Genomic DNA, 430256 nt, shown 5'->3' with positions numbered 1-430256 from the left:
CTATGGGCTCAGCCATGCTTTTGTTCTGCAGCTGGCTGGATCACTGTGCCCAGGGTTGAGAGCTAACTCCTACGCCTCTCTCTCCTTCCCTAGGGAAGGTAAAGAGGAGTTTTGGTTTTTTTCCCTGACGTTCACCGTGGCAAACAAAGCTCAGCAGAAGGGGGAGTTTTGATCTAGCTCTTTCCTGCCTGTTCACAGGATCACAGGATGTTAGGATTTGGAAGGGAGCCAAGGAGATTACAGAGTCCAACCCCCCTGCTGGAGAAGGACAATATTATCTAGCACAGATCACACAGGAACACATCCAGACAGGCCTGGAAAGTCTCCAGAGAAGGAGACTCCACAAGCTCTCTGGGCAGCCTGTTCCAGTGCTCTGGGACCCTTACAGCAAAGAAGTTCCCCCTTGTGTTTAGATGGAACCTCCTGTGCTGCAGCTTACACACATTGCTCCTTGTCCTATGACAGGAAGCAGTGAGCAGAGCCTGTCCCCCCCATCCTGGCCAGCCCTCAGGTGTTTATAAACATTTAGCAAATCCCCTCTAACTCTTCTCTTCTCTAGACTAAAAAGTCCCAGGTCCCTCAGCCTCTCCTTATCAGGCAGTGCCCTCCAGTCCCCTCATCATCCTTGTAGCTCTCCACTGGACCTTCTCCAGCAGATCCCTGTCCCTCTTCAACTGGGGAGCCCAAAACTGAACACAGGATTCAAGATGAGGTCTCAGCAGGGCAGAGTAGAGGGGGAGGAGAACCTGCCTTGATCTGCTGGACACACTCTTCCTAATACACCCCAGGATCCCATTGGCCTTCCTGGCCACAAGGGCACATTGCTGTGCCATGGATGTTATCCACCAGGACCCCCAGGTTCCTCTCCACAGGGCTGCTCTCCAGCAGATCACCTCCCAGCCTGTACTGGTGCAGTTCATTATTCCTCCCCAGATGCAAGACTCTGCCCTTGTCCTTGTTGAACATCATCTGGGTCCTTCATGCCCAGCTCTCAGTCTGTCCAGGTCTCTCTGGATGGCTGCAAAGCCTTCAGCCTGTTGCTGAGCCAGCATAGATACATGGTGTTGACTTTTCTTAGGTCTGTGATTTACAAGCTGGGGTTAAAATTAGCCTGTATTGAACCAGTTCATCTCTGGAAAGAGGTGAAGACTAAGTCTCAAAGATCCATAATAGGCAGCAATCAAGGAAGTGGTGATTGGCATGGAAAAGCAGGCTGCAGGGTGGTGACCGGCTGCAGGGTGGTGACCAGCTGCAGGGTGGTGACACTTGGTCACAGTGCTGCCTATGGAATCCATAAAACATCTCTGTCGCCTGTGTCTGCTGTTTGGAGGAGGTGCTCAGATGTTCCCCCAGCTGCTGTAGGGTAGACACAGAAGGGGAGGTTGCTAGCAGGGAAAGGTGCTGCTGAATTCTTCTGTGGAGCTGAAGAGTGGCTGAGAGCAGCCAGGCAGAGAGGGAGCTGGGGGTACTGGTAGAGAGTAGCTGAAGATGAGGCAGCAGTGTGCCCAGGTGGGCAGCAGAGCCAATGGCATCCTGGCCTGGCTCAGGAAGAGTGTGGCCAGCAGGACAAGGGAGGTTCTTCTGCCCCTGTGCTCAGCACTGCTCAGGCCACACCTTGAGTGCTGTGTCCAGTTCTGGGCTCCTCAATTCAAGAGAGATGTTGAGGTGCTGGAAGGTGTCCAGAGAAGGGCAAGGAAGGTGGTGAGGGGCCTGGAGCACAGCCCTGTGAGGAGAGGCTGAGGGAGCTGGGGGTGTTTGGCCTGGAGAAGAGGAGGCTCAGGGGGGACCTCATTGCTGTCTGCAACTCCCTGAAGGGAGGCTGTAGCCAGGTGGGGTTGGTCTCTTCTGCCAGACAAGCAGCAACAGAACAAGGGGACACAGTCTCAAGTTGTGGCAGGGGAGGTATAGGCTGGCTGTTAGGAGGAAGTTGTTGTCAGAGAGAGTGATTGGCATTGGAATGGCCTGCCCAGGGAGGTGGTGGAGTCACTGTGCCTGGAGGTGTTGAAGCAAAGCCTGGCTGAGGCACTTAGTGCCATGGTCTGGTTGACTGGCCAGGGCTGGGTGCTAGGTTGGACTGGATGATCTTGGAGGTCTCTTCCAACCTGGTTGATTCTATGGTTCTATGAATGGTAGCTGTCTGCCCTACTTGTGCTGCAATCCAGCTGTGCTTTTGGGTTTTTTTTGGGGTTGGGTTGGGTTTTTTTCCTAGTATGGAAGATGCTTTTGCTCTATGAAACTGGAAGAAGAAGAAGAAACAGTAAAAGAGATCTCATGTCAAATGTCCTGGGCTTCTCTGTCAGACTTTGAGCAAGCAAAGGATGAACACTGCAGTGGGGAACTTGCTCCAAACCATTTAAATCCCAAACTTAGCAGGAACAATGGAAGGAGAGTACATCTACTGTATTTTTAGCCTTCTGTACAAGAGGGCAGAGGGCAACTTTTCAGATGTTCACAGTGTGGGTCGTGTGACACGAGTGACGATACTGTGTGGTGGAAGCCACACAGTAGCTGCACTTGTCACTTCCTCCACTGTGTCCTTGTGACTTTCATTAGCCCAAACTCATGCCAGTTTAGGCCAGCAGTAAGCTGCTGTGAACTTCACTCAAATCCACTGCCTGGCTTCAATATCCTCCACTGTGAGCATGCAGCTGAGGCAGGATCATGTGTGGGGAGGGCTGCTGCCTGCACCCTTGTGTGATCCCTCTCTGACTTCTGGGGCTGCTTATTAATATCTTGAACTATACAATCTCCCCAGTCCACCTCCTTTTCCTGTGCATCAGTTAACACCTAATTAGAATCATAGAATGGTCTGGGTTGGAAACTACCTCTGAAGATCACCTAGTCCAACCCCCTCTGCAGTCAGCAGGGACATCCTCAGCTAGAGCCTTGCTGAGCCTCACTTTGAATATTTCCAGGGATGGGACTCCAACCAACTCCTTGGGCAACCTGTTCCAGTGTTCCAGCACCCTCATGGTGAAGAACCCATTCCTAACATCCAATATAAATCTGCTCTAGTTTGAAGCCATTTCCCCTTGCCCTATCACTCCAGGCCTTTGTAAACATTCTCTCTCCATCCTTCTTGTTGGGATCCTTCAGGTGCTGGAAGGCTGCTGTCAGGTCTTCTTTGGAGCCTTCTCTTCTCCAGGCTGAACAACCCCAGCTCCCTCAGCCTGTCCTTGTAGCAGCGGTGCTCCAGCCTCCTGATCATTTTCATGGCCCTCCTCTGGACCTGCTCCACCAGGTCCATGTCCTTCCTATATTGAAGGCTTCAGAGCTGGACACAGTACTCCAAGTGAGGTTTCACCAGAGCAGAGCTATGTGGCAGAATCACCTCTCTTGACCTGCTGGTAACACTGCTTTTGATGCAGCCCAGGATGTGATTTGCCTTCTGGGCTGCAAGCTCACACTGTCTGCTCATGTCCAGCTTCTCACCCATCAGCACCCCCAAGTCCTTTTCCACAGGGCTGCTCATTTAAACTTTTGAGGACCTCTTACTTGGGCTTTCACTTACAGTCCAAACACTTCTGTTTTGTACTTGCTTCCCCAAATAATGCTTTCCCATTGGTGCCTTCCCTTTTGCTTTGGACAGTGAGGGAAGAGAAAGCAAACATTTCAACAGCACAGCAAGCTGTACAAAGAAGGTCTGAGGGATGGGTGTCTTCTCAGGCTGATTCCTCAACAGGAGCCTTTGTAGCTTTTTGTCCCAGGTCACCCCTTACTTCTTCTGCAAAGCCTGGAATACTTTGTCCTTTTTCTTAAAGCTCCTGGAGTCCTGTGATTTCCTAATCACTTCCATGTGAGCTGAATCAGAGAATCACAGAATCAGCCAGGGTTGGAAGGGACCACAAGGATCATCTAGTTCCACCCCCCTGCCATGGGCAGGGACATCCTAACCTAGAGCAGCCTGGCCACAGCCTCATCCAGCCTGGCCTTAAACACCTCCAGCCATGGAGCCTCAACCACCTCCCTGGGAAACCCATTCCAGCCTCTCACCACTCTCATGATCAACAACTTCCTCCTCACCTCCAGGCTGAATCTCCCCACCTCCAGCTTTGCTCCATTCCCCCCAGTCCTGGCACTCCCTCACAGCCTAAAAAGTCCCTCCCCAGCTTTTTTGGAGGCCCTTTCAGATACTGGAAGGCCACAAGAAGGTCACCTGGGAACCTCCTCTTCTGCAGACTCAACAGCCCCAACTCTTTCAGTCTGTCCTCACAGCAGAGCTGCTCCAGCCCTCTGAGCATCCTCATGGCCCTTCTCTGGACATGCTCCAGCATCTCCACATCCCTCTTGGAATAGGGGCTCCAGAACTGGATGCAGTACTACAGGTGGGGTCTCACCAGAGGTGGAGTAGCGTGGGAGAATCATCTCCCTGGCCCTGCTGGCCACACTTCTGATGCAGCCCAGGCTCTGCTTGGCTTTCTGGGCTGCAAGTGCACACTGCTGGCTCAGCTGAACTAAGTCAAAGCATATTTTCCAACTGGCCATGAAAGGGCTGGATTGAAATAGTGTGCACTGCTGAAAAAGCCCTTGGAGCTTTCAAGTCTAATCCTTGAAAGCCTGCAAAGCAGAAAGCAAATAAGAGGAACTCAGCCTCCTATGTTCTAAAAAGCTTTTTGGGTTTGGTAGCCAAGTTCTGCCCATTCTGAATCAAAGGCTGGGGGAGCTGAGTCTCTTCAGCTTGGAGGAGAGGAGGATGAGGGGTGTCTACAAATACGTGAAGGGCAGTGTCAGGAGGACAGAGCCAGGCAGTGGGTGCAAGAGCTGGAGCAGAGGAAGTTCTATGTGAACATGAGGAAGAACTTTTTCACTCTGAGTGTGCCAGAGCCCTGGAGCAGGCTGCCCAGAGAGGTTGTGGAGACTCCTTCTCTGGAGATATTCAAAACCCACCTGGATGTGTTCCTGTGTGACCTGCTCTAGGCAATCCTGCCTTGGGAAGGGGGTTGAACTGGATAAACTTTTGAGGTAGCTTCCAACCCCTAATGTTCTGCTCCTCTTACTGGAGAGGATTTTAAGTCCCAGTAAGCAGCTCAAGTCACCTACTTTGAGTCTTTAGAGACAAGATAGGAAAGAAAAGGGGTAGTGATTCCTGTGGTTGCTGGGGGAGCTTTTTCTCTGGTGTAGCATGAAGAGGAACCAAGGGTGTCCTAAACCAGCCCTTCACTTCTGCTTAGTCAGGTTTGATTTTCTTGAGATTTCTGATATTTATCCTTAAATCAAATTGTTCATTTCCTTTTATATCCTTTCCAGGTAACCTAGATGAATATTTCTAATTGTGGGGTGGTGATTTTTTTTTGGGGGGTGGGGCTTGGGGGAAGGAAGTAGGCTTTAGTGCAAAACATATGACTTGAATCTCCTTTCTATTTATAAATATAAAGCTCTTTTTCTCCTTCAAAGCTTGTTGCAGAGGTTTGCCTAGCTGGTCTTTTACTGCTTACAGCCTTGAGAAGCTGACACAATGAGAGCAGGGGTGGGATTATGCATCGCTGTGCTCATCCTTTAAAGTGTGAGGTGATGCTGCACAGTTGGTTCCCTACATTGGCTTGACAAGGCTCTGAGCAACAATCATAGAACTGCCTGGGTTGGAAGGGATCACCAAAGGTCATCTAGTCCCACACTCCTGCAGTCAGCAGGGATGTCCTCAATTAGATCAGGTTGCCCAGAGCCCACTTGAGCCTCACCTTGTATATCTCCAGGGATGGGGCCTCAGCCACCTCTCTGGGCAGCCTGTTCCAGTGCTCAACCACCCTCGCTGTAAAGAACCCAAAGGTGCTGAGAGAACTGGCTGAGGTTATCACTCTGCCACTCTCCATCATTTTTTGCCAATATGTGGCAGACAGGAGAGGTGCCTGAGGACTGGAAGAGAGCCACTGTCACTCCAGTCTTCAAAAAGGGCAAGAAAGAGGTCCCAGGGAACTATAGACCAGGCAGCACCACCTCCATCCCTGGAAGAATGATGAAGTGGCTCCTGCTGGAGGGCATCTCAAGGCACTTGGAAGAGAAGAAGGTTATCAGGAGTAGTCAGCATGGATTTACCAAGGGGAAGTCATGCTTAACTAACCTGATAGCATTCTATGATGCCATAACTGAATGGGTAGATTCAGGGAGAGCAGTGGATGTAGTCTACTACCTTGACCTTAGCAAGGCCTCTGACACTGTCTCCCATGACATCCTAGTGAGCAAGCTCAGGAAGTGTGGGATGGAAGAGCAGGTAGTGAGGTGGATTAGGAACTGGTTACAAGACAGAGTTCAAAGAGTGGTGATCAATGGAGCCAGGTCCAGATGGAGAGCTGTAACCAGTGGAGTCCCCCAGGGATCAGTATGGTGCTGTTCAACATTTTCATCACTGACATTCATGAGGGGACAGAGTCTGCTCAGCAAGTTTGCTGCTGACACCATACTAGGAGGCTTGGCTGACACAGCTGAAGGCTGTGAGGCCATCCAGAGAGACCTGGACAGACTGAGAGCTGGGCACAGAGGAATCAAATGAGGTTCAACAAGGACAAGTGCAGAGTCCTGCACCTGGGGAGGAATAATGAACTGCAGCAGTACAGGCTGGGAGGTGATCTGCTGGAGAGCAGCCCTGTGGAGAGGGACATGGGGGTCCTGGTGGATAACATCCATGGCACAGCAATGTGCCCTTGTGGCCAAGAAGGCCAATGGGATCCTGGGGTGTATTAAGAAGAGTGTGTCCAGCAGGTCAAGAGAGGTTCTCCTCTCCCTCTACTCTGCCCTGCTGAGACCTCATCTTGAATACTGTGTTCAGTTTTGGGCTGCCCAGTTGAAGAGGGACAGGGATCTGCTGGAGAAGGTCCAGTGGAGAGCTACAAGGATGATGAGGGGACTGGAGGGCACTGCCTGATAAGGAGAGGCTGAGGGACCTGGGACTTTTTAGTCTAGAGAAGAGAAGACTTAGAGGGGATTTGATAAATGTTTATAAACACCTGAGGGCTGGCCAGGATGGGGGGGACAGGCTCTGCTCACTTGCTCCCTGGGATAGGACAAGGAGCAAGGGATATAAATTGCAGCAGAAGAGGTTCCATCTAAACACAAGGGGGAACTTCTTTACTGTAAGGGTCCCAGAGCACTGGAACAGGCTGCCCAGAGAGGTTGTGGAAGGTTGAGGAGTCTCCTTCTCCAAAGACTTTCAAGGCCTGTCTGGATGTATTCCTGTGTGATCTGTGTTAGATTGTGTGGTCCTGCCCTGGCAGGGGGGTTGGACTCGATGATCATCTTGGGTGCCTTCCAACCCCTAATATCCTGTGAGCCTGTGGACTTGTTCCTAACATCCAACCTAAATCTCCTCTGATTTCAAACCATTGCCCCTTGTCACTGCAGGCCTTTGTAAACAGCCCTCCTGCAGCCCTCTTGCAACCCCCCTTTCTGGAAGGCTGCTATTAGGTCTCCATGGAGCCTTCTGTTCTCTAGACTGAACAACCCCAGCTCCCTCAGCCTGTGCTCACAGCAGAAGTGCTCCACTGGAGGACATCCCTGCTCACTGTGTGGGAGATGAACTAGATGACCTTTGGGGGTGCCTCCCAACCCAGACCATTCTATGATTCTATTTAGAAGTCATCATCTGCTGCTTTCCTGGTGACACTGTTGCTGTTCCAGGTTTTGCTAGCACTGCTCAGAAATCTTGGTTCATGAGGGCAAAGCATTTATGGTCACTGACTCCCCTTGTGTTGACCTACTTGGTGTGAGCTAGCAGTTGCCTGGTGGTCTGGTCTGCCTCAGAACAGGGATCTAATCAGTGAGTTGCTCATCCCTACCCAGTGAGTAGTGTCTCAAATGCTGAGGAAACCTTGAAACACATTGCAGCTTGTAACTAAAACACAAAACTTGTGTTGGCTGTCACAGGAAACACTGAAATGAGTGTGATGGGAGGCTTTACACTAATGCTTTGCTAGGAAAATCCAGTGCACTCCCCCTGACTCCTTTTGACAGTGAAGTAGTGGCTGGGCTGAAGATGGGAAGGAGCATGGCCCATGAGCACACTAGCGTTAATTGAGAGCTCCACAGCGGCACAGCTGCCAAAAGGGGATGCTCCTCCAGTGCTTCCATCCCACGCTGCCACAAGGTTTACACAGTGATCCGGGCAAAAAGCTGCCTGTGGAGAAGAATGAATCACTCCTGAAGCTGGATCAGCTGCTGGGCTGGGCAGATTGTGCAGTTCTTTGGTGATGCAAGGGGCTAAAAGGCTGGAGAAGCCTACGGTCATTGCTCCCACAGCCCAGCTGGCTCATTGTCCCTGCTTTCTGCACCGGGCTGACTCAGGCCACTGAACCAGCACACAGCCATCTGCTGCTGTGGGTTAGGATGGTTTTGCTGTGCTAGGGAGCTGAATAAGCCTGGTACAGAGGCTGGCAAGCAACAGTGCCAGGAGAAGGGGGCCATGCTGCTGTCCTGCTTGCCCTGTCCACTCCCAGTGTCATCAAGCTGCAGCTTTGCCCTCAGATGCAGTCCCTGGAGCACTGCCTTCCCGTTTGGAAAATGCTCCATGTTTCCTGCTCAGAGAAGTGCAGCAGAGCAGCAGCTGTTCCACTCAGCCTGTTAGTGGTGAGGAGGGTGTGTGTGTGTGGTGGGGAGCTTGTGTCTAGTCCAGCTGGGACCCACAGGACAAACCATTTGGTGAGTCATGAGGAGGTTGCTCCTGCTTGGGCTGGAACAAACTTCAAACGTGTCCAAGGCTCTTCCCAAGTCGTAATTTGTGGCTGGCTTTGCTTCCTCCAACTTGCTGCAGTCTGAATGGGAACACAAAAGCCAGGTGGCTGCAGAAAACGGCTCCATTTATTTAAATTGCTTTTTAATAATTTTTTTTTGGCAGTGAGATTTCAGTTTTTTTTTTCTCCTGCAGAGCTGGCTGCAGCAGGCTGCAAAACCAGAGCCTGCAGGGGCCTCTGGCTTGCCTCCCAGGATTGCCAAACAGAGATGCCTCACCTGTGCTACCTGTGTGAAGTGTGGAGTTGGGTGTGAGAAGGCTGAAGTGACAGTGGAAGGAATTTGTGTGCCGTAGGCATGACAAAACCGAGCACCAGGCTTTCTGGAGCCAGCTGGGCTCTGGGGCCAGCCCGGTCCAACTGGTTGGTAAGGGAAGCAGCTCTCTTGGACACCAGCCTCTGAAAAGTGAGTCATGTGTTTTGCTGCAGGGGAGTCCCTCTCTCTTTCTTTCCCTCTTCTCTCAGTCTTTCCAGCCTGAGGGAGGACAGGTTCTTCCTACTCACTTTCTCTGTGCAGAGCATGTGAGTCCCAGAAAACGGGGCCAAAAATCAAGTTTCAGAATCATAGAATCAACCAGGTTGGAAGAGACCTCCAAGATCATCCAGTCCAACCTAGCACCCAGCCCTATCCAATCAACTAGACAATGGCACTAAGTACCCCATCCAGTCTTTTAGGCTAGGAAGGGCCCCTTCTTTCCCAACCACAGCAAAACGACTCAGCTCTACGTGACTAGTTACACCCTGTGGTCCTTTTGGTTGTGCTAAGGAGTTCCCTTCCAACTCAAACCAATCTCTGATTCCTGAGAAGCCTCATGCAACATCTTATCTAGGAGGTTTATCTTCAGGAACCCCCCCAAATCCTGAGCAGAAGCTCAGTAAAAGCATAAGGTTGGTAGGCAGATGGCAGGCTGCTGCAGTTCACATCCTCACTGGAAGGTTGCTCTTCATGCAGATGGTTCTCACATCTGTAAGCCAGATCTGGTTTCAGCAGGCTGAGCTGCCCTTTGGGTTTCCCCACTCTTGCAAACAGCCCCATCATTGATGGCAAGTGGCCAGTGCTTGAACTCTCAATGCTGTGTTCACTCTTACAACCCCATTTTTTAAGGGAGAAAGCTAGCCAGAAGTATGTGGCTAACCCAGGAAAGTCATGGTGACAAATTGTCAGGAAGCTACTGGCCAGGTATTGTATATTTTGTACCTGAGAGAAAAAACAATGTCTCCAAATCAGCTAGAATTGGCAAACCTTCAGTGAAACCTGGCTTGGTACCCAAAATGAGAGCAGATTGGGGTGGCACCTGCTTAGTCACAGGATCACAGGATGTTAGGGACTGGAAAGGAGCCAAGGAGATCATTGAGTCCAACCCCCCTGCCAGAGCAGGACAATACTATCTAACACAGAGCACAGAGGAACACATCCAGACAGGCCTGGAAAGGCTCCAGAGAAGGAGACCCCAGAGCCTCTCTGGGGAGCTTGTTCCAGTGCTCTATGACCCTTACAGTAAAGAAGTTCCTCCTTGTGTTGAGGTGGAACCTCTTTTGCTGCAACTTACACCCATTGCTCCTTGTCCTGTCCCAGAGAGCAGTGAGCAGAGCCTGTCCCCCCTCTCCTGGCCAGCTTTCAGATACTTATAAGCCTTTATCAAATACCCTCTAAGTCTTTTCTTCTCCAGACTAAACAGCCCCAGGTCACTCAGCCTTTCCTCATAAGCCATGCCCTCCAGTCCCCTCATCATCCTGGTAGCCCTCTGCTGGACCCTCTCCAGCAGATCCCTGTCCTTCCCCACCCCTGCTTTTCAGTGTCCAGAAGAAAAACACTCTGCCTGCTGGAATAGCTCTCCTGTTCCAGACAATCTTATTTAACCCTCCTTTTAATCACCCTTCACAAAGCTGTTGGTTTTTTTTATGTTCCCAAGCTAGTGGCTGCCTGCTGGTCAGAAAGTCACGGTGCCTAGTCAGCACTTTGTGTGCTCTCCCATGATAAGAGAGGTTTGCTGAGCCCTGCCTAGGCTAGGTGGCTTTAGCACCAGAGTAAAGGTTGCTTGTTTAGTCTGGCCAAAATTGCTGTTGGGGGTGGCTTCTGCCTTGTTGTTTAAGTCCAGGTGAGTTTGGCTCCGGTCTGGGAATCACGTAAAAGCCTTGGCTCCTGATGGATAGCAGAGGCTCAGGATGCTTTGAGCATAGCTATGCTGCCTGGCAGGGGGCAAAGGCATCAAGCTCTCCTGGTGTGTTTTGCAAAGAAGAACAAGGTAGCAAGCCTTTCCCAGTGGCTTCTTAGCTTGGCTTTTAATTTTAGGGAAATCTTAGTTAACAAAAGGAGAAATGTGCATTACTCTGTTTCAACATGTACTGGCAAAGTGAAACAGAAGAGATTCACTTCCTTTTAACCTTTGAGCTGCAAGTAAACCTTGAGCATTATAAAGTCTGGTCCTTGAAAAAAATCCAAGTGTAGGTAGGGACCTAGCACAGCAGTATCATTATAGCCTTATGTGAAGGGCAATACCTCGGACATCCTCACAGATCAGACAGGGTAAGCCCCAGATGGTGCACGCTTCAGGTGTGATGAGTGCTTGTGAGTTACAGCAGAGGCTGCAGGCAATATCCAAGTGAAGGTCTAAAGGCCTGTGACAAGCACCTGGCTTACCAGCACCCTTCCCACAGCAACAGAAAGCTCCTAGTGTGGCTTTAAAACGAGCTGGTCTAACAGCTGGGTGCAGTCGTGGTGAGCCTGGCTTCTGAAGGACCAGCTCTGGTGCTCAGCTCAGCTGGTTCGGTTGGTCGATCCAGTAGGAAAAGGCTGCATTATGTTTCGTGGGTTAGCTTGTTTTCCAGCTGGCTGAATCAGTGCAGGGGACACGGATGAACCAAAAGGCTGGGAAGTATCAGGTCAATGCAGGCTATCTTCCTTACGAGCTCCTTTCAATTGCTGGTGCTCTGGGCCACACAGGCACCGAGCTGCCCGGTGACAAGAGGGAGCAGCAGGCACAGCAAGCCAAACCAGGCATCCCATGCCTCCTGGCCCCAGACAACACGACGAGAAGACTACGAATGGCAGCTCCGCCGAGGCACCTCTCGTCTTTGCTGCCTCGCACTTCCATGAGCTGCCATCGGCCTGCAACGGAACGACGGCTGCTCCACTGCCCGCAGAGGGAAGCAGGCCGGAGCCTTTCGCCCGGCCGGGCAGGGCCGTTTCAAGCGGCGGGAGCGGCCAGAAGCACCCCGGGACCCGCAGCGCCTGTGCAGCACAAGCAAGCGCCACAGCCCCTCCGCGCCCCTCCGCGGACAGGCAGCGCCAGGCGCATGCGCGGGGCAAAGGGGGCCGAGGGGCGCGAGGCGCCCCCTCCCCGCGCGTGCGCAGGGGCGGGGCGGGGGCTGGGCATGCGCAGTGGCGCCGGCGCAGCCTTTATATAGGGGCGGGGGGGGCAGCGGCGGCGCCGCATTGCAGGCGGCAGCGGGTACCATGGAGCGGCAGCTGGTTTGCCTTCTCGGGCTCCTGGCGGCTGGTAGGCGGCCCTGCCGATGCGGCTCCCGCTTTCCGCTCTCCTTTCTTCCCCCGCACGCTTAGCTCTGAAGATGTACAGGGTGGTGTTTCCCCTGCAGCGGGAGGGCGCGGGCTGAGGGCACGCTGTGAGGGAGGCAGGGGAGGTGGAGGGGGGAGCCCGGGCCTGAAGCTCTTTATCGTCTCTTCTGCCAGCAGGAGCTGCAGGGCCTGGCTGTGGAAAGCACAGGGAAGGGTGGCAGCGGTGAGGGAGGGTGACGGGCGGAGGCCGATGGCGTATCCCGGTGTGGGGCCTAACGGTCCCGCCAGTACTGCTGGAGCAGGGCCTGAGACGGGAGGGAGCCCTTTCAAGGATAGCTGTGGGGGAAAAGCTGTATTCCGGGCGGGAATCGCTTAGGAGTGTCGTTCATGTAAATGCGGGGAGAAAGGAGAAGTCCCTGTGACAAACCAGCCCTTGCCACTGCTGACAGGAGAATTCTTTCCTGATGGCACTGTGGTAACGTCGGGTCAGCTTGTGTCCTGTCCGGCACCAGTCGGGCAGGTGTGTCACCTTAGAGAGGCAAAGAGCAGCAGCAGGCCCTACAAACTGTTTTTCTCCCGGCAGATGTGTTTATCTTCGGCACTTCGGGGATAGGTGGGTGTTAATCCTCTTTCAGGTGGAAAGCGATAGCCTTTTCTGTTTGTGTGCTTTTAGCAGCCCCCTTTCGTTAGGGCCTCCGGCTCCACATGGAACATTCCAGTATTGTTGCTTCTCGCTGCGTTGTTAGCTCTGGTTGCTGAGGTGAAGGTGGTGGTAGCGGTAATGATATTCTGCCTTTAAGGATGAGTAGCTAGAAAAGGTGATACTCAAATTTTGTGCTTTGCGAGGAGCTAGATGGCTACAGAAATGATTCATAGGCTGACTGGAGAGGTGATACACCTTCAGATTGTGTCATGGAATGGCTAGAAGCTCCCACACTCAAAAGTCTAGTGCAGTGATGCACACGATTTTTTGGGAGAGTTTTCCTTCAGATAAGACTATTTTAAACCTAGACCTTACTTGTGTATGACTTTAACCTGCAACAGTTCACAAGCCAACTTCCAAAAAAAAAAAAAAGGCCTGACAGGTCGTTTAAATGTCAGAGGAGTAACCAGCTGGCAGACTGCAGTAAACTATGCTGCTGAGATCCTGTATGAACCTATTCTTCTATTTAAGTGGAGTCCTAATATATCCATAAGTAGATAATTTAATGGTCAATCTCAGAGTGGAAACAAGGAAGCAGGTGTCAGTTTTCACTCCGTGTGTTTGCTTTAATAATGCCTTTTTTTTTGGTCTGTTCTGCAGTGCATTAGCTGCCATCAGTTTCTAGAATCTGGGACAGTTTCCAATTGCTAAAATCATTGCAGTTTCTTGTGCTTCAAAGGTAAAAAGGATTTCCCTTGAGGTATCTACCAGCCTTCCCATTAGAGCGTTTAGGGAAATTGTGATGAGAAACCAGTTCAGCAATGAGAGATGACTTAGTCTACCTGTTAAAGGCATGGGTATGCAGCTGAGCATAGCAGGAGACTCGTTAGGCCTGTTTTTCTTTAGGAACTCACTGTTTTAATCCAAATAAACACCTGTCTTTTTTTTTTACTGAGGTTCTGTTATGAATACTTAATTGACTCACCTATGACAGCGTTGTGCAGATTGTTTTCTCAAGGTTTTTGCTGTGAGAACCTCAACTAAATCAACTAATGAGCTGTATCGAAATCCAGCCACCCTTGGCATATCCTAATAGAGTTACTTGGCTGGCTTACAGCATGGTTGGTAGGCTGTAAGGGTTTTTGGTTGACCTACTTACAGTGTTTCTGTGCAGCTTCCCTTTAAAGGAGGCACAAAGGAATTAAAGCCAAGTGTACAGGGCTTGGGGTATCTGAACCACTTTGATTATTGCTTGGTTTTGAGACTAGGAAAGGAGGCAGGACCTGCAGTTAAAATTGAAAGCAATTTCTCTTCAGCTGATTACATTTTTCTCTTCCTGGTAAAATAAACTGAGAGTAGAAAGTTAAAAGTTTGAGGATGTGATTACTTCACCCCTCCTTAAAATAGTAGTCTTAGTCTTCATTCCAGGATTTTAAACTATTGCATTATCCTTCTAACAAATGCTGGTCAGAGGAACATCTGGGGGCAGGAAAATTGAAGGTTGAGAGAATCTGATTTGAATTTTCCAAGGGATGTAGAAAAAGCAGAACCCAAATGATATTCTGTCGTTTCCAGGCTTGTACTGGTTGGGAATATGGTTTCTAATGAAAAAAAAGGTTGGTGCAGTCCACAGGTGCAGGTTAAATTAGCCAAACAGTGGAAGGTGCCTCACATCTGAAAAGAGGCATTCCTCTTTTCCTAGAGGAATGACAGGGATTGTTGTGGATATGGAGCAACTTAAAACTGGCACATAGCAAAGCAGTGCTTGATAGTGCCCCAATCATGTGGCTTGTGTAAACCTGCCCTTGCACAATCTCTTCCTTGTTTTGCAAAAGAGATATAAATAGAGTTGTTCTTGGTTGTGTCTGGCGGAGCTGCAGAAGCTGTTCTGCCTGGTCATGGTCACCCTCTGCAGAATGCGCAACTGCATCTGCAGAGCTGCTGGAGGCATACGCAGCCTTTTTACCGTCTCAGCTTGTGCTGTTTAGCTCACCACAAAGCAGCGCTTCTGGGAATCTCTGAAAACAGAGATGATGCAGAGGATAGAACAGGAGAGTGGGAGCTTGTCAGCAAAACTGAACCGTGCCTCAGTCAGGTGACAGTGATGTCAGCTGGGACACTCAGGAAGGCTGGGCTGTGTCCTTCCAGGGGGAGTTTTCTGGTGTAGCATGCCGGAGGATTCTTTATGTTTTTAGGGGGAAGTTGGACTAGTTACTGCTGGCTTCCAGCGGGTTTGCATTCCCATCTCATCTCGATGTGATTATTCAGAGCAGATTAGGGGCAACCCCTTAGAACTACTTGGAAAAAAAGTGTTTGTTTTGAAGGATTTACTCAGTCCTATTTCTGTTTACATGTTTATGTAGCAGTTTTTATATGCAGTTAATTTGCTGCTGTTAAGATTTCAGAGTTGTTGCAAGTTAAAAGGAGTACTTCTGTGTTGTTTGAAGTGTGTATGTACACTGAGGCAGTGGTTTTCTGTGTATTTGGTGAGGCAGCAATGTTTAATTTCAGATACCAGTATTTTTTTTGCTCTTAGTCTCACATTTACACTATTTACCCTGACTATTTTTTGAACTTTGTCCTCTACTTCTGTGAAAGTCTGCATATGCAGAGATTTTCCTAGAGATACAGAGTAAATGAAACTTGTAGTGAGATTTCAAGGCTTATTTTTGCCAAATGGAACAGTTTCAAATCCATTGACTATGTTTACATGAGGATGCAAATAATTACCATGCAGAGGTGATGGCTTAACACTTCCATTTTACTGCTGTCACTTGCTTCATTGGTCTACCAGCTGAGTAGGTTATTTCTTCACCCTGTGCACCACAGTTTGCCTTTTCCAGGCTCTCTTATAGGTAACTGATGTCCTTCCTGAAACTGCTTTTTAAAGCCCCTTTCCATCCCTGTGGCATACTTTCTCTGCTTAGCAACAGGAGTCCGATGTATTCCATTTCTCAGAGTGCTTCTAATGAACTGTCTTCTGTGTCAGGCATTCATTCTGCATTAAAGCACTTCAATGGCAGCAGTGAAGTTAACTTTGGCACTGTCTTGACCAGCCCTTCTGTTTTCTGAAGTTTTTGGTTGTTTCTGGACTTCACCTGAGCTTTACTGGAACTGCAATGTCATCTGTGGCTAAGCATTTGTCTTCTCTTGCAGACATGGCTCTGCTTATACTGAACAGTCTTTTCCATTTTTTTGTGGTGTAAATATCTGGGTCCAGTTCAAGAGAGACAGGGAAATACTAGAGAAAATTCAGCAGAGGCCTGAGGGGCCTGGAGCATCTGTGAGGAGGAAAGGCTGAGAGACCTGGGGCTATTTTATCCTGGGGAAGAGAAGCCTAGGAGGCGATCAGTCGTAGAATAGACAGATCAACCAGTTAGTCAACCAGGTTGGAAGAGAACTCCAAGCTCATCCAATCCAACCTATCACCCAGCCCTCTCCAGTCAACTAGACCGTGGCACTAAGTGCCTCATCCAGTCTTTTGATCTGATCAATGCTGATCAGTATCTAAAGGATGGGGATCAAGAAGATGATGCCAGACTCTTTTCAGTTGGTGCTCAGTGGTAAGTCAAGGGGGCAACAGGCACAAACTGGAATGCAGGAGGTTCTATCTGAACATGAGGAACTTCTTTAATGTGATAGTACTGGAGCTGCCAAAAGGTGGTGGTCTGCTCTGGAGGGATTTCAAACCTGCCTGAATGTGATTGTGGGTGATCCTGCTGTACCAGCAGGATTGGACAGATGATCTCTGGAGGCCCTTTCAAACACCCACCATGCTGGGACTCATGTTTGCCTGGTGAAAGGGTGATGTTAAATATGGAATTTATACAGAGACTTATTCTTTCTGCCATCTGTGTCCCCTCTCCAAAATAAAAACGGTGAAGATGGGCAGCAATTATGTTCAAAACATTGAGTGATCTGCTGCAGGAAGAAAATGCTTTTGTCTTCTTGGGACTATCTTAACATACTACATGGGACTGCTTACTCCTGTTGACTGCCAGGTGCCCTTAAACATCCGAATATTTCTTTTAGGTTCTGTCATAGAAAAATCTCACCCAGCTTGCTTGGCAACCTAGTAGCAGCCTTTGGTCAATGTGGGAACCATCCTCTTGCAGCCTTTATAGCAACCTTCAGCAGTTGCTTAACCTGCGTCTGGAATACTGATAGCAGCTAGCCAGATTTCATCAATTTCTTTCACAGATTGCCTGTAATCTCCTAAATCTTTGTGGTTGTTTTACTGCCTTTCTTAATCCAGAGCACAGTGGACTTTTGGTATGAGTTACTAGTGTGTGATGTGGTTACAGCCTCTGAAGTTTTACTCAAGTGACTGGAGAGGCTATGGATTATTGAAGCCCTTCAGATAACTTGAGGTTAATCCTTGACTTGTTGATGCTCTGTAAGATTCAGTGAAGAAAAGTTGATCCCTTTTGACTTCAGGTTAAACTCTTCACTTTTACAGTTCCCAAAAGAAATGGGGAAAAGACACTCTGAGCAGAGTGGCAGAGATTGATGCCTTCACTTGATCTGTGGGTGGTTTTGGGAGGCAGTGAATAATGGTCTTTTAACATTGCAAAGTGGCACAGCCTGGGAGCAGCAGCCCTGCTGATAAATACTTTCACGTACTTAGCACAAATTAGTCTGTTCTAAAGGCACAAGAGGTAACAGCACCTCAAGTTACTTCCACCCATCAAAATGAAGAGCAGCCCTGTGCTTTTCTTGCCAGCTGCAGGTTAATCTGTCCATAAAAATGCTGCTTACACAAGGTTCTCCTCACAATTTGGTTTGGAGGAGGCTTAAGTCTTCAGTTTCTTTGTGTTAGCTTTGCGGGTTATTATCTAGCTCTCCAGTGAACCTGGCCCATGTAGAATCCCTGTTCATAGAAGCTTATATAAGGTGTTAACTTTAAAGCATGGTCACGAAAGTCTCATTAGTAGGTTCAGTACAGCTTTGGAGGGAATTGCTCAGGGTATTTTTCTGAGTGTGTTGGGAAGAAACTCAAGCTTGCTGTCCCTGGCAGAAGACTAACCCAAACACTTGAGCAAAGGTTATTCTCAGGGAAGGTACTTACCTGACATGTTTCCATTAGCACTCCTTGCAGAATGGTAAGCCAACCATTGCAAGCTTCCTTTTAAGTTCCTAATTTCCTGAAGAGGAGCTGATCTGTGCTTGCACATGTCTGGCTCTCTAAGCTTTCCAAGTAGAAAAGGAGGTATTGTCTGAGAGGGCTGTCACCTTTACTTCACTACCTTAACGTTAGTGTTTGTATTCCAGCTGCCTAGTGCTGAGGAAGGGATAATTAACATTTGCTGCTCTGGAAAGGTATCTGGGAGTTATACTCAGAGCACTGAAGTAGAACAGTACTACTGTGGGGGCAAGTTGCATGCTGCCCATTATCTTTACATCCTTTTAAACTGGGCTTTGTGAATTCCTGGCCGAGTCCCATGCAATATGAAGTAGCTATCACTTGCTAGGGCTTCGTCCCTGGTGTTCTGGCAGTGTTAGGTTGCTGACCTGGGGCTCAGATAATAGATTTCTCCTTCTTATTCTGCTGTTACACTTCAGTTTGTGAAATATTCTGGGTTTGGGCCTCAGGATGCATTTGAGGCAACACTTGTTCTGAGATGCAAGTATCAGAGAGGTCAGAGTGGGTTGGGTATGACTATTTAATCTTTTGTTTGGTTCTCTTGAGAAGCTGGAAGTCTGTGCAAGAATTCAAGTGTCTGTGGGCTGTCAGCTTGGCTAGAAGCCCAAAAGCTGAAGTCTTTCACATTCAAAAGATTTGCCCTTTATACAGGGATTGTGTTTCTACCTCCCGTTCTCCTTCCTTCTCTATTTTCTCTCACTGCTCAATTTAGGAAAAACTTGGTGGAGCAAAGACCTTTCCTTCCTTCTAAAATGGAAGAAATCAAGTCTCTGAGGCAGTTCAAGAAGGGAAGAACCAGGGAAGAGGACAAGAAACACCCTGGTCCTTGCAGATGAACTTGTTCGGTCCTCTAAAAATAGTGGCTTGCAAGAACTTCAGGGAAGGGGGGCAGGTTTGGGTGGGCATGACGTGTGACTGTTGAGAGCTAATCTACAGAGAAAGGAGAGATCTGTTTAAAAATGGATGACCTTAGATAGAGAACAATGTATAAAATAAAGGGATGCTAGAGATAAGAAGGTAATCCCATTGGGAGCATTAGGAGTTGGGTGAGGTAACCGACAGCACTTTGTTTTCTCTTGGGTTGCTACTGTGAAATGCCACATGGAAGTGTCATTTTTCTAGCAGCAGAGGGTATTTTAAGGGAACAGACAAGAGAATACTTAACTGTTAATTCTGTTGTGGTACAGCACTAGATCTTCATGCACTTCACTGGCACATTGACTTTTGTTGTAACAAGTTGATACATGAGGAAAAGTGCTGTTTCATAATGATCCCTTTATATTCTTCTCCTTTTTCAAGTAGTGGGAGCAGAAAAGGATTTTAGGCTCTTCTTTTCTGAACCCCTAAGATCTAAATTAATGAATAATTTGAGTTTTGCCCCTGTTTTTCCTAGGACATTGAGAAAGATGGGGCAGATACTATTGCAAAGAAATTGAATCCTTTTGTGTCAGATGATATGTAATAAAAATATTTCAACACAGTGCAGAATAAACTAATAGCTTAACTATATTCAGAGTCACTGTGGAAGGTGGAAGGAGAAAAGCTGCATTTGCTGCACATCGTGGTTTTTTGTAGCTGCTTTTTAAGTTCTGCCAGCAGTGTGTGGCCCTAACAAAGAAATTTGCCTGGTCACTGATCAGAGAGATCTGCACTGGAAAGATAAAATATAGAGCTGGCTTTGCAGAAGGAAAGAACTTTCCTAGTGTCCCTTAACTGACAGAACACTGCTCTTCCTTCATTTTCTGTTCTGTTTAGATAACTTCATCCTCATGGCACAGCTGATTCAGGTTTCCTGAATCTTGTTTTTGCAATTGGAAAAAAAATGATGCTTCACCTTACTCTGATACTGTGTGGGAGGGAGGTCTCTAGTACCAGTGGGAAGTTGTCTGCGAAACTTACTTGCACCTTAAAATGTGTTGATTTAGTACTCACTCGCTTAACAGTTTGATGCTTCTCATTGTTCACTGTATTTTTTTATAGAATCATAGAATCAACCAGGTTGGAAGAGACCTCCAAGATCATCCAGTCCAACCTAGCACCCAGCCCTATCCAGTCAACTAGACCATGGCACTAAGTGCCTCATCCAGTCTTTTCTTGAAGATCCCCAGGGACGGTGCCTCCACCACCTCCCTGGGCAGCCCATTCCAATGGGAAATCACTCTCTCTGTGAAGAACTTCTTCCTAATATCCAGCCTATACCTACCCTGGCACAACTTGAGACTGTCCCCTTGTTCTATTGCTGGTTGCCTGGGAGAAGAGGCCACCCCCCACCAGGCTACAATGCCCCTTCAGGTAGTTGTAGAAAGTAATAAGATCACCCCTGAGCCTCCTCTTCTCCAGGCTAAACAGGCCCAGCTCCCTCAACCTCTCCTCATAGGATATGTGCTCCAGGCCCCTCACCAGCTTTGTTGCCCTTATTTGCTGATCTCGAGCTCTGCTGTAGAGGATTGCAGCTAACATTTGTGTCCTCACTGTCAAATTCAAAGTGACTGTGTACCCTTTGAGCAGAAGCAGAGCAAAATATGGCTCCTCCTCATTGGAGGAGTTACTCCTTTCTTCTAATCTGGTGAAATCTGATGCATGGAAGCAGCACCAAGGCATCAGATACTTAATACATTATCAAAAATCAGTTTAATTTTACCTTCTGAACAGAATTGTCTGCAACCTCTATCTGCTCTGCTCATCTTTAAAAGGTCTCAGAGTGCTGCCTTGCTTTTCAGTTTTTTTTTTCTGCCTCAGTGTTGTAACCTGGCATAACCCTGCTGTACTGCTAATACCTTTGCTGTGTCCTGGCAGGCCAGGGCATGAGTGACTGACTCTGTGTGAGCATCTGTTCAATATGGAAGCCGTACATCAGGGAATTTAAAGATGTGCTGCCCAAACAGCTGATAAATAAGCATAAATCTGGAGCATAATAATTATTTTGCCCTGCACTTTTAGCAATCGGCTCAGAGATTGTGAGAGACAAGACAGACTATTAGACATTTTGTTGAAGTTGATGGTGGATCTTCAAAGTCTTAAAAAGCCAAACAAAACCTGAAAGTTCATTGGGAGCTTGATCAAACCAGTGCAAGTTATGACATGAATTCCTCTGGGGTTTAATGGCTTCTTAGATCAAGAGTTTGAGAAACTGCTTGGAAGAGGAGGCCTTGGGGAGACCTAATAGCAGCTTTCCTGTACTTGAAGGGGGCCTACAAAAAGGGTGAAGAGACACTATTCACAAAGGCCTGCAGTGACAGGAGCAATGGCTTCAAACGAGAAGAGCAGATTTAGATTGGATGTTAGGAACAGTTTCTTTACCATGAGTGTGGTGGAACACTGGAACAGGTTGCCCAGGGAGGTGGTTGGGACACCATCCCTGGAGTTATTCAAGGTGAGGCTCGACAGGGCGCTGGGCAGCCTGATCTAGTGGAGGATGTCCCTGCTCACTGCAGGGGGAGTTGGACTGGATGACCTTAGTAAGTCCCTTCCAACCTAGACCATTCTCTAAGAACTATTTTGTAGTTTTATAGCTTTACTGCATTTTTTTAAACAGAGAAGGGAGTGATTTTATTTGCAGAACTCAAGCTGTAGGTTAAAAGCTATGCTTGTAAATAGTTGAAAACCCTGAATTCCATTGTTTAAAGTCAAGGTTTTGCTTGACTTGAGCCAGAGCTTGACTCTGCAAAGTCCTCCCACCACCCTTATCTGAAAAGGACAAATGACTCCTTCAGCCAACTGTATAGTTGGTTATTGTCATCCTGCCAGAGCTGACAGCTTCTTGGCTAACCAGCCTGACTTTGAAAATTAACTATTCTTAGTGCTTCCAGATCTATAGTGCTTTGAGTTAAAATAGACCATCTACAAATATTTTGCTAGCCATACTATGTTAGAGGGCTCAGAGTCTTTTAAGCAGTCTGTGTGTGCTGTCTGGCTGAAGAATAATAAAGAATACACAGTCTAGGGTTTTGGCTGGGGGAGAGGGTGGCAAACTTCAGACTCCTGTCTAGAAAATTATGCATGCAAAGCACATTTTTTCTTTAAAAACAAAAAAGGTCATTCCTGTGTGAAATGAGTGTAAACAGGTTTATAAACCCACAGCTGAGAAGGCTGCAGGATGACATCTATGAAGCAGCATTTATCTGGCTCTGTTTGATTTGCAGTCACAGTGCACAGGTAATTCAGCCCTCAAACTGATCCTTTAATTGCTTAAAACCAGGATGTGAGAAATGGCAGTGATCATTCTTGTCATGTAACTTTACTAGAAGCATCCTAGGAATCAAGCAGCTTAATTCCTGCTTTTTGGCCCACACTGTAATTTCCCAGCATTTTGTGGTCTGTGAGCAACATTGAGGTAAAGATAATGGTTCCTGAACAGCAGCTATTCAGCTAATAGCTTTGGATGGGTTGATTCCAGTTTTAGGGTGTTTTTTGTAGCACATTTCCTTGGAGCCTTGTCTGCTGTAGGATTTTAGGAGTGTTTTCCTCATAGTTTAATACAGTACAGGAAATCTGACTGATGAAGAACTTGAGCCTATCAATAGGTAGGATGGATTTAGGAAGGTGGGAGAAGTTGAGGATCCAGTTCAGGCAGCACAAGAAAAACTAAGTAGTTTAGAAAGTCAGCTAGAAGATGCAGTTGATTGACTTTGTCCTCTTATTGATAGTGCAGATCTTTTATGCTTCTGTAAGAAAGCTGTCTAGAAATATTTTATATTGTACTTCAAAGCATTAGAGACTGCAAGGTGGTTCTACATGGGGAACTCCTAGACATGAGGACTTGGACTTTTACCCCACAAATATTTCTCTGTGCAGTCAAATTGACTAAGAGGACATAAAGCCTAAATAGATTTTCATGGGTTTAAAAGCAATGTGATGGAATGCATTACACATTGATTGTGTTGTATTTCTGCTTTGATTTTTATGATTATTGTTTCTGGCTGAAGTCCTCCATGTGATTTGTGCATTGTTGTGACTTATCCAATTAGGTCCATAGCACTCTCAGTTGCTGCATGAAAAAAGGGTGGTTCACCTGTTGAAGGAATGCAGACAGCAGTTACAAGCTAAATGTGACTGCTGGTCTGCGATTGAAGTGTGACTGCAGAGACAGTAGGACAGGAGAACAAGGGGGTTACAACTTTGGAGATCAGCTGCCTGAAGTGTGTATTTCTGCAGTTTCAAGTCATTTGCTAGTGTTTGTGTGCTAACAAAAGTGGGGTTTTGGGCTACTTCTGGTGGTTTGTTTTGGGTTTTGAAGGCAAAAAATGGATAATGGGGGGAATAGACTGCCGAGGTGCTGAGACTTGGACACTTCAATAGGAGAGCTCAACTATTGTGGTCCTTGGGAGTTCTTCGGCTGCATTAGCTGTATTTGGGACTCATTTTTCAGGTCAGAAATTGCTGGACTGCAGTGTGCTTCAAAATATTAGCAAACCTCCGTGGTGACTGGGGAGGTTGTGGTTGTACTGTACAACATGAACCTGCTCACCATGGCGTGGAAATCATTCCAGTGTGCAGCTAAAAGGACATTTCTTGTTTTGGCAGCTGTGGCAAGTCCTCTTCTGTGGCAGAAAGAGTGTGTGAAGGGCCCAGAGGTGTGGTGTCAGAACATCCGGACAGCGTCACAGTGTGGGGCACTGAAACACTGCCAGCAGAATGTCTGGAGCAAGCCTACTGTAGTAAGTATCAACTGCTGAGACATCTTCCCACCTCCAGGTGAGGAAGCTGTTTTCCATGTGTTTCTGAAGATTTTTCAAGTCTCTGGTCAGAGCAAAGTGCTACATCTGACTACACCTTAGTCTGGGTGCTAGATTAAAGTTATTTTCCACTCCTCTGCCTTGCACAACATGTCTGACTTTCTCCTGTGACCTGTTGCACAACTACCAAGCACTGTATGGAATGGAGCTAGTGTATTTCAGACTCCAGCTTTCTCTTCATTAAAGCCACTCCGAAATCATAGAATCATAGAAGTGTTGATGTTGGAAGAGACCTTTGAAGTTAAGTCAAATTCCTCAGAGCTCACAATGTCACCACTACTGCTAAGCTACTACCACTAAACCATGTCCCTTAGCACCACATCCAAATGTCTTTTAAATCCCTCCAGGATTGGTGACTCCACTTCCTTGGGTGGCCTGTTCCAATATTTGATAACCCTATTTATGAAGAAATGCTTCCTAATATCCAACCTGATCCTGCCCTGGCACAACTTGAGGCTGTTTCCTCCTATCCTGTTACTGTCCTGCTCATAAGAAGAGGCCAACCCCCAACTTGATCCAGCTTCCTTTGAGGTAGTTGTAGAGGCCAATGAGGTCTCCACACAGCCTCCTCTCTGAGCCTTTTCCGATTCTTAACCTGAGCAATGCCAAACTGACAGCTTTTTGTATTAAAAGAAAATGCAAACTCTGTGATCTTGCTTTGGCCAGGGGTGTTAGACTCAATGGCCTGTGGAGGTCCCTTCCAGCTCCTAAAATTTTGTGGTTCTGTATTCTTCAGCTCATGCTCATAAGTTAACGTTCCTTAAGATACAGCTTATGCTGAATTAAGTAAGGTATGACAGTAAGGGATGTTACATGTAGCATGGCTTTTCAAGTTGTATTTTCCTGAGTGCTGCTTTGCCCTAGATGTAGCTGTAGTTTGTGATGGTGGTCCAGAATTTTCTACAGGGAAAAGGCATTTTATTATAGATGCATTCAGACCACCTTAGATATCTGTGCTGAGATATGCTTCAGTGTGTGGAGAAGCAGGGGAAGAGAGCAATGTCAGAATAGCAGAGCATGACTAAAATGAGTGAAACAGCTTGGAAACTTCTATTTGTAGTAAGTGTGAACTCTCTGAATGCTAGGGTAAAAGAGGTTCAGGACAAGGCTTCTCCAGGCTGTGTCCTTCAAAGGAGTTAGAATGATTTACATGAGTGAGTGGTAGCATGCCTGCTTCTTCATACCATGTTGATTTACTGAAGAGCTGGACATGCTTGGAGTAGCCTCACTCATTTAAAATTGCCTCTTCCCACCCTCTTCCTGGCTTTAGCCAGGATTCCTTCCTTCAGTTCCAAAAGTGCTGCTTGTTCGGGTGCTTGGCTCTGTCTCAAAGTAACTCTTGACTTCTCTCTCCAGAACAGCATCCCCTGTGACTTGTGTAAGGAGCTGGTGACAGTGGCTGACAAGGTTTTGAAGGATAATGGCACCGAGGTAAGCAGAGCTCCGCTTCTCCTTACCCCGAGGCACTGCTTGATTTCATTGTCTTAGCCAGGTCACAAGGTGAGGGGGTGGAAGAGTAGGCTGCCTGATGCTTTCCCAACCTAAGCAGCAAGCGTTGAAAGCGGCCAGAGTACATAGGAAAAGGCTTTAGGACAGCCTCTTCTAGTTTAGAAGTGAGCAAGTTCTGGAGCCTCTCTAATATCCCTGATTGACTGTAGATGCTTAATAAAATTGTTCTTGCACCAGTGGGGACCATCAGGCTCGAAAGGTGGGAGGCTACAGTCACTAGAGGTGGATGGTGACACCAAATGGTCTTCAGGTTGGTGGTGGGCACTTCCTTTTTTCTTTTGTGAATGTGGGAGTACTTTGTATAAACAAACTGCTGTCCCACTAGTCCGTAATATCTCTTCCTCTTAAATGTTCACTGCTGGTAAGACACTGTTGTGCAGGCCTAGCAAGCAGGATTTCATGTTTTCACTTTGGCATGACTCATCCAAGGCCCAGAACCGGGGCAAATAGACCTAAAACCTCGTTCTAGATTTGCTTGTCAACTGGCTGGACCTACCTGAGTCCAAGAGGCTTTTTTTCTTGTTAGACTTTATTGTATATTTTGGGACTGAGAAGTGCACTTGAGAGGTGTGTTTTGATATGCTACAGCTAACCTCATCCCTTTCAGGATGAGATTCGCTCTTACTTGGAAAAGACATGCGAGTTTCTTCGTGATGAAAGCCTGGTCTCTGAGTGCAAAGAAATAGTGGATTCTTACCTACCAGTTATCATGGATATGATCAAAGAAGAGCTAGTAAGTAGAGGACAGTTTGCAACTGTTGGAATTAAGTCATGCTTCTGTTGATGCCTGTATTTCTCTTCTACTTACAGTGATGCATATGATCCTTTAATCCCATGTGGATCACTGCTGTTGCAATTAATGCTGTGGGTCTGAAGGTTGCTTCCTTGCTGTGAAACCTTCTCCCTTCACATCATGCTTCAGCTAGCTGACTTTATATTTCATATGAAAGTGTCATCAGACCAAGCTTTGTGCATGTATCTCTCTCCCCTAGGATAAACCTGAAGTGGTGTGCAGTGCCCTTGCATTGTGCCAGTCCCTTCAGAAGCACCTTGCATCAATAAAACTTCAGAAACAACTCCAGTCCAACAAGATACCAGAGCTGGACTTCTCTGAACTGGCATCCCCGTTCATGGCTAATGTGCCTCTTCTACTTTACCCTCAGGACAAACCCAAGCAGAAGTCTAAGGTAAGGGTGCAGAGCTCTTCTGGTGTGCAGGACAAGTGCATACTTTATGGCTTCAGTGCTCCTTTCTGTGAGAATTTACTGAAGATTCCTGCTGAGACGTTGTTCTGGCCACAGATTAATCTGAATGTGCTTTACCTGGGTGACTGTCTCCTGTTGAATTTTGTGATGCTGCATGCAGACAGCTACCTTTATCCTTGGATTGTGCATTTAAAGCTAAGCAAGATGAAAGCTGCAGCTCCTGTACACTGCATATATCATTTTGGATCAATTACTGCAGTCTATAGAGTCCTGTGCTGGGTCATTCCCATCCAGAACTGTAGTAGTCAAGCAGGTGTTACTGGAAACAATTTCTTCTGAGAGCAAGTTTGGCACTAGCATTCAGAGGCGAATGAATCCTCACATTCCATGTAGTTTGCTGGTTGTACTCTTCAGGGGAGGTGTTAATCCCAGTTTCAAGGGGTGACAGACTGGATCAGTGAAGAATAAATAGTTGACAAAGGGGAGCAGATGTGACAGTGAACTTGTCAGTAGAGGCTGCATTTTTGGTATGGTGATTGAACAGTTGGGTGGGTGGAGGAGAAGCTGCTGTGGCTTCAGCAGGTAAGATCTACCGCAGATTTAGAAACCTTCCTCCCGTGGACCATAGGAAAACCAAAAAACTTTGTAGATGGAGTATCTTGACAGTTATCTCGGGCTTCAGAGCCACGCAGGTACCTGATCTCCATCTAGTGGCTGATGCACATACCAGCATCAGCTTGTCAACTCGTATTAGCCCAGGCTTTGGAGTATCTATCTATAGATGTTTGTGAAAGTGTACAGCTGTTGTAAAACAGCTTTAACAACTTGGTAGTAACAGAAGCTTCAAAAACATGTTATGTGAAGATATTTCAATGGGAGTTTCCTTTCACTCTTTCCCCAGGGAAGTGGAGATGTGTGCCAAGACTGCATCCAGCTAGTGACTGATGTTCAGGAAGCTGTGAGGTCAAATTCCACTTTTGTCAAGTCTTTGGTTGCTCATGCCAAGGAGGAGTGTGACCGTTTGGGACCTGGAATGTCTGATATGGTATAGCTGTGTTTTTTTTTCCCTAAAAATTATGTTCCTATATGCAGGCATAAAACACTTTGTTCAGAGCCTTGGTAATCTCAGTGTAATCTGTTTAATAACACGAAGGAGAGTGTACAGTGTGTGGAATGTGTTACACAGGATAGCTGTGGCAGAACTGAAGTCAGCTTTCTGGTGAAGAAAGTTGGGTGGAATGTGTGGGACTGAGGGAAGGAAAAAGGCTCAAGATTGCTGTTGGCCCATAAGGATCTTATTCATAGAAATGATCTGGCAGGGTGATGTGGTCATATCAGTGAGAGGAGTTGCTCGTGCCTGGAGAGGAAGAGGGAAGTACTCAGCAGATAAGTAGCTGTGTGTGCAATGATTGTGTAACCTGAAATGCCATCTCATATGGGACAAGTTCTGGAAGGCAGTAGTTAAGTAGAGCAGGTAAATGAGTACCTTGAGATGTATTTAGAAAATCCTTGATTAATTCTCCAGCTTAAGTTGTTTGATATTTACACAACTTTCTTTCCCCCCTTTCTGCAGTGCAAGAGCTATATCTCTGAATATTCTGACTTGGCTATCCAAATGATGATGCATATGGTAAGTTCAGGTGCATATTATTTGTACTCAGTTAATTTTTCTGCTTTGTGTAGCTAATTTACTTGGAAACAGGAAATACTGACTGCATTGAACACCTAACGAGAGCCTCTTGCTCTGTAAGTGGAGCTTGGCATTTGATAGGGTAGCAGCTTTGGTGTTGAGATGCTTTCTTTAGTGCTTTCCTTTTCTCTTATGACCATTTTGTCAGTGCAGAAGTCACTCTAATCCTTTGAGACACAAGATGCATTATGGATATTCCTTTATCTCAGTCCTATTCTGGCATCACTTCCCCCTCCCCACTGCATACTGTGTTAAGAATATTAGAGTTGGGTTCTGTGAGAGGATTGTGAAGTTGGCTCAAGTGTTAGAGATAATGTGGCTGTTTAAAGGAAGACTGAATGCCCTTCTGCAGTTGCTATCTCAAGACTGCTGCTGTCTGGGCTCTTGATAGCAGCCATGGGAAATGAGAGATGCTGCACCATCTCTGGTTTTCTGCAGCAAGAGACAATAGATTTTTACCTCTATTTCCGTAACACCTCTTTTTATCCAGAGATCTCAAAGTTGTCTGAAAAATGGGTAAGCCTTTCTGTGGAAAACAGTACCACAAGTAACTTAAGATATTATAGGCGAATTACTGAATAGAGTATGTGCCTGAGTTGAACCTGCATTTGGCAACACAGTGGCCTTGCTTTGTTTCCAATTGCTAAAGCCTGCTTAGAAGCTCTGGAGCATTTGAGAGGGGGAAGCAAATCTTCTTTCCCACAGCAGTTAGCTTGTCATCGTAGTCATTACAAGGCAGTGTGATGTTAGTACTTGAAACTGGAATATGACCACACCTTGCATCTGGCTGAGTTCAGACTCTCTGGAGCTAATCTTGGCCAGGATGCTCTGGAAGTTCTTCACATGAATGATGCTGATTAGCACTGTGCAATTAAATGTGAGTTGCTGTAGCGCTGCTAATGACTTTTGGGGTGGGAACTGTGTCATATTCTATGATCGTGGAAAAAGTATATGCAGTTCCAAGTGCTTGACTTTTTTTTCTTAACTGGTACCTTTTCTCCTTTCTGCCTCTGTCTCCAATCTCCCTTATCAACAGAAGGATCAGGTAAGTGAGCAACTTGCCTGTGGTGATAGCCTGCTTGTAGTTCAGTTCTTGCTGTATTAGCTGTGTACATGGTGTGATTGTACTCGGTGTTGACAGATACAAGGGATATTTCTGTGATTAAAGCACAGAGACTATAGAGTCAGTGGATCAGTCGTGCTTCCAGCTCCAGAGACCAGTTGGTGCTTCTGAGATTTCAGCTTGATTATGCAGAAGACATGCTCACTTCTATACAAGTAGGATGGATGTGGAAAAACTATGCCAGTGGCTCCTATCAGCTTTTGGTTTGAGCTCAAAAGGATTTGAGTAAAGCTGTCCCTGGGTCTTTTCTTGGTTAACCCTTAAAGCTAGGACAACAGTATGGATATTTTTGAGTATGTGAACTGAAAAGGCTTTTAGACTCCTGCTTCCTAGAACTGGTTGAACTATTAATTTAAGCAATCCTGGAAAACCTTGTGTCTGTCATCTCTCTGCAAGAGAATGTGATGTGTATGTGGGTGTTGCTCTAACATTAATACCTGGAAATGCTTCTTACAGTGCATGAACCAAAGGGCTTGACTTACAGGTACTACCTGGGGAAGTTTGAAGCAGCACTGTCTCTGAGATGCCTTTGCCTGTGCATGAGGTTGTGGCATGATGTATTAACTGTTGCATAAGCCTCTGCTGTAAGAAGCTTGATGCCCTGGTAACAGGGAGTGGTATAGATTTCTAAAGGTATCTTTCTTTTTTAGCTTAAGTAGACTTCAGATGGAAATATTCTAGTTTTGTCTATTATGCTGTATAGCCTTTCCCACTTGTTGTGGGTTTAATGTGGCCTCCTTAGAGCAGTTTGCCTCATGCCCAGCAGCTATTTTTCCATTTGGTTGTGTATGTTTCTAAAACCTCCAAAAAGACTTAGAGTTTTTGTTTTAAAGGCTTTGTTTGTTTGTTCTTTTCCCTCTTAGTGTGAAAAGGACTTGATGTAGAGTTACAGCAGATGCTGGTAGAAAGGGTTAGGCTTAGATTTTAAAACAGTTAACTTTTGTTTCTTATAGGCTGCATTCAGTAATGTGGGGATCTGTTTGCAAAATGCAGTGTTGTTGCATGCTTTGAAGAAGGTAGTTTGTGGATGAGAAAAGGAGGCCTTTCTTCTGGGTGTTTCTTTCATCTTTGGAGTGAACTCTGAGTCAGGATAATTAGCCTCTCTTGTGATTACTTAAAGCTTTTTGGGGAGCAGCTTTGTGGATGCAGGTCTGTTGTGATGCTGGTGGCCTGATTTGGTGCTGGAGGCTCTTAAGTCAACTCCTTTTGAAGGGCTTGCATATCTCATAGTAAATAGGGTTTATAAATGGATGTGGCCTAACCTCTTCTTCTTTCAAAGGAGCTGCTAAGTTTTATCTGGTAGTATTCCTGCCTGTAACCTTATCAAATGCTTTGGCAATAAATGAAGTAGCCATGAAACTTCTGGTTGTGTTGGAGCCTTTTAAAACTTTGTTCTCCGTGCCTGCTCACAGGCTCCACAGAAAGGGGAGAGTTTTCTGGACTTTAACAATTGCTTATACATCTCTTTCCAGCAACCAAAGGACATTTGTGCCATGGTGGGGTTCTGTTCTTCGGTGAAGTCTGTTCCGCTTCAGCCTCTGGTGCCAGCTCAAGTGATTCATGAAGTGAAAATGGAAACTGTGGAAGTAAGATGGACTTTCTGTACTCAATGGCTTTGCCTTCCTTTTTGCTTTAGTGTGAACTAGGTGAAAGATTATTCACTGTTTAAAAGTTCCTATTTTAATCTGGAAGCTTTTAGACAGAATAAGGCTCCCTGCAAATAAAATTCTTGGCAACTTCTTGCATCTGATGCTGATCTGTGAAATAGGGGAGCTGACTGATATGTTAGAGTAGCAGAGCCTACAGTGACCAAAACTTTAAGGCCATACTTCAATCCTGAAGTGGGAACTCTGGATTTTAGCATCAGAGTGCAGCTACCGTTCTCAATGCCACCTCAAATGTTAAAAGAGCAAATACTGAATTTGAGTTTTGCTCTATTTGGAGTTATGCTTCAACCTTTTTAAAAAATGGAATATCCCTCTGCTTGTGCAGGTGGCTGATCAGAGTCAAAATGCTGAAGCTTGTGAGTTTGGAGAAGGACCTTAGCTTTTCATGGCTTTAATGAGACATGGGCTGAACTTTTTAGTGTGAAGTCTTGTTTGCAGACATTTAACTTCTGATTATTGGGTTCCAAACAATTCCCCTCAAGGCATTCAATTTCTAGGTTTCGTATGTGAACAAGAGGGTATTATGAGTTCTGATTTTAGTCCTTTATTAATGTATTTTAAAGGAAATAAATTCATGTTTTCTTTTATTCCAGTCACTGTGAAACGGCTTATTTGTTAAATTCAAGTCTCCTCATGCAACCTGGGGACTGTAGTCTAGATTAGTCATGCACAATGACTTTTCATTCAGTGGCTTTTTACTGACACCTTTGTGGCTGGGTTTGGGTTCTGCATGATCTTTTGAATTCAGTTCAAACTGCCCTACTAGATAAATTAGTGTGCTGCACCTGCATGTAAGTGCTGTCAGACTGATCTGTTATGAAATGGCTGCATCTGAAGGACAAGTGCTGATAATGTTTTGTGTGTTTCTTCTGTGTACTCAGAAAGCCTCAGTTCAAGAGAAAGACCTTTCCTTGTGTGAAATATGTGAGACCATGGTGAAAGAAGTGACTGGTCTCCTTGAGAGCAACAAGACAGAGGTAAATGGTGGAAATGGTACTTTGTAGGCTTTAGCTAAGATGGGACTGTATTGGAAGGGGAAGGAAGCTTAATTTTCTTGCCTGTTATCATGAGAGCAGCTTTTCTATCCTTAGTGGGATGGAGTGAGAAGAAATGTAGTTATGCGTTGAGTCAGATTTCTGTTCCTCACTTGCCATGCATCTTTCCTTGTGCCTCAGGAGGAGATTGTACATGAGATGGAGGTGGTCTGCTACCTGTTACCAAGGAGCATCAAAGACGAGTGCAAGGACTTCATTGACGTCTACGGACAGGCTTTGATTGACATGCTCTTGGAGGCAACGAATCCTGAATCTGTGTGTGTTATGCTGAAATGCTGTGCAGCCAACAAGCCTCCACAGCAGCCAGGTTGGTCGTGATGAGTCAGTGGTGGTGCAGAATGACCTACCTCACCTGTTTGAAGACACCTGCTTTAGAGCTTTGCTGATGCTGCCTCCTTTCTTCTCTTTGGGGAACTACCTAGGCACTGACTTGATTTTTTTTTTTTAAATTTGTTCTTGGTTTTTGTTCTTCACAGTTGCAGTGAAACCTGCAGATGGCTTTTGTGATGTCTGCAAGATGGTGGTGGCTTATGCAGACAAAGAACTAGAGAAGAATGCAACAACAGCTGAAATTGAGGCTTTACTGGAAAAAGTCTGTCACTTCCTACCACAGTCTGTCAGTGAACAGGTAAAGCACTGTGGAGTAAAGAGGCTAAAATGGAATGGGTCTTGTTGGTGGTTGGGCTGTGTCATTGTTGAGTTGGGTTTATAGTGACAATTGTTTGCCTAATTTTTTGAGTGTTCCACCTGACTTGCTGTCTACATGCTGATTTTTAGGTCCGTCTCCCAAGTGTCTCTGCTTCTGCTATAAATGTCCAGGTACTCCATAATAGAGGTCTCCTGTGTTTGGCCACCTTCCTTGGTCTCTGGCTGGAGACAAACTGTCCACAGGTGCAGCTGGGGCTGGCTTGTGTTCAGCAACCTGATCACTCCTGTTTGTTTTCCCTTTACTTGTTAGCACCGAAGTGTAACAGCTCATGTGCAGTAGAGCAAAAGAGGAAGCTGACTTGATCTGAGGCAGTCAAGTGACCACCCAGGCCTTGCTGCAGGGCACCTAGAGGTGAACAGAGCAGGGTGGAACAAAGTGCAGAGTACTATGCAAAATGAGAGCAGCACCTCTTGGTAATGTTCATATGAGCAGTCAGTCTTCCTCTGCTAGAGGCTGGAAGGAGTCTGGGGTTTGGCAGCCCTTTGAATAGATGGGGACTTCTGAGAGCCTGGATTGACTGGCTAAGTGGTTGTACTAATTTGCAGTCAGTAAAGGTTTGCCTGGAAATCCTCTTGAGAACAGTGGATGGGAACAGCTGAAAGTTCTTTTTTTCCTTGACACTGATCCTGTTCAGAGGATTAACAAAGTAATTGGAAATAGGCTGGTGTAATTCCAGTGAGACAGCAAAAAGAGACACCTGTTAGACCACTGCTATCAAAGTTTACCTGGAAATCTTATTAGGTGGCTGCTGAGTGTCAGCAAGTGGCATCTTCTAAGTTTACCAGGCATAGAATATAGAGGCTTAAAGCAGCTGTTGCTGGTAACTGCTGGGAGGCTGTTTAATAGCTGTGGTTGGTTTATTAATTGATGCTGTTAGTCTCTTTGGAAAAAAACCCAGCATGGTTCTGTGCTTTGGAGATGGCCTCCGCTAGAGGGCTGACTGTTACCGATGGGCTGCATTGCTGCTGCTGTTTGTTCTTAGGGGAACAGGAACTGTTTGGGCTAAGAGTGCTGAACAGCCATCACTGTGTTGCTGCTGTCCTGCTCAGGATGTTTGTCTCCAGCTCGTTCAGTGTGCTTTCCTTCCGAGGCAGCGGTGATCTCCACGGCTAGAGACAGAGCTTTGCAAATCAAAGCTTGTCCTTCTTGGTTCTTTCCCCAAAGTCTGTCTCACTTGGTTCTTTTCCTTTTGATCACTGTCTCCTCATAACCTGTCTACAGCCAGCTGCAGGCAGGTATGAACTAGCAAAACATGATGCAGAATCATAGGATTGGTTTGGTTGGAAGAGGCCTTTTAAGATCATCAGGTCTAATTATTAACTCTGTACTGCCAGGTCACCACTAAACCATGTCCCTCAGCACCACATCTATGCTGCTTTTAAATACCTCCAGGACTGGGGACTCCACTATTGTGCTAGGCAGCCTGGTGCAGGACTTCACAACCCTTTTGGGGAAGAAATTTTTCCTTGTGTCCAACCTAAACCTCCCCTGGGGCAACTTGGGGCCATTTTCTCTTGCTTGCTTGTCCTATTGCTTGCCAGGTGGGAGAAGAGGCCAGCTCCCAGCTGACTCCAGCCTTCTTTCAGGTAGCTGTAGAGAGCAATAAGGTCTCCCCTAAGCCTCTTCTCCAAACTCTCTTCCCAGTTCCTGCAACTGCTCTTCAGAAGATGTGCTGTAGACCTCTCACTCCACTATGTAGTTGTGTAATTAGTGCAGTGCTGAGTCCTTTTTGCTTTCTAGGGATCTAACCTCTGGTTTATCAGCTTAGAATGTTTGGAGTGGTGTACAGATCTGCCTGCTGAAGACCATATCTTCCTCTGCTGTCTTAGGCTCTAACAGGAGACTCTCTCCACCTGTGTTACAGTGCGTTCAGTTTGTGGAACAGTATGAACCTGTGGTTGTGCAACTCCTGGCAGAGGTGATGGATCCCACTTTTGTTTGCACTGTGAGTATCCTGTTGGGCTCTATTGATCTGGGGCTGTGGTGCAGCCCTGCCTGTTCCTCCCTGTGCCTTTCAATGCCTTGCATGCAGAAACTCCCCTGGAATAGAAATCAGGTTTCTGAATGCTTGGAGATGTGGTTGTGCAAGGCCTGGGGCTCACTGAATGGATAGCTGTCTGACTGCCAGCCTTGTGCAAGCAAAGAGCTGCCAGTGCTTAGCTCCTGCTGGGCTTCAGCAGCAAGGTGTAGTGTGTCCTGAATGTGAGAGGAAGCTAACTAATCTTTCTTGAAGCTTTGTTTCTCAAAACTCTAAGAAGCAGTTGTTGTAACTTAATTTTCTCTCATGTCACATTCCTATTCCATGTCTGCTTGTTTAGTGTGACTGAGTTGTCAGCTGAACACGATACTGTGGGAGTTACAGCAGCTATCTCAGCGTTGCTCCCATGCTTGCAAGCTTAGATATAAGGCTGAAGTTGAGATTTCTTGGTTGAAATGGAACAATGCTGACTGTTGTTGCTGTTACAGAAACTTGGAGTCTGTGAATCAGCTAAACAGCCTCTTCTGGGGGATGATGCTTGTGTCTGGGGTCCGGGTTACTGGTGTAAGAACATGGAGACTGCTGCTCAGTGCAATGTAAGTAAAGTCAGCAGAATCCTACTTAAAACTCCTTTTCTGCCAGCCTTTTAAGTGGATGAATTCTAGTTTCAGATGCAGAAGGTGGTTGATCAGAGGGCTTCAGTTAGCTTTCTTAAACCATGCTTTCTTCAACCACACTTTCTTCTCTGTTGTTCCTGTCCTCCACCCATCTCATGACCTGTAGGAAGGCACAGTATGAGCCTTGTATCGTAGTTTGTGCTGCAGCCAACAGACCCTGTCACATTTCATCGGTCTCTAAAAACTGACCTCCAGCATTGCTGTGGGCTGATGCTTTCTTTGCCAGGCTTTGATGCCTAAGGATCATCAGCATTCTTTCCTGATCCTTCTGGGTGAGGATGGGGACAGTGTTTATTCTAGTCCTCTCTGGAATTACTTTAAGAAAATCAGAGTTATTTTTCCACCTAAGATCCTGGCTCAGGATAATGACATAGAATCATAGAATTCATAGAATCAACCAGGTTGGAAGAGACCTCCAAGATCATCCAGTCCAACCTATGCCCTAGCCAGTCAACTAGACCACGGCACTAAGTGCCTCATCCAGTCTTTTCTTGAACACCTCCAGGGACGATGCCTCCTCCACCACCTCCCCGGGCAGCCCATTCCAATGCCAATCACTCTCTCTTTGTAGATGTATACTTGTTTGCAGCAAGCTTCTTTTTTTCCACTAACATAGACTCTTTTCTCTGCTGTTCAGGCTGTGGATCACTGCAAACGCCACGTTTGGAACTAGAAGATGACTTTCCAGTTCTGAGTGATTGCCGTGGCTCTTCCACGCGGGCCAAGGTTTGCAGAGAGCTCTATCTCAAATGTCCCTCCTCTCTGCCTCGTTAACAGTTTGACCTTCAAGTTCCTTTTTATCATAACTCTTCTGTAGCAGTGCTGCTGTTTGAAGGATCAGATCTTCATTGTTGACTTAACAAAAGATGTTTCTGATTGTACAGTTTAACTCATTATGCTCCTAAAACTAGTGTGTTGTAGTTTTTAAACTGGTAGGCTGAAGTGGGGTGGCTTTTTTTTTTTTTTAGGTGCTGAGAAATAATGGCAAAGAAAGTGAAATGAAACAAAGCAATTCTTAATTAAAAAGAACAAGGTGGTGACTAAACTTTCTCTCTGTAGTGTTGGGAGGGCGAAATACTTTTGCATTTTAAACTTCTGGCTGGAAGATGAATGTTCTCTGTAACCATAGGGGAATTCTAAAGGCTAATACTTGATCAGGGAGTCCCTCTGGCTGGAATTTCTAAAGCTCTACAGATGCAGAGGAGAGGAGACTTTGTGTGCCCAGACAACTTTCAAAGTAGCTAGTACCTAAAAAGAAGATAGGTGCTTGAGTGGCCACGCTTCTGCATTTGAATGCCCACACATATGGCTTGTGGTGTTACCATAGCTAAGGAAACCTTCAAGCTTTGGTCATGTCCTTCTGGTTTCCTTGGCCTAAGCATGGGTGTTCTGCTGTCAAGCTCGGTGCAGGGGGATTTCAGTCATTTGAAGCATGCTGATGCACTTAAGGAATCCTTTCTGTGGTGGTTTGTTTTTTTTTCCTTATCCTAGTTGCTCAATCCTGCTTAGTCTTGCAGCTTTCTACATGCAGCCAGCTGGGTGCCAAGGAGGTGGAGCAAGCTGGGTCCATAGAAGACACAAAGGAGAAAGTCAGCAGGGGCTGTGCACATGTCAAAGGGAGGGTAGAATGCCTGGGAAAAAAGATGTTGTTACGTTGTTTGTTTTTGTGGAGTTTTTAGGTAAACTATCAGTTTATTCCTGGATCTGTTTTTCTCTCATAGCATATTTAGGTCATTAAAGCTTCAGAGGTACTTAGAGGCTCGTGGGCAGTTTCATTGCTGCCACCTGCTCTCACTGATGGTCACTCTTCTGAGCAGTTTGAGGTGTTATTTCCCCCCTCCCCGAGTTCCAATTCCTGTTGGGAGTTGTCGAAGTAGCCATTGGAGATGGCAGATGGCAAGAGGGGTGCAGCAGGTATTTGGCAGGTCAGCTGACAACTGTCCCATCGTGCTCCTGCAGCATCCCTCTGAAACAACTTGAACTTCCAAACAAAAGCCCTTCAAGGCCAGCTGCTACACTGCAAGCAAGTCAGACACTTGAGGTGTAGGGGCCTCTAGAATGACAATCACCTTGCTTGAGGTGGACCTTGCATCCCCTACCGGCATTTAGCTATCAGCTGTTCTGATCGGGTTACCCCCCTAAAACAGAGGCACCAGAGTAGCTCTGAAGAGACCTTTGGGGAGGAGGAGCTGGGCAGAGGTGGAGCTTTGAAAATTCCAGGCCTGTTCAGGAAGGTGCCAGCAATTGCTACTGTACCTGTGGTGTCCTGGGTGAGACTTCAGCAGCAAGCAAAGTGATTTTCATGCAGTGTGGCGGAAAACCACTCAGCTGCAGCCTTTTACTGCCTGTACACACTGAAATGTCTGGGCAGCGGTGGGCCCAGTCTGGGCAATACTGATGTGTCCTTCCTCTTTGCCATGGCTTTAAACTAAAACAAAGCAAACTAATTTCCCTTAAGGATGTAAACCAGCTGCAGCTTTCTGTGCTGGCAGGCTTGTGCAGTGATTCCAGCAGCATGTCCCAGTTGGGGTAGATAGGTCAGATAGGAAATGGGCTTTCTCCAGTGCTGCTGCCCTAAAGGTACAGGTTGTGTTATGCCACATCGTGTGGGATGCTTTTGGATCTTTTAGGCTGGGTGGCATTCTCTTAATATGAAGACTCTGGAGGAGGTAGGGATGAATTGATGCTTGTGGGTTGGTGAGGTTTTAACGTTCTTGGGTTTGTAGTAGGGAAGGATTTGTCAGGAGAGGTAATCCAGGGGAAATCCTGTGCTGGCTCTGGGAGTCTCTTCATGTTTGTTTTTTTTTTTAGCCCTTCCTGTGGCCCACTTGAGTTGTGCTGGGGACACACACGTGCAGTTGCTTTCTAAAGAACATTGTTTTGATTTTTGCACAAAAGCTTCCTTAATGAACAATAAAAACTCCTGTAAACCGATAAGCTTGCGTTTCATTTCCTTGTGTGCTAATTGCTGAAACATCTGATTAGCTTCCCCTTTGCTGCAGAGCCAGCAGAAGGCATGTCCCAGGACATCGCTTGAATGACTTGATTCAGGTTCCTGCCAAGCTGCCAGCACCTCACAACTTGCATGTCCTATCAAGCCTCTGCTGTACTGAGCCAGATGTGGGTTCAAAAGGCATCTTGCCAGTGATTACCACCGCCACCACACTCTCCCCTGGCCCAACACAACGCTGGTGTGAGGCAACAGCTCCGTGTTGCAATTCTTCTGCTGTGCTCAGGCTGGAGATGAGTTCTTGCTGGAGCTGCTTCATGCCAGACCTCAGTGCTGACTTGCATTTAATGTGGCTTTCCTCTTTGTCTTTATTCCTTGCTTTAGTTTGAATGAAATGCCTTTTAAATGCTGTAAGGTGGCCTGTAAATCCACCATCAATTCTCTTGTCCTAAATTTACTGGTTTAATATCCCCACTGCTGCCCTTTCTTGTAAGGGAAAGTGTTCTGCTGGGTGCAGAGTGCAGAGAATGGTCGTGTCATGTGGCACCAGAACACTTCTCCCACCCTTTGCAGACAAGAGGTAGTGAAGGTAGTGTTGAACAGCAGGTTCTGGGCTGGCTTTGACTCCCTGGGAATGCCTGCCTAGCTCTGGTCCCTCCCTCTACTTGCAGGCTGGTGATGATTTTATAATCAAGGTGTAAGGAGAGGGGTGTGGTAATTGCCCTGCGTAGGTGTGGGTTCTCACTACTTCTCCCAACCCATCCAAGATTCCTCAGACTGGGAGCAGCACAGGAGAGGAACCAGCCACTGAGGACTATCTTAGGAACAGCATGGAGAGCAAATGGAGTGGTTGGGTGCTGATCCTCTTTGTGTGCCTGGGCTCCTACCAAGGTAAGGCCAGGCCTGGGGGTAGAACTCAAGGAGTACCCAGAAAACCCCTCTGAACCCCAAAGCTGTTCACAGCTACAATATTTAAGCTCCATAGTCTGCTTTGTTCCTCTGGTGGTGGAGTTAGGCCAGAGGAGAGCTTGGGAAAGTGGCACCACTGACTGGTTTATGTCTTGCCCACCTGAGATTTGAGTGTTGTGACTTCTACCCTTAAAGGTGATCTTGGGACAAAAGGTAGTTTGCTCCCTCTTTTCACTGGAGAGCAGGAATTTGGATGGAGCTGGTGTTTTGCTGGTGTGTGGAAGGAGGGAGGCCAGCTGGTGAGACATTTTGGGGAGGAGGGCTGTTTTTCTGCTTCTGCCCATGATGCTGGGACCTGGATCTGAATGTATGAGCTTGGGGAAGCCATGAAGTTATCCTTGTGTGATGCAAGGATCATGTTCTCACCTGAAGCTGCCCCTTTCTCTAGGGGCTATGGATGAGGTACAGCAGTCAGGAAGCTTCCTCTGCTGTGGCTTGCTGAGCTCTGGGTAGGGTGGTGAACACAGTGTCATGGCCTGGTGTCCTGTGGAGATTTCTCATCATTAAGGATTTGGGACTCTGAACAAATTCTCCTGCAGCAGAACTTCTGCTGTCCTCTGGGCACCCCCAACCCTGATAAGAGTGAGAAAATCCTAAGTTTTCATGTGAACATCAGGAAAAAGATTTTCATGGTGTGGGAGACAGCTGTGGAGCAGGCTGCCTAGAGAGGCTGTGGAGTCTCCTGCTCTGGAGATGCTCAAAACCCACCTGGATGCGTTCCTCTGTGATCTGCTCTAGGTGATCCCGCTCTGGCAGGGGGGGTTGGACTTGGATGATCTTTTGAGGTCACTTCCACCCCCTATCATTCTGTGATAACTGACTCATGCCTCTCCCATGCCCAGAAAACAAGGTGGGAAGAGCCTGTTTCAATCCCCAGCCCTTGCTTAAGGGGAAATCGTGTATTTCAGGGGAAGTTTCCTCAGGGAAGCTGTGGAGCCCTGCTCCTGAGCCAGAATAAAAGCCCTTTTAGAGGGAGGAATTCCTTTTCCACCCTAATTGCCCAGGCTTGGTGCACCTGCCTCCTCCAGTGTGATCTGCCCAGGTGTGGACTTCATGGTGGAGCATATGTGGCCTGGTGATGGGGGTAGAGATGCTGAGGTGTTCCAGCCAGCAACAAGCAGAGCAGGAAAGTTCAGCCAGGCTCAGCACGTCCATCCTCCAGGCAACGCCTGCCCTAGGAGCTGGCGGCAGCTTGTGTGAGGGTAGCCTGGCTTCGTGGCACAGTGTGGCTAGAAGAGCTGTGGGCCCAGGGCCCACCATGAGCTTTGGAGAAGGATTTTGGTGCTGGAAGAGCATATTTATGGTGTTGCTGTAACAGGGGTGTGCACCAGGCCGGGAACTGGGGCGCCAGAGCCCACGCCACCACCCCTGGGCTTTACGTCACAACCTGCTCGCCAGGCTCTGCCGGCTCAGCCAGCACGCTCCGGGGCTCCACGGAATGCCGACTCAGCCCTGTCCCATCTGGAGCTTCATGATGGATCCTGCACTGAGCAAAGCCCACCTCACCCCACGGGGGGGCTGACAGTCCAGGGACAAGGCAGTCCTGGTTGCCACCATGGTGACATGGGACTTGCCCCATGCTCTGTGCCAGGGCTTTCCAAAAATGGCATCATCTGACATCCTGTTGCCTGGGTGCCCAGCAGCATGAGGTGGCTCTAGCAGGGCTCTTTAAAAGGTAGAGGTGAGCTCAAAGGCCACTGCTTGCCCCAGCTGCCTGCCCTGTGGCAATGCTTTCCACTTTGGGAAGCTCCACCTGCTCTCAGCAGCTGGGCATTGTCATTATTTTTCATTATTTTTCTGGCCCTGCACTTGGTATTTGAGTTTCAGCTTGAGCAGAATGAGGAGGGAGCATCAAATGGGGTGGAGGTGGAGGGGGGTTGAGGGGGAAGGTGCAGCTCCAAACCAGGCCAAGTAAATCCATACCATGCTGAGGGCCAGTACTGGTCGCTGATGTTGCCACACTTTGAGTACTGGGTTCAGTTCTGGGCCCTTTGCTGCAAGCAGGACATTGAGATGATCGATCAGGTCCAGAGAAGGGCAGCAAAGCTGGTGAAGGGTCTGGAGAACAAGGCTGGTGAGGAGCAGCTGAGGGACCTGGAGATGTGTTCAGTCTGGAGAAAAGGAGATTGAGAGGAGACATCATTACCTTCTATCTGAAAGGAGGTAGGGCTGAGGTGGGAGCTGTTATCTTCCCCCTCATATTTAATGATAGAACAAGAAGCAATGGCCTGAAATTGTTCCATATGGAGTTTTAGGCTGGATGTTATGAAAAATTCCTTTACTGAGAGAGTGGTCAGGCATTGGAACAGGCTGCCCAGGGGGGGTGGTGGAGTCACTATCCCTAGAGGTAGAGGTGTTCAATAACTGTGTGGAGGTGAGACTTTGGGACATGGTTTAATGGCCATGGCAGTTTTAAGCTGAAGGTTGGACTTGATAAGCTTAGAGGTCTTTTCCAACAGAAACAGTTCTGTGACTCTATGCTGTTGCTGGCAGCATCCTTACCCTACTGGTACAGCTGCCAGCATGGGGCTGTGAAAGATGCCCACCTCTATAGGCCAGGCAGCTCAGAAACAAGCTATGGAGTTGTTACCTCCCTTCTCCTTCTTTTTTTTGGTGCTGCCCCTTAACACCTCCTCTGACTCACCAATCCTGTTTGTCCTGATACCAGAGTTACAAAAATAAATCTCTCTCTCTCAGCTGATGAGGTGATCGAGGCATGGTGGTGGTGCTGCTGCTGGAGTGGTGTGTGGGAAGCACTGCATGGGAAACCAGGGAGACTCACCCTGCCCCAGGGCTTGCTCCTGCCCTGCTGCTGTCACTCAATGGGGTAATCGGGGCTCAAATGGCACCCACTAAGCTGTGGCAGTGCTTTTGGGAGTGGGCAAGGCTGGTGGTGGTGGAGTATCAAAAGACCCCCTCCCTCAGCCCCTTCATCCCTGAACACTTGCTGGGTGCTCCAAGGTATCTCAAGCTGCTGGAGAGAGTGCAGTGGAGGGCTACAAGGATGATGAGGGGACTGGAGGGCACTGCCTGATGAGGAGAGGCTGAAGGACCTGGGACTTTTTAGTCTGGAGAAGAGAGAGGGCATGTGCTAGATGTTTATAAACACCTGAGGACTGGCCAGGAGAGGGGGGACAGGCTCTGCTCACTGCTCCCTGGGATAGGACAAGGAGCAATGGGTGTAAGCTGCAGCACAGGAGGTTCCACCTCAACACAAGGGGGGACTTCTTTACTGTAAGGGTCACAGAGCACTGGAACAGGCTCCCCAGAGAGGCTCTGGGGTCTCCTTCTCTGGAGGCTTTCCAGGCCTGTCTGGATGTGTTCCTCTGTGCTCTGTGTTAGATAGTATTGTCCTGCCCTGGCAGGGGGGTTGACTCGATGATCAACTTGGGTCCCTTCCAACCCCTAACATCCTGTGAACCTGCTGCTCCAACATGTCTTGTGGATGAGCCAAAGGTGCTGCCAGAATCCAGCATGCAGGAAAAGCAGCATTTGGGGAGAAGCCTGATAAGGGCAGGGCAGGTTGAAGGAGCAGTTTCTGCCTTGGCTTTCATTCCTGCTGTGCAAGGTCATATCCCAAAAGCCCAGCGTGGTGGAGGTTGGAAGACACCTCTGGAGCTCAACTAGTCCAACCCTGCTGCTAAAGCAGGGTCACCCACAGCAGGCTGCTCAGGCTCACAATGTCCAGGTGGGTTTGGATTCTCTCTAGAGGAGGAGACTCCAGAGTCAGTTTGGACAACCTGCTCCAGGGCTTCTGCCCACTCACAGCAAAGAAGTTTTTCCTTGTGTTCAGATGGAACCTCCTGGGTTCCAGGTTGTGGCTGTTGCCCCTGGTCCTGTCACTGGGCACCACTGACAAGAGTCTGGCCCCATCCTCCCACCCTGCTCTTTAGATATTGATTAGCATTGATCAGATCCCTTCTCAGGCTGCCCTTCTCCAGCCTAAACAGCTTCAGGGCAGCCTCAGGCCAATCTCCACAACCCCGCTGCCATTGTGAAAGCTCAGGGCAAGAGGCTGAGAGCCTTTCCTCAGAAGAGAGATGTTTCAAGTCCCTCAACATCTTTATAGCCTCTGCTGGTCTCTCTCTCCAGTATTTCCCTGTCTCTCCTGAACTGGGGTGCCCACAATACTCCAGTATTTCCCTGTCTCTCCTGAACTGGGGTGCCCACAATACTCCAGTATTTCCCTGTCTCTCCTGAACTGGGGTGCCCACAATACTCCAGCTGTGGCTTAAGTAGGGCAGAGGTGGAAGAGGACTTCCCTCAACCTGCTGGTCACACAAATATCATAGAATCTTTGAGGTTGGAAAAGACCTCCAAGATCAAGTCCAATCTTCCAACTACGGCCAAGACTAGGTGTTAGAATCTGGGTGCAAATGCTCGGGGGGGGTGGGTGGGGTGTGGGGTGTGAGGGGTTGGTGCTTTGTTTAGAAACAGCAGCTGCAGGAAGGTATGCAGCAGAAACTGTTCATTTGTGGATGTTCTCCTCCCCACTTCCCCCCGGCTTTGAGAAGCAGCTCCTGCCCTAAGCCAGGCAGCAGAGGGCTTGGGCTGTGCTGGCTCCTCACCTCCTCCCTGTTCGCATCCTGGGTGGGCGCAGCCCCCTCTGGCAGTCACCGCTTGCCCCATCGCCAGTGCCTCCTGGCACACCAAGGTGCCAATTAACTCGCCGGCGCTGCGCCGCGCCCTGCCACCACGCCGGGGCTCTGCAGGCAGGGGAAAACGCTGCTGTTGGGAGGAAATACACCCCGTAAAAGTCAATTCCACCCGAAAATGGGCTTGCTCAACCGTTGCCGGGAGCCGTGGCGTGGCTCCTGGGCTGCTGTGTGGGGCTGAGGTGCAGGTTTGCTGGGTTTATAAGCAAGTCACCTCCCCAGCCTGTCAAAGAGAGCTGTAAAGCTGAGGGTGGTCCCCAAAGTCATTTAGCTTTCGACACTGGTCAATGATTTTTTTGAAGCCAAGCCCAGCTTTGATGGGCAGTCATGTGCTGGATGTCACAGCAGCTGTGGGCCAATCTCCACAACCCCACTGTCACTGTGAAAGAGCAGGGCTAGATGCTGAGGAGCATCACCCTGGTGTCAAGGTGCTGATGGGGAGGTTGGTTCGAAGCAAGAGATGGTCTCAGGGTGCCCTGGGGCTGAGGTGCTGATGCTGTTGCTAAACTACCGGGTGAAAGGACAAAGGGGAATGGATACAAACTGTAACCCAGGAGGTTCCATCTGAAGAGAAGTTCTTTGGAGTGAGGGTGCTGGAGCCCTGGAAAAGGCTGCCGAGAGAGGTTCAAGGCAAGATTGGATGTGGCACTTGGTGCCATGGTCTAGCCTTGAGCTCTGTGGTTAAGGGTTGGACTTATGATCTGTGAGGTCTCTTCCAACCCTGATAATACTGTGATACTGTGCAGTGTCTCCTCCTGTGGAGAGATTCCAAACCCTCCTGGCCGTTGTGATTCGGACTGGAAGTTGTTCAGCAGGCAGGAGAGTGGTGAGAGCCTGGAATGGGTTGCTCAGGGAGGCACTTGAGGCCCCATCTCTGAAGATGTTTAAGGCCAGGCTGGATGAGGCTGTGGACAGGCTGCTTTAGGGTAGGGTGTCCCTGCCCATGGCAGGGGGAGTTGGAACTGGATGATCCTTGTGGTCCCTTCCAACCCTGACCAATTCTATGATCCTGGGCTTGCTGCTGTGGGTGACACTGCTGGAGCATAGGGGTTGGCCTGGATGATCTCCAGAGGTCTCTTCCAACCCCATGGTTTTATGATGCTATGGTCTCCTCTGCCCCCTTGCAGCTGGGGCCAGTCCCCTCCACGAATGCAGCGAGCGGCCGGAGGATTGGTGCCGTGATGCAGTGACGGCAGCCAAATGCGGGGCGCTGGAGCTCTGCCAGATCACCGCCTGGGACAAGGCCCTGGGGGTAACCACACCAGCAGTGAGGGATGGAGGGATGCTCCCATTGCACCCCAGAACCTGGGGCTGGGGGGGGGTGGTGGGGAATCCCAGTCTGCCCACCGTGATGTTGTTTTGTCTGAAGGGGGAGTGACAAAAACGAGTTGGTCCCCCATGATATATCCTAGTGGCCCTCGGTGGAGTGATTCTGGGATGGAGAGTTGGGATTTGGGAAGCAAGTGTGGGGCGTGGGTGCCATGGCAGCACCCCGATGTGGCATATCCCTTTTGTTGCAGCAGAAGGGGCTCCCATGTCACCTCTGTCAGGTGGTGGTCTCTGTAGTGGGCAAGATCCTTCAGGACAATCGCACTGAGGTGGGTCATGGACAGAGAAGGTGTGTGTGGAGCTGGGGGTTATGTGTCCCCCACTACCCTGTGTGGCCAACCCAGCCCTGACCCCTCTTCTTGTTACCTAGGAAAAGCTGCGGCTCTTCTTGGATAAGAGATGCCAGTACCTGCCCTTCCAGGACTGGTCTGTCAAGTGCAAGAAGATGGTGAACACTGGCATCCTCATCCTTGTCCAGCTGGGCAAGCAAGTGCTGGTAACTGGCAGAGGGAGGACCCCTCCCCCCCTCCCCCCTCCCTCCCTGGATTTCCATTTCTTCATGGTTTGGGGTGTCCTGAGGTCTTGCAGAGCAGGGGAGCCTGGGGAAAAAAAAACCTCTGTGAGCTGCAGATGGGGAGGGAAATGACCTGGGGATGGAGACAACCTGGGCCTGGAGTGGGGAGCAGGGTAGTGAGGCAGAGCCAGCCTCAAGCCCCCTGCTTTCTGCTTCCCCAGTCAGACCCAAAGGTGGTGTGTGGGACCATCAAGATGTGCCAGCCACGGGAGAACCCCACAGGGGCCCTGAAGTTCCAGAAGCCACCACCGCTCCCTGAAGGCCACGCTCAGGACTTTGCTGACCTGGTTGCCCCTTTCATTGCCAACGTGCCCCTCCTGCTCTACCCCCAGGACCTGCCTCGTGGTGAGGCCCAGGTACACAGGCACAAGCACAAGGGTACGCGAGGATGAGGGTCACCTGCCATACAGCTGAAATGGCATCAGACTGGGGTGGCACCAGTCTGAGGCTGGGATGTTGGAGGAGGCAAGGGGGGGACTAGAGTGATTTGGGACAAAATGCTACCCCAGATTGCAACTGGCATTTAAATGCCAGCCCTGCAAATCCAGGCATGGATGGCTGGGTTGTATTTTGGAGGGCACCAATGCATTCATGCCGATGTTGTCCCTCAGGAGACACAAGAGTTGTGTGGGGACTGCCTGCAGCTGGTGGCTGCAGTGAAGCTGGAGCTGGTGACCAACTCTGGCTTCACCCAGACTCTCGTTTCTCACTTCGAGCCGGCATGCAAGGGCTTGGCACCTGATCTGGCACAGCAGGTAAGGCTTCCAGCATCGTGCTGGGCTTGCTCCTCAATGCCACCATGGCACAGGCACACCTTTTGCAGCCATCTGCTTTCAAGCAGCACCCATGGGGTTGGGCACTGCTGGCAGAGTGGTGGGGTGTCCACCCTGGTCACTGATGTTGTGTCTCCCACATGCAGTGCAAGCTCTACCTGACCGAATACACAGCCGTGGCCACCCAGATGCTCCAGTACATGGTAAGCCAACAAGTGGCTCCTGGAGGTGCTGACACTGGGTGGGTGGGTGACCATGCAGATCTGAGCGGCACAGTGAAGGGCATTTCGTCAGGAAATGTGGGCCCCCTGCTCTAGTTCTGCTAATTACCCTCCCAGCTTAGTGAAGGGTTTGCCCTGCTCTCTGGTTTGCAGTCACTGTAACCCTCTTTTCATTTCCACCCTTTATTGCTGCTCTCCGGCCCCTCCACTGGCAGCTGGCTGAGGTAAGTGACACCAACACCCATCATGGGTCACCCTCTGTGGGGAAGTGGGGAGCACAGGCTCACCCTCCTGGTGGTGATGCCTGACCAATTTGGGATGGCTCTCTCTCTCTCTCCAGGACCCGACGGACCTGTGTGGCCACCTGGGACTCTGCTCCTCCACCTCACAGCTCTCTCTCCAGACACTGTTCACAGAGAAGGTGATGAAGGTTCTGAGCACACTGAGGGTAAGTGAGGACCCTCCCATAGCTCTGCCATGCTCCTTAAAACCCAAACACTGGGAGGAGAAAGCCTTATTTTGCATTCTTGTCCCAGACCATCTCCGTTTTCCCGAGGTGGGGAGTATCTTTCATGGGGGTTGTTGGCTGGGATGGGGACAGCTCTGGGGGGGCTTGGCCTGTGCCCCACCACCTTGTCCCAACAGGCTGAGAGGACCCAGCCTCTGTGTGAAATGTGCGAGTTCGCTGTGAAGGCAGCTGAGAGCCTCCTGGAGAACAACGTGACGGAGGTGAGCCCTGCTGCTGCTGCGGTCTGGGGATGCTGGAGGAGGGCTGGGAAAGATGGGGGGCAAAAGGGCCAGCAAGGAAGGGGTATTCCCTTTGCCTGCCTTCTCCCGGCAGGAGCAACTAGTGAATGACATCGAGAAGGTGTGCTACATGCTGCCCCACGGCGTCATCGGGCAGTGCAAGGACTTTGTTGACTCCTACGGCAAGGCTGTGGTCATCATGCTGCTGGAGGCCACCGACCCCGCGGCCATCTGCACCATGCTGCACTGCTGCCCCCGCGACGGGGACGCCCACAGAAGTGAGCCCGGGGCACACGGGTGGCACACAAACACCAAGTCCCCAGAAAGCAGAGCGCTGAGGGGGGTGCTAACCACCCCCTCCCTGTGTCCCACAGGGGCTGCCTCGCTGGAGCAGCTGATGGTGGGGGCGGGTGGCTTCTGCAACGTCTGCCAGATCATCATCACCTACTTCGACAACGAGCTGCTGAAGAACGAGACGTTGGCAGAGCTGAGCGACGTACTGGAGAAGGGCTGCGAGCTGCTGCCCACACCTTTCACAGGCAAGGTGAGCTGGAGGGGATAGCACCCAGCTTGGCAGCGACCCCCCAACACGCTGCCGCTGAGCTCACCCCTTCTCTCCTTCCCAGTGCGAGGCGCTCGTGGTGCAGTATGAGCCAGCGGCTGTGCGGCTCCTGGTGCAGGTGCTGGACCCCAACTTCATCTGCACTGTAAGTGCTGGATGGGGCATCCCATGCCATGGCGGCAGCAGGGGCTCAGGGTGCTCGTGGGGTTTCTAATCCTTCCCTCTTCCACCCTTTTTCCTTTGTAATGCAGAAACTAAGAGCCTGTGACTCACCCGAGGAGGATCTCCTGGGCTCAGACCCCTGTGTCTGGGGCCCACAATACTGGTGCAAGAACATGGACACAGCAGTTGAGTGCAATGTAAGTGTCTGTCACATCTGCCTCCCCAGGGCTGGTCAGGGTCTGGGGGGGTCTCCCCCTACTATTCCTTCCCATCTCTCCTTAGGCTGTTGAACACTGCCAACGTCGCCTATGGAACTAGGAGCCACCTCCCCATCTGGCTGGGCTTACCTTGCTGTTTTGGTTCAGGATCCTGGACACCTTCCCTTGGATGGGCCTCTGCCTGTGGACAGCAATGGCAGGAGCCCACCAGCCTCACCCCCCTGACAGGGGGTTTGGGGATCCCCAGCCACCTCTGCCACTTCCTTTTCCACCCTTGGGTCTTGGATTTCCAAATCAGGTTAAGGGACTCTCATATTTTCAGGACTTGGGGTTTCAGCCGTGCTGTGTCTTGGGCTGACTGCAAAATCCAACTGTCCCTCTTCATCCCCATCACAATCCTGCTCTGAACTACTCATAAGGCCCAGATCCTGCAACGTGGATCCATGCCCATAGGCTGGGCTGGTTTCTGCTGCTCGGTCAGTGGCAGGTTTTGTTGGCTTTGGCAAGCCCAGCCCTTTGCTGGCCCCTCTTCAAATAGGGGTGCCTTTTAATGTTATTTTTTTTGTCCCTCTGGTCACCTGTTAAAGAAACAAAATGGATTTAAATCACCTGTGGTGCCTGGCTTTGCAGGACACCTGCAGGACACTGACTTGGAGTCCAACCAGTTGCTGGAGGTGTATAGAGATAAATATATTTTAAAGAGTCACTGGGCAAAAAATAAATGAGCGAGTCTAGGGGCAAAGATTTCCCTTCATGCACACATCCCTGATGCTGACTCAGCTGTGGTGGCAAGAGGGAGCTGGGTGCTGGCTTGTCCCTCCCAGCTGTGGGTGGGGGGCATTCCCACAGCACCCAGTCCTGAGTGGGCACGGGAGCATCTCACCACAAATAAACTCTTCATGTGAGCCCAGCTGGTTGTTGACCTCCTCTTTCTCCTGGGGTGCTGGCAAGCACCTGCAGAATGATCATTATCATGAGTGCTGTGTCCAGTTCTGGGCTCCTCAATTCAAGAGAGATGTTGAGGTGCTGGAAGGTGTCCAGAGAAGGGCATCAGAGCTGGTGAGTGGCCTGGAGCACAGCCCTGTGAGGAGAGGCTGAGGGAGCTGGGGGTGTTTGGGCTGGAGAAGAGGAGGCTCAGGGCTGACCTCATTGCTGTCTACAACTCCCTGAAGGGAGGCTGTAGCCAGGTCGGGTTGGTCTCTTGTGCTAGGCAAGCAGCAACAGAACAAGGGGACACAGTCTCAAGTTGTGCCAGGGGAGGTCTAGGATGGATGTGAGGAGGAAGTTGTTGTCCGAGAGAGTGATTGGCATTGGAATGGGCTGCCCAGGGAGGTGGTGGAGATGCCATCCCTGGAGATGTTCAAGCAAAGGCTGGATGAGGCACGTGGTGCCACGGTCTCGTTGACTGAACAGGGTTGGGTACTAGGTTAGAGTGGATGATCTTGGAGCTCTGTTCCAGCCTGGTTGATTCTATGAAGTGGGGAGGTCCCTGGTTTGCTGGGTTCATTTTTGGGATTGTCAGTACAAGAAGGACAGTGAGGTGCTGGAGCAGGTCCAGCGAAGGACAACGATGCTGGTGAAGGGTCTGGAGAACAGGTCTGGTGAGGAGCAGCTGAGGGAATTGGGGTTGTTTAGACTGGAGTAGAGGAGGCTGAGGGGAGATCTCATTGCTCTCTACAGCTCCCTGGAAGGAGATTGGGGTGCGGTGGGGGTTAGTGATCCTATGAGAGGAAATAGCCTCAAGTTGCACCACAGGAGGTTTAGGTTGGACATTAGAAGAAACTTCTTCACTGGAAGGATTCTCAAACACTAGAACAGGCTGCTGAGGGAGGGGGTTGAATCCCCATCCCTGGAGGTGTTTAAAAGAGGCAGAGATGTGGCGCTGAGGGACATGGTTTAGCACCAGACTTGGCAGAGCTGTACAGTGGTTTGATTCCAATGACTTAAAAGGTCATTCCCAACCCAAAATTGTTCTATGAGTCTATAACGAATACTTCTCCCCCAGTTCCAGGCTGCAGCAAGACCCAGGCGGCATCTCATGACGGTGATGGTTGGAGGGGTGAATTAAGAGACAAAAGGAGTGATTTGCTTTCCAAAAGGCAGTTTGGGTGGGAGGAACGCAGGGAGGAAGGACGACAGACAGGCTACCCAAAGCCATAGACAGTGTATTTCTGAGTCCCGTAACAGACCGTGCCCGAAACTCTCCAAGAGGTTACGCTTGGAAACAACCCTCCCCAGCCCCCCAGGACGAACAAACCCGAAAGCAAAAGGAGGGGGAAAGAAAAGGGCAATAAAAGACACGCACGAGTAACTCCACATCCAGAAGCCCCCTCCCCCCTCATTGTCAGTCTCTCTCTCTTGTCCCACATCGCAACACGTTTTGGTACAGCCAGCAAAATGGAGAAATGTCTTCGGTTTGGGGTTGTCTTTTTTGGGTCTTTGTTTCCTTTGCTGGAAAGGTGACGTTTGTGCCAAACGGGCTCAGCCTCTCACCACATCGCCCCGCCTCTGCCCAGGTCGGTGGTGGAGGTGGAGGCGTGAACAGCTGCTTGTCCCCTAGCCCACGCTTGGGGATGCTCTGGTGGCACTTTCGTTATGCTTCCAGCCCTGTCCAGCCTGGACTCATGGCATTTGATTTAGATTCTTTTTCCTCTTCTTTTCCTTTCTCTTTTTTTATAATTTTTTTCTCGTTTCCCTTTTTTTCTCTTTCTCCTTTTCCCTTTTTTTTTTTTTCTTTTTCCTCCTCTTCCTTTCCCCTTTTTCTTCCTTTTTTTCTTTTTTCCCCTTTTTATTTTTTCCCTTTTTCTTTTTTCCCTTTTTTCCCCTTTTCCACCTTTTTTTTCCCCCTTTTCTTTTCCCTTTCCCCACTCTTTTCTTTTCCCCCTCTCTTCCTTTTTGTTTCTTTCTTCTTTTTCCTTTTTTCCCCTCTCTTTTATTTCCTTTTTTTCCTCTCTTCTTTTTCTTTTTTTCCCCTCTTCTTTTTCCTTTTTTTTCTCTCTTCTTTTTCCTTTTCCATCCCTCTCTTTATTTCCCCCCTCTCTTCTTTTTCCTTTTTTCCCTCTCTTCTTTTTCCTTTTTTCCCTCTCTTCTTTTTCCTTTTTTCTCTCTTCTTTTTCCTTTTTTTTCTCTCTTCTTTTTCCTATTTTTCTCTCTTCTTTTTCCTTTTTTTCCTCTCTTCTTTTTCCTTTTTTTTTCCTCTCTTCTTTTTTCCTTTTGCCCCCTTTTTTCTTTTTCTTTTCTTTTTGTTTCCTTTCTTTTTTTCCCTTTTTTTTTTCTATTTTTATTAAAAAACCCAAAACTTGTTGTGTTTTATTTTTTCCCTTTTTAGTAAGAAAAAATAAAAAAAATAGGTAATGCTTTCATGGATAAATGACAGGTGAATAAAAGCATTCTGGTCCTGAGAGCCCTTTCCCGGGGCCAAGCTCTCCAAGGCTGCCAGAGCCAACTGCACTGATTGGCCTCGACTCCTTCTTTGGGGGGAAGAGGGGGGCCAAGCACTGGTCTTGGGGTGCTCCTGGCCCACACCACGCTCCCCTGGTCTGTGCTTCATCCCCGCCAACCCCGGCTTGCCTAGAGAAGCATCATTATCACCACCCTTGCTTGTCATAACTCGGTGATCTCCAAGGGGCTTTCCATGATCACCTCCCTCATCTTGTGCATGGGGGTGGACTTGGCCGACTCGGTGCGGGCATTGTGGTCGCTGTAGCCCCCGCAGTCGGCGGTCAGAGTCTCCAGCGAGCGACCCAACACCTTCTGGTCATCCTCGGGCAAGCTGTTGAGGTCAGAGGCGAGCAGTGTGCCCGTGCTGCCGTGTACCACGTGGATGCCATCAGGGCCTTTCAGCTCCACTGGCTGCTTGTGACGGAAGCGGAGGCTGCCCTGGCTGGGGCTGCGCTCCTCCTCCTCTTCCTCCAACTCTTTCTGGATCAGCTGCAAAAGGGCCATGGAGGGGGGGGGATCACCACTGCAGTCAGAGCAAATCCTGGCTTCCCCACCTCCAAACCTCCTTCAATGCTGGAGCCTGGCAGGAGGGATGAGACCCTCCTCTTCTGAAGCAGCCTCAGAGAGTGGTGATGAGGATCACCACTGTGATGACGATCTCCAGCAGATCACTTGTTCCTCAGGTGGGCACCTTGGCTCAGACACTTGCTGCCAGTTGAGTGGGGGGTCCAGCAGCAGCCCCCACATCAGCCAAGGTGGGAGGATTTGGGGTTGTGTGAGGGTGGTGGGGCAGGAAGCAGACAAGGAAAAGAGATGAGGGAAGGATGAATAGGGTTGGGGAGGATGGGGGCAGAAGGGCTGAAATGTGTATCTGATTGCATCACTCTGTTTGTCTCAGGTTGTGCTCCCCATGAAGAGGGGAAAGGCTGTGGGAGGAGCTACTTCTCCCCACACCAGCCCTCCTGCACCAAAACCTTCTGTCCCATCCTTTTTGTCTCTAAAACCTGCTGGGCTGATAATCTCAGAGGAGCAGAAGGGAGGGAAGATGTCCCCATGTGTGTGCAGCCACTCACAGCTTCTCGACCCCAGCCTCAGCAGAGGAACAAAGAGGTGATGGACAGTGGACTGTGCAAAGCTTCCCCTGGGGTGGGAGAGACCAAAGAAGAGGCTGCTGCTGGTGCTGAGAGCTGGGGCACTGTGAGGAACCAGCAGCCTCAGTGGAAAACCACCTGGCTCATTTTGGCCAAGCAGAGAATAGTGGCATCACTGAGTGGTGGGGACCGTGGGTGCGGGGAGTGACTGCAGCCTGCGGGGTCAGGAAAGCACACTGCATCCTAGAGGGCACAGCAAACATCCCCCCATGCCCATGCACACCCCCTCTACCTCCGAGACCGAGGAGCGGTCCCCCTGACTGGCGGTGGCCTTATGCACCATCCGCTGGGCAAAGAGCTTTTTCAAGCGCATGTAATCATCCAGAACCACCTTCAAGAGAGTGCCCTGGGTGGAGCGGGAGAGAGAGGAGTTACCCAAGGCAGGTGGGTTGGTGGGAGGGAGGCTGGCCTCATCCCAGCACTTTTTGAAGCAACATCACCCTCTGGAGATGCAGCTGTGAACCTGGAAGTCATAGTAGAAGAAAACCCCTTTGGTGGAGGACATCCACGCTTGTCACTCACCTTGATGGGTCCCTCCCTCATGATCTGCCCCAGCTTGGCAATGTTGTCATACTCCTGGATGGCTGCCCGCAGGTAGCGGTCATCCTCGGGCTTGGCTGCAGAGGGCTCTCTCCCGAAGGTCCCCTGGGGGAGGAAAGAGCAGCTGAGGAGGTGGCACAGGCGCTGGGCAGGGGGAGAAGTCGTGCTGGTGGTTGTGTCTCACGTGGGTGCGGGCAGGGCTGTTCCAGAGGTCGGTGATCTCACTCAGGTTCTCTGGCAGGTCATCTTCATGCTCTGCCTGCGCCGCCAGCTCCATGTTCCTGCAGAAAGGGTCCAGCCACACTGGGTTGGCCCTGCCCAGGAGAGAGGAGCAGCTGTCAGTGTGACAGAAGAGTGGCAGCATAGAATCACAGACTGGATTGGTTTGAGTAGGAAGGGACCTTTAAATGTCACCTGGTCCAAATCCTGCAGTTGGCAGGGATGTCTGCAACTAGAGCAGGTTATACTCCCAAGCAACCTGACTTGCAGTGATTCCAGGAGTGGGACATCTACCACCTCTCTGGGCGACCTAAGCCAGTGTCTCACTATCCTCAACACAAAGAATGTCTTCCTTCTCTCCAGGTTCCATCTCCCTCTTTTAGTTTACACCCATCACCACGTGGCCTGTTACAACAGGCCCTGCTAAAAAGTCTTTGTTATCAGCTCTTTTAAGTACTGAGAGGCCAACAAAAGGTCTCCCCAGAGCCTTCTCTTCTCCAGACTGAACAACCCCAACTCTCTCAGCCTGTACTCAGAGCCCTTTGATTATCTTTGTGACCCTCTCTGGCCTCACTCCAACAGGTCCATGTCTCTCCTGCGCTGAGAACTCCAGAGCTGGCCCCAGCCCTGCAGGTGGGGTCTCAGCGGAGCAGAGGGGCAGAATCCCCACCCTCCAGCTGTTGCCCACGCTGCTGGGGATCAGCTGGGCTGGGAATACACAGCGCTGGCTCATGGACAGCTTCTCACCTACCAGCAGCCCCAGGTCCTTCTCCTCAGGGCTGCTCCCCAGCCTTTCTTCCTCCAGCCTGTGCTGACACTGAGGATTGTCCCACTCTGGACGCAGGGCCTTGCACTTGACTTTGTTGAACCTCATGAGGTTCAGACGGTTAACATCCCTAACCCCACCCAGAGGCCAGCTTCTGAGGTTGCACTGCCTCCTCCTGTCCTGCACAGGCATGAATTTGGCTGCTCTGGATCCAGATGTGTGCTGATGTGCTCATCATCTCTTACTTGCCCAAGCCTGGCCAGTGCTCGCTTTGCAAAGTCTCAAGGCAAGCCCTAGAGCCAGTCATGCCCCACGTGGCATACCTGGCCACAGGCTTCTGCATTGCATCTCCATCTCCCATGCATCCTTGTCTGTAAATGTAGGCATTCCCCTCTCAGAAGCACCTTTGTAGGTGGCAAATTGGGAAGGGGAAGGAAGGGGAGAACTCACCCATCAAAGGAGTATTTGTTAGTGTTTGGCATGTCCATAATGTCCATGAAACCTCTATTCCCTGCAAAAGATGGGAGTGGGAGTTACAGGGTGGCAAGTCAACAGGCTGAGCAGCAAACCATGGGGTGGCACTTATCAGAGGAGGAAACTTGGTGACCAAAAAGGCACCAGTGGCATGACCTGACATGCAACTGATAATGTGGAGCCTGGATCCTAAGAAACCCCTCACTGGGTAGCACACTTCTGATTTACACCTTGCTGACGTCCCCCATGTGTCCCTGTGTACTCTTCTACTCTGGACTCCTCATGAACCCTGAGAATCCCCAACACTGCTCACCTGTGGAGCCAGCCACGATGGCTTTCAGTTTCCTTTTGTGCCTGGGAAAGAAACACAAGGAATCAGGGAAGAAAATAAGGGGGATGATTTGAGGCAGAAGAGGAAACAGATTTGCAATAACCCTGTAAACAACTCTTGAACCTAGGGCAGCAGGGAGCTTGGTGGAGAGTGGTGACATCAGTGTTAAAACCACTGTAAGTTGTGGGTCACCAAAATGCACCAGGCTTAGGACTGAGTAGCTGGAAAGCTGCTGGGTGGAAAAGGGCCTGGAGGTATTGGATGGCAACTGACTGAAGATGAGCCAGCATGCACCCAGGTGGCCAAGAAGGACAAAAGCATCCTGGCCTGGATCAGCAGTAGTGTGATCAGCAAGACCAGAGAAGTGATCGTGCTCCTGCATTCAACACTGGTGAGGCTGTGCCTTTCCAGTTCACTTTTGGGCCCCTCAGTCCAAGAAGTACATTGAGGTGCAGGAGTATGTCCAAAGAAGGGCACTGAAGCTGGTGAACGATCTAGAGCACAAATCTCCTGAGGACTGTCTGAGGGAACTGGGGTTGTTCAGCCTCAAGGAAAGAGGGCTAAAGGGAGACCCCCTGGCTCTCTACAACTCCCTGAAAGGAGGCTGAAGTGAGATGGGAAGTTGGTGTTTTCTCAAGTAACAAATGACATGATGAAAGGAAATGGCCAGGAGAGGCTTATGTTGTGCATGAGGAACAGCTTCTTCACTCAGAAGGGTTGTCAAGCCCTGGACCAGGCTAACCAGGGCAGTGGTGAAGTCCCCATACCTAAAGGGATTTAACAGCTGTACAGATGTGGTGCTAAGGGACATGGTTTAGTGGTGACCTGGCAGTGCTGGGTTAATGGCTGGGCTTGATGATCTTAAAGGTCTCTTCCAACCAAAATGATTCTGTGACTCGATGATATTTTGAGGGAAGAAAGGCAATTTCTGAACCCAGGACGAGTCTCGTCCCAGAAGATCTGGGGGTGCTGATATCCTCCTTTGCTTTGATGGCACTGCCACACAGGGTTCCCTTGGCTTGTAGGGATGTTGCAGCTGGCAGGGCAGAGCCTAGGTGCTACTCACACTGTCCGGTAGTACCAGTTCATGAGGATGAAGAGCATGGCAGCCAGGAAGAGCAGGACAGCCAGCACAATAATCACCATCTGGGAGAGACAGAGGGGCAATGGCAACCTCTGGCACAGAACCAGCACTCAGTGGTGTGTACCCACTTGAAATTATTCAGGTGAAACCCCTCTCCAGGCCATGGAGGGCCTTGGAGGATGGGAAGGGACATTGCCCCACCCGTAAGCAGCAGACATCTCCAAGCCCTAGCAGGGCCATTACCTGCAGAGCTGAGAGGTCATCTGGGGCCCGGGCAGTGATGGCAGGTTGCACATCTAACACGTTGTAGTTCCTGAAAAGATTCCTCAGCTGCTCCTTATTCTCATCTATCATCTGAATCACCCTAGGAAGAGAAGAGTCGCTTGGGCATCGTGATGTTAATGAGGCTTCCTGAGGAGGCAGCAGGCTGGGTGAGGAGCTGGGGGCCGGGCCGGGCGACGTACCGCTCCACGTCCAGGATGCGGTTGGTCTCCTTGTTCACCACGTGGATCAGCAGCTCTGTCTGTGCAAAGTTCACTCGACCTTTCTTGTCGACATGGAACTGTGGGGAGACAGCAAGCTCTGCAGTGTGGGAGAGATGTCTGCTCCTGGTGTTTGCATGCAGCAAGAGACCCTCAAGCACTGGTCTGGACCCTTTTGATGCTGTGCTAGTTTGAAGCTAGCTGGAATGTTTTGGTGAGAAGAATTAGATTACAGGCGGTGAAAGGGAAAAAATGGTGATGTCTACTGCACTCATAGGCTTGCTGAGAGGTATAATGACTAGAGTGTAAATATAGAAAAGGGAGTAGGGACTTGCTTTCTGTCCGGGCTACGTGCTGCATTTTCCTCTCCCTAACCCAACTCTGATTAATCCACCTGCTCCCTAACACCCTGGCTGACCCTTCATTCTTCCTTGGCACAAGGCAATGTCTGGGGTAAGGCAGAGAGAGGAGTGGGAGAAGGTGGAAGGTGGTTGGGAGCCCCTCCTGGGGACTCAGGTTTCTGGGAGAGGTGGTGTGTTTCTGTATTACCTTTTAACTTGTATCTTTCTGTCTATAGCTGTATATAGATTGCAAATATCTGCTTGTATATTGTGCTAAGCTGTAAATGTGAAGCTTTGTTCAACTTGCAGAGCTGGCTGAGTCTAGTCTGGGTGATTTTAAAAGTCGGGGGGGGGCAGGTAACACCCAAACCATCAGAGATGCACACCAGCCTGAGGTGTATCCACCGCTTAAGAGCTCAGAGGTGTCTGTGATTTACACAGCCACAGTATCCTCACAGGAGACCTCCCAAGAGGTTTACCTACCCTGTGAAGCTATCCCAAAGGTGGATGGTTACCTGCACATCATCTGTGTTGACGATGGCACCCGTGATGTTGGACAGTAGGCCGATGAACTCCTCCTCGAACTGCCTGACTTTGTCTGGGATCTCGTTGATGATGATTTTGACCCGCTGGTCATCCCGCAGGATGTAAATCCCCACCACGGCTGTGTCGTTGTGGCCTACCAAGTCAGAGGCCATGATATCCACCACAAAGTAGCCAGGGTTGTAGGCTGTGAAGAGGTCGAAGGTTCGCAGGATCCCATCAAGGGCTCCTAGAGGAACAACGATCACGAGCTCAGGATTAGGGTCTTTGGCCATGGAGACTAGCACAGGGGGCACCTCTGGCCATGGTCCCGTGTTCCTGCAGCATGTATGGTACACACCGATGCTGAAGATGTTGGCCACCTCCTCGGAGTCATTGGAGTGCTGCCTGATGTAGCGGATGCTCAAGATGGTGTACAGGACTAGGCTGTTGTTGCCCACATCGGCGTCCACTGCGACTACTCTGATCAGCTCTGATCCCACCTTGGCGTCAGTGGCAACTCCTTTGAGGGAGAGATGGGACAGGGACCTGGGGCCAGGCTGGCTCTGACTGCCCCTTCATCCAGTTGGACCTTCCCTGAACCATCTCTGCCTCTTGGTGCCCCGCCCCAGCCCCTGGCACCTCTTACCCGCTGTGTACTCCGACTTGGTGAACTGGGGGGACTGGTCATTGATGTCGTCCAGGAAGATCCGCACCTCCTGAAGTGTCAGGTCCTCAGAGGGGTCCCAGGGATGGGCTTCGCTCCCTTGCTGGCCCTGGGGAGTGGACCAATTCCTCTGGCTGGATGCTTTGACAATGATGGAGTAGAATGGCTCCTTCTCCCGGTCCAGGTCTTGCAAGACTTGCAGCTTCCCCTCTCGGCTCAGCTGGAAGTTACTCTCCTGGTTCCCAGCTGGGTGCAGAAAGAGATCCCCAGTTAGTCTCACCGGAGAGGTCCAGGAGACTGGAAAATGGCCAACGTGATCCCCATCCACAAGAAGGGTTGGATGGAGGAACCTGGGAACTACAGACCTGTCAGCCTGACCTCAGTGCCAGGGAAACTGATGGAGCAGGTTATCTTGGGGGCAATAACTGTGCACCTGAGGGATGGCAAAGGGCTCAGGTCCAGCCAACATGGTTTTAGGAAGGGCAGATGCTGCCTTTCCAACCTGATCTCCTTCTATGATCAGGTGACCTGCTTGGTGGATGTGGGGAGGCCTGTGGATGTGGTCTATCTGGACTTCAGCAAGGCCTTTGACACTGTCCCTCACAGCAAACTGCTGGCTAAGCTGTCAGGTCATGGCTTGGATGGCAACACTCTGTGCTGGGTTAGGAACTGGCTGGAGGGCTGAGCCCAGAGAGTGGTGGTGAATGGTGCCACATCCAGCTGGCAGCTGTCACTAGTGGTGTCCCTCAGGGATCAGTGCTGGGCCCCATCCTCTTTAACATCTTCATAGATGATCTGGATGAGGGCATCGAATCAGTCATCAGCAAGTTTGCAGATGACACCAAGCTGGGGGCAGATGTGGCTGGGTTGGAGGGCAGAAGGGCTCTGCAGCAGGACCTTGACCACCTGGACAGATGGGCAGAGTCCAATAGGATGGCGTTCAATAGCTCCAAGTGCAGGGTGCTGCACTTTGGCCACAACAACCCCATGCAGAGACACAGGCTGGGGTTGGAGTGGCTGGAGAGCAGCCAGACAGAGAGGGATCTGGGGGGGCTGATTGATACCCGCCTGAACATGAGCCAGCAGTGTGCCCAGGTGGCCAAGAGAGCCAGTGGCATCCTGGCCTGCATCAGGAATGGTGTGGTCAGCAGGAGCAGGGAGGTCATTCTGCCCCTGTACTCTGCACTGGTTAGACCACACCTTGAGTACTGTGTTCAGTTCTGGGCCCCCCAGTTTAGGAAGGACATTGAGATGCTTGAGCGTGTCCAGAGAAGGGCGACGAGGCTGGGGAGAGGCCTTGAGCACAGCCCTACGAGGAGAGGCTGAGGGAGCTGGGGTTGTTTAGCCTGGAGAAGAGGAGGCTCAGGGGTGACCTTATTGCTGGCTGCAACTACCTGAGGGGTGGTTGTGGCCAGGAGGAGGTTGCTCTCTTCTCTCAGGTGGCCAGCACCAGAACGAGAGGACACAGCCTCAGGCTGTGCCAGGGGAAATTTAGGCTGGAGGTGAGGAGAAAGTTCTTCACTGAGAGAGTCATTGGACACTGGAATGGGCTGCCCGGGGAGGTGGTGGAGTCGCCGTCCCTGGGGCTGTTCAAGGCAGGATTGGACGTGGCACTTGGTGCCATGGCCTAACCTTGAGAATTGTGGTAAAGGGTTGGACTTGATAATCTGTGAGGTCTCTTCCAACCTTGTTGATACTGTGATACTGTGAAAATCATAGAATGGTTTGGGTTGGAATGGACCTCAAGTTGTGCCAGGGGAGGTCTAGGCTGGATGTTAGGAGGAAGTTGTTGCCAGAGAAAGTGATTGGCATTGGAATGGGCTGCCCAGGGAGGTGGTGGAGTTGCTATCCCTGAAGGTGTTAAAGAAAAGCCTGGATGAGGCACTAAGTGCTATGGTTTAGTTGATTGGATAGGGCTGGTTGATAGGTTGGACTGGATGAGCTTGGAGGTCTCTTCCAGCATTTTTGATCATCCATTAGATCAGGTTCTCCAAGGATGAGGCCTCAACTACCTTCCTGGGCAACCTGTTCCAGTTGTCCACTTGTTCCTAACACCCAATCTAAGTCTACTCTTCTCAAATGTCAAGCCATTGCCCTTCATCTTATCACTGCAGGCCTTTGTAAAACAGTTCCTCTACAGCCTTCTTGTAGGCCCCCTTCAGATACTCTAATGCTGCTCTTAGGGCTCCCTTCTCTTTTCCAGGCTGATCAACCCCAAATCTCTCTGCCTGTCCTTGCAGGAAAACTGTTCCAGCTGTTTGATCATTTTAGTGACCGTCCTCTGGACCCACTCCATCAGGTCCATGCCCTTCTCATGCTGAGGGCACCAGAGCCAGATACACTACTCCAGGTGAGGTCTTTGGGCTTGGTATTTCTAAAATGCCACTTTACCCACTGATCAGGGCAGAAAAGCAGTGGCATGAGGATAGGCACGATGGAAACTCTTGGCAAGGGGTGTGCAGGGACACACAGAACTGTCCGTTCTTTCTACTCAGCACCTACCTGCTATGAAGTAGTAGACGATGGCATTGGAGCCTTCATCTGCATCCACTGCCCCTGTGACGTTCCCCACCACAGTGCCTGGCAGTGAGTGCTCAGGGACAGAGAGCATCTGGTACTGGGGACTGTCCCTCTGCCAGAGACCCCAGAAGAAAGGAAGGCTATGAGCATTGAGGTGGCTTTAAAATAAAGTGGACAAGTCCCATTGTCCTCCCCACCACGCTCCATCAAACATCCTCATCAGCATTCCCAACTCTCCATCCCCTGAGTCCTACCCCTTCCACCCCAGCTCCTTACAGGTGGCCTGATGAAGACAGGTTCATTGTCATCTATGTCATCGAGTGCAACCTGGAGGGGCTGCATGGTCTCGTAGGCTGGCTGGCCCTGGTCACAGGCCACGATAATCAGCTGGGAAAAGAGGCAAAAAGATCTTACTGGGCAAAGCCACACGGAGCAGGAGACAGCACTGAGGCAGGGACAGAGGGAACATCTGGTGGTGGAGGACTTTGAGGGGGATTTAAGGTGGAACTGAGAGTTGGCCCACCAGGATGCAATTCGCTGCTAACCACCCATGTCCTGCTTAAGGTATGGCATCTCCATGGCCGCGGCCACTGATCCCGGCCTCGCCACATCCCTTGCACCCCACCAGCCCCTCAGCCTCGAGGGCCTTGCCAGCCACCCCATGGGCAGGCTGCTGCCTGGCTCACGTTGTAGACGGCTTGCTTCTCGCGGTCCAGCCGCATGGCTGTCTGGATCAGCCCGCTGACCGCGTCGATGCTGAAGTACTCCCAGTCTCTGCTCCCTGCCCCGGTCTTCAGCAGGCTGTAGAGCACCGCTCCGTTGAGGCCCTCATCTTTGTCCGTGGCATAGACTTCATAGACGTTGGACCTCAGGGGAATCTCCTGCTTGCACATAGACAACTTCTCAGCCCTGATATTGCAAGTGAGCTCCTTTCCCCTCCAAACCCTCTCTCGTCAAGGTCAGCAGGGTCCTGCTGCCCAAAACCCAGTTGGGGGCAATGTGGAGCCATGATTCCCTACAGCATAGTGGCTACTCCATGTGCACATTGGTGGCTGGCTGAGCCAAGCCTGGTTTCCTGGAAAGGAGAAACATCTCAAATGTCAGCATTTTGGCTCTTGCTTATGAATATGCTTGACACGCAGCAACTGGCTGTTTCCTTATTCTATGTGCTGCTGGGCTTTCTGTTCCCCAAAATCAGCCCAGCATCCCCACTCACATGTTGACTCTTGTTGGCCATCCAGCCTCACAACCCTTCTCATGTTAAATCAAGATATTTTTTCCATCCATAGTGGAGATGGAAATGTTAAATCAAGATGGGAAATGTTAATTCAAGATCTTTTTTCCATCCATAGTGGAGATGGAAACATTAAATCAAGGTGGGAAATGTTAAATCAAGATCTTTTTTCCATCCATAGTGGAGATGGAAACGTTAAATCAAGGTGGGAAATGTTAATTCAAGATCTTTTTTCCATCCATAGTGGAGATGGAAACGTTAAATCAAGGTGGGAAATGTTAAATCAAGATCTTTTTTCCATCCATAGTGGAGATGGAAATGTTAAATTAAGATGGGAAATGTTAAATCAAGATCTTTTTTCCATCTATAGTGGAGATGGAAATGTTAAATTGAGGTGAGAAATGTTAAATCAAGATCTTTTTTCCCATCCATAGTGGAGATGGAAATGTTAAATCGAGGTGGGAAATGTTAAATCAAGATCTTTTTTCCATCCATGGTGGAGATGGAAATGTTAAATCAAGGTGGGAAATGTTAAATCAAGATCTTTTTCCCATCCATGGTGGAGATGGAAATGTTAAATCAAAGTGGAAATGTTAAATCAAGATCTTTTTCCCATCCATGGTGGAGATGGAAATGTTAAATCAAAGTGGAAATGTTAAATAAAGGATCTTTTTTCCACCCATAGTGGAGATGGATTTTGCCACCAGCAGACAGAAGCACCCAAAGGGCATGGTCTTGGTGTGTCTTGACTCCCACTGCCTCTCAAGGGGGTTACCTCTTTGATGTGCAGGATGGTGCCATTGGGTGGGCGGACGAAGACAGGACGGTTGTCATTGATGTCGATGACGTCTATGTGGAGCATGGTGGTCCCCCAGAGAGGAGGATGTCCTTTATCTGTGGCCACCACAGTCAGGTTGAATCTTTCATAGGACTTCAAGCGCCGACGAGACTTGATGAGTCCAGTGTCCTTATTGATCTTGAATGCCTCTGGAGAGGTAGAGAAATCACATCTCTGGCTCAGGACACTTGGCCCCAGATAAATGATGATTGGAAACCAGTATACCAGCTGAAGCACAGCAGTCACTGGCAGCAAATTTCTGTGACCAGGGGTGTGGTTGGTCTCAGGTTTTCAGAGCATCCTTATCCACTGCTGTATCCCTAACAGTGAGCAGTGCCAAGGGCCCTGCTTTCAGGTCATGTCTAGCCACCTTTCACTTCTGCCCAGACTGGGACAAGGCAGGGTCAGAGAAACCCATGGGTCTCAGGACAATAAGCATTCTGCTGTTACACTGGCTTTTGCCTGGCTTGGATCAGTCCTTGGTATGCAGAGATACACTGATTTCAGGCACTATCACTGTCCACCCATAACCCTGTTTGGCTTTCCTCTGAGCTGTGCAGTGAGTTTGCTGTAAAACACACTTGTGCACAGAAAAAGTCCTGCTGGGGTGGGGGAGACCAAAGGAGAAGGTAAGGCTGGGCTGCAGGACAAAGGCAGGCAAAGCCATAACCCCCATCTTTGGAAGCGTTCCAGGTCAGTTTGGACAGGGCTCTGAGCAACCTGCTCTAGTTGCAGATGTCCCTGCTGACTGCAGGGGGATTGAACTAGGTGACCTTTAAAGGTCTCTTTCAACTCGAAAGGTTCTTTGATTCTATGTAACATGCCACTCCACAGGGAACTGGGAACTGTGGAGCAATAATGAAAGCTTCAAGCTTTTGGTTTTGCTCCTCGGAGAGTGTGCACAACCTTGCTCCAAACCACCCACAGGAGATCCTCCACTGCCAGCACCTACCTGCTCCAGGCCCCTCGATGCTGTAGGTCACCACACCGTTATCCCCTTCATCCAGGTCAATGGCAGTCATGGTGATCACTGATGTCCCTGCCACCTCGTTCTCATAGATGCTAGTGCTGAACTGGCTCTTACTGAAATGGGGTCTGAAGTCATTGATGTCCAAGACTGTGATCAGCACCTTCAACAAAACACAGCTGATTGGGTGACTTGGGGGTGGAGAGGGCTGGGCAGCCCCTGGGGACCACAACCCTGCTGTGACCCTTGACTGTGCTGCTGCAGCACAGTGCCCTTCCTGCTATTGGATTAATGCTGCTGCCTGAATTCCTGCCTCCAACAATGGGGACCACCACAGGTGGGGCACTCATACACACCACAGCACTTGCAGACAATCATATCACCCTCCCCTGCCCCTCCTGCTGACTTGCCCTCCCCACAGAGTCCCCTGCACCATCCACAGTGCCTGGGGTCATCCTCTCTTCCTTCTGCTTAACTCCTTCCTGAGCCACCAGCAAGCACGCTGGGGAGGTAAGCCTGAGGTGTGAGACCTTCTTGCTGATGACACTGAAGGGATGGGGGGGAAGAGGAGAGCCCTACCTGCACAGAGTTCTCCCTACGGTTACTGGAGACATCCCCAGGGTTGTCCCTGGCCACGGCTGTCAGTGTGTAGTGATCCTTCTTCTCCCGGTCCAGGGCTGACAGGATGTAGATGTCACCCTGCAGCACACAGAGACCTTCAGGTGGATCTCATCTGGCAGAGCTGGCACTCAAGAAGGGGCAGAAGGTGAAGTGTGGGAGAAAGGCACAAGGTGGGGCCATGTCAGCCTCTCCTCACTTTCCCCACCCTATTCTAGGCTTGGTTGGCTCCTTACCGTGTCAGGATTTATCCCAAACTTGCCCTCTCCATCGCTCAGGCTGTACTGGATGAGAGCAAAGCGCCCAGAATCTGCATCCGTGGCCTTGACTCTCAAGATGACTGTACCCAAAGGCACATCCTCAAAGACAGCTTTCTGCAGGCAAAGGGAGCAGGTAGGACTGGTTGCTTCGTAACTTGCTGTTTTAGCAGGCAGTGGCCAAGGACATAGGGTGGCACAGCTGCACCCAGAACAAGACGTTCACACAGAGTACCTCAGGGTGCATTAGAAGGGCAGTGGTTAGTAGAGGTCAAGAGAGATTTTCCTTCCCCTCAACTCTGCCCTGGTGAGGTTACATCTGGAATATTGTGTCCAGTTCTGGACCCTTCAATTCAAGAAGGACCTCAGGGAACTGCTTGAAAGAGTCCAGCACAGAGCGACAAAGATGCTGAAAGCAGAGGAACACCTCCTTTTTGAGGACAGGCTGAGGGAGCTGGGAGGCACTTAGTGCTATGGTCTACTTGATTGGATAGGGCTGAGTGATAGGTTGGACTGGATGATCTTGGAGGTCTCTTCCAACCTGGTTGATTATATGATTCTATGACTCTTTAGCCTGGAGAAGAGCAGCTTGAGGGGTGACCTCATTCATATTTATAAAGATGTGAAGGGTGACTGTCAGCTGTCAGGAGGATAGAGCCAGGCTCTGCTCAGTGATGCCCAGTGATAGGACAAGGAGCAATGGGTGCAAGCTGAAGCATAGAAGGTTCCACATGAACATAAGGAAATTTTTTTTCACTGTGAGGGTGCTGGAGCTGTGGAACAGGCTGCCCAGAGAGGTTATGGAGTCTCCTTCAGAGACTTTTAAAACTCGCCTGCATGTGTTCCCGTGTGACCTGCTCTAGGTGATCCTGCTCTGGCAGGGGGGGCTGGACTGGATGATCTTTTGAGGTCCTTTCCAACCCCTAATGTTCTGTGATTCAGATGGTTCACAGAATCACAGAATCTCTTAGATTGGAAGAGCTCTTCAAGCTCATCCAGTCCAATCATTGGTTTCACACTGACAAGTCCTTGACTAAACCAAAGCCCTCAGCACAACATCTCATCACTGGGAATCACTATGCTTGGAAAGGACCACCAGGATCAGCCAATCCAACTTTCATCCCAGCAGCCCTCATCACTAGACCATAGCCTCAAGTGCCATATTAAACACCTCCAGGGATGGCAACTCCACCACCTCCCTGGGCAGCCTGTTCCAGTGCCTGACCACCTGCTCAGTAAAGAACTTCCTCTCCACATCCAACCTAAACCTCCCCTGATGCAACTTGAGGCCATTTCCTCTTGTCCTATCATTCAAGAGAAGAGACCAGCTCCAGCCTTACTACAACCTCCTTTTAGGTAGTTGTAGAAGGCAATAATGTCCCCTTTCAGCCTCCTCTTCTTCAGACTAAACAACCCCAGCTGCCTCAGCTGCTCCTCATAGGTCATGTTTGCCAGACCTCTCCCCAGCCTCGTTGCCCTTCTCTGCACAGAGGGAAGAGATGGTGTCCCGGGAGAACTGCCAGCTCTGTGCCCCTCCTCACGAGGCAGGCACTGCCCAGCCCCTCCCTGACTTGAAGGGGAGAGCTCAGCTCACCTGGTAGGACGGCTGGCTGAAAACAGGATTGTTGTCATTGATGTCCACTATCTCAAGGTACACCGGGATCTCTGCTGATCTGCGGGGGGAGCCGTTGTCAGAAGCTCGGATGGTGAAGTTCAGCCACTGCACCTCTTCATAGTCCACTGTCCTGTTGGCCACAACCTTCCCTAGAGGACGGCAGACTCTGAAATGAAAAACCTGTCCTGGGTTGCCCACCTGCCCCAGGGCTTCCACCTCCCCAGGCTACTGACCTGCTGACTGGTCTTCAAGGCAGGCATAACCTTCTGGGGAGAGGTTCAACAGCTCATAGGTGATCAGTCCATTGGCACCTTTGTCTGGGTCTACTGCTGAGATGGAGATAAGTGTGGTGCCCTTTGTGGCTCCCTCCAAGATCTTCTCAGTGAAATAGGTGACCCCGAAGGGGCGGAAGCGGGGTGTGTTGTCATTGACGTCCAAGACATTGACTGTCAACTTGGCTGTGGCCATGGTAGAGACCAGAGGGAAAGAGAAGAGGGGGAGGACAGGTGTGAAAATGAAGGGAAGGAAGAATGGGAGAAAGGAGGGGTGGAAAGTCAACTAAATGGAGCTGGTGCATCAAGAAAAATGGCAGTATTGGTAAAGCCACTGTGCCCTGAGCTGGCTGTGGGACAGTGCCACTTACTTCAGACCTACTCTGCCAGCCTGACCTTGTGCTCTCTGGGAGGAGCTCACCCTTACCATTGGGCACGCTGACTGAGCGGTCGAGGACCTCACTGGCATTGTCATGGACAGAGATGGTGACCTCATAGGTGGCTACCAGTTCCCGGTTGAGAGGAGTTTTGATCTTCACAGCTCCTAGGAATCCCAAAGAGATGGGGGTCACAGGTTGCACCCGTGCCCCACCCAACACTGAGAACCCTCGGTAGCCTGATCTGCACCAGCCAACTGCTGCTTCTTCTGTTGCTTTTGCTGTCCTGCCTCTCCTCAAAGGCTAAATGGGGAAAACAGGAGGAGAAAACTTCTCTCCTTCTGCTCTCCATCTCCTGCCTTCCTGCCTGCTCCACTCTACCAAGCTCACAGGTTCAGGATTTGGGTTGTGTGAAGGAGAGGGGTTCGAGAGCAATGGCTGCTGCCCCCTTGAGCAATCAGTTCCACCTCGCCTCAGCATCTAGGTGTCTTGTCCTGTATCCTTTCCACCAAGTGTGGTTTTAATTGTTGGATAAACTCTGCGCTTCCAAAGCAGAGGTGGGGAGCTTCTGGCCCTCCTTTCCTGAGGGCAGAGCCCACCACCTACCCCAGAGTCCACCCCCAGCTCCCCTCAGTGAGGGTGCCTGTGTCCGGTCTGCCAAGGCTGAGCAGTGCCTGGCCACCTGTGATGAAGATGGGTGAGATGGAGGGAGACGACTAATGGCGTGGAGAGCAAATGGCAGAGACACAGAGACAAACCTGGTGAGCTGAGATCCAGAAAAGAAAGAGAAGGGTTAGATAAGTCAGTTGTCCAGGACAGAGAGGACAAAAAAAGGCAAGACAGTGTTTGAAGGAGAAGAGAAGGGAGGAAGGAGGGGAGCATCACCTCCCTGTTCCTTGGTCACCTACCTCCAGGCAGAGAAGAAGAAGCAGAGAGAGTAGAGGGGTCCTCGCTGCCTGCACAGCCCTTCCTACTCTCCTACCTGTCCTAAAATCCACCATGAATGCTCCCTGCTGGTTGGGCACCAGCGCGTCTGTGTCGTCACGGGCCACGATCTCCAGCAGGTAGTATTCCAGGCGAGGGTGGAGGTCCCGGTCGATGGCGGTCACCTCGGCCACCAGGGTGCCAGGGGGAGCCGATTCGGGGATGCTGACCGTCTGGATGGGGTTGATGAACTCGGGCCGGCAGTCATTGACGTCGTCAATGAAGAGGTTGACAGTGGCGGTGCCCGAAAGTGCTGGTGTGCCCTGGTCCACGGCCACCACCGTCAGGCGGTAGGCATCCCGCTCCTCCCGGTCGATGGTGATGTTGGCCACGCGGATCACCCCCGTGGCAGCGTCGATCAGGAACCTGTCCTGGCCACCGCTCTCGATTCGATAATCCAGCTGCTGGTTGAGGCCACTGTCGGCATCCGTGGCTGTCACCTGAAGGATGGAGAAGCCTGGAAAGGGGGGACACAGCCCTCTCAAGAGAGGGTTGGAGGGCAGAAGCAACAAGGCTCTGGACCCACGGAAAATACTGTCAAGTCCAAATATGTGGGCAGCCCCAACTGCCAAATTTTCCCTTCCTATCCTGCTCAGCCCTGAGAATGGGAGCTGCATCTTCACAATCCCAGAGGGACACCCAGGCCACCTCGCTGCCCACCCTCACACCTATCCCAGGCCTTCTTCTGACCTGGGGGGCTGTTTTCCTTCAGCCGGGCTGTGATGGACACTGGCTGGAAGATGGGGTGGTTGTCATTGTCGTCCAGGATGGTCACTGTCAGACTGGCAGTGCTGTTCAGCCCTCCCACATCATGAGCCAGCAGTGTAAACTCCAGGTGAGGATCCAGCAAAGCCTCTCGGTCTATCACACCACCAGGCTTCACCGAAACGACACCTGGAGAAGAGGGAAAAGCCTAGTGAGAGACCCCATGGCTACCTGGTGGCCTTGGGCTGGGAACAGGGACACGATGAGTTGCCTCACCTGTCCTGTTGTTGATAACAAAGAAGTCTAGGGATGACTCCATGAGTTGGTAGGTCACCACAGCATTGCTGCCTTCATCACTGTCCAGAGCTAGGATGGGTCCATTGAGCATCGTGACCAGAGTTCCTGGGTGGGATGAGAAGGGTTTAGGGAGGATAGCAACTCCCCATGGAGCACCCCCAACCTCCCTCCCATCCCGGTGACACATGAGGGACAGCAATGAATGGATGGAGGAGGTGACAGAACAGGGCCTTGTGGGGCAGGAGGCAGTGGGGAGGCGGCTGCTGCAGCCTTGCAGACCGACTCGGGAAGCCCAGGTGAGGTGGTGGGACGTCCGGCTAGAAACAAACAGACAGACATATCTATCAGATGGGTGGCACCAGGACCCTGTTGCCAAGGGCATCATCTGGAGGCACCCAAACCCTCGGCCTGGCATGTCCCTCCATAGAGGGACAGGAAGGTACCTGAAGTCTTGGAGCAGGGAGTGACTGAAATGGCAGGAAGGCAACAAAAAGAGCATTTCTAGCTCTTGGCTGGGAAATGTCAGCCTGGGCAGGCTGATGCTCAGGTAGACTTTATCTCTAACCACCAAAGCAAAGTGGCTCCAGGTGCAAGTGATGGAGAAATGTCACTCTATCCCCTTGCAGGGACGTTAGGTGCCTTGGTACCCTCAAGGTTGGTGCCCCAGGGGTCAGCTCAGGCCATGGGTACCTCTGCAGCTGAGCAGTTCCCAAACCTCACAGTGTTGTGTGTGACTTGTGCCAGGAAGAGTTTCCACCAACAGCATAGACCAAATTTAATCTCCTTGAAGCTCACCTCCCTGTGTGGTCAACAGAAGCCACTTGTCCTCAACATCCCTGTCCTACTGACCTGTAGCCTTTCCCTACTCAGAATTGTGGCTCCTCCATGATGGCCAGGAGACACCTCCCCTTGCCTGGCCCCTCAAGGAGCCACACAGAGGGCCAAGGAGAGACCTACCTGCAGGTGAGTTCTCCATCACCTCAGCCTGGTAGGAATTCTGTGTGAATAGGGGGCGGTTGTCATTCTCATCTGCTATGGAAATGACCAGAAGGTCAAAATCCTAAAGCAAAACGAGAAGAAGAGGGTGATGACCACAATATCCCTTCCTTTCAGCTTACCTCCCACCCCATCTCAGTGTGATGCTAGTCAAAGCTGAAGCCCTGTGCAACCATAATGCTGTGCTCCCTGGATCACCCTGCTGGTGATCACTCAGGGCTGGGCAACTCTTTCCAGCTTACACACTGAAGGGATATCTTGTGGGGTCCAAAGGATGCTTCAGTGCCATTGTGGTCTCCAGCTCTCCAGACCAACTTTGTCCCATCTTCTGTGACATCCACTGCTGTTAAGTGGACTCAACATGTGTGATGCTGGACTTGCCCTAATGGCTCTGGGAAACCTGATCTAGTTGAGGATGTCCTGGCTTACTGCAGAGGGAGTTGGACTAGCTGACTTCTGGAGGTCCTTTCCAACCCTGACAATTCTATGATTCTAAGCCCTACTGATCATGTTCTCTGCTGAGATGTGGGATTGTAGCCACCTCCTTGTGGCCCCCAGATGCTTTTAGGGCATGAAGCTGCTGTTGGAACTGCTGTGGGTAAATGCGCTGCCTGGCTTCAGCCATAACAGTAACCCCTTCTGCCACACGTGTCACTGGAGACCCTGGCAGTGTCCATAATTACCCTCCTGGCATTGCGAATGTTCTCGGGGTTGTCCTTCACGGTGACAGTCAGCCTGTACTCTGCCACCCGCTCCCTGTCCAGTGGTCGGTTTACGTAGACAATGCCACTCTACCAAGGGAAAAAGGGAGGACGTAGGTACAAGGGACACAAGGAGGGCATCTCCTGCCAGATAAGCACCATGGGTGCCCACCCTCCCCATGCCAGCAGCCCAGCCTCCCAGGGTCGTACAGTGCTGTTGATGTAGAAGGCATTCTCAGCGTTGCCTGCTGTTATGTCGAAGGTGAGGAGGGCGTTGGGCCCCTTGTCTGCGTCCCGGGCAAGGACGCGGGTGACGAAGCTGGAGACGGGGGCGCTCTCGCTGAGCGTGAGGTTCATCGGGAGGTTGATGAGCACAGGGTCGTTGTCATTGATGTCCAGCACACGGATGCCTACCACCATCTGCCAGGGAGAGAAGAGATATGGGCACATGGTACCTAGTTCCATCCCTCTCATTCTTTGCCCTCTTTGGGCAAGATGTGGGCTTCCCCATGCAGCTCACTATGATAGAGAAGGAAAACCCGAGGGAGAAGTGGAAGGAGGAGGAGAAGGGGGAGAAGAATGAAGGCAAAGCAGACCCTAAGGAAGGATCTAGAGCTGGGAGACACCATCCCACAGACTCCATACCATCCTGGGGGACTCACTGTGGAGCTGAGAGGTGGCACGCCTCGGTCTCGGGCAGCGATGGTGAGATTGTAGAAGGGGATGTTCTCACGGTCCAGCTCAGCGTCCTTCCGCACCCTCAGCTCCCCTTCCACTGGGGAGATCACAAACTCCCCTGCCAGAAACAAAGAGGCCCTGCCTCATGCTGTGCAATTGGAATGCCCTGGCTCCACAAGGGTAACAATGTTTTGGGGAGCAGGGGCACAGGCACCGTAGAATCATCAAGGTTGGAAAAGTCCTCTAAGATCACAGACTCCAACTGCCAACCCAACACCACCATGCTCATTAAACCATGTCCCTAGCTGCCATGTCCACATATTTGTTGAACACCTCCAGGGATGGTGACACCAGCACTTCTCTGAGAAGCCTGTTTCAATGTCTGCCTGCTCTTTCAGGGACAAAATCTTTCCTAATATCCAACCTAAACCTCCCCTGGTGCAACCTGAGGCATGGCTTTGCCCCCAGCACCATCATGGTTGGGGGCAAAACCATGACTGAGACAGAGGAAGGCTGTGGCAGCCAGGGATTATCCTTGATGCTCTCCCAGATACCAGCAGCATCAAGAGATGAATTGAATGGCCAGATAAAAGATGACCATACCCCTTTTCTGGGCTTTTCTGGAGATGACACCTGCCCAGGTCCCCTGATGGACAGAGCAGGGTGTGCTACACAGCATGGACCCCCATGAGCTAAGGGGCTGTAACCTGGTTGTTCTGGAAAAGCTTTTCAGTAGGGTTCTGCCTTTCAGATACTCCGGGCTAAAGTCACCACCTGTTCACAGAGATGCCCGTGAGGCTCCACTGGTACCTGCTCCAGGGTGCTGGTGTGGCTGGAGACACAGGTTGCAGAGTCCTCAGACACCCTGCAAGCTCCATGGAAGGTGAGGGGAAGGGTCTGAGGGCTTGCAGCTCTCCATTTCTTTCCTGTGAGCTCTTATTTGTGGACCTTTTTGACTCTGGCACCAATATTGTTCACCACCTTTCCCCCCTCTCTCGCACAAACCCCGGGCACGCCACGAGCTGGCCAAGAAGAGGTTAAGTTTCCTGTTGCTCAAAACAGGATTTCCTGGTGTCGAAAGGCTGAATTGGCAAAAGCATTAGCAGGAGGATGGCTTTGCCGAAACACTTCTGCTCCTTGCTCCCTGCTCCCCGCCCCAAGCCAGGTTCCTCCATGTGGCAGCCAGAAGGAGAGGTGATGCCCCCCCCCAGTCAGGTCCCTGCTCACCAAGGGGGTCCCCGTCGATGATGCTGTACTCCACTTGTCCGCTAGGTCCTGAGTCACCGTCGTGGGCCAGGAAGGTCCAGACGCGTGGGCCCGGCTGCCCTTCAGTGACATCAAAGGGACCCTCGTAAGGACGTGGGAAAGTGGGACAGTTGTCATTGATGTCGTTGAGGTTCACCAGCACCTGAGGTCAGGGTGAGAGGGTGGAGGACAGTGAGAGGAGAGGGAAGGAATGGAAAGGAAGATCAGCTGGCCAGGAGCAGTGGAAGCCCTGGACACATGATGGCATTCCAACCTTGGTGATACTGTGATACTGTGAAGTATCTCCTGTACTTCTGGCTTTGCTGGGTTCATCAACCATCCAGCTCACAGATCAAGGACTCAAGACTCAGCTATTACTGATCATACCTGTCCTATAGTGACACTGAAACTGCACACAGGTGGGGCTCTTTACTGCCTCTGGGCCACACACTATGAAGGAGAAGTCAATACAATGTTCTCCGCATTCACATCCTGCAAGCTAAACCAGATAGCCAAAACCCACAGACATGGATGTGACCACCAAACCCATGAGCTGGAAAGACCTGATCTCTGCAGCCAGCTGCGAGATTGCTCACTCCTTCTCCACCAAGGCCCTCATTCCTCATGCTGAGTAAACCTTAACAAATGTGCAGCTTGAGTCCTTATTCCAGCACGAAGCAATACTCAGCATTGTTGGGTTGTTTCCCATCTTAGCATCCCTTCCACTGACACGCTTGGCTGGCTAGAAATCAATCATAAGGTCTCAAAAGAGGAAAACAAAGACAATTTTAGGACAGGGTAGACCACAGAGCTGCTGGGCAAAGCTGAGGATCCAGTAAACTTGAATCTTGCATTTTAACTGAGTCACACTAACCAGAAGAGCTTTATTCAGCTCTACATTGGAAAGTCTCCTTCCTGGGCTTCAGGAAACTTGCACAGTGGAGAAACTCTATCTGAGTTGGAGTGTCTACAGTAGCTAATAGAAGACTGAGATTTGGTGGTACGGGTGGTTATAAGAGACATGCTGAAAAGGAGGAGCTTTCTGATTTGCTGGGTTACAATCTATCAGATGGGCTGGCTAAATCTAATCTTGACAGGAGAGTTTAGCTGAGTCTCTGTTCCATTTCCTAGCAGTTCCCTAGCAGTAGAAACAACAAACACGGGCATGTCTTACCAGCTCGATGGCTTTCCCATCACTCAAGGTCACCACTAAAGCTCCTCCTAAAAGCAGTTTTCATACAGAGCTGTTATGGGTAGGAAGGGTGTTTCCTGTCATCCTGATAACATCAGTAACTGAAGGGCTTTCCAAGTTCGTGTCCCTGCTTGGGCCAGGAGCAGGGAAAGCTCTGCCTTCGAGGTTTTTACAGCAGTTTTCCTGGGCCAGGAAGGCATCTCCAATAGTATCAGATGCACACATCTGAAGGTTTCCCATCTACCCAAGCACAGAGCACAGCACTGCCCAGGCTTGGGAGCACAGATTTTGTCAGTGAAAATCTCCCACACTGGTATAAAGAAAAGCCTGGATGAGGCACTTAGTGCCATGGTCTGGTTGACTGGATAGGGCTGGGTGCTAAGTTGGACTGGATGAGCTTGGAGGTCTCTTCCAACCTGCTTGATTATATAGTGCACGCAAGAACTTAGCTCCTTTTGAGGGACTACAAAACGCTTGGTTCTTGTTGTGCTAGGCCTGCCAGGCCCAAAATAGGCTGATACGTGTCCTGCCTTGCCTAGGCATGCTTTTCTGCTCCACCAGAGAGGCAAGCAAGGAAATGGACACAAAAGGACCTGGAGCCACTGAGTCTGGCCTGCCCAGGGTCCTGTGGTGTAAGGTACACACACTTGTATTGTGGCTGCCTAGTGCAAGGCCTGTGCTCTTCCCAAAGTAGGGAAAAGTGAGCCTGTGGCTTTGCCTAATATGGTATGGTTTGGCTAACTGCCACCCTGATTGGCTATTCTGTGTCCAAAGGGCAACTGATCTTGGCCTACATGGATAAAAGGAGATAGGCAGGTGAACAACCTGCTTTTGCTTCCCTGCTTTGCTTCCCTGCTCTTTGCCTGCTCTCTCTGCTGTGCCCAGCCCTGCTGCTCTTGCACACTGCCTTGTTGCTTGCCTGGTGAACTCCACTGCTGTGAGTTACCAGGAGCAGACCCTGGATGCCTGCACACGATCAGCCTGTGTGGCCAGCATGACATGGTGCTGAGACTGCACAACATCTGCCTTCTGCACGACATCTGCCTTCTGCACCACATCTGCCTTCTGCATGACATCTGCCTTCTGCACAACATCTGCCTTCTGCACAACATCTGCCTTCTGCACCACATCTGCCTTCTGCACATCTGCCTTCTGCACGACATCTGCCTTCTGCACCTGAAGGTCCTGCCTAGAATCCCTGGACATATGTACAGATCATCCAGAAGAAGCCAGGAGACAAGGTCAGAGATTGTCTGTGTCCTTTCCCCAGAAGCTGGCAAGATTCAAGTCTCAACGTCCAACAAGACAGAGCCCCCGAAAGCATTTGGGCACTGTCTGGACTGTGGCTAGGCCCCATGAGTGGGCAACAATAATCTGTGAGTAAATACTTAAATGCCTCTTTGTAACTCTCTATTGCCTTCTGCCATAGAGCAGGAAGAGCTTGGGCCCACCTACTGGGCAAGCTGCATATTGACCACAAGTGGCATTGACTGCAGGAACCTTCTCTTCCAGTTCAATTAGTGTTTATGTATTTTGCTGGTTATTACTGGATGTAGATATTATCCACAGAATGTTTCCATGACCGTGTAAGAACTGAAATATTATTAAAATGAGTGGTCAGGGGTGGTGAGAGTTCTGAGTAGCAAAGTTAATAAACAATGTTCATTTTGGAAGATATCATCTCACATCGATTGATTTCCCCTCCCCAACATTTCTGTATCTGGGTAAGGCATAATCATAGAACCATAGAATGCATCAGGTTGGAAGAGACTCTTGAAAATCATCTTGTCCAACCCCCCTACAGTGAGCAGGGACACCATTAACTAGATCATAGAACCAACCAGGTTGGAAGAGACCTCCAAAATCATCCACTCCAACCTATCACCCAGCCCTATACAGTCAACCAGACCATGGCACTAAGTGCCTCAGCCAGGCTTTGCTTCAACACCAGGCAGCCCATTCCAATGCCAATCACTCTCTCTGACAACAACTTCCTCCTAACATACAGCCTAGACCTCTCCTGCCACAACTTCAGACTGTGTCCCCTTGTTCTGTTGCTGCTTGCCTGGCAGAAGAGACCAACCCCACCTGGCTACAGCCTCCCTTCAGGGAGTTGCAGACAGCAATGAGGTCAGCCCTGAGCCTCCTCTTCTGCAGAGCTGCACACCCCCAGCTCCCTCAGCCTCTCCTCACAGGGCTGTGCTCCAGGACCCTCACCAGCTTCCTTGCCCTTCTCTGGACACCTTCCAGTACCTCAACATCTCTCTTGAACTGAGGAGCCCAGAACTGGACACAGCACTCAAGGTGTGGCCTGAGCAGTGCTGAGTACAGGGGCAGAAGAATCTCCCTTGTCCTACTGGCCACACTCTTCTTGAGCCAGGCCAGGATGCCATTGGCTCTTTTGGCCACTTGGGCACACTGCTGCCTCATCTTCAGCTACTCTCTACCAACACCCCCAGGTCCCTTTCTTCCTGGCTGCTCTCAGCCACTCTGTCCCCAGCCTGTAGCACTGCTTGGGGTTGTTGTGGCCAAAGTGTAGAACCCTGCACTTGGCCTTGTTCAATCTCATATAGAGAGACTTGGAAGGGTTTGAGTAAAGCCTCTTGCAGGAACCTCAGCTCTTCATGGTGTTTCTGGTTGGTTTGTGTTGCTCTTGGGAATGAGAGGTTTAAGGAATACGAAAGCAAAAGAGGAAGTTGGTATTTTTAATATCATAATGCATCTAAGCCACATCCAACATGATTATCCCTTTCTGCCTGGCTGCTCAGGCTGCCCATGGCCTCATCAAGTTTGACCTGAAATGTCTCCAGTGATGGGAGACAACATCCCTGGGCAACCTGTTCCAGTATTTCACTACCCTTACTATAAATAATTTCTTCCTAATGTCCAATCTAAATCCATCCTGCTCCATTTTCAGAACATTGTCCCGCATCCTGTTGCTCTATGTCCTTCTAAACAGTTCTTCCCCAGTCTTCCTGTAAGTCCTCTTCAAGTATTGAAATGTAGGTATAAGCTCTCCCTGAGGCCTTCTCTTCTCTAGGATGAACAACTTCAACTCTCTCAGACTGTAGGAGAGATGCTCCAAGTGCTCTGGTCATCTTTGTGGCCCTTCTCTGGACCTGCTCTGTCAGGTTGAGGACTCTAGAGTTGGACACAGTGCTCCAAGTGATGTCTCACCAGAGCATTATGCCCTATCAGGGACATAATGGTCCATGATAGGGAGCCAAGGCATTAGCTCTAACTGATTCCTTCCACCCTACCCCAAAAATCAGCCTGTGTGTCTGCCATATAATCCATGAGATTTTGAGTTTGATGACAAAAATAATCAGTGCTGTAGAGCATTTGCTTTGGAGCTGCTAGTCTGCTCTCCTCAAGCTTTGAGCATTACACAAATGTCAGGTCACCAGAGTTCAGGAGAAATGGAAGACTTACATAGAGAAGTGACTAGAGGCTTTAAGCGGCCTCCAGAGAAGGAATAAAGGAAGGAATTTAAGAAGCAGATGGATAATCTGAAATGATAAAGATGAAGCAGAAATTGATGCTCTGGCAATGCTGTGCTGTGCCTTCAGCGAAGAAGAACCAAGGAGATGGTTGAACACAACAAAATGCAACTTCAAAAAGGTTCCTGCTGCTTGTGTCTTTGCAGGACCAAAAATGCTGCTGCCTAACTCACAGGGCCCTGTTTTGCAGCACCCATGAGAGAATGGGGTGACAGCAACAGGACAAACTGGCCAGAGCAGTCACCAAAAGCCAGTGGTGACCACTGGGGAGGAAATGTGAAACTGCTCACACGAGGGGGAACTCTCTGTCCCTGCAGAAGCAGCGGTGTTGCAACCCTGCGGGCAGCTCCCTACCGTGGCGGTCGATGTCAGCCGGCGTGAGATGATTGGGCACTGGTCGGTGGCAGTGATGATCAAGGTGTAGCGCCCATGGCTGATCTCATAGTCCAGCTCCTTCACTGTGCGGATTTGTCCCTGCAAGGAGAGGGAAGAGTGGCTGGGAGTGAAGGAAGCAGAGCAGGGACACGTGCGGGATGGGGCTGGCATCCTTACTGACCGTGCTGCTGTCAATGTGGAAGGTACCCAAGATGTTGCCTTCGGTGATGGCGTATGCAACAGTGCCATTGGGTCCCTCATCCTGGTCCAGGGCCTCCACGGTGACAAGGGTGGCATTGAGGGTGTCGGGACCTTCATCAAGGGTCACCTCATACAGCTGCTGCCGGAAGGCAGGGGCGTTGTCGTTCTCGTCCAGGATGGTGACATACACTGTGGTGGTGGCCTGTGGGGCATGGAGACATCATGTTAAACGCTGTAAAGAGATCATCTCTGCAGCCCCTGGAGTGAGCTGGGAAAGGATGGACTTGTCAAGGTCAATGTCTGATGTGGGCTCAACCCTGCCAAGAGAAACAAATGGGATGAAGAGCTCAAAATGAAATGAGCCGTGGCTGCAGACACCTCCAGGTAACGGCTGGGTGCAAAGATGAATGTGCAGAGATTAAATCACATCCCAGTTCCCAAGCAAAGCACCTCTGTGGGATCCCTCTCCTTTTCACACAGTTTTTACCATGCTAGTGACACTGGGGAGCAGCTCATGGCAGAGAGAAAGCCAGAGGCTGCACCCCATCATGCCTCACTGCCTTTGGAGGAGGTCTGTGTAAATTCTCACCTTACTATAGAACCATAGAATTGTTTTGGTCAGAAAAGACCTCTAAGATCATCAAGTCTAAACATTAACCCAGCATTGACAGGGCACCACTAAATCATGTCCCTCAGCATCACATTTCCAATCCCTTGACTCCGGGGACATCTTAGTTGCTATTACTGAGGGTAGCAAAGTGGTAGCATGGAAAATACGTGGGAGATCATGATGTCATGGCTTGGGGGAGGAACAGAAATGAGCATCTCAGATGACCAGATTGGCCTGAGACACATCTGAGAATGTCTGAGACATTCAAGATCAGACTTGGTGTGGCCCTGGGCAGCCTGATTTAGTTGGAGGTGTCCCTGCTGGTTGTGAGAGGTTTGGACATGACAATCTTTGAGAGTCCCTGATGCAATCAGTGAATTTGTGACTTCCCACAGGTTCTGTTATCTATTTGCTGACCACAGTTTCATCGCTGGTTAGGCTCAGCCTGTCCTGACCCTCTTCCATCAGTATCTGGTCCTGCACAGGTACTTGGATATCCTTACCAAAGGCTGTCTTCTGAGTATGTCACCATGAGTGGCACACCTTAGGATGAGGCATGCCAAGGCCATGCCATTCTGCTTACAGAATCAGCTCAGACATGGGATCTTGGGATGATAAACCATATTCTGGGAGTCTCTGGACTTTGTGCCTACACCCTCCCCCCAGCAACAAACTTCTTCCAGCCAGGCAAGGGTTAACTTGTTTGATGAGAGCATCACAGACATGTTTGTAGAAACCACAAACCACATAATAATTTGCTGCTTTTCTATTTCACTGCATGCTCCAAATTCAGAGTAGGTTAGCAGCAAACTCTCCAGAGGTTTGTAAACCTCCCAGCTCCACTTTCAAACAGTGGTTTGAAGTGAGGTGACCCTCAGCTGCAGCTGAAGATTTTGTCGGTGCCTGTTGAATTAAGCCTGGATGTAAGTCAGCCTGCGGCGTTGCTGTATGAGGGCAAGTCAAAGCCATCCCTCTGTAAATGAGATGTTTTGGTCCCCATTTTTTCGGGGGAAAGTTCCATTCAATTCCCTCAGTTCGCATCAGGCTGAGTTACAGTTCCCTGGGCACGCCTCCCGTTCACCCCAGGAGACTTTCTGATCACTTCATCCTCAAGAACACGAGGAAAAGATGAGCTACACATAACCTGCACTTCAATCAGCCAGCTGGAGATTGGCCCCAAGAGATCGGCTCTTGCTGGGGACCAGCACCTAGTCTCTGCTGGCTGAGCACCCACATGTCCCGTGGCATGCTGAGCATCCTCCTGTGCACCGTGCAGACACACGCACGGGGACCAGCTTGCTCTACGCTACTCCTTGCAATGCTACCGGGGAGGAAAAAACAAAGCAAACCAACAAACCACCAGGAGATGCTCCAGCTGCTTGCTCAGATGGGTGGGGACTGAAGTGTGGCACCCATCGGTTTTGGGGTGCTGCTGCTACACGCTCCCCATCTCCCTCCTCGCCCTGCAGCATCTCACCTCCTGGGGGTGCTCGCAGAGCTCTGCATCGCTGCGCACAACATCCCCACGAAATTTCCTGTGTGCGAGTCCTGCCGCCGCTGCTAGCGGGGCTGCTCAGGGCGTGCGGGCTGCTCCGCAGACACCGGCTCCCCTCGGCCACCCCTGCTACCATGGAGGTGACATACCCCCGGTTCGGGCTGCTGCTGGCTGCGCTCCTCCTGCTTGCTTCCCACGGTAAGCTGCGGCTCGCTTTCCTCTCCTCCCCAGGAGCAGAAACGCGCCTTGTGCTCGCCCAGTCGGGCTTGTGCCTTTGCGCAAGGAATCTGGGGCACCGGAGCGGTGGTGGGGTGTTGTTTACATTCTCCCTCTGTGATTTCAGAGTGGAAGGGCATCAGGCTCCCCCCCCCCCCCCCCCATCTTGGAACCACAAGTTTCACCCGACGCTGGTTGTGTCGGGCCACGGGGGAAGCTGCTGTCTTAAGAGCCGGGGCTTTGGGCTGGGGTTTTGTCCGTCTTCCTTCGCTTTGATCTGAAGTGCGTGGCAGGAAAGCAGCCCTCCTTCTGTCCCACACACACCCCCAGTGAGAATCCCAAGTTGGAGAAGCTGCTCCATTCCTGCATGACACTTTGCCTGGGGGTTGCCTGGCTGTGCTGCGGTGAAAGGAGCCTTCCCCCAGCGCTGGGGGAGCGGGAAGGGGCGGGGGGGTTGTGTGAACAGGGCTGGGATGCCCTCCCTAAGGTCGCTCTGCTTTGCTCCGCTTGCTGAGACGTGCTGGGCAGCTACTCCGGCTGGGCAGCAGGGCCAGGAGAGTTTCCCTTACCTGGAGCAAGCACTTCCCAGCGCTGGAGGCTCGCCAGAGTGGTGAGGGAAGCCCTGGGAGACGGCTGCTTCGTGCCTTACTCCGCACCAGCCCTGGCAGCGTTTCCATCCCGGGGCTCCGAGGCCAGCCAGTGCAAGAGGGGTGGTGGCAAATAAAACTTCAGATCGTCTGTGGATGAAGGGTCAGAGAACGGAGCTGGAGAGGACCCTAGTCCCTACCTGCCCTGTGCAAGTGGAGGATGAGCATGCCATTTGGCTTCACCCTCTGCCTTGGGATGGTGAAGAGAGCAGGATTTCTGCTGGCACATCTTCAGGAAGAACTGATGCCCCTCTGCAATGGGGCATGGAATTCCTTGTCTTCTCTCATCTGGGACCAAGGCTGGTGTGGATGGAAGTGCACAGCTTTGCTTCCCACAAAAGTCTCTCGGCGTCAGGGAGCAATTCCCAGAACCTCCACAGGGCTTTGGATTGTTTCATTCATGGATCTGGGAAGGTGGGATGGAAAACCAGCTCTTCGGTGACATAGCAAGCTTGGACACTGCTGTTCAACATAAGCCTGGTGCCAGAGGAGCTGAACTTTGTGCAGCCTGACAAAACTTTCTGAACCCTGGGCTAATTTTAACAGGGCTTGACGGAGTAGAGCTCCTGGAGATGCCCAGCTTCTCTGTGGCTTGGCAGCACTGACAGCTAGGTAAATTCGAAGCAGCTCCCAAGAGACAGCAGATGAACTGGCTATTCCAAAATCATATCCCAAAGGCAAACCAGACATTGTGACTCTGCTCCCAAGCATTATGCCCTGCTCCTGGAAGAGGAGCAAGGCAGGACTCGCTGATGGGTGCAGGCTCTCCCCATGGCCTGGATGCTGGGGTACCCAGCTAGCAGCCCTGCTGATGAAAAGCCATTTGGCTCCTCAGGGTGCAGGAGATGAGGGCTGTTAACACAGGCACCTCTGGCATCTTGGGTCAGCTTTTTCTCACCTTTGTCTTTCCTGCTGAGCTATAGATGTCACTGCACATCTCACCTGGCCGATAACTCTGAAGCACAGTGACAACACGGTGACACTGGGACTTGTGGCACTTTCTTGTGAGGCTGTTACAAGAAATCCCAGGAGAGGAATTAAAGTCCAGCACTGAGAGCTGCTCTCTCTCCAGCAGCCCCTTCCCCTGCAGTGGGTGAGCCCCTCCAAAGGCTGCAGCCTTCCCACCTCAATTTCCCTGGAGTGGAAACAGGTGGCATGATTAAACAGAATGAAGTTAACGACACTTAATTAAACCACCATGCTTTAATGGCCATGGTCATGTTAGGTTGATGGTTAGATTTGATGATCTGAAAGGTCTTTTCTAACTGCAATGATTCTTTGATGAGGAAATCACTTCTGTAAGTCCCAAGAGTGTAAATCAAACACCTGCTTGCTGGAGTGGAGGACAAAAAATCAGAGAAGCAGCCAGGAGAGACTTTTGGTCCCCAACAGAATTTGGCATGAAATCTTGTTTTAAGCTGTTGGATGGCAAAGCAACACAAGCTAGGCACTTTTTTTTTGCAGCTTGTTTTCTCTGAAGGGAGATCTCCCAGGTTTCACACCAGGCAGTGGTGCTGGCACTGCACCAGCACTGCACTGGGCTCTGGGCTTTACTGATGCAGCACTGCAGCTCGGAGCCAAAGACTTCGAGCTGCCAAAGAGAGGCACTTCTGGCACCCACTTGAGACCTCCTCTGCCTTTACCAGATGGTGTCAAGATGACAGCTCCTGGCTTTAACTTCAGTGAGTGCAGGTTCTCTCAGCTAGGGATGCCCAGAAACTGGCATCTGACTTTATTTTGGTATTTGCCAACAGTGTTGACTTCAAAGGGAATGATCTGACCAAGATGGGATGGAGCCAGACCTGGGGTCTGGGCATGGAAGAAGCCCACAGCACCCTGGGGAGATTAAGACCCACAGGCTTTAGTGTAAAGACACCAACAGAAAACTTCTTCTCCGGGCACCATCTGGTACCTAGCACAGCTTTAAAGCATCGCTGCATCTTGAAAGGGAACAACCACCTCCCTGGCACTATTGTGCTGCCCATCGACCCTTGCCAACTCCCCTTGCCAGCTGTTTTCTCCTCCAGCCAATGACTTTTAGGAGCTTTTCCCTGCTCGTGAGTAAGTAGGGAAGTGGGTGATGCCAAAGGCTTTGCACACGTGGTAACCTCCGCCCCTCCCCGTGGCTGGGTTCTGCTGCCGAAAGTGTGGGCTGTGATGATTTTCCATCCAGACGGTTCCCATCAAGCCCTGGAGGTGGAGGCTGGATGGTTTAGCAAGGCAGAGCTTTGCAAGCTGTGTGGGGATGAGTGGGACTGCCCCGTTTCATTTGAGGAGGTTGGTGGTAGAAAACAAAGCCTCCTGCAGATACTTTTGCAAGGTGTTGGAAGTGTGGCTTCCTCCAATAGAGCCCTGGCTTTCCTTCCCCTGCCTCCCAGGGGACCCCCAATGTGAATGGGGCACTTCCCGTTGTGGCAGGTATCAAGGAACACATCTGAGGTGCCTTTTGTGCTCCTTTGGCAAGGAGGTGGAGGACCCGCTCTGCTGTATGCCACAACCCAGCCAGCGTGGCTAAGCATCCTGGCCCCAGCAGCATCCAAAGACGAGGAGAAGCTGACTTGAAAACAAGCCAAAAAAGAGGAAGGCTGAGCTCAGGCAACACAAATTTCTGCCTCAGAGCTGTCCTGGGGATATGCTATGGAGAGAAAGCTGAAGTGCCTTCAAGAAACTGAAGTGACCACCCAAGGTGGTTTGGCAAAGGTCACAGCATTCTCAGCTCTGTGGGACACCTGAGTACTGCTGACTGGTGGGTTCAGCGGGGCAGATCCCCACCCCAAGTCCCCCTCTCCCTGCCAAGCACCCTCGGGCAGGCCGCTGGGATGCAGGCACTTGGTGACCGTTCCTACATCATTATCTGAGCAGCCACAAATAACCGCGAGGGGTGGAAGGCCCAGGGGCTATTTTCAGTTTCACTCTCCGGAGCGGAGGCCCGTGCCGGGGCGGTGCCACAGTGACCCTGCCCGCAGGAGGATGCTCTCTGGGTTGCCAGGAGATGGGGAGCCTCTGGCCCAGCTGGATGGCTTGCGGGCAGGTGCAGCACATCCCGCCGGTGACTGACACCCGCTTGATATAGCAAGTGAAAAACCTCAAAGCACAAAGGTGGTGGAGCTAATGGCACAACAGGATGTCACCCAGAGACAAGAACACCTTGCCCTTGTACCATCTTCTCTGCTGTGAACCAGCCCCCCAGGAAACTCCTTTTCTCATCAGTTTTCAGCGTGTGAAGCCAGAATCAGCTTTCCAAGGCCATGTTTGCACTTCTGCAAACACAGAGCCCACCAAAGGCTCACCCATCTTTGCTCTAGATGCTCCCCTTACCTACCAGTGCCCTCCACCAGCGCACTGGGGTGGGATCGGCCATGCAGTGAGGTACTCCCCTCGCTCTTGCACCTCTGACAGGCTTCCCACACAGGTTTTGCAACCAGCAGCAGCCAAGAATTTCTTTCTGAGCATTATTTTCATTTTCAAGCAGCTCCCTGCAGTCAGTGTCAGCCAGTTCCCCCTTACCTCTCCCAGAGGGCTGAAAAAAAGCAGGGTGGGACCCGTTCCCCACCGCATCTCAGGGGAGCAAGGACTCCTCCCAGCTATTTTTCTTCCCCTTCCCCCCTCTCCCCTCCTTTTCTTGGCTTGTGAGCAGCCCTCGTATTTCCTCCTTTGCAAACCATACCCTGCTGCTCTGCTTTGCAAGAGGTCTGGTGCCTCACAGCAGAGCCCCTCACCTCCCCGTTCCATGCCTCTGCAAACTCCAGGTAAACTTCTGGCTCCCCTTTGCTATTAGAAGCTGATGCTCAGCTGTATTTAAAGCATCTCTTCCAGGGCTTATTTCTGGGGCAAAATTGTTTTCTCAACCCTGTCCAGGGCTTATTTCTGGGGTGAAATTGTGTTCTCAGTCCTGTGGGGATTACAGAGTCACAGAAGAGTTTTGGTTGGAAGTGACCTTTAGGTCCAGCTGTTAACCCAGCACTGCCAGGTCACCACTCAACCATGTTCCTCAGCACCACATCTACAGGGCTTTGAAACCACCCTCCCAGGGATGTTGTTGCAGTGCAAGCAAAGGGCTCACACAATGCTTCCCATCTCCCTTTTCTTGGGATAGGAGGAGCTCAAAACTTTTTCTTCCCTAAGGGGGAGGCTTTTTCCCCTCTGCCTGCAGGCTGGGTGCTGATGCTCTCTGCTATCTCCTGCCCTTCTGCCAGTGCCTGCAGGCTGGTGCCGATGCTCTCTGCTATCTCCTGCCCTTCTGCCAGTGCCTGCAGGCTGGTGCTGATGCTCTCTGCTATCTCCTGCCCTTCTGCCAGCGCCTGCAGGCTGGTGTGGATGCTCTGTTATCTCCTGCCTGTGCCTGTAGGCTGGTGTGGATGCTCTCTGCTATCTCCTGCCCTCCTGCCAGTGCCTGTAGGCTGGTGCTGATGCTCTCTGCTATCTCCTGCCCTCCTGCCAGTGCGTGCAGGCTGGTGTTGATGCTCTCTGCTGTCTCCTGCCCTTCTGCCAGCATTGGTTTTGCACTGCTTATTTGGGGAGGGCTCCATGTTTTTAATTATGAATTCAAGGTATGCCCAGGGCTGTGGGGTCTAAATCAACTGATTGTGTCTTCTCCTGAGCAGGAGGGCCAGCGGCTTTCCTCATCACCACCCCATATTCACTCTGCATCTGCCCCGAGGGCCAGAACGTTACCCTGACCTGCCGGGTCAGCGGTCCCCTTGCCGACCGCCACGACCTGCTCTACAAGACCTGGTACTTCAGCAGCGATGGAGACCAGAGCTGCTCCGAGAAGAAGCACATCCGCAACGTCACTGAGAAGGAGCTGCACCACGACTTGGGCAGGCACCATGAGCTGCTGGGCAACGGCACCCAAAACCCTCCCTTCCCGGGCCAAGCCAGCCATCACGGGGTGGAGTTTGTTCCTGACCGCCACGGTGCCTTTCACATCATGGTGCGGAACCTGACCCTGCAGGACAGTGGGAATTACTGCTGCTATGCTGTGGAGGCCAGGAGGGAGCATGGCAAGCCCCACACTCTGCAGGTTGCTCATGGCTTTGTGGAGCTGCAGATCCAGCGAGGTGAGAGCGGGGCAAGGGGTATCTTGGCCAGCGCTGAACCCACACCAGGGTGTTGCTGGGCGAAGTGAAGGATGCTGAGGGGCAGTAGTGGGGCTAGGGTTGCTGCAAGCCCAAGCCATGTTGCAAGAGCCAAGGAGCAGCAGATGTTGAAGGTTTGAATGAGGGCCAGAGAGTGCTGGAACATTTAACAAATAAATCAGGAGGCTGGAACGCAGTAAAATCCATGCTACATAGTTTCACTGATCTTCTTCAACCTCTTTCTGGCAGAGAGGAAAACAAATCTCAACTTAAAAGGAGCTGTCTGCTGGTCCAAGCCTTAGTGAAGGCTGCAGGCATTGCTTGGATGCAGGGCTTGTAGATAACCTCAAAGCAGGAGCCCAGCTAGAAGAGCTGCCCAGGGAAGACATGAGATGAAGGAAAGGCATCTCCTGCCCTTGGTTTGCATTGTTAGTATAGATAATTATTCTTTTAGACCACCAAAATAAAGAAGAGCCTGCATGGTCAGGGATGGGGTCTTCCTCCACGAGGGAAGAAGGGTCTTGCCTCAGACATCTCAGTGTAAGCTTCCCAGGATTAAATTCTGTGCTACCTGGATAAATTCCTGGAGATCTAACAGGCTTTTCTCCTCCACAGGCAGAGGGCTTCAAAACTGCACATTTCACACTCCAAGCAGCAAAGGTAAAGGGATAAAACCCTCTCTCTCTCTGATGCACTGCTTGGCATCCTGGCCTCTCTATCTCCCTGGGGATGGCTGCATGCAACAAACACACCAATGTCCAGATGCAACCTCAAGGCTGGGTACTGGGAGGATGTCCCCATGGAGTGCACCTAACAGGCATGTCATCAGGCTGAGAAGAGCTTCCCTTGGTCCATTACCTGGATATGATAGCCCTGAAGGCCACATTTGCCCTGTGGTCAAGCTGAGGAGAGCTTCCCTGGGTCCATTACCTGGATATCATAGCCCTGAAGGCCACATCTGCCCTGTGGCCAGGCTGAGGAGAGCTTCCATGGGTCCATTACCTGGATATGATAGCCCTGAAGGCCACATCTGCCCTGTGGTCAGGCTGAGGAGAGCTTCCCTTGGTCCATTACCTGGGCATGACAGTCCCGGAGGCCTTAGAGAACTTTTGCCCTGTGGTTATAAAGCAGCTAAGCACCCTCACTCCCAGCACCATCGAGGGTTTAGCCAACAGAAGATGGGAAATGACAGGAAGGCAAAGAGTTGCAGGAACCTCTTGCAACACCCTGCCACTATCGTGAGCCCAATGCCACCTTGCCCTGAGCAGAGGAAATCCAAATCTGGCTGGAGCACTCAGACAATATGAAGCTCACCCAGCACTGTGTCTGGACACTGGAGGTGCCCTCACTTCAACATACAGGTGGTTCCTTGGTGGGTCTCTTCATCAAGTCTCATTTTCTGGTTGCTATAAGAGGGCAGATCTTGCCAAAACTGGTTTGCAGCACGACTGGGGCCAGCCTCGCTGTGGGAAACTGGCTCCTGATCCCCATGAGTAGTGCTTTCTGTCTCAACCACTTAGTCTCAAGTCAGAGCTACCTAGAGTATCTCTGGGGTGCCCTGTCCTGCAGCCAAAAACAAACAAGGGAAATAAAAACTCACCCCAAACCACCCCCCCAAACAATAAGCTGCTTCCGCTGATGGATGGCCAGCAGAGGAGAGCCTGAGCTGTACCTGCCCTTGATTTAGGCAGTCCTCAACTCCACCACAAGCCATCTCAGAGAGACCTTGATGGCCACAGCCTGCCATCCTTTCTGGGGAGCCTCCATGGGTAGGGTTCTCCAGGGGCATGTTTGTTAGCAGAGGCCTTGAGTAGTGAGCTCTTTGATGCCTGAGTACTTTGAGACAGCCCAGCTTGGACAAGCCTGCAATGAGTCAGTCAGCATTCTTTGAAATCCCTGGGAGCATTTCTGCTGGCTTCAAAGAGCTGTATCAGGGCCCCTGCTTCTCCCCTCCTATCTAGAGGACCAAAGAAAGACCTCGGCATGTCCTCCAGCCATGAAGGACTTTGGCCAAGGTCCTAAACTGATGCCTCAGAGCTTATCTCTGCAACTGGGAATGCATCCCAGCACAAATCCCATTAGGAGAGGACCACTCCTAATGAGAGCTGCCTTGCATCAGGCATGGGGCAATGCTGGTGTTGCCCCACACTTCTGCTGTGGCTTGAGGAAACCAGAGAAACCCAAGGTGAAGCTCCCTGCAGCCAGCTCCAGCTGTGCCCTTCTTCTCTTGCAGATATCACGGCTGCTGCTCTGGCAACGGGGGCCTGCATCATCGGCATCCTGTGCCTGCCCCTCATCTTGCTGCTGATTTACAAGCAGAGGCAAGCTGTCAGCAACAGACGTACGTACCAGCCACCCGTGGGGACACCCATCATGAGTGTCACCTGCTGTGGCAGCTCAGGTTGCATCAGCACAGCCTCTGTGGGATGGGATGTGTCCTGATGGGAGCCAGGTGCTTTGGCTTCCCTGAGTCCCTTGGGTATGGTGTAGGGTGAGCTAGAGACAAGTGCTTGCAAAGGTGTTCCAGCAAGGGCCAAACTGACAGTGAGGAGCGTGGGGTAGGAGTAGGACACAAAGTGTCTTGCCTGGAACACTGAGATTGCAAAGATCACGGAATGGCAGAAGTGCCCAGATTGGAAAAGACCTTCAAGATCATTGAGTCTAACCATTAGCCTAACACTGACACGTCCCTGACTAAATCACATCCCTCAGCACTGCCTCCACCTGCATAACTCTTCAATACCCCCGGGGATGGGAACTCCACCATCTCCCTGGGCAGCCTGCTCCAATGCCTCACCACCCTTTCAGTAAAGAATTTCTTCCTAATGTCCAACCTAAACCTCCCTTGGTGCAGTTTGTGGCTTTCTCCTCTTGTCCTATCGCTTGTTACTTGGCTAACCCACACCTGGCTCCAGCCTCCTTTCAGGGAGTTTGAGGGCCAGAGGGTAGAGTTTCAGGGAGTTGTATGTCCAACCTAAACCTCCCTTGGTGCAATTTGTGGCTGTTTCCTCTTGTCCTATTGCTTGTTACTTGGCTAACCCACACCTGGCTCCAGCCTCCTTTCAGGGAGTTGTAGAGAGCCAGAAGGTAGAGCTTCACTGAGTTGTAGAGAACTAAAGCCTCCTCTTCTCCAGACTGAACAACTCCAGTTCCTCCAGCCACTCCTCACCAGACCTATTTTCCATACCCTTCACCAGCTTTGTTGTCCTTCACTGGACAAGATGCTGCCAGGTCCTCCCCTCACTGAGCCCTTTCCTCCTTATCCTTGGAGAGAGACAGTTCATGAGCCCACCTCTCTCTCCACCACCTAGCTGAAATAGAAGCTTTGCCCTCTAAATGCCTGAAAAAGCCTTCCTTGGACTTTTCTCTCCCGTCTCTTCATGAAACCCCACTTAAATGTCTATGGCAACACAACTGCAGCAAGCAGGGTGTCCCCCTGACCTCCCCAGCCCTAGGAATGCAGGCAGCAGTGAAGTAGAGCCAGCTGCCAGTTGCTGCCCATGCTGAGCCCCCTGTGATTTCAGTGTTGAAGCAGGAAGAGCCATTTCATCAGGCCTTGGGCAAGCTGAGGCTCTGTGGTTTCTCCCCTCTGAGCTCGGTGGGTGGCTGTGTGTAGCTCTGAGCAAGCCCTTTGGAGAAGTGGGGTTTGCAGCAGCAGCAGGCACCATGCCAGCCACCAGAACGGGAACTAAGCTTTCAACACCCATCCTGGTGCACCTCTATGCACCCATTTTGCAGTGGCTGGGGTGCAGCTCCCATGCTGTGCTGCAGAGCATCTCCTGGATGCTGCTTTACCTGAAAGGGAAGGCACAATCCAGAGGGATTTACTTATGGGGTGTCTCAGACCAGACTAGCTACAGGTTATTCCCACCAAGTGCTTTCCACTGGCACAGCCTGGGCCAAAACCAGTGTGTCTTGGCTTGGGATGCTCCCCATGCAGCCAACTGGGCTGTGGCAAAAGGGGTGAAGAAATAATGGTGCTCCCCAGGCAGCCAAATGCTGGGATGGTGTTGGCAGAACCCCATGAGGGTGTCACAGGCAGGGGGCAGGTGCACCTGGGCAGCTCTGGCACTGCAGAGCTGGCAGAAGGGCTTCTTTCCTCCTTCAGAGCCTGTGTTTTCAAGCTGAGAGGAGGCTGGACTGGGGAGGTAAACGGGGCTGGACTAGGCAGAGATGTGGATAAAAAGGTTTGGAAGCACAGAAAAAGTTGATGTCAAAGAAAGAGAAAGGATGGAGTAATGCAGAAGAAGGACTTGGTCATGTTTAAGGGTGTTTAAGTGCAGGCTGGATGAGGCTGTGTGCAGGCTGATCTAGGGTAGGGTGTCCCTGCCCATGGCAGGGGGGTTGGAACTGGCTGATCCTTGTGGTTCCTTCCAACCCTGACTGATTCTATGATTCTATGGATGGGAAACCAGCAAACAGAGCTGGTGGTGGGCCTGGGTTTGACACTGAGAATTGTTGTGCTGGCACTCATACCAACTGTTTTGCCTTTGGCAGGTGCCCATGAGCTTGTCAGGATGGAGAGGTGAGGAAATCCACATGCTTCCAGGTCCTCCCAACCTCCTCACATCCCCTCTGCCTGCACCCTGGACCCTGCAATGGTCTTGTCCTCCCCTCCCCTCGAGGCTGGTGCATATCCTCAGCCTGTCAGAGCAAAGAGGATGTTGGTGGCATCCACACCCAAGGTCCTATCTGCTTCTGGCCAGCTACTGTTTCTTTTTCCTCCTTCCAAGAGGGAAGTGTCTCCTTTCTCTTTGTCTGCACCTAAGGGCATGCATCCCCTCACGACCCAGCAGACCCTGAAACCATGATGCCTTTCTGCTAAGCTTTCCCCCACCCCACTGCGCTCCTCACTTGCTCTCGGCCAAGATGCCTCCACTTGAAGCTGCTGCCTGCCCTGCTTGGTTGTTGCTAGCGCTCAATGAAAAGAAACAATGCTCATGAACCAAAGCCACAACCCCCCCTTACACCCTCTCCTCTCCCACAGCAGTGCCCAGGGCATCGAAAACCCTGTCTTTGAGGCAGTGCCTTCGGCGAGCGCGGAGCTGCGGCCCCGGCCCCAGCTGTCCTACGTGGCCAGCAGACAGCCCTCCGAGTCTGGCCGCCACCTGCTCTCCGAGCCCAGCACCCCCCTGTCTCCCCCTGGCCCTGGAGACTGCTTCTTCCCAACGCTGGGTGAGTGAGGGACGATGCTGAGTGCCCACAGGGAGGGTCCCTGAGTAATGAGGTGGCCAGGGGTGAGAATGGGAAAGAGGAGGGTTAGAGATCAGCCGTGAACTGATCGAGCCCTAGGGATTTGAAGATGGGAAGTACACAGGAGCACAGAATTTCTTAGATTGGAAAAGACCTTCAAGATCATTGAGTCCAATCATTAGTTTCACACTGACATGTTCTTGACTAAACCGAATCCTTCGGCACAACATCTCATCACTGTGAACCACAGAATGGTTGCAGTTGGAAGAGACCTCTAAGATCATTTACTGCAACTACTGACCCAACATCACCACTGCCATTAAACCACATCCCAAAGTGCCATGTCCACACTTTACATAGACTCAGTCAGGGTTGGAAGGGACCACAAGGATCAGCCAGTTCCAACCCTCCTGCCATGGGCAGGGACACCCTACCCTAGAGCAGGCTGCACACAGCCTCAGCCAGCCTGGCCTGAAACACCTCCAGCCATGGAGCCTCAACCACCTCCCTGGGAAACTCATTCCAGCCTCTCACCACTCTCATCATGAACAACTTCCTCCTCACCTCCAGGCTGAAACTCCCCACCTCCAGCTTTGCTCCATTCCCCCTGGTCCTGGCACTCCCTCACAGCCTCAAAAGTCCCTCCCCACCTTTTTTGTATCCCCCTTCAGATGCTGGAAGGCCACCAGAAGGTCACCTGGGAGCTTCCTCTTCTCCAGGCTCAACAGTTCCAACTCTTTCAGTCTGTCCTCACAGCAGAGCTGCTGCAGCCCTCTGAGCATCCTCCTGGCCCTTCTCTGGACACACTCCAGCATCTCCATATCCCTCTTGTAATAGGGATTCCAGACATGGATTCACTTTTCTTGAACACCTCCAGGGCTGGTGACTCCACCACCTTCCTGGGCACCCTGTTCCAATGTCTGAGCACTCTTGCAGGGAAGAAATTTTTCTGACATCCAACCTAAACCTCCCCTGGCACAATTTCAGGCCTGTTCTGCCACTTGGTGATAAGAAGAAGACACCAACCCCCTCCACCTCAGCACAGCCTCCTTTCAGGGAGTTGTAGAGAGCAACGAGTTCTCCCCTCAGTCTCCTGCTCTCCAGGCTGAACCCTCATCTGGGAAGGACTCAAAGCCTCTGTTTACTGCTTGAAAGCAGAACTTGGCTGCTTCCTGAAGCATGTCCCTCCAAGCTGGTCTAATACCCTTGTTTTGTCCTTTTCCAGATCCTGTTCCTGACTCACCAAATTCCTTCAAAGCCTAAGCACCCTGGAAGAAGCTACATCCCCCATACACAGTGAGGAGAAGCCAGGTAGCCATTGGACCATGCTCACCCAGAAAGACTCTCAGGAGGTCGGCCTGGCTGTGGAGCAATGCCTTAAAAACTGAAGCAGAGTGCTGGAGTACTGCCCTTGCCTCCTGTCCTGGCTCTGCCCTGGGGCTGGGACTGAACCTCTCTCACCTGGATTTGGGGTTTTAATTACCTGTTTTCAACAGAGAAGAGCCTGGCTCAGTACTGTTCACATTTTATGGACTAGCTGAAAACTGGGCACACAGGGAGGAAAGGATGACCCCATGACTGCAAACCTCCCCAAGGACTTAACTTATTGCCAGGGGTTTAAGCTCTGCACCACCAACCTTTTTTTCTCTATCTCTAACTGAATATCCTCTCTGGGAGCGGATAGTGAAGTACTTTGTCTACTGTAAAACAAAACACGGTCACCAGCCAACCTTGTACTCCGTTTTTCTCTGCAAAACAGGAAGGGGAGAGGCTCCCTGATGTTGTCAGAGCCCTCCTTCCCCACCAGCCTTTTAAGACAGCTGTGGACTTGTGAGGCTGCTGCCTTTTTCAGCTGGAACTCACAACGGGAGGAGTTTTATTTCTGCTGCAATTTTATCCTTGGCTTGGGATCAGGAGAGTTTCTCTTTCTGTTTGTTTCATTATCAGTGTTGATTAAATGAAAAGGAAAAGAAGGATGTTTATAGGTTTTGTTTGGTTTGGGTTTTTTTAAAGGCCTGTAAATTAGAAAGTTCATCTGGAGAGTATTGGAGGATGTTCCTGTGACATGGCCCAGAGCCCTTGTGGAGAGGTGGGAAGCATTCCAACTGGGGCTTCCTTCTATCCTCTTGGGGCCAGCATGGGCAGAGCAGCCATAGAATCATAGAATCAGCCAGGGTTGGAAGGGACCACAAGGATCAGCCAGTTCCAACCCTCCTGCCATGCCCAGGGACACCCTACCCTAGAGCAGCCTGGCCACAGCCTCAGCCAGCCTGGCCTTAAACACCTCCAGCCATGGGGCCACAACCACCTCCCTGGGAAACCCATTCCAGCCTCTCACCACTCTCATGCTCAACAACTTCCTCCTCACTTCCAGGCTGAACCTACCCAGCTCCAGCTTTGCTCCATTCCCCCTAGTCCTGGCACTCCCTGACAGCCAAAAAAGTCCCTCCCCAGCTTTTTTGTAGGCCCCTTTCAGATACTGAAAGGCCATCCCCAGGGCCACTGCCTCCAGCCATTTGAGAGGATATTATGATGCCCCTAGGCATGTGGATGCCCTCAGAGCAACTGAACACAACACCCCAGCATTGCTCATCCAAAAGAAATCAGGCTCCAGTGTGACTCAGCCCCAGGAAAGGAGACCAAACTTGTTACTCCAAGTATGTGTGTGGGTGTTGTTTCTTCTGGGTTTGCTGTAAAGTGGGGGAAAAGTTGCTACTAGACCAACACAAACCTCTGTCATCACAAACCAGCCTCAGACCTGAGCGATAGCCATGCCAGGCAGCATGCCAGGGCAGAGCTTCCCCAGCAGCACGCTGGATCTTCACACTGTGTGACTGGGGGAAACAGCACTTCCCTCTGCAATGGGCTGGGGACATGCTGCAGGATTTGATTAATCCAGGGCTGGCTTCAGCAAGAGGAGCTTCAAGATGGTTTGGTGACAGGCAGCAGGATAAAGGAGAAGCCAGCACCAACGCTCCCACGGCAGACGTCACTTCCCGAGCACAGGGTCCTGCTTTATTGCCACCCACGGGCTCAGAGCCTTTCCCAAGCTTTGCTAGGGAAGCTTGCCCAGTGCCTCTGGCACTCCTCTCTCCCTGACCCAGCAGCTACAGCCAGAAAGGCACGTAGGGAATTTGTCTGCCCTCAGGTCCTAACCACTTTGAAACCCTCTCTGAGTCCCTCCATTTGCCAATGAACGATGGAATAAAGTTCTGCTGGAAACAAGTTTCTTTCTGTGGTGCAGGAATCCCTCTTTTGGGGGATGCCCTGAGCCATGGGCAAGTGCAATGGGCAGGCAGAGGTGAGCTGAGCAGTCTTGTTTTCTGCCAGAGGCACTGCTGTGGCACCTTGGAACACTGCACAGGGTCAAGGCTCAACAGGGCTCTGGGCAACCTGAGTTGAGGATTTCTCTGCTTACTGCAGAGGGGGTTGGACTGATGAGCCTCAGAGGTCCCTTCTAACCCAAACTATTCCATGATTTCCCAGCATGAAAGCTTGCCAGAAGGAAAACGAAAACCTTTTAGGGAAAAGGAGTGTTGGTCACCCAGCCTTCCACATGTGGTGGAGAAGCTGCCTTGGGATGCTGGGGTGATGACACCCCACCTTGACCCCACCACTGGTGGAGAAGCTGGCACAGTGTTGCACCTTCAGGTAGGATTTTAAACAGTGAATCACAGAATCCTGGAATGGTTTGGGTTGGAAGGCATCTTTATGGTCATCTAGTTCAAGCCCCAAGGTGAAGGTGACCTGGCAAGATGCTTATGCCCTCGTGGGCCTTGCCAGATCCCAGCAGCTCTGGTTTGGGAATGCACACTGGGCTGTTGCCCCACTGCTGGCTGTTGTCTGCTGCATCAGCACTCAGGGCTTTGCTGGTGAGCAAAGCGAGGAGCTGAGGCGCTTCACCTGAGCTCTCGTTTCGGAGCGGGCAGGCAGGAACAGAAACTGCAGAGGCTGCAGCAGCCCTGCCTGGAGGCGGCTGCCAGATGGGCATCGGGGCGGTGAGGAGCAGCTGCGGGGAGCCTGCCTGGCTCCACTGTCATGGCTGCAGCTTCCCTGGGCACAGATTCTTCTTCCTGCTGCAGGAAGAGTCCCAAAGCCCCCAGGGCAGGGCCAGCCCTGGGGGAGCTGCAGCTTCAGGCTTGCAGAAGCCCAGGTGACTCCGTTTCCCAGGCAAGGTGACCAAGACCTTGCAGTTGCAGCTCACCAGCTTGTGAAGGTTTTCTTTCCTGTGATGCTTTTAGGGACAAACGCTTTCCTTTTAGCTTCAGCATGTTAACCCTTTGGCCTCTGCATTTCCTGCCCCCAGGAAGGCATCCAGTCTTCCACAGAATCACAGAATCAGCCAGGTTTGAAGAGACCTCCAAGCTCAGCCAGTCCAACCTAGCACCCAGCCCTATCCAGTCAACCAGAAGTGCCTCAGCCAGGCTTTGCTTCAACACCTCCAGGGATGGTGCCTCCACCACCTCCCTGGGCAGCCCATTCCAATGCCAATCACTCTCTCTGGCATGAATTTCCTCCTAACATCCAGCCTATACCTCCATGTACCATGTACCTGTGCCCTCTTGAGTATCACAGATCACCACAGGACTTCCAAATCCCCACCCAACTCAGTCTTCTCTGCCTCTCCCACACTCAGAAGGCCAAATCTTGAAAGGCATAGAGCGCTATAGGGATTGCAAACAACAACCCCCTTTGGTGCACCATTGCATCAGCCTAGACTTGTGAAACTAACATTTCTAGGAGGTGACAAATTCCTGATAGACATAATTTCATCACCCAGGCTTGAGATCAGCAGTCACCAAGTGACATGCAGGACAGCCTTTCACAAGACCCAAGCGTCCTCAAGCTCCAAAAAGGGCTGAGGCTCTTCTCTCTGCTCAGGAATTGGGTCACTAGATGCTTTGTTTTGCTTCAGTGTGGTAAGGTTTTTGATCATCACTGCTGGCATGACTTGTGCTGCTGAAGTGGTGCAGAAACCCTGAGGACAAGTGAGGCTGCTGGGACACCTCTTTGGCAGCACAAAGCGATAAACTGTGTCACTTTTCTTCTCCAGCACTGGGAAGAGAACGGGGCATTGCCATGGCAATGGGATTTGCTGACTTGGCACATGGCATTCCTCACCAGAGCAGCTCACTGATGCTCCTGGGATGATGGGGACAAGTAGGAGCTGTCAGTATTGGTTGCTGCAGTTACTATTGGTTGCTGCAGTTATGTGAAGCTGCCTTCTCTCATTCTAAGGGAAGAGATTTACCCAGAGTCGAGTTGCAGCAGCAGCTTAAGAGAAAGGTGGTGATGCACAAGCAGGCGTGTGAACTGCCTGGGAGGGAGGAGCTCAGTGAGCAAAGCCTGAAGCGAGAGCTGCAAGCCAAGGTTTGCACTGTTGGGTGCCACTCATTTCCTCAAAATCTAGAGCAGAGCTTTGCAGCTTGAGCTCTGCTTGGAGATCAGAGAGATGGCAAGAGATAGCACATGGAGGTGGGGGAGAGGAAGGGTGGCAGGGTGGCACGCAGGGTGGCATGCCTCCCTCTCACAGCATTTGGGCTGGCTCTGTGCACGCAGGTGCTTGCTCACAGCCCTGCAGAGTTGTAGGGTCAGGAAGGGCTCAGGGCTGGAAAATGCCTCCAGATGTTTTTCTCTTTTCACAGAATGCCAGCACAGTGAGGGTTGGAAGTGACCTCTGGGCATCATCTAGTCCAACTCCCTGATAGAGCAGGGGCACCCACAGCAGCTTGCCCAGGATCACAATGTCCAGGTGGGTTTGGAATCTCTCTAGAGAGGAGACTCTACGACCTCTCTGGGCAGTCTGCTCCAGCACACTCACACTAAAGAAGTTTCTCCTCCTGTTCAGATGGATCCTCCCGGGTTACAGTTCGTGCCTGTTGTCTCTTGTCCTGTCTGACTTCATTCTCTTGTCCCTCACGCTTTAGCTCTTGCTGAGCATTGCTCAGATCCCCTCTCAGGCTGCTCTTCTCCAGTCTAAACAGCCCCAGATCTCTCAGCCTTTCTTCCTCACGGAGATGCTCCAAGCCCCTCTGCATCTTCATAGCTTTCACTGGACTCTCTCCAGTCATTCCCTGTCTTTCTTGAACTGGGAAGAGTTGTCCAGAACTGGACACAATACTCCAGCTGTGATCTCACCAGGACAAAGTAGGGCAGGAGGAGCCCCCTTGAACCACTGGCTTTAATGCACCCCAGGATTTCATTGGACTCCTCAGCTGCAATAGCACAGTGCTGGCTCAAGGACAACTTCTTGTCCACCATCTCTCCCAGATCCTTCTCCATGGAGCTGCTTTCCAGCAGGCCAGCTCCTAACCTGGCATTTACAGATGGGACACGTCAGCTCCCTGAGGAACTGCAAGGGGTGATCTTACTACTGTCTACAACTACCTGAAGGGGCATTGTAGCCAGGTGGGGGGTGGCCTCTTCTCCCAGGTAACCAGCAATAGAACAAGGGGACACGGTCTCAAGTTGTGCCAGGGTAGGTATAGGCTGGATATTAGGAAGAAGTTCTTCCCAGAGAGAGTGATTGGCATTGGAATGGGCTGCCCAGGGAGGTGGTGGAGGCACCATCCCTGGGGGTCTTCAAGAAAAGACTGGATGAGGCACTTAGTGCCATGGTCTGGTTGATTGGATAGGGCTGGGTGCTAGGTTGGACTGGATGAGCTTGGAGGTCTCTTCCAACCTGGTTGATTCTATGATTCTATGAAGAGAAGGTCCCACAGGACCAGGAGGCTTTGAATCAAAGCTGGGCACAGCAGGTTTGAGCTTGAGCCATACAACCCAGGTGGCGGGCTCACCAAAACACCATGCTCTGTGCTCGCTGCCGCCTTCTACGCTCGACTTCTCAACGCAAAGCTCACTCCCGCGGCGCTGCCCAGCTCCACCCTCCCTCGCTTCCAGCCCGTTGTGGTGACTTACGGACAAGGAGGGGGTGCCCTCGTCCTCCACGGTGACCACCAGGCTGTAGAAGCTCTGCCGCTCGCGGTCTGGCGGGGAGGGCCGGGTGGCGATCTCGCCGGTGACGCGGTCCATGCGGAAGGTCAGGTCCTCGTTCCCACGGGTGATGTAGTAGGAGAGGACGCTGTTGAGGCCGATGTCCCTGTCGGTGGCACGTACCTGGGCCACTGCTGTGCCGCCACCGACGTTCTGCGGGGTGGGACAGTGGGGTTGAGTGGCAGAGATACACAATATGGTGCCATGGTCTAGCCTTGAGCTCTGTGGTGAAGGGTTGGACTTGATGGTCTATGAGGTCTCTTCCAACCTTGGTGATACTGTGATACTGTGATAATATGAATCACAATACAATACAGTGTAGACAAAGGGATTTCCACCCACTTCTGAGCTCCAAAGGCCTGTCCCAACAGCCAGCAGCCAAGGAGAAGGGTGGTCTCCTTCACTTGCCGCTCCTCAGAGGAGTTGTGAAGTGCCTAGAGCACAAGTCTTATGAGGAGCAGCTGAAGCACCTGGGGGTGTTTAGTCTGGAGAAAAGGAGGCTGAGGGACTGACCATCTTGCCCTATACAACTACCTGAAAGGAGGTTGGGCTCAGGTGGGGGTTTGTCTCTTCTCCCAAGTAACAAGGAGCAGGACAAGAGAAAATGGCCTCAAGTTACACCAGGGGAGGCTTAAGTTGGACACAGTGGAAAATTTCTTCCCGTAAAAGGGTTTTGAAGTCCTGAACCAGGCCTCCCGGGGTGGTGTGGAGTCCCTATCCCTGAAGAGATTTCAAAGCCATGTAGAATCATAGAATCTCTGGAGACTTTCCAGGCCTGTCTGGATATGTTCCTGTGTGATCTGTGCTAGATTGTGTGGTCCTGCTCTGGCAGGGGGGCTGGACTCGATGATCTCCTTGGGTCCCTTCCAACCCCTAATATCCTGTGATTAGGAAAAACTTATTGACTGAAGCAGTGTTCAGGCATTGGAACAGGCTGCCCAGGCAGGTGGTAGAGTCACCATCCCTGGAGGTGTTCAAAAAACATGTAGACATGGCACTTGGGAATGTGATTTGGTGGGCATGGTGGTGTTGGGTTGACAGATAGACTTGATGATCTTAATGCTTCTATGATACTATGACTGGAACTAGTTCACTGAACAAATATGAGATGCTGTAGGGCAGGAAAAAGGTGCAGTTCTGAGGTGTAGCAGCTCTGGTGGCTTAACAGCAAGTTGGTGGTTTGATTCCATTGCTTTCTAAAAGCTAATGTTAAAAACACATCTCATGTCAGAGTCTCAACCCAAGAAAGATAGAGGTGCTCAAGTGAAGGGTAGAGCCTTCATGTTAAGCCTGCAGCTGGTCCCCAGGCAGTGGCAGAGGGTGAGTGGCCTCCAATCATTTCTGGCATGAAGGTGCAGTTGTTAATAAAATACCAGTTGCAATAAGCACTGCAGAAAGAGCAGCCAGGAGCTGCTGAGTTCATGGAATCATATTGGGCAGGAGAAACCTTTAGCAGTATCAAATCCAATCATTAGCACAGCACTGCCAACTCTGCCACTGAACTGTGTCCCTCAGCACCACAGCTACATCTGTAAGTTTGCAGATGACACCAAGCTAGGAGCAGGTGTGGATCTGTTGGAGAATAGGAGAACCCTGAGAGGGACCTGGGCAGGCTGGAGGGGAGGGATGCCATCCAGAGGGACCTGGACAGGCTGCAGAGGTGGGCACAAGCCAACCTCAGCAGCTTCAACAAGACCAAGGGCAAGGTCCTGCAGCTGGGTGGAGGCAATGCCAAGCACAAATGCAGGCTGGGCATGGAATGGCTGCAGAGCAGCCCTGAGGAGAGGGACTTGAGGGTGCTGGTGGATGAGAAGCTCAACAGGAGCCAGCAGTGTGCACTTGCAGCCCAGAAAGACAACCAGAGCCTGGGCTGCATCAGAAGTGTGGCCAGCAGGTGTAGGGAGGTGATTCTCCCCCTCTGCTGCGCTCTGCTGAGACCCCACCTGGAGTACTGCATCCAGTTCTGCAGCCCCCATTGCAAGAGGGATGTGGAGATGCTGGAGTGTGTCCAGAGAAGGGCCAGGAGGATGCTCAGAGGGCTGCAGCAGCTCTGCTGTGAGGACAGACTGAAAGAGTTGGGGCTGTTGAGTCTGGAGAAGAGGAGGCTCCCAGGTGACCTTCTTGTGGCACTCCAGGATCTGAAGGGTGTCTCCAGAAATCTTGGGGAGGGACATTTTAGGGTGTCAGGGAGTGCCAGGACTAGGGGGAATGGAGCAAAGCTGGAGGTGGGGAGATTCAGCCTGGCCGTGAGGAGGAAGTTGTTGAGCATGAGAGTGGTGAGAGGCTGCAATGGGTTGCCCAGGGAGGTGATTGAGGCCTCATGGCTGGAGGTGTTTAAGGCCAGGCTGGCTGAGGCTGTGTGCAGGCTGCTCTAGGGTAGGGTGTCCCTGGCCATGGCAGGGGGTTGGAACTGGCTGATCCTTGTGGTCCCTTCCAACCCTGACTGATTCTGTGATTCTAAGTGACAGAGGAGGCAGCATGGTGCAGAATAGGAATTGCTTTCTGGAAGCAGCTCGGCAAGAGCTTGATAATTAAGCAATAAAACACAATCAGGCGTGAGAAAAGACAACTTATTTCCTGACAGTTTAATTCCTGGACCTGGGGTTTCTCAATTTGATGATGAAAAATGAAATACAGGTAATAGCCAGTGACATTTAGCTGTGAGAAAGTGCTGCTCCTGATTAATAGCTTTGCATTAAAGTTATGGCCCTGTTAGGATTTTCTTATCTACTGAGTGCATGTTCAGAGCTGGTTGAAGAGCAGAATTTCTGTTTTGATTTCCCATGTAATGGGACTATCCAGAAATAATTAGCTCTGAGCTGGGAGTCCATTACACAGCCTTCACCTCTGCACACATGCTGAGTTTTAACACCAGCCAGCCTGGATAGGACCTCACACACACACAGCTTTTGCTCGCAGGATCTGGAGAACAGCTCATATGAGGAGTGGCTGAGGGAGATGCGATTGTTTAGTCTGGAGAATCATAGAATCAGTCAGGGTTGGAAGGGACCACAAGGATCAACCAGTTCCAACCCCCCCTGCCATGGGCAGGGACACCCTACCCGAGGGCAGGCTGCCCACAGCCCCAACTCTTTCAGTCTGTGCTCACAGCAGAGCTGCTGCAGCCCTCTCAGCATCCTCATGGCCCTTCTCTGGACACACTCCAGCATCTCCACATCCCTCCTGCAATGGGGGCTCCAGAACAGGATGCAGGACTCCAGGTGGTGTCTCAGCAGAGCACAGTAGAGGGGGAGAATCACCTCCCTCCACCTGCTGGCCACACTTCTCCTGATGCAGCTCAGGCTCTGGTTGGCTTGCTGGTCTGCAAGTGCACACTATTGGCTCATGTTGAGCTTCTCGTCCAGCAGCACCCCCAAGTCCCCCTTCTCAGGGCTGCTCTCCAGCCTGGCACTACCCAGCCTGCATTTGTGCTTGGCATTGCCTTGACACAGATGCAGGACCTTGCCCTTGGTCTTGTTGAAGCTGCTGAGGTTGGCTCTGCAGCCTGTCCAGGTCCCTCTGGATGGCAGACACCACTTATAGTGGTGTTTCTATGGGTGTGTTGCTACTTCTTTCTGTTGGTCCCTGCAGCCTCATAGACTTAAGTTGGCTGCAGAGCTTTCTCCCAGCCCAGACTCAGAAGACTGCCATAGATGAGGGTTTGTAAAGGACAACCAACCCTGAAATAACCCACAGGGGGGGTTGCAATGGGTCAGTAACAATTCCTCAAGGTGAGGCTTGCAAGGGGTCACCAATGCTGAACTCACCCAAGGTCAGGTACACAAGGGACTAGCAACCCTGAAATGAGCTAAGGTGAGGTTTGCAAGGGGCCAGCAACCCTGAAATCACCCAAGGTCAGGTGTACAAGGGACTGGCAACCCTGAAATGATCTAAGGTAAAGTTTGTAAGGGGCCAGCCACCCTGAAATAACCCAAAATCAGGTTTTCATGGGGGCAGTAAAACTTGAATCATCCAAGGTGAGCTTTGCAAGAGTCTGCAAACTTTCACTCATCCAAGGAGGGGTCAGACCTCTCCTTGAGGGGACAGAAGGAGAGGAGCAGGGCTGGGTGCTCACCTCGCTGACGCTCACGTTGTAGCCGAAGGGGCTCTCAATGATGGGAGGGTTGTCGTTGACGTCGAGGATGCTGACTCGCAGAGTGTGCTCCTTCCTCCGGGGAGGCACGCCACCATCCGAGGCTTGGATCTGCAGATGGAGTTGGGCTTTCAAAGGAGATGCTGTTCTTTAAGCTCACAGCCTCAAGAAAAGAGCCTGGATGCTCCAAAGCAGAAGAAGGCCGAGGAGGGTTGGTGCTTACCCGTAAGGTGTAGTGGTCCAGCAGCTCCCGGTCCAGCGGCCGTGCCACGAACACCTCTCCGTAGGTGTTGTTGGTGGTACGGATCTCAAAAGCTCGGCCAATGTTCCCCGAAGCCAGTGAGAAAGTCACCTGGAAACATCATGGAGAGAGCAAACAAGGGCAAGGTAATGTGATGCTGTGAGGAGGAAGAGGAAGGAGACCCCACAATAATACACCCAACGTTGGCTCAGGACGTCTCTGAGCAGTTTTAAATGCTCAGCTGCAATGCTTAGGGTCCAGGGGTGTGCTGGCCTGGTGCAGTCACCCCAAAGCACACACCCATGGGCCAACCCTGGTCTCCTCCACAGCCCTTCCCTGATGCTTGTAGTTTTTGGTATTAAGGAACCTCATTAAGACCTGTCTGCATGGTAAAGAAAATAGCAAATGGCCAAGAGATCCTGTTCAGCCTGCCAAGGGCTTTGCTGCCTCTCCCCATGCTGGGAGAGGCCACAGGTGGTTTTCAGCTCACTTTGACACATGGCCCTCAAAGGTCTTTGCCCTGGATAGCCCAAGGACAATGATTTTCCTCTCCTCCTGCATGCCTTGACTGAGGAGTGCTGGTATTCTCTGCACATACCCCCCCACGCCCCCCAAAAACTGCTGGTGTCAATAACCAGAATTTGCTCTCAGGGATGATGAGAAGGGGAAGAGGTTGGAAAGATGCTGCTGGAGGCATTTCTGCCTTGGTGAAACACTCCCACAGCCTCCTGGGCAACCTCAAACCTGCTGTGCTGGCCTTCCTACCTGCCCGTTGCTGCCTGCATCTGGGTCACGGGCCAGGACCACAGCCACCCTCTTGCCAACCAGGCTGTCCTCTGCCACACTCACAGACGAGTCAGAGGTGATGTCGAACTGGGGGCTGTTGTCATTCTCATCCAGGACTGTGATGGTCACCTGCAAGCACGGCACAGGGCTCAGACAGGAGCTGGCCTCCTGCCCACTCAGCATCAACAGTCAGCTGGACACCCCTAGCAAACTCTTGATCTACTTTGAGGTGCCAACAATGTAAGTAGTATTCAACCCATGTGGAAATGGGTACAGGTGTCTGTGCTCAGGAGATGAAGCTACATTCAGTGAGTAGAGTCCTTCCCATGTGGAAATGGGTACAGGTGTTTGAGCTCAGGAGATGAAGCTACATTCAGTGAGTAGAGTCCTTCCCATGTGGAAATGGGTACAGGTGTTTGAGCTCAGGAGATGAAGCTACATTCAGTGAGTAGAGTCCTTCCCATGTGGAAATGGGTACAGGTGTCTGTGCTCAGGAGATGAAGCTACATTCAGTGAGTAGAGTCCTTCCCATGTGGAAATGGGTATAGGTGTCTGGGCTCAGGAGATGAAGCTACATTCAGTGAGTAGAGTCCTTCCCATGTGGAAATGGGTACAGGTGTTTGAGCTCAGGAGATGAAACTACATTCAGTGAGTAGAGTCCTTCCCATGTGGAAATGGGTATAGGTGTCTGGGCTCAGGAGATGAAACTACATCCAGTGCATAGTGCCCATCCCAGATGAGAATGGGCACAGGTATTTGAGCCTGGGAACAGAAGTTAAATCTCTGTCTGCAGAGGAGAAGGAGGAGGGATGCACAGAGGCTGGAGGAGGAGCTCAAGGGTGCTGCAGCTTTCAGGAGCTGGATTTTTCTACGGAGCATCCTTCTCCAAATATTTGGCCACAAGAGCAGCTTACACTGCTGCAGGGTGACCCTTTCCTGCTAAGCTTCTCCTGAGCAGTGATTTCATCCCTGCTTACAGCACCAGAGGTTGGGCAAGCTTTGCTTTAAAGCCAAAATGGCACAAAGAGCTGTGTGTATGTAACTCAACCAGGGCAAGATGGGCACAGAGAAGAGTGGAGCTCCCTCCTGGGATAACCTCAAGCAGGGGTGAGTGAGAAACCAGGCAGGAGGTGCTTGGAGGGATGCATCACCAGAGGGGACCAGGCTACCTCAGCCACAATTAGCCAGAGGAAATGCTCTCATCGTGTTTGTAATCAAAGTGCTGCAACACGACAGAGAAATGAGAGAGGAAGAGCCTTTCTGTTCCCGGGGCTCTATTTATGGGTGCCCCAAGTCCCCAGGTGTGGCCAGGCTGAATGTGACAACATCCCAGAGGAAGCCAAGCAGTGGGCTGTGTGCCTCGGGGTAATTTGGCTATTGTTGATGCTGAATGACAGAGAGTCAGGAGCTGGGAGAGCCCATTCAGCTGCTCTGATGGATCCAGCAGCTGCTGTCCCAAGTGTGGGATAAGGGTGTTGGGATTTCTGCTGGTCAGCAGCAGGGTGGCTCATGAGCACCTCACCATGTCCCCAGGTCTGTCACAGAATCTGATGCTGGTGGGACAGGGCTGGAGAACTCTGCCTCCTCATAGCTCAGTGTGGATTTCAGGGTGGATCCTGCCCCCTAGGGTGATGCCAGCACGATGGCCATGCTTACCTTCTGTTGGAGGAAAGCAAAGAGGAAAACAAAACAAAGAACCGAGAGTTAGTCGTGGATGAGGAGGTGCAGACATCTGCAAGGGGCACTGGGCAGCCCTGCATCCCACCACAGCAGTGCTGGGGGCTTCAGGTCCTCCACTGAGGCAATTCAGAGGCTTCTCTGCAGGTACATCCCTTTGTACTCAATGGATTTCCCCTTGCCCTGGGAAAGGCCTGGCAATGCATGGAGAATGCAGCCATAAACACCCGTGGGTGCTGACAGGCAGCCTCACTGCCTTTGCCATCCAGCATCTTCTGAGAGGCAACAGATGCACCAAGACCTGTGATGCTGCCCATCACTGCAGGCCAGTCTCCAGTTTCAAATCTTTCCTTGGGGTCTCACTTCTCCAGCTGGGCCAAGCCAGCAGAATTTGTGTAGTGCCAATCTATCCCTGCTTGTGGCACGGGGGACCAGGCTTGCTCTGCACCCAGCGTGCCTCCTGCCCCCACAGAGAAATGCAAATCACTCCCCCTGCCTGGCTGTCTTTGAAACTGCCAAATAGAACCCTGCCAAAGAGAGAATCACAGAATCAGTTTGGTTGGAAGAGACCTTTTAACATCACCAAGTCTGACCATGAACCTAGCACTGCCATTTCATCGCTAAGCCATGGCCCTCAGCACCACCTCTACACAGCTTTGAAACCCCTCCAAGGGTAAGGTCTTAACCACTGCCCTGGGCAGCCAGGATCAGGGCTCAGCAACCCTCACAGGGAATAAATCCTACCAAAACTTTCCCTAATGCAACTTGAGGTCATTGGGGGGGTTGGTCTTAATGATCTCCTTGGGTCTCTTCCAACCCCTAATATCCTGTGATCTTGTGATTTCTTCTTGTCCTATCACTTGTAACATGAGAAAAAAGGCCAAACCCCACCTGGCTCCAACCTTCTTTCAGGGAGCTCTAGAGAGCAAGGAGGTCTTAGAATCATAGAATCATAGAATCAATCAGGTTGGAAGAGATCTCCAAGCTCATCCAGTCCAACCTAGCACCCAGCCCTGGCCAATCAGCCAGACCATGGCACTAAGTGCCTCAGCCAGGCTTTGCTTCAACACCTTCAGGGATGGTGACTCCACCACCACCCTGGGCAGCCCATTCCAATGCCAATCACTCTCTCTGCCAACAACTTCCTCCTAACATCCAGCCTAGACCTCCCCTGCCACAACTTGAGACTCTGTCCCCTTCTTCTCTTGCTGCTTGCCTGGCAGAAGAGACCAACCCCACCTGGCTACAGCCTCCCTTCAGGGAGTTGTAGACAGCAATGAGGTCAGGCCTGAGCCTCCTCTTCTCCAGGCTGCACACCCCCAGCTCCCTCAGCCTCTCCTCACAGGGTTTGTGTTCCAGGCCTTTCATCAGCTTCATCGCCCTTCTCTGGACATGTTCCAGCACCTTCTCCTCCATCTCCTTTTGTCCATGCTAAAGCCTAATTCCTTAAGCTTCTCCTCACAAAACTTGTTCTCTAGACCCCTTACCAGTTTCATTTCCCCTCTCTAGACATGTTTCAGCCCTTGAATATCCTTCTTGTAGTGAGGAACCCAAAACTGCACCCCATATATGAAGTGTGGCTTCATCAGTAATGAGCACTTGGGGATAAACCCTGCCCTAGTCCTGCTGGCCATATTATTGGTGATCCAAGCCAGGATGCTGTTGGCTTTCTTGGCCATGAGGGCACACCCTGACTCCTATTTACCTCTTTCAAGACTGCTTTACCTTGGTAAGCAAACTGCAAACTCCACAGCTTAGGGTTCTGGGTATTTGTGGTTCTGAGAAATCCCATCCTATGCCATGGCAAAACTAAAAGGCACCAACTCACATTTCTGCAAATTCAAGGTAATCCTCAAATCAGGATTTCCAGGCCCTGCTGGCTATAACAGAGAGGACAACCAGCACACGCTGTTCCAGGTCAGAGGAAGGCGACCTGAGATCAGCTCTGCCTGCACAGTGGTTCATGGGGAAGTAGGTAGAAGCTACTCACCACTGTGGAGTCAATCTTTGGTCCTCCGTCATCAGCCACCACTGTCAAGGTATAGAAGTCTCCTTTCTCTCTGTCCACTTGGCCTTTGACAGTGATCACGCCCTGCCAAGGATGAACAACAGCCATGCTGGTCACCAAGAGTTAGGCTCAGCAAGCCAGGAGGGGTCAAACTGTGGCTACTTACAGTGATCCCATTGATTTTGAAAAGGGAGAGTGCCTGGGCATTGGTGTTGGGGTCGAACTTGTAGGTGATCTGGTTGAGGTTGTCAATGGAGCGAGCCTGGACTCGGAGCACCTCGGAGCCCAGGGGAATATTCTCCATGATCACAGCCTCATAGCTGCTGTTGGAGAACTGCACAGCTTCATCCAGTTCATTCAGCAGGCTGACATACACGCTGCAGAAGCCCTGGTTGTTGGGAGGTGCTTGGTCCGTGGCAGAGACGTTCATGAGGTAGCTGGTTTTGGTCTCATAGTCCAGGTAGTCGATGGTGGTGATGAGGCCTGTGCTCTCATCGATCTCAAACTTCCCTTCTGCACCGGACAGGATTTTGTAGTTCACCAGGCCACCGTTCCCTGGGGTGGGAGCAGGAGCCATGGGGCTGGCTGGACCAAGCATCCCAAAGAAGCAGGCACCACCGACGCTAACGTCAACCTCGCAGCAGAGCCCATCAACCCAGCCAGGCCAGGATCCATGCAATGGCTGACTTTGCCACTTCTCCCCCAACCCAAGCTGGGTGTTTCTGACCTCCAGCTTCCTACCTGTATCTCGGTCGGTGGCCCGGACCACCACCACTGAAGTCCCTATCCCTGCTGTCTCCCGCAGCCCCAGGCGGTTATACTGGCGCTGGGTGAACACCGGCACCTCGTCATTGACATCTTCCACGTAGACAATCACCTGCAAAACAACCCCCCCCACCCCGGGAGAAACCACAGGTGAGCTGAGCAAGCTTACAGTCCCTCACCAGCTCCTCATTGCTCGTGAGGGGAAATACAGCCTTCACTGCCCTCATCTGCTGCACAGGAGAAACATCATCTCTGCCACACACACCCCCTGACGGGGAGTGAGCACACAAAGCTCAACAGCACGGACTGAAACAAGCCCTGTGCTTGGAGTGACTCAGTCCTCCCTTGGCTGGAGGGACATATGGCCTGCATGTGAATTCCTCCCTGCTTTGGGATAGAATCATAGAATCAGTCAGGCTGGAAGAGACCTCCAAGCTCATCATCCAGTCCAACCTGTCACCCAGCCCTGTCCAATCAACTAGACCATGGCACTAGGGAAAGAGGACAATCATTTTCTGTGATCCACCTTGTTCCCAAGAGCCAAAAGGCACATCTAAAGACATAGAGAAGTGGTGCTGAGGGAGAGCAGCACAGAGTACAGGAACCTGCTGGTCCTGGTGGACAGAGGAATGACCATGAGCCAGCAATGTATCCTGGTGGCCAGGACAACCAAAGGTATCCTGGAGCGTATTAGAACAGGTGTGGTTAGTAGAATCGTAGAATCAAAGAATCACAGAATCAAGCAGGTTGGAAGAGACCTCCAAACTCAGCCAGTCCAATCTAGCACCCAGCCCTATCTAATCAACCAGACCATGGCACTAAGTGCCTCAGACAGGTTTTGCTTCAACACCTCCAGGGACAGCGACTCCACCACCACCTCCCTGGGCAGCCCATTCCAATGCCAATCACTCTCTCTGACAACAACTTCCTCCTAACAGCCAGCCTAGACCTCCCCTGCCACAACTTGAGACTCTGTCCCCTTCTTCTGTTGCTGCTTGCCTGGCAGAAGAGACCAACCCCACCTGGCTACAGCCTCTCTTCAGGTAGCTGCAGACAGCAATGAGGTCAGCCCTGAGCCTCCTCTTCTCCAGCCCAAACACTCCCAGCTCCCTCAGCCTCTCCTCCTGCTGCAGGACCTTGTGGTCAGAGACTGTAACTCAGCAATGCTGACTGCTGGGTGGGAAATTCTGCTCCAAGTTCAGCAGGTCAGGCTGCTGTTTCCCCAGGGAACAGCCTTTCTCCTCCTGGTTTTCTGCTTGCTGCTGATGCTGTGGACTTGTCACGCTCAGCCAGAGCCTACCCCACCACTGGGTCTAAAAATAAAAGCAACCAGAGGGTTGGGGCTGTGGGAGCTGTGGGAAGCTGGCGTGCCCCTGATAAAGATTATTGCCAGTGGGTCCTGGGTTATTTAAAGAAATGCCTGGTCAGGAGATGTGGCTTCCAACAGCTCAGCTCTTCCTCCTGATGGCTGAGTGGCAGCTCACCAGGTGAGCAGGATTCTTTCCAACAGTGACTGCTGCACCACTGAACAACCTCATTGCATCGATTCGTCACAGGGAAGCAGAGAAAAAGCCAACAGCCCACTCCAAAGGGATCTCATCCACCCACAGGCAGCCCCTGGAGACTTCCTGTCAGCATTCCTCTGCCAAGATCTCCCAAACTTCCTGCATGCCTGCGAGGGCTGGAGATGACTGCCCTCTGATGAAGCATCCCAAATGCTCCAGATGAACTCCTCCTCCACTCCACCATGCTGCCCTCCCCTCAGCAGCTGTCAGGTCCTTACCCTCACGGAGCTCCTCATGGGTCCTTGCTCTGTGTTGTAGGCCTCCACCTCCAGGACGTGAGAGGAGTTCTGCTCCCTGTCCAGGGGCCGCACACCTCTCATCACCAGCCCGGTGCTGGGATTGATGCGGAAGTGGTTGTGCTCATTCCCTGGTGGAGGGCAAAAGGGAGATGCATGCTGGGTGCTGATATGGCATCAGCTCTGCTGACACATCCAGCCCTCCCTTGGGGAATATCCTGGAGGAAAACCCAAGTCCTCGTCTCATAGAATGCTAGGAGTTGAAAGGACCTCTGGCAATGATCGAGTCCCACCCTGCTGCTAAAGCAGGATTATCCAGGGCAGGTCGTGCAGGAATGTGTTCAGGTGGCTTTTGAAAGGCTCTAGAGAAGGAGAGTCCACAACCACTCTGGCCAGCCTGCTCCACTGCTCCACCACCCTCACACTACAGAAATTTTGCCTCCTGCTGAGGCAGAACTCCCTGTGTTCCAGTTTGTGCCCACTGCCACTCATCCTATCACAGGGCATCACTGAAAAGAGACTGGCCCCTTCTTCTTTGACACCCAACAGCCCAATAGTTGCAAACATTAATCAGATATGAATTAATAATTCAGGTGTTTGCAAACATGAATCTCCTTCAGCTACACCAGGGTTTGGCCCTGGTCAGGGAAGGAGCTACAGGTGTCCATCCATGGCAAATCATGCCCCCTGCAGTAAATTCTTAGGCTAAAAGTTTGCTCAGGGGTGGGGGAAATGTTCCTGTGGGCAGGAAAATGGAAAAGGATGGAGAGCACAACCTCTGAGGCCTGTGCAGGAGATGGCTGAAGCTTGGTACAAACCCATCAGTGCACAAAGGGGGCACCTGGACTTACCCTTGACGATCCTGTACCACACTCTCCCGTTAATGCCTTCATCTGCATCTGTGGCTTTCACCTTTATGAGAAAAGAAAAGCAGTGAAGGTGTAGGGCTGCAAGTTCCAGACTCTGACAAGATCCCTCCCTCTGCTGAAGCTGGGTAATCTCAGCCACTCCTCATAAGACCCGCTCTCCATATCCTTCTCCAGCTTTGTTGCCCTTCTTTGGACACTCTCTGGCATCTTGGTGTCCTTCTGAACAGTGTCCTTCTGAACCCAAACCCGAACCCACTATTTGAGGTGTGGACTCAGCAGTGCCAAGCACTGAGGGGATGATCCCTTCCTTAGCCCTGCTGGCCACAGTGTTCCTGATACAAAAGACTTCACCAATAAGGATGGAGCTTCCCTGCCCACAGAGCTGTGAAAGGATTCCTGCTCCTGTTGGGCACGCAGCCTGCAGCATCAGGACAACTCACCCAAGCATATGTGAAAACTGCCAAAAGAAACACAAATGCAACCAGCCTAGAGCATGGACAGTGTCACTGAGTACACCCTCAGCAAGTTTCCTGACAACACCAAGCTGTGTGGTGCAGCAGACAGGCAGGAGGGCAGGGATCCACCCAGAGGGACCTAGACAGGCTGCAGAGGTGAGCACAAGCCAACCTCAGCAGCTTCAACAAGACCAAGGGCAAGGTCCTGCATCTGTGTCAAGGCAATGCCAAGCACAAATGCAGGCTGGGCAGGGAGTGGCTGGAGAATAGCCATGAGGAGAGGGACTTGGGGGTGCTGCTGGAGAAGAAGCTCAACAGGAGCCAGCAGTGTGCACTTGCAGCCCAGAAAGCCAAGCAGAGCCTGGGCTGCAGCAGGAGAAGTGTGGCCAGCAGGTGGAGGGAGGTGATTCTCCCCCTCTACTGTGCTCTGCTCAGACCCCACCTGGAGTACTGCATCCAATTCTGGAGCCCCCATTGCAAGAGGGATGTGGAGATGCTGGAGTGTGTCCAGAGAAGGGCCAGGAGGATGCTCAGAGGGCTGGAGCAGCTCTGCTGTGAGCACAGACTGAAAGAGTTGGGGCTGTGCAGTCTGCAGAAGAGGAGGCTCTCAGGTGACCTTCTTGTGGCCTTCCAGGATCTGAAGGGGGGGCTACAAAAATGCTGGGGAGGGACTTTTTAGGCTGTGAGGGAGAGCCAGGACTAGGGGGAATGGAGCAAAGCTGGAGGTGGGGAGATTGAGACTCGCCATGAGGAGGAAGTTGTTGATCATGAGAGTGGTGAGAGGCTGGAATGGGTTTCCCAGGGAGGTGGTTGAGGCCCCATGGCTGGAGGTGTTTAAGGCCAGGCTGGCTGAGGCTGTGTGCAGGCTGCTCTAGGGTAGGGTGTCCCTGGGCATGGCAGGGTGGTTGGAACTGGCTGATCCTTGTGGTCCCTTCCAACCCTGACTGATTCTATGATTCTATGGTGGGCTGGACTCTGCTCTGGGTCTCTGCAAAGCTCCCAACAGTGGGTGGGATCAGCCTTCAGCTGCGCTGCCCTGCACAGATCCGCTGCCTGTCCCCGGATATCCAAGACACGGGTCCCCTCTGGTGTCGCTGAACAACACTGCAGTGTTTTCTCCTCAAAGCCCAGCCAGCAGCACACTGGCCCCAGCAGCTAAGAAGCGGGATGTGGTGAGGGGCAGTGGGCTCTGGGTTTCCTCCCCAGCTGGCATCGAGGCACCGCGTCCCCGCTACGCAAAAATCGCTTCCCACACAGCATCCAGTCCCAGCCGCAGCGGTGGCCACTTGCAAGTCCCTCCAATGAGGATGCCGAGAGTGTCTTAGTTTTTATTCTGCTTGCTCCTTCCCCCAGCAAGGCATCTTTTGCTGCACTTCTCCCTACAAATATTACTCAGTGGTTTCCTTTCCTCAGGCAAGTGGGGGGTCGGTGCCCAGACATGCATTGCAAAGGGGAGGGCAAAGGACGTACGTGCAATGGGAACAGTGAGGCCATTTACAGGGCATCAGTTTTACAGCCCTGGGCTTGCAGGAGTCAGAGATGCTCTTTGGAAATGCAGTTTTGAGATGTTTTGAATTGCTCTTGTTCTCTTCTACCAAACCAGCCCATGCCAGCTGAAACCTCAGTTTGCAAGGCAGTCAGCACTTTCTGCCTGGATTTCCCACTCCTGGGCCATGTACCTTGCCCTCACCTGTCCCCAGATCAGTTCACATCTTGCTTTATGGTCAAATACAAACCCTGTGCCCTGATCCATGTTTCATCATGGATCAATCACTTGAGAATCACAGAACTGTTTTTCTTGGAAGAGACCTTTAACATCACCAAGCTGTTCTTCAGCCCTCTGTTCTGCAGTGTGATTTTATGCTGGGAGTTGTCTCAGTCCAGGTGCAGGACCTTGCTGAACCTCATGAGATTCCCAGGGGTCCACTACTGAAGTAGTTTCCATGAAACCAACACATGCTCCTGCCAGCCTGAAGCTCATCTGCTTCTGCTATCACCCACTAAGGTCCCAGAGGAGATGTGGTGAGAGGCTGGAATGGGTTTCCCAGGGAGGTGGTTGAGGCCCCATGGCTGGAGGTGTTTAAGGCCAGGCTGGCTGAGGCTGTGTGCAGGCTGCTCTAGGGTAGGGTGTCCCTGGGCATGGCAGGGGGGTTGGAACTGGATGATCCTTGTGGTCCCTTCTAACTCTGACTGATTCTATGATTCTGTGTGGTGCTTGGATGGACTGTTCCCAAACTTGGGCAAATGATTGGACTGGAGTGTAAGTGGTGGGAGAAAAGCTCCTTCTGCTGCTTTATCCCCCTCCTTGAGAGAGTGAGCTGCAGGCAGAGCCAGCCTTTTGCAGGTCACCTTTCCAACACTCCCAGCTCCTGGAAAGGGGTCAAAAAAGGAGGAGGGAGAAGAATAGAAGGATGGGAATAAAGCAGGCAGCTTGGCACAGAGCTGCTGGGAAAAGGGGGAGCAGGCATGAAGCTCAGCCCACGACTGTACCATTCAGTGTCCTGCAGGGGCAAAGCCTGGGGCAACAGATCCTGGGGGACCTAGTCCCTCATCCCAGCGGGGCACAGCCCCAGGGCACTGCTGAGCTGGCAAAGCGTGGGAGGGGGCTGAGTGGCTCTCTCGGCTTTGCATGCTCAGGCTGTCCCTAGCCTGGCTGCCATTGCTCTCCCACCCTCCTATGCCCTCTGAAAGGGAGGAGTGGGCTGGCAGTTGGTGGAGCACGGTGGGAGAAGCGGCAGGGCAGGCGTGCTGGAGGAAAGCCTGCGCTCGGCTGGCCGGTGAGAGGTAGGCAGCCCAAATCCCCAGGGCAGGTCCGTCACTGGCCACTCCGGCCGACTCGGAGGGGTGAATGAGGCAAGCCAGGGACGTGTTGCCATCCTCAGTTGCAGAGTTTATGCCCTCAGCCTGGAGAAAGGGCTGCAGGTGGAGTGGGGAGAGAAGATGCAAAGTTTGGGGTGGGTTTGAAGTCAGGCATCCTTCCTGCCTTCCCTGTCCTGTTGCTTTGTGCTCGGAGATTGGGAAAGTCCTGCGGGTGCAGTGCTGTGAGGGTGATGAGGAGCAGCATCCCTGACAGCCCTCGGCTTTCTGAACCTGGCTTTCCAGGCTGGTGAGCTGGGAGTTTGTGATTTGCCAGCATCACCTCCTCCTGCAAGAGGCTGGAAAGACTCAGTGCATTGGGAAAAGCTGGGGAGCTCCAGGAAAGCATTGCTAAGCAGGATGGGGAGGGGAAAGAGAGATGCTTTTCATCTGAGCTGGATTACAGGCACAGAAGAGCCTGAAGCTGGAAGCTGAGAAAATGGAGGGAGAGTATATGGAAAAATGCTGCCAAACAGGCAGCTGGGCCAGGCCAGGCAGGCAGCACTGCTGGGCAGAATAATCTCTGCTGCTGATGTACAGGAATCATTTCTCTTTCCTTCCCACCCTTCTCAGGAGCACTCCACTTCTTTGCAGTTCCTCTTCTTTGCCTCTGATCCTTGGCTGCTCAGCTATGGGGATGTCTGTGGCTGGAAATGATAGGCAGGAATGACTCTCCCTGGGGGATTTGCCAGGCTGGGCAAGCCTCTCATTGACTTATGTGAGCTGCACAACATAGGGCTTGGTGGGACACTGAAGCCAGAGAATGGTGGTGCTACAGACAGGGATGCAGGCAGGCAGCAGCCTGGCCAGTGGGTACAAAATGTTGTAGGTAAGTGGTCTGCTGCCAGGCTTCATGGAAGGCACCAATCCATGGGATTGAAACGTTTGTCCCCATGTATGGAGAGTGCTGATTTTGCCAATTTTGGTGGCTTTTTGCTGAGATTCTGTTGAAATGGCTTTAGCTTTGTCCCAGGCAGGGGATAAAGGGAGCATTCCCTTTCATATGTGGATAACTTTACTGGCCCTGAAGTCACCACTCTGCAAAAGTTTCCCAGATGTTTAGTGACTTTCTCTAGAAGAGCTTAGAAATCAGGTGAGGGGCAGCCTGGATCTTCCCTGAACCTCCAGCTCTGCCAGTTGAGCTGTGTGTGAGGATGGACAGGATGGGAAGCATGGCTGGAAGAGCCTGGGAAAACAAACAGCAGTGTGACCCTTCTGATGGTGTGTAAGGGACATTTTCATCTGTACTGAAAAGCAAAGCCTCACAGCCACCACCAACAGAGCAAAAAACAACCTCAAGTTGTGCCAGGGGAAGTATAGGCTGGATGTTAGGAGAAAGTTGTTGGCAGAGAGAGTGATTGGCATTGGAATGAGCTGCCCAGGGAGGTGGTAGAGTCACTGTGCCTGGAGGTGTTGAAGCAAAGCCTGGCTGAGGCACTTAGTGCCATGGTCTAGTTGATGGGAGAGGGCTGGGTGCTAGGTTGGACTGGCTGAGCTTGGAGGTCTCTTCCAACCTGGTTGATTCTCTGATTCTATGAAACCTTTTAAGGTTGTTTTCTGTGTAATTTGGGCAGTGAGCGATGCTCGTCTCCTCTGACGCAGCACCTTGCTTTCCATTAGGCTCATCTCCGCTGAGGTGTCTCAAAGTTTGCAATTAATGCTTAAAGACATGCCTCCTCTCTCCTTGTTTCTGACTGCTGTGCTAGTGAATGCCTGGCTGCTGCCTACACAGACCTGTATGGCTTTGGGATGGCAGCCACAAGAGCAGACCCAGAGAGCCTGGCGGTCCCTGCAGCCCTGTCTTTCCCCATTCTAAGCTCTAATTAAATTGGCTCAATCCAAACCCATACTTGCCAGGAGACTGCCTGCCCATGGACAATTCTAACAGCTCTCCATCACTCTTCTAAATCCCACATCTCTGTAGGAAAGTCAGTGTAATAAAGCTCTACCTTCAGCACACAGGCTAGAGCACCAAGGGCCAAGCCAAGCTGTCGCATTGCAGAGGGTTGGCACAGCAAGATCTCTGAGCTGGGAAGATGCTGCTCTCAGATTCAGCCCCCCCCCCCCCGAGCCAAAAATGGGTAAGGGAGGGTGCAGGAAAACAAACCAATGGGTGCAAACTGCTTTGGGGATCTGAGTTTGGGGTGGGAAGGTACCTGACCTGGTGGGGAAAGCAGAGTGGCCATGAAGTATTTGGTAAGAGCTCTTACTGTTGAAACTGGTTGCATCACAACTGGCTGAGACACTCACGACATGTCTGAACCTGAAACTAGGTCAGGAAAATGCCTTGCTCAAAAGAATTTTTGGTGAGGGTGTTGCACTTTATCCCTGCAACCATCCAAAAAGGCAGTGCTAGCACAATGCTGCAGCTCAGTGAGGGCTTATCTGGGCAGAAGTTCAACCAACTATTCATTTTCTCTAGGGGGAGAGAGAATTGGCTGAACATGAGCCAGCAGTGTGCCCAGGTGGCCAAGAAGGCCAACAGCATCCTGGCCTGGATCAGCAATGGTGTGAGCAGCAGGAGTGGGGAGGTGCTCATGCCCCTTTACTCAGCACTCCTGAGACCACACCTCCAGTACTGTGTCCAACCACAGTACAGGAGGGACATTGAGGTGCTGGACCAGGTGCAGAGAAGGGCGAGGAGGCTGGGGAGAGGTCTGGCAAACATGGCCTGTGAGGAGCATCTGAGGGAGCTGGGGGTGTTCAGTCTGGAGAAGAGGAGGCTGAGAGGGGACCTTACTGCCTTCTACATCTACCTAAAAGGAGGTTGCAGTGAGGCTGGAGCTGGTCTCTTCTCCCCAGTTACTAATGATAGAACAAGAGGAAATGGCCTCAAGTTGTGTCAGGAGAGGTTTAGGTTGGCTGTTGGGAGGAAGTTGTTTCCTGAGCAGGTGGTCAGGCACTGGCACAGGCTGCCCAGGGAGGTGGTGGAGTCACCATCCCTGGAGGTGTTTAAAACCAGAGGGATGTGGCCCTTGAGGTCTGGTGATGAAGGCTGCTGGGCTGAAGGTTGGACTGGCTGATGCTGGTGGTCCTTTCCAAGCACAGTGATTCCTAGTGATGAGATGTTGTGCTGAGGGCTTTGATTTAATCAAGGCCTTGTCAGTGTGAAACTAATGATTGGACTGGATGAGCCTGAAGGGCTTTTCCAGTCTAAGACACTCTGTGAATAATCAAAACCACCCCCAAATGACAGCCAGTTCAACAAAGCCACGTTTCTGAGGAACAGACCTGCTCTAGTGCATGGTTATTTACTGCCCTCAGAACAGCTTCACGCAATGTGTGTGTGTGAGCTCCCCACAGGTGTCATCACTGGGACCATGGTGTCCTAGTGTATGTGGTTACTGCTTGTGCTACATTTCTTTGCCAGATGGTTTTGCACTTCAGGGCAGAGCTTTATGGGTATAAATCCCACCTCTGTGCTTTGCTTGCTGGCAAAGCAGACAGAGTCCTGTCATCCTGTGTCACAAAAAAAAACATGGCTAGGAGGACCTTAGACATTTGAACAAGCCAAAAATCCACCAGGCTGGAGAGAGGGTGGCTGTCTATCCAGATTGTAAGTGGTAATCACCCATGTTGCTTTTCACTGCAGGGAAGATGAGCACAAAGGATGCTGACAATGGGACCTCTCCCACTCCACCTCTCCCTTGGCTTCTGGTTTCAACCACTGAGCTGGTCCCACCCAGTCCTGCTCCCTCCAAGGTGGTAGACCCACTGTCCATCATCATCGTGCTTGTCTGCATCTTCCTCCTCCTGGCAACTTTCCTCATCTTTGTCAGCCTCTGCAAGCCCGTGGTGCTGGACCATTCCCACTTTGGGCGTGGGGAGTGCATGCCACATCACCCAGCAGATGCCAGCGAGCCCCAGCTGAGGCTCTGGAAGCGGCTGGGCTCCCTGCGCCGCTCCATCAGCACTTTCAGAAGGAGCCAGCCTGTGTCCCACAGCCAGCTTGCCCATCCCAGGAACTTCCCTGCCAGCCAGGACTGGCATGTCATGGAGTCCACCAAAATGTGATTCCTCTCTGCAGGGTGCTAAGTCAACCCACACTGCTCTTCTGTCCTAGGCTTTGGGTTCATGCTCAGCTGCCTCCTCAAGCCTGGCATCCAGGGCATCCCAGCCGAGCTCATTTACATGCAGCAGCTCTGCAAGGTGACAGGAGATTTTGCTATTTCAAGTCCCTCAAAGCTTTCCAGGTTGCTGTTTCCTGGCAGAAAAGGTGGAGGCAACCCAACTACACCCACACACAGCTCTCGCCAGGCATGCCAAAAAAATATTGCTGCTTAATTTCTTCTGGAAAACGTTGTGCAACCTGTGAGGCAGCTGAACAAACAGCCTGGGCAAGAGCAGGAACAACCTGGCTGCCTAACAAAGAACTCCTTGAAGAGGGGCATCCCAGGGCAAACGTCTCCTCAGGAAGCAATCCTCAGCTGAGATTGCCCCCTGAGATGTGCTCCTGAGTAGGTGGAGGAAGGCTTGTTCCCCTGACTGTGGGTTGCTGTGGGTGATGCTTGGAAGGATGCATGTTCCAGCTGTCTGCTGGAAGCCTGCTTCAATAAATGAGCAGCAGGAGCAGGTAAACACGCCTGTAAAGACAGTAAAGAGGCCTTTGGAGGCTTGCAGCCTCTGACAGCTTGGAAAGGCACCACGCAAGGCTGAGCTGCTTGTTTCTGCTGGGAAAGGGTACAACAGCCAGCAGGTGAGCTGATGTGCTTAAAGGCAAAAGGAGAAGATGTTTAATTCTTCAAGGTCTCAAGCTCATACTACGTTCAGCCATGGAGCTCACCTCTTTAGGTGAGGTCTCTGTGCCCAGCGAGGTCTCATGGTGAGCATCCAATAATATCTCTCTGGGCTTTGTGTGTTTTCTGACCCTTGCAGGGTGCAGCTCTGCATCAGGACCTCCCTGGCTGCCTGGAACATTCCCTCACTCCTCCTGGTGTGGATTGCCAGGTTTTGGACAAGGGGATGGGAAAACCTTCAAAATCCCTCAATGCTGCCACAGGGACAGTGGGATGATGTTTGAAGGGGGAGGTATTCAGTACCAGGTGTTCACTTCTAAAGGTGTAAATTAAACTAAACCTGAGTGATTGCCTATTTACTTTTCCTGTCTGATTTTGTTCTCTGGAAAACAAACTTCTTCCAAAATACCACATCCCCTTTGTCACAGAATTCCAAAGGCATCCCCCTCTTTTGGGAATTGTGCTTGAAGAAAAGGGACTTTAATGCCAAGATTGTGTTTTTGTCCATTCCCAGCCTTCCAATTTATCACAGAATCAGTCAGGGTTGGAAGGGACCACAAGGATCAGCCAGTTCCAACCCTCCTGCCATGGCCAGGGACACCCTACCCTAGAGCAGCCTGGCCACAGCCTCATCCAGCCTGGCCTTAAACACCTCCAGTCGTGGGGCCTCAAACACCTCCCTGGGAAACCCATTCCAGACTCTCACCACTCTCATGATCAACAACTTCCTCCTCACAGCCAGCCTCAATCTCCCCACCTCCAGCTTTGCTCCATTCCCCCTAGTCCTGGCACTCCCTGACAGCCTAAAAAGTCCCTCCCCAGCTTTTTTGGAGGCCCCCTTCAGATACTGGAAGGCCACAAGAAGGGCACCTGGGAGCCTCCTCTTCTTCAGACTGAACAGCCCCAACTCTTTCACTCTGTCCTCACAGCAGAGCTGCTCCAGCCCTCTGAGCATCCTCCTGGCCCTTCTCTGGACACACTCCAGCATCTCCACATCCCTCTTGCAATGGGGGCTCCAGAACTGGATGCAGTACTCCAGGTGAGGTCTCAGCAGAACAGAGTAGAGGGGGAGAATCACCTCCCTGGCCCTGCTGGCCACACTTCTCCTCATGCAGCCCAGGCTCTGCTTGGCTTTCTGGGCTGCAAGTGCACACTGCTGGCTCCTGTTGAGCTTCTCATCCACCAGCACCCCCAAGTCCCTCTCCTCAGGGCTACTCTCCAGCCACTCACTGCCCAGCCTGAATTTGTGCTTGGCATTGCCTCCACCCAGATGCAGGACCTTGCCCTTGGTCTTGTTGAATCTCCTGAGGTTGGCTTGTGCCCACCTCTGCAGCCTGTCCAGGTCCCTCTGGTTGGTAAAGTAGCATTTGTAAATCTAGCTCAGTTTTGCATGTCTCATGGCAGCAGTCTTCTCCACCCTGCATGCTTCCAGCCTGGACAAGGGAATTGCAGGCAGATCCTACCCCCAGAGACAGGTACAGTGCTATGGGCATCACTGTGCCATGGCACAACAGGAGACCAGGAGCCACAGGAGCTGACGCTCCCAGCAACCCACACATGGCTCCCAGCAAACCTTTATTGCAGGAGGCAAAAGGCTCCTTTCTTCTTTCCCAGTGACTCACCCTGTCCCTGAGAGCCAGGGACAAAGCTGCCCGTTTCCCTGTGCACCGAGAGGTATTCAAGGCAGGAGCAGCCTTCCCAGGGCTCTCTGCAAAGAGCCTTTGGTGCCTGCTCCAGAAGAGGCCTGGGTTTGAAGGGATGCTGGAAGCTTTGGAAGCTGAGTGAATGCCTGCATTCATTCAGCACTCACTGAGCCATTCAGCTCTGCCCACTGCACCCTCGAAGAGGAACAAAAATGAAAGCAAAGTCCAAATGCTTTCCTCCCTCCATTTTCCCCCCTTCTCAGAGCATCTCTTTGCATGCAGTCTTCTCTCTCCCCCTTGAGACCTCCACTCCCCTTTTATGATGGGAGGAGGGCGAAAGTGGGGACACAGCCAGGCAAAGGCACCTTGCCAACACAGGGCTTGGGTTTGCTCCTCTCCCCTCCTGCAGAAATGGGGTGAACTTTGTAATTGGGTTTGCTCCTCTCCCCTGCAGAAATGGGGTGAACTTTGCATTTGGGTTTGCTCCTTTCCCCTCCTGCAGAAGTGGGGTGAACTTTGCATTTGGGTTTGCTCGTCTCCCCTCCTGCAGAAGTGGGGTGAACTTTGTAATTGGGTTTGCTCCTCTCCCCTCCTGCAGAAGTGGGGTGAACTTTGCATTTGGGTTTGCTCCTCTCCCCTCCTGCAGAAGTGGGGTGAACTTTGTAATTGGGTTTGCTCCTCTCCCCTCCTGCAGAAGTGGGGTGAACTTTGTAATTGGGTTTGCTCCTCTCCCCTCCTGCAGAAGTGGGGTGAACTTTGTATTTGGGTTTGCTCCTCTCCCCTCCTTTGTGCTTTGGTATCTTCTCCCCGGTGCTCACAGCCTGGGCTACCACAGGAGCAGGGGAGTTTATAAACAAGGAGACATCTTGCCCTGGGGCTGTAGGAAGTAGACTGATGATGGGAAGGAAAAAAAAATCTCCACTCTGAGCTTCCTGCAGCTCACAGTCACAGTTCCAGCGCCTGGAGAACGGCAGACTCCCTCCACCCACCCAGGAGCCACGGTGGAAGAGAGCTACATACCTGCACTATGCTGCTGGCAGCCGGGATGTCCTCAGGGATGCTGACCTCATAGCTGCTCTGAAGAAAGATGGGTCTGTTGTCATTGACATCCAGCACAGTCACATACACGGTGGCAGTGCCTGTGCGCCGGTTCCCCGTGGGGCCGTTGTCTGTATGGGAGAGAAAGGCCAGGGCAGGTTCAGTCACCTCCAGCTCCTCCTTGCACAGGGAGTGCTCAGCCTTTGGCTGCTGAAAACAGCAGGACCCAAGTTTCTGTCCCCCAAATCCTCCCTGTTTTCTGCAGCTTCCAAACCCCACACTGAGCCACAAGTTTGGGCTTGGGGTTTATTTTTTCCTGCTTATCCTGAAAGAAAAAGGAAAAGCCAAACCACCTCCAAGCTCTGCCATGGAGCCAAAGGTCAGTGGAGGCTGCAAATGCATGTGATCATTAAAGAGGGGACTAAGAGGGTGATGTATGCTGGAAGGGACTGCTGGAGGTGTTGGGAGGTGAGGATGAACAGGGGTTTGCTGAGCTTTCTGCAGGGTCAGTTCAGCTCATGGCCAGACAGCACCAGGGTCAGTTCATGCTCAGTAGATAAGGACATATCAGTGTGGCTCTTTGCTTTGCCACCAAGGATGAGACAATGGGGAGCATAGGCTGGGTTTGGGTTTTCCAGCATGAAGCAAGAGAGCACTAAGCCCATTCAGCTGGTGACTGGGAAAACACCAGCAGCCTGATAGCCTTTGGAATGGTCCCTCTGCCACTTGGGGTCTGGTTCTGTGTGCCCAGCCGGTGCAGCATTCCCACTGCAGAGTCCGTGGAGCCTGCAGTGCCGTGCCCCTGAGATTTCTGACCAGGCTACTTATTTCTCTTGTCAGAAGGGACACCCAAGTCATCTGCAAACAGGCACATCATTATAAAGCTCTGGGGATGACGGCCAAGCTGCGTCTGGCATGCGGGCCCTCTGCCCATGCCAGGTGGCTCGGGATTAATGGGCAGCCACTGAGCCAAGGGCTGGCATAGCATTAGGGGAATGATGCTGTGGCACTGGCATTTCTGGGTGTAGGTTTGTCCTGGACAGCATGAAGCCTGTCAGGAATGGGGGCCCTTGCCTTCCTTAAGGGAAAGGAAAACAGCCGTGTGAGCCTGTCTGCAAAAGTGATGGTGGAACCCCCAATTTAATACACTTGGGCTACGAGATGCTAACACCAAACACAGGCTGTAGTTGACAGTGCACCCCAAAGGCTGTTGTCACTCTGCTGCATTTCCAAGACAGCTGAGTACGTGCAAGGACACCTGGCATGGCAGCAGCTGGGAAGGGTGGGAAGTCCTTACCGATGGCCTCCAGGATCAGTGTGTACGATGCCACAGTCTCCCTGTCCAGACTCACGACTGTCCTGACCACCCCATCCCTGAAGCCAACGCTGAATTTGCCATCCTGGTTCCCACCTGCAGCAAAGGACAAGGACCAGGTCACCCACTGTCCGGATGCAGGAAGAAGGGTTCACGTTTCAGAGGACGCTGCAGCCTGGTACAGGGCCAGCCCAGCTGTGGGAATCACAACCATTCAGCCTGGCCTCCTGAAGGGCTGTGATCTACATGGCTTTGAGCAGAGCAAGTGCAGATCATAGAATGTGTTGAGTTGGAAGTGACCTTTAAAGGTCACCTAGTCCTATATCCTGGCCTGGATGAGGAAGAGTGTGGCCAGCAGGACAAGGGAGGTTATTCTTTCCTTGTACTCAGCACTGCTCAGGCCATACCTTGAGTGCTATGTCCAGTTCTGGGCTCCTCAATTCAAGAGAGATGTTGAGGTACTGGAATGTGTCCAGAGAAGGGCAAGGAAGGTGGTGAGGGGCCTGGAGCAGAGCCCTGTGAGGAGAGGCTGAGGGAGCTGGGGGTGTTTGGCCTGCAGAAGAGGAGGCTCAGGGCTGAGCTCGTTGCTGTCTACAGATACCTGAAGGGAGGCTGTAGCCAGGTGGGATTGTTCTCTTCTGCCAGGCAAGCAGCAAGAGAAGAAGGGGACAGAGTCTCAAGTTGTGTCAGGGGAGGTCTAGGCTGGATGTTAGGAGGAAGTTCTTGCCAGAGTAAGTGATTTGCCATTGGAATGGGCTGCCCAGGGAGTTGGTGGAGTCACAGTGCCTGGAGGTGTTGAAGCAAAGCCTGGCTGAGGCACTTAGTGCCATGGTCTAGTTGATTGGCCAGGGCTGGGTGCTAGGTTGGAGTGGCTGAGCTTGGAGGTCTCTTCCAACCTGGTTGATTCTATGATTCTTAGTCCAACTATCCTGCAGTCAGCAGAGTCCTCTTCAGTGGCTCAGAGTCCCATAGAACCTGGCTTGAAATATTTCTAGGTGTTGTGTATCTATCACCTCTCTATGTAACCTGGGCCAGTGTCTTACCATCCACAGCATCAAACAATTCCCCCCTCTGTGTAGCCTGAATCTCCCACTTTTAAACTATCACCCTTTGTCCTATCACAGCAGGTCCTGCTAAAAGGTCTGTCCTCAGCTTATGGATCACTTTCAAGTACTGAAAGGCCACCAGAAGGTTTATCTGGAGCCTTCTCTTCTACAGGCTGAATAAATCAAATTCTTTCTCAGCCTGGCCTCACAGCAGAGGGCTTGAGCCCTTTCACCACCTTTGTGGCTTTCTCTGGCCCCACTCCAACAGTTCCATATCTCTCATGTGCCGAGGACTCCAGAGCCAGACCCATCACTGCAGGTGGAGTTTCAGCAGAGTGGAGCAATGGGTCAGAACACCCTCCCTGCACCTGCTGCCCACTCTGCTGGAGATCAGCCCAAGATACAGCTAGCTCTAGGCTGAGAGCACATGGTGCTGGCTCACGTTCAGCTTTTCACCCACCAGCACCCCGAGTCAGGGCTGCTTCTCCAGTCCCAGCTTGTGTTAATGAAACATGAAGTTGCTATTGTGAGAAAAATGACTCTTTGGTATCACATCTATTTTTACCTTCTTCCTGAGGGTTAAATGCCACATGTGCCATTTGCAAGTCAAAGTGTGGCCAGGGGGTTCCCCAGCCTCCAGCTGCAGGTGCTGCAGTTGTGGTTCAAGCCAGGCAGTGCTCAGGAAGCATCACTTCCCTCCAGCTCCATGTCCATCTAACCTCACCTTCAAGTTGGGTGATAAATACTGTGTTCAGTTTTGGGCTTCCCAGTTGAAGAGGGACAGGGATCTGCTGGAGAGAGTCCAGCAGAGGGCTACCAGGATGATGAGGGGACTGGAGGGCACTGCCTTATGCAGAGATGCTGAGGGACCTGGGGCTGTTTAGTCTGGAGAAGAGAAGACTGAGAGGGGATTTGATAACTGTTTATAAACACCTGAGGGCTGGGCAGGAGAGGGGGGACAGGCTCTGCTCACTGCTGCCTGGGATAGGACAAGGAGCAATGGGTGTAAGTTGTAGCAAAAGAGGTTCTGCCTCAACACAAGGGGGAACTGTAAGAGTCCCAGAGCAGTGGAACAGGCTCCCCAGAGAGGTTGTGGAGTCTCCTTCGCTGGAGCCTTCCAAGGCCTGTATGGATGTGTTCCTGTGTGCTCTGTGTTAGATAGCATTGTCCTGCTCTGGCATGGGTTGGACTCGATGATCGCCTTGGGTCTCTCCCAACCCCTAACATCCTGTGAGCCTGTGATCCTGTGATGAGGTCTCCTAAAACCCCAGAGGGGCTTCCAGCCCTAAATACCATTAGGTGAAGGCCACTCCAGCGGTGTGAAGCCTGCCACATCCCAGTGGTGTGAAGGCAGGAGATGCCTGAGGGCAAGACTTCACCCCAAGCAGGACAAGCAGCTATGGAGTGGTCAGCAAGGCGAAGAGCCAAGTGGGGCTCTTCAGCAGAGGGCGATACTGCACAAGCTTTGGAGGGGCTGGAAAAGTCAACGCAGGTGAGCAGAGAACCCTGGCGACAGGCTGGGGCAGCCTGCTCCTTTCCACAGCCGAAGGTCCCCTTCGTAGCTGTCGGTGAGGAGTTCCTACCTGTGATGAAGTAGCTGAGCTCAGCGTTCAGCCCAACGTCAGCATCCGTGCAGTTGAGCCGGACCACTTTGAAATCCCGGGCCACGTCTTCGGGCAGCGACACGTTGTAGACAGCTGGGAAGAAGGTGGGGCTCTCGTCGTTCACATCCAGAACTGAAAGAGGGGGCAGAGCTGAGTACCCTCTGAGGGATGCTTCTCCTGCAGATGTCAAGCTGATGCTCACTGGGCTCCCCAAACCACCTGCCTGCTGCTTTGAGCATCCCAGGGATGTGGGGTGGGGTTGTGCGTGGACCTTCTGTGAGGCTAATCCCCCTGGCACCAGGCTGTATTTGGTTGTCTCTGATACATCCAGATGACAAAGAAGTCCTAACTGGTGCAAACACCAACTGTAATCACAGCCTCATTTCCATCCCCATTCAGAGGAAAACGTGGGGCTTCAAGGATATGAGCTCAGCATTTCCTGGTGTGTATGGCAGAGAGCTCAGGGGTTAAAGAACCAGAAACTTCATCTCCCAAACCCAGGCCTGAGGAGAGCCCAGGATCATTTTATTTCCAGGTGATTTTTATCCACTACACTTGTATGAAGCCAATCACTAGGAATGTACTGGATCAAAACTAGACCACCTAATAATGGTCTCTCCTATATGAACCACAGCTCCTCCCCGGGGTGAGGTGTTCTTGTCACCCAGCCTTCTGGGACCAGAGTGGGGCTCTGTAGCTGGAATGGGTTCTGAGGCACTCACCTTTGACAGTGAGGGTGCTGGTGGAGCTCTTGGAGGGTGTGCCAGCATCACTGGCCACCACCCTCAGGTAATACTCAGCGATCCTCTCCCTGTCCAGCACGGTGGTGGAGGTGACAAGCCCACTGGTGCTGTTGATGAGGAAATCCATGCGAGGCATCCCCACCTGCATGCGGTATGTCACCTGTCCATTGGGACCCTCGTCCAGGTCAATGGCCACTACCTGGTGGGGAGAACAAAGAGGAGGGGAGAGCCCTATCATCTGATGATGAAAATCACACTACAGAAGCCCTGAGCATTTGTTTCCCCCCAGGGATGTTGGGCTCAAACAAAGAGGCAACATAGGGAGCAAGTATATGGGTGGAATGTCCCAGTCCCATCTGTATCCCCCACATTCGCATTTTTAGGGGATGGGGAGGGTGGAGGGATGGGGAAGGTGGAGGGGATGGGGAAGGTGGAGAGGATGGGGAAGGTGGGATGGATGGGGAAGGTGGGATGAATGGGGAAGGTGGGATGAATGGGGAAGGTGGAGGGGATGGGGAGGGTGGAGGAATGGGAAGGGTGGAAGGGGTGGGGAGGGAATGCATTGCTAGTCTGCTTTGCAGAGACAGCATCAACAGCAGCAGTCGTCAGTACGGTGGCAAAGAGACACACTCACCTCGAAGACAGAGGAGCCTGCAGGAAGGCCCTCAGCAATCTCAGCCACGAAGGGCAGGTTTTGGAACGTGGGGTCATTGTCATTCAGGTCCAGCAAGTTGACAAAAACAGTGGCGCTGCTGGTAGCTCGCAGGGGTGGCCGCCCACCTGCAGAGCCCAGGAGCAGGGGTCTCAAGGTTAATGCCTTGATCTGCTTCCACCCTTTTTACCTAAAAAGAAGCCCTCCCTCCATGTGCAGACAGTGGTGCAGGATGGGGCTGCCCCTGCATGACTTGTGTCAAGCAGCTGAAAAACAAGAGCGACCCCAATCTGTGCTTATATCTGTCTTTCTGGCAGGCCAGGTGAGACAATGGCTTTAGCACTGCGCAGAGGGGATGCCAAAATAAAAGGGGACAGAAGAAAGGTTATATAGAAGCAGCATCATTTTAGTTGGAAAAGACTCTTAAGATCACTGAGTCCTACTGTTAAGCCAAAGAGGTCACCACTGAACCGTGTTGCAGAGTCACAGAACGTTAGGGGTTGGAAGTGACCTGAAAAGATCATCCAGTCCAACCCCACTGCCAGAGCAGGATTGCCCAGAGTAGGTTACACAGGAACATGTCTAGGCTGGGTTTGAATGTCTCCAGAGAAGGAGACTCCACAACCTCTCTGGGCAGCCTGTTCCAGTGTTTTGCCACCATCACAGTGAAAAAGTTTTCTCTTGTGTTCATGTGGAACCTCCTATGCTCCAGCTTGCATCCATTGCCCCTTGTCTTATCACTGGGCATTGCTGAGAAGAGCCTGGCTCCATCCTCCTGACACCTGCCCCTCACAGAATCACAGAATTAACCAGGTTGGTTAAGACCTGTGAGATCATCCAGTCCAACCTATCACCTAACACAGAATCACTGAGGCTGGAAAAGACCTCCAAGATCATCAAGCCCAGCCTATAACCGAACACCCTTATTGCTGTCTACAACTACCTGAGGGGTGGTTGTGGCCAGGGGGAGGTTGCTCTCTTCTCTCAGGTGGCCAGCACCAGAACGAGAGGACACAGCCTCAGGCTGCACCAGGGGAGATTTAGGCTGGAGGTGAGGAGAAAGTTCTTCACTGAGAGAGTCATTGGACACTGGAATGGGCTGCCCGGGGAGGTGGTGGAGTCGCCGTCCCTGGGGCACTTCAAGGCAAGGTTGGACGTGGCACTTGGTGCCATGGTCTAGCCTTGAGCTCTGTGGTAAAGGGTTGGACTTGATGATCTGTGATGTCTCTTCCAACCCTGATGATACTGTGTGTGATACCACCACATCAGCTAAGCCTTCTAACACCTTTTAATTAACTAAACCATGGCACTAAATGCCTCATTCAGTTCCCTTTTAAACACTCCAGGGATGGTGACTACACCACCTCCCCGGGGCAGCCCATTCCAATGCCAATCACTCTGAGGCCACTTCTCAGTCTCCTCTTCTCCAAGCTGAAGAGCCCCAGCTCCCTCAGCCTCTCCTCATAAGGGAGATGTTCCACACCGTTCAAAATCTTTGTGTCTCTGTGCTGGACTCTTTCAAGCAGTTCTCTGGGATCCTTCTGGAAGTGAGGGTCCCAGAACTGGACAAAATAGTCTAGATGTAGCCTCATCAGGACAGAGTAGAAGGGGAGAAGAATCTTTCTCAACATACTATATCAGGAACAGTGTGGCCAGCAGGACAAGGGAGGTTATTCTTTCCTTGTACTCAGCACTGCTCAGGCCATACCTTGAGTGCTATGTCTAGTTCTGGGCTCTTCAATTCAAGAGAGATGTTGAGGTGCTGGAAGGTGTCCAGGGAAGGGCAAGGAAGCTGGTGAGGGGCCTGGAGCACAGCCCTGTGAGGAGAGGCTGAGGGAGCTGGGGGTGTGCAGCCTGCAGAAGAGGAGGCTCAGGGTTGACCTCATTGCTGTCTACAAGTACCTGAAGGGAGGCTGTAGCCAGGTGGGGTTGGTCTCTTCTGCCAGGCAAGCAGCAAGAGAAGAAGGGGACAGAGTCCCAAGTTGTGTCAGGGGAGGTCTAGGCTGGGTGTTAGGAGGAAGTTGTTGTCAGAGAGAGTGATTGGCATTGGAATGGGCTGCCCAGGGAGGTGGTGGAGTCGCTGTCCCTGGAGGTGTTGAAGCAAAACCTGGCTGAGGCACTTAGTGCCATGGTCTGTCTGATTGGACAGGGCTGGGTACTAGGTTGGACTGGATAATCTCTTGGCTCTTAGGAACAGGGTGGATCATAGAAAATTATTCTACTCTCTGTCTTTTCCCGAAGTATCTTCCCTAAGACAGTATTTCCAGAGACAAATTCATCTCACCACTTGATCAGCTCTTTTCTCCCCATCTCCTCAACTGCCTTTCCTAGATTCTGATGGAGCCAGACTAAGAAGAGGAGGACTTTGTGCCTCCCAGAAATGACCACACTCGCATTTTGAAGGCTTCTGATTTGTTTTGGCAGTGGATTTAAACTTATTCTAAGTTTTTAACCTCAAAAGCAACTTTGCAACTCAGCTCAAGAGAAGAAAAAGAAAGAAACCATGATAAAGGGAAAAACCAGGTTGATAAAAGTTCATAGAATTGTGGTCACTGTTCCCAAGATGGCCTCTAAATCTTACACCCCCCCACAAGTCATAGAACCATAGAATCAGTCAGGGTTGGAAGGAACCACAAGGATTGCCAGTTCCAACCCCCTGACATGGGCAGGGACACCCTACCCTAGAGCAGGCTGCCCACAGCCTCAGCTAGCCTGGCCTTAAACACCTCCAGCCATGGGGCCTCAATCACCTCCCTGGGCAACCCAGTCCAGCCTCTCACCACTCTCATGCTCAACAACCTCCTCCTCACCTCCAGGCTGAACCTCCCCACCTCCAGCTTTGCTCCATTCCCCCAAGGCCTGGCACTCCCTGACACCCTAAAAAGTCCCTCCCCAGCTTTTTTGGAGGCTCCCTTCAGATCCTGGAAGACCACAATGGGGTCACCTGGGAGCCTCCTCTTCTGCAGACTGAACAGCCCCAACTCTTTCAGTCTGTCCTCACAGCAGAGCTGCTCCAGCCCTCTCAGCATCCTCCTGGCCCTGCTCTGGACACACTCCAGCATCTCCACATCCCTCTTGCAATGGGGGCTCCAGAACTGGATGCAGGACTCCAGGTGGGGTCTGAGCGGAGCACAGTAGAGGGGGAGAATCACCTCCCTGGCCCTGCTGGCCACACTTCTCCTGCTGCAGCCCAGGCTCTGCTTGGCTTTCTGGGCTGCAAGTGCACACTGCTGGCTCCTGTTGAGCTTCTCATCCACCAGCACCCCCATGTCCCTCTCCTCAGGGCTGCTCTTCAGCCACTCCCTGCCCAGCCTGCATTTGTGCTTGGCATTGCCTCCACCCAGCTGCAGGACCTTGCCCTTGGTCTTATTGAAGATCCTGAGATTGGCTTGTGCCCACCTCTGCAGCCTGTCCAGGTCCCTCTGGATGGATCCCTCCCCTCCAGCCTGTCTGCTGCACCACACAGCTTAGTGCTGTCAAGACACTTGCTAAGTCCTTCAACAACTGCAAGAGGAAAGCTGAGCTCCAATTCACCATGCGAAATTCAGCACGGAAGCAGAGCTGGTGAGGATGGCGATGCCCAGCAAACCTGAACCCCAGCCACTTCTAGCTGTGGTGGAGCAAGAGAAGCCATCCTGGCAGAGAGGCACGGCAGAGAAGCGGGGCTTACAGTCGGTGACCGACACCACGATCCTCCGCATGAGCTGCGCCTCCTGCGCGTTGGGGTTCTCGCGGTCCAGGAGGACGCCGGTGGTGCGGATCTTGCCCGTGGTGCTGTTGATGCTGTAGAACTTGTTGGGGGGCCGGATGCTGTACACCACCGTGCCGTTCTCCCCGAGGTCTGGGTCGATGGCCACCACCTGCCACGGAGAAACAGAAACACTGGAATGGTGGTGACAGGACCTGGCGTGGTGAGCCCCTGTCGAGATTCGCCGGTGGCTAACGAGGCTGAGCTCACACAGCAGTGAGACCAGCAGGACGAGGGAGGTGATTCTCCCCCTCTGCTCTGCTCTTGTGAGACTGGGAGTGCTGCATCCAGTTCTGCTGCCTCCAGCATAAGAAGGGCACTGAATTGCTAGAGCAGGTCCAGAGGAGGGCCGCACAGACGATCTCCTTCTCTGGAGACTTTCAAGGCCTGTCTGGATGCATTCCTCTGTGGCCTGAGCTAGATTATGGTCCTGCTCTGGCAGGGAGGTTGGACTCAATGGTCTCTTTGAGTCCCCTTCAACCCCTGACATCCTGTGATCAGAGGGCTGGGGAGCCTCCCCTATGGGGACAGGTGGAGGGAGCTGGGGTTGTTCAGCCTGGAGAAGAGAAGTCTCCACAGAGACCTTAGAGCAGCCTTCTAGTACCTGAAGGGGGCTACAGGAAAGCAGGGGAGGGACTTTTGACTAGGACTTGTAGTGGTAGGATGAGGGGCAATGGATTGAAGCTTGAGGAGGGCAGATCTAGAGTGGAGATTAGGAGGAAATTCTTCACTTTGAGGGTCGTGAGACACTGGAAGTAGTTGCCCATCGAAGTTATTGATGCCCTCTCCCTGGAGGTGTTCCAGGCCAGGTTGGATGAGGCCTTGAGCAAGGTTTCTCTGCCCATTGCAGGGGAGTTGGAACTAGATGGACGTTGTAGCCAGGTGGGGTTGGTCTCTTCTGCCAGGCATCCAGCAACAGAACAAGGGGACACAGCCTCAAGTTGTGCTGGGGGAGGTCTAGGCTGGATGTTAGGAGGAAGTTTTTGGCAGAGAGAGTGATTGGCATTGGAATGGAGGTGGTGGAATCACCATCCCTGGAGGGATTCAAGCAAAGCCTGGATAAGGCACTCAGTGCCATGGTCTGGTTGATAGGACAGGGCTGGGTGCTAGGTTGGCCTGGATGATCTTGGAGGTTTCTTCCAACCTGGTTGATTCTATGATCTTTAATGTCCCTTCCTATCTGAACCATTCTATGAACCTATGAAACTTCCACAACAGGCCTCCTCACAGCAGCAGCAGCAAGGAGCTCTCCTTCCTCCACACAGCTATGCATTTTCATGATACTTGCAGGGATTTTTGTACCCTGGAGACCTCTACTGGGGTGTTAAATCTCACCAAAATTGGCCTGCAAGCCCAGGAGGTAATGGCATGACAAGAGAACGACAAGAGAGACACAAGCACACAGCAATCAGATGAGCTTTCCTCCTTTTAAATAAAGCCAGCCAGGAAAACAAGCACCCCTCCAGGAAGAGAAAACAAATGGGACAGAGAGGCACATGGAGGAGCTTCTGCTGCGCATTGGAAACCTTCTCCTCCCCAGACACTCGGTGCTTTGTTGCTCTCCCTGTGACATTTTTAATGACAGGGGACATTTACATGACCAAAAAAAGAAAAACAAAAGAAGAAGAAGAATCAGACCCAACTTCATTAGTCTCATAACTTCTCCAAGCCTCTGCTGCTTGTCCTGCAGCTGAATTTCCATCGTGTGGGGGACACGGTAATTATCTGCCCGGCAACTAATTGGGATGTCAATGGAGAGATGACTTCAAGCAAGCACCCAGCAGTGGGGCTGGTACCACACAGAAGACAAAAAAACAGCTCTGGGTTATGCTGCCAGACCTTCCTTTCCCACTCCTCAGCTCCTTTTATTTTCCCACCTTCCTCCATATGGGATTTTGTGGATTCTCTTCACTTTTCCCTCGTTTATTTCCCATTTCATGCAGGTCATTTTTCTCCTGGTGTGACAGAGTACAAGCCTCCCTCTCTCTCCTTCTCTTTTATTTCACCAGCAGAACTTGAAAGATTGTAAATCAATGTCTTTCAGAGAGGTCCTTGAAGGAGGTCACAAGTGAGGCTAAGGAAAGGAGAATTTGGCCAAAGCCCACACAATTTTGGGGAGAAGAAAATGCATTTCAGCAGAAAGGAGGAACACAGGAGGATGGGCAGCAGCGAGGAAGTTCAGGAGTGACCTTTTAAACCTTTTGAGAGATGGTGCTTGACTGGAGGTGAACTTTGATTAGGAAGACACCGTTTAGGAGGTGACACTGGTTCAGAGGTGACTCCCTGGCTGCAGCCATGTGGGTTATAACCTCATGGGTGAAAGGAAGAGGCATTTAGCACAACAGCTGCCTTCCCTTGCACGTACCGTGGTGACATCTGAGTTGGGGGGAGTCATTTCCACCAGGTTAATGAAGTATGGCTCATCCTTCCACGTGGGATAGTTGTCATTGATGTCCAGCAGTGTGATGTTCACCTAAAGGAGAGCAAGGAAGCATTGCTGCAGCAGGATGGCACGTCCTCCTGGATCTGCAGTAGCACTAGGTACCTAATGCATGTCCAAATCTCTTCAAAGAGGGTAGCTTTAAACTAGATATGAGGAAGAAATTAATTACTGTGAGGGTGATGAGACACTGGAACAGGTTCCCTAGGGAGATTGTGGATGTCACATCCCTGGAAGCGTTCAAGGCCTGTCTGGATGTGTTCCTCTGTGCTCTGTGTTAGATAGTATTGTCCTGCTCTGGCAGGGGGGTTGGACTCGATGATCTCCTTGGGTCCCTTCCAACCCTTAATATCCTGTAAGCCTGTGGATGGGACTTTGTGCAACTTGGTCTAGTGGAAAGTGCCTCTGCCACCTGAAAGGGGTTTGGCACCAGATGATCTTTAAGGTCTCTTCTAACTCAAACCATTCTATGTCTCTATGATCTTCACAGCTAAGGTCTCCTGGGTGGTGAAACACTGGAACAGGTTGCCTGAGGAGGTTGTGGATGTCCCCTCCCCTGGAAGTGTTCAAGACCAGATGGGATGGGGCCTTGGGCAACCTGGTGTAGTGGGAGGTGTCATGGCAAGGGGTTTGGAACTAGATGATCTTTAAGGTGCCTTCCCACCCAAACCATTCTATGATTCTGTCATGTCTGATCCTGGTTTGGCTCAGGTGAAGTTATTAGCTTGCAGTTAAAATGAGCACAGGGATACAAAATGTGGTTTTAATGAGCTGCCTCACTGGAGTGGAGGATGCAAACTGGTGCCCTGGGGAAGAGCTGCAGTTTAAGGGAAAGGGAGTAGAAGAGCAAGGAGGAGAGCTGTCACCTGCTACCCTGCTGTGTAAGGTGTCTCAGTGGAGCTTCTCCTAAGGTCTACTCTGCTCCCAAGTAATCATGCTGAGCTGCTGGTGCCACCCTGTGGTAGAAGAAGCAAACCTGGACACCATTGTCCCCAAAGGACGTGTCCCTAGGCACAAGCCAAGGCATCCTGGTGGTCCCTGGTGGAAGGTTGGGGACACACCTTTATCCTGAGCACTCCAGGTGCTTGTCCATCACCCAAGGACCCTGAGTCTGCTTGCTAGTGAAAGCAAACAAATTTAGCCAGCCACCCACTCCTCTGCAGGTTTTAACACCTTTTGGCTTTTTAGGAACCATGATGTATTTTTTTTTTCATTTCCTAATCCCAATCTCTGTTGCAAAAACCTTGGTTTGCCTTCCAATAAGGCTATCAGGAGAACATCATCTCATTTGGAGGAGCACAGCATCCAGTTCTGGAGCCCTCGTTACAAGAAGGATGTGGAGATGCTGAAGCATGTCCAGAAAAGGGCCAGAAGGATGCTGAGAGGGCTGGAGCAGCTCTGCTGTGAGGACAGACTGAAAGAGTTGGGGCTGTGCAATCTGCAGAAGAGGAGGCTCCCAGGTGACCTTCTTGTGGCCTTCCAGGATCTGAAGGGGGCCTCCAAAAAAGCTGGGGGGGGACTTTTCAAGATATCAGGAAATGCCAGGACTAGAGGGTATGGAGCAAAGCTGGAGGTGGGGAGATTCAGCTTGGCTGTGAGGAGGAATTTGTTGAGCATGAGAGTGGTGAGAGGCTGGAATGGGTTTCCCAGGGAGGTGGTTGAGCCCTCATGGCTGGAGGTGTTTAAGTCCAGGCTGGATGAGGCTGTGTGTAGGCTGATCTAGGGTAGGGTGTCCCTGCCCATGGCAGAGGGGTTGTAACTGGCTGATCCTTGTGCTCCCTTCAAACCCTGACTGATTCTATGATTAAGAAAAGCCTGGCTGAGGCACTTAGTGCCTTGGTCTGATTGATTGGATAGGGCTGGGTGCTAGGTTGGACTGGATGATCTTGGAGGTCTCTTCCAACCTGTTTGATTCTATGAACACAGCATCCAACAGGCCATGCTGTGGCCTGGCGAGAGACATCACGAGGCTCTGGGAGGCCACATAGGAAGGTTCTACCTGGATCACACATCTTCTGCTGGCCACACAGAAGTAGTGACAATTAATTTTAGGGATCTCATCAGCACAATCACAATGTTTTAGGTCAAGAGAGGTTCTACTGCCCCTCTACTCTGCCTTGGTGAGGTCACATCTGAAGTACTGTGTTCAGTTCTGGACCTCCCAGTTCAAGAGTGACATGGAACTGCTTGAGAGAGTCCAGCGCAGAGCCACGAAGATGATGAAGAGAATGGAACATCTCTCTTATGAGGAGAGCCTGAGGGAGCTGGGGCTGTGCTGCTTGGAGAAGAGGAGACTTAGAGGTGACTTCATCAGTGTTTATAAAGATGTGCAGGGCAAGTGGCAGGAGGCTGGAGCCAGGCTCTGCTGGGTGATGCCTGATGACAGGACAGGGGGCACTGGGTGGCAGCTGAGCCAGAGGAAGTTTCATGTAAACATGAGGAGGGATTTTTTTTTTGCCTGTGAGGGTGACAGGACACTCAGGGTTCCCAGAGGGGGTGTGGAGTCTTCCTCTCTGGAGATATTCAAGGCCCACCTGGACACATTCCTGTGTGATCTGGTATAGGTGATCCTGCTCTGACAGGGGGATTGGACTGGATGAGCTTTGTAGGTCCCTTCCAGCCCCTGACATTCTATGATTCTTGTATGGTTTTTCCACACTGTCCTCTGTTGTGTGGAACATCTGCCCTGCAACCTAACTGAGCATCTCAGGAGAAAGCACCCAAATGTTAAGCAATGTTCACACCAACAGGGTGCCACGAGGAGTGAGAGCTGGATCCTTGGCTATTTCCAAAGACTTTTACAAACTCTTTGCAAACAACAAATCTCCCCTGAGGTTTACAAAGGGCAAGACAAAGCAGTAGAGTTCAAGCTGCTGAACAATGGTCTGCATCTCCACCAGAAACCTCTGCGAAGCCCAAGCCTCACAAACCAGTTGGAAACCCTTGATCCAGGCAGGATGTGAATAGTGCTCATCGGGAAGAAGGGAGTATGCCTGTAGGCTCTCCAGCTAAGCATTTTCTCAAGAAGCATGAATAAAGGGAGCAGTGCTGGGGGCAGAATAGGAACCCATTACCTCTTTGTACGGAGAGCTGGACACATAACACTCTGGAAGGTCAAGTGGCTCCTGGCTGAATGGTCTGCCAGGAAAAGGAGCCCTACTTAAAGGCTCAGGCAGCCTGGAGAGTCATTCCACAAGGGCTATGAGCTGTGGTGGGGGCAGACACCACCATGAGCTCTTTACCTGTTCACACGGCTGAAGTGCAACGCTGCTAGCACCGGGAACTGAAGCACAGGGGCGTGGGCAGGCACTGGTGGCTTGAGAAGATAGGACCTGCTCCTCGACACACTCACCATAGCAATGCCTGTCTTCTGGTGGTGGCCAACACCTCCATCCACTGCCCGGACAATGAGGATGTACTCGGATTTGGCCTCCCGGTCCAGCAGAGATGTTGTTGTGATTTCTCCTGCAGCCAGAGGAGATGAGAAGGTTGTGTGGTGAATAAGAGTACAGGTTGAAAAAAAGGACACTCAAAACCATAGACAGCATCCTTCACCAGTGGGCTCATTCCTCTGATTGGGTTTCAAAGAGATGGACCCTGGAAGGATCCAGCAAGCTCCTGCAAACTTTGTGATGGCAGCACAGGAGGTTCCACCTCAACACAAGGGGCAACTTCTTTGCTGTAAGGGTCACAGAACACTGGAACAGGCTGCCCAGAGAGGCTGTGAGGTCTCCTTCTCTGGAGACTTTCAAGGCCTGTCTGGATACAACTCCTCTGTGACATGAGCTAAATTGTATGGTCCTGCTCTGGCATAGGGGTTGGACTCAATGATCTCTTTGGGCCCCTTCCAGCCCCCCTGACATCCTGTGATCCTGTGTCTTCCCATGGGAACTCAAATAACAAAGGCCCATGACCTTCATGATCATTCCCACCCACAGTGAGGCAAAAAGGATGCCAAGAGGGGAAAGCAGGCAGCAGCTCCTTGGCTGATATAAGCCCTTGCAGCCAAAGCATTTTGTCAAGTGTCAGTCCCACCAGGAGCTGAATTTCCATTGATGTCTCTGCCCAAGCCTTCATGGTGGCCAAGAGAGTGCTTGGTGACTAAAATCCAGTGACTCTTAAACCATGTTTCACCTGAGTAGTCTGCTTGGGACAGAGCAGGGATGAGTAAGTGAAGGAGTGATGGTGAAAAAGGAAAAAATGCTGGAGAAGAAAACCTGGGGATATTCAGGAGAGGGAACTGAAAAGAGAGCAGGGAGAGTGTGTATGGAGGCTTACCTGAGCGAGCATTGATCCGAAAATGTGAGGAGCCCTCCAGGGAGTAGATGATTGACTCCTGCCCGTACTCCCTGGACCGGTCCAAGTCTGTGGCATTGAGAAACAGCACTGTGGCTCCTTGGAGAGAAGGAGAAACGAGGGCTGGGATGAAGTATTTGCAGCCTGGAGCAGCTTTACCCAACTGCTGTGTCCCCCCACACCACTCTGCAGGCCACTTGGCCAAGGGGTCCTCTCACCTGCATGCAGAGTGGGGCCAAACCCTCAAACACCATGGCTATAAAACTCTGCCAGGTCTCTGGCTTTTGTCTTCCCAATAAGCCATCACCTATTCTGGCTGTAAGATCCCCACATATCCTTCTGCTAGATTGAGGAAGGTGTAGGATCATGCTCCATACCTGCCATGATGTCTTCCATAACCGTTATGACATAGGAGGGCTTGCTGAATGTGGGGGGGTTGTCATTTTCATCCTGAAGCAAAAAGAAGGTCAAAAGATTGGTTGAGAAAAAGGCAAAACAGTCAAAGAGCTTCAAAAATCTGGTATGGAGGTGCTCCCTGCCAGCTGCATCTGAAGACTTGAGCAGCTGAAGGCATCAGCATGGGTAAGATGGCCCTAGGAGTGAGGCATAGGTGGTCTGAGTACATGGCTTCAGTACAGAGACAGTGGTTGAGGTAAGTTAGTAGTGAGGACTTTGCTGAGCTATAGAAGGGGGAAAATACTGAGATATTCAATGCTGACTATCTCAACATCCAGCATCCTGGGCTACATACACTAGGTGAGGAACAACTACAACCCTCTGAACTGCTCCTGCTTCCACCACAAGCCCTGGGAAGACTCAAGGCCCTACATAAAGCACAGCAGCATCATGCACAGATCTACTTCTCCATCTTGCTGCAGCCTCACACCTGGCTTAGTGCTCTGGGTCACCACGACCACAAGGTGACCATGCAAATTGGACAAGCCAGGGAAGCTGTAGAGATTTGTGTGCCTTTGTTGAAGTGGAGGAATGCTGGGGCAGAGTTTGGGGGGAGGGGGTGGGGAGGGTGCAGAGAGAGCAATTAGAGCATTTTCACAGTATCACAGTATCACCAAGGTTGGAAGAGACCTCCATAGATCATGAAGTCCAACCCTTTACCACAGAGCTCAAGGCTAGACCATGGCACCAAGTGCCACGTCCAATCCTGCCTTGAACAGCCCCAGGGATGGCGACTCCACCACCTCCCCAGGCAGCCCATTCCAGTGTCCAATGACTCTCTCAGTGAAGAACTTCCTCCTCACCTCCAGCCTAAATCTCCCCTGGCGCAGCCTGAGGCTGTGTCCTCTCGTTCTGGTGCTGGCCACCTGAGAGAAGAGAGCAACCTCCTCCTGGCCACAATCACCCCTCAGGTAGTTGTAGACAGCAATAAGGTCACCCCTGAGCCTCCTCTTCTCCAGGCTAAACAATCCCAGCTCCCTCAGCCTCTCCTCGTAGGGCTGTGCTCAAGGCCTCTCACCAGCCTCGTCACCCTTCTCTGGACACACTCCAGCATCTCAATGTCCCTCCTAAACTGGGGGGCCCAGAACTGAACACAGTACTCAAGGTGTGGTCTAAGCAGTGCAGAGTACAGGGGCAGAATGACCTCCCTGCTCCTGCTGACCACACCATTCCTGATGCAGACCAGGATGCCACTGGCTCTCTTGGCCACCTGGGCACACTGCTGGCTCATGTTCAGGCGGGTATCAATCAGTACCCCCAGATCCCTCTCTGTCTGGCTGCTCTCCAGCCACTCCAACCCCAGCCTGTATCTCTGCATGGGGTTGTTGTGGCCAAAGTGCAGCACCCTGCACTTGGAGCTATTGAACCCCATCCCATTGGCCTCTGCCCATCTGTCCAGGTGGTCAAGGTCCCACTGCAGAGCCCTTCTGCCCTCCAACTCAGTCACATCTGCCCCCAGCTTGGTGTCATCTGCAAACTTGCTGATGACTGACTCCATGCCCTCATCCAGATCATCAATGAAGATGTTAAAGAGGATGGGGCCCAGCACTGATCCCTGAGGGACACCACTAGTGACTGGCCGCCAGCTGGATGTGGCACCATTCACCACCACTCTCTGGGCTCAGCCCTCCAGCCAGTTCCGAACCCAGCACAGAGTGTTGCCATCCAAGCCATGACCTGACAGCTTAGCCAGCAGTTTGCTGTGGGGGACAGTGTCAAAGGCCTTGCTGAAGTCCAGTTTTCAGGGTTTGCATACCAACAGGCTCCCTCCCAGCCTGTCTCTGCCAGTGACTACAGCCAGTGTAGTGAAACCAGGCAGAAGCAACTGCTTGAAACATCCCTCGGAAGAGATTTTGGACCACTTTAAAGCTCCCCAAGGGTGGCTTTAAATGCTGTTTAAACAATGTTAAGAATCTGCCTTAAATGAAGCAAGCCTGATCACCTACAGAGGGAAGGATGGAGCTTCCAGGGCATTAAAACACCATTATGGAGTTTGCTGCTTCCCTGGGGCTGCTCCAGAGATGTTTTCTACCTGGAGACCACTGATGGCCCTGCAGACTCAGCTGCTCCTGCTGCCACCAAACTTGGTATTTGAGGTAATTTCACGTGCCAACGATGCCCATCATACTGCAATTAAATTGCCATCCTCTGCTCTCATTGCTGGAAGCAGGTGGTCTTTAATCAGCCTCTGCATCACTCAGTTTTCACTGTTCCTCCTCTGAGAGTAATGAAGAAATTGCCGGCTGCTAGAAGTGCTGCCCTCACCATCTCCCCTTCTTCTCCAAGAGTGCAGTTGGGGTCATCATCCCAGGACAAAGGTGAAGGAAATGGAGAGTCTGAGCAGGCAACCACATGCCACCAGCAGGCAGACCCAGGTGAGCTGTGCTATGGTCCAGGCTGGGTGGACACAAGCCAGAGCAGATGCCTCACTGTTTTGTTAGTGGTCCTGAGCTCATCACGCTGTGCTTAGCATCACCATAGCCCTGCAAGCTGGCTTCTCGGGAGGCTGGGGCTTGCTTCTGGCTGGCTTTCCATGTGGCCAGAGCTGGTATGCGCCAGGCTGCAGCACAACATGCGGCTTTTCTACTTGAGAAGAACATTGCCCACTTCTGCAATGGGAACTTTAAAGCTCCCTGTTTCAAACCTTCCCAAATGCAACTGTGCCAAGCCAGAAAGTGTGCCAGGGGATGTTCAGGTTGGGTATTAGCAAAATATTTCTTTATAGGAAGAGTGGTCAGGCATTGCAACAGGCTGCCCAGGGAGATGGTGGAGTCACCATCCCTAGTAATGTTCAAGAAAAGTGTGGACATGGCACTTGAGGACATAGTACAATGTCCATGGTGGTGTTAGGTTGAGGTTTGGACTTGATGATCTTAGAGGCCTTTTCTAACTGAAAAAGGTTTAATATGTCTTCTGCTCCCACTGGAGAGGACATCCAGCCAATCAGCTAAAACCAGCATCCCATGTTCCCCTAACCCTCAATCTTTATCCCTAGAGTCTCACCTTCACATTACCAGCAGGGATGTTGAGAATTACAGGTAGATTAATTTTGGTTGGAAGAGACCCTTAAGATCACCAAGCCCAAACATTAACCCAGCACTGCCAGGTCACCACTAAACCATGCCCCTCAGCTCCACATCTACATAGCTTTTAAATCATAGAATCATCCAGGTTGGAAGAGGCCTCCAAGATCATCCAGTCCAGCCTAGCACCCAGCCACAGCCAATCAACCAGACCATGGTACTAAGTGCCTCAGCCAGGCTTTGCTTCAACACCTCCAGGGATGGAGATTCCACCACCTCCCTGGGCAGCCCATTCCAATGCTAATCACTCTCTCTGCCAACAACTCCCTCCTAACATCCAGCCTAGACCTCCTCCAGCATAACTTGAGACTGTGTCCCCCTGTTCTGTTGCTGGTTACCTGGCAGAAGAGACCAACCCCCAACTACCCTTCAGGGAGTTGTAGACAGCAATGAGGTCAGCCCTGAGCCTCCTCTTCTGCAGGCTGCACACCCCCAGCTCCCTCAGCCTCTCCTCATAGGGTTTGTGCTCCAGGCCCCTCACCACCTTCCTTGCCCTTCTCTAGACACTTTCCAGTACCTCAACATCTCTCTTGAATTGAGGAGCCCAGAAGTGGACACAGCACTCAAGGTGTGGCCTGAGCAGTGCTGAGTCCAGGGGCAGAATAACCTCCCTTGTCCTACAGGCCACACTCTTCCTGAGCCAGGCCAGGCTGCCATTGGCTTGCCATTGGTGCCCGCCTGGGCACACTGCTGGCTCAAATCCCTCCAGAGATGGGGACTCCAGCACTTCTCTGAGCAAAAGATGCTCACACACAGAGGCTCACACTGGGCACGCAACCCCTGCCCCTCCAGACACAGGCTGCTGTATGTTGCTGGCTCCTGGCCCTGAACAGGGTGGCAGCGGCGGCAAGGCGTGAGTCAGAAGCTTATTAGCAATGATATTTCCCCGGATCCCGGCGTGGAGTGTGCTATTAGTTCTGATTCAGCAGCTCCCTCTACAAAAGCGTATTGTCCCCTAATGGGAAATCTACAAGGCAAGTTTGACTTCTTTATTAAAACCCAACAACCAAAGGATGAAAAAAATCATCTCCCTCCACGTTCACCTACAGTGCTTGCCTTTGCACAGCTCTCACTCCTCAAGTGCCATCCTGAAATGCTTCCTCCTCATTTTTCTCCTATTTCCTGCCTTTCCCTCACCCCTCTTTTTTTTTTTCAGTTGAGAGAAAAGCCCTTTGGTTGAGAGAGGGAAAAGTGACAGCTACTTAAAACCCACCAGTGTACAGACTCAACGTGGAGGAGGCAATCCAATGAAGCATGGTCTTTTGAAAGAGGTGTTAAAGCACAGCGTGGGAAGGATGTATTTAGCCAGCACAAACTCCCCCAACGCTGCCTTGCCCCACATCTCCCTAGCATGGTGAAGAAGCTAGAGGAGAAGCATGCTCGTGGAACTCCATTCCCATCCTACAGCACCAGGAGCTTCATCTTTTTCACCTTCCCAGATTGACAGTGCCGCCAGCCCAGCTTAGATCCCATCACCAGGAGACTGACGGATTATCAAGCAAACTGTCTCCATCCTTGATACCTCCCTGCAGACACCCTCGAACCACAACGTGCCTCAATGTGACAATCCAATCTAATCTTCCCAAGGAACGCTGCAAAGCTTTACCTCTCCCAGCAGCCCCCCCTCTGCCAGGGGATTTGCACCTATGCTGGTGTGTGAGATGTACAGCAAAGGCGAGGGTCCCTCTGGGACAGCTGGCGTTGGGAAGATAAGCAACTGCCCGTGACCGATTCAGGTGCTGATAATCTCCACTGCCACAAGTGCTAGCACGAAGCCAAAACTCTCTCTTCTGCATCCAAGCTGCAGTGAGCACCTCTGGCTGTGCACATAGAATCACAGAATCAACCAGGTTGGAAGAGATCTCCAAGATCATCCAGTCCAATCTATCACCCAGCCCTAGCCAGTCAACTAGACCATGGCACCAAGTGCCTCATCCAGGCTTTGCTTGAGCACCTCCAGGGATGGTGACTCCACCACCTCCCTGGGCAGCCCATTCCAATGCCAATCACTCTCTCTGCCAAAAACTTCCTCCTAACATCCAGCCTAGACCTCCCCTGCCACAACTTCAGACTGTGTCCCCTGGTTCTGTTGGAGCACTCTGGACAGAAGCTCCCTGAGAGGTGAGAGAAGGGCTCACTGGGTACCTCCTCAGTCAAAAACCAGGGCAGAGGGTAGATCTCCACCTGATCCCCAGCTCTGCTTCTCATCCCATGATTAGCTGGGACTCCTCCTACATTAGTTCCAGTGTTTTTCTTGTGCATTGTGCACAGGGTCAGGAGAGTCTGTTTGTGCTTGTCCACAGTGACATCCCTTCAGAGGTAGTCTCACCTTTGGTCACTCAGGCCTTATCAAATGTCAGGGACAATGCTTCTTTAACCAATGTGCACAAGACATAGGTACATGAGACATAGAATAATTGAATGGTCCAGGCTGGAAGGGAACTCCAAAGGCCATCTAGTCAAACCTCCCCTGCAGTCAGCAAGAACATCCTCAACTAGACCAGATTGCCCAGAGCCCTGATGAGCTTGAATATCTCCAGGGATGGGGCTCCAAGCACCTCCCTGGGCAACCTGTTCCAGTGTTCCACCACCCTCACAGTATAGAACTTGTTCATACGTACATGTATGAGACACATCTAACTGCAATCCATGCATACATGTCCATGGGCCAGGATGGTCATGACAAATTAATGGCACAGTTGTGGCATAATTGCAAGGAAACCATGGCAGGGTGCCCAGGTACTTACAAACACCTCGATGGTGACAGGGACGGTGCTGTTGAGTGGTGGGTTGCCTGCATCCTTGGCCATCACTGTCAGGTAAATAACCCCATTGGGCACCTGCTCGTAGTCGAGGGGGTGGTTCACGCTGATCACTGAAAGGAGGCAAAGCAAAGCAGTCAGAAGGGCTTTCATGCACTGAGCAGAGTGGCAGGCAGGTTTCAGTGGTGACCCTTCCACACATTGAGCCCCCAGGGCCAGCAGTGCCTGCTCAAGGTGGCAGCGCCTTGGAAAAAGGGTGCGCTGAGCATGATTGATTTCCTGGCATGGCATAGCCTGGAGTGAGCTGTGCACCCAAGGAAACATGGCTCAGCAGCAGCAGCAGCATAGAGGGGTTTTGGTTGGAAGAAACCTTTAGTATCACCAGGTTCAGCCATTAACCCAGCACTGCCAGGTCACCACTAACCCATGTCTCTCAGCACCACATCTACATGGCTTTTGAATCTCTCCAGAGGTGGCGACTCCACCTCCACTGCCCTGGGCAGCCTGGTCCAGGTCTTGACAACCCTTTCAGGGAAAAAATGTTTTATAATGTCCAACCTAAACCTTTCCTGGTGCAACTTAGGGCCATTTCTTCTTGCCCTTTATCTTGTTCCTTGGGAGACGAGACCAACCCCACCCCACTACTACTTCCATTCAGGAAGTTGTAGAGAGTGAGAAGGTCTCTCTTCAGCTCCCTCAGCTGCCCCTCACCAGATCCGTTCTCTGACCTCTCACCAGCTTCACTGCTCTTCTTTGGACCTGCTCCATCACCTCAATGTCCTTCTTGTAGTAAGGGGCACAAAACTGAATGCAGTATTTGAGGTACAGCACCACCAATGCTGAGTACAGGGGAACAAATCCTGCTCTAGTCCTGCTGACCACATTATTGCTGATACAGGCCAGGATGCTTCTATTCTCATCCTGCTCCAAGTTGCCTCATTGCCAGCAGCAAGGATTAGGACCTCTGCTGACATAACTGCTTGCAGGAAGGTGAGCAGTTTTCAGGGGCACAGTGATCCTGGGACCAGTGCTTACCTCCGTACCCTTCCGACACAGTGATGTCAAAGTAGTCAAAGAAGGCAGAGGCATGCACAATGCTGTATGTAATCTGGTTGTTCGGTGGGGAGTCTTCATCAGATGCCTAAGGCACAAGAAGAGGGGGTCAATGAACATAGGAGCTGTGCTGGTGAGTGCAATGGGAGAGAGATGAGGGGACAGGAGGTGCAAGCTGGGCCCAAGGGGAGTGGTAACACCATGGAGTGTCCTTAAGGGGTTTGCAAACCAGCCCTCCCACCCACAGTATCACAGTATCATCAGGGTTGGAAGAGATCTCACAGATCATCAAGTCCAACCCTTCTAGGGAGAACCTGCTGGATCCCTCTGTCCTCTCTCCCTGCAGCACTCATCCAACCTGGTCCCACAGAGGGAAAGTCATTGGTTTTGCATCATAGCAAAGTTTATTCTTGTGCTGAAGGAGCAAACAATCTTCTCTCCACAGCAAGAGGCTACAGCTTCATCAACGACAAACCTCCTCTTCCCTCAATGCTTGCTGACATTGCTGATCAGGGCAAGGTGACATGGAGGCAGCTCCTATGCCCTATGCATCAGGTCCTGGGGACTTACAGAAGAGGAAGAGGAGGGAAGCAGCTCACAGCTGCAGCACCACACACAGTTAAAGCACAAAGTACTCTTAATAGAGGCACAGGAGTGATGGCAGCAGGGATGCATGGGAACCTAACCTGCTCCCATCTCCCCACCATGCTTCCCTGAGGGAAAGAGCCGCTCCAGTCGCTCACCCGAAGCCGGACCACCTGGGTGACAGAGGGCTCATTCTCCCTCAAGGCCCCCAGATACGCCTCCTTCTGGAAAGTGGGCGGGTTGTCGTTGACATCGAGGACGTTGATGCGGACGCGTCCCGCGGTCTCCTCCCCGCCGCCATCCCGCGCTATGACCGTCAGGGTGTAGCGCTGCGTGCTCTCGAAGTCCAGCCGAGCTGTCAGCAGCATCACGCCCGTGTCCTTGTCCAGCGAGAAACTGAGGGGACAGGAAAGGAGGGGGGGAACCGCAGTGACCACATGCAGGAGACAGAGATGAGGTGGCACCAAGCCTGATGGCTAACGCTGCCGTGGGTGAAGTTTATGGCTATCTTCTGGGGGATGCCAGGTCCCAGAGTAACTTCAAGAGCTGGGCACAGGTAGTAGCATAGAAACTCTCAGTGCTGCTCTACAGGCAGAGGAAAGGGGCTTAGAGGACCCCAGATCCCTCCTGCTGAGCAGCCTACATGGATCCCCACCAGCATCCCACTGTCAGCTGGTCACACGCAACGCTCCAGGGCCGACAGCTTGCTGGCAAATGCCTTTATGGACCCCAAGCAATGCTGGTGCCTACAAGTCTTGATTTAGCAAAGTGATTTAACCTGCTGATCATTGGATGTGTGAAGACAACTCACCCCATCTGAGAGACAACATAGTGAAGTTTCTATAGGGTGTCTCACAGATGGCACATAGCAATGTCCTTAATTGCCATGTGACTTCTTAGAGAGGTTGGAAGGGGATTTGGAAGATTCAGAGTGATGCCAGTGGCTCTGTCACACTTACTGGTCAGGGTCATCACTGAAGAAGTAATTGACTTTGCCATATATGCCCACATCGTTGTCAGTTGCCTGGAAAAATAGAAGTTAATTAATAAATGAAGAAATTTATGGCCACTGTTGCATTACACACAACAGTTAATCCCTCCTTCTGCCCAGCTGCCAGTGGGCTGGCATGAGCAGCAGCACCAAGCTGGCACCAGCACAGGACTGGTGCCCTGTGAAAGGCTACAGAGGTGGTGAGAGAGCTCAGGCACCTCTTCAGCTGCTAGAAGGTACATCCTTCAGGTACTGAAAGGCTGCTGTAAGATCTCCCTGCAGCCTTCTCTTCTCCAGGCTGAACAGCCCCAACTCTCTAATCCTGTCTTGACAGGAGAGGTGCTTCAGCCCTCTGATCATCTTTGTGGCCCTCCTCTGGATGCACTCCATCAGGTCGATGTACTTCTTTCATTGAGGGTCCTAGAGCTGGACACAGTAATCCAGGGCAGGTCTCACCAGAGCAGGGCAGCAGAATCACCACTTGACCTGTTGGCTGTGTTGGTTTTGATGCCATTGACCTCCTGAGCTGCAAGTCCACGTTGCTGTCTCATGTCAAGCTTCTCACCCACCAGCATCCCCAAGACTCTTCGCTGCAAGGCATCCCTCTACCATGTCTTCCCCCAGCTTACATTAATCATAGAATCAAGCAGGTTGGAAGAGACCTCCAAGCTCAGCCACTCCAACCTAGCACCCAGCCCTGGCCAGTCAACCACACCAGCCAGGCTTTGCTTCAACATCTCCACGGACAGCGACTCCACCACCTCCCTGGGCAGCCCATTCCAATGCCAATCACTCTCTCTGCCAACAACTTCCTCCTAACATCCAGCCTAGACCTCCCCTGCCACAACTTGAGACTGCATCCCCTTGTTCTGTTGCTGCTTGCCTGGAAGAAGAGACCAACCCCACCCGGCTACAATCTCCCTTCAGGTAGCTGTAGACAGCAATGAGGTCTGCCTTGAGCCTCCTCTTCTGCAGGCTGCACACCCCCAGCTCCCTCAGCCTCTCCTCACAGGGCTGTGCTCCAGGCCCCTCACCAGCTTCATTGCCATTCTCTGGACATGTTGCAGTATCTCAACATCTCTCTTGAACTGAAGAGCCCAGAACTGGACACAGCACTTAAGGTGTGACCTGACCAGTGTTGAGTGCAGGGGCAGAATAACCTCCCTTGTCCTACTGGCCACACTCTTCCTGATACAGTAGGCAGAGAAAGATTCTCCTCTCCTTCTACTCTGCCCTGGTGAGACCACATCTGGAATATTTTGTCCAGTTCTAGGACCCTCAGTTCCAGAAGGACTTCAGAGGACTACTTGAAAGAGTCCAGCACAGAGACACAAAGACGCTGAAGGGTGTGGAACATCTCTTTTAAGAGGAAACGCTGAGGGAGCACACCTGGGCACACTGCTGGCTCATATCGTACCACTACCATGGAGGACAGTCTCTATGCAAGAGCAGGACCTTGCACTTGGCCTTGTTAAACATCTTCAGAAGAAGTTCACCTAGGCCTCACTTCTCCAAGTCCCTCTGGCACATCCACCACACCATTCATCTTGGTGCTGTCTGCAGGCTTGCTGCAAGTGCACTCAATGCCATTGTCTATATCATTGTACCTTCTGGGGACACCACACACTGCAATTCCACCCCTGGACTGAAGCCTCTGGAGATGCTATGGCATGAACATGCAGTCCTGGCTCTCAGCCCAGTTGCTGAAGCTGGAGTAGGCTGGTCACAGCTAAGCAACCAGCACCTTCAGGGGAAGGTGTGGGGAAACTCAGTGTGTCAGCTCTGGATGAGCAAGGCAAGATTGATGTATGTTTTAAAGTCTTTCCTCTAATGAATGTATTAAATATGCATGAGAGGCAGCAGGGGAAAAAAAAAAAAAGAGCAGAAAATTTCATTTTTAGGTGAGGAAAGTGGAATGGAAGCCCCCAAATACCCTCCTTAAGGTTTTTTTTTTCCTTCCCCAGTATATTTTCTAAATGGAAACTTGTCTGGATTACTTAGACACCAACAGGCCTGTGAAAAAGCAGGGTCAAAGACACATTTTATGTCCACAGCCCAGCAAAAGGCTGTATTTTAGGACTGGCATGGAACACAACCCATTCCTGAAACCTTCCTGATTTATTGATGGCCTTGATTACCCTTCAGAGCAGAGTGGGAGCTTTAGCACATTAAATGCCTTTACCCCTATCTGCCACTTACCTGTCACACCACAGGGTGACAGAGGGGCAAAGGGATGAAAATTAGCCTCAATTAATTCATTTTTCCCCCCTAAACAAGGCTTACCTAGCTCAGGTGGTGAATTTCTGCTGCTCTCCACCAGCTGAAGGGTGTGCTGGTGGAGCCAACATTTCAGACCTACCACATAGAATCAGAGAATCAAGCAGGTTGGAAGAGACCTCCAAGATCATCCAGTCCAACCTAGCACCCAGCCCTGGCCAGTCAACTAGACCATGGCACTAAGTGCCTCAGACAGGCTTTGCTTCAACCCCTCCAGGGATGGTGACTCCACCACCTCCCAGGGCAGCCCATTCCAATGCCAATCACTCTCTCTGACAACAACTTCCTCCTAACAGCCAGCCCAGACCTCCCTCACCACAACTTGACACTGTGTCCCCTTCTTCTGTGCCTGGCAGAAGAGACCAACCCCACCTGGCTACAACCTCCCTTCAGGGAGTTGCAGACAGCAATGAGGTCATCCCTGAGCCTCCTCTTCTGCAGGCTGCACACCCCCAGCTCCCTCAGCCTCTCCTCACAGGGCTGTGCTCCAGGCCCCTCACCAGCTTCCTTGCCCTTCTCTGGACACCTCCCAGTACCTCAACATCTCTTGACTTGAGGAGCCCAGAACTGGACACAGCACTCAAGCTGTGGCCTGAGCAGTGCTGAGTCCAGGGGCAGAAGAACCTCCCTTGTCTTACTGGCCACACTCTTCCTGAGCCAGGGCAGGATGCCATTGGCTCTCTTGGCTACCTGGGCACACAATGCAGGGCAATTCTATCAATCATGCCAATCAATTAGACCATGGCACTAAGTGCTTCATCCAGGCTTTGCTTGAACACTTCCAGTGACAGTGACTCCACCACCTCCCTGGGCAGCCCATTCCAATGCCAATCACTCTCTCTGCCAACAACTTCCTCCTGACATCCAGTTGATATCTCCCCCGGCACACCTTGAGACTGTGTCCCCTTCTTCTCCTCATTTTCCTCTCCAGTGCTGAGATGCAATTTACTTCTCCTGTGCACAGTAACTGCGTTTAGCAAAATGCAACAAACCTGCCAAAAGTGCCTGGAGAGTTGCCCAGGGAGCAAGCAGGACCTGCTCCTGGAGGGCCAAGCATGTTGGTCCTTAGAGGAACCAAGAAGAACACCTAATAAGAAACTCCATCCCTCTGCCACTCCAGCTTCTCTCAGTAAATTATACTGGAATTAGTTCACCATCCTAACAATTGCCATCAGCCCAGGTGGCTGCAAATCACGGTGGCAAACCTCCAAAGAGTGTCTGGGATCAGCCAATAAGGGCCTTGGGTCCTCTTTCCCTAAAATCTTTGGGCATTCTCAGCATCACCTGGTATGAGCCAGCCCTGGAGCTCCCCATCTGGATTTTTCCCAGTTGTTACTTCTGTGCCCACAACCTCTGTGAACCCCTAGGTGCCATTAATCCCTAAGTGGCTGGTGCCAGAGCGGACCCTAGAAAGGCATTTTCCGTGCACCTGGATGGGCTGGTGATGAGATAATGATTTAGGGAGGGCCTGATAGTGCCACAAAGCACGGGCAAGACTAATTCCCTTCATTTGGCCCTATCCAATTGCACTTGTAAGTGCTTATTGTGGTGACAGACAATGCTGGGAAAGTGTAATTTTCTTCTGCCAGGGGAAAAAAAAATATAGGGAAGGAGGAAGGTTAAAAGAAGGTTAACACAGAGCCACTTGGTGTAGGAGATGGTGGAGCCCTGGAGAGTCGAGCCCAGAGAGGTGGGCTGGACCCCATGCTGCAGTGGTGCCACACCAGCCAAAACTGCTGGGAGGGCAAAGGCAGGATGCTGGTGAGCTAAACTCTGCCCTGTACACTGCCACCTTGCCAACTGGGCTAATTAATTAGTCTGATTTACACCACAGGGAGGTGAAAGGGGATGCTTTCTTGATGGCTTTCCTGGCAAGTGAACATCATGGACATAATGCAGGGCAACAGGAGCAGGTTACTTGAGCGTGACAGGGAATATGCATAAAGAGCAAAACGATGCACGCTCAGCATACCGAATTTTGGAGAGGGCCCTTCCAACCCCCTGCCACTCTGCTATTCTGTGATCTGTGCTCCTTTCTGCACTACCAAATGCTTTCCTCCTCCGGGTAAAAAGGATGCTTAGATGCTCAAACCCCTAAGGAGGCAACACAAACCCCCTTTGCACGGCAATCCCCAGGGCTCTCAAATCCCCTTTGCCATCCCCGGGTACCAGCTGCTTCCCCACGGCTCATCCTCCTCACTGACTCTTTTCCCCACCCCAGCACACATGCATCCATCCCTGCAGCCGGCAGGAGGGAAGGCATCTGGCTGGACGTTTCCCGGGGTTCCACCTGGAGAAGCAATCAAATGGCTTTTACGGCTGCTCCTCTCCTGCCCAGAATATTAAAGCAGGATTTGCCCACTGGAGCCTGCAAAAGGGCAAGATGAAAACGCAGGTCCACATCTGTACTTTTATGAGCTGTCACCAGCACAGCCCACATCCAGAATAAAAACACATTTGCACAGCTAAACTCCAGGAGAGCACTGGGAGGAGGAGTCCTGGATAACCCAAAGGATTAATTTACTGACCCACGGCATGGCGTGGGCAGCCAGCAGGTGAACCTCAGGCACCCACAAATCCCCCCTGACCCAGCTCTCTCTCCATCTCCATCCCTCTGATATAAGAAAAATCAAGGAATGCTGGTAAAAGAGACCTTACAGACCAGATGCACATTTTGAGGGTGAATCCTCAAACCATAAACTACCAAACTTTGCAGAGGTGTTTGTTTATGGTAATCAGTTGATAATATGCAAACCTAAATGATGGCTGCTGTAGAAGTGTCTGCAGTTACTTGTTGGAGATCTGTGATATGCAATCACAGAATCATAGAATCAACCAGCTTGGAAGAGACCTCCAAGATCATCCAGTCCAACCTAGCTCCCAGCCCCATCCAACCAACTAGACCATGGCACTAAGTGCCTCATTCTGTCTTAGAATCATAGAATCAACCAGGTTGGAAGAGACCTCCAAGATCATCCAGTCCAACCTAGCACCCAGCCCTGGCCAGTCAACTAGACCATGGCACTAAGTGCCTCAGCCAGGCTTAGCTTCAACACCTCCAGGGACGATGACTCCACCACCTCTCTGGGCAGCCCATTCCAATGCCAATCACTCTCTCTGCCAACAACTTCCTCCTAACATCCAGCCTAGACCTCCCCCAGCACAACTTGCGACTGCGTCCCCCTGTTCTGTTGCTGCTTGCCTGGCAGAAGAGACCAACCCCACCTGGCTACAATGTTCCTTCAGTCTTGTAAAGACCCAGGCCTGCAGTGACTAAGGAAAGCAGGAAGGAGATAAAGGAGAAGCAGAGATATTCTGACATCAGCAATAAAGAAGGGACTGATCACCAGAGATTAAAAGGACCCTGTGAGACAGACTGTGTGGGGTGTTCATCACAGATAACCATTCCAGACCACCAGGGTGGGTTGGAATTGGGGTGAAGAATGGAAAAATTCCTATACTAATGAACTCCAAGAAATAATTGTAATAACCCTACCTCTTACTATGAATATGGAACATAAACTGTGGCTTGTGCCAGCATGGGGTGTGCTGGATTGATGGAGTGATCCTGCCTGCACCCAGCACCGTAATAAAATATACCTACTTCATAACTCTGCATGAGTTTTGGGGTTCATTTCACAGGTCACCTCAAGCACTGTTATTTCAGACATCTCTCTTTTGCCTCCCCTAGAGCCATCATGTCCATCCTTCCCCTTTGCCTGGTGGGTCAGCAGAGCCAGAGACAAGAGCAGGAAGCTGTTGCGAGCGGTGGCTCCTGCTCTGGTAGGCAAATCTGCAGGAAAGGGCATGTGGCCCAATTTGTTCAGGAAACAATAGCAATGTTTGACATGTCATCAGGATTGATGGAGCAGAAATTTACATGGGAGACTTCGGGTTTTAAACAGCTCCGCGGAACTACGCCGGTAATGGTTTCGACATTCATCATCCGCCAAACCTCACTCAACGACTCCTTAAACTGCCCGAGATTAACTCTACTCACAGCAGCTTCAGGCAGCGTGGCAGGAGGAGTGAGAAAGAAGAGCTCAGCGAGACAGGAAAAGCCTTTCAGCACAGCACAGATCCCCCACGGAGCCCCTAGAATGGCAGTCTCTCCCCCAAAACCCACTGGGCAGAGACATTCAGCTCAAGGGTGGTTGCAGGGATGAGCAAAGCACCCTGGAAGGTCAATTGATTGTTGTCTGGATGGGCTGGGCTGCTATTTCCCATCTACCTGAGGAGCCAAAGGAGCCAAATCCCTCCTGCCTTTCCATCCACGTGGGACTGCCAGAGTGAGTCTCAGCTCTGTTTGCCCTCTTTGTTTTCCTTCCCCTACCCTGCACACAGAAACCAGGAAATAAAAATTGATAGGGAGCAAATTGCTTTGGCCAGAAGCTCTCTGCTTAAAAGAGTTGTAGCAGGAAAGCAATTACTGAATGTCAAAAAGCTGTCAGGGTACTAGCGTGACCAGGTGTGGGTCTTGTCCTCCTGCTGCCTGTCAGCCTCCTTGGCCATGCCAGATAGGCAGTGAGGAGAACGAGGCATCACCATGCCAGCACGATATCTGGGGCTTGGGACACAGAGAAAGCACATGGAAGGAGGATTCCCATCTACTTCCTGCTTTTTCCCAATTCTGTAGGAAAATTTGGCAGATGAGGCTGCTCCCTGGGGCAAACCAGGCTGCTGTAGACTGCTCACACCATGGTACAAGCAAGCTGGGGTGAAGGAGCCTTGTCATCCACACTGATTTTTGGAGCCACATAAACCTGCATGTGTTAATCAGCAAGCAGCCCTTCTTAAATACAACCTACTGCAATCTTCAGGTCCCAGGGGAATAACAGGTATCCACCTGGATTGGGATCTGATTTATGATTTGGGGGAGGAGAAACATGAAGGGCCAAGAGCTTCCTTGAGAAACAATCACTGGGCTGCAAAACCTGATCAAGGAAACCAAGGGCAAACTTCCTTAAAGCCATTCTGTCCTTCCCAGGTGGAAAACGATGCTTTCTACAGCATCATCTGCCCTGCCCATGCTCTTTCCCAGGCCTTCAAACGGTACCTGCATGGTGGGGGGTGGCAATCAGACACAAGCAGAGTCATCCAGCACTGCTGTGCTGGAGTCCAGTGGTGTGATTAACTGGGAAGGGAAAGTGGGAGTGAGGAACTGGAGTGATGCTGGGGTACTGCCACCACCACCTTCCCCAGCAGCTCTGCACCACGTGCTGAGCCCGAAGCTCAATCGTCGCTAACAACCCTCAAGGGCTGTGCTGAACCTGGTTGGGGAGGGGAGGAGGAAAAATATCCAATCAACCCCCCTGGGAACTGCAGAGCTTTTGCCCACCTCTTCTGGCAGCCACTGGGGACTAAAGCAGCCTCCTTGATTGTGTTTTGTAACAGCAGGCCCTGCAACATCAGCGAGGTTAACACTTGCCTGGGCAGCCTTGATTTAGCAGCCAGTAATTTACTGTAGCCGGGCTGTTGCCATGGCTGGAGATTGGGGTTTAAAATGTGAGCTGACAGAAGCCTTGAGCAAGAGAAGAAGGCGCCTTGAGCGTGGGTTTCCAGTGCACAAGGTGACACCAAGACCATTTAGAGGGCTGCCTCGGTGGGTTTTGCCGGTGCCGCACGCTGGAGCTGGGCACAAGTAGTCTGCTAATGAACCGTTATTGATTTCATATTCTCCTGTTGTCCACCTAAATGGCAAGTGGCACATCTGAGAGATTAAATAACCACACAATTGCCTGCTCTGACATCTCAATCGCTTTGCTGCTGGGTCACTAATGACTTTTACGGCCCAGCAAAACGGAAGAAATTAAGGTCGAAGTCCGATGGAGAAAATATAAATCCCCCAATGATCCTCTGAAGCATTTGCAAGAGCTCCTGGAAGCCAGTTACACCCTCCCATCATCTGGCAATTCCATGTTAGCCAGGTGACAAACATCAGCTGGGGCACAGCAGGGAGAGGGGGATGAAAGTTAAGAAGGAGGGAAGAACCAAACTGGTCCTTTCCTGGAGATCACAAAATCAGTCAGGGATGAAAGGGACCACAAGCATCATCTAGTTCCAACCCCCCTGCCATGGCCAGGGACACCCTACAGGACACCCTAGAGCAGGCTGCCCACAGCCTCATCCAGCCTGGACTTAAACACCTCCAGCCACGGGGTCTCAACCACCTCCCTGGGAAACCCATTCCAGCCTCTCACCACTCTCATGATCAACAACTTCCTCTTCACGACCAGACTGAACCTCCCCTCCTCCAGTTTTGCTCCATTCCCCCTAGTCCTGGCACTCCCTCACAGCCTAAAAAATCCCTCCCCAGATTTTTTTGAGGCCCTCTTCAGATCCTGGAAGGCCACAAAAAGGTCACATTGCAGCCTCCTCTTCTCCAGCCTAAACAGCCCCAATTCTTTCACTCTGTCCTCACAGCAGAGCTGCTCCAGCCCTCTCAGCATCCTCATGGCCCTTCTCTGGACACACTCCAGCATCTCCACATCCCTCTTGCAATAGGGACTCCAGAACTGGATGCAGTACTCCAGGTGGGGTCTCAGCAGAGCGCAGTAGAGGGGGAGAATCACCTCCCCCCACCTGCTGGCCACACTTCTACTCATGCAGCCCAGGATCTGCTTGGCTTTCTGGGCTGCAAGTGCACACTGCTGGCTCCTGTGGAGCTTCTTCTCCAGCAGCACCCCCAAGTCCCTCTCCTCAGGGCTACTCTCCAGCCACTCACTGCCCAGCCTGCACCTGGTCTTGTTGAAGCTCCTGAGGTTGGCTTGTGCCCACCTCTGCAGCCTGTCCAGGTCCCTCTGGATGGCATCCCTGCCCTCCTGCCTGTCTGCTGCAGCACACAGCTTGGTGTCATATGGACATGAACATGTTGAAACCCAGCCTGGAGAAAGAGAAGGGCAAAGCCCAACATTTGTCCAGCAGGAATGAAGATAATTCATCCTGATATTAGATGCAGACTGTGGTTGCTGCAAGCAACTCAGCCAGAGAGCGGTCTTTCTGGTTTGTCAGCATAGGGTAGCAAGGCCAAAACACATTCATGCCAGGCAGAAGCATTCCCAGAGTGAGTGATGAAGATGCTCCTTGTGCAGCCCAAAGAAAACCACAGGCCAGAAGCCATAGTCTGAGCTCTAGGAAGACAACATCCTCATTCCCCAGAGGCTGGAAACTATACCCGAGTCTCAGTCAGATAACTCCTCCTCCAAGAAGTTTTAGAGGATGGAGAGCCTTACCTTTCTTTACTCCTGCAGCTAGAGTTGGGTTACAGGACACAGCAGCCAGGCATGGGAAGATGAAACAAAGCCTGTGGCCTCTGGATGGTGCAATAGGACTCAGGAGGTTGTTCTGCACATCTCATGGTTCCCAAATGCCTACTATAGGTTAATCAGCCTCCTCCTAACACCATGTCAACAGCATGAGGGACTGCACATGGTTGTCTGTCAATGTGGTGACATTGCCTCTGTCATAGCATTACCTTCAGCTAATGGTACCCACTGGATGCCAATTTGCACGGGAGCTCCTTGCTGGAGGTAACAGAGCCCAGGCTGCTTTGGGGAAGATGTGGATGTTAGGGGCATAGGGAAAGGCAGCTTGGAAAACAGGTTAAAAATTGCAGGAGCAGTGGCATTGTTGGAGCTTTGTGGATGGGAAAACACAACAGTGTTGCCCTTGCTCAGAGGTGCCAAGCCTGGGAAAGGCCACATGGAGGTGAAGGTGGTGACTGCCCCGCAGGGACTGCTCAGAAGGATGTGTGAAACTGAGGTGTTTGCACAGCAAAAAGTGGCACCTTGGGAAATATTCTCCCTCCACCTCCCAAATCACCAGCCAAAACCAGCAGCCAAGGAAAACCACCCAACCCCGTGTCCTACAGGGAAAGGTAGAGAGAATTTGCTGCCCAGCCTGCGCTCTGCAGGATGCAAGCTGAACAAGAGGTCTGCATTCCCTCCATGGTTTTAACTTTCCCCTCTCACCAGGCTGGACTGGCTCTTGGGTGGGTGAGGGGAAGGCTGTGATTTTGCCCTTTTTTTCCCCCCTCCCCCTCCCTTGCACTTGAGCTGTGCATTTCTCCTGACAGCTCCATCAGGCCAGGGAGCTGCTGCAGAAGCTGCAATAAGTGTCTCTCTCTCCCCTCAGCCGCTCGGGCTGTCACCATTCCTATTCCAGCCCATTTCCGTCTTACGGATTGATATTTAGATTAAAGAGATAAACACAGCCAAAGAGCACTGGGCCCTGACAGAAATGCAAGGACTTCAGCTCCCTCAATCACCCTGCTACCTGGTAACTCCCTCCTCTCCTTCCCTTTATTTACAGAGCTGGGTTGATGAGAATATTTAAGAGGAACAAGGAGTGCAAGTGTATATATATATATATATATGTATGTAAGAGAAGCAGGCAGGGAGAGGATAAGCCATTCACGTTTAGCTTTCCAGGCAATTTGGAATCATCTGCTTTGATTATTTAACTATTTACAGCTTCGTGTATTTGCAGTTTTCCTCTCCTCTTGCAGATAAAGGATTCAATTTTCTTTTAAGCGGTGGGGAAATTGGAAGAGACTTTGTTCTGTTTAAGCACAGCTGGAGTCGGAGCGCTCAGGGGATGCTGAGAACAACAAGATCAATTAAGATGCTAACAGGGAGGACAAGCTGTGTGGGCCGGGGGAGGGGAGAAGGGCTGGAAGGAGGGACAAAGTCCAACCTTGGAGGACATCAGAAATTAACCTTTCCTCTGCCACCTCCCTTCCAAGGGCGAGCTCTCACCCAGACCCACTAAAATCCCTTTATTACCATGCCCAGGGCAAAACCTTCCCAGCAAGGATGCACAACCTGATGCTGCTGCTCCAAAGTAGGTCTGCATCCTTCCTCCCTGCAGCCTGTAACTGGGAGCTCTCCTGAGCTCATCCTCTGCAACACCTGGATATTTGACTGGCACTCCTCCTTTACCACCTTCCTGGCACTTACCCTCCCTACAAAGGCTTTCCAATACTTTTTTCATTGACTTCAAACAGAAAACCAGGATGGAAGCTGACCTGGGAGTCCTCTTCTCCCAGTGTTGGCCCATCCTGCGCTCCCCAAAACCACGTGGGAAGGCAGAGGAGATGCAGACTACTTCTAATGTTGATGTAGCAGGTCCTGCAGGGCGGGGCCGGGCCACAAACTCGCCCACCTGGTCCTGATGCTGGGCACAGGTACTCCAGTTGGGTAGGGGATGATTTAGCTCCCACCTTATTCCCTGCAGAAGCTGAGAACATGCTTATCCCTGGAAGCTTTTTCATCCATCCACTGATTTGTGAGGTTTTCCCCACATCACTCCTTACTCTCTCACTGGCTGTGTTCCTTGATACATAAAACCTTCCCAAAATCAAGACCAGTGTAGGCTTTCCCTAAAGGCTGGTCCACCTAGTCACTGTGAGAAGACAAATACAAGGTGCTTGGTGTAGCACCTTTCCCACCAAGCAGCTCAAAGCTACAGTCAGCTCCTCTGCTCAGCCTCTGCAACTGCTATTTCTGTCCCCTCTGTTCACTTTTCCTCTAAGAAAATGGAGAAGGAAAAGTTTTGGAGATGATCAAGAAGCAAAAGGCAGTGACACCTATGCAGATGTTAAGCCAGAGGGATGAAAGGACAGAGAGGGAGGGGAGTGAGGTCTGAAGGCTTCACAGGCAACTGGAGGAAATCCTCAAGCTTTGCAAGCAAAGCCCCATCCCACTAATGCTGGCCATGTGCATGAAGAGTTCATAGAATCAGAATGGGTTAGGCTGGAAGGGACCTCAAGGATCACCCAGTTCCAACCCCCCAACATAGGCAGGGACACCTCCCACTAGAACAGGTTGCTTGAGGCCTCATTCAACCTGGCCTTGAACACCTCCAGGGAGGGAGCAGCCACAACCTCCCTGGGCAACCCATTCCACTGTCTCACCACCCTCACTGTAAAGAACTTCTTCCTCACATCCAGTCTAAATCTCCCCTCTGCCAGCTTAAACCCATTACTCCTTGTCCTGTCATCACAAGACCTTGTCAATAGTCCCTTCCCAGCCTTCTTGCAGGCCTCCTTCAGATACAGCAAGTCCTCTACAAGGTCTCCTCAAAGCCTTCTCTTCTCCAATCTGCAGAGCCCCAGCTCTCATAGCCTGTCCTCATAGCAGAGCTGCTGCAGCCCTCTGAGCATCTTTGTGGCCCTCCTCTGGACTCACTCCAACAGTTCCATGTCTTACTTGTGCTGGGGGCTCCAGAGCTGCACACATCCAGGGGAGGTTTGAGAACAGAGTGAAGGGGCAGAATGCCCTCCCTTGCCCTGCTGCCCACACTGCTCTTGCTGCAGCCCAGCACAAGTTGCTGTCTGGGCTGCACTCACACTGCAGGCTCCTGTTGAGCTTTTCATCAGCCCAGACCCCCAGGGCCTTTTCCTCAGGGCTGCTCTCAGCCATTCCCCACCCAGCCTGGATTTGTGCTTGGGATTGCACTGACCCAGGTGCAGGACCTTACACTTGGCCTTGTTGAATGTCATGAGGTTGGCCTGGGCCCACCTCTGCAGCCTGTCCAGGTCCCTCTGGATGCATCCCTGCCCTCTAACACGTTGACTGTGCTACACAGCTTGGTGCCATCTCCACCCTTGCTGAGGGTGCACTGATTCCTCTGTCCATATCACTGACAAAGATGTTAAACAGCACTGTGCCAGCACTGACCCCTGAGGGAGCCACTTGGCACTGCTCTCCAGGTGGATATTGTGCCCTCGATCACCACACTCTGCGTGCCACCATCCAACCAATTCCTTATCCAGCAGTGCTCCACACACCAAGTCTGTGTTTTTCCAGCTGGGTGACCAGGATGTCATGTGGGACAGACTCAAATGTCTTACCCAGGTGGACAAACCCAGAGGCATGCAACCCTCCTGGGCACTCCAAGTCCATTACAGAATCACAGAGCATAGAATTGTTTCAGCTGGAGAAGATCTCCAGGATCATCAAGTCCAGCTTTCAACCCAACACCATCATGACCATTAAACCACGTCCCAGAGTGCCATGTCTATATACCTTTTGAACTTCTCCAAGGATGGGACTCCATCACCTCCCTGGGCAGCCTGTTCCACTATCCAGCCACTCTTTGAGTAAAAAAATGTTCCTAATGTCATAGAATCAGTCAGGCTTGGAAAGGACCACAAGGATCATCCAGTTCCAATCCCCATGCCATGCCCAGGGACACCCCACCCTAGATCAGGCTGCACACAGCCTCATCCAGCCTGGCCTTAAACACCTCCAGGCATGGGGCCTCAACCATCTCCCTGGGCAGCCTGTTCCAGTACCCAGCCACTCTTTCAGTAAATAAATTGTTCCTAATACCACAGAATCAGTCAGGGTTGGAGAGGACCACAAGGATCATCTAGTTCCAGACTCCCTGCCATGGGCAGGGACACCCTACCCTAGATCATCCTGGCCACAGCCTCATCCAGTCTGGCCTTAAACACCTCCAGCCATGGGGGAACACCACCACCTCCCTGGGCAGCCTGTTCCAGTACCCAGTCACTCTTTCAGTAAATAAATTGTTCCCAATATCCAACCTAAACCTCCCCTGGCACAATTTCAGGCCAAGTCCTCTTGTTCTAACCACTTGACACTAGGGAGAAGAACCCTGATGATACTGAGATACTGTGATACTGTGATCACTACCCCCATCCTGGGGACCACTGCAGAACTCCAGGCCAGGATGCAGGAGCCCACAGACCACAGCATCACCAAACTGAAGCGGGCGGCAGGCTGAAGGCTGATTGAGGAAGTGATTTGCATTTTAAATAGGTGCTTATTGATGTCTGCACCTCTCCAGCCCAGCCTGGGAGAACCACATTATTACTTTCTTGTTGATTGGCGTTTACAGCTGGCTGCAAAGAAGGGGAAAGAAAATCAGGCTGGGATCGATTCTCCCAGCCCCGATGCGAGGCCAAAGAGAGATCGAAGCAGCAGAAGAAAACTGACAGCTGGGTGGTAAAGGAGAGAAACTTTGCCAACCAAATTAAAGGTTGCCTTAATGAGGAGAGTAATGGAAGGTTAATTAGTGCATTTGCTTCATTAGGCTCTTACTAACAAGGCTTCTCCTGAGGAAGTGCAGTGGGAAGGAGCTGGGAAGACAAGAATCCAGGTGAATGGATGTGCTGGGGACAGGGATCAGGGATGGACAGCCCAGAAAGGGAATATTTAGAGATGTGAACCAGAATACATATGTGTAAAATAATATACACACACAGATGCATACCTAAACAAGGATACTGCATCCAGTTCTGGTGTTCCCATCATAAGAAGGGCACAGAGCTTCTGAAGCAAGTCCAGAGGAAAGCCACAAGGATAACCCAAGGGCTGAAACACCTCAGCAATGAGGATAGGCTGAGGGAGCTGAGGTTGTTCAGCCTGGAAAAAACTATGAGGGGACCTTAGAGCTGCCTTCCAGTACCTGAAGGGATCCTACATGAAGTCTGGAGAGGGACTTTGCATAAGGGCATCTAGAGACAGGACAAGGAAGAATTGTTTGAAGCTTGAGAGAGAGTAGGGCCAGACTGAATCTTAGGAAGAAGTTCTTCAGTACAAGAGTGGTGAGAGTTTGGAATAGATTGCCCAGGGAGGCTGTAGATGGCCCCTCCCTGGAGATGTTTGAGGCCAAGTTGGATGATGGCTTGGGCAACCAAGTCTAGTTGAGAGACGTCTCTGCCCATCACAGGCTCACAGGATGTCAGGAGTTTGAAGAGACTCAAGCAGATCATCGAGTCCAACCCCCCTGCCAGAGCAGGACCACACAATCTAACACAGAGCACAGAGGAACACATCCAGACGGGCTCTGAAAGTCTCCAGAGAAGGAGACTCCACAACCTCTCTGGGGAGCCTGTTCCACTGCTCTGTGACCCTTACAGTAAAGAAGTTCCCCCTTGAGTTGAGGTGGAACCTCTTTTGCTGCAGCTTACACCCATTGCTCCTTGTCCTATCCCAGGCAGCAGTGAGCAGAGCCTGTCCCCCCTCCTGGCCAGCCCTCAGATGTTTATAAACAGTTATTAAATCCCTTCTAAGCCTTCTCTTCTCCAGACTAAACAGCCCCAGGTCCCTCAGCCTCTCCTCATCAGGCAGTTCCCTCCAGTCCCCTCATCACCCTTTTAGCCTCTCCAGCAGATACCTGTCCCTCTTCAACTGGGGAGCCCAAAACTGAACACAGTATTCAAGACTAGGTCTCAGCAGGGCAGAGTAGAGGGGGAAGAGAACCTCCCTTGATCTGCTGGACACACTCTTCCTAATACACCCCAGGATCCCATTGGCCTTCTTGGCCACAAGGGCACATTGCTGTGCCATGGATGTTATCCACCAGGACCCCCAGGTCCCTCTCCACAGAGCTGGTCTCCAGCAGATCACCTCCCAGCCTGTACTGCTGCAGTTCATTATTCCTCCCCAGATGCAGGACTCTGCACTTGTCCTTGTTGAACTCCATCTGGTTCCTCTGTGCCCAGCTCTCAGTCTGTCCAGGTCTCTCTGGATGGCTGCACAGCCTTCAGCTAGAACGGCTAAGCCTCTATGGGAGGCAAATGATCTCTGAGGTTCTTTCCAACCAAAACTTACCTGTGATTCTATGCTTATACACAGCCTAGTTCCTTTGAGAAAATGAAGAGGGACTTTCTCTTCCCTACCCACTCTGTACAGTAGTCTAAAATTTATAATCTGAAAGTTAGCAAAGAGGAGGAAAACCACATCATTTTTTTTTAAGAGCACAAGACTGCCTTAGAGGCTCAGGTTATCAAGCCCCTAGGGAACACTGGAATCAGACAATCATTCAGGGTTGGAAGGGACCACAAGGACCATCCAGTTCCAACTCCCCTGCCATGGGCAGGGACACCCTACCCTAGAGCAGGCTGCCCACAGCCTCAGCCAGCCTGGCCTTAAACACCTCCAGCCATGGGGCCTCAACCACCTCCCTGGGAAACCCATTCCAGCCTCTCACCACTCTCATGCTCAACAACTTCCTCCTCACAGCCACTCTCAACCTCCCCACTTCCAGCTTTGCTCCATTCCCCCCAGTCCTGGCACTCCCTCACAGCCTAAAAAGTCCTTCCCCAGATTTTTTGAAGGCTCCCTTCAGATCCTGGAAGGCCACAAGAAGGTCACCTGGGAGCCTCCTCTTCTGCAGACTGCACAGCCCCAACTCTTTCAGTCTGTCCTCACAGCAGAGCTGCTCCAACCCTCTGAGCATCCTCCTGGCCCTTCTCTGGACACTCTCCAGCATCTCCACATCCCTCTTGCAATGGGGGCTCCAGAACTGGATGCAGTACTCCAGGTGGGGTCTCAGCAGAGCACAGTAGAGGGGGAGAATCACCTCCCTCCACCTGCTGGCCACACTTCTCCTCATGCAGCCCAGGCTCTGCTTGGCTTTCTGGGCTGCAAGTGCACACTGCTGGCTCCTGTTGAGCTTCTCATCCACCAGCACCCCTGAGGGTTCCTCTCCTGAGGGCTGCTCTCCAGCCACTCCCTGCCCAGCCTGCATTTGTGCTTGGCATTGCCTCCACCCAGCTGCAGGACCTTGCCCTTGGTCTTGTTGAAGCTCCTGAGGTTGGCTTGTGCCCACCTCTGCAGCCTGTCCAGGTCCCTCTGGATGGATCCCTGCCCTCCAGCCTGTCTGCTGCACTGCTTATTTTACCTGCCTTACTGCATACCACAAGCTATGGAAAATCATTCTCCACACTGAAATCAATGCCTGATGGTTGAATTGGGCACTACACTTTTTAGTCTGGGGCCTGTGGACTGATGGAGATGCTCAAGCTACTCCTGAGGGTTTGCAAAAGACAACTCTGGAAAGCAGACCAGCAGGCTTGCCTGAAATGACTGTGTGTGAGGAATGCATTTAGAAGTCTCAGCATCTCATACAGGCTTCTGAAAGGTGGTTATCATGAGGAGAAATCCAGCTCCAGACCAGGCCAGGGGTATTTATGGTTATAGAGGACACCAGGGCAAAGCAAAGAAAATAACTTCATGAGGATGTGGGAGGAGAAGGCGAAGGCAGTCACTGACTCAGGAATATGGTACTTAGGGATGTGACTGAGCGGTGGACTTGGCAGTGCTGGCTTTTTTCAGTGGTACCCAGCAACAGGACAAAAGGCAATGGGCACAAACTTGAACACAGGATGAAAACTTCTTTACTGTGAGGATGGCAGAGCACAGGAACAGGCTTCCCACAGAAGTGGTGGACCCTCCATCTCTGAAGCAATTTTAAATCCACCTGGATGCTGTCCTGTGATGCCAGCTCTAGGTGAACCTGCTCTGGCAGTGGGGGTTAGACAAGATGATCTTGAGTATTTGAGTGCTGTGTCCAGTTCTGGGCTCCTCAATTCAAGAGAGATGTTGAGATACTGGAATATGTCCAGAGAAGGGCAATAAGCTGGTGAGGGCCTGGAGCACAAACCCTATGTGGAGAGGCTGAGGGAGCTGGGGATGTGCAGCCTGGAGAAGAGGAGGCTCAGGGCAGATCTAATTGCTGTCTACAAGTACCTGAAGCGAGGCTGTATCCAGGTGGGGTTGGTCTCTTCTGCCAGGCAACCAGCTACAGAACAAGGGGACACAGTCTCAAGTTGCAGTGGGGGAGGTCTAGGCTGGATGTTAGGAGGAAGTTGTTGGCAGAGAGAGTGATTGGCATTGGAATGGGCTGCCCAGGGAGGTGGAGGAGTCACCGTGACTGGAGGTGTTGAAGCAAAGCCTGGCTGGGTCACTTAGTGCCAAGGTCTAGTTGACTGGCTAGGGCTGGGTGCTAGGTTGGAGTGGATGATCTTGGAGGTCTTTTCCAACCTGGTTGATTCTATGATTCCATGATCTCCACAGAGGTCCTGTCCAACACCCACCAATCTGTGACTCTGGGTTAAATCTTGCATTCAATCATCTTAAAGGTCTCTTCCAACCAAAATGATTCCCTGACTGTACAATCTGGGAGGGTGAAGGTGGCCAACTGGGGAATACAAACCCATCCACATCACATTGTTTTCATCCCAGACATTTTCCAGAGAGGATATTCTGGGCTAGGACCACACAGCAGCCTCTCTAACTCCCTCCTGCTTGCCAGCTGGCTGACAGATCCCAGCCTGCACAGCTAAGCCAAACCAGGGCAAAACAAAGCAGGGAGGAGGGACCACAGAGCTAGGATTACTTTCCACACTTCCCCGGAGAAGGTCCACAGCCCCTTCAAGGCAAATCAAATGCATTGTTGTGTTCAAACCGAGCTGCTCATGATTTGTTTGGGCTTTAATGATTTTGGTTATCGGAGCTTTTCAGGAGGACTTTGCTGTGCAGCTCTGTAGTGTACGAGGAGCTTAAAGGGACCTCCTGCTCCTTAATTCTTACCTCCTGCTGAGTTGTCTTAGGCCTCTTCCCCATTCCTCTAGCTCAGACAAATGCATCAGCAAACAGAGAGAAAGGCATGTGCCCGTGCCACCACGCAGGTCCTTGTCCTTTGGAAAGTCAGCAGCATGCCAACCCCAGCTTCTGGCAGCTGCTGTCTAAGCAGCAGTGTCCAAAAGCAAGGTTGTGAAAGGTCCTCTGGGGTCCACTCCACCCATCACATGGACAGAGTGCACCCTCAGCAAGTTTCTGACCACACCAAGCTGTGTGCTGCAGCAGACAGGCTGGAGGGCAGGGATCCATCCAGAGGGACCTGCACAGGCTGCAGAGGTGGGCACAAGCCAACCTCAGGAGCTTCAACAAGACCAAGGGCAAGGTCCTGCTGCTGGGTGGAGGCAATGCCAAGCACAAATGCATGCTGGGCAGGGAGTGGCTGGAGAGCAGCCCTGAGGAGAGGGACTTGGGGGTGCTGCTGGATGAGAAGCTCAACAGGAGCCAGCAGTGTGCACTTGCAGCCCAGAAAGCCAAGCAGAGCCTGGGCTGCATGAGGAGAAGTGTGGCCAGCAGGTGCAGGGAGGTGATTCTCCCCCTCTACTGCACTCTGCTGAGACCCCACCTGGAGGACTGCATCCAGTTCTGGAGCCCCCATTGCAAGAGGGATGTGGAGATGCTGGAGCGTGTCCAGAGAAGGGCCAGGAGGATGCTCAGAGGGCTGGAGCAGCTCTGCTGTGAGGACAGACTGAAAGAGTCTGTTGAGTCTGCAGAAGAGGAGGCTGTGAGGTGACCTTCTTGTGGCCTTCCAGGATCTGAAGGCAGCCTCCAAAAAAGCTGGGAAGGGACTTTTTTGGCTGTTAGGGACTAACAGGGGACTAGGGGGAATGGAGCAAAGCTGGAGGTGGGGAGATTCAGACTGGCCGTGAGGAGGAAGTTGTTGATCATGAGTGGTGAGAGGCTGGAATGGGTTTCCCAGGGAGGTGGCTGAGGCCCCATGGCTGGAGGTGTTTAAGGCCAGGCTGGATGAGGCTGTGTGCAGGCTGCTCTAGGGTAGGCTGTCCCTACCCATGGCAGGGGCGTTGGAACTGGCTGATCCTTGTGGTCCTTTCCAACCCTGACTGATTCTATGATTCATCACAACACTCAGATCCTGCAGCTTTGCAAGATGACAGAAGGCACTGAATTGAGCAGGACTGTTGATCTACTTGAGGGTAGGAAGGCTCTGCAGAGGGACCTGAGCAGGCTGGATCAATGGGTTGATGTAAGCTGTACTACATTCAGTGAACCCAAGTGCTGGATCCTGCACCTGTGAACACTCCAGGCTTAGAACAGAGTGGCTGGAATATTGCACAGTAGAATGTGGATGCTGGTTGATAGCTGGCAGGACACTAGGCAGCAGTGTGCCTAGGTGCCTAGAAGGCCAACAGATTGCTGGTCTGGATCAGCAATAGTGCAGCCAGCAGTGGGAGGAAAGTGATGGTGCCCCTGTAATGGGGACCGGTGAGGCCATACCTCAAGTCCTGGGCTCATTTTTGGGCACCAGAGTATAAGAGACATTGAGGTGTTGAAGCATATTCAGAGGAGAGGCTAAGAGAACCTGGATTGTTTAGCCTGGAGAAGAGAAGGCTGAGGGGAGGCCTTGTGGCTCTGTGCAACTTCCTGGAAGGAGATTGCAGTGAGGTGGGGATTGGTTGCTTCTCTCAAGTAACAAGTCACAGGACAAGAGGAAATGGCCTGAAGATGCACCAGGGGTGGCTTAGGTTGGATATCAGGAAAGGTTTCTTCCCTGCAAGAGCGGTCAGGCATTGGAACAGGCTGCCCAGAGAGGTGGTGGAGTCACCACCCCTGAAGGTGTTAAAAGAACTTGTGGGCATGGCACTTGGGGGCACAGCTTAGTGGTGGTTGCATTGTTGGGTTGATGGTTTGACTTGATGGTCTTAGGGGTCTTTTCCAGCCTGAATGACTCTATGATTCCATGAGCTGGGCACACCACACACTCAGTGTGACAGGTGTGAACAAATGCTTGCACCTCTCTTGCTCTTCCCAGCCATGCACCTTCCACCATGCAGCTCTGGCACAACTGCTGCCAGATCTCCAACATGTCACAGAAGGGGATGCTGAGCTGAACCTCCTTGCCTCTCTGCCTCTTAGAGGGTGCTTGCCTGAACCTGAGCTAGATCTTGGGTGATCCCAGAAGCAAAGCAATGTTTTCATAGCTTCTTCCACCCCAAAAAGTTTATCAGCTGAAATTTCCATCTAGCTCCAAAGCCTCTCCCTCTCCCCAGGCCACAGAAGAGCTTCACCACAGCTAATTGGATGCAAGCTCAGAGAACTGTTTCAAACTCTCCATGCCTGGGAAAGGAAAAAGTAGACATTTGAACAACCAGGTTTGGTGTCTGACCAGCAACAGCCCCCTTCACAACCATCAGGGATAGGAGTCTCAGGTTTTTCTCTCTGCCCTTGTCTCACCTGATGTGCTACTTACGGGCTTGTGAAGCAGCAACACCAGTCCCTGCTGCCAGCAGTGAGGGAACCTGGAGCAGGACAGAGAGCAGCAGCAGAATGGGGACATATACCTGAGAGCTTCTGCTGCCTCTGGACTTAAACAAGATCAATGGTCTGGCTCCACCAGCTCACCCCTGGTCCTGGAGCTCACCCTCTGCTCAGTGACCCACCCCAAAGCTGCAGGCACTCCTTCTCATAGAATGTCATAGATTCAATCCACCAGGTTGGAAGAAACCTTCAAGACCATCCAACTTATCCATCCAGCCCAACCTATCCAACCAAGATCATCCAGTCCAGCCCTAGCCAATCAACTAGACTGGAACTCCTCATCTCACTTCTCTGCTCTTGCTCTGGGGGGTATGCCCAGGGAACATCATTCCTCATTCCAGACCTTACTTCTCACAAGGCATTTACTACTTTTGTTAGCAGTGTGGATGTTGGACCTTCCATCTGCCCCTCCAATATCTGCCTACTGTTTTGTCCATCTCTACAATGGGTTTATGGTTCACGTGGTCTATGATCTGCAGATATGTCTCTAGCAAATCATCCATCTCCTCCAGCTACTGCGCTTCTCAGCTGGGTGAGACAGGGCTGAAGATGTTCTCTTCTCTCCTGCTCCTCTCTCTCTAGGAGAAAACCAGTTCTAGGGACCTGCTTTGAAAGATGTCTGTGAAACCCACCACAGTCACCAACCAAAGCTGCAGCCGCACATGGACATCCCTCCCTCTCTCCCTCCCTCCCTCCCTCCCTCCCTTCCTTCGTTTCTTCCTCCCTCCCTCCCTTCCTCCCTCCCTCCCTTCCTTCCTCCCTTCCTCCCTCCCTCCCTCCCTCCCTCCCTCCCTCCCTCCCTTCCTTCCTTCCTTCCTTCCTTCCTTCCTTCCTTCCTTCCTTCCTTCCTTCCTTCCTTCCTTCCTTCCTTCCTTCCTTCCTTCCTTCCTTCCTTCCTTCCTTCCTTCCTTCCTTCCTTCCTTCCTTCCTTCCTTCCTTCCTCCCTCCCTCCCTTCCTCCCTTGCTCCTCACACTTTCCCAGGGAAGAACCCTGCAGCCCACTCCTCTTTATTAGGAAGGCCAGCACCCATCCAGCAGCCTAGGTAGCAGTTGGCCAGGGGTGTTAGAGTCCCAGTTAATTTAGGGTGCAGTATATGTTCTTGCTGCTTCTTGTTCCTGGAAGGCACAAAGTTATACTGGCTGCCTGCTTGTTCAAGAAGTGTGAAATTCTTTCTCTGACCTTTTCTGTTCTGTTATTAAAAGGTTTCATGGCCAGTTGTTCCAGAAAAAAAAAAAGAAATCATATTTCAATATCTGTTGGTAACTGGGGCAGAACTTGCCCATATCTTCAGGCTAAGCTCTGATCACCTCCTTGATTCACCCCAGCCTTGTGGAAGGGCTGTGTGGGGAACCTCTGAGCTGCTCCAGCCTGGCTTGTCCCTGTACAGCAGAGCCTGGGGCAAGGGAAAAGAGATTTTTTTTATGGGAAGAGGACACTAACAAGTGTAGAGCCCCAAACAGTCTCCTCAACTTTCCTCTTGGCCTTTGGCTGCAAAGCATGTGTGCCTCCAAATGGCAGTGATTTATGTTACAGGGAAGCTCTGACTGCAGTAAGGACCCCTTCGTGCTGATCACTGCAGAAGCAGGCTCGCAGGCGCTCTGCTGGCTAAGAGGCTTGTCACAGGGGAAGAGAGCAAGAGCAGGAGAGAAGGCTGCTCTAGTGACGTCATGTCTGGACTACTGGGTCCAGTGCTGGGCCTCAACCACCTCCCTGGGCAACCCATTCCAGCCTCTCACCACTCTCATGATCAACAACTTCCTCCTCACAACCACTCTCAATCTCCCCACCTCCAGCTTTGCTCCATTCCCCCTAGTCCTGGCACTCCCTCACAGCCTAAAAAGTCCCTTCCCAGCTTTTTTGGAGGACCCCTTCAGATCCTGGAAGGCCACAAGAAGGTCACATCGCAGCCTCCTCTTCTGCAGACTGAACAGCCCCAACTCTTTCAGTCTGTCCTCACAGCAGAGCTGCTCCAGCCCTCTGAACATCTTCCTGACCCTTCTCTGGACACACTCCAGCATCTCCACATCCTTCTTGGAATGGGGGCTCCAGAACTAGATTCAGTGAGAGAGCGTCTGATTGATGATGGTCATTGGCAGGGATCAGAAGGAAGGGGCCAGACACTTTTTCAGTGATGCCCAGAGACAGAACAAGGGCAAATGGGCAGAAACTGAAACCCAGGAGATTCCATCTGAACATGAGAAGAAACTTTGCTGTGAGGATGCTGGAGCCCTGGAGCAGGTTGCATGGAGAGATTGTGGAGTCTCCTTCCCCGGAGAGATTCCAAACTCAACTGGATACTGTGATTCTGGGCAACCTGCTGTGGCTGACAGCTTTATGAGTGGGGTCAGACTGGGTGATCTTTAGAAGTCCCTTCACAAGCTCTACCATGCTGGAATTCTGCATTGCAGGCTCCCTTCACACAGCAGGAGACATGCCTGTGAAGCCTGGCCTCTAGAGATCACACAGTATCACAGTATCACCAAGGTTGAAAGAGACCTCACAGATCATCAAGTCCAACCCTTTACCACAGAGCTCAAGGCTAGACCATGGCACCAAGTGCCACGTCCAATCCTGCCTTGAACAGCTCCAGGGACGGCAACTCCACCACCTCCCCGGGCAGCCCATTCCAGTGTCCAGTGACTCTCTCAGTGAAGAACTTTCTCCTCACCTCCAGCCTAAATCTCCCCTGGCGCAGCCTGAGGCTGTGTCCTCTTGTTCTGGTGCTGGCCACCTGAGAGAAGAGAGCAACCTCCTCCTGGCCACAACCACCCCTCAGGTAGTTGTAGACAGCAATAAGGTCACCCCTGAGCCTCCTCTTCTCCAGGCTAACCAATCCCAGCTCCCTCAGCCTCTCCTCGTAGGGCTGTGCTCAAGGCCTCTCACCACCCTCGTTGCCCTTCTCTGGACATGCTCAAGCATCTCAATGTCCCTCCTAAACTGGGGGGCCCAGAACTGAACACAGTACTCAAGGTGAGGTCTAATCAGTGCAGAGTACAGGGGCAGAATGACCTCCCTGCTCCTGCTGACCACACCATTCCTGATGCAGGCCAGGATGGATGTTCTTGTGCAAGCTAATGCCTACCTGAATCTCTGTGACAAATACTTTGCACGGACAGGATTAAACAGATGGATGGACAGATGTATGGACAGGGAGGTAGAGAGGATCACAGGCTCACAGGATGTTAGGGATTGGAAGGGACACAAGGAGATCATTGAATCCAACTCCCTTCCAGAGCAGGACAATACTATCTAACACAGAGCACAGAGGCACACATCCAGACAGACCTTGAAAGTCTCCAGAGAAGAAGACTTCACAAAGTCTCTGGGGAGCCTGAGAGAATACAAACTAAAGAACAATAAGCATACAAACAACATCTTTTAGGTTGGAACAGGCTGCACCATGCCAGGGGAGTAACCGAGATTTTCCTGGGAAGCCTTAGGGGTGTGGATCCGAACCCACACACCCCTGGGCAGGGAGGAGGAGAAGGCAGGGTGCAGAAAGCAGGCAGGAGCTCCCCGTGTGCAGGCTGCTGGCACTCGGGGTTGTTTTACAGCTGATTTATAGGTGTAACAGGCAATGCTTCTCTGCTGTCACTGACATTAGGAGTTGAAATGCTGTGGAGATGAATGGCCATTTGTCACCACAAATGAAGTCTGCTTGCTCTTGGCTTTTATTTTGCCTTTCTATTTCCTCTAGGCTGTTTAGCCTGTGGAAAAGAAGACTGAGGGAGGATCTGATCAGTGTTTATTGATACTTAAAGGGTGTCTGTCAGGAGGATGGGGCCAGACTGTTATCAGTGGTGCCCAGCAACAGGACAAGAGGTAGCAGGCACAAAGTTGAACATAAGAAGACAGGGAAGGCAAGGGAAGGCAAGGGAAGGCAAGGGAAGGCAAGGCAAGAGAGAAGAGAAGAGAAGAGAAGAGAAGAGAAGAGAAGAGAAGAGAAGAGAAGAGAAGAGAAGAGAAGAGAAGAGAAGAGAAGAGAAGAGAAGAGAAGAGAAGAGAAGAGAAGAGAAGAGAAGAGAAGAGAAGAGAAGAGAAGAGAAGAGAAGAGAAGAGAAGAGAAGAGAAGAGAAGAGAAGAGAAGAGAAGAGAAGAGAAGAGAAGAGAAGAGAAGAGAAGAGAAGAGAAGAGAAGAGAAGAGAAGAGAAGAGAAGAGAAGAGAAGAGAAGAGAAGAGAAGAGAAGAGAAGAGAAGAGAAGAGAAGAGAAGAGAAGAGAAGAGAAGAGAAGAGAAGAGAAGAGAAGAGAAGAGAAGAGAAGAGAAGAGAAGAGAAGAGAAGAGAAGAGAAGAGAAGAGAAGAGAAGAGAAGAGAAGAGAAGAGAAGAGAAGAGAAGAGAAGAGAAAGGAAAAAGGAAAGGAAAAAGGAAAGGAAAAAGGAAAGGAAAAAGGAAAGGAAAAAGGAAAGGAAAAAGGAAAGGAAAGGAAAGGAAAGGAAAGGAAAGGAAAGGAAAGGAAAGGAAAGGAAAGGAAAGGAAAGGAAAGGAAAGGAAAGGAAAGGAAAGGAAAGGAAAGGAAAGGAAAGGAAAGGAAAGGAAAGGAAAGGAAAGGAAAGGAAAGGAAAGGAAAGGAAAGGAAAGGAAAGGAAAGGAAAGGAAAGGAAAGGAAAGGAAAGGAAAGGAAAGGAAAGGAAAGGAAAGGGAAAATGAAGGGAAAAAGGAAAGGAAAGGGAAAGGGAAAGGGAAAGGGAAAGGGAAAGGAGGAAGAGAAGGAGAAGGAGAGGAGAAAGAGAGAAAGAGAGAAAGAGAGAAAGAGAGAAAGAGAGAAAGAGAGAAAGAGAGAAAGAGAGAAAGAGAGAAAGAGAAAGAGAGAAAGAGAAAGAGAAAGAGAAAGGAAGAAGAGAGAAAAGAATAGAATCAACCAGGTTGGAAGAGACCTCCAAGCTCAGCCAGTCCAACCTATCACCCAGCCCTGTCAAACCAACTAGACCATGGCACTAAGTGCCTCATCCAGGCTTTGCTTCAACACCTCCAGGGATGGTGACTCCACCACATTCCTGGGCAGCCCATTCCAATGACAAAGTTCTGTCTAAACATGAGGAGGAACTTATTTCCTGAGAGGGTAGTAGAGCACTGAAACAGGCTGCCCAGAGAGGTGGTGGAGTGTCCATCTCTGGGAGTCATTCGAAACTCACCTGAACACTGTCTTGTGCAACCTGCTCTAGCAGGGCAGACTGGACTAGGTGATCTCCAGAAGTCCCTTCCAAACCCTGCCATGCTGGGAGTCTGTGATTTTCAGCTGGTGAAGCAGTGGGCAGTGGGTAAAGAATCACACAATCATAGAATTGTTTTGGTTGGAAAACACCTCTAAAATCACTGAGTCCAATTGGTAACCTAGCACCACCATGATCATTAAACAATGTCCCCAAGTGCCATCTCTACACATTTCTTAAACACCTCTAGGGATGGGGACTCCACCACCTTCCTGCTTAGCCTCCTCCAATGCCAGGAATTTAGTTCCCAGGGTAGTGGAGCATGCTTGGGTAGGACAGCCTTGCTGCTCTTGCTGGATCATGCAAAAAACTCCTTTCCCAGCCAAGGGAGGACAGCTGGAAGTCCTGGCCTGGCTTGGGAAGAGTGTGGCCAGTAGGACAAGGGAGGTTATTCTGCCCCTGTACTCAGCACTGCTCAGGCCACACCTTGAGTGCTGTGTCCAGTTCTGGGCTCCTCAATTCAAGAGAGATGTTGAGGTGCTGGAAGGTGTCCAGAGAAGGGCAATGAAGCTGGTGAAGGGCCTGGAGCACAGCCCTGTGAGGAGAGGCTGAAGGAGCTGGGGGTGTGCAGCCTGCAGAAGAGGAGGTTCAGGGCTGACCTCATTGCTGTCTACAATCCCCTGAAGGGAGGTTGTAGCCAGGTGGGGTTGGTCTCTTCTGCCAGGCAAGCAGCAACAGAAGAAGGGGACACAGTCTGAAGTTGTGGCAGGGGAGGTCTAGGCTGGATGTTAGGAGGAAGTTGTTGGCAGAGAGAGTGATTGGCATTGGAATGGGCTGCCCAGGGAAGTGGTGGAGTTGCCGTGCTTGGAGGTGTTCAAGAATAGCCTGGCTGAGGCACTTAGTGCCATGGTCTGATTGACTGGCCAGGGCTGGGTGCTAGGCTGGAGTGGCTGAGCTTGGAGATCTCTTCCAACCTGCTTGATTCTATGATTCTATGACAGGCAATGTGCCCAGGGTCTTCTGGCCTGATGGGAATAAATATTCCTCCTTCCTCAGGATGTCAGGCTGGGCAGAAAATCAGCAGATCACTCATTGCCTCAGCCCCTGGGGTTTCCTTGCCAAGAAGGATCTGTCGGCACTGTTGTGCTCTGCCCTGCCAGCAGTGCTTGGCCATCTCTGACAACTGCTGGTGGGAAGCCATCCATCATCCTTCAGTGACCACTCACCTGGCCCATGCACTGCCCTGTTCATGCTGATCTCACAAGCCTCCTGATCTCATTGAATCATGGAATGCTTTAGGTTGGAAAGCACCTTTAAAGCTTCTCTAGTCCAACCTTGCTGTGGTCAGCAGGGACATCTGCAACTAGAGCAAGTTGCTTGGGGCTCCAAACAACCTGACCTGGAATGTTTCCAGGGACAGGGCTTCTACCACCTCCCTGGGCAACCTGAGCCAGGGTCTCACCCTCCTCAGTGTAAAACATTTCTTCTTTCTCTCTAGTCTAAATCTCCCTCTTTTAGTCGAAACTCATCACCTCTTGTCCTGTCACAGCAAGCCCTGCTGAAAAGTCTTTCCCCAGCCATCGCATAGTATCCTTTAAGTTCTGAGTGGCTGCAAGATCTCTTTGAAGCCTTCTCTTATCCAGGCTGAACAACCTCAATTCTCTCAGCTTGGCCTCACACCAGAGAGCTTCCAGCCCTTGGATCATTTTTCTGACCCTTAGCACCTTGGAAACCCATCTCCACTCCAAAAGCATGGCACAAACAGGTATTTTGCAATACTGAGTGAAGAAGGAGGCCAAGAGAAGTCCTCTTTCATGAAGGTGTCATTCAGTGTCCAACAAAGCACTGGACACAACCACGTGGCTGGCGAGGGCTTCTTCAAAAGCCCATCTCAGCCTTTCGGGGGAATAATCATCAGGAGCTCCCAGGCAAGTGGAAAAGAGGAACTTATAAGGAAGGAAAGCAAACTTATTGCCTGTAGCACAAAGGAAGGAAAGCAAACTTATTGCCTGTAGCACAAAGGAAGGAAAGCAAACTTATTGCCTGTAGCACAAGGGACAGTTGGAGAGGCATGGTGCAGAGGGGCAGTGTCGTGGAAGCAAGCAGAAGGCTACATCTTGACAGCAAACAGCAGCAGCAGAAGGAGCTGGCACTTGATGAGAGCTGTTAAAAGTTTGGGATCAGCTGGGAGGGTAATCTGAATTTCAGCTCTAATTGCATCCATTCTGATTTATCACAGAAGACTCAACTCCAGGCGTTTTCTGCCTTCCCTCCGAAACACTGGCGTAGCTGGAAGCTGGGGGAAGAGGAGAGGCAGTAACACTCTCATTGTTTGGTGTCTGACGGGCTGACTAGCTAAACAGCTGCTTGAAATATTAATAACTGTCAGATGGGAGCCGCTCAGGGGGCACTCTGCAGCTCCACACCATCTGCTTGCAGAGTAAACACACTTGTGCACAGGCGCGTACGCCCGCTCCGCTTGTCAGGGCTTGCATCCTCTGCATCGGCATGCGCCTGCCTGGGGGGCACCAGGGACTGTGTCCTGGGGCAGCAGGGATGAAGGAAGGGCTGGGATGGCACCAAATTCAGCTACGACTAGCGGCAGCACTAGTAACACACATGAAGCCTGCAAGGAGTTTTGATGCTTCCTTCTTCGATGTCTCCCATCCCAAAGGAGCTTTGCATCCTGTTTGTATCACAGCATCACAGTACCACCAAGGTTGGAAGAGACCTCATAGATCATCAAGTCCAACCCTTTACCACAGAGCTCAAGGCTAGACCATGGCACCAAGTGCCACGTCCAATCCTGCCTTGAACAGCCCCAGGGACGGCGACTCCACCACCTCCCCGGGCAGCCCATTCCAGTGTCCAATGACTCTCTCAGTGAAGAACTTTCTCCTCACCTCCAGCCTAAATCTCCCCTGGTGCAGCCTGAGGCTGTGTCCTCTCGTTCTGGTGCTGGCCACCTGAGAGAAGAGAGCAACCTCCTCCTGGCCACAACCACCCCTCAGGTAGTTGTAGACAGCAATAAGGTCACCCCTGAGCCTCCTCTTCTCCAGGCTAAACAATCCCAGCCCCCTCAGCCTCTCCTCGTAGGGCTGTGCTCAAGGCCTCTCACCAGCCTCGTTGCCCTTCTCTGGACACGCTCCAGCATCTCAATGTCCCTCCTAAACTGGGGGACCCAGAACTGAACACAGTACTCAAGGTGTGGTCTAAGCAGTGCAGAGTACAGGGGCAGAATGACCTCCCTGCTCCTGCTGGCCACACCACTCCTGATGCAGGCCAGGATGCCACTGGCTCTCTTGGCCACCTGGGCACACTGCTGGCTCATGTTCAGGCGGGCATCAATCAGCACCCCCAGATCCCTCTCTGTCTGGCTGCTCTCAGCCACTCTGACCCCAGCCTGTATCTCTGCATGGGGTTGTTGTGGCCAAAGTACAGCACCCTGCACTTGGAGCTATTGAACGCCATCCCATTGGACTCTGCCCATCTGTCCAGGCAGTCAAGGTCCTGCTGCAGTGAGTGTGTTTCAGCACAGGGGTTTGTTCTGGTTCTTGCTGTGCCCCACACTAGCATTGACATCGATTGACATCACCCTCCTGTCCCAGGAGAGGTATCTTCTCACTGGGGATTTTGGGTGGTTCCACCAACCAGCCAGGAAGGAGAAGAGCTATGGAAATGCCCTGCTCTCTGCTGCACTGCTGTTCTGCAGACAGGCATTTAACACCATGCTCTGCTAAATGCACTCATCCTCTTTTTCCATGCCTCACCCTTCCACTGGCTCAACTGCCCATGATTTGGGTGAGGAAAATGCTGGTTCTAAATGGGGCAGTGAGAAAATTTTAGATGTTGACTCCCGTCAATGAAGCAACCAAGTCCATTAGATACCAAAGCATCTTTCTCCATCAGATTTAAAGTAGAAGAGAGCGACAGCAAATATACGACAGGACAGACACCATACACACAACTGAAACACTCTCACGCAGGCAGGAAGAGGACAAACAAGCTCACAACTGTTGGGTCAGTATCTGCAAGAGAAGCTGATGTTTACAGATAAGACCTCTCAGTGCAGGGCTCTTGATGAGCTCCCAGTGTGGTGGCAATTGGTTGTGCCACTTCCAGAGACCAGGAGAGGTCAAAAGCATCTCCTCCAAGAGCCCATTGGAGGGCTACACCCCACTTGCCCACCAGTTTCTCCCACCACTCCCTTACCAGGCTCCCCTGCTGAGAGGCACTGCAGAGTCACACATGTGTCAAGGGCATAGCAAGAAAAGCCAAGATGCTCCTACTCACATGGACCTGGAGGACAGTGGTGCCCACGGTGGTGTTCTCAAAGAGACTGACGTTGTAGAGGGCCTTGCTGAAAACAGGGCGGTTGTCGTTCTCGTTGATGAGGTTAATCTTCACACGCGCAAAGCCAACGTGGTCTGGGATGCTCTCATTTGCAAAGAGCTGGGCAGAAAAAGGAAGCAAAAGGGGAGGGCTGGAGCCACTGTTTGTGAGGTTTGGCATGCTTATCTGTTCCCCTTCAATGGAGAGGCAGATCAGTGCTAACCATCAAAGCACAGATGCTGTGCTAGTTTGAAGCAGGCTGGAATGTTTTGGTGAGAGAAAGTAGATGATTGGCTATGAAAGGTAAACATGGTTGTGTCTCTTCTCTCACAGTCCCACTGAGAAGTATGGGAACAAGAAGTAAACATTAGGTAACATTCTCCATTTTGTCTCACTCTGCTTTTGGCTTTAGACTGAGCAACATCTCATTAACCTCACTGCCACTAACCTTCCTTCTTAACCAAGAGGTTAACCTGCACCTCTATTCTTTCTCAGGATTGGGGTAAGGTTGAGAGGGGCAGGGGGAGGTGCTGGGGTGGTTGAGAACCCCTCCTGGGGACTCAGGTTTCTGGGAGGGGAGTTGTGCTTCTGTATTGCTTATCCTTTGTATATTTCTGTATATAACTGTATATATTGTAAATAGCTGCTTGTATATTGTGCTGCTTGTAAATAAATAGCTTTCATTTATATTCCCAGAGCCCATCTGAGTTAGCTGGGGCATTTTAAAAGTGTGGGGGGGCGGGATAGAAGCCAAACCACCACAGATGCTCAAGAATTAAGAGTCCTTTCCCTCTACCCCTAGAAGCATCTCATCTCATCTCGTCTCTGAGTGACCTCGGACCGTGGGCGAGCCAAACACCTTGCATCACCTGCCCTGAACAGCCACAGTCTGCATGGAAAACTGGAGAATCAGGACCTGCCACCCCACCACAGCCTGAAGCACAGGTAGGAAGGCTTTTGCTTGTTTCTCTCCATCAGTGCATGGAAACCCCTCTGCCCAGACTACCACCACTGGTGTGGTGTGAGCCTGCTTTGCCTTTCTTCAGAATTTACAGCTTGGGCAGAGAGAGGGACAAAATTGGAGCAGGAGGCTGGGGAGAGCTTTGGTACCTTATATGTGTACTGAAAACATAGTTTTTATGCTGTGAAAAGCTTTAACAACCCTGTGACATAGCAAGGGGCAGCATGCTCTGCTTAAGCTCTTGCAGCTCAGCGTTTGGATGATAAGAAAAGAGAGAGAAGGTGAAGAGCAAACCTCTTCCCTGTCTCCTCTTTGTCCTTTATTATTATTATTATTTCCATTTTTGGACCATTTTGTAATGCTCCAGAGTTTCACAGGGAGAGGAAGAGAGAAAGCCTGGTTAATGGTCATCCTTAGGTCACTTAGGAGAGAGCAGAGGGGTGCAGCCTTACTGAAAATTCATAGCGAGGAATGGTCTCAAAGTCCAACGGCACTGCCACACGGACACGGATGTCTGCCTTCCCCTGGATGGAGGTGGGGGAGATGATGAAGTGGTTGGAGTTGTTGCCCACCAGGTAGACCTCGAAAACGCTGTTGGGTCCCTGGGATGGGAGAGAGAAGGGTTGACAGTTACAAAGAAGAAAGGACCTGTGTATGAGCATGGAACCACAGACCATGACCCACAGAATCACAGAATGGTAGGGGCTGGATGGGATCTCTGGAGATTATCTACTCCAGCCCCACTGCCAAAGCAGGTTCAACTAGGGGTGGCCACACAGAAGCATATCCAGGTGGGTTTTGAAACTCTCAAGAGAAGGAGAGTGCACAACCTCTGTGGGCAGCCTCCTCCAAGGCTTCATTACCATCACACTGAAGATTTTCTTCAAGTTGAGGTGGAGCTTCCTGTGTTCCAGAGTGGTTCCACTGCTCCTCATCAGTGGTCACCAGTGAAAACAGACTGCCCCCAAAGCCTGTGCACTGGGTGCAAACATGCCAGTGCCAGCAGCATGGGCACAGGGTTTTGCCTTCAGACACATCCAAATGCAGTTCTCAGAGATGTAGGAGAAAGATTCTCTGCTTGGGTTTGGTTAACTGAGCTCCAAACTTCAGCACTCCTTGCAGCATTTGTGCTTGCCAGGCCTTCAGTGCCTGTGGTTTAGAGACCTCTCTTCTTCACATGCACTTATTTTGTGCAAAACTCATGTGCCCATAAAAGGAATGCATCACTGGGAGGAACCTGCACAGCACAGAGCTGCAGGGAAAAGCCCTTTTGCTGTTTAGAGATCCATGCATCACATAGAATGAACCAGGTTGGAAGAGACCTCCAAGCTCAGCCACTCCAACCTAGCACCCAGCCCTGGCCAATCAACCAGACCATGGCACTAAGTGCCTCAGACAGGCTTTGCTTCAACACCTCCAGGCACAGCACCTCCACCACCTCCCTGGACAGCCCATTCCAATGCCAATCACTCTCTCTGACAACAACTTCCTCCTAACATCCAGCCTAGACCTCCCCTGACACAACTTCAGACTGTGCCCCCTTGTTCTGTTGCTGCTTGCCTGGCAGAAGAGACCAACCCCACCTGGCTACAGCCTCCCTGCAGGGAGTTGTAGACAGCAGTGAGGTCAGCCCTGAGCCTCCTCTTCTGCAGGCTGCACACCCCCAGCTCCCTCAGCCTCTCCTCACAGGGCTGTGCTCCAGGCCCATCACCACCTTCCTTGCCCTTCTCTGGACACCTTCCAGCACCTCAACATCTCTCTTGAATTGAGGAGCCCAGAACTGGACACAGCACTCAAGCTGTGGCCTGAGCAGTGCTGAGTACAGGGCCAGAATAACCTCCCTTGTCCTGCTGGCCACACTCTTCCTGAGCCAGCCCAGGATGCCATTGGCTCTCCTGCCCACCTGGGCACACTGCTGGCTCGTGTTCAGCTACTATCTACCAGTACCCCCAGCTCCCTTTCTTCCTGGCTGCTCTCCAACCACTCTGTCCCCAGCCTGTCACACAACTACAGGGAAAATCTTTTTTGCTGTTTAGAGATGCATGCACTATGTAGGGTACCAGACATTGGCATTCCATCACCTCATGTGCATCTCCCACACAATGGCCTCTTTCCACTAAGGAATGCATCACTGGGAGGAAGCTGCACAGCACACAGCTGCAGGGAAAAGCCCTTGTGCTGCATAGGGTACCACACATTGGAATTCCTCCACTTCATGTGGGAGAGGACAAAGTGGATGTGTCCCCACATAGAGGACTCTTTCCACTAAGGCAGATCAAATTGGGAACTGGAAATATCCTCCTTTTCCAAGACTTGGCTGGCAAAGCAGGAGGAACACCACAGCATTTCAGAACCCTTGCTGCATGTATGGCACCCCAGTCCAAAACACAGCCTAGGAGAGCACATGAAAGGAAGGTTCAGAAGCTGAGTTTTCAATTTTCCTCGAGTGACCTCCCTCCTGTCAGAAAAAAAGGAGTCAATTAAATGCACCAAGAGGCACTAATAGCAAAAGCTGTCTGAGTGTGACCACTGAAAGCCAGTGACATGAGCAGAATCTCTTCTGGCCCTCCTTCTGAGATCCACTGGCAGCAGGTTGAGCATAGGGCAAGCTAGACATCTCCAGCAGAGACACTCACATCAGGAGCAGGCACCTGAGGCACCTATGGAAGCACAGAAGATAGCCTTGAGGGCACCCACATCCCCAGAAGCCCAGCAGCACTCCCCTGGTGGATAATGGACAGAGGAAAACAGTCAGCTAAATGGATCCATCTCAGAGAGATTCAAGAGAGATGTTAAGATACTGGAAGGTGTCCAGAGAAGGGCAACAAAGCTGGTGAGGGGCCTGGAGCACAGCCCTGTGAGAAGAGGCTGAGGGAGCTGGGGGTGTGCAGCCTGCAGAAGAGGAGGCTCAGGGCTGACCTCATTGCTGCCTACAACTCCCTGAAGGGAGGCTGTAGCCAGGTGGGGTTGGTCTCTTCTGCCAGGCAAGCAGCAAGAGAACAAGGGGACAGAGTCTGAAGTTGTGGCAGGGGAGGTCTAGGCTGGCTGTTAGGAGGAAGTTGTTGTCAGAGAGTGATTGGCATTGGAATGGGCTGCCCAGGGAGGTGGTGGAGTCTCTGTGCCTGGAGGTGTTGAAGCAAAGCCTGGCTGAGGCACTTAGTGCCATGGTCTGGTTGATTGGCCAGGGCTGGGTGCTAGGTTGGAGTGGATGATCTTGGAAGTCTCCAACCTGGTTGATTCTATGATTCTAAGTGCCAACCCTGGCATAAGTAAGGGATGATCCCTGACACCAATGCACATCCTGGCAGGGAGGGAGTGGAGGATCCAGAGCATGGCAGGAGGAGGCAACCACTCCCCAAGCCTTTATTTCTGCCTCTATCCTGCAGATGCCAGTTTAGAACAACCAACCATTTTCCACCAGCAACAAAAAGCCATCTCACTGAGAAATTTCTGCTGATGAGCCCCAGTGACTGTCCCAGGACCCAGTGCTGTCTCAGCACTCAAAAGCACCTTTCATGGTGGTTGAATTGGAAGGGATTTTTTCACATGCTGGAAAGAAGTGTCTTTGTTGAAGGCACGAGATAAAAGTTGAAACATCAAAAGAGATCCAAGTATTTGCTGGGAGAGAGTCGGGTGGATTAATTCCCTTCCAGCTGAGGAAGGAGATCAGCTTTCCAGATACCCACCATCCCTATAATTAGGAGCCCCCTCAGGTGCCTCAGTCTCCCCATGTGAGGTCTGGAGTAGGGGGCTACATCTGCCTGTCGGGAGGGCTGCGATGCTTTACCATTTAGATATTTATTCGGCTATTTTTTGTTTCTGCCCCCATGCTGCTTTCCTTACTCCTGGTTCCCGGAGCCTGCAAACCCCCTGTGGATGCCTGAAAGCAAATCTGAATATTCACATTGTTATCAGCTGCCCAGCAGAAGGGGCTGCCTCGGCCTGGCTCACAGTTAGGGACCCCCTCCCTCCCCTGCTCCAGAGGAAGCCACAGGGAGCTGCTTGCATTTTCCTCACCACTCCCTACCTGGCTCCTGCCACTCAGAGGGAAAATAAATAAATAAATAAATAAATAAAAAAGAATGGATTTGAAAGCTGTTCATGGAGAAGGAAAAGACACACAGTCCCTCTGGGCTTCTGAAGGCCCTAGCATGCAGCGGTGGGCTCGTGGCTGAGCACCATCTCTGCTGTGCTGAGGATGAGCATGGGAAGCAAGGGTGGGCTATTGGTGCTGCTTTACCTGGCTATTTCCCCCCACCTCTAACCCCTTCCCCACTAGTTTCTGCACCTCTTGAGCTTTTACCTGGAGTCCTGCATCCAGTTCTGGAGCCCCCATTGCAAGAAAGATGTGGAGATGCAGGAGCATGTCCAGAGAAGGGCCAGGAGGATGCTGAGAGGGCTGCAGCAGCTCTGCTGTGAGGACAGACTGAAAGAGTTGGGGCTGTTCAGTCTGCAGAAGAGGAGGCTGTGAGGTGACCTTCTTGTGGCCTTCCAGGATCTGAAGGGGGCCTCCAAAAAGCTGGGGAGGGACTTTTTAGGCTGTGAGAGAGTGCCAGGACTAGGGGGAATGGAGCAAAGCTGGAGGTGGGGAGATTGAGACTGGCTGTGAGGAGGAAGTTGTTGGTCATGAGAGTGGTGAGAGGCTGGAATGGGTTGCCCAGGGAGGTGGTTGAGGCCCCATGGCTGCAGGTGTTTAAGGCCAGGCTGGATGAGGCTGTGTGCAGCCTGCTCTAGGGTAGGGTGTCCCTGCCTATGGCAGGGGTTTGAAACTAGATGATCCTTGTGGTCTCTTCCAACCCTGACTGATTCTGTGATTCTATGATTGTTTTCCTCATTGCAGAAAACAAATTGGCTCCTTTGCCTTCCTTCAGAGGCATAAATTAGCGAGCAGCCTGCCAAGGCTCAGCAACCCTGCGACGATAAACCCGTCTGCACGCGCCCAACATCCCAAACAAATGGTGCCATAAAGAAAGGGGCTCCGGAGGGGAGCTTGCTGCTGCACAGAGCTGGGATGGGGCCACTCGATTCCCAGCTCCGCTCATCCCGTGCCAGCGAGCGGGGCCAGCCCTCACCAGAGCCTGAGGCTGCTGCTGCTGCTGCCCGCTGCCTCCTTCCCAGCAACCAAACCTCCTCCCAGCTGTAGCCGGTGCCACGACTGATGGAAATTTCATGTCAATTCAGCTAAAAGCCAATGGGAGCTGCAGTTGGCCATAATGACAACTTTGTTCCTCATGCGTGGATCCCTCCGAGCGCGTAACAGGAGCCGCCTCGCGTCCCTGCCGCCACGACGCCGGCATCAGCCTCCTGCCGCTACCTGACTTCCCAGTGAGCCACACCGCAGACTGGTCTGCCACCAGCGCTCCACGTTTGGATCATTTGTGATGCGCCTCTTTGCCAGCCCCACGCGCTCGATAGCCCTCCTAAATTCCAGAGGGATGGAGCAGAGGGCAGATGGTCCCTGGACACAGCTTGCCCAGCATAGACTGGCAGGTGTGAGGCTGTGAGATACCAAGAGGTGGGTATGTGTGTGCCTCGAGAGGTTCCAGGAGCCACGTGGGACCTGCTCATGCACCCTTTGTGGGTGAATTCTGTTCTCCCAACCTGCAGGGCATACCAAGAGGTGGGTATGTGTGTGCCTTGAGAGGTTCCAGGAGCCATGTGGGACCTGCTCATGCGCCCTTTGTGGGTGAATTCTGTTCTCCCAACCTGCAGGACATACCAAGAGGTGGGTATGTGTGTGCCTCAAGAGGTTCCAGGAGCCATGTGGGACCTGCTCATGCGCCCTTTGTGGGTGAATTCTGTTCTCCCAACCTGCAGGACATACCAAGAGGTGGGTATGTGTGTGCCTCGAGAGGTTCCAGGAGCCACGTGGGACCTGCTCATGCACCCTTTTGTCGGTGAATTCTGTTCTCCCAACCTGCAGGACATACCAAGAGGTGGGTATGTATGTGCCTCGAGAGGTTCCAGGAGCCATGTGGGATCTGCTCATGTGCCCTTTGTGGGTGAATTCTGTTCTCCCAACCTGCAGGACATACCAAGAGGTGGGTATGTGTGTGCCTCGAGAGGTTCCAGGAGCCATGTGGGACCTGCTCATGTGCCCTTTGTGGGTGAATTCTGTTCTCCCAACCTGCAGGACATGCTCACAGAATCACAGAATGGTAGGAGCTGGAAGAGCTCTCCAGAGATCATCAAGTCCAAGCCCCTGACCAAATCAGGGTCACTTAGGACAGGCCATACAGGAACATATCCAGGTGAGTTTTGAAAGCCTCCAGAGATGGAGACTCCACAGACTCACAGGGCATGGTTCATCCAAAATCAGGGAATCCAGGAGCAGCTGCATCAGCTGTTCCAACTTTAACTGAGAGTGAATCATAAGCTTTACCCCCGGTATTTCATCCAGCATTGCCCACTGCCTTTTTCCATCACTCCTGCTCCCACTCATCCCCTTCCTCATGGGAGTGCTCATGGAAACGCTTCAGAAATTATTCAACCTTCCACCAGCAGGAGCAAGTATTCAGCATCACTTCCCAGTGGCTACTACAAAGGCTCAAAGCAAAAAAAAATATAACTCAACCCCCTAGCCAAACAAATAACCATCCCTCAACCATACCACTCCCTGAACTCATAGAGCTGCACAGGTAGGTTGGTGGCCTGCAACCATTTTTGGCAAAAAATAAGCTAGATTTGGGAAAAGCAGTCTGGAATCATCGAGGGTGACCTCACTGCTGTCCACAACTATCTGAAGGGAGGCTGTAGCCAGGTGTAGCTTGGTCTCTTCTGCCAGGCAAGCAGCAACAGAACAAGGGGACAAAGTTGTGCCAGGGGAGGTCTAGGCTGGATGCTAAGAGGAAGTTGTTGGCAGAGAGAGTGATTGGCATTGGAATGGGCTGCCCAGGGAGGGGGTGGAGTCACCATCCCTGGAGGTGTTGAAGCAAAGTCTGGATGAGGCACTTAGTCTGGTTGATTGGCCAGGGCTGGGTGCTAGATTGGACTGGCTGAGCTTGGAGGTCTCTTCCAACCTGCTTGAGTCTATGATTCTGTGATATTCTTCTCTTCATAGAATAGTTTAGATTGGAAAAGATCTTTAGGATCATCCAGCCCAACCATTAACCCAGCACTGCCAAGTCCACCACTAAACCTCATCCTTCAGCACAACACAACATCTACACGGCATTTAAATCCCTCCAGGGATGGGGATTCCACCACTGCCTTCTGCAGCCTGGTCCAAGTCTTAACAACCCTTTTGGGGATGGCATTTTTTCCTAATGTTCAACCTAAATCCCTCCTGGCATGACCTGAGCCCTTTTTCCTCTTGGGAGAGGAGACCAACCCCCATTTCTCTACAGCCTCCTTTCAGGTAGTTGTAGAGAGTGAGGTCTCCCCTCACCCTCCTGTATATACAAAGCTGCCTTTGGTTCCCCCTACTCTAGCTCAGCTGCAGCTCTCCATTCCAAGGGGAAGAGCCCAGATTTCCAGAAGCACAAAATCCAGCCTAAAGCCATCTTTCCTTTCAGCCACTTGCTAGGCACAGGCAATTACCTACAAAAAGCTGAGGGGTGGTTAATATCCCTCATTCTAGGCAAGTTTGCGAAGAATAGAAAGTGCTGAGAGTTCAGGAGTGGTGGAGGAAGGAGGGGAGTTAAAAACGAAGTTTTTATTCCGAATAGCAATTAGCACCTCTTTGGAGGGCTTGGATGCCTTATGCCTGGGTTCTAGCTAGTCAGAGACAAACAATGCTTAATCCTTCCTTTGAAACACAAGGCATAAAGAGGGTTATTCTCTCCACCCACTTCAAGGCATTTAACTCAAGTGCTTTGAATAGCCTCTCCAAGGGTTGCTCCCTTCTCTCCTGCTGCCCAGCCAGACAGCTCAGCCTCCCAGCACCCACTGCCCACCCAGCGCCTGAGCACCACAGCAGGTACAACCCTTGCGAGGGCTCACTGGGCATGGGAGCATCTCCTCTGCATCCCTAAAGACCTCGCTGGGGTCACAGGTGATACAAGAGGGAAAGGCAGTGGCTCTGGGGAGACCTTGTAGAGGCCTTCCAGTACCTGAGGGAGCCTACAAGAAATCTGGGGAGAGACTTTTTGCAAAGGCATGTAGCAATGGGATGAAGAAGAGTGATCTTAAGCTGGAAGAGGGGAAATTTAGACTGGATACTAGGAAGAAATTCTTTACAGTGAGGGTCGTGAGACACTGGAAGAGGTTGCCCATGGTGGTTTTGGATGCCCACTCCCTAAAGGTGTTCAAAGCCATGATGGACAGGGCCTTGAGCAACCTGGTCTAGTGGAAGATGTCCCTGCCCATGGCAAGTAGTGCTGGAACTAGGTGATCTTTATGATCACTTCCAGTACAAAGCAATCTGTGATTCTACACCCAGGTAAAATCCTTCCCAGCCTTTCAGATCCTCCTCTCCTCACCGGCCACCCTTTTCTCCTGTCTTTCTGTCCATCCTAAGTGGCAGTCCTTACCCACTCTCCCCCTCCCGAAGGAGTTTTCTCCTTCCTTGCTCTCCCCAGGTTATCTGCTGAATTCCACACACGCCTGCACAGACGGGGATCAATCCGAGGCTGCCTCGCCTTCAGCTTATCTCTGCTCCAAATGATTGATTTTCCCTCTTTAAGGGTAATTTGCTGGTGAATTCCATGTATTGCAAAAACCCCTGTGAAATCTAATTCAGCCCGACTGGCAGCTGGTACTTTTGGGAGAGAATTCTTGAGCGCCGTCAATTCCCCTCTACAGTTCCTCCTTGTGTAGATCATATTTATAGCGCACGTGCCTGTCGTATGCACAGAGATGCTGTGGGGTGAGTCATGTACTGCACCTGCACACCCCAGCCCATCCTTCTAGGAGGCTCTGAGCTTGCTTTTTTGCAACGAGCACAGCACTGGAGTTCATTTTTTTTTTGCCCTGGTTGTGTCCCCCCCTCCCACCCCTACCCTGTTATTTTTTGTTTTGTCTTCTTTTGGTGGGTTTTTTTCCTTCTTCTTCTTTTTCTCCTTTTGAATTCTCCATTTATCTTGCTCAATATGCTTATTCTGGAGAATCGTTTCTGAATGATCTTAAAATGTCAGCCCATCATACTTGTGCTTTTTATACAGCCTCTGCCCTTTTCTTCCTCTTCAGTCAACCGCGTCAAGGAAAATCAAGTGAAAGTCATGGTAGAAAGGCTGCTTTCTCTGGCATGCCCTGGGAAAGTACATGTTATGGGCTCCTCAGTTAGGAGAGATGTTGAGGTGCTGGAATATGTCCAGAGAAGGGCAACAAAGCTGGTGAGGGTCCTGGAGCACAGCCCTGTGAGGAGAGGCTGAGGGAGCTGGGGGTGTGCAGCCTGCAGAAGAGGAGGCTCAGGGCTGACCTCATTGCTGCCTACAAGTCCCTGAAGGGAGGCTGTAGCCAGGTGGGGGTTGGTCTCTTCTGCCAGGCAAGCAGCAACAGAACAAGGGGATACAGTCTCAAGTTGTGCCAGGGAAGGTCTAGGGTGGATGTTAGGAGGAATTTGTTGTCAGAGAGAGTGATTGGCATTGGAATGGGCTGCCCAGGGAGGTGGTGGAGTTGCTGTGCCTGGAGGTGTTGAAGCAAAGCCTGGCTGAGGCACTTAGTGCCATGGTCTGGTTGATTGGCCAGGGCTGGGTGCTAGGTTGGAGTGGCTGAGCTTGGAGGTCTCTTCCAACCTGGTTGATTCTATGATTCTGTGGCTGCTGCTCCTAATATACCTCTGTGGACCTTGCAGCAATATAAAACTCAAATAGGGGATGCCCTGAAGGATGGCCTGCTCTTTCTCCTGCCTGGCCAAACCCTTGTCTTCTCCCTAAAACACTGCATCAAGTCACCAGGTTGTAAGATAAAGCATACTCAGAGAACATATCCAGTCCTCCCCCCTCACTGCAGCTCATCTGCTGGAGCTACCCAGCCCTTTGAATTAGCACAAACTTATCCCACAGCTCCAAGGTTGCTTTCAACCTGGAAATGAACCCTGCTGCAAAAGCAGAGAATTCAGGGCTTGCATTTTGATTTGTCCCTGCTGATCTGTTGCAGTGTGGCTGAGAGGAGAACCCAACCCCAGCCTGGGAGTCTATATATATGTGTGTGTGCATATATATACTGGTATTCTGCAGTGTCCAGTTGAGTGTAGGCTCAATCTAAGTGATGGCAAACTTTCACAGGCTGTCACAAACAGTTCTCAGGCAGCTTTGAAAAGATATTACAGAGGTTTGCTGTCTATCTGGCAGATAGAGAAACTCAGCTACACAGAGGCTAATGTTTTTTTTCTTGGTTTATAGAAGGCCAGGGCCAAAAGCCCACACAGACCCTGGGTACTGATTCCTCCTGCATCCAAAAAGCCATAGAGAATGCAAAAAGAATCACAGAATCAAGCAGGTTGGAAGAGACCTCCAAGCTCAGCCAGCCCAACATAGCACCCAGCCTTGGCCAGTCAACCAGACCATGGCACTAAGTGCCTCAGCCAGGCTTTGCTTCAAGACCTTCAGGGACGGTGACTCCACCACCTCCCTGGGCAGCCCATTCCAATGCCAATCACTCTCTCTGACAACAACTTCCTCCTAACAGCCAGCCTAGACCTGCCCCAGCACAACTTGAGACTGTGCCCCCTTGTTCTCTTGCTGCTTGCCTAGCAGAAGAGACCAACCCCACCTGGCTACAGCCTCCCTGCAGGGAGTTGTAGACAGCAGCGAGGTCAGCCCTGAATCTCCTCTTCTCCAGGCTGCACACCCCCAGCTCCCTCAGCCTCTCCTCACAGGGCTGTGCTCCAGGCCCCTCACCAGCTTCCTTGCCCTTCTCTGGACACCTTCCAGTACCTCAACATCTCTCTTGAATTGAGGATCCCAGAACTGGACACAGTACACAAAACATCCAGTTGAGCATCTCTTAGCTGCATGCTGAACCCCAAAGGAAAAACAACACATCCAGCTGAACATCTCTTGGTTGCACACTGAACCTCAAAGTAAAACCAACCAATTCAGTTGAACATCTCTTGGCTGCACCTTAAATTCATGTCTGGAGTCACCTCAGGTCTAGGTATCCCCTTGAGCTGCTTCCCCCATTGCACCTTGCAGCTAATTCCTCTTGGAAAAAAGGCCATGACAATGTTTGAGGAATGGTATCTGGGAGTGTGCAAAGGACATAGCCAGAGAAAAGGTTTTCTCCTTGGAGGCCCCCTATTTAGGTACTTTGCCTGAGACTCTAATGCCAGCCCAGCTCCAGAAAGACATTTAAAACACAGAGGTAAATTTAAGCTTTCAAACGTGGCCTTGTGTGCAACTCAAATACATTCTGAAGTGCTTTGCTGAATTGTTTAATCTAACTCCTTCAAAAAGCAATCATTTAAGTTGGTGTAAAACACACCAGAAGAAAGAAAGAAAGAAAGAAAGACCTGAAGCCCACCACTTAAAAAAGCCTGTGTGGGCCTGGTTACAAAACACCTTCTTGTTTAATGGTTCTGGCAGCCCACACAGTGTGTTTTAAGAGCCACAGCCACATTACCACCCCTTTCCCTCTACTTCTACAAAGACACAACTAAGATGTGATGGCAAGCAATTTCCTCAAAGCCACCCAACGTCATGGCACCCCCTCATGGAGCAAGGTTTAGGTGTGTGCTGCTCCATCCCAACAGGACCTCGATGAGCATGAGGGTTAAAGGCACTACATGTCACAACTTGTCTGGAGAGGTCAGAACGAGGCTGGAGGGGTTAGCTCAGGAAAGAAACCAAGCTGCCAAAGTGCTCTCCCAGGACTTAACAATATGGGTTGAGACAAGAGACAAAAACTCCAGCAAAATGATCTTCCTGAAGACTCCAGCTTTGATCTCGTATGTCTCTATCCATCTGCTCTCATTTATTTATTTAGCTGCTCTCCCTGGAGACATCTATAACTCTCTTCGTGTTCTCCTTTACCCCTTACACAAATGAATCATGTCATCTCCAGCATGAAGGCCGTGTTGCCAAAATAGCTTCTGTCAGCTGTGTCCTCAGTCACATCCCTGCCTGAAGACCTTGGTCCTCACTGGCCCATCCTTCTACCAATGCACCCATGGAGAGCTGAGAGAACCTGGCACTGTAGACTTGTCAGGGTTGGAAGGGACCTCAAAGATCATCCAGTTCCAACCCCCCTGCCATGGGCACAGACACCTCACTCTACAGCAGGTTGCTCAGAGCCCCATCCAGCCTGACCTGGTTGATTCTATGATGATTCTAAAAGTCTCTCAGACTTCCTGAGTGTGAGAGGGATTCCTCTGTCAGCAGTTTTAAACATCTCAGCCAATTCTTTTGGGGAAATCTGGGGAAGTCAAAGGAACAGATCAAAAGTAGGAGGCTATTTTTTCTCCCTTTTGTGCTGGCACGTTAGGGAAAGCAAGGCTGGGTTTTTTTTTTTCCTTTATCATTCTCCCATTTTAAAATTCACAGAATCATAAAATCAAGCCCTTGTATACAGTCCCTCGCCAGCTTCCTTGTATCACAGAATCAGTCAGGTTGGAAGAGACTTCCAAGATCAGCCACTCCAACCTAGCACCTAGCTCTCTCCAATCAACCAGACCATGGCACTAAGTGCCTCAGCCAGGCTTGGCTTCAACACCTCCAGGCACGGCAACTCCACCACCTCCCTGAGCAGCCCATTCCAATGCCAATCACTCTCTCTGACAACAACTTCCTCCTAACATCCAGCCTAGACCTCCCCTGCCACAGCTTCAGACTGTGTTCCCTTGTTCTATTGCTGCTTGCCTGGCAGAAGAGACCAACCCCACCTGGCTACAGCCTCCTTTAATCAGCACAGCCAAAAGGTGAATTCTTGAATGGGAGTCACTCTAGTTAAGAAGAGCTCTTAGCCAGAAATAATGGCAGATCCCTTTTCCTTCTGGCACCAAGAGAAGTGCTACAGTGCCCTTCAAGAAAGGACCTGCTGACATCTCTCAGAGAGCACAACAGCAGCTCTCATCTGTCATATCCATATCTTCTTTATTAGCAATTGACATTTTCAAGAAAAAAACAGTCTCTTTATCTGCTGAAGAGCTCATCTACAACTCTTCAGGCTGAACTTGTAACTCTTGGATGGTGACATCACACCACATGTAGGTTATTAGTTCTGTGTCATAATCGCTTCACCCAACAAGAAGAAGGGATTTCTGTGTGGCTTTGTGAGATGCAGTGAACTCCATTCAGGGCTGGGGGAAAGCAAACCCAACATTTCACATCCAGCAAAGCCATCTGACAAGATGCACATTTTAATTGACCCACCAGGATTCTGTGGGGTGCAGGGAGAGGGTTGGTTTCGTATGGCTCAGTGCTACCACATCGTTTACTTGAAGCATCAGGAAAACATCCTGATGGGGCCATTTATCCGGACAACTCCCTCCCCTCATCTCTTGCTCAGGCTGAAGAGGAATAGGGACAGCAGGAGCCTGTTCCCAAAGCCTTTCCTAGGTATACTGCATCCAGTTCTGGAGCCCCCATTCCAAGAGGGATGTGGAGATGCTGGAGCGTGTCCAGAGAAGGGCCAGGAGGATGCTCAGAGGGCTGGAGCAGCTCTGCTGTGAGGACAGACTGAAAGAGTTGGGGCTGTGCAGTCTGCAGAAGAGGAGCCTCCCAAGTGACCTCATTGTGGCCTTCCAGTATCTGAAGGGGGCCTCCAAAATAGCTGGGGAGGGACTTTTGAGGCTGTGAGGGAGTGCCAGGACTAGGGGGAATGGAGCAAAGCTGGAGGTGGGGAGATTCAGAGTCAGGTGAGGAGGAAGTTGTTGAGCATGAGAGTGGTGAGAGGCTGGAATGGGTTGCCCAGGGAGGTGGTTGAGGCCCCATGGCTGGAGGTGTTTAAGGCCAGGCTGGTTGAGGCTGTGACCAGGCTGCTCTAGGGTAGGGTGTCCCTGGCCATGGCAGGGGGGTTGGAACTGGCTGACCCTTGTGGTCCCTTCCAACCCTGACTGATTCTATGATTCCATGACTTTGGAAAGTTCACCATGAGGTGTCAGCACTGGTTTGAAGCAGGCACCACACAGCGTGGCAGGATTGGAGGGTAGCGGCGCACAGAAGCAGTCAGTCGTGAACTGCACAAGTCAAATAATCAGAGTAATTGAAGGCTGCAAGCCCAAGGCTGGAAAACATGCTGCAATCCCTCCATGGGGCATGGAGCAGTGCATAACAAACAGGAGCTCCAGCAGCACAAGTGAGGAACAAGCCTCCCCTGCTCCCGGCTAGTTTGTGGTGATGAGGCTGGTGATGAAGCTGGTCTCCCAGTCCCTGTTATGCCTCCTCCAGCCCCACGTTAGCAGTTATCTCTTGCCTCCTTTCCTGACATCAGCAGTACCCATCCCTGCCAGCACAGAGTCCAGTGGCCCTTTCCATCCCCTTCCTGTGAGCCCAGCAGAAAGGCTCCTCCCTTTCTGAAGCAAACTGGCACAGAAGTACCCGACAAGAGCCCTCAAAAGCTCGGGAGAATCAGCATCCCACACAATCCTATTTTCTGGCTCTCAGTGGCCGTGCAATCCTGACGGCATTAAAGCAGTGCCTGAGCTCTGGGGAGGGCAGCTGCACTCAGCACCAAGCAGGCAGGGCCACAGCAGCAACAAGAGCTGTAAAAGTGGCTATCAGGACAACCATGTGCTTCATCACACATTCAGCAGTGACTTATCCTTCCCCACACCCCTCAAACCCACACCAGTGCCGCCCTGCAATGGAAGGACAGAAGAACTCGCAGACAGAGATATCTCACCTCATCTTTGTCTTGCACCTGGATGAAGAGGGGCAGGGCAAAGCCCACCTGGGCCAGCTCTGTGATGGACACGCTGTACTCGGAGCTGTTGAACTCGGGTGCGTTGTCATTGATGTCGATGACGAGGATGTTGAAGGTGGTGGTGACGGTGGCATTGGAGGGCGTGCGGTCGTCGTTCAGCTCTGTCGCCTACAAGGAGAGGAGAAGGCAGGGGATGGTCTTTATTTTGCCAGGCTGGATGAGGCTCTGACCAAACTGATCTAGGGTAGGGTGTCCCTGCCCATGGCAGGAGGATTGGAACTAGATGATCCTTGTGGTCCCTTCCAACCCTGACTGATTCTATGATTCTACTTTTGCTTCCTCCAGTTTGCCAAGGAAGGATGCTCAGGTGGTTCTGCCATTGCCCCCACACCATGGATCATAGAATCAAGCAGGTTGGAAGAGACCTCCAAGCTCAGCCAGTCCAACCTAGCACCCAGCCCTGGCCAATCAACCAGACCAAGGCTCTAAGTGCCTCAGACAGGCTTTGTTTCAACACCTCCAGGGATGGTGACTCCACCACCTCCCTGGGCAGCCCATTCCAATGCCAATCACTCTCTCTGCCAACAACTTCATCCTAACAGCCAGCCTAGACCTCCCCCAGCACAACTTGAGACTGTGTCCCCTTGTTCTGTTGCTGCCTGCCTGGCAGAAGAGACCAACCCCACCTGGCTACAGATAGTTGCAAGCAGCAATGAGGTCAACCTTGAGCCTCCTCTTCTGCAGGCTGCACACCCCCAGCTCCCTCAGCCTCTCCTCACAGGGCTGTGTTCCAGGCCCCTAACCAGGTTTGTTGCCCTTCTCTGGACATATTCCAGTATCTCAAAATCTCTCTTGAATTGAGGAGTCCCTTTCCACGTGGCTGACACAACATTTAGGATAATCAGAGGGCTGGAGCACCCCCCGTATGAAGACAGGCTGAGAGAGAACTGGAGTTGTTTAGCCTGAAGAAGAGAAGGCTCTAGGGAGACTTTGTTGTAGCCTTTTAGTACTTAAAGCCACAGATAATAAAGGTGGAGAGGGACATTTTACAAGGGTGTGTAGTGACAGGACATGGGGGAATGATTTTAAGCTGAAAGATGGGAGATTTAGATGTAAGAAAGAAGTTCTCCACTGTGAGGGTGGCAAGATATTGGAATGCATTGCCCCAGGAAGCTGTAGTTTCCCCCTCCATGGGATTGTTCAAAGCCAGTTTGGATGAGGATTCGATCAGCCTGGTCTAGTGGAAAGTGTCCCTGCCCATGGCAGGGGAGGTCACAACTAAATGACCTTTAAGGTCAATTCCAATTCAAACCTTTCTGGGAATCTGTGATTCTATGTTAACTCCACTCTTCTGTCAGCCATACTCTTGCAGACTGTCCTGGATATTTAACACTTCCCTTGGGATGGTTGTGGCCAAGTTCTCACTATCACCTGACATACAATATGTTGCCAGGACTCTGAGACATCACAATATCACAGTATCATCAAGGTTGGAAGAGACCTCATAGATCATCAAGTCCAACCCTTTACCACAGAGCTCAAGGCTAGACCATGGCACCAAGTGCCACGTCCAACCTTGCCTTGAACAGCTCCAGGGACGGCGACTCCACCACCTCCCCAGGCAGCCCATTCCAGTATCAAATCACTCTCTCAGTCGTGCTGGGGAGTTGCTAGGCCATTTCCCTGCCATGAGGATTGAAACCAAAATATTCCCTTGCAAGACATGGGAGGCAGTCCTCAAAATAAGGGAAGCCAGCATGGAGGAAAGAGCATTCCTTTTTTCTCCTCTGCCACCTCCTGAAGTGTGACCAGAAGCAGAGACCTAACCACCATAGTACTCCTGAAGGGAGAAAAACACTAGGGCAAGAGAGGAAGACAAGATTGAGACCTTAAAATAGGTTTGGTAACAGGTGTCTAAATACAGAGCTGAGCGACGACTTCATATCGCACCTCTGTCTCAAGAAGGGCTTTAATTTTGCTCTCCCAAAAGGAGAAAGTACAGATTTTACTGTCAGTGAAGCAAGCCTCGTGAAGCAGCTTTTGGAAGCAGAGTCCCTCCTCTTGTCCTTTGGCTAATCGTGCTCTGCTGTGGGCACGGCAAAGCAACGCTAACGCGACCCACACGGCTCATTGCTATTCACTGCTTCTGCACACAACAGCAGAACAGGCTGATCCGAACAAGGAGCAATCCAGCTGTATTTTCACTCTGTGCTCCAGGACGAGAGCAGCAGAGAACATTTTTGGGTCCTGGGGATGTGAGATGCAGAGAATTGGCATTTGTAGGGGGGAAGGGGGAAGGAAAAAAGCTAAGTTCGTAGGGGAGAGGCAGTAAAAATCTGTTGGCTCAACAGACTATAGTTAGAAGTCCATTATCATGCAGGCAGGAAAATGGGCAAGTTTTCAGGTTCCTAAACCTTTCCAAGATTAAAGAGATGTTTTTGTCCCTATTAAAAAAACCAGACAATCCTCTCTTGCTTGATTTCTACCAGACTGAAACTAGAAAAGCCCAAACCCTCTCTTGCTTGATTTCTACCAGACTGAAACTAGGAAAGCCCAAACCTTCTCTTGCTTGATTTCTACCAGACTGAAACTAGGAAAGCCCAAACCCTCTCTTGCTTGATTTCTACCAGACTGAAACTAGAAAAGCCCAAACCCTCTCTTGCTTGATTTCTACCAGACTGAAACTAGAAAAGCCCAAACCCTCTCATGCTTGATTTCTACCAGACTGAAACTAGAAAAGCCCAAACCCTCTCTTGCTTGATTTCTACCAGACTGAAACTAGGAAAGCCCAAACCTTCTCTTGCTTGATTTCTACCAGACTGAAACTAGGAAAGCCCAAACCCTGTCTTGCTTGATTTCTACCGGACTGAAACTAGGAAAGCCCAAACCCTCTCTTGCTTGATTTCTACTGGACTGAAACTAGAAAAGCCCAAACCCTCTCTTGCTTGATTTCTACTGGACTGAAACTAGGAAAGCCCAGACCAAGACGTGCCAGAGGTGGATGCAGATCTCTTCCCCTGTGCATAAAGCCCCACAGCACAACCTGTGTTTGGGATCATGAGGGGCTATTTCTTGTCCCTTTGACCCCCTCCGAACAGAGTACTGCACCTACCAAAATGAGATGGTGATGTGCTGGCTCCTGCTCTCCCAATCAATGACCCTTCCTACAATGCCGATTTTTCCCCACCCAGGCCAAGCAGAATCTATACTTCTAAATGTGTTTCCAACCAGCTGCCCAGCTTGGTATTGATTTTAATTACAGGGCTGTGAACAGAGCTGGGGAGCTGCTCTCAGGTGGGACTGGTGGGGTTGGAAGACCACGCTCCAGTGCTTTTTCTTGACGAGGCAACTTTCAGCATCGCTCCCTCCCCACCTCCCAGGCAGGTACAGACGATGCCCTGCTGCAGCACTCCCTGCTGACACGACAAGAACATTCCTGTTTCTTTTGGAAGTGAATGGTGGAAAGGAGGTTCAACTGGGGAAAATCTGGAAGAGGCACCAGCCTGCTGGACATTAACAGAACCCCCAGCAGGCTCTGGGAAGCGACTGGTTGGGGGCTCTGCTGTTTTCCAGTGGGCTTTGGGGCTTCTGCTGGGCTTTCCCAATGCTCACCTACTACACCTGTGGCCACAAGGCTCACCTGTGGCACCCTGCTACATTCCAGAAAGCCATGAGGATAAAAGTGGAGGCCTAAATAGTGTGGAATGACAGAAAAGGATTGGAAGCTAGAGAAAAAAAATGGATGACCAAAGAGACTGGGAGGCCAAAAGGTGTCTTGTCATCACCTTTGGCCTGCCCACTCTCTTTCAGCCCAACATCATATTTGGCACTTCACCTGTTTTCAGCCTACGACCACCTTTACACCTCCAACCCTTTTTGGACTTACCATTCCTTTTGAGCCTCCCTCCTCCTTTCATCCTCTCACCCTCTTTAGAATCACAGAATGTTAGAATCAGTCAGGGTTGGAAGAGACCATAAGGATCATCTAGTTACAATCTCCCTGCCATGGGCAGGGACACCCTACCCTAGATCAGGCTGGCCAGAGACTCATCCAGCCTGGCCCTAAACATCTTCAGGGATGGGGCCTCAACCACTTCCCTGGGCAACGTATTCCAGGGTCCCACCTCTCTCATGCTGAACAACTTCCTCCTCACGGCCAGGCTGAGGACTGCTAACACCTTGAGATTCCCATTCTCTGTTGGACCTACCATTCCCTTTCAGCCTCCCACCACCTTTTTGGTCTATCACTCCCCTTTTGGCCTCAAAACTTCTTCTGACCACTAACTGTCTTCTGGCCCTCCCAACACTTTGGACCTCCCATCCATTTTCAGCCTGCCATCTTCTTTTCACCTTCCACCACTTTTGGGGCTCCCACTCCCTTTCAACAGAATCACGGGTGGATAGGGATGAGAAGGGACATCTGTGCATCTTCTACTGCCCACCACATTACAAAACATTCCTAGTCTGGGGGAAGAAAGGTGGGAAATTAGCACAAGTCTGTTGCCTGAATGTATGTGTTGTCCTGTTTACAATCCTGGGGCAGCTGTATGCAAACACAGGAGATCAAGTTGGAGACGTACAGGGCACCAAGAATGACCTTATGCATTCATATAGAGGCAGCCAGAGTTTGGCCATCATACATTGGAGTAGGCTGCTCGGGGAGGTGGTGGAGGCACCGTCCCTGCTGGTGGTCTCAGAAAAGACTGGAGGGGGCACTTAGTGCCATGGTCTAGTTGACTGGCTAGGTCTAGGGGATTGGTTGGACTGGATGATCTTGGAGGCCTTTTCCAACCTGGTTGATTCTATGATTCTATGAGGGGGCTGTGTTGAACACCTCACCTGGCTGGGGAACAGCTCATCATGGTTCTGAGTGCCTACCGGAGCAATGTGTCCCAGGTTTGCTCCTCCACCTCAAAGAAGTTGTCCACAAGCAGGATGTCCTCCCTATCCTGCTTATCCAGAGCACACACTCAGATGAAGGAGGTCTCACCTTCACTGTGAGGATGAAGCCAGTGCTGTAGAAGGGGTTTTCCCGGTCCAGTGGCCCGTTCAGGGTTAAGGCTCCGCTGATGTAGTCCAGTGCAAAGATGCTGTTGGTGTTACCTGAGAAAAAAAATAACAGGCAGCTTGAGCACAAGCAGTTGGTATAGCTGATGCCAAAAAGTTCTGGGAATGACTCAGAGGGTGAAGTATGAGGGTATGAACCTCTTAATTCACTGGTTTCCATGCATGACCTGACCTGGTGCTTCAGAGACAGGCTTTACGGAGCTAGCCACAGGCTGCAGTGGGCTGGGTGAACTCTGCATATTATCTCAATGTGCTTTAGAATCATAGAATCAACCAGGTTGGAAGAGAATTCCAAGATCATCCACTCCAACCCAGCACCCAGTACTCTCCAATCAACTAGACCACGGCACTAAGTGCCTCAGCCAGGCTTCTCTTGAACACCTGCAGGCACAGCAACTCCACCACCTCCCTGGGCAGCCCATTCCAATGCCAATCACTCTCTCTGCCAACAACTTCCTCCTAACATCCAGCCTAGACCTCCCCCACCACAACTTAAGCCTCTGTCCTTTTCTGTTGCTGCTTGCCTGGCAGAAGAGACTAACCCCCAACTACCATTTAGGTAGTTGTAGACAGCAATGAGGTCAGCCCTGAGCCTCCTCTTCTGCAGGCTGCACACTCCCAGCTCCCTCAGCCTCTCCTCATAGAGCTGTGCTCCAGGCCTCTCACTAGCTTAAAATGTGGTCCTCTCCTCCACCCCATCTCAGGCTGAAAAGGATGCTTTCCTTCCAACAGCTGACAATGTGACGAACACTGCAGGCAGCTCAAGAGCTTCCAATCATTTGGGTTATAGAAATATGCAATGGCACAGCTAAAACCTTGTTCTCCCCTCTGCCCAACTGCACTGTGTCCCTGAGCTGGGTATGGCCTTGCTCTTAAAGTGGAAGGACATCAATCCAGGTTAATCAGAGAAAGATGCAGACAGATGACGCTCACAATTAATTCATCATGTTACAAGTGGAGCCTGTGTAGAGGATGGTAAAGGTCCACACATCTTCAAGGGGAGACCATGGAGTTCAAATGAAAGAATAACAGAGAAGCCACATGTGGCTCAGGAATGTTCCTAGCTGGAAGTAGTCAGAGGCAGGGAGATATTAGGGTAAGTCTCACAGGCACTTCACAGAATGGCAGAATGCGAGGGGTTGAAAGGGACCTCTGAAGATCATCTAGTCCAACACATTACTAAAGCAGGTACACCTGGATCAGGTTGCATAGGAACAAGTCCAGGTGGGCTTTGAAGCTCTCCAGAGAAGGAGACTCCACACCCTCTCTGGACAGCCTGTTATGGCAGTTATCACAGAATGTTAGGGACTGGAAGAGACCTCAAAAGGTCATCCAGTCCAACCCCCACTGCTGGAGCAGAGTCAGCTAGAGTAGGTCATACAGGAATGCATCCAGGTGGATTTTGAGTGTCTCCAGTGAGGGAGACTCCACAATCTATCATAGAATCAACCAGGTTGGAAGAGATCTCCAAGATCATCCAGTTCAACCTCGCACCCAGCCCTGGCCAATCAACCAGACCATGGCACTAAGTGCCTCAGCCAGGCTTTCATACAACACCTCCAGGCACGGTGACTCCACCACCTCCCTGGGCAGCCCATTCCAATGCCAATCACTCTCTCTGGCAAGAACTTCTGCCACTCTCACAGTGACAAAGTTTTTCCTTATGTTCACATGGAACCTCCTCTGCTCCAGCTTGCACCCATTGCCTCTTGTCCTACCATTGGAGATCACCGAGCAGAACCTGGTTTCATCCTCCCAGCACTGCCCTTCACATCTTTATAACCACAAGTGAGGTCACCCCTTGGCCTCCTCCAAGCTAAAGAGATCCATGATCTTGCCATGTGTTGACCCCAAAGAGCTGCCTTGTTTTCTTCTACTTAAGCCAAATTTGGTCTTACTTGCAAGCAACCAGACAAGGTGTTGTGGACAGTTGTGCTGCCTCTGTCATACATCCTATCTGCTGCCTCTGGAATTAGACACTCAGAGAGGTCTGAGACAACATTTGAGTCTCACAGCCAGCAGATGCTGAAAAGACGAATGTGCGGCACCAGGAATGCCCCTGTGGCAGCCCCAGGTGATCAGTCTGTCATACAGACAAAGAGAAGCAGTTGGTACATGGGGCTTGGGACACCTGACACTGTCCTCACACAATACCAGAGGAAGCTGCTGAATTAGTGATGACCAAGGAGGTTATAGGCAGGCATATGGCAACCCACACTACTCCCTTCATCCTCTCAGGGTATGCCAGAAGCCCTGATCCAGCCCCAAAGTGGAGTGAGGAAACCCTGTGAGTAGGCTACATTCATCCCACTCACAAATGAAAAACCCTCCTGTCTTCTCAATGCATCTCAGCAGGAAGGAAAACACACACACAACATTTGTCATTTCCCTAGAAGGGAGCTGCAAGACAGATCTGCTGCCGCACAAAGTTGTTTCCCATCACTCACCATCCACCTCACTCCCTTCCAATCCCCTGTTTAACCATGACTGCACCTTCTACATGGTGAACAAAGCTTCCAGGTCGAGCTCTCCCTCTCACCCAGCCCTGGGAGTCACTCTAGCTTTCATGAGCTGCTGGCTGCCAGCAGCTCCTCTCCTTCCCAGAGCGCTAAGTGCCATAGCACTTCCCTCCCTCGTTACATTCTGGGTACAAGATACTGCCAGGAAAGTTCTGATTGGACTCCAGAAGTAAATTTTTCCCTATGAGAACAGCTGGACTTTGGATCTGCTTCCCAAGGGAAGCAATGCATTGTCCTGCATTGTATGCCCTAGGAGGCCAAAAGAGCCAATGACATCCTGGCCTGCCTCAAGAAGTGTGGTCAGTAGGACAAGGGAGGTTCTTCTGCCCCTGGACTCAGCATTGCTCAGGCCACAGCTTGAGTGCTGTATCCAGTTCTGGGCTCCTCAATTCAAGAGAGATGTTGAGGTGCTGGAAGGTGTCCAGAGAAGGGCAATGAAGGTGGTGAGGGACCTGGAGCACAGCCCTGTGAGGAAAGGCTGAGGGAGCTGGGGGTGTGCAGCCTGCAGAAGAGAAGGCTCAGGGCAGACCTCATTGCTGTCTACAAGTACCTGAAGGGAGGCTGTAGCCAGGTGGGGTTGGTCTCTTCTGCCAGGCAAGCAGCAACAGAAGAAGGGGACAGAGTCCCAAGTTGTGTCAGGAGAGGTCTAGGCTGGCTGTTAGGAGGAAGTCGTTGGCAGAGAGAGTGATTGGCATTGGAATGGGCTGCCCAGGGAGGTGGTGGTGTCTCTGTCCCTGGAGGTGTTGTATGAAAGCCTGTCTGAGGCACTTAGTGCCATGGTCTGGTTGACTGGCCAGGGCTGGGTGCTAGGTTGGAGTGGCTGAGCTTGGAGGTCTCTTCCAACCTGGTTGATTCTATTAGAGCAGATTCAGCAGGGTCCCATCTCAGTCAAACAATACTACTACCTAGAAAGGTTGGACCAGATGATCCTCAGGGTCCCTTCCAACCCAGCAATCTGTGATACAGAGGCCTTACAACTTCTTCTAGGACCAAATGCTTCCCATTTCTGTCCTTGGTGCTCTTTTCTCTCCATCTTCAATGGCTCATTGACTGCTAGCCAGCTTAATGAAATGATGCATGGCTACTTAAAATATTAGCAGCAGCAGCCTGGCTTTTTTTTCAATCTAACTTTGGAGGCCACACATGAAGATCTCCAGTCTCCTCCTTTGGTCAATTCCCCTCTTTAAATCTTGGCTTCCAACCTTTGGTCTTTAATTTATGGCTGACTCTTGAGGAAACTTCTTCTGATACCACCTTTGAAGGACACTGCGTGAGATGTACTGAATGGTGCTGCAAGGTGTTGGAATGCTTCAGGATGCTACGTTGCCATGGTAAAAGTGCATGAAGGGGATCTTGGTACTCTCCCCCCTCGTAAAAAGTGTCATAAAATGTCTTTTTAATTACAAAATACCATTCTGTGGACAAGGATCTGTAAACATAGAGGCCAATAGTTTTTAGAGGAGATAGGAGCAGAGAATGGTTTTGGTTGGAAGAGACTTTTATAGGTCATCAAGTTCAACTGTTAACCCAGCAGGGCTAAGTCCACTACTAAAACATGACCCCCAGTACCACATCTCAACAGCTACTAAATCTCTTCAGGATGAGGACTCCACCAGTCCCTGGGAAGCCTGTTCCAGGGCTTCAACAATCCTTTGGGGAAGATTTTTTTCCCCTAATCACAGGATGTTAGGAGTTAGAAGGAGCCTCCACAGATCATCCAGTCCAATCCTCCTGACAGAGCAAGACCATAGACTCTAGTGAAGGTTGCACAGGAACACATCCAGACAGCTCTTGAAAGTCTTCATGATGTCTCTGGGGAGCCTGCTCCAGTGCTCCGCTGGGGACAGAGTGGCTGAGAGCAGCCAGGAAGAAAGGGACCTGAGGGTACCGGTAGATAGTAGCTGAAGATGAGGCAGCAGTGTGCCCAGGTGGGCAGCAGTGCCAATGGCATCCTGGCCTGGATCAGGAAGAGTGTGGCCAGCAGGACAAGGGAGGTTCTTCTGGCCCTGTACTCAGCACTGCTCAGGCCACACCTTGAGTGCTGTGTCCAGTTCTGGGCTCCTCAATTCAAGAGAGATGTTGAGGTACTGGAAGGTGTCCAGAGAAGGGCAAGGAAGCTGGTGAGGGGCCTGGAGCACAGCCCTGTGAGGAGAGGCTGAGAGAGCCGGGGGTGTGCAGCCTGGAGAAGAGAAGGCTCAGGAGTAACCTCACTGCTGTCCACAACTCCCTGAAGGGAGGCTGTAGCCAGGTGGGGTTGGTCTCTTCTGCCAGGCAACCAGCAAGAGAACAAGGGAACACTGTCTCAAGTTGTGCCAGGGGAGGTCTAGGCTGGGTGTTAGGAGAAAGCTGTTGTCAGAGAGAGTGATTGGCATTGGAATGGGCTGCCCAGGGAGGTGGTGGAGTTGCTGTCCCTGGAGGTGTTGTATGAAAGCCTGGCTGAGGCACTTAGTGCCATGGTCTGGGTTGATTGGCCAGATCTGGGTGCTAGGTTGAACTGGCTGAGCTTGGAGGTCTCTTCCAACCTGCTTGATTCTATGATTCTATGATTCCATGTGTGGATACATGGACAGCAGCAGCTCCTACACCCACCACAGCTGGCTAGGCTACTGAGAAGGCAGGGCTGGATTGCTGTAGTCCATTCAGAGTGTTTTTCCAGGCTCATTGAGGAACGGATGGTGGCACAGGCATCAACCTGGAGAAACACTGCTATTACGAGGGGTTTTATAGTTGAAGACCGTAATGTTTAATTGCCCTCAGCCAACGCTCTCATGGTTTAAAAAGGCCATTAAAAATGCTGGCTCAGGCCCAGAAAAAGAGGAAGGGGAAAAAAAAAGAGACAGGAGGAAAAAAAAAGAGACAAGGAAAAAAAAAAAAAGACATTGAGGTCTCCTCCTTCCTCCCAACCCCTCTGGCTTTTGAGCATCATTCCAATCCCTAGGAGGGATAGATGCTGTGACGGTTTGGGTGTTACCTGCCCCCCACCAACATGTGAAAATCACCCAGACTAGACTCAGTGGTTCTGGAAATTGAATGAAGCTTTATATTTACAGCTTAGCACAAGATACACACAGGTTATGTACAATCTATACAGCTATGGACAGGAACATACAAGGTAAAAAGGTAATACAGAAACACAGCAGCCCTCCCAGAAACCTGAGTCCCCAGGAGGGGCTCTCAACCACCCTTTCATCTTCCTTGCACCCCTCTACCTTACTCAAGACTTTGCCTTATGCTCAAGGTAGCTTGGAGGGTCGGCCAGGAGGGCTAGGAAGCAGATGGCAGGTTAGGTTAGACAGAGAAGTTCGGCCCCAGAGAGACAGAGAGAGAGAGCAACTCTGCTACCTATATTTACATTCTTGTTCTTATACATCTCAGCAAGCCTATGAGTGCAGTAGCCATCACCATTGTTTCTTTTTCACAGCCTGTAATCTAGTTCTTCTCACCAAAACACTCTAGCTAGGCTCAAACTAACACAGATGCTCAGCTCCCATGAAGAGCTACCTGTCAGGGAAAGGAAGCTGATTCCCCCATGCAGGAAAATTTTCCTTCCCCTCATCTGCGAGAAGGGTTTGCTTGGATCTGGGAGATTTAGGCTGGAGGTGAGGAGAAAGTTCTTCACTGAGAGAGTCATTGGACACTGGAATGGGCTGCCGGGGAGGTGGTGGAGTCGCCGTCCCTGGAGCTGTTCAAGGCAAGGTTGGACGTGGCACTTGGTGCCATGGTCTAGCCTTGAGCTCTGTGGTAAAGGGTTGGACTTGATGATCTGTGATGTCTCTTCCAACCCTGATGATACTGTGATACTGTGAAAACGCCCTGGCTTGTGTGCTAGTTTGAAGCCAGCTAGAATGTTTTGGTGAGAAGAATTAGATTACAGGCTGTGAAAGGGAAACAATGGTGATGGCTACTTCACTCATAGGCTTGTTGAGATATATAAGAGCAAGAATGTAAATATAGATAACAGAGTCGCTCTCTGTCTGGGCTTTGGGCTGCATCTCTCTCTAACCTAACCTGCCGTCTCTGTGCCTAATCCATCTGCTTCCTAACCCCCTGGCCGACCCTCAAAACTACCTTAAACATAAGGCAAGATCTGGGATAAGGTAGAGAGGGGTCGGAGAAGGTGGAAGGGCAGTTGAGAGCCCCTCCTGGGGACTCAGGTTTCTGGGAGGGCTGTTGTGTTTCTGTATTACCTTTTACCTTGTATATTTGTGTCTATAGCTGTATATATACTGCACATATCTGCTTGTATCTTGTGCTAAGCTGTAAATACAAAGCTTCATTCAACTTCCAGAGCTGCTGAGTCTAGTCTGGGTGATTTCCAAAGTGTGGGGGGGGGCGGGTAACACCCAAACCATCAGAGCTTGCTAAGCCACTCCAACTTGGAGCGGGTGACTTTCATGAGATGTGAAAGGGGAACCCATCACACACCTTGTGCCGGGTAATTGATTAATCAGAATGTGCTCCGTCAGGGCTCCTCGGCACTGAAATAGATGCTGTTGGATGTGGTTCATGGAGTCAGCAACAGACACAGTTATCACTGTATAAATAGTCCGTCAGCTGCCGTGACCACCTCGCTGAGCTTCACCTTGAGTTTCTGCCCCTCTGTGTGAGTTGCGGGGAGGAGTGCCGGGGCAGACGCCTTGCCCCCAGGTTTAAATTCAAAGGGAACAAGTTGGAGGGGTTAATACAACCAGAGCCTTATTTCTTCAGAGAAATCACAGACACATCCAGGTTGGAAAAGCCCCTCAGGATCACCAAGTCCAACCTAGAACCCTACTCTACAAGATTCACCTTAAACTGCATCGCTAAGCACCACATCCAAACAACCTTTAAACATATCCAGAGTGGGTGACTCAACCACCTCCCTGGGCAGCTCATTCCAGTGCCTGACTGTCCTCTCCATGAAAAACCTTTTCCCAGTGTCCAATCTAAACCTCCCCAGTCTCAGCTTCAGGCCGTTCCCCCTTGTTCTGTCTCCAACTACCTGTGAGAAGAGACCAGCAGCAGCCTCTCCACAATGTCCCTTCAGGTAGCTGTAGACAGCTAATGAGGTCTTCCCTCAGTCTACTCTTTTTCAAACTAACCACCCTCAGCTCCCTCAGTCTATTCTCCAGTCTATTCTCTAGCTTCATTGCCCTCCTGTGGACTTGCTCCAGCACCTCCACAACTCTCTTGCATTTTGGTGCCCAAAACTGAACACAATACTCGAAGTCTGGCTTCACCAAAGCTGAGTACAAGGGGAAAATCACCTCCTTACTCCTGCTGGCCACATTCTTTGCTCTGTCTGAAATGAAGGTGCTCTAGAAAACTGCACCTGTTCCTCCTACCCTGCTCTTTGGGTTGATCTTAGAAACATAGAATGGTCTGGGTTGGAAGGGATCTCCAAGGATCACCTAGTCCAACTCCCCTGAAGTCAGCAGAGGCATCTTCAACTAGATCAGGTTGCCCAGAGCACTGTAGATCCTCACCTTGACTAGTTCCAGGGATGGGGCTTCACCCACATACCTGGTCAGGCCACACCTTGAGTGCTGTGTCCAGTTCTGGGCTCCTCAATTCAAGAGAGATGTTGAGGCGCTGGAAGGTGTCCAGAGAAGGGCAAGGAAGGTGGTGAGGGGCCTGGAGCACAGCCCTGTGAGGAGAGGCTGAGGGAGCTGGGGGTGTGCAGCCTGCAGAAGAGGAGGCTCAGGGCTGACCTCATTGCTGTCTACAACTCCCTGAAGGGAGGCTGTAGCCAGGTGGGGTTGGTCTCTTCTGCCAGGCAAGCAGCAACAGAAGAAGGGGACACAGTCTCAAGTTGTGCCAGGGGAGGTCTAGGCTGGATGTTAGGAGGAAGTTGTCAGAGAGAGTGATTGGCATTGGAATGGGCTGCTCAGGGAGATGGTGGAGTTGCTGTGCCTGGAGGTGTTGAAGCCAAGCCTGGCTGAGGCACTTAGTGCCATGGTCTGCTTGATTGTAGAGGGCTGGGTGCTAGGTTGGACTGGCTGAGCTTGGAGGTCTCCTCCAATCTGCTTGATTCTATGATTCTGTGATTCCCTGAGCATCTTCTTCACAGAAGATGCAGCTCTGTGGGAGCTCGTCCCACACCCCCCAGCTGTGTGGGACAAGCAACTCCAGCCCACAGCTGCATGCCAGCACAACTCCACACAGGCCTGCTTTACAAACAGGCATTTAGCATCCTTCCCAAAAGATTCAATTGCCCATTCTGACACGAGCAGCAGAATGTCTGATCTCACAGAGCCACAAAAGGAGCTTGGATTAACAGCTTGCACGGCTCCCTTTTTTAGAACCCAATGTACAGTAGAGGAAAATAAAAGGAAGGATTTATCACTTGAGGTGCAATCCCCTTCCTGAAGCCCACAGGAGTTGGGGCTGGGTGCCAGAGAGGAGAACAGAGCCCAAAGAGTTTAAAGGTTCCTGCTCTGAGGGTAATTCATCACATGAAAGGATGCTGAGTCTAAGACTACAACCTCTATTCCTCCACATCATCTAAGACACGCTCAGAGGGAAGAAAAATCACCAGCCCTGCCTGGTTTGGCCTTTTTTTCTGCCAGCTTTTCCCCTGTTCCATGAATCTAACCCTAAAACCTGCTACGGGAGAGCAACCAACAGCTGGATCATGAGTCAAGACAGCAAAACAGACCCATCAGGAGCACATGAATGGTGTACACTGTAATGTGCCCAGTAACAAGTCTGAATCAGCTTTTAACATAAACCCCACGTCTCCAGGCTCAACACCTTCCCCAAACCATCTCAGAACCAGCTGTTTTCTCTAGCCCCCAGCACGAACAGAGGCAGTGAAGGTTTATTCTCCTCCAGTGGCTGCCAACATTTTGAATACACATTAAATCCCAGGAAGTTAGGTAGGAACTCCCAGAAATGAAAACAAACCCTACCCTTTTAGCTCCATATTTACACATAAACAAGAATGTATGGGTTTAATTACTGGAGACAGTTTGCTGGCAGACCACCTGCCATGCAAATCGTTATCCCAACCATGCCTCTTCCCAGTGGTTTCTGGACTGCTAGGAAGCCAGAGTAAGATGCCAATATCAGAGAATCAGAGAATGTTAGGGGCTGGAATGAAGGATCCTGAACGCACATCCAGCCCAACTCCCCTGCCACAGCAGGATCACCTAGACCAGGTCACACAGGAACGCACTCAGGTGGGTCTTGAATATCTCCAGAGAGGGAGACTCCGCAACCTCCCTGGGCAGCCTGCTCCAGTGTTCTGTCATGCTCACAGGGAAAACAAATTCCCTCACATTTCCATGGAATGTCCTATGCCTCAACTGAGAATTATAGAATCATAGATTCAACCAGGTTGGAAGAGACCTCCAAGCTCAGCCAGTCCAACCTATCACACAGCCCTGTCCAATCAACTAGACCATAGAATCATAGAATTAACCATTTTGGAAGAGACTTCTAAGCTCATCCAGTTCAATCTAGCACCCAGCCCTGTCCAGTCGACCAGACCATGGCACTAAGTGCCTCAGCCAGGCTTTGCTTCAACACCTCCAGGCACAGCAACTCCACCACCTCCCTGAGCAGCCCATTCCAATGCCAATCACTCTCTCTGCCAACAGCTTCCTCCTAACATCCAGCCTAGACCTCTCCCATTGCCATTGCCAGCCTATACTTCCACCCACTGCCACTTGTCCTGTCACCGGGCATCACCGAGCAGAGCCTAGCTCCGTCCTCTTGGCACTTTCCCCCGATATCTTTATAAACATGAGTGAGGCCACCCCTCAGTCTCCTCCTCTCCAAGCAGAAGAGCTCCATCTCCCTCAGTCTCTCCTTGTAAGGAAGATGTTCCACTCCTATGATCATCTTTGTGGCTCTGTGCTGGACTCTATCCAGCAGTTCCCTGAGATCCTTCTTAGAATCATAGAATCAGCCAGAGTTGGAAGGGACCACAAGGATCGTCCAGTTCCAACCCCCCTGCCATGTCCAGGGACACCCTACCCTAGAGCAGGCTGCACACAACCTCATCCAGCCTGGCCTTAAACACCTCCAGCCATGGGGCCTCAACCACCTCCCTGGGCAACCCATTCCAGCCTCTCACCACTCTCATGATCAACAACTTCCTCCTCACAGCCACTCTCAATCTCCCCACCTCCAGCTTTGCTCCATTCCCCCTAGTCCTGGCACTCCCTCACAGCCTAAAAAATCTCTCCCCAGATTTTTTGGAGGCCTCCTTCAGATCCTGGAAGGCCACAAGAAGGTCACCTGGGAGCCTCCTCTTATCCAGGCTGCACAGCCCCAACTCTTTCAGTCTGTCCTCACAGCAGAGCTGCTCCAGCCCTTTGAGCATCCTCCTGGCCCTGCTCTGGACACACTCCAGCATCTCCACATCCCTCTTGTTCTAGGGGCTCTGGAACTGGATGCAGTACTGCAGGCGAGGTCTCAGCAGAGCACAGTAGAGGGGGAGAATCACCTCCCTGGCCCTGCTGGCCACACTTCTGCTGCAGCCCAGGCTCTGCTTGGCTTTCTGGGCTGCAAGTGCACACTGCTGGCTCCTGTGGAGCTTCTTCTCCCACAGCACCCCCAAGTCTCTCTCCTCAGGGCTGCTCTCCAGCCACTCACTGTCCAGACTGCATTTGTGCTTGGCATTGCCTCCACCCAGCTGCAGGACCCTGCCCTTAGTCTTGTAGAAGCTGCTGAGGTTGGCTTGTGCCCACCTCTGCAGCCTGTCCAGGTCCCTCTGGATGGATCCCTGCCCTCCTGCCTGTCTGCTGCAGCACACAGCTTGGTGTGGTCAGCAAACTTGCTGAAGCTGCACTCAATGCCTCTGTCCATGGCACCCACAAAGATGTTGAGCAAGACTGGTGCCAGGACTGATCCCTGAGGGACTCTGCTTGTCCCTGGCCTCCACTTGGCTATGGAGCCATTGACAGCCACTCTTTGGGTGCAGCCATCAAGCCCGTTCTTTATCCATCTAGTGGTTCTTTAACTGAGGGGCCCAAAACAGGGCACAATATTCCAGATGCAGCCTCACTAGGGCAGAGTAGAGGCAGCATCATTAGTGGCAGGGAGGAAGAAGGGGAACAACCAAGCCAAGAAAAGCAGGGCTGTGGCCACAGCTGCCATCGCTCCTCTGTGCCGCCGAGCCCCCTTGCACTGGCAGGGTGGAGGAACAGCCTTTGATGAATAACACTGCGTGAGGGGCACTTTTCCACCCATCAGCGTGTCCTCCTACAGAAATGTTCTGCTATGATGGCTGCCTTTAAATCATGTTGGAAGGCCCTCCCAGCAGGTGGAATTTATGAGGACTTTAACACCCTGGTAGTTCACCGAGTGATTGGGATGTGGGCAAAAAGAGCTGGCGCAGGCCAACTAACACTGGGGAGATTAAAACTAGCAGGTCCTGCCTCCGAGGATCCTCCCTGATGTCTGCTTTAAAGGGCTCCAGGAAGTGTTTTGCTTTGATGCCTTTATTAAGTGAGGTCGAAAAACAAAAGGAGGTGTCAGCAGATGAGGGCTGGGAGACCTCTTTCACTACTTAACTTTACTTCAAGGCATTGTGCTGCACATTCAAAAGGAAGGCAGTGGGGGACTCCAGATCTAGTAAGACCATGTGAAACATGTTCTGAGAGCTGCTACACTGTTTTTTGGTGTAGATGATATTTTATTCCCTAGAGGAAAACCCAGAAGAAAGATGACAAACTGAAAGAGTTGGGGCTGTTCAGCCTGGAGAAGAGAAGGCCAGCAGGGCCAGGGAGGTGATTCTCCCCCTCTGCTTCACTCTGCTGAGACCCCACCTGGAGTACTGCATCCAGTTCTGAAGCCCCATTCCAAGAAGGATGTGGAGATGCTGGAGTGTGTCCAGAGCAGGGCCAGGAGGATGCTCAGAGGGCTGGAGCAGCTCTGCTGTGAGGACAGACTGAAAGAGTTTGGGTTGTGCAGTTTGCAGAAGAGGAGGCTCCCAGGTGACCTTCTTGTGGCCTTCCAGGATCTGAAGGGGGCCTCCAAAAAATCTGGGGAGGGACTTTTTAGGGTGTCAGGGAGTGCCAGGACTAGGGGGAATGGAGCAAAGCTGGAGGTGGGGAGATTCAGCCTGGAGGTGAGGAGGAAGTTGTTCACTGTGAGACTGGTATGGGTTGCCAGGGAGGTGATTGATGTCCTGTGCCTGGAGGTGTTTAAAGCCAGGCTGGATGAGGCTGTGGGCAGCAGGGTAGGGTGTCCCTGGGCATGGCAGGGGGGTTGGAACTGGCTGATCCTTGTGGTCCCTTCCAACCCTGACTGATTCTGTGAGCCTAATAATTCTTTTCAGACATGCTTCCCCTCTCACTTTTGTAACTCACGCTCCTGCTACACTGTGGAAACAGTGATTTTTAATGGATGCTTCCCTTGGGATGCACCAGCTCTTTAGCAACAGAGCACTTGGCCAAAACCTGCATCAGTGTCCTAGAATAATCAACTTTGGTTGAAAAAGCCCTGTCCTAAGAGTTTGGGAAGAGCACTAAGGAGCAGCTCACCATCTGAAAGCCCCATGCTCCCTCCCCTGTCTCCTGCAGGACTTTCCAAGTCCAGGGAAGGACATATGGATCGCCCTAGTGCAATCTACCCTTGGCCATCCATCACTGCTCCTGAAACCTGTCAAGCAGGCAGAGATTGACGGTTCGCTCCTCTTGCAGAGCCCCGGGACCCTCTCCCCTGATTCAAGCCTTTGATTCCTGCTCCAGCAGCAGAGGTCACCTTCACACCTTCGTGAGGGAGACAAACTCTCCTGAGCGTCCTGGAAATAGCTGAAACCCAAAGTTTAACTCTAGCAAGCAAAGTGCAAGACTGCAGTCATACAAGAGGTTTTCCTAACAAGAGCTCGAGGGCCAGACTCTCCTCCTCCTCCTTCTCCTGCCTATTAATTAAATTGCCATTTAACTCAGGAGGAATAAAATCCTTCCCTTAAGGAGCCAAAAGGATTCCCCACGCCCCAGGCGACGCGCGGCGGCAGCCGACGCGGACACAATGCGGTCGGCGGGGCTGATCCTGCCGAGAGCGTCGGGATCCCAGTGGGGAAATCAATCTCTGTTAGAGCAGAGAGTTCCCCTAAATGAAAAAGCCTTATCTAGAACAGGTCGTGTTATACAACAAGTCACTCGCTTTGCCTGGGAAATGAAAGATGATGAGGCAGAGTCCCCGAGTACAGAGGCTATCTCCATAAATCTGCCAAAAAGGAACTGCGGATTACTTTGCTGGATTAATTATCTGTCCTTCAAACAGAGTCCTGACCTCAGTGGCTGAGCATCTCCAACCTGTCAAAGCAGCTGGGGGAGCTGGAGAGGGAGGGGTTTTTATAGGGTGCCAGCCACAGGCTTTCTGCACCCTCCTTTTCCCCTGGGAAAAGGAGTCGAAATACCCATGGGAGCAACTGGAACCCTGGCACTGACCAACCTCTCATAGAATCTTACAGACACAGAATCATTTAGATTGGAAAAGCCCTGCAAGATCATTGAGTCAAAACATTAACCCAGCACTGCCTAATTACCACTAAACCATGACACAGAATCATAATCAAGCAGGTTGGAAGAGACCTCCGAGATCATCCAGTCCAAACTCATCATAGAATCATCATCATAGAATCAACCAGGTTGGAAGAGACCTCCAAGCTCAGCCAGTCCAACCTCATCATAGAATCATCATCATAAAATCAACCAGGTTGGAAGAGACCTCCAAGCTCAGCCAGTCCAACCTAGCACCCAGCCCTGGCCAGTCAACCAGACCATGGCACTAAGTGTCTCAGCCAGGCTTGGCTTCAACACCTCCAGGGACAGAGACTCCACCACCTCCCTGGGCAGCCCATTCCAATGCCAATCACTCTCTCTGCCAACAACTTCCTCCTAACATCCAGCCTAGACCTCCCCTGCCACAACTTGAGACTGTGTCCCCTTCTTCTCTTGCTGCTTGCCTGGCAGAAGAGACCAACCTGGCTACAGCCTCCCCGCAGGTAGTTGTATGTCCCTCAGCACCATATCAGGGCTTTGAAATCCTTCCAGGGATGATGACTCCACCTCTGCATTGGGCTGCCTGTTCCAGAGCTTGACAATCCTTTCAGGGAAGAAATCTTTCCTGATATCCAACCTAAATCTCTCCCAGTGCAAACAGAGGCTGTTTCCTCTTGTCCTGTCCCTCGTTACTTGGGAAAAGAGACCAACTGCTTTCAGGGAGTTGTAGAGAGAAGTAAGGTCTGCCCTCAGCCTCTTTCTCCAGGCAGAACCCCAGCTCCCTCATCCACTCCTCACAAGCTGTCATGGTTCACTCACACAGCTGCTTACACAGCTCCCCACCACTTCCCCCTGCCGGTATGGGAGAAGTAAAATCAGGAGAAAAAGACACGACCCAGTGGGTTGAGATCAGGAGAGTTCAACACAACAGCACAAAGAGATAACAACAATCAGGGAGAACAACACTGCAAGAGTCAACATCAAACCATGTTCCCAAGTGCCAGGTCCACATGCTGGGACTTCCAGAGACAGTGACTCAATCATTGCCCTAGGCAGACCACTCCAAAGTTTGTGAACCCTTTCAGTGAAGAAATATTCCCTAACATCCGTCTTGAACTTCCCCTGGCACAACTTGTAACCATTTTCTCTAGTCCTGCCACTTGCCACCAAGGAGAAGTGGCTGCTCCTTCCTCACTCCAACTGCCCTTCAGGTAGCTGTAGAGATCCAGAAGTTCTTCCCTCAGCCTCCTCTTCTCCAGACTGAACAACCTCAGCTCCCTCAGGCTCTCCTTGTAGGACATGTGCTCTATTTCTCCCATTTATTGTAGCCCTGTGTAGGACTCCACACAGCAGCCTTCCACCTTCATCTTCTACTCAGCCTTCACCTTCTACTGAAGTGAGTGTGGAGGAGGGCAAGGAAGCAGGTGAGGGGCCTGGAGAATAAATCTAAGAGCAACTGAGACAGCTGGGGATGGTAAGTTTGAAGAAGAGGAGGCTGAGGGGAGACCTCATCACTGTTTACAGCTACCTGAAATGACACAGTGGAGGGGTTGGTGCTGGTTTCTTCTCACAGGTAAATAGTGATAAAACAAGATCATAGAATCACAGAATCAACCAGGTTGGAAGACACCTCCGAGAACATCCACTCCAACCTAGCACTCAGCCCTGGCCAATCCAGGGACAGCGATTCCACCACCTCCCTGGGCAGCCCATTCCAATGCCAATCACTCTCTCTGCCAACAACTTCCTCCTAACATCCAGCCTAGACCTTAGCTTTCTCAGATTGGAAAAGACCTCCAAGATCATCGAGACCAGTTGTTAGTTTCACACTGACAAGTCCTTGACTAAACCAAAGCCCTCAACATCTCATCACTAGGAATCACTCTGCTTGTAAAGGACCACCAGCATCAGCCAGTCCAACCTTCATCCCAGCAGCCTTCATCACCAGACCACAGCTTCAAGCACCACACCCACTCTTTTTTTTAAACACCTCCAGGGATGGAGACTCCACTACCTCCCTGGGCAGCCTCCCCTGGCGTAACTTGAGACTGTGTCACCTTGTTCTGTTGCTGCTTGCCTGGCAGAAGAGACCAACCCCACCTGGCTACAGCCTCCCCTCAGGTACTTGTAGGCAGCAATGAGGTCAGCCCTGAGCCTCCTCTTCTGCAGGCCAAACACCCCCAGCTCCCTCAGCCCCTCCTCACAGGGCTCTGCTCCAGGCCCCTCACCAGCTTTGTTGCCCTTCTCTGGACACCTTCCAGTATCTCAACATCTCTCTTGAATTTAGGAGCCCAGAACTGTACACAGAGAATGGCCTCAAGCTGCAGCTGGGTAGGTTTAGACTGGAGAAAAAAAAATCCTCTCAAGAGTGGTCAGGCATTGGAATGAGCTGCCCAGGGATGGTCTGGAGTCACCAACCCTGGATGTGTTTAAAGGTCAGTTGAATGTGGTGCTTGGGGATAGAGTTCAGGGGTGACCCTTGTAGAGTAGGGTTATGGCTTGGACTTGGTGATCCTGAGGATCTTTTCCAACCTGAATGTTTCTGTGATTCTGTAATTCAGTATTTTCCCACAAGGCCACAGGACTCACCACTGAACAGGACATGTTGCTTCTGGCACTTCTCAGCACATGTTACCTTCCCCTTTTTCTGGTGGCATCCCAAAATCTTTACCATATGATTGGTTTGTGACCATTTCCAAGGTTCCTGGACTGCCAGGGCTGCCTGTTTGAGCCTGCTGCCTTATCAAGTGCAATCCACATACTTCATGTGGCAGCAGTTGCATGTTGGGTAGAAGATGGGTAGAGAAGGCCTTTTCTTTGAACATCCAGCCCAGCACTGGCAGTCAGGGTGCTGTGCCTCAGTACCAACCACTTCTGAGGCAGTGCCATCTCCATATGCTGCCTATCTCTCTGTTTCAGTTGGAATGAAGCTGGTCCCAGATCCTTTGTATTCCTGACTTCAAAACCATAGGGATCAGCCTCAGGTCTATTTGTGTGCTCTCTGTCAAAGGCTCCAGGTAGGACCACTCTTTCCCATTGCAGTGTGGAGCACATTTTTTAACATCTTGCCCTGCCTGAACTGGCCTGAGGGCTACTGCATCCACTTTTGGAGCCCTTATTCCAAGAGAGATATGGAGATGCTGGAGTGTGTCACAGAAGGGCCGGGAGGATGCTCAGAGGGCTGGAGCAGCTCTGCTGTGAGGACAGACTGAAAGAGTTGGGGCTGTGCAGTCTGCAGAAGAGGAGGCTCCCAGGTGACCTTCTTGTGGCCTTCCAGGATCTGAAGGGGGCCTCCAAAAAAGCTGAGGAGGGACTTTTGAGGCTGTGAGGGAGTGCCAGGACTAGGGGGAATGGAGCAAAGCTGGAGGTGTGGAGATTGAGCCTGGATGTGAGGAGGAAGTTGTTGATCATGAGAGTGGTGAGAGGCTGGAATGGGTTTCCCAGGGAGGTGGTTGAGGCCCCACGGCTGGAGGTGTTTAAGGCCAGGCTGGCTGAGGCTGTGGGCAGGCTGCTCTAGGGTAGGGTGTCCCTGGCCATGGCAGGGGGGTTGGAACTAGATGATCCTTGTGGTCCCTTCCAACCCTGACTGATTCTATGATTCTACTGAATGAACCATCTCCTGTTTCATTTGCTCAGCAGCTCGTTGCTGCTCAAGGCTGCTCCTTATAAGACTTGTGCTCTAGATTCTTCACAGGCATGCTGCAGCACCTCAATGTCCTTATTGGAGCGAGGAGCCTGAAACCGCACCCAGTATTCAAGCCTGTTGGCACAAAGGGTTTGAATTGCAAAGGTCTCTGCATGGATTTGTTCTCATCTCCTTAGGAAGCGTGGGGTAAAAAGGTGCACTTTTCCCTGGAGTTACAACACTCACGTTAGAAGGAAGGGGCAAAAAGGGAATAACTTTTCACTCTAGGACATAGAAATGATTCCCAGGACAAGCAGCCACAGCCATGACACAGCTAGATCAGGGCTCCTCTGTCATTTCAGCCTTAACAGCTTTGTAAACTGGGGGCATAAAGTTAAAACTTAAAGTCTTATTTTATGTGGTTATGGTTAATCTTTTAGTTTTATTGTTTTCCTGTCACTGGAAGACCTTGTGCTGGAGATAGCTGTATAAATAAGAGCTGCTGCAGCATATCCTCAGGCACAGCTACCTGAGGGGTGGGGCTGAACAGGGCACCAGCAATTCCAAACTCACTTTGCTACCCCTCCTCCAAATCACAACAATGATTTAAGCTCTTGATACTGAAAGGGTGATAAGATAAACACCCAGGCTGCTTCTCAGCTCTCTTGTTGCTGAGGTTTTCAACCCCAGAAGGTGAAAATCAGACCAGCCACCTACAAACCCTGTGCCCCAAAACCTGGGAGGGGCATCACCCATCCCTGCTGTGACATGGGATCAGCATCAAAAGAATCATAGAATCAACCAGGTTGGAAGAGACCTCTAAGATCATCCAGTCCAACCTAGCACCCAGCCCTGGCCAGTCAATAGGATCAACCAGGTTGGAAGAGAGCTCCAAGGTCATCACTGCTTCCTCTGGTAAGAGGGAGCTGAAGAGTCAGGTGTAGTTGCCACCTCCACAGGCCATTTCCACTTTTGCTTACAGTCAGGGGTGGGGCTGAAAAGGGCACCAGCAATTCCAAATTCATTTTGCTACCTCTCCTCCAAATCACAACAATGATTTAAGCTCTTGATAGTGAAAGGATGATAAACACCCAGGCTGCTTCTCAGCTCCCTTGTTGCTGGGGTTTTCGTTTTCAACCCCAGAAGGTAAAAGTCAGACCAGCCACCTACAAACCCTGTGCCCCAAAACCTGGGAGGGGCATCACCCATCCCTGCTGTAACATGGGACCAGCATCAACAGAATCATAGAATCAGCCAGGTTGGAAGAGACCTCTAAGATCATCCAGTCCAACCTAGCACCCAGCCCTGGCCAGTCAACAGAATCATAGAATCAACCAGGTTGGAAGAGACCTCCAAGATCATCACTGCTTCCTCTGGTTGGAGGGAGCTGAAGAGCCAGGTGTAGCTGCCACCTCCACAGGCCATTTCCACTTTTGCTTACAGTCAGTTTCTAATTTAATTTGCTTCCCCATTCCCATATGTTAGGCCATTTCTTTTTGCAAAATTGCCATAAAAATTTGCCAGCTCAGGCACAAAAATCTGCTCGCTGACCTTTACCATCATGATTGAGGATAATGACAAATTAATTAGGCTTTCCCTGCTCTGCCAAAAAAACATTGCTTGCCTTGGGTGAGCAGGGGTTTGGAGGTGTGCTAGCTGCTGGTTTCCCAGGGCTGGACCGTCAGACACCAGGAGACAACACCTCCTTTCCAAAGCAAGAAGCAAAGGATGGAAAGCACAGCACCAGATAATGCCTTGAGCAGAAGAGAGGAGGTGTTCTCAACTGGCCTCACCAAAAAAAAGAGGTTTGTTTCATAACCATATTTACTTTGCCCTTGGCCACAGCCTAGCAGCTGAATAGAGCTGGTAAACTGACACTAGCAACTAGCTCTGAACTGGAGCATCTCTGTGGGGAGGAAAGGCTGAGAGACCAGGGGATGGTTAGTCTGGAGAAGAGCAGCCTGAGAGGGGATCTGATCAATGATCATTAATAGATAAAGGGCAGGGGACAAGAGGATGGGGCCAAACACTTGTCAGTAGTGCCCAGTGACATAATAAGGAGCAACAGGCACAAACTGGAACGCAGAAGGATCCATCTGAACAGGAGGAAAAACGTTTTTGTGTGAGCATGCTGGAGCCCTGGAGGAGGCTGCCCAGAGAGGTGGAGGAGTCTCCTTCTCTGGAGAGATTCATAAAATCAGTCAGGGTTGGAAGGGACCACAAGGATTATCCAGTTCCAACCCTCCTGCCATGCCCAGGGACACCCTACCCTAGAGCAGGCTGCACACAGCCTCAGCCAGCCTGGCCTTAAACACTTCCAGCCATGGGGCCTCAACCACCTCCCTGGGAAACCCATTCCAGCCTCTCACCACTCTCACAGTGAAAAACTTCCTCCTCATCTCCAGGCTCAGTCTCCCCACCTCCAGCTTTGCTCCATTCCCCCTAGTCCTGGCACTCCCTCACAGCCTCAAAAGTCCCTCCCCAGCTTTTTCAGATCCTGGAAGGCCACAAGAAGGTCACCTCGCAGCCTCCTCTTCTCCGGACAGAACATCCTCAACTGTTTCAGTCTGTCCTCACAGCAGAGCTGCTCCAGCCCTCTGAGCATCCTCCTGGCCCTTCTCTGGACACACTCCAGCATCTCCACATCTCTTTTGGAACTAGGGGCTCCAGAACTGGATGCAGTACTGGAGGTGAGGTCTCACCAGGGCAGAGTAGAGAGGGAGAATCACACTGGCTGGCCTCCTCTTCTGATGCAGCCGAGGCTCTGCTTAGCTTTCCAGGCTGCAAAATTCCAAACCCACCTGGCCATTGTGATCCTGGGCGACCTGCTCTGTCTGACCCAGCTTTAGCAGGAGGATTGGACTAGATCATCCTCACAGGTTCCTTCCAATCTTTACCCTTCTGTGACTCTGATGTCTGGCTTCAAGGATTTCAGAGACCAAAGCAGGGTGAGGAGGAAGCAGGAGGCAGTAGTGGCCATCTGCGGTTGCCCCTTGGTCTGTACACAAACTGATCCTGCCCAGCACCACTGCTCTGTGAGACACTGCTGTGAGAGGAGAAAGTCTCCCAGTCAGTTGTGAAAACACTCTGCAATTTTCATGTTTGGGCAAAGAAAGATAAATAATGCAAAGCAGTTTAAGCACTCTTTGATGTGTTCTGCCTGATTCTCCGATAGGAGAGCTGCCCCCTGCCACGCAGGACCAGGGGCAGAGATTAAGCTCCTGGCACATGCAAGCAGGAGCCAGCCTGTTTGCAGTGATCTGCTGTCACTCTGCACCCTGCTGCCACCAGGATGCTGCAGCCTGCCTGGCTCCCTTCCACTGTTCCTCTCCCCAGCCAGGCTCCCTAGCAAAGGGAACTCATGGCTTTTTTTTTTTTTGCAGGAAAACCAAAGCTAGACATGCAAATAAGAGCATGCATGGATATTCTGAGGCCTGAGGTTCTATTTCCTTCATTCAGCAGAGCAGCTGTGACCATGAGAAGTGCAGAAATCCTGATGCTACCATTCCTTTATCAAATTAACCCTCTGTGATTCTTTCTGTATGTTTAAACACCTCATAGGACCACAGAATCAACCAGGTTGGAAGACATCTCCAAGAACGTACACTCCAACCTAGCACCCAGCCCTGTCCAGTCAACCAGACCATGGCACTAAGTGCCTCAGCCAGGCTTTCATACAACACCTCCAGGCACAGCAACTCCACCACCTCCCTGGGCAGCCCATTCCAATGCCAATCACTCTCTCTGACAACAACTTCCTCCTAACAGCCAGCCTAGACCTCCCTTGCTACAACTTCAGACTGTGTCCCCTTGTTCTGTTGGTGGTTGCCTGGCAGAAGAGACCAACCCCACCTGGCTACAGCCTCCCTGCAGGGAGTTGTAGGCAGCAATAAGATCACCCTCAGCCTCCTCTTCTGCAGGCTGCACACCCCCAGCTCCCTCAGCCTCTCCTCACAGGGCTGTGCTCCAGGCCCCTCACCAGCTTCATTGCCCTTCTCTGGACACCTTCCAGCACCTCAACATCTCTCTTGAATTGAGGAGCCCAGAACTGGACACAGCACTCAAGCTGTGGCCTGAGCAGTGCTGAGTACAGGGGCAGAAGAACCTCCCTTGTCCTGCTGGCCACACTCTTCCTGAGCCAGCCCAGGATGCCATTGGCTCTGCTGCCCACCTGGGCACACTGCTGCCTCATCTTCAGCTACTCTCTACCAGCACCCCCAGGTCCCTTTCTGCCTGGCTGCTCTCAGCCACTCTGTCCCCAGCCTGTAGTGCTGCTTGGGGTTGTTGTGTTAAGCTGTCTTGGAGATCCAGAGCTGTTTGTAGTGCACCTGTGCTGAGCAGGGAAAATTAGATACCTGCAGCATCACTCACATTGAGTGAGAAGAGGGTGTCTGGACAGGAGAAGGGTGATAATCCAGCTTCTGATTATTTCCAGGCTTTGAGCTGCATGAGGTTTCTATAAGATGAAGGCTTTTACCATCCTCACAGAGGTTCATCAAGCTCTGCAAAATTAGTTTGAGGTTTCAAGTCCAGCCTTCAGTGAAGAGGGTCCATATCAGACCCATGAAAGTCCCTGCTGCACTTTGGCCAGGTGATACAAGCAATCTGAGGGAACCTCTCAGTTAATTCATTCCCAAATGTTAGAATAAATTGCAGAGGGAATTAGAAGGATAAATAATCCTTGCATCTTCAAAGGCAGACTGACCTGAATACTTTCAGTCAGGATCAGCAGACTTGAAAGTCAGGGTGAAAACACCTTGACCCTAGAGGTTGATTAAAATACCCTTTGAAATGGTAAGGCTTTGAGAAAGAGACACTGGAAAACGATTTCCACATGGATAGCTCGAAGCATGTGGCATGTAGAGGAGAGGAGGCACTGCTGCTGTGAAGATCATCCTCACCAAAAGCAGTGCCAGAAACAGTCACAACCTTGACCCACCACAGTGATTCCCTCACTTCTGGGCTACCTTGAGTTAGCCTGCCTGTTCCAGAGGCGTAAACCCACCCAGTGGGCATAAAAGCCTGCCTTGGGTATGGCAGAGGCTTGCTGACCTCAGGGTGTCTTAAATGAGGCACCCCCCAGCCCCCCAGATTCACAGATCCACAGACTGCACTGGGTTGGAAGGGACCCTCAATGATCATCTTGTTTGACCCTCCCTGCAATGAACAGGAACATCAAGTTGTGCTGGGGGGAGGTCTAGGCTGGATGTTAGGAGGAAGCTGTTGGCAGAGAGAGTGATTGGCATTGGAATGGGCTGCCCAGGGACGTGGTGGAGTCACTGTCTCTGGAGGTGTTCAAGGAAAGACAGGATGAGGCACTTGGTGCCATGGTCTAGTTGAATGGATAGGGCTGGGTGCTAGGTTGGACTGGCTGATCTTAGAGGTCTCTTCCAACCTGCTTGGTTCTATGATTCTACGATCTCCATCACTATCAGGTTGCCCAGGGCTATGTTGAGTCTGAACTTGAATGTCTCCAGGGCTAGGGCCTCAACCAAATTTGCCTTTCCAAAACCAGCTATGTTTTATCTGGAAACACCTACCCACACCACTCTGCTCCTGTCTTTTCTGCCATTAGAAGAGCCTGATAAAAAAAAAAACCAAAAACATTTGGGCTTGTGAGTCTACAAAGAGGATGTCTCCCAGGAGCAGGGAGGTCATTCTGCCCCTGCACTCTGCACTGGTTAGACCACACCTTGAGTACTGTGTTCAGTTCTGGGCCCCTCAGTTTAGGAGGGACATTGAGATGCCTGAGCGTGTCCAGAGAAGGGCGACGAGGCTGGGGAGAGGCCTTGAGCACAGCCCTACGAGGAGAGGCTGAGGGAGCTGGGATTGGTTAGCCTGGAGAAGAGGAGGCTCAGGGGTGACCTTATTGCTGTCTACAACTACCTGAGGAGTGGTTGTGGCCAGGAGGAGGTTGCTCTCTTCTCTCAGGTGGCCAGCACCAGAACGAGAGGACACAGCCTCAGGCTGCACCAGGGGAGATTTAGGCTGGAGGTGAGGAGAAAGTTCTTCACTGAGAGAGTCATTGGACACTGGAATGGGCTGCCCAGGGAGATGGTGGAGTCGCCATCCCTGGGGCTGTTCAAGGCAGGATTGGACGTGGCACTTGGTGCCATGGTCTAGCCTTGAGCTCTGTGGTAAAGGGTTGCACTTGATGATCTGTGAGGTCTCTTCCAACCCTGATGATACTGTGAAAATCAAAAGCATCAAACAGCTCTGACCTTTGTTTGAAAGCTAATTCTCTGGGTGTCTTAGTGCCAGAAGGTCAAAGGAGAGGATTCTGTCTCTCTGCTCCACTCCACTGAGACCTCACCTGCAGTGCTGGGTCCAGCTCTGGAGTTCTCAGCACAGAAGAGAGATGGAACTAATGGAGTAGAGTCTGAACTTGAATGTCCCCAGGGCTAAGGCCTCAACCAAATTGGCCTTTCCAAGAACACAGCTATGTTTTATCTGGAAACACCTACCCACACCATCCTGCCCCTTTCTGAGGAGGCTGACAAACATTTGGACTTGTGAGGCTACAAGAATGTCTCCAGAATCAAAAGCATCAATCAGCTCAGACAGACTTTTGTTTTGAAAGCTAAGTCTCTGGGCATCTTGATACCAGAAAGTCAAAGGAGAGGATTCTGCCTATCTGCTCCACTCAGTGCAACCCCCACCTCCAGTGCTGGGTCCAGCTCTGCAGTTCTCAGTGCAGAAGAGAGATGGACCTATTGGAGTAGAGTCAGAAGAGACCACAGCTATGATGGAAGGGCTGGAAGCACTCTGCTGTGAGGACAGGCTGAGAGAATTGGGATTGTTTAACCTAGAGAAGAGAAGGCTCCAAAGGAGACCTTCCGGTAGCCTATCTGTACTTAGAGGGGCAGATTAGAAAACTAGGGACAGACTTTTGATCAGGGCCTGCTGTGGCAGGCCAAGGGGTGATGGTTTGAAACTAAAACAGAGACATTCTGACTGGAGAGAAGTTAAAAATGTTTTACACTGAAGGTAGTGAGATGCTGACCCAGGTGGCCCAGAGAGGTAGCAGAATCTCCATCCCTGGAAGTATTCCAGGTCATGTTCTTTGGAGATCTGAGCAACCTGCTCTAGTGGTAATTATAGAAACACAGAATCAAGCAGGTTGGAAGAGACCTCCAAGCTCAGCCACTCCAACCAAGCACCCAGCCCTGGCCAATCAACCAGACCATGGCACTAAGTGCCTCAGCCAGGCTTTGCTTCAACACCTCCAGGCACAGCAACTCCACCACCTCCCTGGGCAGCCCATTCCAATGCCAATCACTCTCTCTGACAACAACTTCCTCCTAACATCCAGCCTAGACCTCCCCTGGCACAACTTCAGACTCTGTCCCCTTCTTCTGTTGCTACTTGCCTGGTGGAAGAGATCAACTCCACTTGGCTACAGCTTCCCTTCAGTGAGTTGCAGACAGCAATGAGGTCAGCCCTGAGCCTCCTCTTCTCCAGGCCAAACACCCCCAGCTCCCTCAGCCTCTCCTCACAGGGCTGTGCTCCAGGACCCTCACCACCTTCCTTGCCCTTCTCTGGACACCTTCCAGTATCTCAACATCTCTCTTGAATTGAGGAGCCCAGAACTGGACACAGCACTCAAGCTGTGGTCTGAGCAGTGCTGAGTACAGGGACAGAAGAACCTCCCTTGTCCTGCTGGCCACACTCTTCCTGAGCCAGGCCAGGATGCCATTGGCTCTGCTGCCCACCTGGGCACACTGCTGCCTCATCTTCAGCTACTCTCTACCAGTACCCCCAGATTCCTTTCTGCCTGGCTGCTCTCAGCCACTCTGTCCCCAGATGTCCCTGCTGACTGCAGGGGGATGGGACTGGATGACTTTTAAAGGTCACTTCCAACCCAATCATTCTATGATTCTATGAATCTGAAGTAGTTATTTCTTCCTCACAGCCCCTCAAAACTAGCCTGGCAGAGCTTCCCCCAAAGGGAAGTCCCCCAACTACAGTACTAAAGAAGCTAAGCAGTGCCCAGTGACAGTAATTTCAGCAAGCTACCCACAGTCCATAAAGGCAGGATTGATCCACGTGCCTGTCAGAAGGCAGAAATTCACCACTGCTCTAATTAAGCTTCATTCTCTAGCCCAGCATCATCAGGTCCAGCCTACTGCCTCCCACCTTGCAAAGCCCCTACAGTGCTTTGGGAGGCCAGCCTTTGTCACAGAGGCTTTTGGGTAACACCACAGAAGCCACCAGGAGCCATTCAGCCTGTAATCAGTTCTATTCTCTACCTAAACAATAACCACCACGCTGCCAGCAAGAGTTTATGCCCTGCTCTTTGCAGGTCTCTGGCGTTACGTGGAGCAGAACTGCTCGTGGCTCAGTGATAAGAATGAAAGTTCTGCTGGGAGATGTTGTCAGATTGGTTAGGAATAATGAAAAGGAAGAGGAAGGAGAGATGCCAGGAGCAATGCACTGCCACAGTGCCCAGAGCAAAGGAAGCTTTCCAGAGGGGTAAAATCTGTCTGCTGTAGCAGTAGGCTACAGGCGTTGGTGACGCTGAATCCAAACAGCAAGCAGCACAGTTGAGGAGAAACAGTCAGATTTGATTTTGCCAGGCAGGAGGTGTACAAAGGAACACTGTATGCCCAGCTCCTCCACCCCTGCTGGGCCCCCCAGCACGTCCCCCAGTGGCTTACCCGAGACGATGGTGTAGCCGATGCCCCGCGGACGGCCTTTGTCCTGGTCGATCGCTGTTATCATCCGCACAGTGGTACCCTGGGGAGGAAGAGGAGACACACGCTACAGCCACTGCGGCCAAGCACTCCTGTGGCACCCTGCCAAGGCACTGCACCTCTTACTGAGGGCCATCTGCTTAGCAAAACCTGCCCAAGGACAACGCATACCATGGAAAAGTCCCATCACCTGCTTCTAGGGGTAGCTCAGGGCTCACCGCTCTTCGTGCTAGACACAAAACTCTGCTAATCCACCCCAAAACGTAGCTGGCAATGTTGAGGGCATGACCAGGAGAATATGTTCTCTAACTGAACTACCAAGCAGGCTGAGCAGTAGGTTTGTACCAGGGAAGTGTCTGTAGGGACTGGAGAGAGCACCACCAGACTTGTCCACCCCTGCTCAGCCCCTACCCAGAGGAGGAGGTTTTGAAGCAAAGTCATGAAGTCATCACAGTATCACAGTATCATCAAGGTTGGAAGAGACCTCACAGATCATCAAGTCCAACCCTTTACCACAGAGCTCAAGCCTAGACCATGGCACCAAGTGCCACGTCCAACCTTGCCTTGAACAGCTCCAGGGACGGCGACTCCACCACCTCCCCGGGCAGCCCATTCCAGTGTCCAATGACTCTCTCAGTGAAGAACTTTCTCCTCACCTCCAGCCTAAATTTCCCCTGGTGCAGCCTGAGGCTGTGTCCTCTCCTTCTGGTGCTGGCCACCTGAGAGAAGAGAGCAACCTCCTCCTGGCCACAACCACCCCTCAGGTAGTTGTAGACAGCAATAAGGTCACCCCTGAGCCTCCTCTTCTCCAGGCTAAACAATCCCAGCTCCCTCAGCCTCTCCTCGTAGGGCTGTGCTCAAGGCCTCTCCCCAGCCTCGTCGCCCTTCTCTGGACACGCTCAAGCATCTCAATGTCCCTCCTAAACTGGGGGGCCCAGAACTGAACACAGTACTCAAGGTGTGGTCTAACCAGTGCAGTCATAGAATGGTTTGTGTTGGAAGGGACCTTTAAAGGTCATCCAATCCAACCTTCTGTAGTTAGTAGAGACATCTGCAACTAGAGGAAGTTGCTCAGAGACCCAGCCTGACTTGAAACGTGGTTTCAGGGACAGCCTTTCTATCACCTCTCTGGGCAACCTGGACAAGGCTCTCACCATCCTCAGTGTAAAACATTTCTTTCTTCTCTCTAGCTGAAATCTCCCTCTTTTAGTTTAAACCATCACCCCTGTCCTGTTACAACAGGTCCTGCTAAAAAGTCTATCCCTAGCTTTCTGACTGGCCCCTGTAAGTATTGGAAGGCCACTGGAGCCTTCTCTTCACCAAACTGAGCTGAATGTTATAAGCACAACTATTGGGCTCAAGGAGGAAGAGGAAGGAGAAACAGAAGGTGTAGCACAGGCAAAACTAGAACATGCCCCCTCACAGTGTCACAGTCTCTGGCTGACAGGCAAAAGCATGCACTCCTCTGCCACACAGGTTTTCACTCTGCAGTCCTTCGGGAACCAAAAGCAACAATTTCCTCTCACTACAACCTTCAGCACAAGTCACCACACCAGTTTCATCTATCCCTGGCTTCCCAGTTTCAGCTGCTTGTCTTCTGCCACTGCATTCCTCAAAGCACCTCAGGTGATGAGAGCTGCTCATGCTGGCCATCAGCATCCAGCTGCAGAACTAAGTGAGCTGCAGAGATTTTAATCAGAACTTTTAAGGAGATAGAGGTTTGAACAGATGCTGAGAGCAGGGAATTGCCCACAGGCAGGAGCTTCTGCAGATGCCAGCTCAGCCACCACGAGGTGCAGGACAGACCTGTTTCTTACAGCTCAGCAGAAAGGTCCAGAGAAGACCAATAGCCACAGATTGCACTGCATTGGAATGGAACCTCAAAGGTCCCTGCAGGCAGCAGGGACACCTACAACTAGATCAGGCTGCTCAGGGCCACATCATGTCTGACCTTGAATATCTCCAGGGGTGGGGCCTCAATCACATCCCTGGGCAACCTCTTCCAGTATTTTACCACTCTTGCTGTAAGAAACTTCCTCCTAATGCCCAATCTAAATCTGCCCTGCTCCAGTATCAAACAACTGATCCTCATCCTGGCACTGCAAACCCTTCTAAACAGTCCCTCCCCAGCCTTCCAATAGGTCTCCTCCAGATATTGAAATGTAGCTATAAGGTCTCCCCAGAGTCTTCTCTTCTCCAGGCTGAACATTCCCAATTGTTTCAGCCTGTCTTCACAGCAGAGGTGCTGAAGCCCTCTGATCAGCTTTATGGTCCCCCTCTGCATGGACTCAGGTCCATGTCTCTCTTGTGTGTGGGGCCCTAGAACTGGACTCGGTACTCCTAGGTGAGGTCTCACCAAAGTAGAGTGGCAGAGTGACCTCTCTCAATCTGCTGGCCACACTTCCTTGGATGCAGCCAAGGATACCACTGGCCTGTTGGATTGCGAGTGCCCATTGCTGGCACATCTCCAGCTTTTCACCCACCAGTACCTCCAAGTTCTTCTCTGCAGTTCTTCATGTCCAGAGAAGGGTGATGAAGCTGGTGAGAGGCCTGGAACACAAATCTATGAGGAGAGGCTGAGAAAGATGAGGTTGTGCAGTCTGCAGAAGAGGAGGCTCAGGGCTGACCTCATTGCTGTCTGCAACTAACTGCAGGGAGGCTGTAGCCAGGTGGGGTTGGGCTCTTCTGTCAGGTAACCAGCAAGAGAACAAGGGGACACAGTCTCAAGTTGCAGTGGGGGAGGTCTAGGCTGGATGTTAGGAGGAAGTTCTCTTGCCAGAGAGAGTGATTGGCATTGGAATGGGCTGCCCAGGGAGGCGGTAGAGTTACCATCCCTGGAGGTGTTGAAGCAAAGCCTGGCTGAGGCACTTAGTGCCATGGTCTGGTTGATTGGATAGGGCTGGGTGCTAGGTTGGAGTGGCTGAGCTTGGAGGTCTCTTCCAACCTGGCTGATTTTATGATTCAATCTCCTCATCCCTCAGCCTGCATTGCCCTCACCTAGGTGGAAGACCTTGGCACTCTTCTTTCTTGAGCCTTAAGAGATTCTCTTCAGCCCACCTCTCCAGCTCCCTCTGGATACCATCTCATCCTTCAGTCTTAACAACAGCGCCACTCAGTTTGGTACCATCCGCAAACTTGCCCTCAATCTCACTGCCTAGATCATCAAGGAAGACAGCAAGTGCCTAAAACCCAGTGAAGACCACCAAAATGACCCAAAATACTTGTCTCTAAATAAAACCATCAGGCCCTTATGTCAACTCCGTCGGCTGTGCTTCCCCCGCCGCACTGCAGCGAGCCTGTGTGAATACAAACGCAGGCACATGCACATAATTAATGGAGTGTGAACAAATTTACAACTCAGCTGTTCTTGTTTTCATTGCTTTATTAACAGGGGGAAAAGAAGTCATTTTTTTTCCTCTCCTCTTTTTTTTTTGTTGGTGCCCTCAAAGGAAATGTCAGCGGAGGCGTTTGCATATCTAACGAGGGAGCAGAGCGGGATGGCAGTGCTGGGTTTGCCCTGCAATCCATCACTTGAAGGCCAAAGGGAAAGCTGCTGCAGAAACATCACCCATGAAAAGAGGGGACTTGTTGTCTTCTCTGCCTCTCAGAGCCATGTTGTTGCCTTCTCTGCCTCTCAGAGCCGTGTCCCTGAGGGCTCTGTGGAGATGCTTTGCTGCTGCTGGCTGTAAAGAAAGCTCCTGGGGCCAGGCAGGCTTCCTGTTCCCTGATCTCTGAGGGCATTTGGATGGGTTCCTTAAGTAAATCCACGTTATTAACTGAGAACATTAGCCATAAATCCCAGGTCACTGGCCTTTGAGCAGCATTCAGCTGGTGAGGCTCAGCAGCCACCAGAGAGCTTCTAAATCACTGACAATAACTCTGCTTTCCAAAGGAGCAAGGAGAGATAAAAAGAAGTGCAGGAAAAGTAGGAAAGGAGCTGGTGGGGAAGAAAAATAGGAAAGGGGAAGAAGGGACGATAAAAGGAGGGCAATTAAAATGAAAGCAAGGGTTGCAATCCAGCATCTACAACTACCTCAAAGCAGGTCAGAAGGAGGTTGGAGTTGGTCTCTTACATGCAACAAGTGACAAAATAAAGAAGAAATGGCCTCAGGTTGTGCCAAAGGAGGCTCAGGTTGGGTATGTCTTCCCAGAAAGGGTTCTTAGGCACCAGAACAAGCTGCAGGGGGAGGTGGTTGAGTCCCATCTCTGGAGGTATTTGGAAGATGTGTGGATGTGGCACTGAGGAATGTGGCATAGTGGCTTGGCAGCAGTGGTGGGATTGTGAGCTGTAGATGAGCAGTTGGACTTCATGATCTCGAAGATCTCTTCCAACCTCAACAGTTCTGTGATTCTGTGCTTTAACCTACCACCTCCATGGTGCAGCCATGAGCCTCCCTCTGCTTCCCCGAAAAACAAGAGCTCCTCCATGGCAGGGGCAGTGGATGAAGGTGCTTGGTCCATCTGACAGCTTGCTCCTTGCCTGTCAGAAGCTGAGGGAGCAGTGGGGAATGCTAAGCATCGCCTGCTGTGAGGCACATTCAAAGGGGAGGCGGTGGCAGGAGAAGGCAGCTCCTGTGCAATGGCCAACAAGTAGCAAATGGTCTCTCCGACCCTGCAGCTGCTCTGTCTGTGGGGGAGACTCCTCTCACAGCAGCCAAGGGGAAGGGCTGCTGAGAGATAAAAGATGAGGGCAGCAGGGAAAGTCCAGGAGGGTGGGGAGGAGCAAATCTTGTTTGGATATTTCAGCAGTGTGTGCTGTGGAGATACCCATAGGAAGGAAATTATCCAGACATCTGATGGCCAGAACGGGGCTGCTAAGGTTCACCTGGCCCTTGGCAAGCCTGTGATGATGGCTTCTGCTCTGCTGGTATTTCCTTTGTTCTCCTCTATGCCTCCTTCTCACTCAGCCTCTTATGGGGATGAGCCACACTTCACCAGCAACCAACAAACATGCATCGGGTTGGATCTGAGCTCCCTGCTATTTGTATATACCACCTCCTGAAATCACAGCAAGGGAAAGGACTTGGGCACCTCCTTGCATCCCTTCTGGTATCCATTCTTCTTGCCAGCTCATTCATGAGAGTCTTCCACTGCCATCCTTCTTGCCAGCTCCCTCACAAGAGTTTTCCACTGCCATCCTTCTTGCCAGCTCCTTCACAAGAGTCTTCCACTGCCATCCTTCTTGCCAGCTCCCTCATGAGAGACTTCCACTGCCATCCTTCTTGCCAGCTCCTTCATGAGAGTCTTCCACTGCCATCCTTCTTGCCAGCTCCTTCACAAGAGTCTTCCACTGCCATCCTTCTTGCCAGCTCCCTCATGAGAGACTTCCACTGCCATCCTTCTTGCCAGCTCCTTCATGAGAGTCTTCCACTGCCATCCTTCTTGCCAGCTCCCTCACGAGAGTCTTCCACTGCCATCCTTCTTGCCAGCTTCTTCATGAGAGTCTTCCACTGCCATCCTTCTTGCCAGCTCCCTCATGAGACTTCCACTGCCATCCTTCTTGCCAGCTCCTTCACGAGAGTCTTCCACTGCCATCCTTCTTGCCAGCTCCTTCACGAGAGTCTTCCACTGCCATCCTTCTTGCCAGCTCCTTCACGAGAGTCTTCCACTGCCATCCTTCTTGCCAGCTCATTCCTGAGGGTCTTCCACTGCCATCCTTCTTGCCAGCTCCTTCACAAGAGTCTTCCACTGCCATCCTTCTTGCCAGCTCATTCATGAGGGTCTTCCACTGCCCTCTTTCTTAGCAGCTCCTTCACGAGAGTCTTCCACTGCCCTCGTTACCAGCTCCTTTCAATATCCACAGGACTGTCAGATCACAGCTTCTGGGTGTGGAAGATTACTACCCTGTGCATTCACACAGCACTTAGGATCAATTTTGATCCTTCCAGGAAAGAGGCTGAACAAGTGACACAAAGCAGGCAAAATATTTCTCCACACTGCTGGTGACAATTTTTGACTTTGCCACGAGTATCATAGAATCAAGCAGGTTGGAAGAGACCTCCAAGCTCAGCCACTCCAACCTGGCACCCAGCCCTGTCCAACCAACCAGACCATGGCACTAAGTGCCTCATTCAAGCTTTACTTCCACACTTCCAGGGACGGTGACTCCACCAACTCCCTGAGCAGCTCATTCCAATGCCAATCACTTTAGTGGACCAAAAGCTCAAGAAGAGCCAGCAGCGTGCACTTGCAGCCCAGAAAGCCAAGCAAAGCCTGGGCTGCATCAGGAGAAGTGTGGCCAGCAGGGCCAAGGAGGTGACTCTTTCCCTCTACTACGCTCTGCTGAGACCCCACCTGGAGTTCCAGTTCTGGAGCCCCTATGACAAGAGGGATGTGGAGATGCTGGAGTGTGTCCAGAGAAGGGCCAGGAGGATGCTGAGAGGGCTGGAGCAGCTCTGCTGTGAGGACAGACTGAAAGAGTTGAGCCTGTTGAGTCTAGAGAAGAGGAGGCTCCCACGTGGGACCTTCTTGTGGCCTTCCAGTATCTGAAGGGGGCCTCCAAAAAAGCTGGGGAGGGACTTTATGGACTGTGAGGGAGTGCCAGGACTAGGGGGAATGGAGCAAAGCTGGAGGTGGGGAGATTGAGACTGGATGTGAGGAGGAAGTTGTTGATCATGAGAGTGATGAGAGGCTGGAATGGGTTGCCCAGGGAGGTGTTTGAGGCCCCATGGCTGGAGGTGTTTAAGGCCAGGCTAGATGGGACTCTGGACAGCCTGCTCGAGGGTAGGGTGTCCCTGCCCATGGCAGGAGGTATGGACCTAGATGATACTTTTGGTCCCTTCCAACCCTGACTGATTCTACGACTGCAGAATCTGAATGGGGAAATATCTCCTCTCCTCCAACCCCTATTAATTTGTCTGGAGAACATCCAGATAGAAAGCCTCTAGAGACACCTTGATCCTGGTCTCCTTGAACATACCACAAGAGCAAAGATTGACCTCTCACCAAATCCATCTCAACGATTTCCAGTTTCTCCTCCAAAATCCCATCAGACCATAATATTCTTTTCACTAAGCACTGATACAACAAGAGAAGGAGATGCTTTGCCCTGGCTCCCTGTGGCAGTCAACTGCACCCCTAAACTGGAGGAGTCCCTCCCACCACCTTTAGACAAAACACATCTGACAAGGCTTCTATATACTCATGGAAAATCCAAGCTGACTTCTGGAGCAAACAGATCTACCTAGACCTCACTTCAGATATTTAAGGCATAGAACCTGATGCTCCTGGAAGCTCCCAAATGTTCCTGCTATGTAGAATCATAGAATCCCTTAGGGTTGGAAGGGATCACAAGGATCAGCCAGCTCCAACCCCCCTGCCATGCCCAGGGACACCCTACCCTAGAGCAGCCTGCACACAGCCTCAGCCAGCCTCCAGGGATGGGGCCTCAACCACCTCCCTGGGCAACCCATTCCAGCCTCTCACCACTCTCATGCTCAACAACTTCCTCCTCACCTCCAGTCTCACTCTCCCTACCTCCAGCTTTGCTCCAGTCCCCCCTAGTCCTGGCACTTTGTGATATAGTGAAAAGTCCTTCCCCAGCTTTTTTGGAGGCCCCCTTCAGATCCTGGAAGGCCACAAGAAGGTCACCTGGGAGCCTCCTCTTCTCCAGACTCAACAGTCCCAACTCTTTCAGTCTGTGCTCACAGCAGAGCTGCTGCAGCCCTCTCAGCATCCTCCTGGCCTTTCTCTGGACACACTCCAGCATCTCCACATCCCTGTTGGAATGGGAGCTCCAGAACTGGATGCAGGACTCCAGGTGGGGTCTTAACAGAGCACAATAGAGGGGGAGAATCACTTCCCTGGCTCTGCTGGCCACAAGTCTCCTGTTGCAGCCCAGGCTCTGGTTGGCCCTCCGGGCTGCAAGTGCACACTGCTGGCTCTTTATGTCTTAAAAGAAGTAACAACAGACAAGGAAAGGACTTGGCTGGTTCATATAGAGCTGAAGCACCAGAACAGAATAACTCTCTTTCACTCTAGGGACAGAGGAAGAAGGTTTAGAAAAGTAATAATCTGGGAAAGCCTATGCTTAAAGAAAAAAAGGCAAAGAAAATAAAGAATGGCACATTATCCAAACAAAATCTGAGGGTTTTTGAAGAGGGGCAGGGGTAAATCAATCCTTTTTTAATAAAACCCTGAGCTTTTAATAAAGTGTTCACACTGATGGGCTGGAAATATTGTAAGAAAGAATTAACTCAGAGCTATTGAGACTCTAGGGCAAAAATAGCATGGATTCGACATTATTTCTTCGACCCAAGGAGTTTGTGAGGAGGAGGAGGGGGGGGGGGGGGGATGGTGCTGAAGAATTAAAACTGTTTTAATGATATTTGACATGGGTCTCTACCGTGCTAGAGCAAGGCAGTACAAGTGCTGCTCTCAGGACCAAGTGCATATGGGGTTTGCCTCCCACCTTGGCTTCCTGAGTCTCCCTCTGGAATGAAGGACACTTCCACAGGACTTAGCTTGTCTCTTAGTGAGTAGATTCCTCCTCTTTCACCCCCAAAGTGAAGCTGTGATGCTGCCTGGAGCATGCACCATCTGAGCTCCAAAAGCTAATGGCTCATCACAGTGACAGCATTGTAGAGTCACAGAATGGATTGGAAGGACCTTTACAAGCCACCTAGTCCAACACCCCTGCAGTCAGCAGGGACATCTCCAACTTAGAGCAGGTTGCTCAGAGCCCCAAACAGCCTGGCTGGCAATGTTTCCAGGGATGGGGATTCTACCACCTCTTTGGGCAACCTAGGCCAGGCTCTCACCATCCTCAGAGTGAAAAGTGTCTTCTTTTCTTCCTTCTTTCTCATCTGAATTTCCCCTTTTAGTTTCAAACCATCATCCCTTCTTCTGCCACAAAAGGCCCTGCTCTGCAGTGTGTCTCCAGCTTTCTAATCTGCACCATTAAGCCCTGAAATGCCACCAGAATTTCTCCCAGGAGCCTTCTTTTCTCCAGGCTGAACAACCCCAACTCTCTCAGCATGTTCTCACAGCAGAAGACTTCCAGGCATCCCATCCTTGCTGTAGCCTCTAGCTCCACTCCAATAAGTCCATAGAATCACAGAATCAACCAGGTTGGAAGAGACCTCCAAGATCATCCAAGTACAACCTAGCACCCAGCCCTCTCCAATCAACCAGACCATGGCACTAAGTGCCTCAGCCAGGCTTTGCTTCAACACCTCCAGGCACGGTGACTCCAGCACCTCCCTGGGCAGCCCATTCCAATGCCAATCACTCTCTCTGCCAACAACTTCCTCCTAACATCCAGCCTAGACCTCCCCTGGCACAACTTCAGACTGTGTCCCCTTGTTCTCTTGCTGCTTGCCTGGGAAACATCTCTCCTGTGCTGATGAGTCCAGAATTTGAGTGGGGAACTATCCCCTCTCTCTTCTCCAGCATCTCTCAACTTGTTTGGAGAACATCAACACTGCTATCCAGCCCTACAGACACTGTGAGCATGGAAACCCAAAAGAGAGCCTGAGGATGAAAAATACAACATCACCAAGCTTTGTCACAACTGCAGGCACCTCTGGTGCACTCCAGTGCCTTGGGAGGGATGTCTGAGTCACACAGGGATGATAAACAGCATCAACAAATAAAACACAACTCCTCTAGGGACAGCAAAGTCTCCCCTCACTGGATCCTCTCCCTTTTACCTGATAAGAAATCTCTTTCTCCTCAGTGTCCTAATAAGCACATGCCCAAGATACTTCTAAATTACACTACCAGACCCCAGCCTGAGAAAAATAAAAGCTACAACAACACTCGTCTCCCTTCTCCTGCCCCTCCAGCCCTTTTTCTTCTTCTCCTCTTACAGGATTAGGGACTTGAAAGGCAAAGCTCAGCCCAGCCTTGCAGCAGGAGCAGGAGGAGAAGAAGAGGAGGGGCAAGGGGTTGAGAAAGCTGCCACAGCAAAAGAAGGAGGAAGAGGGGAAAAAGAAAAAAAAAAGAAAAAAAGGGAGAAAAATCCTATTTCTCACTTCTTAATTCCAGTCAAAGGGCTGATAGAGATCTGTTTGTGGTAATTTGCTGCAGTTTATCCACTCTTTTTCACCTTCTATCGGCTCTCCAGCGCCAGGCCGGCTGACATGCTGGTAGTGGAGTGAGGAAATTAAAATTGGATGCAATAATCCCAAATAAGAAGGATTTTATGAGGTAATGTATACACTTCAGATGAGGTGTCCTCGCCTGATACATTGATAGAGGAGCACAGACACGCTGCATGCCGCAGATAAAAGAGAGGCAGGATAGCAGCAGCAAAGCGGCAGCAAGCAGCCAAGGCTCTGCTCCGTGCACTTGGGGGTGGGAGGAGGTACCTCAGGCATGCTTTGACCTGCTGGGTCTGACGATAGGACAAGCTCAGTTGCCATGTGGCCCTGGATGACCTGGTCTAGTTGGAGGTGTCACAGTATCACCAAGGTTGGAAGAGACCTCACAGATCATCAAGTCCAACCCTTTACCACAGAGCTCAAGGCTAGACCATGGCACCAAGTGCCACGTCCAATCCTGCCTTGAACAGCTCCAGGGACAGCGACTCCACCACCTCCCCAGGCAGCCCATTCCAGTGTCCAATGACTCTCTCAGTGAAGAACTTTCTCCTCACCTCCAGCCTAAATTTCCCCTGGCGTAGCTTGGTAGCTTGGGGCTGTGTCCTCTTGTTCTGTGTCCCTGCAGACTACAAGGGAGGTTGGACAAGATGACCCCTGAGGGTCACTTCCAATCCAAGTAAATCTGCACATATGTGAAGACTGATGGCTTGACTTGGAAGATTGGGGTTTGGCTAAGATTTGGCCAATCCTAGACTCCTTATCTCAGTCTGATCACAGAATCACTGGGGCTGGAAAACACCTCTGAGATCACCAAGCCCAGCCATGAAATCAGTGTCATAGAATCAACCAGGTTGGAAGAAACCTCCAAGCTCATCCACTCCAGCCTAGCACCCAGCCCTGGCCAATCAACCAGACCATGGCACTAAGTGCCTCAGCCAGGCTTTGCTTCAGCACCTCCAGGCACAGCCACTCCACCACCTCCCTGGGCAGCCCCTTCCAATGCCAATCACTCTCTCTGACAACAGCCTAGACCTCCCCCACCACAACTTCAGACTCTGTCCCCTTGTTCTGTTGCTACTTGCCTGGTGGAAGAGACCAACCCCACCTGGCTACAGCCTCCCTTCAGGGAATTGGAGACAGTAATGAGGTCAACCCTGAGCCTCCTCTTCTCCAGGCCAAACAGCCCCAGCTCCCTCAGCCTCTCCTCACAGGGCTGTGCTCCAGGCCCCTCACCACCTTCATTGCCCTTCTCTGGACACCTTCCAGCACCTCAACATCTCTCTTGAATTGAGGAGCCCAGAACTGGACACAGCACTCAAGCTGTGGCCTGAGCAGTGCTGAGCACAGGGGCAGAAGAACCTCCCTTGTCCTGCTGGCCACACTCTTCCTGAGCCAGGCCAGGTTGCCACCTGGGCACACTGCTGCCTCATCTTCAGCTACTCTCTACCAGTACCCCCAGCTCCCTGGGGCTGCTCTCAGCCACTCTGTCCCCAGCCTGTAGTGCTGATTTGGGTTGTGGCCAAAGTGTTGAACTCTGCACTTGGCCTTGTTCAATCTCATCTCATTGATCTCTGCCCACCCATCCAGCTTGGCCAGGCCCCTCTGCGGGGCTCTCCTACCCTCCAAGTGTGATGGAGCACTGGAACAGGCTGCCTGTAGAAGTTGGGTAGTCTCCTTCTCTGAAGACTTTCAAGACCTGTCTGGATATGTTCCTACATGACCTGCCCTGGGTGATCCCTTTGGCAGGGAGGTGGATCTCTCAAATCTCTGCCTCATCTGCCATTCTATGTCCCTGCTTCCTGTGGGAGGGTTGAAATGGATGACTTATAACCCTTCCAACCCAAACCATTCTGTGATTCTGTGATGGGGCTAAGAGAAAAAGAAACCTCAACACCCACCAGAGAACCACTAACAGTTTGGTGAAACCTCCTTCATTCTTTCCCTATTCCAGGTCACACAGTGATTATTTGGCTGCTGCAGAGAGCATACTGGGAACAACTGTTTCATGCTGGTGCTATCAATGTGAGACTGCTGCACTCCAGCATCCATCCATCCATCTATATCTCCATCTATCCATTTATCTACCTGCTTAATTAATTTGACAGAGATCTCCTTTCCTGGATCCCAGGTCACTCCATGAACATGTTCCAGTTCATCATTTCTGGGATAATCCATGGGATTTCCACTTGTATTGTTTCACCTAAGCCCTTTTTCCTCCCAGCTAAGGCTGATCTAAGCAGTGTTCTTCCTTCCCTGCCCACCACAGAAATACTTCTTGAAACACACTGAAACTTTCACTCCATGGAAGTAATTCATGAAACCATGTTTTTGGCCATCTTTGGACTGGCAGACAGGCAATGCTCTGTCTGACCATGGATTTGTGACAGTAGGGTTCAGTTCTATTGATCCAACATTTGCCATGCTGTCAGAGCCAGCACTTTACTACAAAGTGAATTAAAGAAGCATATACTGAAATGAGTTGGAATTCCCTCTACTACTGCATGAACTGAGCCATCAGGCACCTTGGATCCCTTGCACTGGAGGTATGCTGGGATGCACATGTAGTATGGATGTCTACCACACAATGATTTCAAGGACAGAAAGTTTTACCATAGATTTCCAGGTTGGTGGGGTTTGGAAAAGCCCTCTGGGGATTATCTATAGTCCAATCCTTCTGCTGAAGCAGTGGCACCCACAGCAAGTTACCCTACATTGGAACATCCACATGGGTTTGCAGTCTTACAGAATCAAGCAGGTTAGAAGAGATCTCTAAGGTCAGCCAGTCCAACCTAGCACCCAGCCCTGGCCAATCAACCAGACCATGGCACTAAGTGCCTCAGCCAGGCTTTGCTTCAACACCTCCAGGCACAGCAACCCCACCACCTCCCTGGGCAGCCCATTCCAATGCCAATCACTCTCTCTGCCAACAACTTCCTCCTAGCAGCCAGCCCAGACCTCCCCCGCCACATCTTCAGACTCTGTCCCCTTCTTCTCTTGCTGCTTGCCTGGCAGAAGAGACCAACCCCACCTACCTATGACTCCACAACATCTCTGGGTAGCCTGTTCCAGAGCTCCAGGACACTCACAGAAAAGAATCTTCTCCTCATCCTCACATGAAAGCTCCTGGGTTACAGTTTGTGCCCATTGACCTTGTCCTCTCGCTGGGCACCACTGAAAAGAGTCTGATCCCACCCTTTCAACACTTATCATTTCACTCAGGCTGAGTATTGCTCAGATCCCCTCTCAGGCTGCTCTTCTCCAGGCTCAACAGCCCCAGGGCTCTCAGCCTTTCTTCCTTACAGAGATGCTCCAGGCCCTCAGCATCTTTGTAGCTACTGCTGGACTCTCTTCAGTAGTTCCCTGTCTGTCTTGAAATGGAGAGTTCTACAACTCCCTGAAGGGAGGCTGTAGCCAGATGGGGTTGGGCTCTTCTGCCAGGCAAGCAGCAAGAGAACAAGGGGACACAGTCTGCAGTTGTGCCAAGGGAGGTCTAGGCTGGATGTTAAGAGGAAGTTGTTGGCAGAGAGTGATTGGCATTGGAATGGGCTGCCCAGGGAGGTGGTGGAGTGGCTGTGCCTGGAGGTGTTGAAGCAAAGCTTGGCTGAGTCACTTAGTGCCATGGTCTGGTTGATTGGCCAGGTCTGGGTGCTAGGTTGGAGTGGATGAGCTTGGATGTGTCTTCCAACCTGGTTGATTCTATGAGTAAGCCTAAAACCCAAAGGAAACCTTCTCCTAAACATTTTTTTTTCCTTTAAAGTTTCAGAAGGCTTTCTGTTGTCTCTTGCACACAGTCTCCTTCTTCCCTCCCCACTGTCTCTCCCATTTCTGATGGAAAGCTTGAAGAGAAATGTAAACGTTCCTGAAATGAGGCAGTTTCTGCAAATGCCAGAATCATCAGCCCTTTCAGTGCTCCCAGCCTTTTCCCTCAGGATTTGCCAGCACTCAAGGTGTGGCCTGAGCAGTGCTGAGCACAGGGGCAGAAGAACCTCCCTTGTCCTGCTGGCCACACTCTTCCTGAGCCAGCCCAGGATGCCATTGGCTCTCCTGCCCACCTGGGCACACTGCTGCCTCTTCTTCAGCTGCTATCTACCAGCACCCCCTGGTCCCTCTCTGCCTGGCTGCTCTCCAGCCACTCTATCCCCAGCCTGTAGTGCTGCTTGGGGTTGTTGTGGTCAAAGTGCAGAATCCTGCATTTGGCCTTGTTCAATCTCATCCCATTGGCCTCTGCCCACCCATCCAGCCTGGCAAGGTCCCTCTGCAGGGCTCTCCTACCCTCCAACAGCTCCACACCTGCTCCTAGCTTGGTGTCATCTGCAAACTTACTGATGCTGGACTCAATCCTCTGGCCCAGATCATCAATAAAGATACTGAACAGGACTGTGCCCAGCACTGATCCCTGGGGCACACCACTAGTGACAGCTGCCAACTGCATGTGGCACCATTCACCACTACTGTCTGGGCCTGGCCCTCCAGCCAGTTCTTGACCCATATCAGAGTGAATCTGTCCAAGCCATGAGCTGCCAGCTTTGCCAGGAGCTGCTTGTGGCAGACAGTGCCAAAGGCTTTGCTGAAGTCCAGGTAGACTACATATCATGGGCACCTTCAGTGGGAGCACAGCAAACAGCTTCTGAAACTGCTTGCTGTGCTCCCCAGCATCTGCTGTGGGGAGAAAAGGTTCTGCTGTACTTAGAGGCTGGGAAATGTGTTTTTTTCCACAAACAGCAAGTTTGCTGACAAATTGAGTTGCAGAAGAACTACAATGATTGGATCAATTTGGCAAATCCTGAGGGAAAAGGCTGGAAGCACTGAAAGGGCTGATGATTCTGGCATTTGCAGAAACTGCCTCATTTCAGGAACGTTTACATTTCTCTTCAAGCTTTCCATCAGAAATGGGAGAGACAGTGGGGAGGGAAGAAGGAGACTGTGTGCAAGGGACAACAGAAAGCCTTCTGAAACTTTAAGGAAAAAAATTGTTTAGGAGAAGATCTCATTTGGTTTCAGGATTACTCATAGAATCAACCAGGTTGGAAGAGACCTCCAAGCTCAGCCAGTCCAACCTAGCACCCAGCCCTGTCCAATCAACCAGACCATGGCACTAAGTGCCCCATCCAGTCTTTTCTTGAAGACCTCCAGGGATGGTGCCTCCACCACCTCCCCAGGCAGCCCATTCCAATAGGAAATCACTCTCTCTCCAGGCTTTGCTTCAACACCTCCAGGCACAGCGACTCCACCATCTCCCTGGGCAGCCCATTCCAATGCCAATCACTCTCTCTGACAACAACTTCCTCCTAACAGCCAGCCTAGACCTCCCCTGCCACAACTTCAGACTCTGTCCCCTTCTCTTTTTGTTTGCCTGGCAGAAGAGGCCAACCCCACCTGGCTACAGCCTCCCTTCAGGGAGTTGCAGACAGCAATGAGGTCAGCCCTGAGCCTCCTCTTCTGCAGGCCAAACACCCCCAGCTCCCTCAGCCTCTCCTCACAGGGCTGTGCTCCAGGCCCCTCACCAGCTTCCTTGCCCTTCTCTGGACACCTTCCAGCACCTCAACATCTCTCCTGAATTGAGGAGCCCAGAACTGGACACAGAACTGGACACTCAAACCTCCTTGCTTAGAGTCATAGAATGTGCTAGTTTAAATCTAGCTAGAATGTTTTGGTGAGAAGAACTAGATTGCAAAATGATTACAAAATAAATGATGTGATGGTTTAGGTGTTCCCTGTCTCACCCCCCCCCCACACACATACACTTTAGAAATCACCCAGACTAGACTCAGCATCTCTGGAAGCTTAGCACAAGATACAAGCAGATATTTACAGTATATATACAGCTATAGACACAAATATACAAGGTAGAAGGTAATACAGAAACACAACAGCCCTCCCAGAAACCTGAGTGCTCAAGAGGGGCTCTCAACTGCCCTTCCACCTTCTCCCACCCCTCTCTATCTTAACCCAGATGTTGCCTTGTGCCCAAGGAAGAATGGAGGCTCAGCCAGGGTGGGTAGGAAGCAGGTGGATTAATCAGAGTTAGGTTAGAGAGAGAAATGCATCTCAAAGCCCAGGCAGTGACCACTGAATGTCCTATGTATGTTCAGATTTTTGCTCTTCTACATCTCAGCAAGCCTATGAGTGAAGTAGACATCACCATTGTTTCTATTTCACAGCCTGTAATCTAGTTGTTCTCACCAGAACATTCTATCTAGCTTCAAACTAGCACATAGAATCATAAAGGTTGGGGAAAAAAACCAACACTGAGATCAAGTCAAACCTTCTGCCCAACACCTCCATGACCCTTAGACCATGTCTCAGAGTTCCATGTCTGCATGTTTTCTGAACAGCTCCAGGGTTGGTGGCTCCATCACCTCCCTGGGCAGCTTGTTCCAATGCCTGACCGCTCTTTCAGCAAAGAGATTATTCCCAATATCCAACCTAAACCTCCCCTGACACAACATAAGCCTGTTTTCTTTCACCCTACCACTGGTTACTTAGGAGAAGAAGCCAACCCAACCTCATTTACAACCTCCCTACAGCTAACTGTGGAGAGCAACAAGATCTCCTCCCAGTCTCCTCTTCCTCAGGGTAAACAATCCAACAAACACCTTTGCAAGGAGGAGGTATTTTTCCTCCAGCTCTTTTGGGATTCCTGGTGCTTTCTGTCCCATATCCCACCCTGTCCTCCCCCAACCCCCAGCACAAGGACACGTCAGAGTGAAGCAGCAGCTCTTACTGGAGGTGAGTTCTCATAGATGTTTGTGCTGTATGGCAGGTTGATGAAGATGGGGTCCATGTCCTGCACATCTGTGATGGTGATAGCCAGGTTGGCCAGAGTTGACAGAGGCTTGTTTTTATCTTGGTCCTTAAAAAAAAAAACACAAACCCAACAAACAGGGGTTAGTGGGGTGAGGAGAAAAGCTTTCTATCAGCAGAAAGAGAATTATTCTACATGTTTAAGCCTCTCACAGTTGTAGTTGGGGCAAAAACTCTGAAAAAAAAAAAAAACAACAGTAATCATCTCTTTTTCAAGCTACCTGCTGGAATTATTGTCCACTGTGCCTCCCTCTGAGACGAAACACAATCCCACCATAGAATCATAGAATCAAGCAGGTTGGAAGAGACCTCCAAGATCATCCAGACCAACCTATCACACAGCCCTAGCCAGTCAACCAGACCATGGCACTAAGTGCCTCAGCCAGGCTTTTCTTGAAGACCCCCAGGGACGGTGCCTCCACCACCTCCCTGGGCAGCCCATTCCAATGGGAAATCACTCTCTCTGTGAAGAACTTCTTCCTAATATCCAGCCTATACCTACCCTGGCACAACTTGAGACTGTGTCCCCTTGTTCTATTGCTGGTTGCCTGGGAGAAGAGGCCACCCCCCACCTGGCCACAATGCCCCTTCAGGTAGTTGTAGACAGTAATAAGATCATCCCTGAGCCTCCTCTTCTCCAGGCTAAACAGGCCCAGCTCCCTCAACCTCTCCTCATAGGATTTGTGCTCCAGGCCCCTCACCAGCTTTGTTGCCCTTCTCTGGACATGTTCCAGCACCTCAACATCTTTCTTGAATTGAGGGGCCCAGAACTGGGCACAGTACTCAAGGTGTGGCCTGACCAGTGCTGAGTACAGGGGAAGAATAACCTCCCTTGTCCTGCTGGCCACACTGTTCCTGATGCAGGCCAGGATGCCATTGGCTCTCCTGCCCACCTGGGCACACTGCTGCCTCCTCTTCAGCTGCTTACTATCTATCAGTACCCCCAGGTCCCTTTCCTCCTGGCTGCTCTCCAGCCACTCAGTCCCCAGCCTATAGCACTGCTTGGGGTTGTTGTGGCCAAAGCTCAGAACCCTGCACTTGGCCTTGTTCAATCTCATCCCATTGGCCTCTGCCCACCCATCCAGCCTGTCCAGGTCCCTCTGCAGGGCTCTCCTACCTTCCAAACCATCCACTCTCCCCTTCCAGCACTCAGCCTTTTAAAAATGCAGGGAGCACCAATCCAGTTCCCAGCACATTTGGAGTGTTAAAGCAGCATTGCTGCTCAGCATACGCTTCACAGTCTGAACTCCCTGCCGGTGACGGTACAACCCCCAGGCCACCTCTGCACCGTGACACCCAGGTGTGGTTGCCAGCAGGGCTTCCACTCCAGCCCATCACGGCAGAGCATCTCGCACCCTGCAGCGCCGATGCCTCTGCACAGCTTGGGCTCTGTCAGCCGGAACACGACAACCCCCCCCCAGCTCCCTCATGTTTCTGCTGCTCTTCAGAACCCCCGTGGGCTGTGTTGTGGTTGCAGCTTTATCCTTTCTCTGCATAGGCTGCTCTGAGCTTTGGCAGAGGGAGCATACGTTAAGGGCTGCTCTTGGTTTCGTAGGATGTGCACAGAAGGCAGTGCAGAAACCTGCACCGCAGGATACATCCCTGCAGTACAAAGGTCCTTTCTACTGGGCTACTGGTTTTGGCTCCCACAGACTTCAAACTTTTCTATCCTCCTTTGCACAGGCATTGGTAGGATTGGGGTAACCAGAAGCTGCCTTTCTAGGCAAGCCAAACTGCTTGCACAGCTGCAGGGAGGCTCCCTGTTCTATGAAGGTCATAGAATCAAATCATAGAATCAATCAGGTTGGAAGAGACCTCCAAGCTCAGCCACTCCAACCTAGCACCCAGCCCTGGTCAATCAACCAGACCATGGCACTAAGTGCCTCAGCCAGGCTTGGCTTCAACACCTCGAGGCACAGCAACTCCACCACCTCCCTGGGCAGCCCATTCCAATGCCAATCACTCTCTCTGACAACAACTTCCTCCTAACAGCCAGCCTAGACCTCCCCTGCCACAACTTCAGACTCTGTCCCCTTCTTCTCTTGCTGCTTGCCTGGCAGAAGAGACCAACCCCACCTGGTTACAGCCTCCCTTCAGTACTTGTAGGCAGCAATGAGGTCAGCCCTGAGCCTCCTCTTCTGCAGGCCAAACACCCCCAGTTCCCTCAGCCTCTCCTCACAGGGCTGTGCTCCAGGCCCCTCACCACCTTCCTTGCCCTTCTCTGGACACCTTCCAGCACCTCAACATCTCTCTTGAACTGAGGAGCCCAGAACTGGACACAGCACTCAAGCTGTGGCCTGAGCAGTGCTGAGTACAGGGGCAGAAGAACCTCCCTTGTCCTGCTGGCCACACTCTTCCTGAGCCAGGCCAGGATGCCACTGGCTCTCTCTTGGCCATGTGGGCACAAGCATGCAACAATCTTAGATGAGCAGCAGTGGCCTTTGAACACTTCAGTGCTCTGAGCAGAAGAATCATAGAATTGTTTAGGCTGGAAAAGACCTTTAAGCATTGAGTCCAACTGTTAGTCCAGCACTGCCATGCCACCATTAAATCATGTCACCAAGCACTACCTCTACACAGCTTTTAAATCCCTCAAGGAAATCCCTTGTCTGATTTCTGCTCTGGAGCAACAGCAGCTCCTATCTTTCGTATTCCATTGTATTTGTAGTCACCACTAATCTTTACTTCCTAAACCCAAGGAGAGGTCAAGGATGGGGGTGTTTAGCCTAGAGAAGAGGAGGCTCAGGGCTGACCTCATTGCTGTTTATAAGTACTTGAAGGGAGGCTGTAGCCAGGTGGGACTGGTCTCTTCTGCCAGGCAAGCAGCAAGAGAAGAAGGGGACACAGTCTCAAGTTGTGGCAGGGGAGGTCTAGGCTGTTGGCAGAGAGAGTGATTGGCATTGGAAGGGGCTGCCCAGGGAGGTGGTGGAGTTGCTGTGCCTGGAGGTGTTGAAGCCAAGCCTGGATGAGGCACTTAGTGCCATGGTCTGGTTGATTGGGCAGGGCTGGGTGCTAGGTTGGACTGGCTGAGCTTGGAGGTCTCTTCCAACCTGGTTGATTCTATGATGTGGGTTAAGTTAATGCAGCAGCCTTTAGATCAGAGACAAAGGGTGTTTTCTCCCTTACACCCCAGCACAACCCAACCAGGGCAGAGCTGCAAGCATGTTTCCTGAGTGAGACCCTTCTCCAGCAGCCAACACATCAGCAGTATCTGCCGTCACCAGCTTGTCCTGGCAATGCCCTGCTGACATTGATTTTTCTGCTGGAGCCTCTTCCCATGTGTGCTCTGAAGTGACCCCAATGCCTGCATCCCTTTGCTAGAAGGACGGGAGCAAAGCAGATAACACAGGGAGGGTGGGAAACAAATCTCTCCCCACCTCCCTAATCAAGCACTGTAGTGAAAGGCAAGCAGTAAAGGTTACCACAGGCTTCTGCAGAAGGACTCTGAACAGCAGCAAGGACTGATTGCCAGAAGATTAATGTTAATTTAAACTGCATTCAACAACACAGCTTGTGCATTATCCTCTTAACCTGCAGGCCTCAGCATTTACAGCCTGGATGGATGCTTACTCCTGCCTCTCTGTTACTGTTGGCAGGTTGAAGTCTTTTGTTTCTTCAGATAATGTTTCCCCCATCCCTCCCTTTCACCTCTTTAAATGTTGGTTGAAGCACATTTCCTCACCTGCTATCGCTTCAGGTTACCCTTTCCAGCCCCTTTCTGCCTACATCACTGGGATGAAGTGGCTCCTGCCTTGAGCCAAGGCTCCATAGCTCTCATAATCATTGCAGCCATCCTGAACTCACCACAGTTCCCACTCTGGACCATGCAAACTCTTCATTAGGCAGGGAAGAGACTGATTTTGCCATTTCAGTTCCTCTGCTGGTGCAAATCATCCTCTTTCCAGGCTGAGCTTTACCCCAGGGTTTCTCATGGCCTTTCTGATAGACATAATCAGTGACCAAGCTAAGGAGGTATTCCCACAGCTACAATCGAGCTCAGTTCAGAGACTTAATATCCCAGGGTTCAGAATCTCTGGGACTGAACATCTGTCTTATGAAGAAAGGCTGAGAGAGCTGGGACTGTTCAATCTGAAGTACAGCCTGAGAGGGAATCTGATCAATGCTAATTGATCAGATCCTCTGATCTCCACTCTGGTGAGACCCCACCTGGAGTACTGATCCAGTTCTTGGAGTACTGATCCAGTTCTAAGCCCCTATTCCAAGAGGGATGTGGAGATGCTGGAGTGTGTCCAGAGAAGGGCCAGGAGGATGCTCAGAGGGCTGGAGCAGCTCTGCTGTGAGCACAGACTGAAAGAGTTGGGGCTGTTGTGTCTGGAGAAGAGGAGGCTCCCAGGTGACCTTCTTGTGGCCTTCCAGGATCTGAAGGAGGCCTCCAAAAAATCTGGGGAGGGACTTTTTAGGCTGTGAGGGAGTGCCAGGACTAGGGCGAATGGAGCAAAGTTGGAGGTGGGGAGGAAGTTGTTGATCATGAGAGTGGTGAGAGGCTGGAATGGGTTTCCCAGGGAGGTGGTTGAGGCCCCATGGCTGGAGGTGTTTAAGGCCAGGCTGGCTGAGGCTGTGTGCAGCCTGCTCTAGGGTAGGATGTCCCTGCCCATGGCAGGGGGTTGGAACTGGCTGCTCCTTGTGGTCCCTTCCAACCCTGACTGATTCTGTGATTCTAATAAATATCTAAAGGGTGAGTATCCAGAAGAAGGGGCCAGGCTCTTTTCACTGGTGACTTGTGATAGGATGAGAGGCAGTGGACACAAACTGGAACCCAGGAAGTTCCATCTCAACCTGAGGAAAAGCTTCTTTGCAGTGAGTGTGGTGAGACCTTGGAGCAGGGTGCTCAGAGAAGTTGTAGAGTCTCCTTCTCTAGAGACTTTCAAAACCCATCTGGATGTGTTCCTATGTGACCTGCCCCTTGATTGATGATCTCTGGAGGTCTTTTCCAACCCCTACCATTCTATGAGTCAATGAAATCCCTGTGAGGGAGTAGTGTATTTGCCATTGGAATGGGCTGCCCAGGGAGGTGGTGGAGTTGCTGTCCCTGAAGGTGTTGAATAAAAACCTGGATGAGGCACTTAGTGTCATAGTCTGGTTGACTGGACAGGGCTGGGTGCTAGGTTGGACTGGCTGAGCTTGGAGGTCTCTTCAAACCCGCCTGGCTCCATGATATGCCCCCCAATTTATCTCTGCTGGGAGTGATATGGGGCTAGATGGACCAAGGTGGCACCCTTAAGGATGTGATGATGTGCATCCTTATCTCCTTGAGGAAACCAGAGTAGAATATGGGAAAGAAAGGCACATTTCCCCCAGGGTGTGCTGCTTGGTCCCATGTTCTGTAACCCATTACGCAGCTCAAAGCTGCATCCTGGGAAAGCATGCTGGTGGCAGAGACTGGTAAGCAAACCAACAATGGGAAAGGCCTCCTCTCACTGGAGCACTTGAAATGAAATGAGGTATGTTTCAGAAAAGAAAAAGCTTCTGGGGAAAACACTATTTGGAAGGATTGGGCTGAAAGGTTGAGCTGATCGCCTGTGGCCCTGCGCTCTGCAGATGCCCAGCCTCTGAGGCCAAGCAGCCCTGCACAGCCCTCCACCTCCTCCTGACATTTGTGGTTCTGCATCAAGACAATGATCTTGATCAAATTACATGCTTCAAGAGCCCTAGCCAGCTGCCTGGAGGGGTCTGGAAGAGTGTGTGTCCCCCCTCCACTCCTGAATGCAGAGTTGGTCAGACATATCGTGGGGCTGAATCTCACCTTCCTCTGCTGCATCTGAGAAAGGCAAGGAGACAGAGTGCCTGCTTGTGTGGTGCTTGGGATCCACATGTTCTCTACTGAGCTCTTGTTAGGTTTGGTACTAGGAGAGAAGTTTCCCACTCATGGCAGGTATGAATTTACCTGGGTGGTCACCTGAATATATATCTCTTGAGTACTGTGTTCAGGTTTGGGCTCCTCAGTTTAAGAGGGACAATGATCTGCTGGAGAGGGTCCAGCGGAGAGCTACGAGGATGATGAGGGGACTGGAGGGCACTGCCTGATGAGGAGAGGCTGAGGGACCTGGGACTGCTTAGTCTGGAGAAGAGAAGACTGAGAGGGGATTTGATAACTGTTTATAAACACCTGAGGGCTGGGTGTCAAGAGAGGGGGACAGGCTCTGCTCACTGCTCCCTGTGATAGGACAAGGAGCAATGGGTGTAAGCTGCAGCACAGGAGGTTCTGCCTCAACACAAAGGGGAACTTCTTTACTGTAAGGGTCACACAGCACTGGAACAGGCTCCCCAGAGAGGTTGTGGGGTCTGCTTCTCTGGAGCCTTTCAAGGCCTGTCTGGATGTGTTCCTGTGTGCTCTGTGCTAGATTGTGTGGTCCTGCTCTGGCAGGGGGGTTGGACTCAATGATCTCCTTGGGTCCCTTCCAACCCCTAACACCCTGTGATCTCCCAGGGGTCTTCTCCCAGTATGGTGGTATTGCCTGTCATTAGGACGCTGGTTTCTCCTCATCTATTCATCAAAATTTTAACCCTTAATGCCTGAACTCAGCTTTTGCTCAGAAGGTTTAATAATTATAATCTGTGATGCACAAGGAATGGGAGCTAAGACCTTAATGGTCTGCATGCCCCATACTGGGTTTCTTCACCGAAGGAGCTGCAACCTTCTATGCAGAGGTCCCTGACAGGAATAAGATGCTGTTGGAGACAGGTGCAGCCTGTTACACCAACTGCACAGCAGCTATTTGAAAATACACACAGTGCTGTAATAACCCCAGTAAAGAATTCTGGATGTAGAATAATATAATCAGGGTTGGAAAGGACCACAAAGATCAGCCAGTTCCAACCTCCCTGCCATGCCCAGGGACACTCTACTCTAGAGCAGGCTGCACACAGCCTCATCCAGCCTGGCCTTAAACACCTCCAGCCATGGGGCCTCAAACACCTCCCTGGGAAACCCATTCCAGCCTCTCACCACTCTCAGGATCAACAACTTTCTCCTCACAGCCAGCCTCAATCTCCCCACCTCCAGCTTTGCTCCATTCCCCCTAGTCCTGGCACTCTCTGACAGCCTAAAAAGTCCCTCCCCAGCTTTTTGGAGGCCTCCTTCAGATCCTGGAAGGCCACAAGAAGGTCACCTCACAGCCTCCTCTTCTGCAGACTCAACAGCCCCAACTCTTTCAGTCTGTCCTCACAGCAGAGCTGCTCCAGCCCTCTCAGCATCCTCCTGGCCCTTCTCTGGACACACTCCAGCATCTCCACATCCCTCTTGCAATGGGGGCTCCAGAACTGGATGCAGTACTTCAGGCAGACTCTCAGCAGAGCACAGCAGAGGGGGAGAATCACCTCCCTGGCCCTGCTGGCCACACTTCTCCTCATGCAGCCCAGGCTCTGCTTGGCTTTCTGGGCTGCAAGTGCACACTGCTGGCTCCTGTTGAGCTTCTGGTCCACCAGCAGTACCCCCAAGTCCCCTCTCCTCAGGGCTGCTCTCCAGCCACTCACTGCCCAGCCTGCATTTGTGTTTGGCATTGCCTCCACCCAGCTGCAGGACCTTGCACTTGGTCTTATTGAAGCTCCTGAGATTGGCTTGTGCCCACCTCTGCAGCCTGTCCAGGTCCCTCTGGATGGATCCCTGCCCTCCAGCCTGTCTGCTGCACCACACAGCTTGGTGTGGTCAGCAAACTTGCTGAGGCTGCACTCAATGCCTCTGTCCATGGCACCCACAGAGATGTTGAACAAAACTGGTCCCAGGACTGATCCCTGAGATATACCCAAGGTGATGCCAGAGAGCAATCATATAATTGTTTTGAATGGAAAAGACCTCTAAGGTCTTGGCCTAACACTATAATGACCATTAAATGTGTCCTGAAGTGCCACATCTGCACATTTCTTGAACACCTCAATGGATGGTGACTCTGCCACCTTTCTGGGCAGCCTGTTCCAATGTGTGAGCAACCCTTTCAGTAAAGGAATTGTTCCTAATATCTGATCTAAACCTCTCATGGTGCAAATTTGGGCTGTTTACTCTCATTCTATGACTTGATATTAGGGAGAAGAGACCAACACCCACCTCACATAAAATAAGCAAGCAACAGCTCCTTCCCCAATGCATTCCTTACAGAAAACTCTTCCTCCACTGGGAGGAGGTCAAGTGCAAGGTCCTACACCTAGGTAGGAGAAACTCAAGCACAAATATGGACTGTGTGGGGAGTGGCTCAATAGCAGTCAGGAGAAGAAGGATTTGGGGGTATCAGTTGATGGTGAACTCACCATGAGCCAGCAATGGTCCCTGGCAGCCCAGAAGGCAGCTGTGTGCTGGGCTGCACCCAACACAGTGAGAGCAGCAGGGCAGGGAGGGGATCCTACCCCTCTGCTCTTGAGTCCCCACCTGGAGAACTGCATCCATTTCCAGTATCCCCACCCTAAGAAGGACATGTTGCTGCTAGAGTAGGTCTGAAGAAGGGCCACGAAGATGATCAGAGGGCTGGAAAACCTCCCCTATAAGGACAGGCAGCAAGAGCTGGGGCTGTTCAGGCTGATGAAGAGAAGGGCTTAGACCAACCTTCCAGTACCTGAAGGGGGCTGCAAGAAGGCCAGGAAAAGACTTGTTATAAGGGCTTATAGTGATAGGATGAGAGGGAACAGATTGAAGATTGAGAAGGGCAGGTTTAGACTGAAGACTAGGAAGAAATTCTTTACAGTGAGGGTGGCGAGACCCCAGAACAAGTTGCACAGGGAGGTTGTGGCTGCTCCCTCCCTGGAGGCATTCAAGGCCAGGTTGAATGTGGTCTTGAGCAACCTGGCGTAGCGCAAAGTGTCCCTGCCCATGGCAGGGGGTTGGAACGAGATGACCTTTAAGGTCCCTCCCAAGCCAAGGCGCTGTATGACTCTCGAGGGTAAGACTCACCGTGGCGTTGACCTGGAGCTGGTAGGCCTGGGTGACTTCGTAGTCCAGCTCCCGTATCACCGACACGATGCCGCGGCCGCTGTCGATGGCGAAGAAATCGGACGGCGGCTGGAAGGAGTAAAGCACACTGCCTCCTGCTCCCTGGTCTGGATCCGTGGCGTTCACTATGAAAATGGGAGTGCCCACCGGGGTATTCTGCAAAGACAGCCGTGAACACCTCTGTAAGGCGATGCAGCAGGCTGTTTGCCCAGCACAGCAATTTCCTGCACCCACCAGAGGGAATCCCTAGAGACCCAAACCCAACAACTTCAGCCCTGTGTTTTCAGGGTGTTTCTAGGTGATGGTTTATAACAGCATTGATGCTGCTGTGATTGAATCATAGAATCAACCAGGTTGGAAGAGACCTCCAAGCTCAGCCAGTCCAACCTAGCACCCAGCCCTGGCCAATCAACTAGACCATGGCACTAAGTGCCTCAGCCAGGCTTTGCTTCAACACCTCCAGGCACAGCAACTCCACCACCTCCCTGGGCAGCCCATTCCAATGCCAATCACTCTCTCTCTCCTCACATCCAGCCTAGACCTCCCCTGCCACAACTTCAGACTGTGTCCCCTTGTTCTATTGCTGCTTGCCTGGCAGAAGAGACCAACCCCACCTGGCTACAGCCTCCCTTCAGGTAGAATCATAGAATCATAGAATCAACCAGGTTGGAAGAGACCTCCAAGATCATCCAGTCCAACCTAGCACCCAGCCCTATCCAGTCAACTAGACCATGGCACTAAGTGCCTCATCCAGTTGACTGGATAGGGCTGGGTGATAGCTGTAGACAGCAGCAGTTGTTACACTTTTCTAATAGCAGTCATAGAGCTGTGGTCAAGAAGGTACTCTGGCACAAACCCTTATTTTCCCAGACAACCTCAACTTTGCAGGAAAATGAGTCTCTTTGATGAAACTTGTTTTCTGCTCAAAGGCACTCTTCATTTTCAACTCTCTTTCCCTCTCCATTTTAACCATGAAGCATCGACCTGGGCAAAGAGGAACTTAACGATGTCCCTCAAAGACAAGTGTAAGGTCCTGCACCTGGGGAGGAACAACCAGGACAGGTTGAGGACTTGACCTGCTGGAAAGCAGCCATGCAGAGAAAGATCTGGGAGGGCTGGTAGACAGTGAGCCAACAACATACCCTCCTGGCCAAATAGGCTAAAGGGATCCTCGGGGCTATAATGAAGACTGTGGCCAGCATGTCATGGAAGGTTCTCCTGCCCCTCTGCCCTGACCTAGAGAGGCCACAACTAGAGTATTGTGTCCAGTTCTGGGGTCCCTGTTTCAAGAGAGGCAGGGAACTAGTGGAAAGAGTCCAGCAGATGCTGTGAAGATGATGAAAGGACTGAGGCATCTTCGTGAGGAAGAAAGGCTGAGAGACCTGGAGCTGTTAGCCTGGAGAAGAGCAGACTGAAAGGGGATCTTCTCAAGGCTTATCAATATCTAAAGGGCAGGGGGCAAGAAGACAGGGTCAGACTCTTTTCAGTGGTGTCCAGTGACAGCAGAAGGAGCAACAGGCACAAACTGGAACCCAAGAGGTTCCATCTGAATAGGAGAGAAAACTCCTTTGCCATGATGTTGCTGGAGCAGTCTGCCCAGAGAGGTTGTGGAATCTTTTCTCTGGAGAGAAACTGGGCAAAAACTACAATGGGTGACCCTGCTTTAAGCAAGAGAGATGAAAGAGGCGACCTCAGAGGTCCCTACCAACCCCCAGCACGCTGGGGGCTCAGTGTTTAAATATAAGAGAACCTTTGGGGGGGAGGGGATAAAAAAAAAACAACAAAAAAAGGAGACAAAAATAAAAATGCATTAAATGCAACACAGAACTTTACCTAAAATCCCAAGTTTTCTGGTTTCCACAGCAACTAGAGCCCGGCCCCATTAACGCAGACGTTAACTTTTAAGTCGTCATCAATCTGGAACTAATCTACATGCATAAAATACGCAGCTGAGTGCACAAAATCAGCAATGGCAAGTGCAGTTTGGCACTTCTTATTGTTTAACTTCACAGCAGGGAGAACAATTATCCATTTTTGGTGGAGCAGCTGCATGTTCCTATGCAAATCTTAAATGCATATTCTTCCCTCTGGAGAGCGGCCAGGAAGAAAGGGACCTGGGGGTACTGGTAGATAGTAGGCTGAATGTGAGCCAGCAGCGTGTCCAGGTGTCTAAGAGAGGCAATGGCATCCTGGCCTGTGTCGGGAACAGTGTGGCCAGTAGGACAAGGGAAGTTATTCTTCCCCTGTACTCAGCACTGCTCAGGCCACAGCTTGAGTGCTGTGTCCAGTTCTGGGCTCCTCAGTTCAAGAGAGATGTTGAAGTACTGAAAGGTATTGAGAGAAGGGCAATGAAGCTGGTGAGGAGCCTGGAACACAAACCCTGTGAGGAGAGGCTGAGGGAGCTGGGAGTGTTTAGCCTGAGAAAGAGGATGCTCAGGGCTGACCTCATTGCTGTCTCCAACTCCCTGAAGGGAGGCTGTAGCCAGGTGGGGTTGGTCTCTTCTGCCAGGCAAGCAGCAAGAGAAGAAGGGGACACAGTCTCAAGTTGTGGCAGGGGAGGTCTAGGGTGGAATTTAGGAGGAAGTTGTTGTCAGAGAGAGTGATTGGCATTGGAATGGGCTGCCCAGGGAGGTGGTAGATTTACCATCCCTGGAGGTGTTGAAGCAAAGTCTGGTTGAGGCACTTAGTGCCATGATCTAGTTAACTGGATAGGGCTGGGTGCTAGGTTGGAGTGGCTGAGCTTGGAGGTCTCTTCCAACCTGTTTGACTCTATGATTCTCTCCTTCTCTAAAAGCAGAAGCACAGAACCAAAAGCAAAACATCTTTGCTGGTGACCTGGGCTGCAGGTATGCGAAGATCACAACGGCTCAGGCAAGCCCATGCGGTTTGTAACACGTTTGAGGGCTGATGAAGGGCTAAGACTTGAAAGAGAGACAGCAAAGGTCAGAAGCAAGATGTGACAGCAACTGGTTCTGGGCAGTTGGGATAATAAGGATTACTTCTGCAAACCTTTCCCCAGGCGCCTGCGTCTCATTGTTAACTTCATTGGCATTAAATTGCTCATCCTCAGCTCAGAGAGGCGTCGTGAAGTGCTGAGGAGGTAGAAAGGACTCTTGAGGAGAGTCAGGGTTTAGAAGTTAAGAGTTTAGAAGCTCCACCGCTTCGAAGCAGAGCTTACCCTGAAAATCCTTGGCTGTTTTCTAGAGCTCACAAAGCTTGAAGTAAGCCAGAGCCAGAGCCCCAGCAAGGCCATCCCAGCCCACCACCTCTGCGAGAAACCTGGGCCCCACACTTGGAGATAGGATTTAACCAGCTTGGCTGCTAGCACCAGAAAAGAACACCAGCAACTCATTTCCCCACCAGCGAGGGTCAAGCTGGCAGAAATTTGCCTTCCAGGCATATTGCTGTGAGCTTGATCAGGTGGAGCAGGGAACCCAGGGCACAATCCACATCTCATGCTGATGAATGCAGACCCTGGGCACTCACCCTCACACCTCCCTGCCCTTGCACCCAGCCACGTGGCACCACAGGGATGCTCTGACATGTAAGCTCGCCTCAGGCTCCAGCAAAATTCCACTTTCTTCACTTCAATGCCACTTCTGCTGAGGTGTCAGAGGCTGTGCTTCCCACCTAGACGTTTTCATTTGCTTTCCTTTCTTCCCCCCACCCCCTTAAATGAAGCTGCTGAAGAAAGCCTCACAGGGCACGGCCTGAGGATTACTTTTCAAAGCACCATCAAGTTTTTTTTGCCATCAGTAATGCAGCACAAGAGGCTCTACCTCAACACAAGAGGGAACTTCTTTACTGCAAGGGTCACAGAGCACTGGAACAGGCTCCCCAGAGAGGTTCTGAGGTCTCCTTCCCTGGAGCCTTTCAAGGCCTATCTGGATGTGTTCCTCTGTGCTCTGTGTTAGATAGTATTGTCCTGCTCCAGCAGGGTGGTTGGACTCGAACTCCTTGGGTCCCTTCCAACCCCTAATATCCTGTAACCAGAGCATAAAAGATAGAGCTAGAAGGAACCTCAGAAGAGAAACCTGTCCCCAAGCTACACCTAAATCATTCCCAACCTTAAAGTGCTGGAGGCATCACACCCTTCCTCCTCGGTCCATTTTTCCCAGCAGTTTGCCACCTTTTGCCTTACAACTGCTCATTTTCTGGCATGCTTTAACCCACACCTGCCCTGCCAGCCCTTGGCTTGGGGCCATGCATGCAGCATGTTGATCCTGGCTTCTGCATTTAGACTGCTTCCAACTGGGACTTGGAAGTTATGTTGAGGTGAAGTCCTTCATGGGGGAGTTCCACTCACTCTGGTGAGTAAACACTTGGCTGAGCACTCCCAAGACACCTTCTCAGACAGGACTAGAGCATCCCTCCATCCCTCTCTAGGCTGCCTGCTTCCCCCAAGCCATCATGATCTGGCAGAAGCTGCAGAGCATCCTGCAGCTCTCCTCTTGCTGCTGCCTTGCAGCTTTGACTGCTGAGGTCCACATACTCCCAACAACTGTCATATCAAATCCCAGAGCCACACAGAATCACAGGATGATGGAGGCTTGGAAGGGATTTCCAGAAATCATCTACTGTGCAAAGTGGTTCACTTAAGGAACCTTCCCCAGAGCCATAAAGTTGTCAATGTCAAGGCGAAGAGCATCACATATTAACCATTAATAGGGGCAAGAGGGGAGAGGCAGAGAAAGAGCAGACCTAGGGCAGCACAGACGAAGCCTGGGGCACATTGTCCCAGGAATAATAATATTCATAAGGAAAATGCTGGACTTGATGAATAACTGTGTCTCCTCTTCTTTTTAAGTGCCCCCAGCCACTCCTTTTAACATGCAAATCCACTCTGGTCACCCGTGATTATGGGGCTGTGCAAGAGGAGAGCTTGATTTGTCCAGCATTGTATTTCATACAATAGCCCAAAAGCAGGCTTTGAAGAGAGTTCATTTCCTTGTCCTTCCAAAGGAGAAGCTGCCTGGAGGGACCTGGAGGTCACCAGCTCTGGTGGTGCTCCTGCCCCCTGCAAACACTACCTGAGCTCTTAGTGATTATTGAGTTTTTATCCGCATTTGATAGTTTGCTGACCAGGAGAGTGAAACTCAAGCAGAAAGGGTAGCAGGAGCTTGCCAGTCTGGATGGGTGGGCAGAGGCCAATGGGATGACATTGAACAAGGCCAAGTGAAGGGTTCTGCACTTTGGCCACAACAACCCCAAGCAGCACTACAGGCTGAGGACAGAGTGGCTGAGAGCAGCCAGGCAGAGAGGGAGCTGGGGGTGCTGGTAGAGAGTAGCTGAAGATGAGGCAGCAGTGTGCCCAGGTGGGCAGGAGAGCCAATGGCATCCTGGGCTGGCTCAGGAAGAGTGTGGCCAGCAGGACAAGGGAGGTTCTTCTGCCCCTGTACTCAGCACTGCTCAGGCCACAGCTTGAGTGCTGTGTCCAGTTCTGGGCTCCTCAATTCAAGAGAGATGTTGAGGTGCTGGAAGGTGTCCAGAGAAGGGCAAGGAAGGTGGTGAGGGTCCTGGAGGGAGCACAGCCCTGTGAGGAGAGGCTGAGGGAGCTGGGGGTGTTTGGCCTGCAGAAGAGGAGGCTCAGGGCCAACCTCATTGCTGCCTACAAGTACCTGAAGGGAGGCTGTAGCCAGGTGGGGTTGGTCTCTTCTGTCAGGCAAGCAGCAAGGGCACACAGTCTCAAGTTGCGGCAGGGGAGGTCTAGGCTGGATGTCAGGAGGAAGTTGTTGGCAGAGAGAGTGATTGGCATTGGAATGGGCTGCCCAGGGAGGTGGTGGAGTCACCGTCCCAGGTGTTCAAAAGAAGACTGGATGAGGCATTTAGTGCCATGGTCTACTTGACTGGATAGGGCTGGGTACTAGGTTGGAGTGGCTGGTTTTATGATTCTCTAATTCTATGTCTGGGCTTGGGAACCAGCTATGGGTACCTACACCAAAGCATCTGAGGGGCTGGGAAGAACCCCGGGGCAGGACCAGAGTGTTGGGGCAGCAGACACCTGGAAGCAGGAAGGTGGGTGCATGAGCAAAGCACAGGGTGGGTGAATTTAGGAGAGGAGCAGAAGGAAATACAGGCAAAACAAGATGGTTAGAGAGAGTAAAATCCCTGAGGCCATCTAAAGTGTATAGGCTTGTAGAGAAATCTCAGTACTGAATCTAGTTGATTTGTTAGGGCTGGGTGATAGGTTGGACTGGATGATCTTGGAGGTCTCTTCCAACCTGGTTGATTCTATGATTCTATGATTCATAGAATCAACCAGGTTGGAAGAGACCTGCAAGCTCAGCCAGTCCAACCTAGCACCCAGCCCTGCCCAATCAATCAGACCATGGCACTAAGTGCCTCAGCCAGGCTTTGCTTCAACACCTCCAGGCACGGTGACTCCACCATCTCCCTGGGCAGCCCATTCCAATGCCAATCACTCTCTCTGACAACAACTTCCTCCTAACATCCAGCCTAGACCTCCTCTGGCACAACTTGAGTCCCTATACCTTACAGTACACAGGTCATAAGGATGCGGACCTATACGAAGTGCTCTGAATAATGCCTTTTTTTCCCCCCCTTGGATTCAAGTTTAAAAACCCTCCAACTTCTAGCAAAGTAGAAGCAGCTGTGGGATGCAGATATCCCACATCAACAGTCCTCCATGAAAAGAGGACTCATTTCCAGCGTCCACGCTCAGGCAGGACACAGTCACGACTCAGAGGAATTTCAGCCTGTCTGGCTTAAAGAATGTAAGAAGTATGCCTTTGAAATCCTCTTGCCATTTTTGGGTCAAATCGGCTGGGAGCTATTGCTCAGCAGGAGGCTGCCGTCTTTATTCCTCAGAGGATGCAGCCCATCATCTAAACAATGGAGCAAAACATCTGTAGAAATAGAGCTGGCAGGGGAGGCTGGGGCTTGGAAGTAAATAACAGGCAGTGGGCTCATCCCAGGGAGACCCAGCTGGTGAGTCCTGCACTGGGTCAGCTACAGGCTGGGGACAGAGTAGCTGGAGAGCAGCCAGAAAGAAAGGGACCTTGGGGTTCTGGTAGAGAGTAGCTGAACATGAGGCAGCAGTGGGCAGGAGAGCCAATGGCATCCTGGCCTGGCTCAGGAAGAGTGTGGCCAGCAGGACAAGGGAAGTTCTTCTTTCCTTGCACTCAGCACTGCTCAGACTGCGTCCAGTTCTGGGCTCCTCAATTCAAGAGAGATGTTGAGGTGCTGGAAGGTGTCCAGAGAAGGGCAAGGAAGGTGGTGAGGGGCCTGGAGCACAGCCCTGTGAGGAGAGGCTGAGGGAGCTGGGGGTGTGCAGCCTGCAGAAGAGGAGGCTCAGGGCTGACCTCATTGCTGTCTGCAGCTACCTGAAGGGAGGCTGTAGCCAGGTGGGGTTGGTCTCTTCTGCCAGGCAAGCAGCAAGGGGACACAGTCTCGAGTTGTGGCAGGGGAGGTCTAGGCTGGATGTTAGGAGGAAGTTATCTTGCCAGAGAGAGTGATTGGCATTGGAATGGGCTGCCCAGGGAGGTGGTGGAGTTGCCATCCTTGGAGGTGTTGAAGCAAAGCCTGTCTGAGGCACTTAGTGCCATGGTCTGGTTGATTGGGCAGGGCTGGGTGCTAGGTTGGACTGGCTGAGCTTGGAGGTCTCTTCCAACCTGGTTGATTCTATAATTCTAAGACAGAACACTGCTCTTGCATTTGCAGGGTCTGGCCCATTTATAAGACCTTCCTACACGTCCCTTGTGGCATAGCAAGGATTAATTGTGGTTCTGCTTAGTTCAGTGACAGGCAAAAAGAGCAAATTTTGTCTTTTGGATTTTTTTTCCTGTTCAGAACACAAACAGAACTGCAGACAGATGAGAGGCTACAGATGCCCATGGCAGCCAGGTGAGTTTTCTACACGAGTCTTTCTGTCATTTTTAAGGCTCTAGTCCCTCTCCAGCAGACAGTGACGAGACTCTGCTCTCCGTGGAAAAAAAGAACTGGTGACAAAACTGTGTCACACCATTAAATCTTTGTTATGATGCCAGCAGATGTGAGACAAAAATAAACATACAGACAGATGCCACCAACAGAGGAGAAGGAGGCAAACGGGAGTGGGACCTGTTACTGACCTGTCTCCAGCATCCCATCCTTCATCCAACAGCTCAGCAGGACCAGCTCCAGCACTCAGGTCTCACCTCAAGTGGTCAGGTGCAATGCCAAAGAGCTGCTGGGCTGCATGGCAGAGAGGTCATCTGTGGGTCCCACCTCAAATATTTCTGGTGAGCCAAGTGCAATGCCACAGAGCTGCTGGGCTGCATGGCAGAAAGGTCACCTGTGCCTTTGGGCCACAAAGATGATCCAAGATGAAGATGAGTGGGGGACCTGGGGTTGTTAAGCCTGGAGAAGAGAAGACTGGGGGGACATCAGAGCTGTCCTCTAATGCCTAAAGAGAACCTACAGGAAGGCTGGAGAGGGACTTTTCACAAGAGTATCTAGAGACAGGGCAAGGGGAATGGTTTGAAGCTGAGGGAGAGTAGGCTTAGACAGGATCTCAGGGGAAGTTATTCAGTGCAAGGGTGGTGAGACTCTGCAATAGGTTTCCCAGGGAAGGTTGTGGATGCCTCCTCCCTGGAGGTGTTCAAGGCCAGGTTGAATGAGGCTTCAACAGCCAAGTCTACTGCAGAGGCATCCCTGCCCATGGCAAGGAGGTTGCAGTAGATGATCTCTGAGGTCCCTTCCAACCAAAGTCATTCCATGACTCTATGACTAAACCCTATCCCCAAATGTCCTCCCACTCCAGATGACTGAATTGTGACCCCAAATTCTATGGAATTGTTTCATTTGGAAAACACTCAAATCATCAATCCAACACCACCCTGGCCACTAAACCACATCTTAAAGTATCACGTCTAAACCTTTAAGGACAGTGACTCCACCACCTCCTTCGCAACCTATTCCAATGCCTGACCACTCTTTCAGTACAGAAATTGTTCCTAATAACCCATCTAAACCTCCTCTGGTGGAAGATTATGATGATCATTTTGCCATAAATAAGCAAGACAGGTTTAAACTGTTGTAAAAGCCCTCTAGAAGAATTCCTGGGAGTCCTAGAAGGAAAGACTGAATGGTAACACACATGACTACCCAAAGCACTGGGAAGTGTTTAAGGCCAGGCTGGATGAGGCTCTGGGCAGCCTGCTCTAGAGTAGGGTGTCCCTGCCCATGGCAGGGGGTTTGGAACTAGATGATCCTTGTGGTTCCTTCCAACCTTAACTGATTCTATGTTTCTAAGACCAAGCCGATAGCAGCAATGTACAAGAGGGAACTATTCCATTGCAGTTTGTCACCAACAGCAAAGACAGACTCAGGTGAGTCAGTAATCATATCCCTCTCCAAACATGAAAGGATGCTGCTGCACAAGGTGGAGGCAAAGGAAAGACCAAGACCTTACCTCTCTCACACCGACACAACGCTACAAGATGTATCAATGCCTGTAAAAGCGACCAGGAAGAAGTTGTGTTTCCATCCAAAGCTCTCACAGGTATGCAGCAAATGCCTCCCCTGTCCTGAGCTGTCACCTACCATGCAACCTTCCAGCATGAGAGACCAGACACAGATGTGTCCTCTGTTAACCCTAGCAAGTTGACAGCCAGGACACCAAAGCCTTATACTATATCCTCTGAAGAAGGGCAGCAAAGGCTGAAGAGAAAGGCATCAGAAAAAGGCATTTTTAGACTATTTACACCTCTTTCCCTCTCTCTATCTCTGCATCTTATCATGAAGCCTGCTATAAGTAATAAAATTTCTGATGGGTGCTGCTCTGATGCAAGGTGGATTATGACCTGGAGAATCATAGAATCAAGTAGGTTGGAAGAGACCTCCAACCTCAGCCAGCCCAACCTAGCACCCAGCCCTGCCCAATCAACCAGACCATGGCACTAAGTGCCTCAGCCAGGCTTTGCTTCAACACCTCCAGGCACAGCAACTCCACCACCTCCCTGGGCAGCCCATTCCAATGCCAATCACTCTCTCTGACAACAACTTCCTCCTAACATCCAGCCTAGACCTCCCCTGACACAACTTGAGACTGTGTCCCCTTGTTCTGTTGCTGCTTGCCTGGCAGAAGAGACCAACCCCACCTGGCTACAGACTCCCTTCAGGGAGTTGCAGACAGCAATGAGGTCAGCCCTGAGCCTCCTCTTCTCCAGGACAAACACCCCCAGCTCTCTCAGCCTCTCCTCACAGGGCTGTGCTCCAGGCCCCTCACCAGCTTCATTACCCCTCTCTTGACATGTTCCAATACCTGAACATCTGTCTTGACTTCAGGAGCCCAGAACTGGACACAGATGCAGGTTCTGGGGGCATGAGATGCTCTTTCAGGTAAATTATATAAGGACTGTTAGAGAGAACTCCTTAAAGTGGTGAGAGCACAATCTCCTCCTGTCTGCCACCAAACAACCTCTGAGGGGAGCAGAATCAGGGTGAGAGTTGGCACTGGAGAAGCAATGGAGACTAGCAGGGCCATGCCACCACCAGGATGAGAGGTGGGTTGGGTGAGAAGCTCCCAAGCTAAAAGAATCCCAGATCAAGGAAAACTTTGGAGCAACTTTCAGGGCATGCTTGAAACCAAGTGAGTGAGGTCCTCTCTCACAGAATCCCAGCATGGTAGGGGTTGGAAGGGACCTCTGGAGATCATCCCAGACTAACTCCACTGCTAAAGGAGGGTCAGCCACAGCAGCCTGCCCAAGATCACAACGTCCAGGCACGTTTGGAAACTCTCCAGAGGAGATTCCACAACTTCTCTGGGCAGAATGGCTCCAGGCTCTGTCACCCTTGACCCTTTTCATTCAGGGCAACAATGAGAAGGGTGTTTGCAGGAAAAGCAGGATCCATGCTGTTCCACCAGGGCTACAGCCTCTGCTCTCAGAGCATGCAAAAGCCTCTGGCTCTCAGACAGCTGCTCAGCCTGCTAGAGGAGCAGATTTGCACAGCATCTTGGAGAGCTTTACCGCCAGAGCAAAACCATTTCACGGGCCACAGGCCACCAACACCTTGAACATGCCTTGATCCATCAGTCTTATCCAACTGGCCTGAGGACAAAGGGCTGAGAGGTGGAATATGTGGTGCTGACTTTTTTACAGCAGGGTCAGAGTTGGATAGAAGTAAAAGTGGGAGATGAAGCAGAGGAGCCAATGTTCTCAGATCATAGAATCAGTCAGGGCTGGAAAGGACTTCAAGGATCATCCAGCTCCAACCCCCTGGCCATGGGCAAGGACACCTCACACTAGATCAGGTTGCTCAGAGCCACATCCAGCCTGACCTTAAAACCTCCCAGGGATGGAGCTTCTACCACCTTCCTGGGCAACCTGCTCCAGTGCCTCACCACCCTCATAGTGAAGAACTTCTTCCTAACATCCAATCTGACTCTACCCACTTCTAGTTTTTCCCCATTCCCCCTAATTCTATCACTACCTGACATCCTAAGAAGTACCTCAGCAGCATTCTTGCAGCCTCCTTCAGATACTGGAAGACCACAATAAGGCCTCCTCAGAGCCTTCTCTCCAGATTGAACAGCCCCAACTCTCTCAGTCTGTCTCCACAGGAATCATAGAATCAACCAGGTTGGAAGAGACCTCCAAGATCATCCAGTCCAACCTAGCACCCAGCCCTCTCCAATGAACCAGACCATGGCACTAAGTGCCTCATCCAGGCTTTACTTCAACACCTCCAGGGATGGCAACTCCACCACCTCCCTGGACAGCCCATTCCAATGCAAATCACTCTCCAGCCCTCTGATCATTCTCATGGCCCTTCTCTGAACACCTTCTAGCACATCCATATCTTTCCTGTAACAGGGGCTCCAGAACTGGATGCAGTACTCAAGGTGGGGGTCTCACCGGAGTAGAGGGGGAGAATCCCCTTCTTTGACCTGCTGGCTATGCCTCTGCTGACACAACCCAGGATATAACTGTCTCTCTGAGTTCCCTTCCCTTTAAAATGCATCCACCTTTCCAACCTACAGAGAGGCTGTAACAAACTTCGGCGAGGCACCAAACGTGCTGATCTGGGGATGGTCTCTCCAAGCCCACCTCTCACCTCCGGTGGCTTGGCCACACGGAAAACCTCCATCTGAGCTCCCAGGGCAAAGTCACCCCAGCAGAAGCTGGTAGAGGCGATTAGGATGCGGCTGTGCTCATGCTGTACCCATGCAAATAATGTGGAAAAACGGCAGGCAATCTGGCCCAGCAGCTGGCTGAAGGTCGAGGAGACGAGAGCGAGCAACGCAGGCGGACCAGGGGGCACACAGCGGTGGGCACCAGTTCCCCAGCAACAGGCGTGCCCCCTGCCGAGCTGCCCACCCTCTGATCTTCACATCAGCGCTGAAACAGTCTGACCAGACCTATTTCAGGTCTCTTTTTTCCCCCCTCCCCACTTCTGCATCAAGGCAGGAGCTGACCGCTCCCATCAGGAGACGCTTGGCTGCTTCGCGCTCCTGTTATAGCTCAGGTCAGCCTATTACCGTGAAATCATTGCCCGCTGCTGCTCCTGCCGGCTCTCTCCCTCTGCCTGCCTCTCGCCGCCGTGCAGCAGGGCAGAAGAAAGCAGCGTTTCACTCTGCTAAAAGCCAGGTCAGACATCCCTCTGCTCAAGTTAGAGGCGTTTCCCACCAATCCCACCTCAGAGAACAGAATCATAGAATCAACCAGGTTGGAAGAGACCTCCAAGCTCATCCTGTCCAACCTAGCACCCAGCTCTGTCCAATCAACCAGACCATGGCACTAAGTGCAAGGCAGTTGAAGGGCAGGAAGGAGGTCTGATGTCCCTTGCTCAATGTGGGACATCTCAGAGCTAATAAGTCCCAAGTACTCTTCTGCTACAGCTTGAACCTCAGAATGGCTTGGGTTGGAAAAGACCCTTAAAGATCTTGTTCAAGCCACCCTGGCCAATGGCAGGGGCACGTCCCATCGGACCAGGCTGCTTAAAGCCTCAGCCAAGCTTGGTATTAAATACACACTTCCAGAGACGAGGCAGTCACAACATCTCTTGGCAACCTATTCCAACCTGGTTGATTCTATGATGCTATTCTATGATTGGACAGGGCTGCGTGATAGGTTGGACTGGATGACCTTGGAGGTCTCTTCCAACTTGATTGATTCTATGATCATCCTCATAGTGAAAAACTTCTTCCTAACAATCCATGAAAACCTACTCTGCCCTAGTTACTTGCACTATAACCATAAGCCCTTACAAAAAGTCCCTCTCCAGCTTTCCCATTGGCCCCCTCCAGGTATTGGAGGGCCACGATAAGGTCTCCCCAGACTCTTCTTCATGCTGAACAGATCCCACTCCCTCAGCCTACCCTCACAGAAGAAGTGCTTCAGCCTTCTGCCCTGCCTCTGAACCCTCTCCAGCAAATCACAGGCTCACAGGATGTCAGGGGTTGGAAGGGACCCAAGGAGATCATCGAGTCCAACCCCCCTGCCAGAGCAGGACAATACTATCTAACACAGAGCACACAGGAACACATCCAGACAGGCCTTGGAAGGCTCCAAAGAAGGAGACCCCACAACCTCTCTGGGGAGCCTATTCTGGTGCTCTGTGACCCCTTGTGTTGAGGCAGAACCTCTTTTGCTGCAGCTTACACCCATTGCTCCTTGTCCTATCCCAGGGAGCAGTGAGCAGAGCCTGTCCCCCCTCTCCTGGCCAGCCCTCAGGTACTTACAAACATTTATCAAATCCACTTTAAGTCTTCTCTTCTCCAGACTAAGCAGCCCCAGGTCCCTCAGCCTCTCCTCATCAGGCAGTGCCCTCCAGTCCCCTAATCACCCTCGTAGCCTTCTGCTGGACCCTCTCCAGCAGATCCCTGTTCCTCTTCAACTGGGGAGCCCAAAACTGAACACAGTATTGAAGATGAGGTCTCAGCAGGGCAGAGTAGAGGGGAAGAAGAATCTCTCTTGATCTGCTGGACACACTCTTCCTAATACACCCCAGGATCCCATTTGCCAACAAATCCTGGCTCCTTCAATCCTGGGCTGCCCAGGACAGGCTCAAGTCACCCATTCCTGTCCAGGTTTCATTTGCTGCAGGACATTACTGCAGAGTCAGAATGAGTGCCAGCTCCTCTTCCAAACTCTCCAAGAGACAAAAACAGCCCCAGGTATTAGTTTCTCTCCCCAGGCTCCATCTCAGAAGTGGCCTGACTGCCAGATTGGGTCCCTTGCCTGCGTGCCAGCTCTAAATGCTCACAGGGATGTGCACAGACTTCCAATTCCCCTGTTCTTTATGACACATTTAATTACATTTATTAATTACATTACAGCTAGCCCGAGCCAAGCAATTTCCAATTTCAAAGTTTGATTTTAAAACCTGATTATTTCCTCTTTTTTTTTTCCTTTCCCCACCCCCCAATTTAATTTTTTTGGGTTGAAATTCACCCCTACCTTGCAATCAGCTCTCGTTAATATGGATCTCTTGTTACCATCTCAATTAAGTAACCTCCCTCATTATCAGGTGACACTGGCAAATGGCCACTGCAGAGCTATAATTCAATTGAGGGGCTTTTGAAATCAAGACCATAAACACAGCTGGAAGAGATGTATCACAGGAGCTGGAAGCTGAAGTAGTGGCTGGATAACCACACACAGAGCTGAAAGAGCTCGTTCACAGCAGACAGCGCCAGACCCAGCACGCAAGAAAGGGATGCCACAACCAGTGAGTCCACGAGGGAATTCTCCATGCTGGCAGGACAATGATGCTCAGCAGGCAAAGGGCAAACAGACACAACCAGGAGAGGAGCACACAATCTCAGCACACTGAGGGTTAGAAGGAACATCTGGAGGTAATCTAGTCCAACCTCCGCGTCTAGAGCAGAATCACCCCAAGGGAATCACCTCAGAGTGCTTTCAGGTGGATTTTTAATGCCTCCAGACATGATTCCACAACTTCTCTGGGCAAGCTGTTCCTGTGTTCTGTCACCCTTAAAATGAAGATTTTTCTCCTCCTGAAAACCCCAGGAGGTTCCTCACATACAGATCTGCTTCCAGCACTCCATAACGTAAAAAGCTTCCTCATCCTCTCCAGTCTGAGTCTCCTCCTTTTAGTGTGAACCATCACCCCCTCCTCTATCACAACAGGCCCTATTAAAAAGTCTGTCTCAGCTTTCTGATGGGTCCCCTCAAGCACTGAAAGGACACCAGAAGATCTGCCTGAAGCCTTCTTTTCTCCAGGCTTAACAACTCCAACTCTTGAAGCAGAGGGCTTCAAGCCCTCTCATCATTGCTGTGGCCTCCTCTGGCCCTGATTCGACATCTGCATCATGCTGAAGACCCCAGAACTGGTCCCAGCACTGCAGGTGGGATCTCAGCAGAGCAGAGAGGCAAGATCTCCTCCCTCCACCTGCTGCCCACGCTGCTGGGGCTCAACCCAGGACAGAGCTGGGTCTGGACTGTGAGCACACAGTGCTGGCTAATGTTTAGCTTTTCACCTGCCAGCACTCAGGTCCTTCTCCACAGGGTTGCTATCCAGTCCATCATCTCTCAGCTTTTCATTGACACCAGAGCTTGCCCTGTGCCAAGAGCAGCCTTACACTTGGTCTGGATCAGGAAGAGTGCGGCCAGCAGGACAAAGGAGATTATTCTGCCCCTGTACTCAGCACTGCTCAGGCCACACCTTGAGTGCTGTGTCCAGTTCTGGGCTCCTCAATTCAAGAGAGACGCTAAGATACTGGAACATGTCCAGAGAAGGGCAACAAAGCTGGTGAGAGGTCAACTGGGGGTGCACAGCCTGGAGAAGAGGAGGCTCAGGGCTGACCTCATTGCTGTCTACAATTACCTGAAGAGAGGCTGTAGCCAGGTGGGGTTGGGCTCTTCCCCCAGAGAACCAACAGCAGAAGAAGGGGACAGAGTCCCAAGTTGTGGCAGAGGAGGTCTAGGCTGGATGTTAGGAGGAAGTTGTTGTCAGAGAGAGTGATTGGCATTGGAATGGGCTGTCCAGGGAGGTGGTGGAGTCACCATCTCTGGAGGTGCTGAAGCAAAGCCTGAATGAGGCACTTAGTACCATGGTCTGGTTGATTGGCCAGGGCTGGGTGCTAGGTTGGAGTGGATGATCTTGGAGGTCTCTTCCAACCTGGTTGATTCTAAGATTGTTGAACCTCACGAGGTTCACAGAGATGCTGACATCTCAAGCCTATCCAGGTGCCTCTGGATGACATCTCAGCTCTCAGGTATGTCAACTACTCACCTTGGTGTCTTCTACAAACTTACTGAGGGTGCTCTTGTTCCCTCTGTGTCATCCATGAGGATACCAACCAGTGCTGGAGTCAGCATGGACCCCTGAGGGACACATCCCTGTCACCCTGGGATACTGCATGATAGATAACAGTTGGACTTGGTGATCTTGAAGGTCTTTTCCAACTGAAATGATTCTATGAACAGCGAGACTTTGGTGCTTTTCTTTCCACTTCATCCTCCTTCGGGTTGCTAGGTTCCCTGTCTTTGTGATATGTCTTAATTAGCTTGGTGTAGCTCCTTTGCTGGGTTTTCCTGCTCCAGTGGTTCAAGGGCGAGTCAGGACAGCTTCACAGATTGTATTTTACAGAAACTATTCCCTACACATTCCCTTCGCCCCCGGCTTGCACTGCTCTTACTGCAGAGGTGATGATGGCAGACAGCAAACTGGGGTCCTAGCTGTCGTGGGAAAGTGGTCTGCACCCTGCTGAAGTCCCCCTAGAGAAACCATCTCACGACATGGCTTGAGAGAGAAATGCTGCAGTTTGCTGTTTTAGCAAGAGCAAAGCCCAGTGAGGAGACCTGAGCTGAACTGGTATCGATTCTTCCTCCTATAATGAAGCCATCCACGGGAAGACAGGGAAAGATTTTGTTTTGCATCAGCACAGCTGTATGGATTTTGCCTTTGCTCGTGTCGAGAGCGATACCTGCTCACAAGCTGCTGCAAAGGCTCTGACAAGAGTTTCTTTTTGATAGATCTTTGGGATCTACAAATCCCAGATTTCAAAGAGAGAGGGTTGGGTTTTTTAACCCTTACCTTTCTGAGGACAAATTATATTCTTCACCTGTGGTCAGAAGCCAGCTGTGAGAGGTACTTTTAGCTTTGCTAGCAGAAGGGAGGATGCACAAGCAGTACAGTATGATCAGAGGGCTGGAGCAGCCCTGCTGTGAGGACAGACTGAAAGAGTTGGGACTGCTCAGTCTGGAGAAGAGAAGGCTCCCAGTTGATCTTCTTGTGGCCTTCCAGGATCTGAAAGGGGCCTACAAAAAAGCTGGGGAGAGACTTTTCAGGCTCTCAGAGAGTGGCAGGACTAGGGGGAATGGAGCAAAGCTGGAGGTGGGTAGGTTCAGGCTGGACACAAAGAGGAAGCTCTTCAGCATGAGAGTGGTGAGAGGCTGGAATGGGTTGCACAGGGAGGTGGTTAAGGCCCCATGCCTGGAAGTGTTTAAAGCCAGGCAGGATGGGGCTCTGGCCAGCCTGATCTAGGGTAGGGTGTCCCTTGGCATGGCTGGGGGTTTGGAACTAGATGATCCTTGTGGTCCCTTCCAACCCTGATTGATTCTATGATTCTACACTAAATAAATAAGGTGGTAACGTGGGCAAGTTTCTATCTGCCTGGCTAGAAAGGTAGTGCAAGAAATGGAGGAAAAGAAGGTGCTCCTCTTGACAGCAGCACATTTAGGGTCTCTTCTCCCAGGGAACAAACAATAGGACAAGAAGAAGTTACCTCAACTTATCACTGAGTTCACAGAATTGCTTCAGTTAGAGAAGACATCCCTGATTGAGTCCAACCACTGACCTAAGACCACCATGGCCTTTAAACCATGTCCCAAAGTGCCATGTCCACATATTTTTTGAACAATTCCAGGGATGGTGACTCCATGACACACAGAACCATTAAAGCTGGAAGAAAGCTCTTAGATCACCCAGTCCAGCCACTCAAATCTTCTTGAAGCTCCAGTCCCACCACTGCTGCTAAGCCACTACACCACATCCATCAGCACTATATCAATGTAGCCTTATACATCTGCAGGGACTGTGACTCCATCACCTCCCTGGGTAGCCTGTTCCAATGCCTGACCACTCTTTCAGTATTTTTCCTGATATCCAATCTAAACATTCTCTGGCACAATTTCAGGCCATTTCCTCTTCACAGGCTCACAGGATGTTAGGGGATGGAAGGGACCCAAGTAGATCATCAAGTCCAACCCCCCTGCCAGAGCAGGACAGAGCTCTGCTCTTCCTCTTGTTCTATCTATCACCTGATACAAGGGAGAAAATACCAACATAGGAACAATTTGCATCAGAAGAGGATATCAGGAAATATTTCTGCCCTGAAAGGGTTGCCAAGACCTGGAAAAGGCTGTCTGGGGCAGTGATGGAGTCCTCATCCCTGAAGGCATTTTAAAGCTCTGCAGATGTGCTGAGGGATATGGTTTGGGGGCAGACCTGGTAGTGCTGAGTTACAGAATCACATTATGTTGGGGGTTGGAAGGGACCTTTAGAAATCACTGAGCCCAACATCCCTACCAAAGCAGGATCCCTTAGGGTAGTCTGAACAGAAATGCACCCAGGTGGGGTTTGAACGTCTCCAGAGAAGGACACTCCACAACTTCTCTGGGCAGCCTGTTCCTGTGCTCTGTCACCCTCACTACAGAGAAGTTTCTCCTCATGTTGAAGTGAAACCTCCTATGTTTCAGTTTGTAAGCATTGATCCTTGTCTTATCACCATCAAAGAGAGATTGGCACCACCCACTTGACACCCACCCTCAGCTATTTATAAATACTGATAAGATCCCCTCTCAGTCTTCTCTTATCAAGACTAAACAGCCCCAGGCCTCTGTCTCTCTTCACAGGGCAGATGCTCAAGGGTTAATGGTTGGACCTCATGATTCTATTCCAACCAAACAGTTCTATGATTCTATAATCTTACATGTAGCCAGGTGGGGTTGGTCTCTTCTGCCAGGCAAGCAGCAACAGAAGAAGGGGACACAGTCTCAAGTTATGCCAGGGGAGGTCTATGCTGGATGTTAGGAGGAAGTTGTTGTCAGAGAGAGTGATTGGCATTGGAATGGGCTGCCCAGGGAGGTGCTGGAGTTGCCGTGCCTGGAGGTGTTGAAGCAAAGCCTGGCTGAGGCACTTAGTGCCATGGTCTGGTTGATTGGCCAGGGCTGGGTGCTAGGTTGGACTGGATGACTTTGGAGGTCTCTTCCAACCTGGCTGATTCTATAATTCTATGTCTAGCTTTGGGAACCAGCTATGGGTATCTACACCAAAGCACGTGAGGGGCTGGGAGGAACCCCAGGGCAGGACCAGAGTGTTGGGGCAGCAGGCATCTGTAAGGAGGAAGCTGGGTGCAATGATCTTGGAGGTCTCTTCCAAAGTGACTGATTCTATGATATAATTTACTGGACCAGGAGGTCTTTTGAAGACTGAAGATGATCACTGAGTGCACGTGGGATAAGAGAAAGAGATGATGAAAAGTCTTGATGGTGACTTGACAGGAAAGCAAGCTCTGATTTCTCCTTAACTATTGGGTCCTGGTTCCAGGGTGGCTCAGAACAGTTGGAGAGGCAGAGAGGAGGAGACATCAGCGACCAGCATGAAGAAGACCACGTGAGAAGCTGAGCATCCCCATCCTATATGCATATATTTGGCAGTACGCTGTAGGAACGCATGCAGCAGCTAATGATTCGTGGCTATTATTTGAAGGGCCCCACTGTTACAGATTGATTTGTCATTTCTTGTAATAACACCGAGGAGAATGGATCCATCTGTATTAATGTGGGTGCCGCAGACTTCCCTTCCTATTCTGCATTAATTAATGTACCATTAAAAGAAAGTGTCACCCAATTAATATCGAGCAGAAGCAGCGCTGCCAGTGGCCTGTCGCGAGGGTTTCATTTGTAACGCATTGTATCCACGCTCTGCCTTAATGAAAGTCATTTGCAAGCCCAAGTGCTGCCTGAATGGGCTGCCATGGGGGGTGCCAAGTTGTGCCTTTTGGGTCCTGCAGCTAGGCCAGAGCAAACCTCGCTATCAGTACAGGTTGAGGTGTTAGGACGCAGCTCTGTGGAGGAGAACTTCAGAGCTGTGGTGGATGAGAATCGTAGAATCAACCAGGTTGGAAGAGACCTCGAACATCATCCAGTCCAACCTAGCACCCAGAAGCTGAAGTTTGCAGATGATCTCAAGCTGAGTGGTGCTGTCAATAACCAATAACACATTGTATCCACGCTCTGCCTTAATTAAAGCAATTTGCAAGCCCAAGTGTTGCCTGACTGGGCTGCCATGGGGGGTACTATGTTGTGCCTTTTGGGTCCTGCATCTTGGCAGAGCAAACCTCACTATCAGTACAGGATGAGGTGTTGGAAAGCAGCTCTGTGGAGGAGAACTTCAGAGCTGTGGTGGATGAGAATCGTAGAATCAACCAGGTTGGAAGAGACCTCCAAGATCATCCAGTCCAACCTAGCACCCAGAAGCTGAAGTTTGCAGATGATCTCAAGCTGAGTGGTGCTGTCAATAACCAATAACACATTGTATCCACGCTCTGCCTTAATTAAAGCAATTTGCAAGCCCAAGTGTTGCCTGACTGGGCTGCCATGGGGGGTGCTACATTGTGCCTTTTGGGTCCTGCAGCTAGGCCAGAGCAAACCTCACTATCAGTACAGGTTGAGGTGTCAGGACGCAGCTCTGTGGAGGAGAACTTCAGAGCTGTGGTGGATGAGAATCGTAGAATCAACCAGGTTGGAAGAGACCTCGAACATCATCCAGTCCAACCTAGCACCCAGAAGCTGAAGTTTGCAGATGATCTCAAGCTGAGTGGTGTTGTCAATAACCAATAACACATTGTATCCACGCTCTGCCTTAATGAAAGTCATTTGCAAGCCCAAGTGCTGCCTGAATGGGCTGCCATGGGGGGTGCCAAGTTGTGCCTTTTGGGTCCTGCAGCTAGGCCAGAGCAAACCTCGCTATCAGTACAGGTTGAGGTGTTAGGACGCAGCTCTGTGGAGGAGAACTTCAGAGCTGTGGTGGATGAGAATCGTAGAATCAACCAGGTTGGAAGAGACCTCCAAGATCATCCAGTCCAACCTAGCACCCAGAAGCTGAAGTTTGAAGATGATCTCAAGCTGAGTGGTGTTGTCAATAACCAATAACACATTGTATCAACGCTCTGCCTTAATTAAAGCAATTTGCAGCCCAAGTGTTGCCTGACTGGGCTGCCATGGGGGGTGCCACGTTGTGCCTTTTGGGTCCTGCAGCTAGGCCAGAGCAAACCTCGCTATCAGTACAGGTTGAGGTGTTAGGACGCAGCTCTGTGGAGGAGAACTTCAGAGCTGTGGTGGATGAGAATCGTAGAATCCACCAGGTTGGAAGAGACCTCCAAGATCATCCAGTCCAACCTAGCACCCAGAAGCTGAAGTTTGCAGATGATCTCAAGCTGAGTGGTGCTGTCAATAACCAATAACACATTGTATCAACGCTCTGCCTTAATGAATGTCATTGGCAAGCCCAAGTGCTGCCTGACTGGGCTGCCATGGGGGGTACTACATTGTGCCTTTTGGGTCCTACATCTTGGCAGAGCAAATCTCACTATCAGTACAGGCTGGGGATGAGGTGATAGAAAGAAGCCCATGGAGAAGGACTTAGGAACTCTGGTGGATGAGAGGCTGAAGTTTGCAGATAACACCAAGCTGAGCGGTGTTGGCAATAAGTTGGAGGGACAGGATGTCATCCAGGAGGACCTGGACATGCTGGAGAGGTGGGTCCAGGTGAACCACTTTAGGTTCAACAAGACCAAATGCAGGGTTCTGCACCTAGGTTGGAATAACACAGAATTACACAGCATCAGTCAAGGTTGGAAAGGACCACAAGGATCAGCCACTTCCAACCCCCTGCCATGGGCAGGGACACCCTACCCTAGAGCAGGTTGGCCAGACCTTCATCCATCCTGACCTGAAACACCTCCAGGGATGGGGCCTCAACCACCTCCCTGGGCAACCCATTCCAGTCTCTCACCACTCTCATAACCTTCACTATCAATACAGGCTAGGGGATAAGGTGGTAGAAAGCAGCCCAGTGGGGAAGGACTAGGGAGTTCCGGTGGATGAGATGCTGGACATGAGCCAGCAATGGGCACTTGCAGCAAGAAAAGTGTGGCCAGCAGATTGAGAGAGATGATTCTGCCACTCTGCTCTGGTGACACCTCACCTGAAGTATTGCACCCAGTTCTGGAGCTTTCAACACAGCAAGGACATGAAACTGATGGAGCAGGTCCAGAGAAGGGCTGGAAGACTTCTGCGAGGCTGAGGAAGCTTGGGCTGTTCAGCCTGGAGAAGAGAAGGTTCCAGGAAGACCCAAAGCAGCCTTCCAATACCTGACAGAGGTCTACAAGAAGGCTGCAGAGGAATTGTTTACAAAGGCCCGAAGTGATAGGATGAAGGACAAGTGTCTGAAATCAGAGAAAAGGAAATTTAGATTTAATTGTGCCAGAGCTGAGAGCTGAAACAGGAGAGGAGACCTTGACTCTGGCCACCTGGATCCACCTGATGTATGCCCAGGGTCTCCAGGAAGATTAGAGCCAAAGGGATGCCGAGCCATCTGGGGTGCATGCCTTTGCTCCAAACGCTCTCTTCCAGCAGGAAAATCACAGCAGCAGGCACGAAGTGGTGCCACCAAAGCCAGGAGCTCCCTGACTGACAGGTTTTTACAGTCTCTGTGTTTGCCTCTGACTTTCAAATGTCTCTTTAGACCATCTTGGATTCCCATCTGCTGCCTCCAGAATGGGGACAGAAATATTGTCAGCCCAGGAACGTGACATGGGCTGCCTCCTAGCTCTTGCTACAACCCTGTCTAGCTCCTTGAAGGCTGGAGATAGATAATGGGCAGAAATGAGTGCTGTGTCCAGTTCTGGGCTCCTCAATTCAAGAGAGATGTTGAGATACTGGAATATGTCCAGAGAAGGATGGCAAAGCTGGTGAGGGCCTGGAGCACAGCCCTGTGAGGAGAGGCTGAGGGACCTGGGGGTGTGCAGCCTGCAGAAGAGGAGGCTCAGGGCTGACCTCATTGCTGCCTACAACTCCCTGAAGGGAGGCTGTAGACAGGTGGGGTTGGTCTCTTCTGCCAGGCATGCAGCAACAGAACAAGGGGACACAGTCTCAACCTGTGCTAGGGGAGGTCTAGGCTGGCTGTTAGGAGGAAGTTGTTGTCGGAGAGAGTGATTGGCATTGGAATGGGCTGCCCAGGGAGGTGGTGGAGTCGCTGTGCCTGGAGGTGTTGAAGCAAAGCCTGGCTGAGGCACTTAGTGCCATGGTCTGGTTGATTGGAGAGGGCTGTGTGTTAGGTTGGACTGGATGAGCTTGGAGGTCTCTTCCAACCTGGCTGATTCTATGAAATTGGAGAGAAATATGGATTCTCCTACAAGACTTGGCTGTGAGGGCTGAGCTAGGGAAGGGGTGGTTGCTGCACTGCCCTTCTCCTCCGTCCCCTCTCAGAACTCCAGAGTGACTTGGAGCCTGCTCTCCAGGGTGACCCTCCTTTCCCAGGAGAACTGTACTTTTTGATTCAGATACAGGACCTTGCATTTCGCACTCCAAACAAAACATACTGGTTTGGAGCAGTTGCCACCAATCTGCTTGGTGTCGATGGTCTGTGCCCTTTGTTATTTATCCATCTCTCAAACTCTCTGCTTTTGCTCTTCCAGATGATTGGTAAAAATCTCAAATACTGGGCAAAGAGCTGCAGGCTCCCAGCAGGAATCCATTAAAAATACACTTGCCTGATACCATTCCTTGTTTACAGTTGTATTTTGAGGGCCACATGCTAGCTGACCACGTTGATTTCAAATTATCCCATGTGCTAATCAATCTCACAGAGCATCAAGTCATAAAGGGTTAGGGAAGATGATGAATCTGCTTTGAGTCCGTTGCCCTTTTCAACCAAGATTGCTGTCTGCTGGAAAGAGGAGGCAGAGAATAGAGCAGGATCTGCTGTCTGTCAGTCTTAGAATCATAGGATTGTTTTGTTTGGAAGAGATGATGATCTCCATCATGTCCAACTGTTAATCCAGCACTGCCACATCCACCACTAAATCATGTCCCTCAGCACCACATCTACAAGGCTTTGAAATCCCCCCAGGGATGGGGTCTCCACCACTGCCCTGGGCAGCCTGGGCCAGACCTTGATAACCCTTTCAGGGGAACAAACTGTTTTTAGTGCTCAACTTAAACCTCCCCTAGTGCAACTTGAGGACATTTCCTCTTGTCCTTTCATTTGTTACCAGGGAGAACAGACCAACCTCCTTCCAGGTAGCTGTAGAGAGCCAGAAGTTTTCCTCTCAGTCTCTTTTTCTCCAGATTAAATGACCCCAGTTCCCTCAGCTGCTTCTTACAAGACCTGATCTCCAGATCTCTACCATCTTTGCTGCCCTATTACATGTTACTGAGGAGAAGAGACTGACCCCCACCTCACTACAACCTCCTCTCCAGTAGTTGTAGAGAGTGAGAAGGTCTATTCCGTCTAACAGGAGGTGTTGGTGTTGCTGCATCCCTTTAATTCCCTATCAGTACAGTACTGCCTATGCTGAGAGCGTTATTCAGCTGGAGCTGATGTAGATCATAGAATCATAGAATCAACCAGGTTGGAAGAGACCTCCAAGATCATCCAGTCCAACCTATCACCCAGCCCTAACCAATCAACTAGACCATGGCACTAAGTGCCTCAGCCAGGCTTTTCTTGAAGACCCCCAGGGACGGTGCCTCCACCACCTCCCTGGGCAGCCCATTCCAATGGGAAATCACTCTCTCTGTGAAGAACTTCTTCCTAATATCCAGCCTATACCTACCCTGGCACAACTTGAGACTGTGTCCCCTTGTTCTATTGCTGGTTACCTGGGAGAAGAGGCCACCCCCCACCTGGCTACAATGCCCCTTCAGGTAGTTGTAGACAGTAATATGAGAGGTCTGAAGTCAGTCCTGTTGAAGAAATTCTCCCAGTGTTCACAGGGCTGCAGAAAACCATCAGAAATGGTCCAGCGAGCACCTTGACCATCACCTTTAATGCTCTTTGGCAGGAGTTACCAGACCTGCTGACTGAGATGTGCCTTGCTGCAAACCTAAACTGCTTTGTCCCTGCCAGAAGCTCTCCCCACCTCTTCTCCAAGGAGGGAACGATGAACATCACATGTTTTTCTGATCTCCTCCACCAAGCTTCTGTGCTTATGACTTTACACTTCTGTAGCTGTGCATTTGGATCCACATCAGTGGCTTTTTGGTTGCTGGAAAGGTTCTCCTCTGGAGAATATGTAGAGCTCACTGGCATTAGTTTTGCTCTTCATCATTACCTCTTGCAGAACTCTGAGAAGCCAGTCACAGTCTCCTGAGATCCAGGACAGCAAACACAACCCCAGGGCAGAGTGTGATAGATGGAGTTACCTTGAAACAGGGTCTGTTCAGGGAAACGAGCTTCAACAGGCAAAGCTGAAGCTCTGATTAAACAGTGGGTACAGCGCAGGTGGAATGGCTTCTTCAAAGCCATCTGATACAGAGTGAGGGGAAGAGCATAGGGCAGGAACACAATTTGGGTTGGTCACCTCATGGGTTAAGTCACAGCACAAATACACTCTTTCTAATGACAGTTTTCAAACCCTCAGCTTATCAAGTGCACCTTCAAAAGCAATCATGTTGGATGTGGCTTAGATGCATCTTGATATTAAAAATACCAACTTCCTCTTTTGCTTTCTTATTCCTTAAACCTTTCATTCCCAAGAGCAACACAAACCAACCAGAAACACAATGAAGAGCTGAGGTTCCTGAAAGAGGCTTTGCACAAACCCTCCCAAGTGTCTCTATATGAGATTTAACAAGGCCAAGTGAAGGGTTCTACACCTTGGCCACAACAACCCCAAGCAACACTACAGGCTGGGGACAGAGTGGCTGGAAAGCAGCCAGGCAGAAAGGAATCTGGGGGTGCTGGTAGAAAGTAGCTGAAGATGAGGCAGCAGTGTGCCCAGGTGGGCAGGAGAGCCAATGGCATCCTGGCCTGGCTCAGGAAGAGTGTGGCCAGCAGGACAAGGGAGGTTCTTCTGCCCCTGTGCTCAGCACTGCTCAGGCCACAGCTTGAGTGCTGTGTCCAGTTCTGGGCTCCTCAATTCAAGAGAGATGTTGAGGTACTGGGAGGTGTCCAGAGAAGGGCAAGGAAGCTGGTGAGGGTCCTGGAGCACAGCCCTGTGAGGAGAGGCTGAGGGAGCTGGGGGTGTGCAGCCTGCAGAAGAGGAGGCTCAGGGCTGACCTCATTGCTGTCTGCAACTACCTGAAGGCAGGCTGTAGCCAGGTGGGGTTGGTCTCCTCTGCCAGGCAAGCAGTAAGGGGGCACAGTCTGAAGTTGTGGCAGGGGAGGTCTAGGCTGGATGTTGGGAGGAAGTTGTTGTCAGAGAGAGTGATTGGCATTGGAATGGGCTGCCCAGGGAGGTGGTGGAGTCACCGTGCCTGGAGGTGCTTAAGGAAAGCCTGGCTGAGGCACTTAGTGCCATGGTCTGGTTGATTGGCCAGGGCTGGGTGCTAGGTTGGACTGGATGATCTTGGAGGTGTCTTCCAACCTAATTGATTCTATGAGTGCCACAGTCCAGTGGTGGCCTGGCAGTGCTGGGTTCATCACAGAATCACAGCATTTCTTAGACTGGCAAAGTCCTTCAAGCTCATCCAGTCCAATCATTAGTTTCACACTGACAAGTCCTTGACTAAACCAAAGCCCTCAGCACATCTCATCACTAGGAATTGCTCTGCTTGGAAAGGACCACCAGCATCAGCCAGTCCAACCTTCAGCCCAGCAGCCTTCATCACCAGACCACAGCCTCAAGCACCACATCCACTCTCCTTTGAAACACCTCCAGGGTTGGTGTCTCCACCACCTCCCTGGGCAGCCTGTGCCAGTGCCTGACCACCTGCTCAGGAAACAACTTCCTCCCAACAGCCAATCCAAACCTCCCCTGATGCAACTTGAGGCCATTTCCTCTTGTCCTATCATTAGGAATTAGTGAGAAGAGACCAGCTCCAGCCTCACTGCAATCTCCTCTTAGGTAGCTGTAGAGGGCAATAAGGTCCCCTCTCAGCCTCCTCTTCTCCAGACTAAACACCCCCAGCTCCCTCAGCTGCTCCTCACAGGCCATGTTTGCCAGACCTCTCCCCAGCCTCATTGCCCTTCTCTGCACTGCTCCAGCACCTCAATGTCCCTCCTGTACTGTGGTGACCAAAACTGGACACAGTACTGGAGGTGTGGTCTCAGGAGTGCTGAGTACAGGGGCATGAGCACCTCCCTACTCCTTCTGGTCACAGTATGTGATGGTTGGATGTGATGAGCTTAAAGACCTTCAGCCCAAATGCTGATTGGATTCTTTGCTATGACTTCTTTTTGCTGCAACTCTTTGCATCTGCCAGAGGCCTCCTAACTCTGTGTCAAGACAAACATCTTTAATCTCTAATTCTCAGCAGCATTTCCAAAGGAAGCAGCCTGTTCAGTACAGCCTGGGGAGCCCACCAAGCATATTGTGAAGCCACAGTATCACAGTATCATCAGGGTTGGAAGAGACCTCACAGATCATCAAGTCACATCACAAGAGGGGTCAAAGTAATCAGTTGGTGACAAACAATTGTATCAAGCGGATTTAAAAGAAAACCTTAAGTGGGTTTAAAAACATACCTTGGTGTTTTATCATAACAGCCCTCAGGATTGGGTTGCTGGGTGAGTTGGTTGTTTTTTCTTAAGGGGCTCTAATCACAGAGTCGCAGAATGTCTCAGATTGGCAAAGCCCTTCAGGCTCATCCAGTCCAATCATTGGTTTCACACTCACAAGGCCTTGACTAAACCAAAGCCCTCAGCACAACATCTCACCACTAGGAATCGCTCTGCTTGGAAAGGACCAGCAGCATCAGCCAGTCCAACCTTCAGCCCAGCAGCCTTCATCACCAGACCACAGCCTCAAGCACCACATCCACTCTCCTTTGAAACACCGCCAGGGATGGCGACTCCACCACCTCCCTGGGCAGCCTTCCCTGGCACAACTTGAGGCTCTGTCCCCTTGTTCTGTTGCTGCTTGCCTGGCAGAAGAGACCAACCCCACCTGGCCACAGCCTCCCTTCAGGTAGTTGTAGACAGCAATGTGGCCTGCTCTGAGCCACTTTTAGTGACACCTGTCCTTCCCTCTTCATCCCCCACCACAGGCAGAAGGAATCACAGAATGTCTTAGATTGGACAAGACCTTCAAGTTCATCCAGTCCAATCATTAGTTTCACACTGACAAGTCCTTGACTAAACCAAAGCCCTCAGCACAACATCTCATCACTAGGAATCACTCTGGACCACCAGCATCAGCCAGTCCAACCTTCAGCCCAGCAGCCTTCATCACCAGACCACAGCCTCAAGCACCACATCCACTCTGGTTTTAAAAACACCTCCAGAGATGGTGACTCCATCTCTAGACACCTCTGGGAACATCACAGGGACCAAGGCAACTGGGTCCTACAGGTCCCCCATAGCATCTTCTGCAGGGACAACATACAAGTAAAAGGCTTAGAAAGCACTGGTGTGGAAAGCACATTCCAGCAAGGGATCTCTATGTTAAAGAGCAGGAAAAAGGTGGAACAGGAGAGAAAACAGAAAAAATAAGGGATAAAATGCAGCTTTTTATCACTGGAACAACTCCCTCCCTTTTCCCTCCCCCAGCTCATCAGGTGTTTGTTCAACGAGCAGAAAAGATCCCAGCTCTGCCAGCATCCTTGTCAACTCTGAGGACTTAGCACAGCTTAAACCTTCAGCATTCCTCGTGGGCAAAAACACACAAACCAACTCCCCTCACCCCAACCCCCCACAGCTCTCTCTGCTTTGTTCACTTTGTGACCCAGGTTGTGACCCAGGCACTGCCACCTCTCCAGGAGAAGCAGACTAAGCCCCATCTCATCCACCAGAGCTGTGGATGAGGAGACCAGGAGAGAAGGTCAAGCACAATTGCCAGGGCAGGGAGAAAAAAAACATGAACCTTGCAACAAGACAGCCCCTCCTGAGCCTTGCTGCTATGGCTTCCACTGCCCTTTCTTCACTGATTGCAAAATCTCACCCTTCTGCTGATTACAGATGATGGTTCCTGGCTGTTTTTTTGCCCCTCCAGAACTGACTCCCTCCCCTATTATCGAGGGCATGGTTTGTTCAAAAGGTTTGGGCTTGGGTGGTGGTTTTTTTTCTTGACTGCTTTTTCAATTCAGCTAGTGAGTTTGTTGTTTTGTTGTTTTCCTGGGCTCCTTCCATCCCTGTCTGGATGTGCTGATGGATTTTGGTGCTTGCCAGAATTCAGCAAAAACCAGGCTCGCTGAGCAGCATTAACTTCTAACCCCCGTGTAAAAATAGCTGCAATAAAGCAGAGTGAATAATATCAGCTTCACCTAATGTAACTTTGATTAAGAAGTGCTGCCCTCTTCATCACTCCTGCATGGTAACTCCAGGGAAATGTCCTTCTTGAGGTCTGGAAAGCCTGCAAGGTCTGGGGAGGGAAGAGCTGATATGACACCAGCATGTCCCAGGGCTGCTGTCACAGCCAAAAAGGGAAGGTGGAGGGAGGAAGCTTGGAGGAAAAGATAACAACAAGAGAAGAAAGGCAGGCAGATTTCTGCCACATCTGGGTAGCAAAGGCAGGCAGAATAGTCAGAATGTGAGTGCTGAGAGGCTGGAATGGGTTGCCCAGGGAGGTGTTTAAGGCCAGGCTGGATGAGGCTGTGGGCAGGCTGCTCTAGGGTAGGGTGTCCCTGCCCATGGCAGGGGGGTTGGAACTGGCTGATCCTTGTGGTCCCTTCCAACCTGCATGATTCTATGAATAACAGACTGCATCAGGATGGAAGGGACCCTCGAAGGTCACCCAGTCCAACCCCCTGCAGTCAGCAGAGACATCTGCAACTAGAGCAGGTTGCTTACAGACCCACACAACCTGACCTGGAATGGTTTCCAAGGGTGGGACATCTGCCACCTCTCTGGGCAACCTGGGCTAGGGTCCCATCATCCTCAGTGTAAAACATTTCTTCCTTCTCTCTAATCTCAATCTTCCTCTTTTAGTTTAAACCAAAACATTCCTTGTCCCGTCACAACAGGCCCTGCTTAAAAGTCTGCCCCCAGCTTTCTCATCTGCCCCTTTGAGTACTGAAAAGCCACAAGGAGGTCTCCCCACAGTCAAGTTTGACCTCGGATGACTCCAGGGATGGGACCTCCACAAGCAGCCTGTTCCAGTAATTCACTACCTTCATTGTAAGGAATTTTCTCCTAGTGTCCAATGTAAATCTCCCCTCTTCCAGCTTAGAGCTATTACCCCTTATCCTATCACTGCAAACCCTTGTAAAAACCTTCTCCCTAGCTTCAGGTATTGAAATGCAGATTTAAGGTCTCCCAAAGCTTTGTCTTCTCCAGCTGAACAACCCCAAAGCTCCCAGCCTGTTTCTGCAGAAGTGTTCCAGCCTTCTGATCATCTTCGCAGCCTTCCTCTGGATCTCCTGGATCAGCACCATGTCCTTCTTGTGTTGAGTGCTCCACAACTAGATGCAGTACTCCAGGTGAGGTCTCACCAGAGCAGAGCACAGTGCCAGAATTATCTCTTTTGCTCTGCTGGCCATGCATCTACTGATGTAGCCCAGGATTCAATGAGTTGCAAGTGCCCATTGCTGGCTCATGCCCAGCTTCTCATCCACCAGTACCTCCAAGTCCTTTTCTGCAGGGCTGTTCTCAATCTCCTCATAGAATCAACCAGGTTGGAAGAGACCTCCAAGAGCATCCAGTCCAACCTAGCACCCAGCCCTGTCCAATCAACTAGACCATGGCACTAAGTGCCTCATCCTGGCTTTTCTTGTACACCTCGAGGGACAGCGACTCCACCACCTCCCTGGGCAGCCCATTCCAATGCCAATAAAGGTGTCAGCTTCCCAGACAAGAAGTTAATCTCCTTCAGAGCACAGTTAAAGAAGCCATTACTCAACCATCTGAGACCACTTCTGTTTCGACACTCCCTTGGGGTTAATACATAACAGGGATGAGACCGCAGCAGGGAAAGCAGTTTGCACAGTCAACCACCTCGGCACCACCTCAGACAAATCCACTGCTACCCTCCAGCCAAGTACTGATCATGCAATCATAGAATCAACCAGGTTGGAAGAGACCTCCAAGCTCAGCCAGTCCAACCTAGCACCCAGCCCTATCCAGTCAACCAGACCATGGCACTAAGTGCCTCAGCCAGGCTTTGCTTGAACACCTCCAGGGATGGATTGCCCTGACCCAGGTGCAGGATCTTGCTCTTGGCCTTCTTGAGCACCATGATGTTCTGAGCCTACTTCTCCAGCCTGTCCAGGTCCTCATTGTTGTCTACAACTCCCTGAAGGGAGGCTGTAGCCAGGTGGGGTTGGTCTCTTCTGCCAGGCAAGCAGCAACAGAACAACAGGACAGAGTCTGAAGCTGTGCCAGGAGAGGTCTAGGCTGGATGTTAGGAGGAAGTTGTTGGTAGAGAGAGTGATTGGCATTGGAATGGGCTGCCCAGGGAGGTGGTGGAGTTGCCGTGCCTGGAGGTGTTGAAGCCAAGCCTGGATGAGGCATTTCATGCCTTGGTCTAGTTAACTGGCCAGGGCTGGGTGCTAGGTTGGACTGCCTGAGCTTGGAGGTCTCTTCCAAGCTGGCTGATTCTATGGCTCCCTCTATATGACATCCCATCCCTCACTTTTCAGCTGCACCACTCAGCCTGGCATCACCTGCAAGCTTACTGAGGCGCCCTCAACCTCACTGCTTAAGGCAATCCACGGACCCTCCAGGGTCTGAAGCAGCAAGGCAGGTCCAGAGCAGAGAAGCACCATCCCTTCCCTCAGCTGCAAACACCTCTGTGTATTTAATGATTCTCCTCTAGGCTCCCGGTGCCGGCAGACTGTGGCAGGAGCTGTTTTGTTACAGCGCGCAGGAGGAGGAGGCAGAGGTGGTTTTAATTTCACGCCTTGCACCAGGCACTGCAGTTTTGGACACCGTTTGCTATCTGACTTCTGGCCCTATCTCTGGGCTCCTCAGGCAGATGTGGCCAGTTGGCTTTTTAATTTATTCTCTGCTAGGATGGGGGATTCTGTTCAAGTGAGAGCCCTCAGCGGCCAGGCGTGGTACTTTAATCACTAAATGCCACCTTCGAGTCAGTACATGAGGCTTGGTGCCAGGTGAAGGACAGCCCTGGGTGCTCTGGGGGAGGGAGCTGCAGGTCCATTGCAGATGGGGCTGAAATCTCTCTGCTGGGTATCACTGATCACCTCAACTTTCATCCTCCAGGAAAGTAAAACAACCTAAGTGAATGGTGTCTCCAGCATAAGAAGGGCACAGAGCTGTTGGAGTGAGGCCAGAGGAGGGCCACAAAGATCATCCAAGGGATGGAGCACCTCTGCTATGAGGATAGGCTGAAGGAGCTAAGGTTGTTAAGCCTGGAGAAGAGAAGACTCCGGGGGGACATCAGAGCTGCCCTCTCATATCTGAAGAGAACCTACAGGAAGGCTGGAGAGGGACTTTTCACAAGGGTGTCTAGGGACAGGGCAAGGGGGAATGGTTTGGAGCTGAGGAAGGGTAAGGTTGGACTGGATCTCAGGAGAAGCTCTTCAGTGCAAGGGTGGTGAGACTCTGCAATAGGTTGCCCAGGGAAGGTTGTGGATGCCTCCTCCCTGGAGGTGTTCAAGGCCAGGTTGAATGAGGCTTCAACAGCCAAGTCTACTGCAGAGGCATCCCTGCCCATGGCAAGGAGGTTGCAGTAGATGATCTCTGAGGTCCCTTCCAACCAAAGTCATTCCACGACTCTATGACTAAAGCCTATCCCCAAATGTCCTCCCACTCCAGATGACTAAATTGTGACCCCAAATTCTATGGAATTGTTTCATTTGGAAAACACTCAAATCATCAATCCAACATCACCCTGGCCACTAAACCACATCTTAAAGTATCATGTCTAAACCTTTAAGGACAGTGACTCCACCACCTCCTTCGCAACCTATTCCAATGCCTGACTACTCTTTCAGTACAGAAATTGTTCCTAATAACCAATCTAAACCTCCTCTGGTGCAGCTTGATGCCATTCTCTCATCTTATAACTTGTTACATGGAATCACAGAATCAGCCAGGTTGGAAGAGACCTCCAAGCTCAGCCACTCCAACCTAGCACCCAGCCCTGTCCAGTCAACCAGACCATGGCACTAAGTGCCTCAGCCAGGCTTTGCTTCAACGCCTCCAGGGATGGTAACTCTACCACCTCCCTGGGCAGCCCATTCCAATGCCAATCACTCTCTCTGCCAACAACTTCCTCCTAACATCCAGCCTAGACCTCCCCTGCCACAACTTCAGACTGTGTCCCCTTCTTCTCTTGCTGCTTGCCTGGCAGAAGAGACCAACCCCACTTGGATACAGCCTCCCTTCAGGGAGTTGTTGGCAGCAACGAGGTCAGCCCTGAGCCTCCTCTTCTCCAGGCCAAACACCCCCAGCTCCCTCAGCCTCTCCTCACAGGGCTGTGCTCCAGGACCCTCACCACCTTCATTGCCCTTCTCTGGACACCTTCCAGAACCTCAACATCTCTCTTGAATTGAGGAGCCCAGAACTGGACACAGCACTCAAGCTGTGGCCTGAGCAGTGCTGAGTACAGGGGCAGAAGAACCTCCCTTGTCCTGCTGGCCACACTGCTCCTGAGCCAGCCCAGGATGCCATTGGCTCTCCTGCCCACCTGGGCACACTGCTGCCTCATCTTCAGCTACTCTCTCCCAGCACCCCCAGATCCCTCTCTGCCTGGCTGCTCTCAGCCACTCTGTCCCCAGCCTGTAGTGCTGCTTGGGGTTGTTGTGGCCAAAGTGTAGAATCCTGCACTTGGCCTTGTTCAGTCTCATCCCATTGGCCTCTGCCCACCCACACAGTCTGGCCCGGTCCCTCTGCAGGGCTCTCCTACCCTCCAACAGCTCCACACCTGCTCCTAGCTTGGTGTCATCTGCAAACTTACTGATGCTGGACTCAATCCCCTGGTCCGGATCATCAATCAGCATATTGAACACGACTGGGTCCAGCACTGATCCTTGGGGAACACCACTAGTGACAGCTGCCAACTGGAAGAAGAGTTCAACACCCTGGTGGCTCTCAGGACCTAGAAAGGAATCTCTGCCTTCATTTATTTTAATGCATTTTTCATCCTTTTTCCTTGTAATTCTGACTGGCAATGTAAACAGAAAATGGAGATTGGAAGATGTCTCTCCTTTTTGCCTTAGATGTTGCTGGTCTATGCATTCCCAGTGTCAACAACCCCCTGGTCCGTTCCTACCTGCCAGCATGTCCTGCAGAGCCACAGCCCAACACCTCCAAACACTTGATAAAGTCTGTCTCCACAGGCAGCTGCTGGCAGCAACTCAGCCAAGGTGCTCATGAGATCTCTCAGGTTGCCTGAAGCTGAGCCACCATCTCAGGTGACAAGCTTGGGTGACCTCCATGCACATGAAACACCTGCTCCATAGTGCAAAAGACAGCGAGTGACCTAAAACCTATGCCAACTGATCCCAGCTGCTTCTCTTGGGGAAAAGAGATCTCCAAAGCTTTCTGCTTTGCTTTCTCCATTAGCACCCAGGTCTGCTGCAACCATGTGCTGACTCCAACTCTTCACAGCAACAGCATAGGGAAGATCTTGCCCCAGTACCATGGACTAAACACAGCTGCTGATTTTAGACCCCGTTATGGAATCAAAGAATGCTATGGGTTGGAAGTGACCTTTTAAAGGTCATAGAATCAAGCAGGTTGGAAGAGATCTCCAAGCTCAGCCAGTCCAACCTAGCACCCAGCCCTATCCAGTCAACTAGACCATGGCACTAAGTGCCTCAGACAGGCTTGGCTTCAACACCTCCAGGCACAGCCACTCCACCACCTCCCTGGGCAGCCCATTCCAATGCCAATCACTCTCTCTGCCAACAACTTCCTCCTAACAGCCAGCCTAGACCTCTCCTGCCACAACTTGAGACTGTGTCCCCTTGTTCTGTTGCTGCTTGCCTGGCAGAAGAGACCAACCCCACCTGGTTACAGCCTCCCTTCAGTACTTGTAGGCAGCAATGAGGTCAGCCCTGAGCCTCCTCTTCTTCAGGCCAAACACCCCCAGCTCCCTCAGCCTCTCCTCACAGGGCTGTGCTCCAGGCCCCTCACCACCTTCCTTGCCCTTCTCTGGACACATCCCAGTACCTCAACATCTCTCTGGAACTGAGGAGCCCAGAACTGGACACAGTGTTTAAGGTGTAGCCTGACCAGTGCTGAGCACAGGGGCAGAAGAACCTCCTTATCCTACTGGCCACACTCTTCCTGAGGCAGGCCAGGATGCCATTGTATTAAGATATGATCCCTCCTTAAAGCTTGGTTTTCTGTTACCACTTGAGCTTTCCTTATTTTTAGTCATCTAGTCCAACACCCCTGCAGTCAGCAGGGATATCTGCAACTCGAGCAGGTTGCTCACAGACCCAAGCAACCCAACCTGGAATGATTCCAGGCATGAGGCATCTACCACTTCTCTGGCCAGCATGGGACAGTGTCTCACCACCCTCAGTGTAAACCATTCCTGCCTTCTGTCCAGTCTGATTCTTCTTCTTTTAGTTTAAACCAAATCACTCATTGTCCTGTCACAACAGGCCCTGCTCAGAAGTCTCTCCCCAGCTTTCTGATTGGCCCCTTTAAGTACTGAAATGCCACCAGGTGGTCTCCCTGGAGCCTTCTGTTCTACAGGCTGAACAACCCCAACTGCCAAGCTGTGCCAGGGTAGGTGCAGGCTGGATGATAGGAAGAAGTTCTTCAGAGAAAGAGTGCTTAGCATTGGAATGGGATGCCCTCAGAGGTGGTGGAGTCACCATCCCTGGAGGTGTTTAAAAGAGGCTGGATGAGGCACTTAGTGCCATGGGTTAGTTAATTAGAAGGTGTCAGGTGATGGGTTGGACTCAATGACCTTCAAAGTCTTTTCCAACCTGTTTAATTCTGTCTCAGTCTGACCTCACAGCAGAGGGCTTCCAGCCCTTTGATCAGTCACCTTCATGGCTCCAACAGGTCCACGTCTGTCCTGTGCTGAAGGCTCCAGAGCTGGCCCCAGCACTGCAGGTGAGGTCTCAGCAGAGCTGAACAGAGGAGCAGAATCCCCTCTCTGCTGCTGCTTCACATGCTGCTGGGGATCAGGCCAGGACACCTCTGGCTCTAGGCTGTGAATGTACTGTGCCAGGTCACATCCAGCTTCTCAACCACCAGCACCCCACAGTCCTTCTCCACAGAGCTGCTCTCCATCCCCTCATCCTTTATCCTGTGCTGACACCAGGCTTCACCCCAACCCAGATTAAGTACTTGCACTTGGCCTTGTTGAACCTCAGGAAGGGCACGTGGGCCCACTTCTCAAGGCTGTCTATGCCCACTTGGATGACATCTCAACCTCCAAGCATGCCAATCACACCACCCCACTCAGTGTCCTATCTGCAAACCTTCTGAGAGTGCACTCAATCCCACTATGTCAGTAGTGAAGCTATTAAATGGCACTGATCCCACTCTGGACCCCTGAAGGACACCACTTGTCATCAACCTCCATCTACACATCAAGCCTTTGACCACTGCTGGGCTTTTGTCTACCCAAAGCACAGCTTGCTTGGCTTTGCTTGCACCTGACTTCTCCTGGGCTGTTGTATCTATTAGCAGGCTCCAGCTCACACATATGGATGCTTATCTCCCAGTGGAGAATTGAAGATGAATTGGCTGCTTCCAGCTTTCACAGAATTGTTGAGTTTGGAAAAGACCTCTAAGATCACCAAGTACAACCTTCCATCCAACATCACTTCCCTGCTGGCTGCATCATTGCTGATCCAGGCCAGCATGCTGGTGGCCTTCTTGGCCACCTGGGCATATACTGGCCCATCTTCAGCCACTGTCAGCCAGCACACCCAGGTCCTTTTCTGCCAGGCAGTTTCCAGCCACTCTGACCCACACCTGGTTGTCCATGTTGCTGTGAGCCAAGTGCAGGGCACATACAACTGACCTTGGCCCACAGATTCCAGGATGATCCTTTGCACAGCAGTAAAGACTTCCCTACATTCTCAGCATGAAATAATGGAACAGGCTGCCCAGAGAAGCTAGTGGAGGCCCCATCCCTGAAGACATTTAAGGTCAAACTTGATGGGACCCTGAGCAACCTGCTCTAGGCTGGGGATGTCCCTGCTTACTGCAGGAGCAGTTGGCCTAGATGACCTTCAAGGGTCCATTCCAACCTGATGCATCCTGTGATTCTATGAGCAAAAACCAAGCCATAAATTCACCCTAGCAGGCTGCAGAGCTGCAACATCCTTCTTGTGTTGGACAAGTAAACAAACAAAGCCCAACTGAGCACCTTCAAGATGATCACATCCCAGGGGAAAATCCTCCCCCAACCCCCTCCCCCCCACCTTGAAGTTTGTGTTGTGTAAATCTTCTTCCCAAACCCCGACCCCTCTTCTTTCTTCCAGGGAGGTTTGTCAATACAGAGTTTAGATCCCTGGCAAAGGACTTGGGATGAAAGAACTCAAGAGCAGGTAATTGCTGCGTGAAAATGACAGCGCAGCAATTTACACAGACAAAGAGGGACGGCGGAATACCAAGAGGCAGCCAACAGAGGAGAATCAATACCTCCCAAGAGGTGGGATTATTAGGCAGAGAAAGGGGCTTGAAAGATCCATAAGTGCCTGATGACTGACTATTTCCAAACCACCATCAGCTGAATGAGAATTGCCTTCAGAGGGATGCCAGGGACCTTTCCAAGGTGCGGTTAGCCTGAGGATGCTGCCACAGCTCTGCCAGGAGATGCAGAGCCAAGGGTGCAAGACACAGCTGCCTTAGCACCTCCCATCCAAACTCTCCCAGCAAAGGCTCCAGATGCCCACAGCAACAGCCACCTGAAGGGGGGCTACAAGAAGAATGGAAAGAGACTGTTTATAAAGCCTCACCTCCATCCCTGGAAGAATGATGGAGCAGCTCCTGCTGGAGGGCATCTCAAGGCACTTGGAAGAGAAGAAGGTTATCAGGAGTAGTCAGAATGGACTTACCAAGGGGAAATCCTGCTTAGTTAACCTGACAGCATCCTATGATGCCATAACTGAATGGGTAGATTCAGGGAGAGCAGTGGATGTAGTCTACCTTGACCTTAGCAAGGCCTTTGACACTGTCTCCCATGACATCCTAGTGAGCAAGCTCAGGAAATGTGGGATGGAAGAGCAGGCAGTGAGGTGGATTAGGAACTGGTTACAAGACAGAGTTCAGAGAGTGGTGATCAATGGAGACAGGTCCAGATGGAGAGCTGTAACCAGTGGAGTCCCCCAGGGATCAGTGCTGGGGTCAGTCCTGTTCAGCATCTTCATCACTGACATTGATGAGGGGACAGAATCTGCTCAGCAGGTTTGCTGCTGACACCAAGCTGGGAGGCTTGGCTGATCCAGCTGAAGGCTGTGAGGCCATCCAGAGAGACCTGGACAGACTGAGAGCTGGGCACAGAGGAACCAGATGAGGTTCAACAAGGACAAAAGCAGAGTCCTCCATCTGGGGAGGAATAATGAACTGCAGCAGTAGAGGCTGGGAGGTGATCTGCTGGAGAGCAGCCCTGTGGAGAGGGACCTGGGGGTCCTGGTGGATAACATCCATGGCACAGCAATGTGCCCTGGTGGCCAAGAAGGCCAATGGGATCCTGGGGTGTATTAGGAAGAGTGTGTCCAGCAGATCAAGGGAGGTTCTCCTCCCCCTCTACTCTGCCCTGCTGAGACCTCATCGTGGATACTGTGTTCAGTTTTGGGCTCCCCAGTTTAAGAGGGACAGGGATCTGCTGGAGATGCACCAGCAGAGGGCTATGAGGAGGATGAGGGGACTGGAGGGCACTGCCTTATGCAGAGAGGCTGAGGGACCTGGGGCTGTTTAGTCTGGAGAAGAGAAGACTGAGAGGCGATTTGATAAGTGTTTATAAGTACCTGAGGGCTGGCCAGGAGAGGGGGGACAAAAGGTTGTGGGGTCTCCTTCTCCGGAGCCTTTCAAGGCCTGTCTGGATGTGTGCCTCTGTGCTCTGTGTTAGATTGTATTGTCCTGCTCTGGCAGGGGGGTTGGATTCAATGATCTCCTTGGCTCCCTTCCAACCCCTAACATTCTGTGATCCTGTAAAGGCCTGTGGTGACAGAACAAGAGGCAACAGCTTCAAACTAGAGAAAGGCAGATTTAGACTGGATGTCATGACCAGGTTCTTTACTATGAGGGTGGTGGAACACTGCAACAGGCTGCCCAGGAAGGTGGTTGGGGCCCCATCCCTAGAGATATTCAAAGTGTGGCTCTGGATAACCTGGACTAGTTGAAGATGACCCTGATGACTGCAGGAGGGGTTGGACCAGATGACCTTCAGAGGTCCCTTTCAACCCAGACCATTCTATTATTCTCTTTTTTATAGGGATAGAAAGTGCCAGGAAACATCCTAACAGGGGTTTTAGGCAACTCAGGCTCCTGCATTTTTGCCTGTGCACTGACATTTCTATCAGGAACCCATCAAAAGGAGGCAGCAGGAAAAAAGGTGGGTTTGAAGTTGTTCTTGTGTTTGCACCAGAGTATCCAAAGCACCCCTGCTGCCATTTACAAACCAGGCTTGTCAGTTCCCCTGACTTGCTAAGAAAAGACAGTCATGTTCCAGCAGCACATCTCAAACAGCAGTTTCCATGCTTTCTGCTGTGGCCACACACAAGGTCCTTCCTACAGAGCCTTTGGACATCACCAGAAAACAAATCTATCTGTTTTACACACAGAACCCCAGCATGGTAGGGGCTGGAAGGGACTTCTGGAGGCCACATAATCCAAACCCCCTTCCAGAGCAAATTCACCTCGAGCAGGTTGCACAAGACTGCGTCCAGGTGTTTTGAATCACCCCAGGAGGTGGTGGAGTCACAACTCTGGAGGTGTTCAAGAAAAGCCAGGATGAGGCACTTAGTGCCATGGTCTAGTTGACTGGATAGGGCTGGGTGCTAGGCTGGGCTGGCTGATCTTGGAGGTCTCTTCCAACCTGGTTGATTCTATGGACATCTCTCCATAAAGTCACAGGAAGCCACCAAGATCTCCTCCAGCACTCCCAATGGATGATCACTTCTGCTTTCAACCCAGTACCCACACAAGCCATCCTGGATTGGCACCCACACAAAGCATCCTGTTCTCCAGAGTCAGCCGAGCATCCAAGATCACACCACAGCACCACAATCTCACTTTGCTTTTTGCCTTACTACAGTAGGTGTACCCCTCCAAAAGCATCCAAAAGATGCCTCAGTCTCTTGGAAAACATGAATTCACACACCTCCAGCCAAGATCTGCCCTCCTAACGCTGGGGCAGCTCATTGGCTACATTCAGCATGGCTTCACCACGGGCAAATCCTGCCTGACAAACCTGGTGGCCTTCTATAAACAGGTCACAACATTCACAGAAGAGTTACCTGGACCTGAGCAAGGCCTTTGGCACTGTCCCACACCACATCCTGGTCTCCAAGCTGGTGACACATGGGTTAGATGGGTGGAGCACTGGACGGATAAATAGCAGGCTTGATGGCTGCACCCAAAGAGTGGATCAGTCCTGGCACCAGCCTTGTTCAACAGCTTTGTGGGTGCCATGGACAGAGGCATTGAGTGCAGCCTCAGCAAGTTTGCTGACCACACCAAGCTGTGTGGTGCAGCAGACAGGCTGGAGGGCAGGGATCCATCCAGAGGGACCGGGACAGGCTGCAGAGGTGGGCACAAGCCAACCTCAAGAGCTTCAACAAGACCAAGGGCAAGGTCCTGCAGCTGGGTGGAGGCAATGCCAAGCACAAATGCAGGCTGGGCAGGGAGAGGCTGGAGAGCAGCCCTGAGGAGAGGGACTTGGGGGTGCTGCTGGATGAGAAGCACAACAGGAGCCAGCAGTGTGCACTTGCAGCCCAGAAAGCCAAGCAGAGCCTGGGCTGCAGCAGAAGTGTGGCCAGCAGGGCCAGGGAGGTGATTCTCCCCCTCTGCTGTGCTCTGCTGAGACCATACCTGGAATACTGCATCCAGTTCTGGAGCCCCCATTGCAAGAGGGATATGGAGATGCTGGAGTGTGTCCAGAGAAGGGCCAGGAGGATGCTCAGAGGGCTGGAGCAGCTCTGCTGTGAGGACAGACTGAAAGAGTTGGGGCTTCTCAGCCTGCAGAAGAGGAAGCTTCCAGGTGACCTTCTTGTGGCCTTCCAGGATCTGAAGGAAGGCTACAAAAAAGCTGAGGAGGGACTTCTTAGGCTGTGAGGGAGTGCCAGGATTAGGGGGAATGGAGCAAAGCTGGAGGTGGGGAGGTTGAGACTGGATGTAAGGAGGAAGTTGTTGATCGTGAGAGTGGTGAGAGGCTGGAATGGGTTTCCCAGGGAGGTGGTTGAGGCCCCATGGCTGGAGGTGTTTAAGGCCAGGCTGGCTGAGGCTGTGTGCAGCCTGCTCTAGGGTAGGGTGTCCCTGCCCATGGCAGGGAGGTTGGAACTGGCTGATCCTTGTGGTCTCTTCCAACCCTGACTGATTCTATGACTTTTAACAAGCTTGCCCCTGGGCATTTCAGCTTCTCATTGAGCACAGGTTTTCTACAGCCAGCAGCTCTCTTCCAAAAGCAGGCTGCTGAAAACAAGAGCTGGGAGCTGCTCTCTGAGGCTTGGGAGAAATTCACATTTGACTTAGTCCTAAGCATGTTCAAAATACTAAAGTTCCACCTGAATGAATGCAGACACAAGACCCAGGAGCCTCATTTTCTCAAGGGATAGCCAATTGCTCACAGCATATCTGGGCAGGGAAAACAAGCAAAAGCCAAACCAGCTATCTCCTCTCTGACCACCACACAGCTCCACTGTGTCTGCATCTGCTTTTGGTTAATGCATTTTAAAGCCTTCCTTTCAAAAGGGAAAAACCATAAACAAGGTTTCCTTTTAAGAGGGAGATCACAGTGTGAGCAAGAACAGAGCGAGGAGGACCCTTAAAAGAGTCATTTTTGAAATGTCAGCAGGCAGGAGTTTGCCCAGGGACAGCTTCTGTGTGCTATTTCTTTTACAAAGGAAGGTGGAAAGAGCTCTTATATCTCTGGTTTTGCACCATTTAGTTCATCAGCCTGCACAGGAGCTACGCAGCAGGGAAAGAGCAATGCGCAAGACAATGCTCTCCGAAACCCTCTTCCAGCAGAGTTTCTTCTATTACTATTAATTTTCTATTACACATTTAGAGGTGGAATGAAAAATGAGCTGCTTGCATGGTGTGGGGTTGTTTTTTAATTGGAGAAACTGTTTGCTAGCACTTAGTTTACAATCTTCTTCCCCTGGATTGAGCTAAGAGCTCATGAGCCCTCTTGGATGAGACACTTAGTGCCATGGTCTAGTTCATAGAATCAGGCAGGGTTGGAAGGGACTACAAGGATCAGCCAGTTCCAACCCCCCTGCCATGCCCAGGGACACCCTACCCTAGAGCAGGCTGCACACAGCCTCAGCCAGCCTGGCCTTGAACACCTCCAGCCATGGGGCCTCAACCACCTCCCTGGGCAACCCATTCCAGCCTCTCACTATTCTCATGCTGAACAACTTCCTCCTCACAGCCAGGCTGAAGTTGGATGAAAGGTTGGACTGGATGATCTTGGAGGTGTCTCTTCCAACCTAGTTGATTCTATGATTCGTTCTTACACAGGAGTATAGAGGGAGCCAACAGTGTAGCCTCCAGTTCAGAGTAGCTTTGGCACACCTGGCTCAGCACCACCAATGCCACAGCCAGCCCTTGGAGCTCCTCTGGAAGCTCAGAGGACAGTGAAAAGGCCAGGGATGAGGGGACAGAGGAGAGCAGGAGCTGAGAAAGTGGACAGAAGACAACTTTTCTATCCAATCACATGCTGGCCAAAGCAAACCTTTAGCACTACTGAACCTTCCTGCTTCCAGTACCCCTTTCTCATTTCTGGCATCACTTTCTTGCAGGCTTTCCAGACAACTGACTGCTGTTCTTAGCAATAAGCAGCATGACCACAAAGAACCAAAACAAGGAAGAAAAGAATGACTCAACTTCCCTTTTTGAGCTGCACAAAGCACAGAAGATTTAACCCTTACACACACAAAGGAACTACTAAATGTTTGGGGAGAGTCAGCAGAGTAAAACAAAGCAGTGCCTGGTACTAAAAATAAGGAAAGCTCAAGTGGTAACAGAAAACCAAGCTTTAAGGAGAGGTCATTTCTTACTACAATGGCATCCTGGGCTGGCTCAGGAAGAGTGTGGCCAGCAGGACAAGGAAGGTTATTCTGCACCTGTGCTCAGCACTGCTCAGGCCACACCTTAAGTGCTGTGTCCAGTTCTGGGCTCCTCGATTGAAGAGATGTTGAGGTGCTGGAAGGTGTCCAGAGGAGGGCAAGGAAGGTGGTGAGGGGCCTGGAGCACAGCCCTGTGAGGAGAGGCTGAGGGACTGGGGGTGTTTGGCCTGCAGAAGAGGAGGCTCAGGGCTGATCTCATTGCTGTCTGCAACTACCTGAAGGGAGGCTGTAGCCAGGTGGGGTTGGTCTCTTTTGCCAGGCAAGCAGCAGGAGAAGAGGACACAGTCTGAAGTTGTGGCAGGGAAGGTCTAGGCTGGATGTTAGTAGGAAGTTGTTGTCAGAGAGAGTGATTTGCATTGGAATGGGCTGCCCAGGGAGGTGGTGGAGTCACCGTGCCTGGAGGTGTTGAAGCAAAGCCTGGCTGAGGCACTTAGTGCCATGGTCTGGTTGATTGGGCAGGGCTGGGTGCTAGGTTGGACTGGATGAGCTTGGAGGTCTCTTCCAATCTGCTTGATTCTACGATCAGTCTCTCCTAAGCACGGGAGCTAAACAGAAAGAGCTGGTGCAGTGGCCATGATTGGAGTAAGCACACTTTGCAGGATCGACCTGTACCCTCAGCACATCCAGTTTGTATCTCAGACTCTACATAGAAGAGCAAGGTTTGCTGTTGCACTAGAAAGAACAAAGGGTGATACCTCCATTGTGCTTTTGGAAGCACAAAGCCCAGTAAAGGGTGTCCTCAGACCAGAAAACCAACAAGGGAAAACTGCAGAGAAACCCAACAGTCCCAACACACCACCAGATATGAGCTGTTCCTTAGATGCTATCCCTCCCCCAAAGCCTGGAGGAAAGGCAATGAGTGAGCACTCACCAGCAACAGGTGTGGAGTATCAACCTGTTTGATTCTGTGATCCCTGGGGGTGTTTGAGTAGCATGCAGACCTCGCACTTAAGGACATGGTTTAGTGTTGAGCCTTCAGTGCTGGGTCAGAGGTTGGAGTGGATGATCTTTGAGGTCTCTTCCAACCAGATATATTTTGTGATTCTGTGATCTCTAAGGTCCCTTCCAACATAAGCCATTCTTTGATCACCAGTTGTAGCCAATGCTCAAGGGCTGGCAGAGATGCCACCTTGGCTCTGGTGCAGGATTTAACCCACCAGCAGACCTGCTCCCATGTGCTGTCAGTGCTCACCTGCTCACTCCACCAGCAAAAGCCTTTTACAATGAACAAACTAAATCATGTTTCAAGAAAGCATCTACTTCACAACAGCTGCACCCAGCAAACAATAAGTGGTCTAAGACTCATAGGCTCTTCTCCTTCCCATCAGTCAGGCTCAGTGAAGGATTTGCTGTGTGGGTTTTGTTTTGTTTATTACTTCTAATGACTTTCTCATTATCATTTCGCTGTGAAACATAAACGATGGTTATGGGAGAAATCATATTATTTGGATGGCTTTATTAAATTAGAGAGCAAATCTGTGTATATTTCTGGCTCAGGATAAATGTTTGAACTTTGAGAGGCCAAAATTCATTTTCAGAAGCTCTGGAATCTGTGGTTAAATTTGCCTTCAGCTGCGAGGGAGATGTATGGGGAGCATTGCTCAATTTCATTCCTCTTTAGGGATTTAAGCAAATCACCAAACTCCCAAACCCTGCTTCTAGTTCTGCTGATGAGAAACTCAGGACTTGCAGAACGTAATGGAGAGATAAAGGCAAAATAGCACTGAAAAAAATTAGCCATCATGCTGTCTCTATGCCCCTGTTCTCCTCAGTCCTCATGCAGGGACCTCATCCAGCTCACGCATTTTCCTGCCAGTGAAATCTCTGCCTTCACACCTTCACAACAAGGGCTGAGAAAAGTGATGATTTTAACACAGAAGGGCTGATAACACCAGCAAAGCTCCACCAGAAATAGTAACAGCAGCCAGCTGACATGCAAAAGGCACCAGTACAGCTTACCTGGAACAATTACAGAGGTGCAACTTAAAATACACACAGAGAAGTCTGGCACCTTACCTGCACCGGGATAACCAGCAGGACCACCTGCTGGACGTGGCCGGTGGTGACAGAGGAAGAGAAGTGAGTGTGAAACACACACACAGAATGAGAAAGCTGTTGCTAGATGGGCAGAAGCTGTAGCATCCTCACAGGAGCACAGGATGTTAGAGGTTGGAAGGGACCAAAGGAGACCATTGAGTCCAACCCAGCATCCTCACAGGATGTTAGAGGCTGGAAGGGACCCAAGGAGATCACCGAGTCCAACCCAGCATCCTCACAGGATGTCAGGGGTTGGAAAGGACCCAAAGAGATCACTGAGTCCAAATCAGCATACTCACAGGCTCACAGGATGTTAGGGGTTGGAAGGGACCTAAGGAGGTCACCAAGTCCAACCCCCCTGCCAGAGCAGGACAATACTATCTAACACAGAGCACAGAGGAACACATCCAGACAGGCCTTGAAAGTCTCAATAGAAGGAGACCCCACAGCCTCTCTGGGGAGCCTGTTCCAGTGCTCTATGACCCCTACAGTAAAGAAGATCCTCTCTTTACCATCCCTCCCAGTCAGGGACTAGAAAGCAAATCTCTTTTCCAGGCATTGAATTAAAGGACTCTCCAGGTTTTTAATGCCAATACCTGACACTGGTATAAACCTGCTAAAAACAATAAATTCCCCCAGCACACCTAAAGGGAAAAAAAACACAACCCTAAGCAACAATAGAGAATCGACTCTGAAAAAGGATCTGTTAAATGAAAGCACTTCCAGCATGCCAGCACAAAATATATGGCCAGCAACAGGCAAGCTTTGAGAGAGAAATCCTTGGGGGAAAAAGACAGGAAGGAAGAGGGCAGGAAAAATGCCTGGGGTCCTCCATCCACCATTCTGTCAGGGAAGGGTATGTGACCTACAAAGAACAGGTGCTGAAGAAATCAGAGATGTTTGCAGACCTTCAAGTAATGGCATCCTGGCCTGGATCAGTTTCCCCAGCACCAGTAGACACTGGGGGTGCTGGCAGAGAGTAGCTGTGCCCAGGTGGGCAGCAGAGCCAATGGCATCCTGGGCTGGCTCAGGAAGAGTGAGGTCAGTAGGACAGGGGAGGTTATTCTGTCCCTGTGCTCAGCACTGCTCAGGCCACAGCTTGAGTGCTGTGTCCAGTTCTGGGCTCCTCAATTCAAGAGAGATGTTGAGGTGCTGGAATGTGTCCACAGAAGGGCAAGGAAGCTGGTGAGGGGCCTGAAACACAGCCCTGTGAGGAGAGGCTGAGGGAGCTGGGGGTGTGCAGCCTGCAGAAGAGGAGGCTCAGGGCTGACCTTATTGCTGCCTACAAGTACCTGAAGGGAGGCTGTAGCCAGGTGGGGTTGGTCTCTTCTGCCAGGCAACCAACAGCAGAACAAAGGGACAGAGTCTGAAGTTGTGGCAGGGGAGGTTTAGGCTGGCTGTTAGGAGGAAGTTGTTGCCAGAGAGAGTGATTGGCATTGGAATGGGCTGCCCAGGGAGGTGGTGGAGTCACTGTCCTTGAAGGTGTTCAAAAGAAGCCTGGCTGAGGCACTTAGTGCCATGGTCCGGCTGATTGGACAGGGCCAGGTGATAGCTCGGATGATCTTATAGGTATCTTCCAAGCTGCTTGATTCTATGAAGACCCCAAAGATAAATAGTCTTATGCAGCCTAAGCACCTGGTGGGAGCACAGGTAGCCAGGATGAGAAGCGACACAGAGTGGGAGTGTGCCAAGGTGGAAGCAAGGAAGCTCTATTCTGCTAAGACTTCAGAAGCAAAGGGACTTGAAAAACAAATCCTGTTTTCCAAAACTAGTCAGGTTTTCAAGGAGGGACAGTTCCACGGTGTTGGCCATGAGCACCTGTACTCACAACCACTAGAAGATGGAAAGGAGGAGTCAGTGCCACCTGCCCAATCTCCAGGGCAAAATATATCTTACTATTTTTCCTTCACCAGCTAAAGACAAATAGAAATACTGCCTAGAGACCTTGGGCAGCCCTGGATATGCTTCACCCCCTCCACACCCATGTCAAATGGTTGGTGGGCAGCACAAGCTGCTCCAACCATTCCACAATCAAGTGATGCTCTTTGGCAAAAGGAGAGGAGGAAAGATGTCTAAAGAAACTGAGGCAGGCAAACCCAGAGCAGCTACCAACCCCTCTCAGAATCACAGAATGGTAGGAGGTTAGAAGGGACCTCTGGAGAGCATCAAGCTCAAACATCTTGCCAAAGCAAGATGGCCTGGAGCAGGTTAAACAGGAACATGTCCAGGTGGGTCTTAAATACCTCTAGAGAAGGAGACTCCACAACCTCTCTGGGCAGCTTGCTCTACTGCTCTAGAAAAGTGTCCAGAGCAGGGCCATGAGGATGCTCAGAGGGCTGCAGCAGCTCTGCAGTGAGGACAGACTGAAAGAGTTGGGGCTGCTCAGCCTGCAGAAGAGGAGGCTCCCAGGTGACCTTCTTGTGGCCTTCCAGGATATGAAGGGAGCCTTCAAAAAAGCTGGGGAGGGACTTTTGAGACTGTCAGGGAGTGCCAGGACTAGGGGGAATGGAGCAAAGCTGGAGGTGGGGAGATTGAGGCTGGACATGAGGAGGAAGTTGTTGAGCATGAGAGTGGTGAGAGGCTGGAATGGGTTGCCCAGGGAGGTGGTTGAGGCCCCATGGCTGGAGGTGTTTAAGGCCAGGCTGGATGAGGCTGTGGCCAGGCAGATTTACAATCATAGAATCAGTCAGGGTTGGAAGGGACCCCAAGGATCATCTAGTTCCCACTCCCCTCCCATGGGCAGGGACACCCTGTCCTCTGGCTAGCCTGATCTAGGGTAGGGTGCCCCTGGGCATGGCAAGGGGGGTGGGAACTAGATGATCCTTGGGGTCCCTTCCAACCCTGAGTGATTCTATGATTCCATAAGTTTTTCCCCTCATGTTGAGGCGGAACCTACTTCCCTTTAACAAAAAACCCACCCAACCACCAAACCCTGCAGGAACACAAATACTTTCATTTTACAGGGATTCAGCTTCCTTAGAAGATCTGCAGCCCACCAAAGGAAACAGGTTCACCACCTTCTCTCCAAGCTATCCTAAGCACTCCGGGGAGCAGCCCTGCTGGTCTTCTGAGAGGTTTGCACGGGGAAGGAAGGATGCTGCCACATGGCTGGCTGAGCTTTTCCTGCCAGCTCGGGTTTAAGCTTATGTTAAAGCAGGATCCCTTCCACTGCGAGTGTCAGACGCGCTAAGGCGATGCAGATTGTGGCTACTTTATCCCCTTTGATTCCATCTTCTCTGGCTGCAGTCACTTTTCTGCAGGGCTGTGGGTCAGCCTCGAGGCTTTGGAGGGAACTGTCATCTTCTGTTGTGTTATTTCACCAGGACTATTTTAAATCTTGGTGCTCTGCTGGAACACGACCAGCTGCGACAGACCTTATGCAGGTGGTGAAATGCACGGCCACAGAGGAGCCTGGTGCCTGTGGATATCAAACCCGTGGCTATTTTGCCACATGCCAGCCTGTTGTCCTACACAGCCCAGGAGAAGCTGTAAATTTCTCTCCCAGGGATAGTTCTCTTGCCAGGACAGCTGTGCAGGATCTCTCCTGCTCCTGACCTCTCTTCCCACTTAGCTAACACATCATGCAAATAAATGCGGAAACAGCTAGAGCTGAATTGAACTAAAGATGTGCAACACCCACAGCAGAGCAACTTCATTGAAGTCTCCCTCTCTCAGAGCTTCTTGGAGCTGAAAGCCACCATTGTGGCTTTCCAGTATCTTCAGGGTTGCCTTCATGAAAGCTGTGGAGGGATAACTCCATTAAAGTCTCCCTCTCTCAGAGCTTCTTGGAGCTGAAAGTCACCATCGAGGCCTTCCAGCATCTTAAGAGTTGCCTACACAAAAGCTGGGGAGGGACAACTTCATTAAAATCTCCCTCTCTCAGAGCTTCTTGGAGCTGAAAGCCATCATAGAGGGCTTCCAGTATCTTAAGGGTTGCCTACATGAAAGCTGGAGAGGGACTTTTTAGAGTATCAGGTAGTGATAGGACTAGGAGCAAATGGAGCAAAAATTGCAGTGGGAAGATTCAGGTTGGCTGTAAGGAAGAAGTTCTTCACCATGAGGTTGGTGAGACACTGGAACAGGTTGCCCAGGGAGGTGGTGGAAGCCTCATCCCTGAAAGATTTTAAGGACAGAGTGGATGGGGCTCTAAGCAATCTGATCTAGTGTGAGGTGTCCCTGCCCGTGGCGGGGGGTTTGGAGCTAGGTGATCCCTTTGAGGCCCCTTACAGCCTTGACAATTCTATGATTCTATAGTGTGTCACCACCACTATTTCCCCTGCAAGGACTGCCATGAGATTTGTTAACCACCCCCTAAATGCTCAGGTGCTTCCTTCCCCTGCAAGGGCTGCCACGAGATTGTTAACCACCAGCCCAAACACTCAGGTGCTTCTCCTTCCCTGCAAGTGAGGCCCTTTAAGAGTTGAAAATAGGTTTTTCCCCTGAGGCCATGCAGCTACTCCTCTTTTCCTCCTTTCTTCTCTTCCTTCTCACCCCTGCCAGGGTGCCTGCTGGCAAAACCTGGCTGCTCTCTGGGTTTCTGACATCCACTGGCCCCACCAAAGCCTACAGACCCCACCTAAGAACTAAGGAGCAGCATCAGCACAACAGCATGGCATGCAAAAGGCTGGCAACTCATAGCAAGAAGCCTCTTCTAACAAAGATCTGCCCCTGTTTAGCAATGAGACCTGTTCAGTTGGAGCACAGAGTACTGCTCTTCAAAGGAAGGATTTCTTTTCTGGGTAGCTGAACATCTGGAGATTAACATCTCCTTCCATAAAGCAACTCTTCTCAGTTACAGGACATCACTACAACCAGCTGGCTGGCCTAAAGATGACCAGAAAAGCTACAAACATCATATTTCCCCCAGGTATAGCAACCAAAGTGCTATAAAGAGGAGGAAGATGAAGGTGTGAATCCTCCTCACACAGTTATAGTGCAGAAGAAACTACACCATCCCTTATCCTCACATGGTTATTTAATCTGCAGGTGAGTTTGAATGAACATAGAACTATAGAATTGACCAGGTTGGAAGAGATCTCCAAGCTCAGCCACTCCAACCTAGCACCCAGTCCACTCCAATCAACCAGACCATGGCACTAAGTGCCTCAGCCAGGCTTTGCTTCAACACCTCCAGGCACAGTGACTCCACCACCTCCCTGGGCAGCCCATTCCAGTGCCAATCACTCTCTCTGACAACAACTTCCTCCTAACAGCCAGCCTAGACCTCCCCTGGCACAACTTCAGACTCTGTCCCCTTCTTCTGTTGCTGCTTGCCTGGCAGAAGAGACCAACCCCACCTGGCTACAGCCTCCCTTCAGGTAGTTGTAGACAGCAATGAGGTCAGCCCTGAGCCTCCTCTTCTGCAGGCCAAACACCCCACAGCTCCCTCAGCCTCTCCTCACAGGGCTGTGCTCCAGGCCCCTCACCAGCTTCGGTGCCCTTCTCTGGGCACATTCCAATATCTCTATTGAATTGAGTAGCCCAGGGAGCCCCCATGTGCTTGTGACCATTCCTGAACCTCCCCACAAATACTTTCAGGACTCTTGAGCTGAGCCTGGGGGGCACAAAGCAATCTGACAGCCCTTTTTATTCTGTACACATCCACTAGATTCATATTTCTAAACCCACATCCAGGCAGGTGTTTTGGCCACTCCAAAGGCATCCAGAGAGAAAGCCAGGAGCATGCAGGTTGAGGTATGGTGCCAGAAACCACCTTCAGAGCCTGCATTGAAGAAAAGGTTCCATCTCAGTGGACAGCAACGAGCAATACCATATTTCACACACCACCTGCATACCACACCTAGAAACGAGATTGCAACACAAAACACAGTGATGAAGAACTGATGTGACACTCTCCTAGCAAACTCCTGTGTCCAGCAAAGGCATCCTGCTTCTTACAACACAAGGACAGAAATCCCATAAACACATTTTCCCTTGGAAAAACAGCTCTTGACACTAAATCAATGGAAACAGCCTGCCTCCTTTTCCCCACAAGAATCAACCAGGTTGGAAGAGACCTCCAAGCTAATCCAGTCCAACCAAGGGTCAAAGGGTAACCAAGCTACTTCACAACCTAGGAAGAGGCATTTACTTGGCAGAAGAGAGATGGGAAAGCTTCTGAACCCAAAATTTAGGAATGAAATGGAACTTCATCTACTTACTGTGGCCTGCTCTCAGATCATTACCTCATAAAGCATCTCCAGTGACTTTAGAATGTGGTTTCACATAGGCTTAACCATTCAATGCTGCCTGATCATAGAATCAACCAGGTTGGAAGAGACCTCCAAGATCATCCACTCCAACCTAGCACCCAGCCCTGCCCAATCAACCAGACCATGGCACTAAGTGCCTCAGCCAGGCTTGGCTTCAACACCTCCAGGCATGGTGACTCCACCACCTCCCTGGGCAGCCCATTCCAATGCTAATCACTCTCTCTGTCAACAACTTCCTCCTAACATCCAGCCTAGACTTCCCCTGCCACAACTTCAGACTGTGACCCTGGGAAAGCATTTACTTCAAGCACAAGGAGGGCTCCATCTCCTATTCTCTTTCTCTCCCAATGCTTGTCACCCCTCTTCATTCCTGATCACGCTGTCTTCCAGAAGCAAGAGCAACCCAGATCACCTGAACACCCCACCAGAAGGATGGGGAGACAGAGGAAAAGGAGAAGAGCAACTTTTGCCAGCCAGATCTTTATGGACTCATAGAAAGGGAGAAAGAAGATCCAAGCCTCCTTGGAAGGCAAAGCTTTTAAGTTAAATGTATCATGAAAAAGAAAACTTCTGTCACTGCTTAAAAAGGTTTTTGACAGGTCTTCATTTGTAACCCACAAACAAATGCAGTTTCTCATGCTCCACGGACTCTAATATCACTTCATAGCAGACCTGAATCCAACTCTCCACTGAAAAGCCTCAGAAGCAACCACATTAAAATACCTCTCTTCACTGCTTTTGGGCACACAAGAAATCTTTCATTTTCAGGACCTGCACCTAAGTGCCTGGGAGCACAACCTGAATAGATAGAAATGGCTGCTCAAAAATCATCACAATAGCTTTAAGTGGACCAGTTGCAGGTTAAGTCCAGCCTAACAAGAATGACATCATTGTACAAGACACAAAGAAATAGGTTCTGTGCCCTATTTGCTGTCCTGTGCCCTATTTGCTGTTGTGCTGAATGACTTGATTTAGTCACTGTGAAACTAATGATTGGACTTGATGAGCTTGAAGGTCTTTTCCAGTCTAAGAAATTCTGTGATTCTGCCTACAACTCGCTGAAGGGAGGCTGTAGCCAGGTGAGTGTTGGCCTCTTCTGCCAGGCAAGCAGCAGCAGAAGAGCTGGACACAGTCTCAAGTTGTGGCAGGAGAGGTCTAGGCTTGATGTTAGGAGGAAGTTGTTGGCAGAGAGAGTGATTGGCATTGGAATGGGCTGCCCAGGGAGGTGGTGGAGATGCCATCCCTAGAGGTGTTGAAACAAAGCCTGGCTGAGGCACTTAGTGCCATAGTCTGGTTGATTGGCCAGGGCTGGGTGCTAGGTTGGACTGGATGAGCTTAGAGGTCTCTTCCAACCTGCTTGATTCTATGATTTTAGCTATGCTCAAGTTCCAGAGTCCCCTTTCCTGACTTAGTTGATGAAAGAGATTGGTCACAACTCAAGAGTTCAGACCTGTATGATCATCTAGAGTCCCCACTGCCTGGGAGAATCATGGAGTGGTTTGGGTTGGAAGGGACCCTAGAGATCATCTAATTCCAGCTTCCCTGCCATAGGCAGTGACACCTTCCACTAGACCAGGTTGCTCAAGGCAACATCCAACCTGGCAATACTTCCAAGGAGAGGGCATTCATGGCCTCCCTGGGCTTCCCTGGGCAACCTTCCCTCTGCTAAAGGGGTACAGAAAATGCAGAGAAGACTTATCAACAGCACACTACAGTTAGGGATAGAGGAGAGAAATACCCTCTCGGGATCTAGGATATCAAACACATGACACAGGAGCTAGGACAACCTCCTCTGTGCTTTGCTCCTCAAGAAGGTTGTTGTACACAGAGACAAACTGAGTAGACAAGGTGAGAAGCCTTTGCAGGCAGATACTCAACACATGGCTGTGGCAGACTGCACCAAACCCAGCATGATACAAACAGACACAATGGCACCACCATAACTCAATGCTTTGGTCCAAAACTGTAAGTAGGACATGGCCAACAGTCATAGGGATGCACAAACCAGGTCTTGTCTCCAGAAGAACAGAGAATAAACAGAAATAGCTCCAAGTGCTGCACTTCGGCCACAACAACCCCATGCAGAGATACAGGCTGGGGTCGGAGTGGCTGGAGAGCAGCCAGACAGAGAGGGATCTGGGGGTGCTGATTGATACCCGCCTGAACATGAGCCAGCAGTGTGCCCAGGTGGCCAAGAGAGCCAGTGGCATCCTGGCCTGCATCAGGAATGGTGTGGTCAGCAGGAGCAGGGAGGTCATTCTGCCCCTGTACTCTGCACTGCTTGGACCACACCTTGAGTCCTGTGTTCAGTTCTGGGGCCCCCAGTTTAGGAGGGACATTGAGATGCTTGAGCATGTCCAGAGAAGGGCGACGAGGCTGGTGAGAGGCCTTGAGCACAGCCCTATGGGGAGAGGCTGAGGGAGCTGGGATTGGTTAGCCTGGAGAAGAGGAGGCTCAGAGGTGACCTTATTGCTGTCTACAACTGCCTCAGGGGTGGTTGTGGCCAGGAGGAGGCTGCTCTCTTCTTTCAGGTGGCCAGCACCAGAACGAGAGGACACAGCCTCAGGCTGTGCCAGGGGAAATTTAGGCTGGAGGTGAGGAGAAAGTTCTTCACTGAGAGAGTCATTGGACACTGGAATGGGCTGCCCGGGGAGGTGGTGGAGTCGCCGTCCCTGGAGCTGTTCAAGGCAAGATTGGATGTGGCACTTGGTGCCATGGTCTAGCCTTGAGCTCTGTGGTAAAGGGTTGGACTTGATGATCTGTGAGGTCTCTTTCAACCCTGATGGTACTGTGATACTGTGAAATGGAGCAGGTACTTCTCTAGACGACAGAGGTACTGAAGAACTAGCATCACGATGACAGCCCAGAAGATGCAGAGGCTACATCCACTGAGCCACAGCCTTTGCTCTCAGTTTGAAACCTCAAAACAAGCTACAAAAGCTCTCCACAGCTCACATCATTTGTTCTTGCTCATACAAGTGTGGCCACCATGACCTAGGTGCCCAAGGAGTCCCTTTTAATGGATTTACAAAGCCAATTGAGCATGAAAATCCATATTTCACCTGCCCAACGCAGGCAGAGCATTTTTTTTACCTCTGAATTCTGCATTAACTTTGGATTGTGGTTTTACTTCTGCAGTGTTCCCAAGATTTCATTGAATCATAGAATGGTTTGGGTCAGAGAGAACCTCTAGCAGCCATCTAGTTCAAACAGGGACAGCTGCACCTACAGCAAGGTTGCTCACAGCCTTATACAACCTGACCTGGAAAGTTTCCACTTCTCTGGGCAGCCTGAGTCAGTATCTCACTGTTCTCAGTGTCAAACATTACTTCTTTGCCCCTAGTCTCAGTCTTCCTCTTTCAGTTTAAACCCATCACCTCTTGTCCCATCACAAAAGGTCCTGTTCCTGACTTACTGATCAGTCCCTGTAAGTACTGAAAGGCCACCAGGTCTCTCTGAAGGCTTCTTTCCTCCAGGCAGAACCACCCCAACTCTCTCAGCCTTTCTTTACGTCAGCTACTAACTCATCCCTCCTCCTGAAAAGCAGGATGAGCAGCTACAAAGCTCAGGTTTGTCACCAGCCAGAGGAATCCTCTAGAAAGCAAACCTGCAGGAGAGAGATAAGAAGCATCTCCTCCATTCATGGGAATGCAGGGAGAAAACCAAACCAAACATTAATGAGAGGCACTTAAATGGCTCCTGTTCCGCAATCAATAACGCCCAGCGAGGGATGCACCCGGGCCCAGCACTGCATCCTCCTGCTCTGCTGGAGGGCCCAAACAGAGGGGACTCCTGTTAATCCCTTGCTGGAGGTTGCATCAGCACCCTCCCAAACCCCTACCCCCTGCCACAAGCTCTCTGCGGTGGAGAGGCATCAAACACCTCAAAGTTGATTAATGATCACTTTCATCACGACCAGCCACATCCCTCCTGGGTTTTGCCCATGGAGTCCTCCCAATCATCCCAAGGTATGACATGATGTGTTTGGCCATGCCAGGGAAAGCTCTAGAGCTTTCCTCCACATGTGGGTGGCATTTCACAGAATCAACCAGGTTGGAAGAGACCTCCAAGCTCAGCCACTCCAACCTAGCACCCAGCCCCATCCAATCAACCAGACCATGGCACTAAGTGCCTCAGCCAGGCTTTGCTTCAACACCTCCAGGCACGGTGACTCCACCACCTCCCTGGGCAGCCCATTCCAATGCCAATCACTCTCACTGACAACAACTTCCTCCTAACATCCAGCCTAGACCTCCCCTGCCACAACTTCAGACTGTGTCCCCTTGTTCTGTTGCTGCTTGCCTGGCAGAAGAGACCAACCCCACCTGGCTACAGCCTCCCTGCAGGTACTTGTAGGCAGCAATGAGGTCTGCCCTGAGCCTCCTCTTCTCCAGGCCAAACACCCCCAGCTCCCTCAGCCTCTCCTCACAGGGCTCTGCTCCAGGTCCCTCACCACCTTCCTTACCCTTCTCTGGACACCTTCCAGCACCTCAACATCTCTCTTGAATTGAGGAGCCCAGAACTGGACACAGCACTCAAGATGTGGCCACAGTACTCATGGTTGTTTTCACAACAGCTGTCACACAGAGTGGATGTGGAGCTTCTTGGTGGGGTTGTGCTCTGATATCCTCCATGAGGTGGTGGTGCAGGGGAGGATGCAACCACAGAGGGGCACAGAAAGGGGCCACCTGAGCTGCAGGGACTCATTTGGAGATCATTCCAGTGCCTGCAAGGACAGAGATTGTGCCTCAGGAACCTATTTACCTTTCCATGCCTGTTTCACACAAAACCTTCATGTGTCACCAATCCTGTTTCTCCTCCACATCACCCCTACAGGAAACATCTTCCACCCCCACCTGCAAACACTGGACAGAGGAGTATGGCGGAGGGGACCCAATCAAGAGGGTGCTCCCCCCACTCTTGCTGTTCCAGCAGGATTCCCAGGCTGGCATTTGTGGGTGCTTCAGCAGGTCCTGTGGTGCAGGCTGCAGGGAGAGAATGGCTTTCAGCTCAATTACCCTTCACATTCTGATTCCATAACGCTCCAATGAGGCTTTTTAACCAAAACCCCTCAAAAAAAGCATCACTGCTGCAGCGCAGCCTCAAGAGCAAACGTGCAGAAGGGATGCAACACACAGCCCTTGGCTCTCCTGTCCCTGCCACCCACCTATCCTAAAGTTTTCCTCTAGGCTGCCCTCTCCTGTGCTTGCCACACACCCCCGTGACAGGGGTTGAACAACTTCTTCCTCTTCTTTGTGGGTGCCATGGACAGAGGCATTGAGTGCAGCCTCAGAGAGTTTGCTGACCACACCAAGCTGTGTGGTGCAGCAGACAGGCAGGAGGGCAGGGATCCATCCAGAGGGACCTGGACAGGCTGCAGAGGTGGGCACAAGCCAACCTCAGGAGCTTCAACAAGACCAAGGGCAAGGTCCTGCAGCTGGGTGGAGGCAATGCCAAGCACAAATGCAGGCTGGGCAATGAGTGAGACTTGGGGGTGCTACTGGGCAAGAAGCTCAACATGAACCAGCAGTGTGCACTTGCAGCCCAGAAAGACAACCAGAGCCTGGGCTGCAGCAGCAGAAGTGTGGCCAGCAGGTGGAGGGAGGTGACTCTCCCCCTCTGCTGTGCTCTGCTGAGACCCCACCTGGAATACTGCATCCTGCTCTGGAGCCCCCATTGCAAGAGGGATGTGGAGATGCTGGAGTGTGTCCAGAGAAGGGCCAGGAGGATGCTGAGAGGGCTGGAGCAGCTCTGCTGTGAGGACAGACTGAAAGAGTTGGGGCAGTTCAGTCTGCAGAAGAGGAGGTGACCTTCTTGTGGCCTTCCAGAATCTGGGGGGGGGGGGGGGCTCCAAAAAAGCTGGGGAAAGACTTTTTAGGCTGTGAGGGAGTGCCAGGACTAGGAGGAATGGAGCAAAGCTGGAGGTGGGGAGGTTGAGACTGGATGTAAGGAGGAAGTTATTCAGCCTGAGAGTGGTGAGAGGCTGGAATGGGTTTCCCAGGGAGGTGTTTAAGGCCAGGCTAGATGAGGCTGTGGCGAGGCTGCTCTAGGGTAGGGTGTCCCTGCCCATGGCAGGGGGGTTGGAACTGGCTGATCCTTGTGGTCCCTTCCAACCCTGACTGATTCTATGTTTCTCCACTTGTCTCTTCAATTCCAAAGCCCCAAATACCCAACACGCAGAGAACAGGCTCGATGGAGACATGCAAGCAAAAAGCACCATCCCTGCTGCTTGGGCCAGAAAACTCCTCTCCAGAGACAGGTCAGCACAACACAGCCACTTCTGCTCCTTATGTCCAGAGCTGCTTCACAATGAGACAATCATGTGGTGAAGGATTCAGCAGTTCATACAACTAGAAGTGACAAATAGGGCTGTTGTCCTCTGGAGAAGAGCTGACCTCCTCCTGACATCATCTGAACAGATCAAAGACAATGTGTGAGCACATCACAAGGCACCAGTTAAGATGCTGTTGAGGGACTGATGATGAAGCACAGGCTCTGGAGGTGTAACCTTGCTGAAAAAGTACTGTTTGCCCTACAGAGAGGGATCAGTCTTGCATTCAAGGATCTCAGAAACAGAGCCATCAACCTGGGTGGGGTGGTGGCCAACCCATGTTAGGAGGATGCAGTTCTCCAGCTTTCTCCCAGCCCACTCCCTGAGGATCAAAGATTACAAGTATCATTACAAGTGATTGCCAGCACACAATGAGACCCCTGTCAACACGATGATGAAAGACTAATGAAGAGCATGCTTTGGAGGTGCAACATAGCTGAAAAAGTACCTTTTGCCCTGAGGGTAGGGGAAGATCTTGTGTTTAAGGCCCTTAGACATGAGGTCATCCAGGGAAAGTCATGCAGAGGAGCCCCCCTGTGCTATGTGGTGGGCTACCCGGATGGGTCACCCACTGTGCAGAGTCACAGATTGCACTGGGTTGGAGGGGACCCTTCAAAAATCATCTTGTCCAACCTTTCTGCACTGAGCAGGAACATCTCCAACCAGATCAGGCTGCCCAGGAACACATCAGGTCTGATCTTGAATGTCTCCAGGACATCATAGAATCAGTCAGGGTGGGAAGGGACCACAGGGGTCATCTAGTTGCAATCCCCCTGCCATGGGCAGGGACACTCTACCCTAGAGCAGCCTGCACACAGCCTCAGCCAGCCTGGCCTTAAACACCTCCAGCCATGGGGCCTCAACCACCTTCATGGGAAACCCATTCCAGCCTCTCACCACTCTCTTGATCAACAACTTCCTACTCATGGCCAGCCTCAGTCTCCCCACCTCCAGCTTTGCTCCTATCCCCCTAGTCCCGGCACTCCCTCACAGCCTGCAAAGTCCCTCCCCTGCTTTTTTGGAGGTCCCCTGCAGATCCTGGAAGGCCACAAGAAGGTCACCTGGGAGCCTCCTCTTCTGCAGACTGCACAGCCCCAACTCTTTCAGTCTGTCCTCACAGCAGAGCTGCTCCAGCCCTCTCAGCATCCTCCTGGCCCTTCTCTGGACACACTCCAGCATCTCCACATCCCTCTTGCAATGGGGGCTCCAGAACTGGATGCAGTACTCCAGGTGGGGTCTCAGCAGAGCAGAGTAGAGGGGGAGGATCACCTCCCTGGCCCTGCTGGCCATACTTCTGCTGATGCAGCCCAGACTCTGGTTGTCTTTCTGGGCTGCAAGTGCACACTGCTGGCTCCTGTTGAGCTTCTCATCCAGCAGCACCCCCAAGTCCCTCTCCTCAGGGCTGCTCTCCAGCCACTCACTGCCCAGCCTGCATTTGTGCTTGGAATTGCCTCCACCCAGATGCAGGACCTTGCCCATCCCTTGAAGCTCACATAGCCCTCAGATTTGATGAGGACTTTTCATCCATCTCAGCCACTCTCAGAGGCAATGCTGCAGCTACGTCCAACAAGGCAGAGACAACTACCCCTCGAGGACACACTGTCTTAGCCCACATACCCCCTTTTCCCTGCTGACTGAAAGGGCTGGGGTGAACCACAGTGCTGTGTTCCTTGGGGGGCTCATACCAGAAGACAGCCTCTTTGCAAAACACCTTTCCCCAAACAGCCCAGTGCTAAACAGCAAAACAGACTCTCCACCTGTGCTGCTGTTGCACCAACCTGCTGAAAAGCCTTATGATGCTTCACGGGCCATCAGCTAAGCACTGCAGTGGAACAAGCTTTATGCTTTAACCCTCTCAGTCCACCTCAAAGGCAAGGCACGGGCAGGGAGGGCAGCTTTTTCTCCTGGGAGCCTGAGAAATCTGCACACAAACATCTGGCTGTGTGTTTCCAGCACGTTTAGTAAGAGTGATTTTCCAACTGCTGGCTCAGTAGTTCCTGACCCATATAGTTTTGAGGTCCTCCAAGTCACACATGCAGCAGAAATTGTTTCTCACTCAGGCTGCTCATCAAAGCCTGGGTATGGTATGAGGCAGAAATAGGTCTCTCTCTTACTGCAGAGCTTGGAAGGCTGAGCCCTCAACTTAACCTCCAAGGACTTAATAGAGAGTTTTATGTACATCTTCCATGCTTAGAAGGCAATCACAGAGGTATTTGGGTTGGAAAGGCCCTTTCAGATCGAGCCCAACCATTAATGCAGCACCAGAAGCTCACCACTAAACTACATCCCTCAGCATCACATCTACACAGCTTTTAAATTCCATCAGGGATGAGGACTCCACCACTGCTCTGGGCAGCCTGGTTCAGGGCTTCATAACCCTTTTGGGGCAGACACTTTTCCCAATGTCCAAGCTAAACTTCACCCAGTGTAACATAAGGCTATTTCCTCTCATCCTATCACTTGTTACCCGGGAGAAGAGCCTGACCACTACCCCACACTACACTTGGAGTTGAACTGACAGTGCTAAAAATCCATGTCTTGGATGAACATACCAACCTATGGGTTACAAACTCCTTTTTTACCTCCTTAAATCCTGGTGGCCACTCGGGCACAAGAAGCAAGACCCCAGGTCATATAAGCAGGAGGTACCTCTGGACACATAGGAGCGACCAAGACTCATCACACAGCTGAGAGTCATTACATGCAGGCTGGGCAGGAGGCAGCTGACTTAATTAATATCTCCTCTTCTCCTTTCCCTCCTTCCCATTACCCTTTCAGGTTTGATTTACAGTTGCAGGCCACCCTAGCTGGAAGTGACATGTCTACACGGTGGAAAAGAAGGCAGGTCTGGAAACAGGGAAGCTGTCATTGTAAGCATCTCCTGAGCTCCAAGGAGATCACAGTATCACCAAGGTTGGAAGAGACCTCACAGATCATCAAGTCCAACCCTTTACCACAGAGCTCAAGGCTAGACCATGGCACCAAGTGCCACGTCCAACCTTGCCTTGAACTGCCCCAGGGACGGCGACTCCACCACCTCCCCTCTGAGACCCCCAGACCACACTGAATATTAGAATCAGACTACCTTGGTTTGAAATTAACCTTTAAAGGTCATCTAGTCAAACTCTCCTGCTGTGAGCAGGGACATCTGTGTTCAAAAAAAGCCTGGCTGAGGCACTTAGTGCCATGGTCTAGTTGATTGGACAGGGCTGGGTGATAGGTTAGACTGGCTGAGCTTGGAGGTCTCTCCCAATCTGGTTGATTCTATGATCTGCAACTAAAGCAGGTTGCTCAGGGCCCCAGACAACCTGACCTGGAGTGGTTCCAGGGATGGGGAACAAACTCTGTCCCTGGGAAGAAAAGGATAAACAACTTCCATCCCTAAACCCAAGGGTCAGTGACAGTCTCTACAATACAGGGTGACAGCAACCAGATCATAGAATCAACCAAGTTGGAAGAGACCTCCAAGATCAGCCACTCCAACCTAGCACCCAGCCTTCCCCAAACAACCAGATCATGGCACTAAGTGCCTCAGACAGGCTCTGCTTCAACACCTCCAGGGATGGTAACTCCACCACCTCCCTGGGCAGCCCATTCCAATGCCAATCACTCTCTCTGCCAACAACTTCCTCCTAACAGCCAGCCTAGACCTCCCCTGCCACAACTTCAGACTCTGTCCTCTTGTTTTGCTATGGTTGCCTGGCAGAAGAGACCAACCCCACCTGGCTACAGCCTCCCTTCAGGTGGTTGTAGACAGCAATGAGGTCAGCCCTGAGTCTCCTCTTCTCCAGACTAAACACCCCCAGCTCACAGGATCACAGAATGTTAGGGGTTTGGAAGGGACTCAAGAAGTCATTGAGTCCAACACCCCTGCTAGAGCAGGACAATACTATCCAACACAGATCACAGCTCCCTCAGCCTCTCCTCACAGGGCTGTGCTTCAGGCCCCTCACCAGCCTTGCTGCCCTTCTCTGAACACTTCCAGCACCTCAACATCTCTCTTGAACTGAGGAGCCCAGAACTGGACACAGCACTCAAGGTGTGGCCTGAGCAGTGCTGAGCACAGGGCCAGAATAACCTCCCTTATCCTACTGGCCACACTCTTCCTGAGCCATGCCAGGATGCCACTGGCTCTCCTGCCCACCTGGGCACACAACTTGAGACTCTGTCCCCTTGTTCTGTTGCTGCTTGCCTGGGATAGGAGACCAACCCCTCCTGGCTACAGCCTCCCTGCAGGTAGTTGTAGACAGTAAGCAATGGCAGCCTGATACTGATTGAAACTTCCTCTTAGATCAAATTGTGAATGCAAAGAGTTCAAAAGTGATACAAACAGTTCAGTTCACACACTAATATTTTTGAAGGGGGAAAAAAGCCCCAACACCACCAAAGAAAGACTGATTTAATCTATTATTTTATCTCAAAGTATGACCAGCAGGAAAAAAGCTTATTATACATGATGGTCTCTGACACGTTACAAACTAATAAAGCACCAAACACAATTCTGAAAGAGAAATTGGAATGAAATCTGTTGCAAGACTGATTTTTATTGTTCTTCTGACACTCTGCTTCTGCCCAGCTTTGCTGTCAAAGTGGCAATATTTGTCCTAAATCTTTTCCATCTTAATTAAAAGTGGTGTTTCGATTGAGAAAAGGCTTTGGCCAAGCCTCTTCTGCCAGCTTTAGCTTCACCTTCCCCTAGCTGCACTGAGTGAGGATGCTTCTGCCACGTGGCCACCTCGCTGAGCTCAATTATTTCAGGTTGACAAGAGCCTGCATGCTAAAATGGCAGTGACTGGAGCACTGCTGTTTCCCCCTGTCCCCCCCAAGCATGGTGCATTTCACTCTGACCATAATCATACATTCATTTAGGTGGCATGATTGAAAAAGGAGCCCAAGCCACCAGACTGCACGATTAGGTGGGTAAAGACCAATAAACACACTACCAGCCAAGGCTCTTTTGATGCCTTGCAGCAAGCAGTTGGTACCCACACGCTGCATTTGCAGCCCAGATGCCTTAATGGATGTTCTGATGGCTCCCGTTGCCCACATAGAATCAGCCAGGATGGAAGAGACCTCCAAGCTCATCCAGTCCAACCTAGCACCCAGCCCAGAGGTAAAGAAAAGAAGGATGTGGAGGGAGGGAATGTGGCTTTTGCTGCCCAGCATGAGATAATGAGTGAAGTCCCAGGCTTCTGGGCGAGTATCAGCAGGAGGAAACAAAGATAAAACAAAACTAATTGCTAGCAGGTCACATTCATTAGCTCCTCGCTCCTCTGCCCCTTTCTGGCAGCAGAGAGCCCTTCCTCCTGCTGGGGACAAGGAGGAGACCTTGAAGCCATCTGTTGCCCAGATGTGTAAGTGTAATTATACTAAAAGGGCTGGGTTTGAACGCCCTGGAAAAGAGCAGCCTTTCAGCCTAAGCCTAAATTGCTCCTGCAGCAAGAGATGCTGCAGCACCACAAATCACAGCTTCTGCTCTGGAGAAAGTGTGGCTGGCCTGAGCAACCTCAGCTGATAGGATGCCAAGGAGCTGTCAACACTTGGCGATGGCCACCTTGAGCTCAGACACCTACAACTATCTGAAAAGAGGCTGTAAGTGAGGTGGGGGTTGTTTTTTTTCTTCCTAATATCAAGCAATAGGAAAAGAGGAAACAGCCTCAAGTTGCAGCAGGAGCGATTTAGATTGGATATTAGGGACAATTTCTTCACAGAAGGAGGGCACAGGCATTGGAACAGGTTGCCCAGGGAAGTGATGGAATCATAGAATCAAGCAGGTTGGAAGAGACCTCCATGATCACCCAGTTGAACCTATCACCCAGCCCTTCACCACCTCCCTGGGGTTGGTCTCTTCTGCCAGGCAAGCAGCAACAGAAGAAGGGGACAGAGTCTGAAGTTGTGGTGGGGGAGGTGTAGGCTGGATGTTAGGAGGAAGTTGTTGGCAGAGAGAGTGATTGGCATTGGAATGGGCTGCCCAGGGAGGTGGAGTCACCATCCCTGGAGGTGTTGAAGCAAAGCCTGGATGAGGCACTTAGTGCCATGGTCTGGTTGTTTGGAGAGGACTGGGTGCTACGTTGGACTGGCTGAGCTTGGAAGTCTCTTCCAACCTGGTTGATTCTATGATTCTATTGTTGGACTTGATCTTAGAGGTTTTTTCCCAACTGATATGGTCCTATGATTGTGACCTCAGGGATGGGTCTGTGATGGACAATCCACTTTGAAAATGAGCAGGTATTTGGTCTCAGCACCCATATAAAGGAAGTCCTGCAAATCATTCAAGAGCACCCAGGTGTCCTAAGGCTGCTGTGGAGCTCAGCAAGTGGGGAATATTTTCCTTACTCCTACTTCCTTGAAAAGGAATAATTCCTGATTTGTCTAAGCTACCTTTCCCCTCTTTGCCTGGGTACTCCTTGCTTCTCTCTGCTTTCTCTTGCCTACCTCAACATTATTTCTTTGGCTTTGGGAATCTTATTTTCCCAGCACGATGGCTCTTCCACAGAGGCACCAAATTGCCTGCTGCCTTGCACTAGAGCTTTCCTTCCAGCTCTACATCTGCTTCCTTCTCTCTGTTTAGCTTTCCCCCGTCCTCCTCGCCTACCTCAGCGTTCGTTAGGCTGGCCAGAACAGCACGACCATTTCTCATTTCCAGGCTGCCCCTCCTTTCTTGCTGCAGTATTCTTCCAGAAAGAGCCCAAGTTGTGCCTGGTGGAAATGACTGTTATCTCCAGGACACTTTACACATTACTTCCACGCCATTTGGAGTTTTCCGCCCCAGTAGTTTCTGTTGCGTCTCTCATTTCACTCCCCGGGCACGTGCTTTAAAGGACCAGGGCCTCCTACTCACAGGTGAAGGCAGGCAAAGTGACAAGGCTGCTAGAGGTGGGGACTTTCTGTCTCTCTAGGATATCAGGACGTCACTCAAGACCTTTTGACACCAGCTGGAGAATGTCACAGTGTACGCATCAGCAATTATGACTTGCGCACAGGTGACCTTCAGAGGAACGAACGCTTCCAGGTTTGAGCACCTGCTTCATCACATGGCAGCTTCCTTTGTGCAAGGACATGAGAGACCTCCAGGAGCCACCCAGCTCCAGGAAACCCCCCGTGGGCAAGTGATGGCACTCAACTCAGGGAATCAGAGAACTGTTTGAAGGTGGGAAAGAGCTTTAAGATTGTCAAGTCCAAAAGATAACCCAGCACAGCCAAGTCCACCACTAAACCACATCCCTCAGTCCCACATCTACACAGCTCTGAAATCCCTCCAGGAGTAGGGACTCCACTGCTTCCCTGTGCTGTCTGGAAAATCATCCATATAAATCATAGGATTGTTTCAGCTGGGAGACCTTTAAGATCATCAAGGGACCTGGGGATGCTGGTAGAGAGTAGCTGAAGATGAGGCAGCAGTGTGCCCAGGTGGGCAGGAGAGCCAATGGCATCCTGGGCTGGCTCAGGAAGAGTGTGGCCAGCAGGACAAGGGAGGTTCTTCTGCCCCTGTACTCAGACACTGCTCAGGCCACACCTTGAGTGCTGTGTCCAATTCTGGGCTCCTCAATTCAAGAGAGATGTTGAGGGACTGAAATGTGTCCATGGAATGGTGATGAAGCTGGTGAGGGGCCTGGAGCACAGCCCTGTGAGGAGTGATTGGCACTGGAATGGGCTGCCCAGGGAGGTGGTGGAGTTGCTGTGCCTGGAGGTGTTGAAGCAGAGCCTGGATGAGGCACTTAGTGCCATGGTCTGGTTGATGGGACAGGGCTGGGTGCTAGGTTGGACTGGCTGAGCTTGGAGGTCTCTTCTAACCTGGCTGATTCTATTCTATGAAAGCCCAACCATCAACTCAAGACCAGCATAGCCATTAAACCATGCCCTGAAGTGCCACATCTACATGTTTTTGGAACACCTCCAGGGATGGTGACTATCTTCTGCAAATACAACATGACTTTTTAGCAGAAACCTCACCTCTTAAAGTTTCTACACAAACCCTGGGGACATCTCTGACGTGGGCTGCACTAACCCTCCAGCCCAGATGTCACTTCTTGCTTGGTGCACTGCAGCCTGTTTCAAGTGCACTTCTTCAGTGCTGGCAACAAAGGAGCAGGGATAAGAAGATGGCAGCTGCTGCCTGATGTGCTTCCAAGCTCAGGCTCTTGCCTGAAGGAATCTCTACCATCCAAAATCCAGAACAAACACCCCAGACAGTGCCTGAACTTCCCTGCTTTTAAACAGCTTTCTCGTGGGAAGTGGGGATCTTTATGAATATTTACAGACTCACCCCAGAGCCAAACATACCCTGCATGCCAACACACATGGCAGCCCACCCAGATGCCAGACTCAACTCCACCTTACGACTCGTGCATTATTCACAGCCCCCAGTCCCCAGCTGCTTGCTTACTTTCTCAGCTCCCCTTCTTTTTTGCTCCTCCACACAAGAGCAAGACAAGAGGCTGGGCTCTTTCACAGCCTCGATTACTGATGGAAAAGCGGGGAGGGGGTGGGGGGGTTCCACAACTCTGCTGGCAAAACCTTGACTGGGCAATTTTCTTCACGTAAAGACATATTTTAACGTTCAATCTTCCCCAGCAATCTAGAAATAGTCCTGTCTTGGTAGAACAGGCAGGCTGGGATTGAGAGAGGAGGGGAGAAGGAATGATTTCTTTGAGGGATATTAGATTCTACCTAGTGATTACAGAGCAGATGAAACCTTCTCAAAAGGATTATCTCATCCAGCTAAGAGATGGCTTTTTAATAGATGGACAGTATGCCTGCACTTGAGAATCCTGAAGGGAAGGCACACCCTTCATGAGGTGTCCCTTCTTCCAGCAGTTGGCTGGACAAAGTTGGAAAAGCCATTAAAGGCTGCTGAAAATAGAATAAGAATACTAAAACAAACTGTGGAAAGGAGAAACAACCACAGGCAAGCTTGGTGAGCAGATCTGTGAAGCCAGAGACACAGTACAGAGACCTACCTTGCTAGTTTTCGTCCAATATTACCTCAGGGTTGATGTAGCCTGATTGTGGAATGCAGTGGACAAGAAAGTCAATCAAAAAGGAGTATAGTAGATGTTAGGAACAAGCTCTTTACCGTGAGGGTAGTGGAACACTAGAACAGATGGCCCAGGGAGGTAGCTGAGACCCCACCCTAGAGATACTCAAAGTGAGGTTCAACAGGGCTCTGGGTAGACTGATCTAGCTGAGGATGCCCCTGCTGTCTGCAGAGGATGTTGGACTAGATGACCTTTGGAGGCCCCTTCCAACCCAGACCATTTTGTGAGTATGATTCTGTGTTTCACCTACTGCATATTATCACCATGTACCTCTGTTACTGAGCCCCTCTTGGTGTTGTGAGCACCAGCCCAAGCCTCACCTCACACTTCTTCAACAGGCAGTGGAGGTGAGAGATCATAGAATCATAGACTGGTTTGGGTTGTAAGGACCTTTAAAGGTCATTTAGTTCAACCCTGCTGCAGTCAGCAGGGACACCTGCAACTAGAACAGGTTGCTCAGAGCTCCAGACAACCTGACCTTGAATGTTTCTGGGGATGGGGCACCTGCCAACGATCTAAGCAACTACTGTCTCACCAGGTTCAGTCTAAAACATGTTTTCCTCCTATCTAGTCTAAATCTCCCTTTTTTAAAGTCTTAAACCATCACTCCTTGTTTTCCCATTCACTGCCTAGGGAGGCAGTTGAGGCCCAATCCCTGGAGGTGTTTAAGGCCAGGCTGGATGAGGCTGTGTGCAGGCTGCTCTACAGTAGGGTGTCCCTGGCCATAGCAGGGGGGTCAGAGCTAGATGATCCTTGTAGTCCCTTCCAGCCCTAACTGATTCTATCAATCCCTCTCAGTTCCCAGAACCAGGCACGTCGATGGGATGCGAAGGTAGAAGGGAGATGGAGATACTTGCTTTCCCAGAGAAGAGAGCCAGCCTGCTTCTGGCCAGCAGTGCTTAATGAACACAGCTTGGATAATTAGTCTCTCTAGGAAGGTGAAAATCTCACCAAACCACCCTAAATAAATAAATAAAGAAGCCTGCCCCCCAAAGCGCCGCGGCAGAGTTCGATACGCTTGCCCATTTCGTGCGCGCAGGAGAGGTGGTGGGGGGAAGGGAGGAAGGCTGAATTTGCTTGGTGAGTTATTCACCCTAAATTATTTGTGCAGTTCTGAAATGCACACAGAAGCAGAAGAGTACGGAGAGAAGGAAAACTGTGAGAAGGGGTGGAAAAAAAAAATAGAGGAGAGAAAAAACAAAAGGCAAGGAGGAAGGAGAGCAGCCGGCAATGATTACAGGCCGTTTTGCAACGCGGTGAGAACATCTTTCTTATCAGCTCTGCTATCATCGCCTTCAATTGAAAGGCTCTTTATATAAAGGAAGGGGTGGTGGTGGAAAAAAAAAAAAGCCCCCCAGATGGTACCTGGGGACGTGCAAGGGAATGGCTGATGTGGCTGAAGTGGGAGCCGGCTGCTCGTTGCAGCTGCTTTCGTATGCGCGGCGTCAGGTCTCGGAGCCATCGCAATAGAATTATATGAGCCCCTGAAGACTCCTGGGCAGGATGGCAGAGAAACTGATGTAATTACTGACATTATTACCATTAAAGCAAAATAATAATTTTAATTACAGCTAAGGCTTTTGGGGGCTTTTCTCTGATCCTCCCTGCCCTGGCTCAACATCTCATATGGTCTGTTTTCCAGGCTGTGTTAAATGGGACTGGGCAGCCATGGTCCCCTCTCCTTCCTCTCCCCCTTCCCCTGCCAAACACCTTTTTACACCATTTAAAAATAAAGAACATCATAAAAGCCACTGCTTCAACTCCACCACCGTACTGAGGACTGAAATGGTGACCAGCAGCTTGTGAAGGCTCAATCCCAAAGGCTGCTCCCTGAGCAGAAGGGGACTGCTGTTGGTGGCAAGTGCCCACCTGCCTCCCAATTACAATCAATTAGTAAATCAGGGCCGGGTTCAGGAGACACAACGCCTGCAAGCTGGGCTCTCGCTGCCTAACCCATGCTGTGTGCTGCCCAGAAACTCTCTTCTCTGTTTTTAAAGCTCTTTTCCCACAGTCCTGCCTCTTACTAGCTTGACCCCCAGAAGAGGTGAGCATGTCACCAACATGTGACTGTGGCTGTAGATGCCTTCTGAAAACAGAGCACTGTTATAATTGGTATCTCCTGGTGTAACTGTCATCTCCTGAATGCTTGGGGTGCTAAACGGCAGGGCCCGGCCCAGAGCCTGGCTGAGGACAGCTTTCTGCTGCAAGATGTAACCCAATAACACACATTAGTCTATAAATCATCAGGTGTGTTAACTGCAACAGGAAGAGGGAGGTGAGGAGAGCACCCAAGGAGAGAAAACCCCACTGGAAACCTCCTGAGGGAAGGTTCACCAAAGAAACTGACAATTAGGTGACCTTTCTGCCAACAAGTGAAGACTGACAATGCTCTAGGGCCAAGAGAAGAGCATGGACAGTTTGAAATTGACCAGTAAGCTCAGGATACTGAGGGGCAATGAGGGAAAATGGCTCTTCACAAGAAAGTACTAGACTTGGTTACCACACCACACAACAGCCCCAACGTCAGAGGAACCTCTACAGAATGCCAGGTGTAGATAGCTCAGGAGCATCTCTGCAGGACCCAAGATGAGGTCCTGTAGATGGCTCAGGAGCACCTCCTCAGGACTCAAGATGAGGACCTGTAGATGGCTCAGGAGCATCTCTGCAGGACCCAAGACTTGGTCCTGTAGATGACTCAGGAGGTGGAAGCATCAGATGCAGAAGGAAGCAGATGCAAAGCCATTACTTTTAAGCATAGGCTTAAATGTTGCTGACCTCCAAAGCAAGTGGAGGGCTGTGTGCCCTGAAAGGGTTTATGCTTATAGAAGCTGGGACAGGAAAGCCTAACAGGAGCCCTGGGGGAACAATCCACCCTCTATTTCCAGCACTACACCAGCTGCCAGAGAACCGAGGTGTGGGCTTGGTTTCACCTCGCTTGCTCACTGCACATCAAAATATGGAGCTATGACAATCCAGGAAGACCAAGCTTGATAAAAATCCAGACAGAAGGAAAAATAGATTGGATAAAGCAGATCAGACTTGTCACAAACAGAGAGAGCATGTCCAGAGAAGGGTGACAAAGCTGGTGAGCCCTGTGCGGAGAGGCTGAGGGAGCTGAGGGTGTGCAGCCTGCAGAAGAGGAGGCTCAGGGCTGACCTCATTGCTGCCTACAGCTCCCTGAAAGGAGGCTGTAGCCAGGTGGGGTTGGTCTCTTCTGCCAGGCAAGCAGCAAGAGAACAAGGGGACACAGTCTGAAGTTGTGGCAGGGGAGGTCTAGGCTGGATGTTAGGAGGAAGTTGTTGTCAGAGAGAGTGATTGGCATTGGAATGGGCTGCCCAGGGAAGTGGTGGAGTCACCATCCCTGGAGGTGTTGTATGAAAGCCTGGCTGAGGCACTTAGTGCCATGGTCTGGTTGGCTGGACTGGGCTGGGTGCTAGGTTGGACTGGCTGAGCTTGGAGGTCTCTTCCAACCTGGTTGTTTCTGTGATTCTACGATTCTCACAAACCCTGAAGGTCAGAGTAGCAAGCCCATGAGCAGCTATCTAATGCAGTCCAGCAGCACCACAGGGCAGAGATGCAGGCACACACGTCCTAGCAAACTGGAAAGCCATAAAAGTCCATTACAGCAAATCAAGCAGCAGTCAGCATGACAGCCATTAGCCCGAAATGAATACACGAGGACTTAATGAGCTCTGTCGAGGCCAGCCTGGTGGATTTCAGTTGCCAAAGTCTAGCAGGATTCCCTTCCTTCCCCCCCCCCCCCCTCCTCTTTCCAGACTTCCAAGGCAACCAGCAGCACCTCGTTGCCTCTTGACAAGCAAATCACGGGGCAGCCGGGCCCAGACGGGACGGACGATTAGGCTGGAGCGCCGTCCCCCTCCCCGACACGCCAGCCCTCGCTCAGCTATGCCAGGCAGGCGCTGGGGACGCGATTAAGACACAAGGAGCTCGGAGGATCGGCGACATCGAGCCTGACGCGAGCAAACCCCACTCTGGCTATTTGGAGCTGCTGCAGCACGGAGCAGCCCACGGTGAAGCTCTTCCCTGCTCCTCACGCTACAAAGGAAGCGCACCCGCGGGCCGAGCCCAGATAAATTCCCTTTACTCCAGTCAGGCGGAGGGTGTAAAGCGCCGGGAAGGGTGTCTGGAGGCGGGACCGTTTTTAAAGGTCAGTTTACTCCATGTTCCATCTATTTATGTGCACTCTCGTTGTGACTTTCCCAGTGCCACACAATAGCGGGGAGGTTTAAATAGCCCTGCTGGTGCTGCTCCATTAGCTAGGACAACTGCAAATCGATACAGCCGCTTAGCTCTAAATTAAAAGGAGAAAAACCCTCATTAGCTGCCAGTTCTGCGCTGAGACAGTCTATGCAAAGCCACACCAGCGCTTCTGCTCGCCTCTTCTCCACCCCTGAGCTCCAGTCCCTCTTTGTTCGTGGTCTTTCAGACCAGCTTTGTAACCCACGCGCTTGCTGCTCACCCGGGAGCTGCCTGGAGCCACGGGGGTGACCTGGGGATGCTGTCATCCCCTACCATGGCTAGTTGCTTGGCTCTGCAGACCTCAGCTTCTGAAGGCACAGTTCCATGCTACCCCACTTCCAGCTCTGTGGTGGATAAGCAATAGGGAAAACCCATGGTCCAGCTAAAGTCACAGTATCACACAGTGTCACAGTATCACCAAGGTTGGAAGAGACCTCACAGATCATCAAGTCCAACCCTTTACTACAGAGCTCAAGGCTAGACCATGGCACCAAGTGCCACGTCCAACCTTGCCTTGAACAGCTCCAGGGACAGCGACTCCACCACCTCCCCGGGCAGCCCATTCCAGTGTCCAATGACTCTCTCAGTGAAGAACTTTCTCCTCACCTCCAGCCTAAATTTCCCCTGGCGCAGCCTGAGGCTGTGTCCTCTCGTTCTGGTGCTGGCCACCTGAGAGAAGAGAGCAACCTCCTCCTGGCCACAACCACCCTTCAGGTAGTTGTAGACAGCAATAAGGTCACCCCTGAGCCTCCTCTTCTCCAGGCTAAACAATCCCAGCTCCCTCAGCCTATCCTCGTAGGGCTTCTGCCATACAGGGTAGGCTCATTCTTCACAACTCATGTGAGCTGTACCCTTTGGAGGCCACTTTCTAGGTGGTGGGAGCCCATTGCCTGCTATCAAACATTGTGAGAAATAAAGGCTCTCTCCCTGGCAGAGCAAAAGTGCCTCCAGGATTCTGGCTGAGCAACACTTTCGTGGCTCATTACTTCTGATTGGTGCCCTTGATTAAAGACCATGGAAGGAGATTGGCACACAATGCCTTATAATTAGATTAGGCCACTCTCCAGAAGAACATGGCTTTGAAGGCCAGGTGGCAGAGTGGGTATACTGGGGGAAGTCCTATGCTTGATGTACCCCAAAAGAACTGTGTGTGCCCAGGTGGCCAAGAGCCAGTGGCATCCTGGCCTGGCTCAGGAAGAGTGTGGCCAGCAGGACATGGGAGGTTCTTCTGCCCCTGTACTCAGCACTGCTCAGGCCACACCATGAGTGCTGTGTCCAGTTCTGGGCTCCTCAATTCAAGAGAGATGTTGAGGTGCTGGAAGGTGTCCAGAGAAGGGCAATGAAGCTGGTGAGGGGCCTGGAGCACAGCCCTGTGAGGAGAGGCTGAGGGAGCTGGGGGTGTTTGGCCTGGAGAAGAGAAGACTCAGGGCTGACCTCATTGCTGTCTACAACTCCCTGCAGGGAGGCTGTAGCCAGGTGGGGTTGGTCTCTTCTGCCAGGCAGCAGTGACACAACAAGGGGACACAGTCTCAAGTCACAGCTCCAGGGGAGGTCTAGGCTGGATGTGAGGAGGAAGTTGTTGTCAGAGAGAGTGATTGGCATTGGAATGGGCTGCCCAGGGAGGTGGTGGAGTCACCATCCCTGGAGGTGTTGAAGCAAAGCCTGGCTGAGGCACTTAGTGCCATGGTCTGGTTGACTGGACAGGGCTGGGTGCTAGATTGGACTGGATGAGCTTGGAGGTCTCTTCTAACATGGTTGATTCTATGAACTAAGTGGTGCTGTAAATCCCTCTTGACAGGACCATGGCTCATACCAAAAGGAGCATGATATGCAAGAGGGGGTTGTGATCCTCTGTTGTTTATTTTTGACCACAGACCCTGTTCCTCAGCCAGCTTTCATTTTCCAATTAACTTTCCAAACCAGCACTGGACCTTCGCCCTTCCTGCTCCCCAGGTCAGAACTGGGACAGCTCTTAAAGAAGAATCATAGAATGATAGAAGTGGTCTTATTGGAAGAGACCTTTCAGATTATCAAGTCCAGCTGTTAACCCAGCACTGCCAGGTCACCACTAAAGTGTGACCCTCAGCACCTCATCTACGAGAGGCCTCTTCCAACCTGGTTGATTCTATGATACAAGGCTTTTAAATTCCCCCAGGGATGACGACTCTACTGCTGCCCTTGGCTACCTGGTCCCGGAGTTGACGAGCCCTTTTAAGGAAGAAATTTCTCCACACACACAACCTAAACCTCCTCTAGCACAGCTTGAGGTCATTTCTTCTTGTCCTGTCACTTACTACTTAAGAGAAGAGGCAACCCCTACCTCACTAGAACCTCCATTTGGGTAGTTTTAGGTCTTCCCTCAGCCTCCCTTTCTCCAGACTGAAGAACCCCAGGTCCCTCAGCCACTCCCATAACACTTGTGATCCAGACCCCTCTAAAAGCAACGAGCAACAGGAGATAAGGCACAACTGCTCCACATAAACACTCAACTGAGGCTTAACAGAGTTAGGGAGAAACAGAATCCCACTTTCCATCTCTCTCTCCACATGGAGAAGGAAACCCTCTGTGCCAGGTGCTATAACCAGAAAAAACAGAGGTAAACCTGAGGGCAGGAGACTCCATCAGTCCTGCTGGCATTCACACAAGATCACAGAACTGTTGAGGTTGGAAAAGACCTTTGAGATCATCAAGCCCAAAGGCTCATTTTAGAGTTCACAATCCCACCACTACTGCTATGCCACTACCACTAAACCACAGCCCCCAGCACCACATCCACATGCCTACTAATTCCCTCCAGGGACAGTGACTCCACCACTTTCCCTGGGCAGACTGTTTGATAACTCTTCTGTGTAGGAATTTTTCCTACTAATCAGCCTCAGGTTCAGGCAGAGAGGCCAACACTAGGAGGAGCAGCAGGAAGTCAAGATGACCACTCATCAGCTTCTAGAGGTCTCAGCAGCAAGACAGGAGCAAGAAGCAGATCATGCAGGTTTTGCCAAGTCATTTCTGTGCTGCTCGTGCTTTAAAGAGGAGGAGAAATGACTCTGACCCAGTGTCATTCTCAAAGGGAGGTTTCAGATGACTTGGCTCAAAGATGAGACTAAAACTCCCAGCTCATACATCACAAGCAACTTAATGAAGTAACCTCATCCTCGCAGCAGAGAGACAGGGAAAGATCAAAGCCCAGCACGCCAAGGCACCAAGCAGCCAGCATATTAAATACACTGTTGTAACACAATCGTTTGTACCTCTCAATTACCAAAGACTGCTTGATTTCACACACAGACACACACACAGAGGCAACACTTGACCTCATCCACACCCTGAGGCATGCCCTGGCACCAAAGTACAAGGTGATGCTGTTTCCTTCACTGGAAGACATGAAATGCCCTGCTAATCCCATACTTCACATGTTGTAGCCTAAGCTTATCCTCCAAACATCTTTCACTTCCATCTTTAAAGTTTAAATTCCCACCAGATCTGCAAGTTCCTGGCATTTCCCTCCCCAGCTGACCTCTAGATGCAGCAGCTCTTCCCGACAACATGACTAAATGTCATCTCCTTTGCCATTTACAGCACAGAGAGTGGTAGGTGGCTTTGGAAACTCTGTCCTTGGAGATGTTCAACACTATGGCTTTGTAAAGTCCTGAGTGAGCTGATTTAACATGAAAATTCTGTCTGCTTTAGTAGGAGCTTGGACCACACAATCTCCTGTCATTCCTTCCTACCTATTCCAAACCTAGGAGCATCATGGGACAAAGTCCTAGTACTAAAAGAAACCACCAGCAAGGACAGAATCATAAAATCAACCAGGTTGAAGAGACCTCCAAGATTATCCAGCCCAACCTGTCACCCAGTCCTATCCAGTCACCTAGACCATGTCACTAAGTGCCTCAATCCAGTCTTTCCTTGGCTTTTGGGCAGGACTTTGCTAGATATTAGGCATGTGCAGAAATATTTCTTCCTGCCTCAGGTCACCTCTGTGACAAGAGACTGCACATCACCCCTGTCTCACAGCAAAAGAGAAAGAAATGGATTCCCATTTACAGCTATTTTCAAACTTCACATTTATCACAGCAAAGACATCACCAAGGCTGACTCTGAGCTCCAAACCTCTGCCTTGCCTCAGCACCCAAACCACAGTCACTTTGCTTCTCCTTGCTATCAGATACCAATATCTTCCCCAGGTTTAATCCTCTTCCCCAAACCCAGCGAGGATGCAGGGCAGGAGGGCAGTTTTGTACATTGGTGGCCTGCATGCAGCCAGACAGAAAGCTCTGCAGTGGCAATCAGGCAGTGAGTGTGGCCACTGAGGAAAAAGCCAAGCTGCATGGAGAGCAATTCCCTACCTCTGGAATGCGGACGCTGTAGGGCTGGTTGTGGAACTGGGGAGCGTTGTCGTTGACATCTCCAACTTGGATGTTGACTGTCCCTTTAATCACCTGTGGTCATGAGGACAAGCAGTGGTTATCAGCTGTGCTCACGAGGAGAAGCAGTGGTTATCAGCTGTATTCATGCATTTAAAGCACAACACAATCGTGGGGCTGTGTTTTCTGACTTGAGCTTTTGGCAAGCAACGGTCAGGGGTGGCCCTGCTTACCAGATACTCACATGCACACACACACACCCCCCCCAGTGAAGTGTAAAAGGTGTAGTCCCCCCCTTCAGTGACCCACACTCATCCTCCCTGCTCCCTTCAGCCCGTGCCACAGACCATGAAATGAGAAGTCACACTCACCCCTTGGCTGTCGCTGACGGAAAATTCAACCGTGAATTCTGACTTAGTCTGAAAAGGAAGGAGAAGAAAAACACGTAATTAAAGATCCTGTGGTGGTTATCTGCAGATGGCAGGCTGGGGACTTTTAGCCAATATTATTACATGCAAAATGCTTTCAGGACCTTCAAGAAGAGAAGAGGCACTTGAGTGCAATTACCCAAAGTTGAGTCTTAAAACGCTGAGAAATACTGGTGCCAGAGAGGCTCTGGTATATTCCATGGGCAAGGAGAGAAGCTCTGCTCTGGGTCAGGAGGATGTGGGACTAAGGAGTCCACTCCCCATCTAGCAGCCAAGCACTTCAAACAGACAACTAGGCTCAAGTAGGTGCTGCTTGACCTTCCGTGTGATGTGGCCCAGTGACACACCAGAGGAAAGGGAATACCATTCAGAGGGACCTTGCCAGGCTGGATGGGTGGGCAGAGGCCAATGGGATGAGACTGAACAAGGCCAAGTGCAGGGTTCTGCACTTTGGCCACAACAACCCCAAGCAGCACTACAGGCTGGGGACAGAGTGGCTGAGAGCAGCCAGGCAGAGAGGGACCTGAGGATGCTGGTAGAGAGTAGCTGAAGATGAGGCAGCAGTGTGCCCAGGTGGGCAGGAGAGCCAATGGCATCCTGGGCTGGCTCAGGAAGAGTGTGGCCAGCAGGACAAGGGAGGTTCTTCTGCCCCTGTGCTCAGCACTGCTCAGGCCACAGCTTGAGTGCTGTGTCCAGTTCTGGGCTCCTCAATTCAAGAGAGATGTTGAGGTGCTGGAAGGTGTCCAGAGAAGGGCAACGAAGCTGGTGAGGGGCCTGGAGCACAGCCCTGTGAGGAGAGGCTGAGGGAGCTGGGGGTGTGCAGCCTGGAGAAGAGGAGGCTCAGGGCTGACCTTGTTGCTCTCTACTACTCCCTGAAGGGAGGCTGTAGCCAGGTGGGGTTGGTCTCTTCTGCCAGGCAAGCAGCAACCGAACAAAGGGACAGAGTCTGAAGTTGTGGCAGGGGAGGTGTAGGCTGGATGTTAGGAGGAAGTTGTTGTCAGAGAGAGTGATTGGCATTGGAATGGGCTGCCCAGGGAGGTGCTGGAGTCGCCATGCCTGGAGGTGTTGAAGCCAAGCCTGGCTGAGGCACTTAGTGCCATGGTCTGGTTGATTGGACAGGGCTGGGTGCTAGGTTAGACTGGATGAGACTGGAGGTCTCTTCCAACGTGTTTGATTCTATGGTTCCAAGTTCAACAAGGCCAAGTACAAGGTCCTGTACCTGGGTGGGAGCATCTCCAAGCCTAAATACAGGCTGGGTCAGGAGTGGCTCAATAGCAGTCCGGAGAAGAATGAGTTAGGGACTTCAGTTGGTGAAAAACTCACCATGAGCTGGCAGTCGCAGCTGGCAGCCCAGAAGGCAACTATGTCCTGGGCTGCAGCAAAAGCAGTGAGAGCAGCAGGACAGGGAGGGGATTCTGTCTCTCTGCTGCACCTGGAGTACTGTACCCAGTTCTAGGCTTCCCCAAGACAAGAAGGGCATCAAACTGATGGAGCAGGTCCAGAAGAGGCCACAAAGACGATCAGAGGGCTGAAGAAACTGTGCTATAGTGACAGGCTGAGAGAGTTAGGGCTGTTCAGCCTGGAGAAGAGAAGGCTCCAGGGAGACTTTAGAGTAGCATTCCAGTACCTGAAGGGGCCTATTAGAGAGCTGGGGAAGGACTTTTTAGAAGGGCTTGTAGTGATAGGATGAAAGGGAATGGATTGAAGCTGGAGGAGGGCAGATTTTGACTGGATATTAGGAAGAAATTCTTTCCAGTGAGGGTGGTGAGGCACTGAAACAGGTTGCCCAGGAAGGCTGTGGATGCCTCCTTCCTAGAAGTGTTCAAGGCTAGGATGAATATACCTTGAGCAAGTTGGTCTAGTGGAAGGTGTCCCTGCCTATGGTGTTGGGGTTGTCAGTAGATGATCTTTCAGGTCCCTTCCAACTCAAACCATTTTATGAAGCAAGCCTCACCTCTCTTTGCAAGCCTGTCCAAGTCCCTTGACTACTTTTAGCACCAAGTGCAAGGCAAGCAAAGCAGTTTTCCATCCTCAGAGCACTGTGACCTGGTACCATCTCAGATGGCAACACAGAGGGACTTTGCAAAAGAGAAGAAAGCCAAAAGAGAGAGCTGCATCGTTAGCTTTTGTTTGAGATGACAATTCAGCAGGGCCTCACTGAGGACATCTACATACTGCTCCTTTGCCAGCTTCCCTGCCATGCAGCAGCACTTAGAATCATAGAATCAGTCAGGGTGGGAAGGGACCACAGGGGTCATCTAGTTCCAATCCCCCTGCCATGCCCAGGGACACCCTACCCTAGAGCAGGCTGCACACAGCCTCAGCCAGCCTGGCCTTAAACACCTCCAGCCATGGGACCTCAACCACCTCCCTGGGAAACCCATTCCAGCCTCTCACCACTCTCAGGATCAACAACTTCCTCCTCATGGCCAGCCTCAATCTCCCCACCTCCAGATTTGCTCCATTCCCCCTAGTCCTGGCACTCCCTGACAGCCTGAAAAGTCCCTCCCCAGCATTTTTGTAGGTCTCCTTCAGATCCTGGAAGGCCACAAGAGGGTCACCTGGGAGCCTCCTCTTCTGCAGAATGCACAGCCCCAACTCTTTCAGTCTGTCCTCACAGCAGAGCTGCTGCAGCCCTCTCAGTCTAATCCCCCTGCCAGAGCAGGGTCACCTATGAGGATGTTGCACAGAATGGTGTTCAGATGGGTTTTGAATGGAGACTCCACAGATGGAGACTCCACCACCTCTCTGTTCAGTGCTCTACCACACTCCAAGTAAAGAACTTCCTCCTCATGTTTAGAGGGAACTTTCTCTATGTTTAAGTTTGTGCTCATTACCTCTTGTCCTCTCACTGGGCACCACTGCATAAAGCCTAGGCCCATGCTCCTGGCACCCACCCTTTAAATATTTATAAGCATTGATAAGATCCCCACTCAGTTTTCTCCTCCCCAGGCTAAAAAGCCCCAAGTCCCTCAGCCTTTCTTCACCAGCCAGATGTTCTGGTGCCCTCATCATCTTTGTAGACCTTTGCTGTACCCTCTCAAGCAGATCCCTACCCTTCTTGAACAGCTTATTAACATTATCATGAGGAAATTAACAGCTCGGTCTTAAATGGCAATATATTAAAGTCACCACCACTGAGGTGAAGGACAAGTAGGGAAGAGGGGATTATTTTAGTGTCAGGGCAAGGAGGACATTGCTAGTGGAGGAAGATTTCTCTTCCTGGCCATTTTATTTCCACTGGCAATTGTTTTGTTCACATTTTATCAAGAAATGATGCAGGGATGGGCAGCAGGACTTGGAGCACCTCATCGATCTGATAACCGCACTCCAGCTAGCCCCAGGAATCCCTCCCCACCCCCAGTACCCCATCCCTGCCAGAGCACAGCAACTCAATGTTTCCACAGCATCATGCTGGAAAGCAAGCTTGAAATGGCTCTCCATGCTGCAGATGTGGTTGATTTATTCCTAATAAGATCAGCTCAGGGACAGGCAGCAGCCTCTGGTACCCAGTCCAGGAGCTCTGCTTGCACCAGGGTAGTGAATTCAACTTGGAGAAGTGGTTGAGGGGCAGCTCAGCTCACCAGAGCATGCACCCCTCCTGTCCCTGCATGCAAACAGTTGGGGACTTCCAAGCCCTTCCTAGCTCCTGCCTTAGGGCAAGGCTTGCAGGCAAAATGAAGAGCTGAAATGCTGATGGAGAGGAGAGCTTCTGCTCCCTGTGACATCCCACCCTACTGCATCAGCATCTTCCACTTCTGTCTCTCCATTACTCATCAGTACCACCATGAGGGGCAAAGCAGCAAGGGAAAAAGGAGAACTAGGAAGAAAGAAGCAACCTATTGAGCACTTAAGATTTTAATGACTCCAAAAAATAATCAAAGCCAGCTGCCACAGGTGAATTTCTCTTTCCACCCTTCATTTTAGCACATCACCGTGTTCAGACTCAGGGTTTCCCTTTTTGTTTAACACCTGTTTTGCTTCTGATCTTAGTGGGACTAAAAGGAGCCAACCTTTTAAAATGTGTGTTGCCTCCTCTCCTTTTTCTCTGTTTCCCCTTTCCCTGCATTGTTTACCTTACTATGATTCCCTCTCCCTTTTCAAACCTTTTTTTTTTCCACTTTCATTGTACAGGATTTGATTTCTTGCTTTTTCTTCCCCACCACTTTTCTTTTTAGGGCTCTCTCACCCCTGACTTTTTGATTGCAGGCATCCAGGGCAGTGTTCCATCCCTCTCACTCCATCCTGCTTCCTCCACAAAGAACTGCCATTTACACCTTTCCCTTATCCACATCAAGGTATGCACACATCTGTCTTCACTCTCTTCCCCATATTGCAAGACTTTGAGCCCCTGAGATCAGTTGATGGGCACAAGCTCCTCTGCCAGTTCATCCCAGTCATGCACTCAAGCTCTGCTCAGCTCTTTCCCTTTCCACTCTCCAACAAAAAACACCTAAAATCTATCAATCACCCTCCCTGGCTAAAGGTTGGTATCATAAGTATTGGGAAGCAGTAGGCTTTGAATGAGAGAAGATTTATGACTCATGCCAGCAGCTGTTGGCACAGGGAGGTGGAGGGGGAAAGAGTGGAAAAAACCCTCAAACACTTTCTTTTCCTTGCTCTCTATTTGGTTTGTCCTTTCCCAGCCAAAGCTGCATCATTTAGAATCATAGAATCTGTCAGGGTTGGAAGGAAGCACAAGGATCAGCCAGTTCCAACCCCTCTGCCATGGGCAAGGACACCCTACCCTAGAGCAGGCTGCCCACAGCCTCATCCAGCCTGGCCTTAAACACCTCCAGCCATGGGGCCTCAACCACCTCCCTGGGCAACCCATTCCAGCCTCTCACCACTCTCAGGATCAACAACTTCCTCCTCACCTCCAGTCCCAATCTCCCCACCTCCAGCTTTGCTCCATTCCCCCTAGTCCTGGCACTCCCTCACATCCTAAAAAGTCCTTCCCCAGCATTTTTGTAGGCCTCCTTCAGATCCTGGAAGGCCACAAGAAGGTCACCTGGGAGCCTCCTCTCCTGCAGACTGCACAGCCCCAACTCTTTCAGTCTGTCCTCACAGCAGAGCTGCTCCAGCCCTCTCACTTAGTCTAATCCCCCTGCCAGAGCAGGGTCACCCATGAGAATGTTGCACAGAATGGTGTCCAGGTGGATTTTGAATGGAGACTCCAGAGATGGAGACTCCATCACCTCTCTGGGTAGCCTGTTCAGTGCTCTACTACACTCGAAGTAAAGAACTTCCTCCTCCTGTTTAGAGGGAACTTTCTCTATGTTTAAGTTTGTGCTCATTACCTCTTGTCCTCTCACTGGGCACCACTGTAAAAAGCCTGGGCCCATCCTCCTGACACCCACCCTTAAAATACTTATAAGCATTGATAAGATTTGAACAGCCCCAACTCCTTCAGTCTGTCCTCACAGCAGAGCTGCTGCAGCCCTCTCAGCATCCTCCTGGCCCTTCTCTGGACACACTCCAGCATCTCCACATCCCTCTTGTAATGGGAGCACCAGAACTGGATGTAGTACTCCAAGTGGGGTCTCAAGGGGCCTTCCTCCCTTGCACAATAACATCTGTATGGCTCCAACCTGGACCTACTGTCCACACCTGAGTTGGGTTAATGGGCTTTACCCTCACTATTTTGCAAAGGAAGAGCTAAAGAGTGGGGAAGAATAACTCCCTGTACCCATTCAGGTTAGGACTGACCTGCTGGAAAGCAGCTCCATGGAAAAGGGCATTGGAGGCATGGTGGACACTAAGTTATCCACAGACCAACAAGGTGCATTTTAGACAAGAGAAGACTGAGAGGGGATCTAATAAATGTTTATAAACACCTGAGGGCTGGCCAGGAGAGGGGGGACAGGCTCTGCTCACTGCTCCCTGGGACAGGACAAGGAGCAATGGGTGTAAGTTGCAGCACAGGAGGTTCCACCTCAACACAAGGGGGAATTTCTTTACTGTGAGGGTCACAGAGCACTGGAACAGGCTCCCCAGGGAAGTTGTGGGTCTCCTTCTTTGAACACTTTCAAGGCTTGTCTGGATGTGTTCCTCTGTGACCTGAGCAAGATTATGGTCCTGCTTTGGCAGGGTTTGGACTCAATGATCTCTGAGTCCCTGACATCCTGTGATCCTTTAAAGAAGGGCAATGGTCTCCTGGGGTGCATTAAGAAGGTCAGGGGAGGTTCTCCTCCTCCTCTCCTCTGTCCTTGTGAGACCACATCTGCAGTGCTGTGTCTAATTCTGGACTCCCCAGTTCATGAGAGGCAGGGAAATACTAGAGAAGGTCCAGTGGAATCTATGAGGATGATGAAGTGACTCCAACAGCTGTCTCAAGAGGAAAGGCTAAGAGACCTGCAGCTGTTTCCCCTGGAGAAGAGCAGACTGAGAGGGAATCTTCTGTGTTTAGAAATACCTGAAGGGTGGGTTGACAGGAAGGTGGTTCCAGTCTCTTCCCACTGGCACCCTATGGTAGGAGGCAGTGATGCAAGCTGGAACACAGGAAGTTCCTGCTCAACATGAGGAAATCTTCTTCACTTTGAGGGTGATAGAGCCATGGAATAGGCTGCTCAGAAAGATTATGGAGTCTCCTTCTCTGGAGATTCTTGGATGCTTTCCTGTGCAGCCTGCTCTAAGCAATCCTGCTTCTGCAGAGGATTTGGACTACCTCTGGAGGTCCCTTCCAACCCCCACCATAGAATCATAGAATCAAGCAGGTTGGAAGAGACCTCCAAGCTCAGCCACTCCAACCTAGCACCCAGCCCTGGACAATCAACCAGACCATGGCACTAAGTGCCTCAGCCAGGCTTTGCTTCAACACCTCCAGGCACGGAGACTCCAGCACCTCCCTGGACAGCCCATTCCAATGCCAATCACTCTCTCTGACAACAACTTCCTCCTGACATCCAGCCTAGACCTCCCCTGCCACAACTTGAGACTGTGTCCCCTTACTGCTTGCCTGGCAGAGGAGACCAACCCCACCTGGCCACAGCCTCCCTTCAGGTAGTTGTAGGCAGCAATGAGGTCAACCCTGAGCCTCCTCCAGACTTTTTAGGATGTCAGGTAGTGACAGGACTAGGAAAAGTGGAGCAAAGCTGGAGGTGGGGAGATACAGCCTGGATGTCAGGAAGAAGCTCTTCACCATGAGGATAATGAGACCCCGGAATGAGTTACCCAGGGAGGTGGTTGAGGCCCCATGGCTGGAGGTGTTTAAGGCCAGGCTGGATGAGGCTGTGTGCAGCCTGCTCTAGGGTAGGGTGTCCCTGGGCATGTCAGGGGGTTTGGAACTGGCTGATCCTTGTGGTCCCTTCCAACCCTGACTGATTAGTCCTATGGTTCTACCACTCTCAGCAGCAGATGACATTACCTCTCTGTCCAAGGGCTGCCTGAGCCAGACAACACCAGTCATGCTCTCCACTGCAAAGAACCTGCTGGCCTCCTCCCCAACCACACCGAACACCAGCGGATCATCGTCCAGGTCCCGGGCCAGCAGCTGAGTCACTGAGGAACCTAAGAGACAGAAAGGAAAGAAATTATGAGCAGAATGGGACAGAGGGCTATGATGATGATCATGTGCCCTGTGAGGAAAGACTGAGGAACCTGGGGCTTTTGGAGCTGGTGAAGACTCAGAAGGGATCTAATCAATGTTTCTACATATCTAAGGGCTGGGGGGGTCGAGAGGGTGGGGACAGGCTCTTAGTTGTGCCTTGTGATAGGATAAGGAGCAATGGGTATAAACTACCACTCAGAAACTTCTCTCTCAATGTGAGGAAGAGCTTCTTTACTGTAAGGGTCATAGAGCAGTGGAACAGGCTCTCCAGAGAGGTTGTGGGACCTCCTTCTCTGAAGGCTTTCGACCCCTGCCTGGGTGCACTCCTATGTAACCTGCACTAGATTATGGTCCTGCTCTGGCATGAGGGTTGGATTCGATCTCCAGAGGTCCTTCCCAACCCCTAACATCCTGTAAAATCCTGGAAACATTCTGTTTGGCAGGGAATGCAGGTCTTCTGCCTTCCTCCCTTAAAACATCTGCAGGCTGTCTTCACGTGGTGCTACAATGCTTTGAGAGGCAAGGAGAGTCAAGCTGTGCATGGGTCTAATAATTTTCTCTGAACCACAGCTCCTCTCCTCCCTCACCCTTATCAAAAGTCATGTTAGATCAACAGCAGCACAGCCATCCCACTAGAGATGGAAGAGAAACCTCCACCATCCGGCTGCCTCTTCCAAGAAGAGCATCTATCAATCCTACTTTCCTCCACCAAAGGCCACCACCAGCTGATGTAGCAACACTTCCAGGTTAAAAGCAAGCACCCCAAGGGCAAAAGCATGGATGTGATGCCCACAGGTGCCTCAAGGCTTTGGGATTCAGTAGGACCTGGAGCCAGACACAGAGCTAGAGCTTGTTTTACACACAGCAGCTGCAGCAAGGGGCAGTCATTCCAGCATACATGGAGCCCACCCACCCAGAGAGCAAAAAGGCACTAGGACAAAGCCTGTCCAATAACTTTACTCATGATCTGGAGCAGGGGATTAAGTCCAGCATCAGTAAGTTTGCAGATGACACCAAGCTAGGAGCAGGTATGGAGCTGTGGTAGGGTAGGAGAGACCTGCAGAGGGACTTTACCAGGCTGGATGGGTGGGCAGAGGCCAATGGGATGAGATTGAACAAGGCCAAGGGCAGGGTTCTACACTTTGGCCACAACCAACCCAAGCAGTGCTACAGGCTGAAGACAGTGTGACAAAGCTGGTGAGGGGCCTGGAACACAACCCTGTGAGCCCTGTCCAATCATAGAATCAACCAGGTTGGAAGAGACCTCCAAGATCATCCAGCCTGACCTATAACCCAGCCCTGGCCAATCAATCAGACCATGGCACTAAATGCCAACACCTCCAGGCACAGCGACTCCACCTCCCTGGGCAGCCCATTCCAATGCCAATCACTCTCTCTGACAACAACTTCCTCCTAACAGCCAGCCTACACCTCCCCTGCCACAACTTGAGACTGTGTCCCCTTCTTCTCTTGCTGCTTGCTTGGCAGAAGAGACCAACCCCACCTGGCTACAGCCTCCCTTCAGGGAGTTGCAGACAGCAATGAGGTCAGCCCTGAGCCTCCTCTTCTCCAGGCCAAACACCCCCAGCTCCCTCAGCCTCTCCTCACAGGGCTGTGCTCCAGGCCCTTCACCAGCTTCGGTGCCCTTCTCTGGACACCTTCCAGCACCTCAACATCTCTCTGGAATTGAGGAGCCCAGAACTGGACACAGCACTCAAGGTATTCTCCAACTCTATGAAATACAGTATTTTCCTGGTCTTACCCAGCTCCTGGCCAAGTGCTCATGCTATCCCTTCCTCCTTTACACTCAACCCCAGGAGTGCAGCAAGACTACAGCCTCCCCTCAGGCTGTTGTAGACAGCAATGAGGTCAGCCCTGAGCCTCCCCTTCACCAGGCTAAATGCCTCCAGCTCCCTCAGCCTCTCCTTATGGGGCTATCATTTGACACCAGGGAGAAAAGAACAATCCCACCTCACTCCAATCATAGAATCACAGAATCAAGCAGAGTGGAAAAGACCTCCAAGCTCATCCAGTCCAACCTAGCACCCAGCCCTGTCCAATCAACCAGACCATGGCACTAAGTGCCTCAGCTGGTCTCATCTTGAACATCTCCAGGCACAGCGACTCCACCACCTCCCTGGGCAGCCCATTCCAATGCCAATCACTCTCTCTGACAACAACTTCCTCCTAACAGCCAGCCTACACCTCCCCTGCCACAACTTGAGACTGTGTCCCCTTGTTCTGTTGCTGCTTGCCTGGCAGAAGAGACCAACCCCACTTGGCTACAGCCTCCCTTCAGGTACTTGTAGACAGCAATGAGGTCAGCCCTGAGCCTCCTCTTCTGCAGGCCAAACACCCCCAGCTCCCTCAGCCTCTCCTCATAGGGTTTGTGTCTCCATTCACAGAGCTGTAGAGAGCAATGAAGTCTCCCTTCAGCCTCCCCTTCTCTGTTCTAAGAGAACAGATGCCAGCATCTCATCCATGTGGGAAGAGGAGGGAAGCTCCAACAGACCAAGGCTTGAACATGGCAGCACTGCTGAGCAAGTTGAGCTACTGCAGCAATTACCAAGCAGTTGGCCTGATATCAATCATGCTGGAAATAATGGGAAAAGCTGATCTGCTGTTCCATTAATAACCAATTAAACGATAGGATCATAATTAAGGCCAGTCAACACCATTCCATGGAAAATAGGCCTTGTCAAACAAACCTGATTGTGCTCTTTGATGAGATTACAATTTTGGCTGATAAAGGCAACTGCAAGGAAATAATGAAGTCCTGTAAGGCATTTGACTTGGCGCTGTGTGACTTCTTGATTAAAGGTTTAGTGCTGTATGGCATCGATGATGCAGGTTTGAGTGAGGGCTGAGCTGCTTGGCAAGGTCCCAAAGCCACCAGCTCTGCTTGGAGGGACATCCTAGCATGACAAAGTTGCTGTTGATATAGGCTTAGGTAACAGCACAGCAAATAATGTAGGGGAATGAGCAGCCAGGTGAAGCCTCCATCCTAGTGAGGCCACATTGGGAGTATTAGGTCCAGCTCTGGGCTCCACAGTTCTAGAGAGACAAGGAGAGAATCCAGTGGAGGCTACAAAGATGCTGAGGGGTCTGAGAGACTTGGGGCTGTTTAGCCTGTAGAAGAGCAGCCTGAAAGGGGATCTGATCAATGCTCATCACAGAAACAAGCAGGTTGGAAGAGACCTCCAAGATCATCCAGTCCATCCTATCACCACCCAGCCCTGTCCAATCAACTAGTCCATCAGTATCTAAAAGGTGAGAGAGTCAAGAGAACAGGGTCAGATGCCTTTCGGTGATGCTCAGTGACAGGACAAAAGAGCAACAGTCACAAATTCAAACCCAGGAGGTTCCATCTGAGCAGGAGGAAGAGCTTCTTTGGTGTGATGATGCTGGAGCCCTGGAGCAGAATACCTACAGAGATTGTTGAGCCTCCTTCTCTGAAGAGACTCCAAACCTACCTGACCATTGTGATCCTGGGCAAGCTGCTGTGGGTGACCCTGCTTTAGCAAGAGGGTTGGACTGGATGATCTCCAGTGGTCCCTTCCAGCTCTTCTCTTTCTGTCATTCTCATTTGGTAAAAATCTATTTTCATGACCCTGCATCCAAATGCCCTCAAAAAAGGCTGCAGAGAAGAGCATCCTGAAACCAGCTGTTCTGAGAGGCCTGGAGGCACAAGCATGCAAGTTGTTCTTCCCATGTGCTGGATAGCAGAGCCACAATGCTTTTTGGGCCCTCAGAGGAATTACTTCAAGGCTGTAAACCTGGTCCTGCCATGGCTGCAGTTTGGGCACTCAGAGGAATGACTTTAAGGCTGTAAACCTGGTCCTTCCATGGCTGCAGTTTGGGCACTCAGAGGAATGACTAAGGCTGCATACCTTGGCTGCTCCTGCCAAGGCTGTAGTTTGGGCACTCAGAGGAATGACTTTAAGGCTGCATACCTTGGCTGCTCCTGCCCTGCCTGCAGTTTGGGCACTCAGAGGAATGACTTTAAGGCTGCATACCTTGGCTGCTCCTGCCCTGGCTGCAGTTTGGGCACTCAGAGGAATGACTTTAAGGCTGCATACCTTGGCTGCTCCTGCCAAGGCTGCAGTTTGGGCACTAAAAAGATTGACTTTAAGGCTGCATACCTGGTCCTGCCAAGGCTGCAGTTTGGGCACTCAGAGGAATGACTTTAAGGCAGTATACCTGCTCCTGCCATGGCTGCAGTTTGGGCACTCAGAGGAATGACTTTAAGGCTGCATACCTTGGCTGCTCCTGCCAAGGCTGCAGTTTGGGCACTCAGAGGAATGACTTTAAGGCTGCATACCTTGGCTGCTCCTGCCAAGGCTGCAGTTTGGGCACTCAGAGGAATGACTTTAAGGCTGCATACCTTGGCTGCTCCTGCCCTGGCTGCAGTTTGGGCACTCAGAGGAATGACTTTAAGGCTGCATACCTTGGCTGCTCCTGCCAAGGCTGCAGTTTGGGCACTAAAAAGATTGACTTTAAGGCTGTATACCTGGTCCTGCCAAGGCTGCAGCTCTGCAAACTGCTTGGCTGGTCACATCATCTTTAGGACTGGACGCAAGAGGAAGTCACAAGCATTCAAGAGCTAGCAGAAGTGCTTTTCACTTAAAGGGCTTTAAAAGCTTGAGCTGCTTCATTCATGATAAAGAAGAGTGAGATGACTCAGGGCATCTCAAGCACATCCAAGACGAAGAGGACAAAATGTTAATACTTGATGACTATTCCAGAGCATGAAAGAGCAGCAGGACTGAGTGGCCAGCCCCAAGGAAGTTTCCATTTGGGCAGGAACAGCAGTTGTTTGGGAAAGAGCATCTACAATCAACCACCAGAAACAGAACTCCTTTCACCAACACAGGTGCAAGTGACAGGTCAGGATTAAAGAACTTTTGAACAGAAACCCAAACCCCAGAATCATAAAATCACAGAACTGTTTTGGTTGGAAGAGACCTTTAAGATTAGAAAATCTGACTGAAAACTCAGCACTGACCCATGTCCCTCAGCACCTCATTTAAAGGACTTTAGAATCTCTCCAGGAACAGGAACTTCACCATCTCCCTGGGCAGCTTGGTCCAGGCTTATTTATCCTTTCAGGAAAGACATTTTGCCTGCACAACCTAAATCTCCTCTGGCACAACATGAGGCCATTCCTTCTTATCTTTGAATAAGAGCTCTTATCCAAACCACTGCAATCAGCCAGTTCACCTGTAAATGTCTCATCACTCCAGAGAAGCCAAGGCCAGAGATACAAAGTGACCCTTCACTTCTGACCTTCACCAAGGATCAGTGCTGGGCCAAATCCTCTTCAAAATCTTTATTGATGATCTGGAGCAGGGGATTGAGTCCAGCATCAGTAAGTGTGCAGATGACACCAAGCTAGGAGCAGGTGTGGAGCTGTTGGAGGCTAGGAGAGCCCTGCAGAGGGACCTGGCCAGGCTGGATGGGTGGGCAGAGGCCAATGGGATGAGATCAAACAAGGCCAGGAGCAGGTTTCTACACTTTGTCCACAACAACCCCAAGCAGCACTACAGGCTGGGGACAGAGTGGCTGAGAGCAGCCAGGCAGAAAGCGACCTGGGGGTGCTGGTAGAGAGTAGCTGAAGATGAGGCAGCAGTGTGCCCAGGTGGGCAGGAGAGCCAATGGCATCCTGGGCTGGCTCAGGAAGAGTGTGGCCAGCAGGACAAGGGAGGTTCTTCTGCCCCTGTGCTCAGCACTGCTCAGGCCACAGCTTGAGTGCTGTGTCCAGTTCTGGGCTCCTCAATTCAAGAGAGATGTTGAGGTGCTGGAAGGTGTCCAGAGAAGGGCAAGGAAGCTGGTGAGGGGCCTGGAGCACAGCCCTGTGAGGAGAGGCTGAGGGAGCTGGGGGTGTGCAGCCTGCAGAAGAGGAGGCTCAGGGCTGACCTCATTGCTGTTTACAACTACCTGAAGGGAGGCTGTAGCCAGGTGGGGTTGGTCTCTTCTGCCAGGCAAGCGGCAACAGAACAAGGGGACACAGATTCAAGTTGTGCCAGGGGAGGTCTAGGCTGGATGTTAGGAGGAAGTTGCTGGCAGAGAGAGTGATTGGCATTAGAATGGGCTGCCCAGGGAGGTGGTGGAGTCGCTGTGCCTGGAGGTGCTTAAGGAAAGCCTGGCTGAGGCACTTAGTGCCATGGTCTGGTTGATTCACCAGGGCTGGATGCTAGGTTGGACTGGACGAGCTTGGAGGTCTCTTCCAACCTGATTGATTCCATGATTCTTCAGAGCCTTGATATGAACCAAGCTTCCTGCTGGTTGTAGTTTAGAGCATACCTGAAGTCATCCTTGGGCAAAGGTTTCCTCTGCCCACAAAAGAAGCAGGACGGTAATTGCCCACATAACAGTGAAAGGCAGTAAGTAGGGCAAGATAAACCCAGGGCCTTAGCTCTCTACTCTGCTAGAGTTAAGGGGAGAAACAGACTTTCCCCTCTTGCATCTCACTCAAGAAAACCTGGGTCAGAGAAATATCTGCGATTCTTTCCAGAAGCACAAATACTTCAAACTCTGAAACATCTTGGTCGCATCTCAGTGGAAGAGAAAGGAGCTTAAAAATCCTGCTGAATAGGGAAACCATCTCCCACCCAGTTCTAATCATAGTCACATTCATGGTTTGTGTGCTGAGAAAGAAAGAAATCAGCCAGCGAGTGAACACTTAACTCCTTGCTCTCCCTTTGCACTACAGCTACCTCCCACTGCTGGGGAGTTCAGCTCCTAAATCCAGGATAACCTGGAGAACAAAGCACTTCTGGGCAGGCTGCATCATCCCTCCCCCATTTCTCACTCCTGTCAGCCTGCAGGTGTGCAGAAATCGATCCCTGTGAAGCAGCACACTGGGCTTGGCTGCTCTCTACTCCCACAGCATCAACAGCAAGGACAGACTTCAGAAAAATCAGAATCAACCAGGTTGAGAAGAGACCTCCAAGATCATCCAGGCCAACCTAGCACCCAGCCCTGTCCAATCAACCAGACCATGGCACTAAATGCCTCATCCAGGCTTGGCTTCAACACCTCCAGGCACAGCAACTCCACCACCTCCCTGGGCAGCCCATTCCAATGCCAATCACTCTCTCTGACAACAACTTCCTCCTCACATCCAGCCTAGACCTCCCCTGCCACAACTTGAGACTGTGTCCCCTTGTTCTGGTGATGGTTGCCTGGCAGAAGAGTCCAACCCCACCTGGCTACAGCCTCCCTTCAGGTAGTTGTAGAAGAGGAAAGCAAAAACCATGAGGAACCTCCAGAGCCTATTCTCTTCTCAACTACTTTCCTTGGTCAGAAACAAGAAACATCACTAGGCCATAGATGGGACAGCTCAGAATGTTCAAGCATAAGCTGTACTGCATCACATCTTAAACTCTACCCTGCCCTACAATGAGCTCCTTTCTCCATTCTCTTACCTGTCCACCAGTCAGCAATCACAGAACAACTTAGTTTGGAAGGGACCTCGGAGATCATCTACTCCCATCTGCCTGCCATGGGGAAGGATGCCTCTTAACTACACTTGACTGCCAAAGACCTCATCCTATCTGGCCTTAAACACCTCCAGGAAGGGTGCCACAAGCACTCTGGGCAATCTATCCCTGCCATGGGGAAGGATACGTCTTAACTACACTTGGCTGCCAAAGACCACATCCAATCTGGCCTGTATAAGGTTAACACTCCTGGGGGAGTAACCCTGAACCTGACCCTAGGGGTCTTGGCCCCTCCCCAGGGGTGGGCCACACTCCAGGTGATGGTTAGCCCACTCCCCCCACTTCCTGTGGTATAAAAAAGGAGCACTTCCTGCTCCTCTCCCTCTTTTCCTGCGTTCACGCTACACACACATACACTGATACTGCATACCAGCACACCACGTGGCAGAGACACCATCACACTACTCGGGTTGTATCCATCCCCTGTTTGTATTTTGCTGTTTTTTCCCTTCCTTATCCTTTGTAAACTCCCCTACCTCCAATACCTTTTCTAAGTTATTGTTAAACTTTTCCTTTTTAACTTCCAAATCGAGTGAGATTGATTTATTTGGGTGTCCCTACCTTTCTCTCTCTCCCTGTCTTTTGGGGAAAGGAGGGGGAAGAGGGGAGGGCACTCTATAAATTCTATAAATTGTCATTGGGTCTACCAAATTTATAAGAGTCTCTGGGAACCTGCATTTGAACCCAAGACATGGTCTTAAACACCTCCAGGGAATGGGCATCCACAAGCACTCTGGGCAACCTATTCCAGAGTCTCACCACCCACACACTGAAGAACTCCTTCCTCAGATCCACTCTAACCCTACTCTCCTTCAGCTACTCCCCCCGTGCCAGGGGAAGTCTAGGCTGGATGTTAGGAGGAAATTGTTGGCAGAGAGAGTGATTGGCATTGGAATGGGCTGCCCAGGGAGGTGGTGGAGTCACCATCTCTGGAGCTGTTGAAACAGAGCCTGGCTGAGGCACTTAGTGCCATGGTCTGGTTGATTGGCCAGGGCTGGGTGCTAGGTTGAACTGGCTGAGCTTGGAGGTCTCTTCCAACATCATCAATTCTATGATTCTATGATCACCAAGTCCAACTGATAACCCTACTCTACAAAGTGCACCCTAAACCATACCCCCAAGCACCACATCCATCCCTAGAAAACCATCAAAACCAGAAAGGCCTCACTCAGACAGGGTATGCAAAACCCAGAGATCTCCATGTCAGCCACACACCCTTCTCAGGGCTCTTGCAAAGACAAATAACATGCCCTGGCTCTCCCTAGGGCCACACTGAGGCCTTTGAGCTACCACAGGCCCAAGTGCCAACATGGCTCTAGTTAGGGCTGAGGAAAGAGGAACAAATTATCCTTTCGAAGTGCAAAGTTATAGGCTCCATTTGTTTCCCCTCTAGAATCAGACAGGGCAGTTAAGTGCCTTGATTCCACCAGATAATCACAATTTATCTTGTCTCCTTTTGTCTCCTCTCTCTCAATCACAGCTACTTCTCTCCCTCTCTCTCACGTACACAGATTTCCTTCTTTCCGCACATCTTGAACTTTGATTGACCTTGGGGTTTCTTTTTTGTTGTTGTTGTTGCATTTTAGCATGGTTCCTGCTTGGGATTTTATTAACTTTTAAAGGTTTGGCTACTTGATGGGGTGTGTTTTTTCTCCTCGTGTATAAACTCCTGTCTCAGGATCTTGTTCGCGTTACGAACTTTGTGCACTTTTCTTGCCCTTCCATTTTGCCAAGGAGAAAAGCAGGTGAAGGAGCTATGCCCTCCTCATTACTTTTGCTTTTGAGTGGGAGATGAGAAAGGAGAAAAAGCAGACTCTCCAGAAAGATCCCAGAGCTCCTGGAGGGGTTCAGGAGGGAAAGAAGCAGAGCATGAAGAGGCTACCAGAGCAAGACACTGACACCGTTTGCACAGGAATGGGCTGGGATGGAGGGCTCTGGGATCCAACAGAAGGGGCAAGTTTCTAATCAGCTGCTTAATAAGATGCTCTTTTAAAAGGTAGGTCTGATCCATACTCAAGTGGAGTTAATAGGAGTCTCTCCACTGACTGCACTGGCTTTTGGGCTGAAGACTTCAGGCATCAGCTACACTTTAATATTAAAAGCATTTTAATCCCTGCCTTTAGAGCCAGTGCCTCTTTCTCCTTGGCTCATCATTTCTCACCCCTCCTGAGCTCTGGATCATATCTGTGGGCACAGTCACCACCCAGCTTCTTGGCTCCTCATCTTCTGCCACCAGCACAGAGAACAGTTTAGAGTTTGCCAACCCTGAAGGCACTGGGCATGCTAGGGAGGAAAGCAGCAGGGATACAGTCCTTATGGCTGTGGTCCTCAACCAAGGTCAAAAGCTGGCACAGAGAAGCCTCAGTTGCTATTCAGCTCCTCAAACCAGCACAAATTTATTTACATAAAAACCATTTATCATCCACCCCCTGCAGCAGAGAGTCCTCTCTTACACTGAGACCACCACCACAAGTAGCTGCCACCAGATTTCCTTGGCTCTGCTTCCTCACATCCTTGGCAGGGAGATGGGACAACCATTTATCAGTATCAGGAATACAGTATCAGGTTACAGAATGAGAGGGGACAGCCTGAAATTGTACCAGAAGAGGTTTAGGTTAGAGAGAGTGATTTGACATTGCAACAGGCTGCCCAGGGAGGTGGTGGAGTCACCATCCCTGGGGGTGTTGAAGCAAAGCCTGGATGAGGCACTTAGTGCCATGGTCTGGTTGATTGGCCAGGACTGGATGAGTTTGGAGGAGGTCTCTTCCAACCTGATTGATTCTATGTTTCTATATTAGGCATAATTTCTTAACAGAAAGAGTGGTGAGACATTGGAACAGGTTGCCCAGGGAGGTGGAGGCAGACATAGAATGGTCTGGGTTGAAAGGGCAGCAAAGGCAGTCAGAATAATAGACTGCATCAGGACGGAAGGGACCCTTGAAGGTCATCCAGACTAACCTCCTCTGCAGTCAGCAGTGGCATCCTCAACTAGATCAGGTTACCCATAGCCTTGTCAAGTCTGACCTTGAATATCTCCAGGGATGGAGCCCAAACCATCTCCCTGGGCAACCTGGTCCAGTGTTCCACTACCCTCGTAGTAAAGAGCCTGTACTTAACATCCATTCTGAATCTGATTTTCTCTAGTTTGAGGCCATCTCCCTATGTCCTATCGCTGCAGGCCTTTGCAAACAGGCTCTCTCCATGCTTCTTGTAGCCCCCTTCAGGTACTGGAAGGCTGCTCTAAGGTCTCCCCAGAGCCTCCCCTCCTACAGGCTGTACAAGTTCATCTCTCTCATAGAACTTTGGGACACAGTTTAATGGCCACAGCAGTCTTAGGCTGATGATTGAACTTTGCCATTGGAATGGGCTGCCCAGGGAGGTGGTGAAGGAAAGCCTGGAGAAGGCACTTAGTGCCATGGTCTAGTTGATTGGATAGGGCTGGGTGCTAGGTTGGACTGGATGAGCTTGGAGGTCTCTTCCAACCTGCTTGATTCTGTGATATTCTATGATTCTAACTTGAGCTTAGAAATCATTTTCTACCAAAACAATTCATTGATTCTGTGATTCACTTCCATCCACACCCTGGATGCCAGTTACCAGCCAGCAGCCCTGCTCTTCCTGCCCCAGTTGCTCCAGCATAGGCATCTCCAATGAGCTCAGTTCATCACAGCAGCCTGTCCTCTGATGCTTTTAGTGTCGGGGATATGATGAAGCTGATCTTGAAATTCCAACCCTGGTCCTCTCATTTTTCACCTGCTCCTTTTCTTTGCTTGTAATTCATTTTCTCTTTCATCTTTCAGAAAAAAAAAAAGAAGATAAACTAAGGGGGGGAAAAATATATATATATTTATCTTCACTGAGCTTTTCCTGAAGGTTTTTGAGAAGAAAAGATGAAATGCCAATCTTCCTGTGCTGCTGAGCAACGTGAGGGACAGGAGAGGACAGTGACTCCCTAGTCAGGAAAACAGAATCTAGTTTCCAAGGAGGAGGTCAAAGCAAATAGGAGCTGCTCCTGTGTTGGGGAAAAGCTTCATCTCTTTCCCAGCACTGGACACAGGGAGTGCACAGGAGAGCCTACCTGGTGTGAAGAAAGGGGATACAAACATAGGCACCATACCTACATTTGTAGGTCTAGGAGAGGAACCAAAGCATGTTTGGGCTCAAGAAATCTCTTGCAGGCACCAAAGCCTCTCCACTTTCCTTCCTACCTTCCTCCCAGCTGGGCCCAGCCTCCTGAAGCACTTTCCCTGTCCACACCCCAGCTTAATGCAGAAGATGTGGGGTTCCAAAAGGCTAAGCACTGCATTCCCCAGGCTGGTTCTGCTGGCAAGACCTCATTCCTTGCAGATGGAAAATACTTTGGGTGGAAAAATAACAGCAAAACTCATCACACACAAGCACATTGAGATTAAAATGCCTTGGCCATCATTCCTGGCTACCTAAAAGCACACCACAGGTGTGAAACCTTCTCGTTCACCTCCATTCAGGGGGCCAGAACACCTCTGTTATGAGGATAGGTTGAGGGAGCTGGGATTGTTCAGCTTGAGAAAGAGAAGACTTCAGGGGGACCTTAGAGCTGCCTGAAGGGATCCTACAGGAAGCCTGGAGAAGGACTTTTCATAAGGGTGTCTGGCAATAGGACAAAGGGGAATGGTTTTAAGCTAAGGGAGAGCAGGTTTAGGGTGGATCTCAGGAAGAAGTTCTTCAGTACGAGGGTGGTGGACTCTGAAATAGGTTATTCAGGGAGGTTGTGGATACCTCCTCCCTGGGGGTGTACAAGACCAGGTTGGATGAGGCCCTGAGCAGCCAAGTGTCATTAAGAGGTGTCCCTGCTCAAGGCAGAGAGGTTGGAGCAGATCATCTCGAGGTCCTTTCTAACCTAAGCCACTCTATGACCTGTGATGTCCAAGACTTTGTTGCAGAGAGGGTGGCTGCCAGCTCATTTCCATAAACACAACTTCAACAGATACTCTCTGGCCTCCTTCTCAGAAAGGGCTCAATCACATGAGCCCAAACTTTCCAGAAGCACACAGCAGAGAAAGTTTCCACTCCTACAATTCAAACTGAGCTCAGCATTACATGCTTCTCTTTCCAGCTGCTCCTGGGAAGCATCAGTTTGCTCCACCACCAAAGCCACGTCTGCTCTACTAACTGTGCTGTGCAGTGAGTGAAAAATAGGTGGGAAGTTACCAGCACCACTCAGAGAAGGGTCTCATATGACCCTCACTCATATGAGTGAGGAAAGAGCAGCTTCTGCCATCAGAAACCAGGAGGTTATCACCAGTTATGGGGGGGGGGAGGAAATCCTGAACTAGATGGTCCAGGATGCACATAGATGCATAGAATGGTTTAGGTTAGAAGGGATCTTGATCACAGGATATTAGGGGTTGGAAGGGACCCAAGGAGATCATCAAGTCCAACCCCCCTGCCAGAGCAGGACAATACTATCTAACACAGAGCACAGAGGAACACATCCAGACAGGCCTTGAAAGCCTGCATAGAAGGAGACCCCACAACCTCTCTAGGGAGCCTGTTCCAGTGCTTTGGGACTCTTACAGTGAAGAAGTTCCCCCTTGTGTTGAGGCAGAACCTCCTGTGCTGCAACTTACACCCATTGCTCCTTGTCCTATCCCAGGGAGCAAGTGAGCAGAGCCTGTCCCCCCTTCCTGAGCAGCCCTCAAATATTCAGAAACATTGATCAAATCTCCTCTAAAAGCCCCAGGTCCCTCAGCCTCTCCTCATCAGGCAGTGCCCTCCAGTCCCCTCATCATCCTCATAGCCCTCCGCTGGACCCTCTCCAGCAGCTCCCTGTCCCTCTTCAACTGGGGAGCCCAAAACTGAACACAGTATTCAAGATGAGTTCTCAGCAGGGCAGAGTAGAGGGGGAGGAGAACCTCCCTTGATCTGCTGGACACACTCTTCCTAATACACCCCAAGATCCCATTGGCCTTCTTGGCCACAAGGGCACATTGCTGTGCCATGGATGTTATCCACCAGGACCCCCAGGTCCCTCTCCACAGGTCTGCTCTCCAGCAGATCACCTCCCAACCTATTCTAGTGCAGTTTATTATTCCTTCCCAGATGCAAGACTCTGCACTTGTCCTTGTTGAACTTCATCTGGTTCCCCTGTGCCCAGATCATTTAATTCCAACCCATCCTGCCATAGGCAAGGACACCTTTCACTAGAGCAGGTCACTCAAGGCTTCATTCAATCTGCCCTCAAACACCTCCAAGGGAGGGGACATCTACAACCTGCCTGGGCAACCTGTTTCAGTGTCTCACTACCCTCACTGAAAGAATTTCTTCATCATCTCCAGTCTAAGTCTCCCCTCCTCAAGCTTCAATCCATTCCCTCTCATCCTATCTCTACAAACCCTTGTTCAAAGTCATAGAACACTGTGAACAAAACACAGGCTTTAAAAAAAAAAAGGTTGAAAAGGTTTTGTATCTGGAACTGCTCATAAACAGTTGGACAAGCAAAACTGCAAAAGCAACAGGGTATACAACCCATCCCACCATACCTTAAGTAAATATTGCCACCACACACTATGGTGTGAAAAGTGTGATCAAAGTTATCAGCAACTCAACTAAATACTTAAAGAATATGTACTTTTTAAGGTAGCCCCTTTGAAAGCATTATTGAGCTCACATAGTCCCTCCCTGGCTTTCTTGTAGCCCACTTCAGGTACTGGAATCAAAGAAAAGCCTTTCAGGCTCATCCAGTTCAATCATTAGTTTCACACTGACAAGTCCTTGACTAAACCAAAGCCCTCAGCACATCTCATCACTAGGAATCACTCTGCTTAGAAAGGACCACCAGCATCAGCCAGTCCAACCTTCAGCCCAGCAGCCTTCATCACCAGACCACAGCCTCAAGCACCACATCCACTCCTCTTTGAAACACCTCCAGGGATGGTGACTCCACCACCTCCCTGGGCAGCCTGTGCCAGTGCCTGACCACCTGCTCAGGAAACAACTTCCTCCCAACAGCCAACCTAAATCTGCCCTGATGCAGCTTGAGGCCATTTCCTCTTGTCCTACCATTAGCAATTCAGGAGAAGAGACCAGCTCCAGCCTCACTGCAACCTCCTTTCATGTAGTTGTAGAGGAAGGCTGCTCTAAGTTCTCCCTGGAGCCTTCTCTTTTTCAGGCTGAACAACCCCAATTCTCTCAGCCTTAGTTGGAGAGGAAGGCTGCTCTAAGGTCTCCCTGGAGCCATCTCTTCTTCAGGCTCAAGAACCCCAACTCTTTTAGCCTGTTGCCACTGGGGAGGTTCTCCAGCCCTCTATTCATCTTTGTGGCCCTTTACTGAACCTGCTCAATGCACTACTGCCATCGCCCATCACATACAGGAGGAGAAAGGAGCCAAAAAGAGAGGTGACAGAGAGGAGAAAAAAATGAATCAATACAGTCAAACCCATTTCTGAAAGAGTTTGTCAAGCTGAGAAGCAAAAGGCACAGCAGAGAGCTTTCCCTAGTCCTTCAGTCCCTCAAAGCCAAGTGGGAGACAGAGCTTGCAATTTCTCTGCTGCATTTAGTTATTTGAAGCGGGGAGTCAGCATCAAGACCAAATCCATAAGCAGACCTGACAACCAGCAGTAAACCTTGGAGAGAGGCACAACCTGCCTTTGTTCCACCCAGCTCTTGTGGAGGCTTTAAAAGGTGGTGTTTAAAGCTGTTTAAGAGCACAGCAGCAGGTGAAGAAGATCCAAGCATTCCCATCGAGAAGTTCCCACTGCATCCAGTTGTGGTGTCCACATCATAAGGAGGGCACAAAGCTGTTGGAGTGAGTCTAGAGGGGAACCACAAAGATGATCCAAGGGCTGGAGCACCTTTGCTATGAGGACAGGCTAAGGGAGCTGGGGTGGTTCAGCCCAGAGAAGAGAAAACTCCAGGGGAGCTTTAGAGCTGCCTTCCAATACCTACAAGAAGGATGGAGAGGGACCTTTCATAAGGGTGTGTAGTGACAGGACAAGGAGGGAGAGTAGGTTTAGACTGGATCTTAGGAAGAAATTCTTTCTTTAGTATGAGAAAGGTGGGACTCTGAAATGGCTGCCCAGGGAGGCAGTGGATGCCTCCTTCCTGGAGGTGTTCAAGGCCAGGTTAAATGAGACCAGCCAAGTGTAGTAGGGAGCCATCCTAGCCCATGGCAGGGAGGTTGGAGTAGATGATCTCTAAGGTCCCTTCCAACTTAAGCCATTCTGTGATTCTATGAAGCAGCAGCTCTAACAGAGGGCTTTTTGGGGTGTCCTTTGCTATTTACCCAGTACTTTAGCTAACTCAGTGAGAAATGAGAGGGGGGAAAAATTTACCCCAAAAAATCAATGGCATATTGAACTCCTGTGACATTATCATCAAGGTAAACAGAATACCTGAGGCTTTCCTCATAGGTGCCGTGCAGGCAGGCACACATAGAGGCATTTGAAGTCAACACCTAAATCAACACGGTTAAGGCAGAGCAATTTCCCTCCATCAGCCTTCAAACAGTTCTCAGAGCAATGCAGATATCAAGCAAGCTCTCCAAACCCACTTTCAAGTGTGTATCTCCATGCCAGTGCTGTATCTTTGTAGTGGATGGAGGTCACAGGCTCTGCTCACTTGCTGGCCTCTCCTTGGCTTGGTTCAGCAACCTAAACTCTCCAGCTTGGCTGGTGTGCTGCTGTTGCAATCAGATGTGCTGTAGTAGAATGAGCTCTACAGGTATTTGGAGGAGGATGTAGTAGAGTGGGGGGGGGTGCTCTCTTCTCCCCCCTCAAGCAGCTACTGATAGCACAAGAGGAAATGGCCTCACATTGCACCAGGGGAGGTTTAGGTCAGATATCAGCAAAAGTTCCTTTATTGCAAGAGTGGTCAGGCATTGGAACAGCTGCAGGGAGGTGGAGTCACTGTCCTCGGAGGTGTTCAAGTGTGCAGGCATGGCACCACGGGACAGAGTTTAGTGGACATGGTTGTGGTGGCTTGACACTTGGACTTCATCTTAAGCTGAAGATGAGCCAGCAGTGTGCCCGGGTGGCCAAGAGAGCCAATGGCATCCTGGCCTGCATCAGGAACAGTGTGGCCAGTAGGACAAGGGAGGTTATTCTTCCCCTGTACTCAGCACTGGTCAGGCCACACCTTGAGTGCTGTGTCCAGTTCTGGGCCCCTCAATTCAAGAAAGATGTTGAGGTGCTGGAACATGTCCAGAGAAGGGCAACAAAGCTGGTGAGGGGCCTGGAACACAAATCCTATGAGGAGAGGTTGAGGGAGCTGGGCCTGTTTAGCCTGGAGAAGAGGAGGCTCAGGGGTGATCTTATTACTGTCTACAACTACCTGAAGGGGCATTGTAGCCAGGTGGGGTTGGCCTCTTCTCCCAGGCAACCAGCAATAGAACAAGGGGACACAGTCTCAAGTTGTGCCAGGGTAGGTATAGGCTGGATGTTAGGAAGAAATTCTTCACAGAGAGAGTGATTTCCCATTGGAATGGGCTGCCCAGGGAGGTGGTGGAGGCACCGTCCCTGGGGGTCTTCAAGAAAAGCCTGGCTGAGGCACTTAGTGCCATGGTCTAGTTGATTGGATAGGGCTGGGTGCTAGGTTGGACTGGATGATCTTGGAGGTCTCTTCCAACCTGGTTGAGTCTATGATTCTATGATTATGATTCTATGATACACAGATTTATAGAGTGGCTTAGGACCTTAAAGATCATCTAGTTTCAACTCCTCTGGCTTGGGCAGGGACACCTTCCACTAGGCCAGGTTACTCAAGGCTTCATCCTTCAAGCTTTCATCAAGGCTTAAAGATCATCAAGTCCCAACTTCTCTGGCTTGGGCAGAGACACCTTCCACTAGACCAGGTTGCTCAAGGCTTCATCAAGGCTTAAAGATCATCTAGTTTCAAGTCCTCTGACCTGAGCAGGGACACCTTCCACTAGATCAGGTTGGTCAAGGCTTCATCAAGGCTTAAAGATCAAGTTTCAACTTCTCTAGCTTGGGCAGAGACACTTTCCACTAGACCAAGTTGTTCAAGGCTTAATCCACCCTGGCCTTGAACACCTCCAGGGATGAGACATCCACTACCTCCCTGGGCACATGACAGTGTTCTGCCACTCACTGACTTCTATCTTAATGATTCTATTATCACTGTGGTATCTTGAGATCTGCCTGGAAAAAAAGGACTGAAAAACCACTCAACCCTGGGTGAGCAAACAGCAGCAGGCTCAGGGGGTGTCTGCCTGCCTGCCTTTACTCCCTGCCTGCTCAGGCAGGGATGAAGCAATTCCTGCCCACTGGATTATCACAAACCCTACAGTCTGTCCCTAGGACAAGGAAGAACGTAGACAGAATTTCAAGTCAGGCTTTTGTTTGGGAAGGAACTGGCTGCATCAGCACAAAGAAAAAAGAGAGAAGTAAATACAAATGCATCCAAAAGAAAACAAAAAAACCCAAACCCAAATCAGGAGAGTAAACAAGGGGAAAAAAAATAGGGGGGAAAAAACCTACTTGAAAAGGAAGGAATTTGGATCTGCTAAGACATTCCTGGTGTAAAGAAAGAGTTCCTGCACTTAAAAAGCCCTCTTAAAAGTAATTTCCTCTCCAAACTGCCTAGGAGCCTCATAATTACCAGCAATGATCACAGAGCCATTCATTTCATCCTCAAATTAATACATCATGTTGGGAACAATACTGTGTTAATTTATCACAAGATTTATGAAACTTGTACTTTTGTTTCTAATGAGTTTTATGCAAATGCAGCTCCAGCCCTTGTTTGCACCCAAAGAAGAGGCAAAGTGCCCTCGTAGAAGCTGCTCTGACAGAAAGCCTCAGTCGCTTTTAGTGACACCTGTCCTTCCCTCTTCACCCCCTACCACGGGGAGGAGGAATCACAGGATCACACAGAGTCACAGAATGTCTCAGATTGGAAATGCCCTTCAGGCTCATCCAGTCCAATCATTGGTTTCACACTGACAAGTCCTTGACTAAACAAAAGCCCTCAGCACAACATCTCACCACTAGGAATCACTCTGCTTGGAAAGGACCAGCAGCATCAGCCAGTCCAACCTTCAGCCCAGCAGCCTTCATCACTAGGCCATAGCCTCAAGCACCATCTCCAAGAAGGAGAGGTGCTGGTGACAGTGGAGTGCAGTTCTGGAGCCCCTTTTCCAAGAGGGATGTGGAGATGCTGGAGTGTGTCCAGAGGAGGGCCAAGAGGATGCTCAGAAGGCTGCAGCAGCTCTGCTGTCAGGACAGACTGAAAGAGTTGGGGCTGTGCAGTCTGCAGAAGAGGAGGCTCCCAGGTGACCTTCTTGTGGCCTTCCAGGATCTGAAGGGGGCCTAGAAAAAAGCTGGGGAGGGACTTTTTAGGCTGTGAGGGAGTGCCAGAACTAGGGGGAATGGAGCAAAGCTGGAGGTGGGGAGATTGAGGCTGGCTGTGAGAAGGAAGTTGTTGATCCTGAGAGTGGTGAGAGGCTGGAATGGGTTTCCCAGGGAGGTGGTTGAGGCCCCATGGCTGGAGGTGTTTAAGGCCAGGCTGGCTGAGGCTGTGGGCAGGCTGCTCTAGGGTAGGGTGTCCTTGCCCATGGCAGGGAGGTTCAAACTGGCTGATCCTTGTGCTCCCTTCCAACCCTGACTGATTCTATGATTCTGTGACCTCACACTCCTGAAGGAAAATCTTGCTAATGCAGCCTTGATTAACATTTCTGTCACAAAGTTTAAACTCTAAATCCAGGGAATATCCTTTTCTAATTAATGTTTGAAGTAAGAAACAGCCCAGAAAGAATAAAGAATATTTCCTTTGTTCTTTCTTGCCTCCCCCTGACTCCTCTCCAAAAAAAAAACAAAACCACCAAGAGTTCACTTTTTAACTAACTAAACACTCACAGATCAAAGGAAACACCACCCAGTTCTCCTCTGCATGAATAGCATGGCTCAGTAGAAGGCAAAACCTCAGATGACCAAGTTATGGTGAGACCATCAAAAGCAGCATGGCCAGCAGGTTGAGAGAGGTGCTTCTGCCACTCTCTTCTGCTGAAACCTCACCTGGACAACTGCATCCAGCTCTAGGGCCCCCAGCACAAGACAGACATGGACCTGAGGGAGTGGGTACAGAGGAGGGCCATGATCAGAGGGATGGAGAACCTCTCCTCTGAAGACAGGCTTAGAGACTTATCAATTAAGTCCCTTCCAACCCTGACTGATCCTATGATTCTAATTGGGGCTGAAGAAGAGAAGGCTCCAGGGAGACCTTAGAGCTGCATTTCAATATCTGAAGGGCACCTACAAGAAGACTGGGGAGGGACTGTTTAGGAGAGCCTTTGGTGATAGGATGAGGGGCCTGGTGTTTTGCCACCTAAACCCATGGAGCAGCAGGGATGTTGGACATCCATGTTTTCAGAGGCATCTGCCAGCGGCACATAAAGACCAAGCATCCAGCTGCAGCAAGAGCTGCAGGTTCCCTTGGAAAGACTGGACAATGCTTGTTTGGGGGATAATGAAGCCAAAACATACCATCAGGAGAGAAAAATGTTGCTATCACTCCCAGAAAGGGAAATCCAGGGCAGGTGATAAAACTGAGAGCTGCTGCAAGTCCAGCGAGTACTAACCAGGTCTGCTGGCAAGGAGAGTAGTGAAGAATGAAACCAAATCTTATCTCCAAGGATTACTTTCTACTTAGTGGATGAAATGAACCAGTAGGAGCTCCAGTGAGATCAGTCAGATGGGCATCAGCTCTCCTCCACTTGGAAAAACAGGAGCATATACTCACTGCAATCTCCTGCTCAGGAGGACTGAGGAGATCAGAAGATGAAGCTGACCCATCATCCTCAAGCACACTGCTTCCTTTTGGCTACACAGAATCACGGGATTATTGAGGCTGAAATAGACCTCTGAGATCAAGTCCAGCCTATGACCTAACACCACCACATGGACTAGACTACATCACTAAGTGCCACATCCAACCTTTCCTTAGACACCTCCAGCGATGGCAACTCCACCACCTCCATGGGCAGTCCATTCCAGTGTCTAAATTCTCCTGTGAGGAAGTGCTTCGAATCATAGAATCAACCAGGCTGGAAGAGACCTCCAAGCTCATCCAGTCCAACCTAGCACCCAGCCCTATCCAAACAACATAGAACCAACCAGGTTGGAAGAGACCTCCAAGCTCCTCCAGTCCAACCTAGCACCCAGCCCTATCCAAACAACATAGAACCAACCAGGTTGGAAGAGACCTCCAAGCTCCTCCAGTCCAACCTAGCACCCAGCCCTATCCAAACAGCATAGAACCAACCAGGTTGGAAGAGACCTCCAAGCTCATCCAGTCCAACCTAGCACCCAGACCTATCCAGTCAACCAGACCATGGCACTAAGTGCCTCATCCAGTCTTCTCCTGAACTCCTCCAGAGATGGCAACTCCACCACCTCCTTGGCTTCCAAACATCCAACCTAAACCTCCCCTTACACAGCTTCAGGTCATTCCCTCTCATCTTTCACAAGTTACCTGGGAGAAGAGCCTGACTCTCACCTTACTACAACTTCCCTTCATGTAGTTGTAGAGAGTGAAAAGGTCCTCCCTACGTCTCCTCCACAGAATCAGCTGGGGTTGGAAGGGACCACAAGGATCATCTAGTTCCAACACCCTGCCATGGGCAGGGACACCCTACCCTAGATCAGACTGGCCAGAGCTAAAGTTCCCCCCTGAGTCTCCTCCAGACTAAATAAGCCCAGGTCCCTCAGCCTCTCCTCATAAGAGTTTCCCTCCAGTCCCTTCATCAGTCTCATCGCTCTCCTCTTTCTAGAAATACACTGGGGCAAAAGAAGAGAAGGAAGACCCCAGGAATCTAATTAATGAGGTGCTTTGCCACTTGGTGCAAATTAATGATTTATGGGTAAGGTGACACACGCAGTAGTTTGCATCTCACCCAGACCAGGTAACTTAGCTTTGTGTTAATTAGAAATGAGAAGCTGCTCTGCAATTAATAGGAGGTCAGAGATAAAGCTTGTTAGATTTGCAACATCTATGGACCAAATGTCCCAGGACAGTCCTGGCACTTACACCTGTAAGGTGTAAGACATCCCCAGAACAGTAAAGGCAACGATGCCAGCAATGCTAACGGAGAAGCCATGAGAACATCAGAGCTGAACTGCTCCATTACCACAACGTCAGCTCCGCTCCAGTAACCGAGATGAGCCAGAGTGTAAAATGCCACCTCTGAGAGCTGCTTCCTCCACCAGCCACCCCTGCCAAGCTGATCAATATGAATAGAGAAAATGGGGCAAAACAAAAAGAGCCAACCCAAAACCCAAACCAGTCAGCAAATTTCAGTAGCTCAAGTGAAGTTTGAGCAGGATCCATTCACGTCTTGTTTGAAATCTCATCTGTGCCTTACAAAAGGCTGAAACATCCCAGAGGCTCTCAGTCTCGCTTGGAATATAAAACCTCCAGTGCTACAGCTTGCCTATGGCCCAGCTGCTCCACTCACTTCAGGGGAAGAAATAAATATAGCCACCTCCATCACAAACATTGCAAGGGTATTGTGTGCTCCAGCACATGCTTTGGTATGCACATCCAAGTCCCAAAGGCAGAAGGAAACGGTACCAGCGGTCAGATTTTTGTCTGCAGGCTTTGGCTCCGTAAGCAAATTGGCCTTGGACTGTCACCGTAACTCTCTGAGACTTCAAAACATGTGCTGGGTGATGAATTCTGCCTCGTTATAATGAAGATGCAGTGAAATCTCTGCTTGATTTATCTTTCTGGAGTTGAGGTAGCACCTCTTGATCTCCAAGATAGGACTGCAGTAAAAGCAAGGCTTAGAGAAAACGGCCAGAAATCTGAACCCAAGGCAGCCAGCTTTGGAAAGGGTACATTTCTCACCCTTTGAGAAGCAAACAAAAGCTTCAGGAGAAGCAAGCAGATGCTTGGAAAACTCTCTGGAAAAGGTGACAACTTTGAGAAATACAGCCCACCAATCCTTTCATCCTGGCCTTGAAGCTACCTTCCTCCATGCACATCCCAACTCCTCAGGTCAGGCAGCAGCTACCACATCATGGAAGGAGTGCTTCATACTATCAGATCATCGTTTAGGTAGGAAAAGATCTTTAAGATCATCAGAGCTTACCATTAACCATCAGTAACTTTGCAGATGACACCAAGCTAGGAGCAGGTGTGGAGCTGTTGGAGGGTAGGAGAGCCCTGCAGAGGGATCTTGGCAGTCCGGAAGGGTGGGCAGAGGCCAATGGGATGAGATTGAACAAGGCCAAGTGCAGGGTTCTACACTTTGGCCACAACAACCCCAAGCAGCACTACAGGCTGGGGACTGAGTGGCTGAGAGCAGCCAGGCAGAGAGGGAGCTGGGGGTGGTGGGAAAGAGGAGCTGAAGAGGAGGCAGCAGTGTGCCCAGGTGGGCAGGAGAGCCAATGGCATCCTGGCCTGGCTCAGGAAGAGTGTGGCCAGCAGGACAAGGGAGGTTCTTCTGCCCCTGTACTCAGCACTGCTGGGGCCACAGCTTGAGTGCTGTGTCCAGTTCTGGGATCCTCAATTGAAGAGAGATGTTGAGGTTGCTGGAAGGTGTCCAGAGAAGGGCAAGGAAGGTGGTGAGGGGCCTGGAGCACAGCCCTGTGAGGAGAGGCTGGGGGTGTTTTGCCTGGAGAAGAGGGGGCTCAGGGCTGACCTCATTGCTGCCTACAACTCCCTGAAGGGAGGCTGTAGCCAGGTGGGGTTGGTCTCTTCTGCCAGGCACCCAGCAAGAGAACAAGGGGGCACAGCCTCAAGTGGCAGGGGAGGCCTGGGCAGGCTGTTAGGAGGAAGATGCTGGCAGAGAGAGTGACTGGCATTGGAATGGGCTGCCCAGGGAGGTGGTGGAGTCACCGTCCCTGGAGCTGTTGAAGCAAAGTTTGGATGAGGCACTTGGTGCCATGGTCTGGTTGATGGGTGCTAGGTTGGACTGGATGATCCTGGAGGTCTCTTCCAGTCTGGTTGATTCTAGGATTAACCCTACACTGCCAAGCCTGCCATGCCCATAGTCACAGCAGATGGTTTCTGAGCTTCCTTCCAACATTGTCCATTCTATAGGATTCCCTTACCACAACACCTACACAGCTTCCAAATCCCTCCACAGACAGTGACTCCACCATGCCTTCCTTGTCTCTTCTTTCTCGAATGCCAAAGCGAAGGTGGCAAAGGCTTGGCAGGAGGTGCCTGGCTATCTGAGGCACAAGCTTATCTGCGTCCCCGCCGCAGCATGGCGGTAAATTGCTTGTTGATAAATGAGGCTATTTAGGAGCAAGTGATGGCAGCATTACGGTTATTAATGACGCCGACGTGGAGAGACATTTAAGAGCGGCCCCACGTTCTATTGTCCTCTTGCCTATGAGTAATGGGCCACTTCAGCTACAGGGCTTCAGAACCAGCTCAGGCTGTGTAACAACAGAAACAAAGTAAGACTGAGGGAAACAGATGGAGCACGTTGGGCTGATGGTTCACAGAATAGAATCATAGAATCAAGCAGGTTGGAAGAGACCTCCAAGCTCAGCCAGTCCAACCTAGCACCCAGCCCTGGACAATCAACCAGACCATGGCACTAAGTGCCTCAGCCAGGCTTTGCTTCAACACCTCCAGGGACAGCGACTCCACCACCTCCCTGGGCAGCCCATTCCAATGCCAATCACTCTCTCTGACAACAACTTCCTCCTAACATCCAGCCTAGACCTCCCCCACCACAACTTCAGACTCTGTCCCCTTGTTCTCTTGCTGCTTGCCTGGCAGAAGAGACCAACCCCACCTGGCTACAGCCTCCCTTCAGGGAATTTGAGACAGCAGTGAGGTCAGCCCTGAGCCTCCTCTTCTCCAGGCCAAACACCCCCAGCTCCCTCAGCCTCTCCTCACAGGGCTGTGCTCCAGGACCCTCACCAGCTTCCTTGCCCTTCTCTGGACACCTTCCAGCACCTCAACATCTCTCTTGAATTGAGGAGCCCAGAACTGGATACAGCACTCAAGCTGTGGCCTGAGCAGTGCTGAGTACAGGGGTGGGCAGAAGAACCTCCCTTGTCCTGCTGGCCACACTCTTCCTGACACAGGCCAGGATGTCATTGGCTCTCCTGCCCACCTGGGCACACTGCTGCCTCAGCTTCAGCTACTCTCTACCAGCACCCCCAGCTCCCTCTCTGCCTGGCTGCTCTCAGCCACTCTGGCCCCAGCCTGTAGTGCTGCTTGGGGTTTTTGTGGCCAAAGCACAGAACCCTGCACTTGGCCTTGTTCAATCTCATCCATTGGCCTCTGCCCACCCATCCAGCCTGGCCAGGTCCCTCTGCAGGGCCCTCCTACCCTCCAACAGCTCCACGCCTGCTGTTTTAACATACTCATAAAGCCAAGCTCCTTCAAGAAATGTTGGGTGAATCTTTAGATGGAATTGAACTGAGAGCATTCCACATTTGCAAACGCCAAAGCACTTCCTCTCAATCCCTGCAATCTCCCAGCAGTCATACCACAGATTCTTTTTCAGTTGGAAAAGATCTTTAAGATTATCCTGTCCAAACAGTCTCTGTCTCTACCAAGTCAGGTGTTAAACCATGCCCCTCAGCATCACCTCTCCACCTCTTTTTAACCCCTTTCAGGGATGGGGATTCAACCACCTGCCTGAGGAGCCTCTGCCAGTGTTTGACAATCCTGTCACAGAATACACCTGGATTGAAAGAGATCTGAAAGATCATCCAAGCCCAACCCTCGACTCGCCATCGAAGGGTCAACAACAAACCACATCCTTACGCACCAGCTCCACGAGCTGCTTGAACTCCTCCAAGGATGAGGAGTCCTCCACTGCCCTTCCCATTCACCCATTCCAACGTTTGATAACTCTTTCAGTGAAGAAATATTTCATAAGATCCAGCCTAAACCTCCTCTGTTGTAGCTTGTAACTGTTGCCTCCAGTCACGTTACTTGGCATTAAGCAGCAGGGACTGGCCCCCTCCTCGCTCCAGTCTCCCTTCAGTGAAGAAGTTTCTTCTGATATCCAACCTAAACCTCCCTTAGTCTAACTTGTGGCCATCTCACAACACATAGCATCTTGTTCTCCCACTCTCCAATCCCGTGGAGCACAGCCACTCAGATTAAAAGGCAAAGCCAAGCTGTGGCAACCTAAACTGGAAGCAGCAGCAGTCCAGCTGTACTCGTAACACGTGGCACACCCCAGAGCATGGCAAGCGTGATATTTGTTGAAGCCTGAGAGGCATTCACAGGGACATTACTTCACTTTGCACATCACCAATGCCTAAACGTGGCCAGCAGGACAATGAGTGAGAAATAAAAGAAGCTGTTTATGGAGAGGAAAACTTGGAACGAAGCTCCACAGTCGCTGGTGGGAGCGCAAGGCAGAGCAGGCAAGCACACAGCCATAAACTTGTTTCAGAGTTAATACACCCACGAGTGTTTTCCTTTTTCCTATGACAGCTTACAGGGCCTGCAAACAAACATCTGGAGACCTCTCTTACAGCTGGACCACGATCCCCAGTGACTAAAGCATCCAATTAATTTAGCCTTTCTCATTTCTGAGTCGTCTGCAATTAGACTTGGATTTGCAGGCATTTCTTTTGTCATTTGAATGCATCCAGTGAATGGTTTATTAAAAGCATATTTCAGGCAGAGCACTGCCTGCTAAAAAGCTCCTACAACTGTTGCTCTGAGTGTTGGCAACTGGCTCTTTGCACCATTGAAACGGTCATTGTGGCCAGGTGGGAATGCCTTTGCATCTTGATGGAAGGCAATGTACCTCCCAGAAAGAGCTTTCTCAGGGTCTGTGGAAGCACCTGCACAAAAACATCTTCTCACACAGGCTGGTTTGGGTTGGAAGGGATCTTTAAAGGTCAGCTAGCCTACCCCCCCCAACCACTTACAGAAAGCAGGCACATCATCAACCAGAGCAGGTTGGTCAGAGCCCTGTTCAACCTGGTCTGGAACACACCCAGGGATGGAGCATCTATCACTTTCCTGGGCAACATGTACCAATATTTCATAGAACCAACCAGGTTAGAAGAGACCTCCAACATCATCCAGCCCTATCCAATCAACCAGACCATGGCACTAAGTGCCTCAGCCAGGCTTCGCTTGAATGCCTCCAGGCACAGCAACTCTACCACCTCCCAGAGCAGCCCATTCCAATGCCAATCACTCTCTCTGACAACAACTTCCTCCTAACAGCCAGCCTAGACCTCCCCCACCACAACTTCTGACTCTATCCCCTTGTTCTCTTGCTGGGTGCCTGGCAGAAGAGACCAACCTCACCTGGCTACAGCCTCCCTTCAGGTACTTGTAGACAGCAATGAGGTCAGCCCTGAGCCTCCTCTTCTCCAGGCCAAACACCCCCAGCTCCCTCAGCCTCTCCTCACAGGGCTGTGCTCCAGGCCCCTCACCAGCTTCGGTGCCCTTCTCTGGACACCTTCCAGCACCTCAACATCTCTCTTGAATTTCATCACCCTCAGCATAAACATTCACTCCCTCCTTGAGTCTGTATTTTCCCTATTTTCAAATCATCACCCCTTGTCCTACCTCAATAGACACTGCTAGAAAGTCCCTGCCCATGGTTCTTATGGTACCCTTAAGTACTAAAAGGCTACAACAAGGAAGATCTCCTTGGAGCCTTTCCCAGGCTGAACCAAGCCCAGCTCTCAGCTGTCTCTCATAAAGGAGGTGTTCCTGCCCTCTTGTCATTTTTGTGGCTCTTTTGTGTTTTATCAGTCTGTGCAGTTTTACCTGGTGGCAAAATCACTCAAGTGCAACGATATCAGGCAGGTGCTGTTCTCATTGCAACCCAGAGCTGAGCCCATCAGCGCTCTGTTACTTGCCTCCCTGTTCCTGTAGTGGTGCTGGAGGCCTATCCCTCAGTGATCTTCAAAGCAGCAAGTGCACTGCCTGCATTTCCTTCAGAAACACAAACCAACTTGCCAAGAAGTTGTCACAAACAGAACAAGAATGGGGCTGAATACCAGAATTAATGGACTCCATGCAAAACACCAGTGAAAACATCTCTTAGAATCACAGCATCAAGCAGGTCGGAAGAGACCTCCAAGCTCATCCAGTCCAACCTAGCACCCAGCCCTATCCAGTCAACCAGACCATGGCACTAAGTGCCTCAGCCAGGCTTTTCTCAAGTTTCCACAACATTTTGCAAGCATCCATGGGGCTCACTCTTCAGGATACTACCTGCCCAGGCATGTTTTGTCTCAAAAACTCCAAGGAATACTTGTTGCAGGAGTTTCATCACAGCAGCAAGAGAAAATGAGCTGAGGAAGGAAGCAGTAAAGGGCTGTTTCCAAGACTGATGTAACCCCCTGGGCACGAAACAAGCCCAAACTCCTTCTTGCCTGTGCACTATAAATTGGAGCCTACACAGTCTATGTGACATGTCTGAAATCACAAATCCTCCTGCAAGCATAGCTTTAGTCTTCTACACAACGTCAGTCCAAAGCATTGTCTCCCTGGCTGCTCCTCCAAGCTTCACTCCAGAGATTGCATCATTCTGGTGGAAGGTGAGAGGCAACACAACGCCCTAGGTATGTCTCTGCTATTTAAGAACAAACCCTGTGAGGAGAGGCTGAGGCAGCTGGGGGTGTGCAGCCTGCAGAAGAGGAGGCTCAGGGCTGACCTCATTGCTGTCTACAACTACCCGAAGGGAGGCTGTAGCCAGGTGGGGTTGGTCTCGTCTGCCAGGCAAGCAGCAAGAGAAGAAGGGGACACAGTCTCAAGTTGGGGCAAGGGAGGTCTAGGATGGATGTTAGGAGGAAGTTGTTGGCAGAGAGAGTGATTGGCATTGGAATGGGCTGCCCAGGCAGGTGGTGGAGTCGCTGTCCCTGGAGGTGTTGAAGCAGAGCCTGGCTGAGGCACTTAGTGCCATGGTCTGGTTGATTGCAGAGGGCTGGGTGCTAGGTTGGACTGGATGATGTTGGAGGTCTCTTCCAACCTGTTTGATTCTATGATAATTTCTACTTTTTGGACAAGTGAAACAGGTTTTTCCATGATCTTTGTCACAGTGTTAAGGAGATAGAGAAGCAAACATTGCAGAGACAAGCATCAATGCTTGCTAACTCCTCCTTTTGGAGACCTAAAGCTACAGGGATAAGCAGCAACAAGCAGGACCTTGTGCCAGGGATGACAGCAGGACTGAGTTTTCATTTACCACAGTTTTACAAGCTGCCATTTCTCTATAGTTTGTATCCACCCACTTTGGGGACAGGCAAAACACAAGTCAGATGACACAGTTTAAAGAGACTGAATCAGAGAAACCTTATGGTTGGAAGAGACCTTTAAGATCACGAGGTACAACTATTAATGCAGCACTGCCAAGTCCATCACTAAACCACATCCCTCAGCACCGCATCTACACAGCTTTGAAATCCCTTCAGGGATGGGGACTCAACCACTGTACCACCAATCTGGTCCAGACCTTGGACCAGCACTTGTCCAGTCCTTTTGGGGAGGATGTTTTTCCTCATGTCCAACCTAAACCTCCCTGACACAACTTAGGACAAAATGAAATGACCTTATCATTTGTAACCTGGGAAAAGAGACCAACCCTTATCTCACTCCAACCTCCTTGCAGGGCTTTGTAGAAAGCAATGAGGTTTCCCCTTGGTCTCCTCTTCTCCATGATAAGCAACTTGAGAGTCCTCAGCTTCTCCTCACCAGCCCTGTTCTCCAGACCTTTCACCAGATTTAATGTCCTTTTCTGGACATAGTCCAGCACTTCCATGTCCTTCTGGTAGTGAAGAACCCAAAGATATGAAGTGGAAGACCTCTCATTCCTGGTCCTTTACCCCACTGTACTTCCTTAGAATCATATAATCAACCAGGTTGGAAGAGACCTCCAAGATCATCCAGTCCAACCTAGCACCCAGCCCTCTCCAATCAACCAGACCATGGCACTAAGTGCCTCAGCCAGGCTTTGCTTCAACACCTCCAGGACAGCAAATCCACCACCTCCCTGGGCAGCCCATTCCAATGCCAAGCACTCTCTCTGACAACTTCCTCCTAACATCCAGCCTAGACCTCCCCCACCACAACTTCAGACTGTGTCCCCTTTTTCTCTTGCTGCTTGCCTGGCACAAGAGACCAACCCCACCTGGCTACAGCCTCCCTTCAGGGAGTTGCAGACAGCAATGAGGTCAGCCCTGAGCCTCCTCTTCTGCAGGCTGCACACCCCCAGCTCCCTCAGCCTCTCCTCACAGGGCTGTGCTCCAGGCCCCTCAACAGTTTCGTTGCCCTTCTCTGGACATGTTCCAGTACCTCAACATCTCTCTTGACTTGAGTAGACATCCCAAGAGCTCCACTCTGTTGCTCCATCAGGACGCACTGCCTAAGCCACACATCAGCCTGGGACATTCCCTATGGTTGAAATGACCTGCAACAGCCCAGCTCTTTTTGCCAAGGGGGGTCAGTGCTTAAAGGGGTGGCCAAGTCTATGGACCCCTTGCTTGGTGTCTAGGCAGTATTCAAAACCTCCTCCTGCAGTCATATGCAAAGCCAGATGAAATATTCATATCCAACCTGCTGAAGAAACTCCACACGACAGCCCAGCTGCTGGGTTGTTTGATGGCAAAAAGAAAGCAATCACTGAGGTTTCACAGCCTGGTCTAAAAGTGGAAATCTATGAAGAGAACAGTGATCCAATAAGTCACAGTTTTAGGCTTTTTCCTCTCAATTGCTCCAAGTAAAGGCTTTCAAAGCTGCTCTTTCTCCTGAAGCCCTGATTGAGAGAGAAATGGGTATTGACCACCAAATTCAACACCTACTTGTATGCACACAGAGAAGTCCCAACCATCTCTGCCCCAACATCTACACCACATACCCTGAGCATTTTTCCAGCACCAGCATGTCCTAAGACCTCTGTGCTCCTCAAGAGCCTTCTCAGTGATCCATGCCTACACTGCCAGTTTCTGAATGCAAATCCAGCTTCCTTCTCTTGAAGGGTTTGGAGCCACGCTGCAGTGAATAGTGCTGCTCCACAAACGTGTGCTAGAGGGATCAAGTACCCCAGATGGAAGCAGTACCTGCTCAGAGTAACATTCTTAAGAGAAAGAACAGGGTCTAGACTACATTTAGGTATAATGGAAGCAGGGACAGGACAGCTCAGTACTAAGGGTTTTGACTTGTGGGTGCAAAGCTGGAGATGAGCTAGCACCAAGTGCTCACAGCCCAGACCCCTCCATGAACTGGACTGATCCTCAGCAGCATGAGGAGGGAGTGGATTCTGCCCCTTTGCTCCAACTGCAGAGCTAGGGCCAGCTCTGGAGCCTTGAGCTGAGGACAGACATGGACCTGCTGGAGCAGGACCATAGAAGGCCACAGCAATGATAGGAGGCCAGGCTAAGAGATGCAGTTCACCCTGCAGAAGAGAAGGTTCAGGGGAGACTTCTGGTGGCCTTTCAGCACTTAAAGAAGCCCATCAGAAAGCTGGGGACAGACCTTCCAAACAGATCCTGTTGTGACAGGGCAAGGGGTGATGGTTTTCAACTAAAACAGGGAGGCTCACACTAGAGAGAAGGAAGACCTATTTGACACTAAGTATTTTGAGACACTGGCTCAGGTTACCTACAGAGGTGGTAGAAGCCCCATCCCTGGAACCATTCCAGGCCAGGTTGTTTGGGGCTGTGAGCAGCCTGCTCTAGTTACAGATGTCCCTACTGACTACAGAAGAGTTGAACATGAAGAGCTTTAAGGGTCCCTTTCAACTTAAACCATTCCATGCTTCTATGAACTGTGGAAAACTCATTCACCAGAGTAGAACCTTCTCTGTGATACCTATTTCTTGGTCACAGAAAATCCTGCAATGCTTCCTTCTCACTCCACATGAAGCTGTGATCTAGAGACTCGGAATCAATGGGCAGCCATTTAACCTCTTGTGTCTTCAGAAGGGCCTCAGGAAGATATAGGCTGGGTGTCAGGAGGAAGTTCTTGCCAGGGAGTGTGATTTGGCATTGGAATGGGCTGCCCAGGGAGGTGGTGGAGTCGCTGTGCCTGGAGGTGTTGAAGCAAAGCCTGGCTGAGGCACTTAGTGCCATGGTCTGGTTGATTGGCCAGGGCTGGGTGCTAGGTTGGAGTGGATGATCTTGGAGGTCTCTTCCAACCTGGCCGATTCCATGATTCTGTGTCAGTCTTAATGCATGGTACCTGAAGGGGTGAACAATCCTGCAGCCCTGGGAGCATTACCCCAGTATCTGGTAAGAGCTAGGAAGCTCTGTGGAGCATCAGACACAGCTCAAAACCTCAAAGACAAACCTAAACTCATTCCATCAACCAAATGTACAGGCAGTGAACATCTTCCTATCATCCTCAGCAAGTAATGTGGCTCTTTTCCTCCTTCCCATTGAAGGACAGCTATTCCCCTTCTATTCTGGTTGCCCTTTATTCTAGTCCTTGCCCTTGGCAGGACACAGAGAGCATCCAGACCTAGGCAGCTCCCAAAACTTCCTCAAATTTGAACTGAGATTATACCTGTCTTTATTAAAGAGTGCTACTAAGCCTTGTTAGCCAAGAGCAATTGAGGAAGGAATAAGAGGAGGATTTTCCTAGCACCCAAAGTGCAAGAAATTCATACCCAACTTAATATTTGTACCAATAAGAGCTGATTGTGCTCAGCCTATTGTAAAACCAATCTGACTCTTTCACTATTATTCATGAAGACAGCCACAAAAACAACAACCCCAAAAAAATGAGTCACTGGGTGCACCAGAGCTGTTCTTCAGCCCCAGGTAGCAACCAGCTAATGTAGCATCAAACCAAAGGGCACAAGAAAATTTGGGGTACAATGGAGAGACTAAGTCATAGAATCATCTCTCTGACAACAACTTCCTCCTAACATCCAGCCTAGACCTCCCCTGGCACAGCTTGAGACTGTGTCCCCTTCTTCCATTGCTGGCTGCCTGGCAGAAGAGACCAACTCCACCTGGCTACAGCCTCCCTGCAGGGAGTTGCAGACAGCAATGAGGTCAGCCCTGAGCCTCCTCTTCTCCAGGCCAAACACCCCCAGCTCCCTCAGCCTCTCCTCACAGGGCTGTGCTCCAGGCCCCTCACCAGCTTCCTTGCCCTTCTCTGGACACCTTCCAGCACCTCAACATCTCTCTTCAATTGAGGAGCCCAGAACTGGACACAGCACTCAAGGTGTGGCCTAACCAGCGCTGAGTACAGGGGTGGGCAGAAGAACCTCCCTTGTCCTGCTGGCCACACTGCTCCTGAGCCAGCCCAGGATGCCATTGGCTCTCCTGCCCACCTGGGCACACTACTGCCTCATCTTCAGCTACTCTCTACCAGCACCCCCAGCTCCCTTTCTTCCTGGCTGTTCTCAGCCACTCTGTCCCCAGCCTGTAGTGCTGCTTGGGGTTGTTGTGGACAAAGTGTAGAACCCTGCACTTGGCCTTGTTCAATCTCATCCCATTGGCCTCTGCCCACCCATCCAGCCTGGCAAGGTCTCTCTGCAGGGCTCTCCTACCCTCCAACAGCTCCACATCTGCTCCTAGCTTGGTGTCATCTGCAAACTTACTGATGCTGGACTCAATCCTCTGCTCCAGATCATCAGTTAAGATACTGAACAGGACTGGGCCCAGCACTGATCCCTGGGGCACACCACTAGTGACAGCTGCCAACTGCATGTGGCACCATTCACCACCACTCTTGGGGCCTGGCCCTCCAGCCAGTTCTTGGCTCATATTAGAATGAACCTCAGTCAAAGACCTTCTTAAAACCTCTTCCTGCTATTTCAGCTCTGTCTCTTGTTCATGCCATACTGCCAGCTTTTTCAGCTGTGGGGATGCCCAGGCATGTACTCCCATCTGCCCTGCATACCTCTCTCCAAGCATGCTCAGAGGCTCCCTTCAACTTTTCTGGCTTTAGTAACAGCCTCCTGACATGCCTCCAAAATGACTGATGAGTTGGGACGTTGTTTTTGAGCAACTCATGTGCCTCACCAGCACTCAGGATGACAGACCTTGGGAACCCAGGCATCAATACTGGAGATTTATAATCAAATCTGTCATGGTTGGAGAAGCCTTTTCCCCCAAGAACTACACTGCCTGAAGGTCGCTTTTCCTGGGCAATAAGTGCAAAGAAAGTTTCCCATCTGCTTTGGCCTCCACCACAGGGCAAGCAGAAGAGCAAAGGGAGAGAGACAGTCACCAGTAAACGTGCTCAGTCTCTGGCTGCCTGAGCAGTCCCAAAGATCCCATCTGACCAGTGGGGGGCATGTTATGCTGTGGTCCCCACCAGGGAGCAAAATCATCCCTGAAACTGAGCTTCCCTCCCATCCCAACCTCCACATCCTCAGTGGCATGAGTGAAAGAAACAGAGTATTGATGCATCCAGAGTCCTCTCAGTGGTGACCAGAGACAGGACAAGGGCACAAACTGGAACCCAGGAGGTTACATGTGAGCAGGAGGGAAAATGTCATTGCTACAAGGGTGCTGTAGCAGGCTGCCCAGAAAGGATGTGGAGGTTCCTCCTCTGGAGAGATTCCAAACCCACCTGAACATTGTGATTCTGGGCAAACTGCTGTGGGTGCCCCTGCCTTAGCAGGAGGATAGGTGATCCCCCAGAGGTCCCTTCCAACTCCTTACCATTCTGTGATTCTGCTGTCTGCCCCAGCACAGCAAGAAGTCCCCCATGCTTGCATTCAGCTAAGATGAGAGGTTTGCACACAGCATTCCTTCACAAGGACTGAGAAGCCATTGCCACAAGACGTTTGATGCATGAGGCTTACATCTCCCTATGCACAAATGCCATCAAGGAGTTCACGGATGCTGGCTCTTTGCTTGTATTTCACTGTCAGCACCACACTATTATTTTTGTAGCTTGACTGGGACTGCAACTCCAACAGCCAAGAGGTGCTGTAGAAATCAGGGTGAACCTTGAAAACACAGCTTCATCCAGCACATTCACCCAAACCCCCTGATTTGTCACCCAAAGACAGCACAGCTACACTGTGTCACCTCTCTAGGATGGGATTTACCCACTTAGGATTTTCCAGACCCATTCCCTGGCAACATGCCAGCAAGCTGGGTCTTGTTCAAAGCAAGGTCAATTAGTGGAGCAACTACCCATGTTTGTTATCATAGAATCATAGGATCAACCAGGTTGGAAGAGACCTCCAAGATCATCCACTCCAACCTAGCACCCAGCCCCTCTCCAATCAACCAGACCATGGCACTAAGTGCCTCAGCCAGGCTTTGCTTCAACACCTCCTGGGACGGTGACTCCACCACCTCCCTGGGCAGCCCATTCCAATGCCAATCACTCTCTCTGACAACCACTTCCTCCTAACAGCCAGCCTAGACCTCCCCTGGCACAACTTGAGACTCTGTCCCCTTGTTCTCTTGCTGCTTGCCTGGCAGAAGAGACCAACCCCACCTGGCTACAGCCTCCCTGCAGGCAGCTGCAGACAGCAATGAGCTCTGCCCTGAGCCTCCTCTTCTGCAGGCTGCACACCCCCAGCTCACTCAGCCTCTCCTCACAGGGCTGTGCTCCAGGCCCCTCACCACCTTCCTTGCCCTTCTCTGGACACCTCCCAGTACCTCAACATCTCTCTTGAATTGAGGAGCCCAGAACTGGACACAGCACTCAAGGTGTGGCCTGAGCAGTGCTGAGTACAGGGGCAGAAGAACCTCCCTTGTCCTACTGGCCACACTCTTCCTGGTCTTATAGCATATGCTGTTTTGTCAGTGTTGATGAAGATAGCTGGGCTGTTGATGGTGGGAGGATTCAAGGAGGAGAAAAAGAAGTTCTGAGGCTGACAGAGCCAAGGAATATGTTGCTAACTACTGCTCCTCAGAGCTGACCTGCAAGGATCAGCAAATTTGCCTAAGAAGTAAATTTTCCCTTTCAGAAGTTTGTGGTGCCAGCTTCCCAAGCAGAGCTCAAATCTGATCAGCCACTGGATTTCCTCTGGACAAAGGGAATAGGATTTCCTCTGGACAAAGGGAGCGTTGGACTACATGTGTCTCTAGGTATGCTGTTGAAGGCTGTAAAAGCACATAGAGGTTTGAGGGCTGGGCCCAAGCCAGCCTCATGATACCCAACAAGGGCAAGCTTAAGATCCTACACATGGCGTAGGGCGATCCCAAACAGAAATATAGGCTGGGTGAGGAGCAGCTTGGGAGCAGTTGGGGGTGTCAGTTGATGACCAACTCCCCATGAGCCAGCAATGGTCACTGGTGGCCCAAAAGGCAGCTGTGTGCCAGGCTGCATCCAAAGCAGTGAAAGCAGCAGGACAGGGAAGGGACTCTGCCCCTCTGCTCTGCTGTCATGAGATCTCACCTGGAGCACTGCATCTAGTTCTGGTGCCCTCAGCATAAAAGGGTTGTAGAGCTGCTGGAGCAGGTTCAGAGGAGGCCACAAAGATGTTCAGAGCACTGGAGAATCTCCTCTATAGGGCCAGGCAGCAAGATTTGGGGCTATTCAGCCTAGAGAAGGCTCTAAGGAGACCTTAGAACAGCCTTCCAATACCTGAAGAGGGCTAGAAGAAAGCCAGAGAGTGAGTTTTGGCAAGGGCTTGTAGCCATAGGATGAGAGGGAACGGATTGAAGCTTGAGGAAGGCAGATTTAAACTGCAGAATAGGAGAAATTGTTTCCAGTGAGGGGGATGAGGGACAGGAGCAGGATGGAATTAGATGATCTTTAAGATGGAATCAGATGATCTTTAAGGTCCCTTCCAACCTGTGAATCCATGTTTTTGGACAAATAGATCAAGCTACATCAACAGAACTGCACACTGAGGAATAGGCTACCTACTGCTCTCTCTGTTTCTCAGTCTTCATCTTCTAACTTGTGTTGAAAACTGGCATTTCACTGTGGTGTCAAAGTCTCTATGAAGAAGATAAAGAAGGCCATGGGAAAGTCTGTATGCTTGCAGTTTTTCTTTTCAACTATGGGGGTTTGGGGAACTTCCTTACCCAGGAGCTGCCTGTTGGAGACTAAAGCATTTGGAACAGACAGGGGTGCACTGACCCTATCATTTCTGGACATAGATACGAAATCCACTCACAGCCTTTCTTCTGCTACGCTTTTCTCCCTACCAAGGCTGATGACAGACAGGGTAGGAGCTGGTGAGGAACAAGTCAAGGAGTCCAGCAGGAGCAGTGAGCCTTAGAGCAGGTAGCAGCAAAATGCCTCCTGGGAACTGCCATGGGCTGGGTGACAATTTCACGGACCAGCAGCTCAAACAAATCAAATAAACCAGCCCAAGCCAGGTCTAGGCGGGGACTGGCTATGGACTGGCAGCAAAACCAACTTGGTGTGCTGCCAAAGGCAAAGCTCAGCATGCATACAAACAACAGGCAGGACCATAAGCAGCTCAGCCCTGGAACTCATGGGATGCCTCAAAGAGATGCTGCTGGTGAGATCACAGAATCATTCAGGGTTGGAAGGGACCACAAGGATCAGCCAGTTCCAACCCAGGGACACCCTACCCTAGAGCAGGCTGCACACAGCCTCATCCAGCCTGGCCTTAAACACCTCCAGCCATGGGGCCTCAACCACCTCCCTGGGAAACCCATTCCAGGCTCTCACCACTCTCATGATCAAAAACTTCCTCCTCACGGCCAGCCTGAACCTACCCAGGTCCAGTTTTGCTACATTCCCCCTAGTCCTGGCACTCCCTGACAACCTAAAGAGTCCCTCCCCAGCCTTTTTTGGAGGCCCCCTTCAGATACTGGAAGGCCACAAGAAGGTCACCTGGGAGCCTCCTCTTCTCCAGACTCAACAGCCCCAACTCTTTCAGTCTGTCCTCATAGAATAGGTGGACAAAGAAGGGAAACCATCCCACATGCCTGCACATCCCTCTCCTGAGCAAGTCACTCAGGGCATGCCTGGAAGTCAAACTCTTTTCTCAAGACCTCAGAAACCCCAAATATAAGGCTGTCTGTTAGAAAAGCTGTCTTGGACAAGGCAACAGCTCTTCTGTCCTCCTCAAAGGATGGGTTGATAGTGCATGCACTGCTCATCTTTTTGCCTGCAGAATGGATCAATTCCATCAAGGAAGGCTCCTGAGGTTTCTAGTCAGGGCAACATGAACAAAACCAATGAATCATCTATTCAGTCAATTTTGGCCATCCCTAACAATCAGCTGCCTGAGAGCAGACCACAGATCTCTTTAGTATATTCTTACTTAAAACAATAATCTCTGTGGATAATTCTTCATCCCCAGCTTACTTAGAATCCTAGAATCAACCACGTTGGAAGAGACCTCCAAGCTCAGCCAGTCCAACCTAGCACCCATCCCTGGCCAATCAACCAGACCATGGCACTAAGTGCCTCAGCCAGGATTTGCTTCAACACCTCCAGGCACACCGACTCCACCACCTCCCTAGGCAGCCCATTCCAATGCCAATCACTCTCTCTGGCAAGAACTTCCTTCTGACATCCAGCCTAGACCTCCCCTGCCACAACTTGAGACTGTGCCCCCTTGTTCTCTTGCTGCTTGCCTGGCAGAAGAGACCAACTCCACTTGGCTACAGCCTCCCTGCAGGGAGTTGCAGACAGCAACGAGGTCAGCTCTGAGCCTCCTCTTCTCCAGGCTGCACACCCCCAGCTCCCTCAGCCTCTCCTCACAGGGCTGTGCTCCAGGCCTTTCTCCAGCCTTGCTGCTCTTCTCTGGACACCTTCCAGTATCTCAACATCTCTCTTGAGTTGAGGAGCCCAGAACTGGACACAGCACTCAAGGTGTGGCCTGAGGAGTACTGAGCACAGGGGCAGAATAACCTCCCTTGTCCTGCTGGCCACACTCTTCCTGAGCCAGCCCAGGATGCCATTGGCTCTCCTGCCCACCTGGGCACACTGCTGCCTCATCTTCAGCTACTCTCTACCAAAGCCACAGACTATAAAACTCAAATCATTCAGGAAGGCTAAGTGGGCAGGGTACCCTTCCTTCTCTTCCTTGATCCTCTCAGATCAAGTTTACAGGATGAACAGGGATAACTCCAATTTCACTGTCACTACTCTTGGCTATGTGCATGGAATGCTCTTGCCTGTGACTTGTGCATGGCACATGGACAGAAGAATTCAATCCAAATTCAAACATGCCTGTCCTTTGGTTTTGTGACAAGCTGGGCAAGCACTGCAAAGACCTACAGCAATATCCTAGCAGAGAAAGAGACTCAGAAGACTCCGGGAACCATCACAAACTGCTTCATCACTTCATGCTCATAGTGCTTTCACAGAATGGAATCATAGAATTGTTTTGGTTGGAAAAGACCTCCAAGATCATTGAGTCCAACCACTGAACCAACACCACTGTGGCCATTAAACCAAGTTCCATAGTGCCATGTCCATGTGTTTCTAGAACATCTCCAGGGATGGTGATTCCACCACTTCCCTGAGCAGCCAATGCTGACCACTCTCTCCTCTCTACTCTAATGTGGATTAGGAGTTTCCAGGCTGGCTTCTGTGCCCTGGCAATGACTTGGATAAAAAAATAATCACAGAAGAGAGCAGGGCTAAAAGGCACAGTAAAGGCTTTGAAGCTAACAGCTTCGTGAGCAAATAAGCTTGACTACAATTTCCCTTCAGGACAACAGTCAATCCTTTTCTTTCCCAAAATTTCCCTTGCAAATCCCTACCAAGCTTTTTTTCCTTTTACCTCCTTCCTCCCTCTCTGCTTTGTTCTGAGCTCCAGAACCCTCTGGTCCTCTCTCAAACAGCCAGTGGGTCTCCTGCCTGCCTCTCCCTTGTCATCATCCCACACTGCCAGATGGACCTTGCCAGGATACTGAGTTCTCTCTGCCTCACCTGAGCAATCACTCACCTGCTCATTCCTTTCAGAATGGGCCAGCTGCACCTGCACCTCCTCATACAGCTCATTCCCTGCCTCCCCAGAGCATCATTCCCCTGGGAATGGTGAGGGAGGGACACACACATGCCCATGTACCTTCAGACATCAAGCCACTCAGCTGACAAGTGTAAACCTGGCCAAGAAAGAGAGGGAGAGCAGAGCGGAGGCAGATTCGCAGGCTCTGATCCTGGGTGCCTGACCCCCTCCTCTCCCTCGTTATGGATGAGGTAAATTAGCTGTGACACTCATTAGCTGCAGCTCCTAATTAGTGAAAATTAATATTGGTTTTGATAGAAGTGTTGGCTGAAGCTCTCCCAGGCAAAGGCATTATTGACCTTGTTATCCTATCTAATAGCAACTTACATCACAGAGACTACTTCTAGTGGAGTTGGCAGACTGCAGCTGGCTCCCACCCTCACCAGCTCCCTTCTCCACTGCATGGAGAGATGATCTCGGCCCCTGTCAGAGCACCCATAGCCTCTTGGCACATTGTAGCCAACCCCTGGCCCCATCCCAAGCAGCCTAGCCCCTGCTACAACACCTACAGCCTATTCCTGCCTGTACTCATCTCTGCCATCATCCCAAGGACCACAGCCCGTGCTGCAGCACACAGAGCCCTGCTGCTGCCTGTACTCATCCCTGGCATCATCCCAAGACCACAGCCCATGCTACAGCACACAGAGCCCTGCTGCTGCCTGTACTCATCCCTGCCATCATCCCAAGACCACAGCCCATGCTACAGCACACAGAGCCCTGCTGCTGCCTGTACTCATCCCTGCCATCATCCCAAGACCACAGCCCATATAGCTGTGCTGCTGCCTGTACTCATCCCTGCCATCATCCCAAGACCACAGCCCACGCTACAGCACACAGAGCCCTGCTGCTGCCTGTACTCATCCCTGCCATCATCCCAAGACCACAGCCCATGCTACATCACCCACAGCCGCATTGCTGCCTGCACCCATACCAAGCCCCCTCCTTAGCAGCAACTCTTTTCCATGGCCAGCACCGGTAAGTGGTGCAAACCTACACCCAGTTTTGGGGAGCACGTTCACTCTCTGGAGCAGTGCTACTCATCCCTTTCAGCCCATGGGTATTGTTCCTCTTGGCTGGCCTTTGAGATGGGTGGTCCCTAGCCCCCATATCTCAACCTATGACTCCTTCCACTGGCCTGAGTAACTCCACACTCAGCAGAGGACTTGCTTGACATCATCTCTACTCACAGCTCAAGGTACTAAGGAAATGAGAATAGCTGCAACATAAGGGCAATTACCTTCTCATGAGGAAAGAAACAGGAGCAGCAGCCCTTGATCTCAAGGATCCCTGCCTTTGGAGTCTGGGCCTCTGAAGGCAACTAACCAAGGGACACACATGGCCAAACAACAGGAAGATATTTGCTACCAAAACATTACATATGAACAACACACACACACTGTATTATCCACAGATTAATAAAGGTGGCAGCTTGCCAGATAAGAAGTTAATCTCCTTCAGAGCACAATTATTCAACCACCTGAGACCACTTCCACTACAACAGCCCCTTAGGTTTAATACATAACAGGGATGAGACCGCAGCAGAGAAAGCAGTTTGCACAGTCAACCACCTCAGCACCACCTCAGACAAACCCACTGCCACCCTCCAGCCAAGTACTGATCATGGAATCATAGAATCAACCAGGCTGGAAGAGACCTCCAAGCTCAGCCACTCCAACCTAGCACCCAGCCCTGTCCAGTCAACCACACCATGGCACTAAGTGCCTCAGCCAGGCTTTGCTTCAACATCTCCAGGCACAGTGACTCCACCACCTCCCTGGGCAGCCCATTCCAATGCCAATCACTCTCTCTGACAACAACTTTCTCCTAACATCCAGCCCAGACCTTCCCCACCACAGCTTGAGACTGTGTCCCCTTCTTCTCTTGCTGCTTGCCTGGCAGAAGAGACCAACCCCACCTGGCTACAGCCTCCCTGTAGGGAGTTGTAGGCAGCAATGAGGTCAGCCCTGAGCCTCCTCTTCTCCAGGCCAAACACCCCCAGCTCCCTCAGCCTCTCCTCACAGGGCTCTGCTCCAGGCCCATCACCACCTTCCTTGCACTTCTCTGGACACCTTCCAGCACCTCAACATCTCTCTTGAATTGAGGAGCCCAGAACTGGACACAGCACTCAAGGTGTGGCCTGAGCAGTGCTGAGCACAGGGGCAGAAGAACCTCCCTTGTCCTACTGGCCACACTCTTCCTGAGCCAGCCCAGGATGCCATTGGCTCTGCTGCCCACCTGGGCACACTGCTGCCTCATCTTCAGCTACTCTCTACCATCACCCCCAGGTCTTTCTCTGCCTGGCTGCTCTCACCCACTCTGTCCCCAGCCTGTAGTGCTGCTTGGGGTTGTTGTGGACAAAGCACAGAACTTGGCCTTGTTCAATCTCATCCCATTGGCCTCTGCCCACCCATCCAGCCTGGCAAGGTCCCTCTGCAGGGCTCTCCTACCCTCCAACAGCTCCACACCTGCTCCTAGCTTGGTGTCATCTGCAAACTTACTGATGCTGGACTCAATCCCCTGCTCCAGATCATCAGTTAAGATATTGAACAGGATCGGGCCTAGCACTGATCCCTGGGGACACCATTTGTGACTGGCCACCAACTGGATGTGGCTTTGTTCAAAGTTTTGAGGGGCATTCTTGCATTTCTAGGATCAACGTCCCAATGAAAATTGTCCCTCTGACCACCTGGTTGAAGTGGTGGAGTCACTGCTCTTTGAGGTGTTAGAAAATGAGCATGGGCATGGCCCTCTGGGATATGGTTTAATGGCCATGGTGGTGCTAGGTTGCTAATTGGACTCAATCTTAGACATCTTAGCCAACAGAAGCAATTCCATCATTCTGTGATGCTCCTGATTGTGAAGGGGAAAAACAGAACATAACCGCTGGAGGTATTGCGGTCCCTGGGATAAGCTTCTACTCTGGAGAGGGATAAAATGACACTGGAATGCAGCACCCCCAACACAGTCTAGATTTGACAGCAAGATGTCCACCAAGGGCAGCACATCTGGATCTCAATATAGAATCATAGAATCAACCAGGTTGGAAGAGACCTCCAAGATCATCCAGTCCAACCTAGCACCCAGCCCTATCCCATCAACATAGGATCATAGTATCAACCAGGTTGGAAGAGACCTCCAAGATCATGAACTTGTTAACTTCACAAACAATAAAAGGACCCTGAGAGCACTTGCTACTGAATGCAGTCTTCAATTCCTGCCCCTTACAGAAAAAGAGGTATTTTTTGAGAAACAAACTCCTCCTGAAGTCCTTAGTGAAGAAATCACTGTCCTCAGGCCAATTGCTGCCTGAGGGGTGCAAGGTTCATGAGGCTTCAACACAATGTGCATCTTAGAATCATAGAATCAACCAGGTTGGAAGAGACCTTCAAGATCATCCAGTCCAACCTAGCACCCAGTTCTGGAGCACAGGCACCTTCGTACCTGGAGAAAGTTACAGAATGTTAGCAGTTGGAAGGGACCTCAAAAGAGCCCAACCTCCTGCCAGAGCAGGATCACCTAGAGCAGGACACACAGGATCACATCCAGGCAGGTTTTAAATGTCTCCAGAGAAGACATAAGGGTGTCTGGCAACAGGACAAGTGGAAGACGTTTTTAAGTTGCAGGGGAGTAGGTTTAGGCTGGATCTTGTGACAAGGTCTGCAGTACAGGGGTGATGGGACTCTGGAGCCTCCTTCTGCCTGGGGCTGTTCAAGGTCAGACTGGACAAGGCCTTGAGCAGCTAAGTCTGGCTGAGAGCCATTCCTGCTCATAGCAGGGAGATTGGGGTAGATCATAGATTCATAGAATCAACCAGGTTTGAAGAGACCTCCAAGCTCAGTCAGTCCAACCTAGCACCCAGCCCTCTCCAATCAACTAATCATAGAATCAGAGAATCATCCAGGTTGGAAGAGACCTCCAAGCTCATCCAGTCCAACCTAGCACCCAGCCCTAGCCAATCAAGCAGACCATGGCACTAAGTGCCCCATCCAATCTTTTCTTGAACACCTCCAGGGACGGCGACTCCACCACCTCCCTGGGCTGCCTAAGGTCCAAGCTAAGCCATTCTATGATTCTGTGAGCAATTCCTCCAAGCTGACAGCATGTTTCTGAATTTGGCTTTTCCCCAACAACACAAAACCTGCAAGTCAGCAGATTGTGTTGAAAATGCTCCCCTCTGCACCTCACCAGCTTGCTCTGCAACGGGATCGGAATAGGTTGTCTCTTGTTCCTCGAGGTGTGAATCAAGCAGTCTCTGAAGCGAAAGAAAGAGAAAAACCCAAACCCCCACAACCATACACCTCCAACTTACAACCTGGAATGCAAAAAAACAACAAACCCCAAGCTCCTAGTTTAGAATCCAGGGATGCATCAGCCTCCTCCCCTCCTTGGAGACACCTTCTCTACCTGCCAGCTGCCAGAAAACAGCTGTGAAACATCCCCACGGGGTTCATCCTCCTCTGTCCCTTGCTGGCAGGGTTGCACAAACTTGAAGGATCCAAGTTTATGGTTTCTGCAAGAACATCCTGTTGCAGCACAGTGATAGCAGCTTGGGAATTGTTTTTTTCCCCACCTCTTTGCCCTCTTCTTAATTTATGACTCTTTCCCCCCCCACCTCAACGAAGCACACAGGGAATGGCTGCTGGCTGATGTGCCTTCTGCAAGCCATCCCTCCCAGCTCCTACCTGATAGGACTGCAGACAGCATCCAAGAGGACTGCAACAATATTTCCAAGGCACAACAAAACTTACAGGAGCCAGGGAGGAATTATCCCTTCTTCTCCCCCTCACTTTTCCCTTATGCCTAGGAAAGCTGCCTCAGGGGATGGTAGGAGAGACGAGTACGCACAACGGTGCTTTCTATGCGGTCTTTTCACTCACTTGCCTTACTGTCTCACCATACCAAGTCCTACAGCAGTGCTCTTGTGTGTGGAAGTATTGTTTTATCCAGTAGGATATTTAAGTGGATGCTGCTGTCAGATGGGAAAATAGGATGGACTGGATGATCTTGGAGATCTCTTCCAACCTGGTTGATTCTCTGCTTAGGCACGTTTCGGGAGCGGAGGTTTTCCACAGCGCCATCGCTTACGGCAGAGGACTGTGAAATACCTATTTCTTGCCCTCTCCTTCCCAAAATCATTAGTAACAACCATTAATCCTGCCTGGGAGAATCCTCCTCACTTCCTTCCATATCCTGAATTGTCAGTCTCCCCCTGGACTTCCCACATTTCAAAGTCTTCTTCCCCACACACCCCCTCCTATTTTTACATTAGCCACAGAGGTGGGAATGAAGCCACATCACTGCCTCTGATCCATAGCACAATCTCTCACCTCAAAAGCTAAGTATCAATGAAACCACATCCCTGTTTTTAATCCATAATGTGATCTTCCACCTCAAATCTAATCATCAATTAGAAGAAAAGAGGTTCCTCCATATTCAGGCACCAAATCATCCTCCTAATTACAGCCCGCCGCAGCCTACGCAGTACAGCGCTGGAAGCCTCCGCAAGAGCAGGCGTTTGACAAAGCCATGCAGATGAATGGCATCAAATTGAGTTACTAACCATTAAATGTCAAGTGTTTGAAATCTTTCCCCCTCGTGGAAAGAGCAATATTAATAAATCTTTAAGAGAGGGAGCACACAGAGCTTATTCACTCCTCTGACCACCGCTGCAAATCGAACAGATGTTTTCACTGAGTTGTCCAACAAAGCTGTCTCTAGCTCTGGGGGTATTACTTTTCCCCCTCCTTGAGTGGTTACAGTTAATTCAAAAGCCATCAATGGACGGCAGCAGTTGGACAGGAGGAACCAATTTATGAACTCTCCCTGCCAATCAAGCCCATTAAAGCCATTCCAAGGCAGAAAGGAAGCATTAGCACACGCCTGAGAGAAATCGGTTTCAAAGCTGGGAGACAGATTCACAGCACAGCATCGAAGGAACCCACCCTGAGTCTCCTCTGGCCCCCAAAACTTGGAAACAAGCTCCCCCAAGAGACAACTCTGCCACCCACACAACCAGCATAGCGCCACCCCAGCCCCAAAGAGGGGATGTTCACCACAGAATGATGAGAGGGGTTGGAAAGGAACTCTAGAAATTGTCTTGGCCAACCACGCTGCCAGAGCAGGCTCACCTACAGCAGGATGGCATCCAGGTGGGTTTGGACTGACTCCAGGGATGGAGGCTTCAGCACCTCCCTGAGTAGGCTGCTCCAGTGCTCTACTGCTCTCAAAGTAAAGCAGCTCCTCCTTACTCATATCACTAGGCTAACAGCAGTTTACTGTATAGATGTTTCCCAACAAGAGGAGTTTTACTCCACAGCCTCAGTACCACTTCATGTTTCCTCTCTTCTACCTGCTTCTTTCCCACAGGAATGTGGTGTCTTTCCATAAAGAAGACTAAGCAAATATTCATATTTTAATTGCTCAGATTATTTTGATGCAGAAAAAAAAGCTGAACCTTTTTTTTAATGCCTTTGTGGTTGTTGTATTGTCTGGGCTTGTTATGACTTCATTTTACACCAGGATGTAACAACCACAGGCTGGTGGGGAGAACTTTGGGGCTTTTAAAGACAATTTTGGGGCAGACTGTGGAAGTAGTCTACTTGGACTGCAGAAAAGCCTTTGACACCATCTGCCACACAAGCTCCTGGCAAAGCTGGCAGCTTGTGGCTCCGACAGATTCACTCTGATATGGGTCAAGAACTGGCTGGAAGGCCAGGCCCCAAGAGTGGTGGTGAATGGTGCCACATCCAGTTGGCAGCTGTCACTAGTGGTGTGCCCCAGGGATCAGACCTGATCAATATCTTAACTAATGATCTGGAGCAGAGGATTGAGTCCAGCATCAGTAACTTTGCAGATGACACCAAGCCAGGAGCAGGTGTGGAGCTGTTGGAGGGTAGGAGAGCCCTGCAGAGGGACCTTGCCAGGCTGGATGGGTGGGCAGAGGCCAATGGGATGAGATTGAACACGGCCAAGTGCAGGGTTCTGCACTTTGTCCACAACAACCCCAAGCAGCACTACAGGCTGGGGACAGAGTAGCTGGAGAGCAGCCAGGCAGAGAGGGACCAGGGGGTGCTGTCAGATAGCAGCTGAAGATGAGGCAGCAGTGTGCCCAGGTGGGCAGGAGAGCCAATGGCATCCTGGGCTGGCTCAGGAAGAGTGTGGCCAGCGGGACAAGGGAGGTTCTTCTGCCCCTGTGCTCAGCACTGCTCAGGCCACACCTTGAGTGCTGTGTCCAGTTCTGGGCTCCTCAATTCAAGAGAGATGTTGAGGTGCTGGAAGGTGTCCAGAGAAGGGCAAGGAAGCTGGTGAGGGTCCTGGAGCACAGCCCTGTGAGGAGAGGCTGAGGGAGCTGGGGGTGTTTGGCCTGCAGAAGAGGAGGCTCAGGGCTGGTCCATAGAGGGTTGGAATCTCTGCAGAGAAAGAGACTCCACAACCTCTCTGGGCAGCCTGCACCAGGGCTCTAACACCCTCACAGCAGAGAAACCTTTCTTCCTATTCAGATGGAACTTCCTGGGTTACAGTTTGTGCCCATTGCTCCTTGTCCTGCTGCTGGGCACCACCGAAGAGTCTGGCCCCATCCTCTTAACTCTCAGATGTTTAGATTAAAAACAAGTGTGAGAGGAGCCACTGAGGCTCTCGTGGGATTCCTTCTGCACAGGACAGTGCCTCAGGCTGATCCTCCTCACCCAGCTGGCTCTGGAAGCTGGATGGTTCAATGAGACCATCAAACTGGGCAAGCAGCTGGCTGCCAGCCCTTCTCTAAACCATTTCTTCTCAGCACCCTTCACTCAACACACCTCCTGCCAAACCACAGCCCAAGGCTGCATGGCAAAGCAGTGTAATGCTTCATCAGCCTCTTCCAGCGTGGCAGGAGCTTCTCCTGTGCGTTGTGCAGCACAAGGGCAGCTCCATGCCTCCTCTCCTGCCTTCCTGCTCTGCTCTTCAGTCAAGAAAATCAGCCAGAGTGGTGGAATGGATCCAGACAGAGGGAACCTCTGGTGAATTCATTGTGTGTGAACACAAAAAGCAGGGAGCAAGAGAGTGTATTAAATTGTTTTGGTCTTTTTTAAGCTCACACAACTCAAATACTTCAAGCTACTGATCCAGCAAAAGGCACAAGCATGCTTGTCTGTGTTTGCAACCATAGCTTGCTTTTAAGAGGTCCAATTCATCTCATGAGACCCCCACATGGGGTACTGCAACCAGTTCTGGTGCTCACAGCATAAAAGAGACATTGAACTGACAGAACAGGTTCAGAGGAGGGCTACAAAGATGATCATAGGGCAGGACAACCTCCCCTGCGGGGATACACTGGGAGAGTAGAGGTTATTGAGCCTGGAGAAGAGAAAGCTCCAGGCCAGCTTCTAGAGCAGCCTTCCAGCACCTGAAGTGGTCTATAAGACAGCTGGGGAAAGACTTTTTACAAGGGCTTATAGGGATAAGGTGAGGGGCAATGGCTTTGACCTGGAAGAAGGGAGATTTAGACTGGAGATGAGGAAGAAATTCTTTACAGTGAGGGTAGTGAGGCACTGGAACAAATTGCCCAGGGAGGTTGTGGATGCTCCCTCAACCTAAAAGTGTTCAAGGCCATCTGGGTGGGGGCAATGCCAAGCACAAATCCAGGCTGGGCAGGGAGTGGTTGGAGAGCAGCCCTGAGGAGAGGGACTTGGGGGTGCTGCTGGAGGAGAAGCTCAACAGGAGCCAGCAGTGTGCACTTGCAGCCCAGAAAGCCAAGCAGAGCCTGGGCTGCAGCAGGAGAAGTGTGGCCAGCAGGGCCAGGGAGGTGATTCTCCCCTCTACTGTGCTCTGCTGAGACCCCACCTGGAGTCCTGCATCCAGTTCTGGAGCCCCCATTGCAAGAGGGATGTGGAGATGCTGGAGTGTGTCCAGAGAAGGGCCAGGAGAATGCTCAGAGGGCTGGAGCAGCTCTGCTGTGAGGACAGAGTGAAGGAGTTGGGGCTGTGCAGCCTGGATAAGAGGAGCCTCCCAGGGGACCTTTTTGTGGCCTTCCAGGATCTGAAGGGGACCTCCAAAAAAGCTGGGGAGGGACTTTTTAGTTTTTCAGGGAGTGTCAGGACTAGGGGGAATGGAGCAAAGCTGGAGGTGGGGAGGTTCAGGCTGGATGTGAGGAGGAGGTTGTTGAGCATGAGAGTGGTGAGAGGCTGGAATGGGTTGCCCAGGGAGGTGGTTGAGGCCCCATGGCTGGAGGTGTTTAAGGCCAGGCTGGCTGAGGCTGTGGCCAGGCTGCTCTAGGGTAGGGTGTCCCTGGGCATGACAGGGGGGTTGGGACTGGCTGATCCTTGTGGTCCCTTCCAACCCTGCCTGATTCTATCATTCTAGGTCAGATGGGACCTTGAGCAATCTGGGCTAGTGGCAGATGAACCTGCCCATGGCAGGGAATTTGAAACTACAGCATCTTTAAGATCCTTTCCAACCCAAATCTTTCCATGATCCTGTGAATCTATGAACTGATGGACTCCAAGTCAACACACAGCTCACCTTCCCCACCAACCACAAAAGTTATGAGTCCATGCATATGCAACAATTTCCCTACGGTGCAGGGAAATAATCTCAGCCCTTAATACAGTCCCTGAGAATATTAATACCTCCACAAAGACACATATATCCACCCTCCCCATTTGAATATATGAGCACACATCTACGTGCAGATAAACTTTTCCCCTGCCCTGCATTTCTGGGTTCTCCAAGTTTGACTTGCATCATTATCCCTTCTCTAGGATCAGGTTTGTCACCCATGGAAAAATCCTGCAACTGACCCAGAAATAGGTCTGGTTTCACTCAGCTGGCAGAGGATCACAGAATGCTAGGGCTAGGAAAGGACCTCCAGAGACCTTCTAGTGCAACTACCCTGCCAAAGCAGGATCACTTAGGGCAGGTCACACAAAAACACACATGAACAAAGAGGTTTTGAAAGCCCCCAGAGAAGGAGACTGCACACCTCTGTGGACAGCCCACTCCAGAGCTCTGACACCCTCACAGGAGAAGTTTTATCTCATGCTGAGGTGGAATTTCCTGTGATTGGAGTTTACATCTGCCCTGGTGAGACCCCACCTGGAGTACTGCATCCAGTTCTGGAGCCCCCATTGCAAGAGGGATGTGGAGATGACAGAGTGTGTCCAGAGCAGGTCCACTGGGTTGATCAGAGGGCTGGAGCAGCTCTGCTGTGAGGACAGACTGAAAGTTGGGGCTGTTCAGTCTGGAGAAGAGAAGGCTCCCAGGTGACCTCATTGTGGCCTTCCAGAATCTGAAGGGGGACTCCAAAAAAGCTGGGGAGGGACTTTTCAGGCTGTCAGGGAGTGCCAGGACTAGGGGGAATGGAGCAAAGCTGGAAGTGGGGAGATTCAGCCTAGACATGAGGAGGAAGTTGTTGAGCATGAGAGTGGTGAGAGGCTGGAATGGGTTGCCCAGGGAGGTGGTTGAGGCCCCATGGCTGGAGGTGTTTCAGGCCAGGCTGGCTGAGGCTGTGTGCAGCCTGCTCTAGGGTAGGGTGTCCCTGGGCATGGCAGGGGGGTTGGAACTGGATGATCCTTGTGGTTCCTTCCAACCCTGACTGATTCTATCATTCTATCCTATCACTGAAAAAGACTGGCTTCGTCTTCCTGCCATCCACCCTTCAGATATTTGTAGACATTTATCAGATCCCCTCTCAGGCTTCTCTTCTCCAGACTAAACAGCCCCAGGTCTCTCAGTCTTTCCTGACAAGGTATGGAGAGCCAAGCCTGCACACAGCCAGCCAAGCCTGGACACTCACATCTAGAGCACAAGCCTTGCAAGGAGCAGCTGAGGAAAAAGGGATTGTTTAGCCTGAAGAAAAGGAGGCTGAAGAGTGACCTTCAACCTCTCTATAGCTCCCTGAAAGGAGCTTGTGGAGCCAGGTGGAAGTTGTTCTTTTCTCCCAAGGAACAAGTGGCAAGACAAAAAGAAACAGCCTCAAATTGTACCAGGAGAGATTTAAATTTCTTCTCATGTCTAATCTCTTTCCCAAAAGGGTTGTCAAGCCCCAGACTAGGCTGCCCAGGGCAGTAGTGGAGTGCTGGTGCTGAGGGACATGGTTTAGTGGTGAGCTGGCAGTACTGGGCTAACAGCTGGGCTTGATAATCTTAAAGGTCTCTTCTAAGCAAAATGATTCCACGATCAAGCCTGCACACTGCCACCCAAGCCCAGACACTCCAGAGTAACAAAAAACACTTTGTAGAGCACAGGCCAATGCTTCCCAGGGAGCCAGCCCACTAATGAAGCTCCTACAGACAGCACTGCTCAGGTAACTAATGCTACCACAGTTATCCTGGACAACAAAATCACCCCAGACCTCATCATCACACACAGCTCTGTCTCTCTCTTCTGGAAGCTCCCATGTAAGGGCTCACACACTCCAACATGAAAGGCAGAGACATCAAGCAGTGTGCTCAGGTGGGCAGCAGAGCCAATGGCATCCTGGGCTGGCTCAGGAAGGGTGTGGCACTGCTCAGGTCACACCTTGAGTGCTGTGTCCAGTTCTGGGCTCCTCAATTCAAGAGAGATGTTGAGGTTCTGGAAGATGTCCAGAGAAGGGCAAGGAAGGTGGTGAGGGGCCTGGAGCACAGCCCTGTGAGGAGAGCCTGAGGGAGCTGGGGGTGTTTGGCCTGCAGAAGAGGAGGCTCAGGGCTGACCTCATTGCTGCCTACAACTCCCTGCAGGGAGGCTGTAGCCAGGTGGGGTTGGTCTCTTCTGCCAGGCAAGCAGCAAGAGAACAAGGGGACACAGTCTCAAGTTGTGGCAGGGGAGGTCTGGGCTGGGTGTTAGGAGGAAGTTGTTGTCAGAGAGAGTGATTGGCATTGGAATGGGCTGCCCAGGGAGGTGCTGGAGTTGCTGTGCCTGGAGCTGTTGAAACAGAGCCTGGCTGAGGCACTTAGTGCCATGGTCTGGTTGATTGGACAGGGCTGGGTGCTAGGTTGGACTGGCTGAGCTTGGAGGTCTCTTCCAACCTGCTTGATTCTCTGATACCTTTGAATGCTTTGATGAGGCAGGTAGCAATAGCAAGGTTACCCTGAGATGTTAATTACTTCCTATTTCAAATCTTTCTCCCTTCTCCCTCATGTTACTGCCTATTACCAAAGCAGATATGAAAATTTAAGTGATTGATGAAGTGACAAATTTAATGGCACAGGGTTAAGACTTTGGGTGGGGGGAAGTTGATTTTTTTTCCCCTTTAAGTTTCCTGGTGTTAAGAATAACTCATTTTCTAGCCTTAATTTTTTGTTAATGATGCTACTGCACTTCATACAGCTCAACAAGCTAATTTCCTCAATGAGCCTTCTAATGACCAGCAACAGAAAGAGGGCTTGAGTGAAGAGCTGAAATCCCCTCCTCAAAATAGTCCTCAAAGATTGTTCTTCATTAGGGTCCTTGCCACACTTACAGAAACCAGGCTGCTCCTCACAGAGCTCTCTAGAAGCCTGCAAATTCTGATGTAAATAGCTGTTGGGTGACAACAGCACTTTCAATTAGTACTGAAGATGAAGAATCACAGAATCAGTCAGGGTTGGAAGGGACCACAAGGATCAGCCAGTTCCAACCCCCTTGCCATGGGCAGAGACACCCTACCCTAGAGCAGGCTGCACACAGCCTCAGCCAGCCTGGCCTTAAACACCTCCAGCCATGGGGCCTCAACCACCTCCCTGGGCAACCCATTCCAGCCTCCCACCACTCTCATGCTCAACAGCTTCCTCCTCACAGCCAGCCTCAATCTCCCCACCTCCAGCTTTGCTCCATTCCCCCTAGTCCTGGCACTCCCTCACAGCCTGAAAAGTCCCTCCCCAGCTTTTCTGTAGGCCCCTTCAGATCCTGAAGTGCCACAAGAAGGTCACCTTGCAGCCTCCTCTTCTCCAGGCTCAACAGCCCCAACTCTTTCAGTCTGTCCTCACAGCAGAGCTGCTCCAGCCCTCTCAGCATCCTCCTGGCCCTTCTCTGGACACACTCCAGCATCTCCACATCCCTCTTGGAATAAGGGCTCAGAACTGGATGCAGGACTCCAGGTACAGCAGAGGGGGAGAATCACTTCCCTGGCCCTGCTGGCCACACTTCTCCTGATGCAGCCCAGAAAGCCAACCAGATCCTGGGCTGCAAGTGCACATTGCTGACTCCTGTGGAGCTTCTGGTCCAGCAGCACCCCCAAGTCCCTCTCCTCAGGGCTGCTCTCCAGCCACTCACTCAAATGCCTGCATTTGTGCTTGGCATTGCCTCCACCCAGCTGCAGGACCTTGCCCTTGGTCTTGTTGAAGCTCCTGAGGTTGGCTGTTCAGGCCTCTCTGGATGGCATCTTTTCCCTCCAGTGTGTCTCTTTCTGAAGGAGAATATCCACATCATCTCTTCCATGATGCCTCTTATTCAGTCAGACAGCACACCCCTCTGGAATTATCCTTTCTAAGAGGCCAAATCAATTCTGCTGGCTGCACACAGGCATAGACCCCATTGGGCTGATAGACACAAATACTCCCCCACTCAAAGGTGTGCCCAAAGGGGCATAGAATCTCAGCATGGCAGAGGTTGGAAGGAACCTCTGGCAGAGGGATTGGACTATATGGCCTCCAGAGGTCCTCTTCCAACCCCTAAGCTCTCCATCCACATCACTACCAGTGCCACCATATTGGCCTAAAGCATCTTCCAACTTTTGCTAACAAAGAACCTTGTCCCAAGGACACCCATTGCTGCCTTGGTCCTTACAAGGAGTTAACCCTCCTTAGCTTTAAAGCCCTCCTCAGTCACCCCCCTAGGCACTCCATTGGACCCTCATTAACAGTATGCCCACCATGCTTTCTGGGCTTACCACTATGACTTCTAACCCTGGAAGGTCAAATTAGCATTCTCTTCTGAGCTTTAGTATTTAAGGTTGAACAAAGGCAACAACAGCAGATACACTGCAAGGGAAGACAAGATGACACCAAAGGAAAAAGGAGTTCTGTGCTCAAACACCCATGGTCTCAGCTCCAAAGCTGTCCCCAACAGATGGCCCAGAAGCCTCGTGGATATCTAGTCAAAAACAACTCCAACACAATTTAGTAAGCCCAGAAGTACACAGAGAGCAGAGCCAGCACATTTTCTGCCCCTTCCAGTGATGGATTAAGGCAAATGCCATCATGGAGGAGCCCAGCCACTGCAGGTGCCTACAGCTGTGGGTCCAAACAAGCAGGCAGGGTTTAAGCCAAGACAGCCCACGCTCAATCGCACACAGATAACTCTATCTTCAGCAGCAGCTTGAATGGCCCAACAGCCCTGGGGACTCCACCCAGGTGCCAAAGCATCTGGGCTGTCCAGGACCAGAGCACTGCAGTGGAAGGCATGATTGCTTTGCAATCTACACATACAAGTGCAGGGAGAATGGCAGCCTTCCCTGCCTGGAGAAGAAAAGCCCTTGGGTCTGGTCCTCACACAGAATGGAGCATCAAGTGAAGTCATCCACAGATCTCAGAGCCACGTGCAGAGACACCCTGCCAGCTAAACTAGTTCTGCTTCCAGTCCTCTTGGGAAGTAAATGCATCAGTTGCCCTGACAGGCAAGAAGTGACACACACCAACCTTTAGTCACCACCAGCTAACAAAGTAGACCTACAATGCAGGGATGCTCCACTACCTTTTGGCCCCACTGAGGCTGGGGTGCACAGTAAGAGCCCCAAACTCCACAGGTGTTGCCAGCACCACAGACAGGTCTCAAAGAGCAAAGTTCAGCTCTGCCCATCAGAACTTGCTGGAGAAACATCCATTTGCTTTGGGGTCCCTTAGCTGGTGTGGGTTTCCCTTCTCAAATCCCTCACACTTTCTGCTGGAAAGAGAGGAGATGGTCTGCTCAGAGCAGTCCACTCTGAAAGGACTCCAGCTTGCTCTGGCAATGCACAAATCAGTTCCCCACAGCAGAAAGTCAAACCACAGGCAACAAAGCTCACCCATTCGGTGTCACAAGCCAGACTGGAATCCTCTGGCATGGAGGATTCCCATAGCATGGCCATCACAAGCCAGATTGGATTCCTCAAACATCCCATGGCATGGCCAAGAGACAGCTAAATGGCCAAGCAAGACTTCTTCCACATTTGTGCTCCCCAGCAGAACTTATGACTCGGTCAACAAAGTGAAAGAGATTTAGATGTCTCCAGCAGTCACCTTCTCATCACCCTCTCCTCCATTGTATTCAGCTGACACTCCTGCAACAGGATTGGGAACTCACTATCTGCAAGTCCCCACATCAGCAGGGTTTTTTGGTAAGCTCTCAAAGGCTTACCCACACTGTTCCCAAAACATGACCTATTTACTGTGCCTTGACCAGCTCAGCAAGAGCTGTGCACTGCAGAGGAGGCAGAAGCACATCCAATTCCCTGTCCATCATCTGCCTCACTTTCTGAGCACAGCAAAGCCAGGGGATGGAGAGAACAGCCTGGATCTCCTGGGAGAGCCATGAAGATGGGTAGGTTCAGGCTGGATGTGAGGAGGAAGTTGCTCAGCATGAGAGAGGTGAGAGCCTGGAATGGGTTGCTCAGGGAGGTGGTTGAGGCCCCATCCCTGGAGGTGTTGAAGGCCAGGCTGATCTAGGGTAGGGTGTCCCTGCCCATGGTAGTGGAGTTGGAACTAGATGATCCTTGTGGTCTCTTCCAGCCCTGACTGAGCCCATGATTCTATGAAGCTGAAGGGAAGGAACAAGGAGGCTTTGAACAGGAAACTCATCCCCACACTTGCTCTTACAATTTTGACCACTCTGTCTCCTGTCATGCTGATGTCCACACCTCCTCACAAGTGCTGCGCTCAGCATCCCCCAGCCATCCACCTCTCCACTCCACAGTGGCACCAAGCTGCTGAGTCAGGGAGCATGCAAGGCCTTCAGCCCCAAAACTCCACACCTAGCCAGGCTCTGAGTGCTGAGCCAGCACCGCTTGGGGCTGTGACTCCCCAGCAGCCCTGACCTCAGCCTTTGCTGAGGCAGAGCTTCTCTATGGCCCTGTGCTGTCATGGGTTAACAAGTGGGAGGAGATGCTGAAGCAGCCAACTCCGGGGAAGCCTGAGGCTCAGCATCCTACTGGGTGATGCTCAGAGGAAAGCATCTTGGCAAGCTGGTAGGACAGAGAGCTGAGAACCTCAGCTGCAAGCTCTCCTGCCCAAAATAACTAAGGGAATCAGATAGCAGCCAGCCTTGGCAGAAGCCTTAGGGGAGCCCAGCCTCCTCACCTGCCAGCTGTCCCAGGCACCTTTCCCAGCATCTCCTCGTGCTCACATTGCCTGGGGTGGGGTGGTCAAGCCTTGTGACTACACCCTGGCAGGTTTCCCACTCTGTCATACACTGTTCAACTTCATCAGGTTTTACAGAGGAATCATAGAATCAACCAGGTTGGAAGAGACCTCCAAGCTCAGCCACTCCAACCTAGCACCCAGCCCTGTCCAACCAACCAGACCATGGCACTAAGTGCCTCAGCCAGGCTTTTTTTGAACACCTCCAGGGATCAGCTCTCCAAATTCAGTCATAGACTTGTTTGAGTTGAAGGGACCTTAAAGACCACCTAGTTCCAGCTCCCCTGCCATGGGCAGGGACACCTTTCACTAGACCAGGTTGCTCAAGGCCCTCTCCAGTCTGGCCTTGAACACCTTTAGGGAGGAGGCATCCACAACCTCCCTGAGCAGTCTGTTCCAGGGTCTCACTACCCTCACTCTAAAGAATTTCTCCCTAGTCTGTTCCAGCTCAAAGGCACTGCCCCTCATCCTATCACTACAAAAACTCTTGTCCCTTTCAGATACCAGAAGGTCACTCTTAAGGTTTAAAGCAGGACATGCAGGACCAAGGTCTGGAGGAGGGACACATCACCCCCATCCCAGCCAGGCAAGCACAGCCCCAACATGGTGTGGCCCAAGAGCAAAGCTGAGACTGTGCTCTGAGCTCAGGTGCAGCGATTAAAGCCTTTCCCACCCTTTTAAGACAATATTATTCCAGTGATGCTAAAATGCTGTCGCTTAGGATGAAGGGGAAGTGGAATTGCACTCATCTGAACGGCCTCTTTTGTCATGCATTTTGCAAGGCACTGAGGCATGAAAGCTTTCAGAGAAACTGGGGTGAATCCAGCTAGGTGGTTAGAAGGCTAGTTACAGACCTGACATGATGGATCATCTTCATTTCCCCACTCCTGCCCTGCGTACAGCAAATCCATTTGCTGGGCAATTAGGCTCCAGCCGTTACATTATGCTAAGATGATGTTCCTTTTGTAGCTGTGGGGACCCCAACCAAGAGAAATCCAGAGCACTGTCTGCCCATCCCCACCTGCTGGGCTACTGGTAACCCCACCTGCAGCAATGCCACCTCTCCCTAGCGAGTCAGTGAGCATCACACATTGCCAGAGACCTCCAGCAACTCCCTCAGCATCGACATGCACACCAATCTCCTTTACCTGCAGTGCCCTAAAAGATCTGGGATTAAACCAAATGGCCTTTGGAACAAGTTTCCTTAAGGCAGTGAGCAGCACAATAAAGATGAAGTCTCCTTCCTGCAAACTAAGGGCTGGTCTAACCAGGCAGAACTCCTGCTTCTGCTGGAGATCCCAGCACAGAAGAGACATGGACCTGTTGGAACAGGTCCAGAGGAGGCCACAAAAATGATCCAAAGGCTGGAAGCCCTCTGCTACGAGGACAGGCTGAGAGACTTCGGGTTGTTCAGCCTGTAGAAGGCTCCAGGGAGACCTTCTGGTGGCCTTCCAGTAGTTAAAGGATGTAATAAGAAAGCTGGGGTCAGAGTTTTGAGCAAGGCCTGTTGTGACAGAACAAGGAGTGATGGTTTGAAACCAGAAGGGGGAGATTTACACTAAAGAAAGAGAAGAAATGTGTCACACTGAGGATGGTGAAACCCTGGCCCAAGTTGCCCATAGAAGTGGTATGTGCTCCATCTCTAGAAACATTCCAGGTCAGGCTGTTTGGGGTTGTGAGCCAGCTGCTCTAGTTGCAGACGTCCCTGCTGACTGCAGGAGGGGTTGGACTAAATGACCTTTAGAGGTCTCTTCCAACCCCATCATAGACCTGTGGAAAGGTTTCTTTCAGAGTAAGACACAGCAATCCAGCTGCTGGCAGCTGATCCAGGCTCTCTTGATGCCCCCTCTCACTTGTGCCACCACAACTCAAATGCTCATTATCCTTCCTCCTCTCCAGGCATCTCCCTTCTCTCCTGCAATCTCTTTCCCAGCCCCTTGCACCACTTCCTCCTTCTTACAGCTCAGGTCTTCTATCCTCTCTGGGTGCGCACACACACGCAGGTTCCCATTCCTCCTGGGTGAAATCACCCACTAGAGGGGCAGTCAAAGAACAGAATCAATCAGGGTTAAGGCACCACAAGGATCATCTAGTCCCACCCCCCCTTGCCATGGGCAGGGACACCCTGGCCTAGATCAGCCTGGCCTCAAACACCTCCAGCCATGGGGCCTCAACCACCTCCCTGGGAAACCCATTCCAGCCTCTCACCACTCTCAGGCTCAACAACTTCCTCCTCACAGCCAGCCTCAATCTCCCCACCTCCAGCTTTGCTCCATTCCCCCTAGTCCTGGCACTCCCTGACAGCCTAAAAAATCCCTTCCCAGCTTTTTTGGAGGCCCCCTTCAGATCCTGGGAGGCCACAAGAAGGTCACCTGGGAGCCTCCTCTTCTCCACACTGCACAGCCCCAACTCTTTCAGTCTGTCCTCACAGCAGAGCTGCTCCAGCCCTCTGAGCATCCTCCTGGCCCTGCTCTGGACATGCTTCATCAACCTTGGTGATACTGTGATACTGTGATCTCCACATCTCTCTTGTAATAGTGGCTCCAGAACTGGATGCAGTACTCCAGGTGGGGTCTCACCAGTCCACCTGAAAACTAGTCTCTTAGGACCTAAATGAAACAGATGGGCATTGATGATGTTTGGGGAGGAATTAATCAGCCTGGACCAGCAGCAGCACCAGCAGCTCCCTTGGCCCAATCTTGCCTAATGAATTCTCAGCTCTCAGTCTTAATAGCTCCTGACAAGACTAATTTACTCTTGTAAGTGATTAGAGGGGGAATGATCTCTTAATTGTTGCTTAAGATTCCTTTTGGCATGGCAGGCAATGAGCAGGGGCTGCTGGGTTTGGGGTGAGGCTGTGGCCAGGGATGCTGTAGGGAGGGGAGAAGAGGGCTGCATTGGGCTTTCACCTGGTGCCACAGTGATGAGCACATCTAACAGACCTCAGAAAAAGGAGGCAGTGTTTTCCAAGGCAGGAGGCATCACACTCTGTTCTGCTACTCAATCAGGATTTAAGGAAGGTGTTTCCAGATGAGAAGCTTTTGTATGGTTTTAAAAGTTAATAAGCCTAAGCCAGGAGCCCTCCTTCCCCTCCCCCCCCCAAAAAAAAGGCAGAGTCACAGAATGACAAAGGCTGGAAGAGCTAAAGCAGAGGCACTCACAGCAGGCTGCCCAGGACCACAGTGTTCAGCTGGCTTTGGAATCTTCTACAGAGGAGGAGACTCCACAACCTCTCAGGGCAGCCTGCTGCATACCCAAGAATATTCTGCTCCTGTCCAGATGGTACCTCCTGGGTTCCAGTTTGCATCCATTGTCCCTTGTGCTGTCATTGGGCATCATCTGAAAAGAGTCTGTCTCCATCCTGCTGTCCCCCAGCCTTAGCTATTCATACAATCAGCAAATCAGCCAGGTTGGAAGAGACCTCCAAGCTCAGCTAGTTCAACCTAGCACCCAGCCCTGCCCAATCAACCAGACCATGGCACTAAGTGCCTCAGCCAGGCTTTGCTTCAACATCTTCAGGGATCACAACTCCACCACCTCCCTGGGCAGCCCATTCCAATGCCAATCACTCTCTCTGACAACAACTTCCTCCTAACAGCCAGCCTAGACCTCCCCTGCCACAACTTCAGACTCTGTCCCTTTGTTCTCTTGCTGCTTGCCTGGCAGAAGAGACCAACCCCACCTGGCTACAGCCTCCCTTCAGGGAGCTGTAGGCAGAAATGAGGTCAGCCCAGAGCCTCCTCTTCTCCAGGCCAAACACCCCCAGCTCCCTCAGCCTCTTCTCACAGGGCTGTGCTCCAGGCCCCTCACCAGCTTCATTGCCCTTCTCTGGACACCTTCCAGCACCTCAACATCTCTCTTGCATTGAGGAGCCCAGAACTGGACACAGCACTCAAGGTGTGGCCTGAGCAGTGCTGAGCACAGGGGCAGAAGAACCTTCCTTGTCCTGCTGGCCACACTCTTCCTGAGCCAGCCCAGGATGCCATTGGCTCTCCTGCCCACCTGGGCACACTGCTGCCTCATCTTCAGCTCCTCTCTACCAGCACCCCCAGCTCCCTCTCTGCCTGGCTGCTCTCAGCCACTCTGTCCCCAGCCTGTAGTGCTGCTTGAGGTTGTTGTGGCCAAAGTGTAGAACCCTGCACTTGGCCTTGTTCCATCTCATCCCATTGGCCTCTGCCCACCCATCCAGCCTGGCAAGGTCTCTCTGCAGGGCTCTCCTACCCTCCAACAGATCCACACTTGCTCCTAGCTTGATGTCATCTGCAAACTTATTGATGAGGGACTCAATTCCCTCATCCAGATTATCAATAAAGATATTGAACAGGACTACTGATCAGATCCCCTCTCAGGCTGCTCTTTTCCAGGCTCAACAGCCCCAGGGCTCTCAACCTTTCCTCCTCAGAGGTGCTTCAGGCCTCACAGCAGCTTCCTAGCCTCCACTGGACTATCATCAGCTCTTTCTTCTCTCTTGAACTGGGGAGCCTAGAACTGGATCCAGTACTCCAAATGGTGACCTCATTAGGACAGAGTAGAGAAGGGGAAAAACCTCCCTTGACCTGCTGGCCACACTCTTCTTACTGCACCCCAGGAGACCACTGTCTTTCTCTGACACAGGAGCAAGGCTTCACTACCACCAGGAGCAAGCAAACACAGCAATGCTGCTTGTCAACATTTTTTTTTTCCAGGCTGATATTTCCCTCTGGTGCATCCTAACACAAAATCCCAGGGTGCTGATATACTTAAGAGTGAATTTCATTTCTGCACAGGGCAATACAAAGCTTCCCCCCACCCCCAACAAAAAAAATATAAATGTAATGAAAGAAATATAAAATTCCAACCCAAAGTAATTCCAGGAACAATTTTACTTGCACTACATCTGAATGGAAAGCAGGCTATCAGAAACCTGCCCCCATTTTCTGCCAAAGCAGGACTTCAGTCCAATTCCCTTAAGGTATTTCAAGCTCAAGTGCTTCGAGAGCCCCGTACTTGGTGAGGAAGTGTTTCCATTAAGCTGTTCCCAGCAGCTTCTGCACAGCTGTTTCCTTCCCTGGGATTTGTCTGGGGCACATCCAGCACTCAGTGTAGGGACATCAGCAATTCAAGGGCAGGGAGCACACAGCCAGCAAAGCAAAGCAAGCTGGTGTGAGGTGACCTGGAAGGGGTGGACCTGCTGAAGGCAGCTGTGAAAAATGACATGGATGCAAGTCATTGGTGGGGGGGGTGGGGGGGGGGGGAAGAAAAATCACAGCTAAATTACAATGGAATCAGGTTGCTCCTTTCCTGACATTGTTCACAGCTTGTCTACTGCAGTGCTGTGACTACAGGCACCTGAGCAGCACTTCTCAGTATTATTTCCCAGAGCAAATAAACCTACAGAATCATAGAATCAGTCAGGGTTGGAAGGGACCACAAGGAGCAGCCAGTTCCAACCCCCCTGCCAGGCCCAGGGACACCCTACCCTAGAGCAGGCTGCACACAGCCTCAGCCAGCCTGGCCTGAAACACCTCCAGCCATGGGGCCTCAACCACCTCCCTGGGCAACCCATTCCAGGCACCCATCACTCTCATACTGAACAACTTCCTCCTCACAGCCAGCCTGAACCTCCCCACCTCCAGCTTTGCTCCATTCCCCCTAGTCCTGGCACTCCCTGACAGCCTAAAACGTCCCTCCCCAGCCTTTTTGAGCATCACTTCAAGACAAAACTCTGCATGCAGCCAGCTGCAGGTCCAGCAAGCCAGAAGGATGCATTTCTGAGCAGAGCCCAGCTGCCGCTCAGGAGCTTCCATTCACCACCAAGATTCCACACCCTGCCTACTTGCTCTGACATTTCAGAGGCAGGGCACCACGTGCTGCAAAGAGTGCAAGAAAGGTGCACCCCAAAACCAGAGAGAAACCTCAGCTGGAAACCATCCTTGAGCCAAGCAATCACTAGAAGAGACCTTGCTCCCAGGATGACTTAGGTGCAGCAAGTGCTACAGGGTGCTCCTCAGGCTGCATGGTTGAAGGCAGCAGTTGATATGAGAAGGGGCTTTGGGTAGCCTCCATCCCAGCCACCCCCTGCTCCCAATCGATTCCTCCCACATTAGAAGTCAGTCAGGAGCCCTGATTGAAGAGCAGAAGTTTAATGGACTGAGAGGCTGGAAAGAGGCCGAGAATGACCAGGTCGATTTCTGCATTCACTAAAAACCAACCCTCAGCTAAAGGAAGAAAGGAAAATCAGCTACATCTGTCAATCAAAACAGAACCCATTTCCCCCACACACACACCTCTTTTCCAACATGAGGTTGGCACCAGCAGACCCCACGGGGGAGCACCCCACTTACCCACAGGAGTGTCCTCATTGATCAGCAGGTAGGTGTCGAAGAAGTAGTTTATGAAGTATGGCAGCCGATTGCCCTGACCTGGGAAGAGGACAAAAGCAAGTTGTTATTGCCATGTCATGGGAGAGGCTATGGGCACACTGAGATGCCTGTGGCACACCAAGCTTGTAGCTTGGCATCACACTGGTTCACACTCTGAACATGAGCCAGCAGTGTGCCCACGAGAGCCAATGGCATCCTGGGCTGGCTCAGGAAGAGTGTGGCCAGCAGGACAAGGGAGGTTCTTCTGCCCCTGTACTCAGCACTGCTCAGGCCACACCTTGAGTGCTGTGTCCAGTTCTGGGCTCCTCAATTCAAGAGAGATGTTGAGGGACTGGCATCAAAACCAGGGCTGTGCACATGTTTAAAGTGCTGTGGTCAAAATAGCTCATGCTCATTGATGGGGAGTCCCAGGAAAGGAAGAGGAAGGACAAAAGAAGAAGAGCTGTGTGCAGCTTGTTCTAGGGTAGGGTGTCCCTGCTCATGGCAGGGAGGTTGGAACTAGATGATCCTTGTGGTCCCTTCCAACCCTGACTGATTCTATGATTGATGGGACAGTGAGCAACCTATCTAGCTGGAGATGTCTCTGCTGACTGTGGGGAGGGTTGGACAAGACAACCTTTGAGAGTCCCTTCCAACCCAATGAATTCTGTGATTCCACGGCCAGGCTCCAAGCAGATTCTCTGGCAAGGAGACTCGCTGGAAACAACAGGGTAGCTCTTAGAGGCTTGTGATGCAAGCTGAGCTAAAGCTCAAGTACATCAAACTGCCAGCAAAGTGGCAGCACTACAGCCTCTCACAAAGCCCCACCACACCAGATGCAGGTCCAGTCAGCACCACCTCCATCCCTACTCAAGATGTGCTGCAAGACCAAAGACATTGCTGCAGGCAAAGGGATAGGAAAGCCTGGATGAAATCAGGTGCCCAGGTTTCTCTCTTAACCCTGCTACACTTTGCCACCACCCTCAAAACATGTAGATGGGGCACATAGATGCTTTAGTGGGCGTGATGGTCCCACAGTTCTACGCCTTGTGCTTTAAGCATCTTGCCTTAAGACACCAGAACCAGACCAAATTTCACTACTATCTTGACCTGGACAGAGAGAGAAGTTCTCAAGACCTTTTAAGCAGAGGTCCCAGCTGTGCTTCCACACAAATCTGCTCAGCACCCTTGAGGAACCTACTCAGGGGCATAGAACAATCTGAGCTCCTCCAGGGCTTCCTCCCTTTGTAACACAAGGGGGATTTTCAGCAGTGACTTCTTTCCTGAGGCATCAGGTTTGTTAGGCACCTTGAGAAGTGGGAAAGAACTGGAGGCAGCACTCTTGCAAAGGCACATTTAAATCTCAGCCTCTGAAAAGAAAATGAGAAGGACCTCGACAAAATGGGTTATTTAGAGCTGATGGCATCACTGGAGGCTTCAAAGCACACACATAGCTGGCTGCTGTGCTGGCACCAACAGGCTTTGAAGGAGACAGATGAGGCTAAAATACTTCAAGCAGCCATTACCATAGGGGGCTGGCTTCTCAAAATGATTCTGCTTCAAAACATAGTTCTGGATACCATCAGGATACTGAAAATAAGTTATAGCTTCCAAATCCAGCTGCTTCAGGTGCTGGGAAGCATTTGGAGCACAGGTCTGGGAGCACAGGGCAGCTGCGTGTTGAACGAGGAAGGAGAGCAATCAGCACCCAAGAACTGAGGAAGCTGAAGGAGAGTCTGGAGGCAGGGCTCTGCTTTGGGTTGCAAATCCCACGATGAAGAGCAAAGGCTGTCACCATGCTGCTGAGCAGCCAGCATTCAGAAAGACAGCAGGTGACAGGAAGGAATGCAGAGAAAGCCTCTGGATGGTACCAAAGTGTAGGGCAAAAGACAAATGCTGTGATGAATAGAAACCATCTCCCAACAACTAAAGAAGGAAAGCTGTAACTGAAGGCAGTGCTCTATCAGCCCTGAGCAGTCTCACCACTCACATCACAACCAAACTCTTGACCAGGGAGAGTTGAGGAGAGAGATGCTGACACATTGCAAACACTCAAACCTTCATTGCTCTATTGCCCATCTGTTGTGTTCAGCCCCACACCCAGAGCAGCACCATGTACACACCAGCTAGAATCATAGAATCAAGCAGGTTGGAAGAGGCCTCCAAGCTCAGCCACTCCAACCTAGCACCCAGCCCTCTACAATCAACCAGACCACGGCACTAAGTGCCTCAGCCAGGCTTTGCTTCAACACCTCCAGGCACAGTGACTCCACCACCTCCATGGGCAGCCCATTCCAATGCCAATCACTCTCTCTGACAACAACTTCCTCCTAACAGCCAGCCTAGACCTCCCCCACCACAACTTCAGACTGTGACCCCTTGTTCTGTTGCTGCTTGCCTGGAAGCCTTCCTGCCAACCCCACCTGGCTACAGCCTCCCTGCAGGGAGTTGCAGACAGCAATGAGGTCAGCCCTGAGCCTCCTCTTCTGCAGGCCAAACACCCCCAGCTCCCTCAGCCTCTCCTTATAGGGTTTGTGTCACATAGGGTCACAGCTATGAGTGTGGTGACCAACCACACAGGGAGGAATAAGGAAGAAAGTTAGAGGAGGGCCACAAAGATGATCAGATGGCTGAAATACTGCAAGGACAGGCTGAGAGAATTTGGTCTATTCAGCTTGGAAAAGAGAAGGCTCTGGGGAGACCTTACAGCAGCCTTCCAGTACCTGAAGGGGGCTGCAGGAGGAGGACTGTTTATTAGGGCCTGTGGTGATAGGACAAGGGGCAATGGCTTCAGTCTAGAGCAAGATGGATTCAGATTAGACATTAGGAAGCAATTCTTTACTGTGAAGGTGGTGAGACACTGGAACAGGTCGTCCAGAGTAGCTGTGGAGACCTCATCCCTGGAAGTGTAGAATACCAGGCTGGATGGGGCTCTAGGCAAACTGGTTTAGTGGGGAGGTGTCCTTGCCCATGGCTGGGAGTTGGAACCAGATGATGTTTAGGATCCCTTCCAACTGAAGCCATTCTGTGATCATCTATAACAACTCACCCTCTCACCTCCATAGTGCTTGGGGCAAGTGGACAAATTTTAGGAGGCTCAGGCTGGGGCAAAGGACTTATCAGGTTGTCTTTGCAGCTTATTTTTCCCCTCTTCCAGAGAAGTGACAGGGCAGTAAACTGGCAAGGCTACACTTGATCCAATACCACACCAGGAGGAGATTGACTGTGCTTGTCAGTCACAGCTAAAGTCACCCACCGACTGCTTAATCAGGCTGCCAATCTGAGCAAGCCATCTTGAGGCTTTAAGGGGGAGGTGGGAACAGGGATAAAATAGCTTTTATTCCAAGGGGTATGGTGCTATCAACTGGACACATGCTCACCATTGTTTATCAGCAAGCACCACACAGGCACAGGCTCCCCCCCACAGCCCCCTTCTCCCTCCACCAGCACTGAGGGGCCCATTGATGCACCAATCCCAATTTTCACGGGGCTTTGCTGTGTGCTCTCAGTGTTTATGCACCCCTTGATATGCCAAAAACCAGCCCAAGAGCCACATTTGTTACACCAGAAGGTGGTTGTCCCACCAGCTCCCACCCAGCAGCCAGGATGAACTGCATGGTCCTCTGCCAAAAGCCTACATGCCAAGGGAAGACAAAAGGCATCATGTTCATAGGGTTAAACACAGTGATGGAAGGAAAGCTCTGCCTGAACTCCTGTCTGTCCCTCCAGCTGGAACCAGAAAAGAGGTTTTGTAGCTTGAAGGGGAGTTCTTTCCCATGTGGTGCATATTAGAGTGAGCTTGGGTAACAATTTTGCTGCTGAAAGCACAAGGAGAGCCCTGACAGTAAGACTTCCACTGCTGAACAAGCTTCTGGTTTCTACCCATGACTTTTTACCCACTCCTCCTAATTTCCTTTAGGTTTTATTTATAGGCCACATCTGTCATCACCAACAGCTGGAAGCAGCTGAGGTCCCCCCAGCAAGATACACCAGGAGAAACATATACCACCTCTGGGTTCATGAGTACTCTTTGCTCCTCCCAGCCTCTTTCTAGTCATAGAATCAAACAGGTTGGAAGAGACCTCCAAAATCATCCAGTCCAACCTAGCACCCAGCCCTGTCCAGCCAACCAGACCATGGAACTAAGTGCCTCATCCAGGCTTTGCTTCAACACCTATAGGGACAGCAACTCCACCACCTCCCTGGGCAGCCCATTCCAATGCCAATCACTCTCTCTGACAACAACTTCCTCCTAACAGCCAGCCTAGACCTCCCCCAGCACAACTTCAGACTCTGTCCCCTTGTTCTGTTGCTGCTTGCCTGGCAGAAGAGACCAACCCCACCTGGCTACAGCCTCCCTGCAGGGAGTTGCAGACTGCAGTGCAGTCAGCCCTGAGCCTCCTCTTCTCCAGGCCAAACACCCCCAGCTCCCTCAGCCTCTCCTCACAGGGCTGTGTTCCAGGACCCTCACCACCTTCCTTGCCCTTCTCTGGACACCTTCCAGTCCCTCAACATCTCTCTTACATTGAGGAGCCCAGAACTGGACACAGCACTCAAGCTGTGGCCTGAGCAGTGCTGAGCACAGGGGCAGAAGAACCTCCCTTGTCCTGCTGGCCACACTCTTCCTGAGACAGCCCAGGATGCCATTGGCTCTCCTGGGCACACTGTTGCCTCACCTTCAGTTACTCTCTACCAGCATCCCCAGGTCCCTTTCTGCCTGGCTGCTCTCCAGCCATTCTGTCCCCAGCCTGTAGTGCTGCTTGAAGTTGTGGCCAAAGTGTAGAATCCTGCACCTGGCCTTGTTCAATCTCATCCCATTGGCCTCTGCCCACCCATCCAGCCTGGCAAGGTCCCACTGCAGTCACACCACTCTCTCCCAGGAAGGGCCACCAGATGCTACATGTCCTTTTTTTGACTGCAAGGTAAGTGGCTGACCAGGAGGCACAATGTGCAGGTCCCCAGGACTGCATCTGATGGAGGTGGGTGATCTGCTTACCCCCTTCCCCCCCCCATCAGCACAGTGATGCTTCTCTGCCTTCAGATAGTCAACAGCAGATCCAAACCACAGAGCAGATATTAACCTTGTACCTCACTAACACAAGTCTCTCTGCCTCCAAACACACATCAGGAGGTCTCAAAGACAGCAGATATTACCACAGCATCTCCCAGACATGAGCTCCAAGTAAAGACAGCAGGGTAGAGAGATAAACACAGTACTAGACAAAGAACACTATGACTTACCCAGAGAGACCAGCTCCAGGAGCAAGAGGGGAAGCAGAAAGTTGCCAGCAGCAGTGTGACACTTCATGGTTCCTGCCAAAGAAGAAAGGTAGCATCAAGAGCAGTGCTTTATGGACATTACTTTGGCTACCACAAGCAGGTTTGGGGATCCAACCCCACTCCAGCTTACACCTAATGCCCTGGCACCACAGAAGAACACACATTTTTGTTAATGCTTCCACAAGACTCTTCAACCAAGAGTGTCACCACTGCTTCCTTGGTTTGGGCAGCCCAAAGCATCCTCCTTAACAGCTCCAAACTGAAACCAGGATTAACTTGGTGTAGTTGATGTGCTTTTTGTTTTCCACTTTCCAGAGGGTATTTGCTTATCCTGCTCAAGGCATTAAAAGCCAGGGTGACTTCTGCAGTCAGGATGGAAGCAGAAGCAGCCCCAACTCAAACAAGCTGCTCAAGCACCAAGTGAGATACTGAGGGTAAGAAAGAGCAGCTGCAACCCAGGGGTGATGCAGCAGTGAGCCATCAGCACTGAGATTTAGGATCTTTTGGCAGAGAGATCTTTGATGTTCAGAGAAGGGTGACAAAGCTGGTGAGGGGCCTGAAACACAAACCCTGTGAGGAGAGGCTGAGGGAGCTGGGGGTGTGCAGCCTACAAAAGAGGAGGCTCAGGGCAGACCTCATTGCTCTCTACAGCTACCTGAAAGGAGGCTGTAGCCAGGTGGGGTTGGTCTCCTCTGCCAGGCAAGCAACAACAGAACAAGGGGACACAGTTTCTAGTTGTGCCAGGGGAGGTCCAGGCTGGGTGTTAGGAGGAAGTTGTTGTCAGAGAGAGTGATTGGCACTGGAATGGGCTGCCCAGGGAGGTGGTGGAGTTGACATGCCTGGAAATGTTGAAGCAAAGCCTGGCTGAGGCACTTAGTGCCATGGTCTGGTTGATTGGCCGGGGCTGGGTGCTAGGTTGGAGTGGATGATCCTGGAGGTCTCTTCCAACTTGATTGATTCTACGATCTCTTTGGGAAGCTTAACACAGAATTCCTGAAGAGACATCAGGATTTAGGAGGGCCAAGCACTGCTTTTCAAACCACCCAGGTGGTTGCAAATCTGGTGCTACAAGAGCAATCATGGGCAGGCAAGCTTGCAAACATGTCCACATCCCACTCTGTGGTACAGCACACAACTCCTCACTTGCCAGGACAGTGAAGAAAAGGGCAAGAGGCAGCTGCTTAGCACATCCTCACATGCATTCCAGAGCATTCAGCATGAGGAACCGAGGTCACAGAAGGATCAGCCAGTCCCACTTTGCAAGTGAATTCCTACAGGATAGTATTTTAAAACATTCCACCCCAGAGGCAAGCTTAAACCATCTCTGCTACACAGCAGGAACTCCCAGGCAGCTCTCACAGAGCCTGAAGCAGACAGGATGACTCAGTGACCCATCTCTGAAGCTCTCCATACAATCAAAGAATGGGTAGGGTTTGGAAGTCACCTCTGGAAATCACAGAGTCCAACCCCACTGCCACAGCAGGATCACCTAGAGCAGGTTGTGCTAAGCAAGTATGGAATGTCTCCAGAGAAGGAGACTCCACAACCTCTTTGGGCAGCCTCTTCCACTGCTAACAGCATCCTCACATGAGAGAGGATTTCCTCATGTGGAGGTGGAACTTCCTGTGGTCCAGTTTGTATCCAATGCCTCTTACCCTATCACAGGGCACTAGTGGAAAAGAGCCTGGCCCCTTCTTGACAACCACCCTTCAGATATTGTGTAAACATTGACAAGATTCCCTCTCAGACTTCTCTTCTCCAGACTAAACAGCCCAAGGTCTCTCAGACCTCCCTCATCAAACAGATGTTCCAGTCCCTTAATTGCCCTCACAGCCTCTGATGGACTCTCTCTGATATTTCCCTGCATCTCTTTACCTGGTGAGGCAAGAACTGGACACAATACTTCAGACACAGCCTTACTGTGGCAGAGTAGAAGAGGAGGAGAACTTCCCTCAACCCTGTGGTCTCACTCACAGAACCAACCAGGTTGGAAAAGACAGTCTCAAGTTGTGGCAGGGGAGGTCTAGGCTGGATGTTAGGAGGAAGTTGTTGTCAGAGAGAGTGATTGGCATTGGAATGGGCTGCCCAGGGAGGTGGTGGAGTTGCTGTGCCTGGAGGTGTTGAAGCAAAGCCTGTCTGAGGCACTTAGTGCCATGGTCTGGTTGACTGGAGAGGGCTGGGTGCTAGGTTGGAGTGGCTGAGCTTGGAGGTCTCTTCCAACCTGGTTGATTCTATTCTATCAGCCTATCACATCACTCTTCTAATTAACTAAACCATGGCACTAAAGTGCCTCACCCAGCCTCCTCTTAAACACCTCCAGAGATGGTGTCTCCACCACCTCCTTGGGAAGCCCTTTCTACTGGCCAATCACTCCTTCTGTGAAGAATTTCTGCCTAAGATCCAGTCTAAACCTGCCCTGATGCAGCTTGAGGCTGTGCCCTCTTGTTCTTTCATGGAGTGCCTTCACAATGTATCTCAGAAGATGTGATGGTTTGGGAGTTACCTGCTCCCATACACACAATGAAATCACCCAGACTAGAGTCAGCCTGCCAGAAGTTAAGCTGTATTTACAGCTTAGCACAATTTACAAGCATATATATACACAAAAATATATACTTTGAATCATAGAATCAAGCAGGTTGGAAGAGGCCTCCAAGCTCAGCCACTCCAACCTAGCACTCAGCCCTGGACAATCAACCAGACCATGGCACTAAGTGCCTCAGCCAGGATTTGCTTCAACACCTCCAGGCACAGCAACTCCACTACCTCCCTGGGCAGCCCATTCCAATGCCAATCACTCTCTCTGTCAACAACTTCCTCCTAACATCCAGCCTAGACCTCCCTTGCCACAACTTGAGACTGCGTCCTCTTGTTCTGTTGCTGCTTGCCTGGCAGAAGAGACCAACCCCCCCTGGCTACAGTCTTCCTTCAGGTAGCTGTAGACACCAATGAGGTCAGCCCTGAGCCTCCTCTTCTGCAGGCTGCACACCCCCAGCTCCCTCAGCCTCTCCTCACAGGGCTGTGCTCCAAGACCCTCACCACCTTCCTTGCCCTCCTCTGGACACCTTCCAGCACCTCAACACCTCTCTTGCATTGAGGAGCCCAGAACTGGACACAGCACTCAAGGTGTGGCCTGAGCAGTGCTGAGCACAGGGACAGAAGAACCTCCCTTGTCCTACTGGCCACACTCTTCCTGAGCCAGGCCAGGATGCCATTGCCTCTCCTGCCCACCTGGGCACACTGCTTGATGTCTCTACCTTTCATGTTGGAGTGTGTGAGCCCTTACATTGGAGGTTCCAAAAGATGGAGACAGAGCTGTGTGTGATGATGAGGTCTGGGGTGATTTTGTTGTCCAGGATAACTGTAGTAGCATTAGTTACCTGAGCAGTGCTGTCTGTAGGAGCTTCATTAGTGGGCTGGCTCCCTGGGGAGCATTGGCCTGTGCTCTACAAAGTGTAGCACAGTACTCCAGATGTGACCTGACCAGTGTTGAGAATAGGGGCAGAATAACCTCCCTTGTCCTACTGGCCACCCTGTTCCTGATCTGGGACAAGACACCACTGGCTCTCTTTTCCCGTGTTTTAAGAAGTTTTAGACTTGGTGATCTTGAAGGTCCTTTCCAATCTGAAGGTTCTGTTTCAAGGAGAAGAAAAATCTAAGAGCTATTCCTCCACCTTCTACTGCATTGAAATACCATTGAAGAAACCATGAGCTTTCTTCTGAGACAGCTCCACTCTCAGGCCAAGTGAGCAGAAACGTGATGATTTTTCCAGCTTGGACAGGGCTGGGTGCTAGGTTGCACTGGCTGAGCTTGGAGGTCTCCTCCAACCTGGTTGATTCTATGATTCAGCTCTGGGTTTTTCTGTGTTAGAAAAGACTGTTCTGCTGCTGCTGTTTGCATCTAAAGATTTAAGGGCACTGGGGAGCTTGGGCAAAGGGGAAACTCATGAGCACCAGATTGAGTTGCCCAGGGAGGTGGTTGAGGCCCCATCCCTGAAGCTATTTAAGGCAAGGCTCCATAGGACTTGGGGCAATCTGATCTAGTTGAGGATGTCCCTGCCGACTGCATGGAAGGTTGGATGGGGTGGCCCTTAGAGGTCCCTTCTGACTCTGATCCCTGTGTGAAAGAGTCCTGCGCTTAGTGCAGGGAGTTATTCCTCCCCAGTACACACGAGGGGCTGACCTGGAGGAAAGCAGCTCCATGGAGAAGGACCTTGGAGCTCTGGTGAGTAATAAGCTCTCCACGAGCAGGCAACGTGCCGGTCTGTCAAACAGACCTCGTTTGAAAAGCAAAAAGACAGTGGGGAAAATAAATCCCCAAACAAACAATTTCCATGATGTAGAGATAAAGGCAGCTGACAGCATCCCCCCTTTCCCAGTGTCATGATAAATCTAGAGATTGTAGATTCCAAGTCAGTCACTTCATTATGTAAGTAATTGCCTGAAATGTCAGTTTGATTTCGTCTGTCTCGGTTCATGTTGCAGCCCTCCACTGGCGCTCCGAGATGGTTCACTTCAACATTGCATATTTAAGGATGGGATTGAGAAATCTCTAGGGAGAGCTGAAAAACTGTGACTAAGAGCATGTGAAATCTGCACCTTTTGCCTGAAAGAGGCTCTTTGTAGGAAGCCTTTGGTGCAGTTTTCCAGCATAATAATGTCTCTGGGCAAGACAGTTCTGGGAACTTAACTGTTGGCTTCTGGCTGCAAAAGCGCTGATGTTAAACCAGAGATTTCCCAGTCCACTGGCAACTGCTCCCCAAGGCATGAGAAGCAGCTGACAGAGCCACATTAAGTGGTGATGGATGGGAACTGGAGGAACCTCCGCTGCTGAAACACCACTCTGCAAAGAAGTCCAGGGCTTGAGGGTTTAGGAACCAGCTCTGATTGAGCAAAGCTTTTTCAGCCCACTTGCCTGAAATCATAGGATCAACCAGGTTGGAAGAGACCTCCAAGCTTACCCAGTCCAACCTAGCACCCAGCCCTGGCCAATCAAGTAGGCCATGGCACTAAGTGCAAATGCCTGGTGTAGACCACATCTGGAGTGCTGTGTCCAATTCTGGGCTCTCCAGTTCAAGATGGACAGGAATATACTAGAGAGAGTCCAACAGAGGTTATGAGGATGATGAAAGGACTGGAACACCTGTCTGCTGAAGACAGGCTGAGAGACCTGGGGCTGTTGAATTTGGAGAAGAGAAAACTGAAAGAGGCCCTTATTAATGTTTACAAGCATCTGAGGGGCAGGTGTTAAGAAAAAGAAGCCAAACTCTTTTCAGTGTTGTTCTGCGGTAAGACAAGAGACAACTGATATTAACTAGAACAGAAAGTTCCACCTCAACACAAGAAGAAACTTCTTCACAGTGAGGGTGACAGAGCATTGGAATGAGCTGTCCAAATACATTGTGGAGTCTCCTTCTCTGGAAGCTCTCAAGACCTGTTCCTTTGTGGTCTACCCTAGGTGATCCTGCTTTAGGCAGGGGGTTGGACTAGATCTCCAGAGGTCCTTTCCAACCCCTACCATTTCTATGATTCCATGAACTGCCTCCTTCCCAAGCCTATCTGCTTCCCAGGGAGATGCTTAGGTAAGGGCCACCATCAAGCTTGGGACATGAGGAGTTTTTTTTTGCTCTTTCAACAACATCACTGCAAAGATGCCACCTGCTTGACTATGCAGACAGAGTCTGGCTGCAACATGCTCCAACCCTTGGCACACATAAATCCAGGTGAAGTTGGCTCCGAGAGCCTTCTAGCATCTCACCTGGAGATGCTCCCTATTCTCAAACCTGGGCCACATTGCTCTCGAGGTGGCTACACCTCAGCTTCCAGGCTGTGCACCTGTACTGGTTGTTTCTAACTGCCCTGTTGGGGCACTTAACATGTGAGAAGAGCAACACAAAACCCCCTGAATCACCTCCACTGTCAGAGCAGCAGCTTCTGTGGCGGCTGCGCCTTGCTGGCAGAGATGATCACCCATTTGAACTGCTGCTGGCATCTTTAATCAATCCCCAAGCCCCCAGCTTCTCTCCCCACCCCTCCTCTGGTCTTCCCTTCCCCAAGCAGCACCATGACACTTGCACCTCAAAATTTATCGTGGCTGTGCTCACTCTGCACTGTTCTGGTAGTGTAAAGAAGAAATGAAAGTGTAAATCAAAGCAGCGCCCCAACAGCTTCCGTCTGAGGAAATTGCACAAGCCCTCCTTGGGCTAGATGATCTCCAGAGGTCCCTTCCAACCCCTGCTATTGTGATTCCCCAAACACCACACCCTCTCAAAGATCCCTCCCCTCAAAGAGGGCAGCCCTGCAGCCAGTACTGCCCACATGCAGTATTTGCTCCTTTGAAAGCAGAAGTCCATGATATGCTACCAGGATCTCACTGTGACCATGGCTGCTGGAAAAACCTCTCTCCTCCCAGCACACCATCCAAGCCCACTGCTCCCAACTTCTTCCATAGAATCATACAATTGTTTCAGTTGAAAAAGACCTCCAAGATCAAGTCCAAGCATCAACCTAAACCCACCACGGCCATTAGGGTCGTAGAATTGGTTCAGCTGGAAAAAGACCCCCACGATCATTGAGTCCAACCTTCATCCTAAACCCACCACAGCCATTAGGATCATAGAATTGGTTCAGCTGGAAAAGACCTCCATGATCATAGAGTTCAGCCTTCAACCTAAAACCACCACAGCCATTAGGATCATAGAAATGGTTCAGCTGGAAAAGACCTCCATGATCATAGAGTTCAGTCTTCAACCTAAAACCACCACAGCCATTAGGATCATAGAATTGGTTCAGCTGGAAAAGACCTCCACGACCATCGAGTCCAACCTTCAACCTAAAACCACCACAGCCATTAGGATCATAGAATTAGTTCAGCTGGAAAAGACCTCCATGATCATAGAGTCCAACCTTCAACCTAAAACTACCATGGTCATTAGGATCATAGAATTGGTTCAGCTGGAAAAAGACCTCCACAATCATTGAGTCCAACCTTCAACCTAAAACCACCACAGCCATTAGGATCATAGAATTGGCTCAGCTGGAAAAGACCTCCACAATCATTGAGTACAACCCTCAACCTCAACCCACCACAGCCATTAGGATCATAGAATTGGTTCAGCTGGAAAAGACCTCCATGATCATCGAGTCCAACCTTCAACCTAAACCCACCCACAGCCATTAGGATCATAGAATTAGTTCAGCTGGAAAAAGACCTCCATGATCATCGAGTCCAACCTTCAACCTAAACCCACCATGGTCATTAGGATCATAGAATTGGTTCAGCTGGAAAAGACCTCCACAATCATCGAGTCCAATCTTCAACCTACAACTCCCATGGCCATTAAACCATGTCCTCAAGTGCCATGTCTCCTGAACACTTCAGGGACAGTGACACCCACCACCTCCCTGGGCAACCTACTCATGATGTTGGCCAACTTGGAAGAGTGGCCAGGAGGTACTCAAAACAAGTGCCAGAGAAATCACCCCCATGATGCTCTTCAAAGTGCATGGATTGGCACTGGCCCTGAAGCCAAAACATGGCATGCTGCAGAGGAAGAGCAGCTCCTGCTTTCCTATCTCTCTACTTCTCACGCAGAAACATGGCTAGAAACTCACATTTTCTTTCTATTGCTTCATGGCCTGGTCTTTACAATAAACAGGACCCTGGAGTGAGTTCAGAGGAGGGCCACAAAGATGACACAAGACCTGCAGCACTTTTACTCTAAGCATAGACTGAGGCAGCTGGGGTTGTTCAGCCAGGAGAATACTCAGGGAAGACCTTTCTTGCTGCCTTCAAGTACCTGAAGGGAACTTACAGGAAGGCTGGAGAGGGACTTTTCCTAAGGGTGTCTAGCAACAGGACATGGGGGAATAGTTTTAAGATGAAGGAGAGTAGGTTTCAACTGGATCTCAGGAGGAAGTTCTTCAATACAAGGGTGCTCAGACTCTGGAACAGGTTGCCCAGGTAGTTTATTGATACCTCTTCCCAGGGGGTGTTTAAGGGCAGATTGAATGAGGTCTTGAGCAAAATCTACTCGAGAGATGCCCACACCATTGGCAGGGAGGATAGAGTAGATGGTCAGGGCTCCTCAATTCAAGAGAGATGTTGACATACTGGAACTTGTCCAGAGAAGGCCAACAATGCTGGTGAGGGGCCTGGAGCATATCCCTGTGAGGAGAGGCTGAGGGAGCTGGGGGTGTGCAGCCTGCAGAAGAGGAGGCTCAGGGCTGACCTCACTGCTGCCTACAGCTACCTGAAGAGAGGCTGTAGCCAAGTGGGGTTGGTCTCTTCTGCCAGGCAAGCAGCAAGAGAACAAGGGGGCACAGTCTGAACTTGTGCCAAGAGAGGTCTAGGCTGGATGTTAGGAGGAAGTTGTTGTCAGAGAGAGTGATTGGCACTGGAATGTGCTGCACACACAGGTGGAGGTGGTGGAGTCACTGTGCCTGGAGGTGTTGAAGCAAAGCCTGGCTGAGGCACTTAGTGCCATGGTCTGGTTGATTGGCCAGGGCTGGGTGCTAGGTTGGACTGGATGAGCTTGGAGGTCTCTTCCAACCTGGTTGATTCTATGATTCTAGCTCTGGGTTTTTCCTTTGTTAGAAAAGACTATTCTGCTGTTGCTGTTTGTATCTAAAGATTTAAGGGTACTGGGGAGCCTGGGCAAAGGGGAACCTCATGAATACTGGAACAACTTGCCTAGGGATGTGTTTGAGGCCTCATCCCTGGTGATATTCAAGGTGAGGCTCCGCAGGACTTGGGGCAATCTGATTTGGATGAGGCATTTAGTCCCATGACCGAGTTGATTGGACAGAGCTGGGTGATAGGTTGGAAAAGATGAGCTTGGAAGTCTCTTCCAACCTGGTTGATTCTGTGATCTCTGAGATGCCTTTCAACCTAAGCCACTTTGTGATTCAAGAGGGAAGGGGGAAGTAAAAATTAACTTGATTTTTTTTTTTTCCCTTTCACATATTGGCACAAGCTCTACACAAATCATAATCCCTAAAAATAACCAGAATTGCCCAAACAGGGGTAATCAGAAGTAAATTGATATTGATAAATAAGCTTTTCTGCCGTGCAGTAGGTGGTTTATTTTAATCTAATGAGTTTTATATTTTCTCAGCTTTCAGATTCCATGATGAAGAGCTGCCCGTGCTAGAATTACCAAGCTCTTTGAAATATTGTAATTTTATGGCTCATTTTGTCAGGACTCTGGAAAATGAGATTTGTTCCCACTGAAAAAGTTTGCCCCCTCCCCCCAATTTTTTTCCCTTGCCCCCTTATTATTTTGTCTTCTTTCCATTCCCTGCAGTGAAGGTGGAAAAAAATGCAATTCCTTGTGAAATAAATATAGGGCAGCATATTTACATGCATGTGGTACTGGGGGTAGGGAAAGGATGGGTGCACACAGAACAAGAAGCTTGGCTGCCATAGCCCACCTAAGCCTCAACACTACTCTTGCAGGAAGAAAAGCATGAGAGGTGCTCTTCTCTCTCCTTTTCCTTCATTCCCAAAGCAAGGCTGAGGTTGAAGATGGAAGGGTTGTCATAGATGCATACAATACTTTGGGTTGGAAGGAGCCTTAAAGATCATCTAGTTCCAACACCCTGCCATGGGTAGGGACACCTACCTCCAGACCAGGTTGCTCAAGGCCTGAACACTTCCAGGGAGGGGGCATCCACAACTCCCTAGGCAACCTGTTCCAGCATCTCACCACCCTCACTGTGAAGAATTTCTTCCTAAACTCCAAGTCTACATCTGCCCTCCTCAAGCTTCAATCCATTCTCCCTCATCCTATCACTGCAAGCCTTTGTAAACAGTTCTTCCTTGGCTTTCTTGTAAGCTGCCTTCACATACTAGCTGGAGAGCAGCCCCGAGGAGAGAGACTTGGGGGTGCTGCTGGACCAGAAGCTCAACAGGAGCCAGCAGTGTGCACTTGCAGCCCAGAAAGCCAAGCAGAGCCTGGGCTGCAGCAGCAGAAGTGTGGCCAGCAGGGCCAGGGAGGTGATTCTCCCCTTCTACTGTGCTCTGCTGAGACCCCACCTGGAGTACTGCATCCAGTTCTGGAGCCCCCATTGCAAGAGGGATGTGGAGATGCTGGAGTGTGTCCAGAAAAGGGCCTCGAGGATGCTCAGAGGGCTGGAGCAGCTCTGCTGTGAGGACAGACTGAGAGAGTTGGGGTTGTTGAGTCTGCAGAAGAGGAGACTCCCAGGTGACCTTCTTGTGGCCTTCCAGTACCTGAAGGGGGCTACAAAAAGGCTGGGGAGGGACTTTTTAGACTGTGAGGGAGTGCCAGGACTAGGGGGAATGGAGCAAAGCTGGAGGTGGGGAGATTCAGCCTGGCCATGAGGAGATTCAGCCTGGCCATGAGGAGGAAGCTGTTGAGCATGACAGTGGTAGAGAGGCTGGAATGAGTTGCCCAGGGAGGTGAAGTCCCATCCCTGGAGGTGTTTAAGGCCAGGCTGGATGGGGGTCTGGCCAGGCTGCTCTAGGGTAGGGTGTCCCTGCCCATGTCAGGGGGGTTGGAACTAGATGATGCTTGTGGTCCCTTCCAACCCTGATTCATTCTATGATGATTCTATGATTCTACCAGAAGACCACTATTAGGTCTCCCTGGAGCCTTCTCTTCTCCAGGCAGAACAGCCCCAGCTCTCTCAGCTTGACCCCATAGCAGGTTCTCCAGTACTCTAATCATCTTTGTGGCTTCCTCTGGACCTACTCCCACAGTTCCTCCTATCCAGCACAGGAGATGGTCACAAAGCCAACGGCAAGTTCAAGATGCTCTACTACTATCAAAACCTTTCTTCTCACAATGATAAAGCTGGAACTGCTACTTACTAACAGCCTGTAACACCAAAGTCTCCCTCTTCTCCAGCAGTTTACTCCCATGTCTGAATAAGGACAGCACTAGAAACATATTTCTGGGGCTCTGAAAGCTTTGCTTTCCCATGGGAAACAAGCATTAGGTCCAAGACAACATCAACACATTGTTTAACAGCCTAAGACCAGTAGAAAGTGTGAATTTCTCAGGCTGTGCAGGAAAGCTTTGGGTTAGAAGTCAAATTAGTTCCCCAAGTTATTGCAGCTGACATAAAATAATCACAGAATGCTTTGGGCTGGAAAAGACCTCCGGAGAACATTGAGTCCAACCCCCCTGCTAAAGCAGGACCCACCTGGGGCAGGTCACACAGAAGCACATCCAGGAAGGTTATGAAAGCCTCCAGAGAAGGAGGCTCCACAACCTCTCTGGGCAGCCTGCTCCAGGGCTCTGTCATACTGTAAAGAAGTGCCCCCTCGTGTTGAGGTGGAACCTGCTGTGCTCAAGCTCATACCCATTATTCCTTGTCCTATCACTGGGTACCACTGAAAAGAGCCTGGCACCCTGTGAGGAGAGGCTAAGGGAGCTGGGGGTGTTTATCCTGGAGAAGAGGAGGCTCAGGGCTGACCTCATTGCTGCCTGTAACTCCCTGAAGGGAGGCTGTAGCCAGGTGGGGTTGGTCTCTTCTGCCAGGCAACCAGCAACAGAACAAGGGGACAGAGTCTCAAGTTGTGCTGGGGGAAGCACAGGCTGGATGTTAGGAGGAAGTTGTTGGCAGACAGAGTGATTGGCATTGGAATGGGCTGCCCAGGGAGGTGGTGGAGTCACCATCCCTGGAGGTGTTGAAGCAAAGCCTGGATGAGGCACTTGGTGCCATGGTCTAGTTGACTGGATAGGACTGGGTGCTAGGTTGGACTGGATGATCTTGGAGGTCTCTTCCAACCTGGTTGATTCTGTGATTCACCTTGGCACCCACCCCTCAAATATCTACATACATCAATCAGATCTCCTCCCAGCCTTCTCAAGACTGAACAGCCCCAGGTTCTTTCAGTCTTTCTTCAAAGGAGAGATGTTCAAGTCCCTCAATTCAGCATTTGATGATATCAAGCAGGCTGGTGGGGTTTAGAGGACTGAATGCCAGGATGCCATCTACAGGAACCTGGACAGGCTAGAGATGTGAACTCAGGAAAAACTAATGAGGTTCAACAAGGCCAAGTCCAGAAATCCAATCACATCCTGGGCTGCATCAAAGTAAGTGTGTCCAGCACAAGAAGAAAGGTGATTCTATCACTCTGCTCTGCTGGAGTACCATGCCCAGCTCCAGGGCCTCCAGCACAAGCACATGGAGCTGCTGGGGCAGGTGCAGAGAAGGCCTACCAAGATGATCAGAGGGCCACAAGTGCAAGCACCCAGTTCACATAATCATTCATGCAGTGCCAACACCCTGGGGCCTTTGGGAAAAAGGGCATCTGTCACAGACATCATGGCCACCCATCCACCCTCAGCATGGGCTGAATGCTTCTTGGGTACATGGATGAGGAGATGCCTGATGCATGGGGCAGCCCTGACTCTGACTCTCCAGCACTGGCTGCTATGTTGCCTATAGTGCCTAGTCACCATTTTCAATCACAGAACCTCACTTAAGGTGAAAGGGCAGCTCAAAAACTAGGAGGCAGATTAGGATGAGGGTATGGAGACCAAGCCAAGAGGGTACTGATTCCTGGACTGCACCAACACAGAGGCAAAGCAGCAAAGGAGCAGCAGGACTGCAGAGCAGATGATGTTAAATATCGGATGAAAATGTGGAAAAGCAACCAAAACCAAGATTTTAAAGCAAAAAGGAGAGGGAAATAAGGGAGCAGGAGGATGAGGGATAGGAATAATTGCTTTGGAAGAAGGTAGAAAGCTCAGCTGTGAGAAGTGGCACACACAGCCTGGTTTCACACGACAGGAACCTCTCTCCAGACTTAACAACCATACAGCCATGGACAAAGTGGCAAATGTGAAGGTGCTGAAGGCCTGACCCAAAGCCTGCTGGTGCACAGGAGCAAGGCACTTTCTTTTTGTGCCCTGCCTGGAAGAAGGCAGACTTGCCTGTTGTCAACCAGTAGCTTGGTTGGAATTCCAAGCTCCAGCATCAAAATGATGCAGAAGTGTCCAGCCTTCTCAGGCCCAAACATAACACTTGGCAACACTGCCAGGCAGCTTGGGGTTACACATCCTAAGGCATTCCTGCCTGTCCTGCTTCAGCTGTGAGCACACCACCTTTGCCTGGTCTGGGCTGTTCAAAGGAACTGTGAAGTGGAATTAAAAGTGTTCTCCACTCCAGTTACAGAACAGCAGGGCATGCTAAGCAGACATGCAGGGGATGACTAGAACCATGGAAGTGTTTTGGTTGGAAGAGATCTTTAAGATCATCCACTCCAACCATTAATTCAGCACTGCCAGGTCACCACTAAAACATAGCCTTCAGCACCACACCTAGAATCTTAGAACACAGTGGGTCAGGAAAAACTTTTCAAGGTCATCTCGTCCAACTCTTCCTGCTGTGAGCAGGAACAAGCAAACTAGATCAGGTTACACAGAGCCCCATTGAACCTGATCTTGAATGTCTCCACAGGAATGGAGTCTCCATCACCTCCCTGGGCAACCTGTTCTTGCTCCAGTAATCACAGAATCAAGCAGGTTGGAAGATTGCTCCAAGCTCAGCCAGTCCAACCTAGCACCCAGCCCTGGCCAATCAACCAGACCATGGCACTAAGTGCCTCAGCCAGGCTTTGCTTCAACACCTCCAGGCACAGCAACTCCACCACCTCCCTGGGCAGCCCATTCCAATGCCAATCACTCTCTCTGACAACAACTTCCTCCTAACATCCAGCCTAGACCTCCCTTGGCACAAGTTCAGACTGTGTCCCCTTCTCCTGTTGCTGCTTGCCTGGCAGAAGAGACCAACCCCACCTGGCTACAGCCTCCCTATGCAGCTCTTAAATCCTTCCAGAGATGGGGGCTCCATCACTGCCTTGGACAGCCAGCTCAAGGGCTTGATAAACCTTCAGGGGAAGTAATGTTTTCTAATGGCCAACCTAAACCTGTCCTGATGCAGCTTGTTCTACGACTTACTACATGGGAGAAGAGGCTGACACCCACCTCCCTCCTACCTCTTTATCAAGGAGTTGTAGAGAGTCAGAAGGTCTCCCCTTAACCTCCTTTTGCTAATGCTCAAGCAGGCAGCTGCCTCCTACAGAGCAGAAGTGAAGGGACTTGCAGGAACAGAGAGGACTCAGATGACACATTCATCCTTGCCACCTCAAGTGCAGCTTCGCACACGAGCGTCACCTTTTTGCAGCAGCAAGCAGCTCTAAGCTTCACTCTAAGTACACCCCTAACTGCACCGACTTCAGGAGTGAGCCATCAGCCACAGAACCAGCAGCTCTTGACAATCAGTAACCAGACCACATCTCAAAGCCCTGCCTCAGAAGAGGATGGGTTAGTTATTTAACTGCATCTTCCTTGGCAAACACCCATCAAGGCAGACAGCACTGCAAGCCCATCAGCACAGGAGCCTGGGTACACGTTTACCCTGCCTCCAGCTGCCCCTCAGCTCCTGCCTGGATGTTTGCATCACTAAGAAGGACCTTTAAGACTATGGAGTCCAACCATTAACCCAACAATGCCAGTCATTAGGGACACTAAACCCTGTCCCTCAGCACCGCATCTAATCAACAAGGCTATTTCACAGAGCCACAGAATTGCCTAGGTTGGAAGAGACCTTTAAGATCTAGTCTAGTCATTAGCCTAACACTGACAAATGGACAACAGCGCTGGTGAGGGGCCTGGAGCACAGCCCTGTGAGGAGAGGCTGAGGGAGCTGGGGGTGTGCAGCCTGCAGAAGAGGAGGCTCAGGGCTGACCTCATTGCTGCCTACAACTCCCTGAAGGGAGGCTGTAGCCAGGTGGGGTTGGGCTCTTCTGCCAGGCAAGCAGCAAGAGAACAAGGGGACAGAGTCTCAAGTTGTGCCAGGGGAGGTCTAGGCTGGATGTTAGGAGGAAGTTGTTGTCAGAGAGAGTGATTGGCATTGGAATGGGCTGCCCATGGAGGTGGTGGAGTTACTGTGCCTGGCGATGTTGAAGCAAAGCCTGGCTGAGGCACTTAGTGCCATGGTCTGGTTGATTGGCCAGGGCTGAGTGCTAGGTTGGAGTGGATGAGCTTGGAGGTCTCTTCCAAACTGGCTGATTCTATGATTAAGAAGAATCTTTAAGACCATGGAGTCCAACCATTAACCCAACAATGCCAAGTCACCACTAAACCCTGTCCCTCAGCACAACATCTAAGCAACAAGGCTACTTCACAGAGCCACAGAATTGCCTAGGTTGGAAGAGACCTTTAAGATTGAGTCCAGTCATTAGCCTAACATTGGCAAGTCCTCTACTGGGCCATACCTGTAAGCACTACATCTACACAACACTGAAGTGCCTCCATGGATATGGACTCCACCAGCTCCCTGGGCAACCTGGTCCAATGCCCACTGACCCTTACAATGAAGAAATTCTTCCTAATATCCAATCTAAACCTCCCAGTGCAACTTGAGGCCATCTCCTTTTGTTCTACCACTTGTTACTTGGTCAAACAGACCAACCTACATCTCTACAACCTCAATTCAAGGAATTGTAGAGAGTGAAAAGGTCTCCTCCCTGAGCCTCCTTTTCTCCACACTTTTCTTGTTCAGTCTTCTGGTAACTTCAACTACAGATCCCAAAAAAGAGGGAGAAATAAGGATGCTTTGGAGAAGGAAGAAAACTCAACCTAGACTAAAAACCAAGCAACCTGAGCTGCAAAAGCTCTCAACCCATTTCTTTGCCTTGGCTAAATCAAGAGACAAGTGTCCTTGCTGCTTTCACACAAAGCTCACTTAACTTTGGTGAGAGGCACTTTGCTGCAGCAGACCTTTTCAAGGCCCACTGGCTGTTTGAGCTAATAAAAGGGAGTCTTTGCCTGATGGACTAACACCATGGGCACACTAGGGCTAATCACTCAGTAGATCAAAATTTGGGAGAGAGGGGAAAAAAACACCAACCACAAACCGAAGTGGCAAAGACAATATGGGGAAAAACAGATGGGGCTACCTAGGAGAAAAACCCTCCCCACAATCCTTCAATCCCAAGAGGTGGATGCCAAACAAAGGCAAAAGCATTCAGTAGAGATGAAGTTATTTGAATTAATGACAGTAGTCCATCATTAGTGACAGGTTTGTTCATGCAAGCCCTTTTAGAACCCCAGCTGTGGCTGAGGACCCTTTAAGCTGCCCAGTTCCTCTCCTACATGCCCTTTTGCAAGCTTCAGCAGCCCAGCCATCAGTTTACCACCCTATTTTCATCAAGATTTTGGCCCCAGTGGCTTTGCCCCAGTCCTTCTCAAGCAGGACATCTTTCTCTAGATAGCAGTTGTTGTTTGCACAGATCAGAGCAAAGCAATTCAGGCTAAGGGTGAAAAATAGCTTCACTGCAATGCTGGCACTGACAGAAGCTGGGAAGAGGACATTATGGCTCTCACACTCAAATCAGCGTTTCCACCGCAGGACAAATCCAGCAAGGTACTTAGCCTCTGTGAGGTTGTCTACCAGAAAGAGCCAATATGTACCTAGGATGGCCTCTCTGACCATTTATGGAGAAGACCAGAGTCAGAAAGCACCTAGCAGAACCACATTCTGATACCTTGACAGACCAAACGCCACCAAGTTCCACAACCAAAGGTTTCCTACCCATGTTAATTGAAGCTTTGAGCTTGGCATGCTGCATGGCACAGCCCATGCATAAATGCTACTTCAGCCCCTGCTGTAATGTCCTGGTCATTACCAAACAAGAGACACCTGTAAGATTCAGGTGAGTTAACCATTGTGTTCCCCATATCAGCTGAAGAAGCTGCAGGTTGAAATAGGGTCTGGTGGCAATGCAAGCACAAAGACATAAAATTTGAGGTTTGTAGTTCACAAAAGCCTCAAACTAACCTTCATGCCCCTTTAGCATCGTGAAAAGTCTTGTTGGAGGAGGCAGGGTGTTGTAGCAGGAAAGCAGACAGAGGTTTTGGGACGCACTTTGTGAGCACAAATAGCTCAAACCTTCAGCTAAATTGCCTGTCTCCAACCACCTGGGACCTATTAAACCCTAACGAGAGGCCACAGGCCTGCCCCTCATCAAACCACCTCTGCATCCTAAAGCTTCTTAAATTTAATCTATGCTCAAAAAACATCTGAGAAACGTCAATCATTTTTAAAGGCATCCTCACCACCTCAGCCTCTCCCAAGGTGTGCTCCTGAAGAGGCTTGCAAAGCTCTTTTCCTTTGCACACCTTCATCAAGTCAGCAGAGAGGCTACCACAGCATGGGCATTATTCTAGAGATTATTGCAGCTGGGCAGCAGAGAAAGGTTTCTGGTACTACCATCTCCTTGCTATATTGAGGTGATGCCCCTGGGAGGGACATGCAGCCTCTTTGTACATGGGTTAGGTATCTTTCTCAAGCCAAGTACCTCAAAGAGCCAAGCTGTGCAGCTCCCACCTTCTTGCAAGCATCCCTCCCGCACACACTTATCACCAAAGGAGAAAAAAAAACCAAACAAAACCCAACCCCACAGACCAGGAGAACATCAATTTTTACCATTTCCCATAAAGGGAGTGTTTTACAACTCGGTCTTAAAACAAAACATTGTTTTTTCACGACACGATCTTGCTACAAAACCTTCAGTCCTAAAACAAGAGAGCTTTGTGCAGGGAGGGGGAGGGAGGTGGGGGGGAAGGAAAAAGGAATTGCAAAGGGAAAAGAAACGATGGTAAAACTATCTTCCTTGAAACAGCCTCCGTAGTAAAACTCCCTTGAAACACCCACCCGGAGTTTGACACATGCAAGCTTCCCATGGGAACACCTTGTTCCACACACACACAAAAGCCCCGACCCATTCAAGCGAATCCCTGCAACAGCTCCATCCCGGAGCCACGCGTACACACGAGGCATCCCACGCTGCCGCAGGATGCTCTAGGAAGACCCCAGCAAGGAGCTGCGCTTGTTGCGTGCAGGGTGGCACTGCAAAGTGGCAGCTCTGCCAGTCCACCTGACCCTTTTCACATCGAGGGATCTGCCACCAGTTAGGGCTTTACCTCCAGCACGGGGAGGAAATATTCCAAACGACGACAAAAAGACATTTGCCGGTACAGAAAACTTCCCGATCCAGCATCCCCCCCCTCCACGCCCAGAAATCACCGGTGGGGAAGACAGGAGAAGCAGCTGGGATACATGAGAGAGGCTGGCAAGAGGGTACTGGCAGCATCCCGAGAACCGCCAGCACAGGACTGGGTTTGGATTTGCCCTCTTCATGCAGGGCACCCATGGGAGAGTGCCAGGCTGTGCCCCCACCCCAGCCAGCTCCAGCATCCAACCTGCAGACAAACAGCACATCTCGTCCTCTGTAGCCTTTATCTGGCCAAACCAGCACCCCTAGCTGTGATTTTCCTTCTCCCTTTTTTTCCCAGGGTTTAATAACAGTTACCTTTTCTATCTAATAGTTTGAGGGTTTGGGGTTTTTTGGACAGGTTTATTATTCCCAGCACCACAGACCTTACATTTCCCCAGTCAAACACCAGTACCAAAGCCCCACACCTGTGTACATACTCCAAGTGGAAACGAGCTGCTCTTTACCTCCGTACAGCATCCCCCCCAAAAAATCCCGGATCAGAACAAAGAGGTTGGTGCTGAGGAGATAAAACCAAAGACGACTGCCAGGGGAGGAGAAAGGAAGGAAAAAAAAAAGAGCAAACACAAAAGAGCTTGGAACAACCCTAACGAACTCTCAACTCCGCCAGCGAAAAGGATGGGTAATGGAATTTAGCTGACTGCTTTTAATAGGGACCAGGCTCTTCAAGTCGGAGCCTTTTCTTTCGTTCAAAGGCTCCGGTGGTGACTTCAGGCAGCTGAAAGCTCAAGATGTCTGGCCAAGTTAGATGGACGTGGGGGTACAGCTATTTGAGGTGGTTAGAGAAATAGTTATTTGGAGGGGAGGGGGGGGGGAAAGGAAGATTGCAGGTGGCTTTTTTTTTTTTTTTAAGGATTAAGGAAATGAGGAGCAAGCAAAGAAGCAGGGAGGGGGGAGGGATAAATTGAGAATTAAGTGTTTTCTCCAAAATCACAAAGAAACCATTCGGGGGAAGTTTGTCTTTTTGAAAAGCTCTTTTCCTAAAGCTGTTTTCCCCTTTAATCTGTTCGGTTTTTTGAAGGGATTAAAACCTGTCCACCTCTCTCCATTCCCCACACGCCTCAGAAGAAGTTCAGCCCCGAGAAACTTTGCAGCTTCTCACCACCTTCTCCTGCTCCTCTTCCCAAGCTCCTAACTGGAACGGAGGATGGATTTGGGGATGGGGTTGATGGGGACGGACACACACACACACACGACGCTTGCTCTTTCAGGGGTAGCACAAGAGGCACGGACACGCGTTAGTATTTTCGTTGCGCAAAGGAAGGACGGTCGGGAATGACACCCACCCCCCCCCCCCAAACAAACAAAAGAGATGACAATGGTGATGAAGGCTCACCCCAAACAAGTTGTCCCCGTCGGTACAAGCAGAGAAAAGAGATTTAGGAGGGAGGACAGCTTGCAAAGCCACCCCAGAGGCAGGGTGGGGGGGGAAAGGCAGGGGGTAGGTAGATGCCGGCTCCGCACCCGTGCATCCTGCGCACCCCCACCTCAGAGAACGAACGAACCGCGGAAGGGGGGGAGGAAAAACTCGCCGAGTATTACCTGTGCTGTCGCTGCCTGGTGTCAGCGGAGACCCCCCATGTCCCCCCCCTCCCTGTCGCCCGAGTGAGCTGGAGGAGGAGGAGGTGGAGGAGGCGGCGGCGGAGAGGAGGAGGTGGAGGAAGGGGTGGGGAAGGAGCCTGACGCGGGCAGCGCAGCGCCCCTGCTCCAGGTAACTGGTACTTCAGCGCCGGCTCCACCACCAGCCCCTTCTCCAGACCCTAGGGATATTGGGCAGCCAGCTCCCCTCTCTCTAAAAGCCCAGGGTAACCCCACAGACACGGGGGACACACACACACCACCCTCCCTCCCCTCCTCCCTCCCACCCCAAGCCTCTGCAAACGCAACTTCAGCCCGTGGCAGGCAATGGCCAGATGAGGTTCAGCTGCGTCTTTTTTTGGGTGGGTTAATTGCTGGGGCTTCTCTGTGGCTGTTCTCATTCTCCTGACCTCTGTGCAGGCTCGGGGAGCACGTAAATGATAGATGAGGGGGAAAGCGATACGGGCACCGCGCTGGAGGACGGCACCAGGAGAGCCACACAACAGCGGCTCCCCCGAGCGCTTCTCCCTCGGGCACCCGGAGCCGCCGTTTCTACAGACGCCACCGCTGCACGCTTCTACCCAACCCTCCCTGCTCTTGCCACCAGCCCCCCTCTCCTAGCTCTCCTAAACTCAGCGGGATGTCATGGAGCAAATCGCTGCCACAGTCCAAGCTCTCCATACGAGCAGCTTTAGGGAAAGCACCCAAAATCTCACCACTTTGAACCATTCAATGGGTTCAGCTTTTGGCCCCTTACTACAAGAAGGGGGCTACAAGCAGCTCTAGGGATGACACCCAAATCAACATCACATTTGGCCCCTTACTAGAAGAAGGGGGCTACATGCAGCTCTAGGGATGACACCCAAATCAACATCACATTTGGCCCCTTACTACAAGAAGGGGGCTACAAGCAGCTCTAGGGATAACACCCAAATCAACATCACATTTGGCCCCTTACTAGAAGGGGGCCACATGCAGCTCTAGGGATTACACCCAAATCAACATCACATTTGGCCCCTTACTACAAGAAGGGGGCTACAAGCAGCTCTAGGGATAACACCCAAACCAACATCACATTTGGCCCCTTACTACAAGAAGGGGGCTACAAGGAGCTTTAGGGATAACACCCAAGTCAACATCACATTTCACCCCTTATTACAAGAAGGGGGCTACAAGCAGCTCTAGGGATAACACCCAAATCACATCACTTCATCCTGTTTACAGGGTTCAGTTTTGGACCTCTCATTACAACAAAAAAAGGGCTTTTTTTGTGCTGGAGCATATCCAGAGAAGGGCAACAAAGATGGTAAGAGGTCTGGAGAACAGGTCTTATGAGGAGCAGCTGAGGGAACTGGAAGTGTTCCCTCTGGAGAAAAGGAGGCTGAGAAAAGACCTACTCACATCCTACAACTCCTTGGAAGGATAGCAATAGGACAAGAAATAGCCTCAAATGGCAACAGGGGAGCTTCAGTTTGGACATTAAGGAAAAATTTCTTGCCCTAGAGGGTTGCTAATCCCTGGAACAGGCTGCTCAAGGAAGTGGTGGGAACCTTATCCCTAGAGGAATTTAAAGGAGGTGTCGTGCTGGGGACACGGTTTAGTGTTGACCTGGCTGTGCTGAGTTAACAGTTGGATTAGATAACCTTAAAGGTCTCTTCCAACCAAAACAGTTCTATCATTCTGTGATTTCTTGCCTTCCTGAGAGCAACGAAGCTACAGAAAGCAGCCTGCAACACCACCAGCCCCCATACCAAGAGAGTGACACAGTTCCCAGCAGCACCCCACGTCCCTCAACTCCAGGGGGAGCAGGATCCTGCTCTGCTGCGTGCACACACACACACACGTAACCAAACCTACCACGGCTTGCAACTTACAGAAGTTTTCCCTCCCACCAGACTCCATCCCGAGCTGCTTTAATTAAAACACTAAATAAGTGCAGTTTGTGCTGCTAAAGCCCAGCCTGACAATGCTGGGAGCAGTCCCATCTCCTTACCTTTGCGTCCTTCCTCCTGCCGCAGCGGTGGGCAAACTTCTCAGCAGGAACAAGAGGGGATAATTAGGGCCTTGCCTCTCTTTTGAGCAGCTCCTGCTAATTAAGCAATTACCACAGCTTTAGGCTGATCGACTTAATTGACGGCTCCTGGTACCCTCCCCTCAGCCCTGGAAAAGGGTATGAGGGATTATCCCAGGATGAGAGATTCTCACCACGCTGGGCAGGGGCTTCCCCCAAAAATGTCAGCCCCATATTGCATATCAGAGCCACTTCTTTCACACCTTCATCTGTTTGGGGCTTAAAACCAGAGGTTCCTGGCAAATAGATAGAAGAAACCAGTTGCCTGCAGCTGAACAAGGTGCTGGGAAATCATTTCCTCACATCACACCTGGGTTCATTTAGGGTTTGCCCTCAGTACCCAAGCTTGTCATAAAACCATACAATTGTTTTGGTTGGAAAAGACCTCCAAAATCATCAAGTCCCAACAACTGACCTAACACCACCTTAGGCATCAAACTACCAGCAACAGAAGAAGTGGACACAGTCTCAAGTTATGCCAGGGGAGGTCTAGGCTGGATGTTAGGAGGAAGTTGTTGGCAGAGAGAGTGATTGGCATTGGAATGGGCTGCCCAGGGAGGTGGTGGAGTTGCTGTCCCTGGAGGTGTTGAAGCCAAGCCTGGCTGAGGCACTTAGTGCCATGGTCTGGTTGATTGGGCAGGGCTGGGTGCTAGGTTGGACTGGATGAGCTTGGAGGCCTCTTCCAACCTGGTTGATTCTGTGATTCTATGTCCCAAAGTGCCATGTTTATATATTTTTTCAACACCTCCAAGGATGGTGACTCCACCACCTCCCTGGGTAGCCTGTTCCAATCCATGACCACTCTTGAAGTAATGAAGTTTTTCCCAGTATCCAACCTAAACCTTCCCTGAGTGCAACTTGAGGCCATTTTCTCTCTTTCTAGTTACTATCTACAGCTGCAGGTCAGAAGGAGCTGGGAAGTGCAGGGCTCTAAGCATCCTGCTGAGCTCATGCTGATCCAGGTGGTTTATTTCTCTTTGAGTTCTTCATCCTTGTCTTGTTCTCTTCATCCTGCATTGCTGATCCTGACCAGGTTGATAAAGTCAGGGAACTAATTAGGGTAAGAAACAACAAAAAGAGGAAAAGAAGCCAAAGAAAAAACAGATGTGAAGCTACATGTCAGGCCTGGCTGTGTCTGCAGCCACTCTGACTTTGCACGAGTGATGTCTCAATGACTCTCCTGATCCATTCATGTCAGACTTTCTGTTTAAACAGAAGCTCATCTCTCCTTGGCTTAATCGCTGCCTGGTTCCTGCACCTTGGCTTCACACCACTGACTTCAGCTCCCATCCTCACCACTGCCAAAACCTGTCACCTATTTTACATAAGCCAGCTCTAACCAACCTGGGCTCCTCCTGGCCTGTGGATCCAGCTTGGACCCCTGGTTCAATTCCCAGAGGATGCAATCTTTCCCATCTCAGTGAGATTTCACTGCCTCAGGTCACAAAACTCACTCACACGAATTCAGTCTCTCATGGAGGTTTTGAGGACTGACCTCAAACCAACTTGCTGAGTTGACATTCCTAAGCTGCTCTGAAGGAAACACCTCTCTGAGATGCAGCCCACCGATGCAATTACCTTTTAACAAGCTCTTTGCTGGGGAAACAGGGGACTTAAGTGATGTATAGCGAGCTGAGGGATGATCCCAGTTGCCACTGGGATCGGAGGCCACCACAATTAGTACCAGCTGAACCAGGCGAGCAGCATGGTGTCTAGTAGAAGGGCTGGCATAGCCAAAACTGTTATTCCAGCTTTTCTCCACAGGCTCATTAATGGGAAACTTGGGGTTTTTTTGAGCCATATCCCATGACCTCCACCCTCTGCCATGCCTGTGAAAGCAGAGCAGTCTCCTGGCACCACTCGCTCAACCTTGAAATTGTACTGCAGGGCTTCTCCCCCTCTCGTTTTCTGCCTAACCACAGACCATTTCTCCATCCATCCCTCTCTGCCTTCCCTAGACCTTCTGCTGGAAGAGGTGGGGATCATCACCATTCCTCTCTGAAATGTTAAATAGATGAAATATCACACAGAAAGCAGGTAAAACGGAGACCAGTGCAAAATCCTGCCCAACTAAGGCACTGAATTACCTGAGCTTGCCACAGACCACATACTGCTAGGGACCTCGAGGTCTGCCTGGACATGGGCTGTCTGACAACCAGCCTGTGCAATGTGGTACTGTCACTCAGAATCACAGAATCAGCCAGGCTGGAAGAGGCCTCCAAGATCATCCACTCCAGCCCATTGCCCAGCCCCATCCAATCAATTAGACCATGGCACTAAGTGCCTCAGCCAGGCTTTGCTTCAACACCTCCAGGCACGGCGACTCCACCGCCTCCCTGGGCAGCCCATTCCAATGCCAATCACTCTCTCTGCCAACAGCTTCCTCCTAATATCCAGCCTAGACCTCCCTTGGCACAAGTTCAGACTGTGTCCCCTTCTTCTCTTGCTGCTTGCCTGGCACAAGAGACCAACCCCACCTGGCTACAGCCTCCCTGCAGGGAGTTGCAGACAGCAATGAGGTCAGCCCTGAGCCTCCTCTTCTGCAGGCCAAACACCCCCAGCTCCCTCAGCCTCTCCTCACAGGGCTGTGCTCCAGGCCCCTCACCACCTTCCTTGCCCTTCTCTGGACACCTTCCAGCACCTCAACATCTCTCTTGCATTGAGGAGCCCAGAACTGGACACCGCACTCAAGGTGTAGCCTGAGCAGTGCTGAGCACAGGGGCAGAAGAACCTCCCTTGTCCTGCTGGCCACACTGCTCCTGAGCCAGCCCAGGATGCCATTGGCTCTGCTGCCCACCTGGGCACACTGCTGCCTCATCTTCAGCTGCTATCTACTGGCTCCTGTTCAGCTACACTCTACCATCACCCCCAGGTCCCCTTCTTCCTGGGTGCTCTCCAGCCACTCTGTCCCCAGCCTGTAGCACTGCTTGGGGTTGCTGTGGTCACAGTGCAGAACCCCAGCATTCATTTCTTCATGCCTTTGTTTTCGCCAAGAGGCTCCTGCGAGGATCCCTCTAAGTGCTGCCCCAGACTGCCATCCCTTTGCTAGGAGGTAAAACCTGTTCAGAAGTGCAGGAGTGCTCTTTGCTCAGGGAAAATGACCTGTGCCCCCTGCTCACTCTTCTTGGGGAACAAGGTATTTTTGTCCCCCTAGACCACAAGCTCCTCAGGGATGAGGTTTTTCACCACCACCCGTGGCTTTCTAGCACCCCATGTTGTGATGAGGGTGGAGACAGCAGCACAAGGGAGAGCAGCTCCCTCTGTGCTGCCTTCTCACCTGAGATGCAGATTTAATTTGTACAGCAGCAGTGGGGTTTTTTATTTCCCTGGACCACCTGTGCTGTGTCTGACACTTGAGCCAGTTTTTTTTCCGGTGTGAAATTAATTTCCAGGTCCATTTCACACAGAATTTTAAGGCCAATATTAAGATCATGCTGTTTGTTTGGGATTTTTTGAGTGAGGGAGGCTGGAGAGGAATTAGGGGCTCGCTTGTGTCTTCTCCAAGTGTAGCAGTAAAAGATTAAGGGAGCAGCTGGTTGCTTTTAGTCATTTAAAATACAGAAATGGATGATCTTGGAGGTCTCTTCCAACCTGGTTGATTCTATGATTCTTTGATTCTTTCAGGCTGTGTCTCTGTGAGGTGACAGTCACAGAATCACAGACTCATTAAACGTGGAAAGACCTCTAAGATCATCAAGTCCAACCATCAATTCAACCCTACCATGCCCACACACTTCTTGAATACCTCCAGGGATGGTGACTCTACCACCTCCCTGAACAGCCTGTTCCAATGCCTGACCACTCTTACAGGAAAGAGGTTGTTCACCTGCTGGTGCAATTTGAGGCTATTTCCTCTTGTCTTATAAAGCAAACCCTTCCAGGTGCTGGAAAGAGCAGGATCTGGGCACACACCTGGAGCATGTGCCTGGTGCATGTTATCCTTCATTGTGGATCTGCCAGCTCATGTTTAGAGAAGGGGACAACTGAGCTCCCCCTAGACTGATCATCCTCAGCTGGACAAGGGCACCAGAGACCAGCCAGAGCTGCATGGTGACAACACACAGCCAGAAGGATCATAGACTGGTCTGGCTTGGAAAAGACCTTTAAAGATCATTCAGTGCAACTAAAGCAGGTTGCTCAGAGCCTGCAGACAACCTGACTTGGAATGGTTCCAGGGATGTGGCATCTATCCCCTCTCTGGGCAATCTGAGCCAGTGTCTCACCACCCTCAGTGTAAAACAGTCTCAATCTTCCTCTTTTAATTCAAACCCATCATCCCTTGTCCTGCCACAACAGGCCCTGCTCAAAATTCTGTCCCCAGCTTTCTGACTGGCCCCTTTAAGTACTGAAAGGCCACCAGGAAGTCTCTTTGGAGTCTTCTCTTCTCCAGACTGAACAAGCCCAACTCTCTCAGCCTGGCCTCGCAGCAGAGGGCTCCCATCTTTGTGACTTTCTCTGATCCTGCTCCAACAGGTCGATGTTCTTGGTGGCTCCAGAGATGGCCCCAGCACTGCAGGCACGGACTCAGCAGAGCAGAGGGGCAGAATCCTCTCCCTCCACCTGCTGGCCACAAGGATCAAGGTGGGAGTTGCAAAAAGCCTTACAGGACCACTTCAGACAGACCTGGCCAAAGCCCTGAAGCTCTTCCCTTTGCAAACCCCACAGCAACCTGTTTGCAAAAGGCTTCACCTCCTTTTGCAGCCCATGCTGGAAGCAGGCAGTACATTGTCCCCTGTGAAGGACACTGAGCGTGCCCAGTGGCCCCTGACTGGGATTGTTATATGCAGAAAGAGTCACTTCATGCCACCCACCCACAACATCTTTCTTGGCTTTGAGCACGACCTTAGCATCCTTTTCCCTGTCCCTTATTTTCCCTTTCCTCCTCAGCAGAGGAAAAGGTGCCATCTACAGGCACAGCATCCACAGGACAGCCCTCACATCTACGTGGGCTGAACGTGTCCTCCTGCCCCATGCCACCAAGCCCTCTGCTCGGTCACCTGCCCTGCAGGGCAGTCTCCAACCTGATTGTCCACTTCTTGAGGTCAGGGACTGTGCAGAGCACTGTGCCACGTAGAAGATCATAGATTCATAGAATCAAGCAGGTTGGAAGAGACCTCCAAGCTCAGCCACTCCAACCTAGCACCCAGCCCTGCCCAATCAACCAGACCATGGCACTAAGTGCCTCAGCCAGGCTTTGCTTCAACACCTCCAGGCACAGCGACTCCACCACCTCCCTGGGCTGCCCATTCCCTGAGCAGCTCAAGGGGATGACCTCTCTCTTGACCAGCTCTTGGCCACCTGTGTGGCCTCAATGGAAGCAGAAAGACAAAAATACAAGGGAAGGTGATCACTATTTGCATAGTTGGGAGGAGAGAAATGAAGGGGACACTGGAGGTCCAGAGGAGGGTCACAAAGATCATCAGGGAGCTGGAGCACTTCTAGGAAGACAGGCTGGGAGAGTTGGGGCTGTTCAGGGGACAACAGAAGGCTTCAGGGAGACCTTAGAACTGCATTTCAGTATCTGAAGGAGACCTACAGGCAAGGTGTGGAGGGGATGTTTAGAAAAGCCTGTGGTTTGAAACTGAAGCAGGGGAGATTTAGGTTGGATGTGAGGAAGAAGTTTGTTACAATGAGAGTGGTGAAATACTGGGATAGGCTGCACAGAGAAATGGTTGAGGCTTCATTCCTGGAGGTGTTCAAGCTCAGATTTGACATGGCCCTGGGCAGCTCAGTCTACGTGGAGATGTCCCTGCTGACTGCAGGGAGGGTTGTACAAGATGGCCTTTGAGGGCCCCTTCCAACACAATGCAATCTGGGACACAACATTATAAGGCCACCTTCCTGTGGCCTTCCACTATCTGAAAGGGGCCTACAAAACAGCTGGGGAGGGACTTTTCAGGCTATCAGGGAGTGCCAGGACTAGGGGGAATGGAGCAAAGCTGGAGATGAGGAGATTCAGCCTGGCCATGAGGAGGAAGCTGTTGAGCATGAGAGTGGTGAGAGGCTGGAATGGGTTGCCCAGGGAGGTGGTTGAGGCCCCATGGCTGGAGGTGGTTAAGGCCAGGCTGGATGAGGCTGTGTGCAGCCTGCTCTAGGGTAGGGTGTCCCTGCCCATGGCAGGGGGCTTGGAACTAGATGATCCTTGAGGTCCCTTCCAACCCTGACTGCTTCTATGATTCTATATACATTTGATGACACAGTTGCCTGAAGATAGTGGGGGGTGACTCCTGAGGAGCTGGAGCAAGGGATCACAATAGAGACACAGAGCCAGAGTGCAGGTGCTGGAATTTTGGCTGTGAAGAGCTGTTGCTGCTGTTAAAGGTCAAAAATGGGTACTTAAAGGGGAGCTATAAGAAAGCTGGGTACAGGCTTTTGAGCAGGGCCTGTTGTGACAGGACAAGGGGTGATGGTTTAAACTAAAAGAGGGGAGATTTAGACTAGAGAGAAGGAAGAAATATTTTCCACAATGGGTGGTAAGACATTGCCACATGTTGCCCAGATAGGTGGTAGAAGCCCCATCACTGGAACTATTCCAGGTCAGGTTGTGTGGGGCTCTGGGCAGCCTGCTCCAGTTGCAGATGTCCCTGCTGACTGCAAGGGAGTTGGACCAGATGACCTTTAAAGGTCCTTTTCAACCCTAACTATTCCATAACTATGAAAAGCGAGGCTAGGAGGTCGCCAAGGTAGTGCATTTAAAACAGGAGCCAAGCCACAGGATCACAGAATTGCCTAAGATCACCATGTCCAACTGTCAACCTAACACCACTATAGCTCCTAGAGATGAAGATCTTATGAGCCAATCACATGTTGCTGGTGAAGCTTCCAAAGTTACCCGAACAGAGGTGCAGGAGATCTCTACCTACCTCACCAAGCTGAGGGTTCTCCTGAAAAAGGCAATCCCTGGAGGTACTCAAGGCCAGGTTGCACTGGGCCTTGAGCAACCCAGTCCAGTGAGACTAGGTGAACATCAAGGTCCCTTCCAATCCAAACCATTCAATGATCTAAGGGCTGGAGCACCTCTGCTATGAGGATAGGCTGAGGGAGCTGGGGAGTGGAGAAGACTCTGGGGAGACCTTAGAGCTAAAAGAATCCTACAGGATAGCTGGAGAGGAAGAAAGGGAGCTGGGGGTGTTGGTAGAGAGTAGCTGAACACAAGCCAGCAGTGTGCCCAGGTGGGCAGCAGAGCCAATGGCATCCTGGCCTGGCTCAGGAAGAGTGTGGCCAGCAGGACAAGGGAGGTTCTTCTGCCCCTGTGCTCAGCACTGCTCAGGCCACCCCTTGAGTGCTGTGTCCAGTTCTGGGCTCCTCAATTCAAGAGAGATGTTGAGGTGCTGGAAGGTGTCCAGAGAAGGGCAAGGAAGCTGGTGAGGGGCCTGGAGCAGAGCCCTGTGAGGAGAGGCTGAGGGAGCTGGGGGTGTTTGGCCTGCAGAAGAGGAGGCTCAGGGCTGACCTCATTACTGCCTGCAACTACGTGAAGGGAGGCTGTAGCCAGGTGGGGTTGGTCTCTTCTGCCAGGCAAGCAGCAAGAGAACAAGGAGACACAGTCTGAAGTTGTGCTAGGGGAGGTCTAAGCTGGCTGTTAGGAGGAAGTTGTTGTCAGAGAGAGTGACTGGCATTGGAATGGGCTGCCCAGGGAGGTGGTGGAGTCACTGTCCCTGGGGGTGTTGAAGCAAAGCCTGGCTGAGGCACTTAGTGCCATGGTCTGGTTGACTGGACAGGGCTGGGTGCTAGGTTGGACTGGATGAGCTTGGAGGTCTCTTCCAACCTGGCTGATTGTATTCTATTCTATTGAAAAGGGTGTCTAGCATTAGGACAAGAGGGAATGGTTTTAATCTGACAAGAGAGTAGGTTCAGACTGGATCTCAGGAAGAAATTCTTCATTACAAAGGTGGTGAGACCCTGGAACAGTTTGCCCAGGGAGGTCTTGGATGCCTCCTCTCTGCAGATGTTCAAGGCCAGGTTGGCTGAAGCCTTGGGCAGCCAAACCTAGTTAGGTGTCCCTGCCCACAGCAGGGGGATTGGAACTAGATGATCACAGAATCATAGAATGTCTTAGAGTGGAAAAGCCATTCAGGCTCATCGAATCCAATCATTAGTTTCACACTGACAAGTCCTTGACTAAACCAAAGCGCTCAGCACAACATCTCATCACTGGGAATCACTCTGCTTGGAAAGGACCACCAGCATCAGCCAGTCTAACCTTCAGCCTAGCAGCATTCATCACTAGATCTTTGAGGTCACTACCAACCCAAACCCTTCTGTG

General features: G+C 51.1%; 5 protein-coding genes across 10 annotated transcripts; 4 read left to right on the top strand and 1 right to left on the bottom strand.

Annotated features, from left to right (window-relative positions):
• Window positions 1-12117: 12117 nt before the first annotated feature.
• On the top strand, window positions 12118-38305 carry LOC135176220 (prosaposin). 2 transcript variants are annotated; one of them, XM_064145071.1, is made up of 15 exons: window positions 12118-12217; window positions 23544-23677; window positions 25112-25186; window positions 25872-25997; window positions 26257-26451; window positions 27371-27514; window positions 28043-28099; window positions 30755-30868; window positions 31831-31926; window positions 32125-32311; window positions 32481-32632; window positions 32782-32823; window positions 34578-34658; window positions 35180-35287; window positions 36006-38305. In XM_064145071.1, exons 1-15 carry the CDS (start codon window positions 12175-12177, stop codon window positions 36039-36041), a joined length of 1590 nt encoding a protein of 529 aa, XP_064001141.1. In that variant the 5' UTR covers window positions 12118-12174; the 3' UTR covers window positions 36042-38305. The 2 variants fall into 2 exon arrangements, with proteins under 2 accessions (XP_064001141.1, XP_064001142.1); XM_064145072.1 differs by lacking the exon at window positions 32782-32823.
• Window positions 38306-39148: 843 nt separating this feature from the next.
• LOC135176528 (prosaposin-like) lies at window positions 39149-49431 on the top strand. The gene is made up of 15 exons (XM_064145666.1): window positions 39149-39209; window positions 45070-45194; window positions 45463-45540; window positions 45642-45767; window positions 46007-46195; window positions 46457-46600; window positions 46765-46821; window positions 47055-47063; window positions 47180-47287; window positions 47485-47568; window positions 47681-47859; window positions 47959-48130; window positions 48213-48293; window positions 48400-48507; window positions 48593-49431. The coding sequence occupies exons 1-15, from the start codon at window positions 39149-39151 to the stop codon at window positions 48626-48628; spliced, it is 1557 nt and encodes a 518-aa protein (XP_064001736.1). The 3' UTR covers window positions 48629-49431.
• A 1983-nt stretch (window positions 49432-51414) lies between these two features.
• Window positions 51415-422208, bottom strand: CDH23 (cadherin related 23). Of its 5 annotated transcripts, XM_064145069.1 has the most exons (70): window positions 422128-422208; window positions 421916-422011; window positions 400254-400325; window positions 394995-395072; window positions 332915-333057; window positions 325492-325539; window positions 325103-325195; window positions 249536-249730; window positions 240557-240685; window positions 223754-223832; window positions 197438-197550; window positions 192427-192615; window positions 178158-178307; window positions 176706-176864; window positions 146061-146125; window positions 145260-145497; window positions 144499-144604; window positions 143449-143576; window positions 137540-137612; window positions 137145-137261; window positions 136219-136331; window positions 132792-132899; window positions 130349-130538; window positions 126661-126806; window positions 126006-126225; window positions 125263-125415; window positions 122616-122729; window positions 121301-121449; window positions 110573-110633; window positions 109704-109852; window positions 107897-108032; window positions 107322-107710; window positions 107138-107239; window positions 106552-106554; window positions 103450-103599; window positions 102667-102795; window positions 102426-102554; window positions 98276-98503; window positions 78099-78320; window positions 77897-78016; window positions 72833-73013; window positions 71590-71723; window positions 71138-71347; window positions 70910-71017; window positions 70188-70290; window positions 69210-69335; window positions 68919-69122; window positions 68227-68685; window positions 67295-67411; window positions 66829-67053; window positions 66575-66744; window positions 64960-65097; window positions 64685-64804; window positions 64091-64268; window positions 63076-63287; window positions 61753-61947; window positions 61343-61453; window positions 61049-61178; window positions 58529-58792; window positions 58241-58402; window positions 57873-58129; window positions 56999-57096; window positions 56778-56898; window positions 56517-56596; window positions 55433-55473; window positions 55096-55156; window positions 53845-53974; window positions 53643-53765; window positions 53353-53466; window positions 51415-52458 (listed from the first exon to the last, which is right to left on the bottom strand). In XM_064145069.1, exons 3-70 carry the CDS (start codon window positions 400318-400320, stop codon window positions 52132-52134), a joined length of 10080 nt encoding a protein of 3359 aa, XP_064001139.1. In that variant the 5' UTR covers window positions 400321-400325; window positions 421916-422011; window positions 422128-422208; the 3' UTR covers window positions 51415-52131. The 5 variants fall into 5 exon arrangements, with proteins under 5 accessions (XP_064001139.1, XP_064001134.1, XP_064001135.1 ...); XM_064145064.1 differs by lacking the exons at window positions 53353-53466; window positions 98276-98503; window positions 102426-102554; ... (34 more) ...; window positions 421916-422011; window positions 422128-422208 and adding an exon at window positions 81985-82038; XM_064145065.1 differs by lacking the exons at window positions 53353-53466; window positions 68227-68685; window positions 68919-69122; ... (36 more) ...; window positions 421916-422011; window positions 422128-422208 and having other exon boundaries at window positions 98276-98472.
• VSIR (V-set immunoregulatory receptor) lies at window positions 80250-93330 on the top strand. Its single transcript, XM_064145070.1, has 7 exons — window positions 80250-80421; window positions 85691-86146; window positions 86780-86824; window positions 88398-88505; window positions 90662-90689; window positions 91152-91339; window positions 92583-93330. The coding sequence occupies exons 1-7, from the start codon at window positions 80358-80360 to the stop codon at window positions 92618-92620; spliced, it is 927 nt and encodes a 308-aa protein (XP_064001140.1). The 5' UTR covers window positions 80250-80357; the 3' UTR covers window positions 92621-93330.
• On the top strand, window positions 113763-118976 carry C6H10orf105 (chromosome 6 C10orf105 homolog). The gene is made up of 2 exons (XM_064145665.1): window positions 113763-113829; window positions 117494-118976. The coding sequence occupies exon 2, from the start codon at window positions 117499-117501 to the stop codon at window positions 117913-117915; it is 417 nt and encodes a 138-aa protein (XP_064001735.1). The 5' UTR covers window positions 113763-113829; window positions 117494-117498; the 3' UTR covers window positions 117916-118976.
• Window positions 422209-430256: the final 8048 nt, after the last annotated feature.

This window comes from Pogoniulus pusillus, chromosome 6 (genome assembly GCF_015220805.1).
Source record: "Pogoniulus pusillus isolate bPogPus1 chromosome 6, bPogPus1.pri, whole genome shotgun sequence".
In the NCBI taxonomy this organism is placed as follows: domain Eukaryota; kingdom Metazoa; phylum Chordata; class Aves; order Piciformes; family Lybiidae; genus Pogoniulus; species Pogoniulus pusillus.
The sequence above is the reverse complement of the archived record's forward strand: the minus strand, read 5'-3'. Positions and strand labels throughout refer to the sequence as shown.

Coding starts and splice junctions, on each gene's coding strand:
- CDH23 (XM_064145069.1), bottom strand. CDS start 400,320: ATGAAGTGTCACACTGCTGCTGGCAACTTTCTGCTTCCCCTCTTGCTC. Junction 395,073..400,253: donor CCTGGAGCTGGTCTCTCTGG/GTAAGTCATAGT, acceptor TCCTCTTCCCAG/GTCAGGGCAATCGGCTGCCA. Junction 102,796..103,449: donor ATGCAGGCAGCAACGGGCAG/GTAGGAAGGCCA, acceptor TGATGTTTCCAG/GTGACTTTCTCACTGGCTTC.
- LOC135176528 (XM_064145666.1), top strand. CDS start 39,149: ATGGAGAGCAAATGGAGTGGTTGGGTGCTGATCCTCTTTGTGTGCCTG. Junction 46,601..46,764: donor CACCTGATCTGGCACAGCAG/GTAAGGCTTCCA, acceptor TCCCACATGCAG/TGCAAGCTCTACCTGACCGA. Junction 48,508..48,592: donor ACACAGCAGTTGAGTGCAAT/GTAAGTGTCTGT, acceptor ATCTCTCCTTAG/GCTGTTGAACACTGCCAACG.
- LOC135176220 (XM_064145071.1), top strand. CDS start 12,175: ATGGAGCGGCAGCTGGTTTGCCTTCTCGGGCTCCTGGCGGCTG. Junction 28,100..30,754: donor TCCAAATGATGATGCATATG/GTAAGTTCAGGT, acceptor ATCTCTTTCCAG/CAACCAAAGGACATTTGTGC. Junction 32,824..34,577: donor CTTCTGCTATAAATGTCCAG/GTACTCCATAAT, acceptor CCTGTGTTACAG/TGCGTTCAGTTTGTGGAACA.
- VSIR (XM_064145070.1), top strand. CDS start 80,358: ATGGAGGTGACATACCCCCGGTTCGGGCTGCTGCTGGCTGCGCTCCTC. Junction 80,422..85,690: donor CCTCCTGCTTGCTTCCCACG/GTAAGCTGCGGC, acceptor TCTCCTGAGCAG/GAGGGCCAGCGGCTTTCCTC. Junction 88,506..90,661: donor GCAAGCTGTCAGCAACAGAC/GTACGTACCAGC, acceptor TGCCTTTGGCAG/GTGCCCATGAGCTTGTCAGG.
- C6H10orf105 (XM_064145665.1), top strand. CDS start 117,499: ATGAGCACAAAGGATGCTGACAATGGGACCTCTCCCACTCCACCTCTC.